Below are 498,627 nucleotides of genomic sequence, written 5' to 3'. Positions count from 1 at the left end.
GGATGACCCCAGATTAGACTACTAGCAATAGTGGTGAGGGTGCCTAAACTGGCCTACTCTAGTAATCAGACTAGTACTTCATTCTCAATTTTGATTTTTAAAAATCACATTTTCATACACAGTTATTGACTAGTAATTGATTTTCTCCACATATTCTTTTACTTAATATTCAAAAAACAATTTGAAGCTTAGTTTTTAGCTGTGTGTTTCAAGACAGACTTTGGATTTCCATATAGTTTTCTATGTGATAAAAACCTCATTGACAATTTCAAATTCAGTAAAATGTAAAAATTTTCCCACAGAAAGTAGGAAAATATAAGGAAATATTTTAGTAGTTGTTGACTTCCTAGAATTAAGTTACTTTATACTCTGCCTTTGTTCTCTCTCTTGCTCCTATTTCTTTTCTTTCTTTTTTTTACAAGCATCATTTTTCATAGACTATGGGTATCAAATAATTATAAAAGTTTGTCTGAAAGATGTATAAGCTATATCCCTTGGGAGGTGGTAGTTAATTATTTTGATTTTAATTTTTAACAAAATAAATATAATAAAATAAAGCAAAACAGTCACATCAAGTGGGACAAGGCAAACCAACAGAAGAAAAAGAGCCCCAAGAGAAGACACAAGAATCAGAGACCCACTGGTTCACACACTCAGGTATCCCATAAAAATACTAAATTGAAAGGTATAATATATATGCAGAGGACTGGTGCAGAGCAGTGTAGACCCTGTGCATGTGGCTTCTGTCTCCATGAGCTCATGTATACATTGCTCAGTTGATTTGGAGGACTTTGTCCTTCCTGGTGCCCTCCATCCCCTCTGGCTCTTTATACTCTTTGTGTCTCCTCTTCTGAGGGGTTCCCCGAGCTCTGAGGGAAGGGATTTGAAGGAAGGGATTTGATGGAGGCATCCCATTTAGAGCTGTGTGTTCCAAGGGTTCTCTCTCTCTCTCTCTCTCTCTCTCTCTCTCTCTCTCTCTCTCTCTCTCTCTCTCTCTCTCTGTTGTCTGGCTGTGGGTATCTGTATTTTTTCCCATCTGCTGCAGGAGGAAGCCTCTCTGATGATGACTGAACAAGGCACTGATCTATGAGTATAGCAGAATATCATTAGGAGTCATTTTATTGTTATTTTGTTTAGCCTTAGAACAGTAATATTTGGTTTTACCCTAGATTTCTGGGCTATCTAGTCCCTGGTTCTTGGTCACCCAAGCTGTGTCAGGTGTGAGCTCCTGGAGTGAGCCTTAAGTCAAATCAGACATGGATTGGTTACTCCTACAAGCTTTGTGCCATCATTGCCCTAGCATATTTTGCAAGCAGGACAGACCAAAGGTTTATGGGCTGGGTTGGTGTTTACATGTTTACATTTTTCTTTTAATAGCCTGAAGAGTACCTTCTTGTAGCTAGAGTTTTTCTGCCTGGCCCACAGTCAGGACAAGTCTCTATCACCCGCCAGTCCCACAGCCATTCAGACCCAACCAAGTAAACACAGAGACTTATATTGCTTACAAACTGTATGGCCGTGGCAGGCTTCTTGCTAACTGTTCTTATAGCTTAAATTAATCCATTTTTATTAATCTATACCTTGCCACATGGCTCGTGGCTTACCGGCATCTTCACATGCTGTTTTTCATCATGGCATCCAGCATTGTCTCTCTGACTCAGCCTTCCACTTCCCAGCTTTATTCTCCTCCTTGTCCCGCTTACACTTCCTGCCTAGCCAATGGCCAATCAGTGTTTTATTTATTGACCAATCAGCAATATATTTGCCACACAGATCATCCCACAGCACCTTCTCATATGAAAGACCCTAAAATGTAGGGTGAAGGCACTGTGTGGGCACCAGCTCAACCTCACCATGTTCAATGAGTTGTGTGAGTGAGGACTCAAGCACCGGAGCCTTGCTGTTCGTTTGTGGAGAGCAATCCACTGTCTTGGCAAAAACAGCCTGGGTTGTTAGGGAATTTCCATAGAACCCCTTTGGCCAAAAACTCAATTTGACGTAACCCAGTCCCAGGATTGGAAGCTTTGTCAGGTGACAAGAGATGGCCAGTTGGGTAGTTAGGACTACATCTCCCTCATCATTTGGAGACTTCATTAGGATTGCCTTCATATATTTTAGGAAGTTTCTACTGCACTAGGTTTCCATACAACCGTTCAAATGCTTGTCAATTCTAGTCATCTGTTCCTGCATTCCCTCTCTCAACCCCCTCTCCCCTTCCCTTCTAGAATTGATCCTCCTCTTTTTGTCTTCTTGACCCTGTCCCCAGTTCACTGATAAAATCTATACTATTTCCCACTCCCAGGGATATCCCTGCATCCTTCCTAGTCCCTTAATCTATGCCTAACCTCTCTGGGTCTATGGTATCTTGGTTATCATTTACCTAATGGCTAATATCCATATATAAGTGAATACATACCAGATGTATATTTCTGGGTCTGGGTTACCTCACTAAGGATGATTTTTTTCTAGTTCCAACTATTTGCCTACAAATTTAATGATAACATTGGTCCCTGTGCCAATGCATTCAAGGCTACTTCCTGCTTTCTCTTCTATCAGAGTCAGTGTAACTGGGTTTTTTTTTGTTAGTTAATTAGTTTGTTTGTTTACCACTGCGTAATACTCCATTGTGTAAATGTACCACATTTCCTTTATCCATTCTTCAGTTGAAGGGCATTTTGATTGTTTCCAGGTTCTGGCTATTACGAATAATATTCCTATGACCATAGTTGAGCAAATATCCTTGTGGTGTGGTTAAGCATCTTTTGGGTATATGCCCAGGAGTGATATTACTGGGTCTTGAGGTAGGTTGATTCCCAATTTTCTGAGATACCGCCATACTGATTTACAGAGTGGCTGTACAAGATTGCACTCACATGAACGGTGGAGGAGTGTTCCCCTTGCTCCACATCCTCTCCAACATAAGCTGTCATTAGTGTTTTTTATTTTAGCCATTCTGACAGGTGTAAGATGATATCTAAGAGTTGTTTTGATTTTCATTTCCCTGATGACTAAGGATGTTGAACATTTCCTTAAATGTCTTTTGGCCATTTGAGATTCTTCTGTTGAGATTTCTATATTTAGCTCTGTAGCTCATTTTTTAATTGGATTGTTTGATATTTTGCTATCTAGTTTCTTGAGTTATTTATATATTTTTGAGATGAGCTCTCTGTCACATGTGGGGTTGGTAAAGATCTTTTTTCATTCTGTAGGCTGCCTTTTTGTCTTATTGACAGCATTCTTCACCTTACAGAAGCTTCTCAGTTTCAGGGGGTCCCATTTATTAATTGTTGCTCTCAGTATCTGTGCTACTGGTGTTATATTTAGGAAGTGGACTCCTGTGCCAATACATTCAAGGCTACTTCCTGCTTTCTCTTCTATCAGAGTCAGTGTAACTGGGTTTATGTTGAAGTCTTTGATCCACTTGGACTTGAGTTTTGTGCATGGCAACAGATATGGATCTATTTTCAATCTTCTACATGTCGACATCCAGTTATTCCAGCACTACTTGTTGAAGGTGCTTTCTTCTTCCCATTGCACAGTTTTGGCTTTGTTGTCAAATACCAGATCATTGTAGGTGTGTGGATTAATGTCAGGGTCTTGTATTTGATTGCATTGATCAATGTGTCTGTTTTTATGCCAATACCAAGCTGTTTTTATTAAAATAGCTCTATAGTAGAGCTTAAAGTCAGGGGTGATGATGCCTCTGGAAGTTCCTTTATTGTATAGGATTGTTTTGACTATCTTGGGTTTTTTGTTTTTCCACATGAAGTTGAGTATTGTTCTTTCAAGGTCTGTGAAGAATTGCATTGTGATTTTGATGGGGATTGCATTGAATCTGTAGATTGCTTTTGGTAAAATTTCCATTTTTACTATGATGATCCTACCTATCCAAGAACATGGGAGAGCTTTCCATTTTCTGATATCTTCTTCAATTTATTTCTTCAAAGACTTAAAGTTCTTGTCATACAGGTCTTTCACTTGTTTGGTTAGAGTTACCCCAAGATATTTTATGTTGTTTGTGGCTATAGTAAAAGGTAATGTTTCTCTGATTTCTTTCTCAGTCCATTTATCATTTGTATATAGGATGGCTACTGATTTTTTTGAGTTAATCTTGTATCTTGCCACATTACTGAAGGTGTTTATCAGCTATAGAAGTTCCTTGGTAGAATTTTTGGGGTCACTTATGTATACTATCATATCATCTGCAAATAGTGAAAGTCTGACTTCTTCCTTTCCAATTTCTATCCCTTTGATCTCTTTTTGTTGTCTTATTGCTCTAGCTAGAACTTCAAGTACTATATTGAATAGGTACGGAGAGAGTGGACATCCTTGTCTTGTTCCTGATTTTAGTAGACTCGCTTTGCATTTTCTCCCCATTTGTTTTGATGTTGGCTCTTGGCTTACTGTATATTGCCTTTATTATGTTTAGGTATGTTCTTGGAACCTTGATCTCTCCAAGACCTTTATCATGAAAGGGTATTGGATTTTGTCAAAAGTTTTTTCAGCATCTAATGAGATGATTATGTGATTTTTTGCTTACAGTCTGTTTGTATGGTGGATTACATTGATAGATTTTTATATGTTGAACCATACCTGCATCTCTGGGATGAAGTCTACTTGATCAGGGTGGATGATTTTTTTGATGTGTTCTTGGATTCGGTTTGCTAGTATTTTATTGAGAATTTTTGCATCAGTGTTCATAAGGGAGATTGGTTTGTAATTCTCTTTCCTAGTTGCATCTTTATGTGGTTTGGATATCAGGGTAACTGTAGTCTCATAAAAAGTTTGGTAATGTTTCTTCTATTTCTATTGTTCAGAACAATTTCTAGAGTATTGGTATTAGCTCTTCTTTGAAATTCTGGTAGAATTCTGCACTGGAACTAGGCTTTTTTTGGTCAGGAGACTTTTGATGATTGCTTCAATTTCTTTAGGGGTTATAGGTCTATTTAAATTATTTATCTGATCTTGATTTAATTTTGGTATGTGGTACCTATCCAGAAAATTTTCCATTTCTTTTAGATTTTTCAATTTTGTGGAGTACAAGTTTTCAAAGTATGACCTAATGATTCTCTGGATTTCCTCAGTGTCTGTTATTATGTCCCCCCTTTCATTTCTTATTTTGTTAATTTAGATATTCTCTCTCTGCTTTTTGGTTAGTTTGTATAAGGGTTTGTCTGTCTTGTTGATTTTCTCAAAGAACCAGCTCTTTGTTTCATTGATTCTTTGTATTGTTCTCTTTGTTTCTATTTTATTGATTTCAGCCCTCAGTTTGATTATTTCCTGTTGTCTACTCCTCCTGAGTGAGTTTGCTTCTTTTTGTTCTAGAGCTTCCAGGTGTGCTGTTAAGTCACTAGTGTGAGATTTCTCCAACTTATTTATGTGGGCACTTAGTGCTATGAACTTTCCTCTTAGTGTACCATAACAGTGCTTTCTCAGTGTCCCATAAGTTTGGGTATGTTGTGCATTCATTTTCATTGAATTCTAGGAAGTATTTAATTTCTTTTGTTGTTTCTTCCTTAACCCAGTAGTGATTTGGATGAGCACTGTTCAGTTTCCATGAGTTTGTAGGCTTTCTGCATTTTGTGTTGTTGTTGAATTCTAGCTTTAAGCCATGGTGGTTCAATAAGATACAGGGGGTTATTCCATTTTTTTGTATCTGTTGAAACTTGTTTTTTTTTGTTTTTTAATGAGTAAGTGGTCAATGTTGGAGAAGACTCTATGGGGTGCTGAACAGCATGTATATTCTTTTGTGTTAGGGTGAAATGTTCTATAGATGTGTGTTAGGTCCATTTGTGTAATAACATCTGTCAGTTCCCTTAGGTCTATGTTGAGTTTCTGTCTGGCAGACCTGTCCATTGGTGAAAGAAGGATGTTGAAGTCTCCCAATATTAGTGTGTGGGGTTTGATATGTGATTTGAGGTTTAGTAATGTTTCTTTGACAAATGTAGGTGCCCTTGTATTTGGGGCATAAATGTTCAGAATTGAGACTTCTTGATGGATTTTTCCTGTGATGAATATGCAACGCTCTTCTTCATCTCTTGATTGATTTTAGTTTGAAGTCTATTTTGTTAGATATTAGGATAGCTACACCAGCTTGTTTCTTAGAACCATTTGATTGGAAAGTTTTTTCCCAACCCTTTATTCTGAGGTAGTGTCTATCTTAGAGGTTGAGGTGTGTTTCTTGTATGCAGCAGAAGGATTGATCCTGTTTTCATATCCATTCTGTTAGCCTGTGTCTTTTTCTAGGCGAATTGAGTCCATTGATATTAAAGGATGTTAATGACCAGTGATTGTTAATTCCTGTTAATTTTTGATGGTAGTGTGTGTGTGTGTGTGTGTGTGTGTGTGTGTGTGTGTGTGTGTTTCCCTTCTTTGTGATTTGCTGGTATGAGATTATTTATTGCCTGTGTTTTGGTCATTGTAGGTAACTTCATTGGGTTGGAGTGTTCCTTCTAGTACTTTCTGTAGGGCTGGGTTTGTGGATATATAATGTTTAAATCTGGTTTTGTCATGGAATATCTTGTTTTCTTCATCTTTGGTGATTCAAACCTTTGCTGGGTATAGTAGTCTGGGCTGGCATCTGTGTTCTCTTGGTATCTGCAGAATGTCTGTCCAGGACCTTCTGGCTTTGAGATTTTCCATTGAGAAGTCAGGTGTAATTCTGATAGATGTACCTTTTTATGTTACTTGACCTTTTTCCTTTGCTGCTCTTAATATTCTTTCTTTATTCTGTATGTTTAGTGTTTTGACTATTATGTGGCAAGGGAACTTTTTTGTGATCCAGTGTATTTGGAGTTCTGTATGCTTCTTGTACCTGCATAGGCATGTCTTTCTTTAGATTGGGAAAGTTTTCTTCTACAATTTTGTTGAATATATTCTCTATGCCTTTGAGCTGGAATTCGTCTACTTCTTCCCTGTTATTCTTAGGTTTGGTTTTCATGGTGTCCCAGATTTTTTGGATGCTTTGTGTTAAATATTTGCTGGATTTAACATTTTCTTTGACGAATGAATCTATTTCCTCTATCGTATCCTCAACGCCTGTGATTCTTTCTTTCATTTCTTGTATTCTGTTGGTTATGCATGCTTCTGTAGCTTCTATTCCTTTATTTAGATTTTTCTTTTCCTAAATTCCCTTAGTTTGTGTTTTCTTTATTGCCTCTATTTCAATTTTCAAGTCTTGAGCTGTTTCCTTCACTTGTTTGATTGTTTTTTTTCCCTTGGGTTTCTTGACTTTAAGAGATTTCTTGATTTCCTCTAATTTTTTGTTTGTCTTTTCCTCCATTTCTTTAAGGGAATTTTTCATTTCCTCTTTTAGGGCCTCTATCATCTTTATAAAGTTGTTTGTAAGGTCATTTTCTTCTGGATCATCTGCTTTGGGCTGTTCAGGTCTTGCTGTTGTAGGATCACTAGGTTCTGATGGTACCATATTACTCCTTATGTTGTTTAATGTGTTCTTACATAGCCATCTACCCATTTCTTCCTTTAATATGAATAGGTGGGGCCTCTGGCTCATATGATTGCTTTTCTTCCCAATGGTCCAGGAGGGGGCACAGGGCTCTGGTGGTTGCTGGTGTGGCAGGGGATGGTTGGTAAGAGGGTTAGGGTGGGAGGAGGCTTCTTGGGTTCTCTGGTGCCGGGGACCAACCGCAGCAGTTTCGGGGGTCCGAAGGACGGGATACCTGGAAGGCGCAATAATAACACAGAGACAGTGCTCATGCAAGCTGACAGGTCACTTTGGGCTTCTGCAGTTGCTAAGTAGCTTCTTTGCTACAGTTTCTTTAGCTTCCCTAGCTTCTCTTAGCTTCTGCTTTTGCCCTGGTAACCTCAGTCTTTTATTATTATAAGCAAGGGGGACAGAAAGAAAAAGGGAAATCACCCAATACAAAATATTCTCATGATTCCAAAGGTTATTCTTAGAAAATCACCAATATATTCTTCATCATCTTTAACTAAACACAGGAACTATCCCAGACTTAACACCAAAGCAAGCATAATCTATTTTTATTATTAATGATTATACAACCTTCTGAACACTTGACCCAGAGGCTAGCAACAAGCAATTTCGCAAAACAAGGTAAAAATAAAAACAGTGGTCAATGTACCAGACAGTCATTTCCTTCTCACACAGCCTGCTCCAACCTCAAGACCCCTGCAGCCGCCTAAGTTCCTCCTCAGCTCTCTGCAAACACCAAGCCCCATTACTGGTGGGCCACAATGAACTCAGACAAGAAATCTGTCCCTGTAAGTCAGCAACTTCTGTCCTTCTATGTCCCAACAATTCCAAGGAAGACCTGATCCAATTTTCAGAGCTTCCATGAAAGGAAGCTCACCTTTTCTGGCAGCTCTTTTTAATCTAGGAACCCAATAAAGCTTGCAGCAATCACTCCATCAATTGCCACATTATCTCCACACTCCTTCAGGAGGAATCAAAATATCTGGATTAAAGTTGCCATCTCCCTTTCTTGGTGGAGGTCACTATTTTCCTCCTACTCTAGGTTCCCACACTTTTAGTTTATCATCCCATCTATATGTTACTCCATCCACAATCTTCAGCCAATACCCCTAAGGGTCTCAAGTTTTACACAATGTCCTTGGAATATCCTCTATTCTATTCGATAGACATAATAGGATATTTAAATTGTTTATATGATCTTGATTTAACTTTGGTAAGTGGTACCTATCAAGAAAATTATCCACTTCTTTTAGATTTTCCCAATTTGTGGTTTTAAAAGTATGTGCTTGTGATTCTCTTGATTTCCTCAGTGTCTATTAGGTCCCCCTTTTCATTTTTGATTTTGTTAACTTGGATATTGTCTTTCTGTTTGCTAGTTAATGTGTATAAGCGTTTGTCTATCTTGTTTTTCTCAAACAACCAACTCATTGACTGTATTGTTTTCTTTGTTTCTATTTTATTTATTTCAGCCCTGAGTTTTATTATTTCTTGTTGCCTATTCCTTTTGGGTGTGATTTTTTTTTTGTTATCATTCTAGAGCTTTCAGGTATGCTGTAAAATTGCTTGTATGGGCTTTCTCCTTTTTTTTTCATGTAGTCAGTTACTACTGTAAATTTTCCTCTTAAAATCACTTTCATTGTGTCCCATAAGTATGGGTATATTGTGAATTTATTTACATTCAATTGTAGAAAGTCCTTAATTTGTTTCTTTATTTCTGTCTTGGCCCAGTTTTTATTCAGTAGAGAACTAATAAGTTTCCATGAGTTTATAAGTTGTTGAAATCCAGCTTTAATCCGTGGTGGTCAGATAGGATGCAGGGGGTTATTTCAATTTTCTTGTACCTCTTGAGACTTGCTTTGTGTCCAAGTATGTGTTCAGTTTTGGAGAAAGTTTCATGAGGAGCAGAGAAGACTGTATATTCTTTTGTGTTTGGGTGGAATGTTCTATAGATGTCTGTTAAGTCCATTTGAGTCATAACATCTGTTAGCTCCTGTGGGGCATACACGGGCTGCAAAGAGGGTGCTGAGAGAAAGAAATTTAGATAAACAGAGCTTAAGCTTTAAGCTGTTTGTGCAGAGAGTGGATACAAATGGTACCAGAGGACGTTAGTTTAAGCTGTTTGTACAGAGAATAGATACAAAGGATGGCTAAAAGGAAGGTAGCTTGGGTTGTTTGTATGGAGATTAAAGACAAATAGTGAGAAAGGAAGTTAGCCCAAGTTATTTATGCTAAAAACAGGAGATGATGTCAGGGCATAAACAAATTGTAAATAGGGTGACCTTTAAAATGATTGGTCGGTTCCTTCACCCCCTCCTAGATTTCTGAGGTTTTCTGGTATAAAAGAGGCTTACTGCCTATCAATAAAGGAGTTCTTGCTTGACTTGACTCCCCGCTGAGTCTGATTGTCTCCGGGTAAGAGGGAGGCTGGGGAATGGGCATGCACTTACCTTTCCTCAGTTCCAGGCCACCTCTTCACAGGTGACCTAAGTTCCCGGTGGGTGGGGTGGGTCCCCACAAGCTCCAGCAATTCCCTGTTTACATTTTGTCTGTATGACCTGTCTATTGGTGAGAGTTGGGTATTAAAATCTCCCATTATTAGTGTGTGATGGTCAATATGCGATTTAAGCTGTAGTGCTGTTTCTTTTACAAATGTGAGTGCCCTTCCTTTGGGGCACAGATATTCAGAACTGAGATATCATCTTGGTGGATTTTTCCTTTGATGAATATGAAATGCCCTTCTCTGTCTGTTTTGATTAATTTTGGTTGGAATTTTATTTTGTTAGATACAATTTTGTTAGATACAATTTTATTTTGTTAGCTACACCAGCTTGCTTCTTAGGTCCATTTGATTGGAAAAATCTTTTGCCAACCCTTTACTCTGAGGTAATGTCGGTCTTTGATGATGAGGTGTTTCTTGGGTGCAGCAGAAGGATAGATCCTGTTTTCCCATCCATTCTGTTAGTCTATGTCTTTTTATTGGGGAATTGAGACCATTGATTTTAAAAGATAGCCATGAACAATGATTGTTGATTCCTGTTTTTTGCTGTTGTTGCTTCTTTGTGTGTGTGTGTGTGTGTGTGTGTGTGTGTGTGTGTGTGTGTGTGTGTGTTTTACTTCTTTTGATTTGGCTGATGATTATATTCCCTATATTTTCATGGTTGCAGATAGCCTCCTTAGGTTGCAGTTTTTCTTCTAGCACATTCTGTAAGGCTGGATTTCTAAATGAATATTGCTTAAATTTGGCTTTATCATGGAGTATCTTATATTCTCCATCTATGGTGACTGAAAGTTTTGCTGGGTTAAGTAGTCTGGGTTGGCACCCATGGTCTCTTAGAGTCTGTAGCTCATCTTTCCAGGCCCTTTCTGGCTTTTAGGGACTCCATTGAGAAGTCAGGTGTAATTCTAATAGGTCTGTACTTATATGTTACTTGGTCTTTTCCATTGCAGCTTTTAATATTTTTTCTTTGTTCTGAATGTTTAGTGTTTTGATTATTATGTGGTGAGAGAATTTCTTTTCTGATCCAATCTATTTGCTGTTCTGTATGCTTCTTGTACCTTTATAGGCATGTCTTTCTTTAGGTTAGGAAAATTTTCTTCCATGATTTTGTTAAAAACACTTTCTGGGGCTTTGAGCTGAGTTTCTTCTCTTTCTCAAGTCCTATTATTCTTAGATTTGGTATTTTCATAGTATCCCAGATTTACAGATGCTTTATGTCAGGAATTTTTAAGATTTAACATTTCCTTTGACCAATGTATCCATTTCTTCTATCGTATCTTCTATGAAATTCTTTCTTCTATCTTTTTTTATTCTGTTGGTGAAGCTTTCCTCTGTGGTTCCTGTTTGAATTCCCTCAGTTTTGTTTCTCCTTTTTGATTCTATTTCCATTTTCAGGTCTTGAACAGTTTTATTTATTTTATTACACTATTTGTTTTCTTGGATTTCTTTAAAGTATTCATTTCCTTTTTAATGACATCTATCATATTCATACATGCTATTTGAAGATCTTTTATCCTGTGCTTCAGCTACATTAGGATATTCAGGGCCTGCGATAGGATAGCTAGGCTCTAGTGGAGACATATTTGTCCTGGCTGTTTTTGATTGTGTTTTATGCTGGTATCTATCCATCTGGGGTTAGGATGATTGTAGATCTAGCTGATATCTGGTTTTGTCTTTGTTGGGTGGATTTTCTTTTCTTCGTTGTGGCAAGCAACAAGAACATGTTATAAGGAGTCCAGCTGTATATTAAAGCTATACCTTGTTATGAATTTCTTGTGCTCACAATTCTTATAGAATGTGTGTGTGAACTTCCCTGCTCAAGCCAGTACTTGGATAAGGTCATGTAGGCAAAGACAAGGTGGTATGAGATGCATAGCTTTGCTTCTTGTGCTAATGAAGCTCAGACCATCCCCTTTCCTTGAAGCCTAGTGGCTCCCAAGAGCAATTGACTGAGAACAAAAAGGGTTTTTACATATCAAAGTGGAAGGTAAGGTGGAGCAACATTCCTGAGGAGGCAGAGAACTGCATGGTGAGAGGAAGAAGGAACAGGCATTTTCTGTACAGGAAACAGAACAGCATGACCAGGGAGAAGGGAAGAACACAGAGGTTTTATAGACAGTAAGGCAGAACTCTTGTAGAGTTCATCAGAGCCAGAGAACAAGTAGAGATGGAGGGTGAAGAAACAGAGGATGAAGATGAGGCTGGAAGCATAAGAGCTTAGTATTAGAATTCTGTCCTCACTTTAGCTGCATGACCACATGTAGCTAGAGTTTTCCTGCCTGGCCCACAGTCAGGACAAATCTCTATCACCCGCCAGTCCCACAGCCTCTCAGACCCGACCAAGTAAACACAGAGACTTATATTGGTTACAAACTGTATGGCCGTGGCAGGCTTCTTGCTAACTGTTCTTACAGCTTAAATTAATCCATTTCCATTAATCTATACCTTGCCACATGGCTCGTGGCTTACCGGCATCTTCACATGCTGTTTCTCATCCTGGCGGATGGCAGTGTCTCTCCCACTCAGCCTTCCACTTCCCAGCTTTATTCTCCTCCTATACTTCCTGCCTAACCACTGACTAATCAGTGATTTATTTATTGACCAATCAGCAACACATTTGCCATACAGAACATCCCACAGCACTTCCCCCCCCCCCTTTTTTTTTTCAAAAAGGAAGGTTTTTTGAAAACTTAATTCATGAACTTTTAAGAGGATTTGTAGTGGGTAGCCATTCCAGCTTTGATCTGGAAGTTCCAACCCCCATTGAGACTTCGGCAACTGTCACGCTTACAAGGCGGGGCCAAGGGAGGCGCCTGGAGACCTGAGATCTGGATGGGCGGCGCACTCACTTGGTTCCGAGACCTTGGACGGTGAAGGTGGACCAAGTAGAGCTCCAGAGAACACCTCTGGACTGCAATACACCTTCCCCAGAACCCGCGACCTACCTATCCCTTAACTTGTAAGTTACGCCATTAAATAAATCTCCCTTTAACTACGTGGAGTGGCCTTAATAATTTCACCAGTAACCACACATGCACAGTTCAGGAGTTAAGCAAAGGGTCTTGCATCTTACACCATCAGCGTATGCTGGTGATCATGTACACACAGCGTGGTCACACAATCCGGGCATGCGTGGTGTGGCTCTGTAAGCCCATCTACACCTTAAAGAGCCGTGACTCAGACCCCACCCTCTCTCTCTGTTCTGCTCTGCTCTCTCACCCCCACCTTCTTCCCTCTCTCTGCATGTGCTTTCCTCCCCAGGCCTAGTTCTCTTGTCTACCCCTCCCCCCCGCCAATAAAACTCTGAAACTAATACTTGGTTCTGTCATGACTGTGACCTTTCCACCGTGTGGCTACCAGCACCGTTTATCATTCATTTCATTGTTGTCGTGACTCGGATGGGCTCTTCCATCGCTCTGCACTTTTTTCATTTGTCCAGCCGCTGGACCCACACACCACACCTGCCAACCAGATTGGTGAGATTTTTCCCCTTTCCAACCCCCGCTATTTCCCATGACTGTAGCCTGAGAAATATTCATTGCCCTGGACACTGGGGGGGGGGGGGGGGGCGGGGCTCAGGCTGTGCAGGCACCAGCTCATTCTCTCTTTTGACCAAGAGGTCAATGCTGTCGGACCTCCAGGGGGTCCTCATTCTGCATATACTTCCAGTCCTTATGCCTCTTTTGACGAAGGGCAGAGTAACCTGTGCTGATTCATAGGTCCTTCTCCAACCTTGGGGATGCCTGGGACTGGAGTCTGATCCTGTTTTTTTTATTTTAATTTTTTATTTTTCTCTCTCGGCACTGCAGCCATAAGACATAGGGGCTTCCTTCTCATGGTTTCATTGCTCCTCTGACAAATGCCTTAAATATTCCCAGATACCAGTAAATTTGGCTGCATAACGACTGCTTCAACCTTGATATTTCACAGGAATTATCTAACTTCTGCCAGTGAACAGGGAAATGAAAAGGGTTACCTTATCCCCATGCTTTTACCTAAGTTCTAAAGCCCCTCTCCCTTTCTGACTCTCTCTCTCTCTCTCTCTCTCTCTCTCTCTCTCTCTCTCTCTCTCTCTCTCTTTCTCTCTCTCTTTCTCTCTCTCTCTCCTGACCATGTGCATTCCTAAACCTAAGGAATCTCTGACTCCAAAGAACCTTATCTTATCTGTTCTCTGCTCTGTGCTCCACTCCCACTCTCCGGTATTGGGCAGGCTCTCCAGTATTGGGCTCTCACCTTAACTCCTCCTACTTGTTCTCAAGCTGCCCTGAAAAGCACAGATGGGTCTGAAAGTAGGTTAGGATGTATGCAAAAAGTTTACATTCAGGACCCACATGGGGATCACAGTAATCAGGATGGCTCTTTAGCCAGAGATCAGTTTGTAGCCTGCCTCCTGGCAGGTCTTCCTAAAGCTGTCCTCAAGCCATCAGACATCAAAAGAAAAGAAAAAAAAATCAAGACATGGAGTAAAATCCATCTCTTGTCCTCTACACTTCCCTGACATAAGGGCTAAAACTTAAGCATCTGGAGAGCAAGGCTCCTGACCCCACAGGCAGAAATTTCAGCTGTGGCATTTCAGGTGTACCAGGGGAGAGATGAAAAAGCCTGAAAACAGAATTACCAAGTGCTGGCACATGCTGTCCAACTGGCTCCCAAAAGCCAATGGGTCCCTGTTTTAAGTGTGTGTGGGGGGAAAGAAGGCCATGTGGGCTAGTGTGTGCCCTGCCAGGCCATCAATTGAGCCTTGTTCAAAGTCCCACCTAGAAAGACAACTGGTCAGCTGACTGCACTCAGGCACCAAGGGGCATGGGAGCATCAAACTAAGACCTCCAGCAGACCTAGGCTTGGCCACTGTCTCGCTTGCAGGGAACCCAGAACCCAGCACCCAGCATGGAAGCAATCTATTTCCTTCCTTCTGGACACTGGAGCCACTTACCCAGTCCTGGGGAGTTTTGGGGTCTCACCTATCCTCGTTTCCCTATTTATAGTAGGGTCCTTTCTGTTGTTCCCTTTGGGAGAGGGGGCCAAGTAGGTGCAGAGTCAAACCACACAGACTCCAGGAGAATGTCAAAACAACAAGCTCAGTTTATTCAGGAAGAGGCAAGCCTTATATACCCTCCACCCCCTCCCTGGGGGGAAGTCTGATGAATATGCATCAGCTGGTGTGACATGACTGTCTCTCAATGGTCCAGGTCATCTCCAGATCATGTTTCAGCTGCTGTTGCTAAGGCAGACCCAGGTTGGCTTTTAGAAAGTATCTTTTTTACTTGGCTGGGCCTCAGGCCTGCTAGGGATGAGTCATCCCACACCTATTGTGAGGGTAGGGAGGACAATCTTATCCACCTCACCATATTTAATTGTACTTTCAGGGTTACTTAATGAGAAAAAAATTTCCAGCTAAGGAAGGAGCTTTCATTTCATTGCTCCCTCCATGTGCCTCACTCCAGACCATTCAACAGTGTTTCTCCTCTTCATGCACACAGACAGGGCCCTGATCTCTGCCTTGTCCCTAATTCCAAAGAAATAAGTTCTCACCCCACAAGCTTTTCTCTTCCCAGTTCCCTCCTCTAATTAACTGTTCAACTAATTGTTACAGGACCACCACAGAGCTGGAGTCCAGGGATCATCAAATAATAAACTGTAACAGCTAAAAGGTATTTACACCCCCAGACTCAAAAGTGTCTGGGACCTACAAAAACAGACTTTAATATAACCATCTATTATTGTTAAATGCTCTCAACAATTGATCACCTGTGTCTCCTGGATGCTAAACTAGTAAAGGAAACAGGTGCCATAAAATAATCTGTCTCTGATAAAAGTTATCTCAGGTTAAAAAGATTAAAAACACTTTCCAATCTCTCTGTGTCTCTCATCAACACTAACCAATACAAGCAGAGTACCAAACACTTACAATGGTCATTGGCCCAAGACTTTAATTTTCTCATGGCTGCTTCTTAATATGTTCAAAATTTTTGTAAGTTCCAGAGACCAGCTTGAATCCATCTGGACAGGTCGGAGTTGCTTCAGATAAGTGCAACCCAAATTTCTGGTCCCGGGACTTCCCCTCCCTCACCCTAGGACCTCCCTGAAGGTAAAGTTTTTTTCCTCTAAGCTTTTCTCTGTCTCACCAGTGTCCTGTCAGACACAAAAACAGCCAGAGTGCCAAGCCAAGAAAGATGAACGGCTCTGAGGCAGCAGGACAGCCCACCATCCCAGGACGCCTGTCTACCTCGGAAGCCCCCTTCCCTACCCCCCCAAGAGCCAATCGATGCCCACCAAGTCAGCTGGAAGCAGTTTTTCCAGGAGAAAATGATGCCCCTATTTCTGTTCACTTGCTTTTTTATAATAAGCAAAAAGGCTGGAATGTTAGAATTCTGCCCTCACTCTAACTGCATGACCACACATGCACAGTTCAGGAGTTAAGCAAAGGGTCTTGCATCTTACGTCATTAGTGTGTGCTGGTGATCATGTATGTGTGGAGTGATCACACAATCTGTGCATGCGTGGGATGGCTCTGTAAGCCTATCTGCACCTTAAAGAGCCATGACTCATACCCCACCCTCTCTCACTGTTCTTCTCTGCTCGCTCTCCCCCCCCACACACACCATCTTCCCTCTCTGCATGTGCTTTCCTCCCCAAGCCTGGTTCTCTTGTCTCCCCCCACCCCCCATAAAGCTCTAAAACTAATACTTGGTTCTGTCCTGACTGTGACCTTTTCACCAGTAACCAGTGCCACCACCACCACCATTTATCATTCATTTCATTTAGTTGTTAGCAGGACTATGAGGTGGCAGTAAATGAGGAACTGAGTGTCAGGATGGAATTGAAGCTATTTGATAGGATTTCATCCCAGAGAAATAAAATAGACAAACAAGGAGCTTGGTGTATCTAGATTTATTCCTGCCCTGAATGCTTGATGGAGCTGCAGCTGTAAAGATAGAATTTTGTTATAGAAGAATAAAGTTAACAGACATGAGAGTATAGTGTATGTAGATTTTTCCCTCAGATATCCCATGCCAGATGTAGTGTCTTCCCAAGACTCTGGGCAATCCATACTTGGTTTCTGCTTCCTCTGTTGATTTTAGGAGTATGTAATGGCTATTTATTGCCTGGTAGAAAATTTTCTGTGGACCTGTTTCCCTTGTCTGCTCAGTTGCAGTATTGCATGGGAATGCCTGCTGGTGTTGGAGGGTAGGATAATGGGATGCATTGGAGGACGAAAGGTTGAAGGAAAAGTTCTTTGTGATCCTTTGGGGATGGGGTCAGAGAGGAAAGGAAGACTGCAGCAGGTGTTCTGCTAAAGAGCTGGGAATGAGACTGAGTGGGAAAGTTGGATCTGGAGCAGCAAAAGGAGAGGTGAAAATAGGCATTCAGCCTACCTGCTTCCCAAGAAGTAGTGACCTTTGGGTTAACAGGGGATGCCTGCAAGGGTTGGGGGCTGAAAAATCAATGATTTGAAGTAGGGAGATTAGAAGGGGAAGATCTGTGGGATCCACAGTAGGTGGCAGCAGGGGGATAGTGAAGGCTGCAGAAGGTGTTCCCTTATAGAGTGAGGATGAGACTGGGGAATTGTGTCTGGAGGAACAGAGGTAAAGGTGAAGATCTGTAGTCAACCTACCTACTTCCCTGGCAAGAGTGGCCTGTGGATTAGCAAGGAGTGACTGTTGGAGTTGGAGACTAGGATAAAGCAATTAGTGGAGGGAGGGGAATAAGGATGGGAAGATCTGCAGCATCTATGTGATATAGGACAGGGCAAGTTCAGGATGAGACTGGGGTATTGGATCTGGGGGAACAGAGGGAGAGGTAAAGATCTGCAGTCAGTTTACCTGGTTCCCTGGCAAGATTGTGCCTCTGTTTATTTTCTGTGCCTCTCAAAATACAATATCCTACTTCTGAGAGTATGCAATTGTATGATAGCAGCTTGCTCTCCGAAGTATACCTGGCACGACATGATGTACATATTAAAACAGATTGCATTAGGCAAGGATAGCTGGGCCAGTTTGCCATTCTGTACCTTTTCTATCACAAGTGATCTTGCTTTGTAGAAAATTGGAGTACTAAAATGACACACAAAAATCAGCTCAGGGTATGGCCATTACTGTGGATGGCTGAAGTAAAGTTGGAATAAAAAATCATCAGAGATGAGGATTAGGAAAGCTAATTACTGAAATTTTAAATTCAAATAGTCTTCTGTGACCTCAGTTATTATCCTTTGAACTCTTTGACTCATACCTTTTCTTTGGACCCTCAAGATCCTTCGGCCTTAATATTTACTCTGGCTCCTTATAGCCCCAGAATTTATCACAAATGTAGCAATTTGAAAAAAGAATAATTTACCAACTTATGCTTTCCAAGTGTCAGGATTTTACCTCTTGATATTTCATGTGGTTGTAGTCAAGCTACTGACTAGAGCTGTGGTTATCAGAAGGTGTGATTGAGGCTGTGGAGTCGGATGAGTCACTAGGTGGTTATGAGAGGATCTGAATTACTTGCCATGTCAATTTCTCCATCAAGTTTCTGAGTAGTCTCATGTCACGACAACTAGCTTCTCTCAGAATGAGTGATACAAAAGAAAGAGCAGGGAAGAAGCTGTAGTGCCTTTTATGTCACAATCTTGGATGTCACTCTGTCACAGTCTTGTATTTATTAGAAATGAGTCACTAAGTAAAACACCTACGCCAGGATAGGGTAAGCATACTCTAGCTTAAGAAGGGTAAGAATCATAGTATTTTTTCCTTTTTAGTATCTATTAGCAACACTGATCTAATTTTATTTTCAAAGTAGCACAGATTCCATGGTACATATCTTCAACAATTTTATTTGCAATAAACTCAAATATTCAGCCTCACTAGTAACAGAAAATGTTACATATTAATAATAAATTATTTACTTGCTTCTCATACAAACACACTCAGTCCAGGCCTGGTATGTAGCTCAATTTTTTTTTTTTGGAACTGAGGCCCCTTCTATCATGTTATTTAAGCATCCTCAACATGTAATTCCATTTTCTGACTCAAAACACCTTCTCAACTGTGCTTTCCTATTGAAGTTCTTTCACAGCCCTTTTGCTCTTTTCGGTTTGGACATTCTACATAATATCATCTTCCTCATGAACCCAACTACTAACTTTATAGAGTTAAACACACACACACACACACACACACACACACACACACACACTCAACTTGAACTAGCTTCAGCAGACTTCCAATTTTTTAAGTTAAATGTGACCTAAGATAATTATTTAATTATTTAATAATTTTTATTTATTTGTTTTTGCTGTCCTTGTGATTGAACCCAGAGCCTGATGCTTGCTAGACAAGCATAACTACCACTGAACTATATCATATGATCACTTTTATTAAGTTTTAATTTTAATGTACTCAAATGTCCTAGTTAGGGTTTCTATTGCTGTGAAGAGACACCATGGCCATGGCAATTCTTAAAAACAGGAAAGCATTTAATTGGGGCTTGCTTTCAGTTTCAGAGGTTTAGTCCACTGTCATGATGGTGGGCTACATAGTGGCATGCAGGCAGACTTGGTGCTGAAGAAGTATTTGAGAGTTCTACATCCAATCAGCAGGCATCAGGAAGAGAGAGACTCTGGCTTGGAATGAGGTTTTTGAAACCTCAAAGCTTACACCAGTGACACATTTCCTCCAACAAGGCCACACTAATCCTTTCAAATAATGCTGCTCCCCGGTAAATAAGTATTCAAATCAATGAGCCTATGGGGCCATTTTCATTCAAACTATTCATTTCATTCAAACATTATAAGAACATTTCATTCAAACATTATAAGAACATTATTTGTAAATTGGGTATAGTGGCACATTCCTTTAATCCTTTAATCCCAGCACTGGGAGGTAGAAGGTTCAAGGCCAGCCTGGCCTACACAGAACTTTCAGCACTACATAATAGATAGACCTGCCCTCCCCCCTCCTCTGCATAAAAGGAAAATATTCATTGTATATGGCAGTTGGATACCATATGACATTCCAATGCTTTTATGTATTGCATAATGTTTGAACTGGGGTAAATCTATGTACTCAAACCTCAATCATTTCTTTACACGAAAACATTCCAAATTCTTTCCATTTTTGAAGTATATAATACTGTTTTGTTGTCTATATTCATCCTACCATAAAATAAAATACCAGAACTCTGTTCTGTCCTTTTTCTTACTCTGAAAATTTTGGGGACTATATAATAGTATCTTAGATACTCTTCAAAGATTTAGCTTTATGAGGTCCAGGGTCTTACTGTAGGATATTTGGTATAAAGACAAGTCAGGACATTCGATCCTATGTTCTTAATAGCCATTGCCTCAGAAGTACTCAAAATCATCCATGCATTTATTATTTTTTTATTTTGTATATAAGTTCATTATGTATGCAAAAACACTTTATCATGTAGAGTCTGTTCTCTCCTTCCATCTTTACATGGGTTCTGGCTATTGAACTCAGAAAGCCAGCCAAGCACAGCAAATACCTCTACCAAATAAACCATCCTGCAGGCCCTCAAAATTTTTAAATAGGGTTTCTGTTAAGGGGGAAAAAAGAACTTGCTTTTTAAGCATTCCAAAATGAAAAACTACTCCCCAAGCCTATCTACTATCAGTACATGTTCTAGTACTTTTAACTTTTGCTAAGTGACCAGCCCTGGTGAGTGTCTAAGTTCTGCTATTTTGGAAGACTTTCTCATTAGCAAGGGCTCAAATTCAAGATAAAACACAAGATAGTTACAGTGTATCATGAGTCATATTTTCCTCTTTCAGGTTTAAGGTATGACTCATTGGCAGTAAAGAATGAATTTTCTAAGTTGGTATCTAGTAAATCTTGTTGGTGTATAGATAGTAATGAACTTCTTCAGGTGATAGGAAAGTAGCACCATTAAGTTACTATGATAAATGTAGCATGAGAGAGATGAAGAAATAGGATTTTATAAGTGGTAAAGTGGTACTGATGTGTGCGTGCATGTGTGTGTGTGTGTGTGTGTGTGTGTGTGTGTGTGTGTACAACAAAGAACATCAGTGGTGACATTCTTATTTAAAGAATACTCTCTTTAAATATGTAGGCAGATGCCACTACTCTTTTAGCTTTTATGGCTAATAATCTTATAGAAGAGACTAAATCAAGTACAAGGTGGGTGATAATAAGCTTTTTTGTTCCCCTTTCCCCACAAATCTCTGATTTCTTCCACAAAATTAGTTCAGATGTTAATATACATGTATATCATATATTAGGTATGAAGATTTATGACAATTAAGAATGCCTAATTAGAAATCATGAATAGGATACTTTTAAGTGGCTAAAAGTATGTTTATGTTTAGTGTGTGTGTGTATGTGTGTGCATGGTTGCCATAACATGCATGTGGAGGTCAGAAGATGACTTGCAGGCACTGATTCTCTTCTTCCAGTATATGTGTCCTGGGAATAAAACTCAGGTCATCAGGCTTGGCAGCCTTTACACTGAACCATCTTACCAACCCTCTACCTTATTTTTTAAGACAGGGTCTATCACAGAACTTGAAAATCACTGATTCAACAAAGCTCGCTAGCCAACAAGCCCCAAGGATGTCCTTCTCTACCTCAGCAGCTATGTAATTAGAGGCTTGAGATGCTCTGTTTCTGGCTTATTAAGTAGATGCTGGGAATCCAAACACAAGACCTCATCCTCACACAGTAAATACTGTACAGATTAAGGCAGATTTATGCATTGTAGAAAAATATTTGGTTACTTAAAATGTGGCTGACCATAACAGTTTGGTTGTTTCAAAAAAGTTGTTTTCCCTCTATTTGAAATGGCCAGTGGGATCCAGAAATCCTCTTGTCTTTTTGTTTTTGGCCTGAAAATGTTTTTTTCCCCATTTTCCTTCTCTGAAATCTGTTAGAAGTAAAGGGTTTGCCTCCCTAAAGTAAATAATAGCCTAGATAATACATTGTCTATTTCCAGAATTGTAGCTTCTCTTTGGAAGATATGCCTGAGCTAAAATGCTGAATGGATACATGGAATCACTCTTCAAATTACCTTATCTTTTGAGCATAAGAGAATACCACACACATATTGGATTGGAAGATTTATACAGACATTCAAAATTCTTGAGGTTCATGCAAAATGTATAAATATGCCTCAGTAAACTCTTGATGTATTGTTAACTTCCTTTATTTTTTCTAGGGCGAGTGCATCAGAAGCTGCCAGAGGTAGAGTCAAAATAGCAAACCATAATTGAGGAAAGTTGTATTTTCACTAAAAGGTACAATTTTCATGCTGAAAATGAATGGAGAGCTGAAATAAATGCAGGTGTAAATTTCAAGGACCACAGTAGTGTGATGCAGTCAAATGATTTGAACTTCAAAAGGTGTCAGCTATGGAAGGAACTGCTAAGAGTTTTGAGAAATGAGCTATGATCTAATGAAATGGTCCTCAACCTTCCTAATGTTGCGACCCTTTAATACTGTTCCTCCTGTTTTGGTGACCCTCAACCATAAAATTATTTTCATTGCTACTTCATAACTGTAATTTTGCTACTGTTATGAATCGCAATGTGAATGTCCGATATGCAGGATTTCCTGAGAAAGAGTTGTTTGACTCTCAAAGGGGTCATGACCCACAGTTTGCAAACCACAGGTGAGAGATGATGTGGAATATCCTCTTATGTCTTAAGATAAAGAATACAACTTTGGGAGAGAACAAGTCTGATATCCAATGGTCAAATTTCCATCAAACAGATCCATGCTTTATAAACAGCTTGATTCAGTCTCAAAAGACAACAAACTTCTCCAAAGAACATCTGCATGAGTAGCTCAGTTTGACCAGAAGCTCAATTCACTTTCGCATTTCAAAGTCCACAAGAGGTGTGTTTGAAACGGGACACTGCAGTTTCTGGAGTGGAAGGCTTACTCCTAAACTGTTGGCAATAAGCCAATAGTCTAAATTTTGCCTATTGAGTGCAACAGCTGCCTGGTGCCGGGAATGAACCTCCACAGCATCTACATAGATATTGGGTTTCAATGCACTTAAATTATCTATAAAGTAAGTACATACATTTAGAGTCATCAAATTTAGTGACTTTGCTTCAGCAAGCAGACTGGGTGATAGTGTTTCTTCCCAAAGTATAGCTGCCCTCTTTTTATTTAATGTCAAGATATCAATGAAGCCAGGCTAGCTTTTTAAATATATCACTTTCACTTGATAAATAAGCCTTTTTATAATCTCCTTATCTGGTCATTAGTTGTTGATCAATACAAAAATTAAAACTACTAGACCAAAAAGTTAGAAATGGCTCCTGAAATTACAGGTAGCCTCTTGGTGGAGGCTATATTCCTTCTCCAGAGTTTCTGATATTTATAACCAATAGTCACAAAGATTAGTACTGATTCCCACCACCAAACAGTCTATCAAGATTATGAGCCTCCTTTGTTGAATAAAGAACCAAAAATATGACAAGATGTTTCATGAATGCTTTCAGAGCTAGTCTAAAAGCTCTAAACTTTATGTGATAGAACAAATAATGCTGAATACTCATCCACTGGTGGCAACTAGGAGATCTTGCTGGACAAGCACAGGTCTCCCCTGATACAGATCATCCCTTTCCTGGATGAGGGTTATAGGCCAATTGTAGAGTGATGTTTACTTTGAGTAAAAAAAATCTAGATTAATCATTAGCAAATCTCTCTCTCTCTCTCTCTCTCTCTCTCTCTCTCTCTCTCTCTCTCACACACACACACACACACACACACACACACACACACACACACACACACACATCCCCTTTGATATTTAGGGATAGGACAGTATAAAAATATAAGTCATCAATTTATATTATAGATTAGTGGCTAGGAAGATGGATCAGTTGGTTAAAGTGCTGCCTATACTATACATTCATATAAAACAAAAATGTAACCTTGAATCATCCCAGATGGGCCCCAAATATATTTACTTTGTTTCCGTCCCTTACTATGAACCCTAACCAAACCTTAGCAACCGAATTTCAGTTGTACTTTTCTACCAATCCATCTGTTAGGAAGGTGGCTTTGTGTTTGCGATGAACAAAGCTATAAAAAAAATGAGTCCTAACTCTCCTTGAAATGCTCCAATATACCCAGTTTTTCCCTGGACATGATTGATATTGAAGGCAAGCCAGTGGATCAGAGAGAATAAAGACAGTATTTTGGCAGAAGTAATCGAGACATACATGCTTTCTGTTTCAAGCAGTTGTCAAAATACAAAACTAGAACAAATTTAGTTAGAGATAGAATTGGTTGCAAGTCATAATTTGTTGATATAGGTCACCTCAATTGTATAAAATAAGATGAGAATTCCCACTGAGCAATAGCAGAGCAGTAGATTTTGTAAGGTGGGAACAAGGAAACAGAGCAGGACAAAGCAGATTGGTTAATGTCAGTGTACTTTAAACTACTTCTGGAAGGGTTAATGAAGAGGATCTTTCTTTATTATACAGGCAAACTAGAATTTCCTGTCTTTAGAAAACCCAGTTTGTTTGGGGATCTGTATGGTTCTTTAGCATGAGTTTTGTTGTTTTGATTTGATCTGCTGGCTTTCAGATAGCCTCCCATGAAGTTTTTAACATAGTTCATCAACTGCTTCCACTTTCCACTAATTAATTTCAAGTGTTTTGATCAACTTAACACTGTAGATCAATTCTAGGTGTTTGTTGATTTTTTTGTGCCCCTACTGGAAGAGCTAAAAGAACATATAAAAGCACCATTCGGGTTCTTGTTTCCACCCTGCCATTTTCTTCACAGCCTCATGAGCACAGGAGCAAGGGCAGCAGAGAGTTTTAATCCATAGCCACTGGCACAATTTAAGCAAAATCATTCTCTTCTAAATGCTGTTAGGTCTAATCTTCCATCTCAGCTCACAAATGACTGGAGAGCTCTTCCACTTGTCTACTGCAGTATGACATTTCCTCGTCAGCAACACATCCTTGCTGCTAAAACTTTCAAGAGCTGTGAAGAGTCTGAAATTACACCATACTTATCACTTATTAAGTGAGCTTGCTGTAATTTCAAAGATGTTGGGAGAAAATATGAAATTCCTGTTTCAGAAGAAAAAAGAATGTATTGCTTGTGGTACAGCAGGCAGTGTGAACTTCATGTTCACATCAAGTTCCTATTGTCCCCTGGTCTCATGAAGATGATGCAGAAGTAAGCCTAGGTAGATACTGTACACTTAGTGAATCTGTGTCACAGTTGAAGAGACCTATAATCTTAAAAAGATGTCCTAGCTAGGCATGGTGGCATACATTTAATTTCAGCAGGCAGATGGATCTCTAAGTTCAATGCCAGCCTGGGTTACACAGTGAGACCTTGTCTTAAAAAAAAACAAAACAACAACACAAAAAACAAATCCAACAAAAAGATGTCACAAGAAAATTTGTTAAATCTCTCACGGAGGTAGCCATTATCTTTAGTATCCTGGTCAAGAAAGAAAAAAGCTACCATTTTTCCACAGTGATCTATACTTTTTAAGGATATTTGCTATATACATTTATCCTTGTAAATATAATATAGGAAAAAGTTTTTCAAGGTTATGTATAGAAGTGCCATGGAGAATTATATCCCAGAAATGGATAAAATGGAAGATTGGTTATTTTACCTCCCTCTTGGAGCACATTCATTGATCACTTGGCTTTATTTTTTTTCCTTTTGCTTATTTATTGTTGCTTTATTTTTTGTGTGTGTTTTGGGAGGGGGTTGTTTCTGATTTTTTATTTGTAGACAGAGTCTCACTATGCAGCCCTGACTGGTCTGGAACTCACTATGTGAACCAGGCTGGCCTTAAACTCATAGAGATCCTCTGTCTCTGGAGTGCTGGTATTAAATGCATGTGCCACTAAGCCTGCCTCTTGCTTTTTAGCTAATGCAGAACAATTCCTTTCCCAATGTCCTTTCTAGTCACAGCATTTATAGTCTTTTTTATTAAAAGACTCTCATTCCACTCTTAATTATAGGGTAGAAATATATAATTGCTTTATATCTAATGACATTAATTTATACTGAATCTTATTTTTTGATTTGTCTGAAGGATTTTGAAATTTTTGTGAAATTGTTAGAGTTTTGGTAATAAGCCTGTTACCCATGCTACTACATTTTCCTAACATACCACATCACTAGTTTGAGGGTATCTACTTTTGTAGAAAAAAATTTTTGAGGCTAGCCAAACCTAGGTTTTTGTTGGTTTATTTTTTCACAGATGCTCCTTGCAAGGTAGATGATCTACACAAAGATGCTTCCTATAGCATCTTTTGGTGACACCATAGAAAAGAAAAGTCAACATAAATGTTGGTGAAATGCTGCTACCTTATTTTGGTTTAGCCTTATTGTGAGACATTATAAAACAGTTAATGAAAATGCCATTTCTCTGTATATACAAATTTAAAAATAATAACTGAGTGAAAATAGTATACTTAAAATAGTATACTTTGGAACATATATTTGATATTATTTCATATATAAGAGAAAAGGCAAAGAAACACACAAAATATCTCCACCACTATTTTTCTTTTATATCTGAGATTTACATATACTAATTTGTGTAACAATGAATGGGAAAGAAAAAACAACTTAACTGCAATTAAAAAAAACTGAGCTTTTTTAAAAACAACTTCACTGAAAATTTACTATTTGTGGAAGGATTTTCTTTTTTAATTTTAATTTTTATTCTTTATATACATTACATCCCAACCACAGTTTTCCCTACCTCTTCTCTTCTCAATACACCCCATCCCCTCTCCCCTAGATCCACTCCTTCTTTATTTTCTATAAAAAAAAAAAAAGAATCAGGCCTCTCAGGGATATTAACAGAAGATGACATAGCAAATTACAATAAGACTAGGCACCAACCCTTGTATCAAGGCTGGACAAAGCAACCTGTTAGGAGGAAAAAGGTCTCAAGCATAGGCAAAAGAGTCAGAGGTAGCTCGAACTCTCACTGTTAGGGGTACCACAGATCTCAACTACACAACCAGAACATGCAGCGGCCATAGATCAGACCAATACAGGCTTGCTGGTTGTTACTTCAGTCTCTGTGAGCCCCTATGAACCTTACTTAGTTGATTCTGTGGGTCATGTTCTTGTGGTGTCCTTGACCCCTCTATTTCCTAGAATCCTTCCTCTCCCTTCTTCTTTGAGGTTCCCATGGCTTGGCCTAGTATTTGGCTGTAGGTCTCTGCATCTGTTCCTGTCACTTGCTGGATGATGCCTCTCGGATGACAATTGCATAGGCATCAATTTACGAGTATTGTGGAATACCATTAGGAATCATTTCATTGGCCTTTCTTCTTTTTTGCCTGTCATATTCGGTTCTATCCTGGATCTCTGGGCTGACCAGCCTCTGGGTCCTGGCCATCAACACAGTGTTAGATATGGGCTCTCTCTTGTGGTGTGGACCTCAAGTTGAACCAATCATTGGTTGGCCACTCCCACAAGTTCTGCACTGCCATTACACCAGCACATATTGCAAGCAGGACATATTGTAGGTCAAAGGTTTTGTGGCTGGGTTGATATCCCAGCCCCACTGGTGGAAGCTTCACCTAATTATAGAAGATGGTCGGTTCAGGCTCCATATACCCCATTACTAGGAAACTTCCCCAGTGTCACTCTCATATATTCCAGGGCATTTCCACATCACCCCCAGAAGCCCCTCATTTCCAGTCATCTCTCCCAGGACTCTCTTTCCATGCCCCCTGCGTGAACCCTCCTGTTCCCATCCCCACTCATTTCCAGTCCACTTGAAAAACCTATTCTATTTCTCCTTCTCAGAGAGATTCATGTGTGCCCTCTGGAGCCCTCCTTGTTATGTAGTCTCTTTGGGTCCATGGATTGTAGTATGCTTATCATTTACTTAACAGCTAATGTCCACTTATAAGTGAGTACATACCATGTTTGTCTTTCTGGGTCTGGGTTACCTCACTCAAGATGATCTTTTTTAATTCCATCCATTTGCCTGCAAATTTCATGATGTCATTGTTTTTAACAGTTGAGTAGTACTCCATTGTGTGAATGTATAACATTTTCTTTATCCAGTCTTCTGTTGAGGAACATCTAGGTTGTTTATAGTTTCTGGCTATTATGAATAAAGCCACAATGAACATAGCTGAACAAGTCTGTTTGCAGTAGCATGGAGTGTCCTTTGGGTATATGCCCAAGAGTGGTATAGCCTGGTCTTGAGGTAGATCAATTCCCAACTTTCTGAGGTATCTCCATATTGATTTCCACAGTGGCTGTACAAGTTTTCACTTCCACCAGAAGGATTGTTTGTGGAAGAATTTTCTATCAAGACATCTTACCAGACTGAAAATCTGAGAAATGTGAAATATACTAAAGAGAATTCTGTGGAGTTTTCACAATAACATTAAAATTTCTCAGGCATACAGGGCAATTAAAAAGTGACAAAAGATAATTTGATAGACAAGAGAAATAGAAGAGTATGTCAACAGCAGACAATAAACACTGGGTCAATTAATAAGTGATGATTGGTGACATTAGTTATCTAATTACATTGAAAGGACAAAAAAAAAGATGGCTTAAAGAGTGAGTAGGAGGCCAGAGAATGAAAATAGACTATGGATTGCCTCTTCAAGTTGTTGGGCTCTAAAGCAAAAATAAAATGACATTAAAGTGAATATATAAATTCAAGTAAGTTAATTTTTTTCCTAAGATCAGAAAGCTTTGGTTGCATTTATATGCTAAATAGAGTGAGTTAGGAGAGAGGAGAAGGCTGAAGAAAAAAAGGAAGTGCTTATAGAACACATAGGGAGAATTGAGGTCTGTTTTATATATGTTAAAATAAATTGAATTTAAATGACTTTAAAACTACTAAAACAAAGACAATAATGGTGTCCTTCTAGGGAAGCTCCACTATCACATTGTGTAATGTTTCCCATTCAGTTTTCTAGTTCAAGCATTACAAACGAATGCTAAGAACATACCCCAGGGGTGGCTCTGATTATATTTTCTATTTTGGATGTGATTTCATTTCTGAACAAGATTAATATGATGTCTTGAATATAAAATGCAGCTATTAATCTAGATAATTCATTTTTTCCTGTCTTTACCCACTACATTACCATCGGAAGCAATTCATCTTCACTTAACAGTGCTTATAGTGCATCTTCTCTATTTTGCCCATGGAGTAGGGCAATTATCTTGCTATGAGACACAAATTATTTCTCCAAGACACTGGATTACTATGTTAAAACATTGACAATCTTATTATCCTCCAAGTCATCACCCAATGCACTACAATTTTTATGACATATAAAGGTGATACTGTGTTAATTGTCCTTATACACTGAGCACAGCAAATAGTAGTAGGAGTGGAAAATGAATATTAAAATGGGATTTTTACTTGCTTCTTCAGTATATTATTTTGCCAGCAGATGCTATGATCAGAGATATATGGCATTTCCCTACAGTGTGAAAAATAAGCTTCTGTGCCTTGAATTTCCTGTCATAAGATAAAATATGTCAAAAGTATTTGGGGGGATCAATATGAAATTTACACACATCTTTTTCTGTTTAGTTACTGGACAATGGAAAAACAATTTTCTTTCCTGTGAGAATAAAAGAGGAAGCTCTCAAGCTAATCAAGGATGAAGCACATGATTCTCTACCCATTGGTCCTTATAATTTCAAAGTCCAGTTGTGCTTGAATGCCTATTGAGGTCTGAGATAAGGCTATTCTGGTTTGAATGTTAGATATCCCTCATCAGCTCATCTCTTCGAACACTTGTTTCCTAGATGAAGACTCTGTATAAGAAGGCTGTGGAATATTTAGAGGGATGAGCTCCACTGGGTGAAGTGGATCACTGGAGGAGGGTCTTGATTCTGGAGCTGTAAGTCAAAATAAGCCCTTTGTCCCAGGGTATTCTATCAATGCAACAGGAAAAGAAACTAAGACAGAAATTCATACTGAGAAGGGTGTCTATTACTGGGATGAGCTTGACTGTGGGTCAGGTGGTGGTGGTGGTAGTGGTGGTGGTGGTGTACGCCGTTAATCCTGCCTCTTTGGAGGCAGAGTCAGGCAGATCTTTGTGAGTTCCAGGCCATCCTGGTTTACAGAGCGAGTTCCAGAACAGCCAGGACTGTAACACATAGAAACCTTGTCTTGAAAAACCAAAACAACAACAACAATCTTGACTTGTCATTTTAGGCCTTTGGGGCTTGTTTGTGGGATGGATGTGGAAGAGTTTGTAAATTGGGACTAGAAAAATCCTAGCATGCTAGGAGCAGAATGTAATAGGTTGCTCTGGTGGGAGTTTGGAAGACTAAAAAGCAGAGAAAAATGTGCATGATAGATGTCCATCTCATGGAGTTTTAGTAAGAAACTAATAGGAACTGCTTTAAAGACTATTCAGGTAATCTGGCAAAGAATCTGGCTGCATTCTGCCCATGTTCTGAAAAATTTCCTGAAGCTGAATTAAAAGTAAAGAAGTGTTGTATTTGTTGAAGCAAATATCCACGTAGGACAATATTCAGTCTGTGTTATTTAGGGTTCTCAAAAGGAACAGAACTGATAGAATAAACACACACACACACACACACACACACACACACACACACACACACACACACACACACAATTTATTAGCCTAACATACAAGATGCAGGCTGAGTAGTCCATCAACGGCTGTTGTATTAGTTTTTGTTTTGTTTGTCAGCTTAACACAAACCTAGACATATATGGGAAGAGGGAATCTTAACTGATAAACTGTCTCCACAAGATTGGCATGTAGGGAAGTCTGAATCATTTTCTTGATTAATGACTGATGTGGGAGGGCTCAACTCTTTGTAGGCAGTGGGCATGGATGGCATAAAAAGTAGGATCAGCAAGCCATAGGGAACAAGCCAGTAAGCAGCATTCTTTCATGGTTTCTCGTCAGCTACTGCCTCCAGGTTCCTGACTTGAAATCCTGCCCTGGCTTCTCTCAGTGACAGATTATGACCTGAATTGTAAGCTGAAATAAACCTTTTTCTCTCCAAGTTGCTTTTGGTAATGGTGTTCTGTCACAGCAATACTAAAGTAACTAATATAGTTGCCTCAAACTGGAAAGGCTAAGAATTTGGTAGTTGCTTGGTCCATCAGGCTGGATGTCTCTGCACTCCCAATCTGGCACTGAAGGCGTGGAGGATTTCTGGAGAGCTGCTAGTCTTCAGTCTTAGTTGGAACCCAGAAGTTGGTTCCAATCAACAAAGGAATGCTGCAGCAACAGGATCATTGAACTTGGTATTGAGAGTGAGGGCATGGGGCAAAAAAACTTTCATTTTTCCGTGTATTTTTATCTGGACTGCCACCAAAAGGTGTGGCCCAGATTTCAGGTGTGTCTTCCTGCTTCAATAATCTCATCGATAAAATCTCTCACAGAAGTGCCAAGCAACTCGTGTTTTAGTAGACTGATGCTCTGATGTTCTACAGTGCTGCCTGATGGGAGCTCTGTAAAGAGCAGCACTAGGGGGGACCTTCTAGAAAGAAAAGTATAAGTATTACAGCTCTGAGGCGAAAGGTTTACACAATAGAAGTGTTGGAGCTCTGAAGAGAAAGGTAACCTGGCAGTCAGGAGCCAAGGAATACCACAAAGTCACACCACATAACAAATATCACACGAGAATTATTGGGAAAGACACATGAGGGTGGCTGCCTATGTTTGGGAGAGAAGCAGCAGATAACTGAGTGGGAGGCAGGATACACAGGGTTTCTTGGAAGCAAAATGTTCCGGGGTGGAGATTTCCATGGTGGGAATCGGTGAGGTTTCAAGTTCTGAGCTTGGAGCAAGCGCTGGGATTGGTGGGTTTTCAAGCTGAGACTGGTGATGTTACATTTCAAACCTGTAACAAATGGCTGAGGTAGCTAACACATCAAAATGGACACTGACCTCCACATTCTCCCTGCCTCCCTTAGTCCCTACCTGTCAAGGGCCCTCCTAGCTGGCATACTCCACCTTCTACCCAGAATTCTCCAGCCCAGGGTCTGGGCTTCCCTTCCCCCAGCTGCCTTTCCCTATATGATCAGCGATTTTGCTTACCTGGTCCTTTTCATTCTATTCTTTTGGGCCTCCTGGTGGCTGCACCTGGTTCCCCTCTTCTTCTTTTCCCTTCTCCTTCCCCTCCACTCGCATGTCTCAGTCTGGTCAGGTCCACTCTGGACTCTCCTAGATGTCTCTGCCTCTGGCTATGATCTCCCTTTTATCTACAATAAACTTTCTTCTCCACCATACCCAGGAGCTGTCATGTTCCTTTCCTTTCCTTTTTATTTCTTCTTTTCCCCATTCATCTGATGCCAAAACATGGGACCAGTCATGTTCCTTTCCTTTTTATTTCTTATTTTCATACAGGTAGATTTTTCAAAACCTGGAAGTGAGCCTAGACTTTTTACCCTACAAAAAGTACATTATCTCATCCAGGAAATAAACTATTCCCTCTCTCTAGCATATGTTATATGAGTGAGAAATGCAACACACTAGAGAAACACACCACATACAGCCACAGCTACACACACCAAAATGGGAGCCCACAACAGACCATGATTGCTATAAGCCGTAAAAATATACAAAGTAGGATTTCAGCTGACTATGACAAAGCTAATACCTGGAAGAAGCCAAGGGCCTTCCAGAGGTCAAGCTGAGGCTCAAGGAGCCTTGGTGATATTTGGCTTTTGATTATCAGCCATTTTCTTCTATGAGTTTCTTGTGTGCTATTGTAGCTTTTCCATCATTTATTGGGCACCATTTCCCCTCTACTAAAGGAATATTTAGATAACCTTCTGCGCTGACAGCTATGCTCAGCCAGAACCCCAGTTCAAGCCTCCCTGTAATTATCATCATTGGCAGCATCCAGCCAGGACCATCCCCAGATGGAGGAAATACCTTCTCAAAGATACCTCTGGACTCTCCAAGAACAGGGTTAAGCATCCAGACTACCTGTTTGAGAAGGCCTGGCAGATGTGCCAATTAAGCTTAACTTCCTCCTTTCCCAAATCTTTCCTCTAGTTCCAGATCTCCCTTTAACTATCACCAGAGGCATCTAGCTGTACACAGGTTGCCTAGCGACTGAGCACACTTTCCCCCACCCTGCAGAAAAATGGCAGATAGCTTGGACAGATAGGAGCCACAGGAAAAAAGAAGGCAGTTTTATTTTCTCCCATTGACCTAGCAACTCATAGATTCTTAACATTGTCTACCAATCACATTTAAGACTATAGTTGAGCACATAAGATCCCTCTTCTTAGATATTACCAGAATTTAGCCTTTAGTTAATTCACTTCCCCATTAGTCACCTCCCTTTTGGGTTGCAAATGGTAATTAACAATTACTGCCCCTGTATATGATTCTTATCACACCTCAGTTTGACCCTGGAAGCCTGGCTTTGCACTGCCAAGGGATTACTGCTTTTAAGTGTGTATATACCGGGACTCCCAGGGCACGGGAGGATGAAGAAGATTTGGAAGAATAAATGACTGAACTAAGAACTCTGTGTGCTGAGATTCTATTTCCTGAAAATAGTCCTCACCGTTCGTAGTTCTCTCCTGGGCCCCCGGGATGTATTATATTAAGGCTGGTCCCTCAAATATTATACAAGACACGATAGCACCAATGTACTAAAAGGACAAAGCAGACGCCATAACAGGCTGCTCAGTCTTCTCTCAGAGATCAGGCCTCAATTTCAGTTTCCTGAAACTTGAGCAAGCAGTTACTGGGAGGGCCATAAACAAAAGACATAGTCCTTGCAGTAGCTCCCATTCTGCACATACTCTGACTGCTCAAGGTCATCTTGCTTGGGTTGCTTGGGGGTCTTACGATGTAGGCACAAAAGTACCATTTGGTGAACCAATGAGTTTTTATTGGGGTTACTAAGAGAAGCATGGGTGAGGAGTTACTTACAAAGAGCAGATAACTCAAAAGCGGCTCCATCACTGGAACACTCACCTCTAGCCAAGTGATGATTTCCCCAAAGCTGCAGAAAACTGGAGAAAGTAATGTTGCCTTAATGGGTTCCAGACACCCTCAACTTCTCATATGGTAATTTAAATTCTAAAGAGTGATACTGCTGATGTTTATCTTTAAAGGGTTACCAGGGAACCAGAAGGTGAAGTCCAAAGCCTCAATGGCTTACAAGGTTACTACTGTAACAGTGGGGCAGAAGGATATAAAAAATGTGCAGTTTGTCGAAGTAAAGAGCTGTAAGTGTTGCAGCTCTGAAGGGAAAGGCTTCCTCAACAGAAGTGTTACAACTCTCCTTAAAAGACATGTACACAGTGTATGTGTGGGGGAAGACCAAACGAAAAACAAACAGGACTTGGAGTGAGAAAAGAGAAAGCTTAAGTGTAGGGAATGGCTTATAGTATTTGTAAAGTTCCCAAATAATGTTAGGATCCAGGGTCCTATTAGGCAGCCATTTGGATGGATTATAAGGGCTATTGAGGCCAAATTTGATTGCAAAAGTGAATACATTTAGGGCCCCTCAGGTTGGGCGCCAGGTATAGAAGCTGGAGGTTTTCTAGGAGGCATCCCAAGGAGGAAAGAGAGGGCACAGAAGATACAGTTCCTGAGAGAAGAGAAGGAAAATGTCACTGCTGCCTGTAGTCATGGGTGTCCCCAGTACTCATGGAGGTCCAAACGAGGACCAAGCTGTTCAATGGGTTGTCACCACATTCAGTGGGCGTCAGGGGCTTAGTTTGGCTAAGCCAGAGGAGAGATTCGGTGCCTGGTACCAGGACTTTCATAGAGGTGAGAAGGTGAGGGTGAAAACTCAGCTTGAAGTAGGGGTCTCATTCACAGGAAAGGGTCAGGGAGAATGGGACTACAAAAGTCACTAGGATCTAGAAGAGCTGTGGGATTACAGACAGTTCTGAAAGGAAGATGGGAGAAGACAGCAGGAAGGGGCAAAATAGCCCAGTTGGGTCTGAGGAAACTGCTGGATCACAGCTCCGAGAATAGTAGCATGAGATCAGGTGAAGAGGGCCAGTCATAGTCTTAAAGACCATGGCTGGGCTGTCTCCACCTGAGTACCAGAGGGGTATTGGACACTCAATGGTAACTTTGTCTGACTCAGGGAAATGTTTACACTGACCAAAGGGGAAACTTACCTAATTTGCGGCTGGTGGTGAGGTGCTGAGTGATCAGTGAACAAGAAGGTGATTCTGTTGCACGTGGACTGGAGATGAGGGATAGGGTCTCAGTGAAGCTCAGACAATAAAGGAGAAGCACAGGCACCAGGAGAGCCTATCTGAGTCATGTCACCAAATGTAAGTGTTGTGCCGCTCCAACAAGAAAGGCTTACCCAACAGAAATATTATGGCTCTGCTCAGATGTAGGGTGGATTCCCCAGAGCAAGTGTAGTCTCTCAGCTCTGGCAGGGGAAGGTTTTCCCAATGCAAGTGTTACAGCTTTGAAGAGAAAGGTATCCTGGCAATCGGGAGCCAAGGAATACCACAAAGTCACATAGCACAACAAACTTCACACAAGAGATTTATTGGGAGGGAAAAAAAACCCAGGAGGGTGGCTGCCTCTGCTCGGGTGAGAAGCAGCCAAGAATTGAGCAAAAGACAGAATTATATAGAGTTTCTTGGGGCCAGAGCTTTCCAGGGTGGCCTGGGATTGGTGGAATTTTTTGTGGCCTGATCTTGAGGCAAGCTCTGGGATTGATGAGATGTAGAATTTCTAAACAGTCTTATTAAATAAGAAACACAGAGCCAAATACAGGGGTGCAAGCCACAGAGATCAGAGCAATAGCTGCTAACTAACCTTAGTTCATCACATCGCCATAGCTTCCCAAGAGAGCCTCTTCCTGTCTAATCTGTGCCTTTATTGCCTTCCTGTTCTGCCTTCTCATTGGCTCTAAACCCAGGCACATCACTTCCTTGTCACTGCCTGTCCGGACAGACCCCCAGGTCTCTATGGTTGGTACTGGGATTCAAGGCGTGTGTCACCACACTTGGCTGTGTCCTTGACCACACAGAGACTCTGCCTGCCATGTGATTGGGATTAAGGGTGTGTGCTACCACTGCCTGACTTCTGTTTATGGCTGACTATGACCTCTCATCTCCAGGCAAACTTTATTTATTAACTTACAAATAAAATATCACATTTCAGCACAAATAAAATAGCACCACAATAAGATTCTGTGGTCAGACTCTGGGGCAAGCTCAGTGATTGGTGAGATGTGGTGCCCAGGGATTAGTGGGATTCTGTGGCCTGATCTTGGCCCTGGCCTTGGGCTTGGGGTCATGTCAAGGTCAGGGTGTTTGTTTCTTGGCCCTGATCTTGGGGTCAAGTTAGGGTGTTCTTTCCTTGGCCCTTTTACCCTACAAGATCCCCAAACACATTCAAAGTTGCGGCCCAGGTTTCAGCTGAAAAACAGCCTCTAATTGTTAAAGAGAAACCTTGTACTCTACATTGAAACAATAGCAAAGGTAACCCTATGGCAAGATGCCACCTACCAAATGCTGCAACCTGTGAAAATGCAAATTCTAATAGAAGATGAGAATCTTGAATCAGAATGCTGAGAAGTTTCCTACTTCTGGAAAATAAATGCCTGAAGAAATGTTTCCCAAGGGTAAGTACACAGAAGCTAGTGCAACTGCAAGACAAAGAGAGCAGGCTCCACTCTAAGGTGGCCACACCTCCAAATCTTCCCAAACAGTTCCACCAACTGGGGACCAAGAATTAAAACATGAGCCTATGGGAGACATTCTCATTCCAACCACTGCCATAGCCTTTATCCACTTCCTGTTTACTCTCTGCTTCCTGTGTTCAGATACAGTGAGACCAGCTAAGCTTTCTGTTATCATGACTTCTCTACATTTTGCCACATCCAAGAAATTCCCATGCAGAAAAGCAGTTTTTGTAGTTGAGAATAGGAAGAGCGGGGTATGGCTGTGGTAGACCTTGAAACTGTTCTGCTGGATAAATTGCTTTTTGAAACTGTGGGGGTGAGAAATAAGTTCAAGTGACTGGTTTTGCCACTTCCTGGTTACGGGACCTGTGGAGGGGGCTAACTGCTTTCAAGGAATGTCATGAGTGGTGGACTTCATGGAATTTTGGGCATGTTTTAGGACCTGGTTCTAGTGGGGCACTTTTCTTTATTCCAGACACTTTACATATAAAGGATATGTGGCACTGTTTTTTGTCTGGCAACTTCCTGCTTTCAGAAGCATCATTTTGGGGTTTGGGGGTTTGGAATAACTTTAAGAGAAACAATGTCTTTACTTTGTCTTATGTAGTAGACTGGGTGATGGTGGCAATGTGGTCCAGGAGGAATCTCTGTAAAAAGTTTAAAAGACAAGGTTAAAATGTAAGTATAAAGATAATAAGGAAGAAAAAGTTGAGTAAGGGGAGGGTAAGAATATGGGAGGGAGTTAAAAGTCATCCATAGGAGGAGGCTTGTTGAATTTTCTGTCTAGTCTCTAAGTCTTTGGTCCCTGTCCCAAACCAGTTTTGATCTGTTGGTGTAGAAGCAGCATTGTTTGTGGAGGAAAGGTGATTATCCTTCCATTGGCTGTAGTCAGAAGGTCTAGCCCTCTTTGATTTTGGAGTACCATGGTGGCCAAAGAATCGAGCTGATCCTGAACAGTGTAGAGCTGACTGAAATTTATTTCAGGCTTTCTGGGAGCTGGCACAATAGAGTGGTTAGTGGTAAAGAAAACCTTAGTTCTACTGTTCCTCTTTAGAGTCCTGAAAGAATTCCCAGAGTGGCAAGAAAGGAATGAGTTTGGTGGTCCAGTTAGCAGTTCCCACAGTAAGCATAGAGATAGGAATTGGGGTTTAGAAATGGTAGGTGACAAAAAGGCGAGACTGTAGGTACCCCTTGCTTAGTGGGTATGCATATATTGCTATTTGTTCTGCAAACCCCCAACAAGTCTTGTTTCCTTGAAAAGAGGGAATGAGGTCAAAATGGCTTATTTGATGGACCTCTACTTTTCCTAGACAAAACCTTTGTTCTACTGGGGGCAGCCATGAGACAGCTAGAAATCTGGCTTAGACAGGATTTTTCTTCCTGTTGAATATGCTACAGGGAAAAAACTGTTCCCAGGAACAGTGGTATGAGGTTTCTGGGTTGTGTACTGGCCTCTCTTTGGCCTCAGTAAGCTCAGAGGGATCTTGGAAAGGTAAAGGAAAGATAGGAAATTGGAGATAGAAAAAAAGCCTGATAAATTGGTGGAGCTGTCTCATACACACCCCCTACCCCCATCTTTCCTTGGTTTCAGCACCAAAACATACAAAATTAAATGGGCAGAGGGAAATTAAAGAATAAAAACACAGATTGATCTCAATGGTGAAAAAAGGGCACCTTAAGTCTTAGTGGCACTGAACCTGAGGGTACAAGAGAACTCACTGTCCAAAGCCTGAAAGCAGTTTCTGTAATCGAGATTATGAAGTGTAGGGTAAAAGGGCCAAGGGAAGAACACTCTGACCCTAACTTGATCCCAAGTCAGAGACCAGAGCCAAAGAAAGAACACCCTGATCCCGACTTGACCCCAAGCACCTGGGCTAAAGGGAAAACACGCTGCCCCTGGCTTGACCCAGAGTTCCATGGCTTGGAAATCCCTGCCTCTGTAACCCAGCAGTTAACAGCCAAACAATGTTTCTATTGTATGATTGTCTCCCACTAAAATCTCTTAGCATGCTCCAAAAACCCTATAAAAGCCTTCCTCTCCATCCAGCCTGCTGCGGTCTCTCTTCCTGTTTAGAGGCAGCCACCATTCTGTTCTTCCCATTATCTATGTGAGGATTTCTGTGTGGTGTGACTTTGTGGTATTGCTTGGCTTCTGGTTGCCAAGATACTGTTGTGCCAAAAAAAGACCTTTTAGGAAGGGCATGGTTTCACCAGACCCAGAAACTGTTTTTCTGGATAAACTGCTTTTTAAAACTGCTGGTTGGAAATAAGTCAAATTGCCTGTTTTTTGCAACCCCTGGGTCCCAAGGCTTATGTTGGGGGTTAGCTGCTTTCCAGAAATTCCATGTGTAGTGACTTGCTGAACTTGTTTTAGGACCTTGTTGTTGTTGTTTTTTGTTTGTTTGTTTGTTTTATTTTCCCTTCAAAATAAACTCTTACTCTGTTATGTTGCTTTTATCAGGATATTTTATCATAGCAACTAGAAGGTAACTAAGAGACTATTCTTTCTTCCTTCTTTCCTTTACTTTGTAGCAGAAATATGTTCCTCTCAGTGAGCAATCATTCCACATACTCAACAAAATAAAGAGAAAGCTCTTTACTGATAGTACCTGTCCAGCTCAGGCTAATGCTCTGAGAGAAGCCGCCTCAAATAGAAGATTTTACTAACTTATGTACTTCTGTACATCGGGTTTATACATTCCACAAACACTATCATCATTAAATATATTTCAGGTCCCTACCCCAGGTTACACTTTGAACAATTTAAAGAGACAAGAGACTGCAAGTCTGGCTACCCAGGCAGATGGGAGATTTACACAACACAGATATTGCATGTTGTCAGAATTATTTTGAGTACACTAGTGTTATTCTGTTTCAAATAATTGTTCCGTAGGGTCGTTTTGCCCACCTGGCAGAGTTATGGCTTGCTTAAGAAGAGACTTATGGGCTTTATAGCAGGCCAGGACTTAAGCATGGTTGTGACCCTACACAGCACACTTCGAGCACTAATAAGAGACATATTCTCTGATAGAGAAATGGGTCTAATGACTGGTTGTAAGTCAGGGATGTGTCCTTTGTTGTGACAATGGGCCTAATGACTGGCCAATCATGGTGAACAAACATTTACATCCTAGCATCCTAAATTTCACTTATCTGTAATAGGTCTGGTTAGCAACTACTAATATTTGGGTTATTTTTGAAGCAGTGCTCCCTTAGCTAAATTCTATCTTGGATGACTTAATGTCTTCAAATAAAATCTATTAGTTAATCCTTACATCATCAATTCTATCACTTTGAGTTTTTTCTGCATCAACTTGAGGTCTGATGTCTCAATCATTCCCAATCCCCTTCTATTTTCCTCTCACAGTTGCTCTTGATAAAAATCCTTGTAAATTTAACTACATTCTGGCCTATGCTACTCAGAAGTCTCTAACTAATGCACCTTATCATAACAATTCAACTACAGGCATTGAGTGTGCAGAACAAGAAATATATACATACAGAGGGAATAAGATGGAAGATGACACATATTCACCATCTGCTACAACATCCAGGGAATAAATGGAAGAAATTTGGACAACAGATATCAGGGGAGGTGAGTGATACCTGAATATCTCTAGCTTTAATAGAAAAATAATGTATGGAATTTTACAAAGCAGGAGAGAAAGTCCTTAATCAATCTCGGAGGGATTGGCTTGATTTGGAGAGCTCTCCATTCTTAGTCAGAGAGAAAGTGTATACTAAAACAAACCAGTGGAAGCCGTGGAGTGAGGCAGACAGGCACAGAAAAATCTCATTGTAGTTTCAGTTGTGGGGGTTTTAAATAGCATAAAGAGAGGAAACCAGACAGAAGGCATGCAAGAGCAGTACTAAAGAAGGAAGGAATGGTGCCAGGAAAATTCTTTGTACTTGGTATTCACAAGAGCAGCTGCAGAATACCATATTTAAAATATCTCTGCTGAGTCAGTTGCTAGATATTTACATCCCTCTGTTAAGAGAACATTTTCCTGAAACTCAGAGAAAATGTCCCAGAAGTAGACACTGAAACATGACCATCAGACTACTGTTAGGCCACAAGAAAGAACCTTTGAATCAGAACCATGCATAATCAGCAAGGTTGAATACTGGTTGGAAACAGAATCTGCAGGGAAAAAAATTAAATACATTCCAAGTGGGTACTAGACATACAGGAAGAATTCCACAGGAGTGGGGACCACATTTTTAACCCAACCCATGAAGACAGGACATACCTTGCATAGTACTGCCTTGTGGTGGGCTCAGCACTCCCCATTGGTCTCCTAAAGCATTGCCAAGAATAAGACCAGCACTTGAACTCCAAATGACTTCAAGCTGAAGCCTGCAAACACTCAAGATGACATAAAATACTTTTATCTTTCTCATCCTTAATATTTATTCCTCTTTAATTTCCGAGGTTAATTTAGTAGACTAACTCTGTCCTACTATGTTCTTGCCCTCTATCTCTTTTTTTCCTTATTGATTCTTTTTTTTCCATTTTATATTATGTTGGTCTTCTCAAATAACATTGGCTAGTCTCATTTGCAGAATCTCTGTATCTCATTCCTGTGACTTGGAACAGTTATGGTTTCCTAATCGTATTCATTCATTTCTGCCTTTTCCTTCCATCTTTAGTCAAAACTGCCTTATCTATCTACCCTAGGTTATTGTAGCTGTTTTACCATTTATGTCTTTGTTCTCATCTACTCATGTAGTAACAAATATATTAATGCATAAACCATTATGTGTACTTCCTGATTTCTAAAATTATTGGTGCTTATGAGGTGATTGGCTTTTATATAATTATTATTGTACTTTCATAGTAGGCCAATGTTTTGATAGTGATTGTTTTTAAGACAGTATTCTAATTTCAGGGGAATAGTATTCATTCCAGTGCCCTGACCACTAGTCTAGCAGAGTAAAACAACATGTAAAGCAGGTCCTTCTTAAACATTTCAAAATATTCTTCTAAAAAGGGATAACTGAGAGATAAAAGTAAAAAATTAATTCAATGTTCTCACCTTATTTTTGCATGCTCCAATACAAAAGTAGAAGAAACATGCTTTAAACAATTTCAAGTCAACAGGACTCCTCCTCCAAAAATTACTAATCTCACAGTAATGCCCTCCAATGAGATTGAGATTAAATACCAGAAAAAGAATTCAAAAGAGTTATTGTAAGTTTAAAAAAAACCCAAAGAGGATACAAATAAATTATTGAATTCAAGAATGAGATAAGGATGTCAATATAGGACATGAAAAGGAAGTCAATAAGAGAAAACACTGAAGGAAAAGTAGACTGAGATAGTATAAATGAAAAATACAACTTTACCAATTGAATGGATCAAGGGTGCAGGGCTCTCTGAGAACACCACACCAGCAGAGTAATAATTAATAGGAGGCAAGAAGGTAGTTCAGCTCAACATGATTTGATAGCCAGTGTAGGAACAAACTTCGGGAATCTGACTCCCAGTAGCTTATTTTTGGCATATTTAAGCACAAAACAATTTGTTGAAAATTTTTCCTGGTGATAATTAACTCAATCCCATGTGTACAATAAAGCTTAAGACATGACTGTGAGTACCTCAAAGCACATGAGTGGAGTGGTCAGGACCTCCATCCACCAGGCTCTGTCCACACAACAATCTAATGACCATAACAGTCAGACCCAGTCTCTTAAGACACAGGTGGCTAAGCTCTGCCCTACAGAATAAAAATCTCAAGCGTAATACTTAAAAACTAACCAATCCCTGAGCTTGAAATCTCACCAATCTTTGGGCTTGCCCCAACAACGAATCCCCACTGTGGAAAACTCTACCTCCAGAAACCCTATCTAAGCTTGCTTCCCACTCAGTTCTCTGCTGCTTCTCTCTGAAGGAGCAGAGACAGTCACCCTCTAGTGTCTTTTCAAATAAAACTTATGTATGAGGTTTGTTATGTGGTGTGACTTTGTTGTATTCCTTGGCCAACATACTTTTCCCTTCAGAATTTTAACACTTACAATGACTACATCAAAACTCTTTGTAAAGTACATGTGACATCTCCCATAAAGATAGTTTTTATAGATTCATAAGATACCAAGGGCCTGGGAGAGAATAGGGTGTGGTCTTTGCCACAAAAAGGATGCAAATGTCCACAGGTCATTAATCACATCTGCTTCAAGCCGTCTAACTGGTTATACATCCCTTCCTTTGCAGGAACAAACCTGTGTGTTTAGCATTCCAGGTTCCCCTAGTGCTTATCTGTGAGAACAAGGACCTCTGTGCCTCCTACATTTGGGATTTGGGTCAGAATAGTGGGGTTTGAATGAATATGAGTTGTTGTTGGTTGTTTCCACTCTTTGTTCTTTTAGGGGGCCCACCATCCAGCTCCCATATAAATCACACACGGAGGCTTATTCTTTCTTATAAATGCCCAGCCTTGGCTTGTCTTGTTTCTTGCCAGCTTTTCTTAAATTATTCCATCTACCTTTTGCCTCTGGGCTTTTACCCTTCTCTATTTCTGTATACTTTTTTTTTTACTTCTTTCTCCATGGCTTGCTGTGTAGCTGGGTGGCTGGCCTCTGGTGTCCTCTCTCCTTCTCCTTCTTGCTCCTTGATCTTTTCAGATTTCTCCTCCCATTTATTCTCTCTGTCTGTCAGCCCAGCCTATTCTTTCCCTTGCCTTGCTCTTGGCTGTTCAGCTCTTTATTAGACCAATCAGCTGTTTTAGACAGGCCAAGTAACACGGTTTCACAGAGTTAAATAAACGCAGCATAAAAGAATGCAATATATCTTCGCATCATTAAACAAATGCTCTACAGCATAAACAAATGTAACACATCTTAAAATAATATTCCACAACAATGAGGTAGAAGTGGTAGAAAATTCTGACCCTGAAAAGGATAACTTATGAAATAAGGTATGGTGCTTTGGTGAACAATGTACAGAACACTTTGAAAAGACTAAATCTAAGAATCATGCACACACAAGAAAAAGAATCTGTGGTAGTTTGCTGAGAATGTCCCCCTAGGCCCAGATCTTTAAATACTTGGTCTATAAATAGAGCTATTTATAGAAAATTAGAAAATGCGGCTTTGCTGGAAGAAGTATGTCACTGGGGGCAGGCTTTGAGGTTTCAAAAGCCTTGCACCGTTTCCAGTGAGCTCTCTGCTTTCTTTTTCTGGTTCTCAGTTGCTGTTCCAGCCACTGTGTCTACCTGCTACCACACTCTCACACCATGATGGTAATGGAATCTTAGCCCCTTGGAATCATAAGTCCAAAATAAACCTTTTCTTCTATAAGTTGCCTGGGTCTAGGTATTTTATCACAGCAATAGAAAAATAACAAATAAAGAATCTTATTCTAAAGGCATAAAATACATTTCCAATAACATTATAGCAGATTATTTTCCAAAACCTTTAAAGTAAAAGCATGGCAGAATATTTCTCAAAATTAGGCAAAGAAATTCATTTAGGATGCATATTCAGGTTGGATTCTTTGATTAACTTGACACAAGCTACAGTTGTTTGCAAAGAGGAACCTTAATTGAGAAAATATCTACTTCAGACTGCCTGAAAGAAAGTCTGTAGAACGTTTTCTGGATGAATGGTTGATGTGGGAGGGCTCATGGGAGAGGGAATGAGTGGTGAAATGCCCTGGGAAGGTGGTCATAACTTGTATAAGAAAGCAGGCTGCTGCAGCAGATGGGAACAAATACAGAGATCCACAGCCAGACGTCATGCAGAAAGTGAGAGACCTTGAACACTCAGCCATAAACGGGATGTCTCCATCAAATCCCTCCTCTCAGGGATCGGGGAACCCTGTGCAAGTGGAGGCAGAAAGAGGGGAACAGCCAGAAGGGATGGAAGACACCAAGAAAACAAGGTCCTACAAGTCAACAGAATCAGTGCACATACGAACTCACAGAGACTGAGGCAGCATGCACAGAACCTACACAGGACTGCACTGGACGGAGCCCTAGAGCTGAAAGGAGAAATGAACACATATTCACCTCCAGAAGCTATCTCCAATTGATAACTATTCGCAAATGAAAATTTAGTTTTCTTCAATGGAATCTCACTGGGGAAACAAACTACTCTTAAGGGTAGGCTCCATGCCCAGCAGTAGATGGCCAATAAAAAACAAACTTTGGAGGTTCCTTGTCTCAAAATATGTCAGGCTTTTTTTTCTTTTCTTTTTAATTATCTTGACTAGCTACTCAGCACTTTTCAGGCCTGAGCATGTGGAGGACAGAAACAGCCCCCACCCCAGGCCCCTCGGTCTGGAGGATAAGGCACAATCCACCACAGTCCTCTGGTTCTGGGTGGTTGGGCACCATTGTGGTGAGTGAGAACAGGGTGTGGAAATGGGAGACAGAGTGAGGCAGAAAGATTCATGAACTGGGAAGAGAGATGGATCTGGAGACCCAAGGACAGTGAGGAACAGTCTGATGTAGATGGCCTGCTTGCCATCCGAGTCTGTGGTGATGGCCTGGGATGCATGCTAGAGGCCATGTCTTTGTATGTGGCCTTGATGCAGCTGTGGAGGTCTGTGGGGTCTGTGTTGATGTCCATGGCTCTTGTTAGCACCAAGGGGCTCTATGGACACCCAGAGTTTGGGCCACCATCTGTGACCAGGTCCGTGTCTCACAGATGTGTCCCCATAGGGACCATTCTGATTGAAGAAACCTGCACTGCTACCTGGAACCAAGGGTCCATGTTGATCCAGGGGGCCTGAGCTGCCATCCAGGACTGCTGCTGGGGACCATGCCTGGTTTCACGGCCCTGCGGTAGCCAGGCTTTGAATTGGCATCCATGGCTTCTTTTGCCACCAAGGACTGAACAGAGGGCTGAACTGCCATCCAAGACCATGGTGTCTTCTAGATCCAAATTGTGGCCGCGAGTCATGTCTGGGTCCTTGGCCCTACTGCAGGCCAGGGTCTGTGTTGTTGTCCATGTCTCAGGTTACTATAAAATGCTGAGCAGATGCCTGGGTTCTGGGCTGCCACCTGGGGTCATGTTGGCGTTTGAGGGCCACACTGCCACTGGGGCCAAGCTGATCTGGACAATCTGCAGTGCCTACTAGGTCCACAATAACATCCTGGCCTGGGCTGCTGCCAAGGACGAGGTCTAGGTCTGTGGTCCTACTGCAGCCTGAGTCTATATGTTGATGTCCGTGACTTGTATTGCTACCATAGGCCACATGGAGGACCAGGATCTGGGCTGCCACCTGTGGCTATGTTGGTGTCAGAGGGCCATACAGACCTGATGACATCCTCTGTCACCCGGGGCCAGGGCATCCTTTAGCCCCCAGGCTTCAGTCAGAGCCGTGTCTGGGTCCCTGGCCCTACTGTAGCCAGGGTCTGGGTTCCTATTGCCATCCAAGGCCATGTGGATTCCCGGGGTCTGAACCTCCACCTTGGGCCAGGTGAGTGTTCAAGGGCCATGCTGCCACTGGGTCCATGCTGGTCTGAGTGACCTGCAATGCCAACATGGGCCATTGGTGGCATTCAGGCCCTGGCTGCTGCCATGGAAAATGTCTGAGTCTATAGCCTAACTGCAGCTGGAGGTCTGTGTGGATATTCCTGGCCTGTATTGCCACCAAGGGCCAAGTGGAAATCAGGACTCTAGGCCACCACCTAGGGCCATCTTAGTGGCCAAGAGCTGAGCCACTGCAGGGCCATAGAGATCAGAATGGCCTGTGCTGCCATCCAGGGCCATGGTGTCAAATGGGCCTGGGTTGCTGTAGAATGCCATGTCTGGGTCAGTGCCCTTGCCAGCCAGAGCTGCCATCTTTGGTGAGGTCCATGGTCCCTGCTGCCACTGAAAGCAGTGAGAATAGAGCTGCAAAGAGTTGGCCCTGTCCTTCTGGCTCCAACACTAAGGAGAACTGTCCCTGCCCCTCACTAACCACAGCATTATTCGGGGGAGTGGGTCCTGCACCTCACCTGGACAGCACAGTAGAGTTGGCTTTGGTGGTGTGGGTGTACATCAGTCAGCCTTGGAGGCATGAGAGTGGGAAAGCTGGCCCCACTGTCTGTCATGCGGTGGAGTGGTTGAGGGAAAAATATACCCTTTGCCCCTTGCCCCTCGTCCCTTGCCACCTATGGCAGGAGGGAAAAGTTGGTCCTGAGGTCACAAGGGTGGGAGAGCTGATCCTGCCCCTCACTGTTTGCAGAACTTGGAAAAATGGGCCCTGCACCTCACTGGGGCAACACATTAGAATTGACTCTGTTGACAGGAACACATAGGTGATCTGACCCCACAAAAGTGTGTGGGAGATCTGGTTCCACTCCTCATATACCATATGGTAGAGTGGGTAAGAGAGAGAAAACCTCCCCACTTCCCCACCCCTAGCCACCTGTGGCAGGTGAGAGAGCTGGCCCTGGGGCCATGAGAGATGGAGAATTGGTACTGTTCCTCACCTGGGCAGCACAGTAGAACTGAACCTCTTGGGGCACAGGTGAGCTGACCTGGAGGGCATGAGACCTGGAAAGCTGACCACCCCCCTTGTCAGCCATGTGGTAGCATGGGTGAAGTATAGATGCCCTCACCCCTGGCCCCTTGCCACCTATGGCAGGCAGGAGATCTGGCCTCAGGGGCAAGACAACAGAAGAACTGGTCCTGTCCCTCAACAACTGCAGCATTCAGGAGAGCAGGCCCTGCACCTTGCCTGGGCAAAAGAGCAGAGCTGGCCCTGGTGGTGTGAGTGCGAGAGAGCCAGACCTGAGGGTGTGAGAGCAGGAGAACTGGCCCCCTGCTCTGTGATGTAGGCTGCACTGGTTGAGCTAGCTGAGGCAGTGCTAGAGAACTCATCCTGGTGGTGATGATGAGGGAGAGCTGGTAGGCTGACCAACAAGGTACCACCCAGGCCCAGAACCAGGGCTGTGAGTTAGCCTACTACAACATCCACCTCATCTGTGAACTGCTGGAGTATGTGAAGGGGAGGAACCTACAGATTCCAAACTGCAGGATCCCCATGACACAGGACAACAACAGGATATACAGAAGGAGTCCCAGCAGGGCTCAGTATCCGTAGAGTAGCAGAAGCCAGAGGCCTCAAGCCAGACCAAGGAGCCATTGCAAAGAACACTACAAATAAAGATGTATGGGCTAAGGGATGTATTCTGTGACTCACTGAGCCACACTAGAGCTTTTATGACAAGATTTTCCTTATTACTTTTTTGTTTTTAGGCTATCCTTTTAAATTCTGGGGTTTTTTTGGGGGGGGCACCACAAGGGTAGCGGGGTGGAAGTAAGGGGATGAGGAGATGAGTGGAATTGGAATACATGGTGTAAAATCCACAAAGAATCAATAAACAGTTTTTAAAAAATTATCCAAAAGGTGCCATTGATCTACAAGTTTAGTCAAAGGATGTTTTACTGTGGTACCAGAAACAATTAATACATGTGTGGCTCTGTCTTCAGGTGGTTTGTCATTGGAGAAGACATTTCTACTTCTTTTGGGGTTTCTATGAGAATTATATTACATGACAAAAAAATCTTATTTTTTTATTTTATTTACGTATATTTTTTCTTCTCTCTTTTTACACTACAGGTCCAGTTTAGTGTTTTCATGGGACTCCTGAGTATGTAAATGAGTGGATCTCTGTTTCTTGTGCCTTCCCTTGGGCTCTTTTTTTTTCCTGTTTGTTTTGCCCTATTTTGATATGTTGATTTTTCTTTACCTTCTTTTTATTTATTCGGTGTGTCCTTCACATCATGCATCATGATCCGATCTATTTCCCCATTCTTTGAATCCACCCTCTGCCCCTGATCCTACCCCCCAAAAAATATAAAACAAAATTTAAGAGAAAAAAATGAAGAAATTAAAAATCTGGATATGGAAGCTGCAGTGTGACACAGTGACTCATGCAGTCCATATATCTTTGTCCATATATCTTTACTTGCAAATAAGTGTTCCTTGCAAAGAGTCATTGATCTGGTTCGAGGCCTCTGGTTTCTACTATACCATTGATGTTAGACCCTCATTGAGACTCTTCTTGGATATCCTGTTGTTGTCCTGTGTTGTGGAGATCCTGTAGCTTTGGGTTTGTGGGTCAGGCCCCTTCACGTGCTCCAGCAGATCATAGACAGGGTGGATGTTGGGGTGGGCCAAGGCATAACCCTGGTTCTGGGCCTGGGCAGCTGCAGGGTTGGTCAGCCTGCCACTTCTCCCTTGTCTTCATCACCAGGGTGAGCTCTCCACCATTGCCCTCGCTAATTCATCTCTTGCAGCAATGAGTAAGGGGTGGGGCCAGTTCTCCTGCTTTCACACCCTTAGGGTCAACTCTCCCACACCTACAGCATCAGGGCAGAGGGCATGAGATGTTGATTTTTGTTTTATCTTATTATATTGTATTTTATCATTATCCCTTAGAAGTCTTTTTTTTTCTAACGAAAGAGAGAAAAGGAGTGGGTCTGAATTGGAGGGGATGGGAAGGGGAACTGGTGTTAAGGATAGCCCACCACAGATGACCACTCAGACACAGTTTATCTCCAATTGAAAGTCTTTAATTCCAGCCAGATCATATCCAAGCATTCAAAGACCTAGGTGTGGTACCAAGTGTCCAGAGCATGGGGTTTTTAAAGGCAGAAACCATGGCTTGGCATCTTGCTAGGTAGGCACAAGGGGTCTCCATCAAGGCAATCAAATTCTAGTTAAACCTGAAATGGCCTCAGGAAGAATATAAGATGGAGTAACATGTACATTTTCTTGCCCTGTCACACTGGGAGGACTAGAGGGAGGGGAACCATAATAAGGATATATTATGTGAGAAAAAGATGTTTTTAATAAAAGCACAAAAGAGAGAAACAAAGAGGAAGGAAGGAAGGAAGGAAGGAAGGAAGGAAGGAAGGAAGGAAGGAAGGAAGGAAGGAAGGAAGGAAGGAAGAAGCAAGCAGACTGAACAAGCCAGTAAGCAACTTTCCTCCATGGACTCTGCTTCAGTTCCCACCATCTCTGTATTCAGCCCTGACCTCCCTCAGCAATGGAATGGGACCTGAAAGTTGTAACATGAAATAAACACTTTACTCCCCAAGTTCATTTTGGTCATGGTGTTTTAAATCACAGCAATAGAAACCCTAAATAAGACAGAAATTGGTACCACATTTGTGGACTATTTCTGTAAAAGACCTGATCACGTTTTGGGGAGAATTGTAGTAGGAGTTTGGGATTTTGAGGTAGAAAAGCCATTGAATATTCAGAGCTTAATGAGATATTATTGTGGGCACTTAGAGGAAATTGCTAAGAGGAATGTAGATAAATGGAGGCTTGGCTTGAGAAGTTTCAGAGGGAAGTTTTAAGAGTCCTTTAAAGATTCAATCAGGGCCATTTGATATTTTGAATTAAAAATCTGTGGTTCCCATCAGCCAGGGCTGAAGAATCAGCTGCTGATTAACAAGAGACAGAGACCACTAAAATGAAACCTTTGCTTTACTGGGATAATTGAGACCAGCATTACTGAGGTGAAATCTAGGTGTATTTCCTCAGGGTCAGCATACAAGAGCTGTGCTCCAAGGATGTACCTCATGCTGGCGGCTGGACTTGGCAATGTCTAAGCTTCCCCCAAGTGTTACTGGTTTTGAAGGCATGAGGGAGTCTTGCCTTTAGTTGAGACTTGGCACTGTGAGAAGCCAGGAGAGGCCCTTGGTGAAGGTGCAGCCTCAGTTTCAGTATAAGCCCCAGAGATTGAAGGGGTCATGGAGAGAAGTTGAGGCTCAACACCATGTAGCAAGGTCAGAGTCCTTGAAGAGATCTCAGGAGAAGTTATTTGTGAAGCTGCAGCCCAGTGAAAGCAGGGACCCCAGGATTTTGGAGATGCCATTACTATGGAACAATCACCAAATGATAGAAGCTATAGAGTGGAACTGGCCTGAGCCTGAGAGCCAATGTCAGAGCTGGAAAAATGGAGCCCTTTGGAGAAGCCATGAAGATCATGAGTGCATCTCAGATATCTGACACTTAGCTTTTTATACCACTGGACTTGGGTTTTGCTTTGCTTTGATTATAAAAGTGCCTGGCTCTTCCTTTTTGAAATAAGACATATATAATTTATGTTGTATTTTTCAGGAGTGCACAGTTAAGAGACTTTGGAATTTTACAGAGACTCTGGATATTTTAGAGAGACTTTTTGAATTTTTTAGAGAGGCTTTTGAACTCTGAAGAGACTTTGGATGTTTTAAGGAGACTGAACTTTTAAAGTGTTCAGATTTTTAAGGATGGTTGCACTTTAAGATTATTTATGCTATGATATTGATATTAATATAAGTTCTTGATGATGTGCAAGAAAGGAATGGCTATGGTTTGACAGTAGTTTATGTGTCAAGTGGGCAAGAGGTCAATTGTCCTGGTTAGTTTTCTTTTGACCACTTGACACAAGCTAGAGTCATTTAAGAAGAGGAAACCTCAATTGAGAACATGCACCCACCTGATTGATGAGAGGGCTGGGGAGCCAGACCAGAGCCATGACAGGTTTCTAATAGTCCTGCCTGGGACCAGGCCTTAGTTTCAGTTTACTGGACCTGGCTGGAGCTGAGAAAGCAGTTCACAGGAAGACCACAACTCAGGGGCAACCAATCAGCAGGAGCCCCCCAGCCTTCTGCTGGCTTAAGATAACTTTTCCTACCCTGTAGCTGGAAGGTCCCTAACCACTGGAGCCTCCTACCAATCAGCCCCCAGACTAATCTTTCCTCCATCAATCAGCACCAGATTAATCCCTCCTGCCTGGAATTCTCCTAACTCCACTTAAAAGGAGCTTGTGACCTCCCTTCGGTGTGTGTGGGGGTCGCTATTTGCCACCCCCAACCTGTTGGAAACAAATGTTCTTGTTAAATTGCATACATGCATGTTAGTCTTTCTTGGGGGCTTCTCTCAGACCTGAACAATTGGCTTGTGGGTTTTCTTCATTAATGATGTGGGAGTGGGCCCAGGACACTATGGGTGGTATCATCCCTTGGCAGGTGGTCCTCAATTGTACTAGAAAGCAGGCTGAGCAAGCCAGGAGCAAGCCATTAAGCAGAATTCTTCCATTGTTTCTGCTTCAGTTCTTGCTTTTAGGTTTCTGCCTTGAGTTCCTACCTTCCTTCAATGATAGACTTTGAAGTGGAAATGTAAGCTGATTTTGTTGCCTCCCCAAGTTGGTTTTGGTTATGGCGTTTTATCACAGCAATAGAAAGCCTAACTTAGATAAAAGCTCAAATGGAGCAATAGAATTATAACTGGGGTAGTAACTAATGAAATGGAAGCAAAAGTACAAAGAATCACCAAAAAATGTTCATTCTTTGAAAAGACAAATGTTTAACCAACAAAACCCTTAAACAAAATATCAAACCCAAACTCTTACCCAGACTAATCAAAAGAAAGAAAAGGGTTCTATGTGATTTTGAGACAAGCTTGATCTACATGGTGAGTTTCAGGTTACATAGTGATACTTTGTTCAAGAAAAAAAGGGAAAGGAAAAAAATTAGTAGTTTTCTTATATATCAACAACAAATGTGTTATATGAGACAGTTGTGTAGCTTGGTCAATTGTGGTACTCCTAACAATGGGAGCAGAGGTTGTTCCTAATGTTTTGGCTGGCTCTTGAGAACCTATTCCTCATACTGCAGCCCTGAACTCTTGCTAATTTTCTGTTAATATCAGTCTGTCCTTCTAGACATGTAGGTTTCTGTTTCAGAATTTTTTTTTTTCTACTGAGACTGGTGACTTTGAACCCTGATTCAAAAGGGTTTATCTCACTTGAGGAAGCTGTCTCTCCCCCTTTAGCAGATGATTCATTCACAACCCATCTCCTGCCATATTGCCCTCTCTGCCTTTGAATGAGGGAATTAATCCTTCATTGTCTGCCAAACCAGTAGTAATCTTCCATTGAGAAGGTGCCAGGTAAGACAATACTGATTGATGCTCAGTGGCTTTTAGATCTATAACCAGACTCAAGTAGGCTCCTAGAGGAGAGATACAAAGTGTAATTCATGAAGAGTTGCACTACAAACACTAAGGCGTTTAATGAGTTTGCTAATTTATTCAAGCAGAAGTATGGAGAATATGTGTGGGAATGAATTTTAAGGGTGTGGGATAATAGTGAAAGGCTATATCGGGTTGCGTTTACTGATACAGGCCCACTGAGTGGAGATTCTAGGTTTAATATTGAAGCTCACACAGTTAAAAAAAGGCGACAAAATTTGTTTGAATGGTTGGTTGAAGCATTTGTCAAAAGATGGCCTACTGAAAAGGAGATGGGGATGCCTGATATCCCTTGGCTTACTGTTGATGAAGGTTTTTTTTTTTTTTTGGTTTTTTGAGACAGGGTTTCTCTGTGTAGCCCGGGCTGTTCTGGAACTCACTCTGTAGACCAGGCTGGCCTCAAACTCACAGAGATCCACCTGACTTTGCCTCCCTAGTGCTAGGATTAAAGGTGTGCACCACCACAGCCTGGAGATGAAGGAATTTTAAGACTCAGAGAAATTGCAATGCTAGAGTAGGTAGGCTGTATAAAGCCTCATCTTCCACAATGGGAAGGTCCAGAAGATGTGTCCTTCACTAATCCTTTACGACACAAGATGATGAGAAGGGTGTTATTTATTTGTCGACGTTATTTACCAGGTATGAGAAAACATGAGGTACAACGGAACCCAGTATAAGAGTTTTTATTAGGGAAGGGAAAAGGTGGATGTGGATAGGCCTATAGAAAAGAAAGGTGTGGAGAGAGAGCAGAGAGCAGTTTTATAGGTCATCTCAAGAATGCATATATGGGCTTACATAGCTACGACACACATGTGCATAGATTATGTGATCACATTGTGCACAGATTACATAGGACTTAAGGCTCTGGAGTGACTAAGCATTTTGCCTGACTACTGACAACACATTCGTGGTCATGTGGCTCCAGGAGTGGCTAGGAATAATAATAAAGGGTATCCACACATTTGAAGAGTTTTGTTGTCACCCTTTTCATTGTATCAGACCTTAGGATTGGAGATTCTGCTGCTCAGTTGGATGAACTAAATGCAATGGGTTTGATTGGGCTCTGAGGCAGCAGGGGCCACGTGGCAGCACTGAATTGCCAAAGGCAAGGCAATCATAATTTATCTTAACAGGCAGCATAGACAAAGCAATGTCCATAATGGCCTAACCCATAATGGGCAGCACAGGGAAAGTGATTTTTACAGTGACATGAGTTGTATGGTCCTTTGGTACTGGCTAATCAGCCATAGTGTTTCCTGGCATGAAATAGATAAGAAGATCCTTATGTTTTTGTTTGATCTGTATAAACAGAAAAAATCTCAAACAAATGAGAGAAAGGCTGTACTTAATAGTGACAAGATGAAATCTCAACCTGCGAACCAATATCCAGACTTGAGTTAGTGTGCAGATCCAGAACCTCTTGAATGAAGGGATGGCCAGGTTCACCCAAGGAAAGATCTTGAATAAATACCTAAGAGTTTTACCGCTAGCCTTTCTCCAGTCCTTCTCCAGAGATACCTATGTCCTTTTACGAAGGTAACTGTACAATGAGGGAAGGAAACAATCTGACTTTCTTGGGTCTATATGATACTGGTTCTGAGTTATCACTGGTTTCCAGAGACCCCAAGAAGTATTGTGACCCTCCAGTTAAAGTAGGGGCTTACAGAGGTCAGATAAGTAATGGAATTTTGGCTGAAGTCCAACTTGCAGTAGGTTCAGTGGGTCCCTGAACTCTTGTGGTTATTTCCCCAGTTCCAGAATGTGTAATTGGGATAGATGTACTTAGAATTTGGCAGAATTCCCACATTGGTTCCTCGACCTGTGGAATGAAGTTTGAAAAGAACATATGGGAGCCTTTGGACTTTCCTCTGCCAAGGAAAATAGTGAACCGAAAAACAACATTGCATCCCTGGAGGAATTGCAGAAATTAGTGCCACTATCAAGGACTTGAGATATTAAGGGGTTCTGGTTCCCACTGTATCTCCCTTTAACTCTCCTATTTGTGCAGAAGATAGATGGATTTTGGAGAATGACAGTTGACTATCGGAAACTCAATCAGGTAGCAACTCTCATAGTCGCTGCTATATCAGGTGTGGTGTCCTTACTTGAGCAGATTAACACATTTCCTGGTACATGGCATGTAACTATTGATCTAGAAAATGCCCTTTTATTGGTACTTACCCATCAGAAGCAATTTGCTTTCAGTTGGCAAGACCAGCAGTATACCTTTACAGCTTTTACCTTAAGAATATATTAACTCTCCAGTCTGTTTGATAACCTTGTTAGAAGGGATTTTTTCCCATTTTATTTATTCTTCTCTCATACAATACATCCCAGCCACAGCCTCCTCTCCTCCCACTACTCCTCTCCTCTTAGTCCTCCCCCATTATCTTCTCTCCCCCAGATCCACTGCTCCTCTGTTTCTCTTCAGTAAAGATCAGGCCTTAGAGGGATATCAATCACACACGGCATAACAAGATGCAATAAGACTAGGCACAAAATATCAAGGCTGGATGAGGCAACCAAGTAGGAGGAAAAGGGTCCCAAGAGCAGGCAAAAGAGTCACAGACACCTCTCTCCCACTGTTAGGAGTCCCACAAAAACTGAAAGCTAAACAATTACAACATATACACAGAGGACCTCATACAGACCTATGCAGGCTCCCCGATTGCCCCTTCAGTCTCTGTGAGCCACTATGAGCCCTGCTTAGTTGATTCTATGGGCTGTGTTCTCTTGGTGTCATTGACCCCTCTGGCTCCTACAATCCTTCTTCCCTCTCTTCTGAGGGTTTCCCTGAGTTGCACCTAACATTTGGCTTGGGTTGATCTTGATCATTTGTCAAAATACAACATGGGTCCATTATATTGTCAACATTATGTTGATTGGACTAAGTGAGCAGGAGGTAGCAACAACTACTTGGTCTTGGTAACATATATGTGCAGCATAAGATGGGAAATAAATGTAACCAAAATTTGAAGGCCTTATACTTCAGTGAAATTTTTAGGAGTCCTGTAATATGTGGCATGTAGAAATATTTATTTTAAGGTGAAGGGTGAGTTATTGCACTTGGATCCTCCCATGACCAATAAAGAAGCACAATACTTTCTGGGCCTATTTGGATTCTGAAGACAGCAAATTCTTCACTATACTCTTGCCAGTATACCAAGCAACTAGAAAAGCTTTTAGCTTTGAGTAGGGCCTGGAATAGAAGGTTCTTCAACAGGTCCAGGCTACAGTGAAGGATGCTATACTACTTGGAACATATGACCCAGTAGACCTGACAGTATTTCAGGTATCAGTAGCAGATAGGGTTGCTGTTTGGAGCCTTTGGCAGGCCCCTATAGGTGAATCATGGAGGAGATTTGGGATTTTGGAGCAAGGCTCTATCATCTGCAGACAACTATTTTCTTTTTGAGAGACAGCTCTTGGCCTGACTATTGGGCCTCAGTAGAAACTGAGTGTTTGACAATGGGTCACTGAGCTGGCTAATTTTATGTCAACTCAACACAAATCAGATTCATCAGAGAGGAGGGAGCCTCAGTTGAGAAAATGTCTCCATAAGATCCAGCTGTAGGCATTTTCTTAATTAGTGATTGATGGGGTAGGGCCCAGCCCATTGTGGGTGGTGACACTCCTGGGCTGGTGGTCCTGGTTCTATAAGAAAGCAGGCTGGGCAAGCCAGCAAGCAGCACTCCTCCATGGCCTCTGCATCAGCTCCTGCCTCTATGTTCCTGCCCTGTTTGAGTTCCTATCCAGACTTTCTTTAATGTTGAACAGTGATTTGGAAGTATAAGCCAAATAAACCCTTTTCTTTCCAAGTTGCTTTGGTCATGGTGTTTCATAATTGCAATAGTAACCCTAACTAGGACAGTCACCAAGCTTTTTATTATATTCTATTCTACTCTAGTTTTTAATAGTTTGAGCTACTTTATTCTTTCTCCAAAGTCCACGCTTCCCACCATGTGGCTGTCTGGTGCCTTGTGGTGGACCTCTATGCTGGTATGTCAAATGGCATGGATTTTTCCCTTTACTTCTTCATTCTCAGACTCAGGGCAGCTACTAAGATTTACAGCTTTCCTGCCCTGTGGTTTTTCTTTAAAACTAATAAAAATGCCAAGCTATAAAAGAAATAACTCCACTAAATGGAAAGTTACATAGGTCTTGATATAAAAATTGAACTTAGATGCATATTAAATTTGAGATTCATTGTACTAGGAAAAAGTCTGACTTATCAAAAAGTTAAATAGAAACAAAAATGTGACTTGATTTCTTCTCTATGATTTTATACTAGGATTTCACACTGAGAAATTTGCTGTTTTTTTTTTCTGAAAGAGAACATTCTTCTGGATCTCTCTTACTAACAGATCTTTCTGTGTCAATATTTTATTTATAGGTAATTTTGAGTCACATTTTCTAAAAATTAAGGAACCATGATTACCAGTTACTGACAGATTAGCTTTTCATGACCATTTTTCTTCTTTATTCCATTTTCCAACTACACTGCAAACTACATAAGTTTATGGATAGATTTGTTTTTAGTAGCTCAAGTTTTCTTCCGTCCCACCCAGGCCCACAGCCGCTCAGAGCCAAATAAACATACAGAGGCTTATATTACTTACAAACTGTATGGTCTATTGCTCGCTAGCTCTATAAGAGCTTATATCTTAAAGTAACCAACTTCTATTAATCTATGTTTTGCCACGTGTTCTGTGGCTTTACTGGTCTGTTGGCATGTTGCTTCTCCTTTGGTGGTGGCTGGCGTCTCTCTGCCTTCTTCCTGTCTCTCTAGTTAGAATGTCCTGCCTAAACTTATTCTGCCTCACCATTGGCCAAACAGCTTTATTTATCAACCAATTAGAGCAACACATATTCATAGCATACAAAATGAAGATAAAAGCTTTAGAAAAACCTGTTAAAATGAGTCATAGATAAATTCAGACCAAGACAGGAGAATTTAAAGGTGAACTTAACTCAGGATTGACTTCGGAAAAACCCATTAAAATGAATTCTAAGCCGGGCGGTGGTGGCACACGCCTTTAATCCCAGCACTCGGGAGGCAGAGCCAGGCGGATCTCTGTGAGTTCGAGGCCAGTCTGGGCTACCAAGTGAGTTCCAGGAGAGGCGCAAAGCTACACAGAGAAACCCTGTCTCGAAAAACCAAAAAAAAAAAAAAAAAAAAAAAAAATGAATTCTAGAGAAATTCAGACCCAGACAGAAGAATTTAAAGGTGAAATTATTCCGGGATTGAATTATATGGTTACAGAGAGACAGCCTATTTTCAAACAACCAAACAATCTATCTGGTAACCTTACAGGAACTATCTGTTCTAGGGCGTGTACAAGCTAATTGGTCTCCAGTAGAAATATTAGATTTAAGGAGTTTTAAAGAAGCTATAGTATCATATGGCATGCATTCTCCATTTGTAAAGCAGATGTTAAATTTGTGGTCAACTTGTAATAGAATTATCCCTCAGGACTGGAAAGAATTAATTACAGTCATCCTAGAAGCCAGAGCACAATTACAATGGAGAACTTGGTTTAAAGAGAGAAGCAACTGAGAGATTCTAGGCCTGTAGGCTGAAGAATGGATGCCCCAATGTTGCAGAAGAACTTTGGATAACTGTCCAGGTAGCCAGCTGTCTCTGGCATTCTAGATTTTTGGAAGTTGCTTACAATGCTTTTCCTGTTTACTTAGGTAATATTATATCCTTCTGAGGTCTTTGACGTAGTTAAAGACTAGATAATTACAATTTTCCTTTGTTATGATAAAAGATAAATTAGATATAAAACTTTAGAATCATAAATATAGAATAAATTGAATATTTTCTTTAATTTTACCAAATACAAATAGACTAGCTATTGTAACTGTAATTCTTGGTAGATAATTGTTTTGTTTTATATAATTTTACTATGTTAAAGTTAAAACCTTCCTCTTTGATTAGACAGAAAAGGGGGAAGGCTGTGGGATAATGCTGTTGTACTCTGGTTTAATAAAACACTGATTGGCCAGTAGCCAGGCAGGAAGTATAGGTGGGGCAAGCAGACTAAAGGAATGCTGGGAAGAGGAAGAGCAGAGTCAGGAGTTGCCAGCCAGACACAGAGGAAGCAAGATGCGAAAGCAGAACTGAAAAAATATACCAAGCCACATAGCTAAACATAGATAAGAATTATGGCTTAATTTAAGTGTAAGAGCTAGTCAGTAATAAGCCTGAGCAAATGGCCAAGCAGTTATAATTAATATTAAGCCTCTGTGTAATTATTTTATAAAAGGCTGCAGGACTGTAGGTGAGAAATTTGTCCCAACTGTGGGTCAGGTGGGACACAGAAAAATTTCTGACTAGTTTTTCTTACCAATATATCACCCAATACCTATTTTATGTAGTACATGCTACGTGATTATTACTTAATTGTATATTCATTAAAATGAATGTATGTCACAGACCTCCCTACTCAAGTTTGCTGAAGTAATTCTTTCCTCAATGAAACATTATTATAGGACACTGATGTTCATTCATTGGGTGCTTGGAATGATTTTATCCCACATAAATGGTAAGTTTTATAAATTGCAAAAATATAACTGTTACACCGTTAGACTAAAATTAGAAAGTAGTTTGATTTTTGCCTCAATTGTCATCATTGTTTCAACATCATAATTTGTTTGAAATAAACTGAAGTATTTGACACATATACATAAATTTGCATATAAATATTTTCTAAACATCTATTAAGTAGAAGTCACCAGTGCAATTTTAGAGTTATTGTTAATCACAGTGGCATCTCTGATGTGCTTGAAGTCTCCCAAAACAAGGACCTCAATAGGATTATTTTGAAGTTGGTGAACAGAGAAGAAAGAACTATAAAAAAAGTTATAGCTGAAATCCTGGGTATGATAGAAGCTTGTGTTTTTCATAAATTGTGAAATATATATATATATGCATATATATACATACATATACATATGAATAGATTGAACAATAGGTTACTCAAGGTTTAAAGTACTCCATCAAATTCACTTGTCAATGTTTTAATTTTCTCTGTTTTGTGGGGTATGTAGTAAGTTTTCAAGCTTTCAAATAACTGTATTCATATTTTCTTGTCTTTATTCATTTTTCTGTTTGCTTCTAACTATTCTTTTAAGATAGGATCTTACTATGTAGTCCTGGCTGGCTTAGAACTCACTGTGTAAACCAGGCTGGCCTCAAATTCAGAGATCCTCCTGATTCTCCCTCCCAAATGCTGGAATTAAAGGAGTATACCACAATGCCCAGGTTTTTTCCTATTTTTTTTTTTATTAAAAGGTCTGTTTTAGGCATGTTTCTATACTAAATGTTTTTAAAAGAAATAAAAATAGACAATATAATATTTGAATGCAGATGACACCATTTATTGAAATATGAATTTACATATGAAATATTTAAAGCAAAAGACAATTTCAATTCAGGAAGAAATATATTACTTTCACTATTGTGTCAAATATTTATTTTTCCAGCAGATTCACGTACTAGAAAAAAGAGCAAATTTAAACATTTTTGCAATGCACCTTACACATCATTGTTATGTATTGGAAAATAGTGAGGACAACACAATGGCATTAACCATCAATAAATTTTGCCAGACACAAAATATTAACAAGGTAATTGGCAGAAATATAGTATAAGAATATGACATCAATCACAATTAGTATCACAATTTACTTGAGAAGAAAGAGAAACAGCTGACACTTATAGATTACATAATTTAGAGTACAAGTCTCAACAAGATACAAATACAAAATTGAAAATACTTAGGCAAAACACCATTATCCAAGAGTTGAAATTTAGTTTTCAAGATATAAGAAGGGGTGAATTGATATTTTTATTTCTGTAACATCAAACACTTCTGGTGGTCTAGTTAATAAGGTTTGTGCAGCCCACATTACAAAAGTGTCTATATTTGCATGAAGATAAAATGAATTTTGAGGAAATTTTGTACATAAATCACACAGGCAAAATATTTAGAACAAATCAAGTTTTTTAATGTGTAAAATGGATGAGCTCTCTTGTTTCTATTCACAACTGATTCAGACATTAAATTCAGTGTTTGAAATCTCCATATTCCTATTTACCAACCTATCAGGGCTAAGGTTAGGTTTATTTGATAGGTACAGATTAGGTAATATTGGAGTTGAAATAAAATATAAAATCACCTTGTCAGTGTAGTTAAGAAAAAAATACATTGTGGTAGAAAAAAATTGTTGATGATTAAATAAAAGTGCTGCTGCTGCTGCTGTATAGATTTCTTTACAGATATTCTCTGTGTCTCACATACACACAGAGGAAGATCTAAAAACAAAAGTGCCCAGATCATGTCGCTATATTTGGACAAAAGACTATGTAATAGAAGAAACAGCTACTTCAACAGGTGCAGAATTCATTTTGTTTTTAGTTTTGAACATAGTCCTAATAAGTGTTTGGTAAATTCTGCTACAGAAATAAGATTGATTTAGCAATTTAGTTTTTAAATGGATATAACCCCTTTGTAATTTTTTATTTGAATTTTAAATTAGTAAGATATTAAAATACCTGTTGTGAATTTTACAAGATAATATTATAGAATAAGCACCAGGAGTTCTATACTCTAGTGCTGCAGTAATTCAACCCCTGAATAAATAAAAACATCACATCAATCTACACCACAGTTTATTTAAAGATACAATACAGGCCAATTCACACACGTCACATATATATTACGATATCACCTTGAACAGTACTTTGTTTAAACATATCACAATAAATATTTAGTGAACAAGAAAGAAGTCAATAATGGCCAGCAAATAATGCCACTATACATTTCACAAAATTAAATACAGCATCAGTGTAAAATGGACAATGTTTCACCATACTAGTGTACTTAACTGTCCTGCTTTACTTTGAAAATAAAATCCAGTTGTTTCCTTTACTTTCAAAAGATGGAAATTTACATTCTCAATAAATATTAAAGCTGTGAGTATCATACCAGCTTTTGCTGAATTTAGACAGATTTGTTCTCTAGTCACTGGTGATAGGTGTAGAAAATGAGAAATATGGAGTTACTAACTTGAAACATAATGAATGTACTAAGAACAAACTGAAACACTTGGAGTGTCTGGGGAGGTATAATGTGTAGAGGTGGCCTGATTTTTTTTTACTGAATTTTAATAATAGTGGGCGTTTCCAAATTGATACTACTTCTTTATGAAATTTTTCTTAGTTTTGAATACCATTCTGCACTGCACATGTATTGGCATTATGTTCTTCTGAAATGTTTGGGTTTAAGAAAGGAACTCTGGAAATTATTATTTTATAACTTTAAAATCTTCAAATGTATGTGTATTTATTTTGAATAACTAGGTATATTTATTGAGAAATTATGAAAATTAGCTGATATCATCATGGTGATGTTCAAAAAACATTGAGTATCTGGGTAATATTAACTGTTGATATTTTATCATAATTTAGAATTAACAAATGTCACTGCATTTTATGGTGAATTTTATTTTGAAGATGATCTTTTTATCTTACTCTAATATATGTATAAGAATAAAGAAGTTGGTTTGTAGGTGAATATCAGTTGCTTAAGATAATGAAATCTACTAAAAGTGAGTCATTTTAAAAAATAAACTCTTAAAATATTATTTTAATAGCAAAAATATGCTCTAGGTAAATTCACAAAGTGCGTATTTTATCATTTTTCATCAACATACTTTACAATTTAGATGAAGAAATTGGTATTGTATGTCCATTTTATTTTTCTCAAAGAGCCTAAAAAAGGATGATTTTATAATATATAATAAAAAGAAAAAATGGTGCTTTCAAAGTCATGCAAAACTTAAAATTTAAAACTAAAAAAAATATTTAAATCCTATGCTGTATATGCTTTCATAATCTTTCAAAGGCTAGCATGAGCCAGCTTATTTTAAATATCAAGGAATTCTGGTCGGGGGAGTACATGGTGTTCTAGCCCCTACATTTTCACATCATCATTTCTATCTAGCTGTTTTACTATGGATGTTACAATTTTGGATACTTTAATGTAGTATGGAAAATATGCAACATTTGGATTTTATTTTTTTACAAATCAACAAAGGTATCAATTAGACATCTTTATTTCATTCATGGTATTTACCTTAATATTCATTATATCCTGGTTCCTGAAGGTCAAAATGTGGGGAGAATTTATGATTAGTGCTGGGGGGGGAAGTTAAGGGTCAAAGGTCAGGGAGACTTGAGACAGGAGAGAGTAAGGGTATGGTGGGAGTTGGAATGAATCTTGGGAATAGGTTGCGGGAAAGCATGATGATAAATAGGGTATAGTGAACATGGGGACAATGTCATTGTGGAATTAGATGGGGAGAGGAGGAAGGCATTGAAGATACTCAAAATAGTATAGGGGTGAGGAAAAAGCTCAAGTGTGGATGAGGTATAGAGGATATGGAGAAGTGGACTGGGGCTAAGAAAGGTAGAGGATGTGGTGGAGTTAGGATGCACTGAGGGACACTTACAGGGGATTAGGGTATCTGAGGACAGTATTAGGGTTATTGGTTCATTTTGTTAACTAATGAAATAGTGAGTTTCTAAATAGAAATAAAAAAATATTCTTTTCAAATAATAAAGCAGAATTTCATTTACTTTAAAGCTATAGTTTTATTCTCATTTTTGTTTTCTTAGAGTTCCTCTCATTTTCCATAAAATTGTCTTCCATATCAGTGAGGCTCTCTGCTCTTGAAATAATTACTCAAAAAGGCACATGTACTTTGTAACCCATGATATGTTAAAAGCACTTTGCTATATTTTGGATTTTTACTTCTAAAACATGTTGAAAACATAATGATTAGATGGAAATATAATATGTAATTAGTGAAGCTTTTCTGACAGCTATATGAATTTTGTTATGAAGTTTTCTCATGAAAAAACCCTATGTTCTTTACTCTCTCTTTTGTAGAATTATGATGCTATTGAGTGACTTAGAGAATTAATTTGGTATGGAGAACCCTAATACGATAGGGCATAATCTTTGAAAATAAATAATGACGTGCTACTGAACATTTGCCTTGCTCAGTTCAATAAATACTAACAATATTTAAAAGAATAAAACCAAGGCTATACAGAACTTCTATTACAGAATTGAGAATCATCTTCTTAGACCATCTTCACATTTGATTTTTACTTAGTTCCATTTAATTTCTTAAAAATTTACAGAGAAGCAACTGGCCACTATACATATATTTTTATATCTAAACTTTAAGCCACTAAACACAATATCCAAAATTATATGGATCATGAGGAATAACACTCACATAGCAGGGTTTTGTTGATGATGAAGTTGCTGTTTTCTGTCTTCAATTATATATTAGTGTTATATACAATTGAACCAAATTTTGTTTACTGTCTTTCTTTCTACTTGTTTTTGATATACATTAGTTCTTGGTAAGTTATTTCTCAGTTTCTATTGTACTTATTAGTTTTTTCACGCACAAGGTGGTTTCCTTTGAAAATGAGAATGCAATAGATCTGTTTCCTAAAGTCAATGTGACAAGAGAGCATATAGAGTAGGCTGTCTGTTATCAAGGTGATCTGTCAATTTGGTTTTTTTATTTTCAGTCAAGTAGTGGCAGTAACTCAAGTATGGTAGCCTGTATCTTTCTGTTCTTTCTGTGGTTTTGCCACACTATGTAAAAATCAGGTTACTCAAGTCTGAAATGGTATCCCATCTTCTGTGTCGGTAAGAAGTAGGAGAAAAAAAAATCTCACTACCTTTCCTATTTTCTGAGGTCAAAGCCCTGGTTCATAAAGCACATGCTGAACCATGGGGACTGAAGAGAGGGAGGCTAGCCAGCCTCTTTACCTCCTTCCTCAGAAGCCAAAGAAATCTCATAAAAAAGGCAAGAGTTTGCCTTCATACCAAAGAGTACCACCCCTTGCACTATGTGTTAAGGCACATAATAAGGGGTTAGGTGGTATTCTATTGTTTACATTGCCTTTGGCTTTGTAAAAACAACAGCAACCATTATTCAGGAAAGTTGAAAATTTAAATGTACAAATTGAATAGTGGCCCATGTGCCCTAAAACTCAGCACAAATTTTATATTATGTGTGAATACAAAGTAATGAGTTTACTTTCCCAAGTAATTTGTCAGTTAATCTCATAACCTTCTGGTAATATTTTATCTATCTTACAACATTTGTGAAATAAATGTTCCAGAAAGCCATATTTTATATATAAGTAGGGTTCAGTAATTTTAATACTGTGCTGATCATCTGGGCCAACAAAATGCTATTTTTATTTTTCTGGGAAGAGCATCATATTCATTCATCTCATAAAGGATTTCAAGAATTTTTATCTTCTATCCTGAATCTTCTTATGCAAATCAATAGAGTGGCTGGGAAAGGTAATAAATTAACTTCAAACCAAAAACATTGTTTTAGCATGCAATATTTTAGGCATCCTGTGGTGCTGTTATTATTGTCTTTATTATTTTTTTGTTGTTTTTGTTTTTTCTTTTTTTTTTTTTTTTTGTTTTGTTTTTTTTTGTTTTTCGAGACAGGGTTTCCCTGTATAGCTTTGCGCCTTTCCTGGAACTTACTCTGTAGACCAGGCTGGCCTCGAACTCACAGAGATCTGCCTGCCTCTGCCTCCCAAGTGCTGGGATTAAAGGCGTGTGCCACCACCGCCCGGCTATTGTCTTATATTATTAACATCACAACCACATATGATATTTACAGTTCTACAGTTATTTGTCTCCTTGTATTGTTAAGGCTTCCATAAATATTTACAATTTTGCTGTGTTTATGTCAAAAAACCCAAATAGACATATTTAAGTACTTTTAGTGAACTTTTCCCTAGATGTCTTTTTAAAGTATTTCAAAAGAAGTACTATATTCAAGAATCTTCTGTTAAATCTCCTGGATTCTAGCTTTCATTCAATAAATGTCTTGGACATCAAGATAGACTCATCAAAATAAATGCCAATACCTCTAAGATCATTTTCATTTGTCTATCAAAGTATCCAAGAGGACTTGAAATTACTAGGAAAAATTGTCATTTGAAAAGTACATGATATTTTGTTCAATGAAGAAGTCCACATCTACAACACACTAGATTATATCATATACAATTGATGACTGCATACAGGATAAACTAGCTAGCTACAGTCTGGTTTTATCCAATCTAGTAAATAATTATCACACATTTTTAAATTATGTGTATTGTGTATTCATAATTTAGATGTCCCATTTAGTATTTTGAGTTGTCAAGTTTGTACATGTCTGTTTTGATGTTAAGTGTCTTAGTTTGTTTCTTCAACGGACAGCATTGTAAAGTATCAGTTTTTATAACTGGTGTTCACCTATCTTTGAGAGCTCAGTGAGTGGAGAAGATACCATATGTCCGGAAGTTCTACCACTATTACCCATGTAAACGCCAAACTCACTGCCCCTGGGAACTCCAGCATTGCCTCTAAGAAATTGAGGATTATCCATGGGCACTCCAACATTAACCATGGGGATAGTATTGACATTATTCTTGGGAATTCTAACATTGCCTCTGGGACACGCATAATTATCCTCAGGAATTCCAATGTTTCCTCGAATTGCGGAATTCTCAAATCTTGGCCTGATGGAAAGATGTTCTCCAAAATGTGATGGAATTGCTCTTTGCTGAGCTCCCTCCATGTTGTATCTTCTCTTGATGTTTTCTAAAACATAAAGCCAGAAGTTTATAAGTGATTAACAGATTGGCTTAAGTTTTGAGATGAAGCTATGAATAAGAATGAGAGATGTATTTCCAATTTTTACCTCAAAATGTCATGGTGATCTTAACAAAATATGTAAGTTTTATGTAGCATTACACTTTTGTATGTAAAAGATGGACAAAGAAAAAAGTGAGTAATGGTTCTAAACCATAAGTTTAGGTTTATTGGAAAGTAAGGTAGAGAAAGAGGATAAACAGTGAGGGTATGATGGAGGAGCTACAGGCTGAAGGCCTTTTAGGAACAAAGGTATTTAGTATGAAATTTTATTTCTTTGATAGTATAAAACACTAATGCAATTAAGAATTTAGTGGGAACAGGAATTAGATAAAAGGTAACCATTAAAAACTGGAAGCACCCGGGTAGGTTTTTTTTTTTTTTGTGTGTGTGTGTGTGTGTGTGTGTGTGTGTGTGTGTGTGTGTATGTGTGTAAGCATGCAGGCACTTGTGTGCACAAGTGCACATGGTGGCCATACAACAACCTAGGAAGTTATTTACCAGGAGTTGCTCACTTTTTTATTTTTTTGAGGCAGAGTCTCTACCCAGCAAACTCCAGCTCTGGGATAACAAACACACACTACAATGTCTCTTCGTTTTTCAACCAGAGTTTTCAAAATCAAACTCAGTTCTCTTGCTTGTAAAGCAAGCTCTTTACTGATTCAGCAGTGTGGTGTCGCTAATCCTGTAGCACTCTTCAGAAGGGTTTTCAACTTGAGAATAAGGTTGAACCAACTCTACATTTCAAAGGATAATGTGATCTGAGCTAACCTTAGGTTAGACTTTAATTTCTTCCTTTGATAAATAACTTCTTAGAGTTCTAAATATTTTATAGAAAAAGAAATATTACAGAATGAGTCAAGTTGTGATTTCCAGGTAAACTCTGTGTTAGACTTCAAACTTTTCATCGGAAACATCTTCAGGAGTTTGGTGATGCTATTTTTTTTTTAAAAGAATATTTCTAGTTGGCATAATTTTCATGAAGTTGTAGAATTGGGGTTCTAACAGAAGTTAGACAGGAAGATTTCTAATACTATCCAGTATGCACAGGAGCATTTTCATATATGCTTATATAGGTGTAATGATGAAAGAAAAATGTTATTCTATAGTTAGTAGCAAATTTCAATCTAGGATTTAAATTGTTATAGATATAAGTTACGTTAATATTACTTTTAATCAATTATAGGTTAAAATATTAATGGTTTATTTGCAGATTCATGCTCTCTTGTCAGTAGCTCCTCACACACAAGAGGCGATAGAGGAATTCTTTGTTGGGTTAGTTAACAATGCCCATCATCACATCATTCCTTTTTTCTTACCTACTACTTAGTTGTTGGGTAATGAGTGATTTAGCAGACTTTTTTCTATTCTGTGGATTAAAACTGAATGAGTGAGGACTAGTAATTTTCTCATGCTTTTCTTCCTAAGTTCAAGTTCTTTTTGAAAAGTGAATTTTTATTCCTAACTTGCAGTCTTAAAAAGTCTGTATATTCTAGAACCCACCCCCGATGATTATTAATTGGTATGTGACTGGATTAACTCAACTTAGCATCAAGCTGCAATCACTGAATATGAATATAAGGCTTTAAGTTGTGGAAGAGAAACTAATTCTACCATAAATGTTTTATGTTATAGAAAGGGATAGATAATCTAGGTGGTGGGTTTGAAGATAAACTGACTGGTGACAGTCTACCTATATGAAAAATTATATATAACTTACAAGAGTAGTGACAGCAAGAAAAATCTTACCTTCTGTTAGTAAATCATGGTCATGTGGGAAGAAGTAAGTTTCTTCTGCATTTAATTTGAATTCCGGTGCATTTAAGTATTGGCCTTTGACTTCACTGTATCTTGGTAAGCTCCGACTGCGCTGCCGCTGGAGCTTAGGGCGCTCGGGCAACAAGGGGAAAGGGCCTTGCAAAGCTTGGAAATGTTGCTCTTCAGGGAGGATGGTTACTTGATTCTCTTCTTCTGATGCTAGTTTGCGGTAGCCCATATCTCTGTTTTCTTCCCTGGGACTAGTTTGGAGAATATGGAGCCCCTCACTGTTTAGTGGTGCCTCTAAGAGCTCTGCCCAGGAACGCCGAAAGATGGATCTTTCTCTAAAAGGATACATGCTTCTTGCTACTTCCATATCATCACTTCCTGGGGACTCTGCATTTTCTGGAGATTCCATCCATAAATTTCTTGGGGTTCCTGGGCGACTGTATTCTGAGGAGGATGGTGAAGATTCATTTATTAAAGACTCCAGGTGTACAAACCCAGTGAATTGCAAAGTTGGAATTTCTGTATCATCTAGATCCTCCTTTCCAGGCACACCGGCAACAAGTATTGCGGTGCCTTTTCCCCTTTCCTCTGGACTGGCAATTCCTGTAACATCTAAGCGTTCAAATTCTGGGAACCCTGGAGACTTAATTGGTACTTTCTCTATGCGAAGAAGCCCTGAAGTTTTTGGTTTTACAAGAGCAATGCTTTCTAACTCCTTAGTTAGTGGGGGGGTGGTAACCGTCACCACCTCATTCGTAAGCCCCAAGTCCCTCTGATGGATACCTTCACGGGTGAGTTGCTGGGCAGCCAAAGTTGTATTCTCTTCTTTTTGTTTTCTGTCCCTTTCCTCAATTTCCGCATTAATAGGACGGAAATAAATGAATTCATCAGAAATATTTTGAGTACGTCTGTATTGGAAGTTTGGATTCACAGAAACAATCTGAAAGAAAATTCAAGTTCAAAGATACAGTTCATTATGTCAACACTTTGAATAATATTCTTGTTTCTGACACATTGTATTTTTTATTGTAAGGACAGGATAATACTAACTTAGGCACTATAGACATAAGTTAATTACTTCAAATTGAGAAATATGAAGGATTCCCCCAAAGTGATCTATTTATTTCAGGAACAGATTATTTTATTCTAGTATTTCTCAAGTTCATTTCCTAATAACCTAATCAAAGACTCTTTGTTATCCTCCAAGAACATTCATTGTCTCTGGCCAATAGCTTGGAAAACAATTTATAATTCTTATAACTTTATAATATGTAGGACTCACTTAAAGGTTCCTAGAAATATACTTAAAATCTTTGTTTCTATTTTTTTCTATGTACGTCCATGTGCTTGCCATGTATGCATGTATGCATATGTGTGTGCAGGTACATTGTGTGTGTGTATGTATGAGTATAAGTACACCTGTGACATAGCAGTTGTGTGGACAGAGGACAACTTTCTATAACTCATTTCTCTCCTTCCATCTTGTTTCTAAGGCACAGTCTCTCGTTATTTTGGCTGCCTGGATGTGTGCCACAGGAGAGCTAGTGTTGCAGATCTAAGCTACCACATCTGTTATTTTTAAAATTTGAGTTCTAGGCATCAAACTCAGATAATTAGGGTTGTGTGGCAAGAGATTTTACTTGACGAATCATTTTTGCTGGCTTAGAAATCTTATCTTGAAGGGAACTGCCCCCTCAGGGTTGCTAGTTCTTAGAGACAATAAGTTATCTTTGAGAACACTTTTAAAATACAAACCAACCAAGCTACAGTACATACTTCCAACCACCTCAGTCTCCAGGCCTCTATTGCCCGGTCAATCATTTTAAGGACAGGCACTGGATAACTAGGGATAGCTCCTATATCCCAGAATCCATAGGAATTATTCAAGCTAGTCTGTTTGCCTTGCTGCATTATCACTGATTTTGGTGTTTCCAATGTGTCTCCTACCTCATGTCAAAGTATGTCACTTCTCTTGGGATGTGTGAGTATAGCAGACTATATTTTCAATGGCTGTCATTTACAGATATGTTTGCTGACCTCATATGAACATATATGAAAAATAAACATACTGAACATTCATATTTGCATATGATAATCACTCTTAAACTATGTACTTTGATCTTACACCCATCACCACTATGCGATTCTTGAAGATTTTCAAAAACCTCCAAAAGAAATCCCAGGACATTAGCAAAAATTCTTCCAAAAAATACAATGAAAAAGATCTGGCAGAAAATGTCAAAATCAACTTTAAAAACTCTAGGAATTAGCCAAAGGCTTGGAGTAATTTGTTCAATGTGGGTGGCTGAACTGCAATAGCGAGCTTGTTACATTTTCATTTTCCCTGATCCAACATCACTGTCTCCTTCCAGTTTTATAGATGCTTTATAAGCCAACATTTTAGAATCATGGTGGAAACCCAGGGCCTACCAACAACTGAAGGGAATGGAATAGAATTCAATCACCTCAACATACTCATTCTCATGGAGTTATCATTAACTAACTTGCCTGGCAACTACTTCACATTATATTCTAAAAAAAAAAAAACAAAAAAAAAAAAAACAAAAAAAACAAAAACTAAGGAAAAGAAAAACAAACACACAGACATGTACTTGCACACACCCAAGCAAGCTATGGTAAAATTTATCACACTCACTGACTATTGTTAACATTTGATTTGTAAGACTACTGGTCTTTATATTTTTCTCTAGCTTTCCCCATACAATATTTGTATAAATTAAATCAAAGAAAGAATGACATTAAAGTAACAGTATTATGCTGAAAAATTTGGGCTAGCATTTATCAGTTACATGCTGTGTTATCAACTTGAGTATGAGTTTCATTTTTTAAATCTTCTAACTCTGCGGCACTTACTGTTCTATTTTTAGTAGAGAAAAGTCCACGTATTTGATAATTTTCTTATTTTATTATTTTGGGAGTGATAATTTGAAGAGATCTTTGTGATTTAATTAGAACAGGCTTTCTCCAAGAATACTTCCATATGATGGTTCCAAAACAATATAAGTGGTTCCATAAAATTGTTACATATTAAACTATATATTGGGAGAAAAACTAAGTTAAACACAATTTTAGAAGACTTCCCTGGTTTACACTCTCATCAACAGTAAATAAGGATTTCTTTTTATGCACATATATCCTCACCAGCATTTGTGGTTATTTTTGTTTCTTGATGATAGCCACTCTAATTTGGGGAAGATACAATTTCAAAGTTCTTTTAATGTGGATTTCCATTATAGCCAAGGATATTGAATATTTTAAAATATGTATTGGCCATTTGTGTTTCTTATTTTGAAAACTGTCTATTCAGTTCACTGGCTGGATTTCTGATTGGCAGTTCATATATTCTATATACTAACTCCTTGTTTGAAGTATATCTGATGAAGACCTTCTCCCATTTCTATACCATGTCTCTCTACTCTGTTGATAATTTGTTTTACTGTGCAGAAGATTTTTAAATTTATGCAATCCTTTAAATTCTTGGGTTTACTTACTATGCTATTGGGATTCTGGTCAGAAAGTTGTTGCCTATAACTATGCCTCAAGTATTTTCCTTATGTTTTACATGAGCAGTTTCAGTGTTTCTGATTTTAAATTAGAATTTTGATGCACTTTGAATTTGTGGGTTTTTTTAAGGGTGGATCTAATTTAATTCTTCTGTAGCATGTGCCCAGTTTTGCTGGCACCATTTATTGAATGAGCTACCCTGTTTTTTCAGTAATGTTTTTGATACCTCTGTCACTAATTAGATGTACATAGCTGTGTGATTTACTTTGGTGTTTCCTATTCTGTTGCATTGGTCTACATAATCTGTCTTTGTGACATTACCATACTGTCTTTGTTACTCTAGTTCTGTAGTGTATTTTGAGGACAGGAAATGTTATAATTCTGGCTGTGCCTCTTCTGCTTAGAATTGCTTTGTCTCTGTATGGTGCTTTGTGTTTCCATATGAATTTTAAGATTACTTTCTTTTTTTTAGTTTTGTGAAAATATCACCAGAATTTTGATTGGGATTGCATTGAATCTATAGCTTACTTTTGATAGTATTACCCATTTTTTATAATATTAATTCTTTCAGATCAGGAATATGGAAAGTCTTTCTACCAAATAATGTCTTTCTCAAAAAAGTTTCAGCATCTTAAAATTTCCTTGTAGAGGTCTTTTATCTTATTCTTTAGTTCAATTTTTATTTTTTTAGTTTTATTTGAAGCTATTGTGAATGGGATGTTTTCCTTAATTTCATTCTCAATGTTTGTTATTGGCATGTATAAAATCTACTGATTTTTGCATGTTGACTTTGTGTCCTGTAACATTATTGATAGTGTTTATCAAATCTAAAAGGTTTTTTTTTTGGTAGAGTCCTTGGATCTTTCAACAGTATTATGTTTTCTGTAAATAGGGATAGTTTAACATCTTCTTTCCCACTATTATCCCCATTTATATCGTCTTATTTTAATTTCTGTAGCTAAGACTTTAAGCTCTATATTGAATCGAAATGGAGAGAGTGAGCACTTTTATCTCAATCTGGATTTTGGTTGAAATGCTCTCAAATTTTCATGTTATAGTATGAACATGTTATGTTAGCTATAGGTTTGTTATATACAGCTTTTATGCTGAAATATGTTTTATAAATTTCTAGTTTATTCAGGACTTTTATCATGAAGACATATTGAACTTTGTCAAATGGCTCTTCTCTATCAAGGTCATGTGATTTCTAACTTAAATTCATATGTTGTATTACATTTGTTGACTTGTGTATTTTGCATCCTTGGATGAAATTAACTTGCTAAAGATATATGATATCCTTAATTTGATTCTGAAATAAATTTTTATTTATTTATTTATTTATTTTTATTTTTATTTTTATTTTGCAATACAATTCAGTTCTACATATCAGCCACGGATTCCCTTGTTCTCCCCCCCTCCCGCTCCCCTCACATTTCCCCCACCCCACCCCCATTCCCATCTCCTCCAGGGCAAAGCCTTCCCCACAGACTGAGATCAACCTGGTAGACTCAGTCCAGGTAGGTCCAGTCCCCTCCTCCCAGGCTGAGCCAAGCGATCCTGCACAGGCCCCAGGTTTCAAACAGCCAACTCATGCAATGAGCACAGGACCCGGTCCCACTGCCTGGATGCCTCCCAAACAGATCAGGCCAATCAACTGTCTCACCCACTCAGAGGGCCTGATCCAGTTGGTGACCCCTCAGCCATTGGTTCATAGTTCATGTGTTTCCATTCGTTTGGCTATTTGTCCCTGTGCTTTATCCAACCTTGGTCTCAACAATTCTCACTCATATAAACCCTCCTCATTCTCGCTAATTGGACTCCCAGAGATCCACCCGGGGCCTAGTCATGGATATCTGCATCCAGATCCCTCAGTAGTTGGATGAGGTTTCTAGCACAACAATTAGGGTGTTTGGCCATCCCATCACCAGAGTAGGTGGTTCTGAAATAAATTTATCAGTAATTTTTTGAAAATTTCTACATTCATGTTAATCAGATTATGTTGTAACAACTCCCCTTTTATCTCTAATTTTATTAATTTGAGCTTTTATCTGTATCTTTGGGTTGGTTTGCTAATCTCGTTAATCTTTCCAAAGAACCAACTCTGCTTTTTGTCTGTATTAATTTCTGCCATGATCTTCATTATTTCTTGCCATCCTTTACATTTGGTTGACTTTTTATTTTTCTGGAGCCTTGAGTTGCATCACTATGTTATTTATTTGAGACCTCTCTTACTCTTTTTAAATGTGAGCAATTACAATTCTAAACTTTCTTCTTAGGACTGTCTTGGTGGTATGCCTGAGACTGTGTTAGGCTGTGCTCTCAGTTTCATTTGATTCAATATTTTTAAACTCCCCTTTTGATTTCCTCTGTAGTACATTGTTTGGTTTCCTAGTAGTCTGTATTTTCTGAGGTTAATCTTGCTATTTATTTGAAGTTTGATTCTGCTATATTTGGATGAGAAGCAAGGAATTATTTTATTCTTTCTGCATTTGTTATGGCTTTCTTTGTAACATATAATATGCATATTATAATTGTATATGTACATATAGTATGTACACACTCACACACATATAGTTTTAAAAAAGTTTCTATGCACTGCTGATAAGAATGCATAGTCCCATCTTCTGGTGTCTTCTCTAATGACTCAATATTATACCCATAGATCAGTATATCAATCCTTATCAGAGAAGCTTCTCCTTGCATGCAATGGAAATTAATACAGAAACTTCTAAACTGGTCAATGTCCAGAGAATGAGAGAGTGAGCCATAAATGGGTTTTAGCCCTCCCTCCAAGGCTCAGGAATCTTTGAGAAATTGAGGGCAGAAATATTGTAAAAGCCAGAAGTGGTGGATAACATCAAATTAACTGTGTTTTCCAGATAGTAAATAAAGGACAGTTGCATATATGAATTCACTGAAACTGTGGCAGCCTGCAAAAGGTCTGCCTAAGCTCCAGCCAGGCATAGAGGGTGGAAGGTGAGCATGAAATCCTATCACTAGCTGAGGAACTGTTGACATTTTATAGCTGCTTGGAGAGGCAGGGAGGAAAGAACAACATCAACTTAATTTTTAATTTTCCTCTCTTTTTACCCTACCAGTTCCATGCATATATATTATGCCTTTTGGTCTGTGGTTTTATGGGATTCCTGAGTGTGTGAACAAGTGGGTCTTTGCACCTAAATCTGTTTGTTGTGCCTTTTTCTTCTTTTTGTTTGTTTTGTCCTATTCTGATGTGTTCGTGTTTTATCTTATGTTATTTTAATATTATCCCTTCGATGCCTGTTTGTTTTGTAATGAGAGACAGAAAGGGGGTGGATCTGGGGAGGTGGGGAGGAACTAAGAGTAGAGAGAAAGGAAAACATAACCAGGATATACTGTATAAAAACTATTTTCACTTTATTTTTGTTTTTTTTTTTGAGACGGGGTTTCTCTGTGTAGCTTTGCGCCTTTCCTGAAACTCACTCTGTAGTCCAGGCTGGCCTCGAACTCACAGAGAACCGCCTGCCTCTGCCTCCCGAGTGCTGGGATTAAAGGCATGCGCCACCACTGCCAGGCAAAACTATTTTCAATAAAGGAAAAAAATACAGAAAGAATTCCAGAGATATCAGTGAGGATCCCTCCAAACCATTTTTACCATTCAAAATAATAAAATAAGCATATATGTGTGTATGTATGTATGTGTGTGTTTGCTGAAAAAAGTGATTGTGATTTTTGGTGAAGATTCAAAAAAAGAGAAATATCAAAGTTGTGTAGTGACAGGAATGTGGAGAGCATAGTCATGGGAGTTGGGCTCAAAATGATCAAAATACATTGTATAAAATTCTTTATGTATTTTCACAAAATATTGTTAAAAATACTTAGACATGAGTCTAATACAGTGCTCCTAACAAAAGCTTTAAAGTAATTAAAGACTCGTTTTTTAAACTATAAGAGTTTTAAAAATGAGTATGAATATTCATAAGGAAATATTTATAATTATAGTGAATACTTTATAGGAATTATTACAGGCAAGAGGCAATCCTAAGTCTGTATGTGAGCATAGACTCACCTACATAAAACTTTTAAAAGCACATTAAATCTAAAGAAATAATTGCTACACATATAGAATTACATACAAAACAATAAAATGTCTTATGAAAAAAGAATGTATGTTCTTTATCTTTTAAGGGGACTATTCTGTAGATATCCATTCAACCCAGCCCATTTATGTGGTACAATTTATCTCAGATGTTCTTTTGCCAATTTTTGGTTTGGAAGATCAATCTAGATGTTTATAGCTGGATTTGGAAGTCTCCCACCAGTATTATTTCAGAACCTATATGGTGTATTTTGTCTATTGAAATTTTAATGAAATTGGGGGTTCTGAGACTCACTGCATAAACATTCATGGTAGTTATGTCCTTTGGGGTTGAAGTCTATATTATTAGATATAATGATAGTTATTCCATTTGTTTGTTAGACTGATTTCCTACCATAGACTCTTGGTTTTCCTGTTTCTGTGAGTTTTTTTTTGAGATAACATGTAGTCAAGACTTATTTTGTAATTCATTTAGTTCTTCTGTGTTTCTTAGTTGGTGAATTAAAGCCATTCGCATTCAAAATTATTGTTGAGAAGAGTTTGCTCTTATAAATACTTTTATCAGCTGTTCTTTTGGGTTGGTTTATTGGTAGGTTTTCTCATCCTTTCCTGGTAGCATTGGATGTTTGTTAATTTGCTATTCTGTACATGATTAATTTCATCCTGGTTCTCTTCTATTCATCCATTGCTCTCATGAAATGTATTCATTCCTGTATTTGTGGGTCATGAATTATCTTAACTTGTACCAGTATTGAAATGTTCTTATTTATCCATCAGTTTTAATGGATAACTTTGATGGGAAAAATAGTCTTGGTTGACAATTATTTATGTTCAGGGTTTGAAATATATCATTCCATGTGTTCCTTGCTTTTATGGTTGCTAATGTCTCTGCCTTCATGAATTGCAATTTTCACTTGTAGTTTTTTTTTTTTTGAGACAGGGTTTCTCTGTGTAGTTTTGGTGCTTGTCCTGGATCTCGCTATGTAGACCAGGCTGGCCTTGAACTCACAGAGATCTGTCTGGCTCTGCCTCCCAAGTGCTGGGATTAAAGGCATATGCCACCGCCACCCAGCTCACTTGTAGCTTTAAGTTTTGTATCTTTACATTGTATTTTTGACATCTTGATTATGATATTTTGTAGAGAGTTTCTTTTCTGATTACGTCTATTTGGCGATTTAAGATGTTTAACGTACTTAGATATTTGTTTAGCTCTCTAGGTTTGTGAAATTCTCAGATATAGTTCACTGTCTAGGTTGTCTAAAACTCTTGACTTGATGTCAGATCCTTCTAGCCTATGGATTCTTTGGATCAGTCTCTGGAACATATGCCAGACTTTTTGGAAGTTTTGGTCATAGTCAATTGTTTATATATATATATATATATATATATGTGTGTGTGTGTGTGTGTGTGTGTGTGTGTGTGTGTGTGTGTGTGTGTATGTGTGTGTATTTATTATTGTCTTGATCTTGTCCTCTCTCATTAAAATTCATTATTCTCCCCTAATCTTATCTGTTGATGGTGGTTTTGCTGTTGTAATGGCTATTCTTGGTTGTCAATTGGACTACATCTGGAATTAACTAAAATCCAAGTGACTGGGTACACCTGTGAGGGAGTTTTCCTAACCAAATCATTTCAAGTGGGTAGCCCATCTTTAATCCAGATTTTTTAAAGTGGGAAGATCCACCTTTAATCTGGGCCTTATCTTCTGCTGGCAGCCTACATAAAAATCATGGAAGGAAGCGCTTGCTCTTTGCTTGGTGGCCTTCACTCTTGCTGGCAAATTTATTCCTTCACTGACATTAGAGTCTACTTCTTCTGGATTCCCATATATCTTGAAGATCACCCACAACATCCAGTCATGTGGTCTGAACAACTACTTTCTTGGACTTTTCATCGGAAGATAGCCATTGCTGGAAGCCACTGTAATAAATCCCTTTTATACATAAATACACACACAAACACATACATAAATATGTACATACATACATATTCATTCTATGAGTTTTGTTCCTCTAGAGAACCCTGGGTAATACAGTTATTTTTTAAAAAATTTTGATTGATTCATTCATTTTTGTGATTTTTTTATTTGGTTCTTTTTTAGCATTTCAGTCTCCTCACTGAATCCTCCTCCCATGTCTTATGTTTTTTTTTCTCCAAGTAACTGATTTTTTTTAAATCTATCTATCTATCTATTGTTAACTTTCTTGAATGTCTTGAATTGTTTTTGTAATTTTCATGTCTAGATCTTGAATTAAGTTCATTATATATTTATTTGGTTATTGTAAACTTGATAAGATCTAGAATCACCTGAAAGGTTAGTCTCTGGGCATGCCTGTAGGTGACTATCTTCATTGGGTTAAAACTGAAGTGGGAAGAGCATCAACTGTCAATGGCCCCATTTCCTGCAATAGAATTTTGGGCTGTATAAAAAGGATAACATGAGCTGCGCATGAGTATTCATCATTTTTTTTGCCCTTTGATTGTAGAAGCAATGTGATCAGCTGTGTCAAGCTCTTGCTGCTATGACTTCCCCAGCATGGTAGACAGTAACCTTGAACTGTGAGCCCTCTAATAAGATGCTTTTGTCAGGGTATTTTTATCACACTAACAGGAAGAGCAACTAAGACAGACAGAAGAGCAATGGCACCAGGAATGGGGCCATTGCTAACATAACTGTGGTCCTTATTCCTTTTTAACTAGTTTGTTGGAACAATGTGGAAGGGTTTGAAACTTTGGGTTTGAAAAGCCCTTAGAATGATATTAGAAAAGCTTAATGGGCCATTGTGATGGAATCTTGGAAGACAAGAATTTTGAGAAAAGTAGGACTCTGCTCACAAGGTTTCAGAAGAGAATAAGGACTCTACCAAAAATTAGCATGTGATAATTTGGGCAAGTATCTGGTCACTCTCTGCTTGCATCCTAAGAAGTTCAGTGAAGTTCAATTTGAATATAATGAATGGATTTGTTTGGCAGAAGAAATTTTAAGCCATGAGACCTTCAGGCTGGTGCAAGAAAGCAACTTTTATTTTTAAAGAGATAGGCATCATCAAATAGAGACCTTCTATGATAGACTGAGATGACAGTAAAGGTCCTGAAGACCAAATCACAATCATCGGAGATTCCATATTATGAAGATCTAAATTCATTTGAAGGAAGAACGGTTAAACTGAAGGGGTTCCTTGCTCCTCAAAGGCAATTGCACAAGGAATGGTTTCCCCGGGGTCAGCACACAGAAGCTGTTACCCAAGGGGGCTTAGCTTATATCTCAAATGGGCAGCAGAATTTGGCAGCAGCATCTATATGGTTTTGATTTTGCAGGAATTGGGGGACAAAAGATTAAAGGGATCAGGGAGTCCTGCTCCAATGTTTCAGAGCAAAATGCGAGTAAGCAATGTGTGGCAGTGTTGAGATATCTCCAAGCAATCTGAGAAACCATTGTGTGATGTTATGAAGGTGAATCCTAAGTTACAATGGAGATCCCAGAATATTGTAGCTCACAGGACTGTGAGATGGATGTCTGTTGAGGAAAGCTGGGGAATGTGGAGTTTTTTGCAGGTAGCAGATCTAGATGGGCAGGGTTGCTTAAGCTCTTTGTAGTCCAGCCAATTTCATCATAAACTCCAGATGCTTGGTGTGGTGCTATGGTATTTGATGTTTGTCATGCTAAATTTTCTTGTTTGTTTACGCTGTGTCATTGTATATTGGAGGAATGTGACATTTTTATTTCATAGAAGCTTATAGTTATAAGATTTCTTTGGGTCTCAGATGAGATGAGATGTCAGTTTTGGACTTTAAAATGAAATTGGATTATTTTTCATATTATGAGATGAACGTGGGGTAAACACGAGAAGAACATGGGGATAAGAGGTAGAAGGTTATGATTTAAAGCTTGCTCTAGATTTATTTTATTTTATGTGTATGCATGTGTACATTTGCATGCCTGTGGAAGCCAGAAGGGAGTATCGAATCCCTTGGAAATGGATTTACAAATGGTTCTGAACCACTGTGTGCTGGGAACTGAACTGACTCCTCTGCAAGAGTAACATGGGTTCTTAACCACTGAGCAATTTCTGTAGTACAATGAAGGAAGATTATAATCTGAAGTGGTATGGATAATACTGTAATTAACGGGGCAATTCCACATAATTTATCTGATAATCAAGAGAGGTTTATTTCTGGGATAACTTACAACCAATAGGGGTTGGTTACAGGATCCAGGAGAGATGAGGTACCATCCAGTGGAGAACTCTGGCTTGGTGTCCCATCCAGCTTCCAGGACCACAAGGTATACAGAAGGGCCAAACACATATGCACCTTGAGTCTTAAGGGGCTCCCTCTCAGCCACACCCCAGGGGCAGGTCATAGGCAGGTGTGGCAGTTACCTGCTGTCACTCTAGGGGCAGTGTTTCAAGGTCAAAGCTGGAACTGCTACCCACTACATTTGGGTGTCAGGTTGACTGGAGATAGAACTCAGATAGCTAATATCAATTGTCAGCCCGATGAAATCTATAATCAGCTGGGAGGCGGATATCTGGACCCACCTGTGGGTGAGATAATCTTTATTAGGTTAATTGAAGTGGGAAGATCTATCCACTGTGAGTGGCACAATGAGAGGGATACAGGCATAAACATTTATTATTCTCTTCTGGATTGTGGATGCAATGTCTCCAGATGCCTCCAGCCTCTACTACTTTGATTTTCCTACTATGGTGAGTTTTAACTTCAAACTATGAGCCAGAGCAAACCTTTTCTCCCTTATATTGCTTTTGCCTGGCTATTTTTTATCACAGCAAGAGGAAAAGCAACCAAGAGAGTTATTGATTCTTTTTTAAAAGTATGACTCAAATGTTGTTTGCAGCAGTTATCTCATCATTGTTCCCTCACACTGAGAAGCCCTTGGCCTGTGTGGGTATTATAGTGGAGTGTTGTCATCAGCTTTTCTTTTCGTTGTTGGACTTTGCATATCCGTTGGTCTGTATAGTCTCTCTGGTCTGTAGTTTTCCTCATTTGCTCACGGTTTTAGTCTTTTTCTTTTATGTGGGTTGTCTTCACTTGGGTTTTTATTCACTGAGAAAGCCAAACAATAACAAATACACTGAATATGACAGCAGCCCCAATATTAGCTGCCGGAGAAGAGACTGTTCTCTTAATCTATGTCCCCTTTGAATTTTAGAGATAAGGGAACATGGTAGTAGTTGGGAAAATTTAGTTTATAGTGTTTTTTTGTTTTGCTTTTAGAACTAAGAGTATCACTATTTAACTTGTGAAAAGAGGGAGGAATAAAGAAGGGAATAAGAAGGAGTAGAGTAAGAGTAAAGAAACTATATGGGCTAGAGGTATGAAAGGCTACAACTTAGGTGGGGATGTTGAGAATGCTCAACTTCAGATTCCTTTCTTATACTTCTGCTGCTACCTCCATGGTCTGTGCAGCTTGGGGTGTGTTCTTTATATCTTTGTGCTGTGCAATGTTCCACATTTTGTCATGACCTTGACAAAATATCATGTATTTCTTGCTCTGCAAGTTTATATTATAGCCGGAAGGAAAGAACACTGCAGATCTCTCAATTTTAGGGTCCATTACTCCTCCTGTGGAGGAGTGTCCATGGGTTGCAGAGACACTCTACTTTCCCAATAGACTCATTTGGGCTGGGTTTAGTCCCTTCAGAGCTCTTACCGCTTTCACACAGTATCATGGTCAGACCGATCCTAAGGGCAATGGCAGGGAAGTACAATTATGGATGTTAGAAATATTTCAATTTCAGATTCCTCTACCAGTTTTCTGGTAGGTGTCTTACATTTGCTGTTCTTGTGAAGTTGAGCCAATTTGGGATTCTAGCAGCACAATGTTGTTTTGGATGTGCCATTTTTCATAATTCAATCATTCCTTTCTTTTTTCTTTCTGCTTTATTTCCTCCGCATTTCCTTCTTTCCTTTCTCTCTCCCTTCATTCCTCTGTCTCCTTCTCTCTTTGTTAAGGTTTCTATTGCTGTGAAGAGACACCATGACCATGGCAACTCTTATGAGGAAAACATTTAATTGGAGCGGGCTTACAATTTAGAGGTTTAGTCCATTATCATCATGGCAGGACATGGCAGTATATAAGCGTACATGGTGCTGGAGAAGGAGCTGAGTGTTCTACATCTTGATCTTCAGGCAACAGAAGGAGAGACTATCACACTGGGCATGGCTTATGCATATATGAGACCTCAAAGCCTGTCTCTTCAGTGACACACTTCCTCCAACAAGGCCACACCTACTCTAACAAGTCCACACCTCCTAATAGTGCCACTCCCTATGGGCCAAGTATTCAAACACATGAATCTATGGGGGAGGGGTATTCCTATTCAAACCACCATACCTTCCTTCCCTCTTTCGTTCTCTTTTCCTTTTTTCTTTTTTTCTTTTCTTCCTTGTTCCTTCCTTCTCCTCCATCTGTCTATCTCTCCCTTCCTTCTTCTCCACTCTCCTTCTCCCTCCATCTTGTTTCATGGTCTTACAATGTATCTTGGCTAACATGAAACTCACCATGTAGCCCAGGCTGGACTTGTGGCAATTCTCCTGCCTCCACCTCCCAAGTGTTTATATTATAGGCATGAGCTACTATATCTAGTTTACTACAGTTTTTTTCCCTAAAATCTGTATTATATAGCATCTAAAAATGTGAAGGGAGGGCTCCAGAGATGTCTCAATGGGTAAAGGTGCATTCTGCCAAGTGTGCCATCTTCATTTCAATTCTGAGACTCACAGGGTAGAAATATTCTCTGATGTTTACACAAGCACTGTGGTGTACACACACACACACACACACACACACACACACACACACACACACACACAAATAAACAAAAAAAATCCCTACATGTAAAACAAAGTCATCAAGAAAATAATAAGAAACCTACCTGAAGCTATAGACTATTGAGATTCTTTTGTAAACTAATTAAAATAATATTCTAATAATTTTATTATTTGAAAGTATATTTATTATGCTCAACTTAGCTTGACATCATCCTTTCAATAGTTAAAGATAATAACTAGTATGTTCAATGTCCACATATCAAACCAGTGTTAATTACAATAAGCAGAACAGCAAAGTGAAAGTGGGAATTCTCCTCATATTTTTGTTACTTTTCCTCTATGGATTCTTCTATTATTAGACAGGAATTAATATTTCATACAAAGGATTTTTATAGAGAATCTTTGAATTATGATGTGAATATACCTTTTCGCACTGCTGACTATACTCTTCAATAATAGAAAGTCTGAGTTTTTTTAATTTAAGTGCTATTAATTAATATTGAAATAGTGATATTACTTACGGTAGTTGCTTCTTGGCAGAAGTTACACCAAACCACAGGGAAGTTTCTCTTCAAGGCCATAACACATTTTGCATAAAGCTTAGCACTCATATGTCTGTATTCTGTAAGAAAACATAGGGTTCTGAATCTGAAGACTCTATTATCACCAAACTTGGTGACTGGGAAATTTCATGATATCATTACCTATATGTTAGAGTTTGAATAGAGGTAATATAACACATTTTAAAATAAACATTTTTATTTTCTTCCCTTCTATCACATAGCCTATTTAGTGTATACACAGGCCACTGTCTTCAACTAGTCTTGACATTTTATTTATATAGCTGTTGATTTTGCTGCATTCAGGATTTTTTTTTAATTTTAATTTATTTTGCAATACAATTCAGTTCTACATATCAGCCATGGATTCCCTTGTTCTCCCCCCTCCCATCCCCCTCACCTTCCCCCCAACCCCCCCCCATTCCCATCTACTCCAGGGCAAAGCCTTCTCCACAGCCACAGACTGAGGTCAACCTGGTAGACTCAGTCCAGGTAGGTCTAGTCAGGATTTTTACTATATATTGATATTGCTTGCTGGAGCTCTTTTAAGACAATTGAATTGAGCTCAACTACACAAACAGTAGTGAGTAGTGAGCAAAGAATGGAGATCTTGTGCTTCCTACTCTTTATTATTGAGTATGTCTGTGCTTCTGTGTGTTGGCATAATAGTCCCTAAAAAAATAGCTATCTGGAATAGCTCTTTAAGTAATTTTATTTTTTATTTACTCATATTAATGAACTCCATTCTAAGCATGCAATGCTCAAATTCTTCAATAAATTTTTTTTTTTTTTGGTTTTTCGAGACAGGGTTTCTCTGTGTAGCTTTGCGCCTTTCCTGGAACTCACTTGGTAGCCCAGGCTGGCCTCGAACTCACAGAGATCCGCCTGGCTCTGCCTCCCGAGTGCTGGGATTAAAGGCGTGCGCCACCACCGCCTGGCCAATAAAATTTTAATGTAATTGATTATCAGCAAATATTACAATTTAGTAAGTCATTTTTCATTGCTTGTTGAGGAATATGCAAAGAAGTAAATATATGTGTTTTTGCTCATAAGCCTTTCCCAACTTTATTCTTTTTCCTTTACTTTTAGATGAGATTATATGAGATATTTTTAAAAATTATTGGAAAAATATACATGACAATATTTTCAAGATGATTCTTACTTTCTTGGTCTCAAGAAAATTGTAAGTTATTCCTCTATAACCAGAAGTGATTAAATCATATTTATTCATTTTGGAGGGAACTGAATATCTCTAGGTAATGTTCCCTATTCTCAACTTTTTCAACTAGAAAGAATACAATTATATTTAGTATTACATGAGAGCATAGACATGATTATACACTATATTCATGATTCATTAGTGAACAGGTCATTTTTTTTTTTAAATTATTTATTTTACTTTGAAGCCAGAGTCTTCTGTTACCCAAATTGATCTTAATGCATACAGTGTTCTGCCTGCATGTATGCCTGCAGGCCAGAAGAGGACACCAGATCTCATTACAAATGAGCCACCATGTGGTTGCTGGGACTTGAACTCAGGACCTCTGGAAGAGCAGTCAGTGCTTTTAACCTCTGAGCCATCTCTCCAGCCCGAACAGGTCATTTATTTATTCTTTGAATCATATGCCATTCAAGAAAGAAAGTAATAAGAATATAAAAGGAAGTTGTACCTATAAAATCCCCATTTCCAGATATAACAAGCCAATTTTCTCTCTAAAGCATGATGTAATATTTAATTTGTTTTTATATGTTAGTTTCAGCCAAGTTTTAGAAATAAAAACATTTTGATACTATTCAATGACTCTTTAATAAATATTTGAATAGCAATTGTCTTGTATTTGATAAATACATTATATAGTAAAACTTCTGCTAATCTTTAGGAGATATCATGTATGGAAAGCTGTGATAATGATAAATTTATCATTTAAATTTAAATAATATTTCTGCTTTTATTTTGCTGGTGTGTATGGTGGTTCAAGACAGGGTTTCTCTGTGTAACATTGCCTGTCCTGGAACTTGCTCTGTAGACCATGGTGGTTTCAAACTCACAGAGATCCACCTGCCTCTGTTTCTCAAGTGCTAGGATTAAAGGTGTGTGCTACCATTACCTGGCCTATTTATGCATTTTAGTGGCATAAGTATTTGGAACTTTGAAATCATTACCTGCATTAGCAGCTGCATCTCCAAAGGAAGAACCAAGTGCTAGCTGTAACATCTGACAAATCCAACTGAAAAAATAAAGAGGGGGGGCAGGGGAGAGAAGGAATCAGTTAATAGGACATTCAATAATTATTGAGTAACTATGATATTTACAAGAGCTAAGAACTGCTGTTATTCTCATTGAAACATATTAAAATTCAAAAGAATAAAACTTTCACATCAAATGTCAATGGTGTCTATAAATAATAGTTCCCATTAGGAAGAAGTTTTTAATACAGCCACAACTAGAACTAAAACAAATGAAGATAATTATTTGAGACAAACACAATAATTATAGAAGCATCTCTCATTATGACATAAAATAAAGCTGCATCACTGAATATTTCAAATCATCTAAGCTACCTCATCAATAAGGGAATAAATTGCCGATAATAATATTTATGGCCAAAATTTCAAGATGAATTAGAAGTGGCATGATGGTATATGAAAATGTAAAACTAAGTCATAATTTCTTATTCCTAATATACATGAGTCATAGTATTAAAGTTATGCTAAGTACTAGTAACCTAAAAGTATGTAACGATTTCATTAGATAGTATCTGAGCAATTTTTACCAGGCAAAAGGCATGTCTCTAGATGCCTACACTAACAACAAAATAAGACCATCACTAATCTACTAATTTAAATACAAGTTTAACTTTTCCTAATTGATTTCACTGAAATTCAGGAATTGGTATGTGAGCACTAACAGAGAAAGGTAGAAGTAACCAGTTTGAATTGTAAAGGCTATTAAATGCTTTTACCAGAAACACTTCCTGGTATGTTAATTATGACTATCTCAAAATTTCCCATTGTTTAGCCCCAAGTATTTACTATCATGTGGAATGATATTAAAAACACAGAATTTAAGCAAAATAATAAAGAGAACATAATTATTAACTATGAATTGGACTATAACAGTGAAAATTATGATACTGTGAGATTATTGTCTTTTAAAGGTTATTATTGATGAATTACATATACAATACAGATTTCTGTTTCTTGGTGACAGACTATAATTTTAAAATTTCTGGCTAGAATAATTCCTTAACTGGTTGCATTTAACCCCTTACATATTCTTTACAGGGTTTTCTATTAAATCAATGATCTATAGTAAAGAGGATAGAAATTTTATTCATATTTTACAGTCACATATCCTAATATCAAGATTTTATTAAAATTTTCAAAATGCACAAAAAATGAAATAGAAGTTTAAATTATTTTCTTGAAACCATGTAAACAGAAAACTAGATCAAATTGAAATTCTTATTTTCTTTTTCAATTTCTAGTATTTGACATTTGTGACTAGTGGCCACTTATGGGTGAAGATTGGCTTGATGAAGTGAGTTTCTGGGGAAGGGCTTAGATTTGTGATACAGACATTCTTTGTCTGTTCTGACTCCTGACATGCACCATGTCAGATATCACATATTCCTACTGCCATGACTCTCAGCCATGATGGACTTCTAAACTGTTCCCAAAATGAAGTGCTCCTCCTTTCACTTGCTTCTTGTCATATACTTGGTCTTAGCAATGAGAAAACCAACTCATACAGAAACACGATTTTAAGGAATGGGGATGTTGCTGTGCTAAACTTGACCACGTTGTCTGTAGGCCTTTGGAAATGTTCTGTTTGAGGAATATGGAAGAGCTTGGTTGCGTGCTAGAGAAACCCTACAACGCTATAAACAGAACGTCATGGGGCATTCTGGTGGGAGTTCAGAATACCAGAATACCAAGAGAAACATGGATAGCGGAGGCTCACTCAGCTCATGAGGTTTCAGAAGGAAGAAGGACTCTCTCAGGAACTGTAAGAGAGGCCATTCAGTTAACATTTTAGCCAAGTATCTGGCTCCATTCTACCTATGCCTTGAAAGGTAATGGATTAATTTGTTTGGCAGAGGAAATTTAAAGATGGGATAGCATTCAGGCTATGGCATGACTGCTGTTTATACAGGTCTACTGTGAGAAAAGGTCATAAGTAAGGCACAAAAATGAGAAACGTATTTGTGCAGTTTAGTGAGTAAAGGTATATGAACACATTTAAAGTTTCTGACAAGGCAGAAGTGAAAGAAATTTTAATTGTTACACTGATTGGAACCATAAGGATAAACCTATCCAGAGTGTGCTGGTGTAAGCCTTTAATTCCAGCAGCACTCAAGAACCAAAGATAGGTAGATGGACCTCTGTGAGTTCTAGGCCAGACTGACCTACATAGTGAGTTCCAGGATAGCCAGAGCTACAGAGTGAAACCCCATTTCACATGCACATAGGAGGGGGCAGGGGACAGAGACAAAGAGTGTGGGTAGAACTCTGTACTGAAATAGGAAAGAGTGTAAGACCTCACCTCTTGAAGCTTTCAACTTATAGAAATGCAAATTCATTTAAAGGAACAGGCTTGAATTAAGAATACTACTGAAGGAGTACCTTGCTCAAAAATAACTGCTTAGAGAAGTACTTTTTTTTTCAGGTTCAGACAACATCACCTACAACAAGGGGCTAGACTATATCTTGAGCTGACAGTAGAGTTTGGCAGCATCATCTATAGGTACCTGTTTTACAGACATAAAAAGTATGAGTGAGTGGGTCATCAAGGCTTTTACCAAGGATATGGAAAGTCGTGATGCCAGGAGGTATGTGATATTGTTGGATTCCCTGCAAGGAGGACACTGGGTGAAGTGGTAAATGTGAAGCCTAAGTTCCAACAGAGACCCCAGGATGCTGAAGATACCAGGCTCATGGGATATATGCTAAAGAAAGCTGCAGGCATGCTGAAAGAAGCAAGTAGGAGTAGAGCTGGCTTTACCTAGGTGGCAGAGATGGAAGGGCACAGCTACTGGAACACATCTGAGCCTAGACAAATACATGATGTGCTCCAGATGCTGAACATGGCACTCCATCATTGGATAATTTTCCTGCTAGTTTTTTGTCTTTCTTTTCTCTAGTCTTTCTTTGCATTGTCTCCATTCTTCCCTTTTGGAATGGGGGTATTTAATCTGTGCCTTTATAAAATGAAATATGTAACTTATTTTTATAACTTTATAAGAGATCACAGTTAAGAGACTACCTTAAGTCTCAGAAGAATCTTTGAAATTTTAAACAGTGTTGTGACTGTTAAAGGGTATAGGGACTTCTAAAGCTGGAATAAATGTCAATATGATAGAAATTTGTTTATTACACTGAGGGTTCATCCATAGGTGTACAAATTCTAATAGAATTAGGAATTTTCCGTAAACACTAACATTTTCATGAAAATTTTTCTTCTGTGCCCAGGTAGATGCAAGCATATAACACCATCAGACTGCAATTCTCCCTGGGATTTATGTATACTTTCTAATAGTATTTTCTTGGACTATTGATTTTTTTTTCAAGACAGGGTTTCTCTGTGTAGCTTTGCGCCTTTCCTGGAACTCACTTGGTAGCCCAGGCTGGCCTCGAACTCACAGAGATCCGCCTGGCTCTGCCTCCCAAGTTCTGGGATTAAAGGCGTGCGCCACCACCGCTCGGCTGGACTATTGATTTTTAAACTTTAAAATATAAATGTTCTTACAGGCATACTAAGTGATCTTTAATAATGTGATTTTATTGAATAATATTATTAAATGTAAACAAAAACTGAAAATAAATGCAAAACTTGTGTTGGGGTTTATAAAGTGAAATTCTTAAAAGGTATGAGTCATATTGAATATATTCTTTATTTCTTTTTAAAACAGCATTAAAATGTATATTTGCCTGCTTTTGGGACCCTTTTCCTCCTACTGGATTCCCCTGTCCTCCCTTGATACAAGGGCTTGTGCCTAGTCATAACTTGATATGCTACGTTTGGTTCATATCCCTGGGAGTCCTGACCTTCTCTGAAGGGAAAGGAGGAGGAGTGGATCTGGGGGAGAGGGGAGGGCAGGGACTGGGAAGAGAGGAGGGAGGGGAAACTACAGTTGGGATGTAATATGTGAGAGAAGAATAAATAATTAAATAAATGAAAAAAATATTTTGGAAGATAGCGGTTCCTCCTGTGTAGAGAAGAAGTTTTTGCCTGAGTAGGTTAATAAGAAAGTATACCACTGGATCAAAGTTTGGGCAGGCCTGGCAGCAGCCCCTAAAGAACACTGGCTTCTCAACTGCAGCACAAAAACAGTGAGTGCAGTATTCATCTGGTCTACTCTCCTGAACTTAGAGGTGGTGAGGGGAACTGACATGGGTGAAACTCATTCTACCTGCAGGGTCATGACTAATAAAGATCTTTATCTCTAATCCAGGCACACCCCTCACTCTGCCTGTCTCTACTAGGACTGTACAGACTCATTTTTAGGTATCTTCCCACTGGCCTACAGATATCAATCTCAAACTGGAAAGGTAACTCTGTATGTGTTAGCTAGATTCAATACTGCTGGAAGGTGTTAGGCAGTCAGCTACTCGGGGAGAAAAGACATTAATGATTTTACTTTCACTGGACATGGGAGGCTACAATATTGACCTGTGAGGCAAAATGTGCTCACTGGTGCAACAGTAGTATGGTGGCTGTGATAGTAACCAACCACTTTTTGGTTGGCTTTGTGGCCTGCCTCATGAGAGATTCTCATAAACCTTGTCAAAAACCCATGTCTGGGGAGGTCATAGGTCCTAAGGAGGAAAAAACTACTGTTGTTGTACTAAATGGTCAGGTTGCCAAACTGTCTTCTAAATATGCGGTTATATGCATATACTTGCATATACTTGTGCTGTGCTTAACTTTTTTTTTTTTTTTTTGGTTTTTCAAGACAGGCTTTCCCTGTGTAGCTTTGGAGCCTGTCCTGGAACTCACTTTGTAGATCAAGCTGGTCTCAAACTCATAGAGATTCTCCTGGAGTGCTGGGATTAAGGGCATGTGCCACCACCACCCGGCTGCTGCTCTCAACTTTTGTCAGAGAAATATCTTCTTCTTTTTTTGGAGTGGGTAGAGGTTTATGCAGAGATTCATAATAAAAATGCTGAGAATATATGACTGTGAGTTTTTAGCCAAAGCCGGGTCAATATCCTCCCAACCAAAGCTCAGGGAATCTCTCAGAATAGGGGGCAGAATATAAAAATTGGAGGATAGGGAGGACAGTTGAGAAATGTTGTATTCTCAATATGACATGGCCATTGTATACATGACCTCACAGCGGCTGTTGTTGCCTGCCAGAAACCTGCACAAGATTAATCCAGTTAAAATTCCAACATGGACTAAGGAGGAGTTTCCAAGGCCCCAGACCTAGCTGAGTAATTAGTGGCATATATTGAATGCTAAGGTTGTAATTCTTGGGGCTGTGACTGCTGAAAGGTTGCCCATGCCCTACTGGATAGTCCTACACCCATGTGCATATGAGCAGTACTAATTGGACTCAGTGGGCTATTAAAAAGATGACAGCATGAAGTTGGGAGGAAGACATGTTGGAAGAATTCTCACAGACATGGAAAGAGCTACTGGTGGTGGATATAATCAAACCACATTGTATATATGTTTGAAATTTTCTTTCACATTTTTTTGGTGACTCTGGTAGATAATGTATACATTTTTAAAATAATAAATACTATTTTAAAAAAATATTCGGAACATTTTTTGATCCTTACTGATCAATTATTTCATATAAATATATTACTTTTACAAAGTATTTATAGAACTAGATCAGAGATGTTTTAAGGATAATATATCTGCATTTTTTTTGGTAATCTCTAATCCAGTTTTACTTCTACAATCTATTTGTCATTATTCTTTGTCAACAGAGAGGAACTAAATTATGCAAGGAATTTCAAAAAAGAAACAATGACAACAACAAAATGTGCTATTTAAATGCTTTTATGAAAAAAAAAATGTCAAAATATCTTCCCAGTGGGTCTGGGCACTGTGGTTCATGCCTGCAATCTCAGAAGTCGGGAGACTGAGGCATGAAGATGGGTTATTTGATGTGAGCATGCATAGCTTATGAGAGCAAGGCCAGTATGAGATCTGTAGTGAGATTATGTCTCACAATGTTTCCCTCATTGGTTGGTTAAACTGATTTTGTCAACTAAAGTCATCATTTTGTTCTTCTGTGTTCGCCAATCCTGAATCAATAAGGAAATGTTTTAGTCAAATATAACTGAAACTGGTCTTACACGTTTCCCCACAAAACTCTTTCCCATATCACCTCGATCCTGCTCCCTATCTTCCACCAACCCCCTTCCCCATCCTTTCCCTCCACCACCCACCACCGCCTCTATATGCCATTTTCTCTCCCCTTTCTACTTTTGCCTGTTTGAAAGATGTGCAATATGTGCTCAAAAGAATGAGGAAAGTTTCACCCCACAGAAAATAAGTAAAAGACAACCAATTAACTGAATCACCAGCATTGCTTTTATTATTGTGGCCACAGGATTACACGTTGAAATCACATAGCAAATTTTTCAGTCCACTCTCTAGTGTGTCTATCATATTTTTCCTTGTCCTTGCGGTATACTTTTGCAATCTCAGGAACCAATGGATCATCCAGGTTCAGATCACATAAGAGGGAGCAGATAGACAGGAGAACGTTAGAAATTGTCAGTACTGGTGACTACTCAGATTGAAGGATGTCATGACATATGCTTCCCTTCTCCTTGATATTTGGATGGTAAATTCGTGTGGTGATCTTGGGTGGTTTGAATGGGTAATCTGATGGGAAATGGATGGCCAGGAAAAAGATCCCTCACTGGTATGGGCTGTCTTCAGGCCCCATTATGGTTGCTTGCCAATGAAACAGATCTTCCTTCACAGGGCCTGCAGAGCACTGGGCTGGAGGATCGCGAACCATGTCCAAGAGCTCTTTTTGGATATGCTTGAAAGCCATGGTCCCCCAGATGTGATGTACAGTCCTTTTTACCGGGTCTGGCAAATGGTAGATGGCTTTGGTGATACTAGGGCTTAAATAGCTATGAGAACCCAGGGTGGCACATGGTTAGGGTGATGGCTGGGTTGCAGTGAGGGTTCGACTGGGTTCCCAAGGAAGGTGGATAGGGTAGAGAGAGGGCTAAAGGCTAGAGACATCAGCTTCTCAACTGTACCTGAAGATTCCTGCATCTTGGTGTCTTAGTTGATGTGCTGTCCAGAGCTAGAGAATCCACTGTTGTGCAGAGGCTGTGATGCCTGCAGGCCACCCAACTGCTGGAAAACACTGCTGCTCAGAGGGGCCAGAGCTCCTGCTAATGACCCTGACTCCAGTTGTCCACCTCCAGTGCCTGAGTAACTGGCAATGGTCCATTGTGAGGCCACAGAGGATGTGAGGACCTGGCACAGTGCATGTACCATAGAGGTGAGGGGAATGTGGGGTCAGCATCAGGGGGAATATGGGTGCAGGTGTTGAATATTATTATAACAGTGGAAAATGGCATAAGGCACTCTTGCCTATAGGCCTCACTCAGTGCTTATTCTCTGGACACAATGCACCCCTTCATCCAGTTACCAGAATAAATAAGGTCAATTCAATGAGTTCTCTCTCCATTATAATGAGTGTATCATAATCTCTCTCTACACTATATGTTTAAGTCACATAGACTCTTACCTCCATGTGCATTCCCAATGATATTCTCTAATTTAAATAATTTAGCAAGTTTAATATTTATATATCTTGGTAATGTTCTGGTAGTTATTATCCTGAAGATTTCAAAATTAATTTAAACTAACCATTTTAATTTTCTAAGAGTGCCCCACTGAACAGGATAGTGAAAGAATAAAGAAAGAAGGAAAATACTAACCCTTGCTATGGGATGTTTTGTATGGCAAAGTGTTGCTCTGATTGGTTAGTAAATAAAACACTGATTGGCCAGTGGCCAGGCAGGAAGTATAGGCGGGACTAACAGAGAGGAGAATTGAGAGAACAGGAAGGTGGGAGGAGACACTGCCAGCTGCCACCATGACAAGCGAAGATGCTGGTAAGCCATGAGCCATGTGGCAAGGTATAGATTTATAGAAATGGATAAATTTAAGATATAAGAACAGTTAGCAAGAAGCCTGGTACAGCCATACAGTTTGTAAGCAATATAAGTCTCTGTGTTTACTTGGTTGGGTCTGAGCAGCTGTGGGACTGGCGGGTGAGAGAGATTTGTCCTGACTGTGGACCAGGCAGGAAAACTCTAGCTACAAACCCTATTTCTATCCTGCATTTATGGGCTTTAGTTGTTCTTATAGAAACAGTTTTGTTTGTCTGGAATGATTGTTCCAATAACAAAAATAGCCACACAACACCATATTTCCTTCAGGGTTTCCAATATAGCTATTGATTATATGTGTAGAAATGTAAAGCCAAATAATTACCATAAAATATGTTGGTGTGCTGGGGATGTCTTTCTCTATGCTGTGAATGTGTTGTTCTGATTGATTGATAAATAAAATGCTGATTGGCCAGTAGCCAGGCAGGAAGTATAGGATAGGCGGAATAAGCAGAGAGGAGAATTCTGGGAAGTAGAATGCTGAGTCAGGAGACGCTCCCAGCTGCTGCTGCCACCATGAGAAGTAAGATATAAAGTACTGGTAAGCAACAAGCCACGTGGCAACTTATAGATTAATAGAAATGGGTTAATTTAAGATATAAGAACTAGATAGCAAGAAGCTTGCCACGGCCATACAGTTTATAAGCAATATAAGTCTCTGTGTGTTTACTTGGGTCTGAGTGGCTGTGGGCCCCTGTGGGACTGGAGAAATCTCCAGCTACATTGGCGTGTTAGGTGTATCAATTCATTTTGGTGAATTGAGTGTAGTAATTTAATAAAATAATTTGTAAGTTTTGTTGTTATAGTACACATATTGGGTCACAGTTCCACTTCTACTGGATATTCTTTAGTTATGAAAATCTACTTTTTTTCTTGCAGAACTATTCATCTAATATCTATCCAACTGATTTAGGAGAGCACTACTTTGACAATACTTTACAAAGGAAAGGATATGGCTGTCAGAGTGGGTCTTCTACTATTAAGATAAAAACATCTAACTCACTGAAAGGAACTTCTCCAAATTTCTTATTATATGATCTGTGAACATAGTTTCTGCACTTATGAATGAACTATTCATATTATTGTCATAAATGTTAAATTTTAAAGAAACATATATAACATTGCAAGTTTTTGAATTTAGCTTCCAGAATTTTCTTTTTTCTGATAAGGATGAGATTGAAATTATTATCAAAAAATTGGAAGACATCAATTCTAATCTTTTTTATTGGGCAGGATACTAAGAGCACCAATTTTATTTGAGTTCTCTAAAGGAGAAAATGTGGTCATGCCCTCCAGATCCTTTTTGTGATCATGTCTGTGGAATATACATTTCTATATACAACAGTATTTCATCTTCAATGTGGCTCACTTCAGTTAAAATAGAATCATTTGCCACCTGGATCCAATTATATATTTTTAAGTCAGAATATTGTTAAATTGTCTATGTAGTCCAGGCTGGCCTTACTTCAAACTCATAATTCTTCAGTTTCCCTAATGGCTAGAACCATAATTGCATTCCACCAATCCTTCTCCCTCATCCTCCTGAGTTGTGGGATTATAGACATGAATCACAACACTTACGATATTTTTAATGATCATACATGCTGTCAATTTTGTCACTGTTAAATCTATCTTCAATACTATTATGCAGAATGATCTCCTTTAAGCATAAATCAATCACAACCAAAGTGGATGCTTAAAAGTTTTCAGTAACTTTCCATCCCCTTCAGGGTAAATTCTAAGCTTCAGTGCTGTCTTATTTCAGTCCTCTCCAGGGAGAACTGATCTTCTTTCCACATCTCTATTGCAGCATATATTATACTGCCTTGCTAATTAAAAAAATATTCGTCCTCTAAACCTATTTCATCAATTTTTGATGAGAGAGATGGCATTCATCATTTTTGTCCTCTTATTACTTACTATATACTAGGCACTCAATATTTTCTGGATGATGCAAGCATTTGTTACAAATCAAATAATATAATTTATACAAAGACTAATTCTAGTCTTTGAGACTATACTAGATAGCAATTAGAGAAAGATTACAATTCTAATTTGTTTACCTCACTTTCAGCTCAGAAACATTTCAGGGCCACTAAAACAGCACACCACAATAAAAATAAAAAGTGGGAGTACACTGTATTATTTATTTGATACACCTTCAATAATAGTTCAAAGCCTCTTTAACATTGATCTGACATAATTCCTCTCTTAGCATGTTGTTATAAGGGCATATTCTTTCTTTACATAGTCACTATAATACTTTCATTGTGGATAATGAACTGTCAAATTTTTAAGAACAAAAAAAATCATACAAGTATTCTTTCAATGTGGTATCTTATTGAAACACAAATTTAGTGCCACAAAGGGAGCCTTATTTCATTGCCTAAGGCATATTATATCAAGGTGAAGCTGGTTTTCACAGATCATACTCATCAGATTCTTGTCTTACAAGACTTTGTGCAGCCATATAATTTTATTTCTTTGGGACAATTGCACAAGCTGGAATGGCTGGATCATGTACAGAGTATATGTTTGACTTCTGCTTTCTAAAATAATTTGCAGCATTTCCATTTCTAGCAGCGATGTGTGGATATTTCAGTTACTCTGTGCTTTCAATAGCAGTCTGAATTTTCAGTGCTTTTTTTTTTTAAAACTTTGACCATGTTTAGTAAGTGGTACAATGACTGAAAGATGTTGGAAATTATTTTTTTGTGATTATTGCCTGAATGTTTTTGATAACCACGTATTAGGTCAAATCTTTTGTTTATTTATAATTTTTCTATTCATTCATTGAATTTTGAGAATTCTTTGTGTATTTTGGATATAAGCATATTTAAATACATGATTTGCAAATACTTTTTCTTCTGTGGTTTGTGTTTTAATTTTCTTAATTATTATCACTCAAAAATAAGAATTTTTTTATTTCAATGATCCAATTGGTCAGTATGTTTGTGGGCTGTGATTATATTATTTTAGAGAATATATGTTCTGCCCACTATTACAAAACTTTATCCTATTTTTCTGTTTCTTTTCTTTGGTGTGTGAGTGTGTGTGTGCATGCATGCAAGCATAGGGCTGCATGTATCTCAAGCTGGCCTTAAACTTGCTCTGTAGAGGATGACGCTGACTTTTGTTCTTCCTTCCTCTGCCTCCAAATGCTGAGATTATAGGCAATGACAACTATAAAGAACCATGCCTGGTTTACATAGTTCTGGGGATCAAATGGGGGTACTTCTTGTATACTAAGCAAGCACTTGACCAACTGACCTACATCTTCAGTTCTCTATTAATACCACATTGTCTTTATTTATTAGTTTTATATAAAGTTTTGAAATCAGGTTGTGGTAGATATCAAACTTTACTATATTGTAAAAATATGTTTGGCTATTATAAATATTTTTCAATTTCATATGATGTTTATATTCAGTTTGCCAATTTCTACTTTAAAGTAAGTAATTTTTTTTCTTGAATTACAATGACAACTATAAATGATTTTAAGAAGAAATAGTCTTAATACTAACATAACGGCATGCTTTTTCCTCTAAATGTACTTTAAAATACTTCAGTAATATTTCTCATTTTCTGATATATACTTTTTATACATATTTTTTCATGGTAATCTCCAAAGAGTTAAAATATTTAAAAATTATTACATTTTAATTATTTTGAGTGTATGTATGCATGTGATCATGAGTGTGTCAAAGCTTGTGACAACTTTCAGTTCATTCTGTCCCTCTGCCATGTGGAACTTGAGGATCAAACACAGGTCATCAGGCTTGGCAGTAAACACCCTTATCTAGTAAATGGTCTTGCTGGCTCATTCAAGCATTTAATATATTTGGATACTATTTTAAACGGCATTTTAGAATTTTAATTTCTGATTGTTTCATGCTGAAATAAGAAAATACAAATGACTTTTTTACATTAATTTTAAATCTTTCAACCTTGCTCACTTCTCTTATTACACATAACTTTCAAAATCATTTGGATCAATTTTATATAAAGATAATCAGGACATCTGTGAATAAAAATCCCTCCATTTATTCACCTTTTTTTCTTGACAGCATGGAATAAAATATAAAGTATAATATTGAATATATGATAAGAATAGATAGCACAGCTTTCTTCTTGACCTTAGAGTGAAATAGTTATTCCAAGAATAATTAGGATGCTAAATGTGTTTTATTTATGGCTATTTTTTTAATCAAATCAAGAAAATTCCCTTCCATTCCTTGTGCTGTGAGTTGTTATCAGTAATTGATATTGTCATATGCTATTTTGGTATCTATTGAACTATTAATATAGCTTTGAAATTGTTTACATAGCAAATTATATGGGGCAATTTTCATTCAACTGTAATAAAAAAATCACAATAAAATCTATCATTTTAACCATTTTCATATACAGTTAATTAGTGATAAATACTGTTACATTCCTTTTAAATAGCTATCAGAAGCTTTAAATAATGCAGAATTGAAATTTATCTCCACCAAACACCTTTATTTGCTGTGTTCCCATGGTTCAATTTATATTTGTGAATTTCATTACTCTAGGAATTTTACAGAATTAGGACTTTTATGGCTGGGGTTTTGAGATGCCCTATGTGGGTACTGGCAACGAAACTCATTAACATCAGTTAATAATGATCATGCCCTTTATTCTAGATTTAGGTTTATCTTGTTTAACTGTACTTAAAAGGGTAAATTTCAGTTGTTAATTTTTGATCTTACTTATTTTTTGTGTATGTGATTATGCTGTTTAGTTTTCTTTTTATTAACTTGACACAAATGAGAGACACTGGGGAAGATGGAATCTTAATTAAGAAAATATCTCTAAAGAATTGGTCTGTAGGCATGTCTATAGGGCATTTTCTTGATAGATGCTCAACTATGTTCATAGCAACATTATTTGTAATAGCTAGAACCTAAAAGAGATTTCTTAGCTAAACTATTAGCAAGACAAGAAGTACACAAATCATTTCTAAAGTCAGAGTTCATAGTAAAGTTCAGAGTTTATAGTCACTTTTGATATCATTCTGAAAGTTCTCCTAACCAGTTGGAAACAAGAGCCTAATTCATCAATGACTCCCTCAACCCTGGGATTTAGTGAGTGCTATGGCATCAAGATCATGATGGGCAAATGTACAGAGACAACCAAACCGAACTAGTGGAAACTCATGAACTTTAGACCAACAGTTGTGGAGCCTCTATGGAACTGAACTAGGCCCTTTGCATAAGTGAGACAGTTGTATAGCTCGATCTGCTTAAGGGGCCCCCTGGCAGTAGGATCAGGATCCAACCCTGGTGCATGAGCTGGCCCACTACCTATGGTTGGACACCTTGCACAGCCTTGGTGCAGGAGGAGGGGCTTGGACATGCCTCTACTGAATGTATCAGGCTCTGCAGACTCCCCATGGGAGACCTTGCCTTATTGCAGGAGGGATTGGGCGTGGGTTGGGGGGGAAGATGGGAGGGGTGGGAGGAGGGCTGATAGGGAGAGCTGTGGTTGGTATGTAAAATGAATACAAAATTCCTTAATAAAAATGGAGGTGCCACCCAGAGAGATGGTTCTGGAGTATATATAAAAGCAGGCAGAGCAAGCTATGGGCAGCAAGCAAGTAATTAGAGTTCCCCATGTTCTCTGATTTTGCTCTTTTCTGTGTCCTGTAGAATGTCTGGCAGTTTCTTCTGTGAAGCAGGAACCTGAAGGACTATCTCATCTTACAATGTTCAGTGGTCACCTTCCTATGCGTCCTGCATGTCCAGATACAACATTTTGTCAAGCAGTCCAGGCAAGAACAGTTTCTTGTCCAAATGGCTATTTTTGTCAAGAAGAAGATAAACTCCATATGGAGTGTCTTCAATGCCCATCTTCCTCTTTGAAGTAAATTGTTGCAGCCAGGAGCAGGCATGTCTCATTGTCCAGAAAGTCTGAGTTTTTAAAACATTTTAAATGCCATATTCTGTAGGTCTTTGAAGGGTTTGAAGATTACCTACATAATTGAATTATATCTATGTATACCTAGAGAACTTAACATGACTATAATTTGACTATCATAGAAGACTAATATTAATCTGTATTTCTTAATTATCCATTACAATTTAAATGAGTTACATAAACATAATACCTTAAATGAGAGTAGAAATATTTATATATAGTATAAGAAAACCAACTCTAAATTTGTATCAATAAACTAAAATCCATAGCAATGTAAAATATTTTTAAACAAGTTGCTGCTTTTTAAAAGTAGATTCAATAATCTACCCTTTCATCCTATCATATCTATATCCAACAGGCTCTTAGTATAGGAAGCCTATAATCTTTAATCAAAAATATTTGTCAGTCTTTTATACATGTATACTCTAGACAAACTTTATACATAAAATTCTAGCCTTGTCTTTTTTCTTGCCTAATATGTCCCTTAAGTTCCCTAGGTATTATCGTGATACCTATTATAGAAGGAATAAACACTTTACTCATAACAATATCACATACTACAGTTTATTTTTTGCTGCATTAGGGATTTATAAGTTCAATCAGATTTAAAAACAATGAAACCTCAGATTGACTTAGCTGTAATAAGGTATGTTTACTAGAGTCATCTGTAAGTTTCTGCATGATAAAAAGATATATTTCTATGTACGTCATCAGATAATAGCCACCATTTGGAGCTTCCAGTTTATAATTCCATTCCCAGCTTTTGAAATACTGCTTTTGAATGCTGAATAAATTTACTTTTCCTTAAACTTTTTGGTCTCTAATTCTATGCTCCTTCTCTATTGAGATGAAAATAGTGCATTAATATTCAATTTGTTTATGGATGGCTAAATTTAAAACAAAATTGACTTTAAATTTTAACAAATTTAATAAAATTCTGTTGTTCTTTTGATTTAGAAGATACATTCACATAGATTTCTTTTAATAAAATGTGTTGAGAGTCTTTTTGATATCAAATGAATTAAGGGTTCTGAATTAATTATTTGTAAAAAAATCTTTATTTTTCTTCCCTTTATAAGGAAAGATACTTTTAAAACTTTAATTCTTTTAAAATACACCGAATCTTATTTTGTGGCAAACTGAGTGGTCCATCCTAGATAATTTCCCATGATTACTTAATAATGTATGTTTTTGCATTTGCTTGTCTGTGCATGCATTCATGCTTGTGTGGGCATACACAAACAATGGCACATGTACTATAGTATGAATGAGGTAGTCAGAAGAAAACCTGCACATTGGGAGTCAGTGTGCTCTTGTTACCACATAGATCCTGGGGATGTAGTTCAGTCATCAGTCTTGGTAACAAGTGTCTTCACCTTGCCCTTATGCTTTTAAAGCAATTTTTAATTTAAATTCTACTTTTTTCTGATACAAATTTGGGTGTCTGTGCTTTCAATTAGTTTCCATTTCCAAGGGAAACTTTTTTTGTCCCTCCATTTTCTATCCATGTGTATCCTATGTGCATTGACATAGTATGGTTCAAATCTGTTATTTTTAAAAATGAGTTCAGACAATTTGTCCTTTGACTATAGAATTTATTCCAATTAAATGTAACTACTGATGTTGAAGGACTTACTACTGACATTTGTTAGTTTTTTTCTACATGTATTGTGTCTTGTTCTTCTCTTCCTGCTTTCCTTTGAATTTTATTCACTTTGTTATAGTGATATTCAATGACATTCCTTTCTTCCTTTTGTATACGTCCTACAGATGCTTTCCTTCTGGTTATCATTGCAATTGTAGAAAATATATTAAAGTTATAACCTTATTTTTATTTTTATTCACTTTGTTATAGTGATATTCAATGACATTCCTTTCTTCCTTTTGTATATGTCCTACATATGCTTTCTTTCTGGTTATCATTGCAATTGTAGAAAATATATTAAAGTTATAACCTTATATTTTCAATTGATAATGATTTCCATCACATTGAAAAACACTAGGAATGGATCTTCATTTCTGCATTTTTGCTACTACAACAAATATATATATATATTTTTTTATATACTATCATTATAGATTATTAATTTTTAAAATAATTATTTTAACACAAGCTATCACTATGTAGTTGAAGCTGCCCTTGAAATCCTACTGCCTCAGCAGGAGTGTTGGGATTACAGGTTTGTGTTAACACATCACTCAAAATATTTTTGTAAGTGGTGAGCATGGAAGAGATGTCCCCATTATTCATCTGTCATGTGGTGGCATGGTTGGGGAAGAGTAGCCCTCCCCCCCATCATGCAGGTGGGAGAGCTGGCCCTGAGGTCATAAGATTTGGAGTGCTGTCACTGACCCTTATCAACTGCAGCACTCAGGAGAATGGCCCCTACACCTTGCCCAGGCAACACAGTAGAACTAACCTGAAGGTGTAGGTATGGGAGAACAGACCCTGAGAACTTGAAAGCAGGAGAACTGGCCCTGCCCCTTACTCATCACTTCAAGAGTGAACTAGCCAGAGCAATGCAGGAGAGCTCACACTGGTAATGAGGACAAAGGAGAGCTGGCATGCTGGCCAACCCTGCAACTACTCTGCAGCTGTCCAGGCCCAGAACCAGGGTTATGAGTTAATCCACTCCAACATCCACCTCATCTGTGCTTTGCTGGAGCACCTGAAGGGGCAGGTCCTACAGATTACAAAGCTGCAGGATCTCTATGACACAGGATAACCAAAAAGAGTTCCAGTGAGGGTCCAGCATTGATAGTGTAGCAGAAGCCATATATACACAGCCAAGAATGGACAGCTGAATTAAAAAATCAACAACAATTTCCAGAATTTAAAATCCTGAATCATGACATGACACTAGTGGAATTCAGGTGTTTCTGGTACATGGACTGCTCTCACCCAATGTGAGGTTGAACTGTCGACCTTGTGTACATCCTACTTCACAAATGAGTCTGTCAGATATGCTAAGCCTATAGGCTGAAGATGATGCCCCAACACTGTGGAGAAACCTCAGGTGACTGTCCAGGCAGCTGGCTGTTTCTGTCAACTCACAAATTTTTTGGAAGTTGCTTGCATGCACTTTCTGTTTTTATTTTTGTTAGCTAATATTATTTCCTTCTTGGGTCTCTGAGGGAGTTGAAGATTAGTTAGTTATAGTTGAAGGTTAGTTAGTTATAGTTGAAGATTAATTAGGATAGAAAGTGAATTAGATACATTTTGGACTTAACAAAATAGGATAGATAATGAAATTATTTTCTCTGAATTTGTCAAATACAAATGGACTAGACATTGTTTAGACATTTATTACTTGTATATATTGTATATAGTCATTGTACTTTTGTATATAGTTTTTCTTTTGTTAGTTATAACCTTTTTCTTTTTTTTCCTTTTTATTAAAATAGAAAAGGGGAAAAAAAAATAAAAATAAAAACACACACAAAAAAAAAAAAAACAGAACAATGACTGTTTACAATTAACTTGTGCAAGTAAACATATATAGATAAAAGGGTTAACTTCCATGATGAGATTGATTTTTTCCTTTTTTTTCTCTTAAATTTTATTTTATTTTATTTTGGGGAGAAGGTTGGAAGGGCAGAGAGTAGATATGAAGGGACAGGGAAATGAATGGGATAGAGATGCATGATGTGAAAAACACAAAGAATAAATAAAACGAAAGTTAATTTTTTTATTATTCAAATTATATGTAAAATTAGAAGTTATTTGGCAGACAAAAATTACTTTAATGTAGGTTAGTTTTTTGTTTATGTGCCTATTATTACCCAAAATATGATTTCATATTAATGTAAAATCAAATTTACGTTAGAAGCTTTTTCATATTAGATGTTATATCATAACTTAGATCAGAGAAACTATATTGATTTAGATAACATTGTAGTTGTGATCTCTTGAACTCAGTGTATTTTTGTTGAGTAGTTATTTCTGTTTTCAAAGTATATCATCTCTTTCACTAAGAGAAAGGAAAAGAAAACTTGTGACATATATCACTGTTTTTCAATATTTCCCATCCGAGTACTATCCAGGCCCCACCCTGCTTAGCTTCAGATATCAGATGAAATAGAAAAGTTAAGGTTCGTACAGTCATACATGACTTTGAATGTTTCAATTTTCATTTTCCATGTGTATGCTCAAAATCAATTATATTTCAGTGTAGGGAAATATTTATCTTAATTAAAACAATCTTATGTTCCTTTCTTTCACTTCTTAAATAGTATCACAAACTATGATTTTTTTCAGGGAAAATAATAATAAATAATGATAATTAAAATAATAACATACTGACTATAACTACTTCTTTCTCACTAAATAACTTGTTCAATTTTTACATTACATAAAATTCCTGAAAAAAAAGGTTATGAAGATTTCTGGGTTCTTGTTGCACAGTATGACATAGTAATTTGAATATTTTAAATTTAACCAACAAAGATTTATCACAGAGTACTTTTAGCATTTCTTTGACTAGAAAAAAAGTAATTATTATGGAAAGAATGCCATGGAATACATTCACTTACTTTGCTCTTCAACATTAAAAGGTAAGGAGAATGAGTCACATGTTAATTGTCAGGGTTAAAACACTTTGCTTTGAAACAGTTGAATTGTTTTGATGTTATTTAGTGCAGCCAAATGTCTCAAACTTGTTTCTGTTAGTCATTTTGTATTCAATGACACATTTTAACTCTTTTGTGTGTCATTTAACAAACACCTAATGGATTTAACTCTTTTGGAGCATCACATCTTCTTCATGAAGACAAGAGGGCAACAGGCATGATTATACTTAAACACCACCTTTATTCCCTATTTTCTCTCAAATGCCAATCTTCTTTTTCTTTCTGTCTTGACAGCATAAAATGCACTTATTGTTTCAGTATATTTTTTGGTGCCTTTCCAGGAGGCTTCTAGCTATATCAATTAAAATGCCTTTTTCTGGGAAAAATCACATAGCCTCTCTGATAATTGTCAGAATTTTATTTTCTTCTTATAACAAGTTATTAGTTAAGTGCTGTCAGGAAAGAAGTTTTTTTTCCTCCAGACAATAAGAATGTTGTGCTTGGGTCTTTAAGGCATAAATTATAGACAGTAGCAATGTACTAGTATTAAATTCAACATAATTAAAATTGAGAGTGGGCTATAATAAACTCACTAAGGGAAAAACAACCCTTCCTTCTGGCATGTTGAATACAAATGTAAGCAATATTCTCTTTGAAATTAAGGGTAATTTAATTTAATTTTAATTAAACATGAATATAACAGCCTACTATAGAGAAAAGTTCATTGTTAATGTTAGTCATCTCACTTTAAAATTTGTAGGATGTAGTTTGAAATATCAATAAAAAGCTTTCTTAAGTTGGAATTAATGCATGACAGAGCATATTTTATTTATATGGAATATTTTTTGTTACAATGGAAAAACTGCATCTATATACATGGTGTTTTATATATAAAGAGCTTAAAGGTGATATACTTGAAAGAATAATAAACTTTCAACTAATTTGTGGCACAGAGCTATAGTCAGTTTATGGACAGCAGAACAATGAAGATAAGAAATGATTTATCAATTGTATTGTGCATTCTTTCAAAATTCTAGCAAATTAATGTAAAACTAATTGCATAACGTATTTCTTCATTACACAAAACAATGTCAGCCTGCAAGATACAGCTGAACTTCCACTTCAGTAAAGGCAGTTAGTGTCAATCATTTTCCAAAGATTTTCAACAGCATATAACAATAGTACATAGAATATCTTATTTGCTCTATAGTAGTAAATGCCAGTAAGAACACTGTGATTATTATGAATAATGAACACATTGTATAAGGTATCTAAAACTATTTCGGCTTTTAGTTTTATATTGAGAAAACACAATAAGATAGATATTAGACAGCTCTGATCAAAATCATTTAGTCCTTAAATTTAGGCACACTTTTAGATAATTTTAAGTTATAGAAAATGAGCATTTATATCTACAAATATTTACGTATAACTTCTGGGGTCAACAACATAAATTCAAATAAATTGTAGACGGAAAAAGCCCTGAGTTAAAAAGGATAATATGTTTTCTTCCTTAAGGGCATATGTCTCTGCTACAGAATCTCAGGTGTATATACAATAATTGTGTTTAGAATCATGGCAATTATGCCTATATTTCTGAAATTTCTATTTTGCAGGTTATATTCAGCAATTAAATGTTTAATTGTTTAAGGCTCCCTTCTCACTTTTATCCGTCTTATGCCCCCTTTTAGATCAGTGTTTCTCAGAGCCCTGGAATCATGAATACTCAGCGTCACCCAGAGCCTTGTTAAATGAGTGATTGTATGAGCAGATATGGGCCCCAGAAATCTGTATTTTAGTAAGATCCACAATTTATTTTGACCTTGAGAACCACTGTCCAGATTGTTCTTACCTATGTCCATGACTTCAAATGTCATATCAATGTAGATGACTCACAAATTATATCTCCAGTTGAATCTTTACTACTATCTACTTTAAATACCACAGGATATATGAAGACACCCCGACTCTATGTGCTCCCAGATAAAACTCACACTCTTGTCTCATAAACATGATACTCTTCCATTATCCCCCATCTTTCTAAAAATTATGATGAAATTCATCTTGGTTTATATTCCATAAACCTAGTAGTCATCCTTGACACTTTCTACACCTTCAGTTCCCATAGAAAACTGAGTTGATTTTTACCTCCTCAAGGTATCTTGAATATATCTACTAGTTTTCAATTTCACTGCCACCATTATAGTCCAAGTTAGTCTTTTTACCTATCTCTCTGTAAGCCCTTTACTCCTTTTTTTTCCCCAATTTCTTCTCTATAGGATCCTACCTATTTCTGAAAACCTTTTAATTGCTTTCTTTGCCTCTTTAAATAAAGTTATTTACTTGATGGTCCATAAACACTCAAAGTACAAATGTACCTTCTCTATAAGTCCCATTCTGTTACATATTTCCACATTCTGACACCCTGACCTTCTAATACACTAAATAACATTAGGATGAAAATGAAATAATTTTTATTTTTAAAATGTCATTATTTTCTATGATTGAAGGACATACCTGTAACAAAATTGTTCCTCAATATACATTATGTGAATAAATGAACATAAAGTACTTACTAATTCATCTCATCCAAGCATGTGCCAGCAAAGTAGAAATCCTTGATTCTTGCATGGGTGGCTTGGAAAGCACTATGGGAAAAAGGCAAAAAGCATAGAATTCATTTTTCTTTCTAACAACTGTTAGAACATTTAATCCTATAACATTCTGAAAGGATTGAAGCAGTCATCTAGTAAAATCTCTAATATATATCTAGGTAAAATGAAGCCTTAAAGGATTAAATAACTTGCCAAAGGTAATACGTTAGTAATGGAAAAATAAGAAGGACACTGATTTTTTTAATCAGGCACTCAGAGAGTATTCTGATTCTTAAAAGAGGGAGGGGGGACTGGGAGGAAGGGAGGGAATGGGGATTGTGGTTAGGATTTATTGTTTGAGAAAAGAATAAAGAAAAAGAAAACAAGATTTGGAGCACTCCTGTTTTTAAGCAAACCGGTGAACTAGGGTGTTTTAAAATAATTGAGTTATTAATCAGATTCGACACTTCTTCAGAATAATGAAGTTTCTCTCAAATAGTTCTTCTAAATTCCATTAAGTATTTTTCTATTGATATGTAGAAAAATAAATATGGCTCTCTTCTTTCTCTTGATCTATGTCTTTTCAAAAGCAAAGGATGTGCCTATGCCTATGAAATAATTTATATCTATCCATCCATCTATTGTCTATCTATCATATATCTACCTACCTACCTACAAATGCTGTCTGGAATGAAAGACAGTACTTAAAGAGTAGTATCAGTTTGGCAATAATATAAACTATGCCTTAATAGAAAAAATAGAATTTTTCTGAGGATCTTTCTTTGTTTAATTTACTCATTAATATCATTATCAATCATATATGGATATAATTCCAATTCCTATCCTTTGCCTGCATGCTGTTTTCATATATGTAAATGTTATTAGAATTAGCAGAAATTTTCTATGTGCCTCTCATTCATTAATTCATGTATTTTACAGTTTAAATTCCCATGTGTAAAATATATACTTTCAAGTAGAAAAAATGATGCAAATTAAGACAAAAAATGAAGAATTTTTAAATGTCCTGTTAAAACAGAACTCTGAGAGCATCCATTCGAATGTGATTAACGTAGTATAGGGCACTATGTAATATTATGGGATATTTATAACACTGAGTTTCTTTTGATCAAAACCAAACTCTTGTATACCTCCTATCACAGTATTTTCTAGTAAATTTAATATAATTTGATAATATCCCTAGTAACAGAAGCTCTTGATTGTTTTCTTTTAGAGTTTATAAGTCACCTTACAAAGTTGAGAATTTTCTGATATCCACTTCCATACAAAAATGTTTTTTCAATAATGACCCTGATTCTGCAAATTCATCCCATACTAGCAATAAAGGATCATCCTGATATTGCTTCATTAATTGGGATATTACTTCCAAATAGTATGAATTTACAGTTAGTTCAATTCTTTTCCATTTAAGATATGTGTTAAATGGTTATTTAATTTATTTAAATATTCTCACAAACTGGTAGAAAACATCTAATATTACTCTTTTGTAAAATAGCAGTGTTGGCCTTCATCAAGAAAACCTCTTTTGGAAGTTTTAAAAACAATAAATCTACAAGTACACTTAAATTCTTAAATCCAAATTGCTTCTTTTAAGGGAAGCCTTAAGTTTTATTAGTTTAAACTTTCCAGCAGCATGATAATAAATTAAGAGTTCAAAATTGGAACTGGGGTTGTAGCTCAGCAGTGGAACACTTGCATCGTACATCCAAAGCCACTAGTTTCAGGCCCTGCTTCACAAAAAATATTGAAGCTTCCTTAAATCCAACAGACTGCCAGTTGCTAGATGAAAAACTTGGCCAAGTACATTTAACCTCTTAGTCATCTCATCTGTAGAAGCAGGACAATGCCCCCCTGGAGATGTATTATATTACATAACATAGGCTAATTGCTTAGCACACAGCACCTGGTAGACAGTGTGTACTGAAAAGATAGAAATCAGGAATTTCATAGGATCAGATTTTTCCAACTAATTTTCAAGGCTAGCAACAGCAACATTGTACTTTTCAAACACCTTTTCATAGTACCTGAGAGTTGAGACTGGATTAAAAATTTGGGCTTCTAAGTTTTATTGTATCAAAAACTCTAGATGAAACATGTTCTCTGACATTGCTTTAAATGCATGAAAATATGCAATGGAGTTTTAACTTTCTCATACTCGTTCAGTCTGTAATTTACTACTTCAATCATGTTGGGTCTGTATATACATTTCAGTTTAAAATTATTTGAGATATTAATTCCAGTATTTGGCATATATTCAAATTCAGATATGAAATTCCAATTCAAGAGTGGAAATTGACCAAACACCAATTTTTTTATTGTTATTTACCCATGTATGTTTTTTCACCTTACAGTTTATATCTTTTTGTTTGTTTGTTTGTTTTTATTTTTTTTGAGACAGGGTTTCTCTGTGTAGTTTTGGTGCCTGTCCTGGATCTCACTCTGTAGAATAGGCTGGCCTTGAACTCGCAGAGATCTGCCTGGCTCTGCCTCCCAAGTGCTGGGATTAAAGTTGTGTGCCACGACCGCCCAGCTCACCTTATGGTTTATATCTTAAATTTCTTGGTATTACTGCCTTCTTAATTTCTGAAGCTCTCTTAGTAACCTAGCAATAAGGGTATTACATACCTGCATACTTCCTGCTATTTACTCCAGGTGCTAAGTCATACATCTAGATGACTACTACTATTTTTCAATCACGTATTTAGTCATAGCATATGTTTCTATAGTGAATCTGTTAGAATATCATAGCTTGTTTCTTTTTTTGTAATAACCTCTCTCACAGCCTTTTAAAAAGAGGTTCATGTAGAGCTTTGTTAATATAATTTTGTTCTTAACTTTCTGGATGACCAAAAATAGTGTTTTAAGATTCCATAGATCAGTTTATGTAAAAATTACTTTAAATTTACTTACTTACAGCTCTCCATGATTAATGATGATTTATAGAACATATTTTTAAAAGTTCTTAGTTTGTCCAAGTCAAAGCAGAGGGAAGGTGGTTAATCATTTCCAGAAAGGGCACTTTTAATAATTTGGCAAAGAATGCATCTGTCAGACTGCTGGTGTTAATATGCAACAGCCATTGATCTAGTCTCTTTCTAATACCTTTGAAGAACAGTACTTCTGTGGACTAATTCCAGAAAGGATAAAAAATACAAAATTTGTATGTAGATAGATAGATAGACAATTATAATTCCAAAAATACTTCTGTAGTTTGTGTTTTTATACAAACTTATCATGTGCGTAAATTCACAAGTGACATCATTCTTAAAGATTGACTCTTCCCATGGACATAGCTGATAATATCAGGCATGTTCAGGGCAGGATGTCTGTAGATCATAGTCTGATCATGGTCTGCCATAATTTACCTAGTTCTATAAATGTTAAAGAATAAAAGGAAAGTGCTTTTGCTGCATCAAGAACAGATGACCTTTATTACAAAGCAATTTTCTCCCTGAGCATCCTGTGCGATGAGGTCAAATATTTGGTGCACAATTTTCTAGAGTCTTGGTATGAAGCTGTTCCAATTTGCTGCTATTAAAAGTAAAACATCCAGTGACTCACATAAGGATATATCCTTTTTGGTATTCAACCTTTTTTTAAAAAATCAAATTTTGCGAATGTTCTTTGCATATCAATGTTAGATTTATGTTTCGATGTTCTTTCCCCCTAGTTTTAAGGCACTATATTTTTATGTTTTTGTTTTTCATAAGTATAAATATGATGCAGCTGACAAACATTCACGAAACTACCGAATGCCTCTTTAAATTGAAAAACTTCAACAATTGAGTCCACCAATGGACATTTAACATTTCTATTATATCATAAGTCATTCAAGACATTTCTGAAAGTCAAAGAAAATTGTGATAGCACAAATTAGATATTTTAGCATACTTTATGTTGAGAGTATGGCTTATCTAAAAAAGAGAATTGGAGGAGAATAAAATAACAATCACAGTTGATAGGAGTCTGACCTAGGTTCCTTGCATATATGTTATGGCTGAGTAGATTGGTGTACTTGTGGGATTCCTAACAGTGGGTGTGGGGGTGGTCACTGACTCTTTTGCCTAATTATGGGACTCTTTTCCTCTTGCTGGGTTGCCTCATCCAGCCTTGATATGATAGTATGTGCCTGGTCTTATTTTAGCATATGCAGTGTTTAGTTGATGTCCCTGGGAGGTTTGCTCATTTCTGAGGGATGACTGAGGGGGCATGGGTTTGGGGGAAAGGAGAGATGGGGGCCCTGGAGGGAAGGGAGGGAGGGAAAATGGCAGCTGAGATGTAATATATGAAATAATAATAAAAGAAAAACAATCACAGTGAAAAATGGGGTATCCTTTAATGTTTATGTAAGTCATCAATTTAAAGTATAACATTCTTCCCATAGTAAATAGATTTTCAAAAGTTGGGTGTTACTCCTCTTTATTCTAAGTCATATATTGTCACCAAAAAACATATTTCTTTACAAATTCTTCATTTAAAAATAAGTTTACTACTTTTTAAAAAGCTCAGGCATCTTCCTGAAGTAACGACTATTTCATAATGTGAATTGTGTATTCATAATTAATCTTTTAAAATAAAAATTTCAATTAAGTATCATACATATAAGACATTAAAACCCTGATAAAATGTTCTTTCTCTAGAATATCATAATATTGATAGCATAAAATCAGTATTGGCAAAAAAAAAAAAAAAAAAAAAGGGAAGCCGGGCAGTGGTGGCGCATGCCTTTAATCCCAGCACTCAGGAGGCAGAGCCAGGCGGATCTCTGTGAGTTCGAGGCCAGCCTGGGCTACCAAGTGAGTTCCAGGAGAGGCGCAAAGCTACACAGAGAAACCCTGTCTCGAAAAACCAAAAAAAAAAAAAAAAAAAATCAGTATTGGCATCTTTCTACTAGCAGAATAGTGCACTTTAAGGGAACTGACTTAATAATTACTTTATATATCAGATTAAAGAAAAACTTAGATCATATAATTAGACTTATCAGTAGAGAAAACTCACTAGAAAATGTTAAAATTCACTGATTTTTTTTGCAATGCTATAGGTTTAAAATTTTTATTTAGGTAAGTATGTGTGACCAAATTTATAGCCTTTGGGATTCCCTCACTTTCCTCAAACCATCAGGTTGGTCTACTCCTTCATAAACACACCCAAGAAGTCACAGGAACTAATCTTGTCAGAAGAATTAATAAAATGAAAGTCTAAAAAACACCATAAAACAACAAAACGATGGGAATTAATTATTATAAATAATATAACTTTGACTTTAGAAGCAAGAACTTCTCACTGTAGTAAAAAATGCTCTCTTGAAGTTTGATTTATGAATCAGAAGGCTACATTTTCTTCTTCCTTAAGTGGTTCTCAATTTATAAGTTCTTTGATTTGATAGTACCTTAAACTCTAATCAAATCTGATTTTGAATTTTGAGTTTCCTTAAATAATTGTCCAAGGAATTTAGGTCTTTTTGGTTTTGGAAGATTTCTAACTTCTGTTACTTGAAGTATATATATATCTAGCAATTAGTTTACTGTGTTTATAGCTCTATTACCACTTAAGTATGTAAATGACATAAAGAAGAAAAAGAATGAAACAAAGTTAGAGGATGCAAACGGGTAAGAATTCACTTCCATTTTTTGTGGGGGATCACTTGATGGACATGGGGATATTTGAGAACTGAGGTGAAGATCTGGTCTATATTCATATATGACGAGCATTTATGAAACAACTGAATGCCTCTTTAAATTAAAAAAAACCTCAATAATTGAGGCCATCAATGGTCATTTAACATTTCTTTTATATCATAAGGCATATATGTATACACACACGCACACATGCACACACACACACACACACACACACACACACATATATATATATATATATATGGAGTTCATTTTCCTTATATATACTTAAATACAGTCAAGTAAGACAAGATAACCCTTAAGGTTTATAAAGAGTCTGACTCTATTTTGATATTTGACTGCTGATAGTTTTCATTTTCTACTCTGCCATCTCTTCCTGTTTGGCTGGACCTTTAAACTCTAAAGTCATAGGTGACCATAAGAAAAAAATCTAACTAATCTCGCTTTTCAAGCTATTTTTATATAGCTTAGGATGCCTGCCTGTTATGGTCTCAAAAAGGCTCATTCTGTAAATAAACATTTTATCCATAGTCTCTTGCTGTGTGGAATATTAACATCTGCACCAAATTCAGGAGTAGTATTTGTTCCCCTTCTGCAGGGAATCTTATCAAATTAAGAATCACTGATTAAAAAAAATACCAGGACTCTGAATGATTTGACATTATAATGATTGATTTCTGTTTTCCAAATTGAAGAGAGCAGGTAAATACTATAAAGAACATAGTAAAAATGAGAATAATAAAATAAAAACCTCAAGTTCAGGGGATATGTGTTAACAACAAATACAAGTTTGAAAGTATATTTTAAGAATCGGATCCATATAGTTTTATATTTATATGTTTATTCTCTTTATAATTTAATCATTTACTCTAATGTTCAAGTGACTTGGGCCTTGAGTAGCTTAACTCTCTTCCACTTTTAAATTAAGTCTGGTTTTCTGCCCTCAACTTTCTCATCGGTAGATAAATCACACCTATACATCATAGGCCAGATTTGGAAAAACAATGTAAATTGCAATACTAACTGCATACATAAATGCTGTCTAACAATATTGCAAGTCTACAGTAGCAGAAACATAGTATTTGCGTTGGAAAGCTACACACTAGAACATTTTTTCTACTTACTTTAATAATGAACATTTAAAGACTCTAGCAGAGAGTTTAAGATATAAAAATATTCGTTAATAGCCTTTTACTTAATCTTATTGGTAAATCAAACACTTCTTCAACTTGATGTTTTCCAATTTCTTTCCAAGTTTTCGTGTCTTTTAATATAATTAAGAAACAGTAAATTAAAAAATAACATCATTATCCCTACCACTAATGTATGACAGTTGCTTTAACTTTGTACCATGTAACCTATTTTTATATCTCTTTTAATATCTCTTTAATTGGACTTATTTCTCTTCCTTGGACTTTCTGAAGTCTGTTCATCTCTTTTGATGTCTGTTAAATCCAGATACTCTATAATAAGAATCTGACTTACATAATAAAGAGCATACCATCCAGGTATTTCTAGCTATCCAATCAGTGTTTCCTAATTATATACTGACCTCCCTCTAACATGTTAATTTTATAATACTTAAATAATATACAGAGTGAACAGATTTGACTTGTACAATTATAATTATGGCAAATGTAGAAAGACTGTGAAAAATAAAGTAATATTATGATTATTCCATAATATACTCATATTTTAAAATAGTTTATAGTTAAATAAAGATAAATAATGAATTAGAGTGGTATCATAATTTGAAAATATATTAGCTATTATGTTTATCCTATGGGATCTATTAACTATAAGTTCTACTCACAGTATAATCCTGAAACACTACTTGTCTGAAAAATCATGAAAGGAACTACAAGAAGAATTTAGAATTATAAACTGGACCCTGTTATAGCTCTATTTTAGGGTATTAATTTGAACTCTCAATTTAAAAGTCACTTATTACTTACTGTTCTCTTCTGCAGTGTGGAGCTAAGTCAATTCGGAATTCTGGTAGGTAAATGAAACCATCAGCCTTGGTGTCCTAGGAAAGAATGAAAAAATATAAGTGGAAGATTTAAGAGAGAGAGTACAAGTTGAAATGGAAAAACCAAGAGCTAGGTCACCAGTGTTGTAACAAACATTTTTCTAGACTGCTTATTAAGGAATGCAGTTTGCTTAGCATGCACTTGAAATAGCTTTCTGCAAAGCAAATGGACCATGCATTTATTAAACCATCAATGGTAACAACAGATTTTACATTAATGATTATACAGAATTATTTCAAAATATGCAAATAGCTCTCACCATCATTAAGGCATTTGAAGCAGACAAAAATATATCAATGAAGCCCAGCAAAGAGAAGAGCTATAGCAGCATTTAGAACATTAATAAACCTTCAGTTGTCTCACATAGAATGATGAGAACAGGTATCAATCATTTTCAACTTCAAAGCTTCTGAAATATCTAATAGTGAAATATCTAAGGATGAAATTGTTTAGCATTAGAGCATCACAGAGCAGATTTTGAAATTTAATCTTTTATTTCTGTGTCCTTTATATCATATATATATATATATATATAAGCAACCCATCAAATTTGTAACACATTGTCATGAACTGACACAAGGCTGAATACCTTCCTACATATTTATAGAACTTATTCAATCCTAGTCATCATAAATCTGCCCATGTTTACCAGGCCACTTTTTTTCTGAGTCACAATTTCTTCAAGGATAAAAAGGGGATTATGTTATTCCTAGGTTTTAACATTTGTAACTCACAAGGGAAAAGATACTTTAGAATATTAAAGTTATGAGAAATATAAGTCTAGTAATCTTGAAATTAAAAACAAATCAGAACCTATATATTTTATTAACAATCTGATAAAGGATCATTTAGAAAAAATACTCACAAAAGTGGAATCATTAAAAAAGGTGCCAGAACATTGATTCATCTTATATTAAGTAAATTAATTGTAAGAAAATTCTTTAGGTGAAAAAAACTATAGTGAATAGAATTTACTATTGTGGTGATATTTTCTTGGTGCACCCCAATAAAGCTTATCTGAGGATCAGAGGAAAAAGTCAGCCACTATAGCAAACATAGAAGTCAGGCAATGGTAGCACATGCATTTAATCCTAGCATTTGGGAGGCAGAGATCCATCAGGCAGAGTGAGTTCAAGATCAAACTGGGGGACAGAGCCAGGCATGGTGACACATGCCTTTAATTCAGCACTAACCATAGAAGTCTGGAGGTCTGTACAGACAGAGAGGAAATGATGTAGCTGGGTGGAGAGAGGAAGTGAGTTGGCAGAACAGAAAGGCATATAGGAGTGGGTATACAGGAAACAGGTCTCTTTGGAGACTGAGGTGTTGGTAAGGTAAGGTTGTCTGTGACTTGTCCTATTCCTTTGATCTCTCAGTTTCAACCCCAATATCAGGCTCTAGATTTTTTATTAATAAGACTGTTTAGCAATTCTTCTTACATCTGGTGCCCAATGTGTTTTTCTGTTTAATTTCAACAGGGGTAACATTCATGATATTCATTATGTCTGGCTGGAATATGATTTAGTACTTCACATTTGCTCTTTAAAACTTTCAAATTTAAAAAAGAAAAATTCCACATTGTTTGAGAAAAAGGGAATAGGAGAATATGATGGGAAATAATATTCATTAAAAACTTATGTGACAGACATTGTACCATGTTTTTTTACATATGTTAACTAATTATCACAAATAGTCATTGATTAAACTATTATATTGGAATGTATATATATATATGTATATATATACATATATATATAGTGCCACATATGAGAGATATATTGCTGAATCAGTTAGGTGACACCAGGGGAGATAAATATAGTACTTTTGAAAGCTTATGATCTAGGAGGAGACAGTTTTAATATAAGAATAATAAATTAGAATTACAAGGGGTCAAACGCTGTGATTAAAGTTATATGACACTGAGTGATAATGAGCATTTAACTGGTAGAGTAGGATCAAGAAAGGCTTCCCTATGAAGTGATGTATTGAAGTAATATCTGAAGGGAAATTGAGTTGTTAATGAAATTAACATTCAGGGATCATGGAATATTACAAGAAGAAGTAAAACACATGTAAAGATTCCATAAATGGATGGAGCACAGCACATTCGAGAAAATAGAAGTGGCCAGTGTAGCTGGAATGTAAAAATCACAGGGTGGATAGTACAAGATATAACAGAAGAGGTACAGGATTTATATAAGGCTTGATAGTCCATGATAAGGACATTTTTGTGTAAGAGTAATGGAAAGTTAGTAATGGCTTTCAATAGGGAGACAAATAAGAAAATGGGGTGAAATGAGGTAGTAGGGATATGGCAAAATTTATATTTAAAAAGATCCCCTAATTACAGTCGTGAACTAGAGGGAGGCCAAAGTGAATATAACAAGACAGAGAGTGGCGACTATTGAAATTGTTTGAAAGCTAACAATGGCTTGGACTAGACAGTGGAAATGGGGAGAAAATGATGAACTTGATAGATACTTAGGGGATAATTTTGGAGAGACTAGAGATGGATACACTGTATGAAGCAAAAAAGTAGGATTTGAGGATAACTCCTTAGCAGAAAACCAGAGGGAAGAGATCATTTTAAGGACAGCAGTATAATGAAGTTTGCTTTGCACATGTTGAATAGGGGAAATCTTGATAGCCCTATGGAGAGATAACTGAACTCATGAGTCCTAAATGTATGATGAGAAATTTAGGGTATAGCAATAAATACATGTGACTTCTACATGCATATAGTAATTTAGGCTGTATACATTGGAAAATAATTATTGAAAGATGTGTATAACAATAACAAAACCTAAAGCTGGTTCCTAAAGAACTGAAACTTAAGTGTTTTAGAAAATATGATGAAAATGAGGAAAGGTCCAGTAAAATGAAGTCTGAAGGTGTCTTTTGGACTTAGCAACATCAACGTTTCATGGTTATCTTCTGAAAATTGTCCCAACAGAGTAGAGGGAAAGAGAGATTAGAGAATACTTGAAGTGAGTTAATGAAGACAGCATAAAAATAGTATCAAGAAGTTTGGCTGTACATATCAGGTGTTAAGGTAAATGCTGAAGCTTTAATCAAAGCTCTAGACTCCTCTCCCCAGTGGGATAACTTTCAGAGCATCTTATAGTTGCTATGTCCAAAATAAAACTCATAACCTTGTCAATTCCTTCCTGTAAAATGATATTTGTTTGGCTTTATAACCAGTAAAAGGCACCTCATTCATTTCACTTTTATCCAAATGAAAGGATTCTAGTACTTTTAAAAAAAGTTTGTGACATGGATCTGGTTGAGAGGGAGAGGATCAACACATAAGAGAAAGAGAGATGAAAATTTTGGCAAGTATTATGACTCATTTTGAAGAAAATGGGCTTCAAGGAAGATAAATAACTTTCTTGATCTCTTGAAGTTAATAAGTGATAGGGCTTGGAGTAAAACCAGGTATTTTTTGTTTCAAAACCATTAAACCATTGATTAAAATACATTTACTAGACATACTAGACAACTTGGACAGCCTTTTTAAAAGCAAGAAGTAGCATCAATAGCTTATTCCTGACATTTGGTATTACGAGTATCTTTTTATTTGCCAGAAGTATATACCCTTACTACTAACACAAAGGACTATTTTCAGCAATAGACTTTCTTTGCTTCCTGGTGTACTTACATTCAGATGTGAGAACCAGTAGAGAGTTGAGTGTTTCAAAATAAACCAGTATTTTTTCCAACTAAAAAAGGAGATTCCTCTAGATTCTCTCTTATGATAAAGCCATCCCTCGCATTTCCCATGGCCCATTTCAGTACAGGCTATTGCACAAAATCGGGGTTTAGAACAAGAACGGCGATCTTCCTCAGAGAAAAATGTGGGCAAGAGCCTTTTAAACCAAGTCACTGCAAAAACAAACAGGAATAAAATGTTAGTTTGGATGTCATAGCAATACAGACTAAATTATCATAACATTTTCACAAGTTTACAATAATCTAGCAAATCACCAATATTAGACAGTTGTTCTTCTCACTACAAATGGTAATATTTTTATTTTTCTTTACTTATAGTCATTTATATTTCTTATTTTGTCAGTAGTTATTTAAGCATTCCTTTTGCTTTTCTCCCTACTGTTCTATTAATTTTTAAGTTGATTGATATATTAAGGATATTAACCTTCTGTCTGTCATATATATTCAAAATCTTTCCCCCAGTTTATCTGCCTTTTACTTTTGTTTATGACACTGTGTATGTATACAGTTTCCACTATTTAGCCATAGATACGAAAAGCATATGTTTTTTTGCCTTTTATTGTTAGAAGTTTTACTCATTTTTACATTGAAATCACTAAGACATCCTGCTTTTTGTATATCATGTAAAATAGGGATCTTGGGATATTTCTATTTACAAATGTTCTGACAGTTGCTCTGAACCATCTATTGAATACTCTTTTCTCTACTGATTTCAAGTATTATCATTATTATACTTTGAATTATTTTGTATATTTAGTCTATTTCAATATTTCTAATTTCTTTCATTAAAATATCAAAACATTTTATCTTTTCTGGATAGTATAATCATACACTCAAAATAATTTTTGTAATTTATTAAGGAATATTTATTTCCAGTTAATTGTATAATTATTTTTGGATTTTTTCTCATACTATTTTCGCCTAGATGAGCTTTTAGAACTAGGCTTAGCTTCCAAACACATTTTGTTGAAATTCTGATTGAAAAATTTAAGGTGAATTTAAAACACATAATATTTACTACAGTGGATATTATTATCTTTAAATATAGCCATGTAACACAATTTATCAAGACTTTTCTGAAAAGTTTCTGTTTTTCTCATATATGTTTTATATATTTCATTTTCTTTGGTCTTTTGAATTTTATTGTTTTTGTTGCTATATTAGATCAAAATTCCATCTACTAGTTAGTATTTTATTGTTGTTATGCATTATATGATATAAAGGGTTTTAACCTCACAAGTTCAATGTCTCTTATTCTACTTGTTAGTAAAGAACCTAAATCTGTAAAGACAAATAAGAAATGTAAATAAATTAGTTTTAATTAAAGTAAGTTAATGGATATAAATCTAACATTTTATCAGTGCAAATGAGATTATGAATGTCACCAAGAAAAGAATTTGGCTCATTTGAAAAATACTTTTAAAGTATCTCAGCATAATAAACATGGAAGTTAGGCCTGGGAATACTTCGATATATTGAGCTTATCAGTCCTTGTAAAAGGTCAAGACAAACCTATTCCTAGTATTAAACTTTAAAAAATGTTCATATTATATTAATTATAACTGTCATATATGTCACTATAAGTTTATAGTTGTACTTCTAAAAGCATATCACTCCAGAGTCCAGCCTGTAAAAATTACTCTAATTACCAATTTACTGGTCTCTCGGGATCCTACTAATATAAGCAAATTTTCCAGCAGGTTTAAGTTGAATAGCTGCTCATATTAGGTTACTTTACTTGAAGAGCTTATGTAAAAAAAAAAAAAAAACCTACAGATCTCTTCACAAAGCTTTTCAAAGTTGCATGTTTTTCTTATGGTCAGCTATTTCTCAGGAGTACATTACCAAGGAGAATAGTTTAACACAGAATAATAAAGTAATGGTATTGCTAGCACAGTAGTTCATTTTGTTGTGTTAGTTCATACAGGTATAAATATGTAAGAAAGATGAAGACTAGAATTGTAATGATTTCTCAATATTGATACTTAAAATTTTAGTCTCTCCTTTCCACTTCTACTATGGAAGCGTCAGTGATAAAGATAAATTCTTCTTCAAGACCTTAGATCCAAATATTTTCAAAGCTACAAATGTGTTAGAGATCATGTATTTTAATCTTTAGCTTCACTGAGGGAGAATTAAGACCAACAAAATTCAAGTGATATTTGCAATGTTATTGCAAGTTGGTGATAGATCTCGATCAAGAATGCTGTGGGACGGTCTGTATGTCAAATGTGTTGCTGATTGGTCAACAAATAAATCACTGATTGGCCCGTGGCCAGGCAGGAAGTATAGGCGGGACAAGGAGGAGAATAGAGCTGGGAAGTGGAAGGCTGAGTCAGAGAGACACTGCTAGCCGCCATCAGGACAAGGAAGATGTAAAGTACCGGTAAGCCACAAGCCACGTGGCAAGGTATAGATTAATAGAAATGGATTAATTTAAGCTGTAAGAACAGTTAGCAAAAAGCCTGCCATGGCCATACAGTTTGTAACCAATATAAGTCTCTGTGTTTACTTGGTCAGGTCTGAGTGGCTGTGGGAATGGCGGGTGAGAGAGATTTGTCCTGACTGTGGGCCAGTCAGGAAAACTCTAGCAACAAATGGCGCCCAACGTGGTGGCAAGAGTTTCCACCTAAAAACTGAGAAAAGATTCTAAAACGGAGCTAAAAACAGTTCCTAATTGTCTCTCTCAAATGAGCGGCAGCTGCCGGTTTGAGCTACTGGTGGGTTCCTAGCATGCGCGCTCGACCTGCCGCCATATGGCGGGAATGAGGCCTCTGCAAGTGGCACTTTGAGCTGCATGGTGGATTTAGACTTTGCTAGCACAAAACGAAAAAAAAGAGGTTTCTGGGCTACATGCTGCTTGGCTAAAAGCATAGACCCATGATAGCTCCCAGAGCTGGTGGTAAACTACCACCGCCATGTTGGGAAGCTGAGGTGGGCGGAGCCAGCAGCCACAGCTGCTGCAGCTTAAAGCAATAGATTCACAATAAGACAGATTCAGATGTAATAGTTTACAATGTGTGTAAAATATACGTAGGCTTGAAAGAGACAAAAAAGGTGATATATACAGTTATATAAACAAATACATAGTTTTAAAAAATAAAGTCTTTAAAGAGACAGTAAAATTAATATAAAAAATAAGCCACGTGAAGATGAATATTACACAGAGAATCTGGATTGTGTTGTCTTTGGGATTTTTAACTGCAGAAAAACATTTGATTGTAAAAGCTGTAGAGTTATGCCAAAATGTATATTTTAAAGGTACCTTGACTTCAAAATTTGGATATAAGGATATGTTGCTTTGGAAATGAGATTCTGCTTTTGTTCCCACAGAAAGCCAGAGGCTATGGATTTGTTCCAGATTAAGATACATCAGGTTTGACCAGCCAAGACCCCCTGAAAGGTGACACCAAGGCCCAGATGATCCAACATCCAGAATGGTTTCAAGGCAACTGGCTCAGACGATACAGCCTCATGGAGTACTCCATGATCCTAAAATTTTCTTTGTTTCCCCATAAGATACAGCGCCCCCTTCCAGCAGGAAGTAGTAAGAGAAGCTACGCCCAAATTCCCAAATATACCAAGCTGACTTTGGAGATGTGTAAAGGTTAAAACCTTCCTTTTTAAGAAAAGAAAAGGGGAAGTGCTGTGGGATGGTCTGTATGTCAAATGTGTTGCTGATTGGTCAATACATAAATCACTGATTGGCCCGTGGCCAGGCAGGAAGTATAGGCGGGACAAGGAGGAGAATAGAGCTGGGAAGTGGAAGGCTGAGTCAGAGAGACACTGCTAGCCGCCATCAGGACAAGGAAAATGTAAAGTACCGGTAAGCCACAAGCCACATGGCAAGGTATAGATTAATAGAAATGGATTAATTTAAGCTGTAAGAACAGTTAGCAAAAAGCCTGCCATGGCCATACAGTTTGTAACCAATATAAGTCTCTGTGTTTACTTGGTCGGGTCTGAGTGGCTGTGGGAATGGCGGGTGAGAGAGATTTGTCCTGACTGTGGGCCAGTCAGGAAAACTCTAGCTACACAAGAATCTAAGTCTTCAATTATACCTGTTTCCTATATTTGCCCATAACTCTTGCTGAGATTTTTAAAAGATACATTTACTTTAAAGCCTTTTACTGGATCCATATTAAAGAAATGTACTTGATAGCTTGCTAAAATATTGTTAAAGTAAATGTGTGCACTGAGGAGAGGTTGAAGAAAATTATATCAGCAATATTTTTTTCTAAATACTTGGAGTAATAATAAGACAAGCATCTTCTAACAAGGAACCCACCACAAAATTCAACAAACAAATAAAACAAAGTAGTTTGTCTATTTTATGAATTTTCTGTGAGACCTAAAGAAACCCCTCAGTGTACAACATACAGGGTTTGCTGTATTTTACACACACACACACACACACACACACACACACACACATATAATCTTTTTCATCATTTTTGAATGTTTAACTTAATTTATTGCCAGGAAAATTACCCATTATGAAACTGGGGTAGTTTGAAGAATGACCGACAAAAGGAAAATATATACAGTCAACAAAAGTTTGAGTCAAATGTAATTCTTAGAACCCATGTGTTTCTATTTCTTTGGATTAATCATTGCTATCAGGATATTTTCATATGGCATGCATATGTTACTAAAACTATCTGCTCATGCTACTATTCTTTAAAAGGAACTATAATAAAAATGTTCTATAACATCTCTGAGATTTTAGGGCTATTATGCTTCAGCTCTTCAATACAAGCAGTAGTTGAGAGAAATGCATTTACAAGAACAGAAGGGAACAAAGCCAACAAAAAGAAACTTACAATCGATCCAGTTTTGGGCCTTTGCCTTCATGAAGCAATTTATAAAATCCTATAAAGAAAAGAATATGCAAATTAACCCATCAAATTAAAAACTTATAATAATTTTCCATATTCATTTGATCAGGCAATGATAATGCTTTAACTTCACCTAAACATATAGAAGTAATATACAAATACTTTAAAAACTTTAAAAGCACCAAAATATTTTAGTATAATCAAGAATTGCTAGTCATTTTATAATAGAAGGGAGATTAATTAGAATGTAGGAAAGTACAAAAATATTTTACTATAATTAGGAGTTGCTAGTCATTTTATTATAGAAGAGAGATAAATTAGAATCTAACAACCACAGGATAAGCAAGACTGCTGTGAAAGGCTGGCCTCTGGACATGACATGGCTATTGTACATGTGAACCCACAGCAGGTGCTGTTATTACATAAGACCTACAGAAGATCAAGTGAAATTAATATTCCAGCATGGAGGAAGGAGGGGCTTTTGATGCCCTTCCCTGAACTAAGGAGCTAATGGCAGTTAATGGCTGCTAAAGAAGGGTGTGGCATTTTTCATTGTGTGTGAGAAGGTGGGGTAGTCATTGGTACATAGCCCAAGAACCAGTGGATGAACCTACACATGTGCACATGTGGGAATCACGAAATGGATTTAGTGGCTTATAAAGCAACAACATTACTAAATAAATAAATGAATAAAGTCATTAACTTGGGAGGGAGTTGGGAATATGTTGGGGCATTTGGGAAGGGGTAACTAGAAGGAGAGAATAGGGAGACATTATGGGGAGGCTACAGGGAGAGCTGGAGGGAGTTAGTAGGGGATGGATATGACCAAGAAACATTGTATACATGCATACAAATTTAAAAAGAATTTAAATGATTAGATTATTATCCTCCATTCTATTAATTTCTCCTTTTTAATGCATGGTTGGGTCAAATTATTATTAGGTATTCTGATAGGTTATTATTTTGTTTTGGCAATAAGGTATGATAGTTCAAAAAACTTACATGGAATTAAAATGATCAACTGAAGTATGAGAAAATAAGTTTTATAACACTTTTTGTGCCAGCCCCCTTTGTAGTAGGCAATTTTGTAATTTTCCATTTTATTCTATTGTTTGTTAATTTCTGAGTTTTCTTGTATCAAATCTTCTTTTATATTTTTCCTGGAAAAAATAATTTCCAGACAGCCAGGCAGTGGTGGTGCATGCCTTTAATCCCAGCACTCAGGAGGCAGAGGCAGATGGATCTCTGTGAGTTCAAGGCCAGCCTGGTCTATAGAGTGAGTTCCAGGACAGCCAGGGCTACACAGAGAAACCCTGTCTCGAAATACCAAAAAAAATCCAGATACATATCTGTAGTTTTCCTTTTATAATTTTTAAAAATTCAATTAAAATATAATTACACCACTTTCTCACTTCCCTGTCCTCCCAGCCCTCCCTGTCTCTCCCTTCATCCCCTCCCTTATCTGTCTCCTGAGGACTCCCTCTCCAGTTCTCCAATTGATGGCTTCTTTTTGATGATTATTTATGTATTTATAATAAATACATAAATACATATACATAAATACACCATTCTAAATATTTTTGACTTTTTGACTTTTGACTTTTAAAGACAACTTCTCACTCTGAAGCCCAGGCTGGTCTTAAACTCAAGAGCCTAAGCTTTCACTTCCTGAGTGCTGGGATCACATGCATGTATCATCATGCCTGACTGATAATTTTAATGATAATAAGAATAATAAAAATGCCAATTGGTAAAACCTAAAGCTCTGACATATGCCTATGGCCAGTTGCCTTCCTACAAATCAGTAAATACTATCAGTTTCTACAGTTATTTTCAAAGTCTAAAGCTTTGATTCCTGTGATCACTTTGCTCTGATTGAGAGCTGATGATTTTTTAATCTTATGGGACAAAGAAAATAGTCAATTTATATTAACACATTGATTCCTCCTCCCACTTTTTGTTAGCTACATTAGTACTTTTAGTTCCTCAACAGGTAACTTTTCCCCTGAAATACATTGATTTTTGATAATCACTATTACTTCCTACTGTTTTGGTGCATACATGAACCAAGCAATTTTAAGTAGATAAGATTTACTATAAAAATAAAAATTAAACCCATAGCTTAAAAGCCCTGCACTACTAATTATACTAACATATCAAGATTATCAAGACAGTAGATATAATTTTTGATATTTTACTAAAATATTTGTATAAGCTTCAGTATTTCATAAGTTAAATTGAGCCACATTTCAAGCTATGCTTTGAGTTTACTGAATTAAGTTTAAATATTTGTGTATATGAAATTAGATTGGCTTGTATTAAAAAGCTAAGATGCTGGCAAGTTTATAATTGAAACTAAGTTTTTATTATTTTTAATGAACTGCAAGAAAGTATAATTTTAAGTAAATAAGACGGCTTCCAAATTTTCTGAAAAATTCTGCATGTCTATGCTTGCAGTATAAATTCCTTTTTATTTTTAAAAGGAGATTAAATCATATACAATTGTGAAGTTCACAACTATAAAGTGTGTATAAATAGTTTGTGTCATCTGGTCTAATCACCTAAAGTCCCATAAAGTGGATTTAACATATGTAATTTTTTCCCTATGATAACAATGAAAAATAATTTCAAAATTAAACAGTGCAAGAACACAGTTAGTGGCCTAAGATGAATAATCATGCCCATGTAGATCAACATTTCTTGATAACTAGACTAGTAATTGTTTTGCATTAACATATAATGGAAACCAACATTCAAATACACATAATTATATGCCTAGCATAGAACAGATACATAATACATGATAAAAATTATAATTACTTGATATCATAGTTATCAAAAAGATAATCAGAAGCTAAAACAGACATATTTTAAGATAGCTTAAACATGTAATCAATTATTTCAAATTATCAATTTTAAAATTATTTTTGAGATTATAATATAATAACATAATTCATTTCTTTCCTTTCCTTCCTCAAAATCTTCCCAAATAGCTCTTCTTTCTTTCTCTCTCTCAAATTCATTGCCTCTTTTTTCATTAACTGTTATACATATTATATATTATACTTTCTATAGTACATGTATATATATATATGTATGTATATATATATATATATATATATAAATATATATGCACTAAGCTAACCTGCTCAGATTGTATAAGTTACTTGTATGTATGTTTTTGTGGCTAACCGTTTGGTATTGGATAACCATTTGGTGTGCTGTTCTCTGAGGAAGACTATTTCTCTTGTTCTCAGCATAGTTACCAAAATTTTAAGGAACAAACCTGAATGTATTTAATGACATTTAAAAAATATTTGGACAGTTCCAAGAGTAAGTTTAAGCTTGTTTAAGCCTCCACAATGGCCTCAAATCACAAGTTTTATGCCATAAAAGCCCTAATATTTAGAATAATACTTTAAATGCCTAATATAAAGTATTTAGGATTATTGTGAAAATCAGTTTCCTTTAAATGAAATTCTAAAAATACTGAAATGTATTTTGCAGTTAAATAACAAAATCTAGCAGAATACATAATAATTGCCATTATAAGTTATCAGTCCAAATTATATTTTTAAATATTTGACTTGGCTAGAATGTGATTTGAACATATCAGTAAATTTAACTGGTAAAAAAGTCCCAAGTACTGTTATGATTTCTTAATTCATTAATTTTCACTCTAATGCATTGATAAATTAAAGGTAGACATTAATGAATATGATGTATTTTTAAATGGCCAAGAATGTTTTGATAGAACTTTTGAGGGTCTCTACCCTATTAGAAAAAGACAATTCTGAAAAAAAAGAAATGTAAATGCAGAGAAAGACAAAGGCAAATAAGAAAACTGATTCTAGAGAAGAGAGATAATTTGGAAAAAGAGGCAAAGATTAAAAGTAAATCTACATAACTATTCAAGAAAGTACATCTACAACAAAAACAGTATTAAAAGTGGGACAAAAAGTCTGCCATATTAAAAAAAGAACAACAAGTACCAACAGGCAAATAGAAAATAATTTTGAGGAATATAAATTGACAGCTAAGCTATTGGAGGAGCTTTCTAAGTTGAAGACAGTCATGGGACTACATATTACTAATTATGCAGATTTAAAGTGAATACAATGTTTGCTCATTACTAATATAGCAGTATTTTTTTCCATCTTGAGTTTTAGTTTTCTGTTCATAGATTTCTTTAGCTCAGTGGTTCTCAGTTGGAGGCTTGTTCCGCCACTGGAATAAATATCTGGCAACATCCTCAGACATATTTTGGGTCATAGCTATCAGATGCAGTATTGTCATCTACAAAAAGTCCAGGATCCTGCTAAAATACCCTTCTGTATGCAGGGCATATCCTATGACAAATAATATTTTGGCCTGAGAAAGTGCTCAGGTTGAGATACTCTGCTTTAGTGAAGGATTGTTGTTGGAAGGATCAGAGATAGCATTGCAAACTATGATGAAACACTGAATAATGGCATTTACCATTTTATAATTAGGTTAAAATACAGACCACTAATTCTCTTAGTTTGTAAGGAGTCATTTATTTACTAATTTATTAAATTATATTTTAGTGTTACAGATTGCAAAAGAAAAAATTACCTGCATATTTCTCTCACAATAATTCAGACTCTGTGCAATAAATGCCACAGCTACAGATTGTTTTGACTATTTGTATGTACTGTCTTGGCAGTTTACTGAGAAAGAGATGAATTGAGACTATGGTGAAATACTCAAAAGCTTAGTTACTACTTTTAAGTGCAGGAATTCCTTTCAAAACATTAAAGGAATTTGAAAAAGGTTTCCCTTGGAGATTTAAATAGTCTATTTTGGCAAAACATTAATTTAAAAATCATTTCCCCAGAAGGCAGCCAGATACATCTAATTTGTAACTTAACAATTAAAATAGACACTATTGTGGTGGTATTGTTTTCCCCCAAATATTGTGTACCCTAATAAATTTATCTGGGGTCCGAGAACAGTCAGCCACTAGATACAGAGGCTAGAAAATGGTGGCACTCATGCCTTTAATCCTAGCATTCCAGAGGCAGAAATCCATCTGGGATCTCTGTGAGTTCAAGGCCACATTGGAAAGAGCCAGGCATGGTGACACACGCCTTTAATCCCAGGAAGTGATGGTAGAAAGCAGAAAGATATATAAGGCGTGAGGACCAGGAACTAGAAGCATTTGACTGGTTAAGTTTTTAGGCTTTGAGCAACACAGTTCAGCTGAGATTCATTCTGGATGAGGACACAGAGGCTTCCAGTCTGAGGAAACAAGATCAGCTGAGAAGTTGGCCAGGTGAGGTTAGCTGTGGTTTGTTCGGTCTCTCTGACCATCCAGCATTTCACCCCAATACCTGGCCCAGAAAAGTTTCTATTAATAAGAACTGTTAAGATTCCTGTGAAACACTATTGACATTATTTGCCATACTATTAAGATAGTTACAATTCTACTCTCAATTGGAGTGGTGTTTGTCTTGTGTCTTAATCCCTTCTCACCTCTACAGAAAATTTGGCCATTTCCCCCCTCAACTGTCCAATTTCTCACTTGATATTATCCAAAAGACCAAGAAGCATTGCCTTCTTTCACTGTGGTATACTGTGGGATGTTCTGTATGACAAATGTGTTGTTGATTGGTCAATAAATAAAACACTGATTGACCATTGGCTAGGCAGGACAAGGAGGAGAATAAAGCTGGGAAGTGGAAGGCTGAGTCAGAGAGACACTGCCAGCCGCCATGAGGAGAAACAGCATGTGAAGATGCTGGTAAGCCACGAGCCACGTGGCAAGGTATAGATTTATAGAAATGGATTAATTTAAGCTATAAGAACAGTTAGCAAGAAGCCTTCCACGGCCATACAGTTTGTAACCAATATAAGTGTCTGTGTTTACTTGGTCGGGTCTGAGTGGCTGTGGGACTGGCAGGTGACAGAGATTTGTCCTGACTGTGGGTCAGACAGGAAAGCTCTAGCAACAAATGGCGCCCAACGTGGGGCAAGAGTTTCCACCTAAAACCTGAGAAAAGATTCTAAAATGGAGCTAAAAACAGCTTCCTAATTGTCTCTCTCAAATGAGCGGCAGCTGCCGGTTTGAGCTACTGGTGGGTTCCTAGCATGCGTGCTCGACCTGCCCTATGGCGTGAATGAGACCTCTGTAAGTGGCACATTAAGCTGCGTGGTGGATTTAGCCTTTGCTAGTACAGAACAAGAAGAGAGGTTTCTGGGCTACGCGCTCCTTGGATAAAAGCATAGACCCATGATAGCTCCCAGAGATGGCAGTAAAATACCACTGCCATGTTGGGAAGCTGAGGTGGGCGGAGCCAGCAGCCACAGCGGCTACAGTTTAAAGCAATAGATTCACAATAAGACAGATTCAGATGTAATAGTTTACAATGTGTATAAAATATACGTAGGCTTGAAAGAGACAAAAAAGGTAATATATACAGTTATATAAACAAATACATAGTTTTGGAAAGTAAAGTCTTTAAAGAGACAGTGAAATTGATGTAAAGAATAGGCCATGTGGAGATGGATATTACACAGAGGATCTGGATTGTGTTGTCTTTGGGATTTTTAACTACAGAAAAACATTTGATTGTAAAAGCTGTTGAGTTAAACCAATATGTATATTTTAAAGATACCTTGACTTCAAAATTTGGATGTAAGGATGTGTTGCTTTGGAAAGGAGACTCTGCTTTTGTTCCCACAGAAAGCCAAAGGCTATGGATTTGTTCCAGATTAAGATACATCAGGTTTGATCAGCCAAGACCCCCTGAAAGGTCTCCGATGACACCAAGGCCCAGATGATCCAACATCCAGAATGGTTTAAAAGCAACTGGCTCAGACAATACAGCCTCATGGACTATTCCATAATCCTAAAATTTTCTTTGTTTCCCCATAAGATACAGCGCCCCCCTCCAGCAAGAAGTAGTAAGAGAAGCTACGCCCAAATTCCCAAATTATATGTAATTTTACTTTGTTAAGGTTAAAACCTTCCTTTTTGGAAAAAAAAGGGAAGTACTGTGGGATGTTCTGTATGACAAATGTGTTGCTGATTGGTCAATAAATAAAACACTGATTGGCCATTGGCTAGGCAGGAAGTATAGGCGAGACAAGGAGGAGAATAAAGCTGGGAAGTGGAAGGCTGAATGAGAGACACTGCCAGCCGCCATGATGAGAAATAGCATGTGAAGATGGTGGTAAGCCATGAGCCACGTGGCAAGGTATAGATTTATAGAAATGGATTAATTTTAGCTATAAGAACAGTTAGCAAGAAGCCTGCCACGGCCATACAATTTGTAACCAATATAATTCTCTGTGTTTACTTGGTAGGGTCTGAGCGGCTCTAGCAACAGTGGTATTGGATTTTTAAGCATAGAACATTTGAAGAAGGTTCTTTACAATATGCCAATAAGTGGATGGCAGTAACTGGGCTATGGCTCTGTCCTAAATAGGTAGATACTAAGTAGTATGCCTTATACACATAGGTTAACATGCTTTCAAAGTACTTTTTTTTTGCTATTTTCATTTTTATCTTCCATTAATGGCTGTACTATGGATAATGTACTAACAAATTATTTTCTTCAACTTTTAGCATCTGTTTATTTTATTTTATTTTATTTTATTTTTTTGTTTTTCAAGACATGGTTTCTCTGGGTAACAGTCCTGGATGCCCTGGAACTCACTCTGTAGATCAGGATGGCCTTGAACTTACAGAGATCTACTTGCCTCTGTCTCCTACATGCTAGGATTAAAGAAGTGCACCAACATGACCTGGATAATCATAGCTTTTAACAGATACCCAAAGTTTCTTTTAAATTTTTTTCTTAGCTTTATTTTATTTTGTGTGAATGTTTTGCCCGCATATATGTATGTGCACTATATGTTTGCCCGGTGCCCATGGAGGTCAGAAGAATGCATCAGATTCCCTGGAGAAGGAGTTACAGATGCTTTTGAGCTCCTATGCAGGTGTTGTGAACTGAACCCAAGCCCTCTGCAAGAATAGCAAGTGTTGTTAACTGCTGAGCCATCTCTATAGACCAGGTGCCCAAAGTTTCTTGCATTTAATTTAATTATTCAGAGATTCATAGAGTCATGAAACAAACAATTCCATCCTTCTGAGTTTTAGAAGGTTGATACAGCCAGTTTGTCAGACTGGGAGAAGGGCTCACTTCAGGTGATGGCGACCAATGTTCATTCAATGCCTGTATCCCAGTAAGGGAATGGTTATAAAGGTCAAATAAGTTACTGTCCCTATAAAGACATCATCATTAATAATAGTCACCAATTTGAGATATATAGAAATTGAGAAACTTAAATTCTATCTATCTCCCTTTTCTTGTATGTGGAACCTAAAGTTCAAAGAGGTTGAATTCTTTCACCAATTCTTTCATTCTTTCATACCCTTTTAGGAAAAAACAATTCTAGAATAGGGGCTGGAGCGATGGATCAGCAGTTAATAAATTACAATGTACCTTTTGATGAGTGAGTTTTACTAAACAGAATAAGAAGTTTTAGATCATTTAAATGTCGTTTGGGCTCAAAATGTTCATTTTAGTACTTTATTTTACATCTAATATCTTATATTCCTAGTTTTTATTACATATAAATAAATTTATCTCTATTAAACATAATTTTGTATTTTATACTCAGGAAAATCATTTGTTTGATTTTGTTTTATAAACACAGTATCTCATTATTTCATACAGTTAGACTTACAACTAATTTCTAGTAGTTGAATTATTATGAAGATCTAATAATTTCCTCTTCCCAGTTAATCTACAATGAAAACTCTACCTGCAGGTGAAGATACTAAGAAAAAGACCATGATATTACTAAAATGAAGACCAAGACATAGAAATTTAGGTAAACAGAATATCCAAAAATTAAGGACATAATAAAAGTATTACAAGTCATATGTCAGAAGTTACATTGCATACAAAGAATACTAGGTTCATAATTGAACTTATGTGAGACAGTTTTATGTCAACATGATACAAGCTAGAGTTACCTGAAAGAAGGGAACCTCAATGGAGAAAATGCCTCCAAAACATCAGGCTATATTCTGGGAGGCCTTGCTGGTCAGAGGTTACAGTCTACCCTGGCCTGGCAGCTCTCTCCAAGCTCAATATCATGGGGGACTCCCTCCACCCACCAGCCGGAAGGCACCCTGTTCTCCACCTGACCCTATTTGGAGACTGCCTTTAGGCCCAGATGTCTGACTTATCTCTACTACAACCCTTGACACAGTTCACTGCAGGGGCTTTCTGCCTGCTGCCCATATGGTACTTAGACATTGTGCTAAGAGTTTTATAGTAGGACCATGCTTCCACATATGATAACTAGAAGCTTTATGATAGGAGTGTGCTGTTTAATGCAAGTTAGGTGATTCCCCAGATACCATCTCCAATAATATATATCCCCTATTCTCTGGAATAAAGTTGAGCTGTCTTGCTGAAGCAGTCTCCTGGAAGGCTATTTCTGTCGTGTTCACAGGCCACATAAAAAGCTCTGTTGCTGCTTCTGCCCCTTTGTCCTCATGGACTGATGGCCAATGAACTGTGAGGAAAAGGGGACTCCACAGCTTTAGGACATTTTCTTAATTAGTTATTTATGGGGAAAGGCCCAGCCCATTGTTGTTTGTGCTACCCCTTGGCTAGTGGTCCTGGGTTCTATAAGAAAGCAGGCTGAATCAAGCCTGTTGTGGAATATTTGTTTAACTATATAAAGGTGTATTACATTTTTTTAATGCTGTGCTCATTTAATTATGTAAAGATGTGTTGCTGTTTCTCCTTGCCTGCTTAAGGCATCTGATTGGTCTAATAAAAAGCTGAACAGCCAATAGATAGGCAGTATAAGGATAGGCAGCCTGGTGGGCAGAAAGAATAAATAGGAGGAGGAATCTAGGCTCAAGAGGAGAGAAAAGAGGAGAGAAGAGAATGAGGGAGAAAGAAAGCAAGATGCCCAGGGGCAGCCAGGCAGCCACCAGACAACTAGACATGGGTAGGACATACATAATGAAAGTTAAAAAGCCCCAAGGCAAATGTATGTGAGGAGAAATAGGTTAATTTAAATTGAAAAAAAGCTAGCCAGAAATGAGCATAAGCTAAGGTTGAGCATTCATAACTAATACGAACTCTCTGTGTTATGATTTGGGAGCTGGTTGGTAGCCCAGAAGAAAGCCTGTTACACCAGCCATGGCTTCTGAATCAACTCCTGCCTTCAGATTCCTGCCCTTTTTTGAGTTCTTGTCCTGACTTCCTGTGATTATGAACTGTGATGTGGAAACTTAAGCAGAATAAACCCTTTTCTCCTCAACTTGTGTTTTGGTTATGGTATTTCATTGCAGCAACAGAAACCCTAATGAAAACAGAACTTAATTCATTTACTCAATATTTTTTGCTTGTTTATGCCAAACATTCTTCTAGGTGTTTGAGAGACCATAGCTAATAAAATAAATCCCTCCATTTATGCTTTTAACTTTAAATTTTTAAAGTGGAAGAAATAAAAAAAAAGGAATGGACAAATGATGTGATCCCAAGTAGTGATAAGTCATAACTTTTTGTGTTCATTGTCCTTTTTCTCTATTAGAAACAATGCTAATTGAAATGGATACTTAAGGGCTGGTTTTGCTAAACCACATAGATTCTTCACTTGTGTCCACAAGGTAACTGGGAACATTATGAAAGCTTGGAATCTCTAGCTTTATACTGTGGTTGTCTCCTTTACTTTGGGTCACTTGCTTACTTAGGAAGGTATGCATATTAATCACTCAAGAAGTGTCTATTTAACCTATCTCATCCCATTTCAATGTTGAAAACAAAGACAAGACTTTGTTTAAATCTGCAGTCAACTTGGATTCCAGAATCAGTAGACCCTAACAAGACAGAGCCTGTCAACCATCCCTGACCTTGCCATGAGGACAATTATCAGTGAGTATAAGGGTACATCCTAGAAAGAATCATCACTTAGAACCACATTGATCCCTCAAGTGATGCCAAGGGCTTCTTACGACCACCTTTCAATACTAGAACTTAGTCAATGATTAACCAGATCACACCTAGACTAGGACTGCTTAATTATGCATAACTCTGGTCCTCTGAGCCAATTCTTTCTCTACTTAAACCCAAAGCTAATGTCAAACCAGATTTAGGATTATGGGAACTCTTATATATTCCCATTTCCAATGAGACCATACTGAATTAATCTCCTTTCTCTATTTTCACCATTCCTTTAAATTTAAAATTTTATATTACACTTAGTTAACTAATTCCTGAGTTAATTCTTCCCTGGACCTTTGGACCTAAAATTCTGGGCCTCTTACTGTTGAGACCCAAAAGTGAATAAATTAATATTAAGTGGTTTATAGACAGCCAAATATACAGCATAATTTACATTAAAGGGACTATATTTGTCTTAATTAATTTTGAAAGTGTATTTGTTACAAGGCACTTAGAATCACAAATCTTCTGCCCATTTTTCCTGTAATTTAAAAGAAATTAGGAAACTAAAGTTTGTGAAGAAAAATTGAATTCTTTACAATTTGGCCAGACTAAAATGTGGGAAGAAATTTAGTTTCTCCATGCTTTTTTCTATAATAGTGCTACAGTTTTACAGAAAAAAAATGAAGGAAATAAGCAGAGGTTATAACTTGTCACAACTCTATGAAATTTCTTCCTAAAGGCAAGCACTTCCTCTTGCTGGTACAGGGGCGCTAGCCTTGCCCTCCCATAACATGGGATTCCTTTTGAACTTTTAACTCTTTTGTTTGTTTGTTTGTTTGTTTGTTTTCTTTCAAGACAGGGTCTCTCTGTTTAGTCCTGGCTGTCCTGGAACTCACTCTGTAGCCCAGGCTGGCCTTGAACTCACAGAGATCCACCTGCCTCTGCCTCCCGAGTGCTGGGATTAAAGGTGTGTGCCACCACCTCCCAGCACCAATTGTTCTTATTAATTCTTATTTCATTTCATATTATTAATGAGGGAGCTTCTCCTAAAATTCAATAATTGCAGATAGATTATGGATTTTAACTTTTCTTAAAGGGTAATTTACATTATACTCACATAATTAACAATTACAAAGTAAAAAATATAGAAATTTCAACTAGTCATTCATTTGCTCTATGTTGACTGGTCCCCATGTGGATTATTCATTTAAATAAATGAGGAATCCATCTTCCAAGTTTTAGGGAATTTTATCACTCATTTACTCTATTGCTTTCTTCTCCCCTTCCCCTCCTTCTACACTCTCTCCTCCCATCATTCTTCCTTTCCCCTTCTGTTCCTGTTCTGCCTCCCTTTCTTCCACTCCTGCTCCTCCTCCTCCTCTTCTTCTCTTCTCTCTTCCTGCTTTTCTTTTTCATCATTATTCCTGTACCATCTTGATTTTGAATATATCTTCCTAGATGATTTAAAAAAACACTAGAATATTTCCTATTAAAAATATCTCTGGTTCCTTCCTTAATTCTAGTAACTGCTTTGTTCTCTTCTTGCATTTTCTGTACAAATGAGAAACCTCAATTAAGTCATTCTTGACAATCTTCCTTTCATTCCAAATCATCAAATCCTGTTATTTTTTTCACTTTACAATTTGAAGAGTCTAACAATTTCTCTCCATCTTGTGCAACTATAGTATAAGATCAAAATCAGTGTGTCCATGTCAACAATTCTCAACCTGTGGGTCATGAACCTGACAGAAGTCACATAGCAGATATCCTAAATATCATTATTTACTTTATGATTCAAAACAGTAGAAAAGCTACATTTGTGAAGTAGTAACAAAAGTATTTTATGGATGTGGGTCACCACAACATGAGGGCCTATATTAAAGGGTCACAGCATTAGGAAGGTTGAAGACCACTGGACCAACATAATCAAGATACAGAAGAGAGTTGTCAACACAAGGTTCTGCTCTAATTGTTCTCCCATAGTCAAATACAGTCCATCTGATTTCTGTCCTGTTCTCTCCATACTCCAGACTAATGTATTTTCCATTTTTGTAATTTGATCTGGTTGAGAATATTACATAAATGTATTGTTAGCTATTTAAACTTTGAACATTTAGCACAATTATCTTAATATTTATCTGAAATGTTATGAGCACCAAAAGGTCTGGATTCTTTCAGGCTTTGTTAATCCTGAATAAAGCACCATCTTTTGCATAGTACTAAATTTCTCATGGGACAGTTTATACTCATCTAATTTTAATAACGCTTTATATATTCTATATCATTGTTCAATGTCACATCTGTGGATTGTGATTATTTTCATCCAGATATGCCTTAATCTATCTTCCTCATCAAACAACAGTCTATAATGGTAACAGATCAAGTTTATCAAATGTGTGGATTGTCCTTCACATGTCAACTTAAGAAATGTTTTCCTAGTTCTACAAACCAATTATTTTCTCTGAAGAACCACTTTCTAAAAGTTTTATGTTTCACATTTAGAACTTTGGTGCATTTTGAATTATTTCAAAGGGGTGAGGTTTAGATCAAGGTCTTTATTTTTTGGCCTATAATTTTACTAAATATTTTCAATTACTCCAGAACCATTTGTTGAAAGACTGCATTTTTATTGAATTTCTTTTGGATGTATTTATATAGATCAGTTTCTGTATTTCTTTTCTATATTATTACATTTTATTTATTTATTGTGCATATATATATATATGTGTGTGTGTGTGTGTGTGTGTGTGTGTGTGTGTGTGTGTGTGTGTGTGTGCATCTGTGCTGGCACATGCATGCATGCTACTATACATGATTGAAAGAGTTAGGGAGCTGATTATCTTCTACCACATGGGTCCCAGTGATTTAACTCATGTCATCAGATGTGGCAACAGGCACCATTACCTGATGAGCCACCTCACTGTCCCTGAATTTCCTTTTTTTTTTTTTTTTTTTTTACTATTTATGTGTACAGCTCTACATTAATGGCATGGAATTTTGTTTTGTATAGCTCGGTCATTTGTCTTGAAGAAAGGAAGGCTGATTTCTCCTAATTTCTTTTTTTTAACTCAAAATTGCTGACAGCACTTAGAAGACTTGTACAAGCTTAAGCCAGAAAAATCCTAGCACTGAGAAGTATGATGAATGATGAGTGATGTTGTTCTGTATGCTGTGAATATGTGTTGCTCTGATTGGTTGATAAATAAAGCTGTTTGGCCAATGATGAGGTAGAATAAGGTTAGGTGGGACATTCTAACTAGAGAGAGAGGAAGGAGAAAGCCAGAGCACAGAGATGCTGCCAGTCACCGCCAGGAGAAACAAGATGTAAAGTACTGGTAAGCCACGAGCCATGTGGCAAAGTATAGATATATAGAAATGGGCTAATTTAAGATATAAGAGCTAGCTAGCAAGAAGCCTGCCATGACCATACTTTAAAAATAATATAAGCCAAGCCGGGCGGTGGTGGCGCACGCCTTTAATCCCAGCACTCGGGAGGCAGAGCCAGGTGGATCTCTGTGAGTTCGAGGCCAGCCTGGTCTCCAAAGCGAGTACCAGGAAAGGCGCAAAGCTACACAGAGAAACCCTGTCTCGAAAAAAAACCAAAAAAAAAAAATAATAATAATAATATAAGCCTCTGTGTGTTTATTTGGGTCTTAACGGTTGCAGGACTGTGGGGCTGTGGGAGCCAGGCGGGACCAGAGAAAACTTTCAGCTAGAGATGAACACTAGTCCTACCACTATTTAAGGAGCTATTGTAAATTGGTAGCTACTGGGAGAGACAGAGAGTCACTTTTCTCTAAGGGTATGGCCCCTGGTAGGTTGACCAAGCTCTACTGGAAAGCCACATATCAAAGATGGACATCACCAACTATAATTGATTTTTTTAAAAAAAAGGTCATAAAATTGGGTGTGAAGGGAAACAGCAGGGTCAGGGGTAAGAGGTGGGATGGTGCTGGATGGAAAAGGAGTTGTTAGGGGTGGTGAATATGATCAAAACACATTCTATGAAATTCTCAAAAATGAATAAAAATTGTGATAAAAATTGATTTGGCTATTGTGCTTTCTCTGCTTTACTATATATATTCTATAATATTCTCTATAGATACCAAAATTTATAGCTGGTATAAGTATTATATGGAATCTGAATATTAATTTTGGAACAATTTATACAATGTGGTAAACTTTATAAATACACTGTTTTCTATATTAGCTAGACCTTTTATTTCTTTCACTATTTTCTAACTTTTACCATTCAAATACTTAATATTTTATGATAGACTGACAAGAAGATACTTCTTTTTTATCTTAATGGGAAAACATTCAGTCCTTCACCAATTAATATAATTTTATTGCCATATTTTTGTACACTTGATTAAATATATGCATGATTTTGGATTATTTGGTCAATTTTCAAATATTTAGCTAGAATTGCATCCCTAGAGTAAATTTCACTAGATCATGTAGCATTTTTATTATATTACTAGCGATTTGCTAATATTGTGTCAAATATTTTTGCATTTATCTTCACCTACATTTTCTAGGAATATTGGTCTGTAGTTTAATTTTGCTTTTGTAAATTCTTTGGCATGATTTATTATCAGGGTAAGGCTATCTTCAAAGAATAAATGAAATAGTATTTTTTCCTATTTTATTTTCTGAAAGAGACTATTCTTAATTGGTGATAATTCTCCTTTAGACATTTGGTTTGAATATTCCAGTTAAACAATGTGACTAAAGATTATTTTGTAAAGTTTTAAGTTATAAGTTGGACTTTCTTAATAATTATAAGATAATTAAAATTAATTCAGTGATATATTTTGAGGTTTTAGCCTACTTTATGTGAGTTGTCAGATTTATGTGTATAAATTTGTTGAAACTTCCAGCTTTGATATTAATTCTGAGTTTTCAGATTGGTGCACCAAAAGTGTCAATTAACTAGTTTGTGCTACTCAATGACTTAAAATGAAACTAGAACATATCCATTCTTTTAAAAACTACCTATATTCTTACTAAAACTTGAGACTCTTATTTAAAATATACTTGTAAGGAAGAAATTAAATTATATGTTTTTTAAAAGAAATTGTATTCCATACAACTCACCTAATAAAATTCAAATTCCTGCTTTCCTTATGATTAACATTGTTTTCACTTAGTGAGAACAAGAAGTGCATAGGTAGATTTGTTTAGTTCAAGTGAGGCAAATTAAAAATTCTGTCCTGGCTGAGGGACAGTACTACTCCTGAGGGTTCAGTAGTAGAGGATTTATTAGCATGCACAAAGCACTATGTTTAATCTCCAGCACTAAAAAAAACCCTCCACATCCAAACAAAAATTGAAATAATCAATGAATGAATGAATAAGCAAATGAAATTATGTCTGTGACAGGTCATTGTAAGAGAAAACAGAAATTACCATCAGATGTAATAATAATTGTGGTTAAAATGAAGTATTTCTGCCAAATGCTGATGAAAAAACTAACAGTTTTAGATATTTTTTCTTTCATTTAACAAATTTGTACTGGTCCATTATATGTGAGGTAATAGTTTCATATTTTTGTTTGTTTGAACACATTTCTATCATTTTTTTATTTCATGAAAGTAACAGGCATTCTGCTGTCAACTTTGTGCTAGTAATTACTCTAAAAGATGGCTCAGGTAAAAAAGTAAATCCTGATCTTTGTCTAGCCATGCTTTGTGACTCTAAGATTTGTCTTTAGCATTAATTTTCTCCATAGGAAAGTAAGAGAAAATATAATTGGGTCACTTCATTTCCAAAGCTTATAATATATGTTTTTGAATATTCATTTTCATAGGAAATATTTATTTTTAAATTATAAATGTATTAAAAGGACAAAGTTAAATATTATACAAACTAGTCAAACAAAATAGAAGTATAAACTGTAAACAGTGAAACTGTGTTTCTTTCCTCTTGCCCATTGACAATAATTTTGTGTGTATCCTTCCAAAATTATTCAATATATGCATGCAATTATATTTTATACATTTATATAAATATCCATCAAACAGAAATGATAAAAATTAATCTATATGACTTGGAAGGATGATTTCAATGTTAGTAAAAATGTTACTTTCAAACAGCACAGATATTTGTGTAATTTTTACCATTATGATTGAGGATCCACTTTCATTTGGATCATCATCAGAAGCATACCTAAAGGCAAGAAAAAGACAAGTTTTAAAATCACACTAAAAGTCATCCAGAAATAAGCAGTAAAATATTAAATAGAAGTTTAAAATGGAATATTCTCATGATTTCAAATTTGAAAACAACTAACCCTTTGTTTCCTACAAAATGTTCAAATGGCAATAGAAAAATGTTATGAAGTATTTATAAGACCAACCCTTGGAAACAATCCTGGAAATACATTCATGGTCAATTTCTAATTGCAAAATTTGAAAAAAATATAGAAAATTCCAGTGTCTTGATAAGTTAGTACATATTTTATACATGTATGTATATACATATATTTATACACGTATACATATATAAGAACTAAAACATTTTATTGTTCATATAATATTGGAATATCTTATAGTTTTCTAGTCATAAAATTACTTATTAAAATTGATTTTACACAACAAATAAATAACATAATAATATATGGGACTCTACAGTGAAATTACTAGGAACGTATGCATCTGAACTTGTGTCTAAGATGACTTATAATGAATCAATATATTGATATTATATATGAGTAAAATTTATCAAGTAATGAACTTACTAAAAATGGAGCAATGTCAAAGAAATTAGAAATGGCCACTGAACTCCATATTAATTGTGGTAGATATTTGATATTATTTCACAAAAATATTTAATATTCAGCCTGCAATTAGACAACAGTATTTATCAAGAACTTCCTGATATTTGAAAAAGTAACAATATTGTCATTTGCATCTAAAAGTATATTATGATGTGGGTCTAAAGAGTATTTGTTGCAGTGATACTTATATTCAGGCATGACATATATGGTGTTTTGAAAGAAAATGGTCCCCAAAGGGAATGGTACGATTAGGGGTGTGGCCTTGTTGGAGTAGGTGTGGTTTTATTGGAGGACATGTGTTAGATCACTTCCTGTTGCCTGCCTATCAAGATGTAGGACTCTCAGCTCCAGCACCAGGTTTGCCTTCATGCTACCATGTCACACCATGATTATAATGTATTAAATCTCTGAAAATGTAAGCCATCTCCAATTAACTGTTATTTCCTTTGTAAGAGTTGCCATGGTCATGGTGTCTCTTCACATCAATAGAAACCCCAACTAAGACAACACAGAAAAATCTCATAAAGAAATGAGAAAATCAAGTCATATTTATAGCCAATATGTAGATATTATTGCAGTAGGGTTGAGTAGTGTGGCAGAATTTATGATTTAGCAAGCATTCCTCTCCTCCTCCCATGTAGGCCAAGTCTATCTTTTTCTGGTCTGTTAGGTTTAGTCATGTTATTTTCTTCAGTTAGTGAAAAGTGAGTAGAAGTCTGAGCAGAAGCTATGAACACATAGTGTAACCTGGCTTCTTATGCTCCTGGCATCTGCCATGAGAATGTTATATCCTAAAGAGAGGGTATCTTCATCAACCTAGGTCCTGCAATGTTACTAATAATGTGGGGTAGACCTGACTACATCTCACTTTAGCTGACTTGTTAATAAGAATAACAGTGTAATTAGATATACCTTTTGCTTTAAGACAGAGATTTAGATGTAAGGCCAACTCAACAAGAGTGAAATTACACTAGAAAGCTGGTCAACTCTCTGTGGCTAGTGAAGACATGTGTCTTAGAAGAGAACCTACAACCACCACTTTACTAAAAGAACATCATCTTTTACTACATTCTAAATATTTGTCCTTATGCTCACAGGTAACTGTGGTCCTCACACCTCATCAAACAAATGTCTCTTTGCAAGAAACAGAAACCATTACAGAAAACCATAACCAATCAGAATGCAGAGTTGTCAAGTCCAGTCTGAACGGACACATCTACAAAACAGTCCTGCACCTAAGGTACAAGGAACATTGTAGAAGAGGGAATGGAAAGATTCTAAGATCCAGAGAGGGTCAGTGATTTTTCTGTGAGACTGTGACTCCTAGAAATGTCAGAAGCTACAACCACACAGCCTCACCATCATTCTGCCTAAACATGAGTTAAACAAGGACAACAACAACAGATCAAGTCGATGAGGGCTATAGGCAACTTAGGAATGCTGAGAGTGGGAGAAATATTTTTCTCTAGGAGAGCATACCAATTGCTTATCCAATAACAAATGGTCAGCCCTAAATGAGTACCTACTATTTAGCCCAAAATGTCAAAGTTTGTGAGGTTTTAATTAATGTCCATGAAGTTCTGAAGGGTAAGTCAATATTTCTGGATTGACTCTATTGAAAAGCTGGTTTTGGCATGTCTTCCTGCTATCAGTTTTACATTTGAAATTTCACCAACAGTTAAATATTCACATTAACAAGGAAGGGGTAAAATCTCAGAATCACTCCATTAGACAAGAAACTACAGGCAAGTGATGACTGCTGAGAGATGCAGAGGTAACCTCTCTCAGGGATGAGCTTTCTAATTGTCTGTCCAAACTAAAATAATCATCCCTCAAACCATATACACACAAGGCACAGATTTGTTTCTATATTTGGCATATATACAACATATGTATAAATCACACACATATATACACATACATGTACACATATACACATATACATATATAGCCTCCCCCTCCTGTATGTATGTATCTCTTAAACATATACATACATATGTATACATACATACACATATGTATATGTATACATATATATGCATTATTTGTATATATTTATGCATATACATATATACATATAGAAGAGGCTATCAATATGGAACACATGGAAAGATTACAAAGAAGGAGACTTGGGAGGAGCTGGAGGAAGGAAAGAGAAAGGGAAATTTAATATAACTAGATTTTAATTAAAGATGTGAAAAAATAAAAACAGTTTCACTTTGCTAAGGGTAATTTTAAAAACTTTTAATAATATTTAAACTTCGATTCTTTATGGATTTCACATCATGCATTCTGATCCCACTTATCTCCTCATCTACTAGTATCTGCCCTCTGCCTTTGCAGCCTTAAATAATTAATAATTAATAATTTTTAAAGTCAATGTAACATGAACAAAAGTTACTCTTGAAAACTGAAAGGCTCTCCTACTAATATACTAATGAATAACAAATGGCTTTAATTCAGATATATTTTGCAGTTCTTCAGTAGGTAGAACTGATATTTCAAAGAGTATTTTTCTCTCTAAATTGGTAACTGATCAATAAAGCACATACTAAAAATGGCAGAAAGCCTGAGGGGAAAAAAACTTGTTTCCAACAGAGTTTTAGAGCTAGATTCTGGTTTAGAAATCTGCCTTGGGGTGTGGTATTTGATGCCAAATATTTTTCATATAACAAAACTATGAATAAAACATTGATTTTACAGTAATAAAACACACTGATTTATGTTACACAATTTAGTACCTTATATATAGGATATTACAATATGGAGGAAAAAAAATAAAACCCTTAGAGACACTTGATGCTTTTGGTGAATTCTGAAGCTTTATAATGTTGCTTAAGAGATGATAAACATCACTTTAAATAACTCTATAAGCCGTTTTCAACTATTATCTTACCACTTTATGTATGGCCACTTTTGCCTTTTGAATATAAGGAGATGATGAAATGATTTTATTGCTTAATGTTTGTGGAGATATAAAACATAAAATGACTATATTTCTGGAAGATCAATTTATCTGTTTTTAAATGTTTTGTCATTTTTCTGGAAATGTCGAATACATTGTTCCTTTTCACTTCATACACTATCCTCAAATGAAAGAAATGCGAAAGTAAACACAGTCTGAAATATTTCCTTTACTGAATTCCTTTAAGTTCTTAAAATAATCCCTATATAATGTACCTTTATACTTACAGTCATAAATGTATTCATGTGAAAAATCCAACCTTACTTTAGAGATATAATATATATTGGGCATGTTATTGTAAAGTCACTTGAAAGAAACTTACTGGGTAGATTGTCTGGTAAGTTTAGAAGTTTCTTCATCATATCTTTCTGCTGGTTTCACAGTAAGCCCCACTGCAGCTCCCAGAATAAATTCTTCTTCACGTCTCACGGGACATCTTTGTGCTGGTTGCAGAGTAGTTTCCTGTGCAGAACTCACAGCATGCATCCTGAAAGGACTCATGGTTCTTGACCTTGCTTGTCTCTTAGTGTATCCTCTTGTAAGACTCACAGCACGTTCTCTACCACATCTCTCAGAGTATCCTCTTGCAGGACTCACAGAACGGCCCCTTGCAGGAATCATTGCATGTCCTTGAGCAGGCATCATAGAAAGATCTCTAGCAGGATTTACAGCATAACCCCTTTCAAATCTGACAGGTCGTCCTCCTTCAGGTCCCCAAGCAGATCGCTCTGCTGATCTCCAAACTGGTATCTCAGAAGATCTTCTACTAATTTCTCTCATAGGTACTGCCAAAGATCCCCCTTCACCTCTTGAAGCACTTCTGTAGTTGTCAAGCAACTGAATAAAACAAAGAGAAGAACAAAGGGTTAACTGTTCAGCTACTAAAATTCAGAGTTAAGATTCCTAAGAGTGTCTAAGTAAAAATAAAGGTTGGATTTCAAAATACTTAGATTATTTGAGTTTATTTGTACAACTTGTTTCAATTTCAACAAAGTTTGAAGAAAAAGATGAATAGCTTTGTGTACTTTTTCAGCCTGTGAAGAAATCATACAAGTTTTTAGACAGAAAACATTTATTAAGAACTTGGTAACTGTTCTGGCATGAATTTAAAAAATTTTAAATATAAAAAAAGTTATTTCACAACTTTTTGTTCAAGCATTTCAAACAACCATTTTCTTGTATACAACTTTATTTTGAAAAGAGAAACAGAGGAAAGCAAAAATCAGGATACACACTTGAAGCAGAAAAGTAATAATGAAGTGCTGTGGGATGTTCTGTATCAAAATATGTTGCTCTGATTGGTTAGTAAATAAAACACTGATTGGCCAGTAGCCAGGCAGGAAGGATAGGCGGGACAAGCAGAGAATTCTGGGAAGTGGAAGGCTGAGTCAGAGAGACACTGCCAGCCGCCAACATGACAAGCAGGTGAAGATGCCGGTAAGCCACGAGCCACATAGCAAGGTATAGATTTATAGAAATGGATTAGTTTAAGATATAAGAACAGTTAGCAAGAAGCTTGCCACGGCCATACAGTTTGTAAGCAATATAAGTCTCTGTGTTTACTTGGTTGGGTCTGAGCGGCTGTGGGACTGGCGGGTGAGAGAGATTTGTCCTGACTATGGGCCAGGCAGGAAAACTCTAGCTACAAATGGTGCCCAATGAGTTGGCAAGAGTTTCCACCTAAAACCTGAGAAAAGATTCTACAACGGAGCTAAAAACAGCTTCCTAATTGTCTCTCTCAAATGAGCGGCAGCCTGCCAGTTTGAGCTACTGGTGGGTTCCTAGCGTGTGCGCTCGACCTGCAGTATGGCGGGAATGAGACCTCTGCAAGTGGCACCTTAAGCTGCGTGGTGGATTTAGCCTTTGCTAGTACAAAACAAAAAAATTGGTTTCTGGGCTACACGTTGCTTGGATAAAAGCATAGACCCATGATAGCTCCCAGAGCTGGCGGTAAATGTACCACCGCCATGTTGGGAAGCTGAGGTGGTTGGAGCCAGCAGCCATAGCGCCATTTCAGTCTTAAAAATGCTGCAGTTTATTGGCATAGGAGACCATTTCCTAAATAGAATACCAGTAGCACAGACACTGAGAGAAACAATCAATCAATGGGACCTCTTGAAACTGAGAAGCTTTTGTAGAGCAAAGGATACGGTCAACAAGGCAAAGCGACAGCCTACAGAATGGGAAAAGATCTTCACCAACCCCACATCTGACAGAGGACTGATATCCAGAATATATAAGGAACTCAAGAAATTAGACATCAAAATGCCCAACAGTCCAATTAATAAATGGGCTATAGAACTAAACAGAGAATTCTCAACAGAGGAAACTCAAATGGCTGAAAGACATTTAAGGAATTGCTCAACATGCCTAATCATCAGGGAAATGCAAATCAAAACAACTCTGAGATACCACCTTATGCCTGTCAGAATGGCTAAGATCAAAAACACTGAAGACACCTTATGCTGGAGAGGATGAGGAGCTAGGGGAACTCTCCTCCACTGCTGGTGGGAATGCAAGCTTGTACAACCACTTTGGAAATCAATATGGTGCTTTCTTAGAAAATTGGGAATTCATCTCCCCCAAGATCCAGCTGTACCACTCTTGGGCATGTACCCAAGGAATGCTCAACCACACAACAAGAGCACTTGTTCAGCTATGTTCATATCAGCATTGTTTGCAATAGCCAGAACATGGAAACAACCTAGATGCCCTTCAACTGAAGAATGGATAAACAAAATGTGGTACATATACACAATGGAATACTACTCAGCAGAGAAAAGCAATGACATCATGAGGTTTGCAGACAAATGGATGGATCTAGAAAAAATCATCCTGAGTGAGGTAACCCAGACTCAGAAAGACAAACATGGTATGTACTCACTCATAGCAGGATATTAGATGTAGAACAAGGATGACTGGACTGCTACTCACATCACCAGGGAGGCTACCTGGAAAACAGGTCCCCAAGAAAGACACGGGGATCACCCAATGACAGAGATATGGAATGAGATCTACATGAACACCCTGGACATGAGTGGGGGTAGTGAAGGGTGAGGGTCGAGGGAAAGAGAGCTTGGGGGAGCGGGAGATCCCAGCTGGATCAACAACAGAGAGGGAGAACAAGGAATAGGAGACCATGGTAAATGAAGACCACATGAGAATAGGAAGAAGCAAAGTGCTAGAGAAGCCCACAGAAATCCACAAAGATACCCACACAACAGACTGCTGGCAATGGTCGAGAGACAGCCCAAACTGACCTACTCTGGTAATGGGATGGCCAAACACCCTAATTGTCGTGCTAGAAATCTCATCCAACTACTGAGGGATCTGGATGCAGAGATCCATGACTAGGCCCCGGGTGGATCTCTGGGAGTCCAATTAGCGAGAATGAGGAGGGTTTGTATGAGCGAGAATTGTTGAGACCAAGGTTGAATAAAGCATAGGGACAAATAGTCAAACGAATGGAAACACATGAACTATGAACCAATGGCTGAGGGGTCACCAACTGGATCAGGCCCTCTGAATGGATGAGACAGTTGATTGGCTTGATCTGTTTGGGAGGCATCCAGGCAGTGGGACTGGGTCCTGTGCTCATTGCATGAGTTGGCTGTTTGAAACCTGGGGCCTATGCAGGATTGCTTGGCTCGGCCTGGGAGGAGGGGACTGGACCTACCTGGACTGAGTCTACCAGGTTGATCTCAGTCCGCAGGGAAGGCTTTGCCCTGGAGGAGATGGGAATGGGGGGCGGGAGGGGGGATAACAAGGGAATCCGTGGCTGATATGTAGAACTGAATTGTATTGCAAAAAAAAATGCTGCAGTTTAAAGCAATAGATTCACAATAAGACAGATTCAGATGTAATAGTTTACAATGTGTGTAAAATATACATAGGCTTGAAAGAGACAAAAGAGGTGATATATAAAGTTATATAATCAAATACATAGTTTTAAAAAATAAAGTCTTTAAAGAGACAGTAAAATTAATATAAAAATAAGCCACGTAAAGATGAATATTACACAGAGAATCTGGATTATGTTGTCTTTGGGATTTTTAACTGCAAAAAAACATTTGATCGTAAAAGATGTTGAGTTAAACCAATATGTATATTTTAAAGACACCTTGACTTCAAAATTTGGATATAAGGATAGGTTGCTTTGGAAAAGAGTCTCTGCTTTTGTTTCCACAGAAAGCAAGAGGCTATGGATTTGTTCCAGATTAAGATACATCAGGTTTGACCAGCCAAGACCCCCTGAAAGGTCTCCGATGACACCATGGCCCAGATGATCCAACATCCAGAATGGTTTGAAGGCAACTGGCTCAGACAATACAGCCTCATGGACTATTCCATAATCCTAAAATTTTCTTTGTATCCCCATAAGATACAGCGCCCCCCTCCAGCAGGAAGTAGTAAGAGAAGCTACGCCCAAATTCCCAAATTATATGTAATTTTACTAGGTTAAGGTTAAAACCTTCCTTTTTGAAAAAAAGAAAAGGGGAAGTGCTGTGGGATGTTCTGTATGTCAAATATGTTGCTCTGATTGGTTAGTAAATAAAACACTGATTGGCCAGTAGCCAGGCAGGTAGGATAGGTGGGACAAGCAGAGAAGAGAATTCTGGGAAGTGGAAGGCTGATTCAGAGAGACACTGCCAGCCCTCACCATGACAAGCAGCATGTGAAGATGCCAGTAAGCCACGAGCCACGTGGCAAGGTATAGATTTATAGAAATGGATTAGTTTAAGATATAAGAACAGTTAGCAAGAAGCCTGGCATGGCCATACAGTTTATAAGCAATATAAGTCTCTGTGTTTACTTGGTTGGGTCTGAGCGGCTGTGGGACTGGCAGGTGAGAGAGATTTGTCCTGACTGTGGGCCAGGCAGGAAAATTCTAGCTACAAATGAAACACAGGTAATTAAGAGGAGATTGACGCTTTTTGAGTAAACCATATATAGGTTTTGTTTTTTAAATTATGTATATAGCTTATACTTTAAAAGTAAAATTAAGTAAATGTATTTTAAAAATAAATGGTCTGAAACTGATTTCAAGTAAAACAAGCAAGGTATTTATTAGTTTATCTAATTTATAACATAACCATGCTGATATAATACATAATTTTGGTGACTACACTCTATGAAGAAAGAGGATTATAATATATATTGAGTTTTCTCATCTGGACTATATTGGTATTGGTATAACAACTCTGAGAGTAATGTTTACTGATGGCTATAGTTTTGCATACATTGTATGAGTAGATATGCTGACAGTTTTGTAAACTATAGTTACTATATGATAGCTGGTTAAAGAGAAACAAGTACAGAACAGACATCACAAAAAAGGCTCTTTGGTACTTACTAATTTGAATACTGTTCTGCACCAATATCATTCTGTCTTTCTATTGGAACTCCAGGTGGAATGAAGGGAGAAAGGAAAATAATGTAACAAGAAGGGATATGGTGTGGGGATTAGGAACACAGGGTAGAGGAGGAGTGTGGAGAAGGATAACTAACACTAAAGATCTTTGAAAATGCCATATATAAACCTACTACTGTGGAAGTTTCCATATATATAAATGGAATTACCCTATAACAGGGAGGGGCATAGGTTATCAAAAACTAAAGTCCAGTGCCAGGTAATGGGTTCTCTCTTTTCAAATTGTTTGTCAGTGTGGCCCATAGACCTCCTCTACCAAATGACATACTACTACATTTTTCTTGGTTACCCTTCAGAACTCATCAATACGACCTTGTTGCTAAAGACACCACACACCTGAGTCATAGGACTTGGAAAATCTGTCCCAGATTTTCAAATCTACTAGCTATCTTTCACAGTTCTTGAAGTTTCTATGCAAGCTACTGGGTGAGAAAAGTCACAATCAGTCTTATCAAGCTATGATCCCTGTTGAGATACACCCACAGGTGCAGTAATAGTGCAAAAGTAATAGGAGTAATAGCCACTTTCTGATTGGATTTTAAAGCCCACTCCACATGATAGAGTACATTTCTGATACCATTAACTGGGTCAAAAGTCCATGGCTAGCTAGGTCATAGGCCCTAGGAAAGAACCTTGTCCTCCAATTATTCTGATAAATTATGATAAATTAATAATAAGCTCTCTTCTAAGTTCTTATCTTTATACTCATACATTAGTGTATCTCTCATCTTTCTTGAGAGGAGCTTCTTTAGCAGTAGATGATAATTAGCAGAGATCTACAGGTAGGTAACATACAAAGGCTGAGAGACTATGGACTGCTCAGGCCTACATGGGATATCTATATCACACCCTCTCCCTCGAATGCTAAGGAATCATCATAGAAGAGGGGATGAAAAGACTGTAAGATTTGGAGGGAGTGCGTGCCTGGAATCAAAACAGTATTTGCAGGACATGAGAGTGCAACTGCACACAGGAACTCAAGAGTAATTGGGACTGCAAGCCCACGACTTGCACAAGATTAAGCCAACGAATATCCCAACATGGACAAAGATGTAGAATAGAGACTGGTTAATATATAACCAGAATAAAGTGGCTGCTATTCAAGTGCTTTTCACCTGGTGACTCATTTAACACTCACAGATTCTCCATGAAGTAGATACTGTTATCTTCACGCTATAGGTAAGTAAAATAAAGACAGAGTGATGAACTAACTTTTTCATGGTAGCAAGTGTTAAGTAATCAAAATGGAAACCCTACCATTCTGATTCTGAAAGTCTGCATTCTCAGTACTATAAAGTGCCTTTAAAAAATGAAGTGAAAATTAGTTATTATAAGTTGTGGTGCATATCCCATTCTGAGCTGAATTATAAAGGAATAAGTTATGTACAAGATTATTTTAGCACTAATTTCTTTAGAAGTGAGTATATATACATCTCTGCATTAAACATTGTTATGAATTCCAATGAACTCAATTCCTATAAACCACTGTAAAATAAGTGCTATAAATGTATTTGTATAACTCTATGGATATTTAACTATCTTACCTATTGTCAGAAATAATTAAATATTTAAGATCCTTCTCTACCATTGTCAGACAGAAACACTTAAATTAAAATGCTCCTGGATGACAATCATTCAGTGGACATATCAAAGTTGTAGTCAGAATGTCCAGTGTATACAAGTTACAAACATATACCATTTTTAAGATGCTTTGTCGAGAAGCATTCATCATTGTATCTCAATTAATACTATCATTCTTGCAATATATGACTAGAATTTAAATAATAAAATACAACACATCATTTTTTAAATTGAATAAATAAAATATATTTTCAGAATATGAAGTAAAAATACAGAAAATGTAATCAATGATTGATTAAAGAATGAATAATAGGTATTATTAAGGAAGTCTGTACAAATCTTCCTAATGGCCAAACATCTGTTTAAATGGAAATTCTCAGGCATACAGACACATTCAATAATATAGTCTATTAATCCCAGTTGAGCTAAATTACAGTATTGAATCTGGGAAATAAATATTAAAATACAAACAAATGAAGGCAATGTTGTTATAATGCTTCACCAAATTTTCTGTGAACTCACTGTTTCCTGTTATCTCCTATACCAGAGTTAGCTGACAAAGTGACTAGGACCCTGTTCTCTATCATTATTCATTTACTGACATTCATAGTTTTTTTTTTATTTTGATGCCCTCTATTTGGTTGTTTCAGTAATAAAAGCAGTTTTCCTACAGCCTAACTGGAAGAGTCATATAAAACCATGGCAGTTGCATAAGACCCTATGGGTGATCGCACAGAATCATGTTGAAAATTCATAAAGTTTAATGTTAAGAATCAAGGCTGTCTAGAAAATGTGGAACACAAGGGAAGCATTCCTGATGTGTGATAGAAGTAGAGGCAAGGGCAATATTTGTGCAGAGTAGTTAAATGCTACTATTGATATTATTGTATTTTGATTACTTCAGAATAATTATAGGAAATAATTTAAATTAATAGTAAAAATTATTTATTTTGCCTAACAACTTTTTCTTAGTTGTTTTAGGACATAGAAATTGCTACAAGGAGTCTTGAAATTTTATAAATGCTTCATTTTATAGGTGGAGAAAATAAAAAACATTGTAGTAAATAACATGTTCAAGATATCAAAGCTACGTGTGGACAATACCAAAACAAAAAAAATAAAGTCAGCTAGACAATGGTCGAGATACACCCCGAACTGACCTACTCTGGTGATGGGATGGCCAAACACCCTAATTGTCGTGCTAGAAACCCCATCCAACTACTGAGGGATCTGGATGCAGAGATCCATGGCTAGGCCCCGGGTGGAGCTCTGGGAGTCCAATTGGCAAGAAAGAGGAGGGTTTATGTGAGCGAGAATTGTTGAGACCAAGGTTGGATAAAGCACAGGGACAAATAGCCAAACGAATGGAAACACATGAACTATGAACCAATGGCTGAGGGGTCCCCACTGGATCAGGCCCTCTGAATGGGTGAGACAGTTGATTGGCTTGATCTGTTTGGGAGGCATCCAGGCAGTGGGACCGGGTCCTGTGCTCAGTGCATGAGTTGGCTGTTTGAAATCTGGGGCCTATGCAGGATTGCTTGGCTCGGCCTGGGAGGAGGGGGGACTGGACCTGCCTGGACTGAGTCTACCAGGTTGATCTCAGTCCTCGGGGGAGGCTTTGCCCTGGAGGAGGTGGGAATAGGGGGTGGGCTGGGGGGAAGATAAGGGGGGCCATAGGGGGGAGAACAAGGGAATCCGTGGTTGATATGTAGAATTAAATTATATTGTAAAATAAAATAAAATAAAATAAATAAAGTCAGCTAAATTCTCCTCCTACACCTCTCTGCATCTAGCTTTCCCATATATAAACCAATGTCATGTAGAAGACACTTGTGAATTACTTTACTGACAGTATAAGACAGAATTCAGAGATTTTGAGAAATGGCCTCATATAACTCAAGCGGACTCTGGAGTGGCTAAGGATGATCTTATTTTTTTCTGCTTCCTAAAAGTTAGGATTACCTACACACGCTACTACATCAAGTTTTATACTGCTGAGGATTGAACTCAAGGCATTGTGCATAGTAGGCAAATATTCTACCAACTGAACTAGATTTCTGAAAGATCTGTTCATCTTTATTTTATATATATTAGTGTTTTGCCTGCCTATATGTATAAATCCCAGTGCATTCCTGGTGCCCATGGTGGTCAGAAGAGGTATTTGGTTCTTTGGAATTAGAATTACTGATGGTTGTGAGCCACCATGTGAGTTCTGGGGAGTGAATCTGGGTCCTTTGCAAAAGTAGTAAGTATTCTTAACCACCAAGCCATTTCTCTAGCCATCCTAAAATAGATTTTCAAAAATAATTTTAAAATGGATTTTTGTGGGGTTTGTAGTTGACAGTTTCAAACTTGGAGAGTTGCTTTGAAACAGGTTTCCTACTATGAATTTATCTATAAGAACTAACCTCTTTTAAATAATATCAAAATAATATTTAGGACAATCAATTCTGAATTATCATAAATTACTAATTATTTGAGTTTGAAATAATGAAGACTAATCATACTGGAATTTAATTAAATAATCACTGACAAAAATAAATTGGCATCTATTATATTTTGCATATTTTTCAATGATTAAGAATTGTTCTTTGTAATTGAGTTTGCTGCAAAGTAGTTAAATTATATTTGTTTTTAAAAATTTCTAGTCTGAGCTTTATTATTTAAAACAATATATTATTAAAAATTGTCATAAATATGTGACATTTCAAATCAAGTGATAAAATATTTTCAGTGGCCCCAAATTTCATTTGTTTTAAATGAGAAACCATGTAATGTTTAGAGATGCATGTATCTATCATAAATCATAAAATAAAGATACAACATGTATGTAAAATACAATACCTAGTGAAGTAGCTTACTTTTTTACTGGGAAACACACACACACACTCACACACACACACACACACACACACACAAACTAAACTTCTTAAAATCTATCACCAACTTAATCTCTTTCCTGTCAGTCTATTTGGGTGTCATATGAGCATTTATCACTTAAAAATAGTGGTTTTTACTGGATAAAAAATAATCATTCTTAATTATTTCTGCTGTTGTTTCAGCAATAGTTTCTAACAGAGAAATAACTGGCTTTCTATCTTCTAAAAAGAAAACATGAGCACAATGCTGTGATAATGTTTTTCAGCAGTGATAACCACAATATCAACACTGAAATAGCCAGCAATGCCAATTTAATTTTTGATCATGCTGACCTTTTCCTGTTTGCCACTCCTGTTTTAAAGGAAATTTTTAGAAGTATTTAATTAGTAGAAGATAATCTCTAAACCTAATAAAATTGTGCTATTAAAAATGGATTTTCATAGGTTATAAAGTAATTTAGTGTAGATACCAATTCTCTAGTATGTGAATGTTTAGTTTTGTTTTAGCACTTTTGTTAACTTTTAACAAGGGTTTATTCACAGAAAGAGATGTTTAGTGATTTCAAACAGAACTTCCGTATAAACAGAAATAGAATCATAGTGCTGAAATTTATTATCCCCTTTGTTTACTATACACAGAAAAGCAGGCAACAATAAAAAATAAAAAACTGGGAAACATTAATTTGATGAATATGAAATTACTGTATGAATGGCATTCATTCACTCATAATAATAACACAAGCTTTGTCTCCTTTATCTTTTGGTTTAGGCTATTGATTAAATAATACTGATAATATGGTCAATATGTCTTTCATTTCAGAATTATTCACTTTTGAGACATCAAACTGATTATTGTGGTTAATTATTTCCATGATATTCTCCATCTCTTCCCTCGGGCCTCTGCTCAATTGTCACAGTATCAAACAGAACTTCCCTGCCATCCTATCTAATATCAGTTTATCCTCCATTAATTTACCTTTGAATGAATATTTGTGGAACCTATAAGGAACTTTAAAATTATCCCTGTTTGGAAGAAACTAAGCCCACAGAATTAAAGTGCCTTTTTATCAAAAGTAACTCTCATTATTAGAAACAAGAACAATGACAAATACAAAAACATAAACCCATAATGAGATTAAAATCTAGACTTCTCATCTCTTTAATGACTTTTACTGTACAGACTACTATATTCTGATCTTAGAGATGAAGTCTGTGCTTGCACATCACCATAAAAACCTCATGAACACTGTCTTTAAACTGTTATCAGTGGACAGTTTCACACTTCTAACTCTAATGAGTGGGAATTTATGTGTTATTAACTGATACATCAATGAGGACATGATAATTGCTGAAATATGGGTATACCAGAAGTCTAAATAATCACTAAGTTAAAGTGACTTTCTTAACTCTATAAAAGTCCTGTTTCTAATGTGAAGTAAAATGAAATTAGAGAGAAGCAAAAGAACATCTAGTCTAAACAGATTTTTCAAGGTTCAGTTAGTTCAAAAATATTGATGACAAACACTGGTAAATTTAGAAGCTTACCAAAAAGATAAACTGCCTTATATATGAGAATTTGGTATGTATGAAAAATTTATGATGCATTGTATTTTCCAGGTGTTTTGGAGAATATAACCAACAGAGAAGTTCTCATTTACTTTGTTGAATTCTCTACAAATTTATTTTTCATTATAAATTTGAAAAACATATGCAGTGTGAAATGTTTTGGGTTCACTTTATAGTTGACCAAAAGCAGAGTACTACACATGCACACAATGGTTTTAGGTAGTGAAAATTTCACATATTTAAATTTATCTTTTGTAATGAACATGAAAAAATGAAAACATTTTTGAAAAAAATCACATCAAATCAAAAGTTAACATGTTTTATTCTAGTTTTTCCAAAATTATGGTGTGTTTCCTAGTATGAGAGAATGTGATAAAACAGGAGAATACTTGAACTAGACCAGGGTTCATCTGAAATAGTCTCTATGTGAGAGTAATTTTACAGTGGGGCACCTGCATGTGAGTCACCTGGTTCTTGTTAACATGAATATATTTTGACCCTAAAAGACTTATTGTATAAGTATATTTGAGGAGTAGAATGGAGCTCCAAATTAGATTTAAAGATCTCCTTAGAAATGTTGAATACACTAAGGCTTAGAGAAAATATTAGGTACTGTCTGTTGGTTTGTGAGTTTCCTAACATGCAGAAGGCTAGTAAGGGGACCAACAGCATGCTTGAATGAAAGTACTCAATCAGAGTAATGTGGTCTTTCTTGTGGTGATACACTGGGTACCCAAATAAAGCTTACCTGGGGATCAGAGGATAGAACCAGCCACTAAATTAGACATAGAGGTCAGACAGTGGTGGCACACACATTTAATCCTATCACACAGGAGGCAGGGATCCATCTGGATCTCTGTGAATTCAAAGCTGTACAGGGCTACGTGATAAAAGCAGAACCAGACAGTGGTGACACATGCCTTTAATCCCAGAAAGTAATGCAGCAGGACACAGAAATGTATATAAGACATGAGGAAACAGGAACTTGCTCTCGAGGATAAAGACTTCATAGAGGTAACCTAGTGGCAGGCTGTTCTGCTTCTCTAATCTTTCAGCTTTCACCCCAATATCTGGCTCTGGGTTTTTTATTATAAGACCTTTGAAGATTCATGTTACATCTGGCACCCAACGTTTGTGGCACAAATTCATGAAAAAGCTGGTTGCCTGTGGCCTTGCAGGCCCCAGCTCAGTCCTAAACTGCATGTGGTTGTAGTCTCCATCCCATGTGGGCCGAAATCCCTAACCAGCCGGATCCAGATGGCTGGATCTTTCACTTCTTCTTTCCTGGTTGGTTGTATGCTCTCCCTGGATCCCTATCACAAGCTGCTACCACACTAGGTAGGTGCCTTGAAACCCAATTGAGCTTCTACTGTACTATGTAGTCAGCAGAGTTGGTAAGTCAATTAAGATTTCTTGAAGGGGGAAATAAGTTAAAAGAGAATTTTATTCCCACATTAAAAAATGGGAAACATTTTTACAATAGAGGGTGTTTTGTCTATGTTTGATAACACATTAGGTAGTCTGAAAATGGAACAACTAAATAAGAGGATAATTAATGTTGATGGGATAGAAGTAAAGTTAATTATAAATATAATTTGCTTGATAATTTTTGTTTTATCATTAAAAAAGTTGGTTAATATGAATGCTAAAAGTTTTAGAAAAACTTGTTAAAACAGATCATGGAGAAATTCAGACCCAGACAGTGGAATTTAAAGGTGAACCAATCTCAGCATTGCATTTTACAGATAAAGAGAAACAGCCTAAGGCTTTCAAACAGCCAACCTTAATCTATCCAGTAATCATCAGGAATTGCCAAATGCTCAAGGCTGTGTATGAGCTGATTGGACTCCTGTGCAAATGTTAGATTTGAGGAAATTCAAAGAAGCTATAGTGTCATATGGTATGCATTCTCTGTTCGTGAAGCAAATGTTAAACTCATGTTCAACTTGTAATAGAATTATCCATTAAGACTAAAAAGATTTGGTTACGTTCCTTGTATTCCTGATATCTCTAGGACCTTTATCATGAAGGGGCGTTGGACTTTGTCAAAGGCTTTTTCAGCATCTAATGTGATGATCATGATTTTTTTCAGTTTGTTTATATGGTGTATTATATTGACAGTTTTTTGTATGTTGAACCATACTTGCATCTCTGGGATGAAGCCTACTTGATCATGGTGGATAATTTTTTTTGATGTGTTCTTGGATTTGGTTTGCCAATATTTTGAGTATTTTTGCATCAATGTTCATGAGGGAGATTGGTCTGTAATTCTCTTTCTTTGTTGCATCTTTGTGTGGTTTGGGTATCAGGGTAACTGTAGCCTCATAAAAAGAGTTTGGTAATGTTCTTTCTGTTTCTATTGTATGGAAAATTTGAATTGTACTGAAATTAGCTCTTCTTTGAAATTCTGGTAGAATTCTGCACTGAAACATTCTGGTCCTGGACTTTTTTTTTTTTACTTGGGAGACCTTTAATGACTGTTTCTATTTCCTTAGGGGTTATTGGTCTATTTAAATATTTCATCTGGTCTTGATTTAACTTTGGTATGTGGTATCTATCCAGAAAATTGCCCGTTTCTTTCAGATTTTCCAATTTTGTGGAGTATAAGTTTTTGAAGTATGACCTGATGATTCTCTGGATTTACTCATTGTCTGTTGTTATGTCTCCCTTTTCATTTCTGATTTTGTTGATTTGGATGCTCTCTCTGCATTTTAGTTAATTTGGATAAGGGCTTGTCTATCTTGTTGATTTTTTTCAAAGAACCAACTCTTTCTTTTACTGATTCTTTGTATTGTTCTCTTTGTTTCTATTTCATCGATTTCAGCCCTCAATTTGTTTATTTCCTGGCATTGATTCCTCCTGTGTGAGTTTGCTTCTTTATGTTCTAGAGCTTTCAGGTGTGCTGTTAAGTCACTAGTGTGAGATTTCTCCATCTTCTTTATGTGGGTATTTAGTGCTATGAATTTTCCTCTTAGCACTACTTTCATAGTGTCCCATAAGTTTGGGTATGCTAGGCCCTCTGGATAAGCGAGACAGTTGTTTAGATTGAACTGTACAGGAGCCCCCCAGGCAGTGGAATTGGGACCTGTCACTAGTGCATGCGCCGGCTTTTTGGAGCCTAGTGCCTATGGTGAGACACTTTGCACAGCCTTGGTGCAAGGAGGAGGGGCTTGGACCTGTCTCAACTGAATGTACCAGGCTCTGCTAACTCCTCATGGGAGACTTGCCTTGGAGGAGTTGGGAATGGTAGGTGGGTTGGGGGGAAGGCAGGGGGCAGGAGGAGGGAAGACAGGGGAATCTGTGGTTGGTATGTAAAATGAATAGAAAATCTCTTAATTAAAAAAGAGTAAAAGAAAAAAAAAAGATTTGATTACAGTGATCTTAGAGGCTGGTCCCCAGTTACAATGAAGGACCAGGTAGAAAGATGAGTCTAAGATTACTGAACAACAATGTAGGGCTAAAGGTATGGAAATTTCCCAAGATCAACTTATTTGAGAAGGCAATTATACTGATATACAAAGACAATCTTTATATGATGACCACACCCTAATTTTATGCCAGATGGCAGCCTTGAAAGCTTAGGACAGAATTGAAGAAGTAGGAAAGCAAATTGAGTTATTTACAAAAGTTATACAGGGCCCAAAAAAACCCTCACTGATTTCTTATGAAGGCTGTCTTCAGCAATACATAGAGTGATACCAAATTCAGAAGCTAGACAGATAATAATCAAATGTCTGGCTTTGAAAAATGCAAATGCACAACGCAAAAGGATATTTAGGCCATTAAAGGTAAGATCAGCACCCTGAGAGGAATGGATCCAAGATACAATTAATATTGAATCTCATGACCATGATGATGCATGGATAAGAGAGGTGATTTCAAGATGTTTGAAGAATAGTAATGTCAGATGTTTTAATTGCAGTAAACAGGGTCACCTAAAAAGGGATTGTAAACAGGGCATTCCTAGAAACAATGTTTTCTTCAGGGAATAAAGGCAACAGAATGCCCCTACTTCTGGATTATGCAGAAGGTGTGGTAAAGGCAAACACTGGACTAAAGAATGTAGATGAACAAGGGACAGGCAAGGTTATCCTTTGCCTTTGCCATTGGGAAATTCCCTGAGGGGCCTCTCGCAGGCCTCCATGACAAATTCGTTTTAGTCCTTTCATGCCATCATAGAAGAAACCCCTTAGAAAGAGCAATTTAAGAACCTAATGCTTATTGTAAAAACCATACTGCTCAGAGTGACGCAACAGCTATAATAGAACAAAAACTTCAGGAGAAATCATAAAGTGGATTTTTTGGCAAACTTATATAAATGAACAAAGCCCAAAATTAAAAATATGAATAAATGATGTTCTCATGGAGGGTCTTGTAGACATAGGTGTGGACATAACAATAATTGCACCAGAATACTGGCATCCAAATTTGCCTCTTCAGGAGGTAAATGATCAACTTTTAGTTATTGGAACATTATTTCAAGTGAAACAGATTGCAAGAAGGCTCGATTGTATAGGACCAGAAGGACAGAGAGGAAAATTAAAGCCATATGTGGCTAATATAGCCATGAATATATGGGGATATGATTTGTTACAATAATGGAATACTCAGATTAACATTCCTCACATCTCAGAAACAAACCATAAATTAACATGTTTCTAGGAAAAATATTAAAAGGTATTATAAAGAACTGTCACCGACCATTCAGGTTGTACAAGAACAGGGCACAACAGCTACTGATCTTTCAAAGACACCAACAACTTTAAAATGGTTAACCGACAAGCCTGTATGGGTTTAGCAATGGCCTTTAACAACAGAGAAACTCCAGGCTTTAGAAGAGCTGGTAGAAGAGCAGTTAAATGCTCAGCATATTGAAGAATCAGCCAGCCCTTGGAAATCTCCTGTATTTATTATTAAAAAGAAATCTGGTAAGTGGAGAATGGTAACAGATTTAAGAGCTATTTACAAGGTAAGTAATTCAGCCAATGGGCTCTCTACAATCTAGAATTCCTTTGCCTACTCGGTTACCTAAAAGATGTCCTCTTATAGTTATCAATTTAAAAGACTGTTTCTTTTCAATACTCTTACAAGAAAAAGACAGAGAAAAATTTGCCTTTCTGGTGCCTACTTTTAATAATTCTCAGCCAGTTAAGAGATATCAATGGAGGCTTCTCCCACAGGGAATGTTGAATAGCCTCACCATGTGCCAATATGTTTTATGACAGCTGTTGGAAGTAATATGGAAACTATTTCCTAAATCTATAATTTATCATGAAATGGATGACATTTTATTAGCTGATTCAAATGTGAATACTTTAGAAACAATGTTTAAAGAAATAAAGAAATTTGGCCTTATTGGGGATTACATATTGCTCCTGAAAAGATACAAACAGGAGATCTATTAGTTATTTAGGATATAAAATAGGTCTACAAAAAATTAGACTCCAAAAGGTGCAAATTAGGAGAGATCGATAGGAGAGATCGATTACAGACTCTTAATGACTTCAAAGATTATTTGGAGACATTTCCAATCTACAGACCACTATTGAGGTAAAAAATGATGAACTGAATGATTTGTTCAAAACCTTAGAGGGTGACAAGGACTAAATAGTCCAAGAGAATTATCAGCTGAACCTAAGAAAGAATTGGCTTTAATGGGCTAGAAAATTCAGGATGAACATGTGGATCCAATGCTTGATTCATTTTGGTTATTTTACCCTTGACTCATTCTCTTACAGAAATTATAATACAGAGGGAAGATATTATAATGAAATGGATATTTCTACCAAATAAAAAGAGTAAGAAATTAAAAACTTATGTGAAAAAGATCTCTGACTTGATTTTAAAAGGAAAATTAAGACTTCGTCAATTAGCAGGAATAGATTCAGCAGAAATTGTAGTACTTTTAACTAATGATGAAATTTACAAATTATGGGCAGAAAGTGAACCTTGGCAAAGAGCTTGCAGTAATTTTTTTGGGAGAGATTAACAACAAATATCCCCAAAGTGATAGAATAAACTAATTGGAGATAATTGGAGCCTGCATTGCATTGCACAGGAAACACTAATATCTAGAGCCCCTACGTTTTATACAGATGCAAACAAACAAGGAAAGGCATATTACAAATCAGAAAATTTAAATAAAGTATTTTAAAGTCCTTATAATTCTTTATGAAAATCGGAATTATATGCCATTCTGGTGGTATTAATGGATTTTTCTGAACCTCTCAACATAGCTACTGACTCTCAGTATACTGAGAGAATACTTACATATTGAAAGAGCAGAATTTATATTCCTCATGAGTCAGAATTAACTTTGTTATTTATTCAGTTACAAGAAATAATCATGAATAGGAAGTATCCCTTATATATAACTCACATCCAATCCCATACAGGACTGCCAGGCCCTCTAGCACAAGGAAATGATGAGATGAATCAACTATTGATAGGAAATGCACTGGAGGCCTCAGAGTTTGTAAACAACAACAACAACAAAAACCAACCATCATGTCAATAGTAAGGTTTAAAAAAGGATTTTTCCACAACCTGGCAACAAGCCAATGAAATTATAAGGAAATGTCCTACTTGTTCTTTATACAATCAAACTCTACTACAAGCAGGATGTAACCCAAAGGGTACTCAGAGGAATGAAATCTGGCAGATGGATGCATTTCACTTTGCAGAATTTGCAAATGTACACCACACCATTGATACCTATTCAGGATTTCAGTGGGCAACTGCTCTGAGTTCCGAAAAGGCTGACTCTGTAATCACCCATTTGCTAGAAGTTATGGCCATCATGGGTATACCTGCACAAATTAAAACTGACAATACTCCAACATATGTCTCTGGTAAAATGAAAGCTTTTTGCTTATTACAATATAAAGCATATTACAGGTATACCACACAATCCTACAGGCCAAGCAGTCATAGAAAGATCAAATTAAACTCTAAAGGATATGCTAAATAAACAGAAAGAGGTAACACAATCCCCAGAAACAGGTTACATAATTCTCTATTAACTTTGAATTTTCTCAATGCTAATGAGAAAGGAACAACAGCTGCAGAGAGACATTGGATAATAGAAAAAACTAAAGAATTAAATGAGCCTATATACTTTAAAGAAGCACTGACCTCAGAATGGAAACCAGGATATGTGTTACATTGGGGATGAGGTTTAGCTTTTGCTTCTACAGAAGAAAAGCTATGGATACCATCAAAATTGATAAAGGTTCGATATGAACAAGAGAGACCTCTTAATTAGAAGAGGTGATAGTTCATCAACCATCCAATTTAAACTAACTTATCCTACTAACAAATGCTTTTCACTTAGTCAGATATAACTTGCCAAAAGGTAACCTCCCCAAAGTTAGTCTTGGGGAAAGATTTTTGTTTTTGTCTTTCAGGATAATGAAGGCCAAGTAATCTGAAGAACACTGGATAAATGAGACATCTGAAGAAAAAAGACACATCATCCAGAAAAAAATGTCCCAATAAAAAGAGTAAATTGGCCTATTGTTATATCAAATACCTAACAGGATAAAATTTCATAAGTCTTCCTAAATGTTTGTGTCTGCTCTTCTCTTCAGACATATAATGCAAATGGTCTTTATGTAGTCCCAGTTCAATTAAAATTTAAGCTGTCTTTGAAGTTGGCGTGTGGCTCTCTCCTTGTCTAAACCCAGCATGCCTGTTAAGAGAAAATGCAAAATCTCTGTATCATGTCAGAAGAGTCACCTGATATGGGACAGAAGAAAAACCAAAATTAAGCAACTATTCTACGTGCTATTAATCTTATAATTCTTTGGTTTTATTTTGACTCTAAAAATTTTCTTAAGGTATGAATTTTATATCAACATTTATAAGATTTATATATATTTAAGCTTTTGTCATTATGTTAATAGTCATGTAGAGTACTAATTCTAGAAAAAAGGCTTTATCTAGCTTCCTGTACATGATTTTGGGTTTGAGTCTCTATCAGTTTTCTGCAGGGAACCATGACCACGTCTAACACTGACTTTGAAGTCTCCAAAATGATGATTGGGCCCCACATCAGGACTATCATAGTACCAAGCTGACAAACACTACCCAAAGGTCGGCTTTGGACTCCAAACTGCTCAGGACAATCTTGAGATGGCTAGCTGAGATGATCCAGCCTTGCAGACAACTCGAGCAAGGACTTGAGACAAGTCCTGCTTTTTCCCATTATGCAGAGACTGGACAACAAGTGATACAGCTACCTCTCCCAGGACTTGACAGTTAACCACAAAATTTTTCTTTTCAAGTTCCCCTAAAGATGCTGTTGCCCCCAGACAGCAGGAAATAATTTTAAGAACATGAAGCCCACATTCCCAAGGGGTGGGGTGGGTGGTTTTTGGTCATTCAATGGGTTATGAATAATTGTCATTGTTTAAGATGGTTTGTTATAAGTTAATTGTTAATGGATAGGGAAAAAAGCTAAACAAAGGAAATTAGAATCAGGGTTCTTGAATAAAAACAAAAGAAAAAAGGGGATATAGATAAAAGGCAGATTACTGAATCTACTCTGAAAAAAAGATATAGAAATGATAGAATAAATGGTAGATTATTGAATCTATGCTAAAAGGAAAAAATGGAGGATATAGATATAAGTTAAAAAGGTAGATTACTGAATATACTTTTAGAAACCAACTACTAGTTTTAATTATTTTACATTGAATTTTTGTATATTATATACAAATTATGTATATTGATACAAATTTGAGATTGATTTTGTTAGAAAATACTGTATATATTTCTAATCTTGTTCAAGGTATTGTACCTATACAGTTCAATTAACAATGTAATGTACATTGCTAGTCCTTGAAAGTTATTATTACCAACTAATTAGGATATAAGAAATGCAAGTAGTCATTACAATCAAATTTGTAATCATATTAGATATGTTTTCAAGGTTAAACAGAAATATATTTTAGAAAGACAGATCATGTTCAAACACTTCAGAGATGTATAGAATATGGTATTTAAGATGATTTAATAACATATTTTTTCTTTTTTTATAAATATGAGACATGTCTGCTCCTTGCAGCACCAATCTACTTCAGAGAAAATGCTGGGCATTGAAGAAACTCCATATGGAGTTTACTTTCTTTGTGGCAAATGTTGGCCACTGGGCAAGAAAGTACCCTTACATCGACTGCTGACACTATGCTGCCAAAATGGACAAGCAGGACACAAAAGAAAGGACTGGTGCATTTTGCCAAGACAAAGTAGAATATCCCTTCAGAAAATCCTGCTTCACAGAAAAATCTGTCAGGTATGCTAGGTCTGTAGGCTGAAGATGGATGGACCAACATTGCAGAGGAACCTTAGATGACTGTCCAAGCAGCCAGCAATTTCTGTCATTTATCACATTTTTTGGAAGTTGCTTGTTTGCACTTCCTGCTTTTTCAATTAATATTATTTCCTTCTCAGGTCTCTGAGGGAGTTGAAGATTAGATAGTTATAGTTATGGTTTTCCTTGTTAACAAATTCTTAAAAGAAACTCATTAAAGAGATGTAAAGTGTATAAGTTTGAAAGACACCAAAAGATAGTTTTGGGTTGGTAATGCAAATTAGGATAGAAGGTGAATTAGATATAATCCTTCGGATTCACAAATATAGAATAGATAATGGGGTATTTTTTTCTGAATTTATAAATGCAAATGGACTAGACATTGTTGATGTATTTATTGCCTGTATATATTGTATATACTTATTGTATATAGTTTTTCTTATATTAGTTATAACCTTTTATTATTTTAGACAAAAAAGGGGAAATGGGGTGATATATTGCATACCCCAATAAAACTTACCTGGGCACCAGAGGACAGAGCCAGCCACTAAATTAGACATAGAGGTCAGACAATAGTGGCACACACCTTTAATCCTATGACTTGGGAGGCAGAGATCCATCTGAATCTCTGTGAGTTCAAGGCTATACTGGGCTACATGAGAGAAACAGAACTAGACAGTGGTGACACAAGCCTTTAGTCCCAGGAAGTAATATGGCAGGGCACATAAAGGTACATAAGGTGTGAAGAAACAGGAACTTGCTCTCTTGAGGCTGATGATTTCATAGAGGCAACCTAGTGGTTGGCTGTTCTGCTTCTCTGACCTTTCAGCATTCACCCCAATATCTGGCTCTCTGTTTTTTATTATAAGACCTTATAAGATTCATGTTATACTTTCTCTAGAATCAACAGCTTGAAAATTGTGTAAGTAGTAAGATTTGTCTGTTTCAATTCCCTTAAATGTTAATGTAAAAATATTAGCTAATTTCCAGAATTATAGAAACAAAATAATTTTTCAATGAAATTCACAATTTGTTCTGAATAGTAAACAATTTTTAAAAATCAATGCATATTATTAGTGGTAATAACAAACCAATACATAACCACATAAATATAGTATTGGACATTCTGGAATCTCATTATAATATCTTTACATTTTTTCTTTGTAGAAAAGAAAAAAAATGTGATCCATTTCAACATACTAGGAACTAAAGTCTTGTAAGGATGCTTCAAAATGTTTAATGTGGGATTCCAGTAATCATGAGTGTAAAATATAAAATTGAATTAAGAATTGTTCCATTTACTTAACTTTAAATTCTCATATAATACAGTCAACACAAAACTATAGCTGGCATCTATTTTCATCTTTATATTTATCTTGAAGTTATCAAAATCATTCATTAAAAATGGAAGTGTATTCATTCACTCAGGTTCACTCTTACTCCATAACTGATGAAACACTCTGATTTGAAGAACAAGTCCTGCCTGTGATAATCATAATTAGCTGAGATCAAGGCTTTAAAAGAATAAAAGTTGGTAGAAGACAAGATACTTGGGGAAAAAATGGGACAAGATAGGTCACTCTTACCTAATGATATCTGTTACATTTTGTGAAGAAACTTGAGTATTTCATTTGACATGTTAGAATTTATTTCTAAAACACAAAGGGGGCATCCACTAAAAAGGAACTACCCTTATAAACAAAGCTGATGCTAATATACAGAAGTTTTTAGTGAGGATATAGTAGCAAAGTATAAGACAGAGTGATTTCCTGACGAAATACTTGTGTATAGAAAGTGCTCCCATATCTTAATAACTTGCAAAATGCACTTAACATCTCTTCCCATACCAATAAAAATTCCCTTAGCATTCAGGAGGGTGGAACCCAGCAGGGAATTAGCATAGGGAGGACATTAAGGTCAAGGTCAGCAAGCAAGGCAACAGTTACCCAAAACGGGGGCCAGGACCCTACAGGTCCCCTCTTTTACTAAAAAATGAACTTCTGATTTAGGTTGCATGGGACGTCAGCAGGTCACCTTACCCGTCATGGAGACACCTGCTCAGGCCACACAGGCGCTCTGTCTTAGGTTGGTGAGCACCCCCAGGCATTACCCGTCTCTGAATACTCATTATCATACAGGCTCAATCGTGTGTGAGCTGAAGAGTTAATTGCTGCCACAATCTCAAAGTGGCGCTGGGCTTGCAATCTGTGTCTTCGACCCTCCTGAATGCTTAAGGGAAGTTCCTTGTCTGTGTATCCTGCATATTGGTTATTAACAGCTTAGATGCAAGATTATAAAACATCAGTAGCGAACTTCTGCCCTCTGGGGTTCTCCCATTGTGCTGTAAGCCTGTATTTAAGACCTCCTCCCTCCTTCAATAAACAGCATTCGGCATTCAAAAAAAAATAAGGCAAATGTTCCTATTATTTCATGGAGATGGTATTAAGTAATATCTCTGAGGATAACAGCAACAGAGGTTTGTGAATGATAATTTCACATCTGTAGATATTTTTAAAGAGATTTTTTGGATTGGATTGGTTGCTGTGGAATACTATTTTATCTAGGCAAAGATGGGTTACATTTGTTTATGCTGCAGAATATTACTTTAACTGTATAAAAGTGTGCTACATTTGTTTATGCTGCATTTATTTGTTTAATGATGTAAGAATGTGTGTTTAATTATGTAAATATGTATTGCATCTCTTTCAACTCAACTGCCTAAGGCACCTCATTGGAGTAATAAAAATCTGAACGGCCAATAGCTAGTCAGAAGAGAGATAGGTGACGTGGCAGGCAGAGAGAATAAATTGGAGATATCTAGGTTTGAGAGAAGGAAGGAGGAAAAAAGGAGAGGAGAGAATGAGGGAGATGCCTGGGGCCAGCCAGGCAGTCACCAGCCAGCAGACTTGAGAAGTAGTGAAAGTAAGATATACAGAAAAAAGAAAAAAAGCCCCAGGGCAAAAGTTAGATAAAGAGAAACAGGTTAATTTTTTTTTTTGTTTGTTTGTTTTTTTTGGTTTTTCGAGACAGGGTTTCTCTGTGTAGCTTTGCGCCTTTCCTGGAACTCGCTTTGGAGACCAGGCTGGCCTCGAACTCACAGAGATCCGCCTGACTCTGCCTCCCGAGTGCTGGGATTAAAGGCGTGCACCACCACCGCCCGGCTCAGAAACAGGTTAATTTAAGTTAAAAGAGCTAGCCAGAAATGAGCCTAAGCTAGGCTGAGCATTCAAAATGAATAATAAGTCTCTGTGTCATGATTTTGAAACTGACTAAAAGAAAAAAACCTGGTACAGATGACAGCTACCATGCTTTCTATACTGATATTACATATATCTGAGATGTCTCTTGTTACATATCCCCAAAATAATGAATATGTATTGTATTGTTATGCTTAATTAGGAATTGATCCAATATTTTCACTTATTTGACATTTTTAACAAGGGATAGGAAATGTGTGTGCAAGTTTGTTGTTAGGTTTCAGATCTTTCTTTTTTTTTTTTTTTTGGTTTTTCGAGACAGGGTTTCTCTGTAGTTTTGCGCCTTTCCTGGAACTCACTTTGTAGACCAGGCTGGCCTCGAACTCACAGAGATCCGCCTGGCTCTGCCTCCCGAGTGCTGGGATTAAAGGCGTGCGCCACCACCGCCCGGCTCAGATCTTTCTTAAGAATTTCTGATGCTCTCTACACAGAAAGTCTTCTTTGGAATTAGTATATATGATTTGAGGGGTTCCTGTGTGCCCAGCTGTCATTTAAAACTACCCTCTTGGAAGATCATGGCGACACTGTATCAATAAATAAAGAATACAGATGACAATAACTGACAATTATTTTGAGACAACACCCATTTTTCCCTGAGAGCTGCAAAATATTATTTCTGTATTTCTTTTTTATTTTCCTGACAACTCTCTTGGTAATAAGCAAAGAAACACATTGAAAATTTTAATGAAGGAGAGGGCAACATGAAGTTATTTTTGTGTGTATTTATCCTTGAGTTAAGTTAAGACATTAGAAATTGACCACACAAAGAATCTAGTTACTTTCTCCGTAACTGCTAGAATCTGTATTTGTGTATGTGTGTATGTGTCACAGTTCATCTTGAATTAAATCTAAATGAAAAGTAAGGTAACATTGGTTTGAGGAAGTTCATGGTTAAACAAAAGATTTTTTAGAACTCTAACAAGATGTAACCTCTGACCATTTGAACCAGTAAATTCCTTACAAGGAGTAAAAAACCTTACTTATCTGTCTTTTAAAGTATGTAGTGTTTGTTTTATGAAATGGTCAGCAATGAATACAAATAAATTATTGTTTAGCTGTGATAAAACCTTGTATTTAAGAGACCATGTCTCTAAATTAAAGTGGAGACTGATTGAAGAAGACAAACAATATCAACTTCTGGACCCAACATGCATGTTTATACTCATTCATACATCCCTGCAAACACATTTACCCACACATGAACACACACACACACACACACACACACACACACACACACACACACGGCTTTACCTTTAAGTCAGTACAAATTTTGGTACTAAGGTATGCTTAGTTTGATTTCTTCTTTGAGCATGATCAGTTTCTGTAAATTATGTATTCTTCATTAAAGGAATTTCTCTCAACTATCACTAATTTCATAGTCTCTTCAACAGTTTTTAGTTCTTAATTTCCCTATGAGAGTTTTTTTTCTTTGAAAGATCAGTTATCCCCTTGATATATCTGCCTAAGTTCCCACACAATTCTATAACATAATAAAATACTACATAATTGACATTTAAACAAGAAGAAATACATCACATTACTTTTGCATACATTAGAATTCTATGATTGATTCTTATTTTGCTGAGTTATAGGATTTCTAAACCATGAGCAATAAGAATTGGACAAGAATTTATAGAACCTTAGTTTTCTAAATATCAAAACTAAGGCTCATAAAAGTTCAATTACTCAAACTCAGAAATTATTTATTTACCTATTTACTAAACAGAAAGAATGGGTGTTTTTTAAATAAATCATTATTATTAAATTTTCTATTCATTTTACATACCAACCACAGATCCTCCTCCCCTCCCTCCTCCTGTCCCTCAGCTTTCCCCCTCAACTCACTCCCTATTCCTACCTCCTCCAAGGCAAGGTCTCCCATGGGGAGTCAGCAGAGCCTGGTACATTCAGTTGAGGCAGGTCCAAGCCTTTCCCCCCTAAATCAAGGCTTCACAAGGTGTCCCACCATAGGCACTCGGCTCCACAAAGCCTGGTCATGCACCAGGGATGGATCCCGATCCCCCTACCTGGGGGTCCCCATAACCAGTACAAGCTAAACAACTGTGTCGCCTATCTAGAGGGCCTAGTCCAGTCCCATGGGGGCTCCACAGCTACTGGTCCACAGTTCATGAGTTTCCACTAGTTTGATTGGCCATCTCTGTATGTTTTCCCATCATGATCTCGATGTCCCTTGCTCATAGAATCTCTCCTCTCTCTCATCAAGTGGACTCCTGGAGCTTGGCCTGGTGCCAGGCCATGGACCTCTGCATCTGTTTCCATCGGTTACTGAATGAAGGCTCTATGATGACAGTTAGTGTATTCACTATTCTGATTACCAGAGTAGGCCAGTTCAGGCACGAGAATGGGTGCCTTTTGATACTATCCAGAAAATGAATTTCAGTTCAAGCACATTTTGATAATGGCAATGAAATTCCTTGAGTTGAGATTTCCAAACAAGTTCTCATAATAAATAATAGCTTTTTCAATATATTGCTTTAAAGAACTTAATATTTTCCCATATTTGATTTAAATGACATAAAATGTTAGCTTTATACTAGCAAATTTTTAAAAAAGATGTTATGGTCTTTTTAAAAAAGTAATAAATATTATTCTGCATTGTTGGTATTTATGGAGAGTTGTTATGAAGAAAATATTGTTCACATCTTAAAGTTGCCTAAAACTTTTAAAAGGATATACATGATGACTGCGAAGTCCTATGCATTCCTTAGCAATGTAAACAAGCTCCTTAAAAATTGAACTAAACTTTTCATATGACAAAACATTATTGTACTCTCCAATTTCAATATGATAATGTAAACTAAATAGTTGATTACTACTACATTATCCTTTTAAATGAAAAAAAATGGTTTTGAAATTACAATAACCTCTCAACTATTTTTATGACTTTATATACTCTCTGCACTTCAATTTATCCTTTGCTATTTATTAGACTAAGTCCAAATTTCTGAACTTGGTGTTCAAATACAATTTCAGTTTGTCTTAATGATTCTTTCTTATGAGTTCCTTTTCTGGTGTTAGATTTTCCACCTCACTATTCCATTCTCACAGTTGCTCATAATTATTTCTTTGTACCTTTGCTAAGTTTGTTGGCCATACTGTGGAAAGGAAAACCTCCCTGCATAGTTACAATTAAACCAATTCCTGTATACATCAAAGCAAAAATCTGATGCAAATACCCTTTTAATTTAATAATCCAGCCCCCTTATTATAGGAGAAGGCAACCCAGAGAAGTGAATTCACTTTGTCAAAAGTTTTGCATTTAATTCTTGTTATAGTCTGGAGACTAAGCTGACAGATGCCCAAGCTCAAAATCTTTCACTGCATGCCATTTTATTTCATTAAAACTCGTATTAAGCTCTCCCACCCACTCTTGCCAACATCTTAATACCCACAGACCTAACTCTAGAATAATGACTCATGAATTGGCTTTTTTATGAATCATCCTTGCTTGGTAACTCTTCCCTCCAATCTTCAATATGCCCCTATTACTATCTCCACACCCACAGGCCTGACTTCAGACCAATGCTCCTGAACTGGCTTTGTGTGGCATATGTGCAATGAAATAGCTCATATACCAGGCTTACCTGGCCTATCTTTGATCACATATCTACTGCCCATCTAATGCATGGCATAATCTCTCATTAGACACACAATCAAAGGAAGAAGTCCACATTCCTAGGTCACATGGTAAAACTAAAAAACAATTATAAAAGGACAAGACAGCATGTCCCCAATCAAACATACTAGTCCTGTAGACATGTTCTCTAAGAGTTACCTAAATGAACCCCAAGACACAGAATTTAAAAAAAAATAAAAAATTAAATTTTTTGTGGTGATATATTAATTGTGCTGAAATGTGATTTTATTTGTTTGTTAATAAATAAAATTTGCCTGGAGATCAGAGGTCACATAGCGAGGTCACATATCCATAAACAGGAGTCAGGCAGTGGTAGCACATGCCTTTAATCTGATCACATGGCAGGCAGAGTCTCTTGTGTGGTCAAGGACACATCCAAGCATGGTGACATGAGCCTTTAATCCTAGTACCAACCATAGAGACCTGAAAGTCTGTATAGACAGGCAGTAACAAGGAAGTCATGTGGCTGGGCTTAGAACCAATGAGAAGGCAGAACAGGAAGGCAATAAAAACACAAGTTAAACAGAAAGGAACTCTCTCTGGGGAAGCGACAAAGGCAAAGTGGTAAGATAAGGTAGTCATGGCTCTTCACTAGTTCTCTGATCTCTTTGGTTATTACCTCTGTATTTGGCTTTGTTTCTTATTTAATAAGATTGTTTATAAATTCTTCTACAATTTTTTTAATCAAAGAACTCAAGCAGTTTAAAGAAGATAAATACCTCATGAACTTTAAGAAGTTAACAATAAATGAATGATTGTGGTTGAAGAAGATAAAAAAACTAAGGCTAAATGAAATGATGAAGACAATACATGATTTGAAATTTAAATTCAGTAAAGAGAATTACTGAAAAAAATTCAAGCTGAAATGATGATATTTAAAATACTCAATAATCCACCCATAAAACCAGAAAAAGCCTTATAAGTAGAATGGATCAAATAGAAGAAACTATGGTGACTTGAAGATAAAATAGGGGAATTAGGCTGGTGAAAATCCACTGCTCTGATGCAGTCTCCAGGATCTGGCCAGCAGGTGACAGACTTGACTGCAGGCTGCACCACTACTGCTGTCAACCACTGGATTCTGTTCCCTAAGACCTACTCTGTTACCCACCCCACCTAACTGATCATCCTCCCCATGGCCAGCCCTCCCCTACAAGTCCAGCAGACTCCACAGGCACAGGCACAACCCACAGGCACAGTTACAGCCCACACCAGTCAGAAGAACAAGAGGATATGCTGAATCTAGGCACCCAAATCCCTACAAACTTCAGGTGAGACAATCTTACTGGACCTGAAGATCTGCCAATCATCAGAACGCTTGGCCATTCAGGCCAGAAGATACTAAAGAAAACAGACAAGAGAGGAATAAAACACCCATGTAACAAACACAACACAAGAATCAACACCCAGACCTATAATTATCCCAAACCCAGGTTTGTAAATGCCAGTGTACGAATACACTCAATGCCAGACAGTGGTGGCACATACCTTTAATCCCAGCACTTGGAGGCAGAGCCAGGCAGATCTCTGTGAGTTCAAGGCCAGCCTAGTCTACAGAGCAAGATCCAGGACAGGCACCAAAACTACACAGACAAACCTTGTCTACAAACAAACAAACAATACACTCAACAACATAATGGGCAATATGGTACAACCAGAACCCAGTGACCCTACAACAGCAAGACCTGAACATTTGAGTGCAGCTGACTCACAAGAAGATGACCTTGAAAACAACTTTATGAAGATAATAGAGGCCCTTAAGAGGAAATGAAAAATTCTCTTAAAGAAACTGAGGAAAAGACAAAAAAAAAATGGAAGAAATGAATAAAGCACTTAAAGAAATCAAGAAAGCAAATAAAAAACAATTAAACAGGTGAAGGAACTGTTGAAACACTTGAAAATTGAAATAGAAGCAATAAATAAAACACAAACCGAGGGGATTCTGGAACTGGAAAATCTGGGAACTACAGATGCAAGCATCACCAACAGAATATAAGAGATGGAAGACAGAATCTCTGCCATTGAAGATACAATAGTGTGCTGTGGGATGGTCTGTATGTCAAATGTGTTGCTGATTGGTCAATGAATAAATCACTGATTGGTCAGTGGCCAGGCAGGAAGTATAGGAGGGACTAACAGAGAGGAGAATTGAGAGAACAGGAAGCTGGGTGAGAGAGACACTGCCAGCCGCCACCATGACAAGTCGCATGTGAAGATCCCGGTAAGCCACGAGCCATGTGGCAAGGTATAGATTTATGGAAATGGATTAATTTAAGCTGTAAGAACAGTTAGCAAGAAGCCTGCCACGGCCATACAGTTTGTAACCAATATAAATCTCTACGCTTACTTGGTTGGGTCTGAGCAGCTGTGGGACTGGCGGGTGACAAAGATTTGTCCTGACTGTGGGCAAGGCAGGAAAACTCTAGCTACAAATGGCGTCCAACATGGTGGCAAGAGTTTCCACCTAAAACCTGAGAAAAAAAGATTCTAAAACGGAGCTAAAAACAGTTCCTAGTTGTCTCTTTCAAGTTAGCGGCAGCCTGCTGGTTTGAGCTACTGGCGGGTTCCTAGCGTGCGCGCTTGATCTGCAGTATGGTGAGAATGAGGCCTCTGCAAGTGGCACATTAAGCTGTGTGGTGGATTTAGCCTTTGCTAGTACAAAACAAAAAAAAAAAGAGGTTTCTGGGATACACGCTGCTTTGATAGAAGCATAGACCCACTATTTCTGAGAGTTGATGGCTCCCAGAGCTGGCGGAAAACGTATCACCACCATGTTGGGAAGCTGAAGTGGGCGGAGCCAGCAGTGCCAGCGCCGGTTCAGGCTTAGAAGGCTACAGTTCAAAGCAATAGGCTCAAGCTAATATAAAAAAATAAGCCACGTAAAGATGGCTACCACACAGAGAATCTGGATTATGTTCTCTTTGATATTTGTAACTAAAGAAAAACATTTGATTACAAAAGCTGTTGAGTTATGCCAAAATGTATATTTTAAAGGTACCTTGACTTCAAAATTTGGATGTAAGGATATGTTGCTTTGGAAAGGAGGCTCTGGTTTTGTTGCCACAGAAAGCCAGAGGCTATGGATTTGTTCCAGATTAAGACACATCAGGTTTGATCAGCCAAGACCACCTGAAAGGTCTCCAATGACACCATGGCCCAGATGATCCAACATCCAGAACCGTTTCAAGGCAACTGGCTCAGACGATACACCCTCATGGACTACTCCATAACCCTAAAATATTCTTTGTGTCCCCATAAGATACAGCGCCCCCCTCCAGCAGGAAGTAGTAAGAGAAGCTACGCCCAAATTCCCAAATATACCAAGCTGACTTTGGAGATGTGTAAAGGTTAAAACCTTCCTTTTTAAGAAAAGAAAAGGGGAAGTGCTGTGGGATGGCCTGTATGTCAAATGTGTTGCTGATTGGTCAATGAATAAATCACTGATTGGCAGTGGCCAGGCAGGAAGTATAGGTGGGACTAACAGAGAGGAGAATTGAGAGAACAGGAAGCTGGATGAGAGAGACACTGCCAGCCACCACCATGACAAGTCGCAATAGTGTAAATAAATTCATCAGTCAAAAATGCTAAATCTAAAACATTACTAACATAAAATATCCAAGAAATCTGGGACACTATGAAAAGGCCAAACCTAAGAATAATAGGGATAGAAGAAGGAAAAGAATCCCAGCTCAAAGGCACAGAAGATATATTCAACAAAATCATAGAATAAAACTTTTCCAATCTAAAGAAGGAAATGCCTATAAAGGTACAAGAAGCTTACAGAACACCAAATAGACTGGACCAAAATAAAAGTTCCCTCACCACATAATAATCAAAACATTTAGCACACAGAATAAAGAATATTAAGAGCTGCAAAGGAAAAAGGCCAAGGAACATATAAAGGCAGACCAATCAGATTACCCCGACTTCTCAATGTAGACACTAAAAGGCAGAAAGTCCTGGACAGACTATATGCAGACACTAAGAAACCACATATGCCTGCCCAGACTACTATACCCAGCAAAACTTTCAATAACCATAGATTAGGGTATTTGATGACAAAACCTGATTTAAACAAAGCCTATCCACAAACTCAGCCCTATAGAAAGTACTAGAAGGAAAACTCCAACCCAAAGAAGTTAGCTGCTCCCAAAAAGCACAAGTAATAGATACCACACCAGCAAAATCCAAAGAATGGAAACACACACACACACACACACACACACACACACACACACACACACACAACACTATCACTACTACCACCAAAATAAAAAAAAATAACAGGAATTAACAATTACTGGTCAGTAATATCTCTTAAAAATCAACGAACCCATATCACCAATAAAAAGACACAGGCTAACAGAATGGATATGAAAACAGAATCCTTCCTTCTGCTGCATACAAGAAACACTCCTTAATTTCAAAGACAGACACTACCTCAGAGTAAAGGGTTGGGAAAAGATTTTCCAATCAAGTAGATTTTAGATAAAAGCCAGTGTAACTATCCTAATCTGTAACAAAATAGACTTCAAAGTAAAGTTAATCAAAAGAGATGCAGAAGAATTTATATTCATAAAAGGAAAAATCCATGAAGATGAAGTCTCAATTCTAAATATCTATGCCTCAAATACAAGGGCACTCATATTTGTCCAAGAAACATTACTAAAATTTAAATAACACATTGACCATTGAACACTGATAATGGGAAACTTCAATACCCAACTCTTACCAATAGACAGGACATAGAGACAGAGGGTAAGTGGAGAACTGCTGGAGCTAACAGATGTTATGATTCAAATGGACTTAACAGATATCAACAGAACGTTTCACCCAAACACAAAAGAATATACCTTCAGCACCTCATGGAACCTTCTCTAAAATTGACCACATACTTGGTCACAAAGCAAATCTCAACAGATACAAAAAAAAATTGGAATAACCCCCCATATCTTATCAGATCACCATGTGATAAAGTTAGGGTTCAACAACAACACAAATTACAGAAAACCTACAAATGCATGAAAATTGAACAACTCTCAACTGAATTACTATTGGGTCAAGGAAGAAATAGAAAGAAATTAAAGACTTCCTAGAATTCAATGCAAATGAACACACAACATATCCAAATTTATTGGACACTATGAAAGCAGTGCTAAGAGGAAAGTTCATGTCACCAAGTGCCTACATAAAGAATTTGAAGTGTCACACTAGCAACTTAATAGTACACATGAAAGCTTTAGGGCAAAAAGAAGCAAACTCACCCAGGAGGAGTAGATGGCATGAAATAATAAAACTCAGGGCTGAAATCAATAAAATAGAAATAAGGAGAACAACGCAAATAATCAATGAAACAGAGCTGGTTCTTTGAGAAAATCAACAAGATAGACAAACCATTACATAAATTAACAAAAAGGTAGAGAGAAAATATCCAAATTAACAAAACCTGAAGTGAAAAGGGGGACATAACAATAGACACTGAGGGAATCCAGAGAAGCATTAGGTCATACTTCAAAAATCTGTACTTCACAAAATTGGAAAATCTAAAAGAAATGGACAATTTTCTTGAGAGTAACCACATACTAAAAAGAAATCAAGACCAGAAAAACAATTTAGATCGACCTATAACCTGTAAGGAAAGAGAAGCAGCCATTAAAAGTCTCTCAATGAAAAAAAAAATCTCAGGACCAGATGGTTTCAGTGCAGAATTCTACCAGAATTTCAAATAAATGCTAATACCAATACTCTTCAAATTTTTCCACACAATAGAAACAGAAAAAACATTACCAAACTCTTTTAATGGACATGAAAATGGAATCCTTCCTTCTGCTGTATATAAGAAACGCACCACTTGAAGGCAATGGCACAGGAGACCACTTCCTAAATATAACACCAGTAGCACAGACACTGAGAGCAATAATTAATAAATGGGACGTCCTGAAACTGAGAAGCTTCTGTAAGGCAAAGGACACAGTAAATAAGACAAAACAACAGCCTACAGAATGGGAAAAGATCTTCACTGACCCCACATCTGACAGAGGGCTGATCTCCAAAATATGTAAAGAATTCAAGAAGCTAGACATTAAAACACTGAACAATCCAATTAAAAAATGGGCTACAGAGAATTCTCAACATAATCTCAAATGGTCAAAAGACATCTAAGGAATTGCTCAACATCTTTAGTCATCAGGGAAATGCAAATCAAAATGACTCTGAGATATCATCTTACACCTGTCAGAATGGCTAAGATCAAAAATACTTGTAACAGCTTATGTTGGAGAGGATGCAGAGCAAGGAGACCTCTACTGTTGGTGGGAGTGCAAACTTGTACAGCCACTTTGGAAATCAGTATGGCAGTTTCTCAGAAAATTGGGAATCAATCTTCAAGACCCAGCTATAATACTCTTGGGAATATACACAAGGAATGCTCAATCATACCACAAGGACACATGCTCAACTATGTTCATAGCAGCATTATTCATAATAGCCAGAACCTGGAAACAACCTAGATGCCCCTCAACTGAAGAATGGATAAAGAAAATGTGTTACATATACACAGTGGAGTACTACTCAGCAGTAAAAAAAACAATGATATCATGAAATTTGCAGGCAAATGGACGGAACTAGAAAAAAAATCACCCTGAGCAAGGTAAGTCAGAGTCAGAAGGACAAACATGGTATGTACTCACTCATAAGCGAATACTAGATGTAAAGCAAAGGATAACCAGACTACAACCCACAGCTCCAGAGAAGCTAGCTAACAAGAAGGACACTAAGAGGGACCCATGGATCATCCTGTGAAGGGGAAATAGATGAGATCTCCATGAGCAAACTGGGGATGAGGGAGGTCATTGGAAGGTAGGGGATGGGGGATGAGAACACAAGGGAATGGAATGGTTGAGCTACAACAGGGATGGGGTGGGAGAACAATGAAAGAGATACCATGATAGAGGGAGACATCATGAGGATAGGGAGAAACTGGGTACTAGGGAAGTTCCCAGGAATCCACAACAATGACCCCAGCTTAGACTACTAGCTATAGTGAAGAGGGTTCCTGAACTGGCTTACCCCAGTAATCAGATAGGTAAATACTCTAACTGTTATCATAGAGCTATCATCCAGTAACTGATGGAAGCAGATGCAGAGATCCACAGCCAAATACCAGGCTGAGCCCCAGGAGTACAGTCGAAGAGAAAGAAGAGGGATTCTATGAACAAGGCACATCAAGATCATGATGGGGAAACCTACAGAGCCAACTAAACAGGCTAATGGAAACTCATGAACTTTAGACCAACAGCTGTGTGGAGCCTCCATGGGACTGGACTAGGCCCTCTGCATAAGTGAGATAGCTGTGTAGCTTGAGCTGACTAAGGGGCCCCCAGGAAGTAAGATCCATCCCTGGTGCAGGTGGGACACCTTACACAACCTTGATGCAGAAGGAGGTGCTTGGACCTTCCTCTACTGAATGTACCAGGTTCTGCTGACTCCCCATGGGAGGCTATACCTTGTTGGAGGAGGGAATGGGTGGTGGGTTGGGGGGGAAGACTGGAGGGGTGGGAAGGGAGGGGGAGCTGTGGTTGGTACGTAAAATGAATAAATTCCATAATTAAAAAAAGAAACACACCTCAGCACCAAAAAAAGATGTTACCTCAGGGTAGAGGGTTAGAAAAAGATATTGCAAGCAAATGGACTCAAGAAGTAAACTGGCATAATGATTCCAATATCTAACAAAATAGACTTCCAATCAAAATTAAAAGAGATGGGGAAAAACACTTTGTACTCATCAAAGGAAAATTCCATCAAGACAACATTTAAATTCTCAACATCTGTGCCCCAAATGCAAGGGCACTCATATTTGTAAAAGAAACATTACTAAAGCTTAAAACACACACTGAATCACACACATTAATAGTGGGAGACTTCAACACCCTATTCTCATCAATGGACAGATCATCCAGGCAGAAACTAAATGGAGAAATAATAGAACTAACAGATATTATGACTCAAATGGACCTATCAGATATCTACAGAACTTTTCACCCAAACACATAAGAATACACATCTTTTCACCACCCCACAACACCTTCTACAAAATTGACCACATACTTGGTCACAAAGCAAATCTCAACAGATGCAAGAAAATTGAAATAAATATCTATCTCTTATCAGACCACCACTGATTAAATTTGGATTTCAACAACAATAGAAACACTAGAAAGTCTACAAACTCTTGGAAACTAAACAACTCTCTAATGAATGACCACTGGGTCAAGGAATAAAGAAATTAAAGTCTTCCTAGAAGTCAATGAAAATGAATGCACAACATATCCAAACTTATGGGACACAATGAAAGCAGTGCTAAGAGGAAGGTTCATTGCACTAAGTGCCTTCATAAAGAATTTGGAGAAATCTCATACTAGCAACTTAACAGCACACCTGAATGCTCAAGAACAAAATGAAGCAAACACAACCAAGAGGAAATAGCAGCAGAAAATAGTCAAATTCAGGACAGAAATCAATAAAACAGAAACAAATAGAACAATAAAAATAATCAATGAAACAAAGAGTTGGTTGAGAAAATCCACAAGATAGACAGATCCTTATCCAAACTAACTAAAGACACAAAGAAAATATTCAAATTAACAAAATCAGAAACCAAAGGGGGATGCCTAACAACAAACACCAAGGAAATCCAAAGGATCACTAGGTCATACTTCAAAAACCTGTAGTCCACAAAATTGGAAAGTCTAAAAGAAATGGACAAATTTCTTGATACCACCTACCAAAGTTAAATCAGGATTAGATAAAAATTTAAATAGACCTATAAGCCCTAAAGAAATAGAAGCAGTCATTAAGTGTCCCAACCATAAAAAAGCCCAGGGCCAGATGGTTTTAGTGAAAATATAGTGAAATTTAGTGAAACCAGACTTTCAAAGAAGAGCTAATAGCAACATTTCTCAAATTATCCTTCAAAACAGCAACAGAAGGAACATTGCTGAATTCATTTTACAAGACTACAGTCACAATGACACCCAAACCACACAAAGACTCGACAAAAAATGAGAATTATAGGACAATGTCCGTCATGAACTTCGATGCAAAAATATTAAATAAAATACTCAAAAACCAAATCCAAGAATACATCAAAAAGATCATCAATCATGATCAAGTAGGCTTCATTCCAGAAATGCAGGTACAACTACAAAAATCTGTCAATTCAATCCACCACATAAACAACCTGAAATATGAAAAGAACCCATGTGATCATCCCATTAGATGCTGAAAAAGCCTTTGACAGAATCCAATACCCCTTTATGATAAACGATTTGGAAAGATAAGGGATACAAGGGACATAACTAAATATAATAAAGGTAATATGCTGCTGTAGAATATTAATTTAAGATGTGTTACATTCATTGATACTGTGGAATATTTGTTTAATGATGCAAAGATATGTTACATTCTTTTATGCTGCATTTGTTTAACTCTGTGAAGGTGCACACTTTGCTTGCCTAATACACCTCCTGATTGGTCTAATAAGGAGCTGAACTGCCAATACCTAGGCCGGAGAGGGATAGGCAGGGCAGCCAGGTAGAAAGAATAAATAGGATAAAAAAGGAAGAGAAAAAAAGGAGAAAAGGAGAGGTGGATGCTGGGGGCCAGCCACACAATCAGACACAGAATAAGAAGGAAAGAAAAAATATACAGAGAGAAAGGTGAAAACCCAGATGCAAAAGGTAGATGGGATAATTTAAGAAAAGCTGGCTAGAAATAAGTCAAGCTATGGCTGGGCAATTATAAGATGGAATAAGTTTCCATGTGATTATTTGGGAGCTAAGTGGCAGACCCCAAAGAGTCAAAGAGTGAAAACAACCAACTGCAATATACAGCAAGCCAACAGACAACATAAAATTAAATGGAGAGTAACTCAAAGCAATTACACTACAATCAGGAAGACAAGGATGTCTCTCCATATCCATATCTTTTCAAAACAGAACTTGAAGTTCTAGCTAGAGTTATAAGACAATTAAAGGAGATCAAGGGGATAAAAATTGGAGAAGTAGTCAAAGTATTGTTATTTGCAGATAATATGACAGTATACATAAATGACCCCAAAAATTCTACCAGGGAACTCCTATAGCTGACAAACACCTTTAGTGAAGAGGCTGGATACAAAATTAACTAAAAAAAATCAGTAGCCCTCCTATATACAAATGATAAATGGGCTGAGAAAGAAATCAGAGAAACAACACGCTTCACAATAGCCACAAATAATATAAAATATCTCAGTGTAACTCAAACCAAGCAAGTGAAAGACCTATATGCAGGAACATCAAGTCTACAAAGGAAATTGAAGAAGATAACAGAAGATGGAAAGATCTTCCATGCTCATGGATAGGCAGAATTAACAGTGAAAAGGGCCATCTTGCCAAAAGCAATCTACAGATTCAATGCAATCTCCATAAAAATTCCAACACATTTCTTTACATATTCTAAAAGAACAATAATCAACGTCATATGGAAAAATAAAAAACCCAGGATAGCTAAAACAATTCTGTACAATAAAAAACTTCTGGGAGTAATTAAATAGAGCTCTACTACACAGCTATAATAATACAAACTGCATGGTATTGACATTAAAACAGACCAGTTGATCAATGGAATCGATCAGACAGAAATCCAGACAGCTGTGGACACCTGATTCTTGAAAATGAAGCCACAAACACACACTGGAAAAAAGAAAGCATCTTCAACAAATGGTGCTGGTTTTAATTGGATGTTGGCATATACAAGAATGCAAATAGATTCATATTTATCACCCTGCACAAAACTCAAGTCCTAGTGGATCAAAAACCTCAACATAAATCCAGATACAGTGAACCTGATAGAAGAGAAAATGGGAACTATCCTTGAATGCATTGGCACAGGAGCCAACTTCCTAAACAGAACACCAGTAACATAGACACTAAGACTGACAATTAGTAAATGGCACCTCCTGAAACAGAAAAGCTTCTGTAAGGCAAAGGACACTGTCAATAGGACAAAATGATAACCTACAGAATGGGAAAATATCTTCAATATCTCCACATATGATAGAGAGCTGATCCCAAAATATATAAAGAACTCAAGAAACTAGACATCAACAAAGCAAATAATACAATTAAAAAGTGGGGTACAGGTCTCAACAGAGGAATCCCAAATGACTGAGAAACACTTAAAGAAATGTCCAACATCATTAGCCATCAGGAAATTGCAAATCAAAACGACACTCAAATTCTATCTTACACCTGTCAGGATGGCTAAGATAAAAAACAAGCAATCGCTCATGCTGTTGAGGATATGGAGCAAGGAGAACACTCTTCCATTGCTAGTGGAAGTGTAAACTTGTACAGCTACTTTAGAAATCAATATGGCATTGTGGTGATATATTGTATCCCCCAAAATATTGTGCACCCTAATAAAGTTTACCTGAGGATCAGAGGAAAAAAGCCATCCACTACTATATAACATAGAACTCAGGCAACAGTAGCACATGCCTTTAATTCTATCATTCAGGAGGCAGAGATTCATCTAGATCTCTTTGAGTTCAAGGCCACACTGAGGAACAGAGTCAGGCATGGTGACACACACCTTTAATCCCAGCACTAACCATAGAGGTCTGGAGGTCTGTACAGACAGACAGAAAGTGATGTAGTTGGGCAAAGAGAGGAAGTGAGTTGGCACAACAGAAAGGCATATAGGCGTGGTTATACAGGAAGTAGGTCTCTTTTGGATACTGAGGTATCGGTGAGATAATGATGACTGTGATTTGTCCTATTCCTCTGATCTTTCAGCATTTACTCCAATATCTGGCTCTGGGTTTTTTATTAATAAGACCATTTAGTAATTTGTCTTGCATCTGGCGGCCCAATGTTTGTGGCAAGAATTCACTAAAAAGACGCTTGTGACCTTATAGGTCCCATTTCAGGCCCAAGATATACTTGGCCAGAGTCTCCACCCAATGTGGGCTAGAGTCTCTTTGACTTTTTCTTGCCTCCTGCGTGGTGGGCTCTCTCTGTATTCCCATCTCAGACTGCTACCACACTAGGTAGCTGCCTTGAAATTCCCTCGGACTTCTACAGTTCTACACAATCAGCAGACTTGGTGAGTCAATTAAGATATCTTAAAGGGAGAAATTAGTTAAAAGAGAATTTTTTCCCACATTAAAAAATGGGAATGAGGGGGTTTGGGGGGAAGGTGAGGGGGACGGGAGGGGGGAGAACAAGGGAATCCGTGGCTGATATGTAGAACTGAATTGTATTGCAAAATAAATTAAAATAAATTAAAAAAAAATGGGAAACATTTTTATAATTGAGGGAATATGGTCTCTGTTTGATAACATATTAGGCAGTCTGAAAATGGAACAATTAAATGAGAGGATAACTAATGTTGATGGGATTTACATAATGCCAATTATGAATATTATGTTTGATCATTTTTATCTTAGCATTAAAAAAGTTGGCCAATTTGAGTGTCAAGATAAAAGTACTAGAAAAACTTGTTAAAATGAATTATAGAGAAATTCAGACCTAGACAGAAGTATTTAAAGGTGAACCTATCTCAGCATTAAATTATACAGTTACAGAGAAACAGCCTAAGGTTACCAGACAGCAAACGTTAATCTACCTGGTAACCATACAGGAACAGCCAAATGCTCAAGGCTGTGTACAAGTTAATTGGACTCCAGTGGAAATGTTAGATTTGAGGAGATTTAAAGAAGCTATAGCATCATATGGTATGCATTCTTCTTTTGTAAAGCAGAAGTTAAACTTGTATTCAACTTGTAATAGAATTATCCCTCAGGACTGGAAAGATTTGGTTACAGCAGTCCTAGAGGCTGGGCCACAGTTACAATGGATGACCTAGTGGAAAGAGGAAACAAAGTCTGTAGAACAACGATGTATTGAAATTACCCAAAATCAACTTCTTGGAGAAGCTAATTATGCTGATATATGATGACCATACCTTAATTCTATGCCACATGGCAGCCATGAATGTGTGGGACAGAATAGAAGAAGCAGGGAAGAAAATTCAGTCATTTACTAAAGTTATATAGGGCCCAAAAGAACGATGGATTTCTCATAAAGGCTTTCTTCAACAGTAAATAGAATGATACCAAATTCAAAAGCTAAAGAGATAATAACTGAATCTCTGGCTTTTGAGAATGCTAATACAGCATGCAAAAGGGTAATTAGGCCGTTAAAGGCACAATCAGCACCCTTGGAGGAATGGATCTGGGATACAATTAATATAGAATCTCATGACCATGATGATACATGGATAGGAGAAGTGATTTCAAAAGCTTTGAGAAAAAATAATAATGTCAGATGTTTTAGTTGTGGTAAACAAGGCTACCTAAAATGAGACTCTAAACACGGTGTTCCTAGAAACAATGTTTCTTCAGGGAACAATGGCAACAGAACACCCCTCCCTTCTGGATTATGCAGAAGGTATGATAAAGGCAAATATTGGACTAACAAATGTAGATCAACAAGGAACAGATAAGGTAATCCTTTGCCTTTGCCATTGGGAAACTCCCTGATGCTGTGGGATGGTCTGTATGTCAAATGTGTTGCTGATTGGTCAATAAATAAATCACTGATTGGCCTGTGGCCAGGCAGGAAGTATAGGCGGGACAAGGAGGAGAATAGAGCTGGGAAGTGGAAGACTGAGTCAGAGAGACACTGCCAGCCGCCATGATGAGAAACAGCATGTAAAGATGCCGGTAAGCCATGAGCCATGTGGCAAGGTATAGATTAATGGAAATGGATTAATTTAAGCTGTAAGAACAGTTAGCAAGAAGCCTGCCACGGCCATATACTTTGTAACCAATATAAGTCTCTGTGTTTACTTGGTCGGGTTTGAGTGGCTGTGGGACTGGCGGGTGTCAGAGATTTGTCCTGACTGTGGGCCAGTCAGGAAAACTCAAGCTACACCCTGAGGGGCCTCTTGCAGGGACCCATGGTAAACTCAGTTCAGAACATTCCTGCTATCAAAGAAGAAACCCCTTCTCAGAGCAATTAAATAACCAATTGCCTATTATAAAAAATCATACTACTTGGGGTGATAGAACAGCTATAGCAGAGAAAACAGGAAATTCAGGAGAAACCACAAAGTGAATTTTTTGGCAAACTTCTATAAATGAACAAAGACCAAAACTAAAAAATGAATAAATGATGTTCTCATGGAGGGTCTTATAGACACAGGTTTGGATATAACAATAATTGCACTAGAATCTTGGCAACCAAATTGGCCTCTTCAGGAGATACAATGTTCTGCTCAAGTGAAACAGAGAACAAGATGGCTCAAATGTATAGGGCCAGAAGGACAGAGAGGAAAAGTAAAGCCATATGTGGCTAATATAGCTATAAATTTATGGGGCCATGATTTATTACAACAATGGAATACTCAGATTAACATACCTCCAATTTCAGAAAAAAAACATAAACTAACACTGAGAGAAATATTAGAAGATATTATAAAGAATAGTCACCATTCATCCAGATTATACAAGAACAAGGCACAATAGCTGCTGATCTTTCAAAGACACCAACAGTTCTACCTTTAAAACCGTTAACAGACAAGCCTGTATGGGTTCAGCAATGGCCTTTAACAACAGAGAAACTGCAGGTCCTGGAAGAGCTGATATAAAAGCAGTTAAATGCTCATCATATTGATGAATCAACCAGCCCTTGGAATTCTCCTGTATTTGTTATTAAAAAGAAATCTGGTAAGTGGAGAATGGCAACAGACCTAAGAGTAATTAACAAGGTAATTCAGCCATGGGCTCTCTACAATCTGGAATTCCTTTGCATACTCTGTTACCTAAAGGATAGCCTCTTATAGTTATCAATTTAAAAGACTGTTTCTTCCCAATACCCTTACAAAAAAAGGACAGAGAAAGATTTGCCTTCACAGTGCCTACTTATAATAATTCTCAGCCAGTTAAGAGATATCAATGGAGGGTTCTCCCACAGGGAATGTTGAATAGCCCAATCCTGTGCCAATATATTGTATGACAGCCATTGGAAGTAATACATAAACAATTTCCTGAATCTGTAATTTATCATTACATGGACAATATTTTACTAGCTGATTCAAATGCAAAAACCTTAGAAAGAATGTTTGAGGAAGTAAATTTTGCCTTGTTTAGGATTACAAATTGCTCCTGAAAAGATACAAAGAGGAGATTCTATCAACTATTCAGGATATAAAATAGGTCTACAAAAAATTAGACTCCAAAAGGTGCAAATTAGGAGAGATCAATTATGGACTCGTAATGACTTTCAAAGATTTTTTGGAGACATTTCACATCTATGAACTGTTGTTGGGGTAAAAAATGATGAACTGAGTAATTTGTTCAAAACCTTATAGGGTGATAAGGACTTAAATAGTCCAAGAGAATTATCAGTTGAAGCTGAGAGAGAACTGTCCTTGGTGGAAAAGTAAATACAGGATGCACATATGGATCATTTGGATCCCAAGATTGATGGCATTTTGCCTATTTTACTCTCTAAGCATTCTCCTACAGGAATTTTAATGCCGAGGGAAAATATTATATTGGAATGGATATTTCAACCAAATAAACAGAGTAAAAAATTAAAAACTTATGTGGAAAATATCTCTGAGTTGATTTTAAAAGGAAAATCGAGACTTCATCAATTAGCAGGAATAGACTCAGCAAAATTGTAGTACCTTTAACTAAGAATGACATTGACAAATTATGGGTAGAAAGTGAACCTTGGCAAAGAGCTTGCAGTAGTTTTTTGGGAGAGATTAACAACAACTATCCCCAAAGCCATAGAATTCAACTTATAAAGAGAGCTGATTGGATCCTGTCTTGAATTGTATGGGAAACACCAGTATCTGGAGAGCCTACATTTTATGCAGATGAAAACAAACAAGGAAAGGCAGGTTACAAATCAGAAATTTTAAGTAAAGTAGTTTAAAGTCTTTACAATTTGGTTCAAAAATCAGAATTATATGCTATTCTGATGGTATTAATGGATTTTTCGGAACCTCTCAACATAGTTACTGACTCTCATTATGCTGAAAGAGTGGTCTTACACATTGAGACTGCAGAATTTATCCTTAATGAGTTAGAATTATCTTTGTTATTTATTCAGTTACAAGATATAATGAGAAATAGGAGGCACCCCTTATATACAACTCACATTTGATCCCATATGGGTCTGCTAGGACCTGTACCACAAGGTAATAATGAGATCGATAAACTATTGATAAGAAATGTGCTGGAGGCCTCAGAATTTCATTAAAAACATAATGTCAATTGTAAGGATTTAAAGAAGGATTTTTCCATAACCTGGCAACAAGCCAAGGAAATTATAAGGAAATGTCCTACTTGTTCTTTTTATAATCAGACTCCACTACCAGCAGGGTGTAACCCAAAGTGTATTCAGAGGAATGAAATCTGGCAGATGGGTGTGTTTCACTTTGCAGAATTTGGAAAATTGAAATATGTATACCATACCATTGATACCTATTCAGGATTTCAGTGGGCAACTGTTCTGAGTTCTGAAAAGGCTGTTCCTGTAATCACCCATTTGCTAGAAGTTAAGGCCATCATGGGTATACCTGCACAAATTAAAACTGACAATGCTCCAGCATATGTCTCTGGTAAAATGAAAGCTTTTTGCTTATTACAATATAAAGCATATTACAGGTATACCACACAATCCTACAGGCCAAGCAGTCATAGAAAGATCAAATTGAACTCTAAAGGATATGTAAACAGAAAGGGGTAACAAAAATCCCAGATAGATTAACTTTGAATTTTCTCAATGCTAATGAGAAAGGAACAACAGCTGCAGAGAGACATTGGATAATAGAAAAAAACTACTGCATTAATTCAGCCTATATATATATTAAAGATGTGCTGATCTCAGAATGGAAACCAGGATATGTATTGCACTGGGGACAAGGTTTTGCTTTTGCTTCTACAGAAGAAAAGCTATGGATACCATCAAAATTGATAAAGGTTCGATATGAACAAGAGAGTCCTCTTAATTAGAAGAGGTGATAGTTCATCAACCAGTATGACCATGCAAATTAAACTAACTTATACTACTAACAAATGCTTTTCATTTGGTCAGATATAACTTGTCAAAAGGGAACCTCCCCAAAGTAAGGGTTGGGGAAGGGTTTCTGTTTTGTCTTTCAGGAGAATAAAGGCTATGAAATTTGAAGAACACTGGATAAATGAGACATCTGAAAAAAAAGGACACATCATCCAGAAAAAATGTCCCAATAAAAAGAGTAAATTTGGCCGGGCGGTGGTGGCGCATGCCTTTAATCCCAGCACTTTGGAGGCAGAGCCAGGCAGATCTCTGTGAGTTCGAGGCCAGCCTGGGCTACCAAGTGAGTTCCAGGAGAGGCGCAAAGCTACACAGAGAAACCCTGTCTTAAAAAACCAAAAAAAAAGAGTAAATTTGCATACTGTATATCACATAAATATTTCGTAAGTCTTTCTAAATGTTTGTTTCTTCTCTTCTTTGAAGACACTTAACAGAAATGGTCTTTATGTAGTCCCAGTTCAATTAAAACTTAAAGCTGGCTTTGGAGTTGGAGAATGGCTCTCTCCTTCTCTAAACCCAAGTATGTTTGTCAAAAGGAGAATGCAAAATCTCTGTATCATGTCAGAAGAGCCATCTGATCTGGGACAAAAGAAAATCAAAAAATTAAGGGACTATTCTATTGCCACTAAACGCACAATTCTTTGGCTCTATTTTGACTCTTTAAAACTTTTCTTAAACTATGAATTTTATATCAAAATTTATAAGATTTATAAATATATATTTTAAACTTTTGTTATGACATTAATGGTCATATAGAATACTAACTAATTCTAGAAAAAAAAGTTTCATTTAGCTGCTTGTATATGTTTTCATGTTTGAGTCTCTATCAGTTTTATGCAAAAAAACCATGACCACACCTAACAGCAAATTTGAAGTCTCCAAAAAGATGATGGGGCCCCACAACAATGATTCTATAAGGATGATGTTAATACCATTAAGCTGACAAACAACAACCAAAGATTGGCTTTGGACTACAAACTGTTCAGAACAGTTTCAAGATGGCTAGCTGAGGTGATCCAGCCTCAAAGACTAATGGAGCAAGGACTTGAGATAAGCCCTGCACTTTTGCATTATGCAGAGATTGGAAACAAATGATACAGCTCCCTCTCCCAGAACTTGACAATTAACTCAAAATTTTTGTTTTCAGGATCTCCTAAAGATGCCTTTGCCCCCAGACAGCAGGAAGTAATTTTAAGAACATGGTGCCCACATTTCCAAGAGGTGGGTGGGTGGCTTTTGGTTTTTCAAAGGGTTTTGGATAACTGTCGTTGTTTAGGATGGTTGGTTGCAAGATGTTATTGTTAATGGTCACGAAAAAGGGTAAAAAAAGGAGATTAGATTTAAGTTACTGTTTGAAAGAATAAAAAGAAAAAAGACACATAGATAAGAGGTAGATTACTGAATGTACTTTTAGAAGGCAACTACTAGTTTTAAATATTTTACCTTGGATTGGAATTTTGTATCTTGCATACAAATTATGCATATTGCTACAAATTTGAGGTTGATTTATATAGATAAGATAAAAAGGTAGATTACTGAATCTACTTTTAGAGGGCACTACTAATTTTAAATATTTTACATTGGATTGGATTTTTGTATATCGTATACAAATTACGTATATTGCTACAAAATTGGGATTGATTTTGTTAGAAAACATTGTACATATATTTCTAATCTTGTTCAAGATATTGTACCTATACAGTTCATTTAACAATGTATTGCAAATTGCTAATCCTTGAAAGTTAATACCAATTAATTAGGATATAAAGAAATGAAAGTTAGTGGTTAGTAATTACAATTAAATTTGTAGTCATATTAGGTAGGTTTTCAACGTCAAGCAGAGATATATTTTAGATAGACAGGTTACCTTCAAACCCTTCCGAGATCTACAGATTATGGCATTTAAGATGTTTTAATAACATAGATTTCTTTTTTTTTATGACTATGAGACATGTCTGCTCCTGGCAGCACCAATCTACTTCAGAGAAAATGATAAGCACTGAAGAAACTCCATATGGAGTTAACTTTCACTTTGTCAAAAGTTAGCCACCGGGAAAGAAACTACCCTCGCATCGAGTACTGACAGTATGCTGTCAAAAATGGACAAGCAGGACTGCTGATCCTTGTCAAGACAAGGTAGGAAGGCTCTTTGGAAAATCCCGCTTGACAGATGAGTCTGTCAGATATGCTAAGTCTGTAGGCCAAAGATGATGCCCCAACGTTGCAGAGAAATCTTGGGTGACTGTCCAGGGAGTTGTTTCTGTCATAACACATTTTTTGGAAGTCGCTTGTTTGCACTTTCTGTTTTACTAGGTAATATTATTTCCTTCTTGGGTCTCTGAGGGAGTTGAAGATTAGATAGTTGTAGTTACGGTTTTCCTTGTTAACAATTTCAGTAAATAAACTCACTAAAGAAGTATAAAGTGTGTACGTTTGAAAGACATCAAAAGATAGTTTTGGGTATGAAAATTAGGATAGAAGGTAAATTAGATACAATCCTTTGGATTCACAAAAATAGGATAATGGAATATTTTCTCTGAATTTGTCAAATGCAAATGGACTAGACATTGTTGATGTATTTAATGCTTGTATATATTGTATATAGTTATTGTACTTAATATATATAGTTTTTCTTGTATTTGTTATAATTTATTTTAGACAAAAAAGGGGAAATGTGATGATATATTGTTTCCCCCAAAATATTGTGCATCCTAAAAAAGTTTATCTGAAGATCAGAGGAAAAAGCCAGCTTCTATTGATAACATCTATAGATGTCAGGCTAGGGTAGCACATGCCTTTAATCTTAGCATTCAGGAGGCATAGATCTATCCGGATCTCTGTGAGTTCAAGGCCACAATGGGGAACAGAGCCAGGGATGGTGACACACACCTTTAATATCAGCACTAACCACAGAGGTCTCTAGATCTGTACAGACAAACAGGAAGTGATGTAGCTGGGCAGAGTGAGGAAGTTAGTTGGCACAACAGAAAGGCATATAGGTGAGGGTATACATGAAGTAGGTCTCTTTTGGAGACTGAGGTGTTAGTGAGGTAAGGATGTTTGTGGCTTGTCCTATTCCTCTGATCTTTCAGTATTTACCCCAATATCAGGCCTCTGGTTTTTTATTAATAAGACTGTTTAGCAATTCGAGTTACATGGCAGTTTCCAAAAAATTGGGATTCAATTTACCTCAAGACCCAGCTATACTAATCTTTGGCGTATATTAGGATGCTCTCCCATACCACAAGGACACTTGTTCAACTTTTTCACAGCTGCTTTATTCATAATAGCCACTAACTGGAAACAACCAAGATGTCCCTCAAATTGTGGTATATTTACACAATGGAGTGTTACACAACTGTTAAAAAAATACACAGACACTGTCAGCCCCAATTGGACCAAGAAGTGAGTGACTGTTCTCTCAGCTGGACAACCCAGTCTCTAGGCCCTAGGCCCTGAGGCACAGCAGATGCCCCCCACCCCCACCCATTGCAGCCCCAATAAACAGCCAGAGGCAAGCCTCCTGTGGGAAGGCCTCCCCACCACCACCCCAATCAGACTTTGTATTCTACAAGTTCCACTCTGTCCACCATCCCACCCTTCCCCCATGACCTCAGAGGCTCTCTGAGATACAGACACTGCCTGAACCAATTGTATCAATACTGGTTCTCTGAGACATAGACATCGCCTGCACCAATCGCACAAAGAGGGTCCTCAGAGGCAATGACACCACCTGCACCAATTGGACAAAGAGTGACCCCTAGAGGCACAGGCACTGCTGATTGGAGGAAGAGATGAGAAGACATCAGTACAAGAATAAATTCAACAACACAAAGGGCAATATGGTACCATGAAATCCTAGCGGTTCTACAATAGCAAAACCTGAACATCGAGTGTAGAAGAGATAGAAGAAAATGACCTTAAAAGTAATTTTATGAAGATGACAGAGGACTTTAAAGAGGAAATGAAAAATTCCCTTAAAGAAATCGAAGAAAGACAGACTCTGCCAGCTCTGATTGGACCAAGAGGTGAGTCATTGTTCTCCCAGCTGGTCACCCCAGCCTCTAAGCCCTACCCCTAGGGGCACAACCCATACACCCCTACCCCCACCCATTACAGCCACAGTTGCAAGCCAGGAGGCAAGACTCTTGTGGGCAGGCCTTCCTACCACCCCTATTAGACCCTGCAATCTACAAGTTCCACTCTGTCCCCCAAACTCGCCCAACCCCCTGAGACCCCAGCAGCTCCCTGAGACACAAACACCATCAGTGCTGACTGGATGAAGAGTAGCTCCCTGAGACAGACACCACTTACACCAACTGGAGGAAGAGATGGATAGATAGCAGTGCAAGAATACACTCAACAGTATAAACAGCAATATGGCACCACCAGAACCTAGTAGTTCTACAACAGCAAGATCTGAACATCCCAACATAGAAGCATAACAAAATGACATTAAAAATGATTTCATGAAGATGATAAGAGGCCTTTAAAGAGGAAATGAAAAATTCCCTTAAAGAAATTGGGGGAAGGGGTTGGGGATTTAGCTCAGTGGTAGAGTGCTTGCGTAGCAAACTCAAGGCCCTGGGTTTGGTCCTCAGCTCCAGAAAATAAAATTAAAAAAAAAAAGAAATTGATGGAAAAAACAAAAGAAATGGAAGAAATCAATAAATCCCTTAAAGAAAATCAAGAAAGGGCAACCAAACAGGTGAAGGAAGCAGTTCGAGACTTGAAAATTAAAATAGAGACAATAAAGAAAACACAAATTGAGGGAATGCTAGAAATGGAAAATCTGAGTAAATAAACAGGAAGTATAGCGCAAGCATAACCAACAGAATGTAAGAAATAGAAGAGAGAATCTCAGGCATTCAAAATATGATAGAGGAAATAGATTCATTGGTCAAAGAAAACATTAAAGCCAACAAAGTCATAACACAAATTGTCCAGGAAATCTGGGATACCATGAAAAGACCAAACCTAAGAATAATAGGGATAGAAGGAGAATACCAGCTTAAAGGTACAGAAAATATATTTAACAAAATAATAGAAGAAAACTTGCCTAACCTAAAGAAGGAAATGCCTATAAAGATACAAGAATCTTACAGAATGACAAATAGATTGAACCAAAAAATAAAAAAATGGTCCCCTCAACATATAATAATCAAACCATTAAACATACAGAGTAAAGAAAGAATATTAAGAGCTGCAAAGGAAAGAGGCCAAGTTACATATAAATGCAGACCCATCAGAATAACACCTGACTTCTCAGTGAAGACCCTGAAAGCCAGAAGGTCCTGGACAGATGTTATGCAGACACTATAAGACCATGGATGCCTGCCCAGTTGGCTATACCAAGCAAAACTTTCAATCACCATAGGTGGAATAAACAAGATATTCCATGAGAAAACTAGATTTAAACAATATCTATCCACAAATTCAACCCTGCAGAAAGCACTAGGAAAAAAAATCCAACATAAGGAAATGAGATGCTCCCACGAAAACACAGGCAATAGATAATCCCACACCAACAAATCCCAAAAAAGGGGTATGCACACACCTTATAACCAAAAAAAAAAAATCCACAGGAATAAACAATCACTGGTCACTAATATCCCTTAATAGCAATGGACTCAATTCGCCTATAAAAAAGACTAACAGGCTGACAGAATGGATACGAAAACAGGATTCATCCTTTTTGCTGCATATAAGAAACACATCTCAACTTCAAAGACAAACACTACCTCAGAGTAAAGGGTTGGGAAAAGATTTTCCAAGCAAATGGACTTAAAAAGGAAGCTGGTGTATCTAGCCTAATATCTAACAAAATAGACTTCAAACTAAAAGTAATCAAGAGATCCAGAAGAATATTATATATTCATCACAGGAAAAATACATCAAGATGAGGTCTCAATTCTGAACATTTATGTCCCAAATACAAGAGCACCTACATTTATAAAAGTAACATTACTAAAGCTTAAATCACACATCAAACCCCTCACACTAATAGTACGAGACTTCAACACCCCACTCTCATCAATGGACAGGTCTGCCAGACAGAAACTTAACAGAGCAATAAGGGAACTAACAGATGTTTTGACTCAAATGAGCTTAACAGACATCTGTTGAACATTCCACCCAAACACAAAAGAATATGTTCTTCTTAGCACCCCAGGGAACATTCTGTAAAACTGACCACATACTTGAACACAAAGCAAATCTCAACAGATACAAAATATCAGATTAACCTTCCGTATTTTATCGGACGACTAAGACTTAAAGTTAGAATTCTACAAAAACAACACAAATTACAGAAAGCCTAAAAATTCATGGAAACTAAATAAAGCTCAACTGAATCACCACTGGGTCAAGAAGAAATAAAGAAAGAAATTAAAGACTTCCTGGAATAAATGAAAATGAATGTACAACAGCCAAACTTATGGGACACTATGAAAGCTATACTAAGAGAAAAATCCATAGTGTTAAAGGGCTAACTAAATAAAGAAGTTGGAGAAATCTCACACTATTGACTTAACAGCACAACTAAAAGTTCTAGATTAAAAAGAAGCAAACTCACCCAGGAGGAATAGACACTAGGAAATAATCAAATTGAGGGCTGAAATCAATAAAATAGAAATAAAGAGAACAATACAAAGAATCAATGAAACATAGAGTTGGTTCTTTGAGAAAACCAACAAGATAGACAAACCCTTAACCAAACTAACCAAATGGCAGAGAGAGACAATCAAAATTAACAAAATCAGAAATGAAAAGGGAGATGTAACAACAGACAACGAGGAAATCTAGAGAATCATCAGGTCATACTTCAAAAAACCTGTACTCCACAAAATTGGAAAATCTAAAAGAAATGAAAAAATTTTTAGATAGGTACAACACACCTAAATTAAATCAAGACCAGATAAACAATTTAAGTAGACCTATAACCCCTATAGAAATAGAAGTCATTAAAAGCCTCCCAACCCAAAAAGCTCAGGCCAGGTGGTTTCAGTGAAGAATTCTACCAGAATTTCAAAGAGCTAATACCATTACTCCTCAAATTGTTCCACACAATAGAAACAGAAGAAACATTGTCATATTCTTTTTATGAAGCCACAGTCACCCTGATACCCAAACCACGCAAAGATGCAACAAAGAAAGACAATTACAGACCAATTTCCCTCATGAACATTGATGCAAAAAATACTTAATAAAATACTGGCAAACCAAATCCATGAACACATCAAAAAAATCATCCACCATGATCAAGTAGGCTTCATCCCAGAGATGCAGGGATGGTTCAACATACGGAAATCTGTCAATGTAATCCACCATATAAACTGAAAGAAAAAAAACCCTACATAATCATCTCATTAGATGCTGAAAAAGCTTTTGACAAAATCAAGCACCCCTTTATAATAAAGGTCTTGGAGAGATTAGGGATACAAGGAACATACCAAAATGTAATAAAAGCAAACTGACAGGCAACATCAAATTAAATGAGGAAAATCTCAAAGTGATTCCACTAAAATCAGGAACAAGACAAGGCTGCCCACTCTCTCCATATCTATTCAATATAGTACTGAAAGTTATAGCTAGAGAAAGCAATAAGATAACAAAAGGAGATCAAGGAGATATAAATTGGGTAGGAAGATGACGAACTTTTGCCATTTTTACATAGGATGATAGTATACATATGTGACTCCAAAAAAACACTACTAGGGGACTCCTACAGCTGATAAACACCTTCAGTGATGTGGCTCGATACAAGATTAACCAAAAAAAAAAAAAAAACCCAGCAGCTCTCCTATATACAAATGATAAATGGGATGAGAAAGAATTCAGAGAAACATCATCCTTCACAATAGCCAAAAATAATATAAAATACCTTGGGGATAACTCTACCCAATCAAGTAAAAGACCTGTATGCCAAGAAATTTGCATCTTTGAAGAAATAAATTGAAGAAGATATCTGAAAATGGAAAGATCTCTCATTCACATGGATAGGTAGGATCAACATAATAAAATGGTGACCTTACCAAAAGCAATCTACATATTCAGTGCAATCCCCATCAAAATCCCAACACAATTCTTCACAAACCTCAAAAGAAAAACACTGAACTTCATATGGAAAAACAAAAAACCCAGGATAGCCAAAGCAATCCTGTCCAATAAAGCAACTTCTGGAGATATCACAATCCCTGACTTCAAGTTCAACTCTAGAGCTATAGTAATAAAAACTGCTTTGTATAGGCATAAAAATAGACATGTGGAACAATGGAATCGAATTGAAAATCCTGACATTAATCCACACATTTATGAATACCTGATTTTTGACAAAGAAGCCAAATTTGCACAATGGAAAAAAGAAAAGCATCTTCAACAAATGGTGCTGGCATAATTGGATGTCAACATGAGGAAGAATGCAAATAGATCCATATCTATTGCCATGAACAAAATTCAAGTCCAAGTGGATCAAAGACCTCAATGCAAATCCCATTACACTGACCTGATAGAAGAGGAAGTAGGAAGTAGTTTTAAATGCATTGGCACATGAGACCACTTCCTAGATATAACTCCAGTAGCACAGACACTGAGAGCAACAATCAATAAATGTGACCTCCTGAAACTGAAAAACTTCTGTAAGGCAAAGGACACAGTCAGTAAGACAAAATGGTAGCCTATAGAATGGGAAAAGATCTTCACCAACCCCACATCTGACAGAGGGCTGATCTCCAAAATACATAAAGAACTCAAGAAACTAGACATCAAAATATCAAATAATCCAATTAAAAATGGGCTACAGGTCCAATCAGAGAATTCTCAACAGAATCATCTCAAAGGGCCAAAAGACATTTGAGAAATTCCTCAACATCTTTAATCATCAGGGAAATGAAAATCAAAATGACTCTGAGATAACATTTTACACCTGTCAGAATGACTATGATCAAAAACACTGATGACAGTTTATGTTGGAGAGAATGTGGAGCAAGGGGAACATTCCTCCACTGATGGCGGGAGTGAATACTTGTACTGCCATTCTGGAAATCAGTATGGCATTTTCTCAGAAAATTGGGAATCAATCTACCTCAAGACCCAATGATATTATTCTTAGGCATATATCCAAGGGATGCTCAATCATACCACAAGGACACATGCTCAACTACGTTCATAGCAGCATTATTCATGATAGTCAGAACCTAGAAACAACCTAGAAGCCCCTCAACCAAAGAATGGATAAAGGAAATGTGGTACAGTTACACAATGGAGTACTACTCAGTGGTAAAAATCAATGACATCACGAAATTTGCAGGCAAATGGATGGGACTAGAAAAAAATCATCCTGAGTGAGGTAACCCAGACTCAGAAAGACAAACATGGTATATATTCATTCATAAGTGGATACTAGATGTAAAGCAAAAGATAATCAGACTACAACCTACAGCTTCAGAGAAGCAAGGAAACATGGAGGACCCCCAAGAGGGAAACAGATGAGATCTCCATGAGTAAACTGGTGATGAGGGGAGGCAGGGAGGCAAGAGGGGAGGGGATAGGGGATAAGAACATGAGGGAATGGGATAGTTGTGCTGGGGGAGGGATGGAGTGGGATAGCAATGAAAGCTATCTTTTTTTAAAAAAAAATGAACAGTCTTTATTACAAATTATGCATGTGCTACACATCTGTTGTGCAACATGGTAATTAGAATCTTATGCTTTTGAGTTAGACTAGAATTTAAATCTAATGTCCTTAGCCTTGTGGTCCTTCTTAGCTATTTGACCCTATGGCCTTTGTAACCTGTAGAGCAGTCTCATGGAATGGAGCACTAGGTAATTTCCTTAGAGTCAAATAGCTAAGAAAGAAATATCTTGATAGAGGGTGCCATTATGAGGTTAGGGAGAAATCTGGTGCTAGGGAAATTCCCAGGAATCCATAAGGATGACCCCAGATTCAACTATTAGCAATCGTGGAGAGGTTGCCTAAACTGGCCTTCCTCTATAATCAGAATGGTGACTACCCTAACTGTTGTCATAGAACCTTCATCCAATAATAGATGAAAGCAAAATGCAGAGTTCCACAGCCATGTATCAGGCTGAGCTCTGAAAGTTCATTCAAAGAGGGGGAAGAGGTTCATATGAGCAAGGGGGTTAAGATAATGATGGGGGAAATCTACAGAGACAACTGATTCAAGCTCCTGGGAACTCATGAACTCTAGACCAACAGCTGTGGAACCTGTATGGGACCAAACTAGGCCCTCTGCATATGGGAGACAGTTATATAGCTTGGTCTGCTTGAGAGGCCCCTGGCAATGGGATCAGTATCTATCCTTGGTGCATTAGTTGGCTTTTTGGAGCCTATTACCTATGGTTGTATGCCTTGCTCACCCTTGATCAAGGAGGGAGGGGCTTTGTAGTACCTCAACTGAATGTACCAGGCTTTGTTGACTCCCCATGGGAGGCCCTACCCTTTTGGAGGAGTGGATGTGGGGTGGGTTGGGGGGAGGTGAGAGGAGGAGCAGGAGAGGGATGGAGTGGGAAATGTGGTTGGTATGTAAAATGAAAAAATTAAATAAATAACATAACATCATGAAAATGAATGAGGCAACCCAGACCCAGAAAAGAAACAGAGTATGTACTCACTTTTACATGGATGTTAGTTGTGAATTAAATGATAACTATGCTACAATTTATAGATCCAGAGAGGATAGGTAACAAGGAGAGCCCAAGGGGGATGTGCAAATCTCCCTGGAAAGGGCAAATAGAATAGATTTCATGGGTGGCCTGGGAAAGGGTAGGGATGGTAACAGAAGGGAACATGTGGAAGAGACAACTAGAACTGGGGGGCATTGCAGGGGTGAGGTAGAAACCTAGAGCAATGGAAACTCCTAGAAATCTATGATATTGGCTCTCTAGCAAAGACTCCCACTAACAGAGTATATGGAGCCTGAACAGGCCACCTTCTCTAACCAGGCAAGGCTTCCAGTGGAGGGATGAAACACCAAGCCAATCACAAAATGTTGTCCTTCCTGCAACAGGTGCTTGGGTAAAGATGACACAGAACTTGTGGGAGTGGCCAGTCAATGACTGGTCCAACTTGAGACCCATGCCACAAGAGGGAGACCATGCCTGTCACTGCCTAGATGGCCAGGATCCAGAGGGTAGATAGACAAGACACCTAGGATAGTACCAAACACAACTTCAAAAAAAGAAAACTGTCAATGAAATGATTCCTAATGATGCTCTACTATACTTGTAGCCTGTAGCCTAGCATAATCATTACTAGAGAGGTTTTATCCAGCAGCTGATGGGAGCAGATTCAGAAACCTACACCAAACATTAGGTGGAGTTTGGATAATCCTGTGGACGAATGGGAAAAAGGATTATAGGAGTCAGAGGGTTCAAGAACACCACAAGAAAATGGCTCAGAATCAACTAACCAGGGCTAGGAGGGCTCACAGAGACTGAACCGACAATCAGGGATCCTGCATGGTTCTGACCTAGGTACTCTGCATATGTTAAGGTTGTATAGCTTGGTGTTTCTGTGGGACTCCTAACAGTGGGAGCGGGGGGGGGGGGGGGCGTCTCTGACTCCTTTGTACTGCTCTGGGATCCTTTCCTTACTACTGGGTAGTTCCCTCATCCTGCCTTACGATGAGGAGATGTGTCTAGTCTTACTGCAATTAATATGCCATGTTTGGTTGATATTCCTGGGAGGCCTGGCCTTTTCTGAAGGGAAAGAAAGGCATGGATCAGGGAGGGAGGAGAGGAGTTGGGGAGGGAGGGCCAGGAAGAGGGAGGGAGGGAAAATGCAGTTGGGGTGTAATATATGAGAGAATAAAATAAATACAGAAACAGAAGCAGCATTTCCAAACTCCTATGAATCCAGTATTGCTCTAAATACCATAACCAGACAAAAGCTTGATAAAAAACAAGAACTATAGGCCCAATATTCCTGATGAACATAGATTTTTAAAAATCCTCAATAAAATACTTGCAAAAAATACAGGCATATATCAAAAAATATTCACCATGCCAGGATGATACAGCAGATATAAGTCATTAAATGTAATAATCACAAAACGGTTTTAAAGACAGAAAGAATATCTCATGGTCCTCTCAATAGTTGCAGAAAAAGCTTTTTGACAAAATCCACTATTCCATCATGATCAATGTCCTAGATATTGTAGGACTAAAGGGAACATACTTTAACATAGTAAAGTTTATATATGAGGAACTCACATCCAACATCATCCTAAATGGAGAAAACTCAAAGCAATCCCATTGAAATCAGGGAGGAAACTAGGATGTCAACTATCTACATTATTTTTCAATAGAGTGGACAAAGCACTAGCTGGAACAATCAGGAAAGAAAATAAAATTAAAGGAATATAAATAGGCAAGGAGGTGTCAAACTATCCCCATTTTCAGGTGACATAATATACATTAAGAGATCCTAAAATGCTTACCAGGAAACACCTAGAAATGAGCAACATTTTCAGCAAACTTTCAAGATGAGAGTCAAGTTAAAAAAATCAATATCTATTTTTGATACACCAATAACAAATATACTGAGAAAAAGATCATGAACAAACACTCATCCACAATATTCTCAAGAAAGTAAATGTTCTAGGAACAAACCTAACAAAGGAATTAAAAACATCTATAATGAACACTTTACATCTCTGAAGAAAGGTTGAGAAAGACAGTACCTGGAAAGACACCCCATGCTCACAAAATTGTAGAATTAACATTATGAAAAGGATCATTATATTAAAAGTTATTCAGACTCAATGCAATCCAATAAAATCCCTATCTAATGCTTCACAGAAATAGAAGAAAAACTATTCTAATAACCAAAAGACTCCAGATAGCCAAAGCAATCATGAATAAAATGAACATTGCTGGAGGGATTACCATTCCAGATATATCAGTGTTATATAGTAATAAAAAACAGTATTGTCCTGACACAAAAACAGGCATGTAGACCAATGGAAGAAAATTGAACAATCATCACTACAGCCATCTAATATCTGACAAAGCTAACAAAAACATATACTGGAGAAAAGATAGCCTCATCAAAAAGTGATTTTATGAAAACTGGATGTCTCCATGATCACCCTTAACAACAATTAACTCAAAATGGATCAAAGACCTCAATGTTCACTTGCAACTGCAAGAAAAAAAAAGTCAGCAAGTACCATACAAGATACAGGTGAAGAAATAGCTTTCTGAAAAGGACTCCATTTACCCAGGAATCGAAGGCAACAACTGACAAGTAGGACCTCATAAAACTAAAAGTTTCTGAATTGCTAAGGAAACAAAAGTGAAGAGCAGAATATTTGTCTGCTACACATCTGATAGAACATTAATATCCAAGACTTATAAAGAACTCAAAAAGAGACTCATAAAAACAAATGACCTATTTAATAAACAGGCTATGGATCTAAACAGAGAGTTCTCAAAGGAAACAAAATGACTAAGAAACATCTCAATAATGTTCATCATCCTTAGCAATTAGAGAAATGAAAATCCAAACAGCTTTGAGATTCTATCTTATCTCAGTCATAATGGCTAAAGGCAACAAAATAAATGCTGCATAAGACATGAGGAAAGGAGAGCCATCATTTACTGTTGGTAGGATTGCAACCTGGTACAGTCACTCTGTAAATCTGTGTAGTAATTATCCAAAAGCTAAAAATGAGTCTACCATATGAACTAGCTATATTGCTTCTTGGAAAATGCCCAAAGGAATTGACAACCTATTTCAGATATTTATTTAGCAAATGTCCAGTTGCTCTATTCACAACAGTGAATCTAATCAACCTAGATGCTATTCATATGGAAAAAATAGATAATGAAAATATGGTATAGATACACTGTAGAATGGTATTTAACAGCAGAAAACTGAGTAATGATGAAATTTTCAGATTAATGGGTGGAATTAGAAAATATATTGAATGAGATAACCCAGATTCAGACAAATACCAAATGTTTTCTCTCTTCTGTGCATCTAGCTCCAAATCTTCAGATGTGAGTATATAACTTGGGACAACTTCAGAATCCAGTAAACTATGTAAAAAAGGACTATAGGGGAGCTCTGGAGAGGATGTTAGAGCCTTATGCCATATCCTTCCTATATATTGACAACTTTGTTGGTTTATTTTACAGAATGAATAGCATCTTCAAGGAGGCCAAGTTGAGTAACTATGAAAACTTGTTTTGTACAATTTACTGAATTTTAAAATATCTGTATATTTAGAGGGTGTTTTGCCAGTAAAATCTAGAGGAAACAAATATAGAAATATGATGTTGAATGAAATGAATTAAAAAGAAAATTTATTCATATATGTTAGGATTATGCAGAAAAGACTCAGAAATCAATGAATGCTTATGTTCAATGTAAACATGTAGTTTGTTACTTTCTTGTTTATTTTAGGTTTTTCTTCATTCACCTAATTGATGTAAATAAAGAAGATGTAAGGTTCTGGAAATTAAACACATTAAAAACAAGGCATTTTTGGCCGGGCGGTGGTGGCACACACCTTTAATCCCAGCACTCGGGACACAGAGGCAGGTGGCTCTCTGTGAGTTCAAGGCCAGCCTGGTCTCCAAAGCAAGTTCCAGGAAAGGCACAAAGCTACACAGAGAAACCCTGTCTCGAAAAACCAAAAACCAAAAACCAAACCAAAACATAACAAGGTATTCTTAACATTGTTATGCTTAGCTTTCTTTCTTTACTGAGGACACTTAAGATTCTGGTCTCACACTAGATAAATCTGGAACATTATTTTCATTTACATTTTTTACTTTCATTTAAAAATTATATTTATAATTTGTGAGTGTGTATGTGTGTGCATGTGCACTGGTACATGTGTGGAGGTCAGAGGATAAATTATGGGAGTTGGTTTGTTCCTTCCACCATGAAGGTTTCAGGGATCAAATGTAGATCATCAGGAGTGACAGTAGGCACCTTTAACCACTGAGAAATCTTGCAGGGCCAAGGATATTTCTAGATGTTACTTAGGAATCTAAATCTTAAGCCAAATGTAACTATCTCCTCAGGCATACCTAATACTCCTTGTTTTCTATTTTTAGATTAATCATACCACCAATATCACTCACATCAGAAAACTGAGTTCTCTTAAGTATTTCCTTCTTTCCTCCTTCATCCAATTAATCAGCAATTTTAAGTTGTTTTTATTTCAATATCTCAAGCATACTTTCTCATCTCCATTTTTACTGCTTACTGCCTTATTTCAAGACCATTTGAGTTAAAAGTCTACAATAATTCAGGGAGACAGGCTTTCTAGTGCCCTTAACTCTCAGCTTCCTCTAAAATCCACCCTCCATACAACCAATAAACTGGTTTCTTTGCAGCTCAATCACATCATATTATTACCCTGCTTTAAGTTCTTAAGAATTATCCATTTTTTTTTGAGAGAAGCCTGACTTTTCTATTATGGTAAACAAGGGTCTTACATCTGTTCCCAATGTGAGTTACTATCACCACCCCATCTACACAATGAACTCTATATGTATGCTAAACTATTGGTAGTTTCCCAAATGTATTAACATATACATTGAATGACCTATAACTAAAAACTCGTGGACAGAGTCCATCCATATTGTTTATATGAGGCTTATGAAGGAGGTAATTTTTATGTTGAGGGAAGGTATGAAAGAGAACATGCTGTGTGTGTGTGTGTGTGTGTGTGTGTGTGTGTGTGTGTGTGTGTGTGTGTATAAACAAAGTAAGGCACAGAATATTTAGGAGACTTGGCTAGCTGGAGAAGACACTTAAATTTAAGTGATGAGTAATAGAGCACACAGAGTGTCTTCACTGTCTGTATCTTATATAAAGATTTCTCAAATTTGCATGGCTTGATTGTCCTAAGTGTGTAGTGTACCTGGAAATCAAGAGTCAAAAGGTGTTTACTTAAGTATGTCTAGAAACCTAGCTCTGTCTTCTAACTGAAAAGGAAATAAGTTTTCTTTTATTTCAATTATTTTTCAGCTATATTGTTAAGTCCTATATGATCTGTTGTTTCTTTCAGGAGGATCCATAGATAGATTCATTGAATGAGATAAATAGAAAGTTAAACAAACACTACACAATACTTATGAGTCTTAACTATTTTAATTTTGAGCTCCATACTCACAAGACAGTGATAACAACAACAATTAAGATTAACAATAAAATATAGATTAAGTATGGGTTCTTTTAAATCTAAAATGGTCACCACAATAATAAATAAAATTTGTCTTAAATTTTTTAAAGGTAAAGCTATCTTCTTGAGAATAAAAATAAAGGGAAGAATTTCTGGTTGGAAAACACGTCTGCATTTTGAATATTTAACAATAAAATTTACTTTTGTATATCTAGAGAACAGTATAGTGTGTCCTTTTCCTAATTACAGAGTCTGTCACATGTAAGTAATATGGATGGGGCATATATCACATGGTACTTTGAAATATTTGTGGCCACAACAGACAATAAATGCATTGACATATAATGGGGAGAATATCTAAGAATAAACATAAAATAAACATTGCTCAGGGATCTTTGTAGTTCTTTTTGAAGTTATTTGCTCATATCCTCAGAACCTTCTTGGTTGTGCTTTTGTCTTTTCTATCTCAAGGTGTTCTTTTCATTAATCAAAGGCCAAGGTTTTGTCTGCTACCTGTTTGGAGGCTGAGCTGCAACAACAGAATAAAAAAAAAAAAACTAGGGAGTCATCAGTGATAATAAAAGAAAAATATATTTCTTCTTATAGAGTACTTTAAATAGTTTATTTAATAGAAAATGTTAGATATTGTGACCCTTGAAAAGTTCAAGTCCTTACTCAAGAAACTGCTATGATTATCTTATAATAACAGGGATAATACTGTTTATTAAAATACTAAGATGGGACCATAGTGATGTTAGTTTGGAACCTACATGCATGATATATTAGGTTAATGCTATGCTTACTGTATTTGATTGCTACAACAGAATGTCATATCTAATAAAGAAATTAACTCTATGTTTAATTATATGCTATTTCATCTTATAGCTATGTAATAATGGAAATATTACTTGAATATTCTATGCTTCTAATTCCTCATCTGGGAAATAGAGATAACTTAAAAGTGTATTTTGTATTACTACGCGCTTGAATAACTGCAAATTTTATCTATCCTCCAATTTCATCAATTTCTCAATCTTTTGTTATGTAACTTTACATACCATTTACAATTTGTATTGAAGAATATTTTGAATGAGTTACATATTTTCTGAACTGCTTAAAATTCTCATAATTAGCAATCTTAGTAATTTTTTTCTGGTTGAGAATCACATATAATTATCTATAAATTGTCATTTCAGGGCCTATCACAAACTTTTCTTTCTTCATTGTTTATCACTATGTATTTTATTTAGATGCTACCAGTTTCTATTGGTAGTATACAATTTACTAGATGAAAATGCAGCTCTGATACTATAATAGAAAACTGGATGAGAAACCCTGAAGAATCAGGGAAATCATGATTCTGAAATTGCTTTCAGAAAGGTCATGGGCATTTATTTTTCTATACACCAGAGTAGTAACAAAGGTGTTTCTTACTTGGAACTTGGGACAACTGGTTCACTTTAGATTCCTCACCCATGTCTTTGTAGGTCTGTATTTGGCTCAGAAAACAACACATCACATAAATGTAAAAAAGTTTAAAACAAAATTTAAAGCTATTTTTCTTTTCTGAGACATAGTCTTATTATGTAGTCTGTTAGTCTATCTGGAACTTGCTATGTAGATGAGGCTATGCCGAACTCACAGAGATCTGCTTGTTTCTGCCTCTGGAGTGCTAGAATTAAAGGCATGTGCCATCTTACCTGGCAACATCTTCATCTTTTATTAAGATTAATGATGATTTTTCTCATAAATTATCCAGAGAAAAACTGAAAGATTTACATTAGTAGTGGCTCTCTCTTTTTTTAATTGCAGTTTTTTTCCTCTCAGAATTCTTGGAGAGAATACTTTGGTTACATTAAATTTGAGACCTTTAACTATACCAAAAAGAAAATACAATTCAGTTTATTATATCTCAACTGAACATTTTCAAGTCCCCATCTAAGTTATAGGTGTAGTTAAATGGTAGATCATTTGTCTAAACAACAGTGGCCCTGGTTCAATAACTCAACACTACAAAAATATGAAAGATAAAAATCATTATCTGACAAGTAATATAACACTAAGAGACCATCAAGTACTTTAGTAACATGGAAAAATATTAAATTGTTATATCAAATAGCTACTTTATGGTAATGTTTAGTACACTGATGGTGCTCTTAGTAAAGAAGTCGGACAATTAACAGACCTTGAGCAAGTTGCCTTTATCTTTGAACAGGAGATCTTTCGTGGTATTTCAGATTGAAAATTTCTAAGAAACACATCTTCCACTGTAAGAAAATATAGCATACTCATAAAAAGCCAGGAGTGAACAAATTGATTATCTCTATGTAAATATATTGAGGGCCATTTTTTTTAGGACACTGCATTCTCTGGACTATGTGGGCATTTAACATTTGTTTTAAGGTCTGTTAACCACACTAATTAAACTTATAAATGTCCCTCTGTTGTTGAATATTAGTTGAAGATGTGTTACATTGGTTTATGCTGTGAAACATTTGTTTAATGATGCAAAGATGTGTTGCATTCTTTTATGTTGCCTTTGTTTAACTCTGTGAAGCTATGTTACTTTGCCTGTCTAAAACACCTGACTGATCTAATAAAGAGCTGAATGGCCAATAGCTAGGTAGGAGAAAGGTTAGGTGGGGCGGGCACTCAGAGAAAATAAATATGAGGAAAAATCTGGGAAGAGGATTGAGGAGTGAGAAAAGGGGAAGAAGAGGGGTACTCTATGGGCCAGACTTCCAGCTATACAGCAAGCCATGGAGTAAGAAGTAAAGAAAGGTATATAGAACAGAGAAGGATAAAAGCCCAGAGGCAAAAAGTAGATGGGATAATTTTAAAAATGGTGGCTAGAAACAAGCCAAGTATTCCTAAGAATAAATCTCCATTTGTGCATTTATTTGGGAACTGGTGTCCTCTTAAGACAATTTTACTTTTGACAATGTTATATTGTAACTTTCAGTCTTTCCAAAACAGTGCCTTATCTCTCAATATTCAACATACATATAAATAAGAACATGTTTACTGATTTATATTTGCAGCACTTTTTAGATGTAAGAGGGAGCTTCAGCACAAAAAGCATATTTGATTGTTATGTGCAAACATTTATTAATGGAAATGCCTACTCCATACTTATAACTTTCTAGTTTTAATAGACTATATAAAAGTACTGTATTGTTCATGAAAGTATTTTATTATTCAGTGTCATTATTTCATCACTTTGTACTTCAAACATTATGCTGTAAATACAAAATGGCTGACTCTGAATGGTTTTAATGCAGTTCTTGTAAGTCAGTCACATCTGTCATCAGATATGGAATTGTATTACTTCTGCTTTTATAATCTTTTAGATAACTTATTCAGTGACACTAGTCATTTAGCAATGTAGTTCTAATTCTACTAAAGACAAAATTAGCCATTACCATAAAAGAGATAACTTTGGGAATTAAGATATCATTAAGTATTTCTAAAACTTGTAGCACAAAATAACCTACACATATACTTTGAACTAACTTAATTACATTGGCAACGTGTTGTGATCAAAGTATCTTAAACACTTCAAACCACTCTGGTAACTCAGAGAGAAGCTGTTAAATTTGTTTTCTTTTACCTGCTATCTCAAATGTGTACTTGTTTTATATGAAGGTTACTAGACTGTGAGTTTTTAGATGCTAGCAGCTATGTTAATCACTTAGACTTTATTTTTTTGGCATAAAGGATGGTTTAATTATTAAATGTCTATTAAATACTTCAATAAAAAAGGTGCAAGTGGTTTCACTATGTATGCTGGACCTGGGTTGGTTGTTTTAGTTGACTTGTGATTGGTAGAAAAGTTTTATTTCTGAAACGTGAGATTCTATCATTTTGTTAATTGTATGAATGAAAAGCATCCATGTTCTATTGACAACAGTTGTTTTCAATGAACATGGATATAATAAACCAGGGAAATCTGGAACAGCAAATATCTAATGGAAGGCAACCACTCTTACAGAAAATACTGTTTTGGAAGGCACAACAAATACATTATTTCCAAAGCTATTCACAATTTACTGTGAAGCCTGCTCATCTCCAATGAAAACATTTTAGTTGGTTGCAAATATTTCAATTGTCTAGTCCTGATATAAACATTAGAAAATATATTGACAGGTATAATATTTATTTTGATACATTGTCCATAAAAAGCTCATTTTGTTATTACATTTTAGAGAAATCAATGCCTTGCACTTGGAAAATTTGTTTTTAATGTAAATGAAATCTATTTTGTAGGTATATTTTATCTTGTCACCCTTAGTTAGAAAACATAGTTCTTAAGTGCCATAATTTTAACCACAAAATGGTAACTATAGTCCTTAAAAATTGTAAACGTTAAAACCATGCTTTCATTTGGTTATAAATAACAAAAGAATAAATAAAACATATTTCAGTTTTTGTCATACTAATGCAAACAAACATTCACTTGAGAGAAATAATTGGGAAAACAAGAAAAACAAGCTCTTTAAATTTTAAAGATTTTATCTGAACAATACTTTTATTACTTATAATTAGCAAGTATTAACTTTAAGTTTATATAAGAAAAACATAAAAGCCATACTTGCTGTTTCTAGGAAGATGCTGTCTCTTGGAAAAACCATAAAACTGTTCTCTACTAAAGTAATAAAAGCATTAAGGAGATAATTTTGGCTTCTATTTTGGCTATTTGAATCTGTGCTGCACTCTAAATGTATAGTTATATTCATTTACTTATTTTATGAAAAATTATATAAAGTTGAATATTTGCACAAGACACTAAAATTTATTTATTTACTTTGTCTAATGTATAAAAGGGATAAATTTTAATGTATAGCAACTTAATTATGCTTTGTTGATAATGTGTTTGTAAAGTTACATAAAAAACAGTACTTAGTTATTGTCAAAAATAGTTCTCCATATACTTTAGCAATCTTAATTTGTGCATGAATTCAGACTACTAGAGGAAATATTTGATAAAAATATAGGTTCCTGAAGGTTGGGAGCACCTGGAATGCACTATATGCACCTTGTTGGCCTGCTTTCCCAGTGCTGTGATTGAAGGTATTCACCACTATGCCCAGCAAATATCACATTTTTTCATAATAACCTAAAAAGATTTTGATTGTGATTATATTTAACCTGCAGACAAAGTTGGAAAAACTGACAACTTAATGATACTGACTTTTCTAACTCAAGGGAGTATATCTCTAATTTATTTATTTAGTTACTTCAGTTTCTCAAAAAAATGTTGTTTTCAATGCACAGATCTGGCACATGTTGGAACACTGTCTAAAAATGGAGTTGTGTGAGAATTCTGAGTATTTCTGAGAAAACTCCAAGAAAACAAGACAAGGGTCTTATGACCTCAGTTTCTTCAAAAACACATTGTTCTTGGAATGTGTTTTCGTACTGCTCCCTGGTAGCGGAGAGGAGTCGTTTCAGATTATTCATTAAACTGGCTATTGCTATTTGTTTACATGCCTCTATGGAACAACATGTTTTTTTGCCATGTGTGGCTTGTCCTTGTGATTGTGCACTTTACTATGTGACTCTTCTTAACCCTCAGAGTATAAATTGTCTGATTCTCTGAATAAAGTCGGCTACTGCATGAAAAAAAAGGTTTATTCATTATAAAGAAAAATAAGATAAACAGGTTTTAAACTAAAGTTAGAAAAGCAATTGGGGGGTTTTGCTTTCTGATATGTCACCAAAATAACTCAAGTGCTATTCATTTAAAAATAAATGAGAATTTAGAATGCCAAAGCTACTTCAAATACCCTTCTTAAAAAGATCAGTGTTTTGGTATGTAAAATGAAAAAAAAATTAAATAAAAAAGATCAGTGTTTTCAAAGTTGATTTTGGTTAAATGGTTTCATTCACAATACTTAAGATTAATTTTGATTTGATTGCTCTTCTCTTTCTTCCTTCTTCCTTCTGTCCCTTCCCCTCCATAGCTCCCTTCACCTTTCCTCTCTCTTATACTGAAGAGGAATATAGCCAAAACAAGGGTACACGTGGGCGATACACTTGTAAAAATTTACTAGCTTGCTTGTGACTAGGTTTCTGTTTATGAACTATTCAAACATTATTAAGAAAGTAGAGAAGTAGAACAGTCTATTACAGCCTATTCAGCTATCTTTCCATTCACCAAATGTATACAAGATGAATATATCTTATTGAATATCATACTACAGACTTTAATGTGTCAAAGAAGTAATACTGGATAACTTGTCTCCTCTATTCCACAGTTTATATATGCAACTAAGCAAAATAATTTTAAACTATGTTCAATAACCTAACACTAAAAATTACAGGAAACAGAGATGAATTTGAGATGTGTATTTATGTAAACTTACCTTAAATAATTGATTCACAGCACCTGATGATATAGCAAACTTCACAACATCTGGTAGTTCAGCTTCCACTATAACATCAAAACTAGGGAGTGGAATATTTTGATTGGAAAGAATCTTGAAAGGAGAAGAATCCTTGATGCCAATTGGATTCTGGACCCTAGGAAAATCTTTTAAAAAGCCAGATTCTTTGGCATCAAGGGCATCTGCTGACCCACTGGCATACTTAGAAGTATCAGAGTCCATGTATGCAGCAGAGTTTTGGAACTGAGCACCAATATTTTGGTTATCAAAAATTATACAAGCTCTACCAAGTTCAAGTGGATCATAAAATTCAGAGGTTATCAAAAAATCAGGATAAGAAATATGGTTGGTGCCAGCAATAAAATTAGAGATATTTCCATAAATAATTTTAAGAATAGATGATATGGAGCTAATTTTTAATTCAGTATCAGTGAAAATATTAGTATTGGTGGTACTAGTAGAATTATGAGCATTCTGAATATTTTTGATGACAATATTGAAACCATTAAAATGACTAAATCTAGGGAAATGTTTATTTTCTGGGGTATAGCTTTTTCCAGCAGTAAACTGAGAGCTAATAGCATTAGTACAGCTGGTGATGTTGCTAGTATCAATGGCATTGGTAGTGCTAAGTAAAGAGCTGGGTCTACTAACATATTTCTTTCTGCAAAAATAGTTTGGGTTGACTAGAAAACTTGGTCTTACTTTGTATGTAAACACTGTGACATCATTAAGGTCTGAATAATGTTTTATGGCAGCTGTATGTTTGTGAACAGCAGTGCTAGTAGACTCTGTGTCATAGTTAGGATCAGAAATATTGTTAGGATTAATAACATTGTGACTAGTAGCATTACTGGGTTTGGTATTATAGTTAGACTCAAGATCTTTTGGTAGTCTCTGGCTATTTGGGGGACTGGAATTGTTGTTAGAATCAGTCTCATTTTTGATGAAGTCAAATCTGTTGGCAATTGGTCTAATATTCTCAGAGTAAGTATTATTTCCTTGTCCAGTGTCATTTCTAGGGACAGCATCATTGTTGGAACCAGAAATGTAGTCCAGCACAGTTCTATTTTTGTTTCCAGAAGCAGTGTTTGGATTTGTGCTACTCTTGGTAGCATTATTGTGTTGACTGATATCTTCTGCCAGATCAGAAGCACTGTCTAAATCAGTGCTATATTTCAAGTTAATGTTAATGTTGGAGGCATTATCAATGGCAGGGTCAGATTCATTGTTGCGATCAGGTACATTTTTAGAGTCACCATCATTGCTGTAATCAGGTCCACTTGTAGGCCCGGAAGCACCACTAGGATCAGACCTACTATTGCTATCAGTATTATTTTCAGAGTTGCCATCTTTAGGATCACTGCCATCAGGATCAGATTTGTCATTGGGACCTTTCTTATCTTTGTTGTTGTCTTCATCTTCAGTGTCTGTTTCATCTTCAGCATCTGTTTCATCTTCAGTATTTGTCTCATCTTCATGGTCTGTCTCATCTTTGGAAAGAAGTTTATCTTCAGCATCAGTCTCATCTTTGATATTTCTAGCACTGATAAATTTAATAATGCTGTCATCAGGATTATCCTTATTTTGAGGTTGGGCAGTAAGGTTGAACTTGCTTTCACTTTCAGATAATCTTACTGGTGTTGACAATATGTGGCCACAGGTACTATGTTTGCCCATGGTTTTTTTAGATTTTGTAGGAATGGTGTGGGTAGCAGCAGAGCTCTTAAGATTTTGGAGAGCTGAACAACTTTCACAATGTAAATAAGAGGTAGAATCCACAGAATATTTAAAATCATCCCCATGCAGAGAGCAGCGGATGCCCACATGATGCTTATGATCCAGGGATCGAGATGAAGGGCTATTTTGAGAAGTCTTGAAGTGTCTAACAGTTTTAGAGCTCAGAGAATATTTAGAATCTGAGGAAATCTGGCCATATAAAGAAGAATCAGAGTCAGAATCATCAGAATTTGTGGGGCATTTATGAAAAGAAGAGTTACTGATTTCCATAAAACATCTGGCACATTTTTGAGTTCCCACATCCAAAGAATATGTAAGACTTCTTCGAGTCTTCTGTCTTGTGACAGATTTAGGACTCTCGGAATTTGGGCTGCCAACAACCGATGATACATTAGAGGTGCAAATCTCAGAACTTAGAGGAATGGGAGTAATTTGATACCGAAAACTCTCACAACCATGGGCATATCTATACTCCCTGCAATGGCGCTTATAGACAGATATTTTCCGGCTGGCTTTTCCATGATACTTTTCATCTGTGAATGTCTGAGATTCTGGAGAAAAGATATAGCTGTGCTTTTCCTTTACTTTTTCCTGTGAGAGATGCGTGTCACTGAGACTTGAAGATGCCTCTTTGAATCTCACAGTTTTGTCTTCAGTCTTGTATCTTGCTATCTGAATTCTGCAAACTAAGAGAGAATAAAATATGAGCAACACTAGGCAAATATATAATGAATATAACTTTTATGTTCATATTACAATAGAAATCTGTGCAAACAAAATATAATTTCCTTCAAAGTATTATTATGGTGAGTTTCATTTGACTTTTTAAGGGGAGGCCATGACCCTACATTTTCTTCTCAATTAAATGCCATTTTCAGCTTTTTAAGATATAAATGAAACATGGTCATTTACTTCAGATAGTAATTTTCTTCAAGTTGATAGAGCTTACTCTTTAGAAAAGAAATCATTATATAAGAATGCATAAAATGTTCTGACAAATATAAAACTATGGCTTTACAAATTTGTTATGATAAATCTATCTACATTGTTTCATTATGTTTCTAGAAATATTAAGAATTTTATTTGTTCCTGGGCTACAGCATTTATAATGTATAAAATCTGTATATTTAGGGAGAAAAAGATACCCTTGTATTTGATATATATTCTGGTATGAAAGTTAATAGCAATGATATCTTGTATAGCTATCAAGAACTCAATGTTATATCATCCTGGAAATGTAGATATTTACCAATATCTTAGCTTTAAAATTAAACTAAAATTATTGAATTTCATTATGGATAATCTTGTCATCAAGGTACATAGGCAGGTGCATGATTGAAATTTAAAAACAAATATAAACATCTGTTTTGCCATTCCCTCCAAGTTTTAAGTATTTTTTATGCTTAAACATGAAATCATATTTTGGAAAGAGTTTAGGAATACTGAATGGTAATTTCCATTTAGAAATTGGTAATAAATTTTACAGACAAAGACATAGGCTTTCTCATCAAATTTTCCTTATCATCATAAGATCATATAAAAGATCATAAAATCATAAAAGATAATTATAATTTTTTACTCTTTTTTGGTGTTTATAAAAGTTGCACAATCAAGTAGGTATACTTTGAAAGATATTCACTAGGATAAGGCATATATGATTTACTTATAATGAAACATTTCTTCCTGGAAAGATTTCATGACTTTATTTCTAATAAAATGAGAGTATATTCTGATAAGTATATAAAGTTATTTTAGTGCCCCTGATAACATAATGGTATTAATTGATGTTTGCATAATGGAGAGGACAGAGATCAGTACCATAAATTCATATGCTTTATAATAAATATAAAAGTAAAATTACTAATTTTTTATACCAAGCTAGATGTCAAAAGTACTGAAAAATGTAATTATTTTCCTCAATGGCTATGGTCTTTGAGCACAAGTATCAGTATACTTTAATTATAAAGTGCTATTATTATAAATTAGTGACAAAGGGTAACTGCCTGGCAGAAACTCTAAAAAAAAGACAGTATGACTGTTTGTAATAACATTCCATATTTAAGGTAACAGTAGAATAGTCTAGAATAGTAATAGACAATCTGTCTGAAGGGCAGATAATAAGTATACAGTTGTTAAAGTTGTACTACACTATTGAATGACATGAAAAATTATATATTTGCAAAAGGGCATATATTAAGTATATGATCTTATGAGGATAAATGGATTTAAATATCTGTCATGAGATAAAGAGACACCTAAATACAAAGGACATGAAAATGTGATACTGTACTCAGGCCTGTCAATTTTTTAATTTTATTTTTGTGATGTATGGTTGTATGCACATGTGTGCTCAGTTCTGCATACCCATGTGGAGACTAGAGTCATTATCAGACATTTGTCACTATTTTTCACCTTAAAATTTTAAGACAGTCTCTCACTGAAACTAGTGGTCACTGTTCCCTCTCATAACAGTTGTTTCTCATCATACTATCATAAAGATCTACATGTGATTCATGTTTTTACCTAAACATTATTCTAATAGTATATGGTGGTTTGAATAGGAATGGTCCTCATAGACTCATGTGTTTGAATGCTTGGCCCATAAAAAGTGGCAGTAATAGGAGGTGTGGTCTTGTTGGAATATGGGTGGTTTTGTTGCAGGAAGTGTGTCATCGTGGAGGAGGGCTTTGAGGTCTTATACGCTCAAGCTAGGCCTAGTGTGGCAGTCTCCTTCTGCTGCCTGTGGATCAAGATGTTGAACTCTCAGCTCCTTCTCAAGCACCATGTCTGCCTAAACACTGCCATGCTTCCTGCTATGTCAATAACAGACTAAACCTCTGAAACTGGAAGCCATCCTGAAATAAATGTTTTCTTTTATAAGAGTTGCTGTGGTCATGGTGTCTCTTCACAGCATTAAAATCCTAAATAAGACATAGCATATAAGCGATATTACCAAGTATTATACTATTTTAGATAGGACTCTTGATTATAATATTTTTTTACTGTTGTTTAGTTACTTCCCACTAATTCTTTGTATTTATACAATTGTTTGGTATTTTTTTATTATTTACTAATTGTTACTAATCAACTAAATTTACTACTATTTCAAAAACCATTTGCTAGTTAGCCATCAAGTAGTGTTTAGATACAGAGAAACTGAGGAACATACTGTGGATATAAGCAATGCTATGTTCACACACAAATCTATCACTGATCAAGGAATTTCAGGAAACATTCCATAAAGAAATTCAATATTTTTTAAAATCTTATTTTGTGTGTAAATGAAGTACGCATGTGTATACTTACCCATGTGTGTTTATTTGTATGAATGGGGCATTTGTTACACATTATTTGAAACAATGTCTCTCTTATTATTCACTGCTGTACATGCCACTCAAGCTTGCCTTCAAGTCTCCAGTGACTTTACTGTCTCTGTCTCCCATTTTCTCTTGGGAGTAATGGGATTAAGCTAAACATTCCCCTTTCCAGCTTTTACTTAGGTTTTGGGAACTGAAATCAGGTATGAGGCTTTTGTGGCAAGTGCTTTACACACTGCCCCAAGAAAATAAGTCTTAAAGAATGAGAAGTAGACTCTTAGAGAGAAATAGTATATTCTAGGTGTCTGTGGAATACTGAGATTTAGATAGCAAGCTACTTAGTGTAGGTTCTCTCTTGAATATCTGGGAGTAGTGACTGTTTTTATAATGTGCAGATATAAGTATAAAAAATCAAAGAGAAGAAAGAAATATGGAAAATTTTCAAAAAAAGTAACCAGATACATATCCAGAAATTGATTCTAATGAAATTGATATATATGATTTACTTAAAGCATAAATCAAAATAATAATCACAAGTATGCTCAGCAGAATATGAAAAAAGCCATCAACAAAGTGAGAATTTCAAGATAACATGTAAATTACTATGTATCAAATAGAAAACAAACAATACAATAATTAAATGAAAAAATATTCACTAAGTAGATCAATAGCAAATTAATCATGGAAAAGGAGAATGAAATAACAAGATAGATAATTGGAAATTAGTTAGGGGGCAAAAAGAAAAAGAAAAGAATGATGAAAGTATAAGGAAGTTGTAGGATAGTGAAAAATGTATCAGTACACACATTTTGGCAAACTCAAGGATAAAGAAAAAAACAGGAAAAAAATTTTATTTGAAGAAATATGGACAAAAGTCCCCAAATCTAAGAAAAAGTGATCTATGAAGTCATATAAACCCAATATAAGGTAAAGCCAAAGAAATCCATATAAAACACATATCAAAAAAGCAAATAAAAAAATAAAAACAGTAAGGAAATTATTTATGATGTGTAGGGGAATAATTGTTTGCAGAATTCTCAACAAAAAGATTCAAAGGACAAAAGAATCAATTGATATATTAAATATACTGGAAATAATAAAAACCACTAAACAACGGCATTATGCCATACAAATTTGTTTTATAAAGTAAATAAAGAGAAATACTTTATCTGGCAAACAAAAGCTTACAGAATCCATCTAATTCTGAATTGCTTTATAGGAAATGCTAAAGAAAGTTCTTCAAATAGAAATACAAGGATATTAAGTATGAAAACATAAAATTATAAACATACTAGTAAGAGTAAATGTATGAACTAATACAGCCTGTATTAATACTGTATCTGTGTTGAGTAGATGATCTTTAATCCTACTATAAAAGACAAAACTCAGTGAATTAAAATAAGTATTATAAAAATGCTAATGGTTATATATTATTAAAATATGTAAATTATAATATCAATATCAGACTGTGCAAATACAAGGAAATGTATGTGTGTCATACGCAATTGAAGTTAAGTTCTTAATCACCTTAAGATGGCTGTTATAAGAGCTGTTTTACTTAAGTCTCATGGTAGCCTCAAATAAGGTCAGTCAATAAGCTGGATTGGGGGTGCTTTGAGTGCTGTGGGATGGTCTGTATGTCAAGTGTGTTGCTGAGTGGTCAATAAATAAATCACTGATTGGCCAGTGGCCAGGCAGGAAGTATAGGCGGGACAAGGAGGAGAATAAAGCTGGGAAGTGGAAGGCTGAGTCAGAGAGACACTGCCAGCCGCCACGATGACAAACAGCATGTGAAGATGCTGGTAAGCCACGAGCCACTTGGCAAGGTATAGATTTATGGAAATGGATTAATTTAAGCTATAAGAACAGTAAGCAAGAAGCCTGCCACGGCCATACAGTTTGTAAGCAATATAAGTCTCTGCGTTTACTTGGTTGGGTCTGAGCAGCTGTGGGACTGGCGGGTGAGAGAGATTTGTCCTGACTGTGTTTATCTAAGGCCATGATCAGGAACTGTACATATGATAAGAAATGCTGGAAAGGACATGGGGAAGCAGGACCCTTATACATGGTTGGTAGGAGTTTAAACTAGTGCATCCTCTTTGAAAATCAGTTTAGAGTTTTCTTAGAAAACTAGAATAAAATACATATATATTTTCTATATGACCCAGAGTGTACCACTCTTAGGCATATATTCAAAGGACTATATACCTTACTACAGAGATACTTGCATATCCACATTCATTTTTTCCTCTATTCACAATTACTAGGAAGGTAAATAAACATAGACACCCATCAACTGAAGAATGGACTGAAATTTTGGTACATATACACAATATAATATTACTCAGATGGAAAAGAAAGGAAAATAATGAAGAGTACAGGTTTAGAAGAAATTATACTGAGTGGGATTCACCAAGGCTCAAAAAGACAAATTCTGTATTTCTCTTTCATATATAGATTCTAGATTAATTTTGTGTATTTAACCTGGAGTACAAGTGAAAGCCATAAAACTGGAAATGGGCCATGGTGTGACATATTTAGAGGAGAGAGGATAATAAAACACAGGTGAAAGGAAAGGAGAAGTGGGCTATTAGGGGCAGAAGGGCTCAAGCAAGAAGTGGACTAAAGGGGATGGGAAAATAAGTTCAAAGGAAGAATTAACAAATATAAAGTGTGTATGAAGAAGCTACATCGGAGCCTATGATCTAGTAACTCAAATAAAAATATAATTAGAAGAAAAATTACATGTAATATGAATGAACAATGAGGAATATTGGAAACTAGAGGTTTAAGTGGGGATAGGGACAGGGAGTAGAAGAAAGGAGGGATTGGGTTGGGTTAAACAAAACTAAGGATGCATTAATAAGCCTCATGAAACTCCACCATTGTAGAATATTATAAGACATGTTACATTTGTTTATGCAAAGATGTGTTGCATTCTTTTATGTTGCATTTGTTTAACTCTGTGAAGCTGTGTTACTTTGCCTGTCAAAACACCTGATTGGTCTAATAAAGAGCTGAATGGCCAATAATGAGGCAGAAGAAAGGATAGGTGGGGCTGGCAGGCAGAGAGAATAAATAAAAGGAGAAATCTGGGAGAAATAAAAAAAAGCAAGAGAACAAGATGAAGACATTAGGGGCCAGTCACCCAGCTACACAGCCAGCCATGGAGTAAGAGTGAAAGTAAGATATACAGAAGAAAGAAAAGGGAAAAGCCCAGAGGCAAAAGGTAGACAGGATAATTTAAGAAAAGCTGGCTAGAAACAAGTCAAACTAAGGCCAGGCATTTATAATTAAGAATAAGCCTCTGTGTGTGATTTGGGAGCTGGTTGGTGGCACCCAAAAGAGCCAAAAGACCAAAGAACAAAAGAATAGAAAAACAACCAACAACATTCCACTAGTTTGTAGTCTATATACACACATATCACACACACACACACACACACACACACACACACACACACACACACACACACTAAAAGAATTTTTAAAGGAAGTACCACATGGGCGAATAATGCTGCTTCTCAACTATATGGGCTTCATGAAAATTTCAGTGTCTGGCATTGGTTAATTCCCTGTCACAGATTCATTGAGAGGCACCCAAAACAATGAAGGATATGTCTATTGCTCTTGGATGCCTACCTTAAGTAGATGCCAAGACCCTACTGCTGAAGACACCACACATTCAACTTGTAGGGCACAGAGAAATTATTCTTGAACTGAACATGAAACTACCTTTCTCCTGGCTAGGTTCATAGTGCTACAAAATGATATGCAGACTGTCCCAGGAGAAATGAGCTTATACAATATTGTACTCTTTGTGTACTCACTTACGAGGCAAGATATGCCCACTTGTACATTAATGACAAGGCTGTTTATGGAGTCACCAACAACTCTCTTGATTGGATTTGAGGCTTGCACTACAGGAGGGAATTTTTGCTTGGTTCTGTAATCATGGTCAAAATCCATGACTAGAGAAACCACAAGCCCAAGGACAGAACCTGGCAGAGGAAGAATCACGTTTCATTGTTAAGTGGTGGCCAGTGGTAGGTTGTCCGTGTGTCAGTGGATGATCCTGTGCACATGTGAAACACTAATTGCACTCTGTGTTATAAAACATTTGTAAAGACATGAAGTAGGGAGTTGTGTTAGAACAAGAGAATGGGGAGACGGGTATGATAAGATACATTATGTACATGTATGACATTTTAAAAAAATAAAGAAGTAGGAAATGTAATTGGAATGCCTGGAAAAAATGAGGGCATTAAACATTTCTGTCTCTTACTTTGGCTATCTGGACTGGTGAAACAAGGAACCTCACAGAATCATAATTTCCCCAAGAAATCACACACTGAGAGAAGTAGCTTAGGCTTGATGATAGTCAGAGGGAGAACTTGTAAAGGAGAAGGGATTTCACATACCACCAACATGGTAACTTGTCAGACCACTATGCAGGACAGACCAGAGTCAAGGCAATACTAAGTCAATTATGGGCATGACCACACCTTGACCAGGACTTAGTTATGCATACCTCTTTCATTCTATTTAAAATTTAACCTAATGTCAGAGCACCAAATATGGCCTTGGTAGGGGTTTCACTGGATTTCTTTGTCTCTCTTCCCAATTTGGTCATATGTTCTAAATCTCCTTTGTTCTTCACTATTATTTAGGTTCTTTTAATAAGCTTATTGAGGACGGGTGACTGAATCTGGTTTGTTAGGACTTCCAGGGGCACAGGCTCTCATCCTAACTATGGCAACAATATTAAGAAGATGGAATCTTTGAGGTGATTAGATGAGATAAACACATTCAAGTGAAAACTACTATTTTGAATGCTAGTTGATTCATAAGATAAGTAAAAGAAATCAGAGAATACACAGCTAATTATGTGTTCCATGTTCCTTGTTATTTGTTTCCCTGTATGACCTTAGGATTCTGCTAAACAAAATGCTATCAGGGGATGTATCCCCTCAAAGTTGCACCTTAAGAACAATGTTACAAAACCCTTTTCTTTATACTGTAACTTTTTATACTGTATTGCATTATAGTAACACAAATGAACTAATACACTAAGTCATATCTTCATTGTTATCATAAAGCAGCCGCCTGTTCACTTGTTTTATTTCCAGAATCTCTATGAAGTTGTAATGTTAATTCTTCAAATTCTAAATTAACTGCTACTTCAACTGGAGAAAATAATTTGTATTAAAAATGTAGCTGATTTGGATAAAAATTATATGAATACATTAAATACTTACTACTTCATAAGTACTGAAAGGATAATTCAGATTTAAAAAATGGGTAAAAAGTATAATAGGACACAATTCCACTGGCTTTTGTCACTGAGGAATAATTTGAATGTAAATGCTTTGAATATAGAAACTCAAATGAGTAACTTGAAGCAATCTTATTTGTTTATGTTAGTCTATCAAAGTAGTTCAAGAAAGAAATATAAAATGTATAGGAAATTTCTAGATGTAGATACACTGGAAGTGGTTTAATTTTTTTCAAATAAGTACTTGTTACATCAGATGTCTACTCGTAATTTCTGATTACCACCCTTTGTAAATATTTTTGGGCAGGTCAATTTAAATTCTAAAAAAAGGAAGATAAAAAAGACTTAGGTCATTCTTGTTTGCCCCTGAGACTTGGAAATAATCTGTGCTTTCTTGGCTTTTCTTTTCTAAAAGAGAGTTACTGGTTTATTTTGCTTTGGATTTTTATTATTGATTTTAGATGATCTTATAGCCTAGACCTGAATCTACACTCAAACTCTAATAGACCTGCTATTTCAGACCTAATATTAAGCAGTGTCAAGCAGAAATCACTCTACTCAATGAAAATAATTCAGATTGTGTGTTAGAATTTGGACACTCCTTTACGTACTCTCCAACTTAGAAAACATGATGAGTGCTTCACTGTTTCTAGATCATGCATAAATGCTTACAGGTAGGGATTTGTCCTTTAGTCTGGAAACAAGACTAAACCTTTATATTTGCAACACAGAGACTGATTGCATTCCTAACTTGCAATTCTTCTCCATACTGTAAATTAAGGGAGAGCATACCACAAGGAGTTTAATCACTCCTGATATATTGGACTTTGGATCATCTCTGGGGCATAGCTCACTGCTGTTGCCTTGTATTCAATTTCAATATTAGTGTGGTTTTAATAATGTACTAAGAGCCTAATTTACTTTATCTACTGGTATGACATTTTAATATAGAAACTTGATTGCTAAATGTAGCTATCCCTAGAACAGAATTGATCTTTTATAGGCTGACCATCATATCGTACTATGAATGGTGAAATATCATATAAAGCTATTTTTAAAGGTTTTTTAAAATTTTGTAACTTGTATTTCTGATTAAGATGTATATAAATATTCTACAAAAATGTTTTTGTTACTTTTGCATACAACCTAATCAAGACAAAGGATCTTGGTAAAGTATCAGATAACTGAAAATAAAACAGATATTGCTGATGGCATACACTAATTTTATAACAATAGATTCTAAGCCTTACAAATTTGGGCATGGGTTTCTAAACAAGAATTAATGATCATTGCTTTTTACAACTGTTTCTGTTAGTTTCTCCCCTTTCTTAAGGAAAACTTCCTTGGCTGATGGTTCAAGGTGTTGTAAGTTCTTTGAGCCTAAAATCACACCAGGCTGCACTGAATATGAAATGGTATGGGATAGCTTAAATTCCAACACATACATAGAAAATAAAGCATTTCAAGGTATCAACTGGTATGTTGGTCAAACAAAACTACCTTAAACTGTCAGCCTTTAGGCAACTGTTCTGAAAACAGACAGAACTGACTTAATTGGACTACACTTAAAGCCCTAAGGAAGTATATCCCTTGGTGGGAAGCCACAGTGGGAATCTGGTTAACCTATATTGTCTGACTAATACATATTTTATTTAGGATGTGTTTCCAAGCCACCAGATGTGCCTTCTGGGACTGTACTCTTAACTATTATGATAAAATCTGAGCCTGCAAGGTTGTAAGGTCAGCTCAAACTGATTAGCTGCAGTTACACTGTGCCTGAATTGATGGCCGGAAATTTTTTAAGATAGACCTTTCTAGTAAGGGGCTTTTGTTCTAACTAGATGAGGGAAGATTAAAAAGTATAAACTGAGATCATTTATATAGTTGATACCTTGCCACATGGGGATTCTATGAATAAAATTTTCATGAAAAGCCATCTTGGAGAAGGTCTAATGGAGGAAACTGCCCACAGATTTAGTAAAACTGTTCTTTAAACTTCTATGTTAGAAAGGTTTCCTTTGCCCTTGACTGGTGTCTAGATTGGATTTGGAAAGGACTTAACAATGTTCAAAGAATGAATTACTGATATATTGTGCCTAAATTGTAAAAAGTGATATTTGTTAATATATGCTTCTTATTAATAAGCATTATATTTAATATTCATACATGCATATAATTTTGGATCCAATCTACTCACTCCCTCCCTTCCAATCCAACTTCTACACCCTCCAGCTTTCCTTCCCAACTTCATGTGCTTTACCTATCTTTTAAATTTAATACCCTCTGAGTCCACTTAGTACTGCCTATATTTGTGTGTCTTTGGGACCATCTACTGAAGCATGGCTAGCCTTTCATAATGTGTAGCCCCAGCCGCTCTGAGTTCATACACAACTGTGCTCTCATGACAGGCATATGCAGTTTTGTTAGAGATAGCCACTCTCTCTGGCTTTTATATTTTTTTCAATCCCTTCTTCTGTAATGATCCCTGAACCTTGGGAAAAGGCAGTGTGACACAAAGTGCCATTTAGAGCTGAGCACTCTACTGCCTCTTATTCTCTGCACAGGAATTGGTGGTGGGTCTTTGTACTAATTGCCACTTATTGAAAAAAGAAGTTACTCTGAGGAGGGTTAAGTGATTCACTAATCAATGGGCATAAAGGTAAGATCATAGGGAATAGTTTAACATATATCAGTTTAGCATAATAATAGTATTATGGCCTATGACCTAGCCAGCCACTGATTTTTGCACTAGTTAGTGAGAGAGGCAAATCATAAAAGCAACTTACATAGAAAGTATACAAAGAAAAGAAGGTACAAATCCACGAAAAAATTCTAAGAAAACACAAGCAAAACAGCTGAATGAAATACGCAGGATAGGAAAATGGCATTCAATAAAGAGTTACTGAAGAATACCAATGTAAAATGCTGGAAATGGAAATTTTAATAAATCAAACAAAAAGCTTAGTGTAAACCTCACAAAAACAATGGATCGGGGGAGGACATAATATCAGGGCATGAAGACAAGTTAGAGGACTTGGAATACTCAATAAAAGACAAAGATAAATTAACAAATGTCTGTGAACAGAATTTATGCAATATTGGGAACACTATGAATAGACCAAAGTCTATGAATTTTCAGAAGGGCAATATAAATACAAGCAGGAATGAAATGGAAAAATAAAAAGGAGACAGTTGGGACAGTCTGAAGAGAAACTGGTGTGAAGATAGATATATGACCTGACAACATAAAGTGTCTTGTTTCTCAGGAGGTTGAGACCTTACTAACCACTCAAGTCCATGGTTTTTTTTTGAGGCAAAAATATAAAAGAGGAAAGAGGGAAATGAGACAGTGCAAAGCTACAGGAGACCAAGTAGTCCTGATAAAGTGGTACTGTGTATTAAGAATGGGGAAACAGCTGTGAAAGGGACAGAACTCAGGATGAGGATATAGGATATGAAAATTTGCTGGTTTCAGATTCAAGATTCTCAATGTTCCTTTTTTTTTTCTTCAAGAAGCTTATCTCTGTATCTGCTTTCATCAGTCACTGCATGTAGGTTCTATGATGACAATTAGGGTAAATACCAATCTCAGTGCAGGGGAAGGCTAGTTCAAGCACCTTGCCACCATTGCTATGAGTCTTAGCTGGGGACAATCTTGAGTTCCTGGGGTTTTCCCTAGCTGCAGATGCAGAGACCCACAGCCAAGCACTTGGCCAAGTTCAGTTGAAGAGAGGGAGGAAGGATTATCAGAGCAGGGGTTGGGAGGGGGGCTCAGAATCATGATGGGAAAAACCACAGAGACAGCTGACCCAAGCTAGTGGGAGATCATGGACACTGGACTGACAGTTGGGGAGGCTGCTTAGGACCAAACTAGGCCCTCTGAATATGGATGAAAATTGAGTGGCTTGAAGTGTTTGTGGGTCCCCTGGCAATGGGATCAGGACTTATCCTGAGTACATGATGGGTTTTTTAGAGCCCATTCCCTATGGTGAGATGCCTGACTCAGGCTTGATGTGCGCAAGGGTTGGGGGGGGGGGGGCGCTAGGTCCAGCCCCAATTTGGTATGCCAGCCTGTGTTGACTACCCAAGGGAGGCCTTCCTTACCCTCTATGAGGAGGGGACAGGGGTGGGAAGGGGGGAGATGAGGGAAGGAGCAGGAGAAGGGGAATGAGGGGAACAGGGGTTGGTATGTAAAAGGAATGAAAAAATTTAAATAAAAAAAGAAAGAAGCTTATCTAACTCCTATGAATTCCATTGCCACAAGTAGTCCTGTTCCCTTTTTTGTGTCTTCCTTTAAAAGATCAGTTTACAGATGCTGGGCCAGTCTGTGGGCTCTGCTCCAATGGTAGAATCCCAGAATGTGGTCATACCTTTGTATGGTTCATTAGGAGTTCAGTTGTGAATGCAGTCTCCATCCCTAGACCATTCTTTGCAATATCTGGCACACTGCTTAGATCCAATATGATAGTTCACAGCAAGTTTTCACCTCACTTAGTACTATGTAGTCCTAATTTACCCCCTACCAATTTATCAGTACTCTGCTGACAAAATTTCATCATATAGTACCATGACGGTTACTCTGAGTGTGGTTCACAAAGGGTCATTCTGGGGTGCTGAAGTGCCCACAAAGCATACTTTTTTGAAATGATGTATGGTACTATTACAATGATAAGCAGGTAAATTAATGGCTAAATTACAATCTAGACATAAAATTATGGATCAATTTAAACTGATTTCTTTTACAAAGGTATCAAGAACATTCCATGTAGAAAAGAATAATCTTATTAACAAATGATAACGGAATAAGGTGCAGTCACTTGAAAAAGAATGAAAGGTTCTCTTACATTACGCTATACGAAAAAATTCCCAAAATAGACTAATCAGTGAAATGTAAGACCCAAACCTATGAAGCTCTTAGAAAAAAATAGGTAGAACACTTTACAACCTTGAAACTAGAAAAATATTATTATATGAGACTCAAAATATAAGGAACAAAAAGGATAACTGATATTAATTATAGATAATATGAAAATAGAGATGTATAATATTTTATCAAATTAAATTTGATTTTGACTCCATGAAAATACAGTCCACACAAAAGAAAAAAGTATTATGAAGTCATATACCTAATGTATACGTGTACATTTTAAAAAGCAATTTTTGAGGGTGGGCCAACTCATAACTCTGGTTCTGGGTCTGGATAGTTGCAGGGTTGGCCAGTCCGCCAGCTCTCCCTTGTCCTCATCACCAGGGTGAGCTCTCCAGCATTGCCCTGGATAGTTCATATCTTGTAGCAATGGGCAAGGGATGGGGCCAGTTCTCCTGATTTTATGTCCTCAGGGTTGGCTCTCCTACACCTACACCTTCAGGGCCAGCTCTACTGTGTTTCCCAGGTGAGGTACAGGTGCCACTCTCTCAAGTGCTGCAGCTGGTGATGGGCAGGAACAGCTCTCCCATTCTTAAGACGTCAGGGCCAGCTCTTCTACCTGCCACAGGTAGTGAGGTGGGGCAGGGGGCATCTCCCCTGCCCACAACACCATATGGCAGATGAAGGGTGGGGCCAGATCTCCCACATACTCCTGTTCTCATGGCTGGTTCATGCCCTGCCCCCGGTCAGTAGGGTCAGCTCTACTATGCTGCTCAGTAAGATGTAGGGCCCACTTTCCCATGTGATGCAGCTGGTAAGGGGGAGGGTCAGCTCCCTTGCCTACTACAGGTGGTAGGATCAAGGCAGGAAGGGCATCTTTCCCTTGCTCTCACCACCACATTTTGGCAGATGAGGGGTATGTGGCCAACTATTCCACTCTCACATCCTCAGGGTCAGCTCACCTGTGCCTCTGCCAACAGAGTAAGCTCTACTATACTGCCCAGACGAGGAGCAGGGCCCGCTTTCCTGAGTGCTGCAACTGGCAAGGTCAGCTGCCTCATCTATAGCAGGCAGAGAGGGGTGAGGGGTAAGGGGGGGCAACTCTCCCCCACCCAACACCCCATCTATGATCTTCTGGAACATGTGAAGGGGCTGGTCCTGCAGATCCAAAGCTGCAGGATCTCCTCGACACAGGGCAACAGGATATCCAAGAGGAGTTCCAGTGAGGCCTAGAACCAGACCAATTACTCTTTGCAATGAACACTTGCAAGAAAAGATATATGGATAGAAGGGTTTACTGCGTGACTCACTGTGTCACAGTACAGTTTTCATGACTAGATTATTTTGTTTTATTTTACTTTGTAGGGAAGGTTGCAAGAGCAGACGGCAGATATGAAGGGACAATGAAATGAATGTATGATGTGAAAGAGACAAAGAATAAATAAAAAAGAAAGTTAAAACAAAGATATTTTTTGAGATTGTATTCACATAATTTCCTCAAAATCCTCCCATGTATTCCTCCTTGCTCTCTTTCAAATTCGTATCCTTTTTATTCTTTAACTGTTGTTACATATGTGTGTGTGCATGTGCATGTGTATGATAAAACATGTGCATGTGTATGATAAAAGCTGGACTTTACTTCATGTGCCTTTTTGTTTTGCTACTTTTTCTTTGTAGTAAATCACAGAATTAAGTATTATTATGTATTACATTACCTTGCAACCACTATTACACTTCAGATTCTGAATTTATTTTCCCAAATATTAACACATAACATGATTAAATTCTTAGACAATTTCTACTATATACTCACCTCTGTTATCTTTTTGCTGTACAGACTTATGCTCTTCAGTTTTCTTTTCCTGGCCAAGCTTAGGAGGCAGGGTAACAGGCCTCCAAAAACCTAAAATCATATTAAACAGACTCAGTTATTCTACAATTACTAATTAAATGATACTATGAAAAAGAATGTTTACTATACAATTCCAGACTAAAAATATTTTTTGATGCTGTAACATAATTTTCAAATATACTTATTTGTAATGGTACTCCTATTCTCAAATTTCATGAAGCTTACTAAACCCATATTAAAATGAGGTTTAAATAAATGGCCTATACCCTATAGTCATAAACTTCTAGCCTCTTCTACCACAGTCCGAAGCAACCACTAAGATACCTTCTGCCTCTATAGATTTATATATACTTCAGGACATTTTGTATACATGGATTGTACAACATGTGGTTCTTTCTGATTAATTGCTTTGTATTCAGAATAATGTCTTCCAGGTTTACCTATTACATACCAAAAAGTCAACACTCCTTTGATTTATATTGCTAAATAACATCCACTGTGTAGATATGCAACATTTAACTTATCCACTCATTATTTTTTGAGTATTTGAGCAGTCTCCACATTTCAGCTCTAATGAATAATGTTGCTACAAAGTTTCCTCTTGAGTAACGAAGGTGTTCTGTGATTGGATAGTAGTGATGGTTAAACAAGTTTGTAAATAACCTGCAGACCACTGTTTTACAAGTTTTATGGATTTGTCTTATTTCTCTAAAAAAAAGTTACATTCTTATCTATGGCTTTTGAATTTGCTGTTTCTCTTTTAGGAATCCTCATCCTCAGATGTTACCAGTTTTCTTCAGGTCTATTTTCATTCACTTTCTCAATATGCTTTTCTCTTGCAACATATATAGTATGTATTTAAATGTCATATATACACTATATATGTATATATATATATATATTTATATATTTCTTGTATTTATTGTCTGCTTTTTATTAAAGTACATGCTACCTCAAAGAAAAAAATGACGTTTAAAATGTTATGGCATGTAAAACTCTATGTAACAACTAAAAACATAATCAGCTTTAAAAACTTTAAAAACTTTGCAGCAAGTTCATAATAATAGAGTGACTAGTTGGCTTAAAAAAACATCTATTTAGTGTGCACAGTCACAGAATGAAAGTGACTGCATTTTGGGTGTTGGAGATATAGCTAACTCTTTTCCTTACATCTATTTACCATTATAAAGAGAATAGCCACTTGTGGTAAAGACTGCCTTTAAGAATTATTGCTCATTTGGAAATGAAGAGGAGATGTATAGCACAAAGAACAGTTTTGTGTCTTTATTATAAACACATATTATTCATTAATAAAAAGGAAATATCAGATACAATATAACAAAACTGAATAAATTTATCAGCAGACATTTTGTTAAAGAAGACATATAAGTGAGTAAGAACACTTTCCTTACAATTAGAAATTTCAATTTTAATTGTAGGTTTAAAATTACATTCATAGTATTAATTTATATTTTAATACATAATATGTACACATGAATGAGGAATCCCAGATACTCCCCCAAAATCTATCTTTTGGCCATTTTTTATCTTTTAAGTGCATGGTATCTTAACCAAGTAAACTGAAAAGTCTATTATTGTAAGAATAAGCTGAGAGATAAGAAATTGTGATTAAGCATTAAACTGGCAACAAGAAGTACTGATACTGCATGGTATTTGTAAAATCAAAGAACACTTTTCTTGAACTCCAAAATTTACATAGTTTTCTAGACCATAAAGGTTGACAGTTTTACTTAAGACTTTGTAGTTTAAGTTGTTTATGTATGAAGCAAAGCAGGAAGCATATTGAGAAATGATGTTTAGAGAGGATTTTAATAATATACTACATTTCCTAAATGTAATCATTTTTTAATGCATACTTAAGTAATATTTTAAAAACTATTGATATATTATTAACATTAATGTGATTATTTACATAATAAGAACAGTTAGTAAAATTTACTCCAATGTTTGAAAGTGTTTCTATCATCTGATTGGACATATATCAATGCATACTTTATGTTGATTATTAAGAAATTTGAGGACATCATGGGAAAAGGAAGAGGCAGGTTTCTGGGGAGGCTCTCAGGAACCGAAAAGGATGACACCACCTTGGACTGCTAGCAGTGGTCCAGAGGGTGCCTGGACTGGTCTACTCTGGTGACCGGTATAGCAAATACCCTAACTATCATCATAGAGACTTTGTCCAGTGACTGATGGAGGCAGATGCAGAGATCCACGGCCAGACACCAGACTGAGCTCTGGGTATCCAATCGATGAGAGAGAGGAGGGATTCTGCAGGTGGGGAACATCAAGATCATGACGGTAGGAAGTGCAGAGATGACTGGCCACACTATTGGAGGCCCATGAACTGTAGACTAGAGGCTGTGAAGCCCCCACGGGACTGGACTAGGCCCTCTGGATACGGAAGACGGTTGTTTGGCTCGAACTGTTTGGGGAACATCCAGGCAGGGGAATCGGGATCCATCTCTGGTGCATGGGCAGGCTTTTGGGAATCTGGTGCCTGTGGTGTGGCACCTTGCCAGCTTTGGTACAGTGGGAAGGGGCTTGGACCTACCTAGGCTCAGTGTGCCAGGCTCTGGGAGACCTGGATTTGGGTGATGTGGGGATGTGGGGTGGCTTGGGAGGGAGGGCTGGGAGATGGGAGGAGGGAGGAGGTGGGATCTGTTGGTGGTATGTAGAGTGAGTGGAAAATTTCTTAATAAAGAAAAAAAAAGAAATTTGGTAATTCTATCAAAATTCAAATATTAAGAGAAAATTATACTTAATTGATTAGTTTCAGAGCAAATAATATTTTCTCAGTGAGGTAGTTTGAATGAGAATGACTCTCATAAGCTCATGCGTTTGAATGTTTGGCCTCCAGTTGGAGGAAATGTTTGAGAAGGATTATAACGTGTGGCCTTGTTGGAGTAGGTTTGGCCTTTTTGGAAGATGCATGTTACTAGGGGTAGGATTTGAGGTTTCAAAAGCTCATTCTAGGCCAGTCTCATGTTCTCTCTCTACCTGCAAACTTTGGATCAGATGTGAGTTATCAGCTACTGATATAGCACCATGTCTGCCTGCCTGAAGCCATGCTCCCCACTATGATAAAGGACTACCCTCTGAAACTGTCAGTAAGCCGCCATTAAATGCCTACTTTTATAAGTTGCCTTGGTCATGGTGTTTTGTCATAGCAATAGTAGCCATAACTAAGGCAAACAATTATAAACTTCCTAAATTAACAAATATATTTGAGAAAACACTATACTAGGAGCTTTTGTACTCTAGCTTGGTCAATAATTACCTATGTGATCATTTAAGGAAGATGGTTACTTGAGCCTTAGTTCTCAATGTTTGCATCATGTACCTATATACTATATTGTCAATACTGTTCATTTTGTGCACACTCATGTGTACTTGCACACAGCTACGGGTGCACATATATGTGCAGGTAGACAACATTTGTGTATGCATGTGGGTGGAGGTCAGAGATCAACAATCAGTATCTTACCTCAGAAGTTTTTCATTTTTTTTTAAACAGAGTCTCTCAATGGGAACTGGAGCTCTCTGATTAGCATAGGCTGGCTGGCTGGCCATTGAGCCCTAGTAATGTTACTGTCTCTGCCACTCCAGCACTAGGATTAAAAGTATGTGCTACCACATTCAGATTTTTTTTACAATTGTTTTTCTAAATTGGAAAATCTTTTGAGGATAAAAATGTTAAAATCCATGTACCACAATTATGCTTGTAAACTAAGGCACTATATTCAGATAACACTAAGTTCAAAGTACCAGACAAATAATCTGAACTTATTATTTTCATGGTTCTTAATGGGAAATACCTCTTAGAGTTGACTGACAGTGCATCTTCATGGTGAGCAAAATAAACACTAGAGCATGAGTTCATACCTCATTATTTATTGTGCTACTTTGGTTACTTATTTGTACCTCAGTTTCTCCATTTGTAAAATAAAGATGATAATAGTAAACTACCTTCTAGTATTAGGTGGACTTAATACATTCATATATGTAAAATCTGTGAGCTTTAATAAACTAGTGCAAATGAATCAATACTAACTAGTACATGTAAAATGTTTAGAGTTGTTATAGCAGTTGTATATAAAGCATATATATTTGTTCTAAAGAATCAATTAATTGTCTAGGGCAGTGGTTCTCAACCTTCCTAATGATGCCATTCTTTAATACAGTTTCTCATGTTGTGGTGACCCCAACCATAAAATTATTTCTGTTACTACTTCTTAACTATTCGTTATTGTTCTGAATCATAATGTAAATATCTGATATGCAGAATATCTGATATGTGATCACAGCGAAAAGGTCATTTTCCCCCAAAGGGGTCATGGCCCGCAAGTTGAGAACTAGTGGTCTAGGGACTGGAGGACTATAATGATCCATTATGATAAGATAAACATGAGTAACAGATAAATGCAAACTATTCATTGCAAATTATGGAACATAAGGAAAATCTTTATGAGCAAAGAAAGGTAACTTAAACACTGATATACTTAAGCTTCTATATTTAAAACCTTTTTACAATAACTAAACAGGAAAAAATCTTTTTCTTATTCTAGAATGATGAAAGCTAAATGTAGCATTGTGTTCTTAGGCCAGAATAGACATTGTTTTTAGAAAAATTTTTAACTTTCATCCTTTCAAAATAGAAGAGATAAAAATTACCTAAAGCAAGTTGATATTCCTAATTTTGAAAGTGAAATAAAATCTGGTATTAAGATGTTTAGTCTCTGAATTTCTTATAAGTTGTCTTAAGTGGTTTCAGCCCCAAATATATCAAAGCTACTGACACTTTGGGAAATGTTATGATGCTATGAATACAATTTATAAGTTATTTTCAAAGGCCACATACATGTTAGCTTACCTGGTGGACGATTATCCTTTCTACGAGCACCAAGCCGGTGTGCTTCATTTTCTGAGTCACGATGGTCAGACTCTATGAGATGTCCTTCTCTTTCCTTATCCACTTGAAACCCCTCATTTTCAACTCCCTTCTCTGTCTTTATGGGGTACCTTTTGCTTTCAGGTTCATTTTGATCTCGTTCATTTCCAGTTTTTTTCTGATGTTTTTCAGAACTGGAGTCTCCTTGATCTTTTTCAGTGATACTCTGAAATGTTTGAAGGTCACCCTGACATTTTCCGAAGCTATCTTGAGGTACTATAGACCTAAACTGATATTTTCCAGAGCTATCCCAGTGTCCACTATGATCAGAATCTAACTGTTTTCTTTTAGCATCTAACCGGTGATGTAGAGACTCAGACTTGTGAGCCAGCTTGAGTCTTTCCAAATTGCAGGTACTTTTGCATGCCTCAGCCTTCTTCATGTGCTTCCCAGAATCAGAGGACATCACAGGGCTTTCAGAGTCTGAGTCCACTGTTCTTTCAGACCAAAAATCCTTTGGGAACTTGTTCACAGCAGTGCTCAGATGAAATGTTTCTATACCCATGAAACATTTCACAGCTGCTGAGGCTAGCTCACATCTTTCTGAATCTGAGTCCATCTCACTTGGTTCAGAGTCAGAGTCCATCATATATCTCTTAGGTCTTTGCTTTTCTGTTTTTTCCACCTGTATCAGATGTACCTTAGATGCTGATGCTCTACTTTTTTCTGTGCCTGAGTATACTGCATAACTCTCAGTATCAGGGATCATCCAGAAATTTTCAGTCTCCATCATTGTTTTTTCAGATTCCATTAGACGTTTTATAGAATCTGAAGCCATTTGGCGTTTTTCTTCTATCTTCATTTCATTATCAGAGTCAGAGTCTCTTTCAGAGTCAGAATCTTCCAGGGACTTTTCTGAGCCTGAGGGTACCCAGTGTTTCAGAGATCCATATTCCACCTGGCACTGTTCAATTCTCACCAGCTGTTGCCCTGTCTTGGTCAAGTCTTCAACAGAGCCTGAAGCCATTTGATAATTTTCTGCTTTTAACAGATGTTTTCTAGAGTCTGAACCCCTAGGAGACTTTTCGGAGTCAGAATCTACTCCCCATATTACTGATCCAGAGTCTCTAGATTGTTCTTCTATCTCAAAATCTGAGACAACACCTCGGTCGGAGTCAGAATCAATCACACATCTTTCAGAACCAGAGTCCATAAGAGGAGTATCACTTTCAATAATTGTAAGGTCTTGGAGAGTTTTATAGTAAAAAGAACCCCCCAACGTTTCAGATGCATCTATATCAGAATTTTCTGCTTCGTATTTGTTTCCTTTATCATGTTCCAGTGTAACTGCTCCTTCATCACTTCAAGAAAAACAAGCATAAATACATGTTTAAATATTTACAAGTTGATACTAAGACATTATTTCTGTTGAAAATCTTCTGTAAGAAAATACTATGGAGCACATAGTCCTATCTGTCAACTGCATAAAGCAAAAAGCAACATTAAGCTTTTTGCAAAAAAAAAAAGAATATTATTGTGTTTATTTTATACTCTTCCATGGCATTAAGTATTTGCATCTTCCCTCACATTAACTGTTTTCCAATGGACCTAAAAGTATTTCCTGTTAGGATACTTCCTTGTTAATATATGATTTTCTTGTCACTCTCTAGTTAATATATCAACATTTGGGATCAAGTATCACATTTAATGTTTACTGTAAATTAAAAATAGAATATTTTTACATTCACATCTAGGTGAAAATTGTATATAGATGGATCTGATTATCAGTGATAGTTACCTTGAAGTGTCAACTCTTTGTGAAGATGAATAACTCTCAGACATGCTTTGATTTAGAAGGGATGTATATTGTATTAGAGGTCCATGTGATAAGACTGTTGTAGTTATTGGCTGAAAAACAAATAAATCATGAAGTTATAGCTTTTTTAGTTAAACACAATACACAAAAGCATTTACACTGGAGATGACATCAACTTGATTAGTTACAAACTTGTGTTTGATAGGCTTTGCATGATCTTCCTGAGTAAAACCTCAGAATTAACATCTAAATATAGACATGGTAGACACATTATGGGATGTTTGTTCATTATCTATGTTCCTATAAACTAATCTCTACTCCTAAATACCAGAACAGTCTTTGCAACTTAGTTTTTGAATTGCATATAACTAGCATTTGATTAAAATTAGAGTATCACTGTTCTCTTTGTTAGAGATTTAGAGTTAGTATTCAGAAAGTTTTCTCCCTGCTTGTTGTGTGAAACTGAGGGTAGGCAATCTTAGTCTCCATGTAAAAGCTAGTTCTGTCATGAGCATAGAGGAGTATAACAAACAACTTTTAGAGAAGAAGAACAGAACAGCCATACATAGATGAAGTAGATATAAGTGACCATATGCTTCTCGAAAAAGAGAGATGGAAATATTTTCTATCAAGTTGTTGATATTTTTCAGTTCCTAATTCAAATTTCTCCTTAGCAGTAACTCTATTTCTGGTCCTTGAATATTTTTAAGGTGAAAATACATTACTGAATTAAGTCCCCCATCATTTATCCATTGTTTTGATTCCTCAATTATAAGTAAACTTTTGTTCCTTCCAATCACAATGACTTTTGCAAAGAGAGCAGAATTGCAGCCATTATTTTATTGAAAATCCGAAAGTAGAAAAATGTGTAACAAATGTGACTTTTAGACACATGGAAAATACGAGCACAGAAAGAAAGTTGAAGGATGATCAAAATTAATTTGATTAATGTGAAGAGACTTCTTTCTTTAATATAATTTAACAAGACATAATAATTTACATATACGGTAATCTGTCATTTAGGTATGATATAAGAGAATTTCCATATTATCTCTTATATTTCAGAATTGATGGTAATACATGAAAGGCTTGAAATCTACTTTCTTGGAACATAACTGGAAGTATTTTCTGAAACATCATAAATAATTATAAAATATACATGATTAAAAATTAAAAATAACATTTATTTACAAGGTAAATAAACAAGAAAAATACTAAAATTTCCACATGACAGGAGAAGCAGATAGCAAATGGCATTTATATTACTCTAAACATCTATCTACAAGTACAAAAACTCAAGAACATCTCTGACTCCTATTCTCAAGCTATATATATATATATATATATATATAAATTGTCATTAAACCATGATTTTACAGGTGCTACTTTTTGTTTCGTTGGTTTTGATTTATTGGTTCATTTTATGTTTTGAAATATTTTATTAATAGGTAGTAACTGAACAAAGTGACAAATTTTAAGTGGCATTTTCCTTTAAGTACTTTGACTATATTCACTGCATGCCTTCTCCTGTCCCATTTTCAATTAATTTTCTTACCAATTAGTTCCCTTTTACTTTCATGTTATATATGTGTATATTTTTTTCATGGAGAAAACATGACGTTTGTGTGAGTCTGCATTATTTCACTTAATATGATTATCTCCATTTCCATCAATTTTACTACAAATGACATAGTTTCATTCTACTTTGTGGATGAATGGAACTCCATTGTGCATCTATACATTCTCTTTATCCATTTGATGATGAACACCTAGGCTGATCCTAAAATTTGGGTATTAGGAATAGTGCCATAATGAGCATGGCTGTTCAGGTATTTTGTAATATGCTTACTTAATTTCCTCTAAATATACTTGCAGGAATGAGGTGTCTGGAACATGTGCCTCTTCTATGTTTAGGGTTTTGCTTGAAACTTTGAAACTGCTAGAAGAAAATATAGTAGAAATACTTTGACTCATAGGTAGGCATGGGTAAGAAATTTCTGAAAATGTCACTAATATTTCAGTAAATAGTAGCAACAAGTGACCAATACTAGTTTATGATCTTAAAACACACATTCACAGCAAAGGAAATTACAGAGTAAAGAGACAGCCTTTAGATGAGAGAAAGCATGATAAAAGAAAATCTTTGCCAGCTAACCAGTTTAAAAGTGATTAATATCTAGAATATATATTAAGAACTGAAAAAGGTCTCACAAAACCCACACAAATACTCTAATCAACAAATGACCAAATGAAATGAGTAGATGCTTTTCAAAAGAAGAAGTACAGGGGGTTGGTGAGATGGCTCCGGGGGTAAAGTTCCTGCCACCAAGACTGATGAGTTAAGTTTGATCATCACTACAAAGATATAATAAATATTTAGAATGGTAAATAATTTAACTGCCTTTTATCATTACTTAATGTACATATATATCGCATTAACACATTTCACCCTTAAATAAGCTAATTATTGGTAAGTTAAAATAAAATACTAGAGAAATGATAGTGACAATTACTAAATAAATAAAAGTGTAAAAATTTATAAACTCAAGAAAACACCAGCTGTAAATTCTAGCATTGAAAAAAAATGAAATGATAAAAATAAACTACTTGCTGGGTAGTAGTTTAAAGGGTGCATGCCTTTAATCCCAGCACTTGAGAGACAGAGCTAGGCGGATCTCTGTCAGTTTGAGGCCAGCCTGGTCTACAGAGTGAGATCCAGGACAGGCTCCAAAGCTACACAGAGAAACCCTGTCTCCAAAACCCAAAACAAACAAACAAACACACAAATAAATAAATAAATAAATAAAACTACTCACTGGTTATATGGAAAATTTTATTTGAAGTAGTGGTAATGAAAACTAGTTGAAATGGTAAGGACAAATAAATGGCATTGAGCCTAAATGAATTGAACTCCACAAGTCCAAGTAAAAGAAAGAAAAATAAAAGTCATCAGAACATCAAAAACTTATGAAATAATAACAAACACAAATTCAAGGTAGTCTAAGAAGAAGAAAAAAAACAAGAAAAAGCAGAGAAAATACTTGTGTCAAATAAGAACAATCCTGAAGATACTTGACATAAAGGGGTGTGGACACAGGACCCTTATAGTTCTTTCCTGCTGCACTCTTTTGCCTTTCCTTCTATCCCATATCCATTTTTTTTTGTGATCTCCTCTCCCTGCCTCAACCCACAAAACCATTTTCTACAAGGGATCCACACTGGCCACATTAGGCTAAGATACATGTAGGCTACATTTATTGTCTTTCCTGTCCCCCTATTCTAGTCTCTCCATATTAATTCTTAGTCCTGCTACTGCCTGTCCAGAGGAACCCCTCCTCCAAACTTGTCACAATCCCCTATGGATTCTCCATCTTGGTGAAGAACCAGAGTCTCACTAGATCTTTCCCACAACCCTATTTACTCCTTTCTTCTAGCCCATGTACATTTCTTTGTGACACTGTCAATACACAGAAACACTCGCTACTAGGAATCTTACAGCCAATAAACAGATCTAGGGCCCAAAGTGAGCAATAGCAACCAAAGAATGGAAAACCCAATCAACAAACTTGAGATCAGACATCTACTCCAAGAAATACTTCAAACATTATAAATCCAGATACCTAGATTCCAGGTCCCAAACACAAACATACAAAAACTAAACAATATTCCTCATCCAGAAGTCAACAGTTCTATTCTGAAAGGCCCTGAGAAAAGCAATTTAGCTGAAGCATAAGAAATGTATTTCAAAATAGCAATTATGATTATGTTAAATTAACTTAAAGAGGATATGAATGAATGTCTTAATGAAGACGGTGAAAATAGAAACTGTTGAATGAAATAATGAAACCAATTCAAGGCAGAAGAGTAGAATTTAACAGGGAAACAGAATCTCAAACAAATTAAAATAAACTGGAAGTTAAAAACTCAAGGTATTAAGCAAAAACCTTAAAGGTAAGCCTTACCAACAGAATACATGACAGAGATACAGAAGAGAGAATCACAAGGCAGAAGAAACAAATACCTCAATCAAAGAAAAATATTAAATCTAATAAAAATGCTGAACAAAACATTCAGGAAATCTGGGACACTCTGAAAAGACCAAACCTATGACTAATGGGTTTAAAGGAAGAAAAAGAAAGTCAAATCAAAGGCCCAAATATATTTTCAGTAAAAGCATAGATTTCCCCATCTTAAAGAAACAGATGCCTATCAAAGTACAATCACATAGAACACCAAATAAACAAGAACAGAAAAGAAACTCCCAATATCACATAATAATCAAAACACTAAATGTACAGAACAAAGAAAGAATATTGAAAGCTGCAAGGGACAAAGAACAAGTCATATATAGAGGCAGGCCCATTAGTATAACACCCGACTTTTCAATAGTGTTTCTGGAAGCCAGAAAGATGTGGACTGATCATCTACAATCTCTGAGGTACCACAGATAACAACCTAGACTATTATACTAAGCAAAACTATCAATCATAACTGATGGAGAAAAAAAATTCTGATAAAAATAAACTTAAGCAATTTCTGTCCATTAATCCAACTCTACAGAAGACACCAGAAGAAAACTATTTTGAAGAGAAATTCAGCTATACCCAAGAGGACACAAGAAATAAATAATTTGAGAAAAATGAGTTAAATAAGGGGGGAGCCCACATCAAAACAACAAAATAATAGGAACAAATAAACATTACTCAGTAATGTCTTTCAACATAATAAACTCAATTCCCTATTAAAAATACACAGACTAACAGATGGTATTGGATAACAGGATCCATCTTTCTGTGGCATCCAAGAAATATACCTCATCTTCAAGAATAAGCATCATTTTAGGATAAAAAGATGGAAAAAGACACAAGAAAGAAGCAGGTGTAACCGTTTTAGTAATTTAAAAAAAGACTTCAGACCAAAGCTAATCATATGGGATTATGATTAGTAATCATCTTATATACTACATACTTATCACTACATACTTTTAACAGGAAAAATGTACCAAGAGAACATCATAATTATAAATATTTATGTGAAATACAAGGGCATTGAAGTTCATAAAAGAAAACATTACTCCAGCTAAATCCACCTACCGACCTTAACACAGTAAGGGTGGATGACTTCAATACCCCAGTCCTGACAATGGAAAGGTCATCCAGACAAAATTAAACAGAGAAACACTGGAGTTCTATAACATTGTAAATCAAATGGACCTATCAGATATCTACAGAATATTTCATTCAAACACAAAAGAATAAACTTTCTTCTCAGCATTTCATGAAACATTCTCCAATTTAACCACATACTAGGACACAAATTAAATATCAAAATATATTAAAAAATTGAAATGACATCCTTCATCCTATCTGACTATCATGGCTTAAATATGGATACTAACAACAACAAAAACAGCAGAAAATATACAAAATTATGGAACATCCCTTCATAATAAAATTCCTAGAGAGATTATGAATTCAAGGAACATAACTTAATACAGTAGCATCAAGCCCATAGCCAATATCATCCTCAATGGAGAAAAACTCAAAGCACTTTCACTAAAATCAAAAATAAGATAAGGATGCATTCTCTCCATACAAACTTGATATAGTACTTAAGAAAACTGATGAAGATAAAGTGGATACAAATCAGAAAGGACAGAGGGTAACTGTCTTTATCTGAAGATAATATAATTTATATATATATATAAATCCCTAAAAACACCTCCAGGACTCTTCTACAACTGAAAAATACTTTCAGCATGGTAGCAGGACACAAAATTAAGACACAAAAATTAATGGCTTTCCTATATACAAATGACAAACATACTGAAAAAGAAACTGAGAAAATACCTTTCACAATAGCCTCAAAAAATATCTTGGGATAAATCTGAGCATGCAAATGAAAGACTTGTATAATAAAAACTTTATGACATGGAAGAAAGAAATTGAAGAAGATGTTAGAATACTGAAATATCTCCCTTGCTCACAGACAGTAGGATTAATTTTGTGAAAATGGCCATCCACCAAAGCAATCTATAGATTCAGTGCAATCTGAATCAAAATACCAACACAATTCTTCCCAGAAATTGAAAAAAAAATCAACTTCTTATGAAAACAAAAACAGAAAAAAAACTCTAGGAAGGCTAAAATAATTCTGAATAATAAAAGAACTGATGGAGGCATCATCATTCCAGATTTCAATCTGTGTTACAGAATTATAGTAATAAAAATAGCATGGCATTGGCATTAAAAAAAAACAGACATATTAATCAATAGAACCAGATTGAAGACCTAAACATAATGCCACAAACCTACAGACACACATTTTTTTTGCATAGCTAAAATTATACTGGAGAAAAGACAGCATCTTCAAGAAATGGTGCTGTTCAAACTAGATAGCTGCATGTAAAAGAATGAAAATAGATCTGTAACTACCATCCTGCACAAAACTCAACTCCAAATGGACCAACGACCTCAATGTAAAAACAAATCTCTCCATCTCATGGAGAAGAAAGTAGAGAACAGGCTTGAATTAGCACATGAAAAGACTTTCTGAACATGACACTGGTAGCATAGGCATTAGGGCCAACAATTAATCAATAGGACCTCATAAAGCTGAAAGATTCTGTATAGTAAAGGACACCATCATTTGAAAAATATGACAGCCTACAGAATGGGAGATTTTTTTTCACCAATTATATGTTTTAGAAGATTAACACAAAGGATTAGTATCTAGCATATATAAAGAACTAAAACAGTCTACCACTTCCTTCTGCACTGCAGCCAACATCTAAGCTACAGGACATACCCTATTACCTGCACTCACACACAGGACTCTGAATAGCCTCTACCACTTCACTCCACAAGCATTCTTCCCAGATCCTCCTCCAGGATCTACCCAGGTGAGTACCCCTGATCTCTTCTCCATGTCATTTCCACAATCTAGAAGATTTAGCCTGGATCCCACAACTTTTATACCAGTCTAGTCAGGACTTCCCTGCCTTCAATAAAGAAGTGCTGTAGGCTTGGATCACCATCTTTTCTATCTTTCCTCTACAACACAGGACTGTCCCATGTCATATCCCACCTTTATACTCAGATCTAACTACTCCCACACTCCCATTGTAGAACAGGAAGCACATACTGTATACCATCCCAGTCCTATCTGCTCAAATGACTTCATTATACCCAAGACATTTCCAACCTCAAGACCTAACCTTCCCCCACATCTCTTCTCCAATGTGGTTCATCCAGTATAAAATCAAAACTAACAGAAGTCCACATGCCCAGATCTCATCACAAAAATAACAATATAAAAGAGTAAGCCAGTATGTTCTCTTCTAAATCTACTTGTCCTACAGAAATGCTTGCCCCTGCAACTACCCAAATTAACTTCAGGACACAGAAATTAAAAGAATCATAAGCCTCCTCAAATAATTCAAGTTTAAAGAAGAAACAAAGAAATAGCAATGCCCAAGAAAATACAAACATAAAACATAGAAATGATGAAGACAATCCAGTACTTGAGAATGGAATTAAATCAGAGATAGAAACAGTGAAGGAGACTCAAGTTGAAGTGCTGACCTAATTAAGAAACCTAACAGCCAAACCAGAAAAAATTCAAAGGAAAGCCTTACGAGTATAATGACTTAATCAGGGGTCAGAATATCAGGTCTTGAAGATAAAACAGAGAACTAGATCAAATGAGCCATGAACATGAAAATTAACAAGAACAAAACAGGAAAGGAACAAAAAGGAAATGTGAGGCACCATGAAAAATGAAACCTATGAATTATAGAGACATATGAAAGAAAAGAATCCCTATTTTATTTGGTACACAGAACACCAAATAAACAAGACTAGAAAAAGAAAATCTCCATGGCATAGCATAGCTAAAACATTAAACATACATAACAAAGAAAGTGTGCTGAAAGCTGAAAAAAAAATGCAAGTCTCATATAAAGAAACCCCATAAAAATTCTGATTTCTCACTGTAAACACTGAAACTCAAAAGAGCCTGGAGCAATGCATTCTAAGCCCTAAAAGAGTATATTAGCCAACCTAAAATAATATATCCAGCAAAACTATCAGCCATGATTGAAGGAGAAAGAAAAATTTTCTATGACATACACAGCCCAAAAAATTATCCAACAAACCAAACCTAGGGAAAATACAAGAAGCATTATTTCAGGCTGAAGAGAGGAATGAGCATAGACAGCAGAGACTATGAAAGGAAATATGAAGCCATAATTATTAAGACACAAAATACAACTGAGAACACAAATACCACCACCAAAAATCAACAACACAATGATGACAACACACACATTTCAGCAACTTTAAATATCAATGACCTGAATTATCTGCTCAAAAGACACTGACTAAATTAATCACAACACAAATTTTATCTATCTGCTGCCTACAAGCAACACACCCTAGTTTCAAAGATAGTTACCACCTTAAGAGTAAAAGATCGATGAAAATACTACAATTAAATGGGACTAGGACATAAGCAGGTGCCACTATATTAATGTCTGACAAAACAGACTTCAATCTAAAACTTATCAGAAGATATAGAGACACTTCATTCTAATAAAGAAAACAGTTAATTAAGAAGACTTTACAATCTTAAACATATATGCAACAAACTCAGGGGTGCACAACTTCACAAAAAATTACTACTGGCATTAGACACAGATTAACATCACAGGTTAATACAATTAACATCAATCCCTTAATAGTAGGTGACTTCAACACCACATTTTCTCAAATAGACAGTCATCCAGACAAAAATAAAGAGAATGAAGTTAATATTCATAGAATATTCTACCCAAACACCAAAGTATACACATTCCACTCAGAAGCACATGGAAACTTTTCTAAAATAGACCATATCCTGGGACACAGAACAAATTGTTTAAAAATCAAAAAGATTGAAATGACTCCTTGTATCCTATCTGACCAAAACGCAATAAAACCAAAAATTGATAGCACATAAATCTCTATTAAATCCACAAACCCATGGATATTACACAACTCATTATTGATTGATTAATTAATCAAAGAAGAAATCAGGAAATAAAAGAAAAATTCCTGGAGCTAAATGAAAATGTTTTCACACAATGAAACAAAACCCCTGGGACACAATGAAAACTATTCTACAAGCGAAATTTATAGCTCTAAGAGCCTACATTAAAAAAGTCATAAAGCCCAAATAAATGACTTAATGATACAAGAAAAAAGTTTGAAAAACAAAAACAAACCAAATCAAACCCAGTGTATGACAAAAATGATAAAAATCAGAGCAGAGGTCAACTAAACAGAAACAAAAAAACAAAAAACAATGCAAAAAAATCAACAAATCTAAGTATTAGTTCTTTGTGAAGATAATATTGACAGACTTTTGATCTAATGAATGAAATGAAAGAGTACCCAAATTAACAAAATATGAAATGAACAGGGAAACCTTATAACAGACATCAAAGAAATTCACAGTATTATAAGGAAATATTTTTAAAATCTATTATCTATGACTCTAATAAATATAAATGTATGGTCTTCTAGAGTCATCCAAACCACAAAATTTAAATCAAGAAATCAACAATCTAAACAGACTCATAATAAATAAGGAGACTGAAATACCAATAAAAAGTTGGGAGGAGGGGGATGAAGAAAAAGAGGGGGGGGGGGGCGGGAGGAGGAGAAGATGATGATACTACCTGGAAAAATCAAGGCAAGATAAGGAAATTAAAGGAATACAAATAGTGAAAGAGGAAGTTAAACCATCAGTTGATATGATATTATACATTAGAGATCCCAAAATTGTACCCAAAAAAACCCAAGAAATGATAAATTCAGCAATGGCAGGATAGAGAATCTGCTTGCACAAATCAGTTGGTTTACTATACACCAACAACAATTGCACATAGAAGGAGATCAAAGACACACTCCCATTTTAGCCTCAAAAAATATAATATGTAGGAATAAACCTAACCAAGGAAGTGAATGACCTCTAAGATGAAAACTTGAAACATCTAAAGAGACAGAAAAAAACACTAGAAAATGGAAAGACAATCCCATTCTTATCAATTGATAAAATTAATATTATGAAAATGACCACTCTACCAAAAGTTATAAACAGATTGAATACAATCCCAGTCAAAATCCCCATCTCATTTTTCACAGAAATAGAAAGAAAAAAACTATCCTAAAATCCATATGGAACCACAATAGACCCAGATTAGCCAACACAGTCCTAAGCAAAAGAAAACAAAACCAAAACAATGCTGGAGGATTTACAATTCCAGATCTTGAGATCTATTACAGAGCCATAGTAATAAAAACAATATGGTGCTGCCACAAAAAATGGACATGTAGACCAACAGAAAAAAAAATTGAAGACCCAAATATGAGCACATGTAACTTTAACAAACTAATATTAGACAAAGACACCAAAAACATACACTGGAAACAATAAAGCATCTTCAACAAATTGTCCTGGGAAAACTAGTTGTCCATATGCAGATTAAAATTCTACCTATATCTAACACTTTGCACAAAACTGACTCGGAATAGATCAAAGACCTAATTCTGAAATCTGAAACACTGAAATTTCTAGAAGAAAATATAGGCAGAATACCACATGATACTGGCACAGTTGTCTGAACAGGACCCCATTTGTCCAAGGATTATGGCAAACAATTGGCAAATGGAGTTACATGAAACTAAAAATCTTCTGAACAACAACAAAAACAATCAACATGGCAAAGAAGAAGCCCACAGAATCAGAAAGAATCTCTGCCAGCTATGTATCAGACAGAGGTATAACATTCAGATTATACACAGAACTTAAAATAAAAAAAGAAACAAAAACAGAGTCAACAAACCAAATGACCCAGTGGTCTGGGACCTGAATAGAGAGTTCTCAAAAGAAGAAAAAAATGGCTAAGAAACATCTCAAAACATGTTCATCATACAGAACAATTAGGGAAATGTAAATCAAAACAACTTTGAGATTTCATCTTACCCCAGCTAGAATGACAAAGATCAGGAGAACAACTGACAACAAATGCTGCAGGGAATGTGGGGAAAGGTAACACTCATTCACTGTAGGTGGGGTTGCAAACTGTTGCAGCACTATGAAAATCAGTGCAGAGAATTCTCAAAAGGCTAAAAATCTACCTTATCTAGATATACCACTTTTTGGCATATGTCCAAAGGTCTAGACATCATGTGCCATAGACACTTGCTCATCTATATTCATTACTACTCTATACCCAAGAGTGAGGATAATTTAAGTGGAGTCCCTAAATAATAGATATTCCTTCTTTTGAGTTCTCTAAATTATTTTGAAAAATGAAGCAAAAATTGTAATATTTCAGACTAGGGATGTAGCATAATTATAGAGTTCTTCATTAAGTGAAGCCTAGCCATTGCTGTGACATCCAAAACCAAAGAAAAGTCTGTTGTACATGTAGTTCACAAAGGGGTTACATATTTCATTTAAGCTGGTAAAATAGGATGAAACTAGAAATGAGTAGCAAAAAGAGGGAAATCTTCACACTTCTAAAAATGAAATGACACATTTGTAAATTATCATCAAGCTAAGTAAACATCAAGGGAGATAAGAAATACAAATAACTGAATAAATGAGAATTTAAGACATTAAATGTATGAGACAGCTAATTAGTGTTGAGAAATAATTTTATATAGCTAAATATATACATTGGAAGAGAAGACAGCCTCTTTGATAAATTCTATACTTACTTCCATAGTGGATGTGCCAGTCTATACTGACAACATCAGTCAATAGGGTTGCACTTTCCTATATTCTAACCATCACAGAACTATCATTTGATCTAGCTATACAAAGACTCTATATCCTACCACAGATAAATCCTTACATTCATGCTCATTGCTTGTGTATTCTTAATATCTCAGAAATGGAATCAGTCTAGATGCCTATCATCTGATGATAATGAAATTGTGGAACATATACAGAATACAATTATATTCAGCTGTAAAGAAAATTGAAATCATTAAATTTGAAAAAAAACCCTACAAAATACTGTAGTGTTGTTGGTTGTTTTTACTCTTTTGTGGGGCCTGCCACCCAGCTCCCAAACAAATCACACATGGAGGCTTATTCTTACTAATAAATACTCGGCCTCAGCTTGGCTTGTTTCTTGCCAAGTTTCCTTAACTTAAATTATCCCCTCTACTTTTTGTCTCTTGGCTTTTCCCCTTCTCTTATTTCTGTAAATCTTATTCTTACTCTGTGGCTTGCTGTGTAGCTGGTTGGCTGGCACCTGGAATCCTTCTCCTTCTCTGATTCCTTCTTTTTTCTCCCAGATTTATCCTTCCATATATTCTCTCTGCCTACCAGCCCCACCTATCTTTTCTCCTGCCTTGCTATTGGCCATTCAGTTCCTTATTAGACCATCAGGTGTTTTAGACAGGCACAGTAATACAGCTTCACAGAGTTAAACAAATACAACATAAACAAAAGTAACACACCTTAAAATAATATTCCCCAACACTATAGTGTGTGAGATAACTCAGGCCCAGAAAGATACACTGTATGTTCTCTCTCTTATGTAGATACTAGCTTTGTATTTTTAGATTTCTGTGTTTAACTCAGAGTGAAAATCTTTAGTGTTTAGGGAGTAATCAACAAACCATGGGAAGAGGGCATAAAGAAGGAGGGATAGCAAAAATCATGTGATATGAACATAGAGTGGCAAGTTATTAAAAGTCCTAAGGTTTAAACAGGGATGGAAGTAGAGACATAGCGAAAATGCGATGGTGGGGAAAGGTTAATTAAAACTCATGATATATGAAAATGACATAGAGAAACCTACTACTTTATAAGCTAACTAAAAATATAATTTAAAAAAAGAGAGTTTGAATACAAGTAACCTGCATGGGTGGAAAATGCTATAGTCAGTCACTGGTTTTTCTATTTTATTACTTTTTGTTTTTGAGACTATAAAATAATTATATCTCCTACTTTCCTTTCTTCTCTCAAACTCATTTATACCACTCCCTTTCTCTTTCAAATTCATGGTTTATTTTCCATCAGTTGTTACATTATATGTAAATAGTATACATTACTATATACATTAATACAACATGCTTAGTCTGTATAATTTAAAAGTCCATGACACCTCAACTCTACACACACAAAAAAAAAACTACAGGCAACTAAGGAATGCTGAGTGGGAGAAACAGTTTTCTACAGGGAAGAACATAATAATTTGTTTTCCAGTAACAAATGGTCACAGTTTTTCTCGTGATATTTTTGTTAGTTTTTAGAGAATTTTATATATCCTTACAATGTATTTTGTTTATATTCACCACCTCACTTCCTAACTCCTTTTGGATCTATCCAATAACCCAACTCCTCCTAAGCATGAATCTTCTTTTTTAAAATCTAGCCATCATGTTCAATGTATACTGATGACACACTTGTGGGTGTGGGGCCATAGCCTGGAACCTGATCAATCTACCAGGGGCCATACACTGACTGAAAGCTGATTCTCCCTTAGAAGTCATTAACTGTCAGTAGCTCTTAGGTTTGAGGTGGGGACTCACGAGCTCTTCCCCATTCCATGCTATAATGTTGACTGACTTGATCTTGTGTGGGCAACCTCAGCTTTGGTGAGTTCACCATGAGTGCAGTCATATTGTCCTGTTCAGAAGACACTGCCCTACACTGGAGAAAATGTTCCTCCCAACCACAGGTTGCCATCAAAAGAGCCCAGTGCTAGTTAAAGAATATTTTCCCTTGAGTTGTTGGTCATGGATGTGCAGGAAACCCTCAAAAGAATAAAGGCTATTGCCAATACTCTTGACTGGCCACCAGAACTTGATGTTAAGGCCCTGTTGCTTAAGATATCACACACTTTGGTCAAAGGACACAGAGCAATCAAGTTGGTACTGACTTGGAAGATTCCTCCCTGCTGTCTAGCTTTCATAGTACCAGAAGAACATATTCTTTTTTATATTGTATGTAAATTCTTTAATTAAGACAATAAATAAATAAAAAGGAAAAGAACAAGAAAAATGAGGAGAACAAACAACTCCAATTTGATAATATTTTCATTTGCTCCTTGAAAAATTTTCATATTTATAGGAGGACAATTTTTGTTTAGAAAGTTTGATTTTATATTTAAGGTAGTAGTGCCCTACACAGCAAATTGCACAGTATATACAATATTTACATCTCTATTATCTCATTTGATTCTCTAAGAACACACATTCTTATTGGCAGAACATGGAACTTTCTCCATAACAGATCACATGTTGAGATAAAAAGAAAGTCTCAACAAATACATAAAAATCGAAATAACATCAAGTATTCTGATCACAATGGAATAAAGCTAGATATCAATAGCAGTTGCTATAAAAATTTTACAAACGCATGGAAATAAAACATCACACTACTGAATGGTGTTTCGAACATTGAATAAACTAAGTAGGAAATTAAAAATTTCCTTGAACTGAAAGAAAGTGAAGACACAACATATCAAAATCTATGTAATACTGTGAGGGCAGTAAGGCAGTTCTAAAATGAAAGTATATAGTGTTAAGCAGAGACATAAAAATGTGAATGGTTTCAAATAAACAAATGATATAAATTAAAGCCCTGGAAAAACTAGAACCAAGCAAGCCCTAAAAGAGCAGACAGGGTGAACTAATCAAAATTGATGAAATTAATGAGAGGGAAAAAAACAATACAAAGAATTAAAGAACAGCCAGTTCTTTGGAAAAAAAGGCAAACCCTTAGCCAAATTAAAATGATAGAGAAGACCAAACTAATAAAGTTAGAGATGAAAAGAGAGTCATTGCAACAGATACCAATGAAATTCAGAGAACCACAAGGACATGTCTTAACATCTAGGTTGAATTTCTACATGCTGTGACATACTGTAATGGCTAATCTTTGTTGTCAATGTGACATACCTGGGAAGAGGGAACCTCAGTTAAAGATTGCCTCTACCAGCCTGACTTGTGGTCATGTCTGTCAGGTACTGTCTTAATTTTTCAGTTAATATAGAACTCTGGGCAGTACCAGTTTTAGACAGGTTGTTTTTGGTCATGGTGTTTCATCACAGCAATAGTGATCCTAACTAAGACAAGCTGGAACTAGAAGTAGGGTATTGATGCCACAGACCTAATCATGTTGCTTTGGGGAGGATTGTGGAAGCACTTCAGAATGTTAGGCAAGAAAAGCCAAGAGTGTTGGTAGGCTTGGTGGACTGCTGTGGGGGCTTGGAAGATAAGAATGTTGAGAGTAGTGCAGACAATGGAGGTCTGTCTTGTGAAGTTTCAATGGGAACAAAGACTCTACTGCACCTTTTGTGTGAAGAATCTGTGGTATCTGGTTACTTGGAACTGAAAAATCAGCAGCAATTAGACAAGAGACCAGAACCACTGAAGTAAAACCCTTGTGTTACTTGGACAATGGATGCTGGATAAAGATGAGAGGAGCATCAGCATGACTGAAGTGAAATCTTCTGGGAAGTGTTTCCTCAGGGTCAGCACACAGAAGATGTGTTTCACAGGCAACCAAAGTTGTACCTTGTGCTGGCAGTCAAAATTGGTAGTGTAAAAGTCACCCAGGTAGTACTGGTTTTGAAGACATGAAAGAGTCATAGAGAATAGCTGAGCTTTGGCACTGTGTGGCAGGGCTGGAGTTTCTGAAGAGAGTCAGTAAGGCTATTGGTGAAAGTGCATCCCAGTTGGAGCAGAAGATACCAGCATTTTTGAGGATGCCAATAGCATGGGATGATCATCAAGAACAACAACAGCAATGGAATGGGGCAAGCCAAAGCCAAGAAAACAAGCTGTGTGAGCTGCAGAGGACAGACATAGAGAAGTGACCCCAGCCCTTTGGAGGAGCCTGGAAGATTGTGAGTGAAACCCAGATACTGGACATTCAGTTGTTTATACTGTTGGAGTTTTGTTTTGCTTTTGCTTTATTCGGGTTGTGATTGTACACTGGATCTTCCCTCTCAAAGTGAAAAGGTATTTATTTTTTATTTTATAGGAGCCCACAGTTGAGAGACTTTAAACCTTTAAAGATATCTTGGAATTTTACAGACATTGGATTTTTAAGAGAATCAGTATTTTAAAATGTCTGAATTTTCAGTGTTTGAATTTTTAAAAGCTTTGGGACTTTTAGAATTTGATATGTTTATATTATAATGCTGAGATTTGTAAGTGGTCTTGGGAATGAACAAGAAAGGAAAGGTTATGGCTTACCAGTGATATGTTTTAGTGTCAAGATGACAAGGGGTCATTTGTGCTGGCTGTTTTTATGCCAACTCGATACAATCTAGAATCATCTGAAAGGACAGAACCTCAATTGAGAAAATGTCTCCATAAGATCAACTACAGGCATTTTCTTCATTAGTGACTGATTCAGATGTTCCAGCCCATTGTGGATGGGGCCATCCATGGGCTGCTGGTCCTGGGTTCCATAAGAAATCAGGCTGAGAAAGTCATGAGGAGCAAGCTTCTAAGAAATAACCCTCAATGCCTCTGCATCATCAGCTCCTGCCTCCATGTTCCTTCCCTGCTTGAGTTCCTGCCCTCATTGCTTTTGATGAGGAACTGTTAATGGAATTGTTAGTGAAATAAACTCTTCCTTTCCCAGGTTGCTTTGCTTCATAGTGTTTCATCATATAAATTATTACCCTAAGTAAGACAGATGTAAAAATTATCAATAAAATTTTCCTAAACTAAATTTGGTATCACATCAAAAGGACTATTCATCATGACCACATTTGCTATATTCTAATGATGTAGACATGTTTCAACTTTTGTTTTTTTTTTTTTTTTCGAGACAGGGTTTCTCTGTGTAGCTTTGCGCCTTTCCTGGGACTCACTTGGTAGCCCAGGCTGGCCTCGAACTCACAGAGATCCGCCTGGCTCTGCCTCCCGAGTGCTGGGATTAAAGGCGTGCGCCACCACCGCCCGGCTGTTTCAACTTTTGTAAGACTATGAATTTAATTCCTCCAACAAGACTGCCTAAACAAATATGGAAAGAGCCTTACAAAATCCAACAGCCCCTCTTGATAAAAGTCATAGAGAGGGAGGAAATGGAAGGAGAATACAACAATATAATTAATGCTATATCCAACAAACCTACAGCTTAAATAATACTAAATAAAGAAAAACCCAAAGCATTCCAAATAAGATCAGTAATAAGACAAGGGTATTCACTTTCTCCACTTCTATTAAGTCTTAGAGAAAAAAGACGTAAATAAAGGGATACGAATAAGGAAAGAAATAAAAGTATGTCCTTTAGTACATGATTCAATCTGAAATACAACCCCTGAAAACTACTAGAGCTGACAAATATATTCATCAAAGTTGCAAGATAAAAAATTAACACACACAAAAACCAGTAGCCTTCTATAAGAAGACAAACATATAAAACAGAAACTGGGGAACAGTTCCACTCATAATCAATGATTTTTAAATATATATTATATTAATATTATATGCAATAATTAATATATAATTAATTAATATATTTATATCATTATATAATATATAATTAATATATTAATATACATTATTATTATATTATATTATTATAATATTATATAATTATATTATATATATTATCTATATATTATATGCACACACACAAAATTAACAAACTTGGGAATAAACATGCATAAAGAAGTCAAAGACTTCTACAAGAAAAATTTTAAGAAACTGAATAAATTAAATAAAACACTAGAAGAAGAAAAGACATGCCATACAAACTGATTAAAAGGGTCATTCTACAAAAACTAAGACAGGATTTGGTACTAGGGACTGGGGTATTTGTGTGTTGGGTTCTACCATGCTTTTGAGGGAGGAATTTAGTACTTTGGATAAGGAAAGCAGTGGAATGATTTAAGCATTGATTAATGGGCATACTAGTATGTGGTGGTACTGTGTTCCCCAAAATATTGTATACCCTAATAAACTTATCTGGGGTCAGAGAACAGAAAAGCCACTAGATCCTTAGGATAGGCAGTGGTAGCACACGCCTTTAATCCTAGCATTCCAGAGGCAGAAATCCATGTGTTCAAGGATACAGCCAAGCATGGTGACTCAGCCTTTAATCCCAGGGAGTGGTGGTAGAAAGCAGAAAGGTATATAAGGTGTAAGAACCAGAAACTAAAAGCATTTGGCTGGTTAAGCATTTGGCTGGTTAAGCTTTTAGGTTTTGAGCAGCACAGTTCAGCTGAGAGCCATTCGGATATGAGAACACAGAGGCTTCCAGTCTGAGGAAACAAGATCAGCTGAGAAGTTGGCCAGGTGAGGTGGCTATGGCTTGCTCTGTCTCTCTGACCTTCCAGTATTCACCCCAATACCTGGTCCTGAGTTTCTTTTATTAATAAGAACTTTTAAGATTCATGCTACACTAGTAGGAGGATGGAAGGTAGTGGTGCTAAGAGTTATTTGAACCGTTAAGGGCTGGCTCAAGAGGTTTCAGAGGAGAGGAATTCTCTAGTATGTTGCCTAGAGATCATTCTTGTGATATTTTGGTGAAGAATGTGGCTGCTTTTCCCCTTGTCTGAAGAGTCTGCCTCATGCTATCGTGAAGAGTTTTGGATTAATTCCATTGGCAGAGGAAATCTCAAAAGAGCCTAGTGTCACAGACTGGCCCATCGGGGGTACCACGACCGTAGGGGAACCAGGGCTTGGGTAGTCAGGAAGGCAAGGATTTGGCGAATGACAGACAACACACTCAGAAGCGGTTGGCAGCCTAGTATAGGCTCTGTTGTGTGGTTATCCGTGGTATCTCTAAAGAAGATGTATAATGAAAAGGATCAAGTTGAGCAAATAAAAATACAAAACGTACAAATTGAGTTAAAGAGGCACCATGAAGTAGAACAGAGCTAAATCCTGTGTTCAAGGAGAGAAATGGATTAAGACAGAAGTTGATACAAGGAGTAGGGGTTGACCTCGTGAAGACTGTCTTAGTTAAGAGTTTCTGTTGTGAAAAGACACTAAGACCACAGCAACTTTTAGAAGGAAAACAATTAATTGGGGTGGCTTGCTTACAGCTTCAGAGTTCATTATCTTCATGGCAGAGAGCATGGCAGCACACAGGCAGACATGGTGACGGCTACATCTTGATCAGAAGACAACAGGAAATAGATGTGACACTGGGAGTAGCTTGAGCATAGGAGAACTCAATGCCCACCCCCGCAGTGACACACATCTTCCAACAAAGCCATATATACTCCTACAAGGCCACACCTCCTAATAGTGCCACTTTCTTTGGGGCCATTTTCTTTCAAACCAACACAGGAGGGAATATGGTAGATCTGATTAAAGATAATGATTGAATGTATGAAAGTTTCCAAGAATAAAAAGTACATGAACAATGAAAAGGAAATTAACATACATTGTAAAATATTCTGTGGTGTTAATCACCTGTCAAAGAAATTATAAGCAAATTATGTTAACTAATTTCAGTGAATGAATAAAATTTATATGCACCATAAAAAGTTAAGGTTTGGGGGCTCAACCAGTTAGTTTTCATAGAATACTTCTGAATTTCAATGTTATAATGAACTATGGAGATTGATTTATACTTGGTTCAAATTTTGGAATTAAAATCATGCAATAGGTCAAAGTGGAAAAGTTTGAAAAGTGCTGAAACATTATACTAGGATATTTTAATAGTAAAATATTCTAGAAATCATCTATTAGTATAAGAGTGACAATTTAGCCACTAAAAGAATGCTTATTCTTCAATATGGTCACACAAATGTGTCTTTTGTTTTGTTTTGTTTTGTTTTTTTGTTTTTCGAGACGGTTTCTCTGTGTAGCTTTGTGCCTTTCCTGGAACTCACTTGTCTTAACAGGAACATTTTTTTTCTAGTGGTGAGACACATCAAACTCTTAGAAGAAGGATGCTCAGTTAACTCTTCAATGTGCTTATCAATTAGATTTTAGTCTCATTCAAATATTCAAATATTTGTGATTAGTATTTGCTAGTCTGCTTATGACACTCAAATGTACAGCTCACAAAAATTATAACACTAAATTTATTGAGTAAACAACTGTTATAAAATTGTAGCAAATTACAGTATATAGTACACCAGCATTTTGTAATAATGTCACTAATATGTGGCATAGGTTCATATGCCTTATCTCATTTCTTAAATGTATTTTGTTTATGAAATACTGCAGAAGTAATTTTTGAAAAACAGTTTAAGTAATTACAGTCTGGTATACATAAAGAATATTTTATAGCATATTACTATCATATAATTTGCATATAATTCATAGAATGAAAGAGAATTTCTAACTGTTTAGTTTTTAACAGGATAATATCATCCAGTCAAATATTTACTATGTAGTTCATGATTATCAATCCATACATGTGTGGTAAAAATTCTTGGCTAAAATTTCTTAGAAGTTCTTTAAGGAAGACATTCCAAGGCCAAACAGCTAAATGTAACTTCATATTTCTTTTATCTTATTTCATAAACTTCTAACAATAAACCTGGTGTCTATCACATTTTAGATTTTGCATTATAAGCATATTTAGTGCCAATATTTTTAAAGCAATTGCTATGTGAAAAAAATGTTATACTGAAAATATCCAATTATTGCAAATATCTCAAAGTTCACATTTACATAATTTTAAGCAAACCAAGGAATTTTTAATTTTTTCTGAGAAAATTTTAGAATTTAAACATCTCTTGGTTTTTATACATAATTTTGTTAAGAGAAAATAATAAATTAAAAAATTGATAAACCATTTCATATTATATTAATGGAATTTTAAAACTGAAGACTATAATACTCAGAAAATCACAATGCTGAAAATCATGCAAGGACAAAATTTTAAAATGTTCTTTGCAAGAATTCCCATATTTTATTATGAATTACTATACAAAATTACCATTTGGGAATAAGTATAAGTCCTCTGTTGACAGAGCTAATATATTAAGCTATGCCAGTTATATGTAGCCTCTAGTTTCGGTAGTTCATACTTTTCAAGACTTCTAGCCTAATTGCTGTTTCTCCTAAGAACACATTTTGTAAGTAAGGCTGTATAATGTAATGGTACTCCTTTGCTGAAATGATAAAAATATTAAGATCACCTTAAAACAGTTATGATCTGTATAGATAATTTACCATCTGCCTATGATAGTAAGCCTCTGGTAAAAAAAAAGTGTTAATAAATTTATTATGATGTACAGAGATGGTATATCTCATTACTCTCAGTAGAAAATAATATAAAATAAGTGAAATAAATTAACCAGGAGTGAATCTAAAGTTGTTTCAAATTTAAAGTGTAAGAACTTGAAAGCTATAAATAGTAATATAATTCAAACTGTTTTATTCCTCATGAATATCTATAGGTTATCCCTGTCAAAAAATTTGTTAGTGGGCCTGCTTTATGAATCTGGGGGGAAAAGCATTTGCCACCAAGTGTGATGACCTGAGTTCAATCTCTGGAACCTTCATGATGAATGAAAAAGCCCACCATTACAATTCTTAGTTTTTATTATATCTACTCATGTTTGTGTAATAGACAGCCCTTCCCCACTACTGAAAGACTTATAATGGGTTACACTTGGTGTAAATTGGTTTAAATAAATTTATTGAAGACTAATAATAAAGAATAGTTTCAATAAAAAATCTTTCTCTTTCAAGCTAAATTACTGAAAGTCACAATTTAAAAAAACGATTAAATTGAGAATCAAACTAAAGACTGACTTAAACATTCATAAGCATTCTAAAATATTATGCTTTAAAGAAATAAAACAACTTCATAAAAATAACTTGTTCTATCTTAATTCAATTTTTTACTTGTGTTTGTGTGTGTGTGTGTGTGTCAGAGGACCACTTTCAAGAACAAGTTCTCTTCTTTTACCATGTGAGTCTTAGAGATCAAACTCAAGTTGTCAGACTTTGTGTTGATATTTTATCTGTGTCCCCCAATAAAGTTTATCAGAGTATCAGAGGAAAAAGCCAGCTACTATATTAAACACAGTACTCAGGCAATGTTAGCACAGGCCTTTAATCCTATCACTCAGGAGATAGGGATCCCTCTGGATCTCTGTGAGTTCAAGGCTACACTGAGAACAGAGCCAGGCATGGTGGCACATGCCTTAAATTCCAACACTAATTAACCATAAAGGTCTGGAGGTCTGTATGAACAGATAGGAAGTGACAGAGCTGGGCTGGAAGAGGAAGTGATGAAGCTGGGTGGAGAGGAAATGAATTGACAGAACAGAAAGATATGTAGGAAGTAGATCTCTTTGGAAGCTGTGGAGTTGGTGAGGTGAGGTTAGCCACTACCTCAAAATGGCTTTTCCTATTCTTCTGATCTCTCAGGTTTTAGCCCCAATATCTGGCTCTGAGTTTTTTGTTTAATAAGACCTTTTAAGATTCATGTAACATTTGGTATCCAACTTGTGGGGTATAAATTCACATAAAAGCCGCTTGTGGCCTTAAAGGCCCCAGGTCAGGCCAGAGCTGCATGTGGCTGGATCTCTACCCATGTGGGCCAGAGGAGTCTCTTTGGCTTTTTCATTCTCCTGGTGGGTGGTGGGCTCTTTCTGGATTCCCATCTCGGACTGCTACCACACTAGGTAGCTGCTTTGAAATTCGCTCAGACTTCGACTGTTCTACACAGTCGACAGATTTGGTGAGTCAATTGAGATATCTTGAGCTGCACTGTTTGGTGCATGCCTTTAACCCCAGCACTCAGGAGGCAGAGCCAGGCAGATCTCTGTGAGTTCGAGGCCAGCCTGGTTTACAGAGTGAAATCCAGGACAGGACAGGCACCAAAACTACACAGAGAAACCCTGTCCTCAAAAAACCAAAAAGAAAAAATCTTAAAGGTAGGAATTAATTAAAAGAGTTTTTCCCCCCACATTAAAAATGGGAAATATTTTTACAATGGAAGGAATTTGGTCTCTGTTGTCAGTCTGAAAATGGAAAAATTAAATGAGAGAACAATTAATGTTGATGAGATGTAAGTAACAAAAAATTAAGTGTATTATTTGTTTGATCATTTTTTATTTTAGCATTAAAAAGGCTAGTCAACTTGAGTGCCAAGACAAAAGCTTTAGAAAAACCTGTTAAAATGAATTATAGAGAAATTCAGACCCAGACAGAAGAATTTAAAGGTAAATCTATCTCAGCATTGAATTATACAGTTACAGGAAAACAGCCTAAAGTTACCAGACAGCAAACATTAATCTACCTGGTAACCTTACAGGAACTGCCAAATGCTCAAGGCTGTATACGAGCTAACTGTACACCAGTGGAAACGTTAGATTTGAGGAGATTTAAAGAAGCTATAGTATCATACAGTATGCATCCTCCATTTATAAAGCAAATGTTAAACTCACGGTCAACTTTTAAATTTTCATACAAAGAAATACAAGTATCCTTTGTTTCTGGTGGATGAAAAAAATTTCTTTTTGATGCTGATAGACAAATTATAAGGATATAATTCCTATTTAAATTTAGTCTCTAAATGGAAAGTGTATTTTAGATGATTGTTTGGATCTAGATAAACCGTCTACCTGAAACTTCTAAAAAAAAATGACACCCACAATGAAGAAATTCCATGCTAGGATTCCTTAACTGAAATAAATAAAATTAATTCAGCATAATTAATAAAAATAATGTTTATATATGAAGAAATTTTAGGTAAATTTATTTGATTGCCATTAGTTCAAACTTTAGAAACTTTCCTGAAAACTGTTCCTGAAACATAAAGTGCTCATCTTGATATCATTAAATAACATTTAAGAAGTTTTTTCAATTTTTCTTAGGGACTTAAGAGTTGAGAGATATGAAAATAGGTAGAATTATACTTTTCAATGTTTGTATTAAAAAACCTTTAGTATTGGTTATCTTCAATTTTAAAATAGAATGCATACTCAGGAAGCAGAGAAAGAGCACAACAGGTTCAAGAGTAGCTTGACGTACACAATTTCTAGGAAAGTCAGTAACACATAGCAAGACCCTGTCTCAAAAAATATATTGACAAATATAGCTCTACATGATATCACTTATTATAACTGATGAATACTTTCATACATTTAGTTCTACTTATATGGTTTTATGTAATATACACATATGTCATTAAAGGTATCCAATGATTCTGTCAAGGTAGCAAACTGAAATAATATCTTTCAACCTTCAAATGTTCATGATTTTTTTCCACAAGAAACCTCTATAAATAATTTAACAAATTCTTAAGGAGAAAATATGATTCAATGTATTCAACCTTAATTTTAAAAATTGAATGACTAAAAAATGTCTAAAGAAAATCTCAATTGAATCTAGATAGTTATTAATTTGCCATAAGAGAGGCTATATTGCAAAAGGATTAAGACCCTACAGGTCACATCTGCTTTCTATGATTTAACTCTTGCCCTATTTTTTTATCTGTTCTGTGCAATCACAACCCAAGTGACATTTCTTACGTGCAACTCTGAAATTTCCATGCTCTTTACACTGTAACATTTGAAATTATTTATAGACAATTATATGGCTAGAAAGTGAACTGGAAAATAATTGTGCTTAGTATGGTCAAGGAACTCTCTTGGGTTGATAAAGGAAAAATAAAGTTCCTTCTTGGAAGGAAGTTGTTTCCTGATATCAAAGTTATCTTAACCTAAAAGAAAAACAATACAATGCCACATATGAAGACAAAATTTTATGGCACTATAAATATAGCAAGTGGGTATGGATTGAAAAAACCACATGATGAAGAGAGAAATCAGCTTTGAAGAGACAACAGAATTCAAATCATAACAAAAAATTGACATTTTCAATGATATAAGCAAAGAGTAATAGTAATGAGTAAAGTGAATTTAAAGAAAGTACCCCATTGTAATTTAGGCAATAAACACATAAATAAATAAACATATAAAACAAAAAAGATATTAGAGATATTAGGAATATAAAATGTGTTGCAGGCCGGGCGGTGGTGGCGCACGCCTTTAATCCCAGCACTCGGGAGGCAGAGCCAGGCGGATCTCCGTGAGTTCGAGGCCAGCCTGGGCTACCAAGTGAGTCCCAGGAGAGGCGCAAAGCTACACAGAGAAACCCTGTCTCGAAAAACCAAAAAAAAAAAAAAAAATGTGTTGCAATTTTAGTGGATATTTTTACTTATGAGCATAAATATTTAGAATTAAATTTCAAATAAAGGAAAGACAAAGATTTTGAGTAAGGGAATGACACTGAATAATGAAGAAGTGTTTGTAGAATAAATGGTCTTCTTTTGCAATATATAGAATAGTTGATTAGTTTGGAAGTTATTAGCTTTTGGGTTTTAGATGTGTGTGCTTCATTATAATAACAGCAGAGGTTAGGTAGTTAGTAAGAGATCAGGGGAGAAGAGGGGAGCTTCCAAGGAAGGAGAAACAGAATAAAGTGTTATAAAGGGATTAAAAGGAAATGAGAATAGGAGGGGTAAATGAGGAAGGGGATGGGAGGGCAGGATAAAGGAGGGAATTTGAGGAGGAATAACTAATACCATGGAAACCTACTACAGTAGAAACTTTCATATATATATCAATAGTCACCATATAATGGGGGAGACAATGCCCCAACTAGACATCTTATTCTACCAAGTAAAACACCCTGTACTAGGAGAAGGTTATATCTTGTTTGGTCACTGGAAAAAGAGATTGCAGAGGCCCTCTCAAATATTTCAGATTATTGTCAATGTTATTTATTATCCTCTACAACCTGACTGTGGGGTCCTATTGCTAAGGACATCACTTATATACAGCACCAAGCATGGAGAAATCAAGCTGCTGCCCAATTACAAGCTTCATCCCTATTGACTAGCATTCATGATGCTGAAAGGTACCATGCATACTACTGGAGGAGAAAAGTAATTATCACTATCACACAACTATAAACTCTGAGACATACAAAAGTACCTGTGAGCAAGATAGTCACAAATATTGTCAGAACAGACAATGGTTTTTTTTTATTGGATTTAATGGCCATACTGTGAGATGGAACCCATCCCTAACACCGTTAATGTGTTCAAGAACACGAGAGTCTATAGGTCATGAACTCTAAGGGAATATCTACTACTATTATTCTGCCAAATGAACATAGCTATAAAACTATAGCTAATGACATATCCCTCACCAGAAGAAGCTGTTTCTTGCAGTAGTTGGGAACTAACACAGAGACCCACAACTGGACCATGTGCAAGCAGTTGGAGATTTTGAAGTACTCAGGCCTAAATGTCTTTATCAACCCCCTCTTCTCAAGGTTTAGGTATCTAAGCAGAAGTTGAAGTAAAAAGATTTTAAGAGTCAGAGGTGGTGGATGACTCCAAGGAAACAGTAAAACAGGGCTGACTCACATATAAATTCATAGAAACAGTTAGAGCCTACACAAGAAAAACAGTTTTCCCCAAGTGACACTGAGTATGGCAGTCCTATGATCAGGAGTAGTTCGAAAACACAAAAATGGACTCATTTTTTTTTGTGTGTGTGTGTTTGTGCATATTTTTGTTTGTATGGTATTTTTACCTTTTTGTTGGTTTGTTGGTTTTAGTTTTTCTCTTTTGATAAAGACAAAGAAAATGTAGTTCGGTGAATAGGGAAGTGGAGAGAATCTAGGGAAACTTGGGGGAGGGTAAAGAATATGATTAAAATATATTTTGTGGAAAAACTTTTAAGCCCATAAATTAGAATAAGCCTGTTAAACATGACGTTTGTATAAAACCAAGTTTTATAACAAGAAAAAAACTTGGATGTTAGATGAAATTTTTGAACTTAATTGATAATAGTACGAAGAAGAAATTTACACACAAAATATTTGGAATTAATATTCGTATTTATATGATAGTCACATCTGAATTCATCACCACTACAAACAACAAAAATGTTAGTTTTTAGTAAAGGGTAATCCATCTTCAATTAAGAATGTACTTTTTCAAATCCTCAAAAAAGAAGAGGGGAAGGGATATGATGAATAGGCAAATCTCTCTTGAGAGGAAAAGGATATGGTCAGAGTATATAGGCATGCTAACAAAGCACAAATAGGAGAAATATGTGGTTAATTATATAAATAAGAAAACATGTGAGAATATACTGGTTGAATTTGAAAGACATTTTTCTGACAATTTATAAACTATTTCTCATAACTAGTATCATACGGTTAGTTGCCATTTTTTTCATGTAATTAAAAGGCCATATATTTTAAAAGGCAAAATCATGTAGCAACATTCTTTTCAATTAATACAACAGGGACAAATACCAGTATAATATAAACAAAGTAATGACTTTGTTAGGAGACACAAAATGTAGGAGCAGAATGTTAAAAGGTCAGTATTTTTCAGTATGGAGACTGTAAAAACTGTTTCTGAGAATTCAGCCTAGTGAGATCTTTCAGCAGGTGAAGGAGCTTAGTGCTAACCCTGATGACCTCAGTTTAATACCCAGGATCTACACAGTGGAAGGAGAGAAACAATGTCTGCAAGTGGTCCTTTGATTTTCACTCACACTCTGTGGTATGCCTTTCCCAACAAACAAACAAACAAATAAAATAAAAAGGAGGGATTTAATATTTTACCACTATACATCATCTTTTCAGAAATCTAGCTAGCTAGTACCAGAAAAATGGTTTTAATACTGTTTTGAAATAGATATTAATTTAACCCAAACCACTCAACTTTTAAAGATGAATAAACTAAATTAGGACAATTTAATCTCCGTTTTTCTTTAAGGCTGGCTATTTGGCATGACAAATCCCTAATTATAAAGATAAGCTCAGCATTTACGTATGCCTCTTAAATGCTTTGTAATTCTGACACTATGGAGTTTCTATGGAACTATAACCAACCATGTTTTGTTATCTTAAATAATGATAAAATTGATACTATGTGCTTTTATGAAATCTTCATTAAAATCTGAGGGGGCTAAGTAGAATGATTTGTTATTTCTTAATGTTACAGTTTAGTATTAGTTGATATGGGAACACAACTAAGTAACTCTATATTATATCTGAAGTTATTTCTATTAAAATATCTAAACAAATCTCGTTTACTTATATATATAGCTTGATAAATGTTTCCAAACTTATTATATGAAAAGATTTAGGTGATAGATATGCACTTCAGTGTAGGAAATTTACATTTTACATGTAAGACTGGAGGTTTAAATAATCTAACTAATAGGTGTACATTCCTGTCAGAGTGGTCTGGAAGCATTTTAAAATGTGTTCTTTGTGTGTTTGAACAGTGGAAGACTAACTGATTCTATTTCTCTTGGAGAAGAGTCTGAGGTCTCTTTTTGTTGGGTAGAAAAAAATGGAGATGTCTGAATAAAATAATTCACTGTGCTTACCATGGGAAATTTTGTCCCTTGTATTCTGAATCTGGTGGGCTAAATAAAGTATTTGATTTACTCAAACATGTTCCTAGGTTTCTGCCCTTCCTTCAGTCCAGTATATCATACACCCACCTACCAATCTATCTAGACTTCTAAATACCCACCTTTCCACTAGAAGTGATAATTTTTAATGAAAATTTCTGTTGGCCCCCCAAAGACTGAACTTTTGGCATATCACACAGCAAAGCTAATAATAAGCCTTGAGGTAATTTTTAAGACTGCAATAAACCTGCTGTCCTACTGTGTATTCAGCCTACATACCTTTAACCTGCCTTTAAGAACTCCCCATGGGAGGTCATACCTTTTTGGAGGAGGAGGGGGGTTTGAGCTATGGTGGAATTCTGGGGGGAAGCAGGAAGAGGGATGTCAGGGGGATCTGGGGTTGGTATGTGGAATGAATAAAAATTTCTTAATAAAAAATCAATGTAACCTTACTTGCCTTGGATTTTCTATGCAATCAGCTTTTGTTAACTACATTAGTGCATAGTTTTTTTTTTTTTTTTTTTTTTTTTTTTTTTTTTTTTTTTTTTTTGGTTTTTCGAGACAGGGTTTCTCTGTGTAGCTTTGCGCCTTTCCTGGATCTCACGCTGTAGCCCAGGCTGGCCTCGAACTCACAGAGATCCGCCTGGCTCTGCCTCCCGAGTGCTGGGATTAAAGGCGTGCGCCACCACCGCCCGGCATAGTTTTAATCTTCTTATATGTATTTGTCCATGCCCCTGATGTAGAGTAATATATGTGTATATGCATATGTTGGGTTAATCAGTTGCTGAAGTCAGCAGGTTGGAAGCAACCTTGTATAACAAATATCTGCCACAAATATTGAAAGGAACCTGTGGATATAACTTGATAATGTGTGTTTGCAGTTTAGTAATCTATGTCAGTTATGTTAGTAAAATTACTTCTTCCCATATAAAACACTGTTAAAGATCTCTATAAAGAATCCTTAATTCCTTTCCCATGTCATGCTTTCTACTCTGCCCAATAAATACAGATCAAAACTCTGTGTTAGGAACAGACAGAATCCACAGGGGGAGAAGTGTAGAGTTCAAGTTTGGGTTCACTCTTAGTCAAATTAATTCATGTGGAAGTATGTTTTTATTTCTTAGTGTACTATTTAGTTTGGTGTCCCAGAGGAGGAACATTTGATGAGTTAATGAAGCACCCACTCCCTCACCCATCCATCCATCCATCCATCCATCCATCCATCCATCCATCCATCCATCCATCTGTTTTTCCATCCATCCATCCATCCATCCATCCATCCATCCATCCATCCATCCATCCATCCATCCATCCATCCATCTTTTCATTCATTCAACAAGCACTGCTGCCCTACCTTATAATATCATTATTAAATGTTGGAATTAGAGAAACTAATAGGAAAAAAGTCACAGACTGAGTGGAATGCAGCATGATGACCTCATTATCAGTATTATGTACACAATATCATGTGACAATAAGGGAAAACTGATTAATTTGGGGGCAAAATTTCACAAAAGAACCAATACTTGAGCTTCATGAATGTTGGAGATTATGAAATAATTATCAAAGCAGAGAAAGAAGGAGAAGAAATGTAAACACAGTAGGAAGTTATTAAAAGGCCCAAAGAGTTAGAACATATGGAGTATTGGTGAATATGGGAGTTTTTATAGTATGGCTAGTATGGAGTTGAGGTTGAAAGGTTGCTAAAATTTCCAGGGATGTGTATGTTTTGCTAAGGTGTTAAAGCTACTAAAATCAACTTAGATACATAGAAGTAGGGCTCATTAAAGTGATTTCTTCCAATAGTTCATGGTAGCATGGTTTTATTTACATACAAATAATATTATGAGAGGACAGACTTTATCTAAGGTCTCAAATTCTAGTAACAAGTGGAACATTTCTTAAGCCTTTAAGTTTATCTCTCACCAATAGTGAATTTCTCAATACTTGCAATGAATTTAAGTGACTTACCATTGATAGATGTTGAGTGAGTGGAATATAATCAAGTTTACATTTCACTGACGAACTCACTGTTTCAGGTTCAATGGTAATTGGCTAAAAACAAAAGTGAAATAAGTTTAAATACTGAGACTAATTTGATAAGAAAAGGAAACCATAGCTATTTATAGTAGGTGCAGACAGGTGAATTAGGATTTTTAATATTTCTATGAAAATTGCAACATCATAAACACATGTACACTGGTATACATAAACAGTGCATGAAAAAAATAGCTTCCTATATGTTAGACATTATTCTGAGGTTTTGGGGCATGTTAACTCTTTAAATCCTCATAAAAAACAACCTTATGATGTAGATCAATTATTACAGATATGAAGAAACCAAGACATGGAGAAATAAATTAATCTGATTAGTAATTAAGTTATGGAACTGAGATTTGAACTCAAGAAGCCTAAGAATGGAGTCAACACTTTAATCACTAAACCAGTTTAATAAATTTTAGAAGTCTAAATTTAGCAGCATCATGTGAAATGGTTTGAGAATTTTTCTATGAAACAATACATGTCAGATTCAATTTTAGTGCTTTATAAATACTAACTTATTTAGTATGGCTTGGTTTTATATTGATACTAACTTTATTTGAACACCTGAATGAATATATTATATAAAATATATTATATTGTCTTAATATCTCTTCAACTAAAGAAATTGCTTTACTATCATACCTAAAGAAGTAGATTACTAAAATGTTTTATAATCCAGAAAGTAGAAAATATATATTATCAAGATTTTATCATGCAGAAAACAGACAACCAACAAATGAGTAATAAAAGTAAATGATTAAAATATTTCATCAAAGAAAACTCAAGAACAGAGATGGCCTGGCTGATGATTTCTAACAAACATATAGAAAAAAATCATACCATCAATTTTTCTTAAATTGTTTCATGAAACTGACCAAAAAGTAATTTTTTCAAACTCATTCTACAAGGCCAGCCTTTCTATGAGACAAAACCAAACAATTACAGGAAAACAACATAAAACAAAGCCATGAACCAGCACTCTTAACTAATTTAAGAATCTTCAACAAAACATTAGCAAACGAAATCCAAAAATGTATGAAAGGTTGTTAACTGTGATCATGTAGAATTCACCCTAAGTTCCAAAGGGGGCTCAACATGAATGAATCAATAAGAATGGTAAAAACATGGACAGAATAAATAATGAAACCATATAATTATCTCTGTAAGTACAAAATTCAACAAAAGAATGCCAAAAAATTAGGTACAGAAGGAGCATACTTAGATATAATAAAAACCAATGAAAATAAGGAAACAAATAATAGTACACTGTATGGAGAAAAGCTAAAAGCTTTCTGTATTAAATCTAGTATAAGCCAAGTATGTGCATTACAAGTTCATCCATTTAATTCAACATACTACTGGAAGATCTAATCTGAATAGTTAACATAAACAAATGAACAAATAAATAAGACATTAAAATAAGACTTTTCCTAAGTCAAATTATCCCTATTTATAGATAGACATGAATTTATACATTCTTAAGAAAAATCTATTACAACTAATATATGTGTTCTTATTCAGAGTGCTGGAGATTGATACTGGGGCCTCATACATGTTGGACAATCATTCTACCACTGACCTACATTCCTAGTCACTAAGATTAATAAACTAATTCAGTCAAGTTGAGACCTATATAAACAATATATAAAAATCAGTAGCATCAAAATATGCCATTACAATAGCTACAAAAAATTAAAATATTTGGCAATAGATATAACCAAAGAATTGAAAGACCAGAAAAATTCAAATTATGGTATGTTGAAAGAAATTGTAAAAAATACAAAAATGACAAGATGTATTATATTTATAGATTGGGAGATAAAGTATTATTAAAATGTACATGCTACTCAAAGCTTATAGATTCTTGCCCTCTTTTGAAACACCAATGATGTTTTTGTTTGTTCGTTTGTTTGAGACAGAGTTTCCCTGTGTAGCCTTGGCTGTCCTGGGACTCACTCTGTAGACCAGGCTGCCTCAAACTCACAGAGATCCATCTGCCTCTGTCTCCCAAGTATTTAGATTAAAGACATGCATCACCAACACTTGTCCAAAATACCAGTGATATTTTTAGCATGATAAAAAAATCCTAAAATTTTATTGGAACCACTATAACTCTAAACAGCTAAAGTGATCTTGAGCAAAAATAGCAAACAGGAGACGTAACTATCTGTTGCTTTGGTAACCAAAACAGAATGGTATTGCCATAAAAATAACCACATATATCAGTGGAACAAATAACCTAGAAGTGAGTCTATACATTTACAACCAGTTGAAATTTGACAATCCTAAAAACACACATTGTAGAACGGATAGTATTTTCAATAAGTGATGGTGGGCAAATTGGATGTCCACATTTGGTTTATTTTAAAACAACTCCTACTGTCTACTAGTTACAAAAAAGTCAATCTAAAATAGCTCAATGTTTTAAATGTAAGGTCAGAAATGCATGAAAACTATGAGAATAAAATGTGAGAAATATTTCTAGCAAATGACAGGGTAAGGCTTTTTTTTAAACATATCTCAAAACACAGAAAATAAAGGTTTAAAAAGACAAATGGTATTCTATAGCAATCACCAGAGTGAAAAAATAACTTACAGAACTGGAAAAATATTTAAAATTGGTCATCCAACAAATGGTGGTGATATGAGAAGATAAAGAAATCAAAGTCCCAGTAGCATGCAAATAAATAGACCAATTAAAAATTACCATTTGCTTCCAAAAGTCATTTCCTAAAAGACATGAAAATGGTCAATATGTATGAAAAAATATTCAATATTATTAATAACCAGAGAAATGAAAGCCAAAACCAAAATGAGGTTATTACTTTACTCCAAACAGATTACTACTAACTAGCATAAGATAAATGATAACACATGAGGATATGGAAAAATGCAACCCTTGAACACAGTTAATGAGAATTTAAATTAGTATAGCTATTACAGAAAAGAATATGGAGGTTCCTAAAAAATATACAAAACAAAATAGAAAATACAACTTTTGCAAGATCCATTAGTTCTATTCCTCAGTGTATATCCAAAGGAAAAGAAACCAGTAAAACAAAGAGATACATTCATCCATTCATCCCCATTCATTGTAGCACTATTCTCAAAATCTAATAAATGAAAATAACTTATATGACTATAAATGGGTGAAGTAAATGTAATATGCACACATACAAAACACACACACAAATAATACTATTCAATAAGAGAAGATGTTATCATTTGTAACAACATGTCATGTGAGATAATTCAGGTAGAGAATGACAAGCATCATTTGATTTCACTCATTTGTGGAATCCAAGAAAATGTACCATATATAAAGAAATAGAATAGTGGTCACCAGAGGCTGATAAGAATAAGGAGAAGAAGAGTTTGGGAAAGATTGACCACTGTATACTAAGCTAAAGTTAAATGGAATTAGTAAGTTCTGGTGTGCAACTGCATACTAGGGTAACTATAGTGATTACGTTATAGTGATTATATAGATACTTTATCTTGTTTGCTATACAATTTGTGATGAAAATATTTAAAATCTAGTTTCTCAGAAAATTTCAAATATGTTAAAATATTATTAACTGTAATCATCTAACCATATAATGGGTGACCAAAACATTTTATTAGAAGTATTTGATATAAGGAATAGAGAATTTATTATCCAAATAATTATATTCTTAATAGTAGAGAAGATACTTTGGAGAACTTATTCCACTTACAAATAAAGTGAATTCACTGTTGAATAATATGCATAATGTGACTCAAATTTTCTGAACACCATTTATATATGAAATTTAACACAACACAGAATTGAGGGACAATGATTTTGAATTCTAGTTTTGATAATTACAAAGAATGTATGTTTGTAAAAGTGAAACTTTAAGTCTTGGTTTCTTCATTTATAAGAGATGTTATTAAGACCTTCCTCATATGTCTGTTTTACAGATTGAGTAAGATGCTATGAATAAAGTGTTTTGTATCTAGGTACCACAAACTAATGACTATTCTTTTTCTTCACAATATCAAACAAAGCACTACATTAATCAATGTATGCTTTAATGGATATCCACTTTGAAGAAATGACCTTAAACAGTTTAACATAAAGTATTGGTAGGATCCTTACTCTGAAAAATTCAAACCTGCTTTTGAAGATTTAAACCCACTGTTTTTGTTGGATCAGTATATTATTTAACGGTAGTGTTGCAGTTAAGAATAACAAAGTAATGCTGGGGCTGAGATTCGTTGGTAGAGTGCTCACTCAGCATGCATAGGACCCTTAAGTTTGAGAGTCAGAATAACTCAAACAAAAAAGCCTTAATATAATGGTAAGGTATAATTCACAAGTTTACTTACTCATTCATACTATGGATTTTAGTTATTATGGTGTCTTTTGGCTCAATTCCTAAAACTGCCCTCAGCCACTTACTATGATATTTAAATTCAGTAATGCTAACTGACTAATAGTTCCAGTGGTTTCACAGCACCGTTTTATTATTAACAGGAATTCTCAAGATAAAACAAAGTGTTGAGTGATTAGAGACTATTGAAAGGTAAAATATCCTCTAATCAGCTGAAAGTCTATTTTGAGATTATCATTTTAATCATATGTGATGAGGCAGAAGTCATGTACTAATACAGCTGAAAGATTAAAAACAATGAACTACTTTTATACTGAAAATAGTACTCAGGAAGATAACCTTTACAATGTATGTGGATATAAGATGGGAATGATACCACCTTTCAATGTTAGAGTGAGATATATTTTAGAATACATACTTTCTATAAAAATAAGTTTCTCTATCCTTTCATTATTTTTTACTTTATCCTCATTTTTAAGTTAATAATATGGTTTGAAGTTAAATATTAGGCCTCTGAATATCTTACAAATGTCAGTTCTGTGGATAACTTAGAAAAGTCAGGAAAGATATGTACTAAATGTTTAAATGTGAATACATTTGAGTAAAAAATATTAATTTTTTTCTTGATATAATTTTAAAACTGAGGAAAAAGTGAAGTCAATTCTATCTCATGACAAAAAAATTCAGACTTAGGCTAGAAACATTTTAAATCCTATTTATTATACCATATGTAAATAATACTTTTATAAATTATATTATGCATAATATTTTACATGACAAAGTAAACATGTAGATTATGGTTATGGAATATAGTATATCAGGTACAATATATTTAGCATCTATACTATATCACTATAACTACAAATTAGGCAAATTTTTTTCCTCATGACTTTATTTCCTCAAATTTGCTTTACTTCAAGATTAGTGTTTAACATAGTCATAGTTTTCACTTGGCTAGCTAATGAATATTTTCTTTTTAAATGTGCACATTTTCAATATTTTTTTGCTTTAAATATACTATCCTTATAAATATACTATGTCATCAGACATTCAAGGGAAATCAGTAATTTTTTTCTACAAAGAGTTTTTTAGTCTTAACAGACATGTATAACAAGCTACCAAAACAGACTTAAAAGAGACACTTTGTAAATTTATTTATATTTGGTGGCATACATCATAAATAAATAGAGCATGAAAACATTTTAAAAGAACAGGCAATTTTTTAGACTAACTACAAATCAAGATTTTACAAATCAATAATTAGATCACTAGCAGCTACAAACTCCATTAATTTTTTCTAGATTTTTATTCCTAGCACATAGTAAGGACCCTGTAAATGTTTAACTAAGTTGAAAATAAAATTAAAGAGCTGAATAAGTGCTGAAGTAAAAAAATGCAACAGAAGATTAAGAAACACTATAAGAAGTATGTTGACAATGAAAATATTTTAAGAAAAATCCTCCAGTGAAACTTGGAGCAAGACAATAATGATGCATACTGTACTGTGAGGTATGAATATGAGGATAAGTATGAGAGCCTACCAAAATTTAAGAACTGAAATACACAGGGGATGGCAACTTTAATCCTTGTCTTTATAAAGAATGTTAAGATACAGAAATAGTAAGAAAAACATTCGAGTTCACACATAAAGGATATTATAATGATTAAAAACTTTGGTTACTACACTTCTGAACCAATTGTCAGGTATTGCTTGATAAAGAACAAAGGGACACTAAACAAATGACATAATCATTTGGTTATATAAGGGTAAGATGACCATAAATTACAAGATGTGCTATATAATTTCTCCAAGTACACAATTGCTTTCAAGTGTTCAGAAGCAAGCCTTTTCGTTTTTATGAATGAGATTAAATTAATAAATGGAGGTTTCTTTAAAAAGTACTAAAATTCCAACAAAAGTATTCATGTTCAGTGCTAGTAGTTGAGCATTTTTTATAATGTTACTGGATATGGGAATTGGAAAAGATGCTTACTCATGTGCCAACAACAAAAATAATAAAGCAAAAAGTTTTTTTAAGCAGATTCTTCTTGAACTGTATTTTTAAGACAGAAGAAAAGAGTGGCTGTCAAAAACAAGCATCTTATGGACCAATATAATTAAGGAGGAACAAAGTATATATAGCCTACGAGTTAAAGTAGACTGAATGATTCTAGATAGAATACAGCAATACATATTTCAGTGTAGTACTATTTTCTTTAGTAATTTTATTGTTATTGTTTGAATTATGATTACAAAGATTTGATGTTTTCAATGGTCTGCCCAAACCTCATTTTCGCCTATATTACTTTTGTGAACAATTAATTACACTCAGTGGGTCATTTTTTTTTTTTGAGACAGGGTTTCTCTGTGTAGCTTTGTGCCTTTCCTGGATCTTGCTCTGTAGACCAGGCTGGCCTTGAACTCACAAAGATCTGCCTGGCTCTGCCTCCAGAGTGCTGGGATTAAAGGTGTGCGCCACCACCGCCCGGCTCAGATTTCTAATTTTAAAATATAAAGTTTCCAACAAACTGAAAGCATCCCCTAAGATAAAAATACACAACTGGTTGGTAGTATTTCTGCTAATGAATTAGAAGTTAGTTTTTAAAATCACTCAAATATCAATATCCATTTCTGTTTATACAGCTATGATTATAGTAATCTTTATTTGAAACAGGTAGAAGATAGCATGAATTTAATATTATTTCAGCCTCAGATAGGATAAGATTAAAATTATTACAAACTTATGCATAGGATTTTCTTGTTTTTGAACTTCTAATTAGTTGATAACTACAATTCTGTATACTGCTATCAATAAATATGGATAGGTTTAACAGTGAAATTGGCAGAAAAAAGGGCCCACAACAAGTCTTGCCTACACATAATCAGTGAGAAAACCTGAAAAATGATTATAATAAACTTTCAGAATTTGGAAACAAACAAAATTCTTGCAGAAATTGGTAAGTATTCAAGAAAAATGGGAGACGCTCTGTAAAAACAATGAAGTTTGTGACAATTCCATGACTTACCATTATTTTTCCTGCTTGTGATAAGTCAATAACCTGAAAGTGTGGTGAAAGCAAATAGCCTAGGAGACCATAGAAAATGAACACTTTTGATGATCCTTCAAAACTCTACTCTGCATAAGTGTCATTGTTTGATCTAACTGGACATGGAAGATTCTCACATATAGGGCTGTTTGACTTGATGAAACATTCACCTAGTGTGAAACCTTTCTTTTGGGGCATTTGTAGAAAATAATTAGAGGCATCTGCTTAAGTAATCAGCAGCTGTCTTAAGTATGGATAGCAGATGGGCAAGCAATAAGCTAAACAAAAAATCAAAAAGGAAAATTGATGAATGTTACGTTCACTGTAGTTTTTATAAACACTAACATATTCACACAGAATCTGCAAAGATATAGCTAGGCTATATGTATGTGCTCCCAGGGTTGAGAACATATTCAAGATACACTCATAAATCCCCTAAGCTCTTATCAATTACATTGATGTTCTTGGAAAGTATGAATGCTAAGAACAGAAATGTCATCTGATTACTGAAGCTGAATGTTTATCAATGCTACTAAATGCATCATTAAAGGAGTAAACACAATTATTTCACCTGTGTTCTCCTGAAAACACAACTTGAACCATTTTAAGTTATGCATCTTTAGCCTCTGTAAAACTGTATTTGTAAATTTCTGTGAAAATAACTATCATTCATTTTCTTTTATTCAAACTTTCCTTAACCATTTGTAGAAAACACTATGTACTTTTTGAACATATCAAAATGTATGTCACAAGGAACAGACTAAAGCACACAAAAGAGTACGAAATTGTACCTTTGATCATCACATAATAGTCACATACTTTTTTTTTCCAATTTGACACTGACTGCATTATTTCCACTATTCTTAGATCTCCCCATATTCCTACTCTTTTTAGTATCACAGTAGGTACTGAAGAATATTAAAGGATCTCCTATCATTGAAATACTTGAAAATTAAATACGTATGTATGTGTAATTAGCATCCAATATGCATAAGAAATGCACACAACTCAATAGCAAACTGAAAAATAGTCAAGTTAATGGACAAACGACCCAAAACAGCCACTTTTTTTCTAAATAAGATATAGAAATGGCAAAAACTAAACGTAAACATACTCAGTTTCACTTATCATCAGGGAACTTCATATACTTCATATAAAAAACTAGCCAATATCACCTCACATCTGCTAGGATGCTAATACTCATAAGATTAAAGACACATACATGTTAATGTAGATGTAGGGATAGCAATCATTGTGCAATGCTAGTGGAAAAGAAAGCTGTTACTACTATCACCAAAAAACCCACTATTAAGTTTCCTTAAATAGCAAAACATAGAAATATCTACTTGTTCTGAAAAACTGCACCCATTAGACTACCCTGTAGGAAAGACTGTGGGACTTTGTCTAGATTAATGATTGATGTAAGAGGATGTAACCCACAGTGGCAATGCCACCCCTGGCCAGGTGGTCGTGGGTTACTGTGGGAGCCCGTTCTCAGGTTCCTCGTGGCTTTACCCAGCAGGTCCACATAGAGGATGATTAGGACCACGGGCCTGAGTGCAGGTGTCTGAGATGGTCTGCATTGGCTGTGCTGGGGGAGGAGGTCTTTTGCTCCACCCCTTGGCGTCTCTATAAAAACCCTGGGGCAGAGCTAGTCGGGGCCTTTGGAAAAGGTTCCAGGCCCTCTGAGGCTATCCTTTATTTTCTATCTGTTTATCTCCGCAAGATTCTCTGCAATAAATCCTTCTATCTAATATTTCCTGCTGCTCACACTCAAGAAAACTCTGGGGAACTGTGGGGGTGGTGGGAAAACACCCCACAGGTTACATAAGAAGGCATGCAGACTATGCATGGGAGCAAGCTAGTAAGCAGAATTCCTATGAAGTTTCTGCTCCAGTTCTTGAATCCAGGTTCCTGGCTTGAGTTCCTGCCCTTACTTTCCTGAGTGATGTACTTTTGCCTGGAAGTGTAAGATGAAATAAGTACTTTCCTTTCCAAGAGGCTTTCATTTGTGGTGTTTTATCACAGCAATAGAAACCTAACATATATGATCCAGCAATTTTTAGTTCTGGAAATATAACTAAAGAAATAAAATCAATACCACAAATGCATATCTGAATTTTTATATTTGTTGAAGTACTATTTACAGTAGCCCAGTAACAACCTATGTCCATCAATGGATGAATAAAATAATGCACACACCAAGGAATGTGATTAAGTCATGTAATGGTGCCTAACTATATTCTGCTATTCTCATAGATTGGTGCCTAGTCCAATTGTCATCAGAGAGGCTTCATCCAGTTACTGATGGGAACAGATGCAGACCCACAGCCAAACATTAGGTGGAACTTGAGGAATCCTGCAGAAGATGGGGAGAAAGATTGTAGGAGCCAGAGGGGTCAAGGACACTATAAGAAAACTCACAGAGTCAACTAACCTGGGCTCATGGGGACTAAGAGAGACTAAACTCTCAACCATGGAGTCTGCATGGGACTGACCTAGGCATTCTGCATATATGTCACAGTTGTGTAGCTTGGTCCTCTTGTGGGACTTCTAAGAGATGGAGCAGGGGCTGTCTGACACTTTTAATGGTTTTTGGGACCCTACTCATATACTAGGTCACCTTGCCCAGCCTTAATACATGGGGAGGTGCTTAGTCTTACTGCAACTTGATATGCCATGTTTTATTGATATTCTTGGGAGATCTGCCCTTTCCTGAAGAAAAACAGGGAAAGACTGGACTGGGGATACAAAGAGACTGGGTGGGTGGGAAGAAAGGACTGAAAGGAGAAGAGAAAGGGGAAACTGCAGCAGGGACATAAAAAACTTCCACTTGGGGGGTAACCAGTTATTTGTGATAATGTTGTAGATATTGAAGGATTAAATATATAATATTTAATATTTAATATATAATACTTAATACTTAGTGAAAAGCAATACATTAAAAGTACTCCATTATTTCACTCATATTTGAAAATAAGTGAATATATAGAAACAGAGAGCAGTGTTATCATGTTGAAGGAATGAATTAGTGAAAAGGTACAAAGTTACAATTGTATAGGATGAGTAAGTTCAATATGTATCATACTAGTAATACTGTATTTTATACCAGAAATTTCCATATGTACGCATGTTGAAATACACAAAGCAAGCTACATTAAGTGAAAGGTATGTTCATTTGCTTAATTAAATTTGCATTATCATATATATCTGAACATACTGTAAATATTAATTATACAAATTTATATTAAAAAGAAACTGTCCTATCATCATTTCCCAATCCCTAAGATACTTCTTTCCAAATTTTCTGAGATTTTATTCTTAGGCTCCAAACCCTAAAATATAAGATTTCTCAAAATTTAATATTCTTTTCTTGGTGGATAAATGGATTGAGATTAGTTACTGTGTTATGAGTATTTCTGATCATCATTCCATTGAGATTAGTTAATATCATGTTATTATTAGTATTTTTCATCATTATTGCCTCAATATTTTCTATGAAATATATAATATAGTCAGGAGGTCATTAAATTTAAGAGGTCCACTTGTTGTAGATATGTTGACTGTATGACATCAACAGTGATAATTTCAAATTTTTGAATAGTTTGAAAAAGAAATTTATGCATCACCTTTTGGACAAAACATACAGTAATTTCAACTACAATCAAAATACAAATTATTTTTAAAAATTTAGTAGAAATTTGTTCTCAAGCCACTTAGGAATTCACTACCTTTAATTTCCTTAACAAAACTGGAGCTGAAATATCCTGATAGAAAGCATGTTTAGGATGTATGCAGCCCCTAGCTAATGATGACAAGCAAATGAATTTTGACTCCAAACTTACTCAAATAAATGTATTCTTGGACACATCCACGAATAAATGAAATGGATCAAGAATACAAACTGTTGTTTAAAATATATTTTAAAATGTAAAGCAACTAAGGAAATCATCTTATTTTCTGAACAAATGAATAGTATAAGTAGAAAATCCACTTGAGAATATTTTTGTGAAGACTCAAAAGAACTGGATATGACATGTAACTGGAAATAAGCACTAAATGAACACAGGAAGAACTTAAAGTGGCTATAATCTGAAAGACAGATTTGTAATCAATAATGTTCTGACCTAATCAGTATGGATTTAAATGAAATTTGTAATCTGTGGATTTTGCTTTATTTTAAAAAGTCAATGTATACATTTGACATACAAAACACATTTTGATGTACATATACATGGGAAAATTATTACTTTAATAATTTATCCATCACATCTCCAGTTACAGTCTGTTTAAGGAGATTAAAACTTTCTTAAACTTTCAAGATGCAGTATTATTAACATCAGCCTTATTCTATGCATAGCATGCCAAATATATCCTCTATTCTGGCTAGTTATATGTCAACTTGACAAAAACTAGAGTAATTTTGGAAAAGGGAACCTCAATTGAGAAAATGCCTTCACCAGATTGGGCTGTGGGCAAGCCTGTGGTGCATTTTCTTAGTTGATGTGAGAGGTTCCAGTTCACTGTGTGTGGTGGCACCCCTGAGCTAGTGGTCATGGGTGCTATAAGTAGGCAGGCTGAGTAAGCCATAGGGAGCAAGCCCATGAGTGGCACACCTTCACAGCTGTTGCTTCAATTCCTGCCTCAGGTTTCTGGCTTGAGTTCCTGCCCTGACTTCCCTGGATGATGATTTATAAACAAAATAAAAACAAACCCTTTCCTCCTCAAGTCACTTTCAGTCATGGTGTTTTATCACAGACACCTTAACTAAGACACACTCCATAATTGTATTTTTAAGTGCTTCTCCCCATCACTGGCCTTTAGTGATCATCAATTTACTTTACTTTTACTTACTTTTTAAAATATCTGGTATATAAGTGATTTTAAATAGTGTTTTCTTTGTAAGTCTTGCTTTCTCTCTCCCCTTCCCTCCCTCTCTTCCTCTGGCTATCCCTCCCTTTTTCCCCCTCCCTACCGTGTGTGTGTGTGTGTGTGTGTGTGTGTGTGTGTGTGTGTGTGTGTGTGTGTGTGTGTGTTTGATGATTTAACCCTGGCAATCACATATACTAAGCACATGTTCTGCACCTGAGCCATTTCCTCAGATATTTTAGTTAACTGGATATAATATGCCTATGGAGGGAACTCTTCATTACATCTCACATTGTTAAAATATACGGACTGTATTAAATCAGAGCAGTTTCAGAAATTCTAATGATGTTAATGTATGGTCTCTTCTTCACTAAATTAAAAAAAAATCCAATAATAACACATTATAAGGGATCATCAGTTCATTCTCATTTTGTACTGGAGCTAATTTTTAATGTAAAGGTCATTTTCATATAGTCATGGCAACCATGAGTGTAATAATCCATGTAATATTGTGTGCAGTAGAACATTAAAATTTTCTGATATTAGTTGATATTCAGGTAAGTATCTATCAAATTAAGATTGAAAATATAACTGAACATCAGCAGAACACTAGAGAAGCACTCAGGTAATTTTTTTATATTCTTTTTAAAATTACTTCTATTTTTGAGATTATATTCCATCACTTCCTCCTTCCCTTTCCACCCTCTAAACCCTCTCATATACTGCTTTTTACTCTTTCAAACTCATAGCCTCTTTTTCATTAATTGTTGTTACATGCATATATGCATATGCATATACCTATATATCCTTAAATATACGCTGCTATGTCTGTATAATGTTACCTGTATGTATGTTTTCATGGGCTGACCATTCATTACTGGAATCTCAATTGGTGTGGTCTTCCCTGGGGAAGTCCATTTCTCCTACTCTCAGCATTCCTTAATTGGCTATAGTTTTTCATGTAGGGTTGTGACGTCCTGGGCTCCCTCCCATCCTCTCCTATCCATGTTGGCTTTTCTGTTGTTCTCCATGTTCATGTTTAGGCAGTTATGTTGGTGAGACTTTATGATTGTAGTATCTGACATCGCTGAAAGACACACCACCACCACAAGCTCCCTTATCCTCTGGCTCTTACCACCCTGGGCACACTGGCTATTAAACTAACAGTAGGCTCATGAGCTGACTCTTCTAGGGATTTTGCTTCTACACTGGAATAGAAAGTCTGAGCCTCAGTCTGGAAATTCAAGTTTTAAATGGTGAGAAAAACTGAAAGATTCAATAAAAGTGTTAACATGATTAGAATTCTTATCTAGTCATGTATTTGCTTTCATCCCTACTTTGTTTCATATAAGATATGAAAGAAAATTTTATTCAGGTCAGAATGGAGGAAAACACCACTCACTCACATTTAACAGTTCCAACTTATATTTGCTTACTTCTGGGGTTTAGAATATAAACTCCCTACTTTTCTCTATTTTTTTGAAGGTAAAAACATCCTAGACTTTTCTTTAACTTGTTGTACACAGCGGCATACTTACTGTCACTTAAAGCCAGAGGACAAATAAATACCTTCTTCTTGGAAATTCAGTGTTATTCAATCTATATAAGGCTTAATCGATATTGTGGTACTGTTTTTGAGTATCTTTGAAAATATCAGTGTTAGGATTAAAACCAAACAGCATGACTGTAAAAAAAAAATCACATTCCTGGAAGGTTTTCATTACATTCCAAGCCTGAAACGAAAAGGATGTGTTCATTCCCAACTGCCTAAGGTATTATTGGGGGAACCTGGAAGAATCATTAAGTCCTAAAAGAGTCCTCTAGTCTGATCAATTAAATAAACATTTTTGTATTAAAATTATTTTCCAATATGAAAATATTTTAAAAGTCAAAATGATATAGCTTTTATTCTCAAGGAGAATTCAAAGTAACAACATAAAGCAACATAAAAAGGCATTGTAGTATTGATTTAAAAATCTGAGTTATGCCGGGCGGTGGTGGCGCACGCCTTTAATCCCAGCACTCGGGAGGCTGAGCCAGGCGGATCGCTGTGAGTTCGAGGCCAGCCTGGGCTACCAAGTGAGTCCCAGGAAAGGCGCAAAGCTACACAGAGAAACCCTGTCTCGAAAAACCAAAAAAAAAAAAAAAACCAAAAAAAAAATCTGAGTTATGAGTCAGGAAAATTTTAATACCATGCTTAGCCTTGTCATGTCTATAATTGTAGGACTTAAGGAAGGATTTTTTAACCAGTCTAATTCTAGAGTCAGTTGAATACAGATTTTTTTGAACAGGGGCTCTACAGTCATACTGTGTTTAATTTTTTTAACTATCTCTGTCACCTTTGGCAGGTTCCTTAAACTCAGTTGTGGGCTACACTGCGCTCACTATCCTAATATCCTAAAGTGCTAATAGCTCTAAGAGTGACCTTATTCACATAGAGAATATCTTCAGAAGTTAGCAAATTAAGATGATATCATTCTGGATTGGGGTGCTTCTAAATCCAATGACTTCTAAATAACAGAGAGAAACATTTGGAAGCAGAAACACAAAGAAAAAAGTTCAATGACTACAGCAATGATCAATCAGCAATTGGTGACAACTGCCCGAAGTTGAAAGGGGCAAGGAAAGATATTTTTCTTATAACCTTTTAGAAGAAAATGACCTTATTGACAACTTGATTTCAGACTACTAATCCCCAGAACTGTGAGAGAATAAACTTTTACCTGTTTAAGACATTTGGTGATAATTTTCTACTGCAGTCTAGGAAACCAATGCTCTTTAATTTTCTATTACTTTGTCTGTATTCTTACATTTCACTCAGTCATTGAGAGGGGCAAATGACAGTTAACATGGAATATATATTATATAAACCATTATTGCTGGTTGGCACATTTGTACGAGGAATAATAATTTGGACTCTAGTTACTTAATCCTCTTGTAGTGAGGGTCAAATAAGAGATTATATTAGAAGATAAACCACTGGGAGTGGTAATGTACTCCAAGAGATTTGTAATTATATACAATTATATCTTCATTGGATACTAATAGTGTTTCAATGATAGAAAACCTTACAACTAAATTCTACCAAAGTTATAAAGAATTATTGTGTGCTTTGTTAGAAAATATTTGGGAAAAATCTCACTCTTTATCTAAAGGATATTGATATTGCTCCACTCTCAGGAAAGGACGATGAAGCAAATTAAATTTCAGACACTCATAAAATAAATTACCTGCTGAACAAAAGGGATAGGACTTGAGGAAAAATGTTTATCCAAGACTCCTTTAACATAAAGATGAAAATGAATAAGTCTGGCTAAAATCCTAAGGGATAAACTAATTCTACCTAATACCTGCTAATTTCTAAACCTGAGGCAGTATATGGCACACTCTTTTGGGTCTTCATTTTGTTATTTATTTTGTTATCTTTTAATAAGAATGAAATCATGCAAGTTTTCTTATCACTATGAAAAAGACCCTTTATACAATGATACCAAACTGACATAGTTTGGGACATTAGTAATAAAACACATTTACCTCAACTTCTATTGCTAAATGAGGGCATAGTTCATATTCTTCTCCTTTATCTTCTGATTGTTACAAACAACATATGAAACATCCAAAATGATACATTTAGGAAGATATATAAAACAATGCCAGAGTAAAGTATGTACAAATAGTCCAAACTCTAAAATGATCTATTTTGCATTTTGCCAAGAAATTTCCTGATTTAACTAACATGTTTTAAAAGACCAGATTAAATATTTTATAAATAGATTATGCTATGGCTTGTAACAATTTTACATTTGATTACTTATTACCAAAGGTTTCTTAGATGTAGACAAAAAGGCTGAAAAGGCTTTTTTTTTTTTTTTTAATTTATTTTAATTTATTTTGCAATACAATTCAGTTCTACATATCGGTCACGGATTCCCTTGTTCTCCCCCCTCCCGTCCCCCTCACCTTCCCCCCAACGCCCCCCCCCCATTCCCATCTTCTCCAGGGCAAAGCCTTCCCCACAGACTGAGGTCAACCTGGTAGACTCAGTCCAGGTAGGTCTAGTCCCCTCCTCCCAGGCCGAGCCAAACAATCCTGCATAGGCCCCAGGTTTCAAACAGCCAACTCATGCAATGAGCACAAGATCTGGTCCCACTGCCTGGATGCCTCCCAAACAGATCAAGCCAATCAACTGTCTCACCCATTCGGGGGGCCTGATCCAGTGGGGACCCCTCAGCCATTGGTTCATAGTTCATGTGTTTCCATTCATTTGGCTATTTGTCCCTGTGCTTTATCCAACCTTGGTCTCAACAATTCTCGCTCATATAAACCCTCCTCATTCTCGTTAATTGGACTCCCAGAGATCCACCCAGGGCCTAGTCATGGATCTCTGCATCCAGATCCCTCAGTAGTTGGATGAGGTTTCTAGCACAACAATTAGGGTGTTTGGCCATCCCATCACCAGAGTAGGTCAGTTCGGGCTGTCTCTCGACCATTGCCGGCAGTCTGTTGTCAGGGAAATGCAAATCAAAACAACTCTGAGATACCACCTTACGCCTGTCAGAATGGCTAAGATCAAAAACACTGAAGACACCTTATGCTGGAGAGGATGTGGAGCTAGGGGAACTCTCCTCCACTGCTGGTGGGAATGCAAGCTTGTACAACCACTTTGGAAATCAATATGGCGCTTTCTTAGAAAATTGGGAATCAATCTCCCCCAAGATCCAGCTATACCACTCTTGGGCATATACCCAAGGAATGCTCAACCACACCATAAGAGCACTTGTTCAGCTATGTTCATATCAGCATTGTTTGTAATAGCCAGAACATGGAAACAACCCAGATGCCCTTCAACTGAAGAATGGATAAACAAAATGTGGTACATATACACAATGGAATACTACTCAGCAGAAAAAAACAATGGCTTCATGAGGTTTGCAGACAAATGGATGGATCTAGAAAAAATCATCCTGAGTGAGGTAACCCAGACTCAGAAAGACAAACATGGTATGTACTCACTCATAGCAGGATACTAGACATGAAACAAGGATGAATTGTCTGCTACTCACATCACCAGGGAGGCTACCCGGAAAACAGGACCCCAAGAAAGACACAGGGATCGCCCAATGACAGAGAAATGGAATGAGATCTACATGAACAGCCTGGACATGAGTGGGGGTATTGAAAGGCGAGGGTCGAGGGAAAGAGAGCTTGGGGGAGCGGGAGATACCAGCTGGATCAACAACAGAGAGGGAGAACAAGGAATAGGAGACCATGGTAAATGAAGACCACATGAGAACAGGAAGAAGCAAAGTGCTAGAGAGGCCCACAGAAATCCACAAAGATACCCACACAACAGACTGAAAAGGCTTTTATGTGATATTTGCTTAAAAGTCCTTTTGACTTGGCTTCTAGAGATTCCTATGAAATAGTCTCAAAGATAAGCTTTTTTCTTATTTTTCTGCATTGTCATGTTTTCATTTATCTGTTGTGTGAAATACAAAGAGAATGCATATTGGTCTCACATAAGAAAAATTTACTTTCTCTAGCTAAATAACTACTGCCATTAACACTTTAATATGCCATTTATACCCACATTTGGACTTTCAAATTGAGCAACTTATCATCAAAGGTAATTTCCTGGATGAATTAATGATCCTTCCATTCTTTGACAATGACTATATTTATGTCAAAACTATATATCTAGGTATACAGTTGAAGAGTATTTTGTCTACCTGAAAATTATAAATAATGAACAAACACAAGCTTGTGAGTGATTAGGCATATTTCTATACATAATAGGTTTTTGTGTTTCCAACCAAACACAATTTCAAGAAGACGGAATAAAATCATCAAAGTGTCTCTGAACACTGCAAAGGACATAAGAAGATAGCATCATTATGCTCCCATTAAATTTATTTCCACTAGCCTAAGGAGCTCTGGTTCAGCTCTTTTGACCATGTGTTTTGCCCAACAGCCTTGAAAACCATGTCCTCTCCAAATGAAATTATTTACTTCAGCTCTGTCAGGCTGTAAATGGTTGGGGAGTTACTTAACTGCAAAATGGATAAAAAGTACCATTTTACATTTCCTAGTCTAGAGTGGCACAGAAACAAGGCAGATTTTAAAGTAATAAAGTTACTATTCTACAACTTTATTTGAGAGTGCCAAGTAAAATTTTGACTTCATTTATTCCTAGAAGGAAACTCTAACAACCTCTATTTTCCACCTTCCTAAACACCAAGCCTAGCCTTCAACTTTGTCACTAAGTCTTACTAAGTTAGCTTTTCTAATTTTAATAATAGTATGATAATAAAAAAACAAAAGCATATGATCTAGTGAGAATAAATAGAGGAATTTGGCAAGGCCTATGAGTTCAACTTTTTCTTGGCATATAAGTATACAGCAGGGCCCTCTGGGACAATGGAATTCCATGCCTTCAGGATGGATAGATCAAAGAATTCTTTTATTCACATATTTTAGGGGAGAAATGACAGAGAGGAACCACCTTCTAAGGTTTTCTGTTTCGTTCAGTTGAAATACTCAGTGTGCCAAGATGGTGTATGTTGGGGTATCTTGTTATGTACCTCCATCTGATGTCTATTGCATTCATTCCATCTTATCCTTTTTCACTGCTTATATCATATCAAGCACAGTGAATTTTGTCAAAGCACTTAACACTCCTAATTGCATTCTCAATTGTGAAATGGTGTATCTATAGAAATTTGAAGTGATTTGGTAAGATAAAAATTTAAAACAGCACAGTGATAGTACAAACTGAACATCTTAAACGTTAGTTTTTCTCTCCCTTCCTCATACCTTGAATCAAGAAAAAATCCCATTTAATAGATGTTTCCTAATTTATTATGGAATACAATGAAACTAATGGAGCAGGTTATAGACTAGACTGCTTGGTACTAAGCACTACATTTTGTGAACAAGCTCTGCTTTGATTACATGCACAAGGAGAACCAAAATTATCTAATATAAAAAATATTCTATCAAAAACATTAGATTTTGTTTTTGTAAGGCCCTGTTAGGTTTTCAGATAAGTGCTAACCAGGTCATGCCCACATGCAGAAAACTCTTTCTTACAGAAACAACTACTATAAGGACAAAAGGCACCCTACCAAGAGCCTGTCTGTGAATTTCTAACCGCATATCAGTATTCCCAGATGCCTGGATTCCAACAGAACTGCAGGTTCCATTCTCACTTCCCCAAGCAAGTTTACAGATCTTTGTTTGTCAGACTCAGGGACATTAGCAGGCTTCCAATGGTAACAAACTCCCCGGGAGTATAATGTGTACACCTTAATTAAATGTGTCCCTCTTACTCCGCATTCTTGGTCTAGTACATTCCTTTCGGGCAATGTAAGACACCTCTCCCCCTTCCTTGCCTTCTGCAGGGGACTATGAGAGGACCTCACTACATGAAGTCTGTCTTCTTCTGAGACCTTTAAGAAGGGAGCCTATTCAAATCTTCTGAGTCCCCACTATGCTGCTTTCTATAAATCCACAGCATTAATAACTCTTACAATAAAACCCATTCCCTAAAAGGAAAATCCACTTTAGTGTCCACTTTGAGCACCATGGGTAAAACCGTACAGGTATAACATGTTTTGCAAAATAGAAACACTGAATTGAAACATTAAAGGTAGTGTCTTAGAAAACATTTCTATAAACATTTGTGATTCTAGAGTAATTTTCTATTTAAAGAGACCTATCTCTTCAGTTGAACTTTCTAACTCACAGTGAATTTTATCCTTGGGGTATTTGGCATGTTTTGAGATAAGTTTTGGTTGTCACAGCTCAGGAGCTATTACTAGCATCTAGTGGTTAGGGTATATGGATCATTAAATATTCCATGTAATAAGCAGTATTATCTGGCCTCAATGAAAGTATTAATAACAATTACCAGTGTTACTAACCTGAAAAACTGTGTTCATAGCATTGCAAAATATGATTATTTCTTGTATAAGAAGATACAAGATGGCTACATCTATAAATTCTATTTTTTACTAGCCTTTTCCCTTACATATGACTGAACCTCAGTTTTTCATCTACAATATGGGAAACACAGCTATTCTTTATATATTTGGCACAGTAACAGGTTGCTATATTTCAGAATGCTGTGTGAACATAAAAGAAATATAATATATGAAGAATGATGATTGTGATTGTGGAAATTCTTGCTTGTTTTAAAAACCCTAAACACAACTCTAAATCTTCTGAAGGGAATAATACAAGAAAAGATAGAGATACAATTTAACTTTTTGGCTAAACCAAAGTAGGATCAATTCATTTTAAGGTTTAAACTAACTACAGGAATACATATAAATAATTCAGATAGACAGAGATACATATCTAAATTGTATATGCACCCAGAACATAGTTTTGTAAAGCAAATGTTGATAAATATTTTTAAATGTTTATTTTATTCCTTTTAGATTCATTTTTAAATTAGCATATAAAATAATGGATTTCACTGTGACATTTTCCTGTGTACTTTTATTGTTGATCATTTCTGTTACTCCTGTCAGCCTGTTACCATTCTTCCCCTAGTAATTATCCACTCATCCTCATTTCATGTGTATTTATATTACTCTTTTTATGAGTCTCCACTTTCCTTAAGACCTTTTTTCCTTCTTATCATCTCCTCTATAGTTTCAGACTTATACCCACACCAATTTATACAGTATACAAATTAAAATCTAGGATCTATAGATGAGGTTGAACATGAAGCATTTGTCTTTCTGAGTCTGAGTTACCTGTATTAATAATCTCCAGTTTCATTTTCTTTCTGCAAATTTAATGATTCTATTCTTTTGGCTGCATATAATTTCATTGCATGTGTACTATATTTTCCTCATCCATTCATATGCTGATGAAGGTCTAGGCTTCTTTAATTTCCCAATAAAATGAAATAATATATTTCTGATATATATATGTCTGAGAGACTAAGAGGATGAAATTACTAACTGGCTTTTATATTCTATTCCTTTACACAGATTCCAAGACATTCTGATTCAATGAAACAAAGGAATGTATTAGCTATTGTTTGTATGTGATGTGAAGTATGTTCATGTATGTGCATGTGCATGGTGTATAAGTTGCCGTGTTGTGGAGGACAGGACAACCTCAATTTATGTTCCTTATGACCTAGCCATTTTTTTTTTGAGATGGGATCGCTCACTGTCCTCACTGGGTAGGCTAAGCTGGCTGGTCAATTAGCCCCAGGGATCCAGTCATTGCACTCACATTTGTTTTCATAGCAGCTTTAATTTTATGTGAGCTCTGGAGATTGAACTTGGGTATTCAAGCTTTCCATAAAATCACTTTACCAAGTAAATTATTTTCCAAGTTCATAGTTATTGTTTTTTTTTAAATGAAAATGTTTTTTTACTGAGTCTTTCACCAAGGAAAATGTATTCTTTATGAATACACACAAAATCAGAATTCTTGTTTCAGAAGTTGAGTTGTACTGAGAAATAACTGAAATAAATCAAATCAAATCAAACTGATGGTAGGCCAAAACAGGTTCTTAACAATGAAATAGTAATTGTTAGATAATAGATATAATTTTATTATTATATGTAATAAGGAACTTATCTAAAATTCAAAACAGATATCAGACCTTTTAATTATATTCCATTCCCTTTTTTTGAATGTTGAGTACCTAAATGTATTTTCAGTATTAGTAAATTAAGAACCTCACACAACCTCCAAATTCACTTTGTTTTCAGACTATTTCTTCTCAAACTAAATGAATAAATGCAGGTCAGTACTTTTTATGAAGGAGAATAGCCTTTGTATGATGTAATTGCTGACCTACATAAATAAAAAGGGTATTTATTTACTCTCATTATTTCATGGTATTGGGATTGTGACAAATGATTATTACCAGAATTTACAAAGTAATCTTAAAATCATCCCCAATGGGCATTCATTTTTAAAGTACAAAATTCACCTCTAATAGATCTGTCTTTTTGTTGGAATTCAAGGGAAAATGTCTACTTAAAAAAACAAAACCACTGTCAACATAAATGACTAACTGAATGAGATCATACTTAGAATAATTATGATAAAAGTGGCAAAATATTGTAAAGTTGTCGAACAACATGTGCAAGTTGTTGAACTTGATACTTTAAAATTGAGGTTTTTTTCCATTTAGGCCATAGTTAAACATTATAATAATGTTTTAAAAGAATCAGAAGGAAAATGCAAATTGCTTGTTTAAAAGGTAAAATGGGTTATATTAGTTCACTAAAGAGACTAGCTAGATTTTCAAATTTTATCTAATTTGATGTTTGCTTTATAAACAATACTGCAATTTTTATACTATTCTTTTTTTGGAATTTGAATAAAGTAGAGAAATTGATTTGTGTTTAGTGATATAAAAGCCTTTTTAGATCCCCAGATATCTTTCTATTTATCAAATAGAGAAAATAAAAATTCAACACATATACAGTTGCTTTGTTAGGAATACATGTCTCTAAAACTCCTAATAAAATATGAATAGAGACCCAAGCTTTTAGTACTCATTACTGTATTACTGATGAGTAACACTCAGGTGAGAAAAAGTTGATATAAAGAGAGAATTTAAGAAGATTGAAAATGTAGCTTTATGCCCAGAAGAGCAAAGATAATGAAATTGTTCTTTTGCTGAATGTTTATTATTTTCCTTAGGAAAAAATTTCAATTCCATAAATTACTTATTGAAACATTCCTGTTGAGTAATTGGTCTTAAGTAATAGTCATACACCAACCAAGACACAAATATACCAAAATAGCTGTTTTGTAACACATAAACACATGTTGAATCTTTGTTGCCACTCTCTACCTTCATAATTTACCAATTAGTAATGAGCAACATGTATGTGAGTCCTACTGATCCTGGAAACCCATTAAAAGAAAACTAATTCAGTTATTTCTAAACTATTAAACAAAACATTCTATAAAACTTTACTTATTAATAATAAATTTCCCCTATGTTTTTTAAGTGCTAACTAATAGCTATCTTAGGAAAAATATTTCATTACATCACTAACTTATAGCAATTTGAGTAACAAATTGATAGTTACCACTTTTATTATAATTTTTATCCTATGGGAATTTCATATATGTATACAATGAAATATGGCAATGCTTACTCCCAATTTGCCCCACTAAGCCACTCAAACATGTCCTTTTCCCAACTTGATGTCTTTTCCTTCTTCTTCTTCTTTTTAAATAAACCACTAAGTTCTGAGGAACTACTGGAAGTTGATAACTGCTGGAGAAAGGAAGGTTGGCAACTGACAGTTACTATTTAGAACTACAAAGCCTTCAACATCTAACTCCCTGCACTAATAGACTTGAAGAAACTCTATCATGGTATGTGACCTTAGGATAATATTTCTGAGATAACACAACCTTTCTTACAATGTCTGTCTGAAAATGTTCAAACTTCATGACAGATTAGTATTTGTTTGAGCCAAAAACCTACTCATAAGTCAATAGGCACTTGAACTCTCTCCAAGTACAATTATTTTAAGAGTTTGATATAAATCTTTTCTTGCTTGTTGAGATTTTTTTTTTTTTACCACATACAACTTTGACTTTGGTGTCAGCTCTTAAAAAATCTCATTCAATGAAGTAACTCTTTTTTTTCTAATACAATGTAGGAGTACTTGCTTAACTATGACAGTCACTTTGTTCCTACTTGGACCTCTATCCTGAGATAAAGATAGCACTCTTTTCCCCCTGTATAAGCACCAATTATGAAAGCAAAACAATCTATTCACATGCACCAACACTCCTTTTTAATGCTATGTTGTATATTCTCTTTAGCATATCCCCAGCATCTGTAAAGGTTTCCTGTCTTTTGTTTTTTTGGAGTTAAACTCATGACTCTTTTGAGGTTTCTTCACTATTCCACAATCATTACTGAATAAAATCTGGTAGTTTGCTTGTTTGTTTAGCATCTTTAACAAGTATCTGACTTGACATTTTCTTGAAAAAGTATAGATAAACATTTGATTTCTAAATTCATTTTCTTAAGGAAAAATTTAAATTATCATTGTATTTTAAATCCTTTATATTAAAAAAAACACTGGTCAGAACTTGAGTTAAAATTCTTACATAGATTATTTTCTGACAATCCAGATGTATGTAAAGCATAACTTGAGGTGTGAAATAATTTGAACATATAAATCTATCAATGATAAATTTCATGACTCTCTGATACTTCCCCATGATTTTTTTTTTAGTTTTTTGAGACAGGGTTTCTCTGTGTAGCTTTGTGCCTCTCCTGGAACTCACTTGGTAGCCCAGGCTGGCCTCGAACTCACAGAGATCTGCCTGCCTCTGCCTCCCGAGTGCTGGGATTAAAGGCGTGCGCCACCACCGCCCGGCTCCCCATGATATTTTATAAGACATTTCCACGTGTTGTGTTTAAAGTCATTCACAGCATAAATTCATTAAATTCAAAAGAATATTTAAAATGTTCATAGTTCTTAATGAAAAAGTTTTCAAAAATGTCTTGACTAAGATGTTGGGTTGCAGAGTCAGAGAGGAGGCTAGGAATATAAAAATTAGGGTTATCAGTGCTAAGGTAATTTTACAATTGACATGCAAAGTTCATTTACTTAAGTACTTAGTGATTTAACAGGTCACCAATTTTACTCCATTTCCATGTAACTCATAGCCAAAAAAAAATCAATTTACTAGTAGATGATATTTTATTTTGTCTATTAGAATGATGATGATGGCGGTGATTTGTTAACTATTACTAATGATGTTGAGCTAGGTACGTGCTAAATCATTGAGCCACTGTCTCAGTTCCAACACTTATAAACTACCTTTAATTTTCATGTGTGTAGAAAAAACAATAGTATGTCAAAAAGACTTAGTTTATATATGTACAAGTAGAATATGTTTAAATCTAAGAAAAATCAATGAAATTAATCTGTCTAGATTCATGAAGGAAGAATGAAAACTGCATTTATTTATGTGTCCTTTTTTAAAACTTTGGAGGTGATAGGGAAGTCAACAATTTAAAATCAATTAAATACCTATTATTTGTACTAAGACAACAATGTGATTTCTATTACTTCCTTGTTGTGCAAAATATGTATTATTCCGAATTGCCAAGGGTTTGTTATAAATTGCTAATTTCTGTCCCCATCCTTGTACATTATGATTTACAAAGGGTGAAAAGTTCAGGAATATGCATTTAACAAATGTTTCTACTAATTCTGGTGTACAGAGTCCACAGGTTGTACCTTGAAATATAATAATGTAGCTGGAGCAGGGGTAAAACAAACATCTAAGTTCAAACTGCAAGAAAAATCTAAGATTTATATTTAAAACCAATGGAATTCAATAAATGGAACTAAGAGAAAATGGCCAGATAATTTTTAGAAAATCAGAGAGTACAGCCTCACAAAAGTGACCTAATAGAGTTTTAAAGGGTAGTGATCAACTGATCTGAAGAAAAAAAAAAAAAGAGGACTAAAGGTTTCGTAGAGAGTTGTTGCAGGCATTTGATTACTGTGAGATGAGCAGTATATAGGAAGTTAGAGAGTCATAGCAGACTGTCAGTCTAGAAATCTTAACTAAGAAGAGAAGGAGATGGTCAATGAAATAGCTAAAAGAAGCAGAACCAAGGACTATTTTATTTTGGAGAAAGGCAGAAAATAAGTATACCTATATATGAGAATGTAAGGAGCAGACAAGTGAAAAGAGAATCCAAGAGGTAGGCAAAAAACAGAAAGAAAACAGGGACTGGCAGACATGAGAGATTTAAACAATTACATTTAGAAATGAAGAAAAATATCCTCCTCTGTAACAGAGAGATGAAGTAATGTTTTTGCTCACGTATAGTTCAGTTTTGTAATATTGAAGCTGAAGAGATTTACATTTTTAAAATTGTGCCTATATTATAATTTATAAAAATTTAAAACTTTTTACCTGTCAAAAATAACATCTATAATATTGCTCTTAATCACTATTTATTTTTATCTTAAGTCAATATATTTGGTATGCCAACCTACTGTGCATTAACACAGCTTTATCATTTTCTGTTTAAACACAGCATAATTTTTCGGTGTGTCTCTTTTAAGTAGTGTTTCTCCTACCAAGTAAAAGTTATTTTTCTTAATCAAACCATTTCATCTTTTTATATTTAAGGTTCTATTTGCTACATTTTGGGCTTCAATTTGACACTTTAACAAGCATTTTCAAGTTTTCTTGTCTTACCCTACTACTAGTTGTAAATCAATTGGTTTTTCTTTTAGTGATTATCACAAGCATCCCCTGGCTTCAAAAAAGGCTTTTTCATATTTTAGATAATTCAAAGATAATGGAACACTTAAACTCCATTCAACCTCCTCCCCTCCTTTTTAGCTGCTAATGTAATGAGTTTGATTTCTACATCTTTTAAGCCCCATATCATTATCATTTTACATAGAAAATAGTAATTTAGATTTACATAAATATTTACCATGTTTTGCTGCTCTTCGTTCCTTTCTGCATCCCCGAGATTTCCGTCTGGGATCATTTTCTTCGGCTGAAGAACAACCTTTAATTTGGGTGTGCTTGTTATAAATCCTCAGCATTTTTTTTGTCCAAAACATTTTTATTCACTTTCAGTCTGTAGGATAGTTTTAAAGGACACAGAATTCTATGTTTGGAGTTATTTCCTTTCAGTACTTCCAGTCCATTTTTTGGTTTTATGACCAGCATTCCATCAATTCTCATATCACTGTCTTCATGGCTTGCATTGTTTTACAGTCTAGGTTTTCTTTCTTTCAAGGTATTGGTCCCATATTTTTTAAAAGAATGGTAGCTCTCCAAAGCCTCTGAAGATTTTCAATTCATCAAGCTTTTCTGGTTGATCTCAGTCAAAAGTTTGACAATCAACACAAAGTTCATCATATTGGAAGCATTCTGAAAACTTCGTAAGTAGCCAAATATTTTGGCTGAAGAGGTAAGGAAGGCCATATGCTGATATTGAATGTATTTCTGGAGTTGAATAGGGGTCATTTTTAGAGACTGGTTAAATTTTAGATTAGATTCTGAGACAAGACAACTGACCACAGGTGATTAAATGGATAAACAGATGATATGGATGATTCAATGGAACTTGATAGGTATTAGTCATAAGCAAGGGTACAGAAGGGCATAGAGCATATCTGTGTTTCAGTTTAAAAAATATTTTAAGTAGAGCCGGGCGGTGGTGGCGCACGCCTTTAATCCCAGCACTCGGGAGGCAGAGCCAGGCGGATCTCTGTGAGTTCGAGGCCAGCCTGGACTACCAAGTGAGTTCCAGGAAAGGCGCAAAGCTACACAGAGAAACCCTGTCTCGAAAAACCAAAAAAAAAAAAAAAATATTTTAAGTAGGTAGAATAATCTTCCTACTTATCATAGAGTTATTTTGAGGACAAAATGGGATCATGACATGCATTTCAAAGGAAATGATGACTGAAATTTAAATTATGAAGTATTACAACTGTTTAGTTGTTAGACACATGCAGCTTTAAAACTGGCTAAGATATGAAATGAAACATCCTCTCTTAGTGAAAAGAAAAAAAACTCTGTGATTGTCTTTAAGATTATGGACGTTCTTTAAAATTTTGCTCATATAATTGACATTCACTGGTAATTCTCATAGCACTAGAAGAAATATTCATGGTAGAGAAGTTGTGGGTAGACAAATCACAGGTTATAGATTACTGGAAGTAAAGATATGAGAGAATGAAGTAAAATGAGACTGAGTAGGAAGGGAAGCCAAAAGCTTAGGAAGCTCCTCTGTGGGTTCTATATGTATAATTTAAAAGGTAAATCTGACTCTTAACAATCTTTTTTTGCACCCCATTTTGCTATGATCCCTGAGGCATAGATATGGGAGTTGTAACTGTTATCATCTGGGATTGGGTATCACATGGCCACTTGCTCTCTGGAGATTTAGGTGTATCTGTAATTATTTACATTAGAATATTTATGGAAGGTTACATAAGAAAATGGTATAAATGCTTTCCCTGATTGGTTAGAGAAATAAAGGACATTTTTAATGTAAAAAAATAATTCTGGGGCTATCACACAACAATTTCTAGTGGAAATAATTTAGGATAGTTATCCCATCCAGACTAGCTACTGCTATGAATCTATCAGGTTTATTTATCCAAGAGTTACTTCCATCTAGAATTCAGAAAGCCTAATGTTGTGGGCTCCTACTTCATCTCCCGACTCTTAATACTTGAATACAAACAAAATGTCAGCTAAGTAATTGTAGGCTTCTCCTTCTGAGCATCAATAGCATGTTTAAATTTAAAAAGATTAAAACGTAGTTCATTATTTGCCATTGTAATATGGAAGCAGAATCTGAAATCCAAAAAGAGCGAGCATCTTTTTGAAGCTGGATTCTAGATTTCCATAATGTAGTGTAATTACACATTTTGGAGACACAAAACACTTTTTTTTTTTTTTTTGGTTTTTCGAGACAGGGTTTCTCTGTGTAGCTTTGTGCCTTTCCTGGAACTCACTTGGTAGCCTAGGCTGGCCTCGAACTCACAGAGATCCACCTGGCTCTGCCTCCCGAGTGCTGGGATTAAAGGCGTGCGCCACCACCGCCCGGCTAACACTCTTATTTTTGATGACGCATTTTTACATGAAAAATACCTTATAGTAATACAGTATTTCAAACACACATTTTGTCATTTGAAAAAAAATCTCACTGCTGGATTTCACAACAGAGAAGCTCAGGGAGTAGCCTTTTGAATTTTTTAAATATTAAAAATTACTGAATATGCTTTACATTTAGTAATTTGGATGTGCCTTTTGTTTTGTTTTGTTTTGTTTTGTTGTGTAGTAAGCCTACACTTTCCTGATATCTAATCATTTCTTGGCAACTCCTTTTTATGGCAAACCAGATTCTTCAACAAAGCATGTTGGTTTATAGCCACATCTATGATTAGGTTACATAATAAATTTCAAAGGTACAGTTAAATTTTTACCTCTAATATTTTTGGATTACTGATATTGAGAATCAGTACACTTTCTTGGAATATATTTCACAATTAACTACAGGATCATTGATGACTCAAAAAACTGTAATTGTCACCAAAGACCCAAGAAAATTATGAATAAATATATCATAGAATACAAGTTGTGTAAAAATTTTGGAATATCACAAGAATTTTGCCCTTCATAATCCTTGATTAAATTGTCACAGTTATCTATATATCAAACATGTAAAAAAGTATATGAAACAAGGCATATTAGAGGAAAGATGATTTTGATGAGATGTTTGAACACATAATGCCAAAGAACCAGTACACTTTCTCAGATGTAAAATAATGTTCCCAGACAACGTAGAAAACATATTACTCACTCTAACAGCAGTATAGAAATGCCCATATTTGTGGTTAGGTTTATTTAGCCACCAAACTATAAGAATTCAAACCAGACACGGTAACACACACCTAAAATCCTAGCATTTAGGAAGTGGAAATAGGAAGATGAAATGTTCAAAGCCAGCCTATGCTACATGACATTTTCAAAGGACATCTTAGATTACATGAAACCACACCACACCACACAAACAAACAAACCTAAAACAAAAGGCATAATACAATTTTCTACCTTTTTAAACTGCAGTAAAGAAGTTATTATAACTTAATCATCAATGCTTTATGAAATGTAGCAAAAATAATTCAGGTAGCTGATGTAGAGGGAACCATGCTAGCATGGTCCTTGGCAAGACAAATGCCTTATCTATTCAGTATTTACATTTGACTTCCAGTGTTGCTTTCTTCTTTCAGGATACTTGTGTCCATGGAAAGAGAAGAACTGTTAAGGAGTGGAGCCAGAGAAAAGTAGGAAGAGTAAAAAACATGCCTAATTTCAGAGATGAAATTACCATGAAGCCAATGAAGGTTAAGTCTTAGAGCCCCTCTCTTGAACAGGACACTTTCAAGGCCCTGAGAATATTTTGTGTGTAATATTTGAGAAGTTTAAAAATTCATGATTTGTTGTGATTTTTCTTATTATGAATATTCAATTTGTGTGTAATTTATATCTTTTGTAAAGAGGGACCACCAAACTGTGTAATGTTCAGGCTCTTGAAAACCTATATCCTTCCTTGTTACATGTGCTTCATCAATAGTTATTATAATTTGATTTTAATATCCTTCAGAGTCCTATCATCCTCTTCTAAATGCTAATAAAAAACACCCTTATCTATAGAACAAACATTTTAATTAAATCACCAAAATCCATTTCCATGCTGGGAATTAATCACTAAACAGAATACACATAATAATCTGTTTGAGAGGGTCATTATGGTAAGAAACAAGTTTACAGAAGTGTAAGTGACCTCTGTTGTTATTAGCAAATCCTATATTTTTTATATGTGAATAGCAAGAGTTAGAGAAGAAGTATTACTTGCTCAGGTTCACATCTGGGTAAGTATTGGCAAAGTATGAATTAAAATGAGTGACTCATACATTGACTGTTATTCATATTGCTTTAAATTCTTTGTTTCTGAGTTTAAAAACTTTATTTACTAACATGTTTTGGTTCACATATTTTACACAATAAAATTAAAATTTTATATGACTGATATATAAATTGTCAACCAATTTTGTATATCACCAACAGCAGATACTGCCATGCTCACTTTCATGCAGTTAGTATATTAGCATCACTGACTCAACTGAATAAGACAACGTCTATTTAAGCAATCCATTCAATTTTTAAGTCACTGACTATTTCAGCATAAATAATTCTAAATCAACAATCTTTACCTTCTTCCTTTCATTAATTCATCAAGATAAAATTAGATTTTTCCCAGAAATGTAACAGTAATTTCATTGTGAAAATTTAGATAGTAACTATTAGGAAAGGAAATATTCCTAAAAATATTTGCAAATCATAACTGAAAAGTTTCTACAGTAAATCACTCATTCTGTGTGAAGAGATCTCAATGTACTGTGAAAATGCATAAAATGAAGTTGGCATATATTAATATTGTAATGCCCATAAACTGTCATACAGACTGCAGTGGTTAAATGGATTAGCATCACTAGTTATGAGGAGTATAAAATGACTGATTATGATTAGAACTATTTTTAACTTAGACAATTATAATTGTTTAGGTAGTTTAAGCATTATGAATTGATATACATAAAAGCTGCTTATAATGAAAGTATATACTGATAAGGCCCAAAAGTAATTTTTCAATACATATTGAGAAAATAAAAACCATTCATAACCCTTGGGGAGATAGTTATATACTAAGAAAGTAATTCTGAGAAAAGATTTATGTATGAATTTGCAAAATTGCCTCAGAGCAGTATTGATAAGTACAATATAGAAAAGTTTAAAGTAATTTAAACATAAGTTACAAAATGTTCTCATGATCAAATATATATATAATGTATTCTTATATATAAGAAAATATAAACAAAAGACAAGACTAAAAGTAAAAGAAGATAGGCTAGAAGCACATAAATATTGCAAAAAAATTTCAATGTTACAGTATATTGTATGCATTTTTCTGCAATAAACATTTAATACTTTGAACTTAGAGAAATTTTAATAACAAAATTAAGGAAACAGATAACAGAAGCAATATATCATTTATAAAAACATATAGCAATTAAAACAAATTATTAATGCTTTATATGATTGTAGCAGAAACAGGAAGAAGAGAGAAACTCAATTTACACACAAGACTCACCCACACACCCACACATCCCAAATACTGGTATAACAAATTTAATTCATTATAAATCATCTATAATTTAAAAATAGCATTAATTTTACAGAATTGAATGCTGTCACCATAGCCAGAGTTTTAAGCTAATTATATTAGCTTTACTTTCAGCACCTGAAATCTTATGGGCATCCAAATCCAATAATAACTGAATGATTAATAAAGTTGGTATTTCTCCATCATATAAAGTATTTATTTAAAATTAATAATGACTATATGTAAAAAGAGTTATTATATCTTGCATATTATATATATTGAAAACATAAGAAGAAAAAACAAAAAATATCACAAGTGATTTTTGTTAGAAAGAATATTAGAGCATTTGTAAATCTTTTATTAATATTTTATATTAATGAAAAATCTTTGTTTAAAACTGCTTACCACTTGCACCCTAGATGGTCTCTCTTCACAGAGAACAGATCCTGGAACTTTTATTTCTGGTTTTGGAAGATCAGGTGGCAGAGAAATTATGTAGTGACACATTTTAGCCACACTCTTGCACTAGGAAAAGAAACAAAGAAAAAGATACACAATACATCAACTTTTACTTCAGTGCTAATATGGACTTTACATAATTTTCATTAAAACAAGTATGTATCAAGAAGAAACTTCAAGATTCATAGACTGGAAAAGATTTTCATTTATTTAACAAGTTTTGGTAGAGTGAGTCAAATGCATAGTTTCAAAATAAAAACTAGTTTAAATTTCTTTGCTAATCTCAGTCATGGTATGGGCTATAAGCAGGTGAGTAGAATGGCTAAAAATAGATTATGACTGTTGAATTGTTTTGAAGTAACATTTTCACGGAAGAATGGTCCTCATAAGTGCATATATTTGAATGCTTGTTCCTCAGTTAATTGAACTGTTTTAGAAGGATTAGGTGTGGATTTGTTGGAAGAAGTGTGTCACTAGGCGTGAGCTTTGGGATTTCAACATCTCACACCATTACCAGTTAACTCTCCTGGGTCTCTGTCTCTCTTTCTGTCTCTCGGTTTCTGTCTCTGCTCGCTCGCTCTCTCTCTCTCTCTCTCTCTCTCTCTCTCTCTCTCTCTCTCTCTCTCTCTCTCTCTCTCTCTCTCTCTCTCTCGTTCTGTCTCATGCTTGTAGATCAGCATGTATGGTTCTGGCTACTGCTCCACCATCATGCTTGCCTTCGTGCTGTCATTCTCTGCACCATCATGATGATGGACTCACTCTTTTAAACTGAAAGGTCCCAATAAACTGTTTCTTGTATAGGTTTCCTTGGTCATAGTGTCTTATCAAATATGCATATACTTATCCATTCACTACAGCTTGCTTTCAAAACACATTTCATATGAAGATTTTTAGTATACCATAAAAATATGTATTTTCAGGTACAATAATATCATTGTCTAAATATTCACTAAAGGAAAGTTTAATGCTGTAAATCTTAGTTTCAAGGTCATATAGTTCAAAGAAACAGATTATCAAATGTCAGTTATGAAAATGCCATTGTTGTGTTTTGAAAATGCAATGTTCCCCATAATTTCATGTGTTTGACCACTCACTCCTCCAGTTGACACTGCTTTTTAGAAGGATCTTGAACACACACACACACACACTAAGACAAAGACACAGACAGAGAGATCTCATATCACCTTCAACCCTATAAACAGATATAATTACTAATTCTTTAGACAAGAGTCTTGCTATGTAGTGCAAGTTGGCCTTTAACTCATAGTCCTCCTGTTGCAGAATACAGAGTGGTTGGATTACAGATGCTTACAACCAGCCTGACTTTGTAACTTTTTATATATATTCCTTTTTAACATTTCAGAATTGTTTTTATGTAAGTGATATAGGAAAACAGAGTGATTTAAATAGTTAAAAAAGAATTCCATATACTCAGTATATTCATGTTCATACCAAATATACATTTGTCCCTCATAATTACTTCAGTTTAGTACATACATTAATTAAAATGTAATTTGTAGATATCACAAATGTTATACCATTACATGGTTGGACTTTTAGTAAAACAGGGACTATTTAATTTGATTATTACCTTAAACAATATTTAGCCCAAACTTTTTGAGATGGGCTGTTACACTGATGTAAGGATACTGTGTCATAAAATTCAAAGTAAAAGTAAGGACCAAAATTTCAGTCTTTTTACATTTTTATTTCTAAACAGTGTTTGGAACATAGTGTATATTCATTAAAGTTTTTTTTTATTAATGAAAGCAAATGAGTTCTATCTTTCCAAGAGGGACTCAAGGATCTATTCAGCTCCTAATTTTTATATTTATTGTATATGTTTGTGAAAAAAATGTGTTAATTCAACTTGCAAATATTTGAAAAAATGGGAGAAATCTAAACATAACTTGTTTTTATGTTTTCTTCAGTGGGGATCATTTGTTATGTGTAAATTGCTTTTTTTGCATGCTTAACTAGACATCCTAAGCAACAAAATAAAACAAATAAGTAGGCATCCTGCTTTATTTGGAATTTAAAAATACTAAAATATATTATACAAGTTAGTAATTTTAGAAACTAAATTTAAAAAATGAAATAAAATTTTAGATACTTTCAGAACTAAAGATAAATTTTAAGAAATATAATTATTCACAAACCTTATACAATTATCTAATCTAACCTATCAAATGGCTAAGATAAAAAACACAAGTGACAGCTCATGCTGGAGAGGATATGGTGCAAGACTCCCCTCTTGCTGGTGGGAGTACATACTTGTTCAGCAACTTTGGAAATCAATCTGGTGGTTTCTCAGAAAAGTAGGAATTGGTCTACCTCAAGACCCAGCTATACCACTCCTGGGCATATACCTAAAGAATGCTCTACCATATCCTGGGGACACTTGCCCAAACATGTTCATAACAGCTTTATTTGTAATATCCAGAAACAGGAAACAACCTGGATGTCCCTCAAACAAAGAACAGATAAAGAAAATGTGGTACATTTACACATTGGAGTATTACTCAGCTGTTAAAAAAATGATATCATGAAATTTTCTGGCAAATGTATGGTACTAGAAAAGATCATCCTCAGTGAGGTAACCCAGACCCAAAAAGACAAACATGATATGTACCCACTTATAGGTGGATGTTAGCTATAAAATAAAGGATAATCATACTACAATCCACAAACCCAGAGAGGTTAGGTAACAAGGAGGGCCCAAAGGGGTACATGTGAATCTCACTGTGAAGGAGAAATAGAATAGACATTACAGCTGGATGGGGGAGTGGTTGAAAAGGGCAAGGGAACAGGAGGGATCAGGTGGGGGGAAGATGGAAGGAGAGAGTACTGTGAAAGACAACTGGAATCAGGGGCCATCTCTGGGATGAGCTAGAAACCTAGTGCAATGGAAACTCCCAGGAATCTATGGGAGTTACACTAGCCAAGACTCCTAACAAGGGAAGACATGGAGCATGAACCAGCTGTCTCCTGTAACCAGGCAAGACTTCCAGAAGAGGGATTGGGACCCCAACTCAACCACATAAACTTTGACTTTCAATTTGCCTTGCCTATAAGATATTTTGGGATAAAGGTGGTATGGAAATTATGGGAGTGGCCAATCAATGACTGGAGGGTGAGCCATTTTCAGATTCCCTATTATAGGATCCTCATTTCTTACTGAAACTGAATGTATAGTTACCCCTAAGAAAAATGGCAAGTTGTCTCCTTTCCCCTTACCTTTTTTCTTCTGCTTTATAATTTCCATTCCTTATGCCTCATTTAATCTTGCACTTTACAAAATTTATCTTTAAGAGAGACCTAAAACTTTTTTACTCTTGACAAGAAAACATGATATTTAACATTTTAATATCTTACTGGGACATTTTCACTTACACAAGAAATAAGTCTTAAAGCCAAATTACTTTCCAATATCAGCAAATAGCAAAAAAAAAAAAAAATTAAAGACTATTTGCCCTATTTCTATACTGGATACTATATTAGAAATAAAACTGCTATTTGGTGATTTCTATTGGCCCAAAACAATTGCTAAGCAATGGGAAAAAAATCTAAGTTTTTGAGCCTCTTACACTTCCTTGAAATTAATACTAGCTTGATTTAGAAAAGAGAAAAATCGAATTTTCTATTTGTTTCAACCACACATACATCTCAAGTAGTCTGTAAATTGTAAACTAAAAAAAGTATTTTTCTAAACAAAAATGACTGTATTATTAAAACGAATATAGGTTAAAATTTTATTTAGTCCCAAACAGTGTAATGCTGTGGGATGGTCTGTATGTCAAATGTGTTGCTGATTGGTCAATAAATAAATCACTGATTGGTCAGTGGCCAGGCAGGAAGTATAAGCGGGACAAGGAGGAGAAAAAACTGAGAAGTGGAAGGCTGAGTCGGAGAGACACCGCCAGCTGCCATGATGAGAAACAGCATGTAAAGATGCCGGTAAGCTATGAGCCATGTGGCAAGGTATAGATTAATAGAAATGGATTAATTTAACCTGTAAGAACAGTTAGCAAGAAGCCTGCCACGGCCATACAGTTTGTAACCAATATAAGTCTCTGTGTTTACTTGGTCGGGTCTGAGCGGCTGTGGGACTGGCGGGTGTCAGAGATTTATCCTGACTGTGGGCCAGGCAGGAAAACTCAAGCTACAGTGTAACTTTTATGAAGATGAATGCCACCATGACACTATTTGCTATAAATAATTTTCACATAACGTATTAACACTTGCTTACCTAGGTGACAACAAAATTCTATAAAAAAATGGTTACAGTCTTTGACAAAGGCAGTTTCACAAAAGAAAGTTATTAAGGAACAGACAGAAATATCAATAGAGAAATTAGTTTCAGTTTCAGAATGCAATGAGAAGACATTTTAGTATTCACCTTCACTATAGTTTTAGTTTTGCTCTTAATCCTAGACTATTTTCTAAAAAAAACTATATTAAAAATTAGTATTATCCAATTACATTTGTATGTCAAAAATTAAACCATAATATACTTTAAATATTCACCATATATAAATAATTATACAGAGTAGTAAATGAAGTAAAGTTATTTACTACACTAATATGATGAATAATAGAGTGAATCAGAAATATTTTAAAAAAATTTAAAAGTGTACTTACCACATCTATTATATCAGACTCATTTTCATGGCTAAGATCAGCCTACAAAAAAAAGTAAATTATTGTTTACTGTTGATGTAAAACTTATTTATTTAATGGAACAGAATAAACATCAATAGAACCTTATTTCCACTAATTCTTTCATTTCTTAAAGAAATGTATTCTTCTGAATCTAAGGAACAATCTGTAAATCTCCATCTTTTAACACAATGCATATTTTCCATTAACATTTATAGTGATTCCCATACAGTCTGACTGAATCTGACATTCTATATTTTTTATGTGTCATGAAAAATGTATTTCTTAGACCTATTTCTCAAATTCTTTGAATTATTTTTATTAACATTTTCCTTATGTCCCCTACACACCCAGACATTATATATTCTCTTAATGTTATCTTTAGAATAAAAGTTTTAACATTCATAGCAGACTGAAATATATTTAATCAATACACATTTCATTTTCCAATAGGACAATGACCTTAAAACCTTTATATTGAAATTTTTTCTTTTCCAAATTTTCTGTAATTGTGCTCTTCAACTGGCAATATTTACAAAGATAAACATTTTCATTTTTCTTCTAATCATAAATCTTTTAAAATTTTACTTAATTTTAAAATACATAAGTGTACTCTTGATATATATATATATATATATATATATATATCTTAATGATATTTTACACATGTATATGCCTGCACAATTATAACATAAAATAAAGAATATTTGTAGCAATGCAGAAAGTCCCCTTATGCTCCTCCCCAGACTATAGTCTGAGTAATAACCAGTTCTCTGAATTATCTCATAATTGTTTTTCTGTTTGGTATTTCATATAAATGAAATCATATTATATATACACACACATATATATATACACATATATATTCCTTTTTTCTCTGGCTTACTCATAATATCTATAGGAAGCATTTAGGTTGCTGAACACTTAAATTAATTTTACACTATACAATCTTTCCCACTTTCTTGGATTTAATATTTCGGTATTCTTATATTTAGATTGTAACTCTTGAAGTCATTTAGATTCATTTTCATCCAGCTGTAAAGTCTTTTTCTTTTAAATTAAGTACTAAGATATTTAAATTAAATGTAATTTTCTCATTTATATAATTTAGAGAATTTTCTCTTTTTACATATATTGTTTGTTTGTTCATTTTCCATGAATGTGCTTACTAAATCCTTATATCATTCAATTTCCACTAGGTATTTCTCCTATACCATCTTTATCATTATTTTCATGGTGACCATGGAACAGACGTTTAAAGGGTGTGTTGGAAAAGCCTCAAGAGCTTTTCAAGGATTCATGAGGTCAAAATTATTTTCACAATACTATTAATTATTATAATATTATACATTAGGGGTTATTTCACTTGCATTTTTCATGAGTAGGTTACAAATGTGATACACAAGCAAACATGCATGTTCAGCATCTCCCATTAAATGAGAATTAAAGGTACTTGAAATTTATAAAACTAATAAACTTCTTCATTTTTGTGTTTTTATATGTTATTTATGCTAGCATGTAATAAATTCATTTTTATAATATCTAAATGAATTAATTCAAATAAACATTTTTAATGAGACATTATGTAGTGACACTTTTGTATAAATATCTTTTGACTCCAGAAAGACTGAACTTTTGGCACACCACACATTAAAGTTAATAATATGTGTTGAAATCATTTAAAATTGTACTTAACCTGATGTCCTACTCCATACTCAGGCTGTTTAAGATGTCTTTAAGAGAACTATGTAACCAATGTTATTATGCCTTGAATTTCCCATACAATCAATTTTTACAACCACACATATTCCTAAATTATATACTCTTCCATGCCCATGACTCAAGTAATGTTTGTGTATGTTGTGGTAATCATTTGCTAAAAGTAATCATCAGGGTGAAAGTAACCTTATACAACACATACCTACCACAAATGTTGAAAATAACATGCGGATATTGCTTGACAACGTCTGTTTTCAGTAGAGTGCTTTTGGGTCAGTTGGGGTCAGTAAAATGACTTTTTCCTTGTAAAACTGTTAAAAGATTTCTGTAAAGTATAACTCACTACTTCCCAATGCCATGTTTTTTGTGGTGTTTAATAATATAGAGCAAAGCCCTTTGTTAGGGGCAGGCAGAGATTCAAAGGCATAATAGACACATAGACACAACAAAGACAGATCAGACACACACAACAAGCTAGAAGACAGGCTAGGCCAGTAACCACAAACTATAGACAGATGGAAGACACTAGGAGAAGTGGAAAATTCAAATTTTGAATCTCTCTTGGTGAAATCATTCCAAGAATTTGTTTTGTTTTCATCCTTAATATCACATAGAAACATTCTCTGAGGTTATCTTTAATGGGTTAAGGGATGTGGTATAACATATATATAGTAAGGTAAACATATGGAATTTTACATATGGAACCACCCACACAGCAGTCACAGATCAAACATGTTTCCAGTATCTATGTGTCTTACTGTGGCTCTCTTCCAATACATAGCTTCTCTGTCAAAAGATGTATCATAGATAAACTTTTCTTGCTTTTGAACATTATGCAAATAGAGACTTTGTACATGTTTGTAAAATATGTGCTACATTGGCTTCTTTTATTCAGCATAATATGTGAAAATCTCGTATGTCACTGTGTGTAGCACTGGTTCATTTCTTATTGTTGTGTGCGAATATTCCCTAATTTAATTGCTCATTTTAGGTTTTGACATACATTCCTAAGCTTGAATATTAACATTATTTATAGCATTTTACTCATAAAAGACATACAATGCTGCATGTTTGGAACTCAATAAGTGGCATAGACTACCCTGGAATATGATATGTAGCAAATATTGGCCTCAAATTCTTCATTCTTCTGCATCAGCTTCCTGAGTGCTGGGATTAAAAGAATGCGTCCCAATACTCAATTTGTTGTCTTTTCATGCACAACAGTCTTAAGTGTTTTCTCATTAAGTATTTTAATATGTACTTAAGTCATCCTGTGAACACATACTTCAATAGTTAAAATTCCCTATTCTCATTAATAGTTGGTTAGTATTCAAATGCCTTTGTATGTGTTTTTATATTACTTATTTATATTTGTCAACTTATTTCCTGTCATTAATAATGGAAAAGGAGCTCACTTACAGTTTCTTTCATGTTCTATTATTTTAAATTGAAGAAATGAAAATTGTTCACTGACAGTTCTCCATGGTTATATCATATTTCTGTGTTTCTTGTGAGCACAGGGGCGACATTTTCTTGTGATGGTGTTTGAATTAATGTTAGTATAACAAACAGCCTTTTAAAACAAAGCCAGTTAATAGAATGGGAGAAAATCTGTCAGCTCTTCATCTGAAAGCTGATTAATATTCATAGTATGTAAAATTTCAAAAATCAAAACACAAAATAACCCTAAATGATCCAGTAAATAATTGAGCAAATGAACAGTTTTCAACAAAATGACCAATGGCTAACATACATATGAAAATTATTCAACATTCTTAGGAATTAAAGAATTGATTCAGTATCACCCCAGCCTAAATAGATACCATCAAGAAAACAAACAACAGATGGTAAGCCCCCTTTCCTGAAGATACCACTTACTTAGTTCATCAAACATGTAGAAGTTGATCTGGTACCCAACTAGAAGCTTCACCTCTACTGACTAGCATTCATAGTGCCAGCAAGTACTATACATGCTACCTGAGGAGAAAAGTAATCATCTGTCTCACCCAGACATGAACCTTGCCTATAATATTTAACAGCCTGAAATATATACTGGTATAATCAATAGTGGTACAAATGGGATTAACTAACCACTTTTTTTATTGGATTTAAGACCCACCCCACAAAACAAAACCCACACTTGACACTGTTAATGAGGTCAAGAACCTGAAATTGGATATATCATGGACCTAGGGGAAAATCTAATACTATTATTCTCATAAAGGAACATTGCAGCCAAGCAACTCCTGATGACATATTGTTATACACATAGATCATGTACTACTGAACCCCTCTTCAGAAAAGTTTCTTCTTGCAGTATATGGTAATTATTACAGAGACTCACAACTGGATAATGTACACAGACAGTGAGATACCTTGGTGCACTCATCAGTAAATGGGACACTCTTTATTGTCTCAGGGTTTCTATTGCTGCCAAGAAACACCATGACCACAAAAGCAAGTTGGGGAGAAAAGGGTTTATTTGGCTTACATGTCAACATTGATGTTCATCATTGAAGGAAATCAGTACAGGAATTCAAACTGGGCAGGGTGCTGGAGGCAGGAGCAGATGCAGAGGCCATGGAGGGGAGCTGCTTACTGGCTTGCTTCCCCTGGATTGCTCAGCCTGCTTTTTTATAGAACCTAGGACCACCAGCACAAGAATGACACCACCAACAATGGGCTGAGCCCTCCCCCACTGATCACTAATTCAGAAAATGCCTTACAACTGGATCTCATGGAGGAATTTTCTTAAGGCTCCCTCCTCTCTGATGACTTGACACAAAACCATCCAGTACATTTATCAGTATCCTCCCCTCAAGGCTCAGGGATCTATGTGGAACATGAAGCAGAAAGAGTCAGAGATCATGGGTGACTCCAAGGAAACAGTCCCATCTAATATGACTGATGCACATATGACCTCAGTAACTGTGGCAGCATATACAAAAATTTTGATCCTTTACATTTCCTCTCAGTATTCCTAATACTTATCTTCTTTTTAACCTTACTTTCTTTAACCTTGCTTCTTTCTTTTGAGACTTTATCTGCCAATTTCATTTTGTTCAATCATTTTTATTTTTACCTTAAATAATTTTAACGCCTTAGTTTTCTACACATGATTTCTGCAATTTTCTGTTCTATGGTCATTGGTTGGATTTAAATGATTTATGTATAATTCTAGGTCTGCTTTGTACTGATACTTCAGCTGTTAAGGCACATTTCCTCCTCCTTTCTGAGTAGTCATCAGGATTAATACTACAAGAGAAGGATGCTCATTAAGATACTAAGATAAAACAGAAATATCCCCATCCAAAATATGTACAGGTTATAACAAAGAACCATAAAATGCACGAAAAAAATCAAGGCAATATAGCACTTCTTGGAATATAGTAACTCCTTATTTGTTAAATATAAATGACTGAAATGTCAGGCAAAAATTCTAGTCTACTAGTAAAAATGACCATTAAAATTAAGGAGTATACAAACAATCAAATGAATAAAATAGGAAGCTAATTCATGAGGATAATATAGTCAGCAACATAGATGATTCAGCAAGGATTGTGTAAAAAAATAATTAAGAAACACTAAATTCAACAGAATTATAGTGCAAAGAACCATTAAAAGATCAAGCAAAAGAAAAACTTATCAGATGGGAGACAAGATTCAGGAGATACAATTAGACATCAATAAAGAAGAAAAGAATAGAAAAATGATTAAAAAAACTTTCAAAACATTTATGTATAATCAAGTTACCAACCTAAGAAACAATGGGTTAAAGTGACAGCATAAAAATTAAAGCATAGAAAGTCTACTTATAAAGATTCTAGCAGAAAATTCCATCTTTTATGAAAGAAATTGACATGTAATCACAGAAAACATTTGGAGTCTCTAGGAAAAGGACTATGGAATACCACCACAACGCATTGTAAATAAAATGCCAGGAGTATAGAACAAAGAAACAGTGTTAAGACTTCAAGAGAAAACTGTCAATAAATTTACATATAAAGGTAAATTCATCAGAATACCATCAGCAAAAATTTTAAAATTCAGGAAATTATGGAGTTACATATTTCAAGTACTAAAACTAGACAATCAGCAATCAAAATTTATACATCTACAGGTTTATCTGCTTTTCTTTTCTTTTTGAGATTATAATACAGCTACACCATTTCTCTCTTCCGTTTTGGCCATCCAAACCTTTTCATATATACCTTCTTGTACTCTCTCAAATTAATGGCCTCTTTGTGGGGCGTTTACCCACCACCCCCACAGTTCCCCAGAGTTTTCATCCAACTACCGTAAAAACTTTGCACAGCTATTAGGGTAAATAAGGCATTTTACCAACGGAGCCCCAAACCGCAAAGCATCTAGTTCCATATCCTTTCAATTTTTCCAATGGAACTGACACTTAAACTCTTAGATGATTTTCCTCCTTATTCTTTTAAAAGCTGTATTTTAAGTTTACCATGAACGTATTTTCGAGCTGACAAAAAGTGTTTCAGGGCAATGTCGCCATCTTTAGCGGAAAAACTACCTTTCCCAGAATGCATTTCCCTTATATCAGTCCATAATATTATCAGTTCCTTAAATCAGTCCTTTATATCATTTCCCTTATATCAGTCATTTCCCATAGTTCTTTTTGGGTCTGAGAGTCAACTGGTTCTTTTACCAGACTTGCTTACAAATTCTTGCCCGGGAGGTTTGAACAAAGTTTTCTGCTTTTACAACGGGAGATTTGGACAAGCATTTTACATTTTCAATTATGGGACATTGGGAGGCTTCTGGTCTCTCCTCAGCTGGCTTTAACAGGTGTCTCTCCTTCATTTGACACTGACCCTGGATCAGAACCGCACCTGCCTCCTTAGCCGGCATTGTGGCTGGCATTTCTGATAGCAACTTTCCTCTGGGCTTGTGCTTGTCTTAGCCAGTCAGTGAAAAACATTTACAACAGCTTTTCCATAGCTCTTTCAGAGAGATTTTCTCCCACTGATCTATCTCATTTTGCTTGTTCCTTCCTTCCCCAGATGCAGAGCTTTAGGTATCTGTCTGTGGCTCTGTTCCTCTGCTAGCTGTCTTTGGAGGTAGGGGCTTTTTTTCTCCCCCCGAATCTGCCTCAAATTCTAGCAGCTTTTTCAGGTCACATATTTTCTGGGGAGGATTATGTCCCTTCTGTTTCTTCGGAGTCTTTTTCCCAGACAGTTCCCAGTTTGGTCTCAGTTTATCCCGCTACCCCAGAAACAGTTTCCGACACTACAGTGGCGGCTTTCCCTGCTACTGAAGGTAGGGGCTTTTTTGTCCGTTTGTTTTCGGGGTCTGCGTGCTTTGTGTATAGACTGAAAAATCTAACAAGGGAGGTTTTTGCCATCTCTAAACTCCCATTAGGACAGGTGATTTGCCTCATCAGGCCTTCACCTGGCAAAGTCCCCCAGTGGGTTGCATTTGCTTGTCTGGGTGCTCAAGGACAGAGCTTATGCCAGAGGCAATCACCCCTTAGGGCCACACTTCCTCATCTCAGGGAGTCAGTTGAAACAAAGCTTTTCTCAAAGAGGTGCTTTCTCTGACAGAAAAGAAAGCTTTACTCCTGGATAGTTCTGTTCTGCCCTGGCTGGGCTCTTTCCTCAGACAGCATTCTGACTCAGCAGCACAACTGCTTCAGACACAGTTCAGCTTTACTGTTTTTCCAGAGAGGTCCTTTTTCTGATAGGAAAGCTTTTTCTCAGATTTTTTTCAGCTGTGGACCTATCAACCCGGGGCTTGTAGGAAAGTGGACAACTGTGCCATTCCCACTGGCTTTAGCTTTGGTTGTTCATTAGCAATCTTCCCCTGGGTCCTGCACCTTCCTGCCTCAGCAATGTGCTCCAGGAAGTCTACAACTGCAGGAACCCTAGTATCCCCAAAATGCACTCCAAATTAGAGACACTGGCTAGTCACCTCTGGGTTTTTGGTCAGAAGCTAGGATACCATGGTAACAGAGTTTGCATTGCTTCAGGGGATCTTTGCATTAGGACGATTAGGAGCACCTTGTCATTCTGAAAAGCTCACTCAGAAACAAAAGCCTTGATGCCTCAGCTCTGCTGTAACCAATGAAAAGCTTGGCTTTTTTGCTTTTCTCAGGTAAAGTTTCCTGCCCTTTTGGGCTCTCTATAGCTCTTTACCCACACTCTCCCAAGCATTTCCATCAGGGTACTCTGACCCACTGTCTTTTACTGGCTTGAAGAGACAGAGCTTAGAAGAGAGGTTTTTAGGAACTTGTCCCTGCCTCCTGCATTGCAGGGAAGATTTTTAAAGCTTGAAAGAGAACTTAGGTTTTGCTGTCTTAAGAGGTTTGTTGTTTTCCCTTAGAGCTAATCACAGGTGGTTCTCATACTAATATCTTCAGGTGATTCTAATTTTTGTCCTGTGAGAGTGAGTTCTGAAAGGCTTTAGTTTTTAAGTTTGAGAGCTTTTGAGAAAGATTAAAGCTTTTTAGAGAGATTTTTTCCCCCCAAAATTTTCCAAGAAAAGCTTTTAGTTTAAGAGAAAGATTTTTTTCCCCCAAGAGAAAGACCAACTTTTCCCAAAACTTCCTAACTTTAAACTTTGGCTTTTTACACACCCATTTTTGCCTCAGGGAGAAATCACTTTCTCCTGCCGCTTGGACTTAGCATTTCAGCTGTTCCCAGGTCAAAAGCTTCCATAGGAAACTTTTTCTTCCCTATAAGCTCAAAGAGCTTTTTTTACTACCCATAAAGTCCAAAGAAAGATTTTTTCCCCCCAGTTTGCATTCATAGCCCCCAAAGTTAGAAAATTGAAGAGTTTTTCTGTCTAGTTGCTTATTTTTCCTACACAATCTTACACTTCTAAGTTTTTCCTACACTATTTTACTACACTATGCCTTATACTTATTTTTCACAGATAGAAATTGAGAAAGGGATAGAAGATAGAAAATTTTGACAGAAGAGAATTTCGCTGCAGCATCGGACATCCTTCCAGTCCGTTTTCCTTTTCTCTCAAGGATAAAACCCCTGCCTCTCAATAATATATATAAAAATATATATTTTCCATAACACCAGCATGCCTTATCCACTGGCAGGGCTGACTCAGCACTTTCGCCAAAAACTCTGTAATAAAACTATTATTTTCCTTTATCTTTAGTCCCTATTACTTTGTCTTTAGTCCCTGTTCATTTGTCTTTAGTCCCTCCTTTTTTTTAGTCCCCCCTTTTTTTCCTTTAGTCCCTTTTTTCTTTTTTCTTTAGTCCCTGTAAATGGCGCCATTCTGTGGGGCGTTTACCCACCACCCACACAGTTCCCCAGAGTTTTCTTGAGTGCGAGCAGCAGGAAATATTAGATAGAAGGATTTATTGAGGAGATAAACAGATAGAAAATAAAGGATAGCCTCGAGAGGGCCTGGAACCTATTCCAACGGGCCCTGACTGTCTCTGCCCCAGGGTTTTTATAGAGATGCCAAGGGGTGGAACAAAAGACCTCCTCCCCCAGCACAGCCAATGCAGACCATCTCAGACACCTGCACTCAGGCCCGTGGTCCTAATCATCCTCTATGTGGACCTGCTGGGTAAAGCCACGAGGAACCCGAGAACGGGCTCCCACACCTCTTCCTTTATTAACTGATACTATATGCATGCACACACATCTAAATAAATCATGTTCAGTCTGTATAGTGTCACTTGTATGTATTTTCTCAGGGCTGATGATTTGGTATTGGACAACCTGTTAGTAATCTTTCCCTGAGGAGGATCACCTCTCCTGCTCCCTACTTTACTCAATTGCCTGTAGTTCTTTGTGTATGGTTGAGGCCTCATGGGTTTTTCTCCATCTACTTTGGCATATGTATTGTTGCTCTATTTGTTCAGCTCATGTTTAGGCAGAGTTTTCTGTGAAACTGTATCTTCTAGTAATGTCAGAAGCTATATGCATAAGTTCTCCCAAAATAATCTTTTAAGCTGGAGAAATGAAAGGCCTTCCAAGTCAAGCACAAATAAAGCAGTTCATGACTACCAAGCCAGTATTGAAGAAGGCACTGGAAGGAATTCCAAACAGGGAAAAGAAGTGGGTAATGGTAAAGACAGTATCACACATCCCCATGTCATCTTATCACATATATAATAATAGTAATAGTAGTAACAATAATAATAATAAAGTATTATAATTGCAATTGTACATATAATAGTAACATTATTACAATAATAATAATCACATAATAACAGAGGGGACTATTTCTGAAGAGTAAATTCATTATGATGGGACAGAGATGAAACGAGAGAGTAACAGATATGAATGTGAGCAAAAGTACTATTATTTACTTTTGTGAAATAACAGTAAAATGTCATTTTTTGCTAATTAAAAATCTAATAATAAAAAACAAAAGCAGCAGTAGTTCATACACAATGTTATTGTCATTTGAAAGTCATCATAAACTCATAAATTTTGCTCATTATGAGAAATATACCCAGCCTTAAGTAGTCATGCCAAAATACTTAGTATAACACATGGCAGAATATCAGAAGCTATAAAATATAATTAATATGTCACAATCAATCAATAAAATATAATATATAAGCAATTTTATAACATTGTGGAATCAAAGATTATGATATAATCATAGTAGTATAGTTCAATAACTTTATAATGATCACATAAATAATAAAGCAAGAGAATATATTCTGAGTAATCCTGCAGAAGTTATTTACATGCATGAGTTACAATGGACCCATAACAAATATTCAACAAAATCCATTGTTACAAAGATAGCCTAGTTTAAATACAGATGGGTCACAAAACCAAACAAAAAGCTATGAATTGAGAAAGGGATTTGTAAGGATGAGGGGGTTTACAGGACTGGGAGATGATTGTAACTAGAATGCGATTCACTTTTGCATGAAAATTTCAAAGAACAGATTAAATTAACAAAAAGTAAATCAAACTTTAAATATAAATGAACATATAGATTAAAAGTATATGCCCATAAAAAATAAAAACAAGTCATACTAATATTTAGTAAATGAGAGAAAAATTGGCTAACTTAATTTCAGATAGCTGACTTCAGAGCTAGAAAAATGAGGCATATTACATATAAGGCATAGTTTTGTTGAGGATTGTACCTAAAAACAAAATATAAAGTGATCTGAGCGAACATATAGAAATCTAGGGAGTTGAAGACACTATTATATTTGGATACTAATACCATAGCATCAGAAACTATGAGATCCATTAAACAGAATATCAGAAAAAAGATAATTGAACTCAAGAATATCATCAATCACCTGATTGTAATACACATCTGTAGATTGTTTTATATTGCAGTTCCAAAATATGTATTGTTCACAAGCTTACATAAAATGTCTATCAAGATATACCAAATTATGGGTCACAGAGTTTACATTAGCACATTTAAAATACTTAAAATCTCTTAGATTTGGTTTTAAAAGATGATGATGAAATTAAACTAGTAGTTGATAACAGAAGGTGTAACATCCTAAAATAAAAAATAAGAAATATTTTAACTGAACATAAAATATAATATTAAACTTGGTGGGATAACATTAGTGTTTTAAAGGAAAGTTATAGCATTGCACGCACACTTTAGTTAAGAGAAAAATCCAAAAAAAGTCTCTGTATGTCTGCCTTAGAAAACAAGACAAAGTACCAAGGTAAGGTGGTATGCATCTATAATCTCAACATTTGGAAGACAAATGCAGCAGCGCTGCCACAAGTTTGAGGCCAGCTTGATTTATGTAGTTAGTTCTCAGCTAGCCAGGGCTATAAAGTTAAGACCCTGTCAATAAATAAATAAATAAATAAACGAAAAGAAGAAAGTAAATGACAGAATAGAAATCACCTAAATTCAAATAAGAATCCAAGAAAAACACAATGAAAACAAAAAACTCATTCTTCACAAAATCATGAAAATTAACATACCTCTTGCTATGCTCATTAAGATTAAAAGTAGACAAAAATGGACTCATGAAAAAGAAACTAATGGACATCAGTATAGATGAAAGTAACTTTAAACAGATAATTTTAAAATCCTATATAAAATTATGGATATGAATATGGTAACTCTGACAAAATAGGCCAATCACTTGAAATAGTTTGCCACAGAACAAACAAGAGAAAAATAAAAATAACAACAATAAAATATGCTTAACCAAAATGCAAAATACCAAAAGTTTCACACTCAAATAGATCCATTTATGTCTTCTACAAAAAAGAAATAGATCAGCTAACAAACAAGCCTCCTTCAAAATTAACAAAGAGGGAATAGCTCTTAACTCATTTTACAGTTACTGTTTGAGGCTATCACTAATACCAAAATCAGACATGATATTACAAAATAAAAAAAAGAATAAACTGGAAATGACAATATAGATCAGGGGGTAAAAACACTTGCACACAAGGCTGGTGACATGGGTTGGATCTTTGGAACATACATGGTGGAAGAGAGAACCAACTTTTGAAATAGAGTTATTCTCTAACCTACACACACACACACACACACACACACACACACACACACACACACACCCCAAATTTTAAAAAAAGAAAATAACAAGATGTAAGGAAATCGTTTTTAAAAGTGTATTACAATACATTTTGACCAAACAAGATTTTTTTTCAGGTAACCAATGCGGATTCATCTGTTAGAAGTCAATCAATGGAATCTATCCTATTAACAAACGTGAGTGAAAATTACATGTTTCTATCAAGAAATACCTGAAAAACATTTGATAAACTCCTAACACCTACTTATGACCCAACTATTAACAACATGGGTACAGAAGACAACTTCTTCCATTCAATAAATGAAGTCTAAAATACCCCACAGGTAACAGTATGTTTAATGTTAGCACATTAGGAGTTTCAATGTTAAATTCAGAAAAAATCATGTATCATACTGGGAGTGCTATGCATTATAGTAAGAAAGTAAAGGGGCAAGAGTAGTATATGAGTTTGGAAGTGAGAAATAATGCTTTTGACAAAATGTTTTATATGGCAAACAAAAAAAACCCTAACAGACCATTAACTAAAAAGCCTTTAAAGTAAGCTTACAAGTTACTAAAATAAGATCAACTATGTATATATCAATGAAAAAGTAGAATTTGAACTTAATCCAACATTATTTAATAGAAAACCCTAAATGGAAAATTTCAAAAATAGGTTTAAAATATCTATAAAAACTGATGAAAGAAATTACAAAACAAAAAAGGAAAATGTTTAATAACCTTGAAGAGATTTTATTTAATTTTAATAACCTTGAAGAGATTTAGATTCAGTATCATCTAAACATCAGTTTAATCCCAAATTAATGTATACTTTAAACACAATCCAAATCAAACTCCCAGAAAATCAACTTGTAGATATCAACAAGGTGATTGACTGAACAATATAAGACTAAAAAATAGCCATTCAATATTGAAGAAGAAAAATGAATGTAAGAGTACCGGTTACTTCCTTAATTTAAGACAAAATTAAGGGTCCACCAATGGATGAATGGAAAGGAAAATATGGCGTATATGTACACAATAGAATACTATTCTCTTTGAAAAGGCAATTCTGTAAACTTCTGTGAATTATTTGTCTTATTGCTTGCTTGCTTCATACTGTAAAGTTAATGTTTTTGAACAGTACTAATAATTCAAAATTCAACATGTTAAAATACTCAGTAAAATACAATATGGAAAGAATCCCTCAAATGTTAACTTCCCTAAGCTATCAATTGGGAGAGAGGTGACTGGATTCTTCATGTTGGTTTGTAGAGAGAACTGTTATCTTCTGACCCAAGAAAAGAATGAAATCTTAAATGTCACCCAAATACATGTTCTCACTTTGAAATGACTGAGAGATTTCAAATGATTGCAAGTATGGCAGTCTTTTCTTACATGGAATTTTAAATATATCTTCTCCCACCCAAGACAATCAAAAGAGACTCCTTTATAACAGGAGAGATTACTATTAGAAGGAAGAGGCCAGAATGGATTCTGATGTTCAGAAGTTCTTCTTTGCTGGTATTTTTTTTTACTAAGCTTTCATTAAAAACAAACAACAAAACAAACTTCATAAAAACATTTTTAAACATAGCTTCTTCTTTGCACACATGGTTTACTTTCTCTATGGGCTAGCTGGAAAGAGGGTGACTGTGAGTGGCATTTTGCCTTAGGTCACTGAGTCCTTGTATTCCTAATGGAGGAGTCACTATGCTATGTGTGCCTTTCAAAAACCTCATCCTATCCCCGAAAAACAGTTACCTGCAATATATTTTATTACAAACTGCAACTTTAGCCTTGTCTTTTTCTCAAAGTTTAAAGACTCTTAGGAGTCCCTGAAAATCTTTTTTAAAAGAATTAGATTTTCTTTTTTGTCTATGTGCGTGTGTGTGTATGTGTGTGTGTTTTGTCTATGTGCGTGTGTGTGTATGTGTGTGTGTGCATGTCTGTACGTGCACCAGTTTCATGCAGTTCCTGCAGAGGCCAGAAGAGTCACTGCGCCTCAGGAACTGGAGTTATAGATAGTTGTGAGCTGCCTGATATGGATGTTAGAATCGGAACCAGGGTTTTCTGCAAGACCATTGAGCACTCAGCCATTATTCCATCTCTTCACCTCCATTTCTATGTAACTTGATGTGTTCTGCTCCTTCTACAAATAATCAGATTTCCGAGGGGTCAAAACTGAAAGGATGATATGACTGCAGTGCATTATAAAACAAATAAAACCATGGAAATCAGTATGATGTTTCCTCTGACAAATGGGAATCAATTTACCTCAAGATCCAGCTATACTACTCGTGCATACGTACCTAAAGGATGCATCATTCTAATGTAAGGACACATGCTCAAATATGTCCATTGCTTCTCTATCAATAATAGTTACAAACTGGAAACAACTTACATGTCCATCAACTGAAGAATGGATAAGGGAAATGTGGTACATTTATACATTCAGCTGTTAAAAACAATGACATCATGAAATTTTCAGGCAAATGGATGGAACTAGAATAAAATCATTTTACATGAGGTAATCCAAAACCAGAAAGAGAAATACGGTGTGTATTTACTTATATATGAGTATTAGTCATCAAATAAGTGGTATTCAAGCTATAATCCATAGACCTGGAGAGGTTAGGTATAGAGCAATGGACTAGGGGGGACACATGATTTTCTCTGGGAGAGGGAAATATAACAGATTTTATGGGTAGACTGGGGTCAGGGGTGGACTGGCATGGGAGGATCAAGTAAAGAGAGAGAGGAGATATGGGGAAATAAAGTATAGAAAAATATTAAAAGTAAAAAATAACAGGAAAATAAATACATAATTCTATATTATAGATAAAAAATTATCAAAAATATATATTTCACACCCACAACTATAAGTTAACACGCTAGCAAAAAATGGTGGAGTACAAGCTGACCATTTCCTCATGAAACATTTATTAACCATGACACTGGTCATCTACACTTAGAGGGTGAGCATAAACATATGATAGCACTGCAGTAGAAAAAAATCATACTCCCTTTAGTATCAATGAAACAAAAGGAAGCATATTACATGAGTAGTATGAAATAACCTGAATAGGAAAGGGAACATAAACAGTGTACTAGTATTTGTGAAAGGCCAAGAGGAAGAGAGATACTGTAAAATATATATGAAGTTTCCTACTGGGATGATAAAAATATTTTAGAACTTGATAAAATAAACATCTAAAACATTTTAAAATATATACTATCTGCTGTGGGATGGTCTGTATGTCAAATGTGTTGCTGATTGGTCAATAAATAAATCACTGATTGGCCAGTGGCCAGGCAGGAAGTATAGGCAGGACTAACAGAGAGGAGATTTGAGAGAACAGGAAGCTGGGTGAGAGAGACACTGCCAGCCGTCATGATGACAAACAGCATGTGAAGATGCCGGTAAGCCACGAGCCATGTGGCAAGGTATAGATTAATGGAAATGGATTAATTTAAGCTGTAAGAACAGTTAGCAAGAAGCCTGCCACGGCCATACAGTTTGTAACCAATATAAGTCTCTGTGTTTACTTGGTTGGGTCTGAGCGGCTGTGGGACTGGCAGGTAAGAGAGATTTGCCCTGACTGTGGGCCAGGCAGGAAAACTCTAGCTACAACTATCATATCTTATTACAAAATCCTAAGTAGTTATTTTAATATTTATTTTATGTTATGAGATTATATTGCAATTATATGATTTCTCTCATTCCTTTCCTTCCTCCTAAACCTGCCATACACCTCTCCATGCTTTCTTTCAAATTCATGGCCTCTTTTTTCATTAATGGTTCTTAGATGCATATATGTATGCATATATATTCCTAAATAAAACTTGCCCAGTATGTAAAATATTACTAGTATGTATGTTTTCAGGGATGACCACCAAATGGTTAATTTTTACATGAGTTTTACTTCAATTAAAAAGTTAAGGTAAGGACTCTCCCTTTAGATTAGATAACTTCAACTAGTCTGTTTAGAAGCAAGTTTCTATGAACTGCATGATAACCAGTATGTACAGATCAGACAAATGTGTTGACACTCAAATCAGGGGTTTCAAGAATCTGAAACAAAATCTTTTTTATGACCAAAAGCACTGGTATTAGACAAATCTGATAAGTAACAATATTTTGCTGTTTGAACATTAATTTAATAATCTAGAAAAGAAAGATAATAGTGTTTTCTTTTCAGGATCAAAAAGAGAATTAGAATTAAGTGTTGAAAGTAATTAGCACATCATTATTATTTTATTAAGCCAACTTTTTGAACTGTTAGATGAATGAGGTAATATGTCTCTTAATGACATTTATCTTCCAGTCAGTAAACAAGCTCCAAATTTTGCTATTGACAGAAAACTATAAAGTTTCATTACAGATGTTTTACTCATCAGCAAATGAGTTAGCAACTTAAATTTAAATCATGTATTACACTAGTTTTAGAGACTAGATGAAGGAAATCACCTAATTTTATAAATTGACTGTATTAATCATTGTAAACACTCAAACAATACAAAATCGTACAGATAAAAAGGAATTGGGGTGGGGGACTGGAGAGATAGCTAGCTCAGCAATTAAGAGCACTGGCTGTGCGTCCAGATGATCTGGATTTTATTCCTAGCATCCAGATAACAACTCACAACAATCTGTAACTCTGATCCCAAGGAATCTGATGTTTTTTCATAGCCTTTGTATACACCATGCATTCATACAATACACAAAAAATACATGAAGACAAAAAACCCATAGTCAGAAAATGTTTTTAAAAAATTAGGATGGGTGTTTCTTATCAGAATCATCTGTAAAATCTGTGGGCCCCCATATTACAAGATTTTAATCTATTTTCTCATAGACAATGATGTATAACACACATTTCTAACAATTTTTAGTCAATGCTGATGAGAAACATTGCCTTGGGATATTGTCAAATTTTACATTTAATGCTACAATAACAAAAACAGGTATATGGTAAAAACTATATCTATTCTATATATTACTTCCATATATTGTTACTGAGAAGATCTAGTTTGCTAAATGTATCAAACATATGTATTTGAACTGTTTTCCTTATTATTTTAATACTGAATAAAGAGTTTTACTGAAGTTTATCTACAACAAAATGTATATCCCTTAAAGGATAATTATGAATAACTTCCATGCTGTCAGTCACATAAAACATTATTTTTGCCTTTCATAGCTTTTTGGTAATGACTTAAAATAGAAAAATCTAGATTCATGATAGAAATCTTATCAGTTTTTTTCTACATACAATATATCAGATATAATAAAACAATTTACATTCTTCTGAAAAAGCCACTATAATTATGTTTTGATTGACACTGATCAATGCTATTTTAATAATGTAAAAACTTAGCCTTCTATAGTCAGGAAAAGGCTACTTTTCCATTCTTAAATTGTGTTATAGCACATTTTTGAAACACTAGACTACATAGTTCTTTAAGTATTATGAAATATATATATATTTTATATATATATATACATATATATATATAAAACAATGAATGATATATGATACCTGTAATGGAAAAAAAGTAGTGATGGTGAGATTATGATAACTCTCGCTTTACTAAAAGCTAGAACTGACTTTTAAACATCACCATCAAACACATTCATTACTAATGTGGGAATAAATAAAAGGCATTTCTGATGCCAATAAATGCAAATATATTGTTTCTCTAGGCATAAATTAGTTTGCATGAAGAAAAATATTAAGCTAGACAATCAAAATATAAATAGGACAAAATACTCCAACTACACATCTCACAATCAAAAATTCCGTTTGTGTAGACATGGAATAGTATTGGTATGAAAGTAAGTCTCTATAGGCCCAAATAAAAGGGCTATCCTAGTATCAGAGGACAACTTCTAAGAAGTTGTCACATTCTTTGTTCTACATAAATAGAAATTCCAGTATTTGATGAAGATTAAATAATTAAAGTATCTAACTCATTATATTTCTTTTCCATGAAAATGAAATGTAATTTTGAAGAACTTAAATTTTTTCCCAGAGAGGCAAAATCCTTTAAAAAGTATTTATTCAGAAAAGCAAGGTTTAATCTGAGATGAAGTAAAATATTTTATTAAAAAGCTAATTATGAGATAAATTATCCTTTCTGGAATATTTGTTTCTATTTGAGTTTACAAAATTAGCTATGAGCAATTCAAAGAGAATTCTTCAAAACAAATCTTGATATTTGCTGATTGTTTTCTTTGTTCATGAATGATGAACTATGTCCACCAGTAAAGTTAGCACTTTTCCACTGTCTAGTACTAACAGGGCACAAACAGCTATGCCATTATGTAATAGGAATTCTACCTCTGATATCAAAATACGTCTTTTACATATATATATATATATATATATACACACACACACACACACACACACGTGTATTTAATGCATGTAATATAAATTATATCTGTGAGATAGAAAGCATAATTATTAAAGTATTTCTGGATTGATGACTAATTTGATCATGAATATTGTTTCACATTATTTTGACAACTAAGAGTTATGATGAAGAGTATAGCCTTGTTTGGAAGCTATAAACCACAGAACATCTCATAAATGTGCTACTTGAAAGCTAGAGGGCCTGCTGAAAAGTCTGACAATCTGAGTTTGATCACTGGGGACTGTATGTGGAAGTGGAGAATCAACTCTCAAAGTTGTCCTCTGACCTCCACAGGCAAACCTTGGCACTCTCATGTATACGTACTCATGTACACATATACTAAATTAAATAAAACAAAAATTGTATCACTTGAACAGCTTATCTGGAATATGCTGGATAGACAATTGCTTAATTACACATCAAAGTATAGCTGATGCATCAAATTCACTTGGAAGATGCTTGCTTGCTTATTTATTTATTTATTTATTTATTTATTTATTTATTTATTTATTTGTGCTCCCTTTTCCACAATGTTCCCTGAGTCTTACGGGCATACTATAATATTTATGAACTACATCAACAAACAACATGGCACTATATCACTAAGGATGCAGTAGTGGCACACATATCTTGGTGGCAACAAACAGCTTTCTGATTAAACTTAGGACACACTAGACAAGAGGGAAACCATGCCTGATAGTAGAAATCAAATTAATTATTCAGTGCTAGTGAAGTCATTGATATTGGAGGATAATCTACAACCACTAATTTACTAAGCCAGCATAATCCCTGACAACAATCTAAACATTTTTCCTTATACTCCCAAATGAGTGTAGTCTTGACCTTCATCAAAGAAACTTACCTTTGCAACAGATGACGGCCATTACAGAGAACCACAATCAACCAAAATGTAGAACTGTGGAGCTCAGTACCAATTTACAGAAGGCCTTTTTCTCTGTGCATTTGCAGTATATGTGTGTTTCCTTATCCATTATAAAAGCCTTACCCTAATGGCTAAATAAATTAAAATAAAAGTAAATAAATATATTTGATTTGAAGGTAGCATAACTGGATTATATTATTATTATTTGGGAAACTTTTGGGAAATGAAAATGACCAAGTTTTATTTCATATTAATTGAATCTAAAATATCTGGGGCTGGGGCTGATTATCAGTATTTTTTTTTAATTTCTCAGGTAATTGCTACATACAGTTAGGAAAGAAATCAGAATTTGGGAATAAGGCTTAGGAAGAAAGTTTTATTAAGTCCTTTATGTGATACTTTCAAACTTTATGATTTTGGGACCATTCCTGAAAAAAACTTCTCACTTTTACAATGACAAAAGCTTTATGCTTCACAGATGATTGATTGAACTATTAACCTGTTTTTAAATCATTTTGCTCAGTACAGATGCAGAGGAAGGTTGGAGGCTTTTAGTTTCTGATCAGTAATTCTAGAAATACCATGAGAGTATTTTCAATCAAGCTTTCTTAGTTTTCACTTAAGGTCAAGATGATGACTGATTGTTCAAAAGCTATGACTTTTTGATAAGCTTTATTCATTTCTTGCAAGCTTGTTCAAAAGACAGAATTTCTTCTCTACTTTCTGTGACAATTGCGCTTATTTCTATAACCAGACACTTAGTTCTATTGATACTTCTAAATGGCGTTTCTCTCTACTCTCTTCAGCACCTAGCAGATTCCAGAATTGTTTAGCATGCAAACCACTATGTACTACTACTTTGTTAAGATTGAGTTTTTACTTTAACTTCTTTATGGATCACAACAACAGACATATTAATAAGTAGGAAAAAGTAATCTCTAGCTATTTTTTAACCACATTCCATGTATTTATACTGGAGTGGCAATGAAAAAATGAATACAGAAAGAGGAACTTAATAATAAAACAGGAGGGTATGGTATCAACATTTTCTAATATAGAGTGAAACATCCCTGTTAGGGACTGGTTCCATCAAGTTATTTTATAAAATTTGAAGATGTTGTAAAGAAGAGAAAATAATACTGGTAATTTAAAACTCTATTAGTTTGAATCCTAAATTAGAGCTCTTTGAAAATATCATACAGATGTAATCCCCTGTGACAAAAAGTTCTGTGATCTTCACATAAATTGTCAAATATTGTAGAGTTTCACTGAAATTATGTTTGTGATGATTCCATCTAAACATCTGGTTAACCTCCATAAATTCTTTCAGAATTATTATCCAAATATTGCTGAATGTTATGAGAAATGAGGGAGGGTGAAAGGAGAAATAGGAGGTAAATGGTAGAGTAACACTGACTTTTTCTTCTTTCCTTTTAAAAATAACTTAGCTGTGAGAAAAATTAAGCCTTTGTAATTTAACCTTCCCTAAACTTTTAGAAAATACTGATTCTGGTAAAGTTAAAAAATGCGAATAATATCTGAGTTTCAGTTGCTTACTCTGTGTGAGTTTTGGAATGAAAGATTTGAATTGGAATAGTCTGTTATCTAGAGGCAGTAATGACTGAATGTTCATACTCTTTAGTGCAGTGATTGTCAATCGAAAGTGAATTTTCTTCACAGGAAAAATTTGAGAATATTTGCAGATATTTTCAGCATGTTACAATTGCCAAAACAATTTCCCAACAACAGAGTGCTTTCAGACCCACAATGCCAATAGTGCTGAAATTGAAAAGCCACATCATAAGAATAAAACAGTCTGGTTTCAAAATATTGATTGGTCTTGCTACCTACTGTCTTCTGAGCCAAACAACTGCTATCTTGGGGAATTCAGCTGTGTCCCCACTTCAAACAATATGGGCTTGTGGATGGTTTGTCATATGGAGAAGATTAGGGTACTAAATTCTTTCCTGAATATGTAGCTTCTCCCTACCATCTGGTAACTCTTCTTGCCTACTAGGGGAGGAGCTAGATTATATAGAGAACATGGAAGACTAGAGACCAGGGAAGAGAGCAGAAGTTCCATGTATACTGTTACAGTGAAGCCCTCATCTTTGCTGGGTAAGGATTTTCAGGTATGGCTGGTTGGGGAGGAGTGGCCATACCCCTGTAAGTAACCTCTCATTTAGGTTCTGTAAGACAGTCTGACAAATTCACTGGGTTCTCCAGAGTAAACTTTGTTAGAATCATGCCTTTGTTTGTTTGTAGGCCATTTAAAAAGGGGGTAGACATTGTTTCACATACCTTCCTGGGAAGGAATTTTACCAATAGCATTTTATGATTAGTCTTTTAGGATTGTTATAAAATAGCTAATTTTCTTCAATCACTCATTAAGACTAAAGTAGCAGGTATTAATGATGATGTTCATTTAATCTGAGACTTTAAGCCCAGGCAAATTAAATCCTTCTATCTTAGTTTCTTCACTTGTACAATAAAAATAGTAAACATTTCTCATGGAGATATGAGAATGACAAAATTAATACTGTCTGGTATGTAGTAAGTGTAATATTGTATTCATGTAACTATCAGTTAATTGGAAAACTACACTATGATCATTACTGCTCAACTTGCATAGAAGTAAGACAGAGTAAAGGGCAACTGCAGGAAAATTTCAGGATTTATGTATATCTTCACATTACTAATACCTTCGGAGTGGGATTATAGGAAACCAGGATATGGGGTGTAAATTTTGGAGCTTATTTTTCAAGTAGTAATAATAATAGTTACAGAATACTAACAGAGTCATGATGAATGTAATGCCTTCAAAATAAATTCATAAGCTCCCATTGTCTTATGAAGATTATGATTATGTATGAGCACTGGTATGAGTGTTAGGCACTTTATACATTTGAAATGACTATCATGTTTTATCAATCTTCAGAATGTAACTTACTTTCTCTATGCTTCTATTCCTCTATATGTTAAGTAAGGCAGATAGACTACGTATTCTTTAGGGAAATTTTCAGATATGACTCACTGGACTAAACATATAAAATTTCGCTTCAGTACATCTGAACCCATACACTTTAAAGGCCCATTTTCAAAAAACTGAAGTTCTCATTTTAGAGAAGGTTTCCAACCTATTGTAGAGATTTCCCATTCACTTCTCTAGTATATAACAGTACCTACCATTTAGTAGGTTTTTTTTTTAAGTCTTTAAGGTTTATTGTATGAGCTCATGGAAATGATATGTCAGACTGTGGCTACTTTTAAAGAATTATGTACATACCACTAGGTTTAACTGAGGTTGTGGAGTGGGATCCAATGTAGACGAAAGAATATAGGGAAGAACAAATTACACTAAAGACAATTTTGAAAAGTTACTTGGAAACCAATGACTAGAAGCATCCATACATACACATACATCAAAAGAGTTAAAATGGCATCAGTCTATAATGGACAAACAACCATCCCCACTTACAACAGAGACTAACAGATAAAAAGCTCAATGACAGGAATGGGTTACTACTTTGGAAGTTGTTGGCCACTGAGTTTCCATAGAACCCCCCAAACTTTAGAGGATATTGGTTACCATCCAGAACCGGACAGTAAGAACCTATTGCTGTCACCATCAAATATTTGGGACATAGAACACATAGAAATCACAGTGATTCAAACTTGGGAGATTTATTACTACTGGCTACTTTTCATAATGTTGGAAGTTGCTACTAATGCTACTGGAGGATAAAAAAATCACCAGGCATACCTATCTATGAATCCTGTAAACTACAATAATGAGTAGCCTGGTGAGATATGCCCACTGGTGCAAGAGTGACATGAACATTATAGGAATAGCCAACCACTTTCTGATCGGATTAAAGCCCCACTTTACAAGATGAAAGTTACTCCTGGCACCAACACTGAGCCAAAAAACCTATAACTAGACAGGACATGGGCCCAGGAAAGAACCTACTGCTATTATGCTGCTAAAAGGAAAAGGTATTAAAGTGACTTTTTTAAAATTAATTTTATAATTTAATTTAATTTTACATATCAGCAACGGATTCCCCTGTCCTCCCTCATCCAGCCTCCCCCCAGCCCACCCTCATTCCCATCTCCTCCAGGGCAAAGTGACTTTTAATAACATTGTTATACCATGCATCAATGCATCTTCCAACCCTCATCTGAGAAGCTTCTATTTGCACTAGAGGGTGATAACACAGATACACACAGTTATCCAAGGTATAGAAAATAAGAGACCTCAGAATGCTCAACCCTATACAGAATATACATACTGTAATCCAACCCGTCATGGCCCAAGGATCATTATATAAAAAGGGACAAAAAGACTATAAAAACCAGAGGTGGGTGATGCCTACGAGGGACACAGAAGGTCAGCTGCACTTATGAACTTACAGCAGTTATGGCAGAATGCAGACTTGTAAAAGCCCAAGCCAGACCAAATCATAGAATGGAAAGAAAATTTGGGCACAAAAATCCACACATTTATTGGCAAATGTTAGATGCTGGGAGATTAAGAGAAAGTTTTCTCTAAGAATATATTACCTAGTAAATTGGCCATGCTTCAGTGGAAGACTAAACATTCAAGGATATTTAACTAGCATCAATTATTCTTGATTAAAAAAAAAAGACACAAATCTCAGTGAGTAGGGAAGGTGGTTGGATCTTGGAAGACTTGGGGGAGGTGAGGTGAATATGAACAAATTGTGTTGTACAAAACACTAATAAAATTTGTAAACCCCATAAAGCCCTTATTTTGCATATATGGATTTAATAATAAACAATGGTATACCCACCTCTCATCCAGGCAACTATTTGCATGACAAATGCTACTTATAGGCTATACAAAAAGAATGTTCAATTTTCTAGATAAAGTCTATGAATATTGCTTGGAAATTTTGTAGATCCAAGTGCTATAAGACCATAAATGATATAATAAAAAATTTTTAAATTTTGTCATGTTTGACCATTTAAGTGCAATATTAAGAAACTGCTTACTGACAATGCATTATGAAACCTCCAGAATGAAATGAAAATATTTCAATGCTATTTGTGTATGTTTTTAAGTAATGAATTTTTTTGTGATTCTTCTTTCTTTTTTATTTTATAATTTAATTTTACATATCAGCAATGGATTTCCCTGTCCTTCCCACTCCCGCCCCCCGCCCCCCCCCCCCCCCGCCTTCCCTCCAGCCCACCCCCCATTCCCACCTCCTCCAGGGCAAAGACTCCCCTGGGGATTCAGCTCAACCTGGTAGATTCAGTCCAGGCAGGTCCAGTCCCCTCCTCCAGGCTGAGCAAAGTGTAATGAATTTTTAAAAATTAATACCTTAAAGACTTTAGCCAAAAATGTCATGGGATTTTCATGCTCATTAAAACAATGTAACAGACTTTCAAAAGCATAACAAAGTAAAATGAAGATGAAAGATTAATTAAAATGGTATTTTTATAACAGCCTAAATATGAAAACAAAGTAATACACACACACACACACACACACACACACACACACACACACACACACAGACACACAAATATGCACATGCACACACACATGCATAGACACTAAATAATAAAATTGAAAAAAAGACATGACATTTTCTTCTACATCCACACAAAGAGGGCTGCATTTCCAGACTTCCCTAGCCCACTTGAAGTTTAACGTGGCTATGTGACATATTGTGAATAATAAAATGTGAACACAAGTAAGGAGTATCACTTCTAGTTGGAAGATTAAAAGCACAAATCTACATATTTCCTTGTATTACTTCTGTAACTGTGGAAGTCTGTGCTAAAAGGGGTCTCCCATCAGTCTATATCGCTGAGCAAAATCCCTCTGCAAACAGTTTTTTGTTCATACATGTGGTATGAGCAAGAATAAAATCTTAGTCACTTTTAAGCTTAGACTCAGAAAACTAAATCCTATCAGCCAAATCTGGCCTACCACCTGTTTTATATAGCCCCATGAGCTAAGAACATTTTTTTACATTTGAGAAGAATTGAAGACAGGAAAATAGGAATTTTATGGCAAATAAAATTTGTAAGAGTCAATTTTCAATTTTCAAACAGATGTACAATAAATTTACATATTATTTACAATGGTTTTCATGCTATACTACAACTAAAAAGTTGAGAAAGTAAGAAAGTACAAAAGAGATATTATATATTAATCTTGTATTTCTGCTTGTCACATTACAATCAGTGATGCAGTTACAAATTGACAGAATTTCAGATATAACATTATTGTGTTATTCTAACATGATAATGTATTTCACTATTTTTACTAAAGCATGCCATCATTTCAGAAAGTGGAAATAAATTTATATTTTGAATGTCATACTTTTAACAAAAGAAATTATGGATTGTTACCAAATTACAGGGTTAAATAATTTTATGTAGCCATGCCCAAATAATAAAAGTTGATATTGCCAAACTTAAACCCTCATAAAAATATGAGGATAGGCGAGACTGTTGTTTATCAATCTTAGTGCCTGAATTTATATACTACATAGCATTTTGACAGATCAACAGCAGTAAAGTTTCATTATTCATTTTTTACTATATTATTATTATTATTATTATTAAGAGATTTTCTATTCATTTTACATACCAACTGCAGATTCCCCTGTCCTCCCTCCTCCCACCCCCCAGCCTTCCCTCCCAACCCACCCCACATTCCCACCTCCTCCAAAGCAGAGGGGAGTCAGCAGAGCCTGGTACATTCAGTTGAGGCAGGTCCAAGCCCCTCCTCCATGTACCAAGGCTGCACAAAGTGTCTCACCATAGGTACTAGGCTCCAAAAAGTCAGCTCATGCACTAGGGACAGGTTCAAATCCTACTACCTGGGGGCCCCCTAAACACTTTAAGCTAAACAACTGTCTCGCCTATCCAAAGGGCCTAGTCCACATACATGGGGGCTCCTCCACTATTGGTCCACAGTACATGCATTTCCACTAGTTTGGCTAGTTGTCTTTATACTTTTTCCCATCATGGTCTCCATGTCCCTTGCTCATAGAACCCTCTTCTCTCTCATCGATTGGACTCCTGGATCTCGGCCTGGGACCCGGTTGTGGATTTCTGCATCTGCTTCCATCAGTCACTAGATGAGGGTTCTATGATGATAGTTAGGGTATTCAGCCATCTGATCACCAGAGTAGGCCAGTTCAGGCACCCTCTCAACTACTGCCAGTAGTCTATGGTGGGGTCATGTAGATGTAATTCAGTATAGATATAGCCAACGGTTTTATCAGACAAGAACACAGAGCCGATTCAGAGAAGAAAGCCAAGAGGTCAGAGCCAAGAGCCTCACCCTTCCTGATTCAGGGATCCTCCTCAGCCAAGAGAGCTCTCCGAAAGAGGAGCCCTCCTTCATGTGTGTCTGTCTCTCGAGTCTCTCTGTTCTGGCTTCTGATTGGTTGTAAACCCAATCATGTGACTGCCTCGTCACTGCCTGTATGTACCGCCCTCCAGGTCCTTAAAGGCGTACACCACCACTGCCACGCACTTGCTGTGGCTCTAATAGCTCTGACCCCAGGCAACTTTATTTATTACCACCACAGGGTCATTCTTGTGGATTCCTGGGAACTTCCGTAGCACTCTGTTTCTCCCTATTTCCATGACGTCTTCATTTATCATGGTATCTCTTTCCTTGCTCTCCCACTCTGTCCCTGTTCCAGCTCGAACCTCCCATTCCCCTATGTTCTCATTCCCCATCCCTTGCCCTCCATTACCTCCCCTCATCCCCAGTTTTCTCATGTAGATCTCATCTATTTCTTCTTCGCTGGGCAATCCATGTGTCCTTCCTAGGGTCCTCCTTACTAGGTAATCTCCCTGGAGCTGTGGGTTGCAGTCTGATTATCCTTTGCTTTACATCTAGTATCCACTTATGAGTGAGTATATATCTATAGAATGGGAAAAGATCTTCACCAACCTCACATCTGACAGAGGGCTGATCTCCAGAATATATAAAGAACTCAAGAAACTGGACATCAAAATACCTAACAATCCAATTAAAAAATGGGCTACAGAGCTAAACAGAGAATTCTCAACAGAAGAATCTTAAATGGTTGAAGAAATTTAAGGAATTGCTCAACATCCTTAGTCATCAGGGAAATACAAATCAAAACGACTCTGAAATACCATCTTATACCTGTCAGAATAGCTAAGTTCAAAAACACTGAAGACAGCTTTTGTTGGAGAGGATGTGGAACAAGGGAAACACTCCTACACTGTTGGTGGGAATGCAATCTTGTACAACCACTTTGGAAATCAGTATGGTGTTTTCTCAGAAATTTGGGAATCAATCTCCCTCAACACCCAGCTATACCACTTTTGGGCATATACCCAAGGAATGCTCAATCATACCACAAGGACACAATGCTTATCTATGTTCATAGCATTATTCGTAATAGCCAGAACCTGGAAAAAACCTAGATGCCCCTCAATTTAAGAATGGATAAAGAAAATGTGGTACATATACACAATGGAGTACTACTCGGCAGAGAAAAACAATCATTGTGCATTTTTAACACTCTGTGCCAAGACTGTTACTTTTCTGAAAGGAAAGAACTGCTTACAAAACTGTTATCAAACACTGACTGATTTGGAATTAACTTTTACTGCAGATACTGAAATGTTTATTAATTAATTTAACCCAAATTGCAAAGGAATATTTTTGGAGAAACATAGTGCTAAAGTAATCTCAAAGATTAATACTGTTTGACTCAAGTAATGTGAAGATGGGTCATACACACACATTGTTGTCCAAATTAAGAGGAAGCAGTGAGATATCTATTTCCACACAATCTCACAGGTACATTTTATGTGCCAAATCTACAATCCTAACAACATTTTCTGGCTTGCACATATTTACAAAGAAAATATAATTTTCCACAACCTATTTAACTATGAAAGTAATTTAACTATGCAAGTAAAAAGCTTTCATTTAAAGTGAAAGTGGTTACTGGAAGTGATTATTTTGCTATGCAATTTAATGCTAAATAGCTATTAATTGAAAAATCTAACCAAGTTCAGAAAATTCACTCCCAGTTATTAAGGTACTCAATTAAACTCTGGCTTTTAGAATAATATCAATACTTGATAGAATCTACCTGTGTGATAATAGTTTTTCAGTGAAGCTATGTGAATTCCCATTGAATGTTAAAAGCAAAGAATATTATCAATTTTGATAACAGATAAACCTAACTTTGAAATATTTAGATTATTAATTTACTTATGTCAAAATAATCAAATCAATTATATTTTTAATTAATCAATAAAACTATGAAAATTTGATTTTATATTTTTACTTAAATAATTATATGATATCTTAAATTTTGACTCTCATCTAATGGATTCTAAAATGTTTACAAACTGGATATTTTCAGAAAAAATTCATGGGTGGTTGCTTTATGCCAATAAGATTTCAGTGCTGAGGTATATCTAATCACACTAGTACTAGAAATTTTCTTGAAAGATGAAGTAAAATTTGATTTATAGTTATGTCTCCCATATTGACTGATCACAGAAGGCACCAAATATTTGTTAAATAGGTGAATTAAAGAAAGAAACAATTTTAATTCTCCAAATTTAAACATAATAAACATTTTAAATTTTTTATTATTTTGCTATGTTTGTTATTCATTCTCTCCAGGAATATATTTCCATGGAGGTTATAAACAGGCCAATAGTACAAGAAAAAGAAATAAGTGTAAGATTGAAAAGGAAGAATTAAATCTTCTTTAAATTTTAAAGAAACTTTTAAACAAAGGAAGATCAAGGGGATACAAACTGGAAAGGAAGAAGTCAAACTTTCAGTATTAGCAGATGACATGATAGTCTACATAAGTGACCCCAAAAATTCTACCAGGGAACTCCTACAACTGATAAACAACTTCAATAATGTGGCAGGATACAAGGTTTACTCAAAAAAATCATTAGCCCTCCTATACACAAATGACAATTGGGCTGAGAAATAAATCAGAGAAACATTACCCTTTACAACAGTCACAGATAATATAAAATACCTTTGGGTAGCTCTAACCAAACAACTGTACAATGGAAAAAAGAAAGCATCTTTGCTGTGGGATGTTCTGTATGGCAAATGTGTTGCTAATTAGTCAATAAATAAAACACTGATTGGCCATTGGCTAGGCAGGAAGTACAGGTGGGACAAAGAGGAGAATAAAGGTGGGAAGTGGAAGGCTGAGTCAGAGAGACACTGCCAGCCGCCATGATGACAAACAGCATGTGAAGATGCCAGTAAGCCATGAGCCATGTGGCAAGGTACAGATTAATGGAAATGGATTAATTTAAGCTGTAAGAACAGTTAGCAAGAAGTCTGCCACAGCCATACAGTTTGTAACCAATATAAGTCTCTGTGTTTACTTGGTCGGGTCTGAGCGGCTGTGGGACTGGCAGGTGAGAGAGATTTGCCCTGACCCTGGGCCAGGCAGGAAAACTCAAGCTACAAATGGCGTCCAACGTGGTGGCAAGAGTTTCCACCTAAAAACTGAGAAAAAAAGATTCTAAAACAGAGCTAAAAACAGTTCCTAATTGTCTCTGGTTTGAGCTACTGACGGGTTCCTAGAGTGTGTGCTTGACCTGCAGCCATATGGCGGGAATGAGGCCTCTGCAAGTGGCACATTAAGCTGCATGGTGGATTTAGACTTTGCTAGCACAAAACAAAAAAAGAGGTTTCTGGGCTACAAGCTGCTTGGCTAAAAGCATAGACCCCCGATAGCTCCCAGAGCTGGTGGTAAACCATGGCCATGTTGGGAAGCTGAGGTGGGCGGAGCCAGCAGCCACAGCTGCTGCAGTTTAAAGCAACAGATTCACAATAAGACAGATTCAGATGTAATAGTTTAAATGTGTGTAAAATATACGTAGGCTTGAAAGAGACAAAAAAGGTGATATATACAGTTATATAAACAAATACATAGTTTTAAAAAATAAAGTCTTTAAAGAGACAGTAAAGTTAATATAAAAAATAAGCCATATGAAGATGAATATTACACAGAGAATCTGGATTGTGTTGTCTTTGGGATTTTTAACTGCAGAAAAACATTTGATTGTAAAAGCTGTTGAGTTATGCCAAAATGTATATTTTAAGGTACCTTGACTTCAAAATTTGAATATAAGGATATGTTGCTTTGGAAAGGAGACTCTGCTTTTGTTCCCACAGAAAGCCAGAGGCTATGGATTTGCTCCAGATTAAGATACATCTGGTTTGACTAGCCAAGACCCCCTGAAAGGTCTCCGATGACACCATGGCCCAGATGATCCAACATCCAAAATGGTTTGAAGGCAACTGGCTCAGACAATACAGCTTCATGGACTATTCCATAATCCTAAAATTTTCTTTGTGTCCCCATAAGATACAGCGCCCCCCTCCAGCAGGAAGTAGTAAGAGAAGCTACGCCCAAATTCCCAAATTATATGTAATTTTACTTTGTTAAGGTTAAAACCTTCCTTTTTGAAAGAAAAAGGGGTAAGTGCTGTGGGATATTCTGTATGGCAAATGTGTTGCTAATTAGTCAATAAATAAAACAGATTGGCCATTGGCTAGGCAGGAAGTGTAGGCGGGACAAGGAGGTGAATAAAGTTACACATCTTCAACAAATGGTGCTGGCATAACTGGATGTCAACATGTAGAAGATTAAAAATAGATCCATTTCTATTGCCATACACTGTAGCTAGAGTTTTCCTGCCTGGCCCATGGTCAGGCCAAATCTCTCTCACCTGCCAGTCCCACAGCCACTCAGACCCAACCAAGTAAACACAGAGACTTATATTGGTTACAAACTATATGGCCGTGGCAGGCTTCTTGCTAACTGTTCTTAGAGCTTAAATTAATCCATTTCCATAAATCTATACCTTGCCACATGGCTCGTGGCTTACCAGCATCTTCACATGCTATTTGTCATCGTGGCGACTGGCAGTGTCTCTGACTCAGCCTTCCACTTCCCAGCTTTATTCTCCTCCTTGTCCCACCTATACTTCCTGCCTAGCCACTGGCCAATCAGTATTTTATTTATTGACCAATCAGAGCAATTTGCCATACAGAACATCCCACAGCAATGCACAGAACTCAAATCCAAGTAGACCAAAAACCTCAACATAAACAGATACAAGGCACAATGGGTGATAGTAGTCTATGCTGGCTAGGTCAGATTAAAACAAATTCAAGGTTTCAAATGTGGGGGAGCATATTCAGAGTGCCAGAACCCTTTCTCTTAGTAAAATCTTCAACTTCCAGATACTTTAATCCTTATACATATTCTTGCATCTTATAATCTACTTCTAACAGATCAATTAATGGGTAAAATGAGCTTCTGAGAAAAGCACACCCCTTTCCTGTAAGTGCTTATTCTGGGTGAGGTACAAGGGAAGGCTTACTGTAAGAAGGGAAATAAAAACTCCAAACAAGTGAAAGACCTGCCTGTCTGACAAGAACTTAAATCCTTAAAGAAAGAAACTAAAGAAGATATCAGAAAATAGAAAGATCTCCCATGCTCATGAATAGGTAGAACCAACATAGTAAAAATGGTAATATTACCAAAAGCAATATACAGATACCATGCAGTCCCCATCAAAATCCCAACATAATTCTTCACAGACCTTAAAAGAATACTCAACTTCATATGGAAAAACAGAAAAGCTAGGATATCTAAAACAATCCTTTACAATAAAGCAACTTCTGGAGGCATCACCATCCCTGACTTCAAGTTCTACTATAGATCTATAGTAATAATAGTATAATAATAATAATAATAATAATAATAATAATAGTAATAATAATAATAATAACAGTTTGGCACTGGCATAAAAACTGACATGTGGACCAATGGAATCAAATTGAAGATCCTGACATTTATCCACACACTTTATGATACCTTATTTTTGACAAAGAAGCCAAAACTGTACATTTAAATTAGTGTTACAAGATAAAAATATCAGTATACAAAATTAATTCTGTTTCAACATAGCAATGAACATTTTGAGTGTTCATTTGAGTTACAAAAACTATTCCATTTAATCTAGCTTTGGGCATAAAATACTTGGACATAAATTTAATAAGGAAGTATTAGGACCTATTTAGCAAGCACTACAAAAATTATTGAAATAAATTACATAAGATATACATAAGTGGAAAGATCTGCCTTGTTCAAATGGATTTGAAAATTAATGGTGTTATGACAGAAAAAAGTCAAAACTTATCAACTGATTCAATGTATTGTAATTACTCACTTTTTATTTGAATGGAAGGCCTTAAAATACATATGTAGATACAAGGGATACAGAGTAGTAAAGAAAATCCATAAAAAGAAACAAAATGTTTGATTAATTCTTAAATTTACCATGACATGGTGGTAAACAACTATATTCCAACACTCAAGAGAATGAGGTGGGAAAATCACTTATCATTTTGTTAGGTAAGGAGTTAGTTCTGGTAGATACTGACAATTAGGTGCCCAAAGATAGTACTTAAAGAACAATGTGTGGGCAAGCTTAAGGTGTTGAAATAAGATATAAATATAATGGCAAAGGTCATGGTCAATTGGAGTTCAAAATATAGACAGTGATAGCTAATTCCAGATGGGCCAGCTGAGGGTCAAAAAAACAGATATAAGGGGCAATGAGTGATAATAGTCTATGCTGGCTAGGTCGAATTAAAACAAGTTCAAGATTTCAAATCTGGGGGAGCATATTCAGAGTGCCAGTACCATTTCACTTAGTAAAATCTTCAACTTTCAGATACTTAAATACCTATACATGTTTTTGCATCTTATAATCGACTTGTAACATATCAAATAATGGGTAAAATGAGCTTCTGAGAAAAGCACATCCTTTCCTACAAGTGCTTGTTTTGGGTGAGGTACAAGGGAAGGGCTTACAGTAAGAAGGGAAATATAAATTCCCTTCCTGCCTGACCAAGGCTTTTGTGGTTTGGTCCACTATTTTTTATATTCTTCCTTTCTTGATTGCTCTATCTAAACTCTCAGCTGATTATTTTACTACTGTATCTTCTCTGAATTCTCTCTAGAGAGCATAAGAATAAGACTGCTGCTGGTGTTGAGACTAGAAGAAACTGGAGACATCCCTTATGTCTCTGTCATTCTAGATTTTTGGAAGTTGTTAACAATGCATTTCCTGTTTACTTAGGTAATATTATATTCTTATGAGGTCTTTGATGTAGTTGAAGAATAGTTACAATTTTCCTTGGTTATGATAAAAGATAAATTGGATATGAAACTTTAGATATGAAACTCACAAATATAGGATAGATAGAATATTTTCTTCAGTTTTGCCAAATACAAATATACTATATATTGTAATTGTGATTCTTGCTTGATAACTATTTTATTATATGTAATTTTACTATGTTAAAATTAAAAATTTCCTTTTTGATTAGACAGAAATGGGTAAGTGCTGTGGGATGCCTTTCTGTATGCTGTGAATATGTGTTGCTCTCATTCGTTGATAAATAAAATGCTGATTGGTCAGGAGCCAGGCAGGAAGTATAGGTGGGATAAGCAGACAAAGAGAATTCTGGGAAGAGGAAGGCTGATACAGGAGTCACCAGCCAGACACAGAGGAAGCAAGATGACAAGGTGGAATTGAGAAAAGGTACCAAGCCACGTGGCTAAACATAAGAATTATGGATTGATTTAAGTGTAAGAGCTAGTCAGTAATAGGCCTGAGGTAATGGCCATACAGTTCATAATTAATATAAGCCTCTGTAAGTTTACTTGGATCTGAGGGGCTGCAGAGTGGGCAGGACACAAAAAACTTCCAACTACACCCTTATTCCCTTATCTTCCGGTGCCATGACTTGGATGAATTTTCTTTAGAAATAAGGAAAATCAAATTGGGCTCCTCCTCTGGCTGGGACCACTATGTCTCCTCTCCTTTGCTCCATGCTCCATTCTTCTTTTTCCTTTTCCTTTTCTCTCTACCTCAGCATTCTGCTTGCTCTGCATCTTCTCATTATTCTTAGAAGTGTATTGCTGTTTGTTTTATCTGATATAATACACCTGTTCCCATATCTTTCTCTGGCATGAACACACTTCTTTGCTATTTCTTTTTGTTCCTGCTAATATCTGTAACCCCTAACTTAATGTTTACTGTAAGTATATTTGTTACATTTCTTACTTTGACCTGAGAACTTAAGGACTGCTTCTTTTGGTTGTTGCTTGAATGACATCCACTGAGAATCTAAAATTAAGCCAAACTTTGCCTTCTTTTACTCTAGATGAAACCCTTTTGTTTCTTCACTCACGTATTGAGGGGACAATGTGAGTCCCCCAAACAAATATTTTCCAAGTGGCCTTAGTTACATATAGAAGTTCTAGGATTTCTTGGAGTGTGGTTATGATACATTATTCTCAGGTCTGTAGGATGGCAAATAAAAAAAAAACCAAGAGTTCCTTCTTTAATAACTTCTAAATAATTGTCCTCTCTATTTTCACTATCTACAAAAAACCTTAATTTTAATTAATTGATTTATTTTATTTTCTATTTTATCTTTGTTTAATACTGACCCTTGTGTATGAGAAGTTATGGAGATAATTTGAGGCATATATTGATGTTATCTTGCTTTAGAGAGAATTTATTTTGATTTTATTCAATACAGAGGAAGATCAGCTTAATACATCAATGATAACACTGATTAAAAGCTGATCTTTGATATTGTATCATTAAGTTCTTTTATGATTTAACAAACATGTTGCCTATTACTGCTCCCATCTAGAAGCTTGGATAGCCAACAATATCCATTTTTCACATAGTTATATAAGACTAATGAAATCTCTGGTCAAACCTCTGGTTCTCCTCAAACAGTTTCTTCTCTGACTCAGTTACTTGGCATCTCATTTGGAATGGATAAATACTGTATAAAGTCAAAAGAGCACCAATTCTGATACAATGGGAAAGGGATTTGAGGTGGCAACTCAACTGGGTCACTGAATATTCTATATAACAAAATATAGACCTGCATCTCAGTGTTGAAACATGAGGGTAAGAAAAAGAAAGATATTATGGGTGTTAGTGAAGATAAATGTACTGGACTTGATAAATAAATGCATAGGAATATGAATGGAGAACAGCACAACAAAAGTATGTCTTACCTGTTCAGAGAAATGTTTCAGTAATGTGATATGTTTAATGAGATGATTTTTCAGACTGGAAAATTCTGACATGCAATCAAATGGTGGCCTGCCAGGGAAGGGCAACAAAGAGATTCCATCAATCTGAGTGTCTTTTAATACAGTATCTTTATTCCTCAAGAAATTGAAACTTGTAATTTAAAATACAGAGCATTTTAGATAAAAAGTGCAAATAGCTAAATTCTAGAACATTACAGTATTATATCAAGCATGTAACAAATTTAAGTAGACACTAATAAATGTGATACTTCTATGGCCTAAAAAGGAGGGAAAATGGTAAGAACACAATTTGTTATAATTAACTCCCACATTCAAATTGTTGTAAAAAGAAAGTTAAATTTTGAGAAGGTTTATCTTCTAATATTTCCTTTCTCTTGACTTACTATACAAATGATTGATTATATAAAATAATGAGAGGAGGAAAGGGTCAAATAAAAACTATATTATCCACAAGTAGATAATCTGAAAATTAAAAAAAGGCTTTATTTGGCATTCATTTTTTATGTAAATGAAAAAAGTATTTGAGATAAATAAAGATATCCTAGCTAAATGAAAAGTTTGGGTCTTTCTACTTATATCCAACATAGCTTTTAACCTTCTCCTATTGGGAGGCCTGTATGAGATAAAAAAAGAAAAACAGAGTTTTGTGGGGAAATTATTCTCTACTTCATCTGAATAATACGTATAAGGTGAGATGTAACTCAGTGGTAGAGTGTTTCCTTTGCACATGTAAGACCTTGTATTCAAAATGTCTGCAATAAATATCTTTTAAAAATGGACAATAATTTTTAGGTTGTCCCTGTAAAACAAATCAGAAAGCACTATAGTGCTGAATTTGTATATATTCCCACCATGGAACTTAAAATTTACTTTTGAGGTTTTTATCCATAGACAGTTTGATATACAAATATTATAGTTGAAAATATTTAGTCAGTCTTGACTTTAGCAAAATACGTAGTTCAACATGAATCCCTCTTATTCAGTCATCATTAGTCATTAAGACTGAGTCTAAGAATCAGAAATACTATAAAACCTTTGATATTTTCAGTTAGAATAAAGACAAAACTAAGATGATTTACTACATTTGAAAAATGTATGTTAGACGAGGTCATTTTCTATAGATCATTTTTCTGTGAAATAGAAGTGGAACCAGACAAGACCCTTCTAACGTTACCTGATTCCACTGATGAGAGTAAATAAGCCCTTAACATGGGAAATTCAGTGAAAAAAAGCAAGTGTAACTTTTAATACCAATATTATGATGCAAACTTTGCAATCTGACTACTTTAACGAAATGAGCAAATCAAATGAAATAAATTATCAAATGTTAATTTAACAGATTATAAACATTTGAGGGGTCTTTTTATTTCACTCCATTTTATGGCTATCTTTACTTTATGGTCCATATAATTCTCTCTCTAAATTCAGCCTATTGCAGAATATTTACTTTTGAGTACGCCTCCTGTGTTTGCTTTCCTTCAGTTGTTTTGTAGATAGTTGCTTATAATAAGGTCAAACGTAAAGAGAGTAACGGAACTGCTGAGATTGTCAAATTTTCTATGATATTTTTAAAATATCCTTGAACCACTGGTAAAATATTGTCTTCATTACTTATGTATGGGAATAAATTTGTTTTTCAATCAAATATTAGTTGCAAAAGAGAAATTATTCAGCAAGGGGACATGTAATATAAAGGTGTAGTTTTTTGTTAATCAAAACACAAAATCTTTTTTCTATCTCTCTCCCTTCTTTTTTTACCTGAAAAATATAATACTTAGTGGAAGCAAATGGCATAGGAATTTGCCAGATGACTCATTTGTACATAGAACAGATAATTGATTATAGTTGTTGGTCAAAACATAAAGCATAGAAATCTACACACTAATATTGTTAACTAAATGTTACTAACAAAACAAAATTATGAATCATTAGTTTTATTTCACTAATCTTTTCTTATTAACACAGGCTTTTAGAAACAGGACTAACTCGTTAACTAAAAGTTCATAATTTAATTAATACACAAAGAATTTTTTTGCTGTAAAAATGCCAGATATGATCACATATTAGTTTGGTGTAACTTAATCTATAAAGAGAACTCAAGGGAAATCCTCATTTATTTATTCATTTATTTTGGTTTTTTGAGACAGGGTTTCTCTGTGTTGTTTTGATGCCTGTCCTGGATCTCACTCTGTAGACCAGGCTGACCTCGAACTCACAGAGAATACACTTGTCTCTGCCTCCCGAGTGCTGGGATTAAAGGCATGTGCCACCACCACCCGGCAGAATTCTCGTTTAACCTGACCTCAGTCTGTGGGGAAGGCTTTGCCCTGGAGGAGATGGGAATGGGGGGGGGGGGTCGGGGGGAAGGTGAGGGGGACGGGAGGGGGGAGAACAAGGGAATCCGCGGCTGATATGTAGAACTGAATTGTATTGCAAAATAAATTTTAAAAAAAATATGATTTTTATTGAATGAATTGTAAAAGTCAGATGGTAAAAAATTTCTTGATTTAAAGGGAACCATGTAACTATCTTGTACATCCTAGGGAGATAATCATGGCATCAATAACATGTCTGTAAACATATTTGAAAAAAGCATGGAAATACAATTCATTTCACACTTCAGATTCCTGAGAAGAAATGAAGGGGAAAATACAACTGTGCCATGGGTTTAAATATCAGATATTAGGAATTACCTTTCCAGAATGTTTAATATCATGTTGACAGTGTTAACCAGTTCAAGGGTAGCTGTAAGAACGTTATGAGGTGGCTGTTCATTAGTGCCATGTAGACTACGTGCCAGTCTTCTTTCCGATATTGTGGCAAGAACACGATCAATAGCATGCTCAAGTTGTTCATTTTCTTTTCCAAATCTGGTAGGCATCTTTTTGATATTCTGAAATTAAAGTGGGAGTTTGGGTGCAAGAAATGAAGAAGTATTTTCTACAACATTATAAAAATGGAATAGGTCCAATATCAACATCATTTAGCCAAAATAATATATGAAAGATGCAAAATTATCATCAAGCACTTTTCATTCTTTAGACATTTTTCTATTAATAGTCCTATCACCCATGGCAGTCATCAAAAAAAGAGAATGAATGCAATAATGTTTTAGAATATGACAAAAATTAAACTACAATTAATACTTACTATTTCTTATACTGGTTTAGTATATATAATTCATAACCTGATAATGCATAATCTGCTGAGGGGATAGGCTATACAACACTATTTTATACTTAGATAGATTTGGTACATATTTAAGATATAGGAAAGGGGATACTTAATTTCCATTTATTTTTAAAGCACTAGTAATTCTGTGTAGAATATTATAAGTATTGAAATTTAAATATCCACAGACTAATTTAAATATCCAATATCTTAATTGGGTTTGGGTACTTAAATGTATCAAATAAAAGTGATTTGTATTAACATGTATACACACACTGTAATTCATCATATTTTTATCCAGAGCCTCATCAAACAGCTATCAAAAATAAGCAGAGAGTTAAAGTAATGGCTCCACATGGCCTCCACTTTAGGAAACATAACTCTAATTTCCATACATAATGTCCAAGGAATAATAAGTATTTTATTAAGTGCTGAGATGATCTGTTTAAAAAGAATTTCCCTTTCAGTCTTTGAAAGTCTGGGGATGAGGGATCTTTTATTATTTAAGAAAGAAGTTTATGAGGCATTTGGTCCTTGGTCCAACATCAATTATATGCAGTTCATAATTGCATGATTGCTATGAAGCCAAATAATCATGTACAAATATCTTCAATTATTGAACTGACTAAACATTTCATCTATTATGTGACACATTCAAATTTTCACTTTCAGCAGTCCAATTTAATATCATACTGTCACTTTTAAAATTCATCTTATACATTTCAAAATATTTAAGCACTATTTCATACAAATAAGTTTAATCTATATAAGCACATTGAAAAAATATGATATGATTGGAGCATATTTTTCTATCTTTCAAAGGTGTTTGCAATATGAAAAAGAATGTACTAGAAACTTAGGAAACTACTCTTCTCCTCTACAGATGTCATAATGAAATTTTCCATCAATATGAATTTTCTAGATGTCAAGCATTAGCATGTATTTCCTTCCACCTGTACTTCCTTAATTAATTTCTGCTACTATAAAATTGATCAAAAGCCTATGCCTGGCCAGGCAGTGGTGGCGCACACCTTTGATCCCAGCACTCGAGGGGTAGAGGCAGGGGGATCTTTCTGAGTTTGAGGTCAGTCTGTCTACAAAGTGAGTTCCAGGACAGCCAGGGCTGTTACACAGAGAAACCCTGTCTTGAAAAACAAAAACAAAAAACAAATGCCTATGCCTGAGGATGCCATAGGTCATAGGCAGAAATCTGATTTATCTAATCTACACATAATTAAACTACTTTCTAAATATTTATGTTTATGTCTATAGACTAGTGCTGCTCTCAGCCTTACTCAGAGAAGCCTCTTTTTGCAGTGGGTGGTTGGTTATTAATGTAGAGAGCCAGAATTGGTCAAAGCACTGAAAAAGTGAGAATAAATGACTGTTCAGATGCAGACAAGACACTATTCTCCTTTTACATGACACTATCTTATTTCCTCCTTTCATATTTATTGTTTGTCTTCTGTTTACTTTTATCTTGTCTTTTTTGCCATTGATCTAATACTAACTACTAATCCTATACTTGTTTCCTTTTAATTCATACCCTTAATAACTATTATTTTAGGAGAGCGTTTCTAAAACAGGGTTTCTCTGTGTAGTCCTAGTTGTTCTGGAACTCACTTTGTAGACCAGGCTGTCATGGAACTCACAGAGATCATCCTGCCTCTGCCAGGATTAAAGGTGTGCATCACCACCACCTGGAATAACTATTATCTTAATACACCTGATATCATCTGTGTTCTTCCATCCTCCTAAAGTCATTCAAGTTCAAATGGCATTGTTTAAAATCATAACAACCTAGAAGCCACTCAACCAAAGAATGGATAAAGAAAATATGATACATATTCACAATGGAGTATTACTCAGCTGTATAAAACAATGACATCCTGAAATTTGTAGGCAAATGGACGGAACTAAAAAATATCATCCTGGGTGAGGTAACCCAGACTCAGAAGAACAAACATAGTATGTACCACTCAAAAGTGGATACTAGAAGTAAAGCAAAGGATAACCAGACTACAACCCAGAGCTCTAGAGAAGCTAGGAAACAAGGAGGACCCTATGAAGGACACAGACATCACCTTGGGAAGGGAAACTGAGGAGATCTCCATGAGTAAATGGGAGATGGGGGAGAAATAAAGTGGAGGTGATGGGGTTTGAGAACATGAAGGAATGGGATGGTCATGCTGGGCGAGGGATGGAGTGGGAGGGGAGGGCAATGAAAGAGATATCTTGATAGAGGGAGACATTGTGGGGTAAGTGAGAAACCTGATGCTAGGGAAATTCCCAGAAATTCACAAGAAGGACTCCAGATTAGACTACTAGCAATAGTGCAGCTGGTGCCTGAACTGTCCTACCCTGGTAATCAGATTGGTGAATATCCTAAATGTCATCATAGAGTTTTCATCCAGTAACTGATGGAAGCAGATGCAGAGATCCACAGTCAAGCACCAGGCAGAGCTCAGGGATTCCAGTCATAGGAACTCACAAACTTTAGACCAACAGCTGTGGAGCCTCTATGGGACTGGACTAGGCCTTCTGCATACAGGAGACAACTGTGTAGCTTGGTCTGTTTGAGGGGCCCATTGGCCGTTGGATAAGGATTTATCCCTGGTGCATGAGCTGGCTCCTTGCTCATCCTTGATGCAGCCCCCGCTTGAGGGGCTTGGTCTTGCCTCAACTGAACGTACCAGGCTTTGCTGACTCCCCATGACTCTTTTGGAGATGGGAGTGTGTTGGGGGGGAGAGGTTGGGGAAGGAGCAGAAGGAGGGATGAGAGGGGGATCTTTGGTTGGTATTAAAAATAAAAATTTTGAAATAAATAAAAGATCAGAAAAATGATTTAGTTATACTAAAGCAATCAAACAACAGGAATTGATACATAGTTGTCAATAATAGCTCTTCATGGTAATGTTTTCAATTTTCCAATTTAAAAAGTCAAAATACGAGATAGGGTAGATGGATTAAAGGAAGCGATGAAATATGATCAAAATCAATTTTGAATTAATGAAAATATTATTTAAAAAGAAAACAACTGACAGCACATGCTGAGAATTCGGAGAAAGGGGAATCCTCATTCACTGTTGGTAGGATTGCAAACTGGTACAGCCACTATGATATTGGTGTGGAGAACCTTTAAAAGGGCTAAAAGTAGATGTATCACATAATCCAGCTAATACCCTACGCAAATACCCAAAGGACTTGTTATACTATGTAGATACTTGCCTAGTCATGTTCATTGCCACTCTTTTCTTAATAGCTCTGAAATGGAAACAACTTAAATGTTTTTCAGCTGATGAATAGATAATCAAAATGTGGTACACATACATAAAAGAACACTATCTAGTTGTACAGAAAAATGAAATCAGGAAATTTTCAAGTGAATATATAGAACTAAGAAAATACTGTACTGAGTTAACCCAGATCTAGAAAACAAAACTCCACATTCTATTTTATTTATAGAGCCTCGCTCTCAATCTTTAGATTTGAGTATATAACCTAGAGCAACAACAGAAGCCAGAAAGTAGAAAGGAACAATGGTGCAGTAGGAAAGAAGAAGCTCCATAGATTGGCATAGTAGGACACGGTGCTATGAAAGGGGAAATGAGAAAAACTGGGCAGGGACTTTAACCTGTGGGGAAACTTGTACATTGGGAAAAAAAAAGATAAGTAACAGTAAGGATGTTTTAGAGATTGGGAAAAAGAGACAAGTAACAGTAAGGATGTTTTAAAGAGTCATAGGGAGATATTATTTTATATTTACTTAAAATATGTAATATATGTGTGTGCATATATACATGTGGTGATATTTTATTTGTGCTCTAACAAATGAAGCTTGCCTGGGGATAAAAGGAAAAAGTCAGCCACTATATTAAACATAGAAGTCAGGCATTGGTAGCACACACCTTTAATCCTAGTATTAGGAAGGCAGAGATTCATCAGGATCTCTGTGAGTTCAAGGCCACACTGGGAAAAGAGCCAGGTGTGAAAGCACACGTATTTAATCCCAGCACTAGTAAACATAGAGGTCTGGAGGTCTGTACAGACAGGCAGGAAGTGATAGAGCTGAGCAGAAAGAGGAAGTGATATAGCTGGGCAGAGAGAGGAAGTAAGATGGCAGGGCACAAAAAGGTATATAAGGCGTGAGAATACAGGAAGTAGTTCTCTTGGGCTAAGGATTTCCTAGTGGTAAGAACTTGTGGCTGGATGGTTCTGTTCCTCTGATCTTTCATCTTTCACCCCAATATCTGGCTCCAAGGTTTTTTTTTTATTAATAAGGCCGTTTAGCAATTCATGTTAATCTACATATATCTGAAATTATTTCTTTGATTTTTTGAAAAAATAATACAATTACATCATTTTAAATGAAACTATGCCACATGGGGTGATAATACACCCCTAAGAGCCAGTAAACTCAAGGCATCTGCAGAAGTCCACAACAGGTGAAAATGAAGAAAGTAAGTGATCATGGAGTGCTGATAGAATTAAGGGTAGAGATCAGCTTTTCTTAAAATATAAAGATTACACTGTATTGCATAGGTGAGCCCAGTACAATTAGCACAAGCCTTTAAAGGCAGCATTGGAAAGCAGAAAATAGTTCACAAATCTGTCACATCAAAAAAAGAGGAAGTTAAAAATTAAGAGAAACTTAAGCTATTTCTGCCTTTTTAAGATGAAGGAAGGAAGCTATGAGGCAAATAATGGGGCACCCTTTAGTATCCGAGAATGGTTTCCACTGACAACCAACAAGGAAAAGTACTCATCTCTGTAATTCCAAGGAACTTGATTAAACAAGTTCCAACAGTCTGAATAAACACGGCAATAATTCTCTCATAGAACTTTGATATTAGCCTACTAAGAGTAATACTGGACATATTCATTACAGAGGTCTAAGTAATAAATTAATATTGTTGCAAGTCATCTGGCTTCTGGTCATTTATTAAATAGCAACAGATAATACACTTGGAGATACTTGTTTCAGGGTTACTACTAAGATTCTTTGCCATCATCTCAATATGTCCATCTCCTCTATACTAAACTCTATATTTCTTCTTCATTTCTTAGCTACCTTGATATTTCTAACTTCCATATATTTGCAGGTTAATTCATTTTATAAGAATAAATTAAAATTTTCCCAGGGAAACAATGCTACAAATAACCAATACTAAACACACCATCCAACACACAGATCTTTGCCTCCAGGCAGAGATATTGGCAGAATAATTTCAACAATTGCTTCTTTTCTATACTGATTTCTTCTGTATAACTAATGTTGTCTAACACCTTAATATACTTAGTGACACCCAGCACAGATTACAGATTCTTATTTAATCAATGAAACTAATAACTTCCTAGCAAACTACTGAATTTGACTTTTATTGGCTTGCTAGAGGCAAACTGTTAAAGTATGATGATTTCGACAAACAATTTCTTACATTATTAAAAATAAAACTCAAGATCTGGGGAGATGCGTCAGTCAACAAGGGTTTGAATTCTAGGCTCAAAATATTTATTAAAAATAAAAGCTGGGTGTGTGGCATGCTTTTAAAATCTCAGAGCTGGGGAGGCAGAGACAGGTGGACCTCTGGGGCACACAGACCAGCTACTTTAGCTTGCTTGATAAATTGCAGGCCTGTAAGAGAACTTGTCCCAAACAAAAGGGAGGTTCCACTTGAGGAATGACATGACGTTGTTCTCTGGAATCCTTATGCATGCACACATATGTGCCAAGCATCTGCATATATATGAACCTACATACATACAAACACACATACACACACAAGAACAAACACAAAAAATGTAATTCAAAAGATCATACAAAAATAAAGGTAATATAACATCATCAAAACTTACCATTTCTTTATTGTTTTAACACACTTAGCTGTTTGTAGTTTTTAAAGTATTTTCATCTACTGTACTAGTATGATGGTATATTCTTTTATTTCCCTTTCTATCAGTAGGTAGCTTAAATTCATCCATAGAAGTATTTATATAGAATTAATAAGCTTGACAAATTAAATCTGTATTGTTGTTTAGATTTATGAAAATGATCAATATTAATGATAAATTTAACTTCAAAATGTGACATTTTGGTCTATTATGAACAGCATTAGAAGATGAAGCATTATTCTGAAAAAAAATAATTTGATTAAAAATGTGATTCAAATTATTAGTGATTGAATTTTCATCACACATATTTATTACTTCATATTTTGCTCATTAATTGGAACAAAAGCTCACTAAAATTTATGATGAAGTTACAGTGATTAATTGTAAGCACAGTTGACTAAATTAGGTCAAAATCATTCCCATAATATCAGTTGGGTATATGTATTTACGGTAAATACTACTGTATATTTCATTATTATTTGTAAATTTTATAGTATACTCCCTTAATGCTAGTAGTACATATATTTGTCTACATACCACACACACACTATGCATGCTTTTTCCAGGTGTGCAATTCTTAAACCACAAAAACTGCAACACTACTTTATACATTCACTCTTTTTCTTTTTGTTTTTCCAGACAGGGTTTCTCTCTGTAGCTTTGGAGCCTATCCTGGAATTCACTCTGTAGACCAGGCTGGCCACGAACTCACAAAGATCTGCCTACCTCTGCCTCCTGAGTGCTGGGATTAAAGGCATGTGCCACCATGCCCGTCATTCATTTATTTTCTTATAAATGTACGGGTGTGTATGTGGAGGTCAGAGGCAGAGGTTTCTCTCTCTCTCTCTCTCTCTCTCTCTCTCTCTCTCTCTCTCTCTCTCTTCCTCCCTCCCTCCCTCCCTCCCTCTCTTTCTCTCTCTCTCTCCTTTAGACAGGCACTCTTACTCAACTTGAATCTCAAAATTTTCACAACACTAGCTAGCTGGTAAGTGAGATTCTGAGCCATCTTCCCAGTCCTTCACTCATGTTTTATAATTCATCAATACAACAAAAATAAATGCAATATTCCTGTCACCTAAAAAAATACTTAACCTTTAACTTGTCACAAAATTTTTTAATTTGTTTTCCATAAGGTGGGGCAATAACTAAAACATGAAAGAAAAACAATCTACAAAATGATTTATACATAAGACCCAACAATTTTTTTTTTCCTTTTGTCTTAGGAGTTGAAGAGTTAGAACACTATATTAAAAGTTAAAAGTAAACTTCCTCACAACTTCTACTCTTGGAGATACAAAGCATTACAGATATCTGTGGTTATATTTTGTTTGTGATCTAACAAATAAAGCTTGCTTGAATATCAGAGTACAGAGCTAAGCCACTAGTTACCCATAGCGGCCAGGCATTTGTGGCACACACCTTTAATCCCAGCACTTGGGAGGGGAAAGCAGGAAGATCAGTAGCTCAAGGCTATCCTTGGCTACACAAGATTGATCCAGTCTAAAAGAGAAACAGAATAGGCAGTGGTAGCACACACCTTTGATTCCAGCACTTGGAATCTCATGCCTTTAATCTCAGCACTGGGGAGGTAGAGACAGGAAGTGACATGGCTAGGCAGAGAAAAAAAATATAAGGCAGGAGGAGACAGGAACACAGAGCTCTTTCAGACTGAGGATTTCATAGAGGTAAGAACTAGTGGCTGGCTGCTCTGCTTCTTTGAGCTTTCATTCTGATATCTGACTCCTGGTTTTTATTATTAAGATCAATTAGGATTCATGCTACAGATATCCACAAAAATTCTCCAACTAATCATCTGTTACATCCATACAGTTAAGTGTATAAGGTTTCACTATGTACCAAACATATATGTTTTTTAACTTCTGGTCCTTTGCTCGGGTTTTATTTCTTTTAACTTGGATGATCCTACCTCACAAACTCATTTTTGAAGGGTCTTATTCTCATATTATTCCACAAACTAGATTGGACTTAATAACATCTTCTCCAATAATGATTTGTAATTAAATTACCTGGTTTTGACCTGATTTGCTCTCTTGAAAATATATATAGATGATATATAGATGTGTGTGTGTGTGTGTTGTATATATATATACTGATGAGAAAACATCAGGTCATATAGAATCTCCAAACAAGTTTTAAGCCTGAAATTATATGAATGTATGCAGCAAAAATATATCAATACATGAATAGATTTATGTATTAGTGTTTTACAGTAACAAAGATAAAACAAATACAAATTGTTAATATTTTGCTTTTACTGTTGCCATTGGGAGTTTTACTATATGGCCTGCTTCCTATTCTCTTCATTCATACCATCCGATGTTCTTAGCAAGCAACAGATAGAGGACTCAGTTGCGTGAAGTGAAGTAAAAAGGATAAGAATGCAGAAAAATAAATGGAGAGCTAGTATTAAGGAGGGGTCTTCAATGATAAATTTAGCAGTCTAAGATTCATCTGCTAGAATTCTGAGAAAGAAACTGTTACGAGGAGGTTAAAGCCAAGAAAAGATTATGCTAGATCAGTAGTTCTCAACTTGTGTGTCATGACCCCTCTGGGGTTGATTGATCCTTTCACAAGGGTGGCATATCTATTACCCTGCATATCAGATATTTTAATTACAATTCATAACAGTAACAAAATAACAGTTATGAGGTAGCAACGAATATAATTTTATGGTTGGGGTCACCACAACATGAGGAATTGTATTAAGGGGTTGCAGTATTAGGAAGAGTTAGAACCATTGCTCTAGAGTAGTTAGGTAAGATAAATACCTTTACGTAACACTAGCAACAATGACAGCAACAATAAGAAGGATAAGGAAGAAGAGGAAAGGGAGGTAAAAAATTGTGAAAGGAAGAAAAAGAAGGTGGACAGAGAGAAATAGCAAATACAGCAAACATTTATTTAGTACCATGAAGAAACAATTCTAACATTAATGATCGCATATCAGGTATTACTTATAAGACAGATTTTTTTTAGCACTGTCATTTTCATGTGCAGATAAAGCTACATAAGATCTGAGACACACTTATGCAAAAAGTCACACAACCAGAAATTGTCATCTAGAATTTAAACACAGGCAGTCTGACTCCAGAACATATATTCTAAAACGCTATGCTAAATAATTTAGAGTCATGATTTATTTGATGTTTCCATATACTAAACTAATTTCATGTGCCCAGTAGTATCCCTAAATTAAAATTAAATAATGGACAAAATAGTAAGATAATTCCAAATAAAATGAGCATAAAATACATTTTTGCAAAATTTCACTTAATGACCCTAATATGGCATTTATTTACATTTTTCCATTAGAAGCTGCTGTAGACATTTAAAAGTAAGCAATAATAGTAGGTTAAAAGTGACAAAGATCAGAAACGATGTGAATCTCCAAGAATATCTGACTTTGGGAAAAAGTGGCTAAGTAGAGAAACTCTTCATAAGATAGGCTGCATTAAAGAAACTGACCTTATTCACTCTGAATTGTGAAACATCACATTTTCTAATTAAACACTAACATATCTAAATTAATCACAACATGAATGACACTGAAATGTTTTTTTAAAATCCTTAAAATGTGAATTCCTACATACAAATATTCTATACTAAGTTGATTGTTTCTAAGTCTATGTAAAAATAATCTCTGAGACTCCTTATATAGTTGCTCTGTTTATTCATATTTAACTATTCTGTACTGTTAAGAACAGTGAGAGAAAATGGATTAACAATAACCTTTTGATGAAATACATCCATGTTTAACAGTCCCTCTGTATTTTTACTTGCTATATATGTATGTACATATATATATGTATACTAAATATATAAGTACATATATATTTAATACAAGGTCACATTAATGATAAAAATTTACCGAGTAAACATTTATAGTGCACCCAAAAATAAAAAGTAAAACCAAAATTTCCACGGTTTAAAGTTTTTATATACTGTATCAAAAGGCAAAATAATATGTTTTATCCAGGAATAATTTAAATCTTGCATGCTATAATGCCATTACATATTCTCTTCTCTCAATCTCTCTCTCTCTCTCTCTCTCTCTCTCTCTCTCTCTCTCTCTCTCTCTCTCTCTCCACACACACACACACACACACACACACACACACACACACACACACACACACTTCAAAGAGAGAGAGAGAATGCTTAATCATTATAGGAAAGAAGAGAGACAGCAATATACCAAACTGCCATGACATCCAAAATCCCAGAACCAAAACAGATGAGGTGCTAGAACTTTTACAGAAACAGTATTAACTAGTATTCATGCAACATGAACCAATTAGCCAGCCAGATGTTTCCCATCTGGTTATCTGACATACTGAAAAGGTCCCATTTGACTCACATTTTTTCCACATTAAAAAACAGCTGTTAACAGTAAAGACCCTGAAACATCTTATTAACTATATTTTTACCATGTAGTTGCAAAGCAGATTGTATCTATATCATTATAATTAAATCCTTAATATTGTAAAAAATGTTTTCTTTACTTCACATCAATAGATTTGCTTTTATTGTTACCATTGCTTTCTTACCTGGTCTTCTCTTGACATAGCTTGCTCTTCAACTTTACCCTAAAGGTGTGAGGAGGGGGAAACAAGACAACTTATCAGGAAAACACACCCAAAAAACGAATAGAATTTTAAAAAGAGGTTACAATGAAGAGAAGATGAAATATAGCAGTCCGAGCATCTAAGTAATATTTCTATAATACATATATATTAATAGTATCAGTCTATGCAATCATCTACAACTCTGAAACTAAATTCATATTCAATCAATATTTTAAAACATTAAAATGTTTACATTCTGAGAAAAATGTAAAATATCCTTAACTGACAGAATTTCCAGCCCCAGCTTTTGACATCTCTTCTGTTTAAGATTACCTTACCGCTCCTGCTTCTGAAATGCTATGTATGTGTGTTTAGTTTCCACCCCCATACCCAGATAAAATTCACCTGAGTCTTGAGACGTGAACCCTTGGTAATCTTATCTCTCAGAAAAGAAAACCATTATGATTGTGTTCCTGATACAAATATAAGAAAAACTATTTAGAAGTAACAGAAAGCTTTGGGAGACTGATCATGTCATCTTATAGTTAGCAAGCAGTAGTGAAAGAAGGGAATGGTAGGCATAGTCAGGCACATGTCTTGCTATTAATAGAATGACATTTCTAGCAGCTGTCCAAATAGTTCAAGTCCCCCATCACAACTGTAACTTACCTCAGAGTCTATAAAATTAACCAGCCATCAATTCTGGAATTTAAATAGCTATGAATATTTGAAAAAGTTTCTACTTTATATGCGATATGAGTGATAAATTACCTAGTAAGATAATAATATATTTTCTTTGGTCTCAATACAGTCTTATACTTGGAACCAGATATTTATTCAAATACTTGATTAGGCATTAGTTTTTACTATCACATATCTTTGGTCTTTACATTAGACTTTTATTTCTATTTATAGCTTTAGAAATATTAGATGTAGAAGAAAGGCCAAAATAAAGGTTAATTTAGATTGCAAGGTTGTATAATGATTTCAGAATTTTTCTTGCAGAATGTTAAAGAATAGAAGGATAAGAAAATTAAAATTAATCATGAGGGTAAAATGGCACTTAAGACATAATAATTACATATGGCAATAAATATGATCAAGGTTTGTAATGGGCATATGTAAAAATGTTATACTGAAATTCATCATTTTGCATAACTATTATATACTAATTTTAACAGGGAAAGAACGAACAGAATGAAACTAAGTTGCTTTAGAAGAGAAGGTTTAAGTATTGAAAAGCAAAGATTTTAAATCTATTTCAATATAATAACATAAAGAATGAAAAGAGGATTAAAAAGCAAAATGGGTAATGTTTTATAACATGAAATTAGTCATGACCATGGTATCAAAGAAGGCATAATAATACTATGCATGCTTTACATTCATAAGTGATTTTAACAAATTCATTTTCACATGTAGATTCTTGTTCCCACTACACTTAGAGAAGTGTTTTGTTCATTATAGGTTTGTTTCTCAAAAATTTCCATTCATTAACATATTGCTATGAGATACTCAGTAAGTAAATAACATTGCGATTATTTTTTCTATTAAATCTCTTTGAAGCTGTTGAAATCTAACTCCATTGTACTGGGAAAGCAAAAAGATCAAATGACATTTCAATGAAAACTAAGCATATGCTAGGAAAGGTTTACAAGCTCATATGGAAAATACCTTTAACTATGTTCTTAGATAACTTTCAAAGCTAAGTTCAATGGTGGTAAATTAACTTGAATGAAGTTGAATCTTGAGACCATGTTAGTACTAATCTTCCTTCCACTTGCTGAGCAGTAAACCATCTGCTTTGTCATCATCTAAATCACATTCCATTCTTCTAACATAGTTAAAATTTATAACCATTTGTCGTTGCAACTTGGGACTTAGGCGATGGAATATGTTCTAAAGAACACTGCAGTAATCTCCACATTTCATAGTGTTGAGTGGGTAAAGAATAGACTCAATATCTTAAAATACTGCTTCTCTGATTTAACTGGAAACTTTTAGTGTGCTTTATTAAATAGATCTACCATGAAAGTAAAGGAAGAAAGTTTTTCATCCTTTTATGTAATAACTCCAGATGAGAAATACAACAAAATAAATTTTAAAATGTCTAATTGTTTTACTGAAAACTTCCAAATTTAAGAAACAGCATAAAAATTGGCTAATAGTGGCACAATGAAAGCAATAAATTATTTTATTTTTGTATTTTCAAGAAATTCTCAACAACATGAAAACCTACACAAAAATAATAGCCCATACCTTATGACATTTTCTGTACTGCAAAACGGAATAGAACTATTAGTAAGTGATGTATTCTGCCTGATATCTGAGCATTAACTACATTTGGTAAGGAATTCAAAAATAAATGCAGAAACACATTAATTGCTGTGGGATGTCTTTCTGTATGGTATGAATATGCATTTCTCTGATTGGTTGATAAAGTTTTACTGGGCTATGACAAAGCAGCTTACAACAGGCAGGCAATCTAAGCAGATACACTGAGAGAAGGATAGGCAGGAGAGACACCAGCCTGCTGCCCAAGGAACAGCATGCCAGCAGACCAGTAAGCCACAGAACACGTGGCAAAACACAGATTAATGAAAATGGGTTAATTTAAGATTTAAGAGCTAGCTAGCAAGAAGCCAGAGCCATAGACCATACAGTTTGTAAGTAATATAAGCCTCCATGTGTTTACTTGTCCAAACGGCTGTAGGACGGGCAGGACACAGGAAAACTTCTGACTACATCTGGCTGCCCAATGTGTTGGCTTGAATTTCCACCTAAAACCTGACAAAACTTAAAACAAAAGACTCTAAAACAGAGCTAAAACCAGCTTCCTAGTTATGTCTTTCATGCAAGCCATGAGCTACACACAGTATGGTGGGTTTGTGGCATGTGGGCTTGACCTGCAGCATGGCGAATTCTTGCTGTGGTACACAGAGGTGATTCCAAGCTGTGCAGTATGCTGCTTAGTGGATTTAGCTTTTGCTAGTATAGACAAAAAAAAAGGTTTCTGGGCTACATGATGCTGGATGAAGGCATAGACCTACTGCCTCCTGGAGTCAGCAGAGAGCAAGGCTCCCAGAGATGGTGGTGTATTACCTCTGCCATATTGGGAAACTGAGGTGGGCAGTCAGCAGCCAAGGCTGCCACTTCTGTACTAGCCACTACAGTTTAAAGCAATAGATTTACAATAAGACAGTTTCAGAGGGAATAAACCCTAAACAGTTTACAATGTGTGTAAAAATATACGTAGGCTTGAAAGAGAGAGGAAAATAAATACAGATAGTTACATAAAAAAATTTAAAAAATAAAGCCTTTAAAGAGACAGTAAAAGTAATATAAAAAATAGCCCTGTATTTACAGGTGGATATTACACAGAGAATCTGGATTATATTGTCTTTGGTATTTTTAACTGGAGAGAGACACCTGATTATAAAGGCTGCTAAATTAAACCAATATATGTATTTTAAAGGTATCTTGACTTCAAAATTTGGATCTAAGGATATGTTGCTTTGTAAAGGAGGCTCTGCTTTTATTCCCACAGGAAGCAAGTGGCTATGGATTTGTTCCAGGTTAAGATGGATCAGATTTAATCTAGCCAGACCTCCTATCAACAAAGCTTATAGCCAGTCTTCCCAGAACTTGACCATTATCTGGAATTTTCTCAGGATCCCCATAAGACTACCAGCACCCACAATTAGCAGGAAGTAGCCTAGAAAACTATGCCCACATTCTCAAAAACTGGATTATGGATATTTGTCTTTGTTTAGAGATTGGTTACAAATTGTTATTGGTCACAGTCAATATCTTTCTAAAGAAAAAAAAGGGAATAGGATATAGATATGATAGGATGAAAGGGTAGATTATTGAATCTACTTTTAAAGAGCAACAACTTGCGTAAAATGTTTTAAATTGGTATAGATTTCAGTTTATTACAAATTTAAAGTTAATTTTTTATACTATATGTAAATTTATACACTTCTTTAAGATATTATGTTTGTATAGCTCATTTAATATTGTAATGTATAATTAAGAAATATAGATTAATAATTAGTCTCCATGATAATCAAACTTAGAGTCATGTTAGTTAAGTTTTCTAGGTATACATAGATATATTTCAGTTAGGTAGGTAATCTTCAAATACTTCAAAGACCTATGGAACATGGCATTTAAAATATTTTAAGAACTTTGACTTTCTGGACATTGAGACACATCTGCTCCTGGCAGCACTGATTTACTTTAAAGAGGAAGACGGGTGTTGAAGACACTCCATACAGAGTTTATCTTCTTCTTGGCAAAAATAGCCATTTAGTCAAGAGACTGTTCTTGCCTGGACTGCTTGACAAAATGTTGTATCAACTGGACATACAGGACCCATAGGAAGATGATCACTGAAATTTGCATGATGAGATGGTCCTTTAGATTCCTGCTTCACAGAGAAGACTGCCAGATATTCTACAGGATACATGGAAAAACAACTAAAAATCTCTAGGCCTATAGGCCAAAGATGGATGTCCCAACATTACAGAGGAACTTTGGGTGATTTGTCCAGGAACCTAGCTGTCTCTGTCATTCAAGATTTTTGAAAGTTGCTTGTAATGCACTTCTTATTTACTTAGGTAACATTATATCCTTCTGAGGCCATTGATGTAGTTGAAAGATAAATAGTTATCATTTTTCTTAGTTATGATAAAAGATAAATTAGATATGAAACTTTAGACTCACAAATATAGGATAGATGATAGAATATTCTTTAATTTTGCCAAATAAATATAGACTAGATATTGTAACTGTAATTCTTGCTTGATAACTGTTTTATTATAAGTAGTTTTACTATGTTAAAGTTAAAACCTTCCTTTTTTATTAGATAGAAAAGGGCAAGTGCTGTGGGATGTCTTTCTGTATGCTGTGAATATGTGTTGCTCTGATTGGTTGATAAATATAATGCCGATTGGCCTATGGCAAGGCAGCTTACAAACAGGCAGGCAATCTAAGCAGATACACTGAGAGAAGGAGACACCAGCCTGCTGCCCAAGGAACAGCATACCAGCAGACCAGTAAGCCACAGAACACGCGGCAAAACATAAATTAATGGAAATGGGTTAATTTAAGATATAAGAGCTAGCTAGCGAGAAGCCAGAGACATAGACCATACAGTTTGTAAGTAATATAAGCCTCTGTGTGTTTACTTGTCTGAACAGCTGCAGGATGGGCTGGACACAGGAAAACTTCTGACTACAATCAATATTCAATAGTAGAAAACTCAACTATTTGCCATTACAATGTGGGTGTTTTGAAATATGATTCTCATCAATTTTTTTCTATTTTTTCTGGCTTTGAAGAACATTTATTATTGATTACATGCCAAGTATTACTTTTATTAGAATTGATTATCAATTATAATTTTTGCAAAAGTTACACCAAGTTTCTAAATTTCAGTGGTAGAAATTATGGTGATCTGTGATAGAGAGATATTTTATCCTACTGTTCCATTCCAGAAAATGAAACTTCACTTCTCTTTTGAGATTAGACCTTGTCACAGAGCCATATTACTATTTACAGTGATATCACTTCATCACTGTTGTCTATAATTATTTTCACAGAAATTAAAATTTAATTATATAACACGTGATTTTCATTAGCTGAATGGTATAAAACCAAAATGAAAACCCACTGATGTGTATCCAAATCAATTTACTATGTTCACATTGTCAAAAACATGTATACCCATCAACATAGACTGATAGTATCAGTAATCTATTATTGCTTTTTTGTTTGTTTGTTTGTTTTGTTTTTCAGGACAGGGTTTCTCTGTGTAGTTTTGGTGCCTGTCCTGTATCTTGCTCTGTAGACCAGGCTGGTCTCAAAATCACAGAGATCCACCTGGCTCTGCTTCCCTACTGCTGGGATTAAAGGCATGTGTCACCACTGCCTGGCCCTATTGCTTGTTTTGATACTGTTCTTGCTAAAGACTGTCCCTTGCACTTTACTTAAGCAGAAAATTCAGGAATTAAAATGGCAAATTCAATAAAAACAGATTTCCTATTTTATGCTTCAATGTCAAAACCATTGTGTATTTACTGATGGCTTGGGGTTAAATAGTGAAAATATAACTCTACATCACTGTGTCAGAAATTGTTCCTTTATCTTTTTAGAAATAATTTCTCAATGATATTTAAAAGCTCTACTTTTTTTTGTTGTTGTGTTTTTCCAGACAGGGTTTCTCTGTGTAGCTTTGTGCCTTTCCTGAAACTCACTCTATAGCTCAGGCTGGCCTCGAACTCTACTAATGTTTTTAATAATAAATGTTACTACTTTTTAATTTTTTTATTTAAAAAATTTTTAAATATGTTTAGGTATGTATATGATATGGATATGTACATGTGAGTGAAGTACCCCTGGAGGCCAGAGATATCTGATCTCTCTGGAGCTAGAGTTATAGACAGTTGTGAGCTGCCTGATGTGGGAACTAGGAATCAAACTTAGGTCCTCTTCAAGAATAGTACCTGCTCTTAACTACTTAGAAATCTCTCCAGCCATGTTGTCACTTTCTTAACAAAGGAATGAAAAAAATGAGAATGAAACGTCAACAATCTCTACCTCTTCTTTAGCTAACTTAAAATACATATATATGCTTGCTGTTGATTTTTAAATTCAGACATGATAATAGTGACAGTCTATCAATTAAGTTATCTATTTCATAAGATTCAGCAAAAGTAATACAAGTAAATCATGGCTTTTTACACTTCTTATCCCTGTCACAACACTACACTTTAATGTAGATAAATGAATTACCTCAGAATTCACTCATCATATATTTGTGATACAAAGCCAAAAATGCCCTTCTTCATAAATATATCTATTACAATTTCTAATTCTCCCCTCCATGTCAGATAGCCTCTAGCCCCTTCTTATGCATTCTTCCTTCACCCTTATTCATCTTTTGTTTCTTAATTTAGTTCATTCAAAAGACTTCTCAACCAAAAAAATTCTAAACCTGTAGTGGGTAGCCATTCCAGCTTTGATCTGGAAGTTCCAACCCCCATTGAGGCTTCGGTAACTGGTTCCTGGACCCTGGACGCAGGAGGTAGACTGCGTCTCCAGAGAACACCGCTGGACTGCGCTACGCCTTTTCCAGATTCTGTAAACTATCTATTTACTTGTAAGTTACACCACAAAATAAACCTTCCTTTTAACTACGTGGAGTGGCCTTAATAATTTCACCAACATAAACCCCTATTTATTTATTCACCAAGCAAATATAAGAACTGTTATCATTATAAAATGTATATGATGATATTCATTTCTGACATTCCTTTTTCATAACTCATAGTTGTAAAAACTCTGACTATACTATGAGACACAACTTTTTATCTCATTCCATGCTACAAAATCCAAGCAGTATTACTAATAATATTGCCTCAAAATTTGCAACTCATACTTTTTGATATTCTCCATTAACTTACTTTGGTAGTGAGAAAGCTTATTTACCCCTTTAAGGTTTAATTTTCATCTACTATTTTGATAGACAACAAAATATTACCCCTAAACCTGATCTTCCACCCTTCAAAAACAGAGAAATCATATCTTAGTTCTATAAAATTGTTATTTTACATTATGTTTTCCTATCAGTACTATTTCATTTTATCTTCTGAAAATGCATATTAAATATGTACATATATTTATTACATCTACCTACCTTCCATTTGACACTGATGAAACTGATGGGTTTTTATCTCTTAAACATATGTCTAATAGTGCAGTTATATTTCATAATTGCTGCAAACTGTCTCTTTCATATTTTAGATTTCACCCTTCCTTTGTAGTAAAAAAACAATTTAAGAGGCCTTACCTTCTTGCAGGAGGGAATGGGGGGGATGGTTTAGTGGGGAGGCTAGAGGGGCAGGAGGAGGGAAGCAGGGTATCTATGATTGGTATGTAAAATGAATACAATTTTTTTAATTAAAAAAGCTAATCTCTGAGGTCTAGAGAGATGGTGTTTAGTTTAACTTCTACTGTTATATCAAAATACTATGAGCAAAATCAACTTGAGGAGGAAAAGGGTTTATTTGGCTTCTGAGTCACAGTTCATCATCTGGGGAATCCAAGGCAGGAACCTGGTGATAGGAACTGAAGCAGAGAGCATGGTGAAATGCTGCTTACTGGTTTTTCCATGGCACATTCAGCTGGCTTTCTTAATACAACTTAGGTCCACCTGCTCAGGGATGGAACTACCCACGGTGGGATGGGGCCTCACACATCAAACATTAATGAACAAAATGGCCCACAGACTTGTCTACAAGCCAATCTGATGGAGGCGCTTTCTCAATTGAGGTCCCTCTTCTTAGATAACACTATATGTGTCATGTTGACAAAATCAAACAAAACAAAACAAAAAACCAAAGTAAACATCATGGGACCTAGTGTTTAAGAATGTGCTGCTGTTCCAAAGGACATGAATTTATTTCCTAGCATCCATATCAGGCATCTCACAACCTCCTGTAACTCCAACACATTCTTCTGGCCCCCATGGGCTCCTGCATATATGCAGTATACACTCACACAGATAGATATGTGTACACATCATTTAAAATAATATAAAAAATGAATTCCTAAGTATTTATTATTAAAACCTATACTATTATCTCTTTTTCTTTTTCTAGTACACATCCTGTTGACTATTGCCTTCTAATAGGTTATCACTGTTCCATCCTGAGAACCTCAGATGTCTAGTTAAAATATGATATGGTACTTGGTTCATTTTCAGAATTTGAGTCAAAAATAGTCTTACCATAAGTCAATGCTCAATCAGCTACATAAAAATTCATTTTTCTATGACCTCTAGGGAAATGTGTACCTTTATAGTTTAATTGTCCAAAATATTATTAAAGACAGTCCTTCAGGTTACATAAATACAGACCTCAAGGATTCCATTTTCCACAAATTAGAGAGACAGGGTGTTTTAGACTTTGTTTTTATTATTTATTAATTTTCTTGGGTTTTTTGAGAATAGATATATCCCAGGTTGGCCTAAAACTTGTTATGTAGAAATGACTGGCCTTGAACTCTCTCCATCCTCTTACCCTATTCTCACAATTGTGAGATTATGAATGTATGTGACCATACCAAACATATTTTAAAAATCTTTTAAAACAGTATATTATTTCTTCTTTGTGTGCTAATAAAGCACTGGAGCAATGTAAATGATAATATTTTTCTTTGTTAATGGTAAATTAATTAATAACAATACTAAGCAGTGGTAAAATTTTATTTCAATGATAGTACTTTAAGTTCAATAAAATTTGGCCTACACTATTGGACAGCCATACAAAGTAACTTTACTAAGACAAACCTCTGACAAGATAAACACACAGGCATGAAATATTTAGAAATCATGAAATTATTAATGTCCATGACACTGAATAGTTCAATAAAGTTGAAGGAAAAATGAACTCATACTTTGCAAAAATGTCTTTTACCCTTTATCAAACATAAACACAATGCTAAGGATGAGTAACTTAGTAACCTAGTCATTAAGTTTAATTTGAGGCTAAGGAACCACAGAATTTCACTAGTAGTATATATTAGATAATTGTTAGTTACATTAGAAAAACTAATAATATTAATATTTGTCATGAGAAAATATTTTAAAATGGTATTTAAACAAGAACTTATACTGTTAATATAATGAGTAGTCTCCACTATAAATTTTACATGAAGAAAGTAGTGTTAGTGGAACTCTGTATAATGTATAATGAAGACCTCTATGATTGACTAAATCATTTCATTGTGGCCTCATGCAAGGATGCACATGATATTTTCTGGTGAGTAGTCACTGTTGAATATCTAATTAAATGAGATACAACATGTAATTAATTTATACATACTACTGAATTCATATATTCTAACTAGAATATGGAGAAAATTATTGAAAAAATAAGTTTATATTTAAGAAGAATAAAATTCACCCAAAAGTGATGGCATATTCAAATCTACTTAGAATTTGACCTATTAAAATCGACGAATTCTTAAACCTATTCAATGAAAACTTGGGGAATCATTTAAATTACTCCAGTAAAGAAAGGTCCTCAATAAATACTTGCTGATGGACAAATATATTTTACTATGAATAAAGTTCTTTATTAGTAAAATATTCAGTTTTAATCTTTTAAAGCAGTAGTAAGTATGCCCTTATACACCACTTTTTTAAGATTCAGGTTGGTTGTCACTATAAAATGGTAATTCTAATTCTAGGCAAGGAAACAGATATCTACAGCATCATGTGCAATTCTGCAATTTGAACAGAGGTGTCCCATATGGGTGAAAAATGATGCTCCTAGAAGGCATGGGTTATTAAGTGAAAATCTCAGGGCCAAGCAAAATTTCCCTTCCTTTCAGTTATTGGTCCCTGAAACCTCAGATGGTCTATGGTTATTGCTCTTGGTTACCATCATAACTAATTGGTAAGACTCTATTACTGAAGACATACCACACTTGGGTTGCAGAACAGAGATAGCAACATTGAACTAAACAGAAATCTATCTCCTTGATGGTTAGTTTTCATAGTACTGGGAAGTACTATTTGAAGCTTCTGGGGTAGGAAAACATTGATGGTCTTATCCAACACTGGACACTCTCTAGGCTACATCAACAACCTTCCAATTAAGACATCTCCATTTTTTTCAATAGTGGAAAACATTATTACAGCGGTAACCAGCTGCTCTCTTGACTTTATTTGATGTCTGGTCTGTGGGAAAAAAATTCATGTCTGGTACTATAAAAAAAATGATCGAAAGGTGTGACTAATCAAACCACAGTTTCTAAGGAAAACCTATTGATGTTGTTTTAGTAGAGTCATGATGTCAAACACCGTTCTAAATATTTATGTTCATATCCATAGATTTATTCTGTTCTCAACCTTGCTCAGAAGTTTTTATTGTGGAGGGTAGTGGTTAATACACAGATTTATAACTGTGCAAAATATTGAGAATAAGTAACTGTGAAATTCTCAGCTATTGATGGAACATCTATATTAACCTGCCCTAAAGGGTCTGGGAACACCACCAAAGAGAGGCAGAAAGAATTCAAGAGTCAGGGGAGGCAGAGAAATGTTGTGAAAGTCTGGCCTCTGGATATGACATGACTGACACACACATGTGTATTCACAGCAGCAATGGTTACCTGCACAAGATATCCACAATATTAAGAGATCAGCATAGAGGGGCAAAGGGTTCTTAATGTCACATTCCCAATTAAGGAGCTAATAGCACTTGATGGATGATGAGGGATGGACAGACCCCTTTATTTGGGAGAGTGTGGTCACTGGTTGGTTGTTCATGCCACAGTGGGTGACTCAACATACATGTGCATATGGTCAGAAGTAACTACAATTATTAGGTTATAAATAAAAAGGCATGAAGTTGGGAGGAGATGAAAGATTTGGGGGAGAAGGGTGGGAGGAGGTAGAGGGAGGGAGCAAGAGATTAATATGATCAAGATGCATTATATATATATATATATATATATATATATATATAATTTAAAAAAAACTAAGAAAGCAACAATTACTTCAAACAGAGCTATAATTCAAATACAAGGAAACTGTCACCAGAGCACTTAAACACAAAAGTCAAAGTCTATGGAAATCATAACTTAAAACTGGAAAGATACAAAATGGAGATTTATTTCAGACCATGTAGCAGATAGCAATGTATATTCTTGCTTCTAACTCATCTTTCTTTTTTAAGTAGAAAGACTAGCAATACAGAGAGAAACCCCTCAACTCACCTTTTGATGAATACGAGCAACTGCTTTTAGCAGTATATCCTGATGGTCAGTGCGGACTATGCCAAGTTCATTAAGTTGCTTCCTGGTGATGTTTAGTAACCTCTCTCCATTGATTTCTGCACTTTCAAAAATTTCTCCGTATGAAAGAAAATTGTAATCCAAATCTGTGGAAGAAAAGCAGTATTAAGGAAACTTGCCCTTGTTAAAGTAACTGTACATTATACTAACATAAAATTATTTACATTTTTTCATTATAAGTGAATCTTTTGCAATTTCCATTCCAAGAATCTTAACTATGGCAATTTTAGTTTGACAAATTTAGGAGGGTCATATTTTTGTAGGTGCTTAGAAAAATACTTAAATACAAAATTTAATTTAAAAAAAGAACTGTCAAGGCTAGGCAGTGATGGTGCACACCTTTAATCCTAGCACTCGGGAGGCAGAGGCAGATGGATCTCTGTGAGTTTGAGGACAGCCTGGGCTACAGAGTGAGTTCCAGGAAAAGCTCCAAAGCTACACAGAGAAACCCTGTCTGTAAAAATTAAAAAAAAAAAGAATTGTCAAATATGAAAGTAAAATCAAATCATGAATGAAGTCAGATTTATAATCTATTAAGTAATGTGTAAGTCTTAATTGAATTGAGATAAAAATGAATTTCCTGATTGGGACTCCACTGATACTTGGAATTATAAACTATGAGTTTTTGTAGTTAATTAACACTCTTTCCCTTAGTTACACACTGCGTTTATACCACAAGTATAAGGTAAATATAATTTTATCTGTTCAAATATAATAGAGAATATAAAATCTTGAGTCTTTAAAAGAATGAAAGCTCTAGAACAAGAAGAAGCACAGTCTCCCAGGAAAAATAGACGCCAGGAAATTATCAAAGTGAGAGCTGAAATCAATAAAATAGAAACAAAGAGAACAATACAAAAAATTAATGAAACAAAGAGTTGGTTCTTTGAGAAAATCAACAAGATAGACAAGCCCTTATCCAAACTAACCAAAAGACAGAGAGAGAGCATCCAAATCAACAAAATCAGAAATGAAAAGGGGGACATAACAACAGACATTGAGGAAATCCAGAGAATCATCAGGTCATACTTCAAAAACCTCTATTCGACAAAACTGGAAAACCTAAAAGAAATGGATAACTTACTGGATAGGTACCACATACCTAAGTTAAATCAAGACCAGATAAACTATTTAAATAGTCCAATAACCCCTAACGAAATAGAAACAGTCATTAAAAGTCTCCCAACCAAAAAAAGCCCAGGACCAGATGGTTTCAGCGCAGAATTCTACCAGATCTTCAAAGAAGAGTTAATACCAATACTCTCTAAATTGTTCCACACAATAGAAACAGAAGGAACATTACCAAACTCCTTCTACGAGGCTACAATTACCCTAATTCCTAAACCAAACAAGGATACAACAAAGAAAGAGAACTACAGACCGATCTCCCTCATGAACATTGATGCAAAAATACTCAATAAAATACTGGCAAACAGACTCCAAGAACACATCAAAACAATTATCCACCATGATCAAGTAGGATTCATTCCAGGGATGCAAGGGTGGTTCAACATACGAAAGTCTGTCAATATAATACACCATATAAACAAACTCAAAGAAAAAAACCATATGATCATCTCACTGGATGCAGAAAAGGCATTTGACAAAATCCAACACCCCTTCATGATAAAGGTATTAGAGCGATCAGGAATACAGGGAACATACCTAAACATAATAAAGGCAATTTACAGCAAGCCAACAGCCAACATCAAATTAAATGGAGAGAAACTCAAAGCAATTCCACTAAAATCAGGAACGAGGCAAGGCTGTCCACTCTCCCCATACTTATTCAATATAGTACTTGAAGTTCTAGCCAGAGCAATAAGACAACATAAGGAGATTAAGGGGATACAAATTGGAAAGGAAGAAGTCAAGCTTTCCCTATTTGCAGATGACATGATAGTATACTTGAGCGACCCCAAAGATTCCACCAAGGAACTGATACAGCTTATAAACACCTTCAGCAACATAGCAGGATACAAGATCAACTCAAAAAAATCAGTAGCCCTCCTATATACAATGGACAAAGAAGTGGAGAAGGAAATCAGAGATACATCACCCTTTACTATAGCCACAAATGACATAAAATACCTTGGGGTAACACTAACCAAGCAAGTGAAGGACCTATATGACAAGAACTTTAAGTCCCTGAAAAAAGAAATTGAAGAAGATGTCAGAAAATGGAAAGATCTCCCATGCTCATGGATAGGCAGGACTAACATAGTACAATTAACTAACAAAAATGAACTATTTCAGAAGGATATATCTTAAATTGCTTCATAATAATATTGAAAAAGTTCTAAAATTTCTTACATATGCAATTACTGAAGTGCTGCTGTCATATTTTAGATCTATATATGAACAAGAAGTAATTTTAAAAACATGATGCCCATATTCCCAAGAGGTGGAGCAGGTGGTTTTTGGTCCTTCAATGGGTTTTGGGTTTGAGATAGTTGTCATTGTTTAGGATGGTTGGTTACAAGTTGTTATTGTTAATGTTCAGGAAAGAGGCTAAACAAAGGGGATTAGATTTAAGGTTCGTGTCTGAAAAAAAGAAAAGAAAAGAAAAAAGAGGATATAGTTAAGATGTAGATTATTGAATCCACTCTGAAAAAAAAAGATATAGAATAAAGGGTATATTATTGAATGCTGTGGGATGGTCTGTATGTCAAGTGTGTTGCTGATTGGTCAATAAATAAATCACTGATTGGCCATTGGCCAGGCAGAAAGTATAGGCGGGACAAGGAAGAGAATAAAGCTGGGAAGTGGAAGGCTGAATCAGAGACACTGCCAGCCACCACGATGACAAACAGCATGTGCAGATGCTGGTAGGCCACAAGCCACGTGGCAAGGTATAGATTTATATAAATGGATTAATTTAAGCTGTAAGAACAGTTAGCAAGAAGCCTGCCACAGCCATACAGTTTGTAACCAATATAAGTCTCTGTGTTTACTTGGTTGGGTCTGAGCGGCTGTGGGACTGGCAGGTGAGAGAGATTTGTCCTGACTGTGGATCAGGCAGGAAAACTCTAGCTACAATTGAATCTACTCTGAAAAGAAAAAAGAGAGGATAGAGATATGATATAGATAAAAAGGTAGATTATTAAATCTACTTTTAAAAGATAACTACTAGTTATAAATACTTTACATTGGATTGTATTTTTATATGTTTTTTACAAATTATATATATTAAGACTGATATTGTTAGAAAATGCTGTATGTATATTTCTAATCTTGTTCAGGATATTATACCTATATAGTTCATTTAACAATGTAATGCACTTTGCTAAGCCTTGAATGTTATTATTACCAACTATTAGGATATAAAGAAATGAAAGTTAGTACTTAGACATTACAATTGAACTTGTAGTCATATTAGGTATGTTTTCAAGGTCAAGCAGAGATATATTTTAGATAGACAGATCATCTTCAAACCATTCAGAGATCTACAGAATATGGCATTTAAAATGTTTTAATAACATAATTTTTTCCCTTTTTTATGATTATGAAACATGTCTGCTCCTGGCAGCACCAATCTACTTCAGAGAAGATATGGACATTGAAGAAACTGCATATGGAGTTAACTTTCATTGTTGCAAAAAAAAGCCACTGGACAACAAAGTGTCCTCAAATTGACTGCTGACAAACAGGACAAAATGGACAGACAGGACACAAAACACAGGACTACCAATCCTTGCTAAGACAAGAGTGGTTGCAGCTTTGGCAACAGGTGTCCTCTGAGGCCAGAACAATATGGCACCATTGCTGAAGTAGCTTTGCAATCCAGAAAAGGTACAGTGCCCCTTTCTTCGAAGGCAGCTGAACAGGCAGTGGACTGATGGCTTCTGGTATGCAGTAGAACAGTAACTGAAACAGTTATTCTTGAAAGAGTAACTAGACTGACAGAGTCTAACCTCTCAATGGTAGACTGACATTTAATAAAGGAGATGAAGCCTCCCACAAGCCTAGAAGAATGGGCAGCCGAATTCCAAAAACACCAGCAATTTCCCAAATTTAAATCCTGAATCATGACAGGACGCTGGCAGAATTCAAGTTTATCTGGTATGTGGAATACTTGCACTGAATGTGAGGTCGAGCTGTGGGCCTTGTGTACATCCTACTTCACAAATCAGTCTGTCAGATATGCTAAGCCTGTAGGCCAAAGATGATGTCCCAATGTGCAGAGAAACCTCGGGTGACTGTCCAGGCAGCTGGCTGTTTCTGTCAACTCACATTTGTTTGGAAGTCTGGAAGTTGCTTGTTTGCACTTCTTGTTTTACTAGGTAATATTATTTCCTTCTTTGTTCTCTGAGGGAGTTGAAGATTAGATAGATGTAGTAACAATTTTCCTTGTTAATAAATTCAGAAAAGAAACTCACTAAGAGGTATTAAGTGTATAAGTTTGAAACACATCATAAGATAGTTTTCTATTGGTAATATAAGTTAAGATAGAAAGTGAATTATGTACTGTTAGCTAGAGTTTTCCTGTCTGGCCCATAGTCAGGACAAATGTGTTGCTAATTAGTCAATAAATAAAACACTGATTGGCCATTGGCTAGGCAGGAAGTATAGGCGGGACAAGGAGGAGAATAAAGCTGGGAAGTGGAAGGCTGAGTTAAGAGAGACACTGACAGCCGCCACGATGAGAAACAGTATGTGAAGATGCCGGTAAGCCACGAGCCATGTGGCAAGGTATAGATTAATGGAAGTGAATTAATATAAGCTGTAAGAACAGTTAGCAAGAAGCCTCCCACGGCCATACAGTTTGAAACCAAACTGATTGGTCAATGAATAAATCACTGATTGGCAGTGGCCAGGCAGGAAGTATAGGCGGGACTAACAGAGAGGAGAATTGAGAGAACAGGAAGCTGGGTGGAAGAGACACTGCCAGCTGCCATCAGGACAAGGAAGATGTAAAGTACCGGTAAGCCACAAGCCACGTGGCAAGGTATAGATTAATAGAAATGGATTAATTTAAGCTGTAAGAACAGTTAGCAAGAAGCCTGCCACGGCCATACAGTTTGAAACCAATATAAGTGTCTGTGTTTACTTGATGGGGTTTGAGCGGCTTGGGACTGGCGGGTGAGAGAGATTTGTCCTGACTGTGGGCCAGGCAGGAAAACTCTAGCAACAATGTACATTTTGGACTCACCAAAATAGGGTAGGTAATGGAATATTTTCTCTGAATTTGTCAAATGCAAATGGACTAGACATTGTTGATGTATTTATTGCTTGTATACATTGTACATAGTTATTGTAATTATTGTATATAGTTTTTCTTATATTAGGTATAACTTTATTTTTTAATTTTTATTAGACAAAAAAGGGGAAATGTGGTGATATTTGATTAGTGCATAAATAAAATAAAGCTTACCTAGAGATCAGAGGAAAGCCAGCCAGTATAGTAAACACAAAAGTCAGGCAGCACAAGCCCTTAATCCCTTAGCAGGCAGATCTCTGCGTGTTCAAGGCCACACTAGAGAACAGAGCCAAGCATGGTGACACACGTCTTTAATCCCAGTACCAACCATAGAGACCTGGAAGTCTATACAGACAGACAGAAAATGACAGAGCTGTGTAGGAAGAAGAAGTGAGGTAGCTGGGTTAAAAGAGCCAATGAGAGGGCAGAAAAGCAAGGCATATAAAGCCTGGGTAGACAGGAAGTCAGAGCATTTGGAAGCTGCAGATTGGTAAGGTAAGGTTGGCTGGTGGCTTTCCCTATTTCCCTGATCTAAGGCATTCACCCCTATATTTGGCTCCGTGTTTTTTTATTTAATAAGACCTTCTAAGACTCGTATTACATATATAAAGAGAAGCAACATGATGACACAAAAATTATGTATTATGTAGAATGTAATAGAGAAAATAAGCTAAGAAGAAAGACATAAAAAGTTGCTGAACTGAGTGTGAAAACATGGGAAGATATATAAATTATAGAATTATGATTTTTTAATTCATATAATAGAATCATAATGGAAAATTTCAAAATTAATTTTTTTGAGATTTATTCTTGAACTTTTCTTGAAATTAGTATGGACAATATTCTGAGAACTAATGATACAGCACGATTACTGCAGATTCCATTTATTTGCTTCTTATAAAATTATTAGACCTGGCTAATTTTTACATTCATATCTTTAAGTGATTTACTAACTGGATAATATGAATAAGATTTTATAGCCGGGCGGTGGTGGCGCACGCCTTTAATCCCAGCACTCGGGAGGCAGAGGCAGGCGGATCTCTGTGAGTTCGAGGCCAGCCTGGTCTACAGAGCGAGATCCAGGAAAGGCGCAAAGCTACACAGAGAAACCCTGTCTCGAAAAACCAAAAAAAAAAAAAAAGATTTTATAAAAAAATATTTAGACTGCTTTTCAAATCTTGTTAAGTAGCTTCCAAGTATGTATTTCCTTGTACTGATATGCTAATTAAAATCATATTTGCATTCTTAACTGTTGAAGGAAGAGATCATAATACCCTCTATTAGTTTATTCTATTTAATTTTTACTTCAATATGTATTTTAAATATATATAGCTATATTTCTTTTATTTCCAAGTTTTATAATTCTAATTTATAATCAGGACCTTCTTCCTCTAGACTACTCTCAAATTAGCAATGGTTGTATCTGCACTTCAAATCTAGTGAAGCTACCTATCAAAAGTCAACATCCCTAAATGTGGACATTCAGATGTCCATTTTCTCACTTTTGTACTTGGTATAAAAACTTCTTTGTTCTATTAGAAAATAACCAGCAATACTATTCAGATAGGAAAATATAACCTATCTAATATAGAAGGTCACTGATCTCAGTATATTTATATGTTTATTTCCTTTAATTAATAAGTATGAAAGTTATCCATTGGATTTGGAAGACTACATAGAACATGTGTTACTAAACCAAATTAAAAACATCAGCAACAAGCTACTGTCAAAAATTAAAGCTCAACTCTCAGGGTAATCATTTGATAGGTTATAAATGATTTATAAATACTTATTTCATTGTGATCACTAAATATGATAAAGAGACAAAAATAATATAGGTTATTTTGATGTTGACAATTGAGTAGAAAAATCATTAAGGCATACATATTTTTGTCTAATATAATCATATAAATATTCTTATTACTTTGGTGCTCATATGAATTTGAAATTGCGCTCAGTATCTACAATGTTAAACTTATCTGGATGGATTTTTGTTTTCCTTTATTCTTAATGAAAATTATTGGAAAAATTGCAAATGTGGAACCATAGCAGATATTTGCATTAGAATGTAATATACTTTCTTCAATCAGATTATCAGAATAAAGGAATTATGCCATATATAAATTTAATAAAATATTCTATAGATGAGTAAATATTTGAGCTGCAAATATAGTAAAATTTAATTTTTCCCACATGATAGAATTGTCTACCTTTCCTTTTACATACTATTTCATTGAAATTTCCTAAGAAAGTATATAAATGAGATAAAACATTTGAACTTAGAACAGGATCAACAGATCTATCAACTCATAACCTGTACATTTGGATCACTTAATTTCGAACAAAGCAAGTATGTTCTGTTTTGGTCTTCCTTTGTATGTGAAGTCCTTTAAGCCATTAACTAACATATTTCTGATTAACTTATTTCTAGCTATGTCTATTTCTTTAAGGAAGTATGAAGACTGAATAAATGAAGCATAGTCTTGTGTAGCTAAAGTTTTCCTGCCTGGCCCACACTACGGTCTTGAATAAGAAAATCAATCTCAAATATCCAAGGAGACATTTCACATGAAGAAAAACATGTTTAAATTTCCACAGTCAATCAGTATACCACTTCAAAGCAACAACATCAATTAAAGGCAGAATGTTCGCTCACAGTATCTGGCATACAAGGTTCCAGATTGTAAAACCATCTGTATTTTGATATGCTTTCTCACAGCCATATTTGCAATGTTTAAATTACTACCAAGAGTGAAAATTAAAATCAAATATAATGTTATCATTGTAAACATGTATGTTTTTCAATATGATCCTCATGGCACACACACTCACACCTACTTATAATTTCCATTTATGTCCTGTATCACTTTGTCCCAAGAACTTTCCATCAATAAAATTTATTCACAAGTTACATGATCGGTATTGCTTTTAAAGATTATTCTTTTATGCATATGTGTGTATATACACACATATGTATGTACACATGCCTATGGGTCCCTGTAGAAGCCCGAAGAGGGTGGGTGTCAGATACCTGGGAGCTGGAGTTATAGGAGGTTGTGTGTCACTCAATAGAAGTACTGGGAATAGAACTCTAGTCCTCTATGTCTTCTACAAGAGGAGCAAGTATTCTTTACTGTCAAGCCTTCTTTCTGGTCTGGTATTATTTTAAATGTTTTCTTATATATCACTGAGCACATGTGTTTGTGTGAATTTTAATGCTAGTTTCCTAAATACCCAAGTAATTTATGTACTACTACCACTTTCCTAAACCAGTAAAATTCCCACCTGCATTCTAAATAGCTTGCCTTATAAACACAAATGACTTCAGTTCTCATTTATCATCAAAGAAGCTTCTCATCTTGCAACAGGTGGAGTCTAACCCAGGCATCTACAATTGGTCAAAATGCAGAGAACATGTTACTGTGGGGTATCCATCCCCAATTGAAATATCTACAGTACAATCCCTACATAAAAGGCTTGGAGATACTGCAGAAGAGGTTACAGAAAAACTGTAAAAGCCAAAGGATAAGAACATCTACTATTAAATACTGTCTTCTAGATTATAAGAGCCTGAGGACCATGAAATTTCCTATGAAATGGCAGGAAGTTAAACTCATGAAATTTTAACAATATGGTGACAGGGAGTTAAACTCATGAAATCATAACAATATGGTGGCAAAATGACAGTTAATAGCCAACATGGATATGGAAAATCTCACAAGGCCCTATCCCTAGATGAAAAGCTATAGGCAATTAACACATGCTAAAACTGGAAGCATCAGTTAAATGTCTCTAGAATTTAGATGCATTAGAAATTCATCCAGTAAATCATAAAGTAGATGTCACAAATAAAATCTGTGTCACTATAACAGAACTAAGTCTTTAAATGGAGAAAAAATTTAATGTATCCTCCCAATAAAATATTAAATAACTCAGCGATGTAGGCCTTTAAATATACACACCGAACATTCATATTTTCTATGTAAGCTCTTCTCTTTTCTTTAGAAGACAGAACATCATAATAAGTGTGACATTTTGTAAAGATTACTGAAAATAGTTTTACCAATATATTTGTAGTATCTCTATAATATTGTGTATGATACCAACAGTTGTCCAAAGCACTTTTGTTTCTCAAAGCTGTTTTCTAGACTCCATTTTTTCTAAATGTTTTGTCAGAAGTATGGATGGCAAATACATGGCAACTGTCCTTTTCTTAGTCCTGTTAGATATCATTAACTGATCACACACCCTTTCTTAAGATTCAACCATAGGACATTTTTGACAGACTAAATTTAAAGAAAGTTCTGTTCTGCTCCTTATATTTTATGCATTTCTCTCACAAGAATTGTACTCCATTTCAATGTTCATACACAATATTCCTCTTAAGAAACTTCAGATTCATAAATATTTATATAATGCCTTTGTGATAAAATTGTACATTTTATAGGAAACAACTGTTAACACTGATAGAAAAGTTAAAGATGTATATGGCATGGGCTAAACAAATGGCTCGGTAAGTTGCTGCACTTGCTGTGAAACAAATGTTCTAGTTGCAAATCTCCAGCACCCACATAAACTTCGGGAATGGCTGTGTGCTGTGGATATCATTCTGTATAAATAAAACACTGATTAGCCAGTGGCCAGGCAGGAAGTATAGGTGGGACAAGGAGAGAGGAGAATTCTGGGAAGTGGAAGGCTGAGTGGGAGACACTGCCAGCTGCCGCCATGAAAGCAGCATGTGAAGATGCCGGCAAGCAATGAGCCATGTGGCAAGGTATAAGCCATGTGGCAAGGTATAGCTTTATAGAAATGGATTAATTTAAGATATAAGAACTAGATAGTTAGAAGCCTGAGCCATTAGGCCAAACAGTTTAAATAATATAAGCGTCTGTGTGTTTATTTTATAAGTGGGCTCTGGTACTGGTGGGGTTTGGTGGGAGCTGCAGAGAAATTCTCCAGCTACAGCTGTGCCTGTGTCTTTAACCCAAATATTGTGGAGTAGAGACAGATGGATCCTGAGAGCTTGTAGGCCAGACAACTTAAGTGAAATGGCAAGCCTCTGGTGGATAGATGGAAGACACCTGCTATCCTCTTTAGGCCTGTGCATATGCAAGCACAAGAACATGCACCTGTACATATACCACACACACACACACACACACACACACACACACACACACACACACACACACACACACACCCCTTGTAGAATTATTATTTTAAGATGTGTTACATTTGTTTGTGCTGTGGAACATTTGTTTTAATGATGCAAAATGTGTTGCATTCTTTTATGTTGCATTTGTTTAACTCTGTGAAGCTGTGCTACTTTTCTTGTCTAAAACACCTAATGGTCTAATAACGAGTTGAATAGCAAGGCAGGACAAATGATAGGCAGGACTGGCAGGCAGAGAGAATAAATAAAAAGAGAAATTTGTGAGAAAAAAGAAGAAAGTTTGAGGAATGAGAGAGAAGAAAAGAACTTCAGGACCCAGCCACCCATCCACACAGTCAGCCATAGAACAGGAGTAAAAGTAAAATATACAGAAGTAAAAAACGGAAAAATCCTAGAGGCAAAAGGTAGATGAGATAAATTAACATTAAGAAAAGCTAGCAAGAAACAAGCAAAGCTAAGGCCAGGCATTTATAAGTAAGAATAAGCTTCTGTGTGTGATTTGTTTGGGAACTGGGTGGCAGGCCCCCCAAAAGAGCCAAAGAGTTAAACAACCAACAATATTTTAGTTGTACCAATGTAGGCTCTAATTTCATGGCTCCTTTAAGAGTTTCTGCCTTATAGCAAGCCCTTGAGTAGAGAGAACTTAAAAAACTAAGAAAAAAAGTTGCTTGCAGCAGTGCAAGCATCAGCTTCCTACAGCTAGGAAGGTTGAAAGCAGTTCCCAAAACGCACCTCCTACCAGGCTTGCTGTGGGATGGTCTGTATGTCAAATGTGTTGCTGATTGGTCAATAAATAAATCATTGATTGGTCAGTGGCCAGGCAGGAAGTATAGGCGGGACAAGGAGGAGAAAAAACTGGAAAGTGGAAGGCTGAGTCAGAGAGACACTGCCAGCCGCCATGATGACAAACAGCATGTGAAGATGCCGGTAAGCCACAAGCCATGTGCCTAGGTATAGATTAATAAAAATGGATTAATTTAAGCTATAAGAACAATTAACAAGAAGCCTGCCACGGCCATACAGTTTGTAATCAATATAAGTCTCTGTGTTTACTTGGTCGGGTCTGAGAGGCTGTGGGACTGGCGGGTGAGAGAGATTTGTCCTGACTGTGGGCCAGGCAGGAAAACTCAAGCAACACAGGCTGGGAGCTTAATGCTTGGCTTTCATGACCAGAGAACAAGGAGAGGAGGATGCTAGGACCAGTCACCCAGCCACACAGTCAGACACAAAATAAGAAGGAAAGAAAATATCTCTGTCATTGCGCTCTCTCTCTCCATCCCTCCCCAACTCGGCCATCTTGATCCCTTATGTTCCCATCCCCCACCTCCACCCTTCTATTCCCCCTCCCAGTTTGACTAAGAGATCTTAACTCTTTCCCCTTCCTGGGACGATCCATGCATGTTACCTAGAGATATCATGATAGAGTGAGGCAGTATGGGATAAGGAAGAAATCTGGTGCTAGGGAAATCCCCAGGAACTCACAAGGATGTCCTCAGCTAAGACTCCTAGCAATGGTGGAGATGGTGCCTGAACTAGCCTTCCCCTGTACTCAGATTGGTGACTACCCTAATTATCATCATAGAACCTACATCCAGTGACTGACGGAAGCAGATGGAGAGATTCAAAGCCAAGCACTTGGCCCAGCTCCTGGAGTTCAGTTGAAGAATGAAAGAGGGACTACAGGAGCAAAAGGAGTAAAGATCATGATGGGAAAAACCACAGAGACAGCTGACTCGAGCTAGTGGGAGCTTATGGACTCTGGACTGACAGCTAGGGAGCCTGCGTGGGACCACACTAGGCCCCCTGAATGTGAGTGACAATTGTGTGGTTTGATCTGTTTATGGGGCCCCTGACAACGGGACCAGGATCTATCCTGGGTACGTGAACTGGATTTTTAGGGCCCATTCCCTATGGTGGGATGCTTTACTCAGCCTTGATGCAGGGGGGAGGGGCTTAGTCCTGCCCCAACTTGGTATGCCAGCCTGTGTTGACTACCCAAAGGAGGCCTTACCCCATGAGGAGTGAATGGGGGATGGGATGGGGAACAGTGGTTGGGATGTAAAATGAAAAAAAATTAAATAAAAAAGGAAGGAAAGAAAAGATATATAGAAATACAAAAAGGTAAAAGCCCAGAAGCAAAAGATAGACAGGATAATTTAAAGTTAAGAGGTAGCTAGAAATAAGTCAAGCTAAGGCCAAGCATTTATAATTAAGAATAAGCCTCCATGTATGATTTATTTGGCAGCTGGGTGGCGGGCTCCCAAAAGAGGAAAAGAATAAAAAACAACAACAGCAAAACACACACACACACACACACACACACACACACACACACACACACACACACACACACTATATTTATGGCATTACTGGTAATATTACAATTAGCCAACTTGCTGGTACTGTTTTAACTATTTCTTTTTTTCAGTTATACCTAATGCAATTGTTCTCAAACTTTAACATATCAGAGAAACTGTGTGTTCTGGCATGATACTGTAATTCCAGCATTCAGAAACTGAGGCAATTGGACCATGAGTTCATGACAGGCCTGTGCTTCATATAATTTACAGACTATTCTAGGAAATAAAATGTAACACTATCTCAAAAATAACTGGCTAAAAGTCATGAAGCTATCTGAAGTAGAAGGAATGCTCTACCACTGCCTTAAATGTGTATTCCTTTATTAATAAATCAATCTACAAAAAATTGACTTACCAATACTGTACTGTGTTAGGTACTATGAGGCATGCTAGAAAAGCAAAGGATAATCTTTAAGAAACAGAGATCTGTTTCAAGAAAGTTAGTATGCACACTGATAATCTAACAGTAAAAATAAGAAACCAAGAGATAATCACATCCCAGATCAAACTTAAATATTTGCAAACCATAGATCTCTCAAAGTTTGTGCATGATTGAGACATGTTTGCCTAATGAATATCAGGAGATATACTCTTTTATGTACATCTGTCATTTTTTGCAATGGGGGAAAATCTCTCAATCCATTAAAAGAAACACTAGACACTAACTAGTTAGTTTGTATGTACTGACTGCCCACCTTATGAAGGTGAATTACAATGGTTGTCTCAGAATGTCCTTTCATGTTATGGAAGCAGAACTTTATGTATTAATTCAGGTGAGTTTCATTGGTCTTAAGCTGGCAATATGAAATTGCCACTACATATATTATCTTAGTGATGAGCCACTTCAACCAACTATTTCTGACAATTCCACAGTATAGAATCTAGAGATTCATTAAGAAAATTGCTCAGCATATTTTCCTGAAGTGCAATAAGAAGAACTGAGATGTCTATTAAGATGTTCTCAGTGAATTCTGGCAGGGTCGCAATAGAGTGGCCAGACTACAAAGTACTACATCTAAAAAGAGATCCATTATCCCATTTTAAATGTCACAAATAATCATTTACCCTCAATTTCTGTTCAGCAGTTTACATAAACTCATAAAAGAGACAAATTTGTATGGTTTTGCACAACTGAATTTAATTGAATTGTTAAATTTTTTCTATGTACTTTTAAATCATAAACCTCTGAACACTTTCAATGGAAATAAAAAAAATCATTTTTTTAAGTATTGTGAATGTGGTACAGCAAAATTCTTTAATTTCTGACTAATTTATAAGCAAGCTGAATTTATTCCTGATTCTAATAGATTGACAATGGTAATATTCTGATCACACTTTGTCCTGAAGCTTCTATCATTAACCAAGTAATTTTTTCATTTTATTTTCTCTAAATTCTTTTTGCTTTTCTCTTAATTTCTTAGTAAAGATAAAACATAAAACAAAGTAATCTTGCTACTCTATTCTAAACATTTGGCACTCTAAAAGCTCATCAGACGTGTACATTTAATCATTATGTTTAGAACTCATGGGCTTAAGTGAAAGATGAAACAGGAGTGAAAATTTAGCTGTACTCTGCTTGCAAAGAGATGAGGTTTGATGTGGAACTGTATTCTCTCTAAAGGAATTGTGACCTTTTTCTTCATCTAAGGACGTATTTAATTCTCCTGGAAATACTCCCAAAGGACCTAAATATGCTCACAGGAAGAGCTATATATCTAATTTATTTTTTGTTATCTCACATATTAATTTTACTATAAATAGCAGATATTTAAAATATCTGAGAAGATGGTGTGCTTGAATTCCAGAGTAAAACAATGCATTATAACAGAGATGCACAATAGGCTGGCAGTAATCTGCAGAGAAGCCTTTTTTCAATACTAAGCTACAACACTACAATAGCCACTTACTATATTTACATCTTTAAGTCATTATAAACTAGCTTTATTTACCACCCTGCATGTTTCATCTGCTGAGATCATATGAATTGTGAGAAAAGATTGGTATTTCCATATTTACAAAACCAGAATTATAGACAATTAGTATTTAACAAATGTTTGTTGATTGTTGAGGATCATGAATTCAAGGCTACACCTTGGGCTCAGAGGCTGGCTAGGAGGGTAAAGTGATGACGTGATGCAAGAATGAATATCTATGTTCAGTTCTCCAGAAACCATGTAAAAACAGGATGTCATAGCATGCATATGTGATTCCAGTGCTCCTACTGGGATATGGGAGAGGAAGAGAGAAGAATCCCAAGAAGTTCCTGTGCCAACTATCCTGGTATACTCAGAGAGGTAAACAAGAGACTTTGTCTCAAATGAAATGTAAGGCATGGACTGCAACATGAAATTTTACTCTGATACTTGAGCCATGGTATATGTATGCTCACAATCATACAAACACACATAAACTTTAAAATATTAAGTAATAAAATATTAAAAAATAAAATAATAAATGATAAGGTAAAATAAAATTATTACAGTTTTAAAAATTGGGCAATGACTTGAATAGGTATTTTTCACATAAGATACAGGTAGCCTTTAATGAAATACATTAAAAGATGCTAAAGTTTTTAGTAGTCAGGAAGATGCAATGCAAATTACTGAGGAGATACCACTCCACACCCAGTAATTTAGGTATGCTTTAAAAAGATAATCATTAAATTGTTTAAATCAACAACATTTTTAATCAACACTTATAGTGAATACTTTCTCTTTAATAAGCAACAAAGTGTAAATATTAATTATCAAATTCTAGTTATTCAAAATAAGATAAAAAGAACAGCATGTTTCACTCATTGCCAAATCTTAGTGTTGGTCATATCATACCCATAACAGAACTGTATCTGAACAAGATCAAAATGTCCCCTTGAAGCAAGACTGGTACAGAAGACCGACAAACCTGCAAAAACTAAGAAATGAGTATTTATTCCAGGGAGGGGGTGGGAGGAGTGGAAGGAGGGGAAACTGTGGTTGGCATGAAATGTATGAAAGAAGTTTAAATATTTAAAAATAAATCATAAAATAAAAAATATTTGTCAAGCCTTTAAGCAAGACTTTAATCTTAAAAGAAATTTGAATATCCTGAGAAAGGATGTGCATTACAGAACACCTAGTAAGTAGAATATTTTGATTTTAGAGTGGATTAAACTTTTTTCAAATATTTCTGTAAAATCTATTTAAAAAATAAACATTCTAGAGATCAGTATTTGAAGAAAGCAAATAAAAACAAGAAGCTCTGTCCATATCTATATTTACTTTTTCTTCTTTTGATTGTTTCTCTTCACGCCCCAATTAGATATAACAAGTTTAGCCTTCACTGGTACATTCTCATTAAATTGATAATTGCCTCAAAAAATTCTGTTTCATCATGTCAAACAACTCAATTCTCTATTTGGATGTCAGATAAAATGTCTTTTTCTTTCTTCCTTCCTTCTTTTCTTTCTCTCTCTTTCTTTTTTTTTTTTTTTTTTTTTTTTTTGTGGCAGTTGCCCAAATGTTAATCATCAGAGTGGCCATCACAGACCTTAATAAGAAAAAAGTGAAAGCTATATTTTTTTATTTTCTGTATTAGTGTGTAAGTTTGTATATATCTAAAAATCAATTATATGAATTTTCTCCTTTTTATATGTCAAATAATGACATGAAAAGATAAGTGCTCTGCTTCTGGGAAAAATAATGCCACAGACACTGAGTCTTTACAGAAAATACTTATTCTCTACTAAAAAGAATGCTTAGTTGTAAAGGTTACACAGGACAAAGTTTAAAAATTAAAATTCTAGTTGGTCAAGGTGACATATTAAATGTTCCTGAATTATATGTCTTGCATCCCAATATAACTGGCTGACTAGATATGGTTTTATTCATTATAGATTTTCATCTCTCTGTACTTCCTCTTGATATAATCAAGCCAATTCTGTTAGGCTAGGAATAACTGAATATAATTTTAATCATCTGTCTAGAGCACTTGTACATCTCTCATTTTAAAATGGTGTTATGCAAGACAGACTGATGTTTTTAAATATAATACTCATGCACCATTTTTAAACTTGGATATCTATTACTACTATTATGAAAGGGGTTCAAAGATTCAGAATTAACTAATAGGTTGCATCTTTCAGTGTTCTAATAAAAAAAGGTATATCTTAATAAAAATATTTAGTACTAGAATTTGAATTTCTCTCCCTAAGGTTTTACAAAACTATCTTTTCTCTGAAAAACTGTAACATGCCACATGTATCCTTTTGGATACAGAAAGTATTACTATTTCAATATTAATATTTCTTAAAAGGTATTCTAAAGTTAATATGCAACATTGGTTGAATTTGCCACTGAAGAAAATAACACAAATAACAGTAAGACATTAGAAAAATTATGAAATGTTAAACAATATAAAAATGCGGAAATTGGAAAAGAATGAAAATGGATTAGAGTAGTCAGAACATCTTTTACTCAGAGTAAAAAAAAATGTATAATGATGGTAGTATTATTTTCATTAATAAAAACAAGTCATTTTAAAATCAAATATTTAGAATTCTGTTTCTTCATTTTATAAGTATAACTAATTCAATTGCCTGCATTAAGATAGCAGAAATTAAAATGTTTTAGCAACATTTTTATTTGGAATCTCAATATTTTAAAAAATTCATTCTGAAAAAAATACAGTGAATATGGTATTAACAAAAAACACTATTCCAAGAGTCAGAAAAATCACACTGTTCATTTCCAGCTTGGGCCAATATATATATGCCATCTTTCTTACTTTGACTAAATCACTGGTTCCTCGTCAGTGGTTTTGTGTGTGTGTGTGTGTGTGTGTGTGTGCGCGCGCGCGCGCGCGCGCACGCACGCGCGCATATATGTGCATATATGTGCACATGCATATATCTTGAATGAACCAAGATGTACCACTTTGTTCTCTGATTTCCCTTGATAAATGGATTAGGGAGAACAGCACAAAGAAAAATGTGAAGCATGAATCTTAAAAAGTTCTCATTAATAAAATCAAACCTGAGCCAGGTATTGGGGTGACCTCTGGAAGATCAGAGAAGTAGAACAAGCCACAGCTAACCTCACCTGGCCAACTTCTCAGCTGATCTTGTTTCCTCAGACTGGAAGCCTCTGTGTTCTCATATCCAAATGGCTCTCAGCTGAACTGTGCTGCTCAAAACCTAAAAGCTTAACCAGCCAAATGCTTAACCAGACAAATCCTTCTAGTTCCTGGTCCTCACGCCTTATATATCTTTCTGCTTTCTACCATCACTCCCTGGGATCAAAGGCTCACTCCCTGAGATTAAAGGCATGTGTCACCATGCCTGGTTGTTTCCAATGTGGCCTTGAACGTACAGAGATCCAGAGGGATTTCTGTCTCTGGAGTGCTAGGATTAAAGGCTTGAGTGCCACCATTTTCTAGCCTCTGTATCTAGTGGCGGTTCTGTCTCTAATAACCCCAGATAAGTTTATTAGGGTGCACAATATTTTGAGGAACACAATACCACTACAAAAATGTATCACTTTGAATGCATATTTATAAAAAATACAAATATCACCAAAACAATCCTGAACAGCAAAAACAAAACTACTGGTGACATCAACATTCCAGGTTTCAAGTTATACTCCACAGCTATAATAGTAAAAATATCATGAAACTGGCATAAAATCAGGTAACAAAATAGAATGGAATGGAGGATCTAAAAATAAGTCTGCACAATTATAACTCACCTAATTTTTTTAATTAATTAAATTTATTCAATTATTTTGTGTCACAATCGCAGTTTCTCTTCCCTCCCCTCCTCTCATCTCTCCTCCACCCTCCCAATCCACTTCTCTTCTGTTTCTGCTCAGAAAGGGACAAATGATATAGATATGATAGGATGAAAGGGTAGATTATTGAATCTACTTTTAAAGAACAATTTGTTTTACACTGCTATGGATTTTTGTTTATTGATACAAATTTAGTTAATTTTGTTATACTGTATATATATTTCTACTCTTATTTAAGGTATTATGTTTGAATTTTAATAGATAATTAAGAAATACAGATTAATAATTAGTCTTCTATGATAGTCAAACTTATAGTCATGTTAAGTTTTCTAGGTATACATAGATATAATTCAGTTAGGCAGGTAATCTTCAAACACTTCAGAGACCTACAAAATACGGCATTTAAAATGTTTTAAAAACTTAGACTTTCTGGACAATGAGACATGTCTGCTCCTGGCAGCACTGATTTACTTCAAAGAGAAAGATGGGCATCAAAGACACTCCATATGGAGTTTATCTTCTTGGCAAAAATAGCCATCTGGGCAAGAGGCTGTTCTTGCCTGGACTACCTGACAAAATGTTTTATCAACTGGATATGCAGGACCCATAGGTATGTGACCACTGAAATTTGCATGATGAGATGGTTCTTCAGCTTCACAGAAAAACTGCCAGACATTCTACAGGACACAGGAAGAAGTGACTGAGAGACTCTAGACCTGTGGGTGAAGATGGATGCCCAATCATTGCAGAGGAACTTTGGATGATTGTCCAGGCAGGCAGCTGTCTCTGTCATTCTAGATTTTTGGAAGTTGCTTACAATGCTCTTCCTGTTTACTTATATAATATTGTATCCTTCTGAGGTCTTTGATGTAGTTGAAGACTAGATAGTTATAATTATGGTTTTCCTTGGTTTTGATAGGAGATAAGGTAGATATGAAACCTTGGACTCAAAAATATAGATTGAAATTCTGTCTTTGATTTTACAAAATATAAATAGACTAGATATTGTAACTGTAATTGTTGCTTGATAACTGTTTTGTTATATGTAATTTTAATAGGTTAAAGTTTAAACCTCCCTTTTGTTTAGACAGAAAAGGGTAAGTGATGGGTGAATGTTGTAGCTAGAGTTTTCCTGCCTGGCCCACAGTCAGGACAAATCTCTCTCACCTACCAGTCCCACAGCCACTCAGACCCGCCCAAGTAAACACAGAGACTTATATTGGTTACAAACTGTATGGCCGTGGCAGGCTTCTTGCTAACTGTTCTTACAGCTTAAATTAATCCATTTCTATTAATCTATACCTTGCCACATGGCTTGTGGCTTACCAGTACTTTACATCTTCCTTGTCCTGATGGCGGCTGGCAGTGTCTCCCTCACCCAGCTTCCTGTTCTCTCAATTCTCCTCTCTGTTAGTCCCGCCTATACTTCCTGCCTGGCCACTGACCAATCAGTGATTTATTCATTGACCAATCAGCAACACATTTGACATACAGACCATCCCACAGCAGAATGTCTTTCTTTATGCTGTGTATATGTGTTGCTCTGATTGGTTGATAAATAAAGCTGTTTGACCTATGGCAAGGCAGCTTAGAGGCAGGTGGGAAATTAAAAGGGAGAGGCAGGAAGAAGGTAGAAGGGGAGGAGATGCCAGAAGCAGCCCAAGGAGCAACATGTAATGGAATGCAGGTAAGGCCACAGAACATGTGGTGATACACAGATTAATAGTTATAGGTTAATTTAAGATATAAGAACTAGATAACAAGAAGCCTGCCATGGTCATAGTTTAAAAATAATATTAGCCTGTGTGTGCTTATTTGGCTTTGAGGGACTGCGGGACTGGTGCGTGAGAGAGATTTGTCCTGACAACGAGCCAGGTGTAACACAGGAAAACTTTCAGCTACAGGCAGGCCTCCCATGGGTGTAAACAAAGCATGGCATTTTAAGTTGAGGTAAGACTAAGCTGTGTTAAGGCTGGGCAAGGCAACCCAGTATGAGGCATAGGTTACTGGAGGCCAGCCAAAATGTTAGGGACAGGGCCTGCTTCCACCACTAGAAGTCCCACAAGTAGATTAAAAGACACAAACAATATTGGAGAAAAGACAACAATCTTTAGCAAACACTACTTATCAAACTGGATAACTATGTGTAGAAGAATTAAAATTTATCCTTAGCTCTCATACTGTACAAAATTCAACATCAAATGGATCAAGTTCCTCAATGTAAAACTTGATACCCATGTCTTATAGAGGAAAAAGCGTGAAATATATTTTAACCCATTAACACAGAAAAAATTCTAACCATGACCCTAATAGATTAGACATTAAAACTGTATAGCTTTCATAGTACTGGAAGATGCTGTGTATGACACAAGAAGAAAAAAAGCAGTCATCAATCTTACATAGTCATGAACCCTATGAACTACAATAAATGACTAGCTTGAGTGTAATAGTGAAACTGACATCATGAGAGTAATTAACCTAAAGCTGGAACCAATATGAGCCAAAAACCTATGGCCAGACAGATCATAGAACCTAGGAGAGAACTTAACTACTATTATTATACTAAATGTACATAGTATTAAACTAACTCTTAATGACTTATATTATGCCCATAGATTAATACATCTCTCAATCTCATCAGAGAAGCTATTTTTAGCTGTAGATGTTGAGTAACATAGAGACTCACAACTTGCTAATATGAAGAGAATAGAAGACTGTAGAATGCTCAACCCCAAATAAAATGTAGATGCCACACCTTCTCCTCCAAAGACTGAGGGATCATGGAGGAGGGAGGAAGAATGAGATCTAGAGATGATGTATGACTAAAAGGAAACAGCATCATCTGTACACAGCAGGACATGTATACATTTGAACTCACAATGGTGGTGACTGACAGTATGCAGAACAACTGTGCAAGTCCAAGCCTGTCCAAATTTCAGCAAGAGGAGAGGAGTTGGTCATATGGTTCCACTTCTAGTGGGAGATCTACTGGCAACTATCTATTTCTGGGAGAGGAAGGGACAGTTTCCACTAAGAGTGTAGTCCCTGATAAGTGGACGACTCGGGTAAAATGGCATACATCTGAGGATATTTGTGCCTCATAAGCTGGCCTTCATGGGAATAAAAAGGATACATTAGGTGGGTAGGGAAGAGGAGTGGATCTGGAAAGAGTTGAGGAACTGATAATGAATATAACCAAAGCACATGAGAAATTCTCAAAGAATATATACATATACACATACACATACACATACATATACATATACATATATGCAGTGACTTGTGATAGCATAGTAAAACAGTTGGTTAAGCTGCTTTCCTTTTCCTGGATGTTTAACTAACTTACAAGTTAATAATTTTTTGATAGAATCACTCAGAAAGTAAAATTTTTTACCACATATGCCAACAAACAGTTAAACTGGATGTGATTAAACTTATACTTTTCAAGAAATCTGTAAAAAAACAAGGTTTTCTTGGCAACAAACTAGCTCTCCTATTCACTTATTAATTCATTAATCTCAAGCTTCCTAAAAAGGTAGGAAATAGGAAGGAAGAAAACCAAACAAGAATTATGTAAAAGAAAAAGGAAGTATATTTGTGCTTGTCTCTAAAAATACTTCACAAACTACCTATGACTAACTATAATTTATCAATAGATAATTTTATAAAAATTATGATAAAGGGATACAATGAGATAGCTCAGTAAATAAAGATGTTTGCTCTCAAGCCAAAAGACCTGAGTTTTATGACCAATACCTACAGTGTGGAAGGAGTGAACCAGTTTCCACAAGTTGTCCTCTGATATCCACATGTCCACCATGGTACAAATGTGCACATATGCAGGTACACACACAAAATAAATTATAATCAATAATTGATTTTTAGATTATCTTAGCCATGTACATATGATAAATACACCCACTTGCAATACATTGCTTTTGTCATTATATAATATGAATTAAGGAAATTTAAACTATAAAAACATGACATGTATAATACATAATTTAATTTACTAAGACCTTGCCTTTTAAAGTTCATGAATAAAGCAATTTCATAGACTGTCTATGTAATTATAACAGAATTTTATCTTGAGTGACAAATATTTTTCCATCTTTCTGAAATGATCCAGTAACCCTAAAGAATATGTACTATCACTTCAGCCAAAAAAGCAGGTAGTGTAACTGTAGATTTTCATCTCTGCCTCAGCTCCTCCAAAAACAACCCTTAGTCTTATCCCCAGGTCTGTAATAGAACACCTGTTTCAGCCTCCCTTCTCTCACAGCCCCCATCTCCCATGGATTACATAGAACTACCCCTGTAAATTTCCTTCCCCCCTACAAAATTGCCTTATCATAACTGCCAACTCCAAAAAGCACTCATTTGAAACCCACAGGCCACTTCAGCCAGTAAAGCACGTAGGCCAACTTCAGATCTTCACCTTTCCTTCCATTCCACAAAGCCCAATCACCCAGTCTCATCCCCCAGATCTGGAGCAGGTAACCTGCTCTGGCATTTTCCCATTCTCTGACCCCATTCCAAGCTCCTAGAGTCTAGTCCATACACATTTTTAGGTGTCACCTCCCAATAGCTAAAACACATTTTACCTGAAACTCCCAGTGGTCACAACTATCAGGATCAAAGAAGATTTTTCTTACAAGCAACACAAAGCTACCACACTCTCCTACAAACCGGAGAGGGCAACAGAAACCAAGCAATGGAACACATACTCAACAAGGACAAGACCAGTTATCTGCACCTACAATTACTGTCTTCACAAACCCAGATGTCTAGATGGCAGCATAAAATACAATCAATAACAGCTAGCACAACAGGTCTCCACAAGCGCCCAGCTACTCCACTACAGCAGGACCTGAGTATTGCAACATGCCTGAAGCAAAAGACAAAGACTTTAAAATAGCCTTTATGGATATGATAGATATCCATAACAAGAAAATGAATAAGTCACTTAATGAAATCTAAACACACACAAAGTGTCAAAAAATGAATAAAACTAATCAAGTTCTGAAAGTGGAAAAAGAACCAATAAAGGATGCAAACTGATGGAAATCTGGAAATGAAAAATTCAGGAACTTGAACAGGAACCTCAGAGGCAAGTCTTACTAACAAAACACAGGAGATGGAAGAGAAAATCATGAGCCTTGAAAACATGACAGAAAAAATTGGGTACTAATATCAAAGAAAATGTGAAATCTTATGTAACCCTGGAGAAAAAAAGCCAGGAAATCCGAGACACCATGAAAAGACAAAAACTAAGAATAGGAATAGAAACACATCTTAACAACATTAAACATACAAAGAAAAGAAATATTATTAAAAACTGCAAGGTAAAAAAAAAGACCAAGTAACATATAAAGGCAGAATAACACCTGACTCCTCAATGGAAACCCCAAAAACCAAACAAGCCTGAACAGATGTTCTAAAGACTCTAAGAGACCACAGATGCCAGCTCAGAACATTATACCTAGCAAAAACATCTAATCATGATAGAGAAAATAAGGCATTATATGATAAAACTGAAATTAAGCAATACATTACAATTCTTAACATCTATGGCTCAAATACAAGGGCACCCACATTTGTAAAAGAAACATTACTGCAGCCTAAATCACATATTGACTTTCACACACTGACAGTGAGAGACAATTCAATACCTTGCTCTTGCCAATAAACAAGTCAATAAGACAAAAACTAAACAGAAATGCTGGATTTAACCAGCATTATAAAACGAAGGAACCTAACAGGTATTTGCAGAACATTTCACCCAAACATAAAAGAATACACTTTCTCTGGAACTTTCTTGAAAACTGACCACATATTTAGACACAAAGCAAGTCTCCACAAACACAAGAAAACTGAAATAACACCCTGCAACCTATCTGACCACAAGGGAATAAAAATGGATATGAACAACAAAAACAACAGAAAGCTTACAAATTCATAGAAAGGAAACAACTCATTTCTGAATGAAATATGGGTCAAAAGATAAATTAAGAAATTAAATATTTTCTAAAATTGAATGACAAATGAACACACCATACTCAAACATATGGGACACAATAAAGGTGGTTATAAGAGGCAACTTCACAGCATCAAGTGCCTACATTAAGAAAACTGCCGGGCAGTGGTGGCGCACGCCTTTAATCCCAGCACTCGGGAGGCAGAGCCAGGCGGATCTCTGTGAGTTCGAGGCCAGCCTGGGCTACCGAGTGAGTTCCAGGAAAGGCGCAAAGCTACACAGAGAAACCCTGTCTCGGAAAAAAAAAAAAAAAAAAATTGAAGATTCCCCTGCTAGCAACTTAACAGCACAACCAAAAAGAGTATACAGCAAGAAATAATCAGAATCAGGCCTGAAATCAATAAAACAGAACCAAAAAGCAAAATTATGCAATCAACGAGAGTTAGTTCTTTGAGAAAATCAGTAAGATTGACAAAACCTGAGACAAATTAACTAAAAGACAGAGAAAGAATTTCCAAATTACCAAAATTAGAAAAGAAAGGGAGAACATAACAGGCACCATAAGAATTCAGAGAATCATAAGGACATACTTCAAACTTGTACTACACTAAATTGGAAATCTAAAGGAAATGGATAATTTTTTAGATGCAAACCACTTACCAAATTTAAATCAAGATAAGTTAAGAAATTTAAACAGACTTATAACCCCTAGTAAAACAGAAGCCGTCATATCTTGGTGTAACTCTAACCAAGCAAGTAAAAGAACTATACGACAAGACCTTCAAGTCTTTGAAAAAGAAACTGAAGAAGAAGATATCATGATATGAAAAGATCTCCCATGTTTATGAATTGGTAGGATTAACATAGCAAAAATGGCCATTTTAGCAAAAGCAATCTACAGATTCAATGAAATCCCCATCAAAATCCCAACACAATTCTTCATAGACCTCAAAAGAACAGTACTCAATTTCGTATGGAAAAACAAAAAACCCATGATAGCTAAAACCATCCTGTACAAAAAAAAATTACAGAGGTATCACCATCCCTGATTTCAAGTTCTACTACACAGCTACAGTTAAAAAAAGAAAAACAAATGCATGGTACTGGCATAGAAGCAGAGTGGTTGAACAATGGAATCAAATTGAAGACCCAGACATAAATCCAAGCACCTATGGATACCTTGTTTTTGGTAAAGAAGTCCAAATTATAAAATTAAAAAAGCAAAGAAAGCATCTTCAATAAATAGTGCTGGTCTAACTGGATGTAAGAATAAGCCTCCATGTGTGATTTATTTGGTAGCTGGGTGGTGGGCCACCCAAAGAGCAAAGAGCCAAAAGAGTAAAAGAGTAAAAACAAACAATAGAGAAATGAAATAAAAAAGACTCTGAGATACCAAATGGTTGAGAAACACTTAAAGAAATGTTCAACCTTAGTCATCAGGGAAATGCAAATCAAAATGATTCTGAGATACCATCTTACACCTGTCATAATGGCTAAGGTAAAAAACACTGATGACATATTATGTTGGAGAGCATGTGGAGTAAGAAGAACACTCTTCCACCTCTGGTGGGAGTGCAAACTTATATATCCATTTTGGAAATAAGTATGGTAGTTTCTCAGAAAATTGGAAATCAATTTACCTCCAGACCCAATGATACCACTCTTGGGCATATACCCAAATGATGCTCAGTCATACCACAAGGATATTCACTCAGCTATGTTCATAGCAGCATTATTCATAATAGCCAGAAACTGGAAAAAACATAGATGCCCTTCAACCAAAGAATGAGTTTAAAAAAATGTGGTACCTTTACGCTATGGAGTATTATTCAGTGGTTAAAAAAAATGGCATCATGAAATTTGCAGGCAATGAATGGAACTAGAAAATCATCCTGAGTGAGGTAACCCCGACTCAGAAAGACAAACACATTAAGTACTCACTCATAAATATCTATTCTTATATCTATAGATAAAATTATATTCCGGTCTTATCAGAGAAACTTCTTACAATAAACAGTTGTGAATGCAGAGACTTTTGGCTACCAAAGATGCAGAAAATAAGTCAAGATTTTGACCCACATCTAAATATGTCACTTATGCCACTCTCTCTAAGACTCCAGGAACATTGAGGAAAAAGGGACTAGAAATATGAAACAGCAAAAGATAGGATGAAATGCCCAGACTCTAAACAATTATTGCAATAATTAACTGGCATCAACAGTAGTTATCTGCACTGGGTCCACAAGATCAGCTCTATCAACAATTAGTCAAGGAAGGGATAAGACTCAGAGTATCTTCCCATTTATCTTTGAATTACTGGCTATTAGTAGAATCTAGGAGTGAAGAAATCACTATCTTTAGTTGTATGATCTCTGCTAAGCCTACCACTCTCCAATGGATAGCTTGAAATCCATGGTCACATAGATGTCCTTGGTTGATTTTGGTGAATTATACAAAACAATGAATAAGCATGAACAACAGAGAAAGAGAGTGGGAGGGATTGAGAGATTGGTGGGTAGGTGGGAGGGCAGATAAGGATGGTAGGGAAGGAGTTTTAAGTAGTCAGTATGCATCTAATACATGTGTGAAAATGTAAAATAAATAGTAAAAATAAAAAAACAGGAAATAAAATTACAATGAGATAAGATTCCAAAGAAAACAAAGGGGTTCAGTTAAATAAAGTTTCTTTCTTAGAGTTAATAAAATACTAGCAGCCGGGCGGTGGTGGCACACGCCTTTAATCCCATGACTCGGGAGGCAGAGGCAGGCGGATCTCTGTGAGTTCAAGGCCAGCCTGGGCTACCAAGTGAGTTCCAGAAAAGGCGCAAAGCTACACAGAGAAACCCTGTCTCGAAAAACCAAAAGCAAGCAAACAAACAAAAACTAGCTAGTTACATTGGGTAAACAAACTGAGGATTCTTATAACAAATCCATGAATTAAAAAATATTCTTACAACATCAACATGGCATGTATTTTTAACATCAAAACGGCATTAGCTATGTTAATTATCTTTTTACATTAAGAAAATAGTTATATTAAGATTCCAGTGACTCTGAGATACCATCTTATACCTGTCAGAATGGCTAAGATAAAACCACTGAAGACAGCTTATGTTGGAGAGGATGTGGAGCAAGGGGAACACTTCTCCACTGTTGGTGGGAATGCAAACTTGTACAGCCACTTTGGAAATCAGTATGGTTGTTTCTCAGAAAATTGGGAATCAATCTTCCTCAAGACTCAGCTATACCACTCTTGGGCATATACCCAAGGAATTCTCAATCATACCACAAGGACACATGCTCAACTATGTTCATAGCTGTATTATTTGTAATAGACAGAACCTGGAAACAATCTAGATGCCCCTCAACTGAAGAATGGGTAAAGAAAATGTGGTACATATACACAATGGAGTACTATTCAGCAGAGAAAAACAATGACATCATGAGGTTTGCAGGCAAATGGATGGAACTAGAAAATATCATCCTGAGTGAGGTAACACAGACACAGAAGGACAAACATGGTATGTACACACTCATAAGTGGATACTACATGTAAATCAAAGGATAATCAGACTGCAACCCACAATTCCAGGGAGGCTAGCTAGTAAGGAGGACCCTAGGAAGGGTGCATGGATCGCCCAGCAATGGAGAAATGGATGAAATCTACTTGAGCAAACTGGGGGTGAGGGGGGTAATGGAGGTCAACGGATGGGGGATGAGAGCTTAGAGGAGCAGGAGGTTCAAGCTGGAACGGGAACATAGTGGGAGAGCAAGGCACCATGGGAATAGGGAGAAGCAGAATGCTAGGGAGGTTTCTGGAATCCACAAGGATGACTCCACCATAGACTACTGGCAAAAGTCGAGAGGGTGCCTGAGCTGGCCTACTCTGGTGATCAGATGGCTGAATACCCTAACTGTCATCATAGAACCCTCATCCAGTTACTGATTGAAGCAGATGTAGAGATCCATGGCCGCTTCCCAGGTGAAGCTCCAGGAGTCCAATCAATGAGAGAAAGGAGGGATTCCATGAGCAAGGGATATCGAGACTATGACTGGAAAAAGTACAGAGACAACTAGTCAAACTAGTGGAAACACATGAACTGTGGACCAATAGCTGAGCAGCCCCCATGGTACTGGACTAAGCCCTCTGGATAAGCGAGACAGTTGTTTAGCTTGAACTGTATAGTGGGCCCCCAGGCAATGGGATGGGGACCTGTCCCTAGTGCATGAGCCAGCTTTCTGGAGCCCAGTGCCTGTGGTAAGTCACTTTGCACAGCCTTGGTGCAGGGAGGAGGGGCTTGGACCTGCCTCAAATGAATGTACCAGGCTTTGCTGACTCCCCATGGGAGACCTTGCCTTGGAAGAGGTGGGAATTGGGGGTGGGTTGGGGGGAAAGTCTGGGGGGCAGGAGGAGGGAGAACAGATGAATCTGTGGTTGGTATGTAAAATGAATAGAGAATCTCTTAATAAAAAAATGAAAAATAAAGAAAAAAAGATTCCTTTAAACATCAAGGTGATATTAACAATAGTAATAAGTAGGGATCTTACCATAAAACTACACAGGTATCAGAAGCATACTACTACCACAAGAAAATTATTATTATGCACAGCCATCCCTCGAATACAACCCATTTTTCTTATTTCAAGTTAGCATTGCAAAAAGTTAGAGCACAATACGTAAAATTATGTTGGATGTACATGTGAAGGACGTGAGGGAAACAGAGAAAAGTTAAACAAATGTCCCCTAATACATTTATAACATTGAGATGGTTCTTGACACATAGTAATTCATTAATAAATATTGGAAGACAGGAAAATAACAGTTCAATTTTTCAGTGCTGAAATTAGTCTGCTTAAAAGTAGAAATACAAATTTGCAACAGATGGAAGCCACTACAGAAAACTACAACCAATCAAAATGCAGTTGTGGAGCCCAGTCCTAATAGATACATCTACAAAACACTTCCATACTTAAGGCTTAGAGAACATTGTGGAAGAGGGGACAGAAAGATTGTAAGAGCCAAAGAATCAGTGAGTTTGCTGTGAGATTGAATCTCCTAGTACTGCCAGAGGCTACACCTATAAAGTCTTAGCAGGATGATTGCCTAAGCATGAGTTGAAGGACAGAAGCAATATACAGTGGAAAAGGTCATGAGGCTTGAACTCTATGAAAAGAACTACAGGAAAGTAAAACATTCTGAGAATGGGAGAAATAGTCTTCCCCAAGTAGGAGCACACCAACTGATTATCCAGCACCAAATAGTTAGCCCTGAAAACACGCATGTCCATAATATTATACAGACTGAACAGGTTATATTTAGAAATATATATGTATATTCACATAAATACATGCATGTAATAACTATTATTAAACAGAAAGGCCACAAATTTCAAAGGAAACAAGAAGTATATGGGAGGGCTTAGAAGGAGGAAAGGGAAGGGAAAAGTGCTCTAATTATAATCTCAAAATATCCCAAATAGAAATACTCTTTATTGTTTATTTAAATTTGAATAAATTATTTAAAATTATCTGTACTTATGTTTCCATAGACAAAAACATACCTGTGCTTGTTTTTCTACAGACAATAATTTTATGGAATAGGTTATATACTCAGAAGAGTATTGAAATCAGTGTGGCAGTTCCTCAAAAAGAATGGGAATCAACCTTCCTCAAGATTTAGCTATACCACTCTTGGACATAAGCCCAAAGGATGCTTTACTCTACCAGTGGGACACCTGCTTAGCTATATTCATTGCTGCTCTATTCACAATAGCCAGAAACTGGAAACAACCTAGATGTTCCTCAACCAAAGAATGGATAAAGAAAATGTGGTACATTTACACAATGGCACATTACTCAGCTATTAAAAAAATGACGTTATGAAAATTGTAGGAAAATGGATGGAACTAGAAAAAAATCATCCCAAGTGAGGTAACTCAGACCAAGAACAATAATTATAGTTTGTATTAGCTTATATGTGGATATTAGCTGTTGAGCAAATGATAGCAAAGCTATAATCTGTAGACCCAGAGAGGTCAGCTATAGAAGAAGGGACTAGGGGGGACACATGGATCTCCCTGAGAGGGGAAGTGAAATATAGTGTATGGGTGGACTGGGAGTAAAGGGGGACTAGAAAGGGAGGATCAGGTGGGGAAGGTGAAGGAAGTGTGGGGAGACACAGCTAGAATTGAGGGGCATTTGAGGGATGGCATGAAAACCTAGTTCAGTGGAGACCTCCTAAAGTATATGAAGATGATCCTAATGAAGTCTCCAAATAATAGAGGAGACAGAGTTGCAGTAGGATGTTCTGTATGCTGTGACTGTGTTGCTCTGATTAGTTAATAAATAAAGTGCTTATTGGCCAGTAGCCAGGCAGGAAGTACAGCGGGACAAAGAGAGAAAAGAATTCTGGGAACAGGAAGGCTCAGTGGGTAGATGCTACCAGCCGCCACTAGGAAAAGCAACATGTAAAGATACCGGTAAGCCACGAGCCACGTGTCAAGGTATAGATATATAGAAATCTATAGTAAGAGATAGTCAACAGTTAGCCTGAGCTAATAGCCTAGCAGTTTAATTAATATAAACCTCTGTGTGTTTTCTTGGGTCTGAGTGGCTGTGGGCCCTGGTGGGACTAGAAAAAACTTCAGCTACACAGAGTTCCAACTGGCCATCAAGGCTTCCAGTACTGGGGCTGGGTTACATCCAGTTGAGTTGAAGACCAAGAGGGTCCCATGGAAATCTCCAAACAACCCAGGTTGTTGTTGCCAAGACTATAGGTTGCTTTCCACAGACTGACAGCAAGGGCCAAATGCTGAAGATAATAAACACACAACTCATTGAACATAGAGGAGTTGAGCTGGAGCCCAGATAAAACCTTCACCCCTATGTTCTTGTGTCTTTGGCACAAGAAGGTACTCTGCAGGCAACCAAAAGAGACATGTAAACACCAACACAGTCACAAACCCTTTATTTACAATGGTATACTAGCTGCATGATATGCTAGGGCAATGGTGGCACAAAGCTTGTGTGTGTGTGTGTGTGTGTGTGTGTGTGTGTGTGTGTGTGTGTGTGTGTGTGTGCGGGGCTGGGGGATAACCAACCAATGTCTGATTTGACTTAATACCCACTCCACAAGATGGAACCCATACTTGACACTACTTGGGTGACCAAAAACCAGAAACTACATGGCCCAGAGACCTAGGGGAAAAACAAATACTACTGTCTTTTTGAAAAGTGATAAAATGACTCCTAATGACTTTTTGCTATACTCATAGATCAGTGCCTTGCATAACCATCATCAGAGATGCTTCATCCTACAGCAGAAACAAATACATAGACCTACAGCCAAACGAGAGAGAGAGAGAGAGAGAGAGAGAGAGAGAGAGAGAGAGAGAGAGAGAGAGAGAGAGAGAGAGAGAGAGAAGCCTTGGAACACTCAGCCCTACATTGTATATCCCTATCAAATCCCTCACCTCAGTGCTCAGGGAATCCTCGTGGAAGAGAATGGGGAAAGAGTGTAAGAACCAGAAGGGACAGAGGACATCAGGATAACAAGTCCCTCTAAATCAACTTAGCAAGGCTCATGTGAACTCACAGAGACTGAAGCAGCAAGTACAGGGCCTGCACAGGTCTGCACTGGGTCCTCTGCATATATGTTATGGCTTTGAGCTTAGTATTTTTATGGGAATCCTGAGTATGTGAACTCAGTGGGTCTCTGATTCTTGTGTCTTCTTTTGGGCTCTTTTCCTTCTATTGGTTTGTCATGTCAACTTCAGTGTGATAATTTTGTTGTTGTTGTTGTTTTCGAGACAGGGTTTTTCTGTGTAGCTTTGGTGCCTGTCCCGGATCTTCCTCTGTAGAGCATGCTGGCCTTAAACTCCCAGAGATCTGCCTGGCACTGTCTCCAGAGTGCTGGGATTAAAGGCGTGTGCCACAACCACCCGGCAGTATTTTTTGTTTTATCTTATTATATTTTACTTTGTTATGTTTTGTTGTTATCTCTTAAAAGCCTGTTCTTTTCTAAATGAAAGAAAAGAGAGTGTATCCAGATAGGGGAGGGGAGAAAGAACTGGGAGGTATAGAAGGACAAACTGTAGTCAGGATGTATTGTTTGAGAAAAGGATCTACTTTCAATAAAAGTGGAAAAAATAAGATTATTCAGAATATAGTGAATATGTACTAAAATGGAATCCAATAGAAAAACTATGGCTATGGCTCCACAACCTGAATCCATTCCTCCAAAACAAACAAACAAACAAAAACACAAGACTTCTGTGTTTTCTATGTATGATGCCTCACACTTCTGAAATGCACGCATTGATACAACAAACATCAAGAAGACAATTCTCTCTTTTTAATACATAATTATATTCAACTATTAAACAGTCAAGTTCTAAATACAAAAGAAGTTAGATGAAATTCATATTTATTATTTATACTTCAAGGCACATAAAGCTTAACACTTTATACTGATAAATAGGCATTCAGTACTTTCTTATTGCTAAATGAAGTAGAAGTAGTTTTCTCACTATTTCATTTGTTTGATTCTTTTCTCAAAATTTTATAAGATTCCTTCATCAAGATATATCCTACCATCTTATATGCATTTTAATCATTATATTGCAATGTCAAAGTTCCCAATTTTAACAGAACCAAACACTTATATACAATTTTATAACTTTGCTAGTGGTCTACATAGAAAATTCAGTGACTAGAAAAAGCATGCTTTCATCATTCCAAAATGCTTAAATTTTCATATTTAAAAAATTGTGTCTTTGCATGTTCCTGACTTTATAAAAGTTGTACTTTTAAAGACTTATGAATGTTGTGCTGGATGTCATTGCACATACTTTTAATTTCAGCACTCAGGGGGCAGAGGCAGTCAAATCTCTATGAATTCAAGGAAATCCTGGTCTAACTATTGAGTTTTAGATCAGCTGCAGTTATAAAGTGAGACCCTGTCTCAAAGTAAAGTTTATGAGTGTATAAGAAGCATGATCATATCACCACCTCTGAATGTTTTATGCCAATCATCATTTTCATTATTAAATACCAATCATTAATAGTTTTTAGTGTACATGACCAAAGGAGTAATCTCATAAGGGCTCTGGGAAGACTGATACTATTGATACCATTTTATAGTATACACCATTACATTTATACACTTACAAAAGCCACATAATATAACTAAGAAAAAAGTAACTTTGTTTTCACTAGAACACAAAAAGTGAAAACTATTAAAGGTATAATTCATCCATACTCTGAAAACTAAATTAACGTAACAGATCCTAATAAAGTGTACAAGCAAAGCTAGAGGATAAGATGCCACATAAGTTGGTCAAATACAGAAAATTCTTTTTGCTTAACTTAGAAGTATAGGGTAATATCAGCACATGAGATACTGAAACTAGAAGATTGTGAGGAGTTCAAGGTTGGCCTTGGCTGCATGAGCTCCAAGACAGTCTGAGATACAAAGTAGGATCTTGTCTCGAAGAAACAAGCAAAAAGGATTTATTTTGCTTACTCTTGAAGAAACACTACTAGACATTTGGTTGGATAATGTTGTAGGTTATAACCTGGTGCAGACTTGATTTTTAACACTGAGTGCACATAATAAAACTAAAATGTTTTGTGATAGAAAGAATCATTGAAATATTATATAGAAAAAGTAATTTAATGAATATAAAATCTCCACATGCTTATGAAGTAGTGTTCAAGTTTTTACATAAGAATTCAGAACTGAATTGTGTTATGTTAAATGATGTGGTCCAGTCACAACAGAACAAATACTGCATAATTCTAATAATATTAATTATCAAACTCACAGAAATAAAATAGAATGAAATTTGCCAGGGCATGCATAAAGATGAAAATGGGGAGTTGCTGATAGACAAGTATAAAATTTCCACTTTGTAAGATAAATTCTAGAGGTTCATTACATAACACAGAACACAGAGTTAACTGAGTTGCCATATTAAAAAAATATGTTAGGAATATAAATATCATATTTATATTAAGTGCTATTACCACAATAAAAATCTCTACTAAATATTTCAAAATGTAGCTCACATTACGGTTGATTAATAAGGTTGTCTGATTGAGTAAATAAAGGATAGATTGAAGAATATTGGATTGTATAACAAAACAATGAAGATAAATATTTCAGTGAAAACTGAAAAGCCACCTTAAAACAGACAGTAATAGTGGACAGAGCTAGAAATCAATTATCATGAGTGTGGTAACCTTGATCCAGAAAAACAAATATGGTATGCATTCATTTATATGTGGATATTAGCTGTTAAATCAACAAAAAACAAGCCACAATCTGTAGAACTACAGAGGTTAGGTATAAAGTATTTGAGTACAGGTATATGGTATAAGGGACTGGGTGGAGGGGGGACAAATAGATCTTCCTAGGAAAGCAAACAGGACATATAGTTATGGGTGGATGGGGTTGGGGAACTATAATGGGAGGAATAATAGGGGAGGGCGACAAGGGAAGGAATACAGGGAGAGACAGCTAAAATTAAGGGCCATTTGTGTGGTATTATGGAAACAATACAATAGAAGCTTCCTAAAATACACACATGTGAAGTCAATCTAAATGAAATCACCAAATAATGGGAAAGACAGAGCCTCAACAGATCATCTCTTATCATCAAACGAAGCTTCTAGTCCTGAGATTGGGTTACATCTAATTACATTGTTAGACAAAAGGGTTCAATGGGAATCCATAAGCAACACAGGCTGTTGCCAAGACTCTTGGTTGCTCTCCACAAACTGACATCAAGACCCCATTGATAAAGACAACACTATATAACTCACTGAACGTAAATGCCAACCCAACTACAAACCCTATGAACTACCATGATATCCTGCCTACAAGATATGCTAATGAAATGGTGGCACAAAGCTTGTGGAATGACCAACTAATATCTGATTTGACTTATGGTCAATTCCGTGAGATAGAACATTGCTTGGGAGAACAAGAATCTGAGACTAGATAGCCCAAGGACCTAAGGTGAAACCAAATATTACTGTTCTACTAAAAGAACATAGCAATAAAATCATTCCTAATGACATTCTGATATAGTCATAGATCAGTGCCTTGGTCAGCCATCATCAGAGAAGCTTCCTCCTGAAGTACACGAGAACAAATAAAGAGACCCACAGGCAGACAATATGATAGAGAAACCTTGAAACACTCAGCCCTAAATGGGATGTCTCTATCAAATCCCTCCCCTCTGGGCCAAGGGAACCCTTTGCAAGATGAGGCAGAGTATAAGAGCCAGACGGGATGGAGGACACAATGAAACAAAAGTCTCTAAATCAACAGTATCAATGCACATATGAACTCACAGAGACTGAGGTAGCATGCACAAGGCCTGCATGGGTCTGCATCAGACTGGGTTCTATAGCGGAAAGGAGAAATGAACACATATACCCATCCCTACCCCAAAAGCTATCTCCAATTAATAACTGCATGCAAGTGAAAATTTAGTTTTCTCCATGTGAGTCTCACTGGAGAAACAAACTATTCTTAAGGGTAGGCTGCATGTGCAGTAGTAGATGGCCAACAGAAAACACACTCAATGGTATTTTTGTAGGTTCCTTGTCCCATAATGTCATGTCTGGACTTTTTAAAAATTTATCTTATTTTTTATTTTAATTATATTCTTATTATATATAGTACATACATATATATATATAATATTACAAACATACATATGTGCACACACATACATACAATCTTTTCCTCTTTTATGGTCTTTTTACATGTATCTTATGGCTTCAAGTTTTGTGGAATTTTTTTTGGATTCAAGAGTCTGTGAATGAGTGGGTCTCTCTGTCTATATCTGCTTCTTGTGCCTTTTCTTGGCTCTTTTCCTTCTGTTTGTTTTATCCTATTCGGATGTTAGTTTTTGTTTTATCTATTATATCATATTATACTATTTACAGTATTCCTTAGAATCCTGTTTGTACAGAAAGAGGTGGATCTGGATAGGAGGTGAGCTCAGAAGGAACTGGTAGGAGGAGTAGAGGCAGGAGAAACCATAGTCAGGATAGAGTATATTAGAAAAAAAATCTATCTTCAATAAAAGGAAGAAAATCAAAACAGAGTCCATGAAGATGGCTCAGCAAAAGAGAACACTTGCTACCAAGCCTGGACTCCACATGGTAGAAGGGAAGAACTGAGACCCACAAGTTGTTCCCTCAATTGCAAACATATACTAGGCAAGCCCACACCCCTCAACACACACACACACACACACACACACACACACACACACACACACACACACACACACACAAAGTACATATTTCAAAGTTAAAAATCAAAGCAAAAAAAAAAAGAATCGCCATGTTTTATTTCTACATGTTAAATATTGTTAATGCATATATTTGGGACCAGAATTATTTCAATGTTCAGAGGTTTTCAAGATTTTGAAATATATGAAAAGATTTCACCCATCTGAACAGTACTAATGTGAAAATCTGAAATCTAAAATTCACTAAAATGTAAAACATATTTATTTGTTTATTTATTTTATGTGTATGGGTGTTTTGCCTGCATGTATGTCTGTTCACCACCTGTGTGCCTATGCACCACTGTGTACTAGTGACTGCAGATGCCAGAAGAGGACACTGGATCCACTTGGACTGGAGTTAGATTTGTGAGCTAGCCACCATGTGGGTATTCAGAATCGAACCTGGGGCCTCTGGAAAAGCAGCCAGTGGTATTAATCACTGAGCCATCTCTCCAGCCCCAAATATATAAAATCATAACTCAAATAATCAGATTTTAGAACTTAAATATTTCTTTTGTAAGTCTTTATCTTACCCATAAATTATTTATAGATTAAATAATGAAATAACTGAAATTTGCTTCAAAAGAAGCAAACAATAGGGATAAACTGGTATCAGTACTGGCAAAGCCATTTTTGCTATATACTGATAATTACTGAAGCTGAATGATGAACACACTGGGATTTATTTTTATAATTATCACTACTTTGCATGTTTTTGAGATTTTTACAAGTTATAATATAAAAACAACACATATGAATTGTAAGAGAACTAAAATTCAAAGATATAAATATATGTCAATTGTGAAACAACCTTTATTTGCAAAGTACTGAGAAAATTAGTAACTGCCTGTCAATACTGTTTACTAAGTCTTTATGAAGTGACATGACTATTAAATGCTACAGTATTTGCCTTATTATGGTAAATTCACATGAGTTTAAAATGTCACCAAAAGTATTCAACTGTTTTGCTCTGATACTCATCACCACAAAAGTAATCTACTTCAGTTTCAATGATCATATTGTAATCGGAAATATAAGCATCATTCATTTATGAAATGAGCTAAAGATTATATATAAAACTTTACGAACACACACAGAGACAGACACATTTTATCCCAACACACTCATCTTTTACTCTTATATTTGCACATTAAAGTAAAAATCAAGATGAGTCAGTTCTCTTTGTAGTTCAAATATTATTCATAATTCATTATTTATCAAACTGAATATGAAAAGGCATGCCTAGAACCAAATACCTTCAATATCACTTTTCTTAAATGTTTTAAATAGCCCCTTGACCACATATAAATAAACATTTAAACTATTAATTATACTGCATTTCTTTGTCATCTAAATCATCAATTCAGACAATTCTTTATACTTATTCAAAGTCTCCAGTCTTACTTAGAGCACAATGATTTTTTTTTTAAGAACAGAGATTTTTTTTTTCAAGACAGGGTTTCTCTGTGTACATCTGGCTGCCCTGAAACTCTGTAGAGCAGACTGATCTCAAACTCACAGAGATCCATGGAGCAAAGATTTTTAACATGCCTAGCTTCAAAGTAAATTTGTTTTTTCTTCTTGCTTGACGTTTTATTTTTCACGGTTCCTAATCTCCTCCCTCATCAAAATTTCCCCTTACCGTGCACCTCCACTGAAGTTTTATTTTTGAGGGGGAGTTAATATGCAAATGATCATCATTGATTTTAGTGAGGTGCTGATTGCTGTGTGTACCCAACATAACAAAGATCCTCTTAATTCAAGTTCAATGATACGTTAGCCAGGTAACAAAATGAACAAAATACTTACTATATGTACAGTGTTAGGACCAACTTCTTTCAACTTTCTCAGTGTGTTGTTTGTTTGTTTGTTTTTTGTTTTGCTTTGTTTTTGTTTTTTGTTTTTCAAGACACGGTTTCTCTGTGTAGTTTTGGTGCCTGTTCTGGATCTCACTCTGTAGACCAGACTGGCCTTGAACTCACAGAGATCCGCCTGGCTCTGCCTCCTGAGTGCTGGGATTAAAGGCATGCACCACCACTGCCCAGCATCCTTTCAACTTTCTCAACCCATGAAGATCTTACACCTAAACACTCTACTAAGTAATAAATTAATTTCATATCTGATCATGTTACTAAGTATACTACAAAAGTACCAGGATATTTAATGGTTCACATTTTGGTTACTGGTTACTTTCTCTAATTTATTTTTAGTATTCAGATAACCTATAATGATGAATTGCTATACCCCTCCTAATTTCATTAATGAGAGCTACCATTTCTCACTAATGAAAATAACATCAGGGGTCATTTTAACTATGTAGTTATTTAAATTGATTATTAGCAAAGCATAGAATTAGAAAAAGTGTTTAGAATTTAAAAAATCAAAATATTTTACCAAAAGCTTCAATATGAGCTCTATTTAGTATGTTCATAACAAATTTATGTAAGATTATACAGCATTGTGGGATTAGAGTTTCTAGTCACTATGTTTAGAACTTGGCAGAGTTAATATCAACATCTTTTTTTTTATGTGTAGTTGCTGGTAATGGAACCCAAGGCCTTACAAATACTAGGCAAACACTCTATCACTTAGCTATATTGCCAATCCTAGCAAGCCCCTTTTGATTGAAATCCATTGGGTAACTTATCTAAAAATATCTCATTCAACTGTATCACCCCAGTGAACATAATTTCACTGAGCATCTGATAAATGAGAAAGTCTAGGGTTCCCAAGACATCATTCCAAACATGAAAATATCATGTAAGATAAAAGCTACCCATGACATGAAATTGAGGTAGGTGTTTGCCAATCCACACACAATCTCAAATTTTCTTTTGTCAATATACCTCTTCATTTTCTTGTGATATTTTCTATTTCTGACCAAAAATTAGGTAGTGTGAAATAATACCACTAGTGCTTGCTTCAGTAGCACATACACTAAAAAGTATGTGTCTTTAAAGGGCACTGGTGAGGCTAAACCAGCTCTGTCATGAATTATGTGAGAAACACATAGATAACTTTAAATTTTCACATCAAAGAATCAGGAAAATTAATATTAGTAACACATCATTTTAGACTATATTTAACATGCTCTTTTAACATGTTTCCAGTATGAAAATTTTTTGAACTAAAACTCAAATGATGTAGAAATTAGCATGTTCCATGTGCAATGACAGGCAAGTTTGTGAAGGTAGTTTCAACTGATCACTTTTATTCCAAACTTTTTCTTATCATTTATCAAGAATTTAGTATTATACATTCCAAGTCCATCCATTTTCCTGAAAATTTTATGATTTTATTTTCTCCTTGGAGCTGAATAATATTCCTATATATAATTGAGTACCCATACATCTGTTGATTGACAACTAGGTTGATTTCCTTCCTAGAGTGAATAAAGCAGCAATGAATATGGAGATGTAAATATCTCTATGGTAGGCAATGGAGTTCTTTGGGTATACGCTCAGGAATGAAATAGCTGGGTCATTTTGTTTTTAATTTTTTGAGGAATTTCCAGACTGACATCAGTTACTGATGTAATTACTGACATAATTACTCTATTAATTTGCAACTCCACCAAGAGTTAGTAAGCGTTTCTCTCTCTCTCCACATCTTTCCAATATTTGTCAGATTTCTTGATGACAGTCATTCTGACTAAGGTGAGGTGGTATTTCAATGTACCTGTAATAGAATTTCCCTAATGGCTAGTAATGTTAAACACCTTTAACAGACTACTTGTGTTTATTATTTTTGAACTATCTCTTCAACATTACCCTATTTGCTGATTGGCAATTTCTGTGGTATCAAATTTCTATCATTATTTATAAATTCTGGTATTAGCCCCTGTCTATTTTATAGCTGGTAGAAATTTTCTCCCATTTTCTGAGGTGTTTGCTTTGCTGATGATTTCCTTTGCTTGCAGAAACATTTTATTTTCCTGTGGAGTCATCTGTTGAATTTGGGGCTAGTTGCTGTGCTATTGGTGTTCTATGCTGAAAGTTCTTGAGTATACCAACACTTTAAGGAGTATTCCCTATGTTTCTTCCTTAAGTTTCAGCATTTCAGAATTGAAATTAAACTCTTTGACCCATTTTGAATTGATTTGTGGATAAGGTGGAAAACATGAATCTAATTTCATTCTTCTTCAGGCAGATAACCAGTTTTACCAACACCATTAGTTGAAAAGGATATCTTTTGCCAAGTACATTTTCACCTCCTTTATCAAAAATTAATCACACAATTAAAAAAAGATCAAGAATTTGAGAGAGAGTGCAGGGAGTGGTGGTGCATGGAAAGGGTTGGAGAGAGGAAAAGGGTTGGGGAAGCGAGGAAATGACATAATTATATAAAATTGCTATAAAAACTAAAAGATGCCAGGTGGTGGTGGTGCGCGCCTTTAATCCCAGCACTCAGGAAGCAGAGGCAGGTGGATCTCTGTGAGTTCGAGGCCAGCCTAGACTACAGAGTGAGTTCCAGGAAAGGTGCAAAGCTGCACAGAGAAACCCTGTCTCGACAACCCCCCCCCAAAAAAGTAAAAGATAATATAAAGATATTAGTCACACAATCTCAGAAAGAAAAAACTTGCATATTCTCCCTCATGCAAACCCTATCTTGTACTGTGTTTCTGTGGATGCATGCCAGTGTGTGTGTGTGTGTGTGTGTGTGTGTGTGTGTGTGTGTGTGTGTGTGTGTATAAGCAGATGCATATGTAGATACAGAATAACATATAGAAAGACAAACAAGAAAGGGTAAATATGATGATAAGGAAAGACTAAATGCAAGTGACAGAAACTTTAGTCATGAGAGAGGCCATAAAGCTAATTTTTTCTAGTTTTAACTCTGTCATGTATTTGAAAGTAAGGAGTTAAAATTCAGTTTGAAACTCTATAGCTTGAAAATGCAATTCTAACTGTATTGAACTTCATTGAAATGTAAAGTGTTTGGGTCTGTTTAACTTCATTATGTGATTTTTTTAAATGTACAAGTTCTTTATAATAAAGTTTCACCAAATTAAAATATAAACCTAGGTTATTCATCTGCCCGAGAGAAAACAAAAGCTAGCATGAATAATAATTTTTTAAAATATTTTAATTGTTATATTTCCAATTATAATGCACCTGCTGAGAGAGGCTAAATGACACCCAGAGGCTCTCAAGAGAAACTGACTAGTAAAGGTATACTCAAGAAATGACTAGTGAATAACAGTTGACTTTGCTATCTCTTGGTATCTACAACTGAAAATCTAGGTCAGGTAAGAATGCAATGTGAGCACTCATGGTTGAATAGAAATAATTTATTGTAACAATGAAGAGAGTAACTACTAAATAACAATGAGGTTGTTACATGGAAAGCTGCATTGTTCCTTAGGAAACTGTCACGTTCACCCACCAGAAATAAGTCTGGTTATTTGAGATAAAAAAGAAAATACTAGAATCAAAAATAATTCTCAGCATGGAAGACCCACCCAATACTTTAGTCAGATCCTCTCACAGGCAGAAGAGTAAAAGAATAAAATAGATTTTAGCCTAGGAAATCATCTTACATATATAACAAAAAGTGATTATGTTATAAGAGTAATTATCATCTGAAGATTTAGTTCTTTATTTGCTAGTATCAAAAACTGAAAAACTATAGAAGTTGGTTTTCGCATATTTAATTAATTTTTAAAGGTAGTGCTGTCCATAGACTGAATAGCTTATACAATAAAATTTCTTACAATTTTGGAGACTGTAAGTCTAAAACAGAGTGCAAGCATGGTAACGTTTAGAAATGACTTGCTTTGAAAATGGCTGTTTCTTGTTATTTAACAGGTTGACAGTGAACAATATTCATAATTTTCCTCTCTTTGAAAAGAAAAGAGAATGGTGTGCTGCTACTTCTAGATCTAGAAGGTATAGATTATCATAATAAAATATTCAGGTCATACAACTCAAATGCCAATATTAATGTAAATCTTCCTGTGTGATTCTCACTCAAGAGTGTATGTTTAGAAAGTATACCCTGCTAGAAATTTATAGTAATAATGTAATTTTCATAAATTTATCCCCCAAAAGAAATAATTGTTTAATGAAAAATAAAATAATTTAATTTTGTTCATTTAATACCAGAAAGAATTTAATTGGGAAAAGTACACACACATTATGGCCAATATAATAAATTGTCTACAAGCAAATGTTTCAGAAGGTGCTCTTTCACATAATAAAGAAACTGCTTTACCTGCTAAGAAAGCTTAGGCAGTATTTACTCCTATGAATAGAACTAAAATATGTTATCAGGAATATCTCTAATTGTGATATCCTGAAGGACCAATCTATTTCTTCATTCAGAAATGTCACTACCCTCACAAAAGAAATTCAAGTTCTATATTGGAAAAAAGCCTATATTCCCTAAATGTCAAGGATTAATCAAACAAGATGGGAACTTAAATAGATTTGTATTTTGAATAAAGACCTTAAAACACCTTTATTTTGTTCCTAACAATAGAAAACTGTACAAAATACCCTTAATTTACCCAGGCATAGTAGAGCATGCCTGTAATCTCAGTTCTTTGGAGAGAGTAGCAAGAGGATCGGTGAAAGTTTGCATACTGCCTGGTCTACATAGTACATTTAAGGCCAGCCAAGGCTATACACAGTGAAACCCCATTTCAAAAAGCAAAACAAAATCTTGCCATTTTTCACTCTCTCAAACTCTTATTTCATTGACTGTAAGGTAGTATCTGATAATTATTTTTCTGTTTTCCTCAATATGCCTTTAAATGTTACAGCTGGATGACTCCAAAGGTCTTTATACATGGTGATTATCTCCTGTAGAATTCAATCTACAAGAGAAATTGAGTGAATATAATTCCAAAATTGCTATTTCCTCCCTTCTTCCATCTGTTATGACAACAAACTTGTGAAAATCATAAACTTCTGCACTGTAACATGACTAAAAATAAGAATGCCATGAATGGTACAAAACAAGTCTGCTTACAATTTCTATTATAGTGAGACCATGAGAAATAAGGTGAATAGGGCCCCAACTTTGAATTAGAAGGACAATAAAATGCTAGAAACTGCCTTCTAAAATCATTGTTAGAGAGTTGATGTATTACTTTAACTCCTCCTATGAAGATGGTAGTTCATGACACGCTACAGTGGACTTGTATTAGACACCTTTATGTGTATAAGTGCTTAGCTGTAACAAATATAAAAAAAGAGAAAGTAGGGAGTGTGTAACAGAGTAATACTGCTCATTCTGTGGCCAGGAAGTGAAAGTGGAGGAAAAGATCAGGGGACCCACAAAGACATAGCTCTCATAGCCTGAAAGACTACCTTTTATGCATCCCTTCCCAGTATTTACTTCCAAATACCTCTAAGGGCCATAGTTTTAACATGGATCTTTGAAGGAAATTCCAAAGTCAAACTGTAGCAAATCTAGAACTAATACATAGGTATATTTACATCACTTAGAATATTTAGCTGTCTGTATGATTTGCCCCATAATTATTTTAAATCTTTCAGTACATAGATGCCACTTACTTTTATCTGTGGCATCTATGAATGTAAAGATGACAGCATAGACTCTTCCAAAAACTTTATTGGGATTTTAACATTCTCAATAGTACTTCACTGGGAACATTCCTTACCCTTATTATAACCAACTATGAAGCATAACTGATACAAAAATTCTATATGACTTCTTGGAGTCCCTTTTAGTACTAAACACCATGTTCTACATATAGTTTTATGCTATGAAATTAATACTGAATGAGATAATGTGTAAAAGTAGATAAAGGAAATAGATTTGATCATTATTTTGATACATTTTGCAAATAACACTTTCACAGTGAATTTGGTACATAATTTGTTAGGGAAAAAGTGAAAATTCTATCTCCTCCCTACGGTAAAATCTTTTCACATTTTAACCACAGGTAGAGTCAAATTATCTTTTGCCAACAAACAGAAATATAATATGCTTTGAAAATGACACTTGAGTCTTCCAATATTATAAAAGTAAAAGGATATAATTTTGTATGTTCATGTGTAGAAATTTACATAGAAGCATATAAAAAGTTGCTTCTGGTAAATGGACTACAAAGCTTATGAATTACTCTTATTCGTTTATTCTTTTTGGCTGTTTTTTAATACACAACACATATTAATTTAATAGTTCTAAATACATCAACATGTTTATTAAATAAATACAAAGGCATCCCATCAGAACTTCATGTCAATGAGTAATACCGAAAGAAGCATTACCTTTATTATAAAACGCTGCTTCCAGTTAACTACAGATTTTAGAAAAAGTCTAAGTCATTTCAAAACTGAAGTATCAATATTGAAAAGTCCATGCATATTAACAAGCATAGTATTCATTAAATTAAAACTCTTGTGGTATATTACATCAACATTAGAGTTGGAAATGATAAGGAAGGTCCATGCTTGATAATATATGTATACAAATCCTCAAATATCACTGTAAGGTATTTTGTATTTAGGAGGAGGGAGGGAAAACTGTGGTCAGTATGTAAAATGAATGAAAAAATGTTAATAAAATAAAATTAAATTAAAAAGAAAGATATGATTTTTCAAATAAAATGTCACCCCAAAAAGTTGAGTTTTGTATTTCTGACTCCTCTAAAATATTTCTATAAAATTAAAATTTTCCTTATAGAAAATTAACATATAACATACTATATCCCACAGGCATGGAAAATGATCAAACAAGAATTGACAATGTTCTAGTGTGTGGGGCGATTACCCACCAACCCCACAGCTCCCCAGAGTTTTCTTGAGTGTGAGCAGCAGGAAATATTAGATAGAAGGATTTATATTGCAGAGATAAACAGATACAAAATAAAGGATAGCCTCAAGAGGGCCTGGAACCTTTTCCAATGGGGCCCTGACTGTCTCTGCCCCAGGGTATTTATAGAGACGCCAAGGGGTGGAGCAAAATACCTCCTCCCCCAGCACAGCCAAGTGCAGACCATCCCAGACACCTGCACTCAGGCCCGTGGTCCTAATCATCCTCTATGCGGACATGCTGGGTAAATCCACAAGGAACCTGAAAACGGGCTCCCACACTAGTGCCAGGAGTTTAAGAAATTAGGGGAATTCAGTCAGTGTCAAATGTTCATAACAAATAAATTAATTTAATGAAAAGCAAAATGTTCTAATGATTTGTCAGAGATTATATGATGAGAATACTGAAAAGCTCAACTCATAGAAACAGCATTTATTCTCATTTTTTTGATCTTCCTTCCTCCCACCAGTTCTCTAGTCTACATTAAATGAAGGAATTATATATAAGTAAAACTTTAAGTAACATTTGTATTTCTTCTAAACTGAATCAACAAAAATATTCATTATTAATTTTGGACATATTTTCACCTCTTACAATGATAGATACACATCTTCTATTATGAAAGACTTTCCTTCATATACTGAAATAATTCCTTGTCTTTTTCCTTTTTATACATGGTATTCATATTTGCAACACAAATAAATCTTTCTTGATGTTTCACTGAAAATTATGATTAGTGCTCTTCAAATTTGATGTTCCATAGACACATGAATTTTTACCTAATTTCAATGTTCATGATCTTAATATAGTATATGGTCACGTTGATAAAGCAGAGACATATCAGTATAAAACTGTCTAAATTTCATAAAATAATATCGGAATTTTTTCTTAAAATGTATTTCATTTAAAATTATTTGTACACAGGTATGTCAGAATGTAGGTATGTATACATGAGTGCAGGTGCCTAAAGAAGCCATAGGCATCAGAATGCCATTTAGCTGCCGATACATACCTTTATTAGCTCTTTCGTGTGGAGCTGGAAATGAACTCATGTACTATATAAGAGCTTGACTGCTAAGGCATCTCTTCAGTCCTCACATGAGAAATTTTAAAATGATTCTGAAATCCTAGGATTTCTGTACTAGATATTATGAATCAGAGAACAGCAGCAAGTGTGATATACTTGAACGGTATCAGGCTTCAAGAAACCTTTATCTATGTCTGTAGTGGGTAGCCATTCCAGCTTTGATCTGGAAGTTCCAACCCCCATTGAGACTTTGGCAACTGTCATGCCTACACAAGGCAGGGCCAAGGGAGGCACCTGGAGACCCCAGATCTGGATGGGCCAGCGCTCTCTCTGTTCCGGGACCCTGAACAGTGGAGATGGACCGAGCAGAGAGAGCTCCAGAGAACACCGCTGGACTGCGATACACCTTCCCCAGACCCCGCGACCTACCTATCCCTTAATTTGTAAGTTACGCCATTAAATAAATCTCCTTTTAACTACGTGGAGTGGCCATAATAATTTCACCAATATCTGGCGCTCAAGTGGGGCAAATTCCAAAGGCCTGGGTGGCTCCCACCCTCAGCCTCCTCCCCGGCTGTATTTCAGGCTTTGAAATAAGCCAAAATATTCTGTTTTTAACAGGCCTACAATCAAGATAATCTATTATCCTGGAGATATGATTTGTATATTGTACCTGGGGATTTTATGACATGTTCTTAGTATACATGTAGCGATAGGAGTTGTCATCAAAATAAACAAAAAGAGAGAAGCCTGAGAGAAAGAATGAAGTGGAAGAGGGGATAAAATGCCTAAACTCATATTAAAATATGATTAATGCTGTGTAGTGTGGTTTCACCATCATTACAGAACTGAAGTAGTTAATGTGTGGATAGTTTTCTCACACAAAGATGTTGGGTCATTTGTTTTTCTTTCCTTTCACATTCTCACTTGCCCTTCTGCCCTCTATCATAGAAGGATACAAAATGTCAGATACTGACACTTTGCACTTGAACTTCCCAATCAACAAAATCTTAAACCAAATTAAGTCAGTCCAATTTCTTACAGATTTTCTTAAAATTTTACTAACACAGCAGAAAATTGATGAAGACACACACACACACACACACACACACACACACACACACACACACACAAAAATAACAGACATCATGAAAAGAAAGACTCAACTTGAAACTTTTCTAGATTTCAATATGGTGGAAAAGAAATATCAAACTCTATCTCCAACTGCCTACACAGTCTCAGCTAAGATGGAGAAAACTATTCAAGGGAGGCAGATTCACTAAAACACTATGACTTAATCAAGCCAGATATTGGACATCCTTCTCCAGGGTCTAGCCTATTGGGTCTTCCTAACCCTCCCCTTTCCATATACCATCCTCAAATCTCCAGATATATCCAGGGTCCTATATCCAGTTCCCCTGATTAATCTGGCCACCCCTGCCAGCACAACAGCCATCCTCCAGGATTATGCTAAAACCCTGACTATTCCTCAACCCATGGACATTTCCCATACCATATCAAACCCAGCCAGTTCTATCCCTACATTCTAGGCTTGGACCAGGATACACATCAGCTACACCACTCCAGACCCCTCTGTCCACCTGACTTCATACCACCTATGCCATTTTCTACCTCTAGCCTGAACATACTAGTACATCCTCTCTTCTGCCCCATATCAGACACAGAACCAACAAAACTTTTCTGCCCCTATCAGATACAGAATTAACAAACGTATTCTATATACACAGATCTCTCTGCAAAAATACAAAGAATATGGATGATCAAGCCACTATCTCCCCTCCCAGACCTACCATCCTGTAGAAATGTTTGTCAATGAGAATTACAGATGATCATTGGATCTAGAATTTAAGAGAATAATAAACTTTATCAAAGAATTCAAGGAGTTTAAAGAAACAGTTCAGTGAAATTAAGGAGAAAGAACTTAAGGGGAATAAATGTCTATGTGATGCCCCAAAAAACATAAACATAAGGCTAATTGAAATGATGAAGACAATCCAGGACTTGAAAACATAATTCAACAGAGATAAAAACAATGAAGAAGAGTCAAGTTGAAATGAAGATGAGATTAAGAAACTCAGTAACAGTCGGGCGGCGATGGCACACGACTTTAATCCCAGCACTGGGGAGGCAAAGCCAGGCGGATCTCTGTGAGTTTGAGGCCAGCCTGGTTTACACAGCGAGATCCAGGACAGGAACCAAAACTACACGGAGAAACCCTGTCTCTAAAAACAAAAAACAAAAAAAGAAAGAAAAAAGAAAAGAAACTCAGCAACTTAACTAGAAAATTCAAAGGAAGTCTTTAAAAGCAGAATGAATCAAGTAGAAAATAGAGTATCAGGCAGGGCTTGATGATAAAACACAGGGTCTAGATAAAATGAACAAAAAAATAAGAAAAACTTCAAAACACAGAAAAGAAACATACAGTAAATATGAGAAACAATGAAAAGACCAAACTTTCAAATCAGAGGCACAGATGAGGGAGAAGAATCCAAGATCAATTGCATAGACCAGATCTTCAACAAGATCTTAGAAGACATCTTCCCCAAACTGAAAAAAGACACAGCCAAACAGATAGAAGTGCATATAATAACAAATGACCAGAAAAGAAAATCTCAACAATATACTACAGTTAAAATACTAAGTATAAAGAACAAAGAAAGTGCATTGAAAGCTTCAAGAGAAAAAAATAGTCATATATAAATGAAACTCCATAAAAACAATAACTGGTTTCTCAATGGGAACTTTTCAAAGTCAGAAGACCCTGGAGAAATGCATTCCAAGTTCTAAAAGACCATGAAAACAGAGCTAGACCAATATATGCAACAATAATATCCACCATAGTTAAAGGTGAAAGAAAAATCTTTCCGCAATATTAACAGCCTAAAAAGTTATATTTAACAAACCAAACCTAAAGAAAATACAGGAAGGAATATCTTGTGATTAATAAAGAAGTAAGCACAGCCAAGAGACTGTGAAGGGAAATATGAAGCCATAATTACTAAAGCATAAAGTACCACTGAGAACACAAAAACTACCACCAAAAATCAACACCATGATGACCACAATTAACACATATATTTCAATAATCACTTTATAAATGGCCTCAATAATGCAATCAAAAGACACAGGCTGACTAAATGGATTCATAAACAAATCTATCCGTCTCTTGTCTATCAAAATAAATTCTAGCTGTAAAGGTAGGCAAAAAGTTTACCCCAATCAAATCGTACCAGGAAGCAAATAGGTGTTACTATCCTAATATCTGACAAAACAGAATTCAAACTAAAACTAACAAGAACAGAAAAAGTGAAGCATTTCATTCTAATCAAAGAAACAGCCAAGAAGACATTCCTATCTTAAACATATCTACCAAACTTTTCTGATGTACTCAATTTCATAGAAAATATACTTCTAGATTTAAAGGCACAGATTAACATCAATCCATTAAGTTAGGTGATTTCAGTACACCACTTTCTACAATATACAGGTATTCGGAACAAAAAAATAAACAAAGAATCACCAGAATCAATTGATGATATATATCAAATGGGTTTAACAGATATCTAAAGACTTTTCCAATCAAACACCAAAGAAAACACATTCAACTCAGCAGTACATGAACCTTCTCTAAAATAAATCACAACCTGGGACATAGACTAGAATTTTATGAATTCAAAAAGACTGAACTCCTTGTAGTCTATTCTCAATAAAATGCAATAAACCTAAAATTGATAACAACAAACCACTATGAAATACACAAACTAATAGATATTAAAAGAATCATCACTGAATGATGTGGATGGGACAAAAGTGAACTAAGAAATCAAAACTAGCCTGAAATATTATGAAAATTAAAACACAACAAAGCAGAATCGCTGAAATACACTGAAAACTGTCTTATGAGGGAAATTTACAGCTCTGTGTGTTCATAATAGAAAATCAGAAACAGCACAAGTAAATGATTTCATGGTGCAACTCCAAACTTTGGAAATCTATGAACAAACCAAATTCATACCCAGTACATGTCAAAAAATAATTAAAATTGGAACAGAAATGAATGAAGTAAAAACAAAAATTACAAAGAATCAGAAAATATAATAGATGATTCTTTGAGAAAATGAGCACTATTGACAGACCCTCTGGCCCAACTAACCAAAAGAAAAGAAAGGATGTCAGTTAGTAGAATCAGAAATGAACTGGTAAACATTACAATAGCTACCAAAGAAATTCAGAGTATTACAAGGAAATGTTTTAAAAACCTATTCTCCATTAAGTTGGAAAACATAAAAAAAGATGAATTTCTAGATTCAGCCAAACCACCAAAATTAAACTAAGAAATCAATAGCCTAAACAGACCCATAACAAATGTGGAGATGGATGGTAATCAAAAGCCTTCCAATTAAAAAGTGCCCAAAACTAGCCTCTTCCTGCTGCCTACAAATCTGGATGCAAAACTCTCAGCTACTCTAGCACCATGTAAGCCAGTGTATCTCTATGTTTCCTGTCATGATGATAATGAACTAAACCTCTGAAAATGTAAGTAAGCCCTGATTAAATGCTTTCTGTTATAAGAGTTGCACGGTCAGTGTTTCTCACACCAATAGAATACTGACTAAGACAGAAAAACAGAATGAGCACCCCCAAACTCCTTCAATGAAGCCAGTGTCACTTCACCAAAACCAGGCAAAGACACAACAACCAAAAAAGAAAAACTATAGACCAGTAATCATAATGAATATAGATTCAAAAAATGATCAATAAAATACTTGCAGAGTACACACATACATAATAAATATTATAGACCATAACCAAGATGGTTTTATTCCTGAAATGCAAGGATGGATCAACATAGGAAATCAATAAAAGTGAAAAACCACAATGACTTAAATGCAAAAGTCACATGATCATCTCAAAAGTTGCAGAAAGGACCTTTGGCAAAAATCCACCATGCTTTCATGATAAAAGTCTTAGAGAATGTAGGGCTACAAGAAACCTATCTTAACATAATAAAACTATATTTGAGAAACCCACAGCCAATATCATCCTAAACAGAGAAAAAAAATAAAGCCATCCCACTGAAGTAACGAACAATACAGGGCTGTCTACTATCTCCACTCCTATTCAATATTGTTCTTGGAGCACTAGGTGGTACAATAAAGCAAAAAAAGGACATTAATAGAAAAAGAAATTGTCAAACTATTACTATTTGCAAATTACATGATATATATTAGAGATGCCAAAAATTCTACCAGAAAATTTCTAGAAATGAAAAATGAGCCATCAATGTGGCAGTATACAGAATCCACTTGAACAAATCAATTTTTCTATACACCATTAACAAACATACAGAGAAAGAGATCATGGACACATTCCAAGTCACAATAGTCTCAAAGAAATAAAAATATATAGAAATAAATCTAACCAAGGAAGTGAAGGACATCTACAGTGAAACTTTCAAGCCTCTGAAGAAGAGATAAAGAGACTAAAAATCGAAAGATAACCCATGCTCAAGGATTTGTGGAGTTAACACTGCAAAAAATGACCATTTTACCAAAAGTTATTTATAGATTCAATGGAACCCCAATCAAAGTTCCAACTTCATTCTTCTCAGAAATAGAAATTATCTTTATCCTAAAAGTTATGTGGAACCATGAAATACCACAGAAAGCCAAACCTGAATAAAAAGGACAATTATGGAGTGATTTGCTGTGGGATGGTCTGTATGTCAAGTGTGTTGCTGATTGGTCAATAAATAAATCACTGATTGGCCAGTGGCCAGGCAGGAAGTATAGGCGGGACAAGGAGGAGAATAAAGCTGGGAAGTGGAAGGCTGAGTCAGAGACACTGCCAGCCGCCATGATGACAAACAGCATGTAAAGATGCCAGTAAGCCACAAGCCATGTGGCAAGGTATAGATTTATGGAAATGGATTAATTTAAGCTATAAAAACAGTTAACAAGAAGCCTGCCACGGCCACACAGTTTGTAACCAATATAAGTCTCTGTGTTTACTTGGTCGGGTCTGAGCGGCTGTGGGACTGGCAGGTGAGAGAGATTTGTCCTGACTGTGGGCCAGGCAGGAAAACTCTAGCTACAGTGATTATCATTCCAGATGTCAAGTTATATTAATATTTGACAAAGACGCCAAAAACATACACTGGAGAAAAGAAAGCATCTTCAACAAATGATGCTAAGGAAACTGGATGTCCACATGATAAAGAGTGAAAATTAGACCTGTTTCTATCTCTTTGCACAAAACTAACACTAAATGGATCACACATCTAAACCTGAAACACTGGAACTACCTGAAGAAATAATAGCCAGTATCCTACTTGATACAGATATAGGAACGGACATTCTGAATAAAATTCTATTTGCCCAGGAATTGAAACCAACTATTGACAAGCAGACTTCGTGAATCTAGAAGGCTTCCACACAGCTAAAGAAAACAACTATGTGAAGAGGAAGCACACAAAATGGAAGATAATCTTTGTTATCTATACATCTGACAGAGGATTAATATCCAGAATATATAAAGAAGTCTAAAAACTAAATGACCCATCCAAATAATGGCCATGAGACCTGAACAGTGGATTCTCAAATGATGAAAAACCAATGACTAAGACATAGCTCAAAAATGTTCATTTTCTCTAGAAATTAGGGAAATGTAAATCAAAACAACACTGGGATTTCACCTAAGCCCAGTCAGAATGGCAAAGATAAGAAAACAACAACAAAGGCTGTAGGAATATGGGGGAAAGGGACCCCTCATACATTGTTGGTGGACGGCGAACTGGTCCAGCCACTTTGTAAATCAGTGTGCATAGTTCTCAAAGAGCTAAAAATAAATCTAGCTGCTGAGCAGTGGTGGCATATGCCTTTAATCCAGCTCTTGGGAGGCAGAGCCAGGTGGATCTCTGTGAGCTCGAGGCCAGCCTGGTCTATAGAGTGAGATCCAGGACAGCAGGTACCAAAATTACACAGAAAAGCCCTGTCTCAAAAAACCAAAACCAAAACAAAACCCAAAAAAAGAAAAGAAAGAAAAATACCACTCCTTAGCATGTGCCCAGGAGACTAAATATCCTATTCCAAAGATACTTGTTCAGCCATGTTCGTCGATGCTCTATTCACAATAGCTAGAGAATGGAAACAACCTACATGTCCTTCAACTGGGAAACGGATAATAAAGATGTGGAATGTATACACTACAGAATACTTTTCAGCTGTAAAGAAAAATAAAATCATGAAATTTGCAGGTAAATGTGTGGAACTAGTAAAGATTATATTGACTAAAGTAATGCAGACCCAGAAAGACAAATTTCCCATGATTTCTCTCATCTGAGGCTTCTAGCTCCAAATCTTCTATGTAAGTATATATCTGATGTGGGATGGTCTATATGTCAAATGTGTTGCTGATTGGTCAATGAATAAATCACTGATTGGCAGTGGCTAGGCAGGAAGTATAGGCGGGACTAAGAGAGGAGAAGAGAGAGGACAAGAAGCTGGGGGAGGGAGACACTGCCAGCCGCCATCAGGAGAAGGAAGATGTAAAGTACCGGTAAGCCACAAGCCACGTGGCAAGGTATAGATTAATAGAAATGGATTAATTTAAGCTGTAAGAACAGTTAGCAAGAAGCCTGCCACGGCCATACAGTTTGTAACCAAAATAAGTCTCTATGTTTACTTGATCGGGTTTGAGCGGCTTGGGACTGGCGGGTGAGAGAGATTTGCCCTGACTGTGGGCCAGGCAGGAAAACTCTAGCAACATATATCCTGAGCTAACTCCAGAAAACAGGAAAGTAAAAAGGAATCACTGTTAAGTCTGGAGAGTTGGGGGGGAGCAATAGAAGGTAATAGCAGGATACAAGTGATCTGATGAGGGAAACTGGAAAAACAGGGAGGACTATAATTAGGGAGGGGTAGGAAAAATATAGAAGAAGGAGGGAGGAGGTAAAATATCTATAATGCATATACATAGGTGTATAAATATCAAAGTAAATGAAAATTTCCTATTTGGGCTGACAATGCTTCCTCCAAGAACGAAAGACCATCTAACAAAAACCCAACAGCAGACATGAGAAGTCCTCTTTTGAGATGCTGTTCAGAGTTGGCCAAAAGACTCCCATAATGCTACAGGATATTGCTATTGTCATTGTTTGCCCCCAAAAGAATATTTCTTACAACAAAGACACATGCTCATCTATGTTCATGGTTATTCTTCACAATGGCTAAGACATGGAAAAATCCTAGATGCCCATCAACTGATGAATGTTTAATGGAAAATATGTTACCTAAATACAATGGAATTTTACTCAATTGTAATGAAATTATGAAATTCACACGTGAATGGGGCTGGAAAAGACTGAGTGAGTTCTCACATTTTTGTGTTTAACTTGGAGTACCTGTAGAATGATTAAAATAAAAAAAGAAATGACAGGTAGACTGGAGTAACAAAGATCTTAAGGAAGGAGGACAAAAGAATATAGGGGATAGGAAGGGGAAAGGGGAATAATGAGGAGGAAGGCTTAGGATGGGGTAACGGAGAGTGTTGGAGGGTGGATAAATAACAATAAGATGTTTGAAAAATCCATATAGACATATGGAAGCTTACTATTTTCTAAACTTCCTAATATAATGAGATTTTTAATTGGGAGTTACCCTATTCAGGTATTATGCTCACCTCAAAATCCATAAACTACCAAAAAAAGTCCAATGCCAGGTATGAGATACTTTACTTCAAGGGTCAGAGAAGGCCCAGAGACTCCCCCAAACAATATAGCCTGTTGCCATTGTTCTTGGTTGTCCACCAGAACTTGATGGAAAGACATTGTGTATATCCTCACATCAAGTACAAATTGAACTCAATGGTTTTTTTTTTGTTGTTTGTTTGGTTTTAAGAGCACACTAATTTGAAAGGTGCAGAGGTCAGAATGGACCTTAGAGTAGTTAGAGGGAGGTATGAAGCTTGGGTAAGAGAATACATTGCATGAAATTCTTAAATAATTAATAAAATACTTCAGAGAACATAAACTTGGGTGACTAGGGAAGGGGAAGACAGATCTTGGAGAACCCGGGGGAGTGTGTATGACCTAAACATATCTTCAGATGCAAGTACACAGCCTGAAGTAACCACAGATGTCAGGAAAGTAAAAAGGGACCTTGGTGGGGTAGATCACTAAAGAGGGGAAAACAAGGTTACAAGTAATTTGGAAGTCACAAGTGCATAAAATGGGGAAGCACTTTTACTGCGGAAGGAGGAAGTAAATACAAAAGGAGAAGGAAGAAACATGGTAAAATAACACTAAGGAGGTCTGAAAAGGCTGTAAAAAATCATATTATTTTCTATTTAGCTAAATTATATATAATACATGTAAGTCTGTGTGTGTGTATATACATATGCAATCCAAATGAAGTTATTAAACTTGAACTGACAATACTTTGCAAAGGACCATAGATTGTCTAGCAAAAATCCCAATACCATCCATTAGAAACCCCCTTTGGAACTGTTGGTGAGCAAAGTCCAAGAGACCCCCTCCTCCAAAAAATACAGACTATTATTTTGCCCTTGGATACCTCCTACAGGGGGAAGGTAACTTCCTACTGCTGAAGACACCATGCACTTTGGACATAAGACCCACAGGATCTGAGTTGGATATCTGATCTGCGAGCTTCCTTTCTGAGGACTAGCTTTCATACTACAATCTTCCAATGAAGAGAAGCAACCACCATTCATTTCTACCCAGCTGCAACGCCTATAAACAATAATGATAAATATAAAGGCACAAAAATCCTAAGGGTGCAAATAGTGGCACTCATACCTTGGTGGTAGCCAACAGGTCTTTAATTGGACTTAAGGCCCACCCAAGAGGAGGACAATCATGTCTGTTACTAGCTATCAAGAGGGAGTAGGTGGGATACATGAGAGTAGAGAGAGGAAAGGGAAGAGGAAAATGATGCAATCATATTTTAATTTTAAAAATAAAAAACAATAAAATTTAAAAATAGAGAATGCAAAACAATGGGCTATAGATCCGAACAGAGTTCTAAAACAAAGGAATTAAAATGGTTAATAAATACCTAAAAATATGTTTAGCATCCCTAGCAATTAGGGAAATGCAAATTAAATCTTTATAAGATTTCATTTTACCCCAGTCAGAAATGCTAAGATCAACAAAACAACTAACCACAAATACTGGAGAGGATATTGGAGGAAGGGAACCCTCATTCACTGTTGTTCAGATTGTAAACTAGTACAGCCAATCTGGAAATCAGTGTGAGGAATTACCAAAAAAACTAAAAATCAATCTGCCATATGACCCAGCTTGACACAAGGCCCAAAAGAATTGACACCCTACTCCATAGATATTTGCTTGCTCAGCCATATTCATTGTGCTCTATTCACTAAAGGTAGGAGATGGAAACAGCCTAAATGTCCTTCACCTGGTGAACAGATAATGAAAATGTGGTTCATATACACTATGGGACACTACTCATCTGTAAAGAAAAATGTAATCATGAAATTTTCAGGTAAAATTGAAACTAGAAAATATTATATTGGGTGTTGTATTTCAGACTTAGAAAGTCTGTGAGTCTGTGTCATATGCTTGCCCTCATTTATGGATCCTAGACACAAATCTTCAGATGTGAGTATATAACCTGGAGTAACCACAGAAACAAGGAAAATAGAAAGCAACCATGTGGAGCAGGGGGTTCTAGAGACTGGAATAACAGGATATAAGTGCTAAGAAGGAAGAAATGGGGAAAACGGAGGAAGGCCATTAATTGGGGTATAGGAAAGGGAGGAGAGAGAAATAACACTAAATATTTGAAAAATGTATGGAGAATCATATATTATTTTATATTTATCTAAAATTACACATAATGCATACAAGCATATGTGTATACACACACAGTTTAAATGGAGTTGTGGAACTTGGGATGATAATGTTTCTCCCAAGAGCCACAGACAAAAGTCTCAGTATCAAGTACCAGAGGCCTCTTTTCATCTTGTTTGTCAGGAGAGTCCAACATGCTACCAACACAATATAGCCTATTCCTATTGCCCTTGGTTGTCTCCCAGAAACTGAAGGTAAGCCCTTATTCCTGAAGACAACATTGTTCAGACACTGGACAAACGTGGAAGATTTGAGATGACTCTGATCTCAAAGCCTCTTTCCTGAAGACTAGCTCTCATATTACCAGAAGGAATTGCGCAAGATACCGAGAAAAGTATCTTGGGTGTTGTATTTCAGACTTAGAAATACAACTTAGAAAGACTAAGTAACCAATAGTCTTATCCATCTGTGATGCCTATGAAACACAAAAGTGGCCAATAGGGCAAAATAACCTTAAAGGTCTAATAGTGGCATCCATATCTTCATGGTAAACAACAGCTGTCTCATTGGATATAAGGTCTGCACAACAAGAGGGAAATCATGCCTAGTATTGTGAACCTAGCTAACTACCCCATGGTTAATGAGTTCATGGACCCTAGAGAATAAACTAGTCCAGCTACTTTCTTAAATCAGAATAATTCTTAAACGTATTCTAAATTCTTATCCTTATATCCACACAGAATGTAGCTCTCAGATGTCATTAAAGAAGCTTCTTTTTCCAGCAGATGAAGAACATTTTAGAAATCCACAACTAGTCAAAATACAGAGAACGACTGTGATACAGTCATATACCTAGAACATACTCCTTACACATACTTCCTTTAAAGGAACATTGTAGAAAAAGAATGGGGAAGATTGTAAGAGCCAGAGGGCCAGGACATCTGTTGCGTGATTGTGTCTTCTAGATATGGCAGGCAAGTCATAATCATGAACTCAACAACATGGATATCTAAACTAGACCAGAACAGTGACAATACCAGTTGGCATGCCAACATGGACGAGGGAACTCTCACTGGGCCTCACCCCTAGAAGAAGAGCTATAGGCAATTAATGACTGATAAAAGAGGGTGAATTCGTCTTCCCAAGGGATCAAAGCCTTAAATGGTTTTCTAATACCAAGTGCAAGTTGTGTTTATGTATTTATTTGCCCAAATGTGTATATAAACATATATGTTACAATAATTAAAGAAAAAGATGCCATAAATTTGAGAGGGTATATGGGGAGGAAAAGCTAGAAGGAGAAAAGAGGGGTAAATTATGCAATTACATTTTAATTTAAAAATGCAAGTACCTGAACTTAAATATGCAGCACTATATATGAGTAAGAATCTCAGATTAACCTGTTGTTGTTTTCTTTTTTAAAGTTATTGGAACATTCTAAAATAAAGGTTACCTGTAAACTCCCAAGTCTTCTCAGAGCTGAGGGAAAGGTCTCCTGTAAGTCAAATTTATTTTTTCTCTTCATATAATGGAAACCATTTACATTTACAATAATTTTGTAACATGATGAATCAGACAAACTCAAAGTTAAGATTATAGTAAGGAAAAGGTCTTTGTTTATTTGGTGAGAGAATGAAAAACATTAAAGTCAGTTGCCTATAATTCATTTACTTTCTTTTACAAATACTATTATAAAATATGCCCATATCATCAAACAAAAGTTAACTAAGAGTGCTACCTTGAACATGTCTTGAGGTAAGGGTAATAGTATAGAAAAATTGAGATGGGAAATAAAGTTATTATATCATCAGTAACATTATTTAATGAGCATATACTATTCAATAAGGAATTGTCATATTATATACAAAGAGAGAAAACATCATTTCAGTATCTTCAAATAATTTAAAATTTTATAAAGAATAGATAAAATATGACTTCATAAATACATAAATATTGAGCCACAATTAGAATGACTGACAGAAAGTGTACTGAGAAAGAAAGAAAAAGTTATGGGAACACAGGGAGCATGGAATTTCTTCTTACATTATTACTGTCTTCATTAGTTTATAAATTCAAAGTATGAAAACTAAAAGAAGATAATTCACAGAAACAAAGATAGAAATAGCAATGAAGAAATTAAAATTTCATCCCAAAAGTAGGAACCAAGTTGCTATTTCTTAAAACACAAAGTTATAATGGCTTTAGAAAATTTCATTTTCAGAGATTAAAAATTATAAACATTAGTATTAAATAAATGTGAAAAAATAAATGGAATGCTGTGTTCATTTGAAATGCTTCTGCATTAAAACAATTTGATACAATTGAAATTATTTATTACATACTTTCATTGATAGATAATTGCACCATCTCAACTAAATATGAGGAAATAGTAACATATGAAAGCTATTTTATAGATGAATAATATAATTTTTTATACGTATTTTATTTTCATCTATGTCTTCCCTGATCCAAGTTACTTTACATAGCAGAATATCCTAAACCATCATTACCAATCACTATGTAAAGAAAACGTTCCAATGTCTCAATGATTCATATTATCGTTAGAAGAGTTTTCATAGTTAAAAAAAATACTAAGGACTGACTGCAATTTTGCCAGAGTATTCTTTGATTTGATAGTTATATAGAAAATTGAAGAAAGACGTCTTTGGTTCTCTCCTTCTTCTCAGTAAATGTATTATTCACTTAATATCTGTTAACGTGAACACCATGTGATGGGCTTAAACTTATCTCTCAATGGTTAAAAATATAAAGTGTAATAAATTTTAATTACTAATAAAATTAATTACATTTAACTCTCCTTTCATTGCACTTATTCCCCTACATTACCTATCCTCTTCCTTTCTATAGAATAATGCATATCAACTAGTGTTCTATATTTATATGCTGCCGTTATTTCAGAATGTTTTCATTGTTTCTAATAATTACGTTAATTATATTAACACATTATTTTAATTCTAATTAATACATTAATTCCAATATCTACACAAGAATGGCACTAATTAAAACAAGGAAAAATGTTTATGCATGTGAATGTGTGATCACATGTATTATTTGAAATTGAACCCTGGCACTTGCACATGCTAGGCAAGCTTACTGACACTATATCCTCACCCCAAACATGAAACTATTCTCAAAATGTATTTACAGAAAATAAAATGGTGTGTCCTTAAAGTTACAGAGTTCAGGTGGAAACTTTAAATACTGAAACATCATACTGAAAGGCTGAAAAGCGCCATTTTTTGTGTACAAAATGTCTATAAAATATGGTCAACTAAAAGATGAAGTGTGACATGGAGAGACAAGAATAAAATATGTTTCAAGAGATCTTACCTTCTACCCACATACGAACTTCAGTGGGAGAAGATGTCACAACAGGATCTCCCTGGAAATAGCGAAACAAGCGTGCCATCTCTCAGAATGGACAGAGAAAATTTCAATACCTAAGAATGCAATAGTAGAACTTAATCAGGTTAATTCTTTATTTATTCATACACTCTAAATTCATTATCATATATTATAAGGTGTGGAAGTTTGGGGAAAATATTTGACTATTAGTTAACATTTTAACCATTATTTACTGAGCAGCTGTTTAGAAAAACACAAAAAAATTCAAATAAATATCCCAAACGATTTGTTTTGTACTGAGAAGGAATTAAAAGACTCCACTAAAAAAAGATTTAAAAAATACATGAACCTTAATTAACTTTAAAAGTATAATAAAAAATGTTAAGAACTGTATGCTTATCTGCACAGAAAACAGCTTCATGCAGCAGGTGGCATCTGAGTCAAACCAAAGAAAACTAGACAAAAGGGAGCCATGGAGGAGATGATAGAATTTGCCCCACCTACAAAAATTAGATGTAAAATGCTTTCTGGAACCAAAATATTCATCCTGAAAATGTGAATCCTTATTAGTCTTGGTAATTTCGAAGCCCCCTGTCCCACTCCCCATTTTTTTTTTTTTTTTTTTTTTTTTTGCAGCTTTCATGCTGTATCACTCAACTCCTAATCCGTAAGTTAAGCAAAATCCAAGGCAGGCATGATTGCAAATCCCAGTACTTGGGAGACAGAGGCAGAAGGATCAGGAATTCAAGCTCCCTCTTTTGGCTAAGTAGAGAATTCGAGGTCAATGTGGGCTATATGAGACCATGTTTTAAAAGACAAAAAAATAAATTTAAAACGAAAGAAAATACAAAATGGCATATTAATAACAATTTAAGAGATAAGATTGTGATACTAAAGACACTCTCCAAACCTGTTTTTCCTTTTCCTTTCTGTATTTTAACTAAATTTTATTATTATATAGAAGTACTTTACAAAATGTAAACAATATTCATATTTTAATAGGTGTTCTAAAATAAACAAAGAAATTCTCCAACAAATATTCAATATAGGTCTCACATTGTCATCCTAAATAAGGAAGATCAAATTAATTAATAAAACACCATTCTCTCCCTCCTCACTTAGCCCAATCTACTCAAACCCTTCTTTACATAATTATTTCTTGGATTACTAAGAAATATTTTGTTTACTTGTACCATGCTCTTCAATAAAACTGAGTTTGAATTTGACTCTCAAATTGAAGAAATGGCATGGGCTAACAGGATTTCTAGAACAATGCTGTCCAATAGAAGAACATTCAGCAATGTCAGAATCTTCTACATTAGCACTGTTCAATATGGTAGTTATTAGTCATATATGATTATTGAGCAGCGAAAATTGTAGCTAATGAGACTTGTGGGCACAACATATTTTTTGTTAAGTTCGTTCACTGACAATTTCATACATATTTGTAATGCATTCTGATTATTTTCACCAACATTTCTTATCTCTCTCTCCCCCTCCCCCATTAGTCCCTGCCCCTCCCTACCTGTCTCTTTCCCAGAAACCTGACTTCATTTTGCTTTGTGACCCATTTACTTTAACAAGAGCCATCTATCCATTAGGCCTGTTCACTGGAGTATGGTGGGAGTCACTAGAATTAGCTTTAATTGTACTTTAATTTATTAAAAAATAATGATTACTACATTGTCAACACAATGTTAGAATTTTCAGTCAAGTATTAGGGTCACACACTTATTAAACCATCTCAAACTACTAAGGCTACTAATGAAATAGATCTGAAAAAAATCTTGATGCTTACTGTCAGACCGCCAGCTGTCTTAAAATACAGATGAAAGCAGCAAGGAGTCCACCAGCACGAAGTGTGAGGATAGCAGAGACTATACAGAACAGAGAGAGTGGGAGATAAAATAAAGATTTAGGTAAGCACCACTGGTGAACTATAAAATCTTTCCTTAGTTACTATGAAAAGAATAAAATTTATATTAGTATGACACTTATGAAGTGCTGACATTCTGCAGAAAGTTTGTTCCAATAAAAATGAAAATATGTCATTCCATTCAAGTACATTTGAACATTCAATAAATACGTGATGTATGCTTACTATATGGCAAGCAAGCATGGGGAATTTCACTAGTTTAAAACACATAGTTCTGCTGTGATTTTGTAGCATCATCTACAGTCCTCTATTTTTTTTTTTTTTAAACGGGTCTTCAGCATGCAATGGGGATAATTTCCTCCATTCTTTTTTCTCTAATCTACCCAGATGATTTGATTCTTGCCTTTCTGGCACCCACTGCTTTTTCTTTTAACTGTTGATAAGAGGACTGTGGCCTGTTTTCCCAGACTGCTGAAAATCCATATGTCTGTTTATACAAACCATTCACCCAGAGTTCTTATCTCAGCTCTTAAGAATGAAAATAAAAGAAAGGAAACAAACACTGGCAAAATAAATTTTACAACTAAACTATTTGCGGTCTAAAATAGTGGAAAATTTTCTTTTAAGACCTCAGAATCTATTCCTATGAATGTTGTCCAGCTTTGAAAAGAGCTAATTAACCTTGCTTTATGCTGAAGGGCTTGGGTCTACAGCCTGTGTAGGGTGCTGAGCTGGAAACTGGAGGGCCCCTAATTATTAGCATTTTAATTAAGCTGTATGTATTTTAAATACACAATAGATGTCCTATTACCACATCCAAAGCATTAAGGCGTTAAAATCTAAAGCAAACCAAATTCTACAAGAGCAGCTGAACTGACCACGGTTATTTCTGTAAGAGAATAATATAAATAATGGTGACAAGGATCATAAAAGGTGAATCATGGGCTCAGGGGATTTAAACATTTAAAGGGCAGTTGGACTGCTATCTAATCAAAAACCTTCCCCCGTCAAGATGTGGGGGGTGAGGTGGGGGGCAGAAAACGGGAAAAAAAAAAGCCAACATTCTAAGGTTGGCATGACCAGCACAGTATCCCAAAGGCTTGGCAAAGGCTAAATTTTGTGGGAAATTTCCCTCATGCTGAGCTCAAGTATACCTTCCTAGAACTCACACCCCCTTTTCCCATCTCCTTCACACCCCCTTTTTCCCATCTCCTTCACACCCCCTTTTCCCATCTCCTTCCCCGCGGTGCCCAACACTGACCTGACGGACAACCAGAAAGCTTGGGGTTCCCACCTCAGAGAGGGCCATTCAAACTCGGGGCCACAGGGGGCCAAAGTGTGAGCGGCTCGGCCGGCCGGCCGGCCCAGCAGCGCTGCGCTCCCTTTTCCCGCCCTCGCCTGCCTTCCCCTCAGACTCTTGCCCAGCTCCGTCCTCACCCCGAAGTTCCGCTTCAGGTCCCTCCCGGGAGCTCTTCACACCGCGGGTGGCAGGGAAGCGCGAAGCCCAGCGACCAGGACGTCGAGACTGGGGTCCGGAGCAGCGGCCTGTGGCCGTTGGCTGCCCGCTCCCCTCCTCCGCCCCCGGCCTCGCGCCGCACCTCCCGCGCCTCTCTTCCCCTCCCGCACGCACCCCGCGTGCTGCTCCGGGCTGGCCCGCCAAGGCGCCTTGCCCTCCCGAGCGCCCCGAGGCGGACCCGGGGCGCCTCACTTGGTCACTTGCCTCTTTTCCTCGCCGTCGTCGCCCCGCGGTGGCCGGCCTTTCCCCCCCCACCCCTTCCCCTGTCAGCGGCCCAGGCCGGCCATGGAGTCGCCGCCGTCTCCGCCTCGCGCCCCCGGCCGGCCGCGCTCGCAGTCAACCGCCCGCAGGCGCGTGCTGAGGGAGCTCCGCTTGCCGTCGACGTGACGTAGGGACTGCTCGGCGGCGGAGGGCTGCGGGGGCGTGCGCGCCGGCCTCGGCCCCCTCCCCCAACCGCCACCCCCCGGCCTTGACCCTTGCCCTCTGTGGACACCCCAAAGCCTCCCTTCAAAGTTTGCCTGCCCTCCCGGAACTGTCGGAAAAGCTGCCCGAGCGCTCTAGGGAGTCTCTGGCGACATCAACCGCACACCCTGGGCACTTGCTGAAGGAGCGTGCATTCAGCGGAGGAAGAAAAGTCAGGGCAGAGCAACAGGTGGTCCTAGATGCACAAATAAAAGGATCCCCCCCTGGAGACCTAAGGCAAAGGGGAGACGTGCCCCCTCCTAAAGCCTGTGGGAAACCTACTTTGCCTTTCCTAATCTGCACAGAGCATAAAATTGAGGTCCTGACTTCGGGGTAAGGGCGGAGGAGTCGGGAAAGGCTAGAACCAGGGTCTTTTGTAGTTACCCAATGTTCCGCGGATGCTTCGGATTAGTTCAAGTAGTTCCCCGTATTAATGTGCCGTGGACGGAGATGCTGTGTGTTTAAAGTAGACCCACGGAAGTACCTTGTTTTCTCACTGCAAGATAGATTATTCTGTTTCATCGGAGCACAGGTGGTGATGAAAAAAAAAAAATCCCTTGACCCCCTGACGCTGTGAATCTGATTCTGTAGCCTCCATTTCAGACAATGCTGAAATTATACTCTGAGGCTCTCGCAGCCCTCGATGTCGTATCTGAAAATCCCTTTTCCCTGCGCCAACCATTATTGAAGCTGTGGGCGACAGACATTGTACCACAGTGGCTAAATGCATATATTTTAAAATCCTTTATGAAAGAAAACATCTAAAAGTGACAATAAAGTAAAAATAAAGTAAATCAAGCTTTCTATTAATGCCCATAGTCACTGAAAAACATTTCTCCAAGGATTTCATCACCCCCCCACCCCCACCCCAAAGGCTGGTCCACCAAAGGGAATTACTGAATTCTGAATATACCTGAAATTAATCTGGAAAATAATGATATTTAGTTCTTTCATTTTATAGATGGGGAAACTGAGGCTGACATAGAAAAATACTTGTTTCAAGTTACACGTTGGAAAGAGAGCCTAAACTTCTATACCCCATTGACGCACTTCCACAAACACCTCACACATATCATATTTAAACATCTCAAAAGAATGGAGAATTTTGTGAAGTCAAATATAGGTTTGCCTCCCAGGATCTAGGCACGAGGAAGAGGCAAAGGCAGTAGGGAGTGGGGGGGGGGATCCAAACACTAACGATGAGTGAGGGAAAGCAGATGATGATGAGCGGGGGCGGGGGGGGGGAGTAGATGCAACACAGAAAAAAAAGCATTTTACAGGCATGAATATACATGAATCACTTCAGCTCAAATGAAATTATTAGAGCCAGTTAGCAAGCAGGGGAAAATATGCTGGCTCATGTCCATTTTTACAAAGGTAGATGTTTACCACCTTTATCAGATGTCTCAAAGTAGCTTCTCTCCTCCTTGTTCATTTTATGTATATATGCTGTACATATGTAACTGTTATTATTATTATTATTACTGACATAACTTTGGTATAACCACAGTGAAATTGTCTTAGGTTTCAGTATTTGAGTGCACCATTCAAAAGCCTGTGTGTGTGTGTGTGTGTGTGTGTGTGTGTGTGTGTGTGTGTGTGTGTGTACAGAAGCTAGATTGGGGTTGGCACATTCAAATTGTTAACCTTACTTTCTGTTATTTAATTAAAGGGGCATTTTTATTTGGAGGTTTGTTTAAAGTTAGGGCATAAAACTTCATTTGTTGTTATTGCCAAGGTTTCAGTATCCTGCAAGTTAATCTGACAAACTAATCTGTGCTAATTTGTTAATAATTATTGCCAACCTCCCTCTTAAAATATGTGTAATTTAACAGTAGCTTTGTGTAATGTCAATCACCAAGACCTGGCAAGGTTTAATTATACCTCCTGCCCCTTTATGTTTAGCCCTTCAGATGTTATATGTACACACACACACACACACACACACACACACACACACACACACACACACACGGATATGTGTATTAATGTGAAAAAGGAAGCCAACTAAGAATGAAACATTGCAGGTATATAACATAACCTAAAATCCTTTTTTTTTAAGTAAAGGGATCTGAGTGCACAGTGTGGGGATAATAGTATTATTGCTTATGAATATTGCGTCACAGATTTCAAAAGAGTTTCATTTGCACCTTATTTCCTCTAGCAAATGATATACCATTAGCAGAAAAAAATGAATTCTTAGGAGTACATAGCCACCATTATATTTGTTACCTTGACAGTAATTATAAACCAAAGCTTAATAAAAAATCAGTAGCTCATTGGCATAAAAATCAAACTACAGAGTACTGCCAGGGTAAAATTTGCACAAAATCTCTGACACAATTTCTGTAATAACATCCATATCATATATTAGTATAAATATTTACACATTCTCAAGCTATTCTGAATATATTGTACTCATATCAACATGCGTGCATAAACTCTCTCTCTCTCTCTGTCACACACACACACACACACACACACACACACACACACACACACCACACACAAGTTCCCTTGCCTTTTCTACCACGTAGCAGCACAAGATAAAAGTGCTATGGCATATTCCTCTATTTTGTATTGTGATATAAATGAAATCATGAATTCAGTTTAACTATGTAATCACAATTAATTCATATTTCCTCTTCCCTTCTTGTAAGGTTCAAGTACCTCAGACAAGATAGGCATCTCATTTGCATAAACAGAAACAATTCCATAAAAAAACTCAGTTAACCTAACATTCATCACAGTGAATATAGTTAATAATGTATTGCTCACTTCATATTTATTAACAATAAAGCATCAGAAGCAGATCTTAAGTATCCTCATCATAAGAGAAAAGACAACTATGTCAGATGTTAATTACCTTCATCATGATAATCATGTCACAATGTACATGTAAACCAAAACACCACATGCTGCACACCTTAGATACATCTATTACTTATATTTGTTAATTACTCCACAATAAAGCTATACAAATATCAATTGAAATCATTTTTCTCAGCCTGGAAATTTAGTCTCCCCAAGCAAAATATAATTTTGCACATTAGAAATTCAGAAATATGCTCCTAAAGATATATACAATGCAGTTTTTAATTAATTCTTTAATTCCTAAAACATATATTCTTTATCTTTACATTACTGGCTAATAAAATACAATAACAAAAAAAATAACCCACTTTTTCTCTTTCCTGTTTTCTTCATCGATCTTCTATACAGAGCAGGCACAGTTGCTTAACATGATTCAACTATAAATTTATAAGAAAAAGTGACTCACCTATAAATAAACAGCAGGTTGTCACGTTCAGGATGGAATTCAAACAACACTGACTCTTACAAGTCAGAGAGCTTGCCACCAGGTCTGTACTCTGAGAAATGCTTCCCAAAGTAATCTACTCCTCTAAGCAACAGCCTTCATCCATCTACTGGTCATTGCTCTCTCTGACGTTACTGTAGTAGCATCCAGTCACATGGCAGCTGCATGGGAGGGGATATGTAACAAGTACCTCACAAATCATTCCCTGCATCTGTATGATGCCATGAGAACTGCAGAGTATCTCTACATATATTATCTTATTTGAGCTTGACAGCAAAGTTTTGAAAATGATTGGGAGGAGAGACTGTTAAAATCTATCAGAAGATGAGGAAGCTGATGCTCAGGAAGATTAAGTTATTTGCCCAATGCAGCACTGTGGGCTAAGGGGGAAAAAAGACTGGGACTTGAACCCTTTTTTTTTTAAACTCCCACTTAGTGTTTTATCTATCACCGCTCAAATAGGAATATTAGAGATTTAACGTTTTCATAATTTCTTGCAATTATTTCATCTCCTTCAGAGAACCATCTCCTTCAGAAAATCTTCTCCTTCAGAGATTAATGGAAATTATACGCATATTATAAGCATAAGATTTAGCTTCCTGGACAGCAAACTATTCTGGCAAAAACCCTACCTCTCTACAAATTTCTCTTATCCCTTATTCCTATTTTTGCTATTTCTTTCTCTGAAAAATATAACTGTCTCTATGCACTGACCTGACACCATTTACTTACTGGAATTTAACTATTGCTCAGTGCTGGTGGTACCCAAATCCTTATTTGGTATGCATATCCATTTCATTATCTATTCCTTTCCATTCAAATAACCTTTCAAAACTACCTCCTATAAGCAAATTGTGGGGATTTATACTGTAATCCCAATACTTAGGAGGTAGACACAGGAGTTCTAAGCCAGTCTGAATTACAAAGTGACATTTTATCTCAAAAACAAAAGGTGAAAAAAAAGCTAGTTCCTTAGGCTAATTTCTTGATAAGTTTTGTACTTACAAACACAGAAAAGAGTGAAGAACACATCCTCATAAACATATATGCAGACACACAAACAACTATGCACAGAAATTTACAAAATAAAAAAATCTACTAAATTAAAAAATCCTGGCTACATCAGTTAGTATTTGAGAGGGATAGTTTAGGAACATTGAAAAACTTGGTGGAAGAAAAAGTTTCAAAATGATGGTGGCCGTTCTTCAAACAAGAGAAGACATAGGATATATTGATCAGAGATCACTGGTAAATTTGGAGTGATAGAAATAGAGTCTAGTTTGCAAGTACTATTAATGAAAACCCACAATTATTGAATATTCTGGTATCGTTCAATGCCAGAAACTGTGTTAACATTTATTTAGTGTTTCTTCTAAAAAGCGTTGTGTGCATTACTGCACTAGAACCAGTAAAATGCACATTTCATTACTGTAAATCTCAATGAATTTGCTCAAACTGATAATTCCTACATAAAAGGTCAAGAAACAGAGCATTACCTGTGCAATGCACTTTCAAAATCCACTTTGCTGTTCTTACAGCACTTGCATTAGGTAGTTATTTTTATTCCCATTTCCTCAATGAGAAAACTATTTGAGATATGTTGACACATTTATTGTTGCACAGCTTATAAATATCAGAAATAGGCTTGGAATATTTCTAAATGTAAGATTAATGTCATACAACTACATTTACAGGGTTGAAAAATGAGGACTGGGGAGATGGACTAGTCATAAAATGCTTGCCAGATAAGCATGAGAACCTGAGTTCAATCCTCAGCACTAATGTACACAAGCAGGTCATAGGATATATTACAAAATCCCAGCACTGGGTAGGGGGAGATACAAGGATCCTTGGGGCTTGCTGGCCAGCCATTCTAGCCAAATTGGTGAGCTTCAGGTTCAGTGAAAGATGCTGTCTAAAATAAAATACACTGGAGATTGATTGAGGAAAACACCCAACATCAGATTCTGGCTTCAAGACATATGCACATATATATTCATCAACACTATAAAATCCAAAGGTAAGTTAAAAATTTCAATAACTAATAGAGCTGAAAGACATTTAAATGAAATAAATGATCTTTTAAAGTAATTGTAGACTGTAATTAGTGGACAAAGAGATATCAGATACAGTCAAGGAAGGACTTAGACTACCAAATGTATGGAAGATAAGAATTAATTGTAAAGAAGAGAAGCACAATCATATATAACAGAGGGAAAGGAGGTTGAAAATACTAGGCATGTTGATAAGCAGTCAAAATTGGTAGAGGCAAATATGGTATCTACATTGAGACTGAGAAGTATAAGAGTAGGACCAAACTTGAGTATCAGTTCAGGTAATATCAATACTTTAAATGGCCATTTTAGAAAAATATAATAAGGTAATATTCACTGAATACTTAAACATACTAGGCAGTGTTCTAAGTAATTTTCACACTTTAGATAATACAAATAGAACAAAAACCCTGCAAAATAATAATTAATTGTTTTCCATTGTTTTTAGATCAAGAAACTGAGGTTAACCTTGGGAGAGGCAAGAAGTGACACCTGACAGAACCAGGAAACGGTAAAAGGAACAACATGTATGCATAATTGACCAGGGCCACATAGTGTGAAGACTAACAACCCTACAGTATTAGTGACCCTTGAAGGCATCACCTAATTTTATAGATAAGTAAAATAATTAATGTTAATGATGATGATGAGGATGAGGATGTTGAACTAGCCAGAAAAGCAAATTCAAATTGAGCAAACACTGATTAAGAAGGGAGAGGTGCATGTGACACATTCCCCTACACACACAATTTTTCGTGAAAAGGTTGCACTACTGTAATCTAGGTTATCCTGGAAGTAAAGCACTTCCAGCCTCGGCTCCATAAGTGCTGGCATTATAGTAATATGCCATCACATTCCATTTGGAAGCTCTTTAAATGATTTTAATCCAACATATTCATTATAAAAAACCTTGTTACTATTTTAAGAAAGTTAATAACATATACACACAATTAAAATTCTTTTAGCTTCCATTATCTAAATTGATTCATTTAACATGTGCTGGAGATTTGAAGTATACACATACACACATGGGAGTGGGGATAGGTTATCAGAACAGAAACTGAGAATAAATATTTAGAACCTCCATAGTAATCCCAAAATTAAATGCATCGGCTTCCATTTTGAAAAACAGAAAAAGAGCCGGGCGGTGGTGGCACACGCCTTTAATCCCAGCACTTGGGAGGCAGAAGCAGGCAGATCTCTATGAGTTCAAGGCCAGCCTGGGCTACAGAGTGAGTTGCAGGAAAGGCGCAAAGCTACACAGAGAAACCCTGTCTTGAAAAACTGAAAAAAGGATACAAAGTTTAGACAGATAAGTGAGTGGTAGGTTTATAATTTGAACCAAAGCCAACTAGTTCCAGATTTCTTGCATACAGAAGCTAATGAAAGTATTTACTCAGAAGAGAAGTTTCATGGTGGAAAATATGCAGATAGATATGGGAGGTGTGAGAAGAGGCATGGGGATAAAGAAATTTGAGTTCTATAGGCTTAAAAGGATGGAAAAAGTAGGGAGAATGGATTAAATTAAATTTTTCATGGAAATTCTAACGTATTACATTTGAGTTGTTTTTCTCTTCCCAGAGAACTGTTTTGGAATCTCAGTGTATCACTTACTACATATTTACTAGTAAACAATGAGGAAATATTAATTATCTCTGTGAGAAGCATTATGCTGAGGTCTACATGCCACTAATTCTAGAACTCATTACTACACAGCTAAGTGTAGAACGTCTCATATTTTGAAACCAATAACATTGATTTGAACTACATCTTCCACTTCCTCTCTGTCACATTAAACCTTTTAGTTTTTAAAGTTTCTACTAGAATTTTCAGTACATATGCAGGCAACAGCCATGTCTACACATAATGTTTTAATACACAGTATTTGTAATACACAATATTTTTTGAGGGTGATGAAACACACACACTAGCCCTCAAATTCCATAGTAGCTAAAAGTATGCCATAATAGGTAACATTTTTCACTCCCTCCTTTGGAATAATGCCTAAATCTGAAAATTCTAGAAGATTAAAGATTGAATCTCTTTTGTGCTTATCAACAATCTACTGGTGGTTTATCAGTTCTCTAGGCAAGAGACTGAGGCAGAGAACATTAAAGTTTCAGGTGATAAGTGGTTAAAGAGAAAAGATATCAAGAAGATATAGTACCTCAATGCTATTTAAGAAACAAGGTGGGAAGTTGAGCTTAAGACAGGCATGTCCTACTTCACAGTTTGGCCAGAGGGCCAATACACTGCCAACAATGTTTTTGCTCTTTTAAATCTCGGCACAGTTCCTTCAAAAGAAAGCTTAATGTTTATGCTGACTTCTTTCCTGAGCAAATCTTTCTACTATCAAACAAGCTAAATAGTCTTCTCATCAAAGGGCATGCTGCAAAAAAATTAAACAGATGCTAATGCCAAAATATCAAGTGCTAAAATTATCAACAAGGATATACATACAGCTTTGTGAAACACTGACTTTTATTTCTCCATTTTAAATCCTGTAAAATTCTCTGCCATCTATTTGTAAAGAAAGTCCCGAAGGCTTTTAATGATTGAATGTCATGGGAAGATAGTGTTCTCACCACAGAAAAGTAGTTACACATAAGAGAAAAACTGAGTGCATTATCAATATTTCTTGTTCTTGAAAAAATAACTTAATATCTATAATAACATAAAAAACCCCTGAGTGCGTATCCTTGAGGACAGTGGATTCTTCTTAGAATCTTAATAATAGCATGTTGCCTCTCTTAAAAGCCAATTTCTTCCTGACCAAGAATTTGACTTCAGATCAAAGCTGGAACATCAAGCTACATGATTTAAAATTATACTACAGCAAAGCATAAGAGTTAATGTCTGCAGGAAGCTGAAGTAGGATTATTGCTGTGAGTTCGACGCCATTGCCAGCTACTTAAGAGTAACTCGCAGACAAGTCTGGACTAGAGTCTATGATTCTATCGTAAAACAAAATAAATAAAATTATATTACAAGATTCTAGTAATTAAAGCAACATGAGGCTTGAATAAGACCTTGATAGACCAAACAACAGAACACAAAATCTAGAGAAAAAAAAACCATAAAATTTTGAGCAGTTGTCACCAGGTGGGAGGCAGAGGCAATCAATTTCCAAGTTCAAGGCCAGCCTGGTCTACAGAGTTTCGGACAGCCAGAGCTACTCTGAGAACACTGAGAAACCCTGTCTCAAAAAACAAAACAAAGCCAAAAACCAAAAAAAAAAAACAACAACAACAAACAAACAAACAAAAGACAACAACAAAAGTTGAGTAGTTGATCTTCAACAATTTTTCCAAAAATGTACAATGGGAAAAAGGCAATTTCTTCAATAAATGGTGTTGAGAATGATAACTGCATAAAAAATTATCTCACACCCACATCCAAAATCAACCGAAAGTATATATAATATTTAAACATAAGATGTGAACTGTAAATTACTGCAAAAATACATAGGAAATATTCTTACAATTGGTGAGTGACATTTTTAGAATATGAATTCAAAAGGACAAAAAAGCACAAATAACAAAGGAAACAGTAGACAAAAGTGATCATGTGCAACTAAAATGCTTCTGTACAGCAACAGCAATATCCAGAAACAAAACAAAGATAACATCAGGAATAGAAATATATATTTGCAAACCAAATATCTTATGGGGAGCTAATATCCAAAATATATAAAGAAATCAAGCAACCAATTCCAAAACAGAAATAATAATCTGCTCAAAATCTGGAAAATGGACATAAATAGAGAGTTATCAAAGGATAGCATCAAATGGCTAACGGATATAGGAAAAATGGCTCAGCATCACTAATACTTAGGGAAATATACAATAAAACCATGATTAGGTATCACCTCACAGCTGTTATAGTCATAAAAAGCCAAATGTGTTGGAGGAGATGTCTAAAAAAGGGTCCTCTTTTGTACTATTGGGGGGAATGTGTATTAGTACGGCAGTTACAGGAAACAATACGGAAATTCCTCAAAAAATGAACACCTCTAACAGTCAGAAATCTTTCTTGGGGTATATATTCAAAGGCTAGCTACACTCTCATATGAATAATAGCAGTAATTGTAATTGTAAAGATATGAAATAAATTGAAGTTTCCATCAACAGATGAATGGATAAAGAAATGTAAACAAATATATATATAATAAAATATTATACATATATTATTCTACCTTTAAAAAGAAGGAATTTTTCTCAACTGTGATAATGTAGATAAGCCTTGAACCTATAGGACAAAAAGTTAAGTGAATTTAGCCAAATATATAAAAACAAATAGTACTTGAGCTGAATAACACAAAATCTTAAAATATTTAATTCATAAAACCACAGAGTATAATTGTTCTTTAAAGTGGTTGATGAGGTAAATATCAGGGAATATATATTGGTAAAGATACAAACTTTCAGTTAGAAAGGAATAAGTTCAGAGGATTTATAATACAATTTTGCATTGTAGTTAATAATAGTGTATGAAAGTACATCTTAAAATTTTTTACGCATGGTTAATCATCTCTAAACATAAACACATGTAAAAAATCATGTATACTATATATACATATATATATGTATATATATATACACATTTACTTTTGACTACATCTTAATATATCTGGGAAAACAAAAATAAAATTTATATTTTAAAAAGTATATGTTATTTCATCTTTTTCTTGGTTATTATACAAAGCAGTGATTTGTCTTCCTCAAATAAGAACTTTCAAAATGTATTAACATTCATTGATTCTGAATGGATGGATTTAATATACTTAATTTCACCATCATTTTCCCTAGGTGTATTGTAAATGAATATTTAACTGCACTGAATTAGACTACATTCAAAATTCCTACATTAGATTGGGAAAAATACTAGGAGTCTCATATCCACTTACCTCTGGCATGGGTAAATTAAATCTTCTCAAGCTCAGATGATCTAAATTATTTCTCCTATCTGAGTTTCTTGGGTTTTCTCTTTATTCAAAAATCAGACAGTCTTATTCCTGTGAGTTGCTTAATTACCTTGAACACATAATCTAATATTTCTGAACCTCAATTGTTTCATTTGCAAAACAATACCAATAACACCTCAAAGTGCTGTTTGTGGATCAATTGAGAGAATTCGTGTGCTCTATAGTGTAAATGTAAGGTAATACATTATTTTTCTTAAAATTAATACTCATGTTTTTATGACATTTAGAGTTATATGCTTATTCTTTCTTAACAACACCAGAAAATTGTAAAGGAAAATCTGACTTTCATTTCAAAAGGTACACAAAGCATAATACCGCTAATGTTTTCCTCGTTTTGTGCAAAGAAGCAATTGAACAGGGACATTTAGAAAGAAGGCTCAACACTGAAGCTTCTCTCTCATTCACAAGACCTTAAGGAGCCTCATTAGAGAAAAGAGGTATAAGACAAAATTGCTTATCATGGTCTGCTTTTTATACTGAAGGCCTTTCTGTTTTTCACAATCATTTACCTTTTTAAAATGGTAGTACTATTTTTTAGAAAATAGAAGATAGAAAATTATTTATTATTATCTATTATTATTTAGAAAATAGAATTTTTTTTAGAAAATAGAAAAATGCCCGTCTACATAGAGAGCTTGACAATGTCACTGGCTACATTGCTGAAATAGGATTATCTAAAATTATAGAATAATTTCAGTTTTCTATAGCAGATCAGGTGCGAAAAGGAAGAAATGAGTGTAGGAACTAAGAAGTCATATCACTTGTTTAATCATAACTGATTTTGGACCATGTAAAATTCTATTAAGTATCATACCTAAGTTCATGACAGGAACACAGCTGAAATGAAGAGACTCTGGCATTCTAAGGCTTTAAAGGTCTTTTGTTGATATTTTATTTGTTTTTATTCAGTGTGTATGGGTGTTTTACCTGGATATACATCTATGCACCACATGCATGTAGTGCCCACAGAGGTCAGAAAAGAGTGTCACATTCCCCTGAGACTGGAGTTGTATATAATTTCTAGCCACCACGTGGGTGCTTGGATTCAAACCTGGATTCTCTGGACAGTGCTCTTTAACCACTGAGTCATCTTTTTAGCTTCTCAAAGCTCTTTTAAGTGTAATAGTAAATATCTCATTTTGTTTCTCTATTTGATAGTAGGAATGTGCGATGAAAATGTAAAGTACCTATGCAATGAGAATGCATTGTTAATTCTCTCTCCCTCTCTTCATCCCATCAAACACATCAAGTTACTCGTGAGTTTCGTTTTACTACTGTGTCAAATCTATTTTTTGGTTTCTGTTACGACAGTCAGATATATTGTCCTATGCAAATTTTAGAATTCTAAAATATTTCCTACAGAGAAAGTTCAAATAGAATTTTGAGAGAAAGCTTAGCCCCAAAGAAGTCTAATTCAACATACATTGAAAAGGTTATTACAATCTTATATTTTTCATTATGTCTACAGTATAAATCACTGTTTAAAAATATAACATGAACTGGCTAGTTCACCATCCTGTAAGAACACAAAGCAAGTAGCTGATTTAATGAAAAGGAAAAAAATTGAAAGGGAGTCACAGGAGGCCTATGTGATCAGAATGCTAATAGGAACCACTAACGTCACTGATATCTCTGCTCGCTCTCGAGCCATTCCTCATTTATGAGTCACTTCGAAATCAAGGCTCTACATGCTAAGGGAAACCATTTACTTAAACTTAATTTATCTGAACAGGATCAATCCAGCACAGTTTGTCAGTTTATCAGCTGGTTTTATTTTATCTGAATGTCTGTTTTCTGGATCACCTGTTAGGAATATAGAGCTAAAGAAAATAACTAGTAAAATATAAGCTACATTTGTGAAAGGAGTATTTATATATGGGTAACGATTTTGGAATATGTTTTTTCTTCCAGTTGCTCTACAGATAATGTTTGGGGGCCACATCACCACTAACTTGGAGTGACTGGCTTTATATGATGGCATTTCTAAATGAGGAACAATTTAAATGCAACCCATTTTATTTTTTAAATTTAATATTGTGAAACATGTTTGACCTAGTAAATACGTTAGTGATGTGACTTTCAGGTTAAATTGTCCTATTTGCAAACAGAATGACCTAACATCTTTCACTGTCTTGCAAATCTACAAATCTGATCAACCTGCAATGTATGGAACTGTCAAATAATTAGTAAAAATATATTAAAAAGGATGTCTCTGCTTCTAGGTTCACTTCTAAGTTATCGAGGTGATATTGAACATCCCTGTCTTCAAGAGGCTGTTGTCAGTAGTAGCCCACACAACTACTACAACAATTTAGAGTCTTTAGAGGCTGTCCATAATTCATCTCATTTAATTCTCACAAAATTAAAGCAAGATAGGTATTCCAGTGTTCCACAGATGGGGAAACTTGATACTGATACTTGAAGACCTTGTTTTTATTTCCTTTTATTTCTTTCTGCTAATGTGGATTGAAGCTTGGACTTTACACATGAAGGAACGCTCTCTACCTCTGAGATATGTTTATAGCCCTTAGAAAAGTTAATATCAGAAAGCAAAATATGGTGGATCCAGCATTATAACTTAGAAATCCAGGTTCAGAGCTGTCAATTTTAGGCACTATGTCATATTTAATACTGTCTGTTTTACTTAGCAGTGCTTACCAGGCTTTATGAATATGGTGACAGTCATATATAAAAAATAAACAATCTTGCAGCAGGTGTCCTTGTCCCTGAGCCCTTACAACTTTTAGCTACACTCTTCCATGATTTTCCATGAGCCTTAGGTGTAGGGATTGTGTTGTAGATATATCAATTGAGGCTGGAAACCCCATGAGCAGTGGTTCTCTGCATGTTGACCAGTTGTGGCTGTATATAATGGTCTCAGTCTGCTGTAAAAAGAAGTTTCTTTGATGAGGAATGAGAGTTACACTTGTCTGTGGGTACAATGATAAGTACTATGAAGACAGTCAGACATTGTACTGATATAGTAAACTGATAGTTGTAATTTATTCTCTAAGTTCCATGCCTCAATCTGCCACAGGCAGTTGGCTAAGTTTAAAGTACCAGACACTCTCAACATTGATTTCACAAACAAGACCTGAATACTGAAAACACCAGTTAACATGCCATCATGGGTGGGGAAAAATCTCACAAGGCTTCACTCCTACATGATGAACTACAGACAATGACTGCTGAGAGAAGGAGAAGCAGTCTTTACCAGGAATGAGCTACCTAATTGATTATCCAATACCAAATTGTTATTTCTAAAACCATAAACATACAGGCAACATTAAATGAACTCAATAGGTTGTGTTTATATATCTATAAATTTATATATATTTATATATATTCAACAATAATAATTAAAGAAAAAAGGCCATTAATTTGAGAAGGAGATAGAAGGGGAATGCAGAAGGGGCTGGAGAAGGGGAAATGATGCATATATAGTATACATATATAAAATTTAAAAAATAAAACAAATGAGGAGTTAAAAGTTTTTGAAAGAAACTATGGGTCCTATGACTAAAAAAAGAGTATTTTCTAAGTATCAGAATTTTGAGAGGATACTGGATTTGAAAAACTTTCTAAAGGAGAACACTTAAAACATCCCAACTGTATCAGAATCATAGAATCACAAAACAGTATCAAAAGGAAATGCCATTCAGTACATTGCTGCAAAACAATTATTTTATCCAATTAAAGATTAACAGTGTTGTATCATCACCCATACTTAGTATCAAAATCATTCCAAATATATTAAATAGTTAAAATAAAAGTTAAGAAAGAAGTGGAGGTAAATATTTGTTGATTATCAAAATGAGTTCATAATTTCTAAAGAAAGGTATTTCTGGGTCTAGTTAGATGTATCAGCAGTTAAGAGCATTTGTTTCTCTTGCAGAGGACCTAGCTTTGATTTCCAGTGACCACATGTGGCTCACAACTGTCTCTAAGTCCAGTTCCAGGGGATATGATGCCCTCTTCTGGGTTCTGTAGTCACTCAGGTTGTACACAGACATACATACATGCAGGCAAACACACATGCATAAAAATAAAATTTCAAAGAAGAAAAATATTTCTAAAGAAGTCTATGTGATGAGAACACTTAAAAATACTACATATCTCAGGTTACTCCCTCTTGCTTTACTTGCACTTCTGTCATTTGCTGCATCCATGTTAACCAAATCCAGATATACTTTTCAAAAATAGCTAGCTAAGCAGATCTTTTTTTTTTTTTTTTTTTTTTTTTTTTTTTTTTTTTTTTTGGTTTTTCGAGACAGGGTTTCTCTGTGTAGCTTTGCGCCTTTCCTGGAACTCACTTGGTAGTCCAGGCTGGCCTCGAACTCACAGAGATCCGCTTGGCTCTGCCTCCCGAGTGCTGGGATTAAAGGCGTGCGCCACCACCGCCCGATTGTATTGTTTTCCATGCGATAAGGTCCCCTACTGCCATGAAATAAGGTCAATGTATTCCCTATGTTGGTTTAAATGGTAATATCAGATCCCAAATGATTGGTGCTTCTGTTTTTGAGGCATTAATTTTGCATAATATACTAATTGGGTCTTGAATAGAATTTAGAGATTCCCCATGACCACTAGCCTGTGATATATTGTGGTCAAGATAAGCAGCTCCTTCCTTTTTAGTTTCCTTCTAATCCTTACAGATAGGAAATTCATCTTACTTTACTTCTGAGAGAGGTCATCATACTTTTATTACATATAAAAAAGAGATGTAAAGCTTGATCCCTGATGACCAAGGTGAATCAAAAATTGAGCAAAGCATGCTATACCCAATTGCCATGAAGCTTATGCCACTGACCTAGAAAACTTTAGAGCCTGGGCTGGAGAGATGGCTCAGCCAGTGATTAAGAGCACTGACTGTTGTTCCAGAGTTCCAGAGTTCAGTTCTCAGCAACCACATGGTGGCTCACAACCACCTGTAATGAGATCTGGTGCCCTCTTCTGGCCTGCAGGGACACTGTATACATAATAAATAAATAAATCTTAAAAAAAAAGAAGAAAAGAAAAGAAAACTTCAGATTCAGGCAGGGAATCCTACCCCAAGTGAAATGGGGACACTCCAATCATTAACTGATGTTGCATTTTCTTCTAGATGGATAACTTCCCACTTAAATCCTAAAGATTTGCTATCAGATGTATCCTTCACAATTGAGAAAAATTTACTACCATTTTAAAAATAAAGTGGTTAACATGGACTTAAAGAACAATGTAACCACAGAATTTAAATTAGACCTTAAAAAAATAACCACTAACTAGCAGCTATTGCCCAGGGATGTCCTGCAAGATAGTCATTCAAAGTGGATTCCTCTCCACTTTGAAGCCAAAATTCTTCCCTGGAGACAGATTCCTTACTCAATCTGTTCCTCACATCAGAGGAAATGATAAAAATTGCCATTAGGACCCAAGATTACCATTAATGGCCTACTAAATATAGTTAATTCTGTTTTCTATAACCAGGAACTAAAGGAGGAATAGAGGGGTCAAAAATAGTTGAAAACTAAATGCGAACAGAGAGTGAACAAAAGGCATGCAGAACTTCTTCAAGTCTTTTTTGTTTTGTTTTGGTTTGGTTTGTTTTTTTTTTTGTTTGTTTGTTTGGTTTTTGTTTTGTTTCTTGAGACAGGGATTCTCTGTGTAGTTTTGCGCCTTTCCTGGAACTCACTCTGTAGCCCAGGCTGGCCTCGAACTCACAGAGATCCGTCTGCCTCTGCCTCCTGAGTGCTGGGATTAGAGGAATGTGCCACCACTGCTCAGCTCTTCTTCAAGTCTTGCATGTAAATTATATTAACGTAAGATGTTTCTCTGGCTCCCGTTCTATAGAAAATAGTCTGTTAAATAAATGCTATATCTGTTACCAGATAAATCAGTATAGGAAAAATAGTCTAAATATCAAGCAAACACTTCAATGTGGCAAGATTGGACACTGAAGGGCTTACTGCTCCAAGAATTAAAGGGTTTCTGAACCACAGCCCCAAATGTTGCTCCTAAAATGAAGAAGTCTTCAGCTCTAGGTGGCCTCTCATGAGACAATCATCAAATGATAAGACAGAACCTGTCTTAGTTAGGGAATCAACCTGACCAAAAAGAAAGTTGGGGAGGAAAAGGTTTATTTGGCTTACACTTCAACATTGCTGTTCATTGCAAAGTCAGGACAGGAACTCAAACAGGGCAGGATCCCAGAAGCAGGAGTTGATGCAGAGGCCATAGATGGGTGCTTCTCTGGCATGCTCAGCCTGCTTTCTTATAGAACCCAGGACCATCAGCCCAGAGACAATGTCTGGGCCATCTCCCATTGATCACTAATTGAGAAAATGCCTTACAAACCTGCCTACAACCTGATCTTACGGAGGCATTTTCTTAACTGAGGTTTCCTTCTCAGATGACTTTAGCTTGTGTTACATTGACATATAATTATCCAGCACAGAACCTCTGATTAAAAAAAAAAAGTTCCCAGCACTGGGGAGGCAGTGCCAGGCGGATCTCTGTGAGTTCGAGGCCAGCCTGGGCTACCAAGTGAGTTCCAGGAAAGGCTCAAAGCTACACAGAGAAACCCTGTCTCGAAACAAACAAACAAACAAACAAACAAACAAAAAGTTGTGTCTAGAAGTGTATGTTTTCTCCTTGATTAGCAATGACACCTACTCTGCTCTTATCTCCAATTTGGAACAATTGGCTTTCTGCTCTCTTTGGGTTATCTGAATCAAATCTTTGGACCCAGAGGGAGACATGAAATTCTCAACAGCCTAAAAGTTCATAGGGTTACTATCTATCTAGAGTTTTCTGATAAAGATCAAGGACATACCATTTCTCCTCTCTTAAGAATTAATTTAAGGATGACTACACGCATAAGAACATAATAAAGAGCCATATCTGTCATCTTGCACCGAAATCAACATCAAATGGATCAAAGATTTCAAATTGAAAACCAGTATTACTGAAACTGCTAGAAGAAAAATTGCTAGTCAGTACTCTACAAGATATGGGTGTAGGAGAGGATGTTCTGAATAAGACTCTGCCCAGGTATTGAGCCTAACAACTGTTAGGATCTCATGAAATTAAAAATCTTCTGTACCGCCAAGGAAACAATCAGGGAGTGAAGAAGACCACATGTGCAGCTGTGATCTGACAGAGGATTAGCATCCAGAATATATAAAGAAGTCAAAAAACAAAAAGTCAAGAATACAAATGATCAAATTTAAAAAAATGTTCTATGGATATGAACAAAGAGTAATCAAAAGAAGGAATAAAATGGCTAAAATATATTTTAAAATGTTCAACAACCTTAGAAATTAAGGAAATACAATAAATAAACAAATAAATAGGTCATTTTTTAAAAATTTCAATTGAAACAAGGCATTGTGGCACACACCTTTAATACCAACATTTGGGAGGCAGAGGCAGGTGGATTTCTGTGAATTTGAGGCCAATCTGATCTGAAAAGTGAGTTCCAGAATATCCAGGGCTATTACACAAAGAAATAGTGTTTCAAAAAAAACAACAACAAAAAACCAGAAAATAAAAACAAAAACAAAAAATTTATTGAAATATAAATACGTCATATACCTCCTTCCTCTCCTCCCTCCTACCCATTCCATTTCTGCCCCTCCTTCATTACTCCTAAGTCCACCATCTCCTCTTCTTTTACCATTGTTATTACATATACATATAAATGAAGAAGCATACAAATATAAGCCAAGAAATTGAGAGTATACTCTTGTTTTAAAATTCTGATTTCACAGAAAGAGAGAATAAGTATTTAGTTACAAATCGCAATGTAAAGACAAGATTTTGCTGGCAAATTTCTGTCCTGAACTTAGTTATCTCTCCTTTCACTGATTCAGATATCCATTCTATCTTCAAACACAGATACAGCTTAATCAGGAAAGTGAATTTTCAATAAAGTTTCAACTAATAATAATTTTCTTTAAGGTATTTCTCAGTCTATGGGATATCTAAAATACAATAAGAGAGTCTAAGAAACTCAGTTTGCTGCAGGTTCAAAGGAAATACCTTAAATAATCTTTTATGGATGACTATTAGACACCAAATTACTCCATATTACCTCTTTTTAAAGCTAATTTAATCACAAAGTTAGGAAACAATCTGAAAAATATTTTATTCAAAAGAAAAACGGATGTATTTCAGTGTTGCTACATATATTATCAAATTAACCAAAGACATATTTAACGAAAGTTACAAACTAAAACAACATTCTACTCTATTTCATAAATTATGAATTATATTTTCCTGCTGAATTTTGTCAAATGACAACAGAAGATTATGCAAAACTACCTAATTAGTCCTGATCTCAGAATTTAGGAAAAAAACCAGTAAAATGTTTATTTGACAGAGTTAAAAAGAAAATACTGTTTGTTCAAATAAGAATTACATACATATTAAAGATTTACACACCTCCCCACAAAATTATGAAGACACAGGATAATTTTTTTTACAATTATGAACCATCTAAGAGCAAGCAGGTCTTTATAATCCAAGAAGAAGTGTATTAATATGCAAGATATAAAATCATTCTACTAGAAAGATTTAAAAATCATGTTGACATCACATAGCAATGAAATACCAGCACTATTTAATTTGGGTGTCAATTTAAAAGTAGAATTATTCTGTTACTTCTTCATTTGTGTTTTTAAATACTGAGAAAACTGCCACATCACATCAAAAATAAACCTACCTTTGGATTTGTCAATAAAAATGAAACATTCATTTTAAGCTGCTAAATTATTAAAATATTTAATAAACATTTCCAGAAGATTCTTTGTTTATCTTTCCAACCTCCTGAAATTACCATTTCTCTATTTTTTAAATTCTGTCACAAAAGGGACTTCCTCCAATACATTGAGTAACTGGGCTTTTATGTTGCTATGCATGTATTAATTCGACCAACAAAACTTTCCGTTAAGTATCGAAATAGGTATGCCTGTCAGGGTTGTAGTGACTATTAGAAGAAGCTAAAGAGCTGGAGGTACAGCTCAGTGGTACAGACTTGCCTATAACATAAGAAGCTCTGGATTCAATAGCCAGCATCACAGACAAAAAGATAAAAGAAAGAAATAGAATAATTAGAAATGGCCTCATCCAGAATTGACACATAAATTCTCACGTAGGGATTTACCAGTCTGTGACTTTTAAAAACCAGACCCTACTCATGGAGCCATGACAAAAGAGTTCATTTATGGATTCCCAAATGTATTTGGAGTACAAATCACACTGATAAATATCATCATAAGAGAAGATAAATTATGTTGGTGTGCAACACTCCTCTTTTTCTCCATCCCTGTCAAACACCATTACTGTCTCGTTAAAAATTCTAGAATTTCCATGAGTGACATAAGATCTGGCAAATTAAACTTGATTTTTGTGACTGCAGTTCATAATTGACATATTTATAAGCTGTGGAGACTTAAAATATAGTTATTTTATATTCTTTAATTGTATTAAAATGATAAGATCTAGGGAAATCTGTGGAAACTACAAATATCAAACCAAAACATCTTCAGTGGTTATTCAACAGATCACCATGCAGAACACGAAAGTAGAGAAGCCAAATCTCAATTAATTATATATGGATAACCATCACATTTTAAAAACTGAACTGATTTTTCCTCTGAACTCTGTTCTCTCTCAGGTCTCCCTATAAATATAATGCAATACACAATTAGGTGATTAAACTCACCATCTCCACTCCAAAAAGAGTTTTATAATGTATTATGTAAAATTTTAGTCAGATATAGAGGGTCAAATATATATATGACTTTGAATTGTCGATTTATATAGACAATCAAGAAATGCCTATATGTTTAGAGTTAGTCCTAGGCAGTCAGCAGAGTTTGGCTCTCTTAAAAGGACTAACTTCCTATCGTCTGCTGATAACTCATCAACATCAATGATGAGCTAGAATCTTGCTATTTTCTTTGCCTACATGCTATATATTTTTTTTTTAATTTCTTTTCTTCAAAGTCAAATCCTCAGGAAGAGCACCAGGTTTATGTAGGCAGGACTTGGAGTTTCTTTGAATATACTTTTGGTGTTTACTGATAGGTCTAAAAAGAAAAGAAAGATTTCAAACTTACTGCTAGTTGTAGCCCCACATAATCTTGCATATATCCAAAAGTAACTTACAGATCACCATGATAAATACCATTGCTGTTATCTAGAAGCATACTTATAATCTCCTCACTATGTATACTAGACTTAATCTCAAATGGTAGTGTATATTTTATTTGTGTTCTACTAACTTTAACTGTCTCTTGCTTAATCTTCAACCACTCTGTATGTTTAAAGCCTTTGTATTAATTGTAAAACCAAACTGAGCCCTTATAGAGAACCAAATTATGTTCTCTGCTTTTCTTTTTACTTACATGTTTACAAAAGTTCTAGTTACTTTAAGACTATAGCAAAATTATTTGCTGTCACTAGTATACTGAGGTTATGTTTTGTTTTTTAACCAACTTCTAATTATCCTTGATAACAGTGAGTAAAGATGGCATAGATAATTGAAATTGGCTTCCAAATCATCTCAGAACTCTATTCAAATAATCCACATATCCTTTATGATGGAGACTATGATGTGGAAACATGAAATGAAGAAGTGTTACTGTTTTCTGTCCAAGTTTTACAGAAGAAACACACACACACACACACACACACGAGGAAAAGGAAGAAAAACCATAATTTAGATAATCTAGAAACTCTATAATTAATCTTTAGCCGAAGTTGAATGTTGCTAGCAACATTTAAAATTCTGTAAGTACTTATTAAATGTATTTCCTTTTATGATAGATATTTTAGGATCAGCAGGTAAAAATTACCTTGACCACATATAGCCAAGGTTTCTCAGAGTAAATGCACCTTTGAAATAGGCTTAACATTTAGCTACAGCCTTTATTTAAACAATTAACTAGCAATTGAAAAGAATATAACACATGCAGTTTTATTCAACCTTTCTTATGTGTACCTGGCACACAGTAAACACTTAATAAATGCCTGTTGATTTGTTCAGTTGTCACTGTGATTAAAAATGGAACATTATGTAGTCTGTCAAAACCTTTTGGATTGGCCCTTCTTAATGAAGTGTCCTTTCATAATTTTAATGCCAATATACCAAAGAAAATATGAACATAATTATGTAAGGATATATTTATCTGGCATGCTGATAAAATACTACTTAATCCTTTAAACAATGTCTACACAAAATATATAATCCCATTGACAGAAAACAAACAATAGAAACCCTGCTATCATTAGCTCCAGAACAAACTGATTTAAAAATCAAATATCTGTCTGAATTCCAGAGTGTACACCAGCCTTAAATGCAGAATTATATTTCTTGTTACATATCTATGACATTCTGGAAAACTGTAGTTACATTGTAGATCTTAAATAAATACATTAAACTCAAAGGTTCAGCCAGAATATGTCAGAGCATAACAAACGAGAGTTTCTAATTAGTCTTTGGCATTGCAATATTTTTAAAAGGTAAATCCAAGCCAGTGGTCAGTCCCAGGCAATTCCTTTGAAAATAGTAGATACCATTTGAACGCCAGAACTACTCTAGAGTTTCATCTTGATTAGTAATGAAATAGCCATCTGCCAAATGCAGGCAGTAAAGTGGCACTAATCAAGAAAATGACAGGAAAGTTACTTCTGAACTAATTGCCCTTCTGTTAAATGAAAGAAAAAAAACTAAAGCACTATGATACTGCTTAAGCTTTTACAGGCATTGCTTGGAATGGCAATGTTTTATAAATGTAAAACATAATATATATATATATATATATATATTTAAATATATACTTTAAAATAAGAATTTTAACATACATTTGGAGTGAGAAATATGTTCAGGTTTACATACAGAGTGTTCCAGTTACAGGTCTCAAAAAGGGAATATAGAGTCAGTAACAAAATATTAACAGTGCATTCATTTTTTTCACTGATATTTAAAAAGCTACTGGGTACTACAGTAGGAAGATATCAAGTCATTTTATTTAATAAGTGACTTGCAATGAACATGTTAGAACATTGGAAATCCCAGGAGTCTTAGACTTGCACAGCCTTTTCCATTATTTATATTAAGAAAATGTACAATTGAAGAATAATAAGATGAAAAACTTAATTGGATGTTAATAAAAAATATTTATTATGTATAACTATCAAACTAGACACTCACAGAGAAATATAAATAGCCCAAATGACAGGCAAATGCATTAGCCAAAATTTAATTAAATTTGCCTCAAAGGTGTCAATGCATTTTCTGAAAGTAGCAACAAGTGTTGTTTAATTTGTCAGCTGGATTTTATCACTGTAGGTTTTAACATACTCTTTACTGTCATTATAAATTCTGTTTGCTCAGTTCCCTATAAAAATTTTAAATGATAAATATTGAAAACTTCCTGCATTTGACACATCTCATCTTTTGACAGAGGCACGTTTCTGTCTGTCTTTATATATATATATATATATATATATATATATATATATATATATATATATATATATATAGTATATATATAAAATCTAGTTAGTTACATAAAAATCATCTTGGATGAGATTTTTGTGGTAATTAGACTTTCTAGTATTGTGTTGACAGTCACAGTGCTCTGGAAACAAACTACACTATTTTCATTTTTCTAGAAGATCTAACCACTGATGACAGTGTTGCCAAGCATCATGAGTACTGAGAAGCCACAATCCACCTGAGTCAGTTGGACTTCTTTTATCCACAGTGTCTTTTAGTGATTCTTTTTGTTCATTATTCCAAAATGCAAACAACTTGAAGTTTTAGCATCAAAAATTAATATAATCTTAATTATGCCTAGATAGTACAAAATGATGCAGAATAAAATATCTTTTCCAATGTCATTTATTACTCTCATTTTCAAATACTGATTTCATTCATATCTAGTAAAATACCAAATATTTTACCTTATTAAAAATCTTGCACCTAGAATATGACTGAAGTGCATTGTATAGATGCATGGAAATGCTACAGTGAAACTCATTAAGATTTAATTTACACAAATTTAAAATTGAATTTTATTAAATATAGAGTCGCTAAATATTCAAAAATCAAAAATACTTGAACATCTACATTTGCATATATTATATTTTTAAAGGCTTCCTGTCTTCCTACTTACATTGTGTGAGTTACAGATACATAGAAATACACTTTCTAAGTTTTCTTAAGGAATTCCCCTTGTGACAGTGTTCTTACAGAAAACGCAGGCTCTGTCATTTTCTACCATAATTTTTACACTGAGAAAATACTGTACTTTCCACTATAATAGAGATTGTGCTAAAACACAGGCACTTTCAAAACAAACATACATTAACCAAGCAAGCTGGACAATTAACTAGGGTCACTGACATGAGCAAGAGGTTTTATTTCAGACCTCATCAGCATTCTAGGGATCTTGACTAAAACTCTCTACAAGTGCTGCATACATGCATAATTTCCAACCACAAGATATCATCTAATCTTAAAAAGAGAAAATGCATCTAATCTGAAAGATTGACAGCCATGCAAACATAAATCCAATACATCATTCTAAGCATAAAGAAGTATATGGACTTGCCTGTGTTTGTCTACTGAAGCATTCAATTTCAACCGTACTTCTTGCTAAGCAGATTCTGGCAGCATGCTTGCTGTGAGACTCAATCAGCCCCGTTTAATCAGGCTTAAGGGAAACTACTGTATTACATAGCATGTGAATACATTCAAAGTGGACTCACAAGTGGCTGCAACCAACAGGATTCACCATTCCCAATAAGATGCCAAATCAGAAAATTAGATTAGAAACAGGGAGTGCAAGCAAAATATACAGAAAACATCACCTTTTGTCGAAAGTATGCTGAGGTGTCTTGCTTGCTTCACAGTTTCAGTGATAACACTTTCTCCTTGCTACAAAAGAAGAGGCCAGACAAGAAGATCCCAGGGAAGAGAAAAGGAGAAAAGAGAAAAGAAAAGGGGAGGGGAGGAGGAAATGAGAAGAATGTTTTTCTCTCGCAGAGCATGTCAGGAAAGGGAGTGCTGTGCCAGTTTACAAGGTATCCTCACGATGAAACATGATCTGGTGTGTGTGTGTGTGTGTGTGTGTGTGTGTGTGTGTGTGTGTGTGTGTGTGTGTGTGTGTGTGTAATTATTTCTGTACCAAACCAATAATGAACACATTTAGCCCACTGGCTTCCTATCACACTTAACTACAATATAACACCTTCAGCCAAATTAGAGCTTCAAGATTATAATCAAAAGTGAATCTAATCTTCAGTGTCTTTACAATTAGTTTATATTTCCACTTATTAAATACCCAGAAATATAACAATAGGTCCCTTGGAACAATTCAGGCTTTTGCCCTGTAGATTCAAAGTTGTCTGATGTTTTCTCATTCCAATAATTCCAGAATTTTTCTTCAATGTAAAATAAAAATAGTAGAACTGTAACTCATTAGCTAATTGTTTTTCCTTTACTGAAAACAAGCTGTCTTTCAAATTAAAGGTGTAACAAGTACAATTATTTAGGTGGTAAAAATCATAATGTTAGAAAACAGTCCAGCTATCTTTTATCCATGTTAATAATTCAGAAAATGTATACATTTAGGATATAGGTGAATTCCAGAATATTAGGTTCAGAATTTGCAAATAAAAAGAACTAAAGCAGATCATATAAAAAACATTGTCTTGCCGTTGTTGAAAAATATCTTGCTCCCTCTCAAATTCTTTGTACTTTGGCCCTACACAGAAGTTTTCATTTCTCTCCCAAAGGTAATCACAATATACATTAATATGTAAACAAATACAGAATATATACCACTCAAATTAAGGGCAACAGGTAGATATGACTACCTACCCTGAATAGTAGGAACTTAGTTAATTCACTTTAAGCCATCTTTTTATTTAATGAGATGTAAGAATGAAGGGTTTTGTGATATTTTGTGAGCAATTTTTATGGAGAACATACGATATTTTAAATTTCCCTTTTATAATTATAAAATATGTATATAATTTAGTAAGGAAACGCTGATCTTAGTGATATGCTAGTGTTTCTTTTGCACCTTTGCAGTTGTGATCCTAAATATTCTCTTTTGCTTGAAGGGATTTACAGCCAGCTCAGCGTTTGTTATCTCATTGCCTAAAGTGCTCTGCGAAGTTCCCATGCCCAGAAAGACATTAATCGAGAGCCATTTTAGGAGATATATCAGTGTAGGCAATTTTCTGTCTGTGATGGCCAAGTTAGAGAAAAATCACTCATGCTGACTAATTTGCTGTATAGTGACTTAGGCTATGAAGAACCTTCGGGAATGAGTCATTCTAACCAACATGGTTTTCCAGATAATTGAAGTTTATTTCCCAATCATCATTTCTTCTGGAAAATAACAGTCCTGATTTATTCATTTTGAATAAGCTAATTTCTGTAGATGTAAAATAACCTCACAAACAATTGTCTATTTTCATGTTATGTCAAGTTAAAATTTAATACTCCGAAATATTATTACTTAATAGATAAATACAACATCTTTATAAGCAGGGACCATAATCTACAGCATTACAGTTCCTTTTATTTTCATTTGCATTTATTTTATGTTGAATTTATTACTGTGCCACACACTTTTATTTTGTCATTTCCTTCTGTGGTAGCTTTTTCTTTCCTGCAGCCTTGTTTTCTCGTTTAAGAACACTATGTTCCTTTTCAGTGAGGGCAATCTCAGTGTGGCTGTGGGAGCTCATACATGTATTAATCTGGCCATGAGCTATTAGGGCAGTGGTACATCTTGGATGCTTTGCTCACCTTTGCTGTATTCAATGACCAGCGATTCTGTCTACACTCTTAATTTCAGCATGACTCTGCATTTTAAAAACATGTGCGGCAAAAATTCAGCTCTCTTTTTAGATCCACTGACCCTATGCCTTGCAGCGTTATTTACCCGAGGCGTATCTGCCGCTTATCCCTATTGTACCACAGGAATAGCAAATTTTGCTTCTTTGAAGTGACAGCTTTCAAATACCTGGTGGCTTTTCAAATGTGCAAAGCCTTGATGACCTTGACGGTCTCACAGGTGCTCTTAAAGTGAATATGAAGATTTGAACCTCCTAATTTGCATGATTTGGGGGTAGGTCCAGGATCAAAAAGAATTATCAACCCCTTTTTTTTTCCAGATGACCTCAGGCTGCTTAGAGGAATAGCAGAATCTATACTTTTAAAAAACTATTTTGTGATTAATGTTTTAATAAGTTAAGGATATCTTTCAGAATCTGAATAATGTAATGTGTTATTATAGAATGATGCTTCTGTGCTAAAATGACTAGATTGCTGTTCTTTGTGAGTTTTGTTTCTGAGCTTTATTGCTTTTCTGTCATTTCTGTCTCTATCAGACTGTCAGCTGTCAGTTTGGTTGTCAGGGTGCTTGCCTTGTGCAGCCTTCTTTTCACTTGTAATTTGCTAAGGATTTGAACACCATATATTCATCCTTCTTGGAAGTGTGAAGAAAGAATCAAAGCACTGGCTTTTAATGATAACTTTTCTTACTTAGATCATTTTTAAAACTAATTCCAAATGTTATTCTAAAAGGTATGGCTACCAAATTGCCAAATCCAGTTAAGTAAAGGTAAAAGAAGACAGCTCTGAACATGCTTGTCTCGGAAGTACATCTGCTTCTTAGACACCTTGTATAAAGTAGGTAAGGGAACGTATCTTCACAGCATAGGTATTATTTAGTAACTTCACTGAAATAGTCATCTGGCTCTTGGGAGTACATTATCCATTATAATGCAGACCAAATGATGCTTACTAGTCTCTGTGGCACATAGCAAGTACTGTACTTGGGGGAAAATCCTTGAAGAAAGTGACAGCTCTATCCTCTTAAAACTAATGAAGATAAGTCACCTTAAAAAGTAATGAAGTTTCAGGTGATAAGATTTTTAAGTGGAGTTTCTTCCAGCACACAGCCATATTACAGTAATTCATCTTTCTGTGTGGTTACACTGGAACAGAAGTCAGGAGGCCTGGGTTCTCATGTTGCTTCTATCATTAATATGTTGTATGGCCATTAAAAAAATTATTTAACCTCTATATGCTGTGTTGAATTTTCTTGACTCTATGTATCTTAGGGAATACTTACAAGGAAAATGCTAGATTATATACTTGGAAGCCCTTTTGCTTAAAAAGGTGTGAAATACATTTACAAATGTGAAATGTTATTTTCACTATAGATAATAAAACAAAGAAACTATAACCTATGTTAACAATTATTAACATTGTAAATGGCTCAAAGGACTCTCATTTCAAGTCTGAGGAAACTGGGACCCAGAAATTAGAATTGACTTGTCTATATTAATCTATTTCATAGGAAAAATGAGTGAAGCTACCAATTCTATGAAAGCATTTATGTCTCCTTCCTATGCAGTCAGTGGATGCCAGAATGTGATCATGGGCAGCTAAACAGTAAGTATGTTGTGAATGCCTAATTGAAGAGCCCTGTGAAAGACTGTTCTGTAGGTTAATTTATATATCAAGTCATAAGTAACTGTTGCTTATAAAGAAACCACACAGAAGCCTGGTTACCTCAGAGAATTTATCTTTCATCACTATGTCAATGCCTATGATTGAGATTAATCTGCAATGAGTAAACATTTTAATTAGCCTCTGGATCAACAGGGGTTCTGTACAAAATCCACTGGATATCTTAAATACTTGGGGAAGATTGTGGACATTGTAGAATAAGCACAAATCTGGAAGTCGACAGGACAGAAGGAGCTATTGGGGTGAGCTACTGCTAAACATCCTTTATTCATTCATGCCAGGTTTGCACTGGAGTGCTTGGGCTGTGAAGGGCATTGGAGAAGAAGGAAAGGAAATCAGGTGCAGCAAAGGAAAGAATAAAGAACAGAGTAGGGAGCAGAATTGTGACACATGACAGACAATATGTATCATTGAGTTTAACCCTTTTAACAATTCATGATACACTTTACCTACTTAAAAGTTAAAGTAATAGCAACATTTACTATCTTCCAGACAGTAACTTCATATGTATTTAATTCTTCTAACAGCTCTAGAATTGCATTGTCAATCTTATCATACTTGGATATTATATAATTTTATAATGTTATTTCATATTATATAATTATATATTTTTTATGGATGAGAAACAAGCTTAGAGAGCTTAAGTCAACTTAAAAAGCAGCATATCTAAGGCTATACTTAGAAAATAATGGCCTAGATTCAAACCTCAGTCCTGTTCTATGCTAAACATCAAATCATTTAATTATGCTGTGTCTTTTGATAATATTGTGAACAATTGTATCTTTACTTTAGCATGGTATTTCACAGAGTTTCTCTCTAATATCTATATGGAAAATATGATAGGTTTGATAGCAGCATAATAAAGTATATTAAATATGATTAGGCAGTCAATCCAATATGTCAATAATGTAGTTCTCTGAAAGCAGGAAATTTCTTAGACATTTTGTAATAGATTTCTTGAAATATGCTTGACACACAACAAACAAAATATTATTTTTCAAGACAGAGTTGCTCTGTGTAGCTTTGGAGCCTTTCCTGGAACTCGGTCTATAGACCAGACAGCCTTGAACACAAAGATCCACCTGCCTCTGCCTCCTGAGTGCTGGGATTAAAGGTGTGTGCCACCACCACCCGGCACAAAATACATTTAATGTATGTAATTTGATAATTTTTAAATATATATTTACCCATGATAACTATTATCATTGATAGTGTAAAAAACAAATATAAAGTCTCCAAAATTTTTGTTTTCCTTTGCTTTTTTTTCTGATAGGAACAATAAACAGAGACCTGCTATTTTAATAATTTTTAAGTACACAAAACAATATTGTTACCAATGAGTTATATGTTGTACAGTATTTTTCTGTAATTTACTCATCTTGTAAACATTTAATTTTATATAATTTGAATGACTTTATACAAAATATAATGCCCTGAACAAGTGAGCTACATACAAATTTGATATACAGATTACATTTAAAAATGAATGAAAAGGTAAAATTAAGAGTCTTTTGCTGCTCGTTTTCAGTCTATTAAATAAAAAACTTAGTGGGAAAAAAGGATCCTGTTTTGAATTCCAACTTCACTATTGGTTTTTTGAATGAATTTGACTAATTACTCAGTATGTCTCTATGAAAATCCTATTTCAAAAATATCATGGCTGATGTCTTAGGGTCAGAGGCAAGCTCTTACCTTGGCAGCAAAGACAATAATAATTAAAATAGTAGAAGATAGAATAGAGTTATACAGGGGGTCCAATTCTAAAATATTGAAATAGTCCTAGACAACAGTGTGAAAATGACAGTTGGTGTTTTGTAAGCATTTACTAGGTACTAAGCCCTGTTTCAACCGCTATATTATCTTACTTAATTCTTACAATGCTGCAATATAGGCAATGGTATTATCTTCAGTATGGAAAATGAGGTTCACACAGTAAAAACTGAGTAAATATTAGTTCTTACACTTGGCAGATAAAGACATTGGATAAAAGCAAAATTCACGATATCTAGATGCAATCCCTAACTTTGTCAATAACTTCAAAGAGTTCAGCTGGTACTTTAACACTGATCAAATTAAGAAAGTGACATTCTACCATAATCACTAAAAATAATACATTGTCCTCTAGTCTTCAGCTCTAATTTCAAAAGCTCTTGACTAAGAGTCATTTCACTTAAACTTGTGTTCCTACCTGCATGTGGGGTTTTAATCCCGTTTAAGGACAAGTATATTGTGTACTTTGTATAAAGTTATTATTGGATTATTTCCAAGGAAACCACTAGGCAGAGTAATAGATTTTATTCCCGTTCCTATTCTGAGGCAGAATTTGGTCTTTCCTTTTCTCTATACCATCCTACCACAAGTTCCTCCCTGGAACATAAATGGCTTCTGCCTAACAGATATCTTTGCTGAAGATCCACTTTGAGCTTCTTGGTGAAATTGCTAATGTGGTCTTGCTGTTCTCATGAATGAATTTAGGAATAAAAGAACAGATAGACATAGATTTCATGGCTGTTAATAGCATTCCAGTTAAGAATTATGCCAGAACATGTTAGTTAAGATCATGCTGACAACATTTTCCTGTACTACTTTGTTACCTCATAGGCCCTCCTTTCTCAAAGCTCAGCAATGATTTAGAAAACTTATCTTAAATTTTTTCCCAAGAAGGAGTGTATAGCATGATTTTAAAAAATACTTAAATAATAACTAACATCATTTAGTAGCAATGAGGTACTTCTATTATCTCTTTTTTTGTAAAAAGGAAAAAAATGAAGTAGAGGAAGGAAGGAAGGAGGGGAGGGGAGGGGAGGGGAAGGAGGGAGGAAGGGAGAGGGAGAGGAGGGGAGGGGAGGGAAGCAGGGAAGGAAGAAAGGAAGAAAAGGGAAGGGAAGGAGGGAGGGAGGGAGGGAAACAGGGAGGCAGGAAGGAAGGGCAGCAAAATAAGTCCTCTAAGGCTTATTTATAACTTATGTAAGACTGCATAGCTAACAAAAAGAATATGTTTAGGAATTACAACTTTAACCCACAGTCAATCTCTGTTCAATAATGTTTCTCGATATTATAAGTTTTTAAGTTTTTAAGGAAACAAAATTGTAATCATGGTTTTCATACTCCATGGCTATATGACTTTAGCCAAGTCATTAAAAATGTTTGTGCTTCAATTTCTTCATCTGTATAATAAGGTTGGATTAAATGTTCTCAACTGTCCTTCTGGGTTTTAATATTCCATGATTATGTGCACACACGTGCACACACAAAGGTTTTCCTGCAGAGTAGTCCTTCATTTGCATAGTAATTATCACAAGCACCAAGATAAGTACTGGCATTGCTTTCTCATAATTAAATCCTATAAGAGTACCTATATATCATCCGACCCCTTTCTGTCTGCATAGCTCATTATAAAGGGACAAGTAAACAAGAGGGGGTTGTAATTCACTGTGTTCAATTTCTATTTGTATTATTCTGAGAACCCTTCTGATAGAAATCATCATAGTTCAATCATAGCTATTATTTTGGTCCATTCACAATTCCACCTCTCTCCTGGCCTATTACATTCAAAGGCACAAATATTTGTTCTATCTTAAATAGAGAGAGAAAATAATTGTATGAGCTTCTTTCATAGTTATCTTTCTTGATTCTGTTTCAATATTTAGTCTCAGATGATTGAGCAGGAAAAATGAAAAGTATAAGTAATATGTCTAAATAAAATACAATATCCATGCCATTTACATTTGTTATTTATATAGTTTCCATTTGAGACTATAATTTTATGTTTCTGGACCTTAATTTCCATATAAGAATGATAGAAGTTGGTTTTACATGAGAGTAAGGATTCATTATAGGATGATAAAATATATTATGCATGACTAATGCTCAATCTAATAAGTTAAATGGGAAGATATATTGCATGAAAATACACTAAAATATAAGTGGTTAATTTATTATATTTGCATTAATATGAATATTTAATGGCTGAATAAACTATTCTTAAATATCAAAGGTAAAATTGGTGAGAAAAGTAAGTAAACTATTGTTTAAATCCAAACAGTAACAAAGTTGATTTGAAGGGCTCAAAAAGTCAAATATATAACCATTATTGGATTTTTAGGAGTGTGTAGCTAGAGTTTTCCTGCCTGGCCCACAGTCAGGACAAATCTCTATCACCTGCCAGTCCCACAGCCGTCAGACCCAACCAAATAAACACAGAGACTTATATTGGTTACAAACTGTATGGCCGTGGCAGGCTTCTTGCTAACTGTTCTTACAGCTTAAATTAATCCATTTCCATTAATCTATACCTTGCCACATGACTCGTGGCTTACCGGCATCTTCACATGCTGTTTCTCATCGTGGCAGCTGGCAGTGTCTCTCTTACTCAGCCTTCCACTTCCCAGCTTTATTCTCCTCCTTGTCCCGCCTATACTTCCTGCCTAGCCAATGGCCAATCAGTGTTTTATTTATTGACCAATCAGAGCAACACATTTGCCATACAGAACATCCCACAGCACTTCCCCTTTTCTTTTTTTTTTTCAAAAAGGAAGGTTTTAACCTTAACAAAGTAAAATTACATATAATTGGGAATTTGGGCGTAGCTTCTCTTACTACTTCCTGCTGGAGGGGGGCGCTGTATCTTATGGGGACACAAAGAAAATTTTAGGATCATGGAGTAGTCCATGAGGCTGTATCGTCTGAGCCAGTTGCCTTCAAACCATTCTGGATGTTGGATCATCTGGGCCTTGGTGTCATCGGAGACCTTTCAGGGGGTCTTGGCTGGTCAAACCTGATGTATCTTAATCTGGAACAAATCCATAGCCTCTGGCTTTCTGTGGGAACCAAAGGGACTCTTTTCCAAAGCAACATATCCTTATATCCAAATTTTGAAGTCCAGATACCTTTAAAATATACATTTTGGCATAACTCAACAGCTTTTACAATCAAATGTTTTTCTGCAGTTAAAAATCCCAAAGACAACACAATCCAGATTCTCTGTGTAATATTCATCTTTACATGGCTTGTTTTTTATATTAATTTTACTGTCTCTTTAAAGACTTTATTTTTTAAAACTATGTATTTGTTTATATAACTATATATATCACCTTTTCTGTCTCTTTCAAGCCTACGTATATTTTACACACATTGTAAACTATTACATCTGAATCCCCAAGCAGCGTGTAGCCCAAAAACCTCTTTTTTTTTGTTTTGTGCTAGCAAAGTCTAAATCCACCATGCAGCTTAATGTGCCACTTGCAGAGGCCTCATTCCTGCCATACTGCAGGTCGAGCACGCATGCTAGGAACCCACCAGTAGCTCAAACCAGCAGCTGCCGCTCATTTGAGAGAGACAATTAGGAACTGTTTTTAGCTCTGTTTTAGAATCTTTTTTCTCAGTTTTTAGGTGGAAACTCTTGCCACCACGTTGGACGCCATTTGTAGCTAAAGTTTTCCTGCCTGGCCCACAGTCAGGACAAATCTCTATCACCTGCCAGTCCCACAGCCGTCAGACCCAACCAAGTAAACACAGAGACTTATATTGGTTACAAACTGTATGGCCGTGGCAGGCTTCTTGCTAACTGTTCTTACAGCTTAAATTAATCCATTTCCATTAATCTATACCTTGCCACATGGCTCGTGGCTTACTGGCATCTTCACATACTGTTTCTCATCATGGCGGCTGGCAGTGTCTCTCTTACTCAGCCTTCCACTTCCCAGCTTTATTCTCCTCCTTGTCCCGCCTATATTTCCTGCCTAGCCAATGGCCAATCAGTGTTTTATTTATTGACCAATCAGAGCAACACATTTGCCATACAGAACATCCCACAGCAGGAGTGCCTAAAATTGTACATTATTCTTTTAGATTGACTAAGGTATGAGACTACCTAAACTAGTATTTATATTTCATTTTTCAAGTGTGTGTGTGTGTGTGTGTGTGTGTGTGTGGTCAATGCGCTAATTCACACAAAGTTCAGAGGGCAATTTTCAGGAATTGATTCTCTTCCATACTTTATGTGGGATCTACAGAATGAACTCAGTTCAGGAAGCTTACATAGCCAGCTCTTTTACACACTGAGCCATCTCATCGTCTCCCAGCTAATGAAGCAAATGAAGCTAATCTGAATTTTATATGCTTATTAGGCATTTCCTCTTTACTATATTGCTAGTGTTTCTAATTCAACCTGTTAAAAATAATATCCCCACTCTCTTCCCTCATCCTGAACCTACTCGCCTCCCATTTTCCTTATTTGTTATTTCCTCTATATTATACTCACCTAAGCACTAACTGTTAAAAGTATGTTGACTCGCCCTTTCATCCATTTCCCCCTTTATTCTAAAGTCAATCAGTTGCAAATGCATATTGATAATGTTTCTGCAGTTCTCTATTGCTAACATTTTCCTCACCATATTTACATTCTTAATTCTTACCAATTCTTTAATACCAAAAGCAAATTTTCCTTTATCAGGAAGTCTACCATGATTACCCTGACCTCAAGATCACAATCAACTAGAGACAGAGTAAGATTGTATCTTCATTAGGCATCATTCCAAAGTACACTACAAATACTGCCTCCTATAGTAGAATAATCTTAACAGAGAGGTAGAGTAGGCAAAGGAAAAGAGATACCAGAATAGGGAATTATCAAGTGAAAGATGCAAAAATGAACACCAGAGGGTGTAGAATCAAAGGACCAAGGCTTACTTACATTTATGCACTGAAGTTTGTACTTTGAATTTTGTTAGCCAGGTGACTTTGGGTAACTTAACCTCTAAAAGACAGTTTCCTCAACTGTAAAGGTGTACATAACAACAATGATGCCATCAATTTGCTAGATGAAGATCAAATCAAATAGTGTTCACAAAAGTGGCTGACACATACAAGATGATCAAATCTGAGAAAGCAGATGCTTTTTTTCCCCCAGCTTTTTCAAGACCTAGCTTCCACAAACCTTTAACTAAAAGTTCTAAAAAAATTCAATATAAGCCGGGCGGTGGTGGCACATACCTTTGATCCCAGCACTCGGGAGGCAGTGGGAGGTGGATCTCTATGAGTTTGAGGCCATTCTGGTCTACAGAGCGAGATCCAGGACAGGCACCAAAACTATACAGAGAAACCCTGTCCCAAAAAACGAACAAAAAAAGATTAAAAAAAAAATTTCAATGTGATGTTTTCTAACATTCTTTCTTTATACAATTAGTTTTAAAGTTAGGATACTAAGTAATGTGTTTCGTTATGTTATGACATTTTCATACACAGTGTGTTCTTATTCCTTATCCTTCCCTGTTCCTTCTCTCTGACGTCTGAGCACTTCCTCCCTATCCCCTCAAATAGCTCAGATTTTGTTGTCATGACACATGAATTCCACTGACCTCTCTATTCCTCTTCTCTTAAGATCTCTTCTGTCACTCTTATGGTCTCCTTTCTATATTTTATAATTCACACACACACACACACACACACACACACACACACACACACACACCCCACACGCTTATTTATGTATATAAACCCAGGATACACACGCGAGAGAAAAGATGCCATATATGCCTGACTCTGGTTTAATTTGAATGACATAATTGTTTCTAGTCCTGCCCGTTTTGCCTAAAAAGCAATGATTTAATTTTTTTCTTTACAAGCCTGAATAAAATTCCATCATGTATATGCACCAAAATTTCTTTATCAGTTGATCTTTTAATGAGCATTTTGAGAAGTTCTATTTCTTGACTATTGTGAAAACTTAGACAATAAACATGGATTTGCATGTGGCTCTATATTATACTGACTTAGAGTCATCTGGATGTAGCTGTGTAATATGGAAGTTCTGTTTTTAGTTTTTTGGGAAACCTCCATTCTGATTTCCATAGTTATTGAAACACTTTACTCCATGACCAGCAGTAAATAATGACTCTTCTTTACCCATATTCTTCCAGCATTTATTATCATTTATTTTCTTCATGTTAGTTTTTCTGACAGTGTTAAGATGGGTTTCAAAGCATTTTAAATTTGTGTTTTTCTATTGGCTAAGAATGTTGAACATTTGTAAAATATATTTATTGGCCATTTGTGTTTTTTTTTCTTTTGAGATGGCTGCATTTGTTAGCGCTTTTATTGACTGAAAGTTTGGAGTTGATATTTAATTTTTGTATTTTTTTATATATTCAGCATATTAATTCCTTGTCTGATGATATAGGTAGCAAAGTTATTCTCTCATTCTACTGTAGGGTTGTGTCTTTGCTCTGCTAACTCCTTTTATGTGCAGAATTTTAATTTTGTAATTTGGCAATTCAGGGTTATTTCCTGTGCTATTAGAGGTTTTTTTTTTCCCAGAAAATCTTGCAGGGACCTTTCACTTATGTTTTTCTCTAGCATTTTCAAATTTAGAGGTATTATATTAAGGTCTCTATTCATTTTAAATTGATTATGGTGCACGGTGAGAAATTTACATATAATTTTATTCCTATGTATGTGGATATTCAATTTTCCTAATTTTATTTGATGAAGAGGCCGCCTTATTTACACTTTTATTAAAAATTAAGTGGCTGCAATTGTATTTCTGGATGTTATAGTTTATTACACTAGTTTTATGTCAATACTAGACTCTCTTTGTGACCATGGCTGTAGTATAACTTGAGATCATATATTGTTACAATCTAGCATTGCGCTTTTAGTTTAGTATTGCTCTGGTTATTTGTTTTTGTGGGGTTTTTTGCTGTTGTTGATGATGTCATTTTCTTTTTTTTTGTGGAGGGGGATTTGTTTCCATATATGTATTTTAGGGATTTTTTTCCTTGTTCTGTGAAGAATGTTATTGGACCTTTTATTGGGATTGTGTTGAATCTGTAAAACAGTTTCAGTAATAGAGAAACTTTTAAAATAGTAATTCTTCAGTCGAGGCAGGTCCAGTCAACCTCCTCCCATCACCCAGGTTGAGCAAAGTGTCCCTACATAGGCCCCAGGCTCCAAACAGCCAGCTCATGCACTAAGCACAGGACCCAGTCCCACTGCTTGGGTGCCTCCCAAACAGATCAAGCCAATCAACTGTCTCACCCATTCAAAGGGCCTGATCCAGTTGGTGACCCCTCAGCTATTGGTTCATAGTTCATGTGTTTCCACTAGTTTGGCTATTTGTCCCTGTGCCTTTTCCAATCATGGTCTCAACAATTCTTGCTCGTACAATCCCTCCTCTTTCTCGCCGATTGGACTCTCGGGGCTCCACCTGGGGCCTGGCTGTGAATCTCTGCATCTGCTTCCATCAGTCATTGAATGAGAGTTCTACCACTACAGTTGGGGTGTTTGGCCATCTGATCACCAGAGTAGGTCAGTTCGGGCTTTCTCTCGACCATTGCCAGCAGTCTATTGTGGGGGCATCTTTGTGGATCTACCAGGCTGAGCTGAATCCGCAGGAGAGTCCTTGCCCTGGAGGAGATGGAAATGGGGGGGTGGGCTGGGGGGAGGATAGAGGGGTGGGAGGAGGGAGGACAGGGGAATCCGTGGCTGATATGTAAAATTAAATTAAATTATAAAATAAAAATAGTAATTCTTCCAATCCATAAGCAAGCAAAATTCTCCCATTGTAGTATATCATTCAATTTAGTTCTTCAAATATTAAATATTTCATTGTAAAGTTTTATACTTTCTTGGTTATGTTTATTCCTAGTACTTTATTACTTGTTTTTAAGCTTTATGAACAGAATATTTCTCCAATGACTTCCTTGGCAAGTCCATTATTGAAATATATGAAAGATACTTAATTTCTTATGTTGATTGACTCTTTTATCCTTCTACTTTGCTGAATGTGTTTGTCACATTGAAGATATTTCTGGTGGAGTCGTTAGGGTCCTGTAAGTATAATATCATATCTTTTGCAAATAAAGGTAATTTAACTTCCTGTTTTATTTCTTTTTTGGTTTTGTTTTGTTTGTTTGGTTGTTTGGTTGTTTGGTTGGTTGTTTGGTTTTTTTTGAGACAGGGTTTCTCTGTGTAAGCTTTGGAGCCTGTCCTGCGACTTGCTCTGTAGACCAGGCTGGCCTCAAACTCACAGAGATCTACCTGCCTCTGCCTCCCGAGTGCTAGGATTAAAGGCACGTACCACCACCGACTGGTTTAACTTTCTATTTTCTTATTTTTATCTTTGTTTTGTTTCCTTCTATTGATTAACTTTGCTATATAAAATTTTGAGCAATATATTAACCAATAATGGTAAGACTAGGTACCTTGTCCCCTTCCAAATTTTAGAGGAAAATTCATCTCCCAACTTAGTGTGTTGACTATAGCTTTCTCATAAATAAATTTAATTATGTTTAGTTAAGTTCCTTCTATTCAAGTTTTTTGGAGATTTTTATCATGAAGTTATGTTGAAATTTGTCATATACCATTTCTGCACTAATTGATAGATGATCATGTGACTTTGTTTTTTTTTGTGTGTGTGTGATTATTATGTTCTTTTTTTATTTTGCAATACAATTCAGTTCTATATATCAGCCACGAATACCCTTATTCTCCCCCCTCCGCCCCCCCCTCACCTTCCCCCCAGCCCACCCCCCTTTCCAACCTCATCCAGGGCAAAGCCTCCCCCTTGGACTGAGATCAACCTGGTAGACTCAGTCCAGGTAGGTCCAGTCCCCTCCTCCCAGGCCGAGCCAAGCGATCCTGCATAGGCCCCAGGTTTCAAACAGCCAACTCATGCAATGAGCACAGGACCCAGTCCCACTGCCTGGATGCCTCCCAAACAGATCAAGCCAATCAACTGTCTCACCCATTCAGAGGGCCTGATCCAGTTGGTGACCCCTCAGCCATTGGTTCATAGTTCATGTGTTTCCATTCATTTGGCTATTTGTCCCTGTGCTTTATCCAACCTTGGTCTCAACAATTCTCACTCATATAAACCCTCCTCATTCTCGCTAACTGGACTCCCAGAGATGCACCCGGGGCCTAGCCATGGATCTCTGCATCCAGATCCCTCAGTAGTTGGATGGGGTTTCTAGCAGGACAGTTAGGGTGTTTGGCCATCCCATCACCAGAGTAGGTCAGTTCGGGCTGTCTCTCGACCATTGCCAGCAGTCTATTGTGGGGGTATCTTTGTGGATTTCTGTGGGCCTCTCTAGCACTTTGCTTCTTCCTATTCTCATGTGGTCTTCATTTACCATGGTCTCCTGTTCCTTGTTGTCCCTCTCTGTTGTTGATCCAGCTGGGATCTCCCGCTCCCCCAAGCTCTCTTTCCCTCGACCATCGCCCTTCATTACCCCCACTCATGTCCAGGCTGTTCATGTAGATCTCTTCCATTTCCCCTTCATTGGGCGATCCCTGTGTCTTTCTTGGGGTCCTGTTTTCCAGGTAGCCTCCCTGGTGATGTGAGTAGCAGTCCAGTCATTCTTGTTCCACATCTAGTATCCTCCTATGAGTGAGTACATACCATGTTTGTCTTTCTGAGTCTGGGTTACCTCACTCAGGATGATTTTTTCTAGATCCATCCATTTGTCTGCAAACCTCATGATGTCATTTTTTTCTCTGCCAAGTAGTATTCCATTGTGTATATGTACCACATTTTGTTTATCCATTCTTCAGTTGAAGGGTATCTAGGTTGTTCCATGTTCTGGCTATTACAAACAATGCTGATATGAACATAGCTGAACAAGTGCCCTTGTGGTGTGGTTGAGCATTCCTTGGGTATATGCCCAAGAGTGGTATAGCTGGATCTTGGGGGAGATGGATTACCAATTTTCTAAGAAAGCGCCATATTGATTTCCAAAGTGGTTGTACAAGCTTGCATTCCCACCAGCAGTGGAGGCGAGTTCCCCTAGCTCCACATCCTCTCCAGCATAAGGTGTCTTCAGTGTTTTTGATCCTAGCCATTCTGACAGGCGTAAGGTGGTATCTCAGAGTTGTTTTGATTTGCATTTCCCTGATGATTAGGCATGTTGAGCAATTCCTTAAATGTCTTTTAGCCATTTGAGTTTCCTCTGTTGAGAATTCTCTGTTTAGTGACTTTGTTTTTAAGACTGTTCACACATTGTGTTACAATTGTTGATTTGTATGTGTTGAACCAATCAGATTCTTGGGATGAAAGCAATTTGGATGTGATATCAGATCATCTTAATGCATTTTTATATTTATTTATTTATTCTTTCACAAATTCATATACACATATATGTGATCAAAGCCCTCCCCCATTATTCCTTCTTCTTCCTTTTTCTCCCTCACCAAACAGCTTCTTTTCAAATCCCTTTCCATGTCTTTTTTGTGACCTACCACATTTAATTGGGATATCCTTCATGAACATGGGCAGGGGTTTATTTAGTGAGAAAACAATTAACCAGTGACTATCACCAGAAATTAGGATTTCCCATCTCTGCATAGCCTTTAAGTGCCTATAGCTCTCTGGCCTAGGTGTCTCTTATTTAGTCCTCTCCTATTCACGATGAAACATTAATGAGCCCAGTTTTGAATAGGTATCGATTGATGCTGTGTGTTCATAGGCACAACAGCCATGCCATGCCCAGAAGACAATCTTTACAGTATCCTACGTGTTTTCCAGCTTTTACATTTTTCTGTACCACCTTCTATGATGTTTTCTGAGCCTTGGAGAGAGAAGTGATATAGATGTCTCATTTAATTCTGAGCACTAAAAAGGCACTTGTTCTGAGCATATTGACCAGTTATACATCTCTGTAAGTAGAAGCAATTAGAAGCTTCTTGAAGGCTGAGAGTACTAATATATGGGAATCTATAGGTATAAACATAAATATTGACTTTATAAAACTTTTCAAAACTTAGAGGGCAGGTTAATATCATGTTTGGCGTCCAACGTGGTGGCAAGAGTTTCCACCTAAAAACTGAGAAAAAAGATTCTAAAACAGAGCTAAAATTGTCTCTCTCAAATGAGCGGGAGCTGCCGGTTTGAGCTACTGGCGGGTTTCTAGTGTGCACGCTTGACCTGCAGTATGGCGGGAATGAGGCCTCTGCAAGTGGCACATTGAGCTGAGTGGTGGATTTAGCCTTTGCTAGTACAAAACAAAAAAAGAGGTTTCTGGGCTACACGCTGCTTGGATAAAAGCATAGACCCCCGATAGCTCCCAGAGCTGGTGGTAAACCACCACCATGTTGGCAAGCTGAGGTGGGCGGAGCCAGCAGTCACAGCTGCTGCAGTTTAAAACAATAGATTTCACAATAAGACAGATTCAGATGTAATAGTCTACAATGTGTGTAAAATATACGTAGGCTTGAAAGAGACAGAAAAGGTGATATATGGTGATATATACAGTTATATAAACAAATACATAGTTTAAAAAATAAAGTCTTTAAAGAGACAGTAAAATTAATATAAAAAACAAGCCATGTAAAGATGAATATTACACAGAGAATCTGGATTGTGTTGTCTTTGGGATTTTTAACTGCAGAAAAACATTTGATTGTAAAAGCTGTTGAATATGCCAAATGTATATTTTGAAGATACCTTGACTTCAAAATTTGGATATAAGGATATGTTGCTTTGGAAAAGAGTCTCTTTTGTTCCCACAGAAAGGCAAAGGCTATGGATTTGTTCCAGATTAAGATACATCAGGTTTGACCAGCCAAGACCCCTTGAAAGGGTTCCGATGATACCATGGCCCAGATGACCCAACATCCAGAATGGTTTGAAGGCAACTGGCTCAGACGATACAGCCTCATGGACTACTCCATGATCCTAAAATTTTCTTTGTGTCCCCATAAGATACAGCGCCCCCCCTCCAGCAGGAAGTAGTAAGAGAAGCTATGCCCAAATTCCCAATTATATGTAATTTTACTTTGTTAAGGTTAAAACCTTCCTTTTTGAAAAAAATAAAGGGGGGAGAAGTGCTGTGGGATGTTCTGTATGGCAAATGTGTTGCTAATTAATTAGTCAATAAATAAAACACTGATTGGCCATTGGCTAGGCAGGAAGTATAGGCGGGACAAGGAGGAGAATAAAGCTGGGAAGTGGAAGACTGAGTCAGAGAGACACTGCCAGCCGCCATGATGAGAAACAGCATGTGAAGATGCTGGTAAGCCACAAGCCACGTGGCAAGGTATAGATTTATAGAAATGGATTAATTTAAGCTGTAAGAACAGTTAGCAAGAAGCCTGCCATGGCCACACAGTTTGAAACCAATATAAGTCTCTGTGTTTACTTGGTCGGGTCTGAGCAGCTGTGGGACTAGCAGGTGAGAGAGATTTACCCTGACTGTGGGCCAGGCAGGAAAACTCCATCTACACATGTTCATTTAGCAAACAATACTAATAGGTTCCCCTCAGTCCTATGACTTCCTCAGGAATGGGTTTCTCCCAGGTTTATAGTACTAAGTATGATTTCTTACTGTGGAGTTGCTCTAATAACAGTAAACAGTTGCTAATCCCCAACAAAAGTCATGCAATTATTGCACTAGTGGGCACATCTTTATGTGTTCTTGAATTCAATTTGCATATATTTTGTTGAGAATTTTTATATCTATGTTCACCAGAGAAATGATGTATAGTTTTCTTTTTATGTTGTGTCCTGGTTTTGGTATGAGGCTTATACTAACTTTGAAAAATGCATGTGGTAATGTTCTTATCCTCCTGGTGTTATTGACCACTTTTAGAAATGTTGATGTGAATTCATTCTTAAAACATTTGTGGAATTTAGCAGCACATTCCTCCTGTTCTGGCTTTTTCTTTGTGAGAAAACTTTTAATTACTGCTTTCTTCTTAGTGGCTATGTTAAATTTAAGTTGTGTGTATCTTCTTGATTTAATTTTAGCATATTATATGTGTTTAGAAATTTACTCATTTTTTTTTAGATTTTCCAGTATTTTGAAATATACATTTCCAGTATATTACCTAATGAGTCTATGCAGTTCATTAGAGTCTGTAGTGACATCTACTTTTCCAACGCTAAATTTATTAATTTAGATCTTATTTTCTCTTTCCTTTGGTTAGTTTGGGTAGTGGTTTGAGAATCTTGTATATCTCTTCAAAAAGCCAACTCTGATTGATTCTCTGTAATATTATTTTAGTCTCCATTTCATCATTTTTGCCCTATTAAAATATTTTTAAATTTGTTCTTTGAAAATTTCTTTGAAAGATAAATTTTTAATATTTATCTACAAAGTGATTTGATTATATCCACCTCACTGCCTCTCCTCCAGCTCCTCCCAGAACATGACTTATATATCCTTCCCTCCTATATTATTTTGTTAATAGATCCACTGAATCTATTCAGTGTTGCCTTTATGTGAATGGGAAATCTACTGGAGCATAGGTAACCTTTTAGCTCCAGAAGCCATCAATAGTCAATAATTCCTTGGACAGGGGTGGGACATCATGAAGTCCTCCCCCATTCAAAGTAGAATTATGGCTGACATGAACTTGTGCAGATCTTTTGTACACAATTACACTTGCTGGGAATTCATGTGTGTAATGGTGCTGTAATATCCAGAAAACATATTATTTCATAGCAGTCCTTCACTGCCTCTTCCTGCCACTTCAATACCTCATATTTATCAATGGACAGGTCATCTACTCCAAAGTTTTATGTTTCTGGTTGTCAACTAAATTTGAGTTTGGCATTGTTCTTGTTTTCTAAGATGTGAAGTATATCATTATTTATTTTCTATCTGTGACATTATATATAAGCACTTAGAGCCAAAAACTTTCCTCATGAAATGTCGTTAGCTGCATCCATAGGTTCAATGTCTCTGAGTATTTGAGGAAAAATGTCTCTATTTTTGAGTAAGTTTCTAATGGCTTATCATTTTAAAATGCAAAACATCTATACGAAGTTTCTATGGTTTAGAAACTCAAAACTAGAAATTTACATGTTACTCCCAATCTTATAACTTCAGTTATTCCTAAATCTTTTCAGTTAATTTGTAGAACATTATAATGTTCAGAAAATTTTCCACAGACACATAGTAAATGGCTCTTAAACAACTCTAGCTCGCCCTATCAATATTTTCCTCTGAGAAGGTCAATGTAGAACCTGTAAGCCTTGGCATATAAGAAAACTAGAAATTAATTCAATTTATTTTCATTTTTACCCTTGAAGAATAGAAGTAAGTTATGTCCTCTACTCCATATAAATTATGAATGAAAACAAGATTCAAGTTAAGGTCTTTGTTAGGGATGTATCTGTCTCTGAACTATTAATGTCTGACTTTTCATCTATTCCCAATTTTTATTGTTTTAATTGGGAAAAGTAGCTCTTATAGTTTTAATGATAAGAGAGAGAGAGATCAATCTCTTAAGTTCTTAGAATGCAAAATTCAGATTTAAATTATAAATTAGTATAGAACATGTAGTTTTTTACTTCTTCTATGACTTGTTAACTGGGCTATAATGTCTCCCAATAATAAATTAGCTTAGCTCAAAAATAAATTTTATTGTGTGTAATTGAGATTTAGTACAAGCTATTACTGGACATATATACACACACACACACACACACATATATATGTGGAGAAAGAGAGTAAAATTATTATGATAGTAAGGGAGATTAACATATCTATCATTTCACAACTGTATTTTGAAACAATAGCAGCTACAATGTACTTAGGTAACAAAAATTCCTCATACAATATAATTTTATTAAAATTTTGTTTGTGTTAATGCTGGTTCTACTTTTATTATATTTTATGCATATGTACAGATGCTAATAATGCAGTAATTTCTTGGTACAGGGCCAAGTTCTCTGTAGAATGTTGTATATTATATGACTTTCTAATTAAAAATGCCATTGCATTTTAATAAGGACCACAATTTTAATGATTCATGTAACTATCTACTTGAGAAAGTCATTAATATATGGGTCCCAGTTGTGTCATCTTTATAAGGAATATAGGTGGTATTTTATGTTTTTAAAGGACCAGAAAAAAATTTAAAAACTATTTGCTGCTTTATCAATTTGCATAAAATGGACTACTCAAGACAAATTTACTGAATTTCTTCCTCCAAAGTCTACCAATATCAATGGAAGAATTTTTTAATGTGGAAAATAACTTATAATGTCAACAAATCTCAAACCAAGAAATGTACCTGCTAGATAGCACAAAATCATGATGAGGTTGAGAGAGGTATATGACAATAATAATCAGACTTTTCTGTTCTTGCTATCCAAAAAAGTAAACTGTGAGTTCTTTTAAGTTCTGAAAGCTTTCATATTATATTTTTCGTTCTCATTCTTGAAAATTTGTATAATTTCTTTAATTTTTCTTAGAAGAGGTTTACATATTCCATGGTTTATTAAAGGAAACAAAGAAACATTTTTTCCTGAATTGTGAAATTATTTCCTATTTATATGACACTGCATGGTTTCTTCTAACATTTTTAGCATTCTTCAATCTTTTCAGTTTCCACTGTCTACGTGTGTGTGTGCTGCAAGTCCTTAATCTTTGATGGACAGTAAAATAAGAAAGGATGGAAGAATCCCATGAAGCCGCAGACTTCTCTTGAGGATAGTTATTTGAGGTCCCATCTTACCGAAACTGTTATTTCACTTATCCCTGAGCATGTTTTCCTTCAATTTTCTGTATTTTTCAGAAAGTTGGAGTTTAGAGAAAGCCCTCTTAATCACAAGTTTTCCATGGGCAATGGGCATTTTTTATATGACAATTGCTCCTTTCCTCCCTCCTTAGAGGATGGATGCTACAGAGTAAAATAAAAAAGGTCACCCTTGTGGATTTTTCTTCAATTCTACCTCCCGTGAACATTAAAAAAGATACCCTTAGCTTGGTGTGACAGCTTAAGCTTTTATTTCTAGCACTCAGGAGACAGAGGCAGTTGGATCTCTGTGAATTTGAGACTAGCCTGGTCTACATAGTGAGTTCTAGTACAGTCAGAGCTACATAATAAGATCCTGTCACAAAACAACAACAAATCAGATACTCTTGTTATGCAGTTTTTCAAACAAAAAGATGTCATAACAGTACAACCACAATGCTATTTTCTTCTGTGAGGCAAGGTGTCATGTATCTCAGGCTGGCCCCAAACTTGTTACTTAGTGAGGATTCCTGTAAACTTCTTGTCCTTCTGCTTCTACCACCTAAGTGCAGGGATTAAAAACTAACCTGGCTCGGAGAGGCGGGGTTAGTTACTTGTTGGCAGAATGTAGCCTGCGGGAGCATAGGTGGGATTATTAGTCGGGGCAGTGTGGAAGGAGAGTGGCTTTCAGGGCTCCAGCTAAGAGAAAAAGTTAGCCAGTTGCTACTCTTAACTCTCAGAACTCGCAGGCTTTCACCCTCGCCTTTGAATCTAGAGTTTTATTAGAATGACAGAGATTTAGTTAAAGCTACCTTTAGAGACAGCAACAGAGTCATTGTCTGGGGAACAGAATCCCTCCAGGGTAAGGCCTGAGCAGCCAGGCCACTAGTAGTTTAAAGTGCAGCCACTGGGAGGAAGGTAAAATAGCATGGATGTAATCCAAACAAATTGTATACCTATGGGAAACTCTCAGATGATAGAAATGATGGATGACATTGTTATGCTTAGTGTGGTGGTACATATCTTTAATGCCAGTTCTTGAGAAGCAGACAGAACTCTGAGTTTGACATCATCTTGGTCTACATAGGGAGTTCCAAGACAGCCAGGGCTGCATAGTGAATCCCTGTCTCTGAAAACAAAAATGAAGTGTTACTCTTAGATGAATAACAAAACAATTTTTTTTTTTTTGGTTTTTTCGAGACAGGGTTTCTCTGTGTAGCTTTGCGCCTTTCCTGGAACTCACTTGGTAGCCCAGGCTGGCCTCGAACTCACAGAGATTCGCCTGGCTCTGCATCCCAAGTGCTGGGATTAAAGGCGTGTGCCACCACCGCCGGGCGCAAAACAATTTTTTAAAAATGTTTTCTTCTGGCTTAGGGATTGAATGAGCTTGCTGCTCTTGCAGAGAACTTAAATTCAGATCCCAGCTCCCATTTGGACTAGAGTGCTCACAACCTCTTGTAACTCCAGCTTCAGAGCATCAAACACCCTCCTACTCTTCCAGCATCTGTAGATACAAGCATGCACATGCATGCATGGAAACACTCACACACACACACACACACACACACACACACACACACACACACACACACACACACCCCTACCTTAAAGTGTTATCTTCCTAGCGGTTATTTTGTTAAAACAAAATTTAAATTCCTCATTGAAGGTGGTTGCTGTGTCTCTGATAGCAAATGATCCATTCCTTTTTCACATAATGTAAAATATTTGTTCCATATAAATTTTAATATTTGAACTTGACTGAAATCATCCTCAGGTGCCTTTGCTATATGCATTTACCCCTCTTATTTCCTGTATAATGATAAATTAAATCAATATATTTGATTAATTTTGAATTTCTGTTTTGATTTTTTTTCCTCTGTGGTTCTGAACTTCCATGGTGGATCATTACAAGGGATTTAAAATATTTAAAGTATTTGATCCATACCTTACACCTATTTCGTACCAGTAATAAAATAGCAAAGTATAATGGAAGGACTTAAGAGATAATGCTGAGACTATAGAAATGTAGAAAGTATAGAAAGAAAAATATGAAAGGGTAAAAAATAATGAAGAAAAGAATATAATTTGGTAATTAGCACAGGATGCCCAATATCCAGCTAATAAGGATTTCAAAGACAGAAAATTTGGAAAATAAAAGGGAACTTATCTAGGAATTCTATCATCACATTGAATAAAAATTAACACACATAGTCATTGATTATGAAATCAGAGTCAAGAAAGACCTCCAAGAACCAAATTTCAGTTAAGTTTATTACTCAGTGAAGCACAGAAAACATAGGGAACAGAAAATATAGGGAACAGTGTAGTGAATAGCTGTTCTGTCTGATTAACAGTTGTTATCCCAAAAGCAAGAGAATAGAATTCATAAAAAGAACTGAATGGGTCCTTCCTCACATTGTACAAAAAAAAATCTCTAGAGTCCCCACAATCTATACTGATGCAAATAAATCAAGAAAGGCAGGATATAAATCAGGAGATTTTAGTAAAATGGTTCTCTGGCATTGAAGATACAGTAGAAGAAATAGATCCAACAGTCAAAGAAAACACTAAAACCAACAAAGTCATGACCCAAAATGTCCAGGAAATTTGGCACACCATGAAAAGACCAAACTTAAGATTATAGGAATAGAAGAAGGAGAAGAATACCAACTCAAAGACACAGAAAATATATTCAACAAAATCATAGAAGAAAACTTTCCCAATCTAAAGAAGGAAATGCTTATAAAGATACAAGAAGCTTACAGAACACCAAATAGACTAGATCAAAAAAAAAAAAAAGTCCCCTCGCAACATAATAATCAAACCACTAAACATACAGAATAAAGAAAAAACATTAAGAGCTGCAAAGGAAAAAAGGCCAAGTAACATATAAAGGCAGACCCATCAGAATAACACCTGACTTCTCAATGGAGACTCTGAAAGCCAGAAGGTCCTGGACAGACGTTATGCAGACACTAAGAGAAAGAGACCATGGATGCCAACCCAGACTATTATATCCAGCAAAACTCTCAATTGCCATAGACGGAGTAAACAAAATATTCTATGATAAAACCAGATTTAAACAATTCCTATCCACAAATCTAGCCCTACAGAAAGCACTAGAAGGAAAAATCCAACCTAAGGAAGTTAGATATACCATAAAAACACAGGCAATAGATAACCCCCCACCAACAAATACCAAAGAAGAGAAACATACAACATTACCACCAAAAAGTAACAGAAATTCACATTCACTGGTCATTAATATCTATTAATAACAATGGTCTCAATTTGCCTATAAAAAATTACAGGCTAACAGAATGGATACGAAAACAGGTCTTTCTGCTGAATAAGAGAAACACATATCAACTTCAAACACAACACTACCCTAGAGTAAAAGGCTGGGAAAAGACTTTCCAATCAAATGGACTTAAGAAGCAAGCTGGTGTAGCTATCCTAATATCTAATAAAATAGACTTCAAATTAAAATCAATCAAAAGAGATCAGGAAGGACATTACATATTTATCACAGGGAAAATCCACCAAGATGAAGTCTTAATTCTGAACATTTATCCCCCAAATACAAGGGCACCCACATTTATAAAAGAAACATTACTAAAGCTTAAATCGCACATCAAACCCCACACACTAGTAGTGGGAGACTTCAACACACCACTCTCACCACTGGATAGATCTGCCAGACTGAAACTTAACAGAGAAATAAGGGACCTAACAGAAGTTATGACTCAAATGGACTTAATAGATATCTACAGAACATCCCACCCAAACACAAAAGAATATACCTTCTTCTCAGTATCCCATGGAACCTTCTCTAAAATTGACCACATGTTCAGTTACAAAGCAAATCTCAACAGATACACAAAATTGGAATAACTTCCTGTATTCTATCAGACCACCATGGCTTAAAGTTAGATTTCAACAGCAACAAAAATTACAGAAAGCCTACATCTCATGGAAAGTGAATAATACCCAAATAAATCACCAATGGGTCAAGGAAGAAATAAAGAAAGAAATTAAAGATTTCCTAGAATTCAATAAAAATGAAAGTACAACATACCCAAACTTATGGGACATTGTGTAAGTGGTGCCAAAAAGGAAAATTCATAGCACTAAATGCCCACATAAAGAAGATGAAGAAATCTCATAATAGTGATTTAACAGCACACCTGAAAGCTCAACAACGAACAGAAAGCAAACTCACCCAGGAGGAATAGATGACAGGAAATAAATTGAGGGCTGAAATCAATGAAATAGAAACAAAGAAAACAATACAAAGAATCAATGAAACAAAGAGTTGGTTCTTTGAGAAAATCAAGATAGACAAGGCCTTATCCAAATTAACCAAAAGGCAGAGAGAGAACATCAAAATTAAAATCAGAAATGAAAAGGGAGATATAACAACAGACAACGAGGAAATCCAGAGAATCATCAGGTCATACTTCAAAAACCTGTACTCAACAAAACTGGAAAAGACCATTTTCTGGGTCGGTACCATGTACCAAAGTTAAATCAAGACCAGATATATTATTTAAATAGACCAATAACCCCTAAGGAAATAGAAAGAGTCATTAAAAGTCTCCCAACTGAAAAAAAAGCCCAGGACCAGATGGTTTTAGCACAGAATTCTACCAGATTTTCAAAGATGAGCTAATTTCAATGCTCTTCAAATTGTTCTGAACAATAGAAACAGAAGGAACATTACCAAACTCTTTTTATGAGGCTACAATTACCTGATTCCCAAACCACACAAAGATGCAACAAAGAAAGGGAATTACAGACCAATCTCAGTCATGAACATTGCTATACTCAATAAAATATTGGCAAACCAAATTCAAGAACACATCAAAAAATGATTCACCATGACCAAGTAGGATTCATCCCAGGGATGCAAGGATGGTTCAACATATGAAAATCTGTCAATGTAATATAACATATAAACAAACTGAAAGAAAAAAACTACATGATCATCTCATTAGATGCTGAAAAAGCCTTTGACAAAGTCCAACACCACTTCATGATAAAGGACTTGGAGAGATCAGGAATACAAGGAACTTACCTAAATATAATAAAGGCAATTTACAGCAAGCCAACAGCCAACATCAAATTAAATGAAGAGGAATTCAAAGTGATTCCACTAAAATCAGGAACAAGACAAGGCTGTTCACTTTCCCCATATTTATTCAACATAGTACCTGAAATTCTAGGTAGAGCAATAAGACAACAAAAGGAGGTTAAAAGGATAGAAATTGGAAAGGAAGAAGTCAAACTTTCACTATTTGCAGACGATATGATAATATACAGATTAACTAAAAAAATCAGTAACCCTCCTATATACAAATGATAAAAGGGCTGAGAAATAAATCAGAGAAACATCACCCTTTACAATAGCCACAAATAGCATAAAATACCTAGGAGTAACTCTAACTAAGCAAGTGAAGGACCTGTATGATAAGAACTTTGAGTCACTGAAGAAAGAAATTGAAGAAGATGTCAGAAAATGGAAAGATCTCCCATGCTCATGGATAAGTGGGATTAACATAAAAATGGCAATCTTACCAAAATCAATCTACAGGTTCAATGCAATCCCCATCAAAATCCCAAAACAATTCTTCACAGACTTGGAAAGAACAATATTAAACTTCATATGTAAAAACGAAAAAAAAAAGGATAGCTAAAAGAATCCTGTACAGTAAAGCAACCTCTTCAGGCAACACAATCCCTGACTTCAAGCTCTACTATAGAGCTACAGCAATAAAAACAGCTTGTACCGATACTGTCATAAAAAACCGACATGTGGATCAATGGAATTGAATTGAAGACCCTGACATTAATCTACACTTGTATGAACACCTGATTTTTGACAAAGAAGCCAAAAGTGCACAATGGAAAAAAGAAAGCATCTTCAACAAATGGTGCTGGCATAACTGGGTGTCAACATGCAGAAGATTGCAAATAGATCCCTATCCTTCACCATGCACAAAACTCAAGTCCAAGTGGATCAAAGACCTCAACATAAATCCAGTTACACTGAACTTGATAGAAGAGAAAGTAGGAAGTAGTCTTGAATGCATTAGCACAGGAAACCACTTCATAAATATTCGAAAAACCAAAAAATAAAATTAAATAAATAAATAAATAAATAAATGGGAACTCTTGAAACTGAGAAGCTTTTGTAGGGCAAAGGACACCATCAATAAGACAAAACGATAGCCTACAGAATGGGGAAAGATTTTCACCAACCCCACATCTGACAGTGGGCTGACCTCCAAAATATATAAAAAACTCAAGAAAGTAGACATAAAGATACCTAACAATTCAATTAGAAAATGGGCTACAGAGCTAAACAGAGAATTCTCAATGGAAGAATCTCAAATGGCTGAGAGACATTTAAGAAATTGCCCAAATCCTTAGTCCTCAGGGAAATACAAATCAAAATGACTCTGAGATACCATCTTACACCTTTCAGAATGGCTAAGATCAAAAACACTGATAACAGCTTATGTTAGAAAGGATGTGGAGCAGGGGGAACACTCCTCCACTGTTGGTGGGAGTGCAAACTTGTACAGCCACTTTGGAAATCAGTATAGCAATTTCTCAGAAATTTAGGAATCTATCTTCCTCAAGACCCAGCTATACCACTCTTGGGCATATACCCAAGTGTAGACGAATTTCTGAGCAGTCTTATTAAATAAAGAACATGGAGCCAAATATAGGGGTGAAAGCCTTAGAGATCAGGGAAATAGTGAGAGCCACCAACCACCTTACCTCACCAGCTTTGTAGCTTCCAAAATACACTGACTTCCTGCCTACACAGGCTTTTATTGCCTTGCTGTTCTTTCCTCTCATTGGCTCTTAGCCCAGTTACCTCACTTCCTTGTTATTGCCTGTCTGTACAGACCTCTAGGTTTCTACGGTTGGTACTAGGATTAAAGGCGTGTGTCACCATGCTTGGCTCTCTTCCCTAGTGTGACCTTGAACACACAGAGACCCTTCCTGTGAAGTGATCAGATTAGGGGTGTGTGCTACCACTGCCTGACTTTTGTGTTAATAGCTTGTTGTTTCCTCTGATCTCCAGGCAAACTTTATTAACGTACAAAATAAAATAACACCACATTTCACCTTTTTTGTCTAATAAAAATAAAAAAGTAAAAAAGATATAACTAATATAAGAAAATATATACAATATGGACAATAACTATATACAATATATACAAGCAATAAATTCACCAACAATGTCTAGTCCATTTGCATTTGACAATTTCAGAGAAAATATTCCATTACCTATCCTATTTTGTAAGTCCAAAATGTACCTGATTCACTTTCTATCCTAACTTGTATTACTAATGGAGAACGATCTTATACTGTCTTTCAGATTTATACACTTTACACCTCTTAGTGAGTTTCTTTTCTGAAATTCCTTAACAAGGAAAATTGTTACTATAACTATCTAATCTTCAACTCCCTCAGAGACTCAAAAAGGAAATAATATTATCTAGTAAAATAGGAAGTGCAAACAAGCGACTTCCAAAAAAATGTGAGTTGACAGAAACAGCCAGCTGCCTGGACAGTCACCCCAGGTTTCTCTGCACATTGGGGCATCATCTTTGGGCTACAGGCTTAGCGTATCTAACAGACTCATTTGTGAAGTAGGATGTACACAAGGCCTACAGCTTGGCCTCATATTCATACCAGTATTTCATGTACCAGATAAACTTGAATTCCACCAGTGTCCTGTCATGAATCAGGATTTTAAATTCTAGAAATTGCTGGTGTTTTTGAAATTCAGCTGTCCATTCTTCTCGGCTTGTGGGTGGCTTCATCTCAACATCCCATTCTTCTAGGGTTGTGGGTGGCTTCATCTCTTTTATTAAATACCATTGAGAGGTTAGACTCCATCAACCTAGTTACCCTTTCAAGAATAACTGTTTCAGCTGCTGTTCCACTGCACACCAGAAGCCATCGGTCCACTGCCTGTTCAGTTGCCTTCGAAGAAAGGGGCACTGTACCTTTTCCGGATTACAAAGGCCACTTCAGGGATGGTGCCATATTGTCCTGGCCTCAGAGGACACCTGCTGCTAAAGCCACAACCACACTTGTCTTGGCAAGAATCCTTAGTCCTTTGTGTTGTGTCCTGTCTGTCCATTTTGGATAGCATACTGTCAGTGGTCGGTATGAAGGCACTTTGTTGCCTAATGGCTAACTTTTCCCACAATGAAAGTTAACTCCATATGGAGTTTCTTCAATGTCCATATCTTCTCTGAAGTAGAATGGTGCTGCCATGAGCCGACATGTCTCATAGTCTTAAAAAAAGAAAAAATTCTAAGTTATTAAAACATTTTAAATGCCATATTCTATAGATCTCTGAAGGTTTTTAAGATGACCTGTCTTTACAAAATATATCTCTGCTTGACCTTGAAAACATACCTAATATGACTACAAGTTTGACTGTAATGTCTAACTACTAACTTTCATTTCTTTATATCCTAATAGTTGGTAATAATAACATTCAAGGAATAGCAAAGTGCATTACATTGTTAAATGAACTGTCTAAGTAAAATATCCTGAACAGGATTAGAAAAAATACATACAGCATTTTCTAACAATATCAATCTCAATATATATAATTTGTATACAATATATAAAAATCCAATCCAATGTAAAGTATTTAAAACTAGTAATTGTCTTTTGGAAGTAGATTTAATAATCTATCTTTTCATCTATATCATATCTATATCCTCTCTTTACTTTTCAGAGTAGATTCAATAATCTACCCTCTATTCTATCATTTCTATATATCTTCTTTTTTTTCAAACAAGAACCTTAAATCTAATCTCCTTTGTTTAGCCCTTTTCCTAAACATTAACAACAACAGCCTGTAACCAACCCTCCTAAACATTGAAAATTATACCAAACCAAAGCCCATTGAAAGAGCAAAAACCACCTGCTCCACACCACCTCTTTGGGAATGTGGTCGTATTGTTCTTGAAATTGCTTCCTGTTGGTTGTGGGCATTCTGAAAAGAAAAATTTTGGGTTAATTGTCAAGTTCTAGGAAAGGTAGCTATATCATTTGTTGTCCAGTCTCTGCGTAATGTCAAAGTTCAGGGCTTATCTCAAGTCCTTGTTCAAGTAGTCTATGAAACTGGATCATCTCAGCTAGCCATCTTAAAATTGTTCGGAGCAGTTTGTAGTCCAAAGCTGATTTGTGGGTGAAGTTTGTCAGCTTAGTGGTATTTTTATTGTTCACATGGGATTGTTGTTGTTGTGGTTCCCCATCATCTTTCTGGAGACTTCAAATTTGCTGTTAGGCCTGGTCATGATTTTCTGCAGAAAACTGATAGAGACTCCAACACAAAAACAATGTATAGGCAGCTAAATGAATTCTTTTTTTTTTTTTTTAGAATTAGTGAGTACTCATACATAAACAAACTGGAGGTGAGGGGTGGCAATGGAGGGCAAAGGATGGAGGGTAAGGACATAGGGGAAAGGGACATTCGAGCTACAACAGGGACAGAGTGGGAAAGCAAGGAAAGAGATACCATGGTAAATGAAGACATCATGGGAATAGGGAAAAACAGAGTGCTATGGAAGTTCCCAGGAATCCACAAGGATGACCCCACCTTAGACTACTGACAATAGTCGAGGGTGCTTGAACTAGCCTACTCTGGTGATCAGATGGGTGATTACCCTATCATCATAGAGCCCTCATCTAGTGACTGATGGAAGCAGATGCAGAGATCCATGGCTGGGCACCAGGCCAATCTCTAGGAGTGCAATTGATGAGAAAGAGGAGGGATTCTATGAGCAAGGGACATCAAGATCATGATGGGAAAATGTACAGAGATGGCCAGAGAAACTAGTGGAAATACATGGACTGTGGACCAATAGCTGAGGAGCCCCCATGGTCCTGGACTAGGCCCTCTGGATAGGTGAGACAGCTGTTTAGCTTAAACTGTTTAGGGGTCGCCCAGGCAGTGGGATTGGACCCATCCCTGGTTCATGAGCCTGCTTTTTGGAGCCTAGTGCCTATGGTAAGACTCTTTGAGCAGCCTTGGTGCAGGGAGGAGGGGCTTGGACCTGCCTCAACTGAATGTACCAGGCTCTGCTGACTCCCCATGGGAAACCTTGATTTGGAGGAGGTGGGAGTGAGAGGGGGTTGAGGGAGAAGCCTGGGGGGACAGGAGGAGAGAGGAATCTGTGGTTGGTATGTAAAATGAATAGAAAATCTCTTAATAATAATTAAAAAAAAGAAAAAAAAAGACTAGCCAGTAAGTCAGTCACTATTACAATGTCACAATACTATAGCTCTTGTCTTATAGTGGGGAATGTCATTACAGGCAGAATACAAAATAAATAAATGAAGGAAGAAAGGAAAGAAGGAAGGAAGGAGAAAAAAATACTACATTTTTTTCTGATCTGTAATGGTTCTAATAAAGTTTCTCTAAATCTTATTATTATTTGCTGAATTGTTCATGTCATAAATTGTAGTAAATTATAAATATATATCTATATATAACATATTCAATTATCCATATGCATAAGTATAAATGCTGTGGATGATTGATTGATAAATAAAGTGCTGATTGGCCAGTAGCCAGGTAGGAAGTATAGGCAGAACAAGGAGAGAGGAGAATTCTGGGAAGTGGAAAGCTGAGGCAGAGAGATGCTGCCAGCTGCCAAGATGAGAAGGAGATGTTCAGATACTGGTAAGCCAGGAGCCACGTGACAACTTATAGATTAATAGAAATAGGTTAACTTAAGATATAAGAACAGTTAGTAAGAAGCCTGCCATGGCCATACAGTTTATAAGTAATATAAGTCTCTGTGTGTTTACTTGGTTGGGTCTGATTGGCTGCGGGACTGGTGGGTGAGAGAGATTTGTCCTGACCGTGGGCCAGGCAGGACCAAGAAAACTCTAGCTGCGTATAAATATATGAAATATAATGATAATAAATTTGTGTGTTAGTATAGCTCTAAAATGTACTTAATTTAGTAGGAAGTTAAAATAATGTCATAGTAAATTGACTAGCTTCTTTCTAATCTAGGTATAATTAGAGTGCGTATGTTATAATTGAATGATTTTTAATCAGCCTTTGAAATTTCTGAAAATAAAGGAAAAGAAGAAGTGAAATGGAAAAGAATGTGACAGGTTGCCAGCTTCAGGCAAATAACTTACTATTTCTTCTCTGTAAAAGAGTAGGGGAAAGCTTAAGTATAGAAATGGGGATATTAGTCTAGGCTGGCATCCATGGTCTCTTAGTGTCTGCATTACATCTGTCCAGGTCCTTCTGGCTTTTAAAGTCTCCATTGAGAAATCGGGTGTTATTCTGATGGGTTTGCCTTTATATGTCACTTGGCCTTTTTCCTTTGCTGCTCTTAATATTCTTTCTTTATTCTGTACATTTAGTTGTTTAATTATTATGTGGCGAGGGGACTTTTTTGGGGGGTCTAGTCTGTTTGGTGTTCTATAGGCTTCTTGTATCTTCATAGGCATTTCCTTCTTTAAGTTGGGAAAGTTTTCTTCTATGATCTTGTTGAATACATTTTCTGTGCCTTTGAGTTGGTATTCTTCTCCTTCTTCGACCCCTATTATTCGTAGGTTTGGTCTTTTCATGGTGTCCCAAATTTCTTGGACATTTTGGTTCATGACTTTGTTGGCTTTAGTGTTTTCTTTGACTGATGAATCTATTTCTTCTACTGTATCTTCAACGCCAGAGATCCTCTCTTCCATCTCTTGCATTCTGTTGATTATACTTGCATCTGAAGTTCCCGATCGTTTACTCAGATTTTCTATTTCCAACATTCCCTCTGTTTGGGTCTTCTTCATTTTTTCTATTTCCCTTTTCAGGTCTTGGACTATTTCCTTCATTTGTTTTTATTGATTTTTCTTGATTTTCTTTCAGTACTTTATTGTTTTCTTCCAGGACTTTATTGATTTCTTCTAATTTGTTTGCCCTTTCCTCTAGTTGTTTACAGCATTCTTCCCATTTTTTTGTCTTTTCCTCTACACAAGCCTCTTGCTTCTTCATGATGTCATTCATAAGGCTGTTTTCTTCTGCTTCTTCCAATTTCTGATGTTCAGGTCTAGGTGTTGGAGGAGGGCTAGGTCCTGGTGATGCTGTATTAATATTCATTTTGTTGTATGTGTTTCTGCCAGCTGGATCAACAACAGAGAGGGAGAACAAGTAATAGGAGACCATGGTAAATGAAGACCACATGAGAATAGGAAGAAGCAAAGTGCTAGAGAGGCCCACAGAAATCCACAAAGATACCCCCACAATAGACTGCTGGCAATGGTCGAGATACAGCCCGAAGAACTGACCTACTCTGGTGATGTTATGGCCAAACACCCTAATTGTCATGCTAGAAACCCCATCCAACTACTGAGGGATCTGGATGCAGAGATCCATGGCTAGGCCCCGGGTGGATCTCTGGGAGTCCAATTAGCGAGAATGAGGAGGGTTTATATGAGCGAGAATTGTTGAGACCAAGGTTGGATAAAGCACAGGGACAAATAGCCAAACAAATGGAAACACATGAACTATGAACCAATGGCTGAGGGGTCCCCACTGGATCAGGCCCTCTGAATGGGTGAGATAGTTGATTGGCTTGAGTTGTTTGGGAGGCATCCAGGCAGTGGGACCAGGTCCTGTGCTCACTGCATGAGTTGGTTGTTTGAAACCTGGGGCCTATGCAGGATCGCTTGGCTTGGCCTGAGAGGAGGGGACTGGACCTACCTGGACTGAGTCTACCAGGTTGATCTCAGTCTGCGGGGAAGGCTTTGCCCTGGATGAGGTTGGAATGGAGGGTGGGCTGGGGGGAAGGTGAGGGGGGCGGGAGGAGGGAGAGCAAGGGAATCGGTGGCTGATATGTAGAACTGAATTGTATTGCAAAAGAAAAAAAAAGAAATGGGGATTGGCATATAAAAATAAAACAAAAATGTCATATACCTAATCTGATATAATATGGGCAATTGAAAGTTTTCTCAAGCCAAAAAATAAGAAGTACCTAGTAATCCATAAAGTATTAAATATATCTGTCTCTCTTCTAGATGAACAAGGTATTTTTCACATGAGACATTTGTTTGGGGTATCTTCTAACATTTTATATTAATTATTAATGTATACTTTTTTACACAAATAATGAGCTTCACTATGATATTTCCATACCTTGTTGTTGATACCTAACGTACTCAAAATATTCAGCTAAGTGTTACAGTTCATGTAATACAATGATATGCAAGAAATTTATGTTCTTGTTTTTCTTTTTATATTCTACATATATGACTTACGACCTTAACCATCAAAAAGAATAAGAGAAAAAGCACTGGAAATAATAACCTTAGAAGGTAAACATGATTATTCTATCAAGTTTCTATAAAGAGCCATATTTTTAAGATTCCGCTTTGATAAGGAATCTTTTAGGGAAGTAATTTTAATATAAATTAAATTTATAAATTTCCTGATAACAATTACAGACCATTCATCAATTAGGATTTTATTTCCTTTACTTATAAGGCACCTTTCAAGTTAGCAATTTTGTTGCTCAAGGTAAGTACGGTAGCACACACCAATAATCCCAGCACTTGGGAGGCTGAGGCAGGAGAACAGTGAGTTCACAGGGCACTGTCTAAAGAACAACAACCACCCAAATACCCAAAAAGGGGTGGGGAAGAAAGGGAAAATTCTCAAAATAGACCCTGTAATTCCCCATTTTGAAATTAAGCAAATTAGAAAGATATGCATAAGGTTAGTAAAAACAAAAACAAAATAAAACAAAACAAAACAAAAACCACAAAGGAGGCAGACTTTTTAAGTGACAAGGACAGAATTGTAAATGAAAACACCTTCTTCAAAGAACAGAGTGTGATAAGAGCCAGGTGTGCTAGTGTGCACCTATAACTTGAGCACTTGGAAGTCTGAAGCAAAAGAATCATCAGTTCAAAGCCAGTCTGTGTTATATAGAGTTCAGGTCTGTTTAGCATGGGCAGAATCTGTCTTAAAAATAATTATAAGGCTGTTTGAAACCTGGGGCTTATGCAGGGACGCTTGGCTCAGCCTGGGAGGAGGGGACTGGACCTGCCTGGACTGAGTCTACCAGGTTGATCTCAATCCTCGGGGAGTCTTTGCCCTGGAGGAGATGGGAATGGGGGATAGGCTGAGGGGAAGGGGAGGGGTACGGGAGGGGGGAGAACAAGGGAATCCGTGGCTAATATGTAGAATTAAATTATATTGTAAAATAAAATAAAATTAAATTAAAAAAAATAATAATTATAAGGATGGTGCTTATGTAGTTTTGTATCTCTTGAAACTTGGCCAAGAACTACTCATCACCACTAAGCAACTAGATAAATCTCTAAATGCTACAATTGAAACTGTACTAAAAACTGTTTTCTATGACTCAAAATCAAGACTAAAGGAAGTTTTTCATTAATGATCAGAGAAGCGGTTGACCTTGTTTGAGTGTGTTAAACAACTGAGTAGAACAAAGACAATTTTAGAGTTGATTGCTTTTGTGGAATAAGACTTGGTAGAGTGAGGGAGAGGTAAGGGACTGTATTTTCAATGTGTTTTTCTCTTTTGGAACTGATTTCCAAAATAATTTCAAAAGTTTTCAGATATAAGAAGAAATCTCCTCTGAAATGAAAAAAAAAAAAGACTTGAATCTACAAATAAAAGGCCAAAACCTTCCTATGAAAATTAACACCTGTCAATGTCAAGAATTATCATAGTAAAGTTGTGATATTTTCTGGCAAATGTAATATCAGATGGCCCTAGATTTATCTGAAACACAGCCTAATGTAAAAAGTCATTGGAGCAAAATTGGTAAAGCATCCAGGGAAAGAAAATATGACCCCATAACAGCGGCAAAGCAAGTTATTTTTCAAGTTGAGAAACAATAGTGAGTCATTTGCAGAATGTAATAACCCCCAAAATATAGTAACAATGATTCCTTCTGAAAAATAACAAAATCTCCCCAAAAGAGCAATTTTAAAATTCTTCTAATATAAAAAGAAGTTTATTTTTAAAATGAGTTTGAAGATCTGAAGATCCATTTCTCAAATGGTATATAAATGACAGAGTTAAAACCAGGCAGAATCCCAGCCCTGATGAAGGAAAGAGGATAAAAAGCCCCACCCCTAACCAGGAAGCTATTTACAACTGATACCTGCTGGGGAGGGAAACCCAGCTTTCTCCAGTGGAGTGTCAATGGGCATATCAACCACACTCCAGGGCAGGACAGAATTAGTTGGCCAACAGAGCACATACTCTGTTTGTTTGTTTGTTGTTTTGTGTGTGTGTGTGTGTGTGTGTGTGTGTGTGTGTGTGTGTGTGTGTGTGTACTTGCTTGCTTTTTGTCTTAATAGTTTTTATTTCATTGATTTTCTTTAAAATGTTTGTTTTGATTTTCACTTTTGTTTTATATTAGTTTTGCTGGCATTTTTTGTGTTGTTGTTTTGAGAAAGAACACCAGGTTGAATGGGTATGGAGGTGGGTGGAATGGATCTAGGGGGAGGGGAAAGAATATGATCAAAACATATTGTATGAAAAAATTTTGAATACAAATTTTTAAAAAGCTGTTCAACATCACTAGCCATCAGGAATATGCAGCTCAAAACCACAATGACTCACCTCAGAATTAGCATAAAGACAAAAACAAAAATTGTGCCAAGAATGAAGAGAACAAAATGGTGTATTTTTGCATTTTAATTACATTTATTTGTTTATATGTGGAGAGGGTCACATGTGTGCCACGTAATAATGTGGAGGTCAGAGGACAACTAATAGTAATTGTTTCTCTCCTTTAACCATGTGGGTATTGGTGAGTAAATTGAGGTTGTAAGTACTGGTACTGTTACCCATTAAGCCATCCCACTAGCTCCAAGGAACTCTTACATACTGCTAGTAGGAAAGTAAAATAGCATAGCTACCATAGAAAATAAGGCATTTTTAAATTATTAAATTTATTAAAGAACTAGCACGCAATCCAGTAACCCTACTAATGTGAATGGGTATATATTCAAAGGAAATCAAATCAGCATGTTAAAGAAATGCCTGTACATCTGTGTTTGTTTCAGCACACTTCACAATGTTCAGGAGAAGGAATTAACCTATGAAGAAACAAATTTTAGAAAACATTATAGTAGAAAAACATTTACTTGAAGTTAAACAATTCCTTTAGTTTCTTTCACTTTGTTAAATTCATGAAACATTTAATTTAATACTTTCATTTTAAAATAGAATTGAATAACCAGGCAGAATCAGGAAGATAGACTTGAAGGCCAGTCTGGACTATATAACAAGTTCTGTGTCATCCTGAGCCTCAAAGGAAAGCCATGCTTTAAAAATAATTTGAATAATTATATTTTACTCATGCAATTCTGCTATTTGATCAGGCTTTCATCTTCTCATCCAACTATACATAATAGGCTAATTGGCTCCACTTATTCACTCCTTTAGCAGTTGAATTATGCACCCATATCTTTGCCGAGCTTCAGTGTGAACATTTTTCTCTAATCTTAAAATTGGATATAGCCATATGACTTGCTTTGGCCAATCAGATGTTAGCAGATAAAATGTAAATAGAGATAAGAAATGTGTCTGCACAGTTTGGCTTGGCTTTTTTGTATTTCGCCTTTACCATGAAAGAAACATATTTTTTTAGTTATCCTTTCAATCAGGTTACTAAATTAAAAGTACAGAACAAAAGATGCCTTATTTTTTAATACTACTGATATCAACTAGTTGTTTTACAGCAATATGTTACTGATACAGTCTCTATCTGTCCATGTATTAATGCATTCTTTTTTTTATAAGTATATCCTCCTACTGGAATGTATAAAATAATATCTATAAATTGTTTCTGAGTGTGTGATTTAATTTTTAGAATGTATTATTTGTCTTTTGTATATATTTGATGTTTATAATGAGAAAGCAATTATCACAAAAATATATTCATTTTCTCTTCACTGAATACTTTTAGGAAAGTCATGTGGAAACTTATCTGCCACTATAGATGCTTCTTAATATACATACATATATATATATATATATATATATATATATATATATATGTATACACACACACACACACACACACACACACACACACATATATATATATATATATATATATATATATATATATATATATATATATACAAAAACAATTAAAATTGAGTTACCACATAATGGGGTAACAATGACTCTACTAAACACCACAAGCCAACAAATAAAAATTCTAGTGCCAGCAACAGGTTATCTCTTTTGGAGTTATTGGACAGTGAATTCCCGTAGACTTTCAAACATTAGAGCATTTTGAAAATTCTTTTGATTACTCTCTAGACCTTGATAGTAAAACCTTATTACTAAAGATATCACATACTTGAGCCATAGAAAATGAAGAAATAAAGTTAATACACACTTATTAAATAGCTTAGTGTTTAAAAGTGCTGTCCATGCTACTAGAGGAGAAAAGTAATCAAGAATCTTATTCACCTGCAAACTCTACTAGCTACAATCATGTCTGCTCTGTTAAGACATGTACATTGGTGTAATAGTGGTAAAACCTGCATGGGAGTAACAAAACACTTTCTGATTGAAATTTAAGTTCCACTTTAAAAGATATATATAATCCAGAACTTGTACCATTGTCAGGCCAACAGTCTGTGTTTAGACTAGTTATAGGCCCAAGGGGAAAATCTATTTCTGTGGAATAATCTTATAAACTGTGTGAATATATGTTGCTGTGATTGGTTTAATAAAGAAGCTGAGTGACCAATAGCTGAACAGAATAAGCTCAGGTAGGAGAGCCAAACTAAGAATATTGGGAGGAAGAAGGGCAGAGTCTGGAGTTCCAAGCAGACACAGAGAGAAGCATAATGAGCATGCCATGCTGAGGAAAGGTACCAAGCCATGTGACAAAACATAGATAAGAAATATGAGTTAACTTAAATGTAAGAGTTAGCTAATAACAAGCCTTAGCTATTGGTTGAACATTTAAAATTAATATTAAGCCTCTGTGTTGTTTATTTGGGAACTGGCAGATGGCACAGAAACTTCTGCCTACATATTTCTATCCTCTGCTAAAGTGACATAATATTAAACTGACTTCTAAATACAGAGTGCCACAAGTGGTTGTGGTTGAAACACACTCACACCTAAGGCTCAAGAAACATTCTGGAATAGTGAGGAGGCAGAAAGAGTATAAGAGCCAGAGGCAGTGGATAACTACAAGGAAACTGTCTTCTGGTCATAATAAGAAAGCTGCACAAATGAATTCACAATGGTTATGACTGCTTGTGCAAGACCTGTGCAAACTCAAGCCAGACCAAATTCCAATATGGGTGGGGGGACAAAGTTCCACCTCTAGCCTAGGAGCTATTGACAATTGATAGTTACTGGGAAAGGGGAAGGTAGTTTTCTTTAATAGTGTAGCCCCTGGTAAGTCAAGCACACTCCAGTGGAAGGTCATGCACCAGACAATATATGGGCAGCACAAATTGGATTTGAAAACTGTAAAAATAAATGAAATAAAATAAGAAAATAGGATATAGTGTTGGATGGGTCAGGAAGAAGGGGGTGTATTGGGAAGAGTTGAGTGAGAGGGTGAATACGATCAAAATACTTTGTATGAAATGCTCAAAGAATGGATGAATGTTTAAAAAAGAAAAATAAAATGATGTTAAGAATTATCTCATTTCTAAGCAAATCTAAGAGTTACTTCATATTATCTCTGGTTCATCAGAATATAAGAATTTTGTATATATACATGTGGACATTTTTAGGTCAAATTATATCAAGTAACTTAAATTTTGCTATTAAGCTGTATGTACTTGAATATAAAACATCTCAAAAATTAGAAAGTTGGAGCAACTAGCTGCTCAACATGCAGGCATACTAAACTCTTAATGAATTATTTAACATTTACAGTATGACGTGCTTGGTTTTCCCCCAAGAGTTTTGCTTTTTTTTTTTTTTTTTTTTGAGTACAGAATTCATTTGGAGCCATTTGGGGACAAACATATTTGAAATAGAAGCCTTTTGAAATAAATGCTATATTGCAGTTTTGTCTATTTATGAAGCTGCTTTTATCTTTTACCTGCTTTACAATAAGTACTCTTCCTTTATTCTTACTTTATTAGCCTGAAACATAATTAATTCCCTAAGTCTGGTGTTGGATTGTAAATGTGTGCCCACATAATCCAAATCCATATATATATATATACTACTGGGGCCCTGCTGTGGTATATGTAGTATTTGACATGATCCAAAATATAAGGAAACAATATTGCCATCCAAAAATAAGAATTTAGACCCTATATTAAGATGATACATAAATTATATGGATTGAGCTTTGATTAAAGTACTCTGATTAAAAACATAAATATTACATCAAGCTATCTCTATCAATATCATGGTGCTTAATTGACAATGACTCTTTCACTAGATAAATGCCAATTTCAAAAAATATAACCAACTCATTCTGAATAGCCACCTCATAAAAACAAAGTAATAGATAATATTTGAAAGAAAAAGAAAAGTGGTATTTGCTAGCAATCTCTTTATTGCAATTTCAAAAGTAGGCCTATGAATATTAGTTTCATAGAATGTTCACTATTTACCAAATTTTAAGTTTATCCTAAGTATATAAGATTTATTGCTGTTAGTATTCCTTATAAAATGTCATTTTTCTTGCACTTCATTCCTTCAAAGTCAAACTCAATTCCTGTTGTCATCTTATAGACTGTCTTCAACATCATCCCAGGTTGTGTCAAAGTGAATTGCTGCATTATATGCAGGAGAAATTCAGACCTGCCTCACTGTAAATATCTGATTACAAATAGGTCACTGCTGCTAACAAATTTCTGTTCAACTGCTTTCAAGATCTTTAAAACTGAACTGATAGCTTTATCAGCTTCCTTAGTTTTTACAGCTGTGCTATCAAGGGCAATGTACCAGCTCTGGACTGTCATCCTGTGTGTAGAGATCATGCAAATAACACTGTATGGATTTTGATTGGATTTGTTTTGTAGAATAATAATCTGACAGGAGTTGACATCATTGGTGGTCTTTTTAGGGTGACTGAGGCTGCAGATAACTGCTCACTTGGCCCACTTTTTATCCCCATTTTTAGGTAGCTGGAGACACACATAAGCATTTAACCAGGAGCAATCTCTCCTTCAAATTTTATACCAACCACTTTTCCATTCTGTACAATAATTTTTCCAACTTATTTATTCAACACGTAGGTATTTCCATTAAATAGCATTTAATTTTGGAAGGGGAATTATTTTATCAGTTCTCCAGGGACATAGACTGAACAGAGATGTGAGGTTTTGATATATCTTACCAAAGATTCATTGGAACCTTAAATTCTCCTAATGGTTTTACAACATAGTTGATCTGAGTATACTTACTTGCTCTTAAAACTTCCCCCTAAAGATCATATATTTCATATCACAGATATAACACAATAACTACTCATAAAAATGTGATGTGATTTATAAAATAATAGATTTAATTTTCTCCCTATTAAAAAATTCTTGGTAAATTAAATGAAACATTCAGTAATCATCCCCAACTGATTTTTATTGTAATAAAAAGCCTATTATTGGAAGTTTTCTGAACTTCTTTTGGTTCTGAAAGCTGCCTGATCCACAGACTGTTTTCTGTTTGTTTGTTCATTTATATTTGGTTTTGTTTTTAGCAAACTGTGTTAAGTTACAGAAAGAAAAGAAAAGAAGTTCATCTCCTTTAAAACATACCCTTATGGTGAGTGCCCTTCCTTGCCCCAGACCCCATCCCTGGGCACCAGCCACTCCAGGGAAGACCTGCCCAACTTGGTCCCAGGTTCTGGCCACCAGGCAGGTTCCCTGCTAGCCCCATCGGGAAGGATCCCCTTCTCCAAGACCCCTGGCAGACCCTGCAGTCTCCACGCCCTGCCCCCACGCCCATCTGCCCGAGCCCCAAGCCTCTTCCTGAGACTTAGAGGCCAGCCCCCAGCTCCCATCTTGCCCTGGACTTCCCTTTTGGAGCACAGGTGAGTGCCCTTCCTTGCCCCAGACCCCATCCCTGGGCACCAGCCACTCCAGGGAAGACCTGCTCAACTTGGCCCCAGGTTCTGGCCACCGGGCAGGTTCCCTGCTAGCCCCACCGGGAAGGATCCCCTTCTCCAAGACCCCTGGCAGACCCTGCAGTCTCCACGCCCTGCCCCCACACCCATCTGCCCAAGCCCCAAGCCTCTTCCTGAGACTTAGAGGCTGGCCCCCAGCTCCCATCTTGCCCCGGACTTCCCTTTGGGGGAACAGGTGAGTGCCCTAGCTTGCCCCGGACCCCATCCCTGGGCACCATCCACTCCGGGAAGATCTATCCAACTTGGCCCCAGGTTCTGGCCACTGGGCAGGTTCCCTTCTAGCCACACCGGGAAGGATCCCCTTCTCCACTACCCCTGGCAGACCCTGCAATATCCACGCCCTGCCCCCACGCCCATCCACCTGAGCCCCAAGCCTCTTCCTGAGACTTAGAGGCTGGCCCCCAGCTCCCATCCTGCCCCGGACTTCCGAGAGAGAGGGAGACGGAGAGAGAGAGGGGGAGAGAGAGGGAGAGAGAGGGAGAGAGGAGCTCCCATCCTGCCCCGGACTTCCAATTTGGATAAGAGAGCTCCCATCTGGACAAAAGAGAGAGACTTCCTGAATCTGTCAGCTCTGTCTGAACCAAGTGTGCGGATAAGGCCAAGAACGAACCACAAGGAGATGGGCAGACGTCAAGGCAGAAACATATACAACAAAATGAATAGCAATACAGCATCACCAGGTGCTAGCCCTCCTCCAACACCTAGACCAGAACATCAGAAATTGGAAGAAGCAGAAGAAAACAGCCTTATGAATGACATCATGAAGAAGCTAGAGGCTTGTGTAGAGGAAAAGACAAAAAAATGGGAAGAATGCTGTAAACAACTAGAGGAAAGGGCAAACAAATTAGAAGAAATCAATAAAGTCCTGGAAGAAAACAATAAAGTACTGAAAGAAAATCAAGAAAAATCAATAAAAACAAATGAAGGAAATAGTCCAAGACCTGAAAAGGGAAATAGAAAAAATGAAGAAGACCCAAACAGAGGGAATGTTGGAAATAGAAAATCTGAGTAAATGATTGGGAACTTCAGATGCAAGTATAATCAACAGAATGCAAGAGATGGAAGAGAGGATCTCTGGCGTTGAAGATACAGTAGAAGAAATAGATTCATCAGTCAAAGAAAACACTAAAGCCAACAAAGTCATGAACCAAAATGTCCAAGAAATTTGGGACACCATGAAAAGACCAAACCTATGAATAATAGGGGTCGAAGAAGGAGAAGAATACCAACCCAGGGGCACAGAAAATATATTCAAAAAGATCATAGAAGAAAACTTTCCCCACTTAAAGAAGGAAATGCCTATGAAGATACAAGAAGCTTATAGAACACCAAACAGACTAGACCCCCCAAAAAAGTCCCCTCGCCACATAATAGTTAAACAACTAAACGTACAGAATAAAGAAAGAATATTAAGAGCAGCAAAGGAAAAAGGCCAAGTGACATATAAAGGCAAACCCATCAGAATAACACCCGATTTCTCAATGGAGACTTTGAAAGCCAGAAGGACCTGGACAGATGTAATGCAGACACTAAGAGACCATGGATGTCAGCCTAGACTAATATACCCAGCAAAACTTTCAATCACCATAGATGGAGTGAACAAGACATTCCACGACAAAGCCAGATTTAAACAATACTTATCCACAAACCCAGCCCTACAGAAAGCACTAGAAAGAAAATTCTAACCTAAGGAAGTCAGATACACCCTCGAAAACACAGGCAACAGATAAAGCCACAGCAGTAAACCCCAACGTATAGAAGTACACACACATCACCACCAAAAAATAACAGGAATGAACAATCAGTGGTCATTAATTTCCCTCAATATCAATGGACTTAATTCACCTATAAAAAGACATAGGCTTACAGAATGGATACGAAAGCAGGACCCATCTTTCTGCTGTATACAAGAAACACATCTCAAATTCAAAGATAGACACTACCTAAAAATAAAAGGCTGGGAAAAGACTTTCCAATCAAACGGTCTTAAGAAACAAGCGGGTGTAGCCATCCTGATATCCAGCAAAATAGACTTCAAACTAAAATCAATCAAAAGAGATCAAGAAGGGCATTACATACTCATCACAGGAAAGATCCACCAAGATGAAGTCTCAATTCTGAATATTTATGCCCCAAACACAAGGGCACCCACATATGTAAAAGAAACATTACTAAAGCTTAAATCACATATAAAACCCCACACATTAATAGTGGGAGACCTCAACACCCCACATTCACCACTGGACAGATCTCCCAAATTGAAACTTAACAGAGAAATAAAGGACTTAACTGATGTCATGACTCAAATGGACTTAATCGATATCTATAGAACATTCCATCCTAACAAAAAAGAATATACCTTCTTCTCAGCACCCCATGGAACTTTCTCTAAAATCGACCACATACTTGGCCACAAAACAAATCTAAACAGATACAAAACAATTGGAATAACCTCCTGTGTTCTATCAGACCACCATGGTCTAAAGTTGGATTTCAACAACAACAAAAACTACAGAAAACCTACAATCTCATGGAAACTGAATAATACCCAACTGAATCACCAATGGGTTAAGGAAGAAATAAAGAAAGAAATTAAAGACTTCCTAGCGATCAATGAAAATGAAGACACCACATATCCAAATTTATGGGACACTATGAAAGCAGTACTAAGAGGGAAATTCATACCACTAAATGCCCACATAAATAAGTTGGAGAAATCTCACACTAGTGACTTAACAGCACACCTGAAAGCTCTAGAACAAGAAGAAGCACAGTCTCCAAGGAAAAATAGATGCCAGGAAATTATCAAAGTGAGAGCTGAAATCAATAAAATAGAAACAAAGAGAACAATACAAAAAATTAATGAAACAAAGAGTTGGTTCTTTGAGAAAATCAACAAGATAGACAAGCCCTTATCCAAACTAACCAAAAGACAGAGAGAGAGCATCCAAATCAACAAAATCAGAAATGAAAAGGGGGACATAACAACAGACATTGAGGAAATCCAGAGAATCATCAGGTCATACTTCAAAAACCTCTATTCGACAAAACTGGAAAACCTAAAAGAAATGGATAACTTTCTGGATAGGTACCACATACCTAAGTTAAATCAAGACCAGATAAACTATTTAAATAGTCCAATAACCCCTAACGAAATAGAAACAGTCATTAAAAGTCTCCCAACCAAAAAAAGCCCAGGACCAGATGGTTTCAGTGCAGAATTCTACCAGATCTTCAAAGAAGAGTTAATACCAATACTCTCTAAATTGTTCCACACAATAGAAACAGAAGGAACATTACCAAACTCCTTCTACGAGGCTACAATTACCCTGATTCCTAAACCAAACAAGGATACAACAAAGAAAGAGAACTACAGACCGATCTCCCTCATGAACATTGATGCAAAAATACTCAATAAAATACTGGCAAACAGACTCCAAGAACACATCAAAACAATTATCCACCATGATCAAGTAGGATTCATTCCAGGGATGCAAGGGTGGTTCAACATACGAAAGTCCATCAATGTAATACACCATATAAACAAACTAAAAAAAAAAACCATATGATCATCTCACTGGATGCAGAAAAGGCATTTGACAAAATCCAACACCCCTTCATGATAAAGGTCTTGGAGCAATCAGGAATACAGGGAACATACCTAAACATAATAAAGGCAATTTACAGCAAGCCAACAGCCAACATCAAATTAAATGGAGAGAAACTCAAAGCAATTCCACTAAAATCAGGAACGAGGCAAGGCTGTCCGCTCTCCCCATACTTATTCAATATAGTACTTGAAGTTCTAGCCAGAGCAATAAGACAACATAAGGAGATTAAGGGGATACAAATTGGAAAGGAAGAAGTCAAGCTTTCCCTATTTTCAGATGACATGATAGTATACTTGAGCGACCCCAAAGATTCCACCAAGGAACTGATACAGCTTATAAACACCTTCAGCAACATAGCAGGATACAAGATCAACTCAAAAAATCAGTAGCCCTCCTATATACAAGGGACAAAGAAGCGGAGAAGGAAATCAGAGATACATCACCCTTTACTATAGCCACAAATGACATAAAATACCTTGGGGTAACACTAACCAAGCAAGTGAAGGACCTATATGACAAGAACTTTAAGTCCCTGAAAAAAGAAATTGAAGAAGATGTCAGAAAATGGAAAGATCTCCCATGCTCATGGATAGGCAGGACTAACATAGTAATAATGGCAATCTTACCAAAAGCAATCTACAGATTCAATGCAATCCCCATCAAAATACCAACACAATTCTTCACAGACCTGGAA

At 36.0% G+C, this 498,627-nt stretch overlaps 3 protein-coding genes and 1 pseudogene across 3 annotated transcripts; all 4 read right to left on the bottom strand.

The window, feature by feature from the left end:
• Window positions 1-65,184: 65,184 nt before the first annotated feature.
• On the bottom strand, window positions 65,185-139,646 carry LOC128108400 (uncharacterized). Its single transcript, XM_052734899.1, has 9 exons — window positions 139,610-139,646; window positions 122,533-122,581; window positions 117,639-117,862; window positions 113,903-113,976; window positions 106,273-106,344; window positions 85,190-85,254; window positions 82,988-83,088; window positions 68,051-69,008; window positions 65,185-66,250 (listed from the first exon to the last, which is right to left on the bottom strand). The coding sequence occupies exons 1-9, from the start codon at window positions 139,610-139,612 to the stop codon at window positions 65,886-65,888; spliced, it is 1,911 nt and encodes a 636-aa protein (XP_052590859.1). The 5' UTR covers window positions 139,613-139,646; the 3' UTR covers window positions 65,185-65,885.
• Window positions 91,612-92,049, bottom strand: LOC128108408 (ubiquitin-conjugating enzyme E2 D2-like; annotated as a pseudogene).
• A 3,905-nt stretch (window positions 139,647-143,551) lies between the features above and the next one.
• LOC128116910 (uncharacterized) lies at window positions 143,552-424,046 on the bottom strand. The gene is made up of 8 exons (XM_052748571.1): window positions 423,937-424,046; window positions 363,062-363,225; window positions 351,254-351,292; window positions 340,316-340,515; window positions 337,584-337,671; window positions 301,919-301,960; window positions 297,224-297,343; window positions 143,552-144,070 (listed from the first exon to the last, which is right to left on the bottom strand). Exons 1-8 carry the CDS (start codon window positions 424,013-424,015, stop codon window positions 143,552-143,554), a joined length of 1,251 nt encoding a protein of 416 aa, XP_052604531.1. The 5' UTR covers window positions 424,016-424,046.
• Window positions 204,707-233,731, bottom strand: LOC128108395 (dentin sialophosphoprotein-like). Its single transcript, XM_052734886.1, has 4 exons — window positions 232,551-233,731; window positions 227,618-227,707; window positions 210,585-213,031; window positions 204,707-204,748 (listed from the first exon to the last, which is right to left on the bottom strand). The coding sequence occupies exons 1-4, from the start codon at window positions 233,593-233,595 to the stop codon at window positions 204,707-204,709; spliced, it is 3,624 nt and encodes a 1,207-aa protein (XP_052590846.1). The 5' UTR covers window positions 233,596-233,731.
• Window positions 424,047-498,627: the final 74,581 nt, after the last annotated feature.

This window comes from Peromyscus californicus, unplaced genomic scaffold, assembly GCF_007827085.1.
Source record: "Peromyscus californicus insignis strain IS unplaced genomic scaffold, ASM782708v3 Scaffold_10__1_contigs__length_136768540, whole genome shotgun sequence".
Lineage (NCBI taxonomy): Eukaryota > Metazoa > Chordata > Mammalia > Rodentia > Cricetidae > Peromyscus > Peromyscus californicus.
The sequence above is the reverse complement of the archived record's forward strand: the minus strand, read 5'-3'. Positions and strand labels throughout refer to the sequence as shown.

Excerpts from the sequence above, each read along its gene's own strand:
- LOC128116910 (XM_052748571.1), bottom strand. The coding sequence starts at position 424,015 with ATGGCACGCTTGTTTCGCTATTTCCAGGGAGATCCTGTTGTGACATCT. Across the intron at positions 337,672-340,315 it reads ATATTAAACATTCTGGAAAG|GCCACCATTTGATTGCATGT; the intron begins GTAATTCCTAAT and ends CTTCCCTGGCAG. Across the intron at positions 144,071-297,223 it reads GACCATCTAGGGTGCAAGTG|TTGCTTGACAACTACAGAAG; the intron begins GTAAGCAGTTTT and ends TGTTTTATTCAG.
- LOC128108400 (XM_052734899.1), bottom strand. Across the intron at positions 85,255-106,272 it reads TGCTTGGATGAGATGAATTA|TTGGATTTGTCAGATGTTAC; the intron begins GTAAGTACTTTA and ends TTATTTTTTCAG. Across the intron at positions 69,009-82,987 it reads TCTGCCAAGAAGCAACTACC|ATTGTTTCTGTGAATCCAAA; the intron begins GTAAGTAATATC and ends ATTTTCTTTCAG.
- LOC128108395 (XM_052734886.1), bottom strand. The coding sequence starts at position 233,595 with ATGGCTTCAGGCTCTGTTGAAGACTTGACCAAGACAGGGCAACAGCTG. Across the intron at positions 227,708-232,550 it reads AAAGGATAATCGTCCACCAG|GTTTTTGGAGGCCTGTTACC; the intron begins GTAAGCTAACAT and ends ATATGATTTTAG. Across the intron at positions 213,032-227,617 it reads ACAGCAAAAAGATAACAGAG|TTTGCAGAATTCAGATAGCA; the intron begins GTGAGTATATAG and ends ATTCTCTCTTAG.